The sequence below is a fragment of the Leucoraja erinacea genome, chromosome 1, assembly GCF_028641065.1.
Source record: "Leucoraja erinacea ecotype New England chromosome 1, Leri_hhj_1, whole genome shotgun sequence".
NCBI classification, from domain to species: Eukaryota; Metazoa; Chordata; class Chondrichthyes; order Rajiformes; family Rajidae; genus Leucoraja; species Leucoraja erinaceus.
This window is the reverse complement of record NC_073377.1, coordinates 119,469,153-120,033,771: the sequence shown is the minus strand read 5'-3', so window position 1 is coordinate 120,033,771 and position 564,619 is coordinate 119,469,153. Positions and strand designations below refer to the sequence as shown.

The window sequence follows — 564,619 nt, the reverse complement described above, 5'->3', positions numbered from 1 at the left end:
ATAGGAGAGTAGTGAGCAAAATTAGAGCACATGGTATTGGGGGTAAGGTACTGACAAGGATAGAAAATTGGTTGGCAGACAGGAAACAAATAGCAGGGATTAACAGGTCCCTTTCAGAATAGCAGGCAGTGACAAGTGGGGTACCACAAGGCTCGGTGCTGGGACCGCAGCTATTTACAATATACATTAGATTCAGATTCAGATTCAGATTCAGATTCAATTTAATTGTCATTGTCAGTGTACAGTACAGAGACAACGAAATGCATTTAGCATCTCCCTTGAAGAGCGACATAGCAAACGATTTGAATAAATAATAATAAGTGTCCGGGGGGGGGGGGGGGGGGTGGTGATGGGCAGTCACCGAGGTACGTTGTTGAGTAGAGTGACAGCCGCCGGAAAGAAGCTGTTCCTCGACCTGCTGGTTCGGCAACGGAGAGACCTGTAGCGCCTCCCGGATGGTAGGAGGGTAAACAGTCCATGGTTGGGGTGAGAGCAGTCCTTGGCGATGCTGAGCGCCTTCCGCAGACAGCGCTTGCTTTGGACAGACTCAATGGAGGGGAGCGTGGAACCGGTGATGCGTTGGGCAATTTTCACCACCCTCTGCAATGCCTTCCGGTCGGAGACAGAGCAGTTGCCATACCATACTGTGATGCAGTTGGTAAGGATGCTCTCGATGGTGCAGCGGTAGAAGTTCACCAGGATCTGAGGAGACAAATGGACCTTCTTCAGTCTCCTCAGGAAGAAGAGACGCTGATGAGCCTTCTTGATCAGAGTAGAGGTATTGTGGGTCCAAGAGAGGTCATCGGAGATGTTGACTCCCAGGAACCTGAAGCTAGAAACACGTTCCACCTCCGTCCCGTTAATGTGGATGGGGGTGTGCGTGCCGCCTCTGGACTTCCTGAAGTCTACAATGAGCTAAATTAATGATTTAGATGAAGGGATTAAAAGTAACATTAGCAAATTTGCAGATGACACTAAGCTGGGTGGCAGTGTGAACAGTAAGGAGGATGCTATGAGCATACAGGGTGACTTGGACAGGTTGGGTGAGTGGGCAGATGCATGGCAGGTACAGTTTAATGTCGATAAATGTGAGGTTATCCACTTTGGTGGCAACAACAGGAAGACAGATTTTTATCTGAATGGTGCCAAGTTGGGAAAAGGAGAAATACAATGAGATCTGGGGGTCCTTGTTTATCAGTCACTAAAAGTAAGCAGTCACTAAAAGAAATAATAATAAATACTTTATTTATCCCCTCAGGGAAATTCAGGTCCAGAAGCCCCCAACCAACAAACCCACATATTCAAAACAAACGCAGACAGAAAATACATAGAATACACTGTGGACACTACCTGAGGGCAATAAATACTTAAAAAGACCAATAATAAACAATTAAAAATTAAAAATTGCAAAAATGCATCCCCCTACAGCCTAGCGGTCCGAATTATAAAATCTAATGGCTGCAGGGGTGAAGGATCTCCTGAACCGCTCCGTTCTACAGGGCAGGGAGAGGAGCCGGTTGTTGTTCCGAGTGCTCTTTTGACTCCAGAATTACATGGAGGGGATGCCCGGGGTTTTTCAGGATGACCTGCACCTTGTGCCTCATACGCCTCTCAAGCACATCCATCCCAGAGTCTACTCTCCCCTCCAGCACTGAGCTAGCTCGTTTAACCAGTTTGACCAGCTTCTTGTTGTTTTTTTCACTAATGCTGTTGCCCCAGCAGACAACATTGTATTGTATTGTATTGTATTCAAATTTATTGTCATTGTCTCAATTTGAGACAACAAAATGAATTTCCCTTACAGGCAGTATCATAAAAAAAAATCACAAAAAAAAAAATAATAATAAATAAATAATAAAACATATTAAAAATAAAATTGAAATTGAATTATAAAAAAGCACAAACACAGAAAGTCCACGACACAACATAACATAAATGGCACCAAGGTGAGGATGGCACCATAGTCCAGCCAGCCTCCCCTCCATGTTCATCCGTGGTCGGGGCCTTCCGAGCACCCGCAGTCGCCGCCCCGGGTGGCCCGATGTTCAGGCCCTCACACCGGGCTAGTGGAACGCCGACGCCAAACCCCGACGGTGAGCATCCTCCTCCTCAGCGGCCCGTACCTCCTGATCAGCCGCCTCCCGCAGCCGGAGTCTGCAGCTCCTGAGTCAACAGGCCGAGCCGGGCAGAGTCACAGGACCCCGCGCTGTCCATCAGCGCCGCCCGCGTTGGGAGCTCCGCAAACCGCAGCTCCAGGATGTTGGTGCAGCAGGTCCAGCACTCCGGGCTCCAGACGGCGACTCCCGGTAAGGCATCGCCAGCCCCGCGATGTTCCAACGCTGTCCCGCCGCTGCTGGAGCTCCGGTCAATCCCGGCAGGAAAGGCCGCGCCAGTCCAGGTAGGTAGGCCGCTGTGGGGGGAGGGGGGGGGGCGAGAACGCGACTCGAATAATAGTCGCGTCCTCACCTGGAAGCGGCTGAAGGACGGTATCCCCCGCACCGTGCCCTCTTCCCCCACACAAAAACACCAAAAAAACACACTTTTACATAACTAAATAAACAAAAAAACAAAAAGATACCGGGCTGTAGGTGGAGGCTGCTGGCACCAGCGCCACCGGAAGTACAACAACAGGGTAGAAAATAACACTTGCAACCACAGTGTTGTAAAACATGTGCAGCATATCACTACACACATTGAAGGATTTGAGCCTTCTGAGGAAAAAGAGTCTGCTCTGGCCTTTTTTGTAGAGGGTGTCAGAGTTGACAGACCAGTCCAGTTTATTATCAAGGTGCACTCCAAGGTATTTATATGTCTGCACCACCTCAATGTCAGACCCAGCAGCAGCCCCAGACTGAAGAAGGGTTTCGGCCCGAAACGTTACCTATCTCCTTCGCTCCATAGATGCTGCTGCACCCGCTGAGTTTCTCCAGCATTTTTGTGTACTGAAAGTAAGCAGGCAGGTACAGCAGGCAGTGAAGAAAACTAATGGCATGTTGGCTTTCATAACAATAGGAACAAAGAGGTCCTTCTGCAGTTGTACAGGGCCCTAGTGAGGCCACATGTGGTGTATTGTGTGCAGTTTTGGTCTCTTAATTTGAGGAAGGACATTGTTGCTATTGAGGGAGTGTAGGTTAACAAGGTTAATTCCCGGGATGGCGGAACAGTCATATGTTGATAGAATGGAGCGGCTAGGCTTGTATACTCTGGAACTTAGAAGGATGAGTGGAGATCTTATTAAAACCTGTGAGATTAAGGGATTGGACATGCTAGAGGCAGGAAACATGTTCCCAATGTTGGGAGAGTCCAGAACCAGGGGCCACAGTTTAAGAATAAGGGGTAGGCCATTTAGAACGGAGATGAGGAAAAATATTTTCACCCAGAGAGTTGTGAATCTGTGGAATTCTCTGCCGCAGAAAGCAGTGGAGGCCAATTCTCTGGATTCTTTCAAGAGAGAGTTAGATAGAGCTCTTAAAGATAGCGGAGTCAGGGGATATGATGAGAAGGCAGGAACGGGGTACTTATTGTGGATGATTAACCATGATCACAGTGAATGGCAGTGCTGGCTCAAAGGGTCGAATGGCCTACTCCTGCACCTAGTGTCGATTGAATCCCTGCAACAAATCGAGAGGTAGAGGTGTGCCTTACTGTAAATAGTTGGAAAATTGGACTAGGAGATCCAAGAGACTGCAGCTGCTGCAATCCAGAGCAATATGCATCCAATTGGTGGGTTTTGATGCAAGTTGACTTTTGATGGAGAAAGCTGAGGATCCACAAACTGTCTTCATCAATGGGTTGGTGGTGGAGAGAGTCAACAACATCAAGTTCCTGGGTGTGTATATGTCTAAAGTTTGCTGAAGATCTGTCCTGGACTCTGGACATTGATACAATCATAAAGAAAGCCCATCCATGCCTCTGCTTCCTTGGATGATTGAGGAGATTTGGTATGTTGATGTATACTGTCTTGCACATTTACAGCGATACGGTAAAGAGCATATGGCCTGGTTCAGCCACTCAAACGCACAGGAACAAAGGAGATGACAAAAAGTGGTGCTCACAGCCCAATCCATCATGGGTGCTGACTTCCCCGCCATCGAAAAGGTAGCCAGCATCACAAAGATCCATAACACCCTTTCCATGCTCCCATTTCACTCCGACCATAGGGAAAAATGTATAGGAGTCTGAAAACCATAACCACCAGGTTAAAAAACAACAACCATCCAGCTCTTGAACACTACAGAACACCACCTGATGAACTCTGGACTGTCTTGCTTTACACTAAGGATTTTTGGCATTTTTGCACTAATACTAGGGATGATAATTTATTATTTATTATATATTATGTGTCTTGTGCTACAGGCCTGTTATGCTTCTGCAAGTAAGAATGTCATGGTCTCATTGTCAGTACATATGACAATTGAACACTCTTGATTCTTGAAATATCGACTGCCCCCCTGCCTCCACAGATGCTGCCTGAACCACTGAGTTACTCCAGTAGTTTGCAGAGTGTGTGGGGGGAAGGGAGGGGGGGGGGAATCAACGTTTTAAAGTGGTTGTTCGGGGCTGGGGATGGCATGGCCCCACAACAGATGAGGCGCGATTTATTTTTACGTTGGGTGACCACTGCATACCTGTCTTGGCAGGGTGAGAACTTGGTCCAATGGTAATGCATCCACGATAGCTGAACAACACACTCTGCTGCACGCTCTACACACATGAGCTCAGTGTCTGTATGTCTGTGCTCGTGCATTCACTGACACAAGCTCTAATTATGTGGAAAATTAATGGAAATGCTGGAAACAGCGGGCCAGGCAGCATCAGTGCAGAAATGTTGACTGTGTTTCTCTTTCCACAGATGCTGCGTGAACTGCTGAGATTTTCCAGCATTTTCTGGTTTTGTTTCTACGTACCTGCACTCTATTTGTGTGGATGGACAGAGGTATAAGTGGTTCAATAGTACTTTACTCAATGGTACTTTATTGTCACATGCACCGAGGTACAATGAAATTCTTTTATTTTTCTAAACTAGCTTACTAAAAATCTTGCTATACATCGCACAATCATTTTAAGTACAAGATGGTAAGAATAGTAGATTAAGCTGAGAGTCATTTTGTATGATTCAAGTCCAAAGTTCAATGGGCTGAAGTCAATATAATATAAGTGCTACAGTTCTTGCCCATTCCCTCATTCTGTGCATCCCTCCCTCAACCCTCTACCTCCATGTGTCCTCCTTCTAACACCTCTGGCCCTCTCTCATAATCCTCAGCCATCTCTCCTACCCAAGCACCCATTTGGTTTACTCACAGCCTGCTGCATCCTCCTCCCGCTACCACTCTCAGCTGTAAACCTGGCCATCTTCTTCTACACCACTGCGCCCAACACTTCAGGGCTGCTCCTCTCACCCACCAGTCGTCTTGCTCCAGCTTCAAGCCCGGTGCCCAGCACAAGACCTGCATAGACTCTCCTCAAGATCCTCAGGCAGATTGCATCCATCTACCCAATGTATAGATAGCAGGCTGTGGTTGCCATACATACAATACTGGAAAGGATTTCGTCTTTGGGCAAAGATGGTACGTCTGCAATGGCCTGCTTGGCTCAGTCCAGACGGGTTGGCAATCAATAAGGTAACACAAAATGAGCCCATTCGACCCATTGTGCCTATGCCTGGTCTCTGTCAAAGCTGTTTGCCTTAAAAATAATAATGAACTTGCTTCTCAAGTAACATCAACTCAACACACCAAACTGCCCTCATCCACAGGTATGACAATGGACCCCAGAGCTGAAATGTTAACTTCCTATTTTCACAGATGCAACCTAACCTGTTTTTAGTATTTCCTGTTTTGGTGTTTTATCAGACCCTTTTCCCTTCCTTCACTCCCTTAGCTTCCTGAGAGGGGTATGCAAAATTATGAGTGGCATTGATAGGGTATATAATGATGGTGGGATTGTCCATGAGAAGAGAGCATAGGTTTGAAGTGAGAGGGGTAGCTACAGTGGAGATCAGAGGGGAGAAAGAGTGGATGATCATAAGGTCATAAGGGATAGGAGTAGAATTAGGCTATTCGGCCCATCAAGTCTACTCTGCCTTCTACTCACAACCTCTGACACCTGTAACTCATACAAATCATGATAACCGGGATAATTTACCAGAATACATCAAAATCTATCTTTAAGTCTGAGGCTATGACCTCACCACCAGTCCTATACTCCCCACCAGTGGAAACATCCTTTCCACATCCACTCTATCCATGCTTTTCATTGTTCTGTAAGTTTCAATGAGGTCCCCCCTCAACCTTCTAAACTCCATCAAACAGGCCCAGTGCCATCAAACGCTCATCATATGCTAACCCACTCATTCCTGGAATCATTCTTGTAAACCTCCTCTGGTCCCTCTCCAGGGTCAGCACATCCTTTTCTCCAGAGATGCTGCCTTCTTCGTCTTCTTCTTGCATATGGCGTGCACAGCCTAAAGTTGTAGGACAACTTGTTCTATTTGATCTTATTTGATTGTGCACGCCGGGTTGATTGCATTCGTCGAAACAGGGTGGACCTCGTGAAGGTTGCAATCTCCCACCCCCAAGAGATGCTGTCTGACCCGCTGAATTACTCCAGCTTTTTGTGTCTAAGCATGAAAGAAGGATCTTACACCAGGTAGCCTGAGTAATCACTCTCCCGAACTGCCACAATCCACAGTCAGTGCCTCCAGAAGAAATTCTGGTTGTGAAAACTGTTCATAATGTTGTTAATTATAGATTAGACAGGGGAAGAAAAATGTTTTGGATCAAACATCAGGCAAACAGAGAGGATCAGGCCAGTGGATGATGCAACTGGCAGTCAGGTGATGGAAAGTGCATTAAAGAAATTAGAGGCCGAACAAAGAAAGTGTCAATTACCAGGGAGAGGGGAGGCCCAAGGGAGGGCTAGTGGGTTTAGTTTCAATTTTAAACAAAATGCAGTCGATAGTCAAGAGAGTTTACCTGCCACTGAAGAAGAGGCAGATAAACAGAGTGGGTTGAGTCCTAGTTAGGAGGGGAGAGAGAGAGACACTGAGCAGTTGAACGTGAGGAGATATACTGCAAGATTATGCGGGGGAAGGGAACAAGGCCAAAGGAGATGGCAGACAGATGGATAGACAGACATAAGACCAGTGATGGAAATGGGTTTTAGGAACTAGGAGTATTCTAAGGTCCGTGAGGCTGAGGAAGGGGGGGGGGGATTTTTTTATGTGCGGTCATACCCATGTAAGAGTCCAAGAATTCATAACTTGTTTATTGTGTATATGTCATAGCCGTTTTTTTCTCTCCCTCTCTCCCTCTCGTTTATAAACTCAAAAGTGAAAGACAGAGAGACACAGCGAGAGAGGGAGGGAAGGAGAAGAGCGAAAGACAGAGAGACACAGCGAGAGACGGTGGGAGGGAGAGAGCGAAAGGCAGAGAGACACAGCGAGAGACGGTGGGAGGGAGAGAGCGAAAGACAGAGACACAGCGAGAGAGGGAGAGTAGACGAGTGCGAGAGAGCGAGAGAATAATAAAATAACGTGGAATAATAAAATAACGTGACTACCTGCACACTAGAAGAAACTTGTGCTTATGGTCCGGAGCAATGACAGTGAGTTTTAAGAAATTCCCCCATGAATCTTATTCAAAGGAACGCGGCGTCATTAATACTTGGTCAAAACACAATTACATTTACTGAGGAATGTGGATCGATGTATTGATGACACATTATATAACTACGTGTTAACTACTGGCTGTTAACAAGTGCTAAAAGCGGTGCAGCAATTGTAACGATCATCCATGGTCCTTTTAAAAAATCCTTATTTAACAACTCTGACTCCCATCTTGTACAGAAATTGGACATAAACTTGAAATTGAAAATTGGGGAATGCCGTCCCCCTGCGTACCCTCCCATTTCCATCACTGCGTAAGACACTCAGATAATGGAGACAGAATCCTTGCGATAGACATCTCGGGTTAAAAAAAAAGCACAAAATGCAGGAGTAACTCAGTGAGTTAGTCAGCATCTGGAGAACATGAATAAGTAACATTTTATAAGATCATAAATGATAGTAGTTCAATCATGGGTGATCTATCTCTCCCTCCTAACCCCATCTCCTGCCCTCTCCCCATAACCTCTGACACCTGTATTAATCAAGAATCTATCTCTGCCTCAAGAGATAGATAGATTCTGATGAAATACATTTCTCCTCACCTCTTTCCCAAACGAACGTCCTTTAATTCTAAGGCCAACTTTGAATCAGTAATTTTGAATCAGTACCGTTCTTCAAAATAATTGTGGAGCAAGGGGGAGTTGGGGCGGGGTGGAGGTTGGGAAGAGGGGTAGAAAACTGCAAGAGAGGAGGGGCAGGTAATAAGATGATATAGCTCAGTGTGCCAAGGTCTACTGGATCTCCTGGTTGTTAACCATTTCAACTCAGCTTCCCATTTCTCACAATGACCTTTATGTCCACGGCCTCCTCCATAGCCAAACTGGAGGAAACTGGAGGACCAGCACCTCATATTCTGCTTGGGTAGCTTACAACTCAACGGTGTGAACATTGAAGTCTCCGATTTTATGTAATTAGAAAACCATGCTCCTCTCTTCTTCCCCCACAGCAGCCCCTCCCCACATTTCTCTGTGCCCCGCATGGACTCACACCAATTCCCCCCTCCCCCCTCTTCTACCAACTTTTCTTGTCACCCTCCCCTCAGCTAACAATGAACCATTCTACATTTCCTAGAACACCATCTGCTTTGATATGTCATTTTCACTCCTTATCCGTCCATATCTCTAGCTCCCTCTCCCCTGAGTCTGAAGAAGAGTCTCGATCTGAAACGTCACCTATTCCTTTTCTCCAGAGATCCCGCTGAGTCACTCCAACATTTTGTGTCAATCATCCTATTACCTGCCATGAAGGAGATACAGAGATGAGGAAGTGTAAGGTGTGAAAACGAGACATCCACAGAGACGGAGATCAAGGGAAATGTAGAATTGATCATTGTAGCTCAGAGAAGGTGACAACAAAGCACTTGGACCACCTTCGACACCTCCCTATCGTTTTTTGATCTCACCGTCTCCATCACAGGAGACAGACTATCTTCGAATGACATCTATTTTGTTAAGACATTTTAATTCTTCTTCCCATTCCTACATAGGCATTTCTGTCCTCGGTCTCCTCCATTGTCCGAGTGAGGCTAAATGCAAATAGGAACAGGATCTCATATTTTGCTTGGGCAGCTTACAGCCCAGTGGTATGAATATTGATTTCTCTCACTTCAGGTAGCCCTGGCATTCCCTCTCTCTCCATCCTTCGCCCACCAAAGTCACACTAGCTTCTCATTTTCACCCTACAAACAGCTTACAATGGCCTGTTTCCTTTATCATCGTTAATTTTTTGCATATCTTTCATTCATTGTTCTGTATCTCTCCATATCACTGTCTATATTTCTCGTTTCCCTAACCATTCTGAAGAAGGATCTCGACCCGAAACATCACCCATTCCTTCTCTCCAGAGATACTGGGTTATTGGAGGGGGAAGTCTTGGTCAGTGGAGGATGAGAGAAACTCAGCCAAATAGAGGGCACTGACTAAGTTGACTGAGAATAAAATATATAATCAGATCGTGTTTTCAAAAATCACTTTATGCTGGCAAATAACTAATGCTGGAATGAAGACATTGCCTGATACAGTATAGTGATATGTGTAGGAAGGAACTGCAGATGCAATAGACAATAGGTGCAAGAGTAGGCTGTGCGGCCCTTCGAGCCAGCACCAACATTCAATGTGATCATGGCTGATCATCCCTTATCAGTACCCTGTTCCTGCCTTCTCCCCATGTCCCCAGACTCCGTTATCTTTAAGAGCTCTATCTATCTAGCTTTCTCTTGAAAGTATCCAGAGAACCGGCCTCCACCGCCCTCTGAGGCAGAGAATTCCACAGACTCCCAATTCTCTGTGTGAAAAAGAGTTTACACCGAAGATAGACGCAAAATGCTGGAGTAACTTAGCGGGACAGGGACAGTCTGAAGAAGGGTCTCGACCCGAAACGTCACTCATTCCTTCTCCATAGATGCTGCCTGTCCCGTTCAGTTACTCCAGCGTTTTGTGTCTATCTGCAGTATAGTGATATTTGGTCAAGGTCAATGAGGTACATTTGTGACGGTTTTTCTAAAATCAAAAAAACTTTAATAATATGGATACAAGAAGAGAATATCCTTCATCACCTTCTGGTCAATAGCCAGCCACGGGCGCTGGAAGTGATAGCAGTCGTTCAGAGTGAGGCAGGGATTGGTTTTGCAATAGGTGGTTAATGGAATGAGGAGGGAACTATAGTGACCACCTGGGGGAGCTCACAACCAGTTGGTAACAGACGAAGATTCGCTTCTCCAGTTCAGAGCAGATGACCTCCCCCCCTCCCTCCCTGTAGCAAATCAGAGCTTTTTGAATGAAGAGGGTGGGTGGTCTGCGCGGTTGCAAGTCCAATAAACAAAATTGAGGCCAACGCTGATTCTCAGAGGCAGGCAAGTACAAAATGCAAAGCTCACACGAGAATAGAAACAATTGCCGTGAGGTTTGGGTGACAATGGGGTGCATCACATCATGGTTCGGGAACAGCTCCATCCAGGACTGCCAGAACTTGCAGCCAGTTGTAGACGCAGCCCAGACCATCACGCAAACCAACCCCCCTTCCATTGACTTCATTTATACCTCACGCTGCTTCGTCAAAGCCCCCAACATAATCAAGGACGAGCCGCACCCTGGCCACGCCTCTTCTCCCCTCTCCTACCAGGCAAGAGGTATGGATGTGTGAAAATACACACCTCCAGATTCAAGGGACAGTTTTCGTCCCAGCTGTTATCAGGCAACTGAACCATCCTACCAACAACTAGCAAGAGTCCTAGGTTATTACCTACCTCATTGAAGACCCTTGGACTATCTTTGATTGGAATTTACTGGACTTTATCTTGCACTAAACATTATTCACGCTATTCTCTTTAACATGCATTTGTACACTGTGGATGGCTCAATTGTAATCATGTACAGTCTGAATAGCACACAGCAAAGGTTTGTCACTGTACCTCAGTATACATGACAAATAAACTAAACTCAAACTTAACTCAATTGTAAGTAATTGGTAGATACAAAGTGCTGGAGTAACTCAGCGGTTCAGGCAGCTTCTCTGGTGAAACAGAATGTTTCGGGTCAGAACCATTCTTCAAATTCAGACATCCAAACCTGTAAAGTCACCCATCGTTTCTCTCTAGAGATGTTGCCTGACCCACATGAGTTACTCCAGCACTTTGTGTCTAGCTTTGGTATAAACCAGCATCTGCAGTTCCTTGCTTCTACGACTTGTAAGTAATTGGTGCTGGAATAAAGGAATTCCAGCACAAATTGACACACTCATTCACTGACACACCCCACAAGAGGTCAGGGAAGAGCAACTGCAAATTAGGGGAATAAGGGGAGAACACACTTAACGAATTGTGTTCTATACAACCATCTTGCTCCCAGAATAGCGTGAGAGGTGCAGAAGAGGACCAGGCAATATTAAACAATTGTTACCGACGAATTATGTTGAATGAATCTGCAAAAGTGAGGAAATATCTTCCTGCAGGAAGAAACTGGCACTCTCCCCTTTCAACAACTACACACAAACATGGAAAGAATGTAGGAAGGAACTGGTTTAAATCGAAGATAAGACACAAAATGCTGGAGTAACTCAGCGGGACAGGCAGTATCCCTGGAGAGAAGGAATGGGTGACGTCTTCGGACTGATGGGTCAACATGGAAAGTAGTCAGGTCAAGTTGCGTTTCTTGCCATGTGCTCAAGCACAGTGAGGTACAGGTACAATTAAAATCTTGCTTGCAGTACCAATGCAGGCATGTAGATTCAGACGTTTGTTCACAAACAAACATAAATTATATATAAACATAAATAGACATTGGTGTAAAAGAATTAGAAAACGGAACAAGTCCATGGTAGTCCATATTTTTCCTGGATAAATTTAGCCTCTTCTGGAATAAAGTGTATGACACACCACATAATTCCAGCCCTCTGAATTAGATACTTTTGAAAATGACCAGCTGGTTTTTAAGTGGATCCTCAACCTAAGGTCCTGGTCAATGGTAACCACCCAATTCCCCAAGGACATTGCCCTGACAAAATCCCGTATGGATATTCTGGAATATCGGACTGGAATAATTGATCTCCAACTACGATCATCTTCCTTTGTCTGAGATATGTCTCTATTTACACTGAAGTCATTTCCCTTTGATCCCCATTGATCCGTTACCAGGACACCTTAATGACATATTTGGTCAAATTCTACCCTAATGTTGAATACAGTTATTCAAAAACTCAAGAAACGTGACCTATGTTCACCTCGACCCTTTTTTTTTGTCCCATATCTCCCTACCCCTCTATTCCTTGAACTTTTTTTTATTTTTTCTTATTTTTTATTTTAAATATTTTTATTTATTAGAAGTACAGTAAATTACAATAGTACAGGCCAGATATATCTTATTACATCTATTGTACCCCTTCATTTTTTAAGCTTTAAGGAAAAATATAGATAAAGAAAGTAGAGAAAGTGACAGAAAGAAAGTTGTGAACTTTCCTCGAACTTTTAAATGTTTGTCCACCTCCACTTTAAGTACCTCATCATTTAGCTTTTATCACCGAGCAGAGAATTAGATTTATTGAGTTTAGAGGTACAGCATGAAAACAGGCCCTTCGGCCCACTGAGTTTGCGCTGACCAATTATCAGCCATTCTTACTAGTTCTACATTATCCTAGTTTTGCATCCACACACTAGGGGCACTTTACAGAGGTCAATTAACCTACAAACCTGCAGGTCTTTGGGATGTGGGAGGAAACCGGAGAACCCAGAAGAAACTCATGCGGTCACAGGGAGAATGTACAAGCCCCATATAGATATTACCTCATAGTCCTGATTGAACCTGGTTGCCTGACGCTGTAAGGCAGCAACTCTACCGCTGTGCCATTGTGCCACACCCGATCTATAGATTCACCATCATCTTCAAGAAGAAGTATCTATGTAGTACTGTTTTAAATAAATTGCCCACTATGTCCCCTTGCTTGAGACTCTTCAAATAGTGAAAACATCCCAATGTCTATCCTGCCCAGATCTTACATTTGTTTGAATAAGGTCACCCTCATTCTTCCAAATTCCATTGAACACAGAGTCAAGCTATTAATCTCCCTGGATAGGATAACCCTCTCATCCTGGGAAATAGCCTGGTGAATCTCCTTTGTACTGCCTTCGATGCTACTGTACATTTTTTAAGTAAAGGAACCAAAGCTGTATGCATTGCCACCAACACTCTATACAATTGCAACAAAACATACCGACTTTGAACGAATAGGTGATGTTTCGGATTGAGACTCGACTTGAAATGTCATCTATTCCTTTTCTCCAGAGTTGTTGCCTGACTCGCTGAGTTACTCCAGCCTTTTGTGTCTATCTTCAGATTACTGTAAACAAGCATCTGCTGTTCCTTCCTACACATACTTATTTTTTAACCATCCCCTTGCTATGAGGGCCAACATGGAAGGCATATTCTGCCTGCTTAATTTACAACCCAACAGCACATATACTGAATTCATCATTTTCCAGGTAACCCTGCTGCTCGATTGTTCCATCATCTGACCCTTTGGGTCCTCTCACGTAAACCATTCTTTTCCAAATGCCATTCCATTGTCATACTCTTACTTCCCCCTCCCTACACTATCTTCTCATTACCCACACCTTACTCACTATCCCCTCCCCAACAGTTCTCATCTTCCCAGCATCCTTCCCTTATTTGTTTCCACTCTTTACCTTCCTTTCCAATCTGATTCCATCATCCGCAGACCTTTGATGCCTCCCAGCCTTTCTTACTCTCTCCACCCTTCATGCCTCCATCCCGTTCCACCTATCGCTTTTCAGTTCTTGCCCTACCCATGTCCCTCGCCTCTTTATATATCTCATCTCCCCTCTACTCCTATAGTCCAGGAGAAGGATCACAACCCTATTTTCCGCCATATGTGCTCCCTGATCATTGTTTGATTGATCACCTCCTCTTTAATTATAGAGTTCTTTACAAGACTGTTACATACCCATTCACTGGCAGAGTTGCGCAGCTTGTAGAGCTGCTACCTCGCAGGGCCAAGGACCTGGGTTTGATCTGACTCCGGGAGCTGTCTGTGTGTGGAGTTTGCACATTCTCCTTGTGACCATGTGGCATTGCTCCCACGGTCCAAAGACGTGCCGGTTTATCGATTAATTGGCCTTTGTGGATTGCCCAAGGGAGCAGGGTGTGGAAGCATAAATGGGAATAACATAGAAGCATTGTGAATGGGTGATCGATGGTCAGGATGGATTCGATGGGCAGAAGGGCCTGCTTCCATGCTGTATCTTTCAATCAATCAATGACTGAAGATAGACACAAAATGTTGGAGTAACTCAGCGGAACAGGCAGCATCTCTGGAGAGAAGGAATCCAGTTGATACCCTTCTTCACACTGAATTCTACAGCCTGTGAGAATACCGATGAAAAATATTTGTTTAAGACTTCCCTCTGTCTCCATGCACATGTTGCCCCTGTTGTTCATAATGGGCCCTGCGATTTTACCTAGTTATTCTTTTAGCACTTACTTTACTTAGAAAACACCTTTGGATTTATCTTAATCCTGCTTGTCAGTGATTTTTCATGATCCCTCTTAGCCTTTCTAATTTCCTTTTTAAGCGCCTCCTTATGCCCCTGTCCCGCTTAGGAAACCTTAACGGAAACCTCTGGAGACTTTGCGCCCCACCCAAGGTTTCCGTGCGGTTCCCGGTGGTTCCCGTAGGTTTTTGTCAATCTCCCTACCTGCTTCCACCACCTGCAACCTCCGGGAACCGCACGGAAACCTTCGGTGGGGCGCAAAGTCTCCAGAGGTTTCCGTTCAGGTTTCCTAAGTGGGACAGGGGCATTACACTTTTTACACTCATGAAAATCCTCCCCTGTTATTAGTTCTATGCTTCTCACTTGCCCTTCATCCAACCCTCAACCTCCCTGGACATCCAGCATTCCCTATACTGGTTATGACTGGCTTTTTACTTTACAGGAACACGTTGACCTAGCTATTCTCTTGCTCTTGCTATTTCTCCTTTGAATGCACATGTAGGCTTGTCTCTTGGTAGATGCCCCAATCTACCTTTGCCTGGTCCTCCCTTAAGTTAATAAAATTAACCGGGCTTGGAACATATGACCTGGTTTCACTCTATGCTAGAGGTCAGTCATAAGCACATCCAGGGAAATGTCAACATGCATTAAGTGTCGTTTGTGTGGGAACAGCTGGATTTAGTGGACTTTCCCATTTCAATGCATGGAAAAACGATAAATGGGTAGGAATTCTGATCTCACCCACTGAAGGCAGTGCACCAGCTGCATCACCACACAGTGCACGGTGTCTGGGGTGGTAAGTCATGCACTATGATCCCTTCTACATGAATCCTTTCATCACATTTCACGTGTATCTAATCCAGCAGTTCTCAATTAAATGAGTATAATTGTGAAAATAAGTAACCCTTGGTCATTAAAGAAATAGGGCAGAACAACTGGTAGTTTCTTTATTCATATAAATATGCTATTATATAGAAGCAATCACACATTTTCACTTGCATCAGAGTTTAAAGAGGGGCAAGGCAAGACAAGATGATGTATTTTTATCATATGCATCGGGATATCCATCGCAGGTACTGACCTCCTCACCATTGAAGGGATCTACAACAGGCTCTGCCTCAAAAAGACAGCTAACATGATCAGAGACCTAGACCACCCTGGCCACTCTATCAGTTCACTCCTGCCATCAAGAAGAAGCTATAGGAGCCTGAAAACTGTAACGTCCAGGTTCAGGAGCAGCTTCTTCCCAACATCCATCAAGTGATTGAACGCTACAAACTCCAACTAAACTCCAAGCTCCAGACTCACCTGAGACTCATCCTTGTTTATGCCAGTGGCCTTGCCAGGGCTGCATGAGATATAAATTCAGTCAATGGAAGGGAGATTAGTTTGTGTGATGGTCTGGGCTGCGTCCACAACTCTCTGTAATTTCTTGCTGTCTTGGATGCATCCCGAACAAATGCTTTCCATGGCGCATCTGTAGAAGTTGGTGAGAGTTGTTGAGGACAGGCCAAACTTTTTAAGCCTTCTAAAGAAGCAGAGGTAAAAAGTAGAGGTGTGCTTTCCTGGCCATTGCTTCAATATAGCTAATCCAGGACAAGTTGCTTATTTAGCACATGGTGATATTTAATCTTCAAAAACTGGAGCTTTCAATCATCTCAAGCACTTCGGTACCACTTGCTACTGTTTATACTGGTCTGCTTCAACAATCAACTAAAGAGTCAATGACTACAAGAGATGCGGAATTCATAACTGATTATTAAATGTAATGCTCTATATAATAACGAATGATCTCATTGAGATGTGAATAATTATATTAAGCCTGTTATATACACCAGAGCTCCACTTCTTTATGAAATGTTTAAAGTGTTTGAAGCCATTCTTTACCCAATAAATTTCAGGGACATAAATATCAGGGGTATTTAATAGGGATTTTCCCCTCGTCCTCTTCTCGTTGGAGTTAGTTGCCGATCTCATTCAGCCATGAATACTTGCAGTGTGATGGTTGCTCAGAAACTCTTCCCAGGGGACTGCTTCTCACATACAAAGAGGAAGTACACGTCAAAAAAGTCCTTATTCTACCCGGCAGAATTTCTAGACAGTTTCATTGAAAAGTAGACATGGTCCATGTTGCCTCAAGAGGAAACAGAAAACTTTTCTGAAACGCCAGCTGAAAAGCAAAAAAAAATTTAATGAGAAAGGAAATATTACCACTGCAGAGGACTGCAGAGGATTTGGAAAGTTGACTTTTAGTTTGGTTTAGAAATACAGCGGGAAACAGGCCATGCAGCCCACCGTGTCCGTGCCGACCAGCGATCACCCCGTACACTAATCCTATCCTACACACACCAGGGACAATTTAGAATTTTTCCCAAAGTCAGCTAACGTACAAACCTGCACATCTGTGGGAGGAAACTGGAGCACCCAGACAAAAACTCATACTGTCACAGAGAGAACGTGCAAATTCCAAACAGACAGCATCCATAGTCATGATCGAACCTGAGTCTCTGATGCTGTAAGGCAGCAACTCTACCACTGCGCCACCATGCCGCACTTTGAACATCTTGTTTACCCAAAAGCAAGAATTAAACATTCAGATGTCGTATTTTGACTAGAAGATGGTTCAAAATAATTGGTGGTTGCAGATCCATGGAGCTTTGTGCACTGGTTACTACAGTAGAACTATGGCAGATAGCCTGCAAAATGGTTGGACCATGGGTAACATTACTCTCGGGCCTGAGCCAAGATTTTGGACCTCACCCTTGTAGCAAATGGGTGCTACAAATGGGTCCCATTGTCCAAATAAGACAAAGGGGGCATGGACAGACTGCAGCGCTAGGCATTGGGCAGAATTGCGGGTGAGATGCTGGAGGGGAGGAGGGATGCAGGTCTGGGAGGCAAAGCTCACAATCCCGGAAATTTCCTCCATCCCTCTACTCATAAGCGTTCATGGCAATGTCAACCTGTTGGTTGGTTGACTTCTGCCCCATCTGCTGGCCCATGCTGAGCTGGCAACGCAGAATACCCACCGCCCTCTCTCTTCATTCCTCATCTCAATGACTCAATCGTTACTTCATTGCCACCCTTTGAAACACTTTTACAGAGATGCAGTGAAATGCTTATTCTGCACACTACCCATCGAATCTTACCATACATTAGTACAACAGAACATCTTCTAAAACACGGAACAGTCACCATGGACTGGCACCATCTTGCAATTTCCAAGTCTCTGAAATGTCCTATCTAGGCCTAAGAAGACACACTATTCTTATCTATCTCCCTTTAAGACCCAATGTCCTGGTGGCACTGGATCGATGAAGAAGCGACATCCTTATCTGGAAAAGATCATCTTAGTTTTATATCACAGTAGACCCTTGTTGTTATGGATCTCTTTATGATGGTTTTTGGTTACAGTGGACGGATTTACCAACCTTCACCACCAGGCCAGGCTGCTGAAACCTGCCCGCACTGTCCCCCATTAATTTTGTTAGCCCTTGCTGTCTCCTCCCCTTCCTTAGCCCTCGAGCTGTCTCCTCCCATCCTCCAGCCCTCGAGCTCCTCCTCCTCCTTTTCCTTCCTTCTCCCCGCCACCCCCTATCAGTCTGAAGAAGGGTTTCGGCCCGAAACGTTACCTATTTCCTTCGCTCCATAGATGCTGCTGCACCCGCTGAGTTTCTCCAGCATTTTTCTGTACCTTCGATTTTCCAGCATCTGCAGTTCCTTCTTTAACGTACTGTCACCCAGGCTGGTTCTATCCTGGGCTGTTAACATCAAACCCAGCCCATATTGATACCCTGGCTGCAGCCAGGCCGGGCTACCGACGCCACTCCTGGTCCGCACCGCCATCCCTGGCTGCTACCAAGCTGGACCTATCGTCACCATTCCCCTGCACAATTAAAGCATGGAATAATCTCCACCCAACTATAGTTACCCAACCAGATGCAACTAAATTTAAAGTAGCTCTTTCTTCCCAATAACCCTTTCTGGCTTAAGCCCTCCCTTCACACCTCCAGTTTGAATTCCATTTGGAATATTTTGGAGGACCAAGAAACCAAGAACCAAGAACCATCCCTGGCCCACACAGCCTCCCCGTCTGTTTCCAGGCCGAACTCACCGCTGCCTCTGCCGACACTTAACCTGCTCCGGCTGCTCACGGACCCCAACCAATGACTCCGCCGATCATCGCCCAAACTCATCTGGATTCTAGGCCCAGTTCCCGAGTTTCTTAAGAAGGGTCCCGATCCAAAACATCACCTATATCCATGCTCTCCAGGTATGCTGCCTGACCTACATCCATAATTCTTTGTTTCTACTACATAATTGAGGGGGGATCTTATAGAAACTTACAAAATTCTTAAGGGGTTGGACAGGCTAGATGCAGGAAGATTGTTCCCGATGTTGGGGAAGTCCAGGACAAGGGGTCACAGTTTAAGGATAAAGGGGAAATCGTTTAGGACCGAGATGAGAAAAACTTTTTTCACACAGAGAGGGGAAAATCTCTGGACCTATCTGCCACAGAAGGTAGTTGAGGCCAGTTCATTGGCTATATTTAAGAGGGAGTTAGATGTGGCCCTTGTGGCTAAAGGGATCAGGGGGTATGGAGAGAAGGCAGGTACAGGATACTGAGTTGGATGATCAGCCATGATCATATTGAATGGCGGTGCAGACTCGAAGGGCCGAATGGCCTACTCCTGCACCTATTTTCTATGTTTCTATAATCCCTTATTCGGTTATAGTGGACATTCAGGTACACGGATACCATTGCCCCCCTCCCCCCCCCCCCCATGGTTCAGTTATAATGGGTTTCCTGTATTAATTAATTGAAATCCACTTGTAAAGAGAAGCCATGAGCTGTTACCTCTGAGGACAAACATAATTACTTTTCTGTAGGCAATCACATTGCTGCTTCTGCGGCATTTCTTTCATGGGGTTGTGTTGCAAGTGCATTCCTCGTGGCATGGGTGCTACCACAGCCTCTATATAAGGCCGTGACCCAAGTCTTATTGGGGTCAGTACTGAAAGACCCTGAGGTGGCACAGGGGAAACACAGTGTAATGTCCTTGCAGAATCCCTGCATCAGCATCAATAAAGAAGGGTCTCGACCCGAAACGTCACCCATTCCTTCTCTCCAGAGATGCTGCCTGTCCTGCTGAGTTACTCCAGCTATTTGGGTCTATCTTCGGTTTAAACCAGCATCTGCAGTTCTTTCTTACACATCAATATGTTTAATCCTTGTTAACATCTTCCACTTGCCTCAACTACAGCTCTACTTGGTAATTTCTAGTTCAAGTTCAAGTGAGTTTATTGTCATGTGTCCCTGTATAGGACAATGAAATTCTTGCTTTGCTTAAGCACACAGAAAATAGTAGGCATTTACTACAAAACAGATAAATGTGTCCATATCTATATTACTAAATCTCTGATCTTGATCGCTTTTGGCCGACTGTGGTGCGATTTCCGAGAGAACGCCGCCACCTACGGCCATCATTTTGGCCACCTCGCTCAAAGCCCCCTCCACCGTATGAGTGCCGAGGATTTGTTCCATCGATGAAAAATGAGAGCGATATTAATGTTTTTACAAAATTCCCCATTTTCTCTGCTGCCCCCGCTGGTGGCAGGGTGAGGGACTATAAAACCAGGAAGTGTCGTGCCTCTCTCAGTCTCTGCCAGACCAGGAAGCGAGAAGGTCATGGCTGTCTGAGCTGCGAATAACACTGAATGCACGTCTACTCCACGGTGAGTCCCCTCGATGCGCCTGTAAAGTGGCTGCAGCACTTTTTTTTAACAAGTTTGTGTTCACAAAATGAATTTTGGTTGTCGGGTGTCTGCAGCCCAATTGTTTGCCTTGGCTTGGCTTTTAAAATCGTTGCAACAGTTGGATGCCTGCCCAAGCATTCATACGGCCCACAATGTCTATACTAGCCCTCTGGAAATCAGTACCTTCAGACCGTAACACCCATGATAGCTCAACAGACAGCCCCCCCCAATGGCGAGCAGTATTGGAATTGGTGGAGAGGTGGAATATTGCTTTGGTGACCAGCCCTCCCGTGTGATGTTGGGACCCAACGGGTCCCACTTAGTCTAGTACCATGATATTCCTGGGTGCTCTCACATTCCAAAGACGGACAGGTTTGTAAGTTAATTGGTTTCGGTCCCAGCATCACATCTGTGTGCTTCAGCAAAGCAAGAATTTCATTGTCCTATACAGTGACACATGACAATAAACTCACTTGAACTTGAACTTGAAATGACCAAGGAGAGCTGTAGTTGAGGCAAGTGGAAGATGTCAACAAGGATTAAACATATTGATGTGTAAGAAGGAACTGCAGATGCTGGTTTAAACCGAAGATAGACCCAAATAGCTGGAGTAACTCAGCAGGGCAGGCAGCATCTCTGGAGAGAAGGAATGGGTGACGTTTCGGGTCGAGACCCTTCTTTATTGATGCTGATGGAGGGATTCTGCAAGGACATTACACTGTGTTTCCCCTGTGCCACCTCAGGGTCTTTCAGTACTGACCCCAATAAGACTTGGGTCACGGCCTTATATAGAGGCTGTGGTAGCACCCATGCCACGAGGAATGCATTTGCAACACAACCCCATGAAAGAAATGCCGCAGAAGCAGCAATGTGATTGCCTACAGAAAAATAATTATGTTTGTCCTCAGAGGTAACAGCTCATGGCTTCTCTTTACGTGGATTTCAATTAATTAATACAGGAAACCCATTATAACTGAACCATGATGGGGGGGGGGAACTAAATACCTGTAAACTATGGGTGTCAACCCGAAATGTTGCCTAGCCCCATGTTCTCCAGTGATGCTGCCTGACATGCTGAGTTACTCCAGCATTTTGTGTCCTTTTGTGCACTAACCAGCATCTGCAGTTCCTTGTTTCTACATTTGTCATTAACTGGTTTATAGGCAAAACTATGAAGGAAAATGGATCAAAGAAGGGGTGAGTTCAGGGCCAGAATGGTCTTGAAGGGCTGAATGGCCTACCCCTGCGCCGGCCTTGTTTAGAAACTCTATAACCAAGATAAAAGTGTGATCGCCAAATCGCATTGTGGCCGTGGGGTTAAAACATCCAGTGGTAGAGGCTACTTATCTGGAGGGCATGAAAATCATTACACCAACAAATGGAAACATAAGGCAGTATTTAGATATCTCTGGTGCCAAGGGTAATACAGCAAGAAATGGTGCCTGCTGGGTTTTTTCATTGATCGTTGTTAGTAGTTCTCTTTGAACATCTATGAAGTCATGAAAAACAACAGGACCCTAATAAATGGGCATTGCCTCAGCCCAGCGTGGATTAACATTCAGCTCTGCTGCCTCTATTACAACGCAGAGGACCTTTGATTGATCTCGGTGCTCAGCCGTCAGAGATACAGGACTGCCCAGCAAAAATCAGTTATCTATTTGGCCGCTTTTCTCCAGAGATGCTGCCTGACCCATTGAGATACTCCAACATTATGTGTCCATCTTCGGCCTAAGCAAGCATCGGCAGTTCCTTCCGACACATCTACTTGGCCCAATCAGATAGGAATGGGCACAAAGTCCAGGAGTAGCTCAATGGGCCAGATAGCATCCAGCAGGAATTACAGAAGGTGGAGCAGTGAGAGAGGGTCTCACAGAGCTCCCGTCAGAGAGAGGAGAACTTCTTCAAAGTAGGCACACCTTGAGGATTTCGCAGGGAAGCAGTCAAAATGTAGAAACAAGGAACTGCAGATGCTGGTTTACAAAAAGAAGACACAAAGTGCTGTAATATCCCAACTCATCTCATGGAAAGACACAAAGTGCCTGAGAAACTCAGCGGGCCAGGCAGCATCACAAAAAAAGACACAAAATGCTGTCTGACCCGCTGAGTTACTAAGGCTAGTCCCTATGTAGTATGTTCTATGTTCTAAAATAACAGAATTCCTCATGTTGTCAAGGTACTTGAAGACACCAAGCTGAACCACCAACTTTCCATCACCACAAAACTGAAATGGGCACAGAATTCTCACTTGATGTCTAATGCTTAAGGTAAATAAATGGATGAAAGCTGAGGCTTTACTTATACATTCTGGGAAAGGTTAAGATTTATAGAGCCATAGGGTAATACTATATTGCCACGCTGACCAAGCTGCTCAGGGCCGGATTTACGTATAAGCTAGACAAGCTTAAGCTTGGGGCCCCGAGATCTAGGGGGGCCTACTCACCTCGCTGCCTCACTGGCTATCCGCCCACTGGGACCTCCTACTCTTTGCCCGCTGACCCTGGCCACTCCACCGCCCTCCAGCAGCCCGCAGCCGTCGCCTTACCTGCAGCCTGGACTCAGCACCGGGCCTGATGTTTCCACACTGCAGATTTCCACTCCCCTGGGTTTGACTGGGCTGGGTCTTAGTGCTAGTCCCCCTAACCCTGGTAATCTCAGTGGGTCTTCCCCATCCCCCTCAAACCATGTGACCCCAGCTCTTCCCCACCCACACTACAGTCCACATACCCATCTCTGCCATAACCACCCACCACCCCTCCACCAGACATCGCCTTGGCCTCAGCCCACTCACCTGCCTTCCTCCGGCCCCAACCCCCATCCCTGCCACAGGCCCAACACTCCAGAGCTTCAGCCGGTGATCCAGGTAAAGCATCGCCCGCTTCGCAGTGAATCCAATATGTATTTTAAAACCAACCCTCACCCTGAACACCGGCGTTCCATAGGGCTGTGTGCTGAACCCCCTCCTCTACTCCCGCTTCCTCTACGACTGCACACTTGTACATGGTACTAACACCATCATCAAGTATGCAGATGATACAACGGTGATTGGCCTCATCAGCAACAACGATGAGTCGGTCTATAGGGAGGAGGTCCAGCTCCTAGCAGCATGGTGCGCTGACAACAACCTGGCCCTTAACTCCAAGAAGACCAAGGAGCTCATTGTAGACTTCAGGAAGTCTAGGGGCAGCACGCACACCCCCATCCACATTAATGGGACGGAGGTGGAACATGTTTCCAGCTTCAGGTTCCTGGGGGTCAACATCTCCGATTACCTCTCTTGGACCCCCATTTCCTCAACTCGGGTCAAGACGGCTCACTAGCGTCTCTTCTTCCTGAGGAGATTGAAGAAGGTTCATCTGTCTCCTCAGATCCTGGTGAACTTTTACCACTGCACCATCGAGAGCATCCTTACCAACTGTATCACAGTATGGTTGCCAACTGCTCTGTCTCTGACCGGAAAGCACTGCAGAGGGTGGTGAAAATTGGCCAACGCATCACCGGTTCCTCGCTCCCCTCCATTGAGTCTGTCCAAAGCAAGCGGAGGGCGCTCAGCATCGCCAAGGACTGCTCTCACCCCAACCATGGACTGTTTACCCTCCTACCATCCGGGAGGCGCTACAGGTCTCTCCGTTGCCGGACCAGCAGGTCCAGGAACAGCTTCTTCCCTGCGGCTGTCACACTACTCAACAATGTACCTCGGTGACTGCCAATCACCCCCCCACCCCCCCCGGACACTCCTCCCACAGGAAAAACACTATGTCTGTATACATGTAAATAGATTTATTTATTGAAATCATATTCTATGTCGATCTTCCAGGAAGATGCTAACTGCATTTCGTTGTCTCTGTATTGTACACTGACAATCTATATTACTAAATCTCTGATCTTGACCGCTTTTGGCCGACTGTGCTGCGATTTCCGAGAGAAAGCCGCCACCTACGGCCATCATTTTTGGCCACCTCGCTCAGAGCCCCCCTCCGCCGATTTTTTCCGTCGATGAAAAATGAGAGAGATATTAATGTTTTTACAAAGTTCCCCATTCTCTCAGCTGCCCCCGCTAGCGGCAGGGGGAGGGACTATGAAACCAGGAAGTGTCGTGCCTCACTTAGTCTCTGCCAGGCCCAGGAAGCGAGAGGGTCACAGCTCTCTGAGCTGCGAATAACACTGAACGCATGTACACCCAACGGTGAGTCCCTTCGATGCGGCTGTAAAGTGGCTGCAGCCCTTTTTTTAACAAGTTTGTGTTCACAAAATGAATTTTGGTTGTCGGGTGTCTGCAGCCATTTGTTTGCCTCGCCTTTTTTAACTAGTTTGTTTTCACAAAATGAATTTTGGTTGCCGGGTGTCTGCAGCCCAATTGTTTGCCTCGCCTTTTTGACAAGTTTGTGTTCACAAAATGAATTTTGGCTGTCGGGTGGCTGCAGCCCAATTGTTTGCCTTGGCTTGGCTTTTAAAATCGTTGCAACCGTTGGATGCCTGCCCAAGCATCCATACGGCCCACAATGTCTATACTAGCCCTCTGGAAACCAGTACCTTCAGCCCGCAACACCCATACTAGCGCAACAGACCCACCCACCACTGGCGAGCAGTATTATAATTGGCGGAGAGGTGGAATATTGCATTGGTGACCAGCCCTCCCGTGTGATGCTGGGACCCAACAGGTCCCACTTAGTCTAGTGACAATTAAAGTTGAATCTGAATCTGAATCTGAACTGACTCATCATAAGGTACATCAACCTTATCTATTTCCCACCTTTATAAGATCACCTCTCATCCTCCTACGCCCCGAGGAATACAGTTCTAATCTGCCCAACCTCCTCTTATAGTTCTGGGCCTCTTGGTTCTTGGTTTGGTCTTGGTTTCTAGGTCCTCCAAAATATTCCAAATGGAATTTAAACTGGAGGTGGTGAAGGGAGGGATTAAGCCAGAAAGGGTTATTGGGAAGAAAGAGCTACTTTAAATTTAGTTGCATCTTGTTGGGTAACTATAGTTGGGTGAAGATTATTCCATGCTTTAATTGTGCCTCATGTCTTGGCAACATCAACGAGTCATAGAGTGATACAGTGTGGAAACAGGCCCTTGGGCCCAACTTGCCCACACTGGCTAACAACGTCCCAGCTACACTAGTTCTGCGCTTTGTCCATATCCCTCCATACCCATCCTATCTAGGTACCTGTCTAACTGTTTCTTAAATGATGGGATAGTCCCAGCAGGCCCATATGAAGCTTTTTACAAAGGGGGGTGGCATGACAGGATTACAAAAAATTGAATGTGAAATAATGTGCGCGTTGCGCACATCACGAGCGCAAAGCATGAAGTCCGTCGATGCTGGGGTCCCGGACCCACGTAAGGGCCCTGGAAGCTCAGGAGTTTTAGATGCTCTCTGATGCATTCTGAGCCTTATTTTTGGAGCATTTTTGCATCAAATTTATGACCAATATTTCAGAAATTAACAGGAACTGAGAGGTAGCTTTTTCACACAAAGAGTGGTGGGTGTATGGAACAAGCTGCCAGAGGAGGTAGTTGAGGCAGGGACTATCGCAAAATTTAAGAAACAGTTAGACAGGTACAGGTTTGGAGGGATATGGTAGGTAGTTAAATCGGGGACTATCCTAATGTTTAAGAGACATTTGGACACGTACATGGATAGGACAGATTTAGATGGATATGAGCCAAACGTGTGTGAGTGGGTCTAGTTTACATGGGACATGTTGGTCGGTGTGGGCAAGTTGGGCTGAAGGGCCTGTTTCCACGCTGCATCATTCTATGACTAAAAAGTTAAGAAGAAAAATGCATATAGATAAGTAGAGCAGATTTGAAAGAGGAGTGAAATGTAAAGGCAGAGAGTGGTTTATGGGTGGAAGGAACATAGGAAAGGAGGGGGAGGGTGGACTTGGGCAGATGGGTGAAGGGAAAATAGTCACAAAGTGCTGGAGTAACTCAGTGGATCAGGCAGCATCTGTGGAGAATATGAATAGGCGACATTTCACAGAGTGCTGGAGTAACTCAGTGAGAGGCAGCATCTCTGGAGAAAAGGTATAGATTACATTTCGGGTCAAGACCCTTCTTCAGTAATATTCATGATGAGCCATGCATAGACATTCCTGAATGTTACCCAAACCATCGTGAGCTACTTTGTTACGGTGCTTGCCCTCTCCTATAACATCTCTGCTGCCTTGGGTGATGCAGGACAGGACACAAGCTTTGGGACACGGTGTGAAGCTGTTGCCGTCTGTCCCAGCCTGGTAAAAACCTGGATGGATTTGCAAATAGTGAAGATGGTTGTGAAAGATTGCAGCAGGCTCTGGATCAATTAGCCAGGTGGGCAGAGGAATGGTTGATGGTTGCATGGTTCCTTGAAGGTCGTGTCACAGGTATATCAGGTGGTCAAAAAGGCTTTTGGCACTTTGGCTTTCATCAGTCAGAGTATTGAGTATAGAAGTTGGGAGGTCATGTTGCATATAAGACGTTGGTGAGACTGCATTTAGAACATTGTGTTCAGTTCTGGGCACCATGTTATAGGAAAGATGTCAAACTGAAAAGAGTACAGAGATCCCCATCCTGGATCAGTCCAATCAGGGTTGTGTCATCCACAAACTTGAGAAGCTTGACAGAGGTGTCTGTGGAGGTGCAATCATTGGTGTGGCGAGAGTAGAGGAGAGGGGAGAGTACGCATCTTGCGGTGCTCCTATGCTGAGTGTTTGCGGGTCCAAGATATGCTTTCCCGCCTCACATGCTGCTTCCTGTCTGTCAGAAAGCTGGTGATCCACCGACAGAGGGGTTCAGGCACAGTCAACTCAGAAAGTTTGGAGCGTAGTAGCTCTGGCACAATGGTGTTGAATGCAGAGCTAAAATCAAAAAACAAAATCCTCGCATAGGTCCCCTGGCGGTCTAGGTGCTGGAGGATGAAGTGCAGGCCCAGATTGACTGCATCATCCACAGATCTATTGGCCCAATATGCAAAATGCCGAGGGCCCAGCAGGGGGATTGTGATATTTTTCAGCTTGGCCAGCACAAACCTTTTCAAGGGTCTTCATGACTACAAAGGTCAGTTCGACAAGCCTGTAGTCATTAAGACCAGTAATCCTTGCCTTTTTGGGTATAGGGACAATAGTGGAGACTTTGAAGCAGGCAGGGACAGTACATATTTGCAGGGACTGGTTAAAAATGAGTAATTGGGTGTGAAGTGGTGATTGAAGTGGCGTGGGTGTAGAAGGGCCTAGTCTTTGCAGTTGAGGTCAGGCTGTGAGTAGGTGTGAAGTGTTGGTTGGGGTGGGAAAGGGTCCACTCTTTTCATGCTGGAGTCTTGCCTTAGGTAGGTGTGAAGTGGTGAATGGGAGGGAGAGGGTGCAGGGTCCATTCTTTGCAGACTGTAGTCTGGCTGTGTTTGTTGGGGAGGGGGTTTCAGGGTTACGTTTCTGAGTTTCAAACCTGCAGAAAAACTCATTCAGGTCGTTCGTTAGCCGACGATTGTCCAAAGAGCGGGGGATTTCCTCTTATAGCTGGTGATTTCTTGCATGCCCTTCCAAATTGAAGAAGAGTCACTAGCTGAGAACTTGCTCCTCAACTTCTCAGAGTACCTTTCCTTGGCAGCTCTGATTCCACTTCCCAGCTCTTTATCGATTAGGCTATCATTTAACTCTTTAACAATTAGGCTATCGGCTTGACGCATATTTCTCCCCCCCCCAATGTTACATCTGTATATAATTATCCTATTAAAATGTATATTTATGTCACAAACTATGGAATTCATATTTTTCAGTATTGTTATCAAGGAAAAGAAAACAGTTCCAATTGTTAGATATTATTTGATTGTTTAAAATTATTCATATGGAGGAGAAAATATAATAGGTCTAAAACCTACCTTAATTTTGCAATCTCACTAAAGATAAACCCCCTTTTCCTCTCCCCTCCCCCAACTCGCTCTCCCCCCTCTCACAACCCCCCTCTTTCTGGCAGGGGGTGGGAAGGGCAAAGATGATGGTGGCGTGGGCCCAGCAGGGGTGGCATGGGCACAGCGGGGGTCAGCAGGGGTGGCGTGGGCCCAGCGGGGGTGGCAGCGGGGGTGGCATGGGCACAGCGGGGCAGGGGTGGCGTGGGCCCAGCGGGGGTGGCATGGGCCCAGCGGGGGTCAGCGGGGGTGGTGTGGGCCCAGCGGGGGTGGCGTGGGCGCAGCAGGGGTGGCGTGGGCCCAGCGGGGGTGGCGTGGGCCCAGGGGGGGTCAGCGGGGGTGGCGTGGGCCCAGCAAGGGTCAGCGAGGGTGGCATAGGCGGAAGATGGCTTGGGCTCTGGCAGCGGGGGGAGGGGAGCGGTGATTGACCAGCCCAGTGACACAGCCTCTAGATTCAGATTCAGCCACCCCCACCCGGCGACGGGAGGATGGTCTCCAGGTCGCCAGGCTGGAAGGCACCGCATCCCCCCCCCCCCTTTACACATTTACTCAAATAGCTGTGTAAGATCGTGTAAGTGTGATCGTTGGTTGGCGTGGACTCAGTGTGCCACAGCACCCGTTTCCACGCTGTATCTCTGAACTACACTAAACTATATTTTTTGTAACATTGTCATATTGCATATAGAAGAAGTCACACCTTAGTTTATGTGGAAATAAAGTTCAGGTTCATTATTGTCGCATGTACTGAGTATAAAGCTTTATTTTGCAGTCTATTCAATCAAATCAGATAATACTACGCATAAAGTAACATGCAGGTACAGCAGGCAGTGAAGAAAACGAATGACATGTGGCCTTCATAGCGAGAGGATTTGAGTATAAGAGCAAGGAGGTCTTATTGCAGTTATACAGGGTCCTGGTGAGACAACACAAGACCACACCTTGTGAGCAGTTTTTGTCTCCTAATTTGAGGAAGGACGTTATTGCTATTGAGGGAGTGCAGCTTAGGTTCACCAGATTAATTCCTGGAATGGTGGGACTGACGTACAATGAAGGACTGGATCGACTGGGCTTGTATTCACTAGAATTTAGTAGGATGAGACGGGATCTTATAGAAACATATAAAATTCTTAAGGGATTGGACAGGAATCAGGAGAAATGATGCAGGAAAAATGTTCCCAATATTGGGGGAGTCCAGAACCAGCGGCCTCCACAGTTTAAGAATAGGGGTCGGCGATTTAGGACTGAGATGAGGAAAACATTTTTCAGCCAGAGAGTTTTGAATCTGTGGAATTCTCTGCCATGGAAGGCAGTGGAGGCCAATTCACTGGATGTATTCAAGAGAGAGTTAGATATACAGTAGCTCTTAGGGCTAATGGAATCAATTGATAAAGCAGGAACAGGGTACTGATTCTGGATGATCTGCCATGATCATCTTGAATGGTGGTGTTGGCTCGGTGGAATGGCCTACTCCTGCACCAATTTTCAATTTCTCTATGCTTCTATAAACACAATCAAGCCAAACTCAAGTACAATAGGTAGAGCAATGGAGACGATACACAGTGCAGAATATAGCTCTCAGCATTGTAGTGCAACAGTTCCATGGGCAAAGTCAAGAGGGTTCATGACTGAGTTATAGAAAAAATAGTACAAATAATATTAAAATAAACTTAAATAGAAATTTTTGGAAGTAATAACTAAAGAATACCTTCCTGATGGCCTGTTTAAAACATACCTCTGAATCTCCAACCAAGCTTTAATTCCTTTCCCTATCTGGCCGAGTTCCAAATTGTGATTGCAAATACTCCAGTGATGCATCCTGGTGTATCCTGGATCACGCTGCTGTATTAGCAGCATTCCGTAAATGCAGGCATTGGATTTTTGGAAAGGAAAGTGAATTATAAAGCACGAAGAACCTGTCATAATTTGGGCCAATGCAAGAATGAAGAAAAGCAACTTGAGTGAGATGAGGTAGAGCTGCTGCCTCAAAGCGTCGGAGACCCAGGTTCAATCCTGACCTTGGGTGTTGTCTGTGTGGAGTTTGCATCTTCTCCACGTGACTGCGTGGGTCACCACCGGGTGCTCCAGTTCCCTACCACAACTGAAAGATGTGCAGGTTTGTCAGAAGAAGGGACCTGATCTGAAACGTCACCCTCCCATGTCCTTCACGGATGCTGCCTGACCGTCACTTTAGTCCGGCACTTTGTGTCTTTTTTTTTGGTAAACCAGCATCTGCAGTTTTTATGTGTCTCAAGTTTATAGGTTAATTGGCCTCTGTCAATTGTCCTCGTGTGTACGGAGTGGATGTGAAGGTGGCATAACATAGAACTGGTGTGAATGGGTAATCAATGGTTGGCATGGTCTCGCTGAGCTGAAGGGCTAGTTTCGACCCTGTATCTTTTGATTCAATTTCAGGCTATAATTTCCCTTTGCCTACAAACACTGGAATAGGTTCAGTCTTACTCCATTGCCCAGCTCCCTGCTGGGTGAATAAATATTTTGTGCTGGTGAATTCTGAGTGCCTGATCCTATGTGTGAGGGAACTGCTTGAACACCAGGAGGTTGTCAATTAAATGTTGTTCTTACACAGTAACTGATGATGTCCATCTCTGTGGCAGTTTTAGGTTTAGTAGCACTTCACACCTATGTCAACATTGCTTGTTTTAAGTTAAATTACTCACAGTAACCTGCAGAACATTACATTTTAAGTTGTTCTTTTGGTAACTTTATTTGAAAACTGGTATATCTGTAAACTTAGACACAAAATGCTGGAGTAACTCAGCGGGATAGGCAACATCTCTGGAGAGAAGGAATGAGTAATGTTTCGGTTCATTGATATCTATCGGATAATGAAAGACCTGAATAGAGTGGACATGGAAAGGATCTTTCTAATATAGGGAGAGTTACTAAAGACATTGTAAAAATAGAAGATACATGTTTGATTAAAGTTTTGCTTGCAGCAAGTAAGAAGGCCATATCAGGCAGTGGCTTAATGAAAAAAGTCCAAAACAGGAACAGTGGTTAGAAATTGTGCGAGACATCTTTAATATGGAGAAATTGACATATTCCTTGAGAATTCATTTGAGAATTCATGTTTGTACGAATATTGAATTATCTCCAGATACCTAATCAATGTAATGTTTTTTCTTTTTTAATTTGGTAAGTGAACCACACGGTCTTATTCCAATTTTTTATTTATTTATTTCTTTTTTTTCCCCCCTATCTACTTATTTTTTTATTTTAATTGCTGTTTTTCGTATTTTGTTTTATTTTTGGTGATGGTGTTGCACTGTTTTGTATATATCTCTGAAAAATCAATAAAAATTTAAGTGAAAAAAAAAGACACAAAATGCTGGAGTAACTCAGCGGGTAGGCAACATCTCTGGAGAGAAGGAATGGGTGATGTTTCGGTTCATTGATATCTACCGGATAATGAAAGGCCTGGACAGAGTGGACATGGAAAGGATCTTTCTAATATAGGGAGGAGCCAGAGGGCACAGCCTCCGAATAAAAGGATATACCTCTTTGGAATTTCTTAAGTCAGAGGGTGGTGAATCTGTGGAATTTATTGCCGTGGAGCTGTGGAGACCAAGACATTGGGTATTTTTAATGCAGAGATCAATAGGTTCTTGGATAGTAAAGATGTCAAAGATTATGGGGAGAAGGCAAGAGAATGGGGTTGAGATGGAAAGATAGATTGAATGACGTAGTAGACTTGATGTGTCAAATGGCCTAATTCAGTTCCTATGTCTTATGGTCCTATGGTAATACATTAACTGGAGTTCATACAATAATTTTACAATCCAATTTTTACTCTGCAAGGGAAGGATTCTGTCATAACTCTGCCTTTTTACATATAATTTCAGCTACTTTCAACCTGTGATGTAGTTCCTGTAACACCAAGAGTAACTTAGCTCATCATCAACTGGCCCTTTGACTACCAAAGGGTCAGAGGTGACCAATGTTTATCGAAGCGCTGAGTTGCCAGCTTCATGCCTGTGAGTAGAAAGAAAGACTTGCAGTTACATTACGCCAAACAGCCTCAGGAGGTGTCAAAGCTGTTTACAGTTGCTGAGTACTTTGGTAGGTCAGATTCTTTTGTGGTGTAGGAAATAGAACGGGCAGCTTGTGTAAACTCACAAACTCCCCAGCAAATTGCCACCACAATAGAAGTTCCAGATTTAGAAGTTAGTGGCAAGTCAAACATCGTCACAGAAGGCTGTGGAGGCAAAGTCAGTGGATATATTGAAGGCAGAGATAAATAGATTTTTCATTAGTACGGGTGTCGGAGGTTGCCGGGGAGAAGACAGGAGAATGAGGTTAGGAGGGAGAAATAGATCAGCCATGATTGAATGGCAGAGTAGACTTGATGGGCCGAATGGCCTAATTCTTCTCATTTCACATGATCTTATGATCCTGTCCCTGACTCCCAAATAAACTCCCATCTCACCAAAACAGCCAAAACTTGCAAAGGAGACTCCTCAATAAAGTTATGCTTAATCATAGGCATACAGTGTGGAAAGAGCCCGTTCAGTCCAATTTGCCCACACCGACCAACATGTCCCATCTACACTTGTCCCATCTGCCTGCATTTGGCCCATATCCCTCTAAATCTATCCTATCCATGTACCAGTCTAAATGTTTCTTAAATGTTGCGATAGTACCTGCCTCAACTACCTCTTCCGGCAGCTTGTGCCCTACACACACCACCCTTTGTGTAAAAAAGTTACCCCTCAGGTTCCTATTAAATCTTCATCTTACCTTAAAACTGATGTCCTCTGGTTCTTGATTCCCTACTCTGGGCAAGAGACTCTGTACGTTTACCCAATCTATATCAGGGCTTGAAATTAGCGGTTGCCCGGGTGCCACTGACCACCCAAAGTGCCGCCGGGCAACCTAAACGCCGAATCATTTTACCCGGCTTGGCACTGCAGATACTGGTTTATACCGAAGATAGACACAAAAAACTGGAGTAACTCAGTGCCGCACAGCAGCAGCGGCGACGGTGGCGGCGGCTCCATCTCCTCCTCCTCCCGCCCCCCGCCCACCCTGATCGCGGCCGCTGCCTGCCACTCCGCCAACGGTGCTTTCAAAACAAACCCTCTCGCATGCCGAAGCCGGGAGGAGGGAGGGAGAGGGAGGCCCTCTTCCGCCATCTGAAGCATCTGCACCGCTCGGTCCCGCACCTTCCTGTTGGCTGGCGGAGGAGGGGAGGCAGTGGCGAGGAGATCCCAACTGTCTCCCCCTTTGGTGGCTGCACTTGGCGATGGACAGGGACGGCCAAGGCAGCGATGATGCCGGTGTTGTCCGAGGAGCGTTGACCTTCCTTCCCACCTCCTCTGCCCCTTCATCTCTCTCTCTCTCTTGCAGGGCCCCCTCCACCCCCCTTATCCTGAGACCCCCTCATCTCCATCCTGCACTGATCCCCATTCCTGCCTCTATTCAGTCCTCACTGACATCCTGTGTGCTCCCTTCCCCATCTACCACCCCCCCCCCCCCCCCCCCCCCCCCCCCCCCTAATCCTGCACTGATCTCCCTATCCACCTCGCATTGATTTGTCTGCCACCCCCATCCATCCTACACTGGTCCCCCAATTCATCCTGTACTGATCCCCTTTCCCATCCATCCTGCACTGCTCCCCCCCCCTTCATCCTGGACTGCACCCCCCCATCCGTCCTGCACAGATCCCCCCATTCAACCCCATTGTCATCCCCCGCGCTCCCCCCTCACAATTTTACCTACTCCAACCAACACGCACTAATTCCCCTGCCTCAATACATCCACCAATTGCCGTCTCACATTTTGACACCTTTTATCAGATTACCAAAAGAACATTTGCTGGGTTCTGGCAACATCCTCATAAATCTTCTCTGCACCCTTTCCAGATTGACAGCATCTTTCCTCCAATGTGGTGATCGAAACTTACCGAATCCCCAAACACCCACTCCCTTCTCCAGAGGTTACAGCTGAACATTGTCGCCTATTCATGTCAAAATCATTTGCCAGGCTTTGTCCCACTGCCTTCATGGCCCGAGTGAGGCCACACACTAACTGGAGGAGCAGAACGTCACATTTGACTTGGGTAGCTTATTCCCTAAATGTATGAAAAGTGAATTCTCCAATTTTAGCTGACCTCTTACAGCCCCTCCCTTCCCCACACCTACCATTCTCCCCTCGTCCCCTGTGCCTCACCTAGACTCACACCCATTTCCCCATCGATCCCCCCTCCACCGACATTCCTTCCTCTAGCTTCACAACTTGCAGCTCTTTAATCCTTTTGTCTTGCGCTTTCTGTTTTTCATCTCTGGCCTTTGTCCAGCCATCTGCCTGTCAACCCCCCTCCCCACTCCCTTACCTGTGTACATCTATTACTGCCATGCTTTGTTCAACGTCTCCACTCTTTCAACTATCTTACTCCCTCGACCCCACAATCAGTCTGAAGACGGGTCCCAACCTGAAACGTTACTGTCCAGGTAAACACCAAGGATACCACCTGACCTGCTGCCTTACTACAATACTTAGTGTCTTATTTTTGTAAACAAGCATCTGCAGTTCCCTGTCTCACTTTGTCTCACGCCCACCTCTATTCCAGCTTTCTCTCCCTCACCACAATCAGTCTGAAGCAGAATTTCAATTCAAAACATTACCTATTTGTATCTATATCCATAGATGCTGACTCCTGTGTGTGGGGGGGGGGGGGGGGGGGGGGGGTGGGGGGTGGTAACTTTTAAATCTCTCCCTGCACTGGAGACCCGACCTTTTCTTGTCGGGTCTCCATTGTCGTTGGGGCTGCAATGAGGAGTGGCCTCCAACAGAAGAAGCCGGGGACTCTGGTGCCGACTCACTTCACCGTCGCGGAGCTGGCCGAGTCCGGAGCGGGTGGAGCGGTGGTGGAGCGCTGCTGCTGCTGATTCGGAGGCTGCAACTGCGGGTCTGCGGACGGCGGCACCGGGAGCCCGCGGGTCCCTGGAGGGAGACCGCTTTTCAGGGCTCCTGCAACGGCGACTTCTCCCGCCCGAGTTGCGGGGTCGAAGAGCTCCTGGAGCGGGGCCTGACATCACCGCCCCGCGCGGCTTGGAATGGCCGCGGGACTCTGCGAGCGCACGCCGGGGGCTCTAACATCAAGACCCGGTGTACGACCTCGCACCACCCGGCGTGGCTTTAATGGCCGCGGGACAATCGCCATCGCCAGCCGGGGGCTTTGACTTTGACTCTGTCATCGGGGGGGGGGGGGGGGGGGGGGGGGGGGGGGGGGGGGGGAGAGAGTGCAGTGGAGAGATAAGTTTTTTTGGCCTTCCATCACAGCGATGTGATGGATGTTTATGTAAAATGTAAATCATGTTGTGTCTGGGGTCTATTTGTTGTAATGTATGGCTGCAGAAACGGCATTTCATTTGGACCTCAAGGGGTCCAAATGACAATTATATTGACTCTTGACTCTTGACTCTCATACACTGAGTTAATCCAGCACTTTGTGTTCAATGCGAGATTCCAGTACCTGCTGTTCCTTATGTTCATATCAGATCCAACCTATACCGACTATGCCAAACCTTTTGCCCATCAACATTAATTCCTTGTGCATGCAATAAGACTGTGTCCTTCTCTACCTTGACTGTTGAAGTATCTGTCTAAATGCCTCATAAATGTATCAATGATATTTGACCACCGTGTGCTTGGATAGTGAGCTCCACAATTTCAACCATTGTGTAAAAATCCTATCCCTCAGATCCCCTTTAAAATTCCTTCCTCTCATCTTAAACATTGTTTTTGATATTCCTACCATGGGAACAACAGATTCTGACAACCTATGCACAGTATATCTCTCATAATTTTACATACTTCCCTCAGGTCATTCATCTGCCTCGCTTGCTCCAAGGAGACATAGCCCAGCCTATCTGGTCTCTCCCCATGACTAAAGTCCTCCCATCATGGTAATACCTTGGTGAATCTCCTCTGCACTCACCCTGGGGCAATTACATCTGTCCTATGCAAAAAAACACTAAGTGCTGCAGGAACTCAACGGGTGAGGAAGCATCTGTGGGGGGATTAGATAGGCATAATTTCAGGTCGAGACACTTCTTCAGACTTCTTCACACCTTCTTCATCCTACCTGCAGTGCAGTGACCAGAACGGCCCACCTTTTAACACATTCCCCACAAAATCAGGTTAATGTTAAGAAATAAGTGGTGATAAATACCATTGAGGAAAACTTGGAAATGTTTTCTGCAGTTTTCAAAATGTTTATCGCAGTCGCTGCCTCAAAAAGGCTGGCAGTATCATCAAAGACCCACACCATCCTGGCCACACACTCATCTCCCTGCTACCTTCAGGTAGAAGGTACAGGAGCCTGAAGACTGCAACAACCAGGTTCAGGAATAGCTACTTCCCCACAGCCATCAGGCTATTAAACCTGGCTCGGCCAAAACTCTGATTATTAATAACCCATTATCTGTTATTTGCACTTTATCAGTTTATTTATTCATGTGTGTATATATTTATATTATGGTAGGTACACAAAAATGCTGGAGAAACTCAGCGGGTGCAGCAGCATCTATGGAGCGAAGGAAATAGGTGACGTTTCGGGCCGAAACCCTTTATATTATGGTATATGGACACACTGATCTGTTTTGTAGTAAATGCCTACTATGTTCTGTGTGCTGAAGCAAAGCAAGAATTTCATTGTCCTATCAGGGACACATGACAATAAACTCACTTGAACTTGAACTTGAAAATAGTGCATGGAATGTATAATCAAAGAAAATAATCAGGATTTGCACCAGGCATGCCGATTCTGGTAGTAACTGGCATTCTCGCTAACATTCCTCAACAAAAGCCACACGGTTGTTAATGTCGTGCTCTGAGAGATGTTGCTTTATTGAAGGATGTTAATTCCATCAACGTGGTACTGCCCCTGCATCAAACTGGAACGTCAGTTTAGTTCTTGTATTGAAAACACTGGACTCGGCCGCATGTAATTCAGCGGTTAGAATTCTACCAATTGAGCCACCACTGATGCCAATTGGCACACAGATTTATTGGCTTTCCATTTCTCTTGGAGTCCCTGCAAGTCTCTTAAACCCTGAACTAATTCTGGAACATAAAACTGCAAAAGTGACAGGCAGCAGTGTAGGATGTGTTCATTGAAAATATTTTCAAATGGCTGTGTGACACTCCCTCATAATAAAAGAACATAGGGAAGAAACTGGTCATTAACACATTCTTCCTGCTCCCCCATTCTGCAACACCATGGCTGATCCTCGTCCTAATTTACCTTCCTGTCTGATCCCTACATCTTTTTTAATCCCTTTCTCCTCTTTACCTTAGTCCCAAATGGCTGTCCCTCTTACTTAGAATTTATTGAATATTACATTTTGATATGCATCAACATTTGTGAACATCTTGCTCAATTGTTTATCATAAGGTCATAAGGTCATGTGATAGTAGAATTAGGCCATTCGGCCCATCTAGTCTACTCTGCCATTCAATAATGGCTGATGTATCTCTTCCTCCTAACCCCATTCTCCTGCCTTCTCCCCATAAACTATGACACCTGTACTGATCAAAAAATCTATCTATCACTGCCTTAAAAATATCCACTGACTTGGCCTCTACAGCCTTCTGTGGCAAGGATTCCACAGATTCACCACCCTCTGACTAAAGAAATTTCTCCTCATCTCCTACCTAAAAGAGGTCATAGCCTTAATTCTAAGGCTATGACGACTAGTCCTATACTCTCCCACATCAAAGCCTTTCACTATTCTGTACGTTTCAATGAGGTCCCGCCTCATTCTTCTAAACTCCAGATAGTACAGGCCCAGTGCCGACAAACGCTCATCATAGGTTAACCTACACTTTCCTGGGATCATTCTTGTAAACCCTCTCCAGAGCTAGCACATCCTTCCTCAGTTATGGTGCCCAAAATTGCTCACAATATTCCAACTGCGGCCTGACCACCACCTTACAGAGCCTCAGCATTACATCCCTTCTTAGTATACAAGCCCTCTTGAAATACATGCTAAATGGTTCAATGGTTCTTTATGTCCTGAGGAACAGTGAAATTCTCTTTTGGCATACAGTTCAGTGAATTATTACTATGCATGAGCACATTCCAGATTAAGTACAAAGTACATAGAAAAAGCCGACTGAGAACACATCACCAGGTTTTGCCGCTATTTTGAGGTCCGTTGCAGCTGTCGCCCCCATCGGGATGGCCCAGCAAACCATCGTCCTTCTCCCTGCCTGGTTCTGCAGTGGGCGAGCCACAGAATGACATGTTTAGGGTAAAAAAATGTAATGAGAATCATGTGTTTAAAAGCTAAACAAGGTGAGCAATGATGATGGGCATGTAGAGTTACTCATTGATGGAACCTAATCCAGGGCTGCCAGGAGAGACTCACGCCCTCAAGCAAACTCTCACGCCCTCACGCTCATCAGAAATTTCTCGCGCTCAGTGGTGGGAAATGTTGTGATCAACGAAAATTTCAAAACTCGGATAAACTGCACGGTCCGCGGGTGTTGGAGAGCCGGGGCTGCGGGAGGGATGGGAGCAGAACCAGCGGCCGGAACAGATGCGGGGAGCCGGGACGGATGAGTGTTTGCCGGGGCCGGCGTGTCGCTCGCTGCAGCTCTGGCCATGGAGCGCTCTGGACAGTGCATGTCCCCGGACCGTCGGAGGCGTCGGAAGCGTGGCGCCGCTGCCGCAAGAGTCTCTGTGCCGAAGGGACAGAGAGAGAGAGAGGGGAAGGAAACAGAGAGACAGTGGGGGGGAGATAGAGGGGGGGGGGGGGAGAGAGGGAGACGGGGGGGGGGGGGGGGGGGTGAATGGAGAGAGAGAAGAGGGAGAGGGGGGGGAGAGAGGGGAGAGAGTGAGGTGGGAGAGGGGGGGAAGTGAGAGAGGGGGTGAGAGAGAAGAAAGAGGGAAGAGGAGTGGGTGTGGAGAGGGAGGAGAGGGCAAGGGGAAGAGTGAGGTAACCAAATAACCATATAACAATTACAGCACGGAAACAGGCCATCTCGGCCCTACAAGTCCATGCCGAACAAATATTTTCCCTTAGTCCCACCTGCCTGCACTCATACCATAACCATCCATTCCCTTCTCATCCATATGCCTATCCAATTTATTTTTAAATGATACCAACGAACCTGCCTCCACCACTTCCACTGGAAGCTCATTCCACACCGCTACCACTCTCTGAGTAAAGAAGTTCCCTCTCATGTTACCCCTAAACATCTGTCCCTTAATTCTGAAGTCATGTCCTCTTGTTTGAATCTTCCCTATTCTCAAAGGGAAAAGCTTGTCCACGTCAACTCTGTCTATCCCTCTCATCATTTTAAAGACCTCTATCAAGTCCCCCCTTAACCTTCTGCGCTCCAGAGAATAAAGACCTAACTTATTCAACCTTTCTCTGTAACATAATTGTTGAAACCCAGGCAACATTCTAGTAAATCTCCTCTGTACTCTCTCTATGAAATGGGGAAGAGAGGAGGAGTGCGGGGGGAAGAGAGAGAGGTGAGAGAGAGACAAAGAGAGGGGAGAGTGTGTGGAGAGGGAGAGAGAGGGGAGAGATAGAGAGGGAGGGAGTGAGAGAGGTCGGGGGAAGAGAGTGGACAGAGGGATATAGAGGGAGAGAGAGAGAGAGGGGGGAGGGAGAGAGAAGAGGGGGAGAGAGAGAAGAAAGAGGGGAGGAGAGAGAGGGGAGAGAGAGAAGAAAGAGAGGGGGGGGAGAGAGGGAAGGAGGGAGGGAGGGGGGAAAGGGGAGGAGGAAGAGAAGGGGGAAGGAGGGGGGGAAAGGAGAGGAGGGGGAGAAGAGGGGGAAGAGAGGGGGAGAGAGGGGGAGAGAGAGAGAGAGAGAGGGAGATGGGGGAGGGAGAGGGGAGAGAGGGAGAGAGAGGAGGGAGAGAGAGAGCGAGAGATAGGGAGAGGGGGGGGGTGGAGAGAGAGAGAGAGAGAACGATAGATGGGAGGGGGAAGAGAGGGGGAGGGCGAGGGGAGAGAGAGGGAGAGCGGGCGGGGGGGGGGGGGAGAGAGAGGGGGAGAGGGGTGGGGGAGAGGGAGAGGGGGGGGGGGAGAGAGAGAGAGTCTCTGTGTCGAATTTGCCCAGGTGACCGGCATGGATCAGGCTGCGGCTCGGTGCATCCTGGAGGACAACCAGTGGCAGCTGGAAGTAAGTACCAAGTACTGGGTAGAAACGGTGAAAGATAGTGGACTTTAAATGCGGGTGGTTGGTGAAAGCATCCTGCTTGCCTGCTAGATTTTCACTTACTGTAACTGCAGGAAAAATGTTCCCGATGTTGGGGGCGTTCAGAACCATGGGTCACAGTTTAAGAATAAAGGGGGGGCCAGTTAGGACTGAAATGAGGACAAACTTTCTTCACGTAGAGAGTTGTGAATCTGTGGAATTCTCTGCCACAGAAGGCAGTGCAGGCCAATTCACTGGATATTTTTAAGAGAGTTACATTTAGTTCTTGGGGCTAACGACATCAAGGGATATGGGGAAAAAACAGGAAAGAGGTACTGATTTTACATGAATAGCCATGATCATATTGAATGGCAGTGCTGGCTCGAAGGGCCGAATGGCCTATTCCTGCACCTATTTTCTATGTTTCTATGCTTGAGTATATGGCAATAAAACTCGATCACTTGATTTTGAAGCATTCATGCATGATGGAGGTATAATGTAGTCATAGAGTGATACAGTGTGAAAACAGGCCCTTCGGCGCAACTTGCCCACACCTGCCAACATGTCCCAGCTACGCCACCTGCTTTTGGTCCATACCTCCAAACCTGTCCTATCCATGTATCAGTCTAACATTTTCTTAAATGTTGGGATGGTCCCTGCCTCAACTACCTCCTCTGGCAGCTTGTTCCATACACCCATCACCCTTTGTGTGGATAAAGTTACCCCTTAAAAAGTTACCTCTTAAAAATACTTCATACAAAAATCATTTAAATCATAATTCTTCAGTGCACTAAAACATGATTTTAATACATCAAATTTCAAACACTTCCTACCCTTCTTCCACACCCTCTCCCACTCGGTTGCTCCACTCCCTCACCAGGTACCCCCAAGGCCAGTGATCAATGATCGCACAGCCTCCCCCCTTTCAAAAACGCTCCAATCCAATTCAAAGCATATATATTGCATTCAAGTGTAAGTTATAAGACTCGCTCCTCCCACACCCCCCCCCCCCCCCCCGGTCGCAATGCTCCCTCGGGCTTGGTCTCTCGCAAATTTCTCACTCCCAACTCTCACCCAATGTTGGTAGCCCTGCTATTCTCAGATATAATTTGCTGTTTGTAATCCTAAACTGCAATGTATACAGATATATACATAGATATACATATCATACAACCCAGAAAACTAACTTGGACATCTGTGGATGAAAGTGCATTAGCTAGAAGTTAAACAAACTTGCATTGAAGGAGATATGCAGGGCAGGTTTTTTACACAGAGAGTGGAGAGTGGCTGGAATGCACTGCTATGGGTTTGTGGAGACAGATATGATAGCGGCATTTAAAAGGCCTTGGATAGGCATCTGAATGCGCAGGGAATGGAGGGATACTCATCAGGTGCAGACAAAGAAGATGGGCTGAACTTGGCATCATGTATGTTGTGGTCATTGTTGCCTGTTTCTGTGCTGTACTGCTCTTTGTTCCATCTTCTATTTCGGCACTAGCTCCTGATTAAGTGGAGTAATCTTTTTTATTGGGAACAGAGTGTTTTGAGATGGATAAAACAACATAAACGCAGGGCATTGTTTCTAGCACTTAGTCAAGAGAATGGTCATATTAATTGCCTCATATGAAGTTGTTAATAGAGATAAAACACTGCATTAATAAATCCCTCTTGGTAAGCTAATGTTGGTTTCATATTTTTATAGAAATAATTATTTGTAGAAGGCTATAAAATATTCTCTTTGTAAAACAAGGACTTCTTGGAGAATAATTTTTAGTCTGAAGGGAATCCCAAAGCAAACCATCACCGATGCACGTTCTCCAGAGATGCTTCCTGACCCGCTGAGTAACTCCAGCACTTTCTGTCTGTTTGTGTAAAGCAGCATCGTGTTTCCTGACCTGCTGAGTTACTCCAGCACTTTGTGTCTTTTTTTGTCATCCAGCATCTGTCGTTCCATGTGTCGAACCTTTTTTAGGTCATGGCAGTTTCTTTCGATTTGAATTAACAATGTGGTAGCAGCTAAAGAGGAATTTTTAACCTAAAAGCTGGAATTTGTCAATATATTTATCAATATTTGTCAAATGGGAATTAGCGTTTGCAGTGTTTACACTTGAACCTCTGCAGGTACATAGTGAAGAACGTACTGACTGATTCCATCATGGCCTAGTTCGGTAAATCAAATCCCCAAGAATGTGGGCGTTGCAGAAAGTGGGTGGCCATTTCCCTGTCCACCAAGGGTATTGACCATCGCACCATCGCAGAAGCGCTGAGTCATAAAGACAGCAAATGTCATCAAAGACCCACACCGCCCTGGCCATGCTCTCATTTCGCTGCTATCATCAGGAAGAAGGTAGTGGAGTGAAAACTGTGACCACCAGGTTCAAGGTCAGCTTCTTCGCATTAACCCTGCACAGCCCTAATCACAACCTGACCCCAACAACAATCGACTATGCACTTTGTTTCAGTTGCACAACATACTTCACTTTGCACTATTATGGTCTAATATTACACTTATTAATTATTACACTTAATGTATTGTATTATTATTATTGTATATTTATTTGTTGTGCTTGCTTTAATGTGCCTGCAAACTGCAACAAGTAAAAATGTCATTGTTCAATTCTCACTGCTTATGACAATTGAACAGTCATTAAAAAAGTTATTTGTTGGAATTGGCCATAATTTTAAAAGCTTTATGCTCAGAAGGAATGTTTTTCCTGCTGTGCAGTAATCTCGTACTTTATTTTATGCCACATGTGTAAGAGAAACCAACCCTACAATTAAAGAATGATAGAACTGTTACAACATTGAAGGCCATTTGGCCCATTTAGTCCTTATCAGTTTTGAGTAGAGCATTCCAATATTCCAAACTCCTTTTGCTTTTTCTGTAAGCTTCAATGACACTGGTTCTACAACCCGTATAGTGAGTGAATTCCAGATCATAATGAATGTCTGAGTAAAAAGCTGCTCCTCACATTGCCTTGTGTTTTGTACCCAAGGGTTTCAATCTGTATCCTCTGGTTCTTGGAATTGTTGACTCCTTGCAACAGACATTCCAAGGATACAAAGAGAGAGGGGGGAGAGGGATATAAAGATGTAGAGATGGAGATAGAGATAAGATAGAGATGGAGAAAGAGATGGAGATGGAGAGAGAGATGGAGAGAGAGATGGAGAGAGAGATGGAGAGAGAGATGGAGAGAGAGATGGAGAGAGAGATGGAGAGATGTAGAGAGGGAGATGGAGAGGGAGATAAATAAATCAGGGAAGGTAGTACATCCATGGATAACAAGGGAAATCAGGGATAGTATCAAAGCGAAGGATGATGCATACAAATTAGCCAGAAAAAGCAGCATACCAGAGGACTGGGGGAAATTCAGAGACCAGCAGAGGAGGACAAAGGGCTTAATTAGGAAAGGAAAAATAGATTATGAAAGAAAACTGGCAGGGAACATAAAAACTGACTGCAAAAGTTTTTATAGATATGTGAAAAGAAAGAGATTAGTTAAAACAAATGTAGGTCCCTTGCAGTCAGAAACAGGTGAGTTGATCATGGGGAACAAGGATATGGTGGACCAATTGAATAACTACTTTGGTTCCGTCTTCACTAAGGAAGACATAAATAATCTGCCGGAAATAGCAGGGGACCGCGGGTCAAAGGAGTTGGAGGAATTGAGTGAAATCCAGGTTAGTCGGGAAGTGGTGTTGGGTAAATTGAATGGATTAAAGGCCGATACATCCCCAGGGCCAGATAGGCTGCATCCCAGAGTACTTAAAGAAGTAGCTCCAGAAATAGTGGATGCATTAGTAATAATCTTTCAAAACGCTTTAGATTCTGGAGTAGTTCCTGAGGATTGGCGGGTAGCAAACGTAACCCCACTTTTTAAGAAGGGAGGGAGAGAGAAAATGGGGAATTACAGACCAGTTAGTCTAACATCGGTAGTGGGGAAACTGCTAGAGTCAGTTATTAAAGATGGGATAGCAGCACATTTGGAAAGTGGTGAAATCATTGGACAAAGTCAGCATGGATTTACGAAAGGTAAATCATGTCTGACGAATCTTATAGAATTTGTCGAGGATGTAACTAGTAGCGTGGATAGGGGAGAACCAGTGGATGTGGTGTATCTGGACTTCCAGAAGGCTTTCGACAAAGTCCTACACATAAGAGATTAGTATACAAACTTAAAGCACACGGCATTGGGGGTTCAGTATTGATGTGGATAGAGAACTGGCTGGCAAACAGGAAGCAAAGAGTAGGAGTAAACGGGTCCTTTTCACAATGGCGGGCAGTGACTAGTGGGGTACCGCAAGGCTCAGTGCTGGGACCCCAGCTAGTTTACAAGATATATTAATGATCTGGATGAGGGAATTGAAGGCAATAGCTCCAGGTTTGCGGATGACACTAAGCTGGGGGGCAGTGTTTGATGTGAGGAGGATGCTAGGAGACTGCTAGGTGACTTGGATAGGCTGGGTGAGTGGGCAAATGTTTGGCAGATGCAGTATAATGTGGATAAGTGTGATTATCCATTTTGGTGGCAGTATAAATGTGGCCGATAAAAGGGGAGATGAGGTTGTCCACACCAGTCATTGAAAGTGGCATGCAAGCAGGCAGTGAAGAAAAACAAATGGAAATAGCAAAGGGATTTGACTATTATTCTACTGCAATGGTGGACCACACATGGAGATTAGGAAAGGAAGGGGAGGGATGCAGCGAGACCTGGGTGTCATGGTACACCAGTCATTGAATGTAGCCATGCAGATGCAGCAGGCAGTGAAGAAAAAATGAAATGGCATATTTAAGGAGGGAGTTATCCCTGTGGGCTAAGGGGATCAGAGGATATTGAGAGGGGATCTTACAGGTACTAGGATTGTTTTCCGATGTTGGTGAGGTCCAGGACAAGGGTCACAGCTTAAGGATGAAGGGGAAATCTTTTAGGACCGAGATGAGAAAAACGTTTTCACACTTAGCTTTCATAGCAAAGGGATTGGATGATCAGCCATGATCATATTGAATGGCGGTGCAGGCTCGAAGGGCCGAATGGCCTACTCCTGCACCCAATTTCTATGTTTCTATGAGATGGAGAGGGAGGGAGATGGAGAAGGAGAGGGAGATGGCGAGAGAGAGACAGGGCGATAGAGAGAGAGACAGGGCGATAGAGAGATAGAGAGAGAGAGAGAGAGAGAGAGAGAGAGAGAGAGAGAGAGAGAGAAGAGAGAGAGAGAGAGAGAGAGAGAGAGAGAGAGAGAGAGAGAGAGAGAGAGAGAGAGAGAGAGAGAGAGAGAGAGAGAGAGAGAGAGAGAGAGAGAGAGAGAGAGAGAGAGAGAGAGAGAGAGAGAGAGAGAGAGGAGAGAGAGAGAGAGAGAGAGGTGATTGAAAAGAACATAGAATCATAATGATTAGTATTAAAAAATGTCAAAAATATCCAAATTCTTTCCAGGATTTTCCTGATGATTTACACTCAGGTGACAGTGACTGGGGATAGTTGTCTTCTGTAAGATGGATTTAATTTAAGAAACCAGAAGAAACTCAGATTTTCGTGTGGTTTGTCAAACAGGAAACCGAGAAAGAGTTTGTAATTCAAATGGGAACTGGGCAGACTTCAGAGTCATTTATAGAGTGTGATTGCAACATGTGTCAAATGGTAAGTTAGGAGTGAAAGATCAGCAGCATTGACCTACTCCTTCTTTGCTTTTGCCAAGGACAGACACTCCCACCTCAAAATATCTATTACAGACACTCCCTGACTTACACAATGGGCGACTTACATAAGTTTAGTGTAGTTTAGTTTTATTTAGTTTAGAGACACAGCACGGAACCTGGCATTTCGGCACACCGAGTCCATGCTGACCAGCAATCCCCATGCACTAATACTATCCCACAAGCTAAGAACAATTTACAATTTTTACCAAAGCCAATTAACTGACAAACCTGCCTGTCTTTGGAGTGTGGGAGGAAACCAGAACACCCGAGGAAAACCCATGCGGTCTCACAGAGAATGTATAAACTCCGTACAGGCAACACCCGCAATCAGGATCGAACCCGCGTCTCTGGCGCTGTGAGGCAGCAGCTCTACTGGTGCGCCACCGTGCCGCCCTCATGGTAAACTCGTACTTAGGTAAACAATTCTGCCTTGAGTCCCCCAGTGCAATCAAGGCAGTTTGTAATTTCCACAACACTGTAGGATCATTCATGTTTACATCGGAAACAAGTGGCAAAGACGGCAGTGATTACCCAGAAGGCTGCGTGTCACAGAAAGTGCCCTGGATGCCCTGGATGCAGCTGGACACCACTGAGACAGTTAATACTCTCAGTGAGCTATTTCAGGAGAGGATGGGGTTGGTGAATCTCACATGCATAAACTGGCTTACATAGGTGTTCACAAAACTATTTTCATTTGCTCTAATTTTAACTTGTTACAAGTCAAAATGGATTTATTGTTGGCAAATTTGATTTCATCCACTTTTGACGTGCTAAATAGGTGCTGCATTTTGTGTTAGCATGTAGTAGGACCTTCCAGAGAAATTTTGGGAAAAAATATATTGAAAATAATGCTGGGAATGTAGACCTGTGCTGAAACATAACCTGTACTGCTCACAGGGCATTCACAGGGGTTGCATCATTCCTAGAGCATTGGTTTGGTTTAGTTTAGTCTGGTCTGGTCCGGCCCGGCCCGGCCCGGCCCGGCCCGGTTCGGTTCGGTCCGGTTCGGTTTGGTTCGGTTTGGTTTGGTTTGGTTTGGTTTGGTTTGGTTTGGTTTGGTTTGGTTAAATCAATGCTTGCAGAACACTCTCCATGGCAGCCAAGGTAAGGCAGCAGAAAGGAGTGCCATGGAGATGAATGTTGGGAGGGAAGATGTGGTGATTTCCAACATATCTGCATTTCCTCCAATCTATGAATGGCCTTATCGACTCCTGTATTGTGAATTAGTCTGAGCCATTTCAGATCAAGGGGCCAGTAATCTCTGCATCCATTCCACAATTCGTTCTCTCAAAGGACCAGTGTTGGTCCCTTTAGTCGATAAAAGGACCAACACTGGCTGGTTCTGCATAAGGCTGACTGCAGGACAGTGAGCAAGGAAGATGCAACATGAAGGACATTGATGATTCTGTGAAAAACCTTTAAATGCTGATCCCATTCTCCAGTCTATGAAAAGTGCTCTTAATGTTTCTCTGAGTGTGTAATAAAAGTTGTAGACCCCCCCTCCCCTCCACAAAAATCCCGACAGTATCTGGCAGCAATTAAGGTATTGTGCAGTGCACAACCCAATTCTGTGACTGATAGCAAGGAAAGATCAGCCATGCTAAGCAGAATCGTGTAGAAATAAAGAACTGCAGATAGTGGTTAATACACAAAAGGTCACAAATTGCTGGAGTAACTCAACAGGTCAGATAGTATCCCTGGAGAACATGGGGAGGTGACAGGTCTGAAGTAGGGTCTCAACCCGAAGCGTCACCTAGCCATGTTCTCCTGGGATTCTGCCTGACCAGCTGAGTTACTCCAGCACTTTGTGGCTTTTCATGCACAGGATAAACCAGGCAAATTCCCCAGGTGCTAGAAATGATCACATGTGCAAGCAAACACACAATATGCGCACAAATGGGTCCAATTACTGGATATGGTGTACCTCATCGAAAATTGTATTAACAAACCCCACTTCAAGTAAAGAGATGAGGCCACAATTAATGAATATATGCCATTATCATTTCTTCCTGCAGTTCTGATGAAACTTCAATCTTGCCAAGCCTGCTTAGTATGTTCATCATTTTCTGTTTTTATTTCTGTAATTTATAACTCTGTGTAAGGCAAACAAAGATAAATATTTCATTAGTGGGAATCCAAAGTCGGCCATATGGCAGCACATGAGTGGCACCTATGAGTGCAACGGTAGACCCCGTCTCTACCAGAGACCCTGGTTCGGTTCTGACTACGAGTGCTGTCTGCATGCAGTTTACATGTTCTCCCTGTGATCGCATGGGTTTTCTCTGGGTGGTCCGGTTTCCTTTCAAATTCTAAAGACGTGCAGGCTTGTAGGTTAATTGGCTTCTGTATATTGTCCCAAGTGTGTAGGATAGAACTGGTGCACAGGTGATCGATGGTCGGCACAGACTTGATGAGCCGAAGGGCCTGTTTCCACGCTGTATCTCGAAACTAAACTAAACCAAAACAATCCACATAGAACAATTGCTCAGTTCCAAAGCCAAAGTGAAGTCGTAAGAGCAGGTCCTATCCATTGCTAAGTCCTTTTGGGAAGCAAAATAAAGGGGGAACAGTCATATTTTTCAAGGAAGATGCTGATGGAATTTTTATGTTTACAGGAAAATGTGAAGTATTTAGCCATAAAACTGGGGAATACAGATGGCCAAAGATTGTGGATGATCTAATTTGCCCTCTATCATGTTGGTACTCATGGTACTCACATGATGTAAAGGTAATGGATTTGTTGACTCATTGAAGCAATCAATCTTTTTCAAGTAGGCTCCAGTGGAGCTGAATGAACCAAGGAGGTACACTCGGGAATCAAACTCATCTGTTCCTCCCACACGTGCTACACTTACCACCTATCAGGTATCAAATTACACATATATAGTTTCCTAAAGTATTATCCCCTGCAACTTTCCATAAATTGACCTTTAGAGCAACCAACACATTTCCCTTATACATTCCTTTCTGATATAAAATTGAGTCAGGTCTGAATTCATTGGTGGAGGGGCTCCCATAGGCAAAGCTGATATGATTCCCATGTACTCTCTTTGGAGAATGCTAACAGATAGATTACATGTCATAACAACAGTCTGAGAGAGAGGAGCAGAAAAGACTTTTAAGTGCAGGAGCAGCCTTCATCCTGTTATAAATCAAGAAGATAAGATCATGGGTGTATAAAATTATGAAGGGAATAGAGAGAGTGAATGCATAAAGGCATTTTCCTCGGGTAGGGGAATCGAGAACTAAAGGCCATAGGTTTAGGTGAGAATATGAGGGGCAACCTTTTCACACAAATGGTGTTAGGCTTATGGAACAAGCTGCCAGTCAAAGTAGTTGAGCCAATAACAACACCTAAAAGACATTTGGGCAGGTACATGTAGGGGCAGGTTCATCAGCTTTTCATTCTGTCCAGACTATCTCCAGCTTGGTTTTTGTCTTTTCTTCCATGAAGGCAAGCATAAAATATTTATTTCACTTGCCTGTCTTTTCTTTAGTTCCACCTGTATTTTTCCAAAGACCATGTTAACTTTTGCTACTTTTTCCCTTTTTACAATATCTCTTGAAGGTTTTCTCGTCCATTTTTATTTTTGTGTTTCTTGCTAGATTACACTCAAGAATTACACTGTGTGATAATTAACATATGTGACATAAAATGCAGTATTGACTATTCTGTTTTCCCCTTTCCTTATCAATAACTTTGTTCTCAATTGCTGAATTCTGAAATATTCCCAATCCTAAATGCCCCTGTCCTACTTAGGCGATCTTTAGGCGACTACAGCCAACTAGGCCACATGGTCGCTGGGGTGTTGCCTGTATATTCTCCTCAGTCGCCCAAAGAGTCGTACCTTTTTTCTGGTCGCCGCTGGATTTTGAAATGTTCAAAACTTTTTGGCGACAGTCGGTGCCCTTGGGCTTGACGCCAACGATCGTAGCCTGACCTAGGGGCTGTCGCCAGGATGACGTAGGTTGTCGCCAGGATGACATAGGTTGTCACTGGTGCTGACTTCGGTGAATTCCATTGGCGACTACCTACGTCAAGCTACGTCAACTGGCGACAGTTACCGGCGATTTAATTGTCTTACCTTGTTGTAGCTTGTCGTGGGTGGTTGTAGGTTGTTGTAGGTGTGGTTGTAGGTGTGGTTGTAGGTGTGGTTGTAGGTGTGGTTGTAGGTGTGGTTGTAGGTGAACAACCAAATGGGTCGCCGGTTGTTGGTAGCGTGCCGTTGCATGACGTCGAATAGGAGATAGGTTGTTGTAGGTGTGGTTGTATGAGAACGTCCAAATGGGTCGCTGGTTGTCGGTAGCGTGCCGTAGCTTGACATCGACTAGGAGATAGGTTGTTGTAGACATTGTTGTACACATTCTTGTAGGGGGGTCCAGTCGCCAGTTTTTCGGCGACCTGTTACGACTATGACAGTCGCCGGTAGTCGCCAAAAAAGTCGCCTGTGGGACAGGCCCATAAGTATTATGCTTTTTTGAGTGACATAACAAGCCGATTTATCTTATACTATTTTTAATTTCTCTTGTAAACCAAAGAGGAGCCACTTTTCCTTCTTTTTCATTTAAGACACTATTGTAAACTATGTATTAATTCTTAAAATTTGAACAATTCCTTGTCTCCAGTCTCACCTTTAAGTGTAGTTTTAAATACTCCATAACCTACTCATGCCTCATCCATATAACTAAAAGTCTCATCTTGACCACTTCCTGTTTGCGCTGTATATTGATTTTAGAAAAAAAGCTACGATATAACGCTATGAATTTTGGCCATCTTACTCACAGTTCTCCTCCGCTGAGGCAACCCCGAGGTTTTTTCCGATCGATGAAAAATAAAAATGTTCTGAATGTTTAAAAAATCTTGAGATTTGCTGATTGGTCCTCTCGCATGTCAATCACCATGATGAAGGTAACGCCCCTTCCAGGGGGCCAGGAGTATAAAGCCCAAATGGATGAAATTGCATTGGAATTTGGTGGCCTGCACTCTGCTTGAAATTGTATTTGAATTTAGTGGCCTGCAGTCTGCTTGAAATTGTATGATATTGCATTTGAATTTGGTAGCTTGCACTCTGTTTGAAATGGTATGAAATTGCATTTGAATTTGGTGGCCTGCACTCTGCTTGAAATTGTATTTGAATTTAGTGGCCTGGAGTCTGCTTGAAATGGTATGATATTGCATTTGAATTTGGTAGCTTGCACTCTGTTTGAAATGGTATGAAATTGCATTTGAATTTGGTGGCCTGCACTCTGCTTGAAATGGTATGAAATTGCATTTGAATTTGGTGGCCTGCACTCTGCTTGAAATAGTATTTTAAGGAATAGCCGTGAGTGAACTGCCAACCCACCAACCCTGAGTGACTGAGCTGCCAGCCTACCAGGCCTGAATGATTGAGCTGCCAGCCCACCAGGCTTGAGTGACTGAGCTGCCAGCCCAAGAGTCCATTTGGCCCACAATGTCCATACTAGCCCTCTGGAAACCAGTCCTTCCAGCACACAACACCCATACTAGCACTCCAGAAAGCCCCCACTGGCCACCAATATTGGAATTGATGGAGAGGTGGAATATTGCATTGGGGGACCAGCCCTCCCGTGTGAACATGGGACCCAACGGGTCCCACTAAGTCTAGTATATTTTTATAGTTACTTTGTTTTAACTTAAAACTCTGGTTTTTAATTTAACTAAATTATTTTCAACCTTCTATTATATTCTGGTCACTATTCCTAGGGTTGTCTTACCTACAGGATTACTATTTAATCTTTCTTGTTCCCCTAAACTGCATCCAAAATTGTATGCTCCTTTGTCAAAGATAAAGTTAGAGAAAGATATAGCACCCACTTCATCAATACGGTGCTAAACCCCATTGAATTATCCTTATATTCCCATCAACTCCTCCAGTTTCTACCATTCACCAACACACTCAGGCAATGCACACACTAGCAATTAACATTAGCAAAGTTCCTCTTTGGGAAGTGGTAGAAACCGCAGCAACCAAAGGAAACTCAGCCGATCACATGACGAATGTGCAAACTCCATGCATTGGAGTTTGCACATTCGTCATGTGAGGTCAGGATTGAACTGATGTGGAGGTCAGGAGTGAACTAATGTGGAAGTCAGGAGTGAACTGATGTGGAGGTCAGGAGTGAACTGATGTGGAGGTCAGGAGTGAACTGATGTGGAGGTCAGGCGTGAACCGATGCGACTGGAGCTATGAAGCAGCAGCTCTACTGTGTCAGCGTTTAGATCCAGAAAACCATTTAGTACACTTGATTTTGTCCTCAGTTTTACTCCTAATTTTGGCTTGCCTAATATTTATGGAGATTACAATCCCTAAAAGAATCGTATTGCCCTTATTGTATGGACATCTAATTTCCTGGTTTATACCAAGCTTAACATTACGATCACTGTTTAGGGATCTTTACTCTTTGTTATTTATTGGCACCATGCAAACTGGCTTTACTTCACCATTGAATGAATTTAAAATCTTTTCACATTATTTTTTATCCCATTCTTTATCATTAGAGCCAGCATTCCAAAATGTAAGTATCCTGGAAAATTCTAATTCTCAGTATTGATCATATTGTGACTGTGTCTGAAGAAGGGTCTCAAACCGAAACGTCACCTATTCCTTCTCTCCAGAGATGCTGCCTGTCCTGCTGAGTTACTCCAGCTTTTTGTGTCCATCTCCACAATAGCTCCTAGTTTGTATCTATTTGTTTTTATTTGTCTTATTGCATGTAGTTCAGGTATGAGACTCTGTGTTTTGTAAATTTTACTATTTGACTCTAATGGTAGATATGCTCTTTTGTTTAACAGAAGCACCAGAGACTCGGGTTTGATCCTGACTATGAGTGCTGTCTGCACAGAGTTTGTACGTTCGCCCTGTAATCTGTGTGGGTTTTCTCCGAGATCTTCAGTTTCCTCCGACACTCCAAATATGTGCAGGTTTGTAGGTTAATTGACTTAGTAAAATGTAAAAACTGTCCTTAGTGGGTGTAGGATAGCGCTAGTGTGCGGGGATCACTGGTTGGTGCGGACCTGGTGGGCCGAAGGGCCTGTTTCTGCACTGTATCTCTAAACTAAACTCATCTAAACTAAAGGAAATTCTGGAGTAACTCGGCGGGTCAGGCAGCATCTCTGGAGAAAAGGAATGTGTGACGTTTCGGGTCGAAAAAAGTTTGGAGATTTACAAAATTTTTTAAAAAAATCGAAACCCTTCTTCAGACTTAGATTTTGTGTCTATCTTCAGTGTAAACCAGCATCTGCAGTTCCTTCCTAGACATTGTTTCTGCTCTTTTGTTTGTTTACACTGACGTATCCTGACATTCTGAGTTTATCATGAACCATTTCACCATCCTGCATTCTCCTTTCCACCAAACCTTTCCACAACTTTTTTCTTCAAAGGAGACGCAAGGAACTGCAGATGCTGGCAACTTGAACAAAACACGTGCTGGAGTAACTCAGTGAGGCAATATCTGTGGAGGGAATGGGCAGACAATGTTTTGGGTGAGGACATCTGAAGAAGGGTCCCGATCCGAAATGTCATCTGTCCATTCCCTCCACAGATGCTGCTAGTCTGAGTTCCCTCCAGCACTTTGTGTTTTTTTCTATTCAAAACCACATCTAAAGTTTAGGCTGCTCGGACATTCATCCCAACCTAGTCCAAGTGAAGCACATCCCAATGGAACAATTGTCTGCTTTCCCACTTCAGGTGCCAGAGCTCCCTGAATTGGAAACATTTTCTCCCATGTGCTGTACCATAGTATTTCATCTACAAGAAGGGAATTCTGAGAGTGCAGCAATCCCCATGTGTTGCACTGGAGTGTAGATGATATGGGACTTTAAGGAAGGTTCTTTTCCTTAAGACGGTAGATTGGCACAACTTAATCACTACTCATTCCATATATGTAGCAATGTTACAACATTTTGAGATTTAAAAAATCAAGTCTGCAATTTATTCCATCAGATAAAGCATAAAAAGAAGTTTAATTTGACACCTAATTCACTTTCATATCTTCAGTATTAATAAAGTTATGGCCATTTTCAGACTCGGAAATTAGCATCTTGTTCCCTATTGCTTTTGCATTGACTTAACTCAAAAGCTGAGATCGAGGTCAGTCAAAAAGCCCATAACATTCTTAAAAATTAAGAGAACTGAATGAAATTTTCAGTTATTATAGATTGAAGCATTCTGAAACAAATATGAAATAATCTTATTTGAATGACCTGAAATTAAAGCATATAATTAGTTAGTTACCTAATTGTAGCTAATTACCAAATTAAATTACTAGATCTAAACTATCCATTTCTTAAGGAAAGGTTAACATTTTTAAATAGCCTAAGTGTCCAAATAACATTCACACAAGAATTCACAATATAACATGATTTTTAAATCTCATTATCATGAATTTATAGGCCAAATGGAAGGAATTTAGTGTTTAATTCCCGTAAATTAATGGACATTTAAATTATCTTGCGAGTGGGATTTTGTGGGACGCAATCGTTTGGAAAGTTGCATTTGTGGTGAATTTAAACCCCATATCGGCAGGAAAAACACTGCCCGTTTGTATGGGGCCTTAATCACATTTTCGCTGATGAAATTTTGATTAAAGTAATCCTAGGAAGCAAGTTTATATGTAAAATAAATGACTTGCCTTATGTTTTGTTCCCTACGTGAGATCCGACCCATTGTCGGCGTTGACGGCGTTAGAAGTAGATTTTTAATTTTACTCCAGCAATTAAATTGTCCCGCGGTTTTTAAAAAAAACTTCCGAAAATGACAGTCGGAACGATTTTTCAGCATCAGGTAGTAGCCCAAGAAAATATATCTTGGACAGGCAGGAGAAAACGGCATTTTAATCCCCCCCCCCCCCAAAGTCGCGCAGACGGCCAGTGACAGAACTGCAGCGCCACTGAAGGTAAGTTTTGTAACACATACCTAATATATGATTCAAAATGTTGCTTTCATTGAGTATTTGTTCGTAATATATTATTTCTGCCTTGTCGGCAACAATCATTCCACGTTATGAGTATAATTAATTGGGTTGCACTGTAGCGCAGCGGTAGAGTTGCTGCCTAACAGCGCCAGAGACCCAGGTTCGATCCTGACTACAGGTGCTGTCGGTATGGAGTTTGCACATTCTCCCTGTTACCGTGTGGGTTTTCTCCGGATGCACCGGTTTCCTCCCATACTCCTAAGACATGCAGGTTTGTAGGTCAATTGCTTCTGTAAATTATCTCTAGCTTTTATGACTGTGCTAGTGTATGGGGTGATCGCTGGGCGACACGGACTCGGTGGGCCAAAGGGCTTGTTTTCACGCTATACCTCTAACGTCTAAATTAATCTTGTGTTTTTTGTTCACTCAGTCCATCTGATACTGATATGGAAAGGTAATGGAACAAAATAACAAAATGATTGTTGCATTTGTTTCTGTGTAATAAAATGCACTGCACAGTCCATTCCCAAAAAGGAGATACCTCATATTCTTGCCTTGGACCATTCAGAATTCAGGAGGATAGAGTCAAAAGCTTCAAATGTCTGGTCATTCATATCTCTGGATGTCTGTCCTGGACCCAGCACATTGATGCAATCATAAAGAAAGCCCATCAACGCCTCTATTTCCTGAGAAGATTGAAGAGATTCAGTGTGTCAATGAATACTTTCTTGAACCTCTACAGATGTACGTGGAGAACCTATTGACTGGGGTCACGGCTTGGTTTGGAAATACAAAAACTCGGCACGGTGGCGCAGCGGCAGAGTTGCTGCCTTACAGCACCAGAAAACTGGGTTTGACCCTGACTACGGGTGCTGACTGTACAGTGTTTGTACATTTTCCCCGTGACCGCGTAGGTATTCCCTGGGTGCTCCGGTTTCCTCAAAGACGTACAGGTTTGTAGGATAATTTCACTTCTGTAAATTGTCCCTAGCATGTAGGATAGTGTTAGCGTACGAGTATCACTAGTTGACATGAACTAGGTGGGCCGAAAGGCTTGTTTCCGCGTTTAATCTCTAAACTAAACTAAAAAAAAAACAGGAATTAAGTAGACTGCAAAATGTGGTAAATACTGCCCAGTCCATCACGGATATTGACCTCCCTACCACCGAAGGAGCCGCTGTCTCAAAAAGGCAGCCAGCTTCAACAGTGACCCACATCACCATGGCCACGCTTTCATTTCACCCCTGCCATCGGGAAGAAGATATAGGAGCCTGAAAACTGTAACAGATTCAGGAACCGCTTCTTCCCTACAGCCATCAGGCTATTAAACACTACAAACAAATTCTGAACTACATAGACTTGCGGGCAATATCTTTGACTTTGCATTATTATTATTTGATTTTTCAAATTAATACACGCAGAACTTCTTTTCTTGTTGATTATTATGGGTTTTACAAAATACTATGTTTACCTATCTGTTGTGCTGTTACAAATACGAATTTAACTGTTCCGTTTCAGAACACATAAAACACTCTTGACTCTTGGTCAATTTTTGTTTCCAGTCAGGGAGAAGAACCTTATTTATTTTTCTTGTGGTCTGGGCAGTGCTGTTGAGGCGAGTTGCCCTGAGGCCATTGAGAGTCGGCCACATGATGTGGACCTGCAGTCATTTATCAAGCTGATTGAGTCAGAGATGGCAGGCTCTCTTCCCTAAAGGCCATTAGATGAGCAGTGGGGTTTCAATAGTAATTATGTCAGCCTTTAAGATCAGGTTTCCCACAAAATACCACAGGCTTTGTAATCGTTTTCTCTTTCTGCCAACATGATATGTCTGGTTATTAATAGTGTGACACCTTGCTAAAAAAGGCAATGGTTAAATTAATTTTGTAAGTAGTTTGGTTTGGATTGAAACTCACAATCTCCAGCCTACTGAAAAGAGGAAATATCTCATGTCTTCTTTAATTCTTTCCTCTATTAGTTCCATGGAAAAAAAATTCAAGTTCAATGAACTTATGTCCCCACTAACGTGTCAGTGAGTGTTGATGCGCTAGATGTCGATGACAAACACTTCAACCGCATGTTCTGTGCTTGTTAAGGTCACACTTTAGCTTCTGATGTTATTATTTGGCTTGTTCCTTCTCTGAGAGCTGTGCACAATATGGTAATTAGTCCTCCATGTGCAGAGGCCTTCCTGCAACCCAATTATAATTGTCATTCTATCGCAGCATCAGCTGGTTTTATGGCACCATTGCATTTTATAGCGTCACAGCAAGGAAGGAGCACATTCACTGCATTCTTCTCTCCAAGGCAGTCCCTCGGGATCAAGGATAATTTGCTTCCATTTCTGTATTGTGGGTTCTGAGGAGGTTTAGGTTTACGTTTATTATCATAATAATACCGAGACACAGTGAAAAGCTTTGTTTTGCATGCTATCCATACAAATCAGATGTACCATACATAAATGTAACCAATCATGCTCGAGTACCATAGATAGAGCAAAGGGGAAGGTACAGAGTACAGAATACAGTTCTCAGCATTGCAGCGCTTCAGTTGCAAAGATGAGGTCCAATGTCCGCAACGGTGCAGAGGTGAATCGTGCACAGCACCCTAGCTTATAGAAGGACCATCCCATGGGGAAGAAGCTGTTCCTGAGTCTGATGGTGGGCGCTTTCAATCTTCTATATCTTCTGTCGGACAGGAGCTGGGAGAAGAAGAGATGGCCGGGTTGGGACAAGTCTTTGATTATGTGTAGGAAGGAACTGCAGATGCTGGCTTAAGTGCAGATGGTGTCAATGGTTGAAGTCTGCCTGCCTATGTGATTGAAGTGCAGATGGTGTCAATCGTTGGAGTCTTGCCTATGTGATGAACTGGGCGTCATCTCCAACACTCTGCAATTTAGACTAAAGTCTAGAGAGATAACTAAGCTAAAAAGACATACTGGATGCTTATGTTTGTTAAACGGGGCATAGAATATAAGAGTGGTTGGTTAATGTTACAACTATATAAAATATTAAATGAGGGCAGTGGCGGACTGGCCAGGGTGTCAGCTTGCCCGATGGCAAGTGGGCCCCTGATGATGTGATAGCAAGTGATGGCAAGTGGGCCCCTGTTAAATGATAGCATTGTAGTTGTGGGTGGGCCCCCTATGTCTCCTGGTAACCAATATTTTTAGACCAGCCCGCCACTGAATGAGGGTAACTGGAGTAGTGTGTAGTTCTGGACACCATTCTATAGGAAGGATGGGATTGGTTTGGAGAGGGCGTAGGGGGAGACTGATCAGGATGTGGCTCGGTCTGGAATATAGGAGTTTTAGCTATGAGAGAAGGTATTAGATATCTCATTTTAGGAGAGATTGGATAGGCTTGGTTTGTTGTCCTTGCAGTGAGAGGGTGTACATATGATAATGGTACAGTTAATATAAACAGTGATAATCCTCTCCTCTCAACTGAGGTATCAAAGGTTCATGTGGACATAGCTTTAAAGTTAAGATGTTGGAGGTTTAGATGGGATTTGAGGATTTTTTCCACCCAGGATGTGGTTGAAATCTTGGAAGGCACAGCCTAAGAATGTTGTGGAGGCATGTATTCTCACAACTTTTAAGAAGTTAATACTTGAAATGCCATGGTGTAGAAATCATTGCTATCTGTGGACCAAGTGACTAGTGGGGTACCACAAGGCTCAGTGCTGGGACCCCAGCTATTTACAATATATACTAGACCAAGTGCAGACCCGTTGGGTCTGTTCCCCCAATGTGCGGTTGTGGGGGGGGGGGGGGGAGGCGGCATGCAGCGTCACACACACACTAACTATCCCCCCCCCCCCCCCCGCACTCATGCTAATTACCCCCCCTTGATATTATATAGGGGGGGGGAGAGGGAGGGGGGTGAGCTGAGGGGGGGGAGGTGAGGGGAGAGAAGAGGGGGAGAGGGAGGGTGAGGGAGGCTGAGGGAAGGGGGTGTGAGGGGTGTGGGGGAGAGGGGGGGAGCAGGGGGATAGAGGGAGGGAGAGGGGGGAGGGGTGAGGGTGGTAGGGGAGAGGGGGGTTTAGGGGGGGAAGTGGGGGAGGGGATAGAGGGGAGAGAGAGGGAGGGAGAGGAGAGGGGAGAGGAAGAGAGGGGGGAGAGAGGAAGAGGGAGGGGGGGAGGGGAGGGGGAGGGGAGGAGGGGGGGGGGAGGAGGAGGGGGGGGGGAGGAGAGGGGGGGGGGGATAGGGTGCCTTTTTACTTCAACCCAAACAACCATTTGCAGGCAGTGCTTTTTTCCCCTCAAACTAACCATATTTTCATTTTCAAACCACATTATGGGTACTCACAGCTGTGGAGACATTTGTTCAGTGTTATTCAGAGCTCTGATTGAGGCACACCACTTGCAGAGACTGTTTGAGGCACACCACTTCCTGGTTTTATAGTCCCTCCCCCTCCCTCCAGCAGTGGCAGCAGAGAGAATGGGGAATTTTGTAAAAACATTAATATCTCTGTCATTTTTCATTGACTGGAAAAATCCTCGGCACAGATGTGGCGGAGGGGGGCTCTGAGCGAGGTGGCCAAAAAATGACGGCCGTAGGTGGCGGCGTTCTCTCGGAAATCGCAGCACAGAAGGCCAAAAGCGGTCAAGAACAGAGATTTAGTAATATAGATTAATGATTTGGACGAGGGAATTGAATGCTACATCTCCAAGTTTGCAGATGACATGAAGCTGGGGGGCAGTGTTAGCTGTGAGGTGGATGCTAGGAGGCTGCAAGGTGACTTGGATAGGCTGGGTGAGTGGGCAAATGCATGACAGATGCGGTATAATGTGGATAAATGTGAGGTTATCCACTTTGGTGGCAAAAACAGGAAAGTAGACTATTATCTGAATGGTGGCCGATTAGGAAAAGGGAAGATGCAACGAGACCTAGGTGTCATGGTACACCAGTCATTGAAAGTAGGCAGGCAGGTGCAGCAGGCAGTGAATGGTATGTTAGCACAAGGATTTGAGTATAGGAGCAGGGGGGTTCTACTGCAGTTGTGCAGGGTCTTGGTGAGACCACACCTGGAGTATTGCGTACAGTTTTGGTCTCCTAATCTGAGGAAAGCCATTCTTGCCATAGAGGGAGTACAGAGAAGGTTCACCAGACTGATTCCTGGGATGTCAGGACTTTCATATGAAGAAAGACTGGATAGACTTGGCTTGTACTAGTTAGAATTTAGAAGATTGAGGGGGAATCTTATAAAAACTTACAAAATTCTTAAGGGGTTGGACAGGCCAGATGTAGGAAGATTGTTCCCGATGTTGGGGAAGTCCAGAACAAGGGGTCACAGTTTAAGGATAAGGGGAAAATCTTTTAGGACCGAGATGAGAAAAACATTTTTCACACAGAGAGTGGTGAATCTCTGGAATTCTCTGCCACAGAAGGTAGTTGAGGCCAGTTCATTGGCTATATTTAAGCGGGAGTTAGATGTGGCCCTTGTGGCTAAAGGTATCAGGGCGTATGGAGAGAAGGCAGGTACAGGATACTGAGTTGGTTGATCAGCCATGATCATATTGAATGGCGGTGCAGGCTCGAAGGGCCGAATGGTCTACTCCTGCACCTATTTTCTATGTTTCTAAGTGCTGAAAATGTGGGGTTTTTTTGCATAGGAAGGTATATAATTATCAGCATGAAAGGTTCTTTCTCCATACTGTATTTATACGTTATACCTTTTAATGAAATAAATGGGGTTTCAAAATTTGATTTGAATGTTTTTTTATTGATGGCCTAAAGCCTCCAGCAGAATTGCTATATTTGTCTTACACTAAGAAAAAGGTGTTTTTTTTTAAATGATGTACCCTAAAAAGCAAAGAAACTGACACAATGTGGGCTGAAGGGCCTGTCCTGTACTGTACCATTCTATGCTCTATGCATGTTTTGTGATACGCTGATGTGTAAAATGCAGTTGTTACTCTTCCTTTATTAGTCAGCTAGATAACCAGAGAGGAAAGGCAGGTAATCTACTGTTACTAGTGCGGCCCAGAGGTAGAGTTGCTGCCTGCCTTCCAGGGCCAGAGCCTTGGGTTTGATCTGACTATGGGTGCTGTCTGCACAGTGTTTGTACGTTCTCCCTGTGGCTTTTCTCCGGGTGCTCTATTTTGCTCCCACACTTTAAAGACGTGCAAGTTTGTCGGTTAATAGGCTTCATTAAAAACAATTGTCAATTGTCCCTAGTGTATAAGATAGTGCTAGTAAACACTAATATATGGTCTAAAGCCGAAAGACTATTACTTTGCAGGGGTTGGGATTCCAATGAAAGTTTTGAACATCAGCTCAATTTAATACCTTTGTTTTTAATAAATGTCAGAGGATTACTCAAACTGTTTACACAGCCATTGAAAGAATTTCTGCAAACCTTTACATACTATCCAGGGGCTCTGGAGCTTATGATCTTGCAGCACAATGATATGTAAACAATCGAGATATTTTGTAAACCAGACTGAAGTGGCTAAGCATAATATGTCATACTGTAAATACAGGCAGACTTCTATATCTAATAATGTATTTCCATTAAGACCATGCTTACGCTAAACATTAAAAAACATTTATTTTTTATTTTTTTATTTTATTAGAAGCAATTGTACAAAGATAAAACATTCGGCATCTAGAATTATACAATTATTGTACAGCTTCATTTTTAACCTTATAACCTAAATTATAAAAATGAAAAAAAGGAAAGAAAGAAAGCAAGAAAGGAAAGAAGTAAAAAGTGAAAAGATAGAGTAAAGGAGACCAAGAGAAAGTCCCCATAAACTACCAACGCAGTGTAGCAGATAGAGGAATTAAAAAAAAAGGAAAATGGAGATATACCTTGCCCCTTGCCCCCACACCCCCCTCCCGCCCCGCCTCACCCAACCTAGCATTGGATTTAAATTTAAATTTGTGTTTCACCATACTATTGTTGTAAGAATTCAGTAAAGGGTGTCCATGTCTGAAGAAATTGACCTGGTTTTTCCGCCAAGTCAAGCCGAATGTTTTCCAAATGTAGTGTCTCGGACATATCTGTGATCCGCATCTTCACTGTAGGGACTGTTGTCTGTTTCCAAAATTCAAAAGATCTTTGAAATATCGTTAGCTTAGAACAGGCCTCTGACATACCTAGTGTGATCACTTTTATATCGGGGTCCAATTTAGTTTTAAGTATTTTGGAAAAGACATCAAAAATTCCCCTCCAGAAATTTTGTAACTGTGCAGGAAGCGAAAGAATGGGTTATAGTCGCTTCTTGGAGGAGACATTTATCAGAAATAGGAGAGACATTTGAGAAAATCTTGTTCAATTTAGACTTTGAGTAATAGTCTGTGCATTATTTTCAATTGTATTAGGGAGTGCCTAACATTAAGAGAACAGTAATGTATGTATAAAAGGCTTTCCTCCCAACTATCCTTTGAAATTGTTAAACCCAATTCTTCCCATGCTCGCCTAATTATTTCCGAAGGTGGGATATGTGCAGTTAAAAGGGTATTGTAAAAATAGGATATTAACTTACTTGTATCCGCCTTTCTATTCATGCATCTGTCTAATATATCTGGGCCCATAGAATGACCGTCTTGCGTAAGTGTTTTCACATAGTCTCGGATTTGAAGATATCTAAAAAAATTACTAGCTTTCAAATGCTATTTCTCCTGTAATTCTTGAAACGAGAGGAAGATCCCCTTTTCATAAAGGTCTCCCAGCTTTTTAATTCCTAGGCTTTCCCATTGTGCAAATGCCTTATCTAAAGTAGACGGTTGAAACGAGGGATTGTTGGCAATTGGTGAGAGAGAAATTTCTCAATTTGAGGGTTGATTTCAACTGTTTCCAAATTCGTAGGGTGCTATGGATTATCGGATTTTTTTCATGCGTTGATTTCTTCAGATGTATTGGAGAGAGAGAGGAATAGCACTTACATTGAAAGGCAAACAATCTTCCCTCTCCATTTTTAACCAGTTTACTTGTTGACATGTATCATCCATCCAGTAAATTACATTTTTAATTTTAGTTGCCCAGTAATAGAAAAGAAAATTAGGGAGAGCCAGTCCACCGATGTCTTTAAGTTTGCATAAATGTCGTTTATGAATTCTATGAGTTTTATAATCCCAGATAACGTTTGTAATCACAGTCTAGTTTTTTAAAAGAGTTTTAAGGGAGGTAAATCGGTATTGATTGAAATAGGTACAGGAGTTGTGGAAGGAAAATCATCTTTATGGCATTTACTCTTCCTATGAGGGAAATCGGAAGTGTTTTCCAAAATTGAATAGGGGCATTTAATTTAGTGATTAATGGTGGAAAAGTTGCTTGAAATAAAGAGGTATGTTTTCTAGTCACGTAAACTCCAAGGTATTTAAATTTTTCAGTGGCAATTCTAAAGGGAAATTTTAGGCGATGTGAAGGGTCTTGAGGTTACTCTAAACATTTTGACACAAATAATTTCTTAATAAAGCAAATCAATATAATTAAGTAAAATAATCACTTCTCTCTAATCAATGGCTTAAAGTGAACAGTCCATTCTAAAATGGCCAATCTGAATTCTACCATGCATTTAGTTTAGAGATACAGAGTGGAAACAGGCCCTTCAGCCCACCAACCAATAACTCGTTCTATCCTACACTCTATGGACAATTCAGAGCAGCCAATTACCCTATAAGCCGGTATGCCTTTGGAGTGTGGGAGGAAACCGAGCACCTGGAGAAAACCCACGCACTCGCAGGGAGGAGGTACAAACTCTGTACCCATAGTCAGGATCAAAGCTGGGTCTTTGGCACTGTAAGGCAGCAACTCGAGCTGAATGCTACCAAGTAGCTTTCCCCCTCATTCCCACCATTTCATTTCCCAGTCATTTTCTATACTTTGTGGCTGTACAGATCATGTAAATTGGGCATCATATGATTGTCTGGCACTGATTGCCAGCTCTTTGAGTCTCTCTATCCAACTGTTATTGTTTACCATAATTCATACTGGTATCTTTCCTATATGGTCCACTAGCTAATTAATAAAGGAAAATAATTATTAATATTGTGCCTTTCACAAGAGATCAAAGTACTTTACTGCTAATTATATATTACTGATGTAATTATTATATTGTAGGGGCAGCAGACTTGGCGCAGGGGTAAAGTCGCTGCTTTACAGCGCCAGAGACCCGTGTTCAAACCTGACTACGGGTGCTGTCTGTACGGAGTTTGTACGTTCTCCCTGTAACTGCGTGGGTTTTCTCCGGGTGATCCGGTTTCCTCCCACATTCCAAAGAGGTGCGGGTTTGTAGGTTAATTGGCTTCTGTAAATTGTCCCTAGTGTGTATCTCTAAACTAAACTAATGGCTAAATACGGCAGCCAGTTTGAATCGCAGGAAACAACAGTGACCACACTGCCATTTTGAAATGTCCTGAGGTATATCAGAGGTTCAATATGAAATACAGATTCTTTCTTCATGGCTAAGGTTAACCATCATTCGCAAGCAAAAGAAAAACTGCAGGATGAACTCAGTGGGTCAGACAGCATCTGTCGAGGCAATGGGATAGTCGATGTATCAGTCCTGATGCAGGGTTTTGACCAAAAACATCAACAATCCGTCTGCTTCCACTGAGACCCTATACCAGTTTTTTGTTTGCTCCAGATTCCAGCATCTGCAAACTCTCCTGTCTCCAGGTTAATCATCGATCTTTTTGAGTTGGAATGATATTATAGTCATAGTTTTTTTGACCCAAGCAGTCTTTCCAGGTGAGGCAGAGGTTCACCTGCACCTCCTCCAACCTCTATTGCATCCGCTGCTCTAGGTGTCAACTGTTCTACATGGGTGAGACCAAGCACAGGCTTGGCAATCGCTTCGCCCTATACCTCCACTCAGTTCGCATTAACCAACCTGATCTCCCGGTGGCTCAGCACTTCAACTGCCCCTCCCATTCCAAATCCGACCTTTCGGTTCTGGGCCTCTTCCATGGCCCGAGTGAGTCCCACTGCAAATTGGAGGAACAGCACCTCATATTTCGCTTGGGTAGTTTACACCCCAGCAGTATGAACATTGACGTCTTCAATTTCAGGTAGCCCTTGCTTTCTCCCTCCTTCCCCTCCCCTTCCCAGCTCTCCCACAGCCCACTATCACTGCCTCTTCCTTTCTTATTTCCCCCCCCCCCACCCCCCACATTAGTCTGAAGAAGGGTCTCGACCCGAAACGTCACCTATTCCTTTGCTCTAGCAATGTTACAAAATTTTGAGATTTAAAAAATCAAGTCTGTAATTTATCCCATCAGATAAAGCATAAAAAGAAGTTTAATTTGACACCTAATTCACTTTCACATCTCAAGTATTTAAAAAGTTATGGCCATTTTCATACTCGGAAATTAGCATCTTGTTCCCTATTGATTTTCTATGGACGTAACAAAAAAGCTGTGATCGTGGACAGTCAAAAGCCCATAACCTTCTTAAAAATTAAGAGAACTGAATGAAATTTTCAGTTATCATAGATTGAACCATTCTGAAACAAATTTAAAATAATCTAACTTGGATGACCTGAAATTAAAGCATATAATTAGTTAGTTACCCAAGTGTAGCAAATTTCAAACTTCAATTACTAGATCTAAACATCTATCCATTTCTTAATAAATGATTAACATTTTTAAATAGCCCAAGTGTCCAAATAATATTCATAAATAATTCACAATAAAACACGATTTTAAAATCTAATTTACATTAATTTATAGGCCAAATGGAAGGAATTTAGTGTTCAATTGCTGTAAATTAAAGTCCATTTTAAATCGGCTTTCTAGTGGGTTCCTGTGAACGCGCTGGTTTAGAACGTTCACATTGCGCTGGATTTGTGCCCTCAAATGCCCAGAAAAATACTGTGGGATATAAAGAGCCCAAAATTAGCTACTCGCTATAGAAAACTTTATATACAGGTTTCTTAAGAAGCCCCTTTTAATGTAAAAATAAGGTACATACCTTTAATTGTTTGCTTTATAAAACCCTGGGGCTGCGAGAGGTCGCGGGTTTAGAGAGTGATTTTTGAACTACTATAACTATTATACAAGGCCATAAAAACTAATAATACCTTTTGCGACGGGGTCTTTCAGCGATTTTTCGTTAATGATTTACTAGGCTGATCATTTTCGATTGCAGCAGCCTAGTAAAAATCGCGTTTTAAACCCGCCCCCTCGAAACAGCGCCAAAATAACACACACGGGGTGGGGCAGATTCTCAGCCACGATTCAGGTAGGTTTTGTAACATACCTATTTGCTCCATAGATGCTGCCTCACCCGCTGAGTTTCTTCAGCATTGTTGTCTACCTTATAGAGTTATAGAGTCATACAGTGTTGTAACAGGCACTGCGGTCCAACTTGCCTACACTGTCTGTGTCTGAAGACTCCAAAGATGATGTTTTGACCCAAAACATCACCCATTCCTTCTTTCCAGAGATGCTGCCTGTCCCGCTGAGATACAACAGCATTTTGTGTCAATATTCGGTGTAAACCTGCATCTGTAGTTCCTTCCTGCACACTGACAAACATGTCCATCTACATTGGTCCCACCTGCCTGCATTTGGCCCTTATCCCTCTAAACCTGTCCTATCCACATACCTGTCTAAAAGTTTCTTAAATGTTGCGATTGTACCTTCCTCAACTACCTCCTCCAGCAGCTTATTCCATACACCGACAACCCTTTATGTGAAAAGGTTACCCCCCTCACGTTCCTATTAAATCTTTCCCTCCTCACCTTAAACTTTTAACCCCTCACTTGTTTTTTTGAGACATTGGATCATTTGCACTGTGATCACCAGATTGTGGTACATTTATCACACTGGCATAGAGTGCCCACATGGTTCTTTGATGCTGTGGCAAGGAATGCTACTGTCCTTATATCTAGATCCAGGTAACCCTCACTTCATCCATCTCATAGCATTTCACTTAAAGGTATGCCCAAATGCATTTCGTTGTCTCTGTACTGTACACTGACAATGACAATAAATTGAATCATATCATTTCATTTTCATTTTTTTTACCAGCAATAGCTCTGAATGGAAACACAATTTGTACATAAAAGACATCAAAAAAACATGAATACATTATGGGAGGAGAAGATATTAAATAAACACGTTGGTGTCAAAGGGGCAACAAGGATATTAAAGGAACATCAATGAGACACATAGACATTAAATGGGTATTAAAGTAGAACAGAGACAATAAATATATGAGGAAATTAACAGGGCATGAAAGCATCATTAAACAGATACAAAATGGTAAAGAGATGCAAAGGCATAAAGGGTAATGCAATTCAAAGGACTTCAAAGCAAAAGGTTGATATGAAACATGAAGACAAATCAAAGCAAAGACACTAAAAGGACAGTGAAAGTGTCATGAAAGCATTAATGGGACATGAAGACATTAGAAACACATTAAGACATTAAATGTGCAGAACTTAATTTATAGAATAAGTGGACATTAAAGGCACATGAATACATGGTCCCACTGGGAATACTGCACGGAAACAGGCCCTTCAGCCCACCATGCCGACCGAGTCCGTGCCGACCAACAGCCACCCCGTATACTAGCACCTTTCTGCGCACAAGGTTCAATTTAAATTTTTTACCAAAGCCAATTAACCAACAAACCTGTACGTCTTTGGAGTCTGGGAGGAAACCGGAGCACCAGTAAGAACATATACAATCTGTACAGACAGCACCTATAGTCAGGATCGAACCCGGGTAAACAGTGGTGTGGGATAGTGCTAGTGCATGGGGTGATCGCTAGTCAGCCGAGGGTCCTGTTTCCGCACTGTATTTCTAAAGTCTAAAGTAAAGAGATTATAAAGACTGGTGATAATGATAAGCAGCTGTCCTCTTTCTCTAGATCTAGGTTGTAAACCGATAAAAGCTAACTTGTTTAGGTGCCTTTAAAACCGGGAGAAAATGATGCTATAATTCCAAATGAATCATTGTCCTTTATCCTGCCTATAAGATAATGGGAAGGGATTTTTTTGTCTGATTAAATAGGGAGAACAGCTGATTAGAAACGCATCAACCCTATCTCTATCCTCATCCATTTTTATTCCAGCAATTATTCCACCATTGCTTCATGCTGCACGTAAACACCAAACCAAGGCATTTGTCAAATACTTTCCTCATGAAAAAAACAACAATTTAACAATCGGATTTTGTTTTCCCTTGAGAGATTTTAGCTTTGATTAGAATGTCATACTTCCCCATTAAGATCTTAGATAAGAGACAAAAATAAATCTTTCATGTCCAACACGCCCTACAGGAACTGTACAAGTTTATTTCAAGAGAGACTCGGGAGAGTTTGGGGATATTTAGTGTTTGGTGTGGGTTGAAGGTGTTCTTCTTGAGTATGGAGTGAACAATGTGGATTCAATAGGACACAACTAGTTATAGTAAAGAGAGATATTGTTTCTGTATTGGCATTAGTGATGTTTCAATTTAAATCATTTATTATGCTTATCAGTGCAAGAACACCTTCCATTATTCAGGGTTCTGATCAATAGAGAAGGAGAATTTGACCAATACAGTGGCATTTTAAGGTTATGTTTAAACGCATTTCCAGAACTACAACATTTAAGAGTTTAAGAGTCATTTAAAAGACCTTTAGATGGGCGTACGGATATGCAGGGAATGGAGGGACATGGATCATTTGCAGGCAGAGGAGATTAGATTGGCATTACATTCTAATTTCACTGTGGATGTCACAGTGGTAGAGTTGTTGCTTCACAGCGCCAGAGACCCAGGTTTGTTCCTGACTCCAGGTGCTGTGTGTACGTTCTACTTGTGACTGCGTGGGTATTCATAGAGTCATAGAGTGTTACAGTGTGGAAACAGGCCCTTCGGCCCAACTCGCCCACACCGGCCAACAATGTCCCAGCTACCCTAGTCCCACTTGCCTGCGCTTGGTCCATAACCCTCCAAACTTGTCCTATCCATGTACCTGTCCAACTGTTTCTTAAACGATGGGATAGTCCCAGCCTCAACTACCTCCTCTGGCAGCTTGTTTCATACACCCACCACCCTCTGTGTGGAAAAAGTTACCCCTCGGATTCCTATCTTTTCCCCTTCACCTTGAACCTATGGCCTCTGGTCCTCGATTCCCTTCCTCTGGGTAAAAGACTCTGTGCATCTACCCGATCTATTCCTCTCATGATTTTGTACAACTCTATAAGATTTCTCCTCATCCTCCTCTCCATGGAATAGAGACCCAACCTACTCAACCTCATGCTATAGCTCACACTCTCTAGTCCTGGCAACATCCTCGCAAATCTTTTCTGAACCCATTGAATCTTTCCTATTAAATACTTTTCCCTGGGTGCTCCGGTTTCTTCATACCTTCCAAAGACGTATAGGTTTGTAGGTTAATTGGCTTCTGTAAATTGTCCCTAGTGTGCAGGATAGTGCTAGTGTGCAGGGTGATCACTGGTCGGTGTGGGACTCGTTAGGTCGAAGGGCCTGATTTCACGCTGTATCTTTAAACTCCAAACATTCGCTACAGACATTGTGGACCGAAGGGCCTGTATCTGTGCTTTACTTTTCTATGTTCTACTTTCAAAGTCCTAGAAGTTTAGAAACCAAATATAGTTCAACAAGGTGTATTCAAAGCATCTTAGCTACTCTACAGGCCAGCTTTAAGGTGAGAGGGATAATAATTTCACCTCACAGAGCCAGGACAGAAATGTCTACCATCCTACCAACAGCTAGAGAGCAGTCCTGAACTACGACCTACCTTATTGGAGACCTTTGGACTATCTTTAATCAGAATTTACTGGACTTTATCTTACACTAAACATTATTCCCGTTATTCCCTTTATCGTGTATCTGTACACTGCGAATGGCTCGATTGTAATCATGTATTGTCTTTCCGCTGACTGGTTCACATGCAACAAAAGCTTTACACTGTACCTTGGTACACGTGACAATAAACTAAACTAAACTGAAACTGGACTGTAGACCCCACCTCCTTTAGTTCCTCCACCGCACACCCAGGAATTATTTCCCTGGAATGGTTGGGCTGTCAACATATTCACACTTATGGTAATATTGCAGTTTCCAGAAAAAGTAGGGAATGACAATGACGTTCCTTTTGTTTCCATTTGCCCATCTTCATTACTGATTATCCCTCTGAATCAATCACAGTGAAGGGTCTGCACACATATGTAGTCAGTCCAGGACAGCAGATTCCCCACAGCTGAAGTAAGTGAGTTTTTAATAACATGGATACTACTATTGATATTATCTACATTATTTAAACTTAAACTCTCAAATTCCTTTATGGGAATAGAACTGTGTCCAAAATAATGAGAAGAATAGATTGGGTAGATGCACAGAGTTTCTTGCCCAGAGTATGGGAACCATGAACCAGAGGACATAGATTTAAGGTGAAGGGGAAAAGATTTAATAGGAACCTGAGGGGTAAGTTTTTCCACACAAAGGGCAGTGGGTGTATGGAATGAGGTGCCGGAGGACGTAGCAATGTTTAAGAAACATTTAGACAGGTACATGGATAGGATAGATTTAGAGGGTTATGGGCCAAATGCAGGCAGGTGGGACCAGTGTGGATGGGACATGTTGGTCAATGTGGGCAAGATGAGCTGTTTCCACACTGTATGACTCTATAAGTCATATCACTGGCCCTAGTTTCCAACCTCATCTTACAATGCGCCCATTTTGCCAACAAATGCTGCTTTTTTTTTGCTTCCTTCCTCTCTGCTTCCCTTTGGCAGTGTCTCTCTCTAACTGCAGGCTTGCGATTCACACAGACATAGATCCATACACAGAATCAGGTCAGAATGAGTTATGTCCTGAATCCACACGAGTCATCATTGTCACCACGGTGAGGCTTTTACTGGTCTCGTTCCTTCAAATACATTTGTCACGCAGAACTACCAGAAACAATGAGGTGTCACAGCGGAGAAACCCTTTTGGCTTTGGAAAAAGGCTTCATATGAAGGGAATGCAGGACCAGCGATCAACAGGATGCAACAACTGCATTTCAAGTCCTCAATCTTGCTCTACCTGCTGAATAATGGCAGGAAGGAATAAGATTAAACAATATCTAAGTATTCAGTATAGAAAAAATCAGACACATTAATTCTGAATCTAAAAGATTTAACCCAACACCCACTCCTTCTTGATCTCAAAATGCCCTCTAGCATGTTAGAATACCCCATGTTGATCTCATTATCGCCAATGTCCTTCTCCAAATGCAAAGTACTTACATAGAAACATAGAAAATAGGTGCAGGAGGAGGCCATTCAGCCCTTCGAGCCAGCACCGCCATTCATTGTGATCATGGCTGATTGTCCCCTATCAATAACCCGTGCCTGCCTTCTCCCCATATCCCTTGATTCCACTAGCCCCCAGAGCTCTATCTAACCCTCTCTTAAATCCATCCAGTGATTTGGCCTCCAGTGCCCTCTGTGGCAGGGAATTCCCTAATTTCCAGAAATTCACAATATATAGTAACACACTCATATAATATATTACCTACATCCTCTGACTCCAAGCATAAATTCCTCCCCTTTATCATTGACTGGTCCTGGTCCTACCTTCTCCTGAGATAACCTCTTGTTTTTAATGTGTGTTTAAAGCGCCTAGGTTTTATCTGTAATCCTTCTTGTCCATGGCCCCTCCTGGTCGACTTCTTTCCTGCTTGCTTCATATTCCTGAAAGGCACTGATTTCATCTTCCCAAATCTTACATATACTTCCACAGTTCCCTTCCTTGTCCATTCCTGTCCCTCCTCCTTATTGGAATCAGCTGGTCCTGAACTCTAATCAGCTGGTCGTTAAACAACTTCCACGTATCAGATGTGGACTTTCCCAATTAAATAACCCAGCTGTTCCCAATTTACTCTCCCTAGCTCCCGCTTAATAATATTGTGATTTGCCCTCCCCCAATTTAAACTTTCCAACAAGGTCCAGGCTTACCATCTTCATAACTATCTGAAAACTGAAGGACTTGTGATCACTGTTCACTAAATACTCTCCCACTGGAACACCAGACATCCGGCCAGGCTAGTTTCCCGATACAAGGCCCAGCATTTTCTTTCGTCCAGTTAGACTGTTCATACAGTGTTTCCAGGAACTTTTTGGATGTACTTAACAAATTCTGCACCTTCTAATGCTCTTGCACTAAAGATGTCCCTGTGCACATTGGAAAAGTTAAAGTCACCCACTGCGACCACTGTTCGCAATTCAACCACCACTTTTTTTCCCTGTAACTTATTCTCTCCCACATGCCCATATACATTCCCCTCAGATTAGTCTGAAGAAGGGTTCTGAAGCGAGATGTCATCTATTGATGTTTTCCTGAGATGCTTCCTGACCTGCTGAGTTACTCCAACACTTTTAGAAACATCGAAAATAGGTGCAGGAGTAGGCCATTTGGACCTTCGAGCCTGCACCGCCATTCAATATGATCATGGCTGATCATCCAACTCAGTATCCCGCACCTGCCTTCTCTCCATACCCCCTGATCCCTTTAGCCACAAGGCCCACATCTAACTCCCTCTTAAATATAGCCAATAAACTGGCCTCAACTACCTTCTGTGGCAGAGAATTCCGCAGATTCACCACTCTCAGTGTGAAAAATGTTTTTCTCATCTCGGTCCTAAAGGATTTCCCCCTTATCCTTAAACTTTGACCCCTTGTTCTGGACTTCCCCAACATCAGGAACAATCTGCCTGCATCTAGCCTGTCCAACCCCTTAAGAATTTTGTAAGTTTCTATAAGATCCCCCCTCAATCTTCTAAATTCTAGCCAGTACAAGCCGAGTCTATCCAGTCTTTCTTCATATGAAAGTCCTGACATCCCAGAAATCAGTCTGGTGAACCTTCTCTGTACTCCCTCTATGGCAAGAATGTCTTTCCTCAGATTAGGATGTGTCTTTTTTAGTAAACCAGCATCTGCAGTTCCTCTTTTTTTTCTGCCACTACACTAATTTGATCAATCAAGCAACTTTTTCACTGGTGAATCTCTGGAACTCATTGAGGCCACTTGGAAAAACCCTCGTGCAAGGGGATCAGAGGGTAAGCTCTCATGATCAGCAGCATCATATTGTCCTTTGGGATGTGGCCTACTCCTGCAAACCTATGTAAGCTCCAACCAGCACTTCTTTGGGATGTGTTACAAAACCAGAGCACCCAGAGGAAACAGAGGAAATGTGCAATCTCCACACATGGTAGAGAATTGTGGACGCAGCCCAGACCATCACACAAACCAGCCTCCCTTCCATTGACTCCATTCACACCTCATGCCGCCTCAGCAAGGCCGGCAGCATCATCAAGGATGATTCTCACCTCGGTCACCCTCTTCTCCCCTCTCCCACCAGGCAAGAGGTATAGAAGTGTGAAAACGCACACCTGCAGATTTATGGACATTTCATCCCAGCTGTTATCGGGCAACTGGACCATTCTAGCAACTACTAGAGAGCTGCCCGGAGCAACTATCCAGTTCATTGGAGACCCTCGGACTATCTTTAATCAGATTTACTAGGCTTTACCTTGCACAAAAAATGTTATTCTCCCTGTCGTGTATCTGTACACTGTGAATGGCTCGATTGTGATCCTGCATTGTATTTCTACCGACTGGTTAGCATGCAACAAAAGCTTTTCACTGTACCTCAGTGCACATGACAATAAACTAAACTACAAACTGAGCTAAAATAAACACAGGGCTGAAGATCAGATTAAACATGGTTGATGGAGCTGTGGGGAAGCAGCACTACCTGCTGTGCCGCTGTGTTGTCCTAGCTGTCAGGGCCGGCCTTAGGAGGTGCGGGGCCCAATTGGGAACAATTTTGGTGAGCCCCAGGTTCCCAGCCAAGGTCTGTAGAATCATAGAAATATAATTAAAGTCTTTTATAGACTTTATATCTCTATGGTAGAATGGAAAGTAAGCAAAATATGCGCTGAAAAAGTGTCTGCGCCAAACAGATCTAAGCTACATTTTAATATAAAATTGCATACATGTAAGCCTACAAGTAACAAACAAAATGTGTAGATCCCCTCTGAAAAGTACATAGTTACAATATCACTTGTTTTAGTGACTGTGAAATGAAAAAAAAGTGATTGAATTAAATAGATCCTGCAAAACCAATAACCATTGGTAAAAAACAGTCCAGGCATTACATTATGGGGTTCTACCCCATCCTAACTTAGTTGTGTGTGTTAGTTGTCTGTGCGTGATGTGTGTGTGGGAGGGACGGAGAGAAGGGACGGAGAGAAGGGAGGGAGAGAAGGGAGGGAGAGAGGGAGAGAAGGGAGGAAGGAGAGAAGGGAGGGAGAGAGGGAGAGGAGGAAGGACAGAAGGGAGGGAGGGAAGGAAGTAGAGAAAGGAGGGAGGGAAGGAGAGAAAGAAGTGATGGAGCGAATGAGAGAAGGGAAAAGAGAGAAGAAGGAGGGAGGGAAGGAGAGAAGAGAGGGAGAGGGTCGGCGGCAGAAGCAGATTCCGTGGTCCGGGTGGACGGGTGTGAGCTGAGGCAGATGTTTGTAAACCCCGGCCCGGCCCTCCCTGTATTGTTCACCGCATCTTCCCAGGGAGAGAGAGGGGTGGAGCCGGGGCTGTTTGCGTGAAGCACGTCGACTGGAGGGGCGGGAGCGCTGCCCCAGGACCGTGAGGGAATGACCCACCTCCCCCTTCTCCCCCTTCTCCATTCCTCCTCATACCCCCTCCCCGTCTACCCCTTTCTTCCCCCTCCACCCCTCTACTCTCTCTCCGCCCCTCTCCCCCCCCTCCACCCGGGGTACATCTACCCGAGCCGAGAGTAGATTATTCTGACGCGGGGCCCCCTTACTCGCGGGGCCCAATTGGGAGCAATCGGTCCAATCGGCTTAAGGCCGGCCCTGCTGGCTGTTCCCGTTGCCTCAATAGTCACACTGAAATTCTGGCGACACTTAAAATGGAGCGACGGTCACACACTCTGCTGCACAATTGAATGAATGAATTGGTTCCGTTATCGAGCCATACAGCACTGAGGCCATACAACATCTTGTCTGTGACAATTCCTGAAGGAACTAGAGTTCACCAGTGCCGAAACATCACCCATTCCCTCTCTCCAGAGATGCTGCCTGTTCCCGCTGAGTTACTCGAGCATGTTGTGTCTATCTGCAGTTCCTTCCTACACATTGCCCCTGCATTCCCGGCTCCTTTCCACTGAGCCCTGCATCTAATTCGATTTAAGATGTTAGCGTTGAATCTGCAAGCACTACCCCTCTGGATCACAACTTTTGACAACTGCAACAAAATTCTCCTTCTGTACGCTGTGCCTCATTCAGCAGCTATCTTAGATCTGATCCCTCCAGTAACTGTCAGTGGGAAAAATAATGAGTTCCTTATTTAACTTAATCGCAAACCTAATCTTCAGGAAGGGGTGGAGGGTGGAGGGGGTGGAGGGGGGGGGGGGGGGGGGGGGGGGGGGGGGGGGGGGGAGGATCGGTGAGAAAAATAGCTGTTCTGTTGCTAATCTTAACTTTTTCCTGGTGCGGCAACAGAAAACACAGTCTGTAAGTTTAATGCAGCGAACAGTGATTTAAAAAACCCCAGAAATAAGCTATGTTGCTTTAAAAACAACTAATTCAAAGCTGGTTCACCGCTAACCGCTTGGCACAATTCCCAAATAATTACTGTACATTCTTCAACCACAGACTGTAGCTTTATTACAGGCTGCCTGAGCACCACATTAGGAGCCCAACTGCTACAAGTTGGTTTTTGCTGACCAATTTGGTTGGGAACCACAAATCCTGCCTCTTTTCTGACAGGGTTTTTCTTTTTCTTTCGGGATGCTTTTATTGCAAAACCAAAGCAAAAGAGATTTCCATCTCTCGAGATGTTTCTCCGCAGGGCCTCTCCGAGACCTTTTCCAGTCTGGGTTCACTTCCTGGAAAGAAAAGGTTCAGTTTAGTTTATTGTCACGTGTACCGAGGTACAGTGGAAAGCTTTTGTTGCGTGCTAACCAGTCAGCAGGAACACAATACGTGGTTAAAGGACTCTTTGATGGGAGAATCCTCAGGATCACTGTTCTTGTTTCAGGCTGGTAATTATTTAATAACAAACAAAAGAGACTTTAATCCTCCCTTATGACTGTTTTGGTTTTGAGCTCTCCCTGGGGTTCCCTTGCTAATATTTATCCTCAGCCTCAATGGCATAACTCCACACCTGGCAGCTGATAGAGCTGCTGCCTCACAGCGGCAGAGACCGAGTTCGATCCTGACCTCGGTTGCTATCTGTGTGAAGCTTGCAAGTTGCTCCGGTGACTGTACTGGTTTCCTCCGGGTGCCACAGCTTTCTCCCACATCCCAAAAACGTGCGAGTTTGTGTGTTAATTGGTGGCTGTAAATTGCCCCTGGTGTGTAAGAAGTGGGTGCAGAAGTGGGGTAACATAGAACTTGTGTGAACAGATGATCGATGGTCGGCGAGGACTCGGTGGGCTGAGAGGCATGTTTCCATGCTGTATCTTTCAATCATCGGGAGCTCGCAGGTCCCAGGTTGGTGACCTGTTTTCCGGAGCTCCCGCAACAACAGCTTTGTCCGCTGGACTGGAGGGCGGCAGCTTCGGCAGCTTCGACCACCCCGGGCCACGGAGCTTGAACCGGCCCGTTCGCGGAGCTCGGATTCAGCTGTGGGACTGATATTACTTACCATCGCCCGGGAGGGTCACAACATTCAAAGCCTGGATCGCCACGGCACAGAGGGGGAACAAGGAGGGAAGAGACAAAGACTTTAAGACTTTTGCCTTCCATCACAGTGAGGAGGTGCCTGGTGAACTCACTGTGGTGGATGTTAAATTTGTGTTTATTGTGTGTTTTTGTCATTTTTAGTATATGTATGACTGCAAGGCAACGAAATTCCGTTCAGGCCGAAAGGTCTGAATGACAAAAATAAAATTCAATTCAATTCAATTTAATTCAATGATGGTGGTCATATCTCATTGTGTAGGAAGGAACTGCAGATGCTCATTCCAAAGATAGACACAAAAAGCTGGAGTAACAAAAGAGAAGGAATGGGTGACGTAACTATCTTCAGGACAGGCAGCATCTCTGCTATCCCACAGTGAGAGAACGTAAAGTACATTGTGTAGCAATGTTACAAAATTTTGAGATTTAAAAAATCAAGTCTGCAATTTATCCCATCAGATAAAGCATAACAATAAGTTTAATTTGACACCTAATTCACTTTCATATCTCAAGTAATAAAAAAGTTATGGCCATTTTCATACTCGGAAATTAGCATCTTGTTCCCTATTGATTTTCTATGGACATAACAAAAAAGCTGTGATCGAGGGCAGTCAAAAGCCATAATCTTATTCCTGTTTTCAGTGGGATCTTGCTGGATGTGTAAACTGTTCTGTGATATTTCATGCTATCCCACAGTGTGTGTTCATCACAAATCACTTCCCTGAACGTAAAGTACATTGTGATGTCTGGGTTTAGTGAACGGCACGGCATGAATTGTAGTCCTTTATGTCTTCCTATAATCTTCTTTAATGATTACTTAAACTGGAGTTTTACACTCAGAGTCATACAGTTTATTCAAACCCGGGGGCAGGTCCTTCCGCCCAGAGTGATTTTTATGCCGACTAAATTATGCCCCATCTAAACTAGTCCCATTTTGCGACCTTTCAGCGATTTTCCGTTAATGATTTACTAGGCTGACCTTTTCGATTGGAACAGCCTAGTAAAAATCGCGTTTTAATACCCGCCCCCTGTAATCGTCCCCATCCCTATATCTTCTTTAATGATTACTTAAACTGGAGTTTTACCTGTCCAAGCCATTTACCCACCTTTGGTCCATATCCCTGTAAATCGTCCCCATCCATGTACCTGTCCAAGCGTCCTTTAAATGTTGTAATTGTACCTGCCTTAACTACTCCCTCTGGCAGTTCATTCCATATACCCACTGCTGTCTGAGGGAGAACGTTGCTCTTCAGGTTCCTGTTAAATCTTCCTCCTCCAACATTAAACCTATCTTCCCAATTCTTGATTCCCCTAATCTCAGTATAAGACTGTGCAATCACCCTTTTCTTTTTAATTTCAAAATAGACTTTATTCGAGAAATAAATATATACATGATCCTTAAAAAACTCCATCCGACATTCTCGGAGGCTATACATACATACAATACAGTTTCCCCAAATCACAATTTTACCCCACACTCTTGCCACTTATGTGGCCCACTGGTAATAATAATAATAATAATAATAATTTTATTTATAGAGCACTTTAAAAACAATCATAGTTGCAACAAAGTGCTGTACATCACTAATCATTGACAAAAAAGTTAATACACACCAATAATAACAATCAAAAGAAATAATAGGAGAAGATATGTAAAATAAAGAAACATTAAAAACAATAAAAACAGAAGCAAAGTCTCAGTCTTCCTTCCCTTATTTTAGAGGGACATCTCCACCACACCCTGTTCCCCTGTCCAGCAGCGGAAGGAAACAAGACTGTGGTCCTCCCCCACCGAGCCTTGGCGTTGGCTGCACCGAGCTTCAGTGCGTCCCTCAGCACGTACTCCTGCAGTCTGCAGCGGGCCAGTCGGCAACATTCCCCGATGGACATCTCGCTCTGCTGGGTGGTCAACAACGCTCGGGCAGACCAAAGAGTTGATGACCTTCCAGCAACTCTACCTAAACTGATCTCCCGGTGACTCAGCACTTCAACTCCCCCTCCCATTCTGAATCCGACCTTTCTATCCTGGGCCTCCTCCATTGCCAGAGTGAGTCCCACCGCAAATTGGAGGAGCAGCACCTCATATTTTGCTTGGGTAGTTTACACTCCAGCCGTATGAACATTGATTTATCCAATTTCAGATAGTCCTTGCTTCTCCCTCCTTCCCCTCCCCTTCCCAGCTCTCCCACAAGCCTACTGTCTCCGCCTCTTCCTTTCTTTTTCCCGCCCCAACCCCTCTGAAGAAGGGTCTCGACCCGAAACGTCGCCTATTCCTTCTCTCCATAGATGCTGCCTCACCCGCCGAGTTTCTCCAGCATTTTTGTCTACCTACCTATTTGCTCATGATTTTATATAAATTCACCACTGCCTCCTCTGCTCCGATTATAATGAAAGGGGTAGGACAGTTGCATAGTTAAATAGGGCATCAATTCTGCTTTGTATGTATTTGTGTGGTAATGAAGTGTAATTTAAATAATCCCATATTGTGTGGCAGGGGTAGAGTTTATAAACTCTTGGAAACAGGCCCTTCTGTCCACTGTGTCAGTCACCAAGCACCCAGTTACAACAATATGAGACTAATCTCATTCTATTCTCTTTATATTCCAGTACTGTAGATGAACCACAGATTTGGGGACAATTTACTGAGGCCAATTAACCTACCAACCTGCACATCTTTGAGATATACAAGGAAACTAAATACACCTGGGCGATATCCAGATGGTCCTAGGTAGACAAAAGTGCTGGAGAAACTCAGTGAGCGAGGCAGCATCTATGGAGCAAAGGAATAGGTTATGTTTCGGGTCCAGACCCTTCTTCAGACTGATGTGGGGGGAGAAGAAAGGAAGAGACAGAGACAGTGGGCTGTGGGTGAGCTGGGAAGAGGGAGGGGAAGGAGGGAGAAAGCAAGGACTACCTAAAAAAATGGAGAAGTCAATGTTCATACCGCTGGGGTGTAAACTACCCAAGCGAAATATGAGGGGCTGCTCCTCCAATTTGTGGTGGATTCAATCTGGCCATGGAGGAGGCCCAGGACAGAAAGGTCGGATTTGGAATGGGAGGGGGAGTTGAAGTGCTGAGCACCGGGAGATCAGGTTGGTTAATGCGACCTGTACGGAGGTGTTGGGCGAAGCGATTGCCAAGCCTGCGCTTGGTCTCACCGACGTGGAGCAATTGACATTTAGAGCAGCGGATGCAATAGATGAGGTTGGAGGAGGTGCAGGTGAACCTCTGCCTCACCTAGAAAGACTGCTTGGGTCCTTGGATGGAGATCACCTCCAGATGGTTACAGGTAGTCAGAAGGACACAAAGCGCTGGAGTAACTCAGCGGGTTAGGCGGCATCTCTGGAGAACATGGATAGGTAAGGTTTTGGGTCAGGACCCTTCTTCATTTTAAATATGAATATGGTTATGAAAATGAATTGTTAGGAGTATCAGAACAGGAAAAGGGCAATCAGCCTATCAAGCCCGTTCATTCATTTCATATCAGTCCACCCAAATCATGTCTCTTTCATATTGGCCTGAAGAAGGGTCCTGAACCAAAACATCACCTGTCCATGTTCTTCAGAGATGCTGCCTGACCTGCTGAGTAACTCCAGCGGTTTGTGTCTTTTTGAGTATTAAACCAGTTTTTTTTTCTTTCCACATAGTCACAGGTAGAACTTGCAAACTCTGTTCAGACAGCATTAGAGGTCGGGATTGCTGGAGTTGTGAGGCAACAGCTCTACCAGCTGCACCACTGTGGTGTCACAGATCATAACATAGTCGGATAAAGCTGGATTGACTCCATGACTCCATGAGATAGCTTGCACTGGGACATTTAAAAATGTTATAATTGCCCTGCCAAATAATTAGGCAGTTTTCACCGATTTAAAAGACTGATGGTGATTAGGACATAGTGTATTAAGCAGTAATTATCACAGTAATTGTTGATTTAGTTGCTGCAAACACATACTAGTCACCAATTTATTTTTGGCTTTGGTCGTTGTCATTTTAATTGGATTTTTGGCTTTCATTTCTGGCTACGTACCAGCTGGGTCAGACTACTTTAGTGGGAGGTACACTGTGTTACTGGTGGATGTTTAACGATCACTGATGGCGATGCTGTTTGTTGCATGTTGCATTAATCACAGCTGTGACTGACATGGATGACTGTTCCTTCTTAACATCGCTTGCTGCGATGGGAATTGGGCACTGGAGACTCCTGCAATATGACGTGCGGCAGTGGAGTGCATGGAAGCAGGGACAGCATTCATCGCATTAACTCAAACTGGTGCAAAGCTTATCATGTAACATCTAACACATGTTAAATGCTCTGGCCTCCCCTGCCTAACACTAACACTAAGCAGTTCAAGTCTAAGCTAAAAAATGTGAGACAACTAGAGAGCAGTCCTAAACTACTATCAATCTCATTGGAAACCCTTGGACTATCTTTGATCGGACTTTACTGGACCTTCCCTTGCACTAAACGTTATTCATGTTATTCCCTTTATGATGTATCTGTACACTGTGGATATTTCAATTGTAATCATGTATTGTCTTTCTGTTGACTGGTCAGCATGCAACAAAAGCTTTTCACTGTACCTCGGTACATGTGACAATAAACTAAACTCCGACTCAACAAAGTGCTGGAATAACTCAACGGGTCAGGCAGCATCCCTGGAGAACCTGGATAGTTGACATTTCAGGTCGGGACCTTTCTTCAGACCCCAAAATATGAGCATGTGATCTAAGCTGATGTTTCAGTGACAAAACGGTGTTTAGTCTGTCGTGCAGAAACAAGGCTTCCATTTGTCCACCCAACTTAGTGCCAGTGATACCATGGAATAGATTTGCTGAGGCTACGTTCAACAATGATCAGTTAACCTTGGTACAACACACGTTATTCCACCTCCTGTAGCTGTTTAACACATTTTCCCCGGTTTAATTGAAGCCTGTCACAATTTAATCCTCTGTTTTGATAATAGACATGGACAATGTTTAAACTTCCGATGATTTGTTAAGGCTGTTTCTCCACACTGGGCAGATTGTCAGCTTTATTTAATCTTCCATTAAGAAGATCCAAGTTCAAGCGCACTCAATCGACATGCACCCATAGCAAACCCTACGCGTCCTATCTTACAGTGCAGTGGAGAAACATGGAATTGCAGATGCTGGTTTACATAAATAAACACTGAAGGATCCCGACCTAAAACGTTCAGGGTCTGTTCCACTTTGCAATTTTTTCGGCGGCTGTGAGCATCAGTGACTGACGCCCGTAAAAGCATCAAGTTGTATGACATACACACTGACGTATGCTCTCCTGCGGGTGACGCCCAGTTAGGGTTAGGGTTAGGGACCGCAGATGGGCTGCAAAATATTCTTCCGTCAATGCATGGATTTTAAACATTAATATATTAAAATTAATACAATAAAATCAATTGTGCAAATGATGAAGGTTCTGAGTCATTCAGTTTTGTTTACAAATGTATTTGTCCGCTTCCAGATCCAATCACCGTCTCTAACTTTTCACAGGGATGGATTCAGTGAGTGTAGACTGAACTCTTCTCTCCCCTCTACCCCCCTCTCCTCCCCTCCCACCCCATCCCTCCTTCTCCATCCTCCTACCCTTCCCCCTCTCCCTCTCTTCGCCCCGCTCCACTCTTCTCCCCCTTCTCCACTCCGCACCCTCCCCTCACATACAATTGATTTTATTGTATTAATTTTAATATATTAATGTTTAAAATCCATGCATTGAAGGAAGAATATTTTACAGCCCATCTATCTGTGGTCCCTAACCCCAACCCTAACCGTAACCGGTCGTCACCCGCAGGACAGCATACGTCAGCGTATGACGGCGAATGACATGATGAGACACCCAGATGTCGCCCCTGGATTTTGAACATTCCAAAATCCACGGGGGACAGGGAGACACTGCACGTCACCTGCGCGTCACTACATGCGTCACCGTGAGCCACGCTGCTTCACGACCCGACCTCTTTCCAGGCTGTCGCCGAAAATGTCGCCCAAGTGGGACAGGCCCTTTACCTATCCATGTTCTCTAGAGATGCTGCCTGACACACTGAGTTACTCCAGCACTTTGCGTATTTTTTACTAACATACACCAATGCTATTGAGGATACCTGAATAAATTCATCATTCATGTGTTTGACCCTTCCCCGGTTTCCCTCTTTCCCAGCTCCTCCAGTGTTGTAACTACTGTATGGTTGCTAACCTCCGACACTCTACGGGGAATCCCGAATAGCTGCGGCTGCATCCCACCCACCGGCGGGCCTGCCTTGCAAGCCATGGAACCGGGGAACCCAGAACTTGCCCCGAGAGGAGGATGGAGGGAGACGGTGGCAGGTGTGGGACAACGAACTCCTGCAAGCTGCAGCCCATCTCAACAATAGGCTTGGCTCGCCCACCATGGAACCGTGGTGCCCAAAACCTGCCCAGAGAGGAGGATAGAGGGAGATGGTGGCGGTCGCTAGACAAAGGGCCCGGTAAGAAGAACTGGAGTGGGTCTTACCTTCCACGCCCTCAAGGTTGGCTGCGGCAGGTGCCTCCCAGGGAACAAGGGCCGAAGAGGGCCGTGCAGGAAGAGGACAATGGTTCGCGGGACGACTGGGATGGAGGCAACGGCTGCAATGGGCCTTTGTGGCCAGCTGCAGCTGGGACTGCAAAATGGTGCCAAAATGGCTCCTCTTGCACACAGACTCAGTGGGCAATTCCTGTAGATTCTGGCCAAGAACAAAGAATAAAGACGGACCATTGGGGACTACATTCAACATTTTGTAACTTTGTTGGTGCCTTTTGTGGCGGCTCTTTCCATGCTTCATGTATGGTATGCAAAACAAAGAATTTGACATGTGACATGTCACATGTGACCATAAAGTATCAATCAAGGGAGGGATTGTGCTCATGGATGGTGATAGTCTTGTTGAATTGTATGCAAAAAATAATTTCACTGTACCTGGGTACATGGGATAATAAAGAAACTATTGAACCATTGAACCTTACAGATTGTGCGCCACTCTGATTGTCATGGCTTCATGCGAGCTTACCCAGGCCTCATCATAGGAATTCCCTTTCCAAACATCTCCGTCCCTCTCTGTAGGTAGGAAGGTGCTCTTTGACCAGTTATGTGATCACCTGTTCTTATGTCTCCTTCCCTGGATCTGATACATTTGTTCTGCAAATTATTCTGTGAAGCAACCCAGTATTCTTTTTAGGTATTGTAGATGACATGTGCATGTTCCTTTAATATAGTGACCTCACCACTACCAACCACTCCCCATATCAGAAGTATAATTGCAACCTCCCCACCCATTGATCCCTCTCTAGCTCCGGTGACAGACCACGTACAGCCAGGGCAGCAACGGTTATGTGATATCAATAAAAGTAGTAAAGACACAGTGTGTTCATGACTCCCCTTTACAGGTATTAAGAGCACTATACTAATACAACACAATTTGGAGACACAAGAAACTGCAGATGCAGGAATCGTGAGCAAAGAGCATCTGTTGAGGGGAGGGACGGACAACATTATGGGTCATGAGCCTTTTTCAGACTGAAGAAGGGTCCCGATACGAAACGTTGTCTGTCCATTCCGTCCACAGATGCTGCTTGGCCGGTTGATTTATTTACAGCATATTGTGGTTGCATATTGTTTTAGTTTAATCTCAACATCCCCAGGAAGGAGTGCAGATCTTTTACTATATATTTGATCAGAAAGCATACTCATTTTTTTTCCATTGGTTGCGAAGATGGGTGAGATATCCATTCCTATCATAAAAGCTGCAGGTGCCCAAAAGTTAAAATTAAAAAAACGGAAAATGCTGGGATATTCCAGTAAGTCAAACTGGACCAACCTCATCAATTGCATCCGCTGCTCTAGATGTCAGCAGATCCATATCGGTGAGACCAAGCGGAGGCTGGGCGATCGTTTCGCCGAACACCTCCGCTCGGTCCGCAATAACTAACCTGACCTCCCGGTGGCTCAGCACTTCAACTCCCCCTCCCACTCTGTATCTGACCTCTCTGTCCTGGGTCTCCTCCATGGCCACAGCGAGCAGCACCGGAAATTGGAGGAACAGCACCTCATATTCCGCTTGGGGAGTCTACATCCTGGGGGCATGAACATTGAATTCTCCCAATTTTGTTAGCCCTTGCTGTCTCCTCCCCTTCCTCAGGCCTCCTGCTGTCTCCTCCCATCCCCCAGCCTTCGGGCTCCTCCTCCTTTTTCCTTTCTTCTCCCCCCCCCCACCCCCCATCAGTCTGAAGAAGGGTTTCGGCCCGAAACGTTGCCTATTTCCTTCGCTCCATAGATGCTGCTGCACCCGCTCAGTTTCTCCAGCTTTCTTGTGTACCTGTGGAGAGAATATTGGCCTGTTATTGGAAAGGTAAGGGATTCTAATGAAGAGGCATCAATTAGAATGCCTCAATGCCTCTACTTCCTTACAATGCCTAGGAAGTTCGACAAGTCCCCAACAACTCTCACCAACTTCTTCAGATGCGACATGGAAAACATTTTATTGGGATGCATCACAGTATGGCTTGGACATAGCTCCATCCGAGACCTCAAGAAATTGCAGCGAATTGTGACCGCAGCCCAGACATCGCATGAACCAACCTTCCTTCCATTGACACCGTCTACACTTCACACTGCCTCGTCAAGGCCACCAGCATAATCAAAGGTGGGTTTCACACCGGTCACTCCCTCTTCTCCTCACTCCCATCAGGCAAGAGATACAAAAATGTGAAAATGCATACGTCCAGATTCAGGGACAGTTTCTTCCCAGCTGTTATCAGTCAATTAAACCATCCTATCAACAACTAGAGAGCTGTTTTGACCTCCTTTCTACCTCATTGGAGATCATCGGGCTATCTTTAATTGGATTTTACTAGACTTTATTGTGCACTAATGTTATTCCCTTAATTATGGATCTGTACACTGTGAATTGTAATCCGCTGACTGTATACACATACTGTAACAAAAGCTTTTTACTGTTCCTCGGTGTACTTGACAATAAATTAAACTGGACTGAAGAATTAACTCTGTCTACACGGATGGTGCTGACCTGTCGAGGAAAGACCAAATAGTTCAAACACCAGCAGTATTCTAGGGATAAAGCACTGATTACTTTACACTATGCACTAGGATGCAATAATAAACAATTTAACATGATGAACTTTTACCCACATAAATTAACTGGAGCTCTGGAAATTATTCATGTGCTCATTGCACCATGGCTGATGTAATTCAGACCCGTAAAAACATTTCACCTTGCTTAATTTGTCCATCTAACACTTCAGCCTGATAAGGTGCTAGCTGAAATGTTTAGTTCAGTTTCAGTTCAGTTTACCCCACCGTGCCCCAGCCAACCATTGATCGCATGTTCACACTAATTCCATGTCATTCCACTTTCTTATCCCCACAGCCTACACAGGGTCAATTAACAGCGGCCAATTAATCTACAAACCCACACGTCTTTGTGATGTGGAAGGAAACCAGAGCACCTGATGGACACCACGCGGTCACAGGGAGAATCTCCAAACTCCACACCGAGGGTACCCGAGGTGAGATCAAACACGGGTCTCTGGCGCAGCTGCTACTGCGGGTCTGCGGACGGCGGCACCGGGAGCCCGCGGATCCCTGGAGGGAGACCGCTTTTTGGGGCTCTTGCAACGGCAAATTCTCCCGCCCGAGTTGCGGGGTTGAAGAGCTCCTGGAGCGGGGCCTAACATCACTGCCCCGCGCGGTTGGAATGGCCGCGGGACTTTGCGAGCGCACGCCGGGGGCTCCAACACCAAGACCCGGTGTGTGACCTCGCACCACCCAGCGCGGCTTTAATGGCCGCGGGACGATCGCCATCGCCAGCCGGGGGCTTTGACTTTGACTCTGACATCGGGGGGGGGGGAGAGTGCAGTGGAGAGATAAGTTTATTTGGCCTTCCATCACAGCTATGTGATGGATGTTTATGTAAAATGTAATTATGTTGTGTCTGGGGTCTATTTGTGTGTAATGTATGGCTGCAGAAACGGCATTTCGTTTGGACCTCCAGGGGTCCAAATGACAATTAAATTGACTCTTGACTCTTGTACTCTTGTGAGACAGCGGCTCTACCTGCTGCACCACTGTGCCACTAACATGCAGTGGAGTGTTTCTTCCCACCTTTAGTTCATTCTAGTTCAATGCCACTTTATTGTCACATGTACCTAGGCACTGTGTATACAGTCCCGTAAAAATCTTACTGCCCAGAGGCACAATCATACTTAAGTACAAAAGTGTAAGAATAATAAATGACACCCCTTTGAAAGTGAGGGAAAACAACACTCCTGGGCATTACTTGGTCCAGAAAAGATACACAGAAATGTTTTGCCACATCTTATTGCACAGCTTATGTTAAACGTGTAGTGTGCAATGAGTCTCTAATAATCCTGCAGCCTTGGGAATTTGGTAGTGCCAGATGAGCAGATTTTTCCAGACGGTACTCCTATTAATACCCAAGTGCACATTTATTTCAGAGGCACATGAGATATGTTGTTTAAAAACAGTAGACACCACGGAGGTAGAACAGTGGGAAAGAGATTCACAGAACCACAGTTGAAGAGAGAAGAACTTCCTTGTATCCATTTAAGAGGTTCCCCTCATCTCTTTGTGTGCCAGACCCCAATCCTGGTTCTGGCCATGCACCAGTCACACTTTGGACCCCAATTCCCCCTGGACCTTAGGCTCACAATACCCATTAATGAGTGGGTCAGATGTGGGACCGTCTGGATTTCTGAATGAGTGGATACTGGATTATAAGATTCTTATGTTCATTGGTGTGCTCCTGTTCTGGATGTGGTATAAAATATATATTACAGCTCCTGCTGTTTACCCTATATGTTATTAATTCTATTCACTGCCCAATCCTTCTCTCCTCAGTCCAGATTTGGTGCGAGACTGTGGTGTGGCACGATAATGTGAGCTCCGGTTCCCTAATTAAGGGTTAGCACGGTGGCGCAGTGGTAGAGTTGTAACCTTACAGCGCCAGTGACCTGGGTTCAATCCTGATTATGGGTGCTGTCTATATGGAGTTTGTACGTTCTCCCTGTGACCACGTGGGTTTTCTCCGGGTGCTCCGGTTTCCTCGCACTCTCCAATGACTTACAGGTTTGGCTTTGGTGAAAATGATAAATCATCCCTAGTGTGTGGGATAATGCTAGTGTATGGGGTAAGCGCTGGTCAGTGTGCACGCAATGGGATGAAGGGCCTTTTTTCCACGCTATATACCTGAAGTCTAAAGTCTACATTCCATGTCATCTTCTCTGTGATGAAACTTAGTGCAGCATACAGAGAGAAGATTAGAAAGTATACGGGACAGGGGAGCTGCTTCCCTGAAGCAGCCAGTGCACCTGTGAAGAATTGGTTCAACTGCTAATGTCCTTTATTACCGCACTCACATACAAAAAAGACTTTAGACTGTAAAGTGAGCAGAGGCAAGCTGCTCTCGATTTTCCCTCTGTGCCCTCCCTGCCCTTGGGATTTGAGTTATATTGCATTTCTAATATACTGTGTCTCAATTAGGGCTGGCCTCTTACAGGGAGCACCATCTGTGTCAGTGTTTGCTGTCAGTACAGAGTAAATAGGTTGGTCACATTGATGGCACACAGGACGTAGCAGCAAGGTGTCGGGGTCTTGTCGGGTGCAAGATTCTTACAAATTCTGCATCTTCTACTTTGGAAGTCAAAAATAAACCAGACAACTAATTTCCTTCCTGTTTTGGAGTTCAATGCTCCTGCCTGTACCGAGTTGATCAAGAAGTCAGACCCCTACCACAATTAAAGCCTCTATCACACATTTGATGTCTTTAATGTGGTATCGTATCTGGAGTTACTTTCCAGTCGATGTAACAAACAGAATCTGAGCCCAAGCCGTGGAGGGAGATTTTAGGATGAGTGAACTTGGTTGGAGAGGTAGGTTTCAAGGAATGCCTTTTTTAAAGTTTACTTTAGAGATACAGTGCGATGGGCTCTTCGGCCCATCAAGCCCGTGCCGACCGCAGATTCCGGCACATTAATACTATCCTATACACATTAGGGACAATTTACCAAATACCTGTGCGTCTTTGGAGTGTGGGAAGAAACCAAAAAATCTTGCAGAAAACCCACGTAGATTACAGGGAGAACGTACTCATACTTTCACACTCATACTTCACTTATTCTCATACTTTCACACTCATACTTCACTTATTAGCCAGGTATGTTTGCAACATACGAGGAATTTGATTTCCCATACAGTCATACCATAAAAAACAACAGAACACACAAAATACATTTGAACAGAAACATCCACCACGGTGACTACTCCTCATTCCTCACTGTGATGGAAGGCAAAAAAATTTCACTCCCTTCCCTTCTTTGTTCTCCTGCGGTCGGGGGCCTCGAGCCTTCCGTTGACGGGATGATATTGACTTTCGTAGCCGGTGGCAGGCCCTCAGCATCAGGGCGATCAAGCTCTTGCATCGGGGGGATGTCAGCTCCGCACGCCGAGTCGGGGCTGGTCGAAACCTTCTGCGACTTTGGAGCTCCCGACTCATTCTCTCCCGAGACTGCGAGCTCCTCGATGGTGAAATCCGTAGGCCGCGGTTGCAGCGGCGATCCCAGGCAAGGGATCGGCTCCGATGGTAAGTCCATGCTCCCCGCTGCAGCCCAAAGCCAGTCCCGAGCAAGACCGCCAGCTCCACCATGTTAGGTTGCAGAGCAACCGGAGATACGATCCGGAAAACAATGACATCTCAGGCAAGGTAAGAGATTGATAAAAGGTTTCCCATGACTCCCTCCCCCACCCCCCATATAAAACAAACCAGAGAACATTAACACAAACTTTTAAAACACACTACAAATAACGAAAAAAGACGAAAAGACAGACAGACTGTTGGCGAGGCTGCCATCGCGCCGCCACCCGGTGGTTAACAAACTCCGTACAGACAGCATCCGTAGTCCGGATCAAATCCGGGTCTCCAGTGCTGTAAGGCAGCAACTCTACCGCTGCGCCACTGTGCCTTAAAGGAGAAGGTTTCAGAACCTTCAACCTCTGCAGTTGAAGCAAGGCAGTCTGTGCTGGAATAGATATATAGTTGAGGGATGTCATAGTCCAGAATTAGCAAAGTGAAAATATATGGTAGGGCTGCAAACAAAGTTCAGGGAAGGGAAGAGGAGAGTTCAATGAGGGGTTTGAAAAGGAGATGAGATTTTTAAACCTATTGATTGATTGATACTTTTTCATCACATGTGATAGGTCACAGTGAAATTCTTTGTTTTGCACACCATACACAAGGTATGCAAAGAGTCGCCACATACAGGGCACCGACAAAGTTACAAAGTGTTCATTGCAGTCCCTAATGGCCCCTCTTTGCTCTCAGTGCCACTCCCTCACCACGCCAGGTCCCCCTTCATTCTCGCCATCCCACCACCCTGTGTACCTCTTTGTTCTTGAAGGCCCCTCCTCCCCCCCCCAATGCCGGGTCACTGCTCATTCTTGGCGGCGAGAGCAAGCACTTTTTCCTACTTTAGTGTTCCTAGGATGTACAGAATGTAATTGCAATATTGTGCCCAATGCTGATAAGAAAAAGCATCTGCAAGAATAAGATTCTAGCTGGATGTGATGCACGGTAAGGTCATAAAGTTTGCCCTAATTTATGTGGAAAGAATAATTTTGCGATGGACAAAATTGACGCTAATTGGACTTGTGAAGTTGCAGCCGGCTAGGGAAATGTTATCCCACTCACATACTTACTTGGTGACCTGCAGCTCACTCAATGACAAGGATTGAGGCAAAGGCAATTAAAATGGGGAGCTTTAGTTTAGTTTAGTTTAGTTTAGTTTAGTTTAGTTTAGTTTAGTCACGTGTACCAAGGTACAGTGAAAAGCTTTTGTAGCATACTAACCAGTCAGCGGAAAGACAATACATGATTACAATTGTGTCATTCACAGTGTACAGGGACATGTTAAGGGAATAACGTTTAATGCAAGGTAAAGCCAGTAAAGTCCGAGGGTCACCAAAGAGATAGATGGTAGTTCAGGACCGCTCTCTAGTTGTTGATCGAATGTTTCAGTTGCCTGACAATAGCTGGGAAGAAACAATCCCTGAATCTGGAAGTGTGCGTTTTCACACTACTATATCTCTTGCCCGATGGGAGAGGGGAGAAGATGGAGTGGCTGGTGTGTGACATCCTTGATTATGCTGGTGGCCTTGCCGAGGAAGCGTGAAGTGTAGATGGAGTCAATGGAAGGGAGGTTGGTTTGTGTGATGGTCTGGGCTGCGTCAACAATTCTCTGCAATAGCTTGCTGTCTTGGATGGAGCTGTTCCCATACCATCATGCCATGCATCATGATAACATGCTTTATACAGCGCCTTAGTAGAAGTTGGTGAGAGGTGTTGCTGGGGACATGCCGAACTTCCTTAGCCTAAAATGGAGAGCTAACACATTTTACAGTCTATTACTGGCAATGTGGAGGACTACTCCAAGGTTCAATCCCCAACTGATGATTCCGTAGTTTTTACACATTCCTTGGAAATTCATGCGGCTCCAATAAGGGTCTCAATGTTCTGCTGGTTATGATGGGAAAGCAGCAGAAATGCAAGTGCTCCATATTAAAGGACATTGTGTACTGATATCTCGACTTATACTGAAGGAATAAATAGTTTCCCACTGAGCCAGTCAAAAAATACCAGGCGTAAAATGCAGTGCCTCCCCTAACCTCAAAACATCCCCAAAGACCTTTACAGGCCATTGAGTGGTGGTGTAGGCAGGTACAATAGTTTAAGAGAAGTTAGACACACAGAGTCTCTTTCCCAGAGATGGGGCAATTGAGAACCAGAGGACATAGGTTTAAGGTGAGTGGGGATGTTTTAGAGCTAGAAAGGCTGCAGAAATGATTTACGTGAATGTAACCAGGACTCAAGGGCCTGAACTATAGGGAGTGGTTGAGCAGGCTAGGACTTTATTTCTTTGGAACACAGGAGGATGAGGGGTGATCTTAGAAAGGTGTACAAGATCTTAGGAGGAATGGATCAGGTAGATGCACAGTTGTTTAAGAAGGAACTGCAGATGCTGGAACAATCGAAGGTGGACAAAAATGCTAGAGAAACTCAGTGGGTGAGGCAGCATCTATGGAGCGAAGGAATGGGCGACGTTTCGGGTCGAGACCCTTCTTCAGATGCACAGAGTCTTTTACCCAGAGTAAGTGAATCGAGAACAAGAGGACATAGGTTTAAGGTGAGGGGGGAAATATTTAATATGAACCTGAGGGGTAGCTTTTTACACAAAGGATGGTGGATATATGTAATGAGCTGCCGGAGGAGGTAGTTGGGGCAGGAACTATCGAAACGTTTAGGAAACATTTAGACGGGTACATGGATAGGACAGGTTTAGAGAGGTATGGGCCAAACTCAGGCAGGTGGGACGTAGGTGGGACATGTTGGTCGGTGTGCGCAAGTTGGGCCGAAAGGCCTATATTCCACGCTGTATGATCCTATGATTCTAAACAGAACCTGCGCACAGCAAGAGCCCACAAACACCGGTGTGATCAGGATCACTTCATTTGTTTCCATTGTTCATCAAGGGGTAAATAGGGGTCAGGACATTGTGGGGTTCTTCTTCAGGCCAATGGAATATTTTAAATCCACTGCTGATTATTCAGACACAGTTTTGGAATGATAATTTCAGACGTATTTGAGAGCAAGTTTAGAGGATAAGTTTCTAACTTGATTGACAAGAACTTTTAGGATTTGTTTCTCATGGTGTTGCTTATAATGGCAAGGTTGGTATTTATTGACAATACCAACCCAAGGAAGTGTTAAGCCAGTCCTCATGTTTAGGGTGACAAAGTTTCCAAAACAACACGTGATCTTGCTCACTGAAGTCATGAACCAACCAACGGGTACAATAAAGGTCTGCTGTGCATGGTTTGAATTAAGCAGTGATCTGTAACACACGCAGTGCCAGACAGGGCTACTCTAAAACCTTTGACCTTCTGGAATGAAGTAACGGGTTAAGGGTGGAAGGAGGGTTGGAGGGATAATGAATCTCAGGCATATAGCACTAAAAACAACAAGAATGAAAAACAAGAACTCCAGGGTGAATTCTGGGCCAGTCAGCCTCGGAAAGGGTTAAAACAAAAGACGCAAAGTGCTGGAGTAACTCAGCAGGTCAGGCAGCATCGCTGGAAGATATAGATAGGCGACGTTTCGGATCTAATTGTAAACTAAAGGGCCTATCCCACGAGCAAGCGACTCCATGTGGCAAGCGCGACCTAACGTGGTCGCTTCAGCCGTATGGCCTCGCGGGGCCGGTCCCACTTGGATCGCCGGAGCCGTATGGAGTTGTGCGGGGCTGGTCCCGACATCGCGTGGGGCTCCGAAAAACTGACCGTGTTCAATAATTCCGCACGGCAACAGCCTGCCGTCCCACAGCCACCTCGACGCCGTACGCACCGCCTCGATTGTCGTGCACAGGTCTTAACGCCATACGCAGCGTCTTGACGCCGTGCGTCACGTGCGAACTTCCCGCGGACTTCGCTCGAACTTCACGTCACTCACTCGACCTCTGCGCGGCCCACGCTTCCTGTTTGGTCGCACTTGCCGCATGCAGTCACATGCTGGTGGGACCGGCCCTGTAAGGGGATCACTCGACCTCCGCGAGGCCCCCGCTTCCAGTTTAGTCGTGCTTGCCGTATGCAGGTCGCATGCTCGTGGGACAGGCCCTTAATAGTAATTTCAGACCTTCAGTAAACTATCTGAAATTGAATCCTTTCATCAGTCTTCTTCCAGCAGCAGGTCATTGCATTGGTCGCTCGGTTGATCATTTTCACTAAAGTAGGCAAAGCCTACCTGAAGTGTCGCTGAAAATCTGTCCCAGCCCGTGTGCGCGATTTTGGCGCCGTTTAGAGGGGGGGCGGGTTTAAAACGCGATTTCCCCTAGGCTGTTCAAATCGAGGATGTTCAGCCTAGTTAATTATTAACGAAAAATCACTGGAAGATTCCGTCGCTTTAGCTATTATTATTTTTAAAGGCTTTATCTAGTTGTTATGGTAGTTTAAAAATTAATCTCTAAACCCCCAATCGCCGGCAACCGGCTGGATCTCATAAAGGGGACAACAGAAGGTAGGCTGTTTATTTTTACATTAAAAAGGGCTTCTTAAGATCCCTTTATACAAAGTTTAATGTTGCGAGTAGCTCATTTTGGCCCCATTATATCCCGCAGTATTTTTCTGGGCATTTGAGGGCACAAATCCACCGCAATGTGAACGTTCTAAACCAGCGCGTTCACAGGAACCCACTAGAAAGCTGATTTAAATTGACCTTCCACTTGGCCTATAAATTAATGTCAATGAGATTTAAAAATCATGTTTTATTGTGAATTATTTGTGAATATTATTTGGACACTTAGGCTATTTAAAAATGTTAATCATTTATTAAGAAATGGATAGATGTTTAGATCTAGTAATTGAAGTTTGAAATTAGCTACAATTGGGTAATTAACTAATTATATGCTTTAATTTCAGGTTATCCAAGTAAGATTGTTTTATATTTGTTTCAGAATGCTTCAATCTATGATAACTGAAAATTTCATTCAGTTCTCTTAATTTTTAAGAAAGTTATGGGCTTTTGACTGTCCACGATCACAGCTTTTTTGTTATGTCCATAGAAAATCAATAGGGAACAAGATGCTAATTTCCGAGTATGAAAATGGCCATAACTTTTTAAATACTTGAGATATGAAAGTGAATTAGGTGTCAAATTAAACTTCTTTTTATGCTTTATCTGATGGGATAAATTGCAGACTTGATTTTTAAAATCTCAAAATTTTGTAACATTGCTAACTAAAGATACCCAATGTTTAAAGACATGCTATGGTATAAAAAGAGGGAAGCAATTAGCTAGAACAGCCAAAGCAACCTCTGAAGAAAGATCTTGACCCAAAAGGTCATCTATCCATGTTCTCCAGAGATGCTGCCTGCCCTGTTGAGTTACTCCAGCACTTTGTGTCTTCTTTGGTAAACCAGCCACTGCAGTTCCTTGTTGCTGCAATGCAACCATGCTGTTGGCTTCTAATCCATGAGGTTTGTCTGGTTGCCCCTGGTGGATTATTTTGGGTTTATTTGCGGACAGGGATGTCTGTGTGTATTTGTGTGTACTTGCCTAATGCAAAACTGCACCCAATGCCAGCTCAAAATTATACAAAGGCCTGAATAGTGAAAGGCCTGGACCGAGAGGATGTGGAGAGGATGTTTCCACTAGTGGGAGAGTCCAGGACCAGAGGGCATAGCCTCAGAATAAAAGGACGTACCTTTAGAAAGAAGATGAGGAGGAATTTCTTTAGTCAGAGCGAGGTGAATCTGTGGAAATCATTGCCACAGACGGCTTTGGAGGCTGTCAATGGTTATCTTTAAGGCGGAGATTCACAGATTCTTGATTAAGGGTGTCAGTGTTAATGGGGAGAAAGCAGTGGTTGAGGGAAAGATAGATTAGCCATGATAGAATGGTGGTGTAGATGGGCCGAATGGCCTAATTCTCCTCCTATAATTTATGAACGACATTATAACTGAAGCATTGCCCCTCTTTAAAGCACAGTAATCTTGTGAACACTGTTTGCAGCATTCAATCCGTATAAAGGCATTTGTTTCAATGATAAGTGACGTAGCCTCCAGCTCCAAATCACTTACTAATCCTTTCATAAGATACTGACCAGAGAGAATAATCACAAGGAGAGTACAATATAAGTGAGATACTTGCAACAAATAATGTAAGAATCACTCCCCAACTCCTGTTTTTCTTCCCCTTCATGATAAGTGGAGCTTTACCAGTGCTGGAGCTGAAACTGAAATTTAATTGCGACAGCTTTACCATCTGGGGTATTTCAGGATGTGATTAAGTGGGCCTCAAAAAGGAAACTAACTTCCTGTATCCAATTTGGTCAGTCTGCTTAGGGACCACAAGTTGGTACTGCCCAGTAATCCCTACCCTGAACATTTTCCAGACGATTATAAAATAAAATGGGAGCTTTTGATCAACATTGATCCCAGCAGCAGGATGTTACACTGCAGGTGGGGCACAGAAAGGAGTGGGGGTGAAAGGAGGGGGGGGGGTGAGGAAGGGGGGAAATGGATGTTCTAAATAAGGGCGGCATAAGGTGGCGCAGCGGTAGAGTTGATGCCTTACACTAGAGCGTCAGGGACCCGGGTTCGGTACTGACAACAGGTGCTGTCTTTACGGAGTTTGTGTGTTCATACTTTATGTCTTTACGTCTATGGCCTTTATCCACCCATCTGCCATCGAAACCCCCCCCCCCTCAACTCCCCCTATCACTTGCCAAGATTTGTCCCACCCCAGATAGACACAACGTACTGGAGCAACAGCGGACCAGGCAGCATCTCTGGAGAAAAAGGATGGGTGACGTTTCAGGTCGGGAAACCTTGATCAAAGACCCAACCCGAAACGTCACCCAACCTTTTTCTCAAGAGATGCAGCCTGACCCACTGAGTTACTCCAGCACTTAGTGTCTATCTCTGTAATAGGGCTTTTCTCCCTGACTTTCTAACTCTGAAATTACATTATTACCATATTACTGAAAGTGGCATTTTTTTCTGGGAGTGTTTATATCTTCAAATACTACTGGCGAGATGGTACTGTCAGTCACACATTTCATGCATTGTTATGCTCGTCTTTTGTTTGTTGAGTTAAACTAAGTCTTTTAAATGGGTGAATGCTTCCATTAAAACTGCAAGGAGGAATGTTAGCGGGCTGCCAAAAGTAACTGCTGATTCATGTTTAACCTGCTCCTGAAGATTTTATTTTCCCTCTCCAAACTCTTGTGATTTGCTTTGTAAACTTTAATGGAACGTAAATGCAGAGAATGCTAAAAATGCAAAGAACATATGGATTTGACATCATCTGACTATTCTTTTGCTCTTGGATAGACTGTGAGGTTTGCAAGACATATGGGGTACAGCATAAAATTAAGGCTGTTCAGTAAAGCTGAGGAGCCATGGTGACAATTCCATACAGGTGATAATTTTCAGCACCAGCACCAGCGTGTAGACTTTAACCCAATATATAATAATTTGAGGAAACAAAGAACTACAGATGTTGGTTAATTCAAAAAGGGACACAGAGTGCTGGAGTAACACAACAGGTTAGGTTGTATCTCTGGAGAAAAGGACGGGTGACATTTCAGGTTTCTTGAAATTGATTGTAGGCGTCGAATCTGAAGAAGGATCCAAAACGTCACCCATTATTTTTCTCCAGAGATGCTGCCTGACCCGCTGAGTTACTCCGGCACGTTGTGTCTTTCTTTGTTGTAAACCAGCATCCGCAGTTCCTTTCTACACAGGAAGAGGCACCATTCTTACAGAACATGGACAAGTGACGTTTGGGGTTGAGACTCCTCTTCAAAATGATTGTAGGTGGGGAGAGAGGAGAAAGCTTGGAAAGGGGAGAGGCAGGACCTGCTTGGCAGGGTAACAGGGTGGACACGACGAGGAAGTGGGTCTTTGATGGGCAAGTGGTTGGACCAAAGGCCAAAGGTAAGAAAGGAAGCAAGAAGGAAGGTGTGAGGCAAGTTTGAAGAGTTGCAGATTGTAAAGCCAGTGGGATGAAATTGGCAGGGGGGGGGGGGGGGGGGGGGAGTGGGGGGGGGGGAGTGGAGGGAGAGATGTGTGAGTCCAGGTGGGACACAGGCGAGGGAAGGGGTGGAGGGGACAAGGTGACAGGGTGAACTGGTGAAAGGATAACTGCTTCTCACCGGGGATCTTGTCTTTATGTACAATTTGTAAACAGCTTTATTTTCACAGATAGATCTTAGAAACATCGAAACATAGAAAATAGGTGCAGGAGGAGGCCATTCGGCCCTTCGAGCCAGCACCGCCATTCATTGTGATCATGGCTGATCGTCCCCAATCAATAACCTGTGCCTGTCTTCTCCCCATATCCCTTGATTCGACTAGTCTCTAGAGTTCTATCTAACTCTCTCTTAAATCCATCCTGTGACAGGGAATTCCACAAATTCACAACTCCCTGGGTGAAAAAGTTTTTTCTCACCTCAGTCTTAAATACCTCTCCTTTATTCTAAGTCTGGCCCCCTGGTTCTGGACTCGCCAATATTGGGAACATTTTTCCTGCATCTAGCTTGTCCAGTCCTTTTATAATGTTATATGTTTCTATAAGATCCCCCTCATCCTTCTAAACGACAGTGAATACAAGCCCAGTCTTTTCATTCATAAACTTGTGATTATTCATTATTCCTACAGAGAACATTACTGAATTGTGCTCAAAGAACATTATTGAGCTTGGCAATCAGCTCAGTCTGAAGAAGGGTTTCGGCCCGAAACGTTGCCTGTTTCCTTCGCTCCATAGATGCTGCTGCACCCGCTGAGTTTCTCCAGAAATTTTGTCTACCAGCATTCAATTATCTCTCTACATCATTGTCTACATCTCTCGTTTCCCTTTCCCATGACTGAAGAAGGGTCTCGAGCCGAAACGTCACCCATTCTGTTTCTCCAGAGATGCTGCCTGTCCCGTTGAGTTACTCCAGCTTTTTATGTCTATCGTCAATATCCTTCATCTTCATAGATAGTCACAAACTATGTTTCAAATCCAGGGATGAGCAGGTATCTAAAGAAATGTTCACCAGGCAAGACCTCCATTTGGGACCAGCTCATATGTATATGTCATAGGAGCAGAATAATGCCATTCAGCCCATCAAACCTACTCCGCCATTCAATTGTGGCTGAACTATATTTCCCTCTCAATCCCATTCTCCTGCCTTCTCCACATAATCTTTGGCACCCTTACTTATAAGAACCTGTTAATCTCTGCTTTAAAATACCCCATGACTTGGCCTCTACAGCCGTCTGTGGCAATGAATTCCATAGATTCACCACCCTCTGACTAAAATAACCTCCTTATATCCTTTCTAAAAGTACATCCTTTTATTCAGAAGTGGTCCTAGACACTCCCACTAGTGGAAATATTTGCTCCACATCCACTCCGTCCAGGCCTTTCACTTTTTGGTAAGTTGTTATCAGGCAAATTAACCATCCTATCGCCAACTAGAGAGTGGCCCTGAGCTACCATCTACCTGATTGGAGACCCTTGAACTATCTTTAATTGGACTTTACCATGCACATTATCCTATATGCGTACACTGTGGACAGTTTGATAGCAACCATGCACGGTCTTTCCACTGACTGGACAGCACGTGACAAAAAAGCCTTTCACCGTACCTCAGTAAGCGTGACAATAAACTAAACTAACTAACAATGTGTAGGAAAGAACTGAAGATACTGATTTACACCAAAGATAGATACAAAATCCTGGTGCAAATCAGCGGGTCAGGCACGATCTCCGGAGAAAAGGAATAGGTGACATTTTGGGTAGAGACTTTTCAATCTGGTATTTAATCCCACTTTGAAGAAGTTTCCCCCCTCTCCAACGCGAGTTCTGTAACACCCTCTCTCCAACGCGAGTTGATCTGAAACGTCACCTATTGCACTTTATCTGTGTATTTATGTGTGTATATATATATTCTATGGTATATGGTCACACTGATCTGATCTGATCTGTATTTATGCCTAAAATATTCTGTTGTGCTGCAGCAAGCAAGAATTTCATTGTCCTATCTGGGACACATGACAATAAACTCCCTTGACTTGACTTGACTTGCCTTCCTTTTCTCCCGAGATGCTGCCTGACTTGCTGAGTTACTCTAGTATTTTGTGTATAACTAATTATGCTCGAGTATGCTACCCTTTGCCCCTCTCGCCTTAAAGCAATGCCTTCTAGTCTTTGGCATTTCTGGATTCAGCAACACCATCAGTAACCAAGAGGATATTTCAACATTCAAGAACCTATAACACAAAACTCGTGGTCTTACAGGGAAGCACCGATCTTGCTGTGGGGAGGTCATTCCACTACCCAATTGTACTCGTACAACCAGCATCCACAGTTCCTTCCTACACATTCCGTCTGCTCCACTGCGAAATCTCCTCAAGGTGTGCCCGCTTTGAAGAAGTTTCCCCCCTCTCTCCAACGCGAGTTCTGTTACACCCTCTCTTGCTGCTCCCCTCTGTGATTCCTCCTGCTCTCCAGCTCTACGACACGTTTTAAATCTGTCATTCCACATATCTCTAGTCGCCCTCTCCCCTGACTCTCAGTCCGAAGAAGGGTCTCGACCCGAAACGTCACCCATTCCTTCTCTCCGGAGATGCTGCCTGACCCGCTGAGTTACTCCAGCGTTTTGTGTCTACCTAATTATACTCAGTGGGTCTGTTGTTCAAACCACCTCGTTTGCAATGCCTCCTCCATTTGAACTTAAAATCACTACAGCAACGTAAAATTATGCACATGAATCTTAGTCGTGGCCATCCAGTCCCCTCTTACACAGACCGGATGGTTTACCTTCAAACCGGCCTCCTCATGAGAACTGCTCATAAAGTAAAGAACGAGTACTTAATTACTCCTCTGGCAATCAGCAGTTGAGCAAATTAAAATTCCAGGAAATCTCGTTCTGCTGATGGAATTGTGCAGCTTTAATGAAAAGAAAAGGATTTTTGCAATAGTTTCAAAAGTATCCGTGCACCCTCACACGCACCCAGTGAATTGTGTGTTCAGGCCCTTTCGGCTTTGCAAAAAGATCAGTCGGAATGAAAATAAGTTTTTGTGAGAGTTTCCTGAGATACTCTCATGTCTGCCCTTGCGAGATTGAGAGGGTGGAGGGGGTGGAGGTGGGGGGGGGGGGGGGGGGTGGAGGTGGAGGGGAAAGGAAGGAAGGGTTGAAGGGAGGAGGGAGGGGAGGGGGGTGGGGAGGTGAGAGGTGTGAGGGGGGTGGAGGTGAGGGGGTGGAGGAGGGGAGAAGGGAGGAGGGAGGGGTAGGGAGGGGGGTGGGGGGTGAGGGTGAGAGGAGGGGAGGGGAGGAAGGAAGGAGGGAGGGGAGGGGGGTAGGGAGGGGGTGGGAGGTGAGGGGGGGGTAGAGGAGGGGGGGTGGGTAGAGGGGGGGGGTGGAGGTGAGGGGGGGGGGGGGTGGTGAAGGGGAGGAAGGAGGGAGGGAGGGGGGGGGGGGGGGGAGGGATGTGGATGGGCATTGTTAATTCCAGTGATCTAGTAGTTACACCGATTGCAGCATCTCCGGGGGAACAATACACTGTGAGGTATCTGTTGTGATTGCCCGCGCTGCAGCCATGTAACCCGTCTACAAACGCTTAGCTATAAAGTGGAGACTGTACCGTTAATCTTAGTATATATATATTTTCTGTCTGCCTGCCGCCGGTCGGGTTGGTTCAGAATGCGAAACCCTTCCTGTTTTGGCGCTGTGTCAAGTGGAGGAGGGAGAGTGGGTAGAGGGGAAGGGGGAGGGGAGTGAGGTGGGTTGGGGGAGTTTGAAGAGAGGAGAGGCGGGCTGCTTTACATTATGGGGTGGGGAGGGGGGGTGTTGGCTGAAAGGTTTGACAAGGATCCTGTGTCCGAATGAGTGAGGAACACAGGCTGAAGAGTGCAGCCCTGCCTGCGCCGGATACCTTTTTATTTTCTCGCGGTTTGTTCTGCGTCCGCGTTTTATTAATGGGAACTTGCAATTTGATTGTAGTAAGCCTGGAATATCTGAAACTCCACAGGAGCTCCTGAAAATATACACAGCAGACAAGAGAGGGCAGCCGGGAATTGGCAAGAGTTTGTTCTTCAGGAAGAAACAAGGAGTTTTGTTCAAATCGGTTACCATATTCCTCAAAAATGGTAAGTGATATTTTTGTTAACTCTTGAGTGTTGTCTCCAAATTCATCCCATGAACCCAGGGTAGGGGACTGCTGACATGTTTTATTTTTGCTGACACTCACACGCGGACCCTCAGACCAACTCGACGGGGAAATATAACCGAACAGTGTAGTTCTATGGCAGACGGATCGGCTATGTAGCATCTAGGGCGGGAGATCATATATAAACAACGGGCAATGCAGCGAAATGTTGCCCTGGTGAAAATATGTGTGTGTGTGTGTGTGTGTGATTTCATGCGCGCGGGTTTTAGCTACCTATTGGTTTATCGTGGAGACAATTTATTTCTTGCAATTAATTTTTCATGTTTCATGTTTATAACCGTGGCATTTAAAGGACGGGTTTGCATATCTATGCAGCAAATAAGAAGTTTGCATTTAACTTGCGGGGATTTGTTCCATCGCAGTCCAAGCACAACAGTCTGAAACAACTGGGTTTTGGGAGAATGCAAAGCCTGAGACGCGCTGGGCCCTTTGTGAATGGATCTATGCTGCTCGCACCCAGGGCTGGCGAAGACATCGGAGCTGCTCCATACATTTCCTTTTACTGCTCACCTTTTTACTCTCCTGGAAGGCATTACGGTTTATCAGGAGAGAGGAAAAAAGAATGATATTCATTCATTCTGGTTCGCTAACACTCTCATTGAAACGTTTGCACGGGGCTGGAAGGAAGGGTAATGGATTCGGTTCTTATTACAATAAACAAGTTGAACTGAGAGAGTTGATGAAAAACGCTGAACAAATTACAAGGTAGAAAGTCATCGAGACTCCATCGATTTACACAGCTCTTAGATGACGATTTCCTTGAATTCTGTAACACTAACAATTGTTGTTATTTCTATCCATTTGAGTTGTTATCAAAGGGTAACGTGTTAATGAAAATTCCCTGCAGAGGCCCCACTTTTCAGAAAGTGCGTTTAGAAGCAGATTGAGAGAAAGTTCAGGCACAGAATAACTACATACTTTTTTTTAACCTGAATGGCCTGATTTGAGCCTGTGCATTCGAGGCAGATCACAATCAGTCTTGCAGAAGGGTCCTAACACAAAACGCCGCCCATCCATCTCCCTCCACAGATGCTGCCTGACCCGCTGAGTTCCTCCAGCACTTCGTGCTTTGCTCGAGAGTCCAACATCGGTATTTTCTCGTGTCTCCGTGTTTCCTGTGGTAAATATTGCCACGTTGGGCTTTAAATACTTACCTGTTGGAATTTCAAATACAATCAGAATCTATATTCTGCCACGATGATTTCCAACACGTTTTTGGATAATCTAGTGGGCATTAAGCTGCATAAATGCCCAAGATAAGTTTATTGCACATGAAGAGGCAGTTCAGGACATTTTCTCTTTGCTGGCTTTTTATCAGAAGTTAACAAAACTAATTCCATCGCAATTGGCTCAGAGCCCTGCTTCAGACTGGTCTGAAGAAAGGTCCGGACCCGAAACGTCACCTATTCTTTTTCTCTAGGAAATGCTGCCAGACCCACTGAGTTCACCAGCATTTTGTGTCTACCATCTTCTCCCTACTTAATTCGTGCATTATTTCAATACCACCCAATTTTCTTCTTTACAATAGTTTCTGCCTTAACCTCTACCTTGGGTAAAATACTTTATACTTGATTTGAGAAAGAGGATTAGTGTTAATCTCACTGAACAGAAGAGTAAGGTTGAGGGGTGGAAGGACTTCCATGTCATATGTTCATACTCCATACACTCCCTGTATAAAGACATTTCATCTACCTTCTCTCCTCAGTCAACTAGTATTGACTTGAAATTGATGGAGATACAAGAAACTGCAGATGGTGGTTTACAAAAAAAAAAGAAACAAAGTGCTGGAGTAACTCAGTGGTCAGGCAAAATCTTTGGAGGATGTTGATATTGATATTGACAATTGATGTGGAAAGCTCCTTCTCACTGACTCCTCACAGGAAACAGTCATTCTCAATTCACCTTATCTAACTACTTCGTCATTTTAAAAGCCTCACTTTTATCTCCTCTTATCTGTGTCTGCAGTAAATAAATAGTCCAAGTATCTCAGATCATTCCTGGCTTTGATATCATGAGGAATGTATGTTTGTTTTGCTTTAAATTTTTCGTTCTATAATAGGAAATGCTGAACAAAATCCTCATCTTGGACGAAATATTGTTTTGTATTAATTCATGATCACTTCCTGAGCTTGGATGCCAGTGTTAGGTATGGAGGATTATGCTACCTGTGTCTCATGTGTAATATTCCATCCCATCAAAGTGGGTTTTGGCGAGGGCCAATGGTAACATCACTCACTCATGTCATCATGACCCTTGCCACGTCCAACACTTGCATATCCCCAGACAGCCAATAATTACTGCTTCCACCATTGGGGGAGAATTATTCATGGTCCCGTTCCTGAAATTATTGCCTAATTTCCCTTTGGGACTGATTCAATAATTTGGAGCTGAATCAATATTATAAAACAAAATTCACCTTTTCTTAAGAGATAGGAATACGTTTGTCATTTGGAATATAATCCTACAACAATTAAAGTACTGGAATGGTATCTAGATAAGGGACAAGGGGTCACAGCTTAAGGATAGAGGGGAAATCCTTTAGAACCGAGATGAGAAGAACATTTTTCACGCAGAGAGTGGTGAATCTCTGGAACTCTCTGCCACAGAAGGTAGTTGAGGCCAGTTCATTGGCTATATTTAAGAGGGAGCTAGATGTGGCCCTTGTGGCTAGAGGGATCGGGGGTATGGAGAGAAGGCAGGTACGGGATACTGAGTTGGATGATCAGCTATGATCATATTGAATGGCGGTGCAGACTCGAAGGGCCGAATGGCCTACTCCTGCACCTATTTTCTATGATTCTATGTTTCTAGATGCCTGTATTGTTGACCTGGAGACATGAATTTGAATGCCATCATAGCAGCTTGGGATCTTAAGTAAAATAAAACTGGACTAAAATGCTTCTGTCAGTAATGGTGATCTTGAAATGATTGGCTTGCAACAAACCACCATCTGGGCCACTCGTGTTGTCCTTGCCTCATTCACCCCAAGTCACAGATTTCCAGGTTGCAAGAAATTGTGGAGAGTTGTAGATGTTGCCCAGTCCATTACACAGACATGACTTCCCTCCATTGACTCCACCACACTTCACACTATTTTGGAAAAGCAGCCTACAGAATCAAAGACTTATCCCACTCAAGTCATTCCTTCTCCTCCTTTGCGGAAGGGACAGAAGCTTGAAAGCATGCACCACCAGATTGTCGAGATGATCTAAAATGGCGGCGGCGCGGGCACACCGCGACGCCCTGTGTCTCCCTAGAATGGGAAAATTAGCGATGATCCCCTTACCTGCTTCAGGGCTGCTCACTCGGAGCAGTCTTGTATTCATCTCGTACAGCCGACAGGAACTTCTGGACTTCGGTTCCTGCGGCTGCAACAACTTTTTGGACGATTTCCCTCTTCCGTCTGAGCTCATCAGAGCAACAGAGCACCCGACTGGAGACCGCCAGGTGAGTCGCGGGGTTGGAGACCGCCATCCGACCCGCGGAGCCCAACCGACCCTCGGTCCTCACCGGATCCCCGGTCCTCGCCCGACTCCCGGCCCTCGCCCGACTCCCGGCCCTCGCCCGACTCCCGGCCCTCACCGGATCCCCGGCCCTCACCCGACTCCCGGCCCTGACCCGACCCCCGGTCCTCGCCGACTCCCGGCCCTCACCGGATCCCCGGCCCTCACCCGACCTCCGGTCCTCGCCCGACCTCCGGTCCTCGCCCGATCCCCGGTCCTCACCCGATCCCCGGCCCTGACCCGACTCCCGGTCCTCGCCCGACTCCCGGTCCTCACCCGACTCCCGGTCCTCACCCGATCCCCGGAGCCCAACCGTCCCGCGGAGCTGGAGAACGCCAGGTGAGTCCCGGAGCTGGAGAACGCCACCCGACCCGTGGAGCTGGAGACCACCACCCGACCCGTGGAGCTGGAGACCACCACCCGACCCGTGGAGCTGGAGACCACCACCCGACCCGTGGAGCTGGAGACCACCACCCGACCCGTGGAGCTGGAGACCGCCAGCCCGACCCATGGAGCTGGAGACCACCACCCGACCCGTGCAGCTGGAGACCACCACCCGACCCGTGGAGCTGGAGACCACCACCCGACCCGTGGAGCTGGAGACCACCACCCGACCCGTGGAGCTGGAGACCACCACCCGACCCATGGAGCTGGAGAACGCCACCCGACCCGTGGAGCTGGAGAACGCCACCCGACCCGTGGAGCTGGAGACCACCACCCGACCCGTGGAGCTGGAGACCACCACCCGACCCGTGGAGCTGGAGAACGCCAGGTAAGCCCTGGGGCTGGAGACCATCAGCAGAGCCGCGGGGCTGAAGACCGCCTGCGGAGTAACGCAGACGCGGAGCAACGGAGCGGCAGAACACCAGCGCGCACCAAGCCAGTTCGGTCCACCAGAAGCACCAACAGACGGCGACGGGTACGGAAACACCGCCGGGGACACAGAGGTGGGTTAAAGGCCAGGTTAGAGCTAGCCCCACACAGGGCAGCGATTCCTAGCCTTTTCCTCGCCAACGTGCGCTCACTGGCAAACAAAATGGATGAACTCCGGCTAAGGATCACCTCCCACAACCGGATCAAGGACTGCAACATCTTGATTTTCACTGAAACTTGGCTCAACACTGACGTTCCTGACAGCGCCATCCAGCTATCGGGGCGTCATTTACTCCGAGCGGACAGGACATCAGACTCTGGTAAGACCAGAGGGGGGGGGGGGTCTGTGCATTTATGTAAACAAAGCATGGTGCACGGACTCCACCATCATCGAGAGTCACTGCTCAGCTAACCTTGAGTTCCTCTTGGTTAGATGCAGACCGTTCTATCTGCCCAGAGAGTTCACCTCCACTGTTGTGACTGCAGCCTATATCCCTCCTGATGCTAATGCCAAGCTTGCAATGAAAGAGCTGCATACTGCCATTAGCAAACAACAGACGCACAACCCCGAGGCAGCCTTCATTGTTGCGTGTGACTTCAATCACTCCAACCTGAAGACTGTACTCCCCAAATTCCACCAACATGTATCCTTCCCCACTAGAGTAGACAAGACACTGGACAAAGTCTACACCAACATGGCTGAAGCTTACAAAGCCATCCCCCTCCCCCACCTTGGTCAGTCTGATCACGTCTCATTGTTCCTGCTCCCTAAGTACTCCCCACTCATCAGACGGGTTAAACCAACTGTAAGGACAGTTAAAGTCTGGTCAGAGGAAGCGGACTTCACACTTCAGCAGTGTTTTGGAAACACTGACTGGAAGGCGTTTGCAGCCCAGGCCACCCTTGACTCTCACACGGACATTGATTCCTACACATCCTCTGTTCTGGACTTTATAAACTCCACCATCAATAGTGTCACCTCCCTCAAACAGGTGACCATATACCCGAATCAGAAGCCATGGATGAACAGCGAGGTCAGGCTACTGCTGAAAGCACGGGACACCGCTTTCAGGTCAGGCGATGCTCGAGCCTACAGTTCATCCAGGGCTAACCTGAAGAGGGGCATCAGGAAGGCCAAGCACTGCCATAAGCTCAGGATTGAGGAGCACTTCAACAACAACTCCGACCCCCGACGCATGTGGCAAGGCATCCAGGCCATCACGGACTACAGACCCTCCAACATCACCCCCACATCCAGCGACGCCTCCTTCCTTGAGGAGCTTAATCACTTCTATGGCCGCTTCGACAGGGACAATCTAGAGACAGCCATCAAGGCTGTGCTACCTGCCGATCACCAACCCCTCACACTCACCCCCTACGACGTGTACGTGGCACTGAGTAGGACTAATGCACGTAAGGCTGCTGGCCCTGACGGCATCCCCGGGCGCGTGCTCAGAGCCTGTGCTGCGCAGCTGACAGACGTCTGGACTGACATCTTCAACCTGTCACTTGCCCAAGCAGTTGTCCCCACTTGCCTTAAAGCCACCTCCATCGTGCCAGTGCCAAAACACTAAACTGCGGCAAGCCTCAACGACTTCCGCCCAGTTGCACTTACCCCCATCATCACCAAGTGCTTCGAGAGGCTGGTCCTGGCACACCTCAAAAGCTGCCTACCCCCCACACTGGATCCCTATCAGTTTGCCTACCGCAAGAACAGGAGTACGGAGGATGCCATCTCAACGGCACTTCACTCCGCCCTCTCCCACCTCGACAACAGAGACACTTATGTAAGAATGCTGTTCATCGATTACAGCTCAGCATTCAACACCATTATTCCATCAAAACTGATCACCAAACTCGGTAACCTGGGCATCGACCCCTCCCTCTGCAACTGGATACTGGACTTTCTAACCAACAGACCCCAGTCTGTGAGGTTAGACAAGCACACCTCTTCAACCCTCACCCTGAACACCGGCGTTCCTCAGGGCTGTGTGCTGAGCCCCCTCCTCTACTCCCTCTTCACCTATGACTGCACACCTGTACATGGTACTAACACCATCATCAAGTATGCAGATGATACAACGGTGATTGGCCTCATCAGCAACAACGATGAGCTGGCCTACAGGGAGGAGGTCCAGCACTTAGCAGCATGGTGCGCTGACAACAACCTGGCCCTTAACTCCAAGAAGACCAAGGAGCTCATTGTAGACTTCAGGAAGTCCAGAGGTGGCACGCACACCCCCATCCACATTAACGGGACGGAGGTGGAACGTGTTTCTAGCTTCAGGTTCCTGGGAGTCAACATCTCCGATGACCTCTCTTGGACCCACAATACCTCTACTCTGATCAAGAAGGCTCATCAGCGTCTCTCCTTCCTGAGGAGACTGAAGAAGGTCCATCTGTCTCCTCAGATCCTGGTGAACTTCTACCGCTGCACCATCGAGAGCATCCTTACCAACTGCATCACAGTATGGTATGGCAACTGCTCTGTCTCCAACCGGAAGGCATTGCAGAGGGTGGTGAAAATTGCCCAACGCATCACCGGTTCCACGCTCCCCTCCATTGAGTCTGTCCAAAGCAAGCGCTGTCTGCGGAGGGTGCTCAGCATCGCCAAGGACTGCTCTCACCCCAACCATGGACTGTTTACCCTCCTACCATCCGGGAGGCGCTACAGGTCTCTCCGTTGCCGAACCAGCAGGTCGAGGAACAGCTTCTTTCCGGCGGCTGTCACTCTACTCAACAACGTACCTCGGTGACTGCCAACCACCACCCCCCCCCCCCCCCCCCCCCCCCCCCGGACACTTATTATTTTTTTATTCAAATCGTTTGCTATGTCGCTCTTCAAGGGAGATGCTAAATGCATTTCGTTGTCTCTGTACTGTACACTGACAATGACAATTAAAATTGAATCTGAATCTGAGACTTGGACTCTGCAACTCCATTAACAAGCTTTTGAATGGAAACTTCCAAAATCTAGAGTACTGTCTGATTCACCTCGACCGCATTAAGGACATTGGACTTTGTTCAAGAGAACTGATGTGCTACAATGCTGAGAACTATATTCTGTGCTCTGTATCTTCCCCTTTGCTCTCGCTATTGTATTTGAATTTGACTTGATTGTATTTATCTATGGAATATCTGATCTGTTTGGTTAGTATGCAAAACAAAGCTTTTCACTGTACCTTGATACACATGCCAATAATAATGTTAAGCCTGAAATGTCCTAATAATCCATTCAGTCCTGGGTGAAATTAGAGATAAGAGTGTTCATAATGTGCATGTCCTATGAACAAATAAACAAATGGCCTCTCAAATTCTGCTCTTCAGCGCCTCTTGCCTGAACCTACTTGTTGAATATTGCTTGCATCTACCCAAGTCAAAAGCCCTGACCCAGGTCAGATCCAGACAAAACTGTCGACTTTAGAGTTACAGCGTGGAAACGGGGCTTTCGGTCCACCGAGTCCACTCAGACCATCGATTGCCCGTACAGTAGTTCCATCCTACACACAAGATACATGCACGAGGGTTTCACGGTGGCGCAGCGGTAGAGTTGCTGTCTTACAGTGCCAGAGACTCGGGTTTGATCCTGACAATGGATGCTGTGTGCGTGAAGTTTATGTGTTCTCCCAGTGACCCCATGGATTTTCTCTGGGTGCTCCAGTTTCATCCCAGACTCAAAAGAGGCACAGGTTTGTAGGTTAATTGGCTTTGGTAAAGATTGTAAATTGTCCCTAGTTTGTTGGGTAGCACCAGCGAATGTGGATCACTGGTTACCACGGACTCGGTGGGCCGAAGGACCTGTTTCTGCGCTGTATCTCTAAACTAATCACCAGGGACAATTTACAGAAGCCAATTAACCTATAAACCTGCACATCTTTGGTTTGTGGGAGGAAACTGGAACACTCTGAGAAAACCCACGCGGTCTCAGGGAGAAGGTACATACTCTGTCCCTGTAGTACCAGCACCTATAGTCGGTATCAAACCCTTGTACGTCTCTGGTGCTGTAAGGCAGCGGCTCTACCGCTGCACGACCGTGTTGCACTGGTGAAGGGGCAACTCCTGTTGAGGAAGACTTCACACGTGGACCTTTATGGACCTTTATTGCATAAAGTGGCCTTCTGCATTACTACCTCCCCTCACACCCCACTCCATAATCCCCAACCCACATAAAAAAGCCAAATGGAAATTGCACATGTGGAAATGGCACATTGTCTTTTTGCAGTATACTGCCTGGGAGTGCCGAGGAATTTTCATGGGTGCTTCTATCTTTACTTCTTCCCTTCCATGTTCAACGTGCAGGGGATGGGACACCTTTCATTTCAGGCTTCTGGCGCTTGCATCAGCACTTTGATAGTTAGATCAGTTGGAGTGTAGCCTGCAGTCTGCTCCACTCCAACAAGATGCCTTGGTGCAACCTGGGCAAAGCCCCTGGCTGCTGTACCTATGTGAGATTCCTTCCACTTTCCACAGGTCTAGTGCCCCAAGTAGGAGGTGTAGGAAGGAACTGCAGATGCTGGTTTAAACCGAAGATGGACACAAAATGTTGGAGTAACTCAGCGGGACAGGCAGCATCTCTGGGGAGAAGGAATGGGTGACGTTTCGGGTCGAGACCCTTCTTCAGCCCTCAAGTAGGATGGTTGGGCCCAGTTAGTCCCAGGGACCTGCATTAAGCAGGTTTTTGAACCTGGCACCAATTATGGAAAGGTTTCATTAACATTGTAGTGGTAGGAACAGTGCCACAATGGTAGAGCTGCTGCCTCACAGCACCAGAGACCCAGGCATTATTCTGACTTTGCTTGCTGTCTGTGTAGAGTATGCACATTTTCCCATGACCGGGTTCATTTCTACTGGGTCTCTGGTTTTCTCCCACATCCCATAATTGTGTGGGATTGTAGGTTAATACGCCTCTCTACATTCCCCCTCGTGTATAGGGAGTGTATGAGAGAGTTGGGTAACATTGAACTAATGCGAATGGTCGCAGTGGACTCGGTGGGCCGAAGAGTGTATTCCATAGTGTATCTTTCAATCAATCAATTAGAAATATGAAGAGGGCAGAGCTGACATTAAGAAGATCTATATCTGGAGTCTACATTACTCTTGTGCATTTCTGCCCATAACTCTTGTAACTCCTCAGCTCAAAATTATCTGTCTCATTCTTGAATATACTTATAATGTGGTTCATGATTTAATATTAAATGTTATTTAATGTTTAGGAATTATAATTCAGTCACATAAAGAATCTTATTTGTAATAACTGTATCTACATTGCAGAGCATGAAGATAGTAAATCACTTCTAAACAGCAAAATCATAGACAACATCCATTTAAAAATTTTTTACCTGAAAGTCTGAACCAGGGTCCCGACCCAAAATGTCAGCTATCCTTTTTTTTCCAGAGATACTGCCTGAGTTACTCCAGCACTTTGTGTCTATCTCTGAATTTTTACAAACTCTTTCTTTTAAAAAAAAATTGAAATTTGCAATCATTCCTCTTTAGCCCAAAGGGTATTCACTGCTTGTGGTCACTTAGTTCCACAGATGCTGGCTTCCTTCTGATGTGTTGCATTACTCACGGAAAGCCAGGACCAGTTAGGTCTATCTTCGGTTTAAACCAGCATCTGCAGTTCCTTCTTACACCAGTTGGAAGGGTTGGCCCTCTATGTCCCTAATGTCACATCAATCATACATTCTGCACAAAAAGGGTGGGATGTTCATGTCAGTGATGATGTATAACAGATGATGTTGATAAGGCATCCTTGTTACACACCAGGCTAAATGTTTTGTTCAATTATAGGCAACGAGAATGAAAACCAAATGGATACCCATGGGTGGCAATTCAATGTCACCAATTCTGCACATTCTGGTGCTGAGGTTCTCCCCCACACGACATATCTTCAACCGAACTGTATGAAGAACTAATATTTTGAGAGCATTGCAAAATGTAAGGCAATGGCCCTTATCCATAAAGCAACCCAGAGAGTGAGTTACGGGCCTGTCCCACTTGGGCGTCATTTGTGCGTCACGCAGGTGGCGTGCAAAGATTTTGTGAATCCCCAAATCCTGGGGTGGCGCGTGACCACGTGTCACTGCCTACATCACCACGCACCATGCGCGCATAATGCGCGCCCTGCGAGCATCACGTGCGCGTCCCGACGCGTGCGTCGTGACGTGTAAATGATGTTGCGTAATTGACGCGCAAGTGACCCCCAAATGGGACAGGCCCTTGAAGCTTAACAAGGCAGGCGGCAATCGATACTGGAGAACTAACGGGTTGGGTCTGTCCTTGTAATGGCTTGAACCTAATGGCGAATTAATGAGATCTGCAAGACTTTGCTGAAGGAGTATTGATAGTTGTCAGTTTACTCAGGACTGGTAAAGTTTCTGATGCAGCGGAGACTGAGGAAACAATCATTGACTTCAGAAAGGAAAAGTTGTGAGACTAGCCACCAGTATTCATCCTTGGGTCAGCAGTGGAGAAAGAAGCTTCAGATTCCTGGGTATTAACATCTCAGATGACCTGTGCTGGGCCCAGCACGTAATCCTATTATCAGGCAGCTGAACCATCCTACCAACAACTTGAGAATGGTCCTAAGTTACTATCTACCTCAATGAAGACGTTCAGATTATCTTTAATCGGACTTTACTGGACTTACCTTACACTAAATGTTATTCCCTTTATCATGTATCTCTACACTGTGGACGGCCCGATTGTAATCATGCATAGTCTTTCCACTGATTGATTAGCACGCAAAAAAAAGCTTTTCTCGGTACACATGAGAGTAAACAAAACTAAATGTAATACCAAAGAAGGTGTGCCAGCAACTCTAATTTCTTAGAAATGTAAAGAGATTTGGCACATCATCGAATATTCTAACAAAGCTTTCCATAAATACTATGGAAAGTATCCTGACTGGTTTCATCTGGGCCAGGAACACCAATTCCAATGCACAGGAATACAAGAGACTGCAGAGAGTGAAGAGCTCAACTGGCCCACCACGGGCATAGCCCTCCCCACCATCGAAAGCATCTTTGAGAATGCTGCCTCAAGAAGATGCCATCCATCATCATGGATCCCCATCATCTAGGCCATGCCCACTTCTCATTGCTACCATCGGTCAGGAGATACAGAAGCTTGAAGTCCCACATCACTAAATGCAGGAATGATTACTTTAACAACACTTATGAGGTTCATAAACCAACATAAATCATTCTAAACCGAAGAAGGGTCTCAACCCGAAACACTATCCATCCTTTTTCTCTAGGGATGCTGCCTGACCCGCTGTGTTTCTCCAGTACTTTGTGTTTATCTTCAGTGCAAACCGCTCTAATGCGCCATCTCTTGCACTACCGTGAACTTGTTTCTTATCGAATTGCGTTTTACTCTGATATCTTATTTTACTTCGGAATCACGTGAGTGACTACGTGAAGACCCCGCCAGCACTCATGCGCGACATATCGTCTAACGCAGTGCGCAGTGACTGGCGGGGTGAAACGTTCTCCCGCAGCGGCAAGATTTAAAAACGGGACCTGCAGGTAAGTTTGCTAATCTGAGGTCGTGTTTTCTGCTCTGAGTTGTGTTTTACAGAAGGAGCAATGAACAAGGGCAAGAAACGGGTCGTGTCTAGACTGGCTGCGGGGGACTGTGAAAGTGCTAGCATTCAGCAGCGACCAGCGGCACCTGGATCACATTCTATGCGATCCACAGTCACCGACATGGCACCTGCTCAGCTGGGACTAGCGCCGCGGGCTGCACAGCCCGAACCAGCACCGCGGACCGGAGGGAAAGCTAAGAAGAAGTCGGCCAGGCCGGTTAACTCGGACGAGTCGGGCCAGGAAGACTCGCTGCCAGGGAGCAGCGGAGGTGACCGCATTTCCCGCATGGAGCGGTTGATGGAGCAAATGCTCCAACGTGACATGCTCCGTGATATGGAGTATGGTCATCATGGGGGTCATCGCACACCCATTGCAGCACCTTACTTAGGGCTGCACAATGCATCTCCCTCGACAGAGGGGAGCATAGCGGGCCAGGGCTGGGCTGGCCCCGAAGAAGGTGGTATGGCTGAAGAAACCGACAGTGTGCTAAGGGTGCAGGATCCACAGAAGCTGCTTGGGGTGGTCACGAAGTTTGCGGTGCCAGCGCAAACGGGACAGCCGTTAGAACCAAAACTGGCAGCAAGTATAGACTACCTTTCCTTCAATCAGCTGCAGGAACAGGTGTTGAATGAAACAACAGCCAAATATATGGCACCTGAGAACTGTCTCTCACTGAATGTTCCTGCAGTAAACAGTTCAATCTGGGGGTACGTCGGTGCAGGCATCCGAACCCAAGAGGTGAAGATGCAGAAGATATTAAAAGTATTAACATTGGGATAACGGCATTTGCTCGATCAGTGGATGGAACAGAGATGACAGAGATACAACAGTACACTCTGGCTCTACTCTGCAACACACAATTTGAAATAAATTGTCTGAGGAAAAACGGCATTCGACCTGCTTTGAACCCCAAATTTGCAGGGTTGTGTCGGGCTCATGAAGGTTTCAACGTTGAGCAAGACCACACATCTCCGGCGACAGCACCCCTACGCATCCACCAGCAGGCAACGACACCAGGACGCTAGTGAAAGCACGAGGGCCGCACAACAAACACCAAGGTCTTTTTTAGGCCACGGCCCAGAGCGATCCTCATGGAAGATGCGCCAACCCCGCACACCAGCGCCTCTTCCACAGAAGAGGCAGAAACAAGAAATGAATGTTCCACCAGTAACCATGGAGGTAGGTGGGTCTGGTTCCTTCCAGAACATAGAGGGTGTAAGTTCCTTACTAACTGGGGGTAGGTTACACCTGTTTTGGGAGGCATGGAGGTCTATAACTAATGACCCTTATATACTACATAGTATTCAGGGATATGAAATTGAGTTCATTCATAGAAACATTCCCCCAGTTCAGCATGTGCCTAACCGAGTGTTTGTGCTTTCACATCGGGAAAAACTAGAAGGTCATGCAGAGCTGGGGAGGCTATATGCTAAAGGAGTAATTGAGAGATCCCAACATGACTCTAGAATTTGTATCCAACATTTTCACAAAAACTGAAAAAGATGGTGGATGCCGCATCATCATTGATTTGACTAAACTGAATACTTTTGTAAAGTATATTCACTTTAAAATGGAGACCTTTGTTACTGCCAAACAAGGTTATCCATTTTGGTGGCAAAAACAGAAAGCAGACTATACTTAATGGCTTGCATCGATCTAAAACGGGGAGATGCATACTATGGGTCGGTACACCAGTTTATTGAAAAGGCATGGAAGTGCCATGCAGCTGGCCAGTGAAGTCATGCAGTGGACCACATCCTGAGCTACAGCAGGATGATTTAGGGAGAAGGGACCTTCCAGATATTCTACAATAAGCGATTACCAAACCTGCGGTATATTGCAGAATCAATTTCTAAGTTGAGTAATATGATTTATCCCCAATGATAGGGAGCAGATTAGGTAAAAAACTGATAATAAATTCACTACTGTTTATGAATTTCTGGATTTGGTTCCTCCTTGGTCAATTTAGCAGATTGAGAGGGGATCTTATGGAAACTCGTTCCACGGCATGAACAGGCTAGATCTTTAAAATCTTCACGTATGTCACTAAAGTGACTCTGAAGTAAAATAGTAAGATTAAACGAGAACTTACCAGTTTGAAGTTTGATCTTTATTTTATGAGGAGTTACGTTGAGGGATTACGTGCCCTCCACGCCCACCCTTTATCATAAAGGTCAACTGGTATTCTAGTTTCTCTCATCTTACTATGTTTATTTCAACTACTGTTGTCTGTGATTTCATACCGCTGCTAACTGCTTTGAAGAATGTCGCGCATGTGTGCTGGTGGGGTCTTCACGTAATCCCTCGACGTAACTCCTCATAAAATAAAGATCAAACTTCAAACTGGTAAGTTCTCATTTAATTTTACTATTTATGTGCATATTTTGTTTTTCCTTTTTACCGTCTTTCATTATCTACGTATAATTTATGTTTTTGTGCGTTTGTCAGAGTCTATGTGCCTCCGATGCTGCTGGAAGCAAGATTGTACTAATCTCACGGTACTGGTGTAGGAAGGAACTGCAGATGATGGTTTACACTGAAGATAGACTCAAAATGCTGGAGTGACTCAGTGGATCAGGCAGCATCTGTAGAGGAAAATAATATGTGATGCTTTGGGTCAAGACCCTTCTTTAGAGTGAGATGTCTGAAGAAACATCACCTATTCATGTTCGCCAGAGTTGCTGCCTGACCCACTGAGTTACCCCAGCATTTTGTCTCTAACCTCACTGTACCTGTTCATGTAACAATAAACTCGACTTGACTTGAAACTGATTCCTATCTCCTCGGCTTGTTGTGATTACTGTGGTCATCCACTATTCCTGGAGGATGTTTTGCCAGCTGTCTACCCGGGATATGGGAATGTCTGATAGAATTTATAAACATTCCATTCTGGGGACTTTTAAATCCTTTTAAAGGCACCAAGATAACAAGATGAGTTTGTAAATTCTGTAGTAAAGGTTTAGGGAAATAAATATACAACCAGTTGGAAAATGTTTTGAATATTAGTGGTAGATGTATATGCAATAAATGGTGTTATTTAAATAGGTTTGCATTCCCTTAAATATAAGAGGTAAACAAATTGAGGTGATTGAGAATTTTACTGTGTTGTCACATGCGACAAATAAAGTATTCATCCATCCATTCATCCATCCATCCATTCATTCATTCATTCATTCATTCATTCATTCAATCATACATTCATTCAATCATTCAATCATTCAATCATTCATCCATTCATTCATTCATTCAATCATTCAATCATTCAATCATTCAATCATTCATTCATTCAATCATTCAATCATTCAATCATTCAATCATTCATTCAATCATACATTCATTCATTCAATCATCCATTCATCATTCATTCATTCATTCAAATAATGCAATTATTGGTGTTATATTTATGTGGATGGATGGACTAGGTTTGCATTGCCTTAAATATAAGAGGTAAACTAATTGAGGTGATTGAGGATGACGAGATTAAATGGGAATGGAGAGAAACTAAATCTGTAGGAACAGTCAATAAGGAAGGGAATTAACGTTAAGATTACAGCGAGGCAGGTCAGAAAAGTAAAGGGTGGTGGAAACATGGAATTCTCTTCAACAAAAATAAATTACATCTTGGTAAATTAAACTTTTTAGAAACTGGTTTTATTAGACGAGGTTATGAGAAGGTAAAGATTGGTAATGGTCCAGCCCAGTATTAGTCACCGTTCCCCAAGCAAACCAATACCATGGAGAAACAGGGAACTGCATATGCTGATTTATAGAAATGCTGGAGTTACACAGCAGGTCAGGCAGCATCTCTGGAGAACATGGACAGGTGATGTTTTGGGTCGGGACCCTTTTTCAGACCGATAGCATTAAGCTCACCATGTGAAAGAGACATGATTTGGGTGGACTGATATGAAATGAATGAACAGGCTTGACAGGCTGTTTGCCCTTTTCCCGTTCTGATTCTGATACTCCTAACGATTCATTTTCATAACCATATTCATATCTCCGACAACTTACAACACAGGAGGCCATTCCACCTGTTGAGCTCTCAAAGCTATCCCACTAATCTCTTTTCCCACCTATATCGCTGCAATCTTCTTTCACAAAAATATCATCAACTCCATTCTAATTCCTCTACAACTCACCCACACACCTGCCAAAGGTAAGGGTAATTACTGAAGCCAATTAACAAACAGTTTTATGATATATGAGAAAACCAGAGCACCTGGTTTGGCATGATGACCAATCACATCAGTGTGCCGAACTACGAGCACAAAAGGCCACAAATCGCTGGAGTAATTTAGTGGGTCAGGCAGCTTCTCTGGATAGGTAATGTTTCAGGTCGAGTCCCCGGTCTGAAGAAGCGCCTTGACCTGTAACGTCACCATGTTCTCCAGAGATGCTGCCTTGTTACTCCAGCACTTTGTGTCCTTTGTGCATTAGAAACATAGAAACACAGAAAATAGGTGCAGGAGTAGGCCATTCGGCCCTTCGAGCCTGCACCGCCATTCAATTTTTAGAAATGATCATGACTGATCATCCAACTCAGTATCCCATCCCTGCCTTCTCTCCATACCCCTGATCCATTTAGTCACAAGGGCCACATCTAACTCCCTCTTAAATATAGCCAATTAAATTTCCTCAACAACCTTCTGTGGCAGAGAATTCCACAGATTCACCACTCTCTGTGTAAAAAATGATTTTCTCATCTAGGTCCTAAAAGACTTCCCTCTTATCCTTAAACAGCTACCCCTAGTTCTGGACTTCCCCAACATCGGGAATAATCTTCCTGCCTCTAGCCTGTCCAACCCCTTAAGAATTTTGTAAGTTTCTATAAGATCCCCCCTCAATCTTCTAAATTCTAGCGTGTACAAGACGAGTCTATCCAGTCTTTCTTCATATGAAAGTCCTGCCATCCCAGGAATCAGTCTGGTGAACCTTCTCTGTACTCCCTCTATGGCAAGAATGTCTTTCCTCAGATTAGGAGACCAAAACTGTACGCAATACTCCAGGTGTGGTTTCACCAAGACCCTGCACAACTGCAGTAGAACCTCCCTGCTCTTATACTTAAATCCTTTTGCTATGAATCAGCATTAATCAGTATCTGCAGTTCTTTGATTCTACATTTTGACTCTCACAGCAAAATCTCCTTAAGGATTGCCTACTTTGAAGAAGTTCTCCTGCTCTCTCCGTGAGTTCTGTGTGACCCTCTCTCACTGCCCGCCCTCTGTGATTCCTGCTGCTCTCCGGCACTACGACCATGTTCTGACCCAGACTCACTTGTGCCTTGTGGCTTCCAACTCAGTTCCAGGCTCCTGGTTTGGAGCCCACCTGGATTTCAGGTCCCTGCACTAAATCCACCATTTCTTGCAACAGTTTTACTTTACTTTAGACTTTAGAAATACAGAGCAGAAACAGGCCCTTCGGCCCACCGAATCCATGCCGGCCAGCGATCACCCTGTACACTAACCTACATACACTAGGGATAATTTTACAATTTACAGAAACCAATTAACCTACAAACCTGTGTAAGAAGGAACTGCAGATGCTGGTTTACACTGAAGATAGACATAAATTGCTGGAGTAACTCAGCGGGTCAGGCAGCATCTGTGGAGAAAAATAGTAAGATTAAACGAGAACTTACCAGTTTGAAGTTTGATCTGTATTTTACGAGGAGTTACGATGAGGGATTACGTGAAGAACCCGCTCTGCACACCGCGCGGCATACTTCAAAGCAGCGGACGGAATCACAGATAGACACAGTTATTGAAGTAAACATAGTAAAGACAAGGAGACATCAGTTTATCAGTTTGATCCATATTATTGAGGGTGGGAGCGGAGGGCACGTAATCCCTCATCGTAACTCCTCGTAAAATACAGATCAAACTTCAAACTAGTAAGTTCTCGTTTAATCTTACTATTTTACTTCGGAGTCACGTGAGTGATTCCGTGAAGACTTCAAAGCTCTGTGATTTCAAACCGTGTAACAGTTACTTTCACACACTGCCGAAGTCCTTGAGGGAGGAAGTGTGTTATCGTAATCAACCAATGAATCTGTTTGTAGAAAAACACAATGGTATTTTTTAACAATAACAACAAAGAAATTAAATTGCTCCCCTGGGCTTAAATTAAATATTTGCAGTCTGTAAAATCTTTCCTGCAAATAAAACAGGTTTTGCCAACGGCTTATTATAAAATTTCTGAACGGTCTTTCCCCCCCACCATCCTGCTGTAGCCAGGATGTGGTCTATAGGCACGTCCATTCTTTTAGCCGTCGACGTGGATGCTGCCCTGGTGGAATAAAATTTGTACATGTTAGTGTTTATCCCAGCAGTTTTTAGCACCTGCTTGAGCCATCTCGCAATGGTTTGGCTCGTCACCCAACCATAAGGTTTTTTATGACTGACCCACAAGGCTCCCTCGAATATTTTGGTTGTGTTTATGTAGGATAGTAGGTGGGTCATGGCACATAACCGTGGTTCTGGCGGGTAAGCCCGGAATTCCACGACAGGATTAGGTGTTCCTGGTCTGCTCTGTTTGATCAGTCTCTGGATAACGACAGAGATCTGGTCTGGAGCTGTGAGCATGCTGTCCAGTCGCAATAGTGACTGGACCCTCTGTGCAGATACAAGTGCCATCAATATGAGTGTTTTGAGCATAGATTGTTCCAGGTTGAGGGATCTGGCTGGTGGCCACCCCCTGAGGTATGTCAGGACCACACTGACATCCCATGTATGGGTGTACCTTGGTCTAGGGGGTTAGAGTTGTAAATACCCTTCATTAGTTTGACCACCAGCAGTTGCGACCCCATGGCCTGTTGTCCTGGAGCTGGTTTTAAATATACAGGCAGGGCACTTCCAGCTGTGTTGATGGCTCTGTAGCTGCGTCCTTCATCGTGGTGAAGGTTCGCCAGGAATTCCAGTACGTTGGTAACTGTAGCGGTTGAGTAGGTGGTCCCTGTATCCAAGCAGTACTTCTCCCATTTTTTGATGCTGGACAAGTGCTGTTTTTTAGTGGATGTTCGGAGGGATGCTGACATGGTGTCTACGGTTTATTATGATAATCCCAGTCCCAGAAGTGGTTTGTGCAGAATCTGCAACCCAGGAGTTTGATTTTTTCATGGCATGGGTGGCTTGTGCCCGACACTGGGTGTTAATAACTCTGGGTCACTGGGGAATACCATCAGAGTTTCAACAACCATGTCATGGAGCATTGGGAACCATGGCTGTGTAGGCCAGTCGAGTACTATCAAAATACCTGAAGCAGAGTCCATTTGTATTGTGCGTAGTCCCCGACTGTTGAGGCAGAAGGGAGGAAATGCATAGAAGAAGAATTTCCCCAATCCAGCGCGAACTCATCTACCGCTGCTGCCTCAGGGTCTGGTTCCCAAGCGACATACATAGGTACCTGGTGATTTAGCCTTGATGCTAATAAATCGATATCTGGCGTGCCATATTGCTTGATAACTTTTGCAAAAAAATTTTTTGGGGGGTTTTAACATCCATTCGATGTTGTCATTAAATTTACATGACCTGGTGTCTGCCACTGTATTTAGCTTACCTGGCAGGTAAGTTGCTGATAGCCAAATATGTCTTTCGACACACCATTGCCAAATTGTGTTGACCAACTTGTCGCATGATACCGATTTTATGCCGCCCATATGGTTAATGTAGGCCACCACCGTAGTATTATCTATTTGTAACCGTACATGCAAATGATGCATATTTGTGCATATGCTTTTAAACCATAAAATTCACCCAACATCTCTAGATAATTAATGCCCAGTGTAAGTGGTAAAGATGACTCTGGGTTAGTCCATCTACTACTTGTGCTGGATATAGGGTTAGTTGCTCTGCAGCCTTGAGCACTGGCATCTGTTTGGATAACTGACGTAGGGTTAGTGATGATAATAGGCTGAAACTATGTCAAACGTTTTTTGCCCACCACTGTAGTTCTGATATTGCTTCAGTGGGTAACTTCATGACACGATCATAATGACCTGTATGTCGTTTTTGGTGCAAAGGTCCGAATTATGTAGCCGGAAATGCTGCTAACATTTTCCCAATTACTCTGTTACTTGTCGAGTACTTGGTAGTTTGTTGACCATTAAATTATTGCATGATTGTTCCAATTCAACTATGTTGTCTCTTGGCAATGTTACAGTCACGTAGACTGAGTTAATTGTGAAGCCCAAGTAGTCCATGATTGTGGATGGCTTCAACTTAGATTTATCTGGATGTAAGACAATCCCAGGGTTTCGAATAACTGTTTGGTAGCTGATACAGCTAACATAGTCAATTCCATGGTCTTGCCTATTATTTAAGATATCATCAAGATATGCAATGACAATATGTTTTTTTCTTCTGAATATTGCCAGAGCTGGTTTTAGTATTTTGGTGAATAATCTTGGGCTGATGTGAACCCATTGGGTAACGCTTTAAACTGCCATAGCTGCCCTATCCAGGTAAATTTCAGGTATCTGCGATGATCCTTGTGAATGGTACTAAATAGTAAACATCTTTAAGATGAATGCTTGCCATGAAGTATCCTTTGGAATTTAGTTGTTTGGCAGTAACAACCGGTTCCATTTTGAAATGTATATACTTAACAAACATATTTAGTGAAGTTAAGTCAATGATGATGCGACATCTACCATCTTTTTTGGGTTTAGTGAATATATTTGATACGAATTGCAAGAGTTCAGGTTTTCCCATGATACCCTTTGTAATTATTCTCACCAGTTCAGCTTGTCCCTCTCGTTTCTTTAACGGAGAGGGGAAAATACCCTCTGGGGTGAATGTTGACCTGGTGGCAATTTTACTAGTATGAATTGTATTTGTATCCACTAATGCCATTGAGTATATACTGATCACTCGTGATAGACTCCCATGTGTTAGTATTACTCTATATATTGGTAGGAACCAGACCCACCTACCTCCATGGTTATGGGTATTCTTCTGTTTCCTGCCGGTCCAACGAGTGTTGCATGTCGTCTGACGTGGCGGTGATGTTGGGGGGTGGCACATTTTCCATGGGGTCCGCTCTGGGCCCTGGTCTAAAGAAGACTTTCGGTGATAGAATGCGGACCCCGAGCTTTCATCAGTCCCATATGGTAGAGGTCGACTGATGGACGCGATGGCGTGCTGCTGCGTAGGAATTATTGGTTTTGGTTTGCTCGTCCCGGGCCTGCCCTCATGAGACCGAAAGTTTTGTAAAACCTCTTTCATGTCCTCCATATGCTTTGTGAGGTTTTTGCCAAAGAGCAGTGGATCTGGCTCAGTGGCTGGGGTTTTGCACAACCCCGCAAATGTAGGATTTTTATGGCAGGTCTTATGATTTGTTTACGAAGGTTGTGGTCATCTCCGTATTTGTCCACGGAATGAGGAAAACAAAGACGTCAGGCTTTTAATGGCCTCCTGCACGTGGGGTTGCCACATAGCGGTCCACCACACCTAGCAGCTCTTCCTGTTCCTGCACCCCTTGCATACTCCCGAGATCTTCAGCCATTGTCCCCTGTTCTTGACCAGCCCAGTCCTGGTCACCAAAGCTACCCTCGGGTAAGGAGGAAGCAATGGACAGTGCACAAGGCACTGTGGAGGGAGTGCCTGAACTCCCCCTACGAGAGCGCCCCTCACGAAGCGCGTCCCGCTGGAGCTTCTGCTCCAAGAGCCGCTCCATGCGGCTCAGGCGGCTGTCTCCCCTCCCCGTGCAGGTGGAGAGACGTCCCCGTCCGACAAGTCGGAGCCACCGGCCGGACGCCTCTTCCGTGGCTTTACTTCCAGCCCGCTGCTCAGGCGCTAGCGGGCTGGGCTCGGCACGGTGTCGGGGTATAGCGGAGCGCCCGGTAAGCGGTCCTACTGCCTTGTTGCTGCTCCCGCGATATGGAACGCTCCTCCATGGAGTCGAGCGAGGGACAGGTCTGTTCAGACAGCTGTCTTTCCCTCCGTGCGGGTGGAAAGACGTCCCCGTCCGACAAGTCGGAGCCACCGGCCGGACGCCTCTTCCATGGCGTGACTTCCAGCCCGCTGCTCAGGCGTTAGCGGGCTGGGCTCGGCACGGTGTCGGGGATGACGGAGCGCCTGGTAAGCGGTCCTACCGCCTTGTTGCTGCCCCCCCCCCAGATGGAACGCTCCTCCGTGGAGTCGAGCGGGGGACAGGTTTGTTCTAGAGCCTTTCTTCTCTGCCTGAAAGCAGAAGGCTCCCTGTGAAAGAAACCCCGACCTCAGCTTACCTGACGGTCCGTTCTTTCACCTCCGTAGCGGGAGCGCCTGACTCCCGCTGCGCCGCTGTTGCTCTGCTGAACGTAATGCCGCGCATGCGTGCTGAGCGGGTTCTTCACGGAAGCACTCACGTGACTCCGAAGTAAAATGAACATTGCTTGTTTCCAGATATGCTGCCTGACCCACTGAGTTACTCCAGCTTATTGTGTCAACCTACAAACCTGTACATCTTTGGAGTATGAGAGGAAACCAGACCACCCCCGTGGTCACAGGGAGAATGATCAAACTCTGGACAGCAGCACCCGTAATCAGGATTGAACCCGGGTCTCTGGCACTGTAAGCTCTGTTCTCCATCTGTATCCTGCATGCCACACTGCCCACCATGCTCTAGCAGGCCTATGCTCGGACACTAACACGAACACAGTTTGTTTTGTGAAAATGATTGGGCATCAGCATGCTGACTCAAGGTTCTGCAGCGTACAAAGCCGTTTGCAGTTGTTAAGTCAACTGCAGTAATCTGGGATGGCGGTAAGCCATCATTGTCTGAATGCCAGAATGGAAATGTCAGAAAACCAAAATCAAGCATACTGTTCCCATGAACTTTCTCTGATTCAATATGGGTTGCCTTCATAAAACGCTCAATGAGCCAGAAAGAGAAATCACAAAGGCAGGAGAGGTACCACACAAAGAGAGGGGAAAGGAAAACCTAACACTTTCATACAGAGTCAATATTAAACTAAACAAACCACAAGCAGCATGTATTTATATCAACAGGGGTAAGATGCTTTCCAGTTACACAATAAGACAGAAATTCTTAATCAAAGGTAGATTTTAACCCCTGACTCGAGGGAGAAAAGGGGGAGAGATGGATTGGTTGAGGGACGTTATTACAGAACTTAAGGGGAGTGGGAAATTCTGGATGCAAATCTTGTGGTTGCCAAAACATGTATTCAGTGAACCAATTGCTGCAGAAATTATTCTTTATTTATGGGTATATGCTCAGCGATGATCTTGTCCAGCCGACAACTATCACCTGCAGACATCAAACGTTATTTAATGAATGGCAACACCCCATTATCCCTGGATTCAGCTGGTGTTCTTAGCTACTCAAGATTTGCCCACAGTCACAGCTTTGAGGATAAGGGGAACTATGTTTGTGAGTTAAGATGCTACCACGGCAATACATGAAATGAAGATTGTGTTGCTGTGCAAGGACACAAAGTGCTGGAGTAACTCCATGGGTCGGGCAACATCTCTGGAGAACATGGATTGGTAACATTTCGGGTCGGGACCCTTCTTCAGACTGATTGGAAATGTGGGGGGAAGAAAGTTGTGAGAGAGAAGAGGCAGGGCAATGCGTGGCAGGGAATAGGTGGACACAGGCAACAAGGGTTTTTAATAGGTAGAGAGTTGGAACAAACACCAGAGATTAAAGCAGAACATATGAGACAGCAGGATTGAAGAGTTTGCAAAATTGTGAGGAAGGAATGGAATGTAGGGGAGGGGGGGGGGGGGGGGGGGGGGGGGGGGGGGGGGGGGGGGGGGGCGGGGGAAGAAATAGTTGTGAATCTATGTGGGGTACAGGAGATGGGGAGGTAGAAAGGAGGGGGCGTGGGAAAAGGGGAAGGGGAGGGGGGGTTGTTAGAGGTTAGAGAAAAGTGCCGGAGAAACTCAGCGGGTGCAGCAGCATTTATGGAGCAAAGGAAATAGGCAACGTTTCGGGCCAAAACCCTTCTTCAGACTGATGTAGGGTGGGGGGAGGGGGTAGAAAGGAGAAAGGAAGAGGACAAGCCCAAGGGCTGAGGGAGAGCTGAGAAGGAGAGGAGACAGCAAGGGCTACCAGAAATTGGAGGTCAATGTTAGATGGGTTTGTTAGTGGTTACCCATAATTGGAGAATTCAATGGTCATCCGGTTGAGTTGTAAGTTTCACATATCCTTGTTCTCCAGAGATGCTGCCTGACCCACTGAGTTACTCCAGCATTTTGTTTCCTGTTGTGTAAACCAGCATCTGCAGTTTCTTGTTTCTACATAGTGGTATAGTGGCCTGAAAAATGAGCATGGAGTTATAACATGTAATGTCAACATGCAAAAGAATAAAAATATGCCACTCTCTTCCTTTGGAGGTGAGATATTCTTTCTTTCTCCAGTTCATTGTTACTGTTTCAGGGGAATCTTCCTCAAAGACATGAGTGAACCACATGTGTTTTTATAATGGAGACGCAAGAAATTGCAGATTCTGGGATCATGGGCAAAACCCAAAATGCTGGAGGAACTCAGCGTGCCAGGCAGTGTTTGAAGAGGGAATGGACAGCCGACATTACATCTCCGGGCCCTTCTTTGGACTGTGAAGGAGGGTCTCGACTCATCCACTGATGCTGCCTGAGCCACTGAGTTCCTCCAGCATTTTGTGTTTTTATAATAATCTTCTAATGTTTAATGTAATCATAAATAACATTAATTTTTTAACCTAAATTTTAAATCCCAGCTGACTTGGTTGTATATGAACTCGTATCTCTGGGTCTTTACTTTTTTTTCTCTCTGTTTATCATATTGTTTACAGTGTATAGTCTATGTTTACATATTCTGTTGTGCCGCAGCAAGTAAGAATGTCATTGTTCTATCTGGGACACGTGACAATAAAACACTCTCTTGACTCTTGCTGATTTGGGACACTGTGCAGTCCATATGTACAGGTACAATGAGATACAGGCACAATGAAATATCTGTCTGACCAAGAATAATTTGAAGTGGGGACTGTTTGAAATTAGTATAACATCAATTATCGACAGAGAGTGGAGAAATGTTTCTCCTGACTTTAGGTGCTCTCTGTGTGGAGTGTGCACATTTTCCCTGTGACTGAGTGAGTTTCCTCCGGGTGCTTGGGTTTCCTCCCACATCTCAAAGACGTGCAGGTTTGTAAGGTTAATTGGCCTCTGTAAATTGCCCCGTGTGTCGGGATTTCATGAGAAAGTGGGCTAACATAGAACTAGTGTGCATCAGCAGTTCTATTCACACATAGAACTAGTGTGAATGGGTGAACAATGGTCGATGTTGAATTGGTGGACGTAGGGCCTGTTTCCATGCTGTATCTCCAAACACTCCAAGTTCTGGGGTAATTTATTAGGTTTGAGGTGCCATCTCACCATTTGGGCTGAAATGAGCCAGAGAACAGCTTAACATCTCAGCCTAGCAGAGGGAGCGGATACAAAAATTGGAAAACTTAGAACTTGTATGAACGGTGTGATTGATGATTGGTGTGGTCTCAGTGGCCTGTCTCTATGCTATATCCCTTAACTAAACTAGATATGACAAAAAAAAAATCTCAACTCAACTTGACTACATAGTAAGATAGACACAAAAATGCTGGAGTAACTCAACGTGTCTGGCAGCAAGGCTGGAGAAAAAGGATGGGTGACGTTTCAGGTTGGGACCCTTCTTCAGACTGACAATAGGATGTGAGAAGAAGGATGGGTGACGTTTCGGGGAATATATAGCATTTGTTCTAGAAACATAGAAAATAGGTGCAGGAGGAGGCTGTTCGGCCCTTCGAGCCAGCACTGCCATTCAGTGTGATCATGACTGATCGTCCTCAATCAATAACCCGTGCCTGCCTTCTCCCCATATCCCTTGATTCCACTAGCCCCTAGAGCTCTATCTAACTCTCTCTTAAATCCGTCCAGTGATTTGGCCTCCACTGCCCTCAGTGGCAGGGAATTCCACAAATTCACAACTCTCTGGGTGAAAAAAGTTTTTTCGCACCTCAGTCTTAAATGGCCTCCCCTTTATTCTAAGACTGTGGCCCCTGGTTCTAGACTCGTCCAACATTGGGGACATTTTTCCTGCATCCAGCTTGTCCAGTCCTTTTATAATTTTATATGCTTCTGTAAGATACCCTCTCATCCTTCTAAACTCTGACACACCCTGAACCTGTCCCTATTCTCTGACATCAATTAACCTGATCCCTTGAGGATTAGGAAGAGAGTGGCTTGTTATCTGATTGTCCTGAAGAGAGTGTGCCTTTAAAAAGATAAATTATCTGGGAAATTATCCATAATCTTCATCCCATTAAGTATTTATTTGTAATATGTAAATTAATCCATTTATAAAATGGCACTTGAGAAATATTAGCATGACAGTAATTGATGTGTACATGTAACAGCTTCAAGTTATTTGTTTGGGCTTGGAGCAATGCCTGGTCTTTGGTCAACGAGCAGTGTGATTCTCTCCTCACCAAAGATCACATTGACTCAAGAGACTTGCACAGTTCTCAAGTTAACAGAGACTCGATTATACAAAAAGTAATACATTTGGCAGTGACTTCCTAAACAGCCCTTTTGTGTGGAGGCTGCTCTTAATAAACACTATTGTAAGTTATCAGTAAATATTATTCGTCAGCCTCCCCCGATTGCCAGTTGGTCCCTGGAGATTATTTTATGGTTCTTCTGCGCTGACCAAAGCGTAGGCGGCTTTTCAATGAATGCCAGATGCAGCCAGGCCAGTTGTAATGTGAGTGTGTGTGCGCGCTTTCTAATGTAGCACCCCGCTTTTAGACTACAGACCCTGCAACTTCGAGACACATCTTTCTCTGGGAAGTAAGTAGAGGAGGTATATATTTTTGCAGGTTATATAAAACAGTGTGTAGAGAATTAAATATATAACATTAATCATGGATTACAATAGGGCTCTTGTTGGTCAACTTCTTTTTTTGTGAATGTGAGCGACGAAAGGATTTGATTCCACGTTCCTGTGAGTTGTAAGAAGACTGGTTCGGAAAAGAAGCTGGAGTAACCCAGCGAGCCAGACAGCATCTGTGGAGGAAAATAAATAGTGACATTTAGGGTCGAGACCCTTCTCCAGAAAAGAAATAGGGGTCTCAACCCGAAACATCACCCATTCTTTTTCTCCAGAGTTGCTGCCTGTCCCGCTGAGTTGCTGCTCCAGCATTTTGTGTCCGGCTTTGGCAGAGAGATGGGCTCACGATCAACGCATCACAGGCTAGATAACCAGGATGACTAAAGCCCTCGGTGATGTGAATGGTATTCCCCTGTATGTGTTGTCCATTCAATTCATCGCATTACCAGGAAACCACGCGACGATTTTCAAAGTACGGGGCCCGCTTGCCGGCAGTGTAGCGGGAAAGAGGAGGGAAGTTGGAAAAAAGCAAGGCGCCTCAATTCCAGGGAGTTTATGAGGTGCTTTGCGATTGAAACAACACATTGCAACGTAAGTCTGTCCTTCAAGGGGGACACACATGGTGTGGTCGCGGTCTACAGTTGGATGGGTGCCTTTGGATGCGATGGGGGTTTTAGGCTCATTCTTGATGAAAGTGCTGTTGTATAACGCCGGGCTAGCAAAGAGAGAGAGAGAGAGAGAGAGAGAGAGAGACAGACAGACATTGGCTGCCAGTTATTAGTGGCTACAATCTTACAATGGTTCACGCCGCTGCTGCTGTTGTTTGGATGATGAACGGTTAAAGCTCTGAGTGTTTCAATTCTTCTGGGTAATTCTACATGCCGCGGGAGAAACGTGGTTGCCAATGCAATGTTTACTTTATGGGGGGTGGGAGTGTGGGAAAGGCAAGCCTGCTCTCACCAAGTGAACCCAGCTGCTGGAGCTGCTGCTTCACAGCGTCAGAGTCCCGGGTTCGATCCCGACCTCGGGTGCTGTCTGTGTGGAGTTTGCACATTGTCCCCGGGACCGCGTGGGTTTCCTCCCGCATCCCCTAGACGAGCGGATCTGTAGGTAAATTGACCATCTTTAAGAATTAAAATGTCCCCTGCCGTGTCAAGAAAGGATGAGATAACATGAACGGACGATCACTGGTCAGCGTGGCTTTCAGTGGTCTTGTTTCGATGCCGTATCTCTGAACTAAACTAAACGAAACTACACAAAGTGCTGGAGTAACTCAATGAGTCAGATAGCATATCTGGAGAACATGGATTGGTGACATTTTGGGTCGGGACCCTTCTTCAGTTTAAAAATTATGGTCAGACAAGAAATGTATTACCAGCATCGCCAATTCTTTGTTTAAGAAGGAACTGCAGATGTTGGAAAATCGAAGGTACCCAAAAAAGCTGGAGAAACTCAGCGGGTGCAGCAGCATCCATGGATCGCAGGAAATAGGCAACGTTTCGGGCGTCTGAAGAAGGGTTTCGGCCCGAAACGTTGCCTATTTCCTTCGCTCCATAGATGCTGCTGCACCCGCTGGGTTTCTCCAGCTTTTTTGTGTACCATCGCCAATTCTTTATTTCTGTAAACTACACCAAGTGCTGGAGTAAATCTGTGGGCCAGGCAACATTTCTGGAGAACGTGAGTAGGCAACATTTCGGGTCGGGACCCTTCTTCAGAATAAAGCTTCAGACCAGATACGAAGTTTTTAAAGAGCATCTGTTGTTCTTTGTTTCTGTCTATGTACTACACAAAGTGCTGCAGTAACTCGGTGGGCCAGGCAGCATCTCTGGACAACATGGTTAAGCGATGCTTGGTCCAAAACTTCGGAATGAAACATTCCTGTCCCGTTGAGTTACTCCAGCACTTTGAGTTTCATCCATTGCAGCATCTGCAGTTCCTTGTGTCTCTAAACTAAGCGACTACCTTTTAAAAAAAAAAAGTTTTAATTAACGACATTGAACTTTCTAAATCATTACCGTTTGGCATTTTGTTTTCTAGGAAATCTTCCCTTCCACTGAGGCTGGCTAATGATGTGAGTAGGAAATGGCTGAGAAGCAAGTCAAGACTTCTTTCCTTTTCGTCCGGCTGCAATCCCCGTCCAGCGGGGCTGGGCAGGCGAAGGGGCGATGCATCCAGGGCAAGCCCGGCTCCGAGCGGCTTGCTGCGGCCATAGACACCGGGGGCGTGGCTGGCAGCTGCCACGACAACCGCAAACAGTCCTGCCAAGCCTTGTGCGCTCAGGGGCGACCTGAGGTCGAGGTGGGGCGCCGCTGGACAGATGTTGGCAGCTGCGGACCGAGCGCTTGCACACCCGGCGGTGCATGCAAACCGGGCGCAAGGCGAAGCTTGTCTCCCTCGGCCGCTTCCCCCGCCGGTAAGACGGGCAACTTCCTGGATGCGGTGACTGTGCAGAAGGGTGCACCGTGGAGCAGAGAGAGTGCAGGCTCGGAGCTAGCAGCCGGCAGGGTGCAGCTGCAGCAGTGTGCAGCCGGCTTCTGCAACGCGCTCACCTCGCGTCATGCGTCCAGCTCCGGGAACGACGGGTTCCGATGGGAAGTAGAAGTCAGCAAGCCCAAAGTGGTAGAGTCGCCCACCTTCAGCAAACCTCCCCTCTCGGCGAATCAACCATTTAGTTCTGGGGTGGTGGATTGGTCACGAAGATCAGGTGGCATTCAGGAAAGGACATGCCACCCGTACAACCCAGCTCCCAGCCTCTCCACAACCACCCTCTCCTCTCCCACGAGTCCCAACACGTTGCAAAAGGTAGGCACTTGCCCCTTCATCTTTACCTGAGGACCATTGAATTTCTATGAGTTTTCCTCATATGTGTTTTATTTATTGGAATGGCACTTGTGGTGTGACTTGTGGCAGCTGTGGCAATCTTCACAGTTGACTGTTGTCATGTAATCTGCGTGTCTAGTTAAATCACAAAGTAGGATGTAATTGCAAAGATCTCCCTGCTTAAATAATTGTTCAGATGTATAAAAACAAATGTGAGATGCTGAAATGTGCAACAAAAGCAGGAACTTATCCAATCTCGCGCCTCTGTAGAAAGAGAAACCATATGGTACTTTATTGTCACCTGTGCCTAGATATAGTGAAATTATGTTTTGCATACCGTTCGGTTATAACACTCAAGTACAAGAGTCACCACATTTCCGTTGCCTTTGTGGGAGTTAAGCCCAAAGTTGATAAAAGTGTAGAGTTTTAACTTTGCCAGAAAGGGCCATTGGCCTGGCAGTTGCAAAATCGCCTTTCATGTGTACAGGCAAATGGGACAAACTTAAATGGAGCATCTAGAGACAAAGTGCTGGAGTAACTTTTATCTGCAGTTACCTTTTTACACCAAAGATGGTAGGTTTATGGAACGATCTGCCAGAGGAGGTAGTTGAGGCAGGCACTATTACAAAGTTTAAAAACATTTGGACTGGCACATGGATAGGATAGGTTTAGAGGGATATGGGGCAAACACAGGCAGGGGTAGGACTAGTGTAGATGGGGCATGCTGGTCAGCATGGACAAGTTGGGCTGAAGGGCCTATGCTGTTTCCATGCTGTTTGACTCTATGACTCTCTGACACTGTGCTGCTGGAGTAACTCAGTGGGTCAGGCACGTCTCTGGAAGACATGGATGCTGTCTGACCGGCTGAGTTACTCCAGTACTTTGTGGGGCTTTTTAAGTAAACTAGCATTTGCAATTCTTTGTGACTACAGTAAACATTTTTGTCAGGGACCCCTTCACACAAGCTGTTTGACTGGTGAAGTTCTTCCAGCAGCAGTGTCATTGTTCAGATGCAATGGTAAAACTTATTGTACTAATAATGTTGTGGTGTTCACTCAATTGAACATACCACGCAACACCATTAATACTTGATTATCCCATTTCCTTAATTAGAGTTGCTTTTTGCATATCTTCCATTCATTTGTCCTAAGTACCCTCTGTATCTCTCGTTTCTCCTTTCCCCCGACTTTTGGTCTGAAGAAGGGTCTTGACCCGAAATGTTACCTATTAGTTTTTCCAGAGATGTGGCCTGACCTGCTGAGTTACACCAGCCATTTGTGTCTGTCTTCGGCCATTAATATAAAGACAGTCTGTGGCAATGGCATGACTTTGGTTTGGATACCATTATACGTTCCAACCAAGTGAAGTGTGAAATTAGCTGGAAATGGGCATCAGTCTCACACAGCCCATGTCTCCTCATTCCACTGAGTGTTAGGTCTGGGATACACTTGATCGGTTGCCTGGTAATGTGAATGAATGGTATCAGACACAGGATTCGGGTCAGGGCATTAACTTCTTAAAATGCAAATGTGAGTACTTTTGTGGAGAGGAAGAAAGATTACTATGAGGGACTATTCAGCAGTTATAAAATTACGTGGGTTTTGCAGGCATTTAATCAAAAAAAAAAATCCTGTTCCAAAGTATTTTGCAAACAGTAATCAGTTTGAAATTAAAAGGACAGCTTTGTGAACAACCGTGCTGTCTACCCGACAGAACTGTGAGACGCGAGTGTATGCATCAGCTGTTTGTAAAACAATGATGGCATGTTAATCGGCCTACATCAAATCAGACATGTTCAGTTTAAGTTATGTCACCCCAACTTGTGTTTGGCCTCACTCTGACTGTGAACAGGACAGAAAGATCAGTGTGGGAATGGGACGGAGAGTTAAGTGTTTAGCAACCGGGAGATCGCGTAGGCCCATGTGGACTGAGCGAAGGTGATCAGCGAAATGATCACCTAGTCTGTGCTTGGTCCCGCTAATATATAGTAGTCCACACATAAAAGGGGGTTTTGTAGAGCCACCTGGTCAGTGTTGAGGAGGGGGCCACGTGATCTGTCATCTGAGGCCTTCTTGCCCTTCACGCCCCACTCTGCCTTACAGAATGACCAATGCATCAAGACTTCCCACAGAGGTAGAGGCCATGGAAATATAAAGGGTGTGAAGGGGTGTGGGGGTGGCAAAGTGGTGCTGCTGCCTTCACCACCAGAGACCCAGCTTGGACCTCTGACCTCGGGCGCTGTCCGTGTGAAGTTTGCACGTTCTCCCTGTGACGACGTGGGTTTTCGCCAGTTTCAGCCCACATCACAAAGAGGTGCGGGATTGTAGGTCAATTGTTCTCTGTAAATTGCCCCTTGTGTGTAAGGAGCGGATGGGAAAGTGAGATAACATAGAACGGTGTGAATGGGCCAAAGCGCCAGTTTCCATGCTGTATCTTTTGATCACAACCGAGGAAGGTTGGCAGACCGAACACAATTCATTGCACTCCAAAAGATCTGCACAGCTATGCCTCTGGCTTCCAACCAAATGCATATTCTATTTAAAATGCCACTTTAGCCTTTGTGATACAGTGTAGACACAGGCCCTTTGACCACTGAGTCCTTGCTGACCATCGTTCAGCCTGTTCACTAACCTACACAGACGAGGACAATTATGCAACTTACCGAAGACAATTAATCTGGAAACATGTACGTTTTTGGAGTGTGGGAGGAAAGTGGAACACCCAAAGAAAACCCACGCGGTCACAGGGAGAACGTACAAACTCCATACAGATAGCAGCTGTGGTCAGGATCGAACCTGGGTCTCTGACGCTGTAAGGCAGCAACTCTACCGATGTGTCACCATGCTGCCCTCTAGAAATTGTTTCAATATTGATTTATGGAATTATATGTTAATGTTTGTGGACCTGAAATATAGTAAAAATGGTAACACCAAAATTTAATAGGTTTTGGGTCATCCCAACAAAACGTTGCCTATCCACGTCCTTCAGAGATGCTGCCTGACCGCTGAGTTACTCCAGCACCTTGTGTGCTGTGGAGCAAAGTAAACCTGATTTACAGTTAGGAACTTTATCTAATTCCAATGATGCCCTCTGGTGTTCAGCTGTGGATGCTTCCCAGATACAAGGGCTGCAACTTGTCGGGAGCAAGATTACAGAAGCAGAGCAAAACATATGCTGTGTTCACAAATTTGAAACAATGTTCAGGCTTATTGTTAATAATCTGTCTTGGTCTGTGATCCTTTGCTTTATTGATACTGTACCGAACAGACATAAATATATGAAATTAAAGAGATGAAATTCTTTATGTTATTGCATGGTTTAAAATGTAATGTCTTCAATTGGTTTGGAAGTTGCGCTCAGGACTCTAAGTTGAAGGGCGAAAGATTTAATAGAAACCTGAGGGGTAGCGTTTTCACACAAAGGGTGGTGCATGTGTGGAATGAGCTGCCAGAGGAGGTAGTTGAGACGGGGACTATTGCAATGTTTAAGAAACTATAAGACAGGTACAGGAATAGGATAGGTTTAGAGGGATATGGGCCAAACGTTGGCAGGTTTGCATTTCAACAATCGAGAGTATTTTATTGTCATATATCACAAAATGGAACAATGAAATTCTCACTTAGATTAGAGTGAAGGGAAACTTGATAGAAACGCAAGACCCTGAGATGTCATGAAAGGGTGGATGTGGAAATGGTGTTCCCATATGTATGAGAGCCCAGAACTGCTACTGTTTAATATAGTGTAGAAACAAGGAAGTACAGTTGCTGGTTTACAAAATAGGACACAAAAACCTGGTGTAACTCAGTAAGACAGCACCGCTGGAGAACATGGATAGGTGACGTTTCTGGTCAGGACCCTTCTTCAGACTGATTGTGGGAGGGGGCGTGGGTGTGGAAAAGCAAGCTGGGAGAGGGAAGGGGGAGGACAATGCATGGCAGCTGATAGATAGGCAAAAGCACGGGAGGGGAGGAAAGGGTGGGGGGATCAGATTGTTGGAACAAAGGCCAGATATTAAAACTGAAGGCGTGAGACAAAATTGTGCAGCCAGATAAAATAATGTAGCGGGAGGGGGGGGGAGAGAGGAGAAATAGGTGTGAGTGCAGGTGGGACACAATGCAGGGGGAGAAAGAGGAAGGGGAGGAAGGGTTTGTCGGGGTAACCTAAAATTTTAGAATTCAATGTTTAATGTAGGATGTTGTCCATTTAAGACGGAGATAAGGTGCATTATTTTCACATCTTAGAGCATCATGAACCTTTTGGAATTATTTTTAGAATTTATAGGTACAGCCCGGTAGCAGACCCTTTGGTCCACCGAGTCCGTGCCAACTAGTCATCACTCCCTACACTAGCACCATCCTACACACTAGGGACAATTTTACTGAAACCAATTAATGTACAAACCTGCACATCTTTGGTGTGTGGGAGGAAACCGGACGAAGCACCCAGAGAATACCCACGTGGTCACAGGGAGAACATGCACACTCTGTACAGACAGCACCCGTAGTCAGGATCTAACCTGGGTCTCTGGCTCTGTGAGCCAGCAACTCTACCGCTGTGCCCCTGTGCAGCCCCTTAAAGGGAAGTGCAAATGGAATGTTTGAACACTTTTAAAGTAGCTGCAGATAGACATGATTTGCAAGGGAGTGAAAAATTGCTGTGTTGAAGGGATTGTAGCGTGAAGTTAGAGTCAGATCATCCATGAACTTATTGAATGCTGGAGCAGGCTTGCGGAGCAGGTGGCTTGCGACTGCTCCTATTTCTTCCATTCATAATCTTTGTGCGTTCATGCATTATCTCCAAAATTGCTGAAGAGCATTGACCCTTGATTCAGCACTGGCTTGATTTTATACTTCTGTTTTCAAAGGAGGAATTTCTAATTTAAGAGGAGTTCTTAGAATGAAGCTTACAGAATTGTTACGAGGCTAGTTGTAGGAAAGATGACTTCCTTGGCTGAATTGTCCAGGACTAGAGGGTCACAATTCCAGAAATACATGAGAAGGCCAGTTACAACTGGGATGAGGAAAATTTTATTACACCAAAAGTGGTGAATCGTAGGAATTTTCTATCCTAAAGGGCTGTGGAGGCTCAGACACTGATTTTGTTCAAAATGGGGATTGATGGATTTTGGGATATTGAGGGACGATCATGATGAACAGTAGACTTGTTTTGCAGAGCCAAATGGCCCACCACTGCTCCTATTTTATGTTCTTTGTATTATTGTGTGACCAGTGTACCCAAAAAGTCACCTATTCCTTTTCCCCCTACATGATGCCTGAACCACTGAGTTACTCCAGTTTTTTTTGTCTATCTACCTATTATATCCACTGTGTTTGGACCATCTCTCACTTCAATTTCCAATATACAAAATTGCACTTAAGTTAACAAGATAAAACAGAACAGTCTTCTAAGATAAGAAAGAAAGCTCTTCCAGATACCTTGCCATCTATCAGCCTCATCTGTTAGAGGCACTGCAAGAGATTTCCTTTTCAACATTCCTTTAAACCACTGTACTTACAACAGTTGGGTTGCACTGCATATCAATGTCGTAAATAACAGGCCATCAGATAATAGTGTGAAGTAAGCTCACATCACAATTCATCTTCATGCTTCTGAAACAAAACTGCTTTTGTTGTCAGTGGATATCAGCCAAGGGTCTTTAAAGCCCTTAAACTGATGTAGTTTTCGAACTCTACGCTAGTCTCAAAGCACATCACAGTTTTGTGTTACTTTGAAGTGTAGACGTCTGTTATGGAGACTAGTGCAGAAACTTGTATGTTCTTAGTCGCAAGTTGATATATTACTGGCGTTCATTGTGTGTCCTTAACTGTTCTGATATTAACTGTTTGAGGACCAGAGGATATATTGAGAACCAAAGGTTATAGGTTTAAGGGGAGGGGGGGATTTTAAATCTAATCTGAGGAGTAACTTTTTTACACAAAAGGTGGTGGGTGTAGCGAACGAGTTGCCAGAGGAAATAGTTGAGGCGGGTACTATCGCAATGTTAAAGAAATGTGTAGACAGGTACATGGATAGGACATGTTTAGAGGGGATAAGGGGCAAAAACAGGCAGGTGGGACTAGTTCAGATGGGACATGTTGGCTGGTGTGGGCAAGTTGGGCCGATGGGCCTATTTTCATGCTGTATGACTCCATAGTGAGGAATGTGCTCAGAGTCCACTGTATTGTTGGGTCCAGAAACACAGATTGGCAGTGTAGCGTAATGAGGGCAAGTTTCCTTTTCTGAAAGGCCTCAAAGAACTGGATAGAGTGATTAAGGAGAGGATTTTTCCACTAGTAGTAGATCAAGGACCAGAGGCAGAGCCTCAGAATAAAAGGATGTACCTTTTTAGAAAAGTGTTGAGGAGGCATTTCTGAGCCAAATGGTGATGAATCTGTGGAATTCATTGCCATAGATGACTGTGGAGGCCGTCTTTGGTATTTTTAAAGCGGAGATTGATAGTTTCTTGATTAGTAAGGGTGTCAAAAGTTGCGGGGGAAAGGCAGGAGAATGGGGTTGAAAGGGAATGATAAATCAGCCATGATTGAATGGCAGGTGGGCCAAATGGTCTAATTCTGCTCCTATGTCTTATAAACCTTTAAGTTGGATGAGATCATGCAAAAAATGCAGTCGTTTTGTATTTGCCTTCACTAAGACAAGCTTTACTTTCATAAAATCAAACTTAATATTTTTGCCTGAATTTAATTTCCCCTGGTGCCATCATGTGATTTAAACTCGTGTCTCTGAATCAATAGTTTGGGCTTTTGGCTATCAACCTACAATTCGATTGCAGACGGCAAGATAACACTCTGGTCAAAGAGATAAAAGGCCAAGCAATCAACCTGTGTGAAGTAAGCTCGCATCACAGTTCATCTTAGCGTTTAAAAAAAAAACATCATCATCTTGTCAGTGGATATCAGTCACGGACTTCTTAGACAGGCCTTTAAAGTACTTGTATTGATGTAGCACTTTTCAAGTTCTATGCTCGGCCCAAAGCACATCAGAATTGTGTGTTACTTTTGAAGTGCCTACTTCCGTTATGAAGATGAGTGTGTTGGTTGAGGGTTGAACATTGGAGTTAGAGCTATGCAGCACAAAAACAAGCCCTTCAGCCCAACTTGTCCATGCCGACCAAGTTGGCCAACCGAGCTAGTCCCAATTGTCTGTGCCTCTATTCCTCCAAGCCTTTCTTATCCATGTACCCGTCCAAGTGTCTTTAAAAAGTCTTCATTACACCCGCCACTACCAATTCCACTGGTTGCTCGTTCCATGTACCTGCCACCCTCTGAGCGATTAAGTTGCGGGCGGCATGCTGGCGCAGCGGTAGAGTTGCTGCCTTACTGCGCCAGAGACCCGGGTTCGATCCTGATGCTTGTCTGTACGGAGTTTGCACGTTCTCCCCATGACCGTTCTCCTCATTAGCCTACACTGCCCATCTGTGGGTTTTCTCCGGGATCTCCAGTTTCCTTCCACATTCCAAAGACACACAGGTTTATAGGTTAATTGGCTTGGTATCATTGTAAATTGTCCCTAGTGTGTATTGTGTAGTGTTAGTGTGCGGGGATCACTGGTCAGCATGGACTCGGTAGGTCGAAGGGTCTGTTCCTGCGCTGTATCTCTAAACTAAACTAAAAACTGGCCTTAACCCCAATTCAAACTGCGTCTACAACTTCACCTGGCAGCTCCATTATACCCACGACTTCTCTTTCTCCCTCTCACTGAAATGCCCCTGTCCCACTTAGGAAACCTGAACGGAAACCTCTGGAGACTTTGCGCCCCACCCAAGGTTTCCGTGCGGTTCCCGGAGGTTGCAGGTGGTTGCCGGAGGTTGCAGGTAGTGGAAGCAGGTAGCGAGACTGACAAAAACCTCTGGGAACCTCCGGGAACCACACGGAAACCTTGGGTGGGGCACAAAGTTTCCAGAGGTTTCCGTTCAGGTTTCCTAAGTGGGACAGGGGCATTCTAGTTTTAGACAATCCTACCCTGGGACAAAGACAGTAACCATCCAGTTTACCTGTGCTCCTCTTGATTTTACATGGCTCTGTAAATGTCACCACTCAATCTTCTATGCTTAGTGCCCCAGCCTATCCTTATAACTCAAGCCCTCCAGTCCCTATAACATCAATTTTCTGCACCCTTTCCTGCTAATTGACATCTTTCTGATAGCTGGGTGACCCGCTGGGTGAAGATGTTTTTCCTCATCTCAGTCCTAAATGGCCTACCCTTTATTCTGAAACTGGCACACAATACTCCCAAGTGTATCTCACCTTGTACAGTTGTAATGTGATGACTCAAACTCCTGTACTCAATGCCCTGCCCAATGAAGGCAAGCCTGCCAGATTCCTTCTTCACTACCCCATCAACTTGGGACTCATACAATAAAAAATGCACCATGGCCAACAGTGATGACCCCCCAGTCCCCCTCCGAACTATAATAGAAGGATACTGACCAAAACATTGTCTGATCATTTCCTCCGCAGATGCTGCCTGACCCACTGAGTTACTTTAGACTTTATTTTAGACTTAGAAACATAGAACATAGGTGCAGGAGTAGGCCATTAGTTCTTCGAGCCAGCACCACCATTCAATATGATCATGGCTGATCATCTAAAATCAGTACCCCATTCCTGCTTTTTCCCCATATCCCTGGATTCCTTTAGCCCTAAGAGCCAAATCTAACTCTTTCTTGAAAACATCCAGTGAATCGGCCTCCACTGCGTTCAGTGGCCGAGAATTCCACAGATTCACAACTTGCTGGGTGAAGACGTTTTCCTCATCTCAGTCCTAAATGGCCTACCCCTTATTCTGAAACTAGGACCCCAGGTTCTGGATTCCCCAACATCAGGGGCATTTTTCCTGCATCTAGCTTGCCCAATCCTTTAAGAATTTTATACATTTCTGTAAGATTCCCTCTTATCCTTCTAAATTCCAATGAATACAAGCCCAGTCGACCCATTCTCTCATCATATGTCAGTCCCACCATCCCGGGAATTAACCTGGTGATCCTACGCTGCATTCTCTCAATAGCAATAATGTCCTTCCTCAAATTTGGAGACATTAATTGCACACAATACTCCAGGTGCAGTCTCACCAGGGCCCTGTACAAAAAGTAGGACCTCTTTGCTCCTAAACTAAAATCCTCTCGCAATGAAGTCCAACATGCCATTAGCTTTCTTCACTGCCTGCTGTAACTGCATGCTTACTTTCAGTGACTGATGTACAAGCACACCCAGGTCTCATTGCACTTCCCCTATTCCTAATCTGACATAATTCAGATAATAATCTGCCTTCCTGTTCTTCCCACCAAAATGGATAACCTCACATTTATCCACATTATACTGCATCTGCCCACTCACCCAACCTGTCCAAGTCACCCTGCATTCTCATAGCATCCTCGTCGCAGCTTATACTCCCACCCAGCTTTGTGTCATACTTGGAGATGTCACATTTAATTCTCTCATCTAAATGTTTAATATATGTTAAATTGAATTGAATACAATTTATTAGCCAATTATGTACACATACAAGGAACTTGCCTTGGTGCTTTCCTCGCAAGTAACAAAACGATATACAGTAAACAATTACAAATAAAATATTGTAATTTAAACACGTGAAGAATTAAATAAAATACCAGAGCACAAGGAGGCTACAGACTTTTGGCTGTTGTGTAGAGCTTCTGCTCGTGGGAAAAACTGTTTTCGTGTCTGGCTGTGGAAGCTTTGACAGTCCGGAGTTGCCTCCCAGAGGGAAGTGCTTCAAAGAGTTTGTGGCTAGGGTGAGAGGGGTCAGAGATGATCTTACCCGCTCGCTTCCTGGCCCTTGAAGTGTACAGTTCGTCCATGGGGTAAGGTTGCAGCCAACATCCTTCTCGGCTGGCCGAATGACAGCCTCCACTTGGTGACTGAGCCAAACCAGACCATGATGGAGAAGGTGAGGATAGACTCTATGATGGCCGTATAAAACTGCACCATCTTTGCTTGTGGCAGATTGTGTTTTCTCAGCTGCCGTAGGAAGTACATCCTCTGTTGGGCCTTTTTGACCATGGAGTCGATGGTGGTCCCGCATTTAAGGTCCTTGGAGTAGGTATGTTACAAAACCTACCTGAATCGCCATTGGGAATCTGCCCTCATGGCCCGATTTTGTGCGCTGGGGGAGGGGGCGGGGGAAAACTCGATTTTTTTACTAGTCTGTAAACATCGCCATGTCTGTTCAGCCTAGTGAAATCCAGGTTAACGAAAATCGCACCAGGACGCCAGCTGTGTCAAGGTATTATGTCTTTAGACAGATTCCTCCCCAATCCTTATTAATAGCCCAATCAAATTACTGTGTTCATCTCGCAACAAACTCGAGAAGGGTTTTACAGAGCAAACAATTAAAGGTATGTACCTTTTTTTTACATTAAAGTAAAGGATATATATAACCCTATATATCAACCTATCTAGTGCTCCGAATAGCTCATTTTGGGCTTTTTTATCGAGCAGTATTTTCCTCGCCGCACTTGCTGCTTCTAATGTCAGGAGTTTGGTGATCCACTGTCAAGGGGTTCAGGCACAGTCGGGCGTTCTCTGGCACAATGGTGCCCACTAAAAAAACAAAATCCTTGCATAGGTCCTGGGCGGTCTAGGTACTGCAATTGAAGTGCACTAAATTCCTTCTGGATTTGGCCTATCTATTTCCCCCGGAATGCAAACTAGAGGGGATAAAAGCAGGGGGTTTTGTGAATTTTTTGTGAATAATCCAGCACACTTAGGCAATTTAAAAATGACTAATCTTTCCTTAAGAAATGGCCGTTTAGTTATTAAGATCACCAGTAATTTGTAATCCCATTGCCTTTTCGATACGGGAACAAGATGCTAATTTCCGAGTATGACAAATGGTCATAAGTTTTGCAGGGACTGGAGATATGAAAGTGAATTTGGTGTCAACTGGTGCCAGTTGTTTGCTTTACAGAGCTTGGGGTAAGGGCAGACTTGATGTTTTTAAATCTCAAAATTTCCTGCTTTGCTACCTTGGAGATGATTTTTCCAATGAATTTAATTGCTATCTCTGTAGTTAGTGATGGAGAAGTGGGGACTGATGTTGATGCAGCAAGGAGGGGTGGGTAATTGACGAGGGGGAGCTGTCTTTGTAGTCTGGACAAACAATTGAGTAGGTGTTAAGAGCAGTGAGCTCCAGGTTGTTGCGATGGCACCAGGACGCCAGCTGTGTCAATTCCTGTCTGTAGACAGATTCCTCCCCATCCTGGATCAGTCCAATCAGGGTTGTGTCTTCCGCAAACTTGAGAAGTTTGACAGAGGTGTCTGTGGAGGTGCTGTTGTTGGTGTAGGGTTGTTTCCTCTTGTAGCTGGTGATTTCTTGCAAGGCCTTCCACACTGAAGAAGAGTCATTAGCTGAGAACTTGCTCCTCAACTTCTCAGAGCACCTTTCCTTGGCAGCTCTGATTCATTTTCTCAGCTTGTACTTTGCCTGTCTGTAGAGGTCTGCATCTCCACTGCTGTAGGCCTCATCTTCAGAGTGGCGGAGCTGTCTGAGTTCTGCTGTAAAGCCAGGCCGTCATTGTTGAACCTGATCCGGATCCTAGTGGGAAGCAACTGTCCTCACTAAAGCTGACATAATGATGTCACGGTGTCTGTATACTCATCGAAGCTTGTGGTTGCTTCCCGGAACACATTCCAATCAGCGCAGTCAAAGCAGGACTGCAGGTTTTCAATGCCCTCGCTTGTCCACTTTTTAATTGTTCTGACCACAAGCTTAGCTGATTTTAGTTTCTGCCTGAAGGTCAGAATAAGGTGTTTTGCTTATGATTTCAGCATCTGCAGTTTATTGTGTTCCTCTCCAAGGTTGCTGCCTGACATGCTGCGTATTTCCATCACTTTTTGTTTTTACTTGATTTCCCAGCATCATTGGCATTTTGCCTAGCAGCTTGACTGAGATAGATTTGCATTTAGTACTAGTGTTGTGTAACGCATCCATTAGCTGGCACTTCAGCCCTTGAGATTAAAACATCATAACGCAAAGTATTGAAATGCAGCAATCACAGTTATCTCATCGGCACTGTATTCACAAGTGTTACATCTTCGTCTGACAGGATTTTTTGGGGGGGGAAATTGTCAAGCATCCTGTGCATATCAATTAAACAGACTGCAGATGGAAAGATCTGCAGTTTGTTAACCTGCAGCATCTCCTTCTCTTGCAACCCTTGGGCGGCACGGTGGTGTAGCTGTAGAGTTGCTGCCTCACAACGCCAGTGACCCGGGTTCGATCCTGACTATGGGCCCTGTCTGTATGAGAGTTTGTATGTTCTCCCTGTGACCATGTGGGTTATCTCCAGGTGCTCCGGTTTCATCCCACATTCCAAAGATGTTCAGGTTTGTTGGCTAATTGGCTTCTGTAAATCGCCTCTGGCGTGTAGGATGCAAAACTGGGATAACAGAGAGCTAATGTTTGTGTGATCATTGGTTGGTGCAGACTCAGTGGGCTGAAGGGCCTGTTTCTACGCCGTATCTCTAAACTAAACTAAATAAAACATGTTGTTTTGCTGGCATCCACCTCCTTGTCGCATTTTGTGTTAACAGTGGCCCAATGGTATAGTTGCTGCCTTAAAGTGCTAGGAACCATTATAAGTGCTAAGTTTAGATACATTTACAGTTATGAGGATGTAATGTCAGATGACTGTAATAATATAATTTTGCAACTGTGTTAATCAATTATATTCAATGTAGTAGATATGGTATTATTCGCCTCCGAGCAGTGTAATGTATATAATGTAATGGTGTTACCTGCCTCCAAGTTAAAGGGGGAGCAGTGTAATGTATATAATGTAATTAGCATATGTCATGTCTTGTGCGAGGGGATGCATGTGCTGGAGGAGACTCATGGTGGCGTCCAGCAATAAAGAACCTTGTTAGTTTACTCCTGTATCTGAGAGTTCTTTTGAGTCAGTTCCAAGTACCCAAAATACACTACAATTTCAACTGTTTCCAAATTCATGGGGTGGAACTGCAATCTTTTCAAGCTGAAGTCTTCCCAGGAGTTTGAGAACCACAAGCCTGTTACTTCTTAAAGGTTTATTTAATGTTTTGCAGGAGGAGACATTTATCACAAATAGGAGAGGCATTTGGGAAGATAAAGTCATAAGATAAACCCCACCCATTTTGTGCAACTCTTGTTGCTGCCAACTCTCCTGACTCGCCTGAGGGTGAGACTTGGCAAGACTCCCCACACCTGCTGCCTCAACATCCTGCTCCCAGCCCAGGTGTGGGCGTGAAGGCAGAACTGAACCTGACCTGACAGCTCCGGGACGTCAGCTCGGAAGCCTGAGTTCCAAGCCTTGCGGCTAGGAAGAGGAAGCATGAGATAGACTGGGAGGAGAGGGGAGCAGTTCTTGTGCAAGAGAGATGGGAAGAGGTAGCAAATGCACGACCTCCTGCAGCCACAGAGTCTGGATTTGATTGAAAGCAGTGAATCTGATTCACCATCTGTGGAGAAATGGCAGCTGGAGTTTAATCCGAGCAAGTTTGAGGTGTTGCACTTTGGGAGATTGAATATAAGAGGAAAGTGTACAGTTAATGGCAAGACCCTTAACAGAGGGATCAAGAGGTCCAAGTTCATAGCTCCTTTATCTCTAACCCCAGATTCTACTTTTCCCTAATTTCTAATCCACTCTGTTTACTCCATCACTCTACATCCCATTCCTGTATCACCCCTCCATTCCCCTTACTCTTTCACTCATTCCTGTCCATTTATCCCCTTCCCTCTCCACACTGAGGTCCCTCGCTTGGTCTCCCCACTCTATAGCACAGAAACAATCCCTTTGGCCCAACCTGCCTGAGCTGTCCAAGATGCCCCATCTATGTTTGGCCCATATCCCTTTAAACATAAACCTACCCACCCCCTTTCTCAACTCCTCACTTCCTCTCTAACCCACTCCCCCTTTAACTCCCATCTCTCTCTCCCTCATTCACACTTGCTACACATCTGACTCCCCTCTTTCCGCACCATCTCTTCATGTTACATTCCTTCCTCCTCTCCTCTCCCCCCTACATCCTTCCCCTGCAAAAGACCCACCCTCTCAAACACCCCTCTCCCTCTCAGCATTGTTCACCTTCCTTGCCTCGAGCTGATCCTACCCTGCCCCTAATCACTATCTCCCACTCATTTGCTTTATTTAGAAATTTTGGTATTCCATAATTGTCTAATAATGCGATGAAAATCTCGATTAACTTTTGTTTTAATAACCACACAATTAATATTTTAATCATTTGACAGCGCTAATTATTATGTTAAGTGTGTTGATACAATTGCATTTCATTATATTGTAAGGTTCTGATGCAAATAATGATCTCAATAGCTGAGAGGAATTATTCTTAGTGGGATTCAATTAATAAACTGCTATTCTTTCATTTTTAATACAGTGATTTGTATTACTGTCTATCTTTTTATTTGCATAACTAATTTGCTCAGGTTAAATATGAAATTATACAGGATATGAGCTTTGGGTATTATAGAATAGTTGGCGGGGGTGGTTTGAGATGCTGAGGGAAAGTGATATGGCCACTAAAATACAAAAACTATTTCAAGCACTAGTTATACCATTGTATTTTAAGATTAGAAACATAGTAAATAGGTGCAGGAGTAGGCCATTCGGCCCTTCGAGCCTGCACCGCCATTCAATATGATCATGGCTGATCATCCAACTCAGTATCCTGTACCTGCCTTCTCTCCATACCCCCGATCCCTTTAGCCACAAGGGCCATATCTAACTCCCTCTTAAATATAGCCGATTAACTGGCCTCAACTACCTTCTGTGGCAGAGAATTCCACAGATTTGTGTGTGTGTGTGCGTGCGTGCGTGCCGTGCGTGCCAAATGCGTGCAGGTGGGACTAGTGTAGATGGGGCTTCTTGGTCGTCATGGCCAAGTTGGGTCCAAATGCCACATTTCTGTGCTTTGTGACTCTCTGCCTCTGTGGCTGTCCAGCCCTCTGACTCTTTGGGTGATGGCTAGGAAGCCTTGAAGTTCAGCAGTTTGCATTGACGTGGTTTGCTGGAAAGTTAATCTTAAAAGTGCATAGGTTTTGTCCCATGCAACTCCCTCCTTGCCAAAACAAAGCATGTCTCCAAATGGAGATAACATCATTTCAAAGTGATGAAAGAGATTAAGAATTGAAATTGTCTTTCAAATTGAATTTCTGCACTATTCCATAAGTTCAAGTTCAAGTTTATTGTCATGTGTCCCTGATAGGACAATGACATTCTTGCTTTGCTTCAACACACAGAACATAATAGGCATTTACTACAAAACACATGAATAAATAAACTGATAAGTTCATTTGATAACTCATTAGAAGCTGATGAGTGAAAATATTTTAGTCACTGTTTGGCTTTCTTAAAGGACCAGTGACAAATTGACAAACGTTGAATTTGATATTGAATAACATCATCTCATTCTTTCCTTTTGTATTTGGTATTTTTAACATAATGTTCATGAACAACGTGCAGCCTACATACTGATCAGCTGTCAAAATCAGCATGTGAAAGGCAATAAGTGAGTCTGGGATAAAATTGAATCTGGTCTTTACACATGTCTGCTGCTGCATGATCAGGCAATTGTGAACAATCTCTTTATATACATGCTAGGATCATGTTTCCTCACTAGCTTAGCTAGATGAGACACTGGTTTGGGTTTAGGGCTATTAATGTCATGTGTAACCGAGGTACTGTGAAAAGCATTGTTCTGCATGCTTTCCGAACAGATCAGATACCATACATAAGTACAATTAAGTCAAACTCTGGTACAATATTATAGAGCAAAGGGGACGATAGAGAGTGCAGAATATAATTCTCAGCATAGCAGCGCATCAGTTCCACCGAAAAAGTCCAATGTTCGCAATGGGGTAGAGGTGAAACGGATGGTACCCCAGCTTAGGGAAGGACTGTTCAGAAGCCTGATGACTGAGTGAAGTAGCCTTGGGTGAAGTGACTTTCACCGTGTCCAAGGCTGTGAAGCTGAAGGTCCACACGTTAGCTTTCCTGTATTCACATAAATAGCTGAGGCAGTTATTGGAGAGTGCCCAGTGAACCTGGAACAATACCACTTCACGGAGCCTATGTCTCGAGGGGAAGTGAAGGGAACAAGCAAAACTCCATGGGTAAACTGTTTATTTCTCGATGGCGTCTTTATAAGTATTTTAATTGACATCTTCTTTGCTGTGAATTGTTCCATCACAATGTATGCTGATACATATTGGGTTTGAATGAAGCTGTCAGGCGGGGTAGTCGTGACTTAATTTTATAACGCTACTTTTGGCAGGACAAATTGTTCAAAGCTAAATTTCTGGCATCCTGTCAATAGAAGGTTGGCACAACAATAATGAATCGACGAATGGATGTTTTCTGTTTCTATCCTGTCTGCGAGGGAGATATGGTTCTCTGAAACCTTTTATTATTGAATTGTCTGTTAAGTCAAGCTAATCGTGTTTAACCTTTGAAGTGTAAATGAACAATTAGTGATGTTTTATTTCACGATTCACATACACTGTTACCTGTTTTGGTTCTTGAACAAGCTCAACATGTTGCTTAACATAAGTCAGTTAGGCAAGTGGTTCAGCACAACCTGTCTGGCCTGCATCGTAGCCATGAGGAGTCGTGTTTTATCCAGTTAGGGAACACATGCTGTATATTTGTTAATGCTCCATACAGAATACTCCATACAGTAAGGTGCAACATTCAGCATAAGAGGGCTGTATTCATAACCACGCTGACTGCAAAATTCACTGTAAACTACAGAGTAGCCCTCCTTCACTTATTCTTCAATACGGATATATCACGCCTTTGTAAAAATTGGGTAACAGATTTGTTCTACCGCTGCACCACTGTGTCATCCTTCATTAAAATAGGATACTGACCATTAACAAGATATGTTTTGCTAAGATCTTATTTTTCATTATTTCACTCCATGTGTATGTTCTGTATTCACTAGCAGCAAAGTCTTTGAAAATAAATGTTGGTGATAAATTTTCATTATTTAAATTAATTTTAATTGTTTGCAAACACATTTGCTCCATTAAACGCAATGAGACCGTCCTTTGTTGGAAATGAAAGTAATGGAGACATAGCTCAGATAAAGAAACGAGCAGGGGAAGGAACTCAGTGGGTCAGGCAGCATCTGTGGAAGCAAAGTGATGGTTGATGTTACAGATCGAGACCCTGCATCAGGACTCTTGTGTTCCCAGGTTACTGTGTAGCCCGGTGACCAGTTTACCATTGCCAGTCAGTCCCATCTACCTATGGGATGGCAACAAAACTGAAGCTGCAAGGTGGTGGGAATAATCTGTGCCAAGGGGGCAGGACTGGTTGAAGGAAGGGTGGTGTTTGTCTTCATCCACTCTATGCTATGTCTGTAAATATCTCTAAGAGTTTGAATTCGAAGGCAACATTGAGGGTCTGCAAACGAAGGATCTATCTGCTTTGGTGCAGGCAATCTAACACTGACATTCACAAGATTACCTATCTCTATCGTCTAGTCTAGAGGTTAGTTAGTTAGTTTAGCTTATTGTCAGGTGTACCAGGTACAGTGAAAAGCTTTTGTTGCATGCTGCAATTTGGGGCAGAAGATCAGGGGCAGCAGAGACGCCTTCACATGTAAGTTGGAGACATAAGGTATAGCGGTTGCTGCAATCAGGAGCAAAACATTTTTTTTACTAAAGATAGACACGAAGTTCTGGAGTAACTCAACAGGTCAGACAGTATCTCTGGGTCTGAAAAGGATCCCGACCAGAAAGGTCACCCATCCTTTTTCTCCAGAGATACTGCCTGACCCGCTAAGTTACTCCAGCCCTTTGTGTCTACCTTTGCAAAAAAATAAACTGCTGGAGGAACTCAGTAGGTCAGGCAGCATCTGTGGAGGCAGAGGGATTGTCATCCTTTAGGATTGAGAACCTGCGATTAAAGTATGTGGTGAAAACCACAGAGAGGGAGGAACAATAGAGAGATCCCGCCTGTCAAAGGGAAAAAGTTATTTAAAGTGAGAATACCATAAAGAGACTTCACAGTCATGGTGAAATGGAGAGATAGAGTCTGCAGATGCTGTAATCTGGAGCAAGAAACACTGCTACCTCTCTGTGGTTTCTGCTTTCTTTTGTGTTTTGACCACGTTCTCAGTCCTGATGTGAGGTCTTATCCCAAAACATTGACTCTACCTCAACCTTCACGGGTGCTGGCTGACCCACTGAATTCCTGCAGTAGTTTGTTTTTTCCTTTATGTGTACGTTTCGCTGAGTGGCAAAGCCCTAGCTACGCCTGCCTCTTTGTAGGGTAGGTCGAACAATCCCTGTTCCAGGCGTACACTATCCCCTATCCCCGAACTCTACCTCCACTACATTGACGATGCATTGGTGCTGCCTCCTGCACCCATGCAGAACTCACTGACTTCATCAACATCACGACTAATTTCCATCCTGCACTCAAATTCACTTTGACCATCTCCGACATCTCCCTACCGTTTCTGGATCTCACCGTCTCCATCGCAGGAGACAGACTATTGACCGACATCCACTACAAACCAACTGACTCCTATAGCTATCTTGACTACACTTCTTCCCACCCTGCTTCTTGTAAAGACTCTATCCCCCCCCCCCCTCCCCCAATCCCAATTCCTCCATCTACACCACATCTCTGCCCTGGATGAGGTTTTCCAGACTAGATCATCGGAGATGTCCTTATTCTTTAGAAAACGGGGGTTCCCCTCTTTCATTATAGATGAGACTCTCACTAGGATCGCCTCGATATCCTGCAGCTCCGCTCTTGCTCCCCCTCCCCCTGTTTGCAACAAGGAGAGAGTCCCCCTAGTCATCAGCTTCCACCCCATCAGCCGTCACATGCAGCATATACAGCCACATCTTCCCATCCCCACTTTCTGCAGAGATTCAAGATTCAAGAGAGTTTATTGTCATGTGTCCCAGATAGGACAATGACATTCTTGCTTTGCTTCAGCACAACAGAATATGGTAGGCATGAATACAGAACAGATCAGTGTGTCCAGAGACCGTTCATTTGAAACTCCCTGGTCAACTCATCCCTTCCCACCTAAACCACCCCCCTCCCCAGGTACTTTCCCCTGCAACCGCAGGAGATGCATCACCTGTCCCTCTACCTCCCCCCTCGACTCCATCCAAGAACCCCAACAGTCTTTCCAGGTGAGGCAGAGGTTCACTTGCACCTCCTCCAACCTCATCTACTGTATCCGCTGTTCCAGGTGTCAACTTCTGTACATCGGCGAGACCAAGCGCAGACTCGGAGATCGTTTCGCTGAACACCACCGCTCAGTCCGCCTTAACCCACCTGATCTCCCGGTGGCTCAGCACTTCAACTCCCCCTCCCATTCCTAACCTGACCCTTCTGTCCAGGGTCTCCTCCATTGTCAGAGTGAGGCCCAGCACAAATTGGAGGATCAGCATCTCATATTTCGCTTGGGTAGCTTACACCCCAGCGGTATGAACATTGACTTATCTAACTTCAAATAGCCCTTGCTTTCCCTCTCTCTCCATTACTACCCCTTACTAGTTTTCCCACCAGTCTTACTGTCTCCGACTACATTCTTTCTCTGTCCTGCCCAGTCCCCTGACATCAGTCTGAAGAAGGGTCTCGACCCGAAACGTCGCCCATACCTTCGTTCCAGAGATGCTGCCTGTTCCACTGAGTTACTCCAGCATTTTGTTTCTACATCCAGATTCAGGGGCAGTTTCTTCCTTATTGCCTGTTATCAGACAACTGAACTGTCGTCTCGTCAACTAGTCCTGACCTCCCATCTACCTCATTGGAGACCTTTAACATAGAAACATAGAAAATAGGTTCAGGAGTAGGCCATTCAGCCCTTCGATTCAATATGATCATGGCTGATCATTCAACTCAGTATCCTTTACCTTCCTTTTCTCCATACCCCCTGATCCCTTTAGCCACAAGGGCCACATCTAACTCCCTCTTAAATATAGCCAATGAACTGGCCTCAACTACCTTCTGTGGCAGAGAATTCCAGAGATTCACCACTCTATTTGCCACTTTGAACTATTTTTAATCAGACTTTATCTTGCACTAAATGTTGTGCCCTTTATCCTTTTTCTGTACATTGTGTATGCCTTTCTTTGAAGATAGGCACAAAATGCTGGAGTAACTGCAGAAAGAAATAAGTGATGTTTCGGGTCGAGACCCTTCTTCAAACTGAGATTTGGGGGAGAGGGAAACTTGTCCATCCTGCCTGCGAATAAGCTTCCTCTTGTTGACCAACCTAGTGCAATTAATGCCCTACGACAGTCAGCAATTCCCTGCATAGCAGATGCTGACAAGGAGAAGGGAAAGGAACATGCATAATTTATTGCTATATAAAGTAGGTTTGTTAGCAGAGTGCTCAAGTCATCCATCGTAATTATGTGCGTCCCTGTCTCTCAGCAATCTCTGTGTTGCGAGTAATACGGGTTCACAAAGTGATCGACCTGTGTTTCAGGGTGAAAATAAGGGTTAGTTTAGTTTTAGTTCAAAGATGCAGCATGGAAACAGGCGATCACCAGTTCTACCCTACACACTAGGGACAATTTCCAAAGCCAATTAACATACAACCCTGTACGGCTTTAGAATGTATGAAAAAATCGGAGCACCCGGAGAAAATCCACGCAGTTACTGGGAGAACGTTTGAACTCTATACAGACAACACTCATAGTCAGGATCAAACCTGGGTTTCTGGCGCTGTGAGGCAGCAACTCTACTGCTGCGCCACTGTGCCACCCCAATGTTTCAAGTCTGGCTATCTCCAGCTATGGGAACTCGTTGAAGTATCACCCCTCCATTAGGGGAAGCCCAAGAGGCTAGGCAACTGGCCGCCTTACAGCAGGGAATGAAATCCAGGCTAATGCCGCTGTCAACGGCTGTTCAAACGGCTGACTGCCACTAATGGATTGTTATATCATAGGAGCTGGCGTTGCATCCACCCCCACCCCTCTTCCGACCTCCAACCCCACCTAGGATCTATAAAATCCACTGTGCTGGAAACTAAATTGAAATGGGAATATTAAAAGTGCCTGGTGGCAGACATATTTGGGTCATGTATGGCTTGTTTGCTATTCCTACTGGATATGCTTGCACCCAGGAGGATTTCTTCACAAAGAGTTAAATTATAAATGCTTGGCCCTGCTTTAAGGCCAGATTTGCCTCGGTTTTCTTGGAAAGAGTTATTCACTGTCCTCATTTCAAAGTACTTTTGATTTCATCACTGGTAGGATGGCCCCACTTCTTCAAGTATTCTTCACTGTGGTGGAAGGCAGAATGTTTAGCCAGTCCTCCTCCTTTGTTCACCCGTGGTCGGGGCCATGAACCCTCTGTAGCCGCCGCTGCGGACTTGCAGGCCCTCTCGTCAGGGTGATCCAAATCCGACGTCAGAACGGTCGAACACACTCTGCGGCTTGGAGTGCCCGAATCGGCACCTTCTTATCGGAGACCGTGGCATCAGGATGTTATAGGCCGCAGTCCGGCAGTTGGAGCTCTTCTCTGGCGATCTCCGTCAAGGGATTCCAGGCTCCGGATGGGTAAGTCCATGTCACGCCCACGGCTAGAAGCTCCGCAGACCACAGCCCCATGATGCTAAAGTCAACAGGCCAGCTATCGGAGCACTTCTCTCTGGCGACCCCCGGCCAGGGTTCACATGCTCCACGATGGAAAAGTCCATGCTGTGCCCGCTGCTGAAGCTTTGAGCCCGACTACGGGACAAACCGCTCCAATCTAAGCTGTTAGGCCGCAAGAGAGAGGCGACATGGATAAACCCGCCTCTCCATCGAGGAACTGACCGAAAGCGGTTCCCCCATTTCCTTCCCCCTCACCACCCCCTACACAAGACATACCAGGAGACACTAAAACAAACATTTGGACACACCAAAAAAAACAAAAAGTCGAAATAACGAACACACAGCTGGCAGGGCAGCCGACTCGCAGCGCCCCCACCGACCGATCTAAGGATTTTCAAAGATTGCAGTAAGTAAAAACTCTCTTCAGTTTCAGTTCAGCTGAGTTTATTGTCACGTGTACTGAGGTACAGTGTAAAGCTTTTGTTGCGTGCTAACCAGCTAGCTGAAAGACAGTACATGATTACAATCGAACCATTGACAATGCACAGATGCATGATAAGGGAATAATGTTTAGTGCAATGTAAAGCCAGTAAAGTTCAATCAAAGATAGTCCGAGGGTCCCCTATGATGTAGATAGTAGTTCAGCACTGTTGTCTGGTTGCGGTATGATGGTTCAGTTGCTTGATAACAGCTGGGAAGAAACTGTCCCTGAATCTGGTGGTGTGCATTTTCACACTTCTATAACTTTTCCCAGATGGTAGAGAGGAGAAGAGGAAGTGTCCAGGGTGCGACTCGTCCTTGATTATGCTGCTGGTCCTGCTGAGGCAGCGTGACGTATGAATTGAGTCAATGGAAGGGAGGTTGGCTTGTGTGATGATCTGGGCTGCGTCCGCAATTCGCGTTCTTGGGTGGAACTGTTCCTAAACCAAGTTGTGATGTATCCTGATAAAATGCTTTATGTGGTGCATCTGTAGAAGTTGGTGAGAGTTTTAGGGGACATAGAAACATAGACAATAGGTGCAGGAGGAGGCCCTTCGGCCCTTCGAGCCAGCACCATCATTCATTGTGATCATGGCTTACCGTCCCCAATCAATAACCCATTCCTGCCTTCTCCCCATATCCCTTGATTCCACTAGCCCCTAGAGCTCTATCTAACTCTTAAATCCATCCAGTGATTTGACCTCTGTGGCAGGGAATTCCACAAATTCACAACTCTGGGTGAAAATGTTTTTCTCACCTCAGTCTTAAATGGCCTCCCCTTTATTCTAAGACTGTGGCCCCTGGTTCTGGACTCGCCCAACATTGGGAACATTTTTCCTGCATCTAGCTTGTCCAGTCCTTTTTATAATTTTATATGTTTCTATAAGATGCCCCCTCGTCCTTCTAAACTCCAGTGAATACAAACCTAGTCTTTTCAATCTTTCCTCATATGACAGTCCCAGGGATCAATCTCATGAACCTACGCTGCACTGCCTCAATCACAAGGATGTCCTTCCTCAAATTAGGAGACCAAAACTGTACACAACACTCCAGATGTGGTCTTACCAGAGCCCTATACAACTGCAGAAGAACCTCTTTACGCCTCTACTGAAATCCTCTGATATCCTCTTTATTCCTATACTGATATACAGACATGCTGCACTTCTGAAGCCTTCTAAGGAAGTAGAGGCTTTGGTGTACTTTCTTTGTCGTTGCTTCAATATGGGTGGTCCAGGAGAAGTTGTAGGTGACATTGATTCTTAGGAATTTGAAGTTTTCAGTTTTGAAATGTCTTTAAGCTGGAGGTGCTCTCAGTAGATGTGTTACAATGAATACCTGTTATAGGAGCAGAATTAGGCCATTTGGTCCATTAGGTCTACTCTGCCATTCAATCATGGCTTTCCCTCTCAAACCTATTCTACCGCTTTCTCCCCACAAACCCCTGACACCCTTATTAATCAAGAATCTGTCAATCCTTGCCGTAAAAATACCCAATGGCTTGGCCTTCACTTGAATTCCACAGATTGACCACCCTCTGTCTAAAGAGATACATAATGTAATAAATTAGAACATCGAACAATACTGCACAGACTGACCCATCAACTCACAATGTACTATCGTATCTCTCCACTACCACCCCTGGCAATGCATTTTAGGCCCCCACCACTGTCTGTATAGAAGACCTGTCCCTGTGCGTATCTGAAACTTGCATTAGAGTAGACATTTGTATTGACATGTCTTGGTTATTAAAATAGAAATAGATTGTTAATCATGAGTTTTAAATAGATTAGAGATTTTTAGCTAGTAAAGTTATGATAGGGGTAATTGCAGAGTGGAAATGGAATAAGCACTTTTATTTTTATGTTAAGTGTATAAAATGATTCCTTTGACTTTATTTTCTTTTCATTTTGCTTTCCCTCTCTCTCTCACATTATCTTTTGTCTGAAGAAGGGAGTTGACTCAAAACATCACCCATCCTGCTCTCCAGAGATGCTGCCTGTCCCGCTGAGTTACTCCAGCATTGTGTGCATCTTCTGTGTAAACCAGCAGCTGAAATTCCTTCCAACATCTTTCAGTTTCTTTTTTTTGCATATTGTTATTGTTCTCTCTTTTGCACTCTTATATTCTGTATCTTTGTTCTTTGTCTTTTGTTTGTTTTCTCTTTTTTATTCTTGTATTTCTCTTCTTTCCCTCTTTTTATTTTGTTTTGCTCTTCTTTCATTTCACTTTTTCATCTTCCCTATATTTCTTTTCTTTTCTTTTATCTTTCACTTTTTCTCCTTGGATCTTTCTGTTTACATTTCTTTCTTACTTTCATTTGTTCTCTTTCCACTTTTACTCTTTCCTTCTGCTTTTGTTTCTCACTTTATTTTTACCTTTCTTTCCCCTTTTTCTCTTCTCCACTTCCATTCTTTTTTTCTTTCTTGCACATTTTCTGGATTTTGTAGTCTCCAGACTAATGTGGTTTCTTACACGCCTCCAAATATGCAAACAGTCCACCCTCTCTGCACTCTTCCCTCCTTCATTGTCTCCTTTGTGTCCTCCTCCAACCCAAAACTATCCGCCCATTCATAACATCTATCATTTTCTTTTAATTCTCAATCTGTACCTCCTGTCTCTTCCTCATGGTCTGTCTATCTCTCTGCCTGTCTTTCTCTCTGAGTGCTTTCTGTCTGTCTGACACCCTCTCTCTGTCCCTTCAGCACTATTTGTGTCTCTTGTTACCTGCCTCCATCTCACTGTGGATCTTCTACAGTAGTAGATGCAACCAGATATAGTGTACTGCTGCAGAACTCTGTGTCAGGGTTGCTAGTTTTCATTGAAATAAATGTTACCCACTGATAAAGCAAGCCCACGCAACTTAATCCCACCTTGAGATGGTGATTACCTTTCCTTTATGAGTAAGAATCTTATAAATGTTATAATTCATGTCTCACAAATCTGGTAGAGCTTCTTGAAGAGATAACTAAGAGGATTGATGAGGGCAGGGTGCTGGATGTTGATGTTGCTTCTGTAGACTAGAGCAAGGTCCTGCATGGTAGGCTAGTCTGAGAGGTTAGATTGCATAGGAGAGTTTGGTACAGGAGCATCAGCTGCAAAACCAGCAGGATGCTCCACAGCTTCTTCCCACAGGCAATAAGACTGATTAACAGACTGTGTCCCCTCCCCATATATCGTTCACCAACACATTCAACCTCGTCCATACTTTGACAGCTAGACACCTGTCAAAGCAAAGCCACTGTCGGTCGGAATGTCTGTTTTTATTCTATTGTAAATTTTAGCCCAACTTTCTGTTTTTAAATATGGTAATTTTAATTTGTTTTTAAAGCTCTATGTAATTATCCTTTTTTTTTAAATTAACTACACTGAATGGAAACTGATTGAGTAACGTTTTTTCGTTTCCTCTGTGTATGCAAGTACTCAGTGAAAATGATATTAAATAAAAACTGAATACTGAATACTTGAATGCATAATTGGCTTGATGGTAGGAAGTAGAAGGTGATGGTGGAAGGCTTCTGTTGAACTGGTGCACCGTGACCAGAAAGAGAATGATAACTGGAAAGCACACAGTAATGCAGACTCATCACAGCACAGTGCTGGCTAGTGTTACTAAATCAGCTGCTTCTGGTGCCTCAAGATAGTATTCAAACTTACTATCAAGTTTTAGAATTGCAGCATGGAAACGGGCCCTTCTACACCGACCAATACGATCACCTGTACACTTGTTCTATCCTACAAGCTAGAGAGTGTTTACAGAGGTTAATTAACCTCCAATCTGCACATCCTTGGAGTGTGGGAGGAAACCAGAGCACCCGGAGAAAACCCACATGATCAGGGGGAGAACATGCAAACTCCCTACAGACAGCATTCATAGTCAGGATCAAACCCACGTCTCTGGCTCTGTATGGCAGCAACTCTACTGCTGTGCCAGTGTGCCACCCTATCTCAAGGGCAAGATATTTACAGATTAATTACTTGGAGTCATAGAGGCATACAGCGTGGAAACAGGCCATTTGGCCCAACCTGCCCATACCGGCCAACATGTCCCAGCTACATGTCCCACTTGCCTGCATTTAGTCCATATCACTCCAAACATGTCCTTCCATGTACTTCTCTAACTGTTTCTTAAACGTTGGGATAGTACTTGCCTCAACTACCTCGTCTGGCAGCTTGTTCTATACACCCACCAACCTTTGTGTGAAAAAGTTACCCCTCAGATTCCTATGAAATTGTTTCCCCTTCACCTTGAACCTATGTACTCTGGTCCTCGATTCCCCTACTCTGGGCAAGAGACTCTGTGCACCTACTAGATCTATTCCTCTCATGATTTTTATCCCAATGTGATTGTTAAAATAAGGCTCCTTGTGCCCTTTCCCACCAATATAAAATATCCAGTGGTCCTATTAAAAGAAGAATAGTGTGGCACAACGGTAGAGTTGCTGCCTTACTGCACCAGGGACCAGGTTTGATCCCGACTACAGATGTTGTCTGTATGGAGTTGGTACATTCTTCCCATGACCGCAAAGATTTGTCCAGGTTTCCTCCAAAGACGTACAAGTTTGTTGGTTAATTTAGCTTCGATAGAAATTGTAAATTGTCCCTGGTGTATAGGATAGTGCTGGTGTACAGGGATCGCTGGTCGGTGCGGACTCGGTGGGCCGAAGGGCCTGTTTCCAGGCTGTATCTCTAAACTAAAGTAAATTAAACACGCAACTTTGTCCAGTGTTCTGACCAATATCTTTTCCCTTGGTGAAGATGTACAATGTTGGGCCATTGCTGTTTCTGAGACATTGCTGGACAATAATTAACATCTGCAGGTAAAGGGACAGGTGTTGCATCTCCTGCGGTTGCAGGGGAAAGTAACCTGTCCCTTTACCTCCCCCCTTGACCCCATCCAAGGAACCCAACAGACTTTTCAGGTGATACACAGATTCACTAGCACCTCCTCCAACCTCCTCTACTGTATCCGCTGTTCCAGGTATAAACTCCTGTACATCGGCGAGACCAAGCGCAGGCTTGCCGATCATTTTGCTGAACATCGCCGCTCAGTCTATCTTAACCTACCTGATCTCCCGATTGCTCAGCACTTTAACTACCCCTCTCAATCCCAATCTGACCTTTCTGTCTTGGGTCGCCTCCATTGCCAGAGTGGGTCGCCTCCATTGTCAGAGTGAGGCCCAGCGCAATTTATTGGAACAGCACCTCATATTTCGCTTGGGCAGCTTACACCCTAGCGGTATGAACATTGACTTCTCTCACTTCAAGTAGCCCTTTCTTTCCCTCTCTTTCCATCCCCTCCCCTTCCCAGTTCTTCCACCAGTCTTACTGTCTCCGACTACATTCTATGTTTGTTCCGCCCACTCCCCATGACATCAGTCTGAAAAAGGGTCTCGACCCGGTACGTCACCCATTCCTTCTCTCCAGAGATGCTGCATGTCCCGCTGAGTTACTCCAGCATTTATGTCTGCCTTTGATTTAAACCAGCATCTGCCTTCATTAACATTTGATTTAAACCAGCATCTGCAGATCGCATATCCCATACAGCAAGTTCTTTCTGCCAACAGAAAAAAACTATACGTGCTATGAAAGGTACGACGTACTCAAATGGTTAATCTTCTCTCCTACTAGAAAATCCTTCCGCCACGTGCAGATGTTGCATTGTGGACGATGGAGCATTTTGTGCCAAATGCTTGTTTCAGTTACTGTTAACTCCCTCATGCAAAAAACAGCCAATGTTTTATGAGTGGCTGTCAAGAGTGTCTTAAATGGATAGTTTTTAAAACCAGTTGGCAGTTACCTCGTAATTCACCGACTATTGAAATATGGGTCACAACAGCTACACTTTGCCATGAGCTCTCCAAGATTTGGAAATCTATTGCAGTCGAAAGTGGCTGCAATCTTGAGGTTGGGTTAATATAGAGACATAGAAACATAGAAAATAGGTGCAGGAGTAGGCTATTCGGCCCTTCATTGACCATAGAAACTTAGAAAAATAGGTGCATGTAGACCATTCGGCCCTTCGAGCCAGCACCACCATTCAATATGATCATGGCTGCACATCCAAAATCAGTACCCCATTCCTGCTTTCTCCCCATATCCCGTGATTCCGTTAGCCCGAAGAGCTATATCTAACCCTCTTGAACATATCCAGTGAATCAGCCCGCACTGCCTTCTGTGGCAGAGAATAGTAAGATTAAACGAGAACTTACCAGTTTGAAGTTTGATCTGTATTTTATGAGGAGTTACGATGAGGGAGTACGTGAAGAACCCGTGCAGCATGCAGGCGCGACATACTTCAAAGCAGCGGTGTGGAATCACAGAAAGACACAGTAATTGAAATAAATATAGTAAAGAAAAGGAGAGCTTAGATACCAGTTTGATCTCTATTATTGACGGTGGGAGCGAAGGGCACGTAATCCCTCATCGTAACGCCTCATAAAATACAGATCAAACTTCAAACTGGTAAGTTCTCGTTTAATCTTACTATTTTACTTCAGAGTCACGTGAGTGACTACGTGAAGATTTTAAAGCTCTGTGATTTCAAACTGTGTAACAGTTCATACTTCACTCACTGCCTAAGTCATTTGAGGGAGGAAGTATGTTATCGTAATCAACCATGAATCTGTTTGTAAAAAACAATAATGGTGTTTATTAACAATAACAAAAAACAAATTGCTCCCCCGGGCTAAATTATATATTTGCAGATTGTAATATTTTCTCTGCAAATGAAGCAGGTTCTGCCAACGGCTTATTATAAAAAGTTTGAAACGTTCTTTCCCCAGACCACCCCGCTGTAGCCAGGATGTGGTCTATTGGTACGTCCATTCTCTTAGCCTCAGACGTGGATGCTGCCCTGGTGGAGTGAGATTTATACATGTTAGTATTTATATCAGCACCTGCTTGAACCATCTTGAAATGGTTTGGCTCGTTACCCGGCCATAAGGTTTCTTGTGGCTGACCCATAAGGCTTTTGCTCTCCCTCGATGGATTTTAGTTGTGTCAATATAGTTCAGTAGGTGGGTCATGGCACATAACCGTGGTTCTGGTGGGTAGGCCCAGAATTCCATGACTGAGTTTGATGTTCCTGGCCTGCTCTGTTTGACCAGCCCCTGGATAGTAAATGAGACATGGTCTGGAGTTACGATCATGTTGTCCCGTTGTAATAGGTGAAGTGACTGGACTCTTTGTGCTGACACAAGTGCCATCAGCATGACCGTCTTCAGAGTTAATTGTTCCAGGGTGAGGGACCTAGCTGGTGACCATCCCCTGAGGTATGTCAGGACCACACTGACATCCCAGATATGGGTGTACCTTGGTCTAGGGGGATTGGAATTAAATATCCCCCTCATGAGCTTGATCACCAGCGGGGTGGCATCCCATGGTCTGTTGTCCTGGTGCCTGTATTAAATAGGCAGACAGAGCACTTCTGGCTGTGTTAATGGCGCTGTAGCTGAGTCCTTCATTATGGTGAAGGCCTGCCAGGAAATCCAGTACATTGGTTACTGTTGTGGTTGAGTAAGTGGTTCCTGTATCCGAACAGTATTTTTCCCACTTCTTGATACTTGACAAGTATTGTTTCCTTGTGGATACACGGTGGGATGCTGTCATGGTGTTGATGGTGTTTTCTGACAATCCCAGGCCCAGCAGAGGCCTTTTCAAAATTTGCAACCCAGGAGTTTAATTATATTGTGGCATGGGTGGCTTATACCAGATATTAGGTGGGTTAGCAATTCTGGGCTACTGGGAAAAGTCATTGGGGTCTCGACGATCATGTCGAGGAGCACTGGGAACCATGAATGAATGAATGAATCTCTTTATTGTCACTGCACATGGTACAACAAAATTTAAAAGTCAATCCCACGGTGCGATTCACAAGAGCAATTTTAAGTATATAAGAAAAGTTAAAAATATATACATATTTAAAAAAAATTATAGATAAATAACAATAGCAGCTGAGGTAGAACCATTCAGTTGAATGTGAGTGTTATTTCTTATTTTGCATTGTTAAGTTCACGTATGGCTATGGGGTAGAAGCTGTCTCTGAGTCTGTTTGTGCGAGTTTTGAAAGACCTGTACCGTCTGCCAGAGGGCAGCAGGTGGAACAGGTTGTGTCCAGGGTGGGAGGGTCCTTCAGGATGTTGGCTGCCCTGCCAAGGCAGCGAGAGCTGAAGATGTCCTTCAGGGAAGGCAGTGGACAGCCAGTGATTTTTTGTGCGGTGTTGATGACCCTTTGAAGGGCTCTCCTGTCCGCTGCAGAGCAGCTGGCATACCATGTGGTTATACAGTACGCCAGCACACTCTCGATGGAGCAGCGGTAGAAGGACACCAGCAGCTTCTCCTCCAGGTTGTTTTTCCTGGGGATCCTCAGAAAGTAGAGTTGCTGCCCGGCCTTCTTGACTGCTGTGGTGGTGTTTGTAGTCCAGGAGAGATCCTCCGTAATTTGTGTGCCCAGGAATCTGAAGTCTGAGACCCTTTCCACACAGTCCCCATTGATGAATAGGGGTTTGGGGGCTGCACTGTTCTTACAGAAGTCTATGATAATTTCCTTTGTTTTTGTGGTGTTACATTGTTGCCCATCCAGGTAAATTTCAGTTATCTGCGATGATCCTTATGAATGGGTATTGAATAGTAAGTATCTTTAAGGTTGGTGCTTGCCATGAAGTATCTTTATCGGACGATGAGTTTTCTGATGTGTTGTCTGATGTGTTGCTGCTGGTTGGGGGTGGCGCATTTTCCATGGGGTCCGCTCTGGGCCTTGGCCTAAAAAAGGCTTCCGGTGGTGATGTGCGGACCCCGAGCTTTCACCAGTCCCATAGGGATGACGTCGACTGGTGGACGCGGTGGGGTACTGCCGCTTGGGTTTAGTGGGTTTGCTCGTCCCAGGGCCTGCCCTCATGAGGCCAAATGTTTTGGACTCCTCCTCCATGTCCTTTACTTTTTTGGAGAGGTTTTTGTCCGAAGAGCAGGATTTCTGGCTCTGTGGTCGCGTTTTGCACAAACTCGCGAATTTCGGGTTGAGGGCAGGTCTTATAATCTCCTTACGGAGGTTGTTAATTTCGAACTGGGTATTGCACAGCAGTGCGAGTGTATCCTGCTGATACGTGGTCATTTCCACCCCATCCACGGAACGAGCATATGAAGTGATGGCTGACGTCAGGAGCCTGAGGATCCGCTGTAGTTTGAGCTGTTGATTGTGGATGTTTGGCCCAACGTGCCCCCAGATTTGGCTATTGACAGCCGGCACATTGAGCGGGGCGCAATTCTCAGGGGCCGAATACAGCTCTAGGGCCTCATTAACTACCTGCTCCTGTAGGGGCTTGAAGGACAGGTAGTTAATGCTGGCCGCCAGTTTTGGCTCTAATGACCGTCCTGCTCGTGGAGCCGCCACGTAGCAGTCTACCACACCCAGCAGCTCTTCCTGGTCCTGTACCCCAAGCGTACTCCCGACATCTTCGGCCAGTGACCCCTCTTCTTGACCAGCCCAGTCCTGGTCGCCAAAGCTGCCCTCGGATGAGGGGGAAGCGATGGCCAGTGCGTTGTGAGGCACTGTGGTGGGAGTGCCTGAACTCCCTTTGCGAGCCTGCTCCATCTCCCGAAGCAAGTCTCGCTGGAGCATTTGCTCCACGAGCCGCTCCATGCGGCTCAGGCAGCTGTCTCTGCCCTGCGCGGGCGGTGAGACGTCCCCTTCCGAACCGGCCGGTTGGTTTTCCATGCTGCTTTACATCCAGCCCGCTGCTTAGGCTGCGCTAGCGGGACTGGGCTCGGCACGGTGTCGGGGATGGCGGATCGCTGGGTTAGCGGTCCTACCGCCTCTTGCCCCCCACTGATGGAACGCTCTTCCGTTGGAGTCGAACGGGAGGGCGGACTTCTTGGCTCGTCTTGTTTTGCTCATGATCCTGGTGAGACAAAACAAAACACTTATTTTTCGGAAAAAACAACCTCAGAATAATCTTACCTGATGGTCCGTCTTTTCTAAGCTGTAGCGGGAGCCAACGTGAACGTTATTGTCGCGCATGCGTGCTGAACGGGTTCTTCACGCAGTCACTCATGTGACTCCGAAGTAAAATTCCAGTTCCACAACTCTCTGGGTGAAAAAGTGTTTCCTCATCTCAGTCCGAAATGGCCTACCCCTTATTCTTAAACTGTGACCCCTGGTTCTGGACTTCCCCAACATTGAGACCATTTTTCCTGCATCTAGCCTGTCCAATCCCTTAAGAATTTTACATGTAATGTTGGTCCATTGTAACTAGAATCAATTATAAATTGCTCTTGGGATTTTATTACTTCTACATGCTTTCTAATTCCTTGTATAATGTGTTTACTTTTTATTTTTACCTCTACCTCTATTGATGTATTTGTTAACTTGCCGATTGAAACTATACATAAGGCACAATGGATCCCCCAGCTATTTCTGCCGAGTGTCAGGTTACACCAGGGTTGAGAGAGAAATAATGCATTTTCAATCTTAATGTAAAGCAAAAGATCTTGGCATTTGGGGCTCAGCAAACAGGCACACAGATGAAGGTCAGACACGGCACAGCCAAGTCTGAAGCAAAGCATCTTCCAATCTGTTCCAACATATGTGGCTACAGAATAACGCTCTGTTTCACAGCCTGACATCTCCAATGTACTTAGCAGCCATCTTCCCCGAATGAAGCTGCCAGCTCTGTACTGTTGGCTCCATCAGCAGCCTCTAAAATAATTAAACCCTTTTTCGCTGAGGTATTTTCCAGGCAACGGAGTGGAGATGTTTTTCTTCCATTCATCTGGACTGGATTCAGAACCAAATCCCAGATGTAACGGGATATGATATTAACCCAAGGATAGACACAAAATGCTGGAGTAACTCAGCGGATCAGGCAGCACCTCTAAAGAAAACGGACAGGTGACGTTTCGGGCTTGGGACCCTTCTTCAGACCGATTGTAGGGGGGAGGAACTGGAAGCAAAAAAAACCAGGACAAAATCTGACTAAGGCCACACAGCACAGCATATATTTTGCATACACCCTCATATTTTGCTTGGGTAGCTTACAACCCAGTGGTATGAACATAGGTACAGTGAAAAGCTTTTGTTGCATGCTATCCAGTCAGCAGAAAGACTATACATGATTGCAATCGAAATGCCCACAGTGTAAAGACACAGGATAAAGGAAATAAAATTTAGTGCGAGATTATGTCCAGTAAACTATGATTAAAAACAGTCCCATGAGGTAGATGGTAGGTCAGGACTGCTCTTTAGTCGGTGATAGGATGGCTCAGTTGCCTGATAACAGCTGGGAAGAAACTGTCCCTGAATCTGGAGATATGCATTTTCACACTGCTGTACCTCGTGCCTGAGGGGAGAAGAGGGAGTGACCAGGGTGAGACTCATCCTTGATTATGCTGGTGGCCTTGCTGAGGCAGTGTGACGTGTGTAAATGGAGTTGAAGGGAGGTTGGTTTGTGCAATGGTCTGAGCTGCGTCCAAACTTCTCTGCAATTTCTTGCAGTCTTGAATGGAGCTGTTTGAAACCATGTGATGCATCCCGATAAAATTCTTTCTACGGCGCATCTGTAAAAGTTAGCAAACTGTAGAAGTTCTACATCGTTTGACCAAAGATATAAATGTACGCATGCATTAAATGAACACGCTTTATTGTCATAATTTGGACATTTTTGGCCTGAATGGTTAAATAGCATCTTCTAGGTAAAACCTTACAGCTACCTTGATGAAGCTTGGCATGTTGCACCCATGACTTGATAAAGGCTGATGTGGCTTAACGCAGGCTTGATTAAGATCATAAGTGATAGGAGTAGAATGAATGCATCGGCCCCATCAAGTTACTCTGCCATTCAATCATGGCTGATCTATCTCTCCTTCTTAACCGCATTCTCCTGCCTTCTCTCCCATAAACTCTAACATCTATACTAATCAAGAATCTATCTATCTCTGCCTTGATATACCCACTGACTTAGTCTCCACAGCTTTCTATGGCAAACAATTCCACACTCACCACCCTCTGACTAAAGAAATTCCTCCTCATCTCCTTCCTAAAAGAATGTTCTTTAATTCTGAGGCAATTATCTCTAGTCCTAGACTCTCCTACTAGTGGAAACATCCTCTCCACATCCACTCTATCCAAGCCTTTCACTATTCTGTACATTTCAATGAGGTCACTCCCCATTCTTCTAAACTCCAGCGAATATTGGCCCAGTGCCGACAAATGGTCATCATATAATCATGCTCATCAAAGGACCGCATGATCTGCAGTTTTCACAGTAAATGTTGGTGGCCCATATTTGGCTTGGTAAGTGGTAAATGAATTTCAGTGCTAGGGGATTAAGCATGGAAGTAAAAACGTGGAGTAAATTTACTCAGAAGAGAAAGAACGGAGATGCTTGTGGAGTTGCTGCCTCACATTTCGGGTGATCTAAGTTTATTCCTTACTTTGGGTGCTGTCTGAGTAGAGTTTGTATGTTCTCCTGTTGATCGTGTCAATGATTCTATACCTTGAAGAACAGAGCTCTGAAGAATAATTGACACAAAATGCTGGAGTAACTCAGCAGGTCAGGCAGTGCCTCTGGAGAAAAAAGGATGGGTGATGTTTCAGGTCGAGACCCTTCTTCTGACTGAGAGTCAGGGCAGAGGGAAACTAGAGGTATGAAAAGGTTCGGAACAAATCAGAGCTGGCACCAATGACCAAGGAAAGGTGGAGCCCACAGTGGTCCATTGTTGGCTGCGGACGAGGTGATAACAAAGGGATACAAACAGTGAAACTAACAGGATGACCTTGGTGAGTGAGGAATGTAAAGAGGATGCAAAAGTTATTTGAAATTAGAGAAATCATTATTCATACCGCCTGGTTGTAAACTGCCCAGAATAATAATAGGTGCGAAAAGAAGACTGACAGGGATGAATGAAATAATGAAAGCAAATGGAAAATACCTTTACATTTATCTAGACTGCGGAACAGCGGGGGCTGAGAGCATTGATTGTGAAAGATGAACCAAGAGTCAGGAAGTCTTTAACATAATCGGCAGAGACTTGACAAATGCAATTGGTTACTTGAAAGACTGGCTGATGTTTGAAGTCTGGATGAATGGAAAAATAGAAAAGCCCAGAGCAGCTCACATTGGCTTATAGGATTTCAACATGCTCATACACTAGTTCTCCAGGCAAAAGTTAAAAGGATTTGGAACGATGATTCCTAACCCAGGAGGCTGTACCTAATCTGGAAGGTGATAGCTGAACCAAGAGATGATACTGGTCAGCAATGATTAAAAGCACTGGGACATTATTCATTCACAAGAGGACTGAGAGGGCAACTGCTAAAGGAGTCTTTTAAATTTCTGAAATAATTTGATAGACTGAATGATCATATTGAACACAGTCATACAACATGGCACCAGGCCCTTCAGTCCAACTTATTAATGGCAACATGATGCCCCATCTATGCTGGTCCCACTTTGAGCCACATCTCACTAAACCTTTCCTATCCATCTACCTGCGGCTGGAGTGGGGGAGAAGGGTGAGGATAGTAATCAGTGCTGGGGGATACAGGGAGAGAACTAAAGGGTGCAAATGATTCAACATGATAAGGAAGTAAGGTGAAAGTAAAGTAACAGAACCAGGGAAAGGATGGTGGGGAGAAGGAGACCGTGGTGTGTCGGTGAGCAGTGGGAGAATTGATGGGAATTTGGGAGGGAATAAACTGAATTGGGGAAGGATTAGTATAAAACTGTTGTTTGATCATTGGTGTGAACCCAGTGGGCTGAGTGTGGGACGTATCACTGATGGAGATGAGTCAGAGTATAGAAGTGAGATCAACGTTTGACCAAATGGTGCCAGCACAATAACCTGGCTCTCAACACCAGCAAAACCAAGGAACTGATTGTGATCTTTGGAAGGGGTAGGATCAGGACCCATAGTCCCGTTCATATCAACGGGTCGATGGTAGAGACGACCAAGAGCTTCAAATTCCTGGGCATGCATATCTCTGAAGATCACTCCTGGTCTGAGAATACTGATGCAATTATAAAGAAAGCACATCAGCACCACTACTTCCTGAGAAGATTACAGTATGTCAAGGAGGACTCTCTCGAACTTCTACAGGAGCACAGTAGCGAGCATGCTGACCGGTTGCATTGTGGTTTGGTTCGGCAACTTGAGCGCCCAGGAGCGGAAAAGACTGCAAAAAGTTGTAAACACTGCCCAGTCCATCACGGGCTCTGACCCCCCTACCATCGAGGGGATCTATCGCAGTCGCTGCCTCAAAACGGCTGCCAGCATCAGCAAGGATACACACCATCCTGGCCACTCACTCATCCCCCGCTGCCTTCAGGTAGAAGGTACAGGAGCCTGAAATCTGCAACATCCAGGTTCAGGAATAGCTGCTTCCCCACAGCCATCAGGCTATTAAACTCAACTCAAACAAAACTCTGAACATTAATAGCCCATTGCATTTTATCTGTTTATTTATGTGTGTGTATATATATATATTCATTGGTATATGGTCACACTGATCTGTTCTGTATTTATTTATGCCTACTATATTCTGTTTGTCCTATTTGATTGTCCTATCTGGGACACATGACAATAAACCCTTTTGAATCTCTTGTAGGACCTGTATTCCATGCTGTATCACTCTATTATTCTATGAACATACGGTTTACTGAAGGCAAACCATTCTATGAGCACCAAAATATGTAGAAATTGAATGGAAGAGCTTTGATTCATTTTAGAGGCAGCTTGATGCAGGAAGGTAGCAACTCTGGATGAGAAAGTGGGATAATGCAGAACTAGTGTGAACAGGTGATCAGTGGTTGGCCTGGACTCAATGGCCTGTTTCCGTGCTGTATCTCCAAGCTAAACAAATCCAAACAGGGGTAGGGGGAGATAAATAGAAAGGATCCCCCATCAGAGTTTGTGGGCGGCGCGACCGGTGTCGCAGCGGCCTCTGCAGTCTGTCTGTGTTTTTTTGTTTTTTTGTCCTGTTGAGGGTTTAGTTTGTAGCTGTTTATCGGGTTTTTTTTTAATGTGTATGTGTGGGGGGGTGGGGGAAACTTTTAATCTCTTCCCTGCATGGAGACCCGACCTTTTCCCTGTCGGAGCTCCGTTGCCGTTGAGGCCTAGCGCCATGGAGCGGCCTCCACCGGAACGACCTGGAGGCTCAAGTCACGGAGTCTGTGGAGCCGTGGAGCCTGCTGTGGAGCCTGCTGTGGAGCTGCTGAGGAGCTGCTGCAGACTTACCTACGTGGAGCTGGCCGGCTTCGGGGCGTGGAGAGCGGCGGTGGCGCGTTGCTGCGGCCCGGCTCCGGTGGATGGAACACCGGGAGCTCGCGGATCCCCGGTAGGAGGCTGCTTTGCGGGGCACCAGCAGCGGCGACTTCTCCCGCCCGAATTGCGGGGTTGAGAGTGACCTGGAGGGGGGCCCTACAACGCCCGGCGCGGCCTTAATTTGCCGCGGACTAGCGCCCGCCGGGGGCTTTGACCTCGACTTCGGGAGGGAAATGGAGTGCAGGGGAGAGACAAGAACTTTGCCTTCCATCACAGTGAGGAGGAGAGCCACTGTGATGGATGTTTATGTGAATAGTGTTGGTGTGTGTTTTGGTTCTTTTATTGTATGGCTGCAGAATCTACATTTCGTTTGAACCTCATGTGAGGTTCAAATGACAAATAAAGGTATTGTATTGTATTGTATTGTATCAAGCGGCATGGATATATTAAGCAGCATAGATGAACCAGCAGAATGTCTTGTTCTGTGCCATAAATTCGGTACAATTCCCCCTACACCTCTCATCAAAATTGTCAATGCATAGCATATCAATCCACTGATAGAGTTAATGGGGTGTGAAGCAGTAAAAGTGTTTAGAAAACAATCCCTTATTTGTTTGTCAAACACTCAAAGCAATGACTCAATTTGTGCCATGATTTCCTTGACAAGAACTTTCCAGAGAGCAGTGCCAGCTCTTCTCCGTGCTGCAGGACTACCGCTCCAGTCAGACAATACAGCATGAAGGCAGTGTTGAACATTGTGCTGGTCTTCCCATGTATAACACATCCCATGGAACTACTTACATTTAATTTGAATGGGGTTTGCATTTTCACAATTGTCATTGCCAAAATGCTTTCTAATTTCCTAAAGACTGATAAGGAGGTAGAGGTTTAATCATATCAGTAGAAACAAGGAACCAGAGATGTTGGTTTACAAAAGTATTACAGAGTGCTGGAGTAGCTTAGCGGGTCAGGCAACATCTCAGTAGAACATGGATGGGCAATGTTTCGGGTCGGGACCCTTCTTCAGACCGTAAGAGCACCAAAATATGTAGAGATTGAATTCAAGTGATACACGGGCTAATCCAGATATTTCTTAATTGTTGCGAGGCTCTCGGTCTCCACTGCCCCACAGGTGTGTGCATGTGTTCCAGATCTCAAACTCGCTCTGGATGAAGGAAATATTTCTCCAATCCCCTCTCGGTCACACATGTACTCTCACTGTCTGACTTATCCTGTTGTTGTGAGAATTACAGAGACATGGCTGCAAGGGGGCCAGGGCTGGGAACTGAATATTCAAGGGTATACCTCCTGTCGAAAAGACAGACAGGTGGGCAGAGGGGGTGGGGTTGCTCTGTTGGTGAGGAATGAAATTCAGTCCCTTGGAAGGGGTGGCATTGAAACAGGAGATGTGGAGTCAGTATGGATAGAACTAAGGAATTGTAAGGGTAAAAAGACCCTAATGGGACTTATCTACTGGTCCCCAAACAGTCGCCTGGATATAGGGTGCAAGTTGAATCAGGAGTTAACATTGGCATGCAGCAAAAGTAATGCTGTAGTTGTTATGGGAGATTTCAACATGCAGGTAGACTGGGAAAATCAGGTTGGTACTGGACCCCAAGAAAGGGACTTTGTAGAGTGCCTTTGTGATGGATTCTTAGAGCAGCTTGTATTGGAGCCTACCAGGGAGAAGGCATTTCTGGATTTAGTGTTGTGTAATGAACTAGATTTGATAAAGGACCTCGAGGTTAATGAACCATTAGGAGGTAGTGACCATAACATGGGCCATGAGGGAAGAGCTGGCCAAAGTTGACTGGGAAGATACACTAGCAGGGATGACAGTGGAACAAAAATGGAAGGTATTTCTAGGAATAATGCAGAAGGTGCAGGATCAGTTCATTCATTGGAGGAAGAAAGATTCCAAGGGGAGAAAGGGACGACCGTGGCTGACAAGGGACGTCGGGGACAGTATAAAAATAAAAGAGAAGTACAACGTAGCAAAGATGAGCGGGAAGCAAGAGGATTGGGTAATGTTTAAAGAGCAACAGTACATAACTAAAAAGACAATACGGGGAGAAAAGATGAGGTACGAAGGTAAGCTAGCCAGGAATATAAAGCAGGATAGTAAAAGCTTCTTTAGGTATGTGAAGAGAAAAAAATTAGTTAAGACCAAAGTTGGACCCTTGAAGACTGAAAAAGGTGAATTTATTATGGGGAACAAGGAAATGGCAGATGAGTTGAACAGGCAGGAAATGGTGTTGGGTAGGCTGATGGGACTGAAGGCTGATAAATCCCCAGGGCCTGTATCCCAGGGTACTTAAGGAAGTGGCTCTAGAAATCGTGGATGCATTGGTGATAATTTTCCAATGTTCTATAGACAATGTTCAATGTTCCGCATCGACCAGCGATCACCCCCTACACTAGCACTATCCTACACACTAGAGACATTTATACCAAACCAATTAACGTGCAAACCTGTACATATTTGGAGTGTCGGAGAAAGCCCACACAGGTCACGGAGAGAATGAACAAACTTCACACAGACTGCACCCGTAGTCAGGATGGAATCCGGATTGCCTGCACTATAAGGCAGCAACGCTACCGCTGTGCCACAGTGATTAACCATCTCCATCTTAGAAAGGGCAAGAGGAGAAATACCTCCATTAAAAAGAAATGATGCACGAAGACACCAAGAATAATCTTACAGTGATGAAGAAGCTTTCAAGTTTGCAAAACCCTTTGGGGTTTTTTGGTATCAGTTCTTATAAAGGAATAAAATTCTCAGATGCCTGACAGGAAATGAGAGGAAGTCGTGGTTAAGACTGGAGACATCCTTCCAGCTACAGATCATCCGATTTCAAAGTACGGTGGAAACGCAATTCCTTATTTTCCCAGGCTGAGAATCTTTCTGCACCAATATAATTTTTAATGGGTGTCAGGATCTCTCGGTGGCTAATGTCCTAACAGCAGGGTGAGTCAGAAAGTGACCGGATATGTGTGCAGGTGCTGTAGTATTGGATAGTAATCATCATCTTATTAATTCAGGCCATCTGCTTTCCAAGTTTCGCGCTCACTTTAGTTTGATTTGCTCAGATCATCGCTAGTGGTAGAATCCTTTAGACTTCAGGGATAGAGCGTGGAAACAGGCCCTTTGGCCCACCGTGTCCGCACTGACCAGCAACCACTCAGTACAGAACACTATCCTACACACAAGGAGCAATTTACAGAAGCCAATTAACCTACAAACCTGTATGTCTTTGAATTGTGGGAGGAAACCGCAGCACCCGGAGAAACCCCACTCGGTCACGGGGAGAACATACAAACTCTGTACAGACAGCTAGAGTTGATAAAAACCCCAAGGGAAGGATAATCCCGTAGTCAGGATTGATTCCATGAGTCTGGCGCTGTAACGCAGCAATGCTATCGCTTTGCCACTGTGTTGCCCAGCCTGGTACAGTAATCCCGTTTAAGGATGAACTTGTATAAGCTGCACATTGGCTATTAGTGTCTCTACTCTCTCAGTTCATAATATTTAAGCTTGAAGTGATTTCATGCAATGAATCTGGCATTTTTTTCCCAGTCGATCCGTCCCTTGGGACTTACCAACTCAGACTAGACCAAAGGTTCCAAAGGTCTTTTATTGTCACATGTACCAATTAAGGTACAGTGATATGCAAATTACCATACAGCCATACGAAAAAAGCAACGTGACACACAAATGCATCAAAGTTAACATAAAGATCCACCACAGTGGATTCCCCATATTCCCCACTGTGATGGAAGGCAAAAAAGTCCAATCTTCTTCCTCTTTATTTTTTCCGTCTGGGCGATCGAAGTTGCTGCAGCCGGTGGTTGAAGCTCCCGTGTTGGGGCGTTTGAAACTCCTGCATCGGGGCGGTCGAAACTCCCGCGGCTTGGAGTTCCCGATGTCGGTCTCTGACCAGGGACTGCGGGCTCTGGGATGTTAAGACCGCAAGCACCCACGGTTGGAGCTCCGAGGTCGATTCCTGGCAAAGGAATCACGAGCTCCACGATAGTAAGTCCGCAGGCTCCCGTGGTGCAGCTCTCAAAAGTCGGTCTCCAGCAGAGGCCGTCAACTGCTCGATGTTAGGCCTCAGTGCGGACGGAGATACGATACGGTAAAAAACAAGTTGGACACATTCCTGGGGAGTTCTCACCATCAATCAACCCACCGCATATTCCCACTGTTGTTCACCTAACATGCCCATTCTCACAGCACCTGACTCCACCAGAAAGGAAGAAACAAGGATCCTCAAATGCTGGTTTCCAAAAAGAAAGACACAAAGTGCTGGAGTCTTCTTGCGTACGGCGTGCGCAGCCTAAAGTTGTAGGTCAACTTCTTCTATTTTATCTATTTCTTTGCGCACGTTGGGTTGATTGCATTAGTCGAAACCAGTTGGACCACGTGAAGGTTGCAATCTCCCACCCCTGTGCTGGAGTAACTCAGTGGTACAGGGAGCATCACGAGAGAGGATGGCTAGGTGCCGTTTCGCGTTGGGACCCTTCTTCAGACTGATTGTGGGATGGAATGAATGAATGAATACTTTATGGCCACATGTGACAAGTCACAGTGAAATGTGTTGCTTTCATACCCAAGGTATGCAAATAGTCGCCCATAAAGGGCACTTACAAAGTGTACACAGTATCTGCGCCAGGTCCACCTTTGTTCTTCCCTCCCCTCCCCCTCCCTCATGGCGGTCTCTCCAGAACGGGTCCTTCTTTGTTTCTTCCCCGGGCAACAGCGTCCTCATTTCCACAAGGTCCGTCGGACGGCGCACCTATTGACTGCCGCACCAACCTCTCCGCTATCGCCGCCGGCTCCTCTCCAGATGCCTTTGTAGCGCCAACCCAGGCCCCAGCCGCGGGCTCCGTCGACCCAGTGATCCGTGGGGCCCCTATGCTCGTGGGCCCCGGGCAACTGCCCATGCGTTAAGATGGCCCTGATTCCAGCACTTTGTAATTTATTTCTGACCACAAACGGACACAGTCTCCATTGTGTCATCACAATGTGATTCATGATTACTAGTAAAAGACCCTTTCCTGCAGTGCCCAAACTGTTGTAAAATTAATAAATAAAAGTGTTCAATGATCTCTTGTTGATCGGGTATGGGAATAATGGAGGTCTTGTAATTCCAGGCTGTGTCATGCGCCTGCCTTTATTTAAGGGCATATTTCATTCCATTAAGGGATGCAGGTCACAAGGCCGTATTTAAGACCATATTTCCTTCCTTTATGGTTTGTTCGTCACAAGCCTGTTCAAGGCTGGTGAAATTCAGTTGCATGATAAAACAACCGATAAATTGACATGATACCAAAGATGAAGGAAATGTGCCTTCAGTAGCAACACATTACGCACTAAGTCTGAGGCCAAAGCATTTATTTGAATCAGTGGGAAGCTATCTTCTGCATCTTAGCCAACTTAGAGCCTGATGCTGTTATTTTGTGGAAAGTTTTATACTATCCTTGTGGCTGTTAAAGTGGAACCATCCTGATTACTGTCAAGCAGGAAGAAACTGCAGATGCTGGTTTAAACCGAAGATAGACACAAAAAGCTGGAGTAACTCAGCGGGGCAGGAAAAATGTCTGGAGAGAAGGAATGGGTGATGTTTCGGGTCGAGACCCTTCTTCAAACTGCAAGTCACGGGAAAGAGAAATGAGAGATATAGACGATGATGTAGAGAGATATAAATTACAGTGAAACTCACTATTTAGTCGTTTTGGATTCTCTCTGGATGATTGATGCTGTACTGTACCAGTCTTAACTCGCAAGTCTAAATGTTTGGCTAGCAAAAATGCTCAATCTAGCACACTGCCAAATAGCAGCATAGCGTTAGAATGATGGTTCACTGAAGTTAAGTAGCAGCCAACATTGGGATTGATCACAAGCCCTGTGTCATGAGCCCATGCACTAAAAGCCAATTTATCGCTAAATTGTCTATAATGATATTAATTATTTTAAAAGGTACTATGTCTGTTATCTTGTAGCAGAAGCATTGTAAGCCATACATATAGTATTCTGCTCTTCAGGTGGCACTGTGCTTAATCTTTAAAGATGCATAGTTTAATTAGATAATCTTTAACGATATATAATTTAATTAAACTGGGAATCTGGAAAGCCTATGGGTTTAATCCCTTTCAGTGAGCAAGCTTTGCAGATTGAAGGATGCATGTAGATAATTAGCTCCAATTCATAAAATTACACAACATGAATGCCTTTCTTTGTCATTCCATCCTGAAATGCAGTAGATACAATATGTTGAGCTTTAATGTAAGTGCTTGCCAGTGGCATTGCTTGAAGTGACTGATGATAGGTACTTTGTAGCACGGTTGTTTGTGTTGTTTAGAGCATGATATCAGACAATAAATAAACACAGCTGCATTTTTAATTGACATTTATTTGACAGTTCTGTTGGTATTTTGGAGATTTAGTTCTGTGCCAATACTATTTCTGCTTCAGCTGTACATTTGTAATCATGTATAGTCTTCTCGCTGACTGGATAGCACATGACAAAAAGCTTTTCGCCGTACCTTGGTACAAGAGCCAATAATAAACCAAACTAAACTATTTGGAAATAACAACCATAAAATATGGAGGCCATGTTCCTGGCTTGTTTAGTTTAGTTTATAGTCCATGATCAATGTTCATTCCATTGGGTTATAAGCTACTCAGGTGGAATATGAGGTGTTGTTCCTCCAGTTTACATGTGGTCTCACCCTGGCAATGGAGAAAGCCATCATATGAGGTGTTGTTCCTCCAGTCTGTGCGTGGTCTCACTCGGCAATGGAGAAAGCAGGGCCGGATTTACGTATAAATTGGATAAGCTTAAGCTTAGGGCCTCGAGATCTAGTGGGGCCTACTCACCTCGCTACCTCACCGGACCCGTCGAACCTCGCCGCCCCACCAAGGAGGCCAATCCACTGGATGTGTTCAAGAGAGTTAAATATAGTTCTTAGCACTAATGGAATTGAGGCATATGGGAAGAAAGCAGCTTCTCCAGAGATGCTGCCTGACGCGTTTCGCTGAATGCATTTTGTTGTCTCTGTACTGTACACTGACAATGACAATTAAATTGAATCTGAATCTGACCCGCTGAGTTACTCCAGCACTTTGAGTCTTTTTTTCCCGTTGAATTACACTCTGCTGGCTCATGGTTGACTATCAACAGGGAATATCTTTCTGCCCCCGATCCTCACAATTGCGCCCAGTCCCAAATCTGGAATTTTCAATCCCACCTCGCCTCCCCCAAGTCCCCAATCCCTGGACTCCCCCATCACAGGTGTATAATCCCCTCTGCTCCATATCCCAGGGATTAGGCGTGGACATGTTGGTCGCATGGGGGAGTTGGGCTGAGAGGCCAATTTCCATGCTGCATGACTCTATGACTTGAGCGGTGCAGAGAGGTATAGGTTAGTGAATGAAAAACTAACGGATGCTGGTAACCAGCATTCACAAGGATAACATCTGGACGGGATGAGATAGTGGATGGGACGTGGAGATTCCAGTGGCGTTGTGGTAGAGTTGCTGCCTTAAAACGCTTCACAAGTCGGGGCTGTTGGGGGCCTCACAAGTGAAATAGCTTAGGGCCTCTCTTCATCTAAATCCGGCCCTGGGAGGAAGCCATTATTTGAGGTGCGTTCCTCCAGTTTGTGTGAGGCCTCACCTTGGCAATGGGGGGGGGGCATCATTAAGCCAAGCATCCATTGCCTCTTGTGGAAGAGAGTGGTCAAAATGTTTGCCACGTGATGGCAGGTGATCCTGCAGGCCCACGTACGCCCGAGGAGAGGATTCAGAACTCCTCCAACTGGCAAAGAACCTTGCTACAAATAATCTGTTTCAGTTATGATCTCCTGAAAACAAATTCAAAAGATTACCCCAACCATAGCCCTAATTAAGTATCAAATGAAACAGTTATCACACCTGGCTTCTTCTTCCTCGTATAACACAAGTCTACCATGTCATGCAACTGGATATTATAGTCGGCAATGAGAAATAGCTAATTTATTGAATTAGTACTTTGCATCACTTTTATTATACAGAGAATTAGACTCCCAACAGCACAAACTAAAATCAAGGATTTATTATTTATTTAATTAAGGATTCATTACTGGATTTGAAATAAGAAAATGAGAATGAAAAAATAATAGGAATACATTAATATTCAGGAGCTCAAGAGTCGCAAAATAGTTACAGCACGCGGAGTAGGGCTATTTGGTTCATCAAATTTGGCTGGCAAGCAATCCAGCTAGCTCTACTCCCCTGCTCTTGTCCTTAGCCCTGCAAATGTATTCCATTGAAATACTCATCCAGCATACTTTTGAACACTATAGTTAATACCTGGCTCCAAGACCAGATAAAGTATTCCACTCCCTAACCTCTTGCTGCATGAAACACAAGCGTTTGTGTTTCTTTTTTGCACCTTTTGCCAATCATCATCTCTCCATCCCGCATGGTTCTTGACCAAACGTCTGTTGACTCTGGGTTAGAGAGATCATAAATTGACCAAAGTGCCTGCTCTTGATTACTGCTTTGTTGTCCTACAACGGAGAGTTAAGACTAAATAGAATTGGCAAGAAGGGTTACTGGGAGTCCTCATTACAGCCTTTCAAACACTTTTAATTTGGGAATTGTGCCAATAATGTTGATAAGTATGTCGCTCCACCCTTGTGAAATTTGTAAAGGAAACCAGGTAATTACAAGTTATTACAATCCACCATTCAAGGCAGAGTGACTGAACACCAGTGAGCCAACATATCTGTGTTTATATTTTTGATATGTTTTGTGTGTTTAATCCAGTTAGGGTTTTGGGGCAGTTTCTGGCAGGAGAGGAAAGCCTGTGCCTGTGGATGTTATCTCAGTGGGCTTCCAGAAAGTATTTAATAAGGTCCAACAGGAGAGGTCATGAGTAAATATCAAAAGTGCACGGAGTTAGAAATGTCCTTTTGCCTTGGGTTGGATTTTGATTGGTAGCAGAAGGGGAATAAAGGTAACTGGCAAGGATGTGCCATGGTCCAATGGTTTATTTATTATGATATGTACAGAGAGACAGTGAAACTCTTGTCCTATACGCTATCTGTCACATCTAGCCTGAGTACAATAGATCCTCTTCTGGAGCAGCACGCAAAGAGTTACCATGTTCTAGTTCAGTTTAGTTTATTGTCGCGTGTACCAATGACTGCAGGCGCTGACTTGACACATCATGAAGTTCCTGGAGAGGCTGGTGCTCTCTCACCTGCAACCCCTGGTTAAGCCCTACCTGGACCCCCTGCAGTTCGCTTACCTAGCAAAGATGGGTGTTGAGGACGCCATCATCCACCTGCTCCATCGTTGCTACGCTCACATGGATAAGCCGGGACGTATTGTGAGAGTCATGCTTTTTGACTTCTCCAGTGCTTTTAACACAATCCGGCCTTCACTGCTAGGGAGCAAACTAACAAAGATGTGGGTGGACGCTCCATTGGTGTCCTGGATCACCAACTACCTGAGTGGACGACCACAATATGTCAGGCTGCAGAACTGTGTCTCGGACATGGTAGTGAGCGACACAGGGGCCCCACAGGGGACTTCAGACTTCAGATATAACTCCGCCTCCTGCCTCCTACAGAAGTTTGCGGATGACTCTGCAATTGTGGGCTGCATCAGTGAGGGGGAGGGAAGCTGAATACAAAGGCGTAGTCAATGACTTTGCTGAGTGGACTGAATCACCTGCAGCTCAACACTGACAAGACTAAGGAGTTAATGGTGGACTTTAGGCCGAGAGGAACACCCCTGTCCCCTGTCTCCATCAATGGTGTGGATGTGCATTTTACCAGGGAGTACAAACACCTTGGATTATATTTGCACAGTAACCTGGAATGCCGAGGCCCTGTACAAGAAGGGAAAGAGCCGGCTGTACATTTTGAGAAGGCTCCGCTCCTTCAACATCTGCAGTAAGATGCTGCAGATGTTCTACCAATCAGTGGTAGCCAGTGCCATCTTCTTCACTGCCGTGTGCTGGGGCAGCAGGGCGAAGGCTGCGGACGCCAATAGGATCAACGGCAGGCTCTGTCCTGGGGGCGGACTTGGATTCTTGGGGGGTGGTCTTGGAGGGGAGGATGCTCCTCAAACTACGGAGCATCCTGGACAATACAGCTCACCCCCTCCACGACTCTGGTCAACCTGAGGAGTACCTTCAGCAACAGACTGGTTCCACCAAGATGCAGGACAGAATGCCACAGGAGTTCCTTCTTCCCTGTGACTATCAATCTTTACAACTCTTCCCCCTTCTGTCATGGGGTAGACTGGGACTGAGACTCACCCCCCCCCCCACACCCCCACCTCCTCAATCTTTGTACATCCCCAAAGCCTTACCACTCGTTACTTTAATTTCATGTTTCATGTATTTTGTGTTTTTTTATGACTGTTGGCAAATTAATTTCCCTCCTGGGATAAATAAAAGTTCTATCGTATGGTATAGTATATTTCTCACTTTAAGGTCTGGTGGCACTGGATTGAGTCAGCCTGGGCCAGTACGATGCCATCTGCTCCTTACCCTAGGCTCTGTGCAGTCAATCCATTCACAGAAGGCGGCACGGTGGTGCAGCTGTAGAGTTGCTGCCTAAAGGGCCTGTCCCACGAGCATGCGACCTGCATGCGGCAAGTGCGACCTAAAGGGCCTGTCCCACCAGCATGCCCCTGCATGCGGCAAGCGCGACCCAACGTGGTCGCTTGAGCCGTACAGCCTCGTGGGGCCGGTCCCACTTCGATCGCCGGAGCCGTATGGAGTTGTGCGGAGCTGGTCCCGACATCGCATGGGGCTCCGAAAAACTGACCGTGTTTAACAATTCCGCGTGGCAACGGCCTGCCGGCCCGCAGCTGCCTCAACGCCGTGTCACTCACTCGACCTCGCTACCGCTTCTGGTTTGATCGCGCTTGCCACATGCCGTGCGCCTCAAGCGACCACATTAGGTCGCGCTTGCCGCATGCAGGCGCAGGCTGGTGGGACCGGCCCTTTAGGTCGCGCTTGCCGCATGCACGTTGTATGCTCGTGGGACAGGCCCTTTACAGTGTCAGAGACCCGGGTTCCATCCTGATTTTAGGGTTAGTCCATTCCACCCAAGACTTGGATGGGTTTTGCATTGTCCACGACTTGCACCGGGAGTTCCGGATGACTGCCCCTCTCCAAAGATGTACAGATTTGTAGGTTAATTGTCCCTAGTGTGTGTAGGATAGTGTTAGTGTGCGGGGATCTTGGTTGGTGGGCCGAAGGGCCTATTTCCACGCTGTATCTCTAGAGTCAAAAAACACACACCAGCACATTTCAGGTGTCCTGGAACGGAAGTGTCCATGAATTTAGAGTAAGTTAATAAACAAAGCATTACAGATGCTGGAAATCTGACATAAACAATAAATAAAGATACTAAGTACTGGACTAATGCAGCGGATCAGGAAGCATGTCTGGAGAGGATGGATAGGTGACATTTCAGGTCGGAACCCTTCTTCAATCAGTCTCAGTCTACCCCACTTCGGGGGGGGGGGGAGGAATTGTACACTTTGATAGCCACAGGGAAGAAGGAACTCCTTTGGCGTTCTGTCCTGCATCTTGTGAAAGTTTATGAAAGGTTGTAAGCAGTGTGATTTAGCCACAGAGAGTGGACGAGAGAAGGGGGTGGAGCTGGAAGAGAAGAGACTGTGTTGGGTAAACGTTCAAGGCAGAAGTTTCGGTCTTCCTAATGTTTATTTGGATGGAGGGAGGGAGAGAGATGGAAGGGGAGAGGGAGAGGGGAAGGGGGAGGGAGAGAGAGTGTGTGTCGTTTTAGGGAGTCTGGACAAGCAGATAAGTGTTACAGTAAAATTCTCTTATGAATAGAGTGGGTGGGAAGCTCAGGTGGCCATGAATGCTAGCATAGATGCACTTGAGACTGTAATTGCTGGAATCCCTTGCTAAAAGAGCAGCTGGAGGAACAGCAGATCAGGAAACGTCTGTGGAGGGTAATTGACCTTCGAGGTTTTGAGTTGAAACGGTTCATGGGGCTGAAGGAGTAGAGGGAAAGTCGACAGTATATTGAGGTGGGGAGAGGTGTGGCTAAGGCTAGGTAGATACAAATGAGTAGGGTTTAATTGGCATGCTGGCATGGACTGATGTGCCGATCAGCTTGGTCATTGAGTCATTCAGCGTGGAAACAGGCCCTTCAGCCCAATTTGCCAACATTGACCCATCTACACTAGCCCTACCTGCCTGCTTTTGGCCCATATCCTTGTAAACATACTCTATCCATATATCTGTCCAAATGTTTCTTAAACCTGTGCCTGCCTCAACTACCTTCTTCAGCAGCCTGTTCCATGCACGCTCCACGCTTTGTATAAAAAAAGTGATCTATCAGGTTCCCATTAAATCCTCCCACGCCCCCCCCCTCCCCCCCACTCACCTTAAACTTATGTTCTCTGGTGCTTGATTCCCCCCACCCTGGGCAAATGACTGTGTGTTTATCCAATCTATTCCTCTCATGATTTTGTACGCCTCTTTCAGACCACCCCTCATCCTCCTGCGCTCCAAATGCTTGTTTAATGCTGCACAACTATACTGTAAAATAGTAAGATTGAACGAGAACTTACCAGTTTGAAGTTTGATCTGTATTTTATGAGGAGTTACGATGAGGGATTATGTAAAGAACCCGTCCAGCACCCATGCGCGACATACTTCAAAGCAGCGGTGTGAAATCGCAGGAAACAATATTTGAAATAAACATAGTAAAGAAAAGGAGAACTAAAAAATACAAGTTGATATCTATAATTGAGGGTGGGAGCGGAGGGCACGTAATCCCTCATCGTAACTCCTCAACAAATACAGATCAAACTTCAAACTGGTAAGTTCTCGTTTAATCTTACTATTTTACTTCGGAGTCACGTGAGTGACTACGTGAAGATTTTAAAGCTCTGTGATTTCAAACCGTGTAACAGTTCATACTTCACTCGCTGCCGAAGTCATTCGAGAGAGGAAGTATGTTATCGTAATCAACCATGAATCTGTTTGTAAAACAATAATGGTGTTATTAACAATAACAAGACCAAAATGCTCCCCCGGGCTTAAATTATATATTTGCAGATTTTTCTGCAAACGATACAGGTTCTGCCAGCGGCTTGTTATAAAAGTTTGGTACGTATACTCCCTAGACCACCCCGCTGTAGCCAGGATGTGGTCCATAGGCACGTCCATCCTCTTAGTCACCGATGTGGATGCTGCCCTGGTGGAGTAAGATTTATACACGTTAGTATTTACTCCAGCAACTCCCAGTACCTGCTTGAGCCACTTGAGATAGTTTGGCTCGTCACCCGACCATGAGGTTTCTTGTGGCTGACCCATAAGGCTTTTTCTCCCCCTCGGGGATTTCTTATTGTGTCGATGTAGTTCAATAAGTGGGTCATGACACATAACCTTGGTTCAGGTGGGTAAGCCTGGAATTCCATGACTGGACCTGGTGTTCCTGGTCTGCTCTGTTTGACCAGCCCCTGAATGGTAGATGTGACACGGTCTGGTGTTATAACCATATTGTCCAGTCGTAGTAGATGGAGGAACTGGACTCTTTGTGCTGAGACAAGGCCATCAGCATGACTGTCTTCAGGTTAGGCTGTTCCAGGGTGAGAGACCTGGCTGGTGACCATCCCCTAGGTACGTCAGAACCACACAGACATCCCAGATTTGGGTGTACCTAGGTCTGGGATTAGAGTTAAATATGCCTCTCCTGAATTTGATCACCAGTGGGTGGTACCCTATGGCCTGTTGTCCTGGTGCCTGAGTTAAGTAGACTGACAGAGCACTTCCGGCTGTATTGATGGCGCAGTAGCTGAGTCCTTCATTGTGGTGAAGACCTGCCAGGAACTCCAGTACAGGTTGTGTTGTAGTTGAATATGTAGTTCCTGGGTTTGAACAGGATCTTCCCACTTCTTGATGTTCGCCAAGTATGTTCCCTTGTGGATATGCGATGGGATGATGTCATCGTGTCGATATTGCTGTCTGACAATCCAGGCCCAGCAGTGGTCTTCCCAATTCTGCAACCCAGGCCCAGCAGTGGCCTTTTCAAATCCGCAACCCAGTAGTTTAATTTATTGTGGCATGGGTGGCTTATGCCTGAAACTGGGTGAGTTGATAAGTCTAGGCTACTGGGAAAATCATTAGGGTTTTAATGACCATGTCGAGGACCACTGGGAACCATGACTGTGGGTTTAGTCGGGTACTATCAAAATACCTGAAGCAGAATCCATCTGTATCTTGCGTAGTACCCGACTGATGAGGCCGTAGTACCTGACTGATTAGGTAGAAAAGGGGAGAACATAGAGATTAGATTCCCCCCCCCCCCCCCCCAGTTCAGCGGGAATGTATCCATTGCCTCAAAGTTTGGTTTCATGCGACATACATCGGTACGTGGTGATTCAATTGGAATACAAGGAAATCGATATCTGGTGTTCCATATTGCTTTGTAATTTCAGCAAATACTTTGGTTTAATATGTCTGTTTACAGTATTTAGCTCACCTGGTAGGTAAGTTGCTGATGGTCAAATATGTTTGACGACATACGGTTACCAATTGTTAAATAAATTGTCACATGATATCGATTTTATTCCGCCCAAGTGGTTTGGTATATGCCACCACTGTGATGTTGTTAATTTATAAACGAACATGCAAAATGGTGCACTACTGAACAATATGCTTTTACCAATAGAACGTACTCAATATTTCCAACTAGGTTTTATGCCCAGTGTCTATAGTGATGACGACTCCAGATTAGTCCATTTGCCACCATGTTCTGGGTATGGGTTATTTTGTTTAAACACTAGCACCTTAGCTCTAATGGAAAGGTTCAAGTTAAGTAGCTGGTAATGCTGCTACTAATTCCCAATTACTCTTGCCACTTTGTTGAATGGTTGGTTGATTGTTACCATTAATTGTTACAGGTTGTGCCATACGCTGACTCTCCTTATGGCAATGTTATAGATGAGTGGATAGAGTTAATTGAATACCAGATAGTCAATAGTTGTGGATGGTGTCAATGTAGATTTATCTGGATTGTATGACAGAGCCCAGGCTAAATAAGTTTTAGTAGCTAATGCTGCTGATTTAGCTATTTCCATGGATTTGTCTGTCGTTAATATCATAGAGACATGCCATGACGATATGTTCCTTAATAGTGTCAGGGCTGGTTTGAATATCTGGAAACAGTTTTGGCTCATATTAGCCATTGTCAATAATTTATACTGCCATAGTTACCCCATCCAGGTAATTGTGGTATCTCCGAAAATCTTTTATTAATGGGTACTGAATAGTATGCATCTTTTAAGTTGATGTCTACCATAAAGTTTTTTGGTACCAAAGGTTCATATTAGACTTCTTTATGACCCCTTTGTATATCTTCTCCAGTTAGCTAGTCCCTCATGTTCTTTTTTAGTGGGAGAGTAGACCCCTTTGGGGAGCATGCTGAACTGGTGGCAAGTTTCTTAATTCAATTTTTTATCCTTGAATACTTTTGGTATATTACCAAGTGTGATAGATCTTCATGCTTCCAACCCAGGTGTGATTTCCCCCCCCCCTGTTAGTACAAACCCTTCACCTTTTATGTGATGGTAGGAACCATACTTATCTGTCTTCACTGTTGTTTAGTGGTGTGTTCATTTCTTCGGTTTCTGGTTCCTTGTCTGTAGGGATGGTGTTGTTGGGGGGTGGCGCATTTTCCATGGGGCCCGCTCTGGACCCTGGCCTGAAAAGGCTTACGGGGGCTGGCATGCGGGCCCCGAGCTTTCACCAGTACCATTAAGTAGACGCCTACTGGTGGACGCGTGGAGGTACTGCTGTCTGGTTTTGTGTGGTTTGCTCATTCCAGGCCCTGCCCTCTTGATGCCGAATATCTTGGACACTTCGTCCAGTTTTTTAGGCTTGGTTTGGTAACTTTGCCAGATAGCAGGATCTGTGGTTGTGAGGTCGGCGTTCTCACAGTCCTGTGAATTTTTTAGGTTGAGGGCAGGTTTTATGACTTCCTTCGAGAAGTTGCGGAGCATACTGTGAACAGTAGGGTCAGGTGTTTTGCCATACTACCCTGCCCCTCTGGAATGAGCATGCGAAAATGATAGCCGACGTCAGGGGTATCAAATGCAATTTAAGATATTTGGGTTTTTAAATGCCCTCCTCAATGTACCCCCCAATGATGGTAGGCACTTTGAGTAAATGCAATTTTGGGGAGGCGTGATAAAATCCAACGCCTCATGACTACCTGTCTTGGAGAGGTATTTTATTTTGTTGGAAAAAACAGGTAGTAAGCTGGCCGTCAGTTTAGACTGCAACAGCCATCTCGCTCGTGGTGTAGCCACGTAACGGCCACACCTAGCAGCTCTTCCTGATCCTGTACCTCAGGCATACTCCCAATGTTGTTCAGCCAGTGACCCCTCTTCTTGACCAGCCCAGCCCTGGTTGCCATCGATCCCTCGATAAGGGAGATGGCCAGTGCTGTTAGTGCACTGGAGCTGGAGTGTTATGCTCCCTTGGCGAGCTTGCCCCAGCTCCCGAGGCAAGTCTCGCTGGAGTTTTTTACTCCATGACCTTACTCTAGGCTTGGAGAACAGACACTTACTTGCTCTCGGGAGGTAGTTTGAAGTGCCGGTTCCATCTCTGTCTCCAGCCCGAGGTTTGGTTGCTGACTTTGCTCTAGAGGCTGCCTGCCGTTTTCGGGCGGCATTTCTGCGGGTCTCGGGCGGCGAGTCTCCTTGTCGGGAGTATGCAGGGGTTACCGGCCGGTTTTTGAGTTTCCCTCCAGTCCGCTGCTGTTGGTCAGACAGCTGTTAGCGGACTGGGCATCGGCTCAGTACCCTGACTGTGGACCGCAGAGTGTGCGGTCCAGGTGCCCCCTCTCCCCCCTCCACTGACGGACGCTCCTTCCCTGGAGTCGAACGGTGGCCCCTTCCCTCTGTTCTGCTTTGCTCTCTCCAGTTTCCCCTGGAGCAACAAAGAGGAGCAAAGTTGTAAAATCGAACCTGTGGGTAAGTACTTACCTAACGGTCCGTTCCTTCAGGCTTGTAGCGGGAGCGCCCGTACTCCCGTTCGTCGCTGTTGAATCTGCGTGAACGCTCATGTCGCGCATGCGTGCTGGACGGGTTCTTCACGTAGTCACTCACGTGACTCCGGTCAAATATCAATTCACAGGGCTTTTCCAAGCAGCAGCTATGAACGTTGAACACAGTCATACTGATAGATGTGTTGTTGGCTCCATTCATAAGATCGGGGAATTATGAGGTCATTCATCAGATTATGTTTCCAATTTGCAGACTCTGATTTGAAACAATTACTTTTTTTTGAAAAAGAAGTATTTTTTCACCCCCTGTTTAATCGGATATCTGATCCTATTAGCTAATGTTTCCTGGCAGAGAATTCCTGGGAAATAGGAATGCAGTGCCTTATTGAATTTCTGCGTAAGTAGTAACAGAAGCATTATGACAAGAGAAGTCGCTGGATTTTATTGTATTGAGTTAATGCTATAAACACATCTACAGACAAGAAGGCTCTCTGTGGTACTTGGTGCAAAACTGTTCCCCAGACCAAATGCACTTTGCTTCCAAAACAACCATTTTCTTTCTTTGTCCTTTTACATTCCCTTTTATTTGGTTTCTGTGAGAGGCTATCCGTGTTATTACTTGTTATCCTCAGTTAAAATGGGATCTTTGTAAACCTTACCATCTATCTTCCCAGGAAGTTCATTGGAAATTCTTATCTCCATGTACAAATCCATAGGCTTACACGACATGACCTCTAACACTGACATATTGCATAGCCAAGGCTGCCAGCCATACTCCCAACCTCTGAGCCAGAAGATCACGTGTTCAAATTAGGCTCCAGGGACCTGCTCAAATAGTCCAGGCTGGCGTTTAAACGCAGCAATCCGTTCTTTTATGTTTTATCAAAATACTTCATTTGGGGGAAGTGTCAATTTTTGGTGACTCTATAAAATGCATGGGAGTGAAAATTGGAAATAACACTTTGGCTTTTGCATTTCTTTTTCTTTCATGGCATTGCAAACATCTTTAGTCTTCTGCCCTCACTTTTCCTCTTCAAGCCTACTTCGTGTTATTTGTTGCGATATGGACGGAGGCCATGTGGCCCACCAAGTAAGCTGGCCCAATGGCAGAATGGTGGAGATGCTGCCTTACAGTGCCAGAGAGCCGGGTTTACAATACAATACAATACAATTTATTTGTTGTCATTTGAACCTCATTGAGGTTCAAACGAAATGTTGTTTTTACAGTCATACACACAAGAAAAAAGAACCAAGACACAACACAATTTACACAGACATCCATCACAGTGAATCTCCTCCTCACTGTAATGGAAGGCAAAGTCTTATCTCTCCCCTGCACTCCCCATTCTCCTCCCGATGTCAGAGCCAAAGCCCTCGGCGGGTGATGGTAAGTGTCCCGCGGCCATTAAAACCGCGCCGGGTGATGCAAGGCCGCGCTCCGGGTCTTGGTGTTGGATCCCCGGCAGGCACTAACAAGTCCCGCAGCCATTCAAAGCCGCGCTGGGCGATGATGTAAGGCCCCGCTCCAGGTACTTTTCAACCCCGCAACTCGGGCGGGAGAAGTCGCCGTTGCGGAAGCCCCGAAAAGCGGTCTCCCAGCAAGGACCAGCGGGCTCCCGGTGTCATCGTCCACCAGACCTGCGGTAAGCCTCCGAATCTCCGGGGTCGGGTCGCAGCAGCTCGCCACCACCGCTCCTCCCGCTCCGGACTCGGCCAGCTCTACGATGGTAAGTAGGTCCACAGCTCCGCGACTGGAGCCCCAGGTCGTTCCGGTTGGAGGCTGCCCACGGTGCTCGGCCCCAACGACAACGGAGACACGACAAAGAAAAGGTCGGGTTCTGCTTACAGGGAAAAGATTTCAAAAGTTTCCCCACCGCCCCCCACACACATACCCAGTTAAAAAATAAAAACTACATTCAAACGAGACAAAAAATAATAAAAAGACAGACGGACTGCGGAGGCCGCTGCGATGTGAGTCGCGCCGCCCACCCGGATCGTGACTGTGGGTTCTGTCTATAAGGTGTTTGTACATTCTAAAATGAGACCACTTGTGTTTAATCGGGGGATTATGGCTTTCTCTCACATTCCAAGACGTGCAGGTTTGCAGGTTATTTGGCCTCTGTAAATTGCTCCTAGTGTGTAGAATAGAATATGTAATTGTGGGTGGCCACGGTTGGCATGGACTTAGTGGGCTGAAGGGCCTGTTTCAACGCAGTACCTCTAAAAATGTAAAATTAACTCAATGCTCAGAGCAATCTCATCAACGATGAAACAGAAAAAGTTGTCTTACAACTTTAGGGTGTGCACGCCGTACGCAAGAAGAAGAAGAACGCCACTCCCATTCCCTAAATTATACCTTTGGTATCTATCCACTCCCACAGGCCTATCAACTCTCCCTAATTCCCCCGCCATTCTTCTCAACAAAGAACATTTTGCAGGAACCATTTACCCCGCTTGGACCCCAAGAAAGGGAGTTTGTGGAGTGCCTCTGAGATGGATTCTCAGAGCAGCTTGTACGGGAGCCTACCAGGGAGAAGGCAATTCTGGATTTAGTGTTGTGCAATGAACCAGATTTGATAAGGGAATTGAAGTTAAAGGAACCATTAGGAGGTAGTGACCATAATAGGATCAGTTGTAATCTACAATTTGAGAGGGAGAAGGTAAAATCGGAAGTGTCAAGTATTGCAGTTGAACAAAGGGGACTATGGAAGCATGAGGGAGATGCTGGCCAAAGTTAACTGGAAAGGGACCCTAGCAGGGATAACGGTGGAACAGCAATGGCAGGTGTTTCTGTGAATAATCCAGTAGATGCAGGATCAGCAGAAACTGGGTGGCAGTGTGAACTGTGAGGAGGATGCTATGGGGATGCAGGGTGACTTGGACAGGTTGGGTGAGTGGGCGGATGCATGACAGATGCAGTTTAATGTGGATAAATGTGAGGTTATCCACTTTGGTGGCAAGAAGTAGGCAGATTATTATCTGAATGGTGTCAAGTTAGGAAAAGGGGAAGTACAACGAGATCTGGGTGTCCTTGTTTATTAGTCACTGACAGTAAGCATGCAGGTACAGCAGGCAGTGAAGAAAACTAATGGCATGTTGACCTTCATAACAAAAGGAGTTGAGTATAGGAGCAAAGAGGTCCTTCTATAGTTGTACAGGGGGACCACACCTGGAGTATTTCGTGCAGTTTTGGTCTCCAAATTTGAGGAACGACATTCTTGCTATTGAGGGAGTGCAGCGTAGGTTCACAAGGCTAATTCCCGGTATGGCGGGACTGTCATATGTTGAAAGAATGGAGCGACTGGGCTTGTATACATTGGAATTTAGAAGGATGAGAGGTGATCTTATTGAAACATATAAGATTATTAAGGGATTGGACACGCTAGAGGCAGGAAACATGTTCCCGATGTTGAGGGAGTCCAGAACCAGAGGCCACAGTTTAAGAATAAGGGGTAGGCCATTTAGAACGGAGATGAGGCAAAACATTCTTTCACCAAGAGAGTTGGAGCACCCAGAGGACTCGGGGAGACTCGTGTAGCCACAGGGAGAATCTCCAAATTCAAATGGACAGTGCCTGGGATCAGAATTGAACCTGGTGTTTATGACAATAAACTAATGTGATTCTCCTGGTCGCTTGTCTCATTACTCTTTCTGAGACCTTGTGTACGCATATTGGTTACCCTGTTTCCCGACATTACTATTTCCCGAACGTACACTTCAAAAGTACTTGACTTTGGGCCTGTTTTATTAGCATCTCCTTTCATTTAGAATTTACAAAATGAATAAAAATACAAATATATTATTCATACTATGTTGACAAATTCAGATATCAAAACATTTGTTGAAAAATGTTGAATTCATGATTCATTTAAAGAATAGCCACATGAACAAACATTTAAAGAATAGCCACATGATAATCAGGAAGCAACCCGCTGGTTTCCCATGCCTTTTCCACACAGCTACAATTCCTTATTAATTAAAATATTTAAAACAGACCCAAACTCCACACAGAACTTGCATGCAGTCTCCTGCAGAGCAAAACACATAGATTAAAAAAAAACAGATAGAAAATTGTATCCAATTCTGAAAATTAATCTAATCTGAGTGGGCCTTTGCTGACCTTCAAATATGGCCCTTTTTAAAAAGCAAAGATAGACACAAAATGCTGGAGTAACTCAGCAGGTCAGGCAGCATCTCTGGAGAAAAGGAATAGGGGACGTTTTGGGTCAAGACCCTTCTTCAAACCCGAAACATCACCTATTCCTTTTCTTCTGAGATATTGTCAGTCCCGCTGAGTTACTCCAGCATTTTGTGTCGATCCACCATATAAACCACCATCTACAGTTCCTTCCTACACCTTTTTAAAGCTCTACCGTGAATGTTTTTATATTTTAGTTCCAACAACATTATTGAATATAACCAAGTCTGTTATTAATTCATGCTAAATCTGCTACTAAGCATTATTTATCTAAGCGTATGGCTGGATCGCAGTATCAGACACCCTGTGTTTGAATCTCATGATATCCCTGATGCTTCTGTTTAATCTCATTTTCACCAACGTATAACTAAAGTTGTTGATTAATAAATCTTATTATGTTACTTAAACTCTGTATCACTGAAGATGAATCTGGCATATTACTGAAGCAGGCAGGCTCATTGTAGCTCAATGTTGTCTTATCTCACACATTCTGTATTGCCAAATCACTGGCCCTTTATTTCTTATTTGACAGCATCCCAAATGGTAGTGTTATTTTAGTTCAGAGTAGAACTAAATGTCTCCTGATTTATTGCATTGTATTATTCTCAACGTTAATTTATCTCCTAGTATTACTGTTTTATCATCTCACAGTGTTGCTGAATCTAAGTTATTTGACAATAATACTGAATCTCTTAATTTCACATGTTGTATCAGAATATACTAACCCTTTGTTATTTTGTTACATTTAATTTTGAATTTTCTCACCACCACTCCCTGAACTTAATTTTCACTCTTGATTTATCTGGTTGTTATTTTATCTCACTGTTACTGAGTGTCTCCTTATTGTTTTTTCATTTGTCTGGTTGTTACTGAGTCTTGGGCTCAGTCACGATCCTTCGGTCACCGGCTGCTCTCTCTCAAAAGTGGTGCCTTTGCCGAGAGTGAAGGGGTGGGTGGATCCGCCTGCTTCATCGGCGGCAGGTAGAAGGGGCGGGGGAGAGGGAGAAAGGGGCGTGGAGGGTGCCGACCTGCGGGGCAAGGTGGGCGTTGTGGTCGGCGTGGTAGAGACGGCCGGGTGGTCCCCGCGACCCACGGGGTGGCATCAGCGATCCTTCCCCTCTCCTGTATATGAGGGGGGGGAGGTTGTACGCTGGTTTGCGCCACGTGTGTCAGAAGTGGGCTGGTCTAGAGATCTCTCCCCGGAGGCGTTGATGCAAACACTAAGAGACCATACATACACACACACAGCGCTCTCTCTTCCTTCGGGCGGGGGACAGGGCAAGCGAGGGGAGCGCTGCCTGAGTGAAATTCACACGGTGCAAAGCCAATGTGATACAGACACACACCACGATGGACAGGGAGGTTGGCGCTGTGATTAAGACGGTGAAAACATACTGTACGGGAAGGGCCACTGAAGTCCTTTAAAACTTAAGCAGACCCTGATACACAGCAGAGGAGGGTGAGTTGGGTGAAGGGGGGATTCAGACCCGGCGTGAAGAGGCCAGGGTCTGTCGGGAAGACAGTGATCTGTCCAGGGATAGTACAAAGCAAAAACGACACAGGCTGGATGGGTGTGTAATAGGGAGAGACACGCAGTTTACAGAGAAGAGAGAGCGTGTGTGTGTGTGTGAGAGAGAGACTGCACAGAGCCTCTGTGTACAGGAAGTGAGAGAGAGGGTGTATATAGAGTGAGAGGCAGCAGTCGCCAGAACTCGGTGTAGAGGGGAGGGAGAAGATTGTGTGAAAGAGAGTGAGGGGGAGTAGGAAGAAAGAAAGAGACGGGGGAGAAGAAGAGAGAGAGAGGGGGGAGGAGGGAGGGGGTGAGGGACTGTACGCAGCGGAACCCTGGGCAGAGGGAGAGACTGGCTACACAGAGGGAAGGATCGAGAGGCGACAGAGAGGGGAGCCGGCGCTAGTATACCGGCTGCCACCGCTCAGCTTCAGGGCCAGAGGGACGTCGGCAATGACAGGGTAAGGAACACTCGCAGTTTTTGTCGCACCGTGTGATATGTGATGCGTACCAAGGGCTGCCAAGTGAGGCAAAATAAACCTTTCCTTCGCTTTTTGTTGTGTTGTTGTTGTTGTTGTTGGCTGCGCTCCTGCCGTCCGCTCATGTCGCTGGTTTCCAGCGTTCCGGTGAAAGCAATGGGAAAGGCACAAGAGGCGCAGCCTGGGTTGCCGGCTGGATGCTAATTGTGAGCGGCTACCGGTTCAAAGCGCCCGTCTCTCCATCTGTCACCCGCTGATCATTGTGTCAGGATCAAGCCCAGTGTAATCCCCAGCCCCGGTTACAGCGCTGGCATTAGCTGGCAGCTCAGCGCTGCCGCTTATTCGGGGCTTGTCGCAGACTTTAGAGACACTCTAAAAACGAGCCAGTATTTTGCCGCCAGTAATAGGCGGATGGACGGGGAGGAGGGGTGGGATTTTGTGGTGAAAGTGTAAAAGACATTCTGCTGTTCCCCGTGCATCTGGGCTTTACCAGTGGCATATACCGTGTGGGTAGTGACTGTCTGTGGGGGTCCCAGGGACAATCTCTGCTCCCCTGGTGCCTGTAAGAGGTGACACTTCAAACTCAGCTTGAAAGGGGTCGGTAGAGTTGCTGCCTTGCAGCGCCAGGGATCCGGGTTTGATCCTGACTACGGGTGCTCTCTGTACGGAGTTTGCACGTTCTCCCCGTAACCGTGGGGTGTTTCTCCGGGTGCGTACAGGTTTGTAGGTTGTGAAGCAGACATTGGTTGTGAAACACCATTCCTTCTCTCCAGAGATGCTGCTTTCCCGCTGAGTTACTCCAGCATTTTGTGTTTATCCCAGCCAGGTTTGCAGGGCAATTGGCTTTGGTAAAATTACAAATTGTCCCTAGTGTGTTGGATAGTGTTAGTGTGCGTGGGTCGCTGGTGGGCCGAAGGGCCTGTTTCCGTGCTATATCTCTAAACTAAACTAAATGAAACTAAACTGAGTTGCCACTAAGTCAGAGTGAGGAAAAATAAAGTCAGGCTCGTCTTTCCCTTCCCTTGCCAGTAACTTGTGTGTGTGTATGGCTTTGGTATTGTACCGTGCAGGCGGCATGCACCGAGTTAATGGGAACATGATTGAGATGGGGAGAGAGCTGCCTCCACTAATAACAGACGATGCGTCCAGGCAGGCAGGCAGGGAGCAGAGAAGACCATTGGGTAGAGTGATTCTGTCGTGAACTGTGTAACTCAAAGGCGCACACACAGTGGTTTGCAAATGTATCCAGACTGTGCAATCCCTCAACCATCTGCAGTCTTTATGCATCTAGCATTGTTAGTCTGAGAGACACAAAGTGGGCTCTTTGTGTCCCTTGCTCTCATTGCAGAGGGAGATGCTGCTGCAGTTTCATGCAGAATTAATGCAGTTTAAAAAAAAACCTAGTTGCCAATTATACACACTCTGTGGGCAAAAGAAAAAGACACAAAGTCTCGGAGTAACTTAGCGGGTCAGACAGCATATCCAGAGACTTCTAGTTTCCCTCTTCTCTGACTCTGTCTGAAGAAGGGTCTCGACCCAAAACGTCACCAATTCCCTTTCTCCAGAGATGCTGCCTAATTCGCTGAGTTACTCCAGCATTTTGTGTCTATCTCCGGAGAACATGGACTCCAGTATGAAGAAGGGTCCCGGCCCTAAACAATGCCTGTTCATGTCCTTCAAAGATGCTGCCCGACTGGCTGAGATACTCCAGCACTTTGTGCCTTTTATTTTGTAAACCAGTATCTGCAGTTCAATTCAAGTGGGTTGATTAAGCCACTTCTTTAAGTCTTAAAATATTTCTAATTTTTATCCATGAAGTAAAAAAAAAAATCTTAAGCCAGAGACATAAACAGTTCATTTTCTGCTGCAGATTCAGACTCGAGTGCTTTCCATAACAGTTTGCAGTCTTTGCAATTTAGATACACTCATAAATTATCAGTGATTTATTGGCCTCAATTGAATTGCCATGTGATGGCCTAGATGTATGTGCAATGCAACAAGCATTTCCACATGAGAGATATTTTGGACTATTGAGACTTTTGAAAAAATGGCCGGATGGTATTTCTGGCCATGGTTTGAGTGGTATCAGTGTGAATAGTTCAAACTTCTCAGAAATAATGAGCAAAACACACAGTGCTGAAGTAATGCAGCAGTTCAGGCAGCATCCGTGGGGGGACTGTATAAGCAACGTTTCCGGTTGGGACCCTTCTTCAGTCACTTCTTGAGTTTGAATAAGGGTCCTGACCCGAAACGTTGGCTTTTAATTCCCCCCACAGCTGCCGTCTGCCCCCTGCTGTGTTTCTCCACATTTCATCATCATTATCAGTTCCATGTGTCTCCATCTCAGAAATAATACTTTGTAATGCAACTTCAATACCAATTAGCATTCTGCCTTTGTTCCCTCATCACATTGGTGAGTACAAGTCTGTAATTTCTTTGTTAATCATACGTAATTTACAAGTGGAACATGGGGAAGGTATTTTGTCTTTTGAAATACCATGTTGGTCATTGGTGTGCATGTGTGTGTGTGTGTGTGTGTGCGCGTGTGCTGTTCTATCTCATTTGAAAACTATATTTTAAACATGTGATTCCAAGTCCCCAAGCTTCCCAAAATTGGGAAACGTATTTTGCAGTTCACTTTATTCAAGGATAATTACATCCATTGGTTGAAAATATAAATGGTGGTCAAGGAAGATTGCTGTCAGCACATTCATTGAAATTAGTCAGACTGAGGTTGAAGCTGGACAATTTTGAGTTATGAACCAGATTGCTGCTTGGATTACAGGGTTTCAGCACGAAGGAGAGGTTGGATAAACTTAGATTGCTTACCCTGGAACATCAGAGGTTGTGGGGAGACTTGGTAGATGCATATAAAAATATGAGAGGCATAGAAAGGCTAGACAGTCAGAACTCTTTATCTCAGGGTGGAACTGTCCAACACTGGAGGGCAGAGCTGTAAGGTGAGAGGGGGAAAAATTACTGGAGATGTACGGAGCAAGTTTGTTATTTAAATCTTTTTATTTGAATTTCACAGCAATTTGCATACATACTATGATAACAGACAGTGACAGGCATAATTGTGCAACAGTATGTAAGCGACCCTCAAAGCCCTTACCCTTACCCACCTTCAACCCACCCGAATCAGGTCGGAACCAAACGGGGACAAACAACACTCACATACGTACACATTCACAGAAATATGGTAAGATAAACAAAACAAAAAGTACTAAAGGAAAAAAAAAGAAAAAAAAGGGGTCACTAATAACAGTAAATAAGTAAGTAATTAAATAAATAAGTGGGGGGGGTGGTTAAGGGAAGAGCAGCTGCAGTAGAGTAGAACAATGGCGGAGAGCACTCAGTCCTCTTCCGAGTCCGGGGACAAGTTGAGAGAGTTAACAAGTTCCAAGAAAGGGTTCCATGTATCTAGGAATGCGGGAGACGTGAACTCGCAAGTTTGTTTACATAGAGAGTGGTGGGGGCTGGAACACATTGCCAGGGGTGGTGGTGGAGGCAGAAAGTGGTGTTTAAGGGGCTTTTAGATAGGCACATGGAAGTGCATGAGTAGAGGGATATGGATCATGTACAAAAGATGAGATCGGTTTAACTTGGCATCATGTTCGGCACAAACTTTGTGGGCTGAAGGGCCAGTTTCCTGTGCTGTTCTATGTTCTATTGTCATGGTACAGTTTACTTTATAATTGAAAACACTATCCTTGTAGCCTTTGAATAAAGGTGGCAAGGATGTTGAATATCCATGGAAATTCTAATGGTTAGCTATTATTGTCCATAAAACCCCTGTCCCACAGGAGACCTAAACAGCAACCTCTGGTGACCTTGCCCGCCACCCAAAAAAAAATCAAGGTCAAGGTGACCTGCAACCTCCTACCACCTCCCACGCATATGTTGAAAACCTTCCTCGACTATGAAGAAAACCGGCTTCGACTAGACCTGCGGCTAAAAAATTATCGATTTTAAAAACGGCAACCTATTTTTAGTCGAGGCTGGTTTTAATCATGATGAAAAAATAGCAGCAACCTAGATGAAGCCTCGACCACCGCGGAAACCACTTTCGACCATTAGGGAGAGTGACCAAAACCTCTGGTGATCTCATGGAAACCTTGGGTGGTGGGCAAGGTCGCCGTTGGTTGCTGTTTAGGTCTCCTAAGTGGGACAGGGGCTTAAGTATTCACAAACTACTTCCAATTAAATTTGGGAATCATCATTGAGATCAGTGGATGATGAACAAATGGAGGAACCTGGGCTAATACCTACCTGATGGATCAATTTGTTTACTGCATTGTACAATGGATTCATCCACACCAGGTCTTTCCTGATGTGGATTAATCCCATTGTGCAATACAGTACAATTGATCCATCAGGTAAGCATTTGCCCACAAACAAAGAGAAAACCATATAATTCAATTTGTTGGTGTAACTTGTGGCATGTTCATTACCCAAAGTGACTTTCCTTGCTCCCAATCTCATTGTTTAACTTATGAATAAATCTTCTTTACATTGTTTACATTTCCCTTTTAAACAAAAAACAACATTTCTTTCCATAGTGCTGGTGTCCTAACCTCTAACCTAACTCCATGGCAACTATTGTGCTGAAGTCAGCAATCTTTTCCCAGCTGATTCATTTTACATAGTGCAAAACATAATATAAATAATATAGTGATCTGTATTAGTGGCAAACCCAAAATAGTTAACTAAACGTTTTTTAACTTATGTCTTCATTAACGGAAAATGCGAAAGGTCTCTTGGGAATGAGGGGAGAATAAAGGGAGAGGTGGGGAAAGAATACTAATTGGACTTTTCTTTCAAAGAGTTGGCATCTGGTGATAGGTCTGCAGTTGTGTAACTAAAGCTGTATTAATTGCATGTAGTTCTGAGCATTTAATGCTATCAGTGTAAACTAAACGCAATTACTGTAAGTTAGTTTTATTTTTAATTCCCTTTAAAACACATTTTTTTTAACATAGCTTCACAGTGTTTGTAAGAATAATAACTATTTCGCATCGAGTTTGAGGAAGAAAAACTCCATTGATGTTTGATAATGAAGAATTGAAAAGGAATGGGTGATGTTTCAGGTTGGAACCCTTCTTCAGACTAACGTCAATATACTCTTTCTGCAGAGATGCTGCCTGACCTACTAAGTTACTCCAGCACTTTGTGACTATCCTCGGTACAAACAGCAGTTCTTTCCTACAATTCAAGATAGTCTAGAGTGTTTTATTGTTGGGTGAACTGAAGCAGAACAATGAAATGTTTTTGCATTTCAGCAGCACCTCAAGTTTGTAAATGCAGTACTCAATAGATAATATAATAAACAAATTAAAAAAAAAAGTTCAATAAATTAAAAAATCCAATGTAATGCAAAAGTATCCGGTAGGCGGCGCGGCTCTGGCCAGCAGCGGCCTCTGCAGCCTGTCCGCGTTTTTATTATTTTCTGTCTGTGTTTTAATGTAGTTTTTGTTATTTTTTGTTGGGGTGTGTGTGGGGGGGGGTGGGGGTGGGGTGGGAGGGGGGGGAGTGCTTTTTAAATCTCTCCCTGCACTGGAGACCCGACCTTTTCTGAAGTCAGCGGGTTTCCATTGTCGTTGGGGCCGTAACGAGGAGCGGCCTCCAACAGGAGGAAGCCGGGGACTCAGGTGCTACTCACCGTCGCCGTCGCGGGGCTGGTCGAGTCCGGAGCGGGTTGCTGCTGCTGCTCCAGCTGCGGAGTCGGAGGCTGCTGCGGAGTCGGAGGCTGCTGCGGAGTCGGAGGCTGCTGCGGAGTCGGGGGCTGCTGCTGAGTCGGGGGCTGCTGCTGCGGGTCTGCGGGGAGCGGCGCCGGGAGCCCGCGGCTCCTCTGGAGAGAGACCGCTTTTCGGGGCTCCTGCAACGGCGAATTCTCCCGCCCGAGTTGCGGGGTCGAAGAGCTCCTGGAGCGGGGCCTAACACCATTGCCCCGCGTGGCTGGAACGGCTGCGGGACTTTGCGAGCGCACACCGGGGGTTCCAACACCAAGACCCGGTGTGCGACCTCGCGCCGCCCGGCGTGGCTTCAATGGCCGCGGGACAATCGCCATCGCCAGCCGGGGGCTTTGACTTTGACTCTGACATCGGGGGGGGGAGAGTGCAGTGGAGAGATAAGTTTTTTTGGCCTTCCATCACAGCTATGTGATGGATGTTTATGTAAAATGTAATTATGTTGTGTCTGGGTCTATTTGTGTGTAATGTATGGCTGCAGAAACGGCATTTCGTTTGGACCTCTAGGGGTCCAAATGACAAATAAATTGATTTGACTCTTGACTCTCTTGACTCTTGACTCTTGAAAAGAACCGAAGTCCGAAGTCCGCAGCGCAATCAAGCAGATAGTAGTTCCTAGTTTAGTTGGAATTCATGGTGTTTAATAGCCTGATGGTTGTTGGGAAGAGGCTATTTCGGAACCTGGATGTTACAGTTTTAAGGCTCCTATACCTTCTTCCCAATGGCAGGGGTGAAACGAGAGTGTGACCAGGGTGGTGTGGATCCTTGACGATGCTGGGTGCCTATTTAAGACAGCACCTCCTCTATTCCCTTTGATGGTGGGGAAATCAGAATCTGTGATGGACCGGGCAATGTCCACCACTTTTTGAAACTTTTTTCATTCTGAGTTACCAAATCCAGGCCTTGAGGCATCCAATGAACATGCGTTCTACCATATCTATGTAGATGTTCAAGAGAGTATTCGTCAACATACAGAATGTCCTCAATCTTCTCAGGAAGTAGAGCCGCTGATGGGCTTGCTTTACAATTGCATGAATGTGCTGGGTCCAGAACAGATCTTCAGTGATGTGCACACCAGGGAACTTGGCATCCGGCAGGGAAATCACTATCAAAACATGCGGGGGACACAAAACATGCGGGACACACACACGCCGCGCACGCATGCACTCACACGCGAGGCTTTGGCCGTGGGCCGTGGACGGTAACATCAGGAGCTGACCTGGTTGGTGACCGACTCCAGCAACAGCAGCTTCATCCGCCCAGAATCGTGGTGCTTGAATCGGCCCGTTCACGGGGTCTTTCATCAGCCGGCAGGGGCTTCAGCATCGGGAGCCTCGATCGCCTCGATGCAGCAGTTTGATTTTAAGCCGCGCCAGGCGTGGAAAAGCCCCGCAAACGGGCCAATTCAGCCATTAGAAAGCGTCTGATAAAGTCCGGATTACAAAACATGGGGGGTGGGGGGGGGGGAAATTGTCCAGCACCTCTCAAAGCATGTGGGAACGTGTCCCTCCCATCCCCCCACCCCCCAGGATTTCCGCCCCGGCTTGGCGTTGTTGAATCTTTCCACCACCGACCTGTCGATGAAGGCAGGTTTTGGGATTCGCAGCTCTTCTCTTAAGGGATGATAAAAAATCTCTTCTGCTGTATGATTCCTTGAACGCGCCAAAGATGCACATAGTCTGCTATAATCTAGCCGATTTTAGCCTGTGCCATCACTTGATGGGCTGAAGGGCTTGTTTCCATGCTGTGTCTGTGTAAACGAATAAAATCTAAAACGCTTCTGAGCTTACGGTGAAAGGTTGGTCATGCATGAAGTAGCACAAGATGGTTGAGTCCAAAACACTGCCCTAATGCTGAGGCTTTGTAAGGCACTAGTCAGACTGCATTTAGAGTATTGTGAGCAGTTTTGGGCCCGGTATCCGAGGAAGGATGTGCTGGCAATGGAAAGGGTCCAGAGGAGGTTTACAAGAATGATCCCACAACTGATTGGGTTAACATATGATGAGCGTTTGAAGGCACTGCGCCTATGCCAGCTGGAGTTTAGAAGGATGAGGTGGGACCTCATTGAAACTTACTGATTAGTGAAAGGCCTGGATAGAGTAGATGTGGGGAGGATGTTTCCACTAGTGGGAGAGTCAAGGACCAAAAGCCATAGCGTCAGAATAAAAGGAGGTACCTTTAGAAAGGTGATGAGGAGAAATGTATCTAGTCAAAGTGTGGTGAATCTGTGGAATTCATTGCCGCAAACGGCTGTGAAGGCCAAGTCATTGGGTATTTTTAAAGATTGATAGATTTTTGATTAGTACGGGTGTCAGGGATCATGGGGAGAGGGTGGGAGAATGGGGTTGGGAGGGAAAGATAGATCAGCCGTGATGGAATGGCGGAGTAGACTTGTTGGGCTGAATGGACTAATTCTGATCCTTGAACTGATGACCACTTCCTGCGATGTCTTTGGGCTGGGGCGATTGATTTTCAACAAACACAAACATCTTCCTTTGTGCAATTCGTGACTCCTTCGGTTGGAGTGTTTAAGAGGTGTTTAGATTGGCACATGGCTATGGTGGGAATTTACTGGTAGATGAGGTAAGCTTATCTTGGCATTATGTTCAGCAGAGGCATTATGGGTCAAAAGGCAGCATATTTTCAATGCTGCATTGTTCTATGCTCTGATTACTAAAGATGTTGCACAATCCACTGGGTTCATCCAGTACTTTGTTTTTTTAATCAATTTTCTAATATCTGCAATCTCTTGTGCCTCCAAGATGCCCCTCTAGCTGTGCAGTGCTGCCTCAGAGCCCCACTGCAGTATCAGGCTTGATAACATGCTCCTAGCCACTTGACCCCGTAGTGTCAGAGCTTATACAAGATCAGTTAACCTGTCTGAAGTCTGGGAGTCTGAAGAAGGGTTTCGGCCCGAAACGTTGCCTATTTCCTTCGCTCCATAGATGCTGCTGCACCCGCTGAGTTTCTCCAGCAATTTTGTGTACCTTCAGTTAACCTTCCCTCAGTTAACCTGTATCCACCTACCATCCACAGTTCAAACTTCTTCTATCCTTATCTTGCACATTTCTTTTCATCTCTGGCCATTGTCCAACCATCTGCCTATCAAAATCAAAAAAACCCTCTCACCTGTATCCATCCGACACTCACCAGACATGTTACCACCCCACCACTCTTCCGGCTTCACCCCTTCCGTCCCCCACCACCTGCCACAATCAGTCTGAGGAAGGTCCTGACCCAAAACGTTACCTATCCATCTGCTCCAGAGATGCTGCATGGCCTGCTGAGTTTACCCCAGCCCTTGGTGTCCCTTTTTTTAAAAATCCTTATAATAAGCTGTTATCATTACATAGAACTATTGCAATATATTGCCTTTAAAATTGATCGGAAATTGTGGAAAAATATTTGAAATCTAAAATCAAGATCAGAATGCGAACCTAACATCTCGGATTCCGCTTTTTAATCTGTACATTTAAGATGCCAGCAAATATGTGCCTGTTTTAGAAATGTGTGTCACCTTGTGCCAAAAATAATCTCTGTCACAATCATACTGATGTCATCCCTGTTGTCACCCATCTCCGGAGCGGGATATACATAGGAATTTGTATTATTGCCAAAACAACATATTTCTATGTGAATATTACTCCTCAAGTCCTTTGTCATCAGACCGTGAGTATATATTTGTGCAGTCTCATGTGACAGATGTAGTGATTGTTGGAATAAGTGCCTTGTTCAGAAATTGCACTGGTACATTTAGAGTGGAGTTCCGTTCTGACACAAGCTGTCCCATTGCGGCAGGTTTTGTTGAAATAACAGGAATAGAAAACTGTTACTGCCAGGGAAACTCAAATGGATTAGGTTAGCAATGAGATTATGAAATTTGCATTTCTGCAGTAATATAAGATGTTCTGTTACAACACGTCCACCAGCTAAGAATGTAGAGGTTATGTACGTCAAACAGTGTTATCTTTGCTCTGGAAAAACTGTTGTAGTTAGTGAAGGTTTGTTTTTTGTATTCACGTTGAGTAAATACTGTCACTTCGCTCTAAGGCAAATGACTGTTTACAAAACTATTTTTTTATGCTTGTCTTGAACTTCTTAAAACTTGCCTTTGGAATGAGCACAGTTTGATGGAGCCAAGAGACTTGTGATTAACAGAGAAAGTGCTTTCCAATGAGATCCGAGACCTTCGACCAGTTTACTTTGCTTCTCCGATAGTTCAAAGTCTATAATGCTGCAGAGCAAGGCTAATTATTCCTTAATGCAGGTTGTAAACTGAAGGACTTCCTGTAGTGAGGTAGAATATGGCCAAGTCTGAGCTCATGCATATCACGTGGCTTTACAAAGTAGTTTAGGAATGTTTTGTGGTTTAGTTTAGTTTAGTTTAGAGATACAGCACAGAAACAGACCCTTCAGCCCACTGAGTCCGTGCCGGCCGATGATCCCCATACACTAGCACTATCCTACACACACGAGGACAATTTACAGTTTTACTGAAGCCAATTAGCCTATAAACCTGCACGTTTTTGGAATGTGGGAGGAAACCAGAGATCCCAGAGAAAACCTACGCAGGTCGCGCTGAATGTACAAACTCCGTACAAACAGCACCTTTAGTCAGGATCGAACCTGGATCTCTGGCGCTGTAGGGCAGCAACTCTACCGCTGCGCCACTGTGCCGCCCGTGCTGTGGGGCTAAATTATTGATGTCTTCATCTAAACTGTGAGGGGAAATGGGAAGAGTTACACTGACCAAGAAATGTAATGTGCTGCTAATTCCCATTGTTAAATCCTGACTCCAGCAGTCCAGGCGAGGGGTCTAGACCTGAAATGTCAACTATCCATTTCCCTCCACAGATGCTGCCCTACAGTGTGTTCCTCCAGCAGTTTTCTTTTGCTCCCGACCCCAGCATCTGCATCCTTTTGTGTATTCATTAAGTCCTTTTGACTTGACATTCCCTTTGTTCTCCACATCCCCCTCTCCTGCTTTCTCTATTATTGGAAAAATAACTTTTATCTTTATCTTTCTATCAAAGTGCTGGAGTTACTCAGCAGGTCAGGCAGCATCTCTGGAGAATGTGGACCAGTGATGTTTCGGGTCGGAACCCTTCTGAATAATGGTCATGTCTCAAATGCCGCCTATCCATGTTCTCCAGAGATGCTGCCTGGCCCGCTGAGTTACTCCAGCCCTTTTTGTAAACTAGCATATGCAGTTCCTGTTTCGACAGATATTTTCCAGTTCTGAGCAGGGATTGCAGACCTGAAACATTTACAGTTTATCTTTCTGTCGATGCAAACGAAAAGGGATGAACTTCAATGCACATTAATATTAGGTGATCTTCAGTGAATCAAAGCGCTAGTTCCCTTTTTTTCCCTCCATAGTTGCCTGCCTTATTTCCTGCCCTCCCTTCACCTGTTCACCAGCAGCAGTTATTTCTACCAATTAATTATAGCTCTGCCTGGAATCAGATAACCCAGGCAGTGAACAGGCATGATGGTTATAATTTACCTAAGTTTGACATAGAAAATAGGTGCAGGAGGAAGCCATTTGGACCTTCGAGCCAAATGCACATTTGACATTGGGGTTGACATTGCAAACCCTACTGCAAAACTGGAAGCAAATTTGCTCTGGTCAACCACCTGCTTACCTTTTGACTTGTGGGGCGGTGCAGTGGTACAGCGGTAGAATTGCAGCCTTACAGCACCAGAGAGTTGGCTTTGATCCTGACTATGTGTTCTGTCTGTACAGAGTTTGTACCTTCTCCCTGTGACCACGTGGGTTTTCTCTGAGTAATCCGGTTTCCGCCCACATTCCAAAGATGTGCAGGTTTGTAGGTTAATTGGCTTCAGTAAAATTGTAGATTGTCCCTGATGTGTAGGATAGTGTTAGCGTACGGGGTGATCGCTGGTCGGCACGGACCAGGTGGGCTATAGGGCCTGTTTCCACGCTCTATCTCCAAACTCTAAAGTCTTGTTCCTTCACTTGAATGTTACTGACAATATCACCTTTTATTGTTCATCCCTAATTTTCTATTTCCACAAATATGTTTCCATGGTTTTCAGGTATAAAATGATGTCATCCCTCACAGTACAAAATATCTCATGCCCTTTGCTGTGGTTGACAACTGCTAACTAGAATGGGGCAACCTGTGACAGCCAGAATTTCCTTCTTACATCTTAACTGGAACCTTAATGGGTGGGAGTGGGGGAAGAAATGTGTTGTTTTCAGTTGGAGGCACAGGTTTCCTTTGCAATACACAGAGACAACGAGGGAGCAAACTCGTAGAAAATCGTTCATTTCGGACAACAAACCCAACACGATTGCTGCCATTGCTCTCCCTACTCTGATCTGGTGACTTTCTTCATGGGTTTATAGCTGCATAGGTCACGGATGCTGAATCGGGCTAATCGGCCTGTTGTGTCTATGCCACCATTCAATCATGGCTGATCTACCTCTCCCTCTCCAAATAGATCAGTTATACCATACATCAAAACATCGTTGGATAGGTACATCGATGGGATGTGGAGATAGAGTAAACCCTTGTTTCAATGGAATAGGAACACATGACAATAAACTCACTTGTTTCATGTGAAAATAACAGTTTCAGACGGACCTGCCGAAGTCATCCCCAGCTTGCAAGGGGCACCAGCGAGCCCTTCCTCACCCACCATGTGGTCCAGTTGGCACGGCTGTTGTTGCGGCTCACGTTGTAGCCCTTGGGGGCAGCGCTTCCTTCAGGCCACCGCCACTGACGGGATGCGCCCGGTCACCATGGGCTCCCTCCCATCTCACAAGCTGCCTCTTGTTACTGTTGGCCGTGCTGAGGTGCAGAATATAACTCTCAGCATTACAGTACATCAGTTCCAGGGACAATGGCCAATGTCAACCATGGGGTTAGAAGTGAATTGGACAATACCCTAGCTTGTAGCCAGACAGTTCAGAAGCCTGATAATTAGACTGGCCTACCATCAACACTGAGACCCACCCCTATGCCAGGTACTAATACCAAAACATAGCCTGAATGAACACAGGAAAACAAATAAACCCACAGATGCTGGACACTGAAACAAAACAGAAAATGAACAGAAATAAACACACAATGAACAAATTTAGAAAGAGAAACCGGACAGTGTTTTGGGTTAGGGACCCTCCCTCATCAAGTTCTGGGCCAGCAAGTCCTAGAAGCCCCAGTTGTGATGGAGGGTCCGAGATGTGAAATGTTGACCGGGCTCTTTTTTTTCTACTAGTTCTGCTTGACTGGCTGAGTTGTTCCAGCATATTCTGTGTCTGTTTGAGAACTGCAGGAAACCAATGAACTGTCAACGCATACCCTCAGGTAGAAACATGCAAACCTCGTTAGTCAGGAATAAGCGGTTATGGCGGAAGGCCAAGCACCTTCAATGCTACTTTAAATCACCTCTATCTACGCTAGTTCATTCAATCCTCACCTGGCGGGCCTGCTCAAGTAAAAGGTATTCCTACCCGTGATTCCATGTACGTTCATATAGAAGGTCTATAAACATGCAAAAAGTGACACATTTTCCTTGAACTTTGTCCCCATTGATTTCTCCTTTTCACACCTCACCCTTCCATATCTCTCGTTTTCCTTTCCCATGACACTCAGTCTGAAGAAGGGTCTCGACCCAGAATGTCACCCATTCCTTCTCTCCAGAGATGCTGCCTGACCCACTGAGTAACTCCAGTATTTTGTGTCTTATCAAAAGTGACATGGCATCGTGGCATAGCCTGTAGAGCTGCTGCCTCACAGCGTTGGGGACCAGGGTCTGATCCTGACCTCGGCTGCTGTCTGTGTGGAGTTTGCACATTCCTCCTGTGATCATGTGGGTTTCCTCCGGGTGCTCCAATTTGCTCCCACATCCCAAAGATGTGTACATAGAACATGAAACAGAAAAGCACAGCACAAGAACGGTCACTTTGGCCCGCAATGTCTACGGCAAAAATGATGCCAAGGCCTTTTCCTCCAGAGATGTTGCCTGACACGCTGAGTTACTCCAGCACTTTGTGTCAATCTTTGGTATAAACCAGCATCTGCAGTTCTGTGTTTCTGCATGTTGCTAAGATTATCTGTTATCTGCTTGCATGTAATCCATATCACTCCATTCCCTGCAAATCTATATGCCCATCCAAAAGTATTTTAAATGCCGCTAATGTATCTGCTTCAACCAGCATCCCCGACAGTGCATTCCATGTGCTCACCTCCCCCTGCCTGACAAAAAAACTTGCCCCGCACATCTCCTTTAAACTTTGACCCTCTCACCTTAGAGCTATACCCTTTAATAATTGATTTCTTTTCCATCTTGGCAAAAAGATTCTGACTGTCTGCCCTTTCTGTACCTCTCACAGTTTTAATATACTTCTACAAAGCCCCCTGTAACCTCTGGCATTCCAGAAAGCAATCCAAGTCTGTCTCTCCCTGTAGCTAAAACACCTTAATCCAGGCATCATTCTGGTAAACCTCCCCTGCACTCTTTGCAAAGCCTTCACAACCTTCATTTAATGGGACGACCAGAACAGCACACGCAACTCCAAATGAGGCCCAACTAAAGTCCTGTAAAGCTGTATCATGACTTTCTGACTCTTAAGGGCCTGTCCCACCAGCATGCGATTGCGTGCGTCTAGAGCAATCAAACGGAAGCGGAGTTTGCGCTAAGTACATGCAAAGTTCGCGTGTGACATAATTTGTGTCAAACTTACCTATCAGCTGAGCAGGAGGCGGTCCGACTGAATTTGGCTGTCGGGCGGTGACGTCATCATGCAATGGCAAGCCGGGCGGTGACGTCATCGCGCAACGCCTTGTGCTACGCCATCAAGATGCTGCGTACGCCATCGAGATGCTGCGTACTCCCTCAATGCGCCTGCGGGCCGACAGGCCGTTGGCGCGCTGGATTTTCGAACAGTGCAAGATTTTTGGAGCCCCGCGCGATGTTGGGACCAGCCCCGCACAACTCCATACGCCTCCGCCGATCGAAGTGGGACCGGCCCTGCGAGGCCGTACGACTCAAGCGACCACGTTTGGTCGCGCTAGACGCATGCTATCGCATGCTGGTGGGACAGGCCCTTTACACTCTGTGCCCTGACCTATGAAAGCAAGCTTACCTATGCCTTCTTTACCACTCTAATGCTGCCTTTACCATTGTTGGTTGTTGGTTAATTTGCCTCTGTAAGATGTCCTGGGTGTGTAAGGAATGGATGAGAAAGTGGGATAGCATGGAATTAGTGTGAGCAGGTCATCGAAGGTTAATGTGGACTCAGTGGCCCATCAGGCAAGAGATACAGTAGTGTGAAAACACATAGCTTCAGAATCAGGGACTGTTTCTTCCCAGCTGTTTTCAGGCAACTGAGCCATCCTAGCGACATCTAAAGAGCGGGTCTGAGCTACTATCAACCTCACTTGAAACTCTCGGACTATCTTTAATCTGACTTTACTGCACTTTATCCTGCTCAATTGTAATCATGTTTTGGCTTTCCATTGACTGGATAGCATGCAATAAAAGATGTTCACTGTACCTGGCTACATGTGACAGGGCATTGAATATCAGAGTCAGAAAGTCATGAGGCCTGGATTATGGACTTTAGTTAGGCCACATTTGGAGTAATGTGTGCAGTTCTGGTCGCCCCATTACACAAATGTTGTGGAGGCTTTGGAAAAGGTGCAGAAGAAGTTTACCAGAGTGCTGCATAGATTTGGGTGTATTAGCCTTATCGAATGGCTGAGGGAAGAAAAGCTCCTTTTTTTTTTTTTTAACAATAATGTCCAGTTATTGCACCTTTGTGTGTTTGAAGTGCATCTCTTGGAAGATGCGTGTGGCTAACAAAGAAAAACAGGATTAAAGATCCATAAGCCAACTCAGAAGAAAGCAGGGATTCCTGCTCGCCAATGTCACAGGCTCAACTTCAAATGGCAAGTGGAACGTATCTGTACACTGTGGATGGCTCAATTGTAATCATGTGTTAGAAAGCAGGTGCAGGAGGAGGCCATTCGGCCCTTCGCGCCAGCACTGCAGCGTTGTCTTTCCGCTGACTGGTGAGCATGCAACAAAAACTTTTCACTGCACCTCAATAAACTAATCTAAACTAAAACTGATTAGCTGATCCTTTATCTATTTACTGTGAGTGAGATGGCACGGATACTGTTGCCTAAGAAACAGCAAACATTATGCATTTGGTGTCATCGAGCAGCTTTGATGTCTTGAACAAGCAATGTAATTGCAAATGTCGTTGTTATGTGTATCCCTCAGTTAAATTATGCACCACCTCACAGATGGCAGTCTGGTTGTTCTCTCTTGAGTCTCATTTTTTTAATCCTTTCACGACATTAATTTTTTTAAATAGCAAATTAATAACAAATAATTAACAAGCCTAACACCCTTTACTTCCTTCCCCCTTCTCAAACGTCGCTGATTGTGGCTGCGGCTCTCCTGCCCACCTCCGCCGTGGGTCTGAACACACCAGCGCGAGTGTTACGTATTGACACGTCTGTCATTTAGGGATGGAAGGATTTGTCTACCAGCTGGTCTTAAGGCAAATAAAAGACTAATACTGTAGGGACAGAGAAACACATGCAGCTGAAGAACTGCTTGTTGGCTCCATGTTCCAGCAAGGAGCAACAGGAATGTGCAATTTAGCAGATGCTGTGCCGAGGAAAAGAATTGTTCGGAAGGTGCAGAGACTTCTGCTGGTAGTTTGGAATTGTGTAGCGCAGATGGATGTCGTCCAGCACATCTTGCCAGTGTGGTTCGTTTGCACAAGTCTTCCCAAACGTCCCACTCACTCAGTCTTGTTCCACAGACCTGCAGCTTTCTTTTTTTTTTACACTCAATCTGCAGCAAAATGGACCTGAAGAAGTTGTAGTTGATTCCAAGTGAAAGTTGCAGAGGTCACACCAAGCAAAATATGGCAGCATCATAGAATTGTAAAGAAATCGAGAAGTAGAGGAGGCCATTGGGCCCATCAAGTCCGTGCAAGTTTGAAACAAAAGCCTAAACTTAATTTCACGCATTTATAGTCAAAGGGTCTTAACTCGGCCCAACTCACCTATGCCCCATCTAAGATGCCCCTTCTAAGCTAGTCCCATTTCCCCACATTTGGCCCATATCCCTCCAAACCTTCCCTATCCATGTACCTGCTCCAATGTCTTTAAATTTTGTTGTTGTACCTGCCTCAATGACTTTCTCCGGCAGCTCGTGTTATATACCCATCACCCTCTGTGCCAAATAGGTTCGGATTAAATCGTGCCACTCTCACCTTGAACGTAGGCTATTTCTTGATTCTCTTACCCTGGGAATAAGATGCTGCAATGTATCCTATTCAATTCAATTCAATTCAACTTTAATGTCATCGCACAAATACAAGTATGAGTACAACGAAATGCAGTTTTGTGTCAGTCCGCAGTAGTTGTGCATAAAGAAATAAAAAAAAATACAAAGAGAGAAGATACAGAATAATCAAAAAATACAGAATAATTAAACAATGGGGACGGAGGGACTAGAGAAATCTATCGTCGGGACTCCGAGTTCAGCAATGTAATTGTATTGTTGTAGAAGCTGTTCCTCATCCTACTGGTACGTGACCTGAGGCTCCTGTACCCCCTCCCTGATGGGAGGAGGGCAAACAGTCCATGGTTGGGGTGTGAGGGGTCTTTGATGATCTTCCCAGCCCGTCTCAGACACCGTTTTCGGTGGAGGGCATCCATGGCAGGGAGCAGGGCACCGATGATGTGCTGCGCGGTTTTCACCACCCGTTGTAGTGCCTTCCTGTCCGCAGCAGTGCAGCTGCTGTACCATACCGTGAAGCAGGTGGTCAGGATACTCTCTATGGTACAGTGGTAAAAGTTGGTCAGGATCCGGGGGGGGACAGGTGGGCTTTCTTGAGCCTCCTCAGGAAGTAAAGGCGCTGCTGTGCCTTTTTGATCAGCTTGGAGGTGTTGAGGGACCATATCTATTCCCCTCATAATATACACCTCTATAGGATCACCTCTGAATACCCTGTGCTCCAAATAATAAAATGCTAGCCTGCCCAAACTCTCTGTATAGCTCAGACCCTCAAGTTCTGATAATATCCTTGCAAATCTTCACTTCACTCTTCCCAGCTTAATGGCATCTTTCCTACAGCATGGCGATCAAATCCATAGAGGCCACAGGTTATGAATTTTCAGTACATGTCTCAGATCTTTTAAGGGTAGGAAGCATTTCTACCTCATCTTATTATAGGTCATAAGTGGGCAGTGAGCAAACAGGCCCTTCGGCCCACCGAGTCCGCACCGATCAATGATCACCTGTACACTAGTTCTATCCTACACACCAGGGATAATTTACAGAAGCCAACTAACCCTACAATCCCAAATGTCTCTGGAATACGGGAGGAAACCGGAGCACCCAGAGAAATTCCATACGGTCATAGGAAGAATGTATGAATTCGATATAGACAGCACCCGTACTCAACCTCAAATCCGGGTCTCTGGTTATGTAAGGCAGCAACTCTACCGCTGTGCCACCATGCAGAGATTAGGGTGTTACAGTTCCCTCATGCCTTTTGGGTGAAAATAAAACCATCTTCAGACAAAGAAGGGCCTCAATCTGAAACGTCACCCATTTCTTCTCTCCAAAGATGCTGCCTGTCTTTTGTGTTTACTTATATGCAACATGTGAACTAACAACATGTATGGTGAAGAAGTCCTGTTAGTTTGTGTTAATCGTTGCCTGTTGAATGAAGCTATTCGATGTCCTTAGCTCTGATTGTTTTACAGTACAGCCATAATTTGGTCAAATGAGTAAAGTCACTATACAGCAGTCTGACTGCAAGTATGCTGGTGCATCAAAGTCAGTATAGTGGCTGCGAACTTCCTGAAATGTTTGAAGTCAGCTGACAATGGTTGAATTACATATTTATAAACGGGTGCATGGCTTTCTCTAAGTGTACAGTGCATTCAGTTCTGATTAGTCAGCAATGAATGATGAAACTGGAATCGGCTAATGGATTCAGAGGGTTTAATCCACAAGTATAGGTTAGAGCTTTAAATGTATCGTCCTGGCTTTTCTGTAATTTTATTACAGGCTGTTTTTAGAGGAAAACAAAACAATGTTAATGAGGGATAGGTCTGTTAAATCAGCTGTGGTAATTTGATATGTGTTTATTTGGCTTAAGTAATTGAGAATATGGTTTAACCTGGTGAGATGAACTCAAAGCTGCTTGTTGCTGCATGATTGGGTGGGAGGATCTCAAAGCAGATATGTCATGTTCGGTTTTACATGGGGAGAAAAGCTGAATAATTGCTGCATTTATCAGCAATGTTGAGAAATGAATGAGACCACTCACTTTTTAGTCTCTTTTGAGATACAGCGTGGAAACAGGCCCTTTGTCCCATTGAGTCCGCGCCGACCAGCGATCACCCGTACATTAGCTCTATCCCACACTCCAGGGACAATTTACAATTTTACAGAAGTCAATTAACCTCCAAATCTGCACCTCTTTGGAATGTGGGATGAAACCGAAGCATCCGGAGAAAACCCACGCGGTTCCAGACAGAACCGTGCAAACCCCCCTACAGACAGCATCCGTAGTCAGGATCGAACCCGGGTCTCTGGCGCTGTAAGGCAGCGACTCTACTGCTGCACCACCTTGCTGCCCCTAAGTCACTCTACTGTGTTGTCATCCAGAGGGGAGGCAAGGACATAGGACATAGAACTGCACAGGAACAATTTTCGGCCCACAATGTTTGTGCTGAACTTATTCCAAGTCACGCTTATCTCATATGCCTATACATGATTCATATCACTCTATTCCCTGCACTTCCATGTGCCTATTCAACAATCTCTGAAATGCCATTATTGGGGGGGGGGGCACAGTGTGTAGGATTCTGCTAGATTCTGGGGTGATCGCAGGTCGGCGTAGTCACAGTGGGCCAAAGGTCCTGTTTCCGTGCTGTATCTCCAAAGTCTATTGTATCTGCCTCCATCACCACTCCTGGCAGTACATCCCAGGCCCCCATTACTCCCTGTATAAAAAGAAAAAAAACTTGCCTCGCACTTCACCATTAAATTTTCCCCCTTGTCAAGTCAAGTTTATTCGTCACATACACATATGAGATGTGCAGTGAAATGAAAAGTGGCAATGCTCGCGGACTTTGTGCAAAAAGACAAACAAACAAACAAACAACCAAACAATAAACAGAAGGTAACAGAATCACACATTCTTTTTCATATTAAATATTGTGGGCGGAAGGAAAAAGGGTAAAAAAAAGCTGTAGTGTCGTGGTACAGTAAAGTTAGTCCCTGGTGAGATAGGAGTTTACAGTCCTAATGGCCTCTGGGAAGAAGCTTCTTCTCAACCTCTCCGTTCTCACAGCATGGCAGCGGAGGCATTTGCCTGACCGTAGCAGCTGGAACAGTCCGTTGCAGGGGTGGAAGGGGTCTCCCATGATTTTATTGGCTCTGGAGTTGCACCTCCTGATGTATAGTTCCTCAGGGGGGCGAGTGAAGTTCCCATAGTGCGTCCGGCCGTACGCACTACTCTCTGCAGAGCCTTCTTGTCCTGGGAAGAGCAATTCCCAAACCAGATTGTAATATTTCCGGACAAGATGCTTTCCACAGCCGCTGTGTATCTTTTTGCTATGCCCTTTAGTGTTGGACATTTCCTTCCTGGGGGAAAAATATTCTATCAAGTCTCCCCTCAACCTCTGATGTTCCAGAGCAGACATAGGGGTGTGTATTGCTTTTGTTAGCGGAGCGGAGTGTTGGGGAATTGGATCAGGATGCTAACATTTAATTCATTTCCTACCTTCATATCATATGCTGAAATTATTTTTCCATTATTAATTCCTCTGCCTGCATTTGTAATGGGAAAATCCTATGTAAACATACTGTACAGTAATTACACTGGCCTGCCAGTGATGTCATGGTGATTCCTCCACTGGGAAAGGTTTTGTTTCAGCGGGCCAAGTTTCTGCTGTCCTTCTCCATTATAATTGTGGATGCAAATCTTTATGGTGGAGACACTAATGTCAGAAGCCGTGATGGACTGGCGAGTTTTCACCACGTTTTGCAGTCGTCTTCACTCCTTTGTGCCCCTTCTATGCTGCAGGTGACTGAGTCTTAAGATTACTGCAGATGGCAGCGATGCAGTTACCATATAGTGAGACTAGGGATGGTTCAGTGAATGAAAGGAAGTGCATGGTTTTGAGTTTTCAGTAACTGAACGCTGTAGGCAGTTGCATGCCTGGTTAGACTTATATATGCTCAATCTGCCAGAAGTCATTCCACCATACCTCAGCACTTTCACTCTCTTGGGAAGGAGGGGTAGACACTGTGGGTGGAAATAATGTCGAACCTCATTTTTATGAGGCACAGATTCCTTCATTTTATTTGTTCCATTCGTCATGATGTGGTCTCGTGGAGAAAGATGATCTCCAAATATCCCTCGCAGCATGTTTGAGGTTAGGATTAGCACACAGTTTACCCAAAGTTACATTTTCAGATTTCAGGTTTTAGTTTTACAGATGCAGCTCGGAAACGGCCCTATTGGCCCACCGCGTCCGTGCCGTTGAGCATTCGCCCAAACGCTTGTTTTGTCCCACACACACGCTGGTGACAATTTACAGAAGCCAATTAACGTACAAATATTTGAAAAAACTGGAGCACGCAGAGAAAACCCACGGGGTTACAGGGCGAACATGCAAACACCATACAGGCATCACCCCGTAGTAAGGAACAAATCTGGGTTTCTGCTGCAGTAAGGCAGAAACTCTACTGCTGCACCGCTGTGCTCAGGTAACTAACCCATGACCTACCGTCTCCAGCCCTTCTTCCTTGTGCCACACTAGAATGCACAACCATTCCCCCACTAATGCTCACCCTTTCCCCTTATCCCACTCTCCTTCCATCTAAATCCTATCCTCTGGCCTCACATTTCATGCTTCTTCTCTCCTTATCTCACAGTCTTTTGTTTCCTTTTTTTCTCTTACCATTGTCATTTATTCCACTCATTTGCCAATCCCCTCTCGCCAGCCCCCCTATACCCCCTCCTCCATTCCCTTCCACCTGTATCCCCACCCCTCTGGGTTTACATTGCATTCCTGTTGCCTCCTTTATATTTGTCATTTACTCCACCCATCTGCCAATCGACCCCCTCACCTGTATCCACCTATCACTTGTCTGGCTTTGCACTGATCTCACTTCTCTTCCAGTGTTCTCTTCCTCACCGCAATCAGTCTGAAGAACGGCCCCAACCCGAAACATCACCGATCCATGTCCTCCAGTGATGCTGCCTGACCTGCTGAGTTACTCCAGCACTTTGTGTTTTCGGCTCAAGATTCCAACATTGGCTGTTCCTTTTGTCCAACGAAAGTGCAAATCGGAAATAGAAAGGAAATTTACACAAAAAGCTGCAGTAACTTGGCGGGACAGGCAGAATCTTTGTATTTTAGGAATGGGTGACGTTTCGGGACGAGACCCTTCTTCAGACCCGATACATTATCCATTCCTTCCATCCAGAGATGCTGCATGTCCCGCCGAGTTGCTCCAGATTTTTGTGTCTATCTGTGGTGTAAACCTGCAGTTCTTTGTGTAAGAAAGAACTGCAGATGCTGGTTTAAATCAAAGGTAAACACAAAATGCTTCAGATCCTTCATCAGTCCCTGAAGAAGTCTGAATAAGGATCTCTACCTGAAACGTCACCCATTCCTTCTCTCCAGAGATGCTGCCTCACCCACTGTGTTACTCCAGCATGTTGTGTTTATCCGCAGTTCCTTCCTATACATAGAAAGGAAATTGGTGGGCTATCAGCAAAAGTCAGGGAAATGGAACAAATGAGATTGCACATTCAAACTAGCATGGCCGCAGTGTGTGTGTTTCTCTTCCATATTATTCGTATGACGAAAGACTGGATAGACTCGGCTTGTACACGCTAGAATTTAGAAGATTGAGGGGGTATCATATAGAAATTCTTAAGGGGTTGGACAGACTAGATGCAGGAAGATTATTCCCGATGTTGGGGAAGTCCAGAACAAGGGGTCACAGATAAGGATAAGAGGGAAGTCTTTTAGGACCGAGATGAGAAAATCATTTATTACACAGAGAGTGTTGAATCTGTGGAATTCTCTGCCACAGAAGGTAGTTGAGGCCAGTTCATTGGCTATATTTAAGAGGGAGTTAGATGTGGCCCTTGTGGCTAAAGGGATCAGGGGGTATGGAGAGAAGGCAGGTATGGGATATTGATTTGGATGATCAGCCATGATCATATTGAATGGTGGTGCAGGCTCGAAGGGCCGAATGGCCTATTCCTGCACCTATTTTCTATGTTTCTATTCCACGGTTCTGTGTTCAATCACACAATCCATTCACTTTTAAACCAGTCCTTTAAGTGTTGCACCATTGCAAAGGGAAGCCTTTGTTTCTCTCCACTGTCAGGCAGAGTATGAATAGTGTTTGCCTGTCTGCTGGATGTTTTTGTACATCATGAAGGAATTGTCTTGCTGCCAGTCATACTTTATTGTATTAACAATGCTCGGTCACCGACCCAGCTGGCATCACCATGAAGGAATCAACACTGAAATAAGAGATCTGGGTTGACTAATGTACTTGTGTCCATGGATACCAGTTTCCTCAGTGACCACATTAAAAGCAAAAGGCCTTCCAGAACAGGATAGATTGCAACATGGAAATATTTAAATCTTTCGATTGGACAGCCAGAGCGTAACCATGCCAGCAAGATCAGGGAGCAGTTCATCCAACTGAGGCAAAACGGAAAATGATGAGAACAAAGAGTATATAGTGAGGCTGATCTAAGGTGAGACGTGGGATTTGGAAGGATGGGGGAAGCAAATTTGACGGTAACTTTCAAAGAGAGAGAAATGTATTCCTGAAAGGGCAACATAGAGAACGGTTAATTGGCATCTGGACTCGATGGTATAGCTGGTCGTCTTCTCAAAACCTGTGCGGACCAACTGGCTGGCGATTTTGGGCCCAACTCCAACCTCTCCTTCCTCGGGTCAGAGGTTCCCACCTGCTTTTCAAAAGGGCACCAGTAATACCAGTGCCCAAAAAGAGTGAGGTGACCACCAACCAATAGCACTAACATTTGTGGTGATGAAGTGCTTTGAGAGGTTGGTTCTGGCGCATCTGAACTCCGACCTCAACAAAAACTGGACCTGCTACAATTTGCCTCCCGTCACCATAGATCAATGGGGGATGCAATCTCACGGGCTCTCTACTCTGCATTGGAATAGCTGGGCAATGAAAGCACATACACAAGTCTGTTGTTCATGGACTATAGCTTCAGCGTTCAACACCATCAACCCTTCCAAGTTGGTTAGATGAAGTTTTTAGATGAGAAATTGGAGAATTTAAGGTCCTTGCCGTTATGTTGTAAGCTATCCGAGTGGAATATGAGGGTGTTTTTCCACCAGTTTGCATGTGGATTCACCCTGATAATGGAGGAGGACATGGATAGAAAGGTCAGTATGAGAATAGGAAAGGCACTTAAAATGCTTAGCAACCGGGATATCCAGCAGTCCTTGGCAGAACAAGTGCAAATGTTCGGCAACGTCTACCCTGGGTCTCGCCGATGTAAAGGAGCCCACGTTAGGATCACTGAATGGAGTAGATGAGGTTAGAGGTGAACTTGAACCTCTGACTCGCTTGGAAGGACCGTAGGGGGTCCCTGATGGATGTGAGGGAGGAGGTGTAGGGGCGGTGTTACATCTCCTGCAGTTTTAGGCGAATGCACCAGGGGAGAGGTGGGGGTGATTTTGGTGGGAATGAATGTGTGAACCAATGAATTGCGGAGGGAGCGGTCTCTGCAGAAGGCGGAAAGGGATGCGAATGGGAAGATGTGGCGGATGCCAAATTACGTTGAAGGTGGTGGAGATGTCCGGGAATGATGTTTTGGATGTGGAGACTGCTGGGGTGAAAGGCATGAGCCAGGGGGAACTCTGTCCTTGTTCCGTCTGTGGGGATGGGGAGCTAGAGCAGAATTACGGGACACAGAGAAGACGTGTATGAGGGATCCATCTACGACAGCAGCGGGGAAACTACATTTACTAAAATAACCAACCCTGATAAGCCATGCTATCATTTTCTAATAGTCTACGGTTTTCTCGCTGAGCGTAGATTTTATCTCAATTAATCTTCTCCAGTAATTTCCCGACCACTGATGTGAGGCTCACCAGTCTCTGATTTCCTGGTTTGTCTCTCTGTCCTTCTTAAACAGAGGGACAATATTAGTTATTCTCCAGTCCTCTGGGACCTCACCTGCAGCTAAAGAGGTTTTAACGATCTCTGTCAAAGTTTCCTCGATCTCTCTTTCCTTTCTCAATAACCTGGGATAGATTCCATCAGGTTCTGGGGATATATCGACCTTAATGTTCTTCAAGAGGCCCTTCATCATCTCCTTCTTGATATCAAAATGCACTATCAACAGCAAACCCCTCCAAGATCTCACTATCCTCCATGTCCTTCTCCTTGGTGAATACTGATGCACAGTACTTGTTTGGTGCTTTGTCCACTTCCTGTAACCCCATGCATGATGTCCTTCCTTTGTCCTTGAGGGGTCTTTCTTTTCTGCATTTTGCCCTACATTTTAATGTATGCCCAAAATGCTTTGGGATGACTAGTGTGTAATTTACAATAGTCTTTAGACATAAAGCACGGAAACAGGCACTGCGGCCCACTGAGTCGGCACCAACCAAGGTATAGAAGTGTGAAAACGCACACCTCCAGATTCAGGGACAGTTTCTTCCCAGCTGTTATCAGGCAACTGAATCATCCTACCACAACGAGAGAGCAATCCTGACCACCTATCTACCTCATTAGAGACCCTCGAACTATCTTTGATCAGATGTTACTGGCTTTATTTCTCACTAAACGTTATTCCCGCCATCATGTATCTGGACACCGTGAATGGCTCGATTGTAATCGTGTACAGTCTTTCCGCTGACTGGTTAGCACACAGCAAAAACTTTTCACAGTACCTCGGGACACGTAACAATAAACCAAACTATACCAATCAGCGATCACCCCGTACACTGGTACTATTCTACACTACACACTAGGGACAATTTACAATTTTTTTTTTTTTACAGAAGCCAATTAACCTACGAACCTGAGTGTGGGAGTAAACCAGAGCACCTGGAGAACTCACTCAGTCACAGGGAGAACGTACGTGTCTATAGCACAGACAGACAGAATGTACAAACTCAGTACAGACAGCACCCGTAGTCAGGATTGAACCCGGGTCTCTGGCGCCGTAAGGGAACAATTTTACTGCGGTGCTACTATGCTGCCCAAGAGTCAGGAGTGCTTGGCTCTCAGCTATCTGCATTATATATCAATGGCAAGAGGATGGAACTGAGTGGACGGCATCCAAGTTTCCTGGCAACCCAGAGCTAGGTGGGAATGTAAGCTGTGAGGAAGCAGAGGCTTCAAAGGAAAGGAGAAATGAAGTGATTGGGGAAATATATGGCAGATGGTGATGCGGGTGGGAATGTGAAAGTAAGAGTTAGGAGAATGCTAGAGCAGGACATTTTTAATTGGCAGGAGGCTGGTAAAGGCTGATTTCCCAGAAAGATTTGAGGAATTTATCACTTACACACTTCACATAAGTTAACATGTAGGGTGGGAAGAAATTCTAAAGGGATAGAGGATAAGAATAAAACAAAGCTTGCCACCTTGATAAATTGTTGTAACATAAAAACATCTGATTCACAGATGTCTTTCTGGTAATGGTAGCCACCATCTTTCCAATCTGGTCCATGTGGGATTTCAGCCCTATCTGTGCTGTTGATTCTTAATTCCCTGACATGGCAAAGCACCAACATCAGGGTAAATAGTCATTCAATACTGTCCACATCCTGAGGATGATCGATAAATAAATAATGTACAGGGTTTTGATAGACCACGTTGAACGTACCAGATAAGGTTTAGATCTCCTTCTCAGAGGAAGACAATACTTCAATGGATGAATCTTTCGAAACGGATGCTTTACCGTGAGTTGTAGTTTAATTTGTTGTCACATGTACCGAGGTACAGTGAAAAGCTTTTGTTGCATCCGAACCAGTTAGTGAAAAAAAACAATACATTCTTTCAAAGACAACATTACATCATTACATCCGCAGTGTGCAGATACATGATAAAGGGAATAACATGAATGGCGTTTAGTGCAAGATAAAGTCCAGTAATGTCTGATCAAAGATAGAACGAGGGTCTCCAATGAGGTAGAGGGTATCTCAAGACCGCTCTCTAGTTGTTGATAGAATGGTTCAGTTGTCTGATAACAGATGGGAAGAAACTGTCCCTGAATCTGACGGTGTGCGTTTACATACTTCTGTACTTCTTGCCTGATAGGAGAGTGGAGATGAGGGAGTGGCCGGGATGTAACCCATCCTTGATTGTACTGGTGGCCTAAGTTGAAATAGAGAACTGCAGATTTTGGTTATGCAAAAGACAAAGTGCTAAGTAGGTCAGGCAGCATCTCTGGAGAACATAGATAGGTGACTTTGTGAGTCCCGGCCAGAAACAGATTACAAGATTAATTGTAATCATTTGCAAACCATAACTTACCTTGAGGGAGATTTGAATACACACCCAAAATAATGTTTAGTGTTGTTGAGTTTGGAGATACAGCATGGAAAGAGGCCCTTTGTCCACGGAGTACACACTGACGATCCATCACCAATTCTATATTATCCCACTTTACAGAGGCCAATTAATCTACAAACCTGCACGTATTTTGGGATGTGGGAGGAAAGCGGAGCACTCGGAGGAAACCCACACGGTCACAGGGAGAACGTGCAAACTCCACACGGGTAGCACCTGAGGTCAGGATTGAACCTGGATCTCTGGCATCGTGAGGAAGCAGCTCTACCAGCTGCACCACCATCCTGCCCATTTCTTATGTTCTTTAAGAACATAAATGTTAACTAAAACTGGCTATGTCGCCCCTTGAACGTGTTCTGACATTTACTAAGATAATTTGTGAGTGCTATTTTCCTTCATTAATCCCATGTAAGATAATTTGTGAGTGCTATTTTCCTTCATTAATCCCATGTTTCTTATTCACTTAAAATGTATCACTCTCTATTTTGAATGTATTTGGTGACTAGAGACCTTTCGAGTCCTCTGCAGTTTAATGTGGAGAACTCAAAACAAAGCAACTATCAAATGGTGGCCTCAGCGAGACCTTGCATGAAGAGTCATTTAGGCTCTTCCATCCTGAATTGAGTATAGGAGCAGGGAGGTTCTACCTCAGTTATTTTGAGACACACCTGGAGTCCGTGCAGTTTGGTTTCTGAGGAAGGACACCACAGACAGGGGAAATATTATGTCCCTGCTTAGACTTGGTTTATACTCTCTGTTTAGGAGATTGAGAGGGGATCTTATAGAAAGTTTCTTAAGGGGCGGCTACGCTGGATGTGCCAGCAGTAAGGTAAGCTGCCTTTTTCAGTCTCTGCTAGAGACCCGGAGGTTGGCCCGATCCTGACAGGTACGGGATACTGAGTTGGATGATCGGGGCGGTGCAGGCTCGAAGGGCCGAATGGCTTGGCTGTACGGCGTTTGTATGTTCTCCCCGTGACTTGCGTGGATTTTATCCGGGATCTCTAGTTTCCTACCACACTCCAAAGACATACAGGTTAGTAGGCTAATTGGCTTGGTAAAATCGTAAATTGTCCCTAGTGTGTGTTGGATAGTGTTAGTGTACAGGGATCATTGGTCGACGTGGTCTTGGCGGGCTGAATGGCCTGCTTTCATGCTGTGTGTCTAAACTAAACTAACACTTTTGATGTTTCGGTGAGATCACCCCTCATCCTTCTAAATTCAAGAGAGTAGCTGCCCAGTCTGCCTCTGTGGCGGTGCTGGCTCGAAGGGCCGAATGGCCTACTCCTGCACCTATTGTCTATTGTCTAATATGTCCTAACCCAGAAGTCGTTCTGGGGAGGACAAATTGCCCTCTGAGGAGAGATGTTACACTCCCTCCGTCACAGGTAAATCCCCTGGACTGCAACCAGAGAGTGTTTGAAATGCATTTTCATCAAGGCTCTACATAATTGGAGCAAGATGTCCTTTTTTTTTTGTTAAATCCTCTTAGATTAAAGGCCAACATATTATTTGCCTTCTTAATCTTAATAATCTTCTAACTCCCAAAGTAGAGCCTGCTGATGACTCACAGCAATATCTAGCCACATGTCTGGCCCCATGCCTGGATACATTCTCCTCATGTCTGTATGTTGGTCCTGCATTGGACTTGGCAGCCAACACAGATCTCACAGAAGTGGAGTGCAATCGCAACATCCTTCACACTGAGGACCTTCCCACTAGAGAAGGTGTATGATCTCGTATAGACACGTGCCGAACTCTCGATCCTGGAGGTGTTAGGCCAGGCTAGGCCAGTCTGACGAAGGGTCCCAACTCGAACCGTCACCCATCCTTTTTCTCCAGAGATGCTGCCTGACACGCTGAGTTACTCCAGCACTTTGTGTCTATCTTAGGCAAGGATAGACCATCATGCAAACCTGCCTTCCTTCCATTGACTCCATCTACACTTTGGGTTGCCTTGGCAGGGCCACCAGCATGAACAAGGACCAGTCTCACCCTGGTCACTCCCTCTTCTCCCCTCTCCCATCAGGCAAGAGGTACAGTAGTTTGAAAACGTTTCAGGGACAGTTTCTTCCCAGTTGTTATGCGGTAACTGAACTGTTCTCTCGCCAGGGTCCTGATCTCCCATCTACTGTGCTGGAGAACTTCAAATTATCATTAATCGGCCTTATTGGACTTCATCTTGCACTAAACATTATTCCCTTTATCCTGTAGCTATACACTGTAACTACCAATTCATTCCATATAACCACCACCATAGAGGCACACAGCATGGAAATAGGCCCTTGAGCTCAACTTGCCCATGCTGACCAAGCTGCCCTATCTACACTCGTCCCACCTGCCTGTGTTTGGCCAATATCTCTCTAAACCTTTCCCATCCATGTATCCTGTCCAAATATCTGTGAAATGTTGTTATAGTACCTGCCTCAACTGCCTCCTCTGGCAGTTCGTTCCATGTACCCACCGACCTCTGAGTGCAAACATTGTCCCTCGGGTTCCTGTTAAATCTTGCACCTCTCCCCTTGAGTGTAATGCTGGGGAATCCTTTCAGGACTGGGTTTCACCTCTGGACTTTAGACTGACTCTGGAGGTGGAAAGCAGTGACAGATTAAGTGGTGTTAGGCAAGTTCTGGACTTACAGCTTGCCTGTGAAATATCCGGGGCTTGCTTCAGTCCCACGGACTGACTGCACAGTTGGAATTGATAAATCAGGCATCACGACCCGGCCCATTAACATTGAGATTGTGCTGGTTGGTACACCAGCTCCTCAATCATTGTGATAAGGTGAGCGGCCAGATTGTGCGAGAAATCATCCACCCTCAAAAAACTAAATAATTACATGAAGTAACTGTTCTCCACATGTGATCGGCCAGCGAAAATAAGATCCAGATGAGTTTGTGGCTTTAAGTTGAAATGTGCTATTGCTTTAAACTGGCACGGGTAATATGAGGATTGTTTCCTCTGTAGAAATGGCTCTTTGAATACGAGAAGACCATCTTAATTATTTAGCCTGAGTTGGTCTCCTCATTTCTTCAAAGCAACAATTCACGTGGGAGGCAAATGCATACGGCCTTCAGATAATTCTCCCAGATGGTAATTCTTTCAGTCTGAGCCTGGGCAAACTCATTCCTGACTGTAGGAAAGGGGATGTACTATGTGCTGGACTTCATGCCATTATTGAGGGCGATTCCCCCCCTGCCTCCTGAGCTTGGAACTCTGCTGTTAGTGGCAATATTCACAGCCATCTCCAGTTGGACGGTACCAACGTAAATCTTGAGTCTGACGAAGGGTCCCAACCTGAAACGTAGCTTTCCATGTCCTACAGACATGCTGCCCAACCCGCTGAGTTACTCCGGCACTTTGTGTTGGTTTAGTTTCATTTAGTTTATCGTCATGTGTGTCGAGGTACAGTGAAAAGCTTTTTGTTGCGTACTATCCAATCAACGGAATGACCGCACATGCTTACAACCGCGCAGTCCACAGTTTACAGATACAGGATAAAGTGGATAATGTTTAGGGCAAGATAAAGCCCAGTAAAGTTCGATCAATGGTAGTCTGAGTGTATCCAGTGAGGTAGATAGTAGGCAAGGATCGCTCTCTAGTTGTTAGTAGGATGGTTCAGTTGTCTGATAACAGCTGGGAAGAAACTACCGAAATCTGAATTTAATGCAATATTCCAGCATCTGCTGTTCCCTGTGTCAGCATAAATCCTGATCCGTTTGCCCCAGTATCTTCCAGTGCATGAATTGACTGAAGGTTTGCAGAAAGCATTTCAAATAGCAAAACCCTTGTTTGTTTTTCTGTCGTGGAGCAGATGTGGAAAAAAGTTCAGCTCATGATTTCTCATTTCTCATATAGTGTACAATAAATACGTTGCAGCAGGGGATTTAAATGTCGATGTAAAAAATAGCACTTCAGCTGTAGATCCTGAGTCTGAGGAGATCCACAAAAAAAGTTTACACGATTCCAAGCGAGTCATCATTAAAGTCTTGGCAGGACTTTGCAGACGTGGCAATGATTTTTCCCTTTCTGAATCGTTGGTGGAGGGGGCTGGGAACTTGTGGTGCTGTTGTCAGGGAGAGGATTGTTAAAAGGCAGCAGAAAAATTGAATGCCTGTTGCAGCATCTTCTGGAAATTGTGTCCCGTGCGCCCTGGATTACAGCTGTTCAGGTTACAAACATTTGTCCTTACAGATTTCACAACTCATTACCCAAAAAATTGAGATATGGAATAAAGTTTGCTTTGACAGACTTAATGCAGAAAAAGTAAATAACTCTCATTTCTTGATGTATGCACAAATGACATGGCTTCCCGTAAAGGAAAATCGTCTTATGCACTATTGTCCATTAATGTAACCCCTCTGGAACACAGGGGCCAGCTGGAGGCAAAATAGTTAGACCAGCTCTTTGCAATGCATTAGAAGAGAAACGTTCAATCTGTGTGTCTTTGCATTTGCATTTGGTTGTGCTTGCATGCATCTGTGTGCATGCTTGTTTGCTTATGCATGTCTCGGTTTTAGTGTGTGAATGCGCGTTTTCTTATGCGTGCCTGCGTTTACCTCTGTGTATATGCATGTGTCTGCATGTGTACATGCATGTTTGTTTATGTTGCTCTCTGTGTACCTGCTTGTGTTCTTGTTTGCTTATGTGATTCTGTTTATATGTCTAATGTAAATCATGTGTGCATGCTTGTTTGCCTATGCATGTCTTTTTAAATAAATTGGAATGACTGTTTATCTATTGAGGAGTGTCAGTCGGCTTCTGTTCTGATGACAACTGGAATTTGCAAAATAATTGCTGTTTTCTTGAAGATAATTTCAGCTTCATTTTGACGTTACCACAGTAACTCCATTCTGATAAGGATTTGTTGGCTGTACATAAACTTCGGGCTGTTCTGAACTAATTAAAAACGTGAAGAAAATTGGTGCTTTGATGCACGTTTGACCCCACTGGGCCTGCACTCACTAGAGTTTAGAAGGATGAGTGAAAACTCATTGAAACTTACCAAATAGTGAAAAGCCTGGAGAGTGGATGTGGAAAGGCTGTTTCCACTAGTGGGTGAGTCTAGGACTAGAGGACACAGAATAAAAGGATGTATCTTTAGAAAGGAGATGAGGAGGAATTTCTTTAGTCAGAGGGTGGCGAATCTGTGGAATTTATTGCCACAGACTATTGTGGAGGCCAAGTGATTGGGTATTTTTAAGGGTGAGATTGACAGATTGTTGATTAATAAGTGTGTCAAAGGTTATGGCGAGAAGGCAGGAGAATGGGGCTGAGAGAGACAGATAGATCAGCCATGATTGAATGAAGGAGTACACTCAATGAGATGAATGGTCTAATTTTGTTCCTATGACATGAACATGAAAATTTAAATCTATTTGGTTTTCCTAATGTTTTGCCTCTCCTCTCCCTCCTCAGACTGAGACATTTGTCTGGATCAACAAGACGTCGCCACACGCGCAGAGTGTCGCAAAGGCTAAATATCAATTTTTATTTGGAACACCTCCAGAAGACAACTCTTTGGAAAGGGGTAAGATACGAGTAGGAATGCCAGTGCTTTGTCATTGAGTGGAAATGGATTGTTTTACTTGATCTTCTGATAAGCCATATGCAGACCTTGGGCCATGTTGGTTATGCCAAGTCTAAGGCAAATTTCAAAGTTCTATCTTTTATTGGGTATAGAAGTTGGCAGGTTACAGTTGTAAAAGTCATCGGTGAGGCCACATTTCAAGTATTGTGTTCAGTTCAGGTCACTCTGTTAAGAAGTTATTAAGCTGGAAAGGGTGCAGAGAAGATTTACTAGGATGTTGCCAGGGCATGAGGGCATGAGCTATAGGGAGAGGTTGAGCAGGCTAGGACCTTATTGCTTGGAGCGCAGCAGGATGAGAGTTGATCTTATAGTAGTGTATACGATTATGAGGGGAATAGATAGGGTAAATACACAATATCTTTTACCCCGCGTAGGGGAATCAAAAACAGACAAAGGTTTAAGGTGAGGTGGGGGGAAAGATTTAATAGGAACCTGACGGGCAGCTGAGTGGCACAGTGGTAGAGTTGCTTCCTTACAGCGCCAGGGACCTGGATTCGATCCTGACTACGGGTGCTGTCTGCACAGAGTTTGCACATTTTCTGACTGCATGGGTTTTCTCTGGGTGTTCCTGTTTACCCCCACATTCCAAAGACATGCAGGTTGGCAGATTAATCAGCTTCTGTAAATTGTCCCTATTGTGTCTAGGATAGAATCAGTGTACTGGTGATCATTGTTTGCTACGGACTTAGTGGGCCGAAGGGCCTGTTTCCACGCTGTATCTCTAAAACTAAAACTAAAACTTAAAAACATGACCTGGTGAGCAGAATCCTGATGTGATTCCTGGCTGATAGGTTATATAAAGAAGAATATTGAAACATTAATAACCATGGCAAGTATAGGGATTTGGGTAGTGTGCCAAGAAACAGCTGAATACCATCCCCACTTGAATACTTCCCTGTGGCAAGAGTAGGATTATGCTGTATTTTTCCATGACTTCTGAGGTTGAACACGAATCACCCATATTTTTACAGTGTAGAGTAGATCATAATCATAATCATATTTTATTAGCCAGGAAAACAATCGCATCTCTGGTAAGGTTAGAGATTAAAATAAAGTTTCCCCCGACCCCTCTCTCCCACCACCCACATAAAACAAACCAGAGAACATTAACATATACTTTTAAAACACACTGAAAATAACAAAAAAGATGAGAAGACAGACAGAGCGTTGGCGAGGCTGCCATCGCTGATGTGTATAACCAGGTATGAGGGGATGCTGATGCTTTTTCACTGCAGCTGAGCTACCAGATGTACAACTGGGGAAGTTTGAAGATTAGTATAATGTTTTATTGGAGTTTCGCATCATTAGTTACTTTGTCAGAAAATACTTATAACCTCTTGCCCTTTGGAGACTTTGGAGGTCATAAGATCATAAGTGTTAGGAGCAGAATTTGGCCATTTGACCCATCACGTCTACTCTGCCATTCAATCATGGCTGATCAATTTCTCCCTCCTAACCCCATTCTCCTGCCTTCTCCCCATAACCCCTGACACCCGTAGTAATCAAGATTCTATCAATCCCTGCCTTAAATATGTCCGCTGACTTGGCCTCCAGATCCTTCTGCGGCAAATAATTCTGCAGATTTACCACCCTTTGGAACTTCAGTATAGTTTAGAGTGGAAACACGCGCTTTGACCCACCGTATCTGCGCAGACCAGTGATCTCCGCACATTAACACTATCCAACACACAATGGACAATTTACAATTTTACCAAATCAAAATTAACTAACAAACCTGTACATTTTTGGACTGCGGGAGGAAACCAGTGCACCCTGAGAAAACCCACGCAGTCACAGGGAGAACTTACAAACTCTGTACAGACAACACCCATAGTCAGGATCGAACTGGGGTTTCTGACGCTGTAAGGCAGCAACTCAACCCCTACACCACCCTTGACTTCCCTGGAAGAAAATAAAAGCTGCTATTTAAATGGGTTTGTCAAAATGTAGTGATGAACAATATCAAGGAACAGATTGCATTTAGAAAGAAGCAAAATATTGCAGATTCTGGACAAAAATAAAAATTGGCAAGAATGCTCAGCAGATTAGGTGGCTTCTGAGGAGATCGAGAGTTAGCATTTCAGATTGATGATCTTTTGCCAGAATTGAACAGATAAACAAAGTGTTAAGTTGCAGCTAAAATAGAATGTGGAGGAGAATGCCAAGTGTAAGGTCTGTGAGCTGGGATTTGGGGGAGGTTGGATGACAAAAGGTCCGAGTGACTAATAAAGGGGCAGGAAACAAAAGCATTTGCAAAAGGGAAAAGCAGAATAATTTTCTAAAATTCTTAGCTTAATATTGATGTTTGAATGCTATTATATAACCAGCTGTAAGATATGTTTGTGAGAACGTGAAATAGGCTTCACTGGCACAGTGTAAGAGTGGGAGTAGGTTGGAGAAACCAAGTGACAGGCAGCGAGAAGCTCAGGGTCACACTCACTGAATGGAGATACTCTATAAAACATTTGTATGGAATAAAGGACCGGTACAGTGGAGCAGCAAGAGAGTTGCTGCATCACAGCGCCAGAGACCAGCGTGCTGTCTGTATGGAGTTTGTACGTTCTTCCTGTGACCGTATGGTTTTCCCCAGATGCTCCGAGTTTATCCCACACTCCAAAGATGTGCAGGTTTGTAGGTTAATTGGCTTATGCATATTGTCCCTAGTGTGTACGATAGTGTACAGGTGATTGTTAGTCGGTGCGGACCCGGCTTAACTAACTTAGAGATTTACAATTTATATTTAGATACTTAGATCCTGGAAATTTGGAATGAAAATTGGAGTTAGTGGCAACGGCTCAGGCAGCTTCTATGGTCATAACAGAGTTTGAAGTTGCGGGTTGATAAGCCTCCATCCACAAAAGTCAGTGCTTTGTGTTGGTACGGAAGGTTTCTGGATATGGGTTGGCTAATGATGTGCATTCTGCCCTCAGCAGCAATGGGTGTCAGCTTCAGTTTAGTTCAATATAGAGATACAGCGTGGAAGCAGGTCCTTCGGCCCCTCCAGTCCTCGCTCAGTTTGGAGATACAGCGTTGAAACAGGACCTTCGGCCCATCGAGTCCTCGCTGACCAGCAATCACCTGTACACTAGTTCCATCCGACACATTAGGGAAATTTACAGAAACCAATTAAACCACAAACCTGCATTTCTTTGGAATGTGGGAGGAAGCTAGAGCACCTGGAGGAAACCTGCACGGTCACAGGGAGAACGTACAGACTACGTACGGACAATATCTGAGGTCAGGTTTGAACCTGGATCTTTGGCGTTGTTAGGCAGTAACTCTACTACTGTGCCACTGTGATGTTCATGCTGGTTGTTGGTGGCATAAGCCCAGGTGGAGCATGTACTACCCAGTCCGAATACTGGGGACTTGTGCCACCTAGCGCCACCTATGGTAGCAGTCGGTGGTGCGTGCGATGGAGTGACCTCTTACTGTGAGATGGGGTGCTTAAGTTGTAGAAATAATTGGTTGGATAAAGCTCTTAAGAATAGAATATATTTCTCGCAGACAGCAGGTCAATGTCAAGAGTCAAGTCAAGAGTGTTTTATTGCCATAATAATATTTATACATTTAAGCTCGATAGGAAACATGATCCTGGCACGAATATAGAGTGTTTACAATTGCCTGATGGTACATCAACAGAGTCATGTGTAAAGATGGGATTTGAGTCGATCTCCAAATCACTTATTGCATTTCATACGCAGAAATATTCTCATCCACAGTTATTTTACAGTTGATCAGTTTGTAGATTATAGATTGTCCATGCACATTATTTTGGAAGCACAAAATCTAAAATGAAAGAATGAGATAATGTCAATCAATCTTGAATACTACATTCGTCAATTTATCATTGGTCCTTCAGTCAAGTCAAAAGTGTTTTATTGGAATATGTTCCAAAACGGTACAATGAAATTCTTTCCTGCAGTGGCGATACAGATGTGTGAACATAGTACTCTGTAAACACCATCTTAACACCAAAAAAGTTCAGTATATGAAAATTCAAACAATAACAGTGCAAAGACAAAAATGATGTCCCCCATGTTTATGTTGCTGGGAGCTTAGTTGGAGGTTGCAGTGTTTAATCACCTTAAGGTTGTTGGGAAGAACCTACTCCTGAATCTGGACGTTACAGTTTTCAGGCTCCTGTACCTTCTTCCTGATGGCAGGAGTGAAATGAGAGCATGGACAGGGTGGTTTGGGTCCTTGATGATGCCGGATGCCCATTTGAGACAGCAACTCCTCAAGATCTCTTTGATGGTGGGGAGGTCAGTACCCGTGATGGACCAGGGCAATATTTATCACTTTTTTTGCCATCTCCTTCACTCCTGGGCATTCGAGATGCCAAACCAGGCAAACAGTCAATATACTATAGCGAGCCAAGCGTTGTGAATCAAAGTAATCTTCATTGAGTAACACAGAGAACACACACGTCTGGGGAGGATTCTCCCAGAGTTCTGAATATATACCAGGGCACACCCCTAAACCACGTGACGACTCCTTCCCGCCAAACACAGTCACATGACCCTGCCAGTCCTAGTGCCGGGGAGATGCTCAGTAAGTGGGCTAACCACCAGGTGGCGCCACACTGCTCTCTACTGGACACGGTAGAAGTTCAATAGACGTGTGGGCGTAAACACACATGATAGAATGACAGAGAATTTGTTGTCCCACAGTCATTCATAAACACAAAATGGAACCAGTTGCTTCAGTCCATTAAATCTACGCTGCCCATCAACCACCCAGTTTACACTAGGCTGTACGAATCACATTCTCTTCCACTCTCTCATATTCTACCGCTCACTTACACACTTGGAATAATTTACAGTGGCCAATTAATTTACTGATCTGCACACCTTTGGGAAGTGGGAGCAAACCAGAGCACCTGGTGGAAACCCATGTCATCACAGGAAGAACATGCAAACTTCACTCAGACAGCACCCAAGGTCAGGATTGAACCTGGATCTTTTGTGTTGTGATGAAGCAATTCTACGAGCTGTGCCACTGTGTTGGCGTACTGGGTAGTTGTCTTTCTCTTAATCCAAAAGGTTGTGGATTCAAGTCCATATCCTTAACGTAGGCATAAAAATCTTGACTTGTTCCCATATAACAATGAGTACAGATTTGTCCAATCACTTTACACCTCCATCCCCCACCAGGAGGGTCTTAAAGCCCTCCGTTTCTTCCTCGACCGCAGAACCAGCCAGTTTCCGTCTACCAATACTATCCTCCGCCTAGCAGAGCTGGTCCTTACCCTCACCAACTTCTCCTTCGACTCCTCCCACTTCCTCCAAATCCAGGCACTCGCATGGGCCCGAGTTATGCCTGCCTCTTTGTAGGGTACGTCGAACAATCCTTGTTCCAGGCGTACATTGGCCCCAACGGTATGAACATTGACTTCTCTAATTTCAGATAGCCCTTGCTTTCTCCCTCAACCCTTCCCCATTCTCCCACTGGTCTTACTGTCTCCGACCCTCTTTGTCCCGCCCCCTCCCATGACACCGGTCTGAAGAAGGATCTCAACCCGAAACGTCGCCCATTCCTTCTCTCCAGAGATGCTGCCTCAACCGTTGAGTTACTCCAGCATTTTGTGTCTACCTTGGACTTGAATGAGATGTTAAACCAAGGCCCAACTGTGTTACCAAGTTGGTTTAAAGATCCCAGGGCGCTCTTATGAAGCAGATCAGCGGAGATCTCTCTGGCATCAAAATCAAAATGTTAAAAGCAGGTGATCTTGTCATTATCAGAGAGCTGTATGTGGGAAATTTTTGTGTGCATGTTAGTAGATTTTGTACTTCAAAACAATTTCATTAGGGTAGTGCTTTAAAAAATCCTCTGATCATGAAAACCAATAGATTTAAATGTAGTCTTTTATCAAATGAAATGCTAGACACAAATTGCTGGAGTAACTCAGCAGGACAAGTAGCATCTCTGGAGACAAGGAATGGTAGACCCTTCTTCATTCCTTCTCTCCAGAGATGCTGCCTTTTTACTCCAGCATTTTGTGTCCATCTTCGGTTTAAACCAGCATCTGCAGTTCCTTCCTACACAAAATGCTTTCTGTGTGTGTGTGTGTGTGTGTGTGTGTGTGTGTGTGTGTGTGTGTGTGTGTGTGTGTGTGTGTGTGTGTGTGTGTGTGTGTGTGTGTGTGTGTGAAAGTGTGTGTGTGTGTGTGTGTGTGTGTGTGTGTGTGTGGTAATGTTACAGAAAGCACAGCCATCGCCATCTCCACATGCATTTATTTGAGCCAATTTATTAAACTCAAATGGACACAAAGTAAATTTAATTTAACAAAAAGCAAGACTTTCAAAATTGAATTGAATAAATTGATGGTACTTGCTTTTGTGAAAAGAAAGAAATCGGAGTAATGAAATTCAAAGCGTCACCATGGAAACATAGTTCCAATTTCCAAGTGGGCTCTGCATTCTTTATTTTCTGTAACATTCATGCTGAAACAACTTTTGAAAGCTGCTTGTTGGGGCTGAAAAACTAATTGCACATTACCTCCTCAAAATAGTGCATTCAGAGAGAGAGAGCGAGAGAGAGAGCGCGAGAGAGAGAGCGCGAGAGAGAGAGAGAGAGAGAGAGATCACAGAAAATAGTAAGATTAAACTAGAACTTACCAGTTTGAAGTTTGATCTTTCTTTTATGAGGAGTTACGATGCGGGAATATGTGAAGAAGGCCCGTTCAGCCGCATGTGCGTCAATCTTCTAAGCAGCGGTGTGAAATCACAGATAATAATAACAGTGACTGAAGTATGATAGTAAGATGTAAGAAGACTAGAACTACCAGATGAGCTTAACGAGGGCTGGGAGCGGAGGGCACGTATTCCCTCATCGTAACTCCTCATAAAATAAAGATCAAACTTCAAACTGGTAAGTTCCCGTTTAATCTTATTATTTTACTTCGGAGTCACGTGAGTGACTACGTGAAGATTTCAAAGCTCTGTGATTTAATGCCGTGAGAAAACAAGTCTACACAGCCACAACTGCCTCATTGACAAAATGGGGGAAAACATTCATAATGCATACAGTCATGACATAGATTTAAACATGTTTATGCTGTTAAATAAACGATAATAGTCACCGGATCTCTCATCCGGATGGAACCTATAACAGAACATAAAATAAATTGAGAATACCTCTGGTCTAGCAACGGTTTATTATAACATGTTTGAAATATTGTTCGTTTGACCACACTACAGCCGTTATGATGTGGTCCAGCAGAACGTAATTAATCCTTGCTGCTGCTTTTATAGCAGCCTTGGTGGAGCGAGATCCAGATCAGTATCTACTCCTGCATACCTCAACTCCATTTTAACACCTGACAAGATCTGAGCAGATAGGTTCTTATAACGCCTTTTGTAATTAACAATCATAGTTAGCTCAGAGTCTCAAAGACTCTTGGTGACCTTGACGTATTGTTGTATATGTGTGTCCCCACATAATGAGAAATCCCTGGGTACGTCTTGAGTTATTTTGAAACCTGACACCCCTACTGCTCTGCTTAAATTAATTATTAGCATAAAATACTGTACATATATTTGCAGATGTAATCATCCTCTCCTGTCACAATAATGTAGCGAGTGACCTGTTGCGTTAACCAGCGCCAGGAGGATAACTACCTAATGAGGTCCGATCAAAGCTAAGAATGGAGCTGGAACCCCCTGGTTCAAATAGTATTACACAATGTCAATCTCCCATACTGCATTGTACTTGTCCTGAGAAACCTGTGTAACAGATATCCTTTACTAACTCGATATCCGAGGTTAACCCAACAACTTGGCCCTCGTTAGCTGCAGTAAGTCTGATGAAAAGCCCCGTGGCACAGCTAATGATCCCATAATTCAATATTGTCAAAGACCATTTAAATGAACTGCAAAAACTCAGAATCTGTACCATTTTAAATATACCATGAGCGCTTCCCATCTCCTGAAGCAGCAAAGTACTGCTTTTTTGATACCATTCCAGCACTGTGAATACATACAAAAATAAGCATGACAAACCCAAGCCGTAAGCAGTCTATTGAGAATCTGTAGAACATATATTGATTTTATCATGCAATGGCTGATCTTTCAAGCCACAGGCTGGACCAGCAAGTTACGTTTAAATAACCATATAATGTTGCATTATTATTATTCCCGACAAATCGGGAATCAAACTGCATAGGCCAATTCCACAGCTGGAACCTAAAGCGACTCTTGATGACTCTATTTCAAGACCCGACTCATAAAGCAAATTGGAGGAAGACATAAAAGACCATTCCTCATGCTTGTAGCGAGAATGTATCTTTCGCCACTGTTATGCCACACATTTTTTGCAACCTTTAATTAGCGTGAAAACAATATATCTATATTTGGTGTTGCATTAAATCAGAATTTCATAAATACTGCATGGTCCAACACCCATTCTGTGTTGTCATTGATCTGTACTTAATGATACTCCAGTGGCAAATTAGATTATGTACCTTTTACATGATCTTTTTCCTGATTGCACCCTCGTGCTTATCATATGCCACATCTTAGTGTATCAACCTGCAGTTGAGCATGCACCTATGCATATTCACTCAATCACTCTTTAACCCATAATGTACTTAGGGTCTATAGAGAGTTGATACCAATACTGAAGAGTTAATAACTCATTGCAAATCTCCTGCACCTCCAACTAGAGATGACATTCGCATGTTCCCACCTTAAGCTATAGCATCTTTTTTGCAATATAATGACATAGTTATTGATCAACTACTGGAGCAATGCTAAATACTGTTACTAAATACTAAAGGATGGAGAAACCAGGTGACAGGCAGCGAGAAGCTCAGGGTCACACTCACTGAATGGAGATATTCTATAAAACATTTGTATGGAATAAAGGACCGGTACAGTGGAGCAGCGAGAGAGTTGCTGCATCACAGCGCCAGAGACCAGCGTGCAGTCTGTATGGAGTTTGTACGTTCTTCCTGTGACCGTATGGTTTTCCCCAGATGCTCCGATTTTATCCCACACTCCAAAGATGTGCAGGTTTGTAGGTTAATTGGCTTATGCATATTGTCCCTAGTGTGTACGATAGTGTACAGGTGATTGTTAGTCGGTGCGGACCCGGCTTAACTAACTTAGAGATTTACAATTTATGTTTAGATACTTAGATCCTGGAAATCTGGAATGAAAATTGGAGTTAGTGGCAACGGCTCAGGCAGCATCTATGGTCATAACAGAGTTTGAAGTTGCGGGTTGATAACCCTCCATCCAAAAAAGTCAGTGCTTTGTGTTGGTACGGAGGGTTTCTGGATATGGGTTGGCTAATGATGTGCATTCTGCCCTCAGCAGCAATGGGTGTCAGCTTCAGTTTAGTTCAATATAGAGATACAGCGTGGAAGCAGGTCCTTCGGCCCCTCCAGTCCTCGCCCAGTTTGGAGATACAGCGTTGAAACAGGTCCTTCGGCCCATCGAGTCCTCGCTGACCAGCAATCACCTGTACACTAGTTCCATCCTACACATTAGGGAAATTTACAGAAACCAATTAAACCACAAACCTGCATTTCTTTGGAATGTGGGAGGAAGCTAGAGCACCTGGAGGAAACCTGCACGGTCACAGGGAGAACGTACAGACTACGTACGGACAATATCTGAGGTCAGGTTTGAACCTGGATCTTTGGCGTTGTTAGGCAGCAACTCTACTACTGTGCCACTGTGCTGTTCATGCTGGTTGTTGGTGGCATAAGCCCAGGTGGAGCATGTACTACCCAGTCCGAATACTGGGGACTTGTGCCACCTAGCGCCACCTATGGTAGCAGTCGGTGGTGCGTGCTGTGGAGTGCTTAATGCTGCTACCAGTTTCAGTGAACCGCTTCCTGCCGATGAAACCGTGGGGTGCGTTTTCCCCCTAAACTATGTGCTTCGCCCTTCAGGTTTTGCCTGTGGAATATGTCTCACCTGAATAGAATATTCGGCGGGTGGCACTAACTCCCCTGGCATTGTTGTAATGGCAAACTTGCTGCCAGAATCGTATCTCTGACATGTGCCCTTCATTCCTTGAGGTATGCGTCACGCTGTACCCTCAGCCTCGGCATCAGATTACACTGACCCGGCATGTTTTCCTCTTCCATAAGGGAGACATTAAGCAGCCCTACTACAAGGCGCTGCTGGCATGACCTCTCCAACAGGTCCACCCTTCAGGGTCAGAAAATGCCCCAGTAAGTTCACCTCCTCCATGAGGGAGACATCATTGCAGCCCTTCTCCAGGTGCTGCTGCCATACATTTAAACAGCCCTATAGGGTGATTTCACGAAAGGTCACTGGAGCGTAGATCCGCACCCACGTGACCGAAAATCTCAACTGGAGTACATGTTATACATCAGTACATGTTAGTGAATGGGAAAACACGCACTTTCCCACCCGTTAAAAACATGGAAAACGGCCGATATTTGAGCTGAGATTTTCTGTGCTAGTCGGGGTGACCGTGAAGCACAGCGACCTAAATTTTCAGGCAAAAAAAAAAGATAGAAAGTAAGGTAATTACAAGAAGAAACTGAAGGTGGAAAAACAGCGGAAGTGCTTAGCAGACATTTGCCATGGAGATTTAAAGATCCAAAATATCGGGAATTATCGCGTTTGCTCGCTGAATTTCATCAGAAGTAAGGCATTATTAACTTACTTTTGATGAAATTCAGCGAGCAAACGCGATAATTTATGCGCCGCTGTGCTTCACGGTCACCCCGACTAGCACAGAAAATTTCAGCTCAAATATTGGCCGTTTTCCATGTTTTTAACGGGTGGGAAAGTGCGTGTTTTCCCACTCACTAACATGTACCGATGTATAACATGTACTCCAGTTGAGATTTTCGGTCACGTGGGTGCGGATCTACGCTCCAGTGACCTTTCGTGAAATCACCCTATATCGGGGAAAAAATCCTCCCAACACCCGGCATATATATTTATATCCCGTCCTACTGGAGGTCCCCTCCACGGGAACCCCAGGATTAACTTTCATATCGGAGGGAAAAACCCTCTATATTGTAGGAGGGGAAACCTCCTCCCACCTCCAGATCTACTCATATCGGGGGGGAAGCCCTCCAGGCCTACTGGAAGTCCCCTTCCTCGGGACACTCCCGCATAAATTTAATTGTCGGAGGGGAAACCCCCTCCCGGCACCTGGCCTGCTGGAGGTCCCCTCCACCGGAAACCCCAACATAAATATTCATATTGTCAGAGGGGAACCCCCTCTCGACTCCCACTCTACTGGTGGCCCCAGAGTAAATAATCATATCAGAGGGAAAATGCCCTCTCGCACCCGGCCTACTGGAGACCCCTTCCCTGGGGACCCCAGCGTTTATGTGCCTATCGGAGGGAACCTCTCCCGACACCCGGAGCGCCTGTAAGTCACTAACCACCCGTCAGCGGCCCACTTTGTGAAACCCGACAACCCAGCTACCCGCGCTTGGCGGCAAGAACCGGGGTTTCCCCACAACCCATAGCTGGTTCCCTCGTCGGGCCTCGCGAATCCACCGACAGAAAACCTCTGGAACACGAGGTTCCTGCAGGGAATAAAACAGGTAAGAAACAAGCTTACCTTGAGTTTAAAACTTAGACGTGTTGGAGGAGCTTCTGCTCCCCAAGCGGCTGCCTGCACCAATGCGTCTGACGTAATGACGCACGTGCGGCTGAATGGGCCTCCTTCACGTAGTCACTCACGTGACTCCAAAGTAAAATTGGGTAAGAAGGAAATGCAAATGCTGATTTACACCAAAGAGAGACACAAAATACTGGAGTAACTCAGCGGGACAGACAGCATCTCTGGAGAGACAGAATGCATGACATTTTGGGCCGAGAAAGGAAGAGTCTTGACCTGAAATGTCACCCCTTCCTCTCCAGGGATGCTGCCTGCGTTACTCCAGCATTTTGTTAGTCATACAAAGTTCTTTGTTTGCATACTTTACACTTGTTTGCATAATTGTTTGCATACTTTAAGTATGCAAAGAGTCGTCACGTGTAGGATGCAGACAAAGTTACAAAATGTAAATCTTGCCACAGTTATAGACTTAGGAGTGAAGAATGAAGATCTGATCACTTCACCCAGATGAAAGAAAGCCTCCCTCATTCTACAGTTGAGGTTAAAATTCTGGATAAAAAATACAGATAAAATGAATATGGTGCTATAAATGTATCTTTGTAGGCTAGATTAACCACATTAGTTCAGTAATTAGATTGTAATCTGCATTCAAATTGCTCTCATTTACAGAATTGCTGTGCAATATGTTTTAACTTTGATCTCAGTTAAGTTCCTCTTGCAGCTCTAATTCTCTGCTCAATTCCAATTAAAGACACTAACTTCCAAAAATGCATTGCAAGTCTTTCTTGTTTTATTTGTGTAAAAAATAGTTACCCTCAGGCTCGTATTAAATATTTCCCCACTCACCTTAAACCTATGGTTCTCAATTCCCCTACTCTGGGCAAGAGACTCTGCATCTACCCAACCTATTCCTTTCTTGATTTTGTACACCTCTATAAATTCACCCCTCACCCTCCTGCGTGCACCTTGTCCAAATGACTACTGTTTAAGTAACTCAGCAGGTCAGGCAGCATCTCTGGAGAAAAGGAATAGGTGACGTTTCGGGTCAAGACAAAACGTCACCTGTTCCTTTTCTCCAAAGATGTTGGCCAAAGAGGCAGGAAGCATGTTTCCAATGTTGGGGGAGTCCAAAACCAGGGGCCACAGTTTAAGAATAAGGGGTAAGCCATTTAAAGACGAGGAAATGCTTTTTCTCACAGAGAGTTGTGAGTCTGTGGAATTCTCTGCCTCAGAAGGCAGTGGAGGCCGGTTCTCTGGATGCTTTCAAGAGAGAGCTAGATAGGGTTCTTAACGAAAGAGTCGGGGGATATGGGGAGAAGGCAGGACCAGGGTACTGATTGTGGATGATCAGCCATGATCACATTGAATGGCGGTGGTGACTCGAAGGGCCGAATGGCCTACTCCTGTACCTATTGTCTATTGTCTATTGTCTAAACTAGCATCTGCAGTTCCATGTTTCTACTAGTGGTTCTTTTCATAAGGCTGCTGTCTGTAATGTTCCAATGGTTTAAGTCTGCCATTGACCTAAACTATTGAAGCATTACAGCTAGTTCCACAGTACCTTCGACCATTTTGTTGGGAGGTATAATTATTTTAATCTGTATCGAGTTTGTACGTTCTCCTCGTGACCTGCGTTGGTTTTCTCTGAGATCTTCGGTTTCTTAGCTTGGTTAATTAGCTTGCTAAATGTTAAAATTGTCCCTAGTGTGTGTAGGATAGTGTTAATGTGTGGGGATCGCTGGTCGGTACTGACCCGGTGGGCCGAAGGGCCTGTTTCAGTCCTATATCTCTAAACTAAACCAAAGACCAAAACAAATGGCAGAAAAGACTATTTTACTCAGCCTATTTTACCTGGCTTTTTTTTTTTTAATGATTTACCCTATTACCCTCTCTTCTAGCCCTTTCATGCTTTGTTTTTCATTTTCTATTTCCTTTTGAGAGTTACTAATGAATACCATGTGCCTTCCATTTAGATAGTGTAATCTGTAAATTAAATAGCTTCATAGCTCACCAAATACAAAGTTCTCGCCATCTCCCCTCTGGCCCTTTAGCCAATTTAAATCCATGTTCTCTGGTTATCAACTCCTCCTGCCTTGCAATTAATTTCTTCTTATTTGTTCCATCAAATCCCCTATTAATTTTGAGTTGCTAGTAAATCTCCTGTTAACTTTCTTCACACTGAGGAGAACTATCCTTGCATTTCCTGTCTCTGGGCATTACTGACATCTCTCATCACTGCAATAATTCTGTAAAATTTCCATGGCACCTCTCCCAGTGGTTCCAATCATCTTATTCTCTCAGCTAATTAAAAAAAGATCATTCCCTTCCCAATACCCTGACCTAATCTAGTGAACTGTTTAACAAGATGGCTCTCCGCATGTTTATACTGTAAACGGACAGGCCATTTCAGTCCAACTGTACTAATAGTTTATATTAGCATTTATTTTTGATTTCTTACAAACTGAATGTTCTCGTTTTCTTTAAATGAAACAATGCCTCAAGCCTAGGGCTTTCTTGGGTTGGGCACTGTTCATTAGAATTAGAGCAAGGACTGGATTTTGAAAATAGTGCCAAAATATGGCATGCCTTGCATGTAGGATCAGCAGTATTTCTGTACACTTGCAATACTGTACTGGACTGTCTGTAAGAAAAATAATTTCACTGTGCGTTTGCACGTGACACAAAAGTGCCAGTGTATCACGATAGAACCATAGGTGCTTCTCGTAGCAACATATTCTAACCGTGATAGGCCGACAGAATGGTGTGGCCTTTGGAGTCCAGTATTTACTCCAGAACCCTTGAAGTCCCAAGATAGTCCCAAATAAAGGGTGAGATGGTGGCACAGTGGTAGAGTTGCTGCCTCACAGCGCCAGAGACCTGGGTTTGATCCTTTATTAGTGGTTTATTATTGTCACATGTCAGCGAAAAAACTGTACATGATTACAATCAAGCTGTCCACTGTGTACAGATGATAATAATAATAATAATATCTTTTTTATTGTCATTGCATATAAGTGCAACAAGATTTGGGTATGCAGCTTCCATTCAACATCATAACTTAAGTAACAACTAAAATTTAGGTTTAGGTATCCCGAGAACATGGTTTGTACAAAGAACATTACAACAGTAAAATAGTCAAAACAGACTAAAGTGCAGATGTGTCTGTGTGACGTGACCATCCGAGGGAGGGTCCCTGGGGGTGGGGGGCACTCAGCAGGGCCGGTTCAGAGCCGTTATAGCTCTGGGAAAGAAGCTGTTCCTGAGTCTGGAGGTGCGGGCCTAGAAGGCCTTGTAACGTCTGCCGGAGGGAAGTAATTCGAACAATCCATTACAAGGGTGTGAGGAGTCTTTGTGAATGCTGACGGCCTTCCTGAGGCACCGTGTGTGGTAGCTGCCCTCCAAGGCTGGTAGCGGTGTCCCAATGATCTTCTGCGCTCTGTGGACGACGCGCGGAAGAGCTCTCCTCTCCGCCTCCGTGTAGCTGAGATACCACACAGAGATGCAGCGGTAGCAGCGGTAGAAGGTTGTCAGCAGCTGTTGGGGCAGACCAGTCCTTTTCAATGTTCTCAGAAAGAACAGTCGTTGCTGTGCCTTTTTGACCAGCGGTGTTGGTGGACCATGTGAGGTCCGCCGAAATGTGAGTGCCCAGAAAGTTAAAGCTGGACACTCTCTCCACACTTTCCCCGTAGATGGAGATTGGGGCGCATTCTCCATTATGTGACATCCTGAAGTCGAGAATGCAGGATAAAGGGAATATTAAGAAATGCTGCTGTTGCAATAAAGATTTAAATGAGTGGAGTGATTACAATGAATGATTGCAGGGATCAGTATGCAGATAATCGCCTGGCGTCGACACCATCTTGGTTGCATCTGGATAATGGAATTTTGAGCAAAAAACAAACTGCTGGAGGAACTCAGCAGGTTAGACAGCATCTATTGAGAGAATGGACAGATGATGGTTTGGGTCAGGTCCCATCTTCAGTCTAACTGAAGAAAGGTCTGCCATCTGCCTAACACTGGTGCACAGTTGCTGCAGTGTGCACTACCAACAAAGTGCACTTCCTTTACTCATCTCAGCTGGTCTGATAACACTGCCTAAATCTAGTCACCTGGGCATTCTAACAGCGCCTCCCAAATCAGTGACCTGTGCTCCACAAGAAGGACGAGGGCAAATGACACATGGGAACAATACCACCTAAAGCTTCCCTTCCTCTTCTCTAAACCAAGGACAATGCCAATGAATGATGTACCTTCAGCAAAAAAAAACAGTGCAGGAGGAACACTGTGGGTCAGGCAGCATCCCTGGAGGGAATGGACAGACGACGTTTCAGGTCGGGTCTCTTCTTCAGAAGGGTGTTTCTTCATGTAGGCTGGGCATACTGACAGGAGCTGGGGCTAAACTAGGCCATCCACAGGTGAAATAACACAAGGTGCTGGAGTAACTCATCGGTTCAGGCAGTATCTCAGGAGAACATAGAGAGGTGATATGTCAGGTCAAGAACCTTTTTGTGTGCTCTTCATAGATGCTGCCTGATCTGTTGAGTTCTGTGTTATTTTACAACCAGCATCTGCAGTTCCTTGTTTCTAATCCACAGATGAACTGTGGACAGGAGAAAATCAGATTGCATTTCAGGAAAGCAAAATAACATTAGATTCATACAGCACATAAACAGGCCCTTTACCCCAACTCGTCTATGCCAGCCATGATGCCCCATCTAAGCTAGTCCATTTGTCTGCATTTGGCCCATATCCCTCTAAACATTTCCTATCCATGTACTTGTCCGAGTGTCTTTTAAATATTGTTGTTTTACCTGCCCCAATTTCTTTCTCTGGCAGCTCGTTCCATATGCCTAGCATCCTCTGAGTGAAAAGAATTGCCCCTCAAGCGCCGTTTAAATCTTTCCCCTCTTGCCTGCAACCCATGTCCTCTAGTTCTTGATAGGCTTACCCTGGATAAAAGACTACATTCACCCTATCTATTCTCATGATGTTATACACCTCTATAGGATCACTTAAGAACTGCTCTCCAAGGAATAAAGTCCTAGCTTGCCCAATCTTTCCTTATAGCTCAGGCCCTTGAGTCCAGGGAATATCCTCGTAAATCTTCTCTGTGCTCTTTCCCAGCTTAATGACATCAAACTGAACACAGTACAGTACTCCAAATACGGCCTTACCAACATTTTGAGAGCTCTGTCCTTTTATATTTCCTACCAGACTGCCATGCAGAATCAATTCAGTTCAAAGTCAGGGAGAAGAAAAACTGTCTGGAGCTAATCAATGTGGATACAGCATATATTCTCCAGGGACCCCAAATAACTAATATATTTAAACATTGACACTGCAGAAATTCAGTTAAAGGTTGATGGAAGACTCCGAGGTATGACTTTAATGGAGATAAACAGTTGAGCTTATGCTGGTGTCTTATATATTTGGTAATAAAATACATTTTATATTTATTTGATGAAGCCATATTTAACCCTTTCAGTGCTGCACAGATTTCAGATGTGCGTGAGAGGAAGAGGCTGCATTGACAAGTCCCAGAAGAGAAGAGGGTTTTATTGTCAAATGTCCCAGATAGACCAAGGAAATTCTTACTTGCAGCACACAGAATATGTAAACATAGTGCACTGTAAACAATATCCTAAACAAGAAAAAAAGTTCAATGTGTATGTGTATATCTACAAATACATATGTTGAAGTTGGGATGTCATGTTGCAGTTGTATAAGACGTTTGTGAGGTATATTGTGAGTATTGTGTTCTGTGCTCGGCACCATGTGATAGGAAACATGTCAAGCTGGAAAGGGTACAGAGACGATTTATGAGGATGTTCCCAGGACCAGAAGGTCTGAGCTATAGGGAGAGGTTGAGTAGGTTGGGACTCTATTCCTTGGAGTACAGGAGGATGAGGGGTGATCTTATAGAGGTGTATAAGATCATGAAAGGAATAGATTGGGTAGATGCACAGTCTCTTGCCCAGATTAGGTGAATCTAGGACATGGGTTTAAGGTAAAGGGGAACAGATTTAATAGGAATCGGTAGGTTAACTTTTTCCCGCAAAGGGTGGTAAATGTATGGAACAAGCTGCCTGAGGAAGTAATTGAGGCAGGGCCTATCCTAACATTTAAGAAGCAGTCAGACAGTTACATGGATAGGACAGGTTTGGAGGGAGATGGACCAAATGCGGGCAGGTGAGACTAGTGGAGCTGGGAGTGTGAGTGTTGGGCCGAAGGACCTGTTTCCACATTGTATAACTCTATGACAATTTATTATATATATATATATATATATATATATATATATATATATATACGTACAAACAATAATAGTGCAATAATAACAATAATAATCTAAGTAGCCCAGAGCTTATTTGAGGTTGTTGTGTTTAATAGCCTGATGGCTGTAGGGAAGATGCTTATCCTGAACCTAGACGGCACAGTTTTTTTGGCTCCTGTACCTTCTTCCTGATGGCAGGGATGAAATAAGTGTGTGGCCAGGGTGGTGTGGGTATCTGACGATGCCGGCTGCCTTTTTGAGGCAGCGACTCCGATAAATCCCTTTGATGGTGGCGAGGAAAATAGAGAAGGAAGGACAGTGCGTATCAATGCATTGTGGATGATAGGTCAGAAGGCTTGGGAGTGTCATGCACGAGGACACAAAGTGCTGGAGTAACTCAGCGGGTCAGGCAGCATCTCTAGAGAACATTTGTAAGGTGACATTTTAGGTTGGGTCCTGATCGGAAACGTCACCTATCTATGCCTGACCCACTGAGTTACTCCAGCACTTTGTGTGCTTTTGTGTAAACCAGCATCTGCAGTTCCTTGTTTCTACAGTATAATGTGTGTCTTTATTTGTTTCATGTGGTTCAAAGATGCTGCTGGTAATGGTGACATTTATTGTTGCCTCTAACCATTTTTCACCTTCTTTGCTCTAGTGAGAATGTTGGTGATTGGGGTTGTGAGAGTCGTGGAGTTGTAAGGGGAAGTGGGAAAATTGCATGAAGGTAGAAGAGGTCAGGGATGCGAGTTGAACCTGGTATGAGGGACAGGACTTTGGAGGAATATTTTTCACACAGTGTGTAGAATAGCGAGGAAGGATTGTGTTGAAAAATGTCAGACCCTTGGAATCATTTAAGAAATGATTGGGTCTTTTGGCAGAGGAGGCATTATGGAAACTTTCCACAAATCCGCTTTACAAGAAGAATTGGAACTTCATTTGGAGCTGGCCAGAACTGTTCAGTCAGCAAGGGTATATTGCTCGTGTTCCTCCTTGTCAGAGCGATCGTTTACTCTGGTGCATACAGGGGCTGATAGGGAGGGCTTTTTACTGATTAGGATGCAATCTATTGCTGAAATTCTATTTGCAAATCATGCATAACTTTCAGATCTTTCGTGAGATGTGTTTTTAATAAATCGGTGCAACAATTAAAACCTATAACATTTTATAGGAACAGTGACTTTTCAATGTCCTCTGATTCATAAAGCTATCATCTGATCTTACTACCTTGCCAAGCCTTCACTGAAATCTCCTCCAGGTCTCCAACCCTCACAAGAGTAACTATCTGCCAACTCTAGCTTTGTGGTCATCTATCATTTTCTTGATGCCACCATTGGAGGTTACAGTATTACCACACTCAAGCATATTCTCTGCGATTCCCCTGCCTGAATCTTCCTCCACTTGCTCTCTATTTTGAACTTTATATCTTTGACCAAGTTCCTGGAAACTCATCTTAATAATCCCTCCAAAGTCCTGTCCCTCTTACTTGGTACCTTTACCGATGAAATAGAAACAGCTACATTAGTCATGGTGTCATAGAGTCATACAGCATGGTAGCAGTCCCTTCAGCCCAACTTGCCCACACCGACCAACTTGTAGCACCCACTCTCAACCAGAGCATTGCATCCCTGTAGCCAGCAATACATTCTGTGCAATAAGTTTAGTTTAGTGCAGACACAACATGGAGCAGGGACTTTGGCCATCCGAGTCCACACCGAGTATTGATTACCCGTTGACTATTTCCATGTTATCCTACTTACACATCCACTCCCTGCACATTAGGGGCAATTTTACAGAGGCCAATTAGCCTGCAAACCCACGTGTCTTTGGGATGTGGAGGGAGACCAGAGCACCCGGAGGAAGCCCAAGCTGTGACAGGGAGAACGTGCAAACTCTACACAGCCAGCACCCCACGGTCAGGATCAAATCTGGGACTCTGGTACTGTGAGGCAGCAGTGAGTTGCCCTACAGCTCGATATCAGCAATCTATATTACTAAAAGTCTGATCTTGACCACTTCCTGTTGTTCTGTATATTGATTTTAAAAAAAACGCTGCCACTTACAGCTGTGATGTTTGGCCATCTTACTCAGAATCCCCCTCCGCTGCGCAGGACAAGAGGATGTTTCCAATTGATGAAAAATAAAAGAGTTATTAGTGTTTAAAAAATGTTGAGATTCTCTCTCCTGAAGGCCACGCCCCTTCCGGAGGGACTATAAAACCCAGAAGTGTTGAGTACCTCAGTCAATCTCTGCAAGATGGGGGAGCGAGAGGGTCATGTCTCTCAGTCTGAGCTGTGAATAACACTGAACACATGTCTACTAAACTGTGAATGGTTTTACTGACCTCTCAGTGCCCTTAATGTGGTTTGAAAATATAGCCTGGAAATGCTAAAGCTGTGTTGCCTTTGGTTTGGAAATGCTAAAGCTGTGGTGCCTTTGGTTTGGAAATGCTAAAGCTGTGTTGCCTTTGGTTTGGAGTCAAGTCAAGTCAATTCAAGTCAAGTCAAGTCTATTCGTCACATACATATACAAGATGTGCAGTGAAATGAAAAGTGGCAATGCTGGCGGACTTTGTGCAAAAAGACAAACAAACATCCAAACAAACAAACTACAAACAGAATGTAACAGAATCACATATTCTTTTTCATAATGAATATTGTGGGTGGAAGGAAAAAGGGAAAAAAACAGCAATTAAAAAAAAAAAAAAGCAGTAGGGTGGTACAGTAAAGTTAGTCCCTGGTGAGATAGGAGTTTACAGTCCTAATGGCCTCTGGGAAGAAACTCCTTCTCAACCTCTCCGTTCTCACAGCATGGCAACGGAGGTGTTTGCCTGACCGTAGCAGCTGGAACAGTCCGTTGCAGGGTGGAAGGGGTCTCCCATGATTTTATTGGCTCTGGAGTTACACCTCCTGATGTATAGTTCCTGCAGAGGGGCGAGTGAAGTTCCCATAGTGCGTTTGGCCGAATGCACTACTCTCTGCAGAGCCTTCTTGTCCTGGGCAGAGCAATTCCCAAACCAGATTGTAATATTTCCGGACAAGATGCTTTCCACAGCCACTGAGTAGAAGCACTGCAGGATCCTCGGAGACACTCTGAATTTCCTCAATTGCCTGAGGTGGTAAAGACGATGCCTTGCCTTACTCACGAGTGCTGCGGCGTGTGATGTCCATGTCATATCCTCAGAGATGTGGACTCCCAGATATTTAAAACAGTTCACCCTATCCACAGGATCCCCATTTATACTCAATGGAGTGTACGTCCTCGGATGATGTGCCCTCCTAAAGTCCACGATCAGCTCCTTTGTTTTTTTTTGATGTTCAAGAGGAGGCTGTTATCCTGGCACCAGAGTGCTAGACCAGCCACCTCCTCCCGATAGGCCTTCTCATCGTTGTCTGAGATCAGGCCCACCACCACAGTTCATCAGCAAACTTGATTATTGAGTTGGAGCTGAACCTAGCCACACAGTCATGTGTGTACAGGGAGTACAATAGGAGGTTGAGGACACAACCCTTTGGCGATCCTGTGCTCAGGGTGAGGGACTTTGATGTATTCCCTCCCATCTTGACTACCTGGGGCCTAGCGGTGAGAAAGTCCAGGGCCCAGGCACACAGGGGGGTGTTGAGCCCTAATTCCAGTAGCTTCTCGGCCAATCTGGTGTGGACTATCATTTTGAAGGCTGAACTGAAGTCTATGAACAACATCCTCATGTAGCCCCCCTTCTGGCAGTCAAGACGAGAGAGAGCAGTATGCAAATCCTGGGAGACCGCATCGTCCTTGGACCTGTTTGGACGGTATGCAAATTGTAAGGGGTCCATGTTGCGAGGAAGGAAGGCGCAGATGTGCTCCTTCACCAGCCTCTCAAAGCATTTCATGACTACCGAGGTGAGGGCCACCAGACGGTAGTCATTCAGACAGGCTGGGGAAGCATTTTTGGTACCGGTACAATGATGGATTTTTTGAAGCAGGCAGGGACCACGGACTTGGCCAGGGAGAAGTTGCATATTGTAGTGAGCACCAGAGCTAGCTGTGTAGCACAGGACTTGAGTACTCGACTTGAGATGCCATCGAGGCCTGCAGCTTTCCTCATGTTCGCCCGTGTCAGAGCCCTCCTCACATCGTGCTCGGACAGCGAGAATGTGTGCACATTCCTCCCTTCAGCTTCGTTAGCCAGCCCGCTGGCGGTATTGTCGAAAGTCGGCAGACCTGGGGTGGTGTTGCCCATCTCGAAACAAGCGTAAAAGGAAATGCTAAAGCTGTGTTGCCTTTGGTTTGGAAATGCTAAAGCTGTGATGCCTTTGGTTGGAGATGCTAAAGCTATGTTGCCTAATTAATGTTGCCTTGCCTAATTAAAGTCGCCTTGCCTAATTAAAGTCGCCTTGCTTAATTAAAGTTGCCTTGCTTAATTAAAGTTGCTTTGCCTAATTAAAGTTGCCTTGCCTACTATATAATTAAAAGTCTAATCCTGACCACTTCCTGTTTGTGCTTTATATTGATTTTGGAATAAAAATAGTACCACGTACAGCTGTGATTTTTGGCCATCTTACTCAGTCCCCCTCCGCTCATCAGGTGCTGAGGATTTTTCCCATCGACGAAAAATAAAAGTTATTAGTGTTTAAAAAATGTTGAGATTTGCTCTCCTGTCAATCACGCCATGAAGACCACAACCCTTCTGGTGGGAGGGAGGGGGGACCAGAAGTGTGGGCGTGGCTCAGTCTCTGCAAGATGGAAGAGGGAGAGGTCACGACTCGCTGTCTTTAGTGCCCTTGCATCCTGCTTGAAATGGTATGAAACTGCACTTGAATTTGGTGGCCTTGCACCCTGCTTGAAGTGGTAAGAAACTGCACGTGAATTTGGTGGCCTTGCCCCCAGCTTGAAATGGAATTTCAAGGAATAGCCGTGAGTCAACTGCCAGCCCATCAGGCGTGAGTGAGCGAGCTGCCAGCACAACAGGCTTGAGTGACCGGCCCAAGAATCCATTTGGCTCACAATGTCCATACTAGCCCTCTGGAAACCAGTCCTTTCAGCCCACAACACCCATACTAGCGCTCCAGAAAGCCTCCCCCCCACTGGCCACCAATATTGGAATTGGTGGAGAGGTGGAATATTGCGTTGGGGGACCAGTCCTCCCGTGTGATGCTGGGACCCAACGGGTCCCACTTAGCCTAGTACACGCTACCTCAAATCTGGTGTTGTAAGTTTCTTGAAGAATCTTTGTAAGCCAAACGCCACATACCCAACAAGATTGAGAGACAAGACTTTGCCTTCCATCACAGTGAGGAGGAGATTCACTGATGGATGTTTGTGTAAACTGTGTTGGTGTGTGTCTTGGTTCTTTTCTTGTATGGCTGCAGAAACCAAATTTCATTTGAACCTCGTGAGGTTCAAATGACAAATAAATGGTATTGTATTGTATTATTGTTCTCATTGATGTATCAGAGAGAAGGTCACATAAAAATACTCTTGTCATGTTAATGACTGCTGGAGCTATCTGAGAATCTGATTGGCAATATAACTAAACCCGTGAGAACAGATGATTAGACATGTGATGAGTTGCGGATGCTTCAAACTGAAGTAAAACACAAAGTTCTGGAGAAACTCCAGTCCTTCCACAAATGCTGCTTGACCTGCTAAGTTCCTCCAGTGCTTTTTGTTTTGCTTATGATATATTAACTAGCCAGGCACAAAGGGTTGGAGTAATTCAGTAGGTCAGGCAGCATCTCTGGAGAACATTGACAGGTGACGATCCTGGTCTAGACCCTTCTTCAGACTTGACCAGAAACGTACCCTATCCATGTTCTCCAGAGATGTTGCCTGACCTGCTGAGTTACCCTTCGACCCATTGAGCTTGCACAGACCAGCGATCACCCTGTACACTAGCACTATCCTACAAACTAGGAACAATTTGCAATTTACAGAAGCCAATTAACCTACAAAACTGCACATCTCGAGTGTGGGAGGAAACCGGAGCGCCCGGAGAAAGCCCACACGGTCACAGGGGAATGTACAAACTGCATACAAACAGGACCTGTAGTCAGGATTGAACCCGGGTCTCTGGCACAATGAAGCATCAACTCTACCGCTGCACCACTCTGTTGCCCTATTTGTGGCTCCCCTGTGTGTCCTTTTGTTTTTTAATCAGCATCTGCATTTCTTTGTTTCTACATTTTTTGCATCCACAAGCAGCTGTCTTCCTGTTGCTTCCTCGTCTTATGCAAAGACCACAATATCCCAGTAAGTGTTGATTATCACTCAGCACATTTATAGTGATTACATTACTAGCCAATCTCTCCACAATGTGGCAGGAAGTATATTGTCTTCTGGCATCTGGCAATCACAGCTGGTATTCCTATGAAGGACATAACTGAATGCACTCAAGTTTACTCAGCAACGCTGTATCTGTGCACTAAAAATAACAACAACCCTGAAATGATTGCATGGTAGTCTTCTGAAACAAGGCTTCAAATAACTGTTCACATTCCCTCCAGTTCATGATGTAATCTGAACCCTGGATGAGATGGCTTCTTTGTAATCAGTTTTCCATCACTTGTGCTCTGCATAATGTTATAATTATCAGGTATAGCCTTGGATTAAATAGTGAGGGTGTAATCGATGTGTGAAGGCATTCTTTCCAATTTTGGTTTAGTGTATTCTTGACCTGCCACAGAATTTGTCTGAGTCCATAGAGCAAGTTTAATCACTTCAGTAAACTGTGCACAATAGGTCAGTCTCCTGTACCATCTTCTCACTGGTAACAGCAAGATGAGAGAGTAGCCTGGATGATGTGAGCCTTTGATGATATTGACAGCCTTTGATGATATTGAGGATGCGCTTCATGTAGATCCCTTCAATGGACGATGTGGTCAGTCCCTGTGATGGACTGGGCAATGTCCACTCCCTTCTTCAGCCACCTTCGTTCTTGGGCTCCATTCCAAGTTAATGCAACTAATATTAATAGCTCTTATTCCTATTCATTTGCTAACAATTGGTCATGACAGAACAATTAGGAACAAAAGTCATATCCAACTGCAGCCCCTTTTTAAAATGCTGGCAACCTTTAGGATTTTAAGCTGTGACTATTGCTATCGATGCAACCAGGGAATTCAAATTCTAGTAACTGACTGGGCTGGGGCCTGGGTCGGTGCCACGGAGGCATCCGGAGAGGACCTGGTGTTGATAGTGGAGAGGTCGGCATGGCAGTCGATGATGAAGGTGACTTGGATAGGCTGGGTGAGTGGGCAAATGCATGGCAGATGCAGTATAATGTGGATAAATGTGAGGTTATCCACTTTTGTGGCAAAAACAGGAAAGTAGGCTATTATCTGAATGGTGGCCGATTAGGAAAAGGGGAGATGCAACGAGACCTGGGTGTCATGGTACACCAGTCATTGAAAGTAGGCATGCAGGTGCAGCAGGCAGTGAAGAAAGCGAATGGTATGTTAGCATTCACAGCAAAAGGATTTGAGTATAGGAGCAGGGAGGTTCTACTGCAGTTGTACAGGGTCTTGGTGAGACCACACCTGGAGTATTGTGTACAGTTTTGGACTCCTAATCTGAGGAAAGACATTCTTGCCATGGCGTGAGTACAGAGAAGGTTCACCAGACTGATTCCTGGGATATCAGGACTTTCATATGAAGAAAGACTGCATAGACTCGGCTTGGACTCGCTAGAATTTAGAAGATTGAGGGGGGATCTTATAGAAACTTACAAAATTCTTAAGGGGTTGGGCAGGCTAGATGCAGGAAGATTGTTCCCTATGTTGGGGAAGTCCAGAACAAGGGGTCACAGTTTAAGGATAAGGTGGAAATCTTTTAGGACCGAGATGAGAAAAGCATTTTTCACACAGGGAGTGGTGAATCTCTGGAATTCTCTGCCACAGAAGGTAGTTGAGGCCAGTTCATTGGCTATATTTAAGAGGGAGTTAGATGTGGCCCTTGTGGTTAAACGGATCAGGGGGTATGGAGAGAAGGCAGGTACAGGATACTGAGTTGGATGATCAGCCATGATCATATTGAATGGCGGTGCAGGCTCGAAGGGCCGAATGGCCTACTCCTGCATCTATTTTCTACGTTTCTATGCCGACCAACGGACGAGGACGGACATGTGGAAGTGAGAACGTCGCTGCCAGGGGAAGGAACAATGGAGATCCCGGCGTGGGGGCACTGCCGTGAGGAAGGGGGAATAACAATGGACAATGAGGACCCAATGTGGGGGGAAGGGGAGAACAAAGTGGGATCTGGTGCAGGGATACTTTCTCAATTTGTAAGTCCTTTGTGGGCGACTATTTACATACGTTGGTACAGAGTGCAAACAAAGAATTTCACTGTGACCTGTCACATGTGACAATAAAGTATTCAATTAAATTCAAATAGGACTTTATTCCTTGGAGTTACGACTTTATTCCTTGGATCGCAGGAGGATGAGGGGTGATCTTATAAAGGTGTATAAGATCATGAGAGGAATAGATCGGGTAGATGCACAGAGTCTATTACCAAGAATAGGGGAATCAAAAACCAGAAGACGGGTTTAAATGAGGGGGGGGAAAGATTTACTAGGAACCTGAGGAGCAACTTTTTTACACAAAGGGTGGTGGGTGTATGGAACGACCTGCTGGAGGAGGTAGTTGAGGCGGGTGCTATCACAACGTTTAAGAAACACTTAGAAAGGTACATGGATAGGATAGGTTTAGAGGAGAATGGGTCAAATGCAGGTAGGTGGGACTAGCGTAGATGGGGCGTCTCGGTCGACGTGGGCAAGTTGGATCGAAGGGCCTAATTCCATGCTGCTTGACTCTTTGAAATCTGGAACTAAAAAGGCAGTTTCAGTAACAGTAACCATGAAACCACCAAACTGAGTCCAGCTGCATATTACTCATGTTTTCACGAAACAAAATCTGCAATTCTTCCCCAGCTGAGCTAACTATGATCGCAAATCCACCAATAGGTTGCACCTTAACTCCCTCCTTTGTTTAAGGGTAACAGTGATGGGCAATAAATGTTGCTTTTTCCAGTAACTAACTGATTGAAGAAAGTGCCAGCGTAAACAAATGCCTTCAGATGTGAGGAAGAGGAAACTGGAACTCATTCATGGCTGTGGCACTGAAGCAAAGAGTATGATCTCCCATAATCAAAAATAGAACCTAAACAGTTCCAAGCCCAGAAAACGCAGGAAACCGCTGGTATCCACTGCTGATTTCAGCATTTTTGCTTTTATTTCAGATTTCCATCATCTGTAATTTTCTGCAAAAGTTATTTTCTTCAACTAAATCGCGCCAGTTCATCACATTCTCAGTTACGGGCTTGTTCTCTGTCAGAGTGGTTGACATATCTTCCCTGCAGGTCTACATTACTTGCCCCGCACTAATAAATACTTGGCTGTGATGCACTTGGGATGCTTTCCAGACACGATATTTGCTGCTCCACTGCCTTTCTTTATCTTTTGTACGGTTTCCACGATTCACAGTAAAATCATCCATTTCTGGTTCGAAATAAGAATGCAGTTGCAGAAAGGTTGCATCAATATCCTATCTTATTCTCATGGCCACTGTTTGCAATTCCTTTGTCAATATTGTTATAAAATTATCTTCTGCGAGGAACACATATATTAAAAAATCAATCGCTCCCATGAGTGAGATAACCTTGTGTTAGGATCCTCTGACCCAACAGCAAACACTTTTATGCTTCATTGTCTAACACTGGCATTATGTCTCACATCACTTCTGAAGTCTGTGACTTCGCTGACACCTGGGAGTACACTGCCAAAGGTTTTGTCCAATAATTGTTGACTGGAAGAAAGCAACATCAGTTAAAAGAGGTTATAGTGAGCAGTGAGCTCAAGAAGGGTTAAATCATTCTGAGTGAAACATGTTAAAAACCTTTCTTTCCGAACACTGAAACACAAGGACCTACAGATTCTGGTTTACAAGAAAGGCTCAATGTGCTGGAGTAACTCATTGGGCCAGGCAGCATCTCTGGAGAACTTGGATAGGTGATGCTTCGGGTCGGGTTCCGTCTTCAGCCACGTCCAATAAAGCAGAAAGATGTTTAAAATCATAGAATCATGCTGCTTGGAAGGAAAACTTTAGACTTCAGAGATGCAGCACGAAGCTGGCCCTTCAGCCCACCAAGTCCATGCCAGCCAGTTAGCACCCTGTACACGTACTATCCTACACACTCGGGATAATTTACAATTACAGAAGCCAATTTTTTTTTTGTTTATTTTATTAGAAGTTAATACAGCACAAAACAGTACAGTGGAACCTAATTTTAGGTGCCAACTATGTAATACCGTAATCCATTCTATGTACAACCTCTAGTTTTATGTTATAAGAAGGAAGTAAGCAGGACAAGAAAAAGAAAACAATAGCCAACAACAGAAGCCAATTTAACCTACAAACCTGTACGTCTTTGTGGGAGGAAACCGGAGCAACCGGAGAAAACCTATGCAGTCACAGAAAGAACGTACAAACTCTGTTTGGACCGCACCAGTGGTCAGAATCGAACCCAGGTCTCTGGCACTGTAAGGCAGCAACTCTGCCGCTGTGCAACAGCGCCACTTCAAGACGATTATCTGTTTTGCCTTTGCCAGCTCGTAGCAACTCTGCCTAATTAGTGCCGCTCCTCTGACCTTTCACTGCAGCTTTGCAAATATTTGTCCCATCAAGTTCCCTTCATTGAACAATATTATTGAAGCTGCTTCCATTGCCCTTTCAGACGGCACACACTGAATCACAGCAAGTCACTGAGAAAATACCCATCTTGCTCATTCATGTGTTCTTGATTACTGATCTTCCTCGCCAGCTGACAGTTTCTATCAATTACTCCACTCCATTCACAAGATTGAATTCCTCTATTAAAACTTTCCTTGATGTTTCTCACCCCTAAGCACTACAATAGCAACTTCTCTGGTCTAAGTCTAGATAACTGAAGTAATCCGGTGTAGGTGTTGAGGCATTTGCACTGGTGGAAGCAGCAGCTCTAATGAGGAGACATTACAATGTAAGAGGCCGGTCATTAAAAAAATGGAACTACTTCTAGCAGAGGGTAGACACAGTCTGAAACATAGAAACTAGGTGCAGGAGTAGGCCATTCAGCCCTTCAAGCTGGCACCACCATTCAATATGATCAGTTCATTGGCTATATTTAAGAGGGAGTTAGATGTGGCCCTTGTGGCTAAAGGGGTCAGGGGGTACGGAGAGAAGGCAGGTACAGGATACTGAGTTGGATGATCAGCCATGATCATATTGAATTGCGGTGCAGGCCCGAAGGGCCGAATGGCCTACTCCTAGCACCTATTTTCTATGTTTCTATGATCATTGCTGATCATCCAAAATCAGTACCCCGTTCCTGCTTTCTCCCCATATCCTTTGATTCCGTTTGCCCTAAGAGCTAAATCTAACTCTCATGAAGAAGGGTCTTGTCCGAAAACATCACCCATTCCTTCTCTCCGGAGATGCTGCCTGTCACGCTGAGTTACTCCAGCATTTTGTGTCTATCTTCGGTTTAAACCTGCATTTGCTGTTCCTTCCTACACATTTCGAGCAGAGACCGTTGAATGGATTATGATTGATTGAAACATACAGCATGGAAACAGGCCCTTCGGCCCACTGAGTCCAATCTGACCATTTCTATGTTATCCCACTTTCTCATCCATTCCCTGCACACTTGGGACAATCTGCAGAGGCCAACTAAACCGCACATCTTTTCTTACCTCGACGGAGATGTGAATTTTTCCCGTATCGTATCCCCATCCACATTGTGGCCTAACATTGAGGAGTTGGCGACCTTTGCTGGAGACTGATTTCGAGAGCCCCACCGCGGGTGCCTATGGGACTTTTACATCACCGAGCTTGTGGATCGACCTTGGAGCTCCAACCTTGGGTGCTTGTGGATCTTAACATCATGAATCCCGCAGTCCCATAACCTCTCACACCCTTACTTATCAAGAAACTGGCAATCTGCGCCTTAAAAATACCCAATAATGGCCTCCACAGCCGTCTGTGGCAATGAATTCCACAGATTCACCACCCTTTGACTAAATAAATTCCTCTTTATCTCCTTTCTAAAGGTACATTCTTTTATTCTGAGGCTATGGCCTCTGGTTCTACACTCTCCTGCTAGTGGAAGCATCCTCTCCACATCCAGGCCTTTCTCTATTTTGTGGGGGGTTTTTGTAAACCAGCATCTGCAGTTCCTTGTTTCTAAAATGAATGATAGGATGGGCTTGAGGGGTCAAATAGCCAACTCCATTTTCTTGGGTTTAAGAAGGAACTGCAGATGCTGGAAAATCGAAGGTAGACAAAAGTGTTGGAGAAACTCAGCGGGTGCAGCAGCATCTATGGAGCGTAGGAAATAGGCAATGTTTCGGGCCGAAACGTTGCCTATTTCCTTCGCACCATAGATGCTGCTGCACCCACTGAGTTTCTCCAACACTTTTGTCTACCTTCCCTTTTTCTTGTGTTCATCTCTTTCTCATAGACTAATGATGCACAGTCATTGTATGTTTGACACGTACTGTGTCATTTGAAAGCACTGATATTTAAGATCCTTCTTTTGAATGTTAACACAATCTCCTCCTGATGAGATTCACGGGGCACGTATCGAAACAATCGCACTAGCTAACGAGCTAACGACCTGGCAAGTTGATGGATGGGCAGCTGAATGAAAATAGCAATTAAAGAAGTATTCTCGTGAGACATTGACACTTAACAGCATTTCAATTAAAATATTAGTTTATGGAAGTACTTTGTTCCCTCAGAACTGTTATCTGTTAGACCAGACCAGCTGGCTCCCAGCAGTCAGTCTGTTTTACAGTGAAGGTCTAACTTTTACCTTGAAACACAGCTATTTTTAAACACAGAAACAATGAAAGATAAATGGACATAATATTCACCTTTTGAATTTCACTTGTATCTCCATAGCAAGAAGGTTACATTTAATTACTACTCTTCAAGTCCTATAAGTTAAAACTTTGATCTTCCTGTTTGTTATAACTGGCAAAGCAATTGTTGTAGAGTACTTTGCACTGAAGGGTACATACGTTTTGAGATACAGTGCAGAAACTGGCCCTTCGGCCCACAGAGTCCATACCGACCAGCAATCACCCCGTACACTAGCACTACCCTACACATGAGGGACAATTTACAATCTTTACCAAAGCCAATTGTCCTACAAACCTGAAGGTCTTTGGAGTGTGGGAGGAAACCGGAGCACCCGGGGAAAACCCACGCGGTCACGGGGAGAATGTATAAACTCCGTACAGACAGCACCCCTAGTCAGGATCGAACCCGGGTCTCTGGCTCTGTAAGGCAGCAATCCTACTGCTGTGCTACTATGCTGCCCATAAGTTGACCTCTGAGGCAGAAGACGTCTGTTTCTGCCTCTTTGAGAAGAAAAAAAACTATATTCTGAAGAAGGGTCCCCATCCGACCCGAAAGGTCACCTAGCCATGTTCTCCAGAGATGCTGCTAGACCCGCTGAGTTACTCCAGAACTTTGTAATTTACTTTTTTGTAAACCTGCAGTTCCTTGTTTCTATTGGGCAATTTCATTGCCACAGATGGCTTTGGTGAGGCCAAGACATTGGGTATTTTTAAAGTAGAAATTGAGAATTTCTTGATTAGGAAGAGTGTCAAATGTTACAGGGAGCAGGCAGGAGAATGGGGTCGAGAGGAAAAAATAGATCTGCCGCGACTGAATTGTGGAGTGGACTCGATGGGCCGAATGGCCTAAATGATCTCCTATGCCTTATGTCTTATTCTCACAATAAATGTTCATATTAAATCTAATAATCAGACTTATTGTCACATTTAATTAAATAGAGATGTGCAAGTGACCATGGTTTTAAAGTTCTATAAAATACAAAATAAGTCAGTTTTTCAACGAAATGGCAAATAAAATATTACAGCAGCAAGAGTTCTCTGATTTATTGGTATGGATAGGCAAGGTGAACGTGTTCAAGTAAAATTCTCCAGTACCTTGAGTTTCACAGGCAGGCTAGCGTAGCAGATCAAACAGAAATTGTTAGTGAACTAAATCTACTTAAATAGTTTGTGAGTGATAGTTTTTTGTCTTTCTGCTGACTGCTTAGCATGAGGCAAAAGCTTTTCACTGTACCTCAGTATATGTGACAATACACTAAACTGAACTGAACAAGGGACAGTGAGGATTCCTTAACCATCCCTGGCACTAGATTAGTCAACATACATGTTCCAGTGCGCTAAATGAACCCTTAACATTTGTCGCAGAAGCAAGAATATCACAAATAACTAAACTGATGGCTTAACTTGAGGTTTTCAAGATGGATGGTTTCGACCCGAAACGTTTCCTATTTCCTTCGCTCCATAGATGCTGCCCCACCCGCTGAGTTTCTCCAGCATTTTTGTGTACCTAAACTGATGGCTTAGCTAGATATTACTATTGAACAGTTTTGCATTTTTTTCATTGCAAACAAGGATTGTGGAAACATTGGTTAAACTCCCACCTTGGTATAGTGACCGTGGACAAAATGCATGGAGGAAACAAAATTATGAAGCTGCTGTTTGAAATGTGTATGAAAGGTTCTTGCAGTCGAATGAAAAGTGAGTGAGAAACAAATGATATAAAGCCAAGACAAGGGGATGAGGACTGGAAAGGTTACTTGGTCACACAGCTTGGAAGCAGGCCCTTCGGACCAACTTGCCCACACTGACCAACATGCCCCATCTTCACAAGTCCCATCTGTCTGCATTTGGCCCATATTTCTACAAACCTACCCTATCCTAGAGCTTTTCACTCTACCTCGGTACGTGACAATAAACTAAACTGAACTGAACCATGTCAAAGGTTTCTTAAATGCTGTGATAGCACCTGTCTCACCTACCTCCTCCAGCAGCTCGTTCCATATACCTTCCACTCTTTCCGTAAAATAGTTTCTCAGCAGGTTCCTATTAAATCTTACCGCCGTAACCTTTGTCTTCTGGTTCTTGATCCCGTACTCTGGGCAAGAGAGACTCTGTGCATTTAATCTATCTATTCCTCTCATGGTCTTCTATACACCTCTGTAAGAACATCCCTCATCCAACTCTGCCTGCTCAACCTCTCCCTATAGCCCAGGCCCTTGAGTCCTGGCAACATTATTGTCAATCTTCTCTGCACCCTATCCAGTTTAACTAAAAAGTTCCACCCTTTCCGAAAAGTGGAAATATTGTGAAAATATTGGTTAACTTCCCACTTTGATATTGTGAGCTTGAACAATCTCCATGAAAACAGAATTAGGAAGCTCGTGCAAGAAACATTTACAAAAGGCTCTTGCAATCAAATTAAAAGTGGATGAGAAACAAGTGATGTACAACCCAGACACAGGATGTACGTGAAGGTTGGATAAGTTACTTGGTCCAAAATTTGGAGTTTAAGGGACGAACAATAAGTGACTTGCTAAAGATAGACACAAAATGCTGGAGTAACTCAGCGGTTCAGGAGAAACTGAATGGATGACGTTTTGGGTTGGAACCCTTCTCCAGAGATGCCGCCTGACCCGCTGAGTTACTCCAGCATTTTGTGTCTATCTTCGGTATAACATAGCATCTCCAATTCCAAGTATATAGAAAACACAGAAAGATAGAAAATAGGTGCAGGAGTAGGCCATTTGGCCCTCCGAGCCCGCACCGCCATTCAATATGATCATGGCTGATCATCCAACTCAGTATCCTGTACCTGCCTTTTCTCCATACCCCCTGATCCCTTTAGCCACAAGGGCCACATCTAACTCCCTCTTAAATATAGCCAATGAACTGGCCTCAACTACATTCTGTGGCAGAGAATTCCACAGATTCACCACTCTCTGTGTAAAAAATGTTTTTCTCATCTCAGTCCTAAAAGATTTCCCCTTTATCCTTAAACTGTGACCCCTTGTTCTGGACTTCCCCAACATCGGGAACAATCTTCCTGCATCTAGCCTGTCCAACCCCTTAAGAATTTTGTAAGTTTTTATAAGATCCCTCCTCAATCTTTTAAGAGGCACAGATAGGGGGGGACAGTCAGAATGTTTTCCCAGGATGGAAATATCAAATAGAAGATGCCATAGCTTTAAGGTAAGAGGGGCAAAGTTTACAGGACAGGTCTTTTACATTGAAAGTCATGAGTGTCTGGAATGGGTTGCTAAGGGTAGTGGTGGAGGCAGATACGATTGTTGCATTTAAGTGGAATTTGTATAGGCACATGGATATGCATGGGGATGAAGGGATATGAATCATGTACAGCAGATAAGAGTTTATCTTGCTATCATGTTTGGCACAGACATTGTGGGTCAAAAAGGGCCTGTTCTTGTGCTGTACTGTTCCATGTTCAGTGTTCTATGTATTTGACCAACTGAGAAGATCTCAGTATCACTGGACAAGCAGAGCTTAGGACCACATTGGTGGTGTTTCTGATGTCTGTCAGTGGCAGTTAGAAACAATAGTGCTGAGTCTGACTGAATCCGAGGAATGTGTAGGAAGGAACTGCAGATTCCAGTTTACACTGAAGATAGATACAAAATGCTGGAGTAACTCAACGGGGCAGGCAGCATCTCTGGAGAGAAGGAGTGGGTAATGTTTCAGGTCCAGTCTGAAGAAGGGTCTTGACCAGAAACATCATCCATTCCTTCTCTCCAGAGATGCTGCCTGTTCCTTTGAGTTACTTCAGCTTTTTGTGTCTATCTTCGCTGGGTCTGAGAAACAGTGTGCTCTCACTCAATGGAAAAGAGTTTGGGCTCTGACATTACCTTGGAAGATGTAGATGAATGTTCAGGCCCACACTAGCTGAAGTGGGATCACTGCCATTTTCTGAGGGTTGCCAGGAATTCCTGTACTTATGGGGCTCACAGAAACCCCAAGGGATTTCTCAACGTGTGTTTAGCACTGGAGAATTTTGGACCTCAGCCACCAAGACAATTGCGAAGAAAGCTTTCAATGTTAATAGGATATGAATATGATTGTTTCGGTAACACTGATGGATTTTCTTGGAAGCTTGGCTTGCCGAGAGCTTAAAAGGTTGTTAATAATGCTTAACTCAACTTTATGGTCTTTTGAAGTTCCTAATAACAGATTACTTAATGGGCTGCTGCACCATGTCAGTCTGAAGTGGTCTGTAAAGTCCTTTGGCTTCAGCACATTGAAATCTGCTGTTCGTGTTGCTGCGTGGGTTCCCTTATACTGGGGGCAAACACAAAACAGGTTTCCCCGAGTGCCTGCAGGGCTGGATGTTGCCACTGGCTGCCAAATTCTGGATCTGATGCTTCTGTGAAAGCGGGGGCGGGGTGCAGGGAAGTTTCTCAAACGTGCAAATTGCACTGGTGGCCTGAGACCTCAGCTGAGCAAGCTCGGGCAAAGATGGCATTCCCGTCCCGCAGTGGCAGCTGCTAACGCACAGCACCATGGAGTTCATGTTGCAGTTGTATAAGATGTCGGTGAGGCTACGCTTGGAGTATTGTGGTCCGTTCTAGGCACCATGTTCATGGCCGTCCGAAGGGGGAAGGGGTGCGTTGGGTGCGACCGCACCCACCTTCCCCACCACTAAGAAAAAATCACAAAAAAATATATATATGATTTTTTTTTTAAATCGTAAAAAAAAAATCAACGTTTCCATTTTGGAAACGGCCAGTTCTCTGTTCTCCCGTCACCGGGCGGAAGTGGCTGAATCTGAACCCAACGGCTGTAACCCCAACACCAGAAGCCCGCTCCCTTCGCCTCCCCCCGCCGCCGGGGCCCAAGCCTTCTTCCCCCCACCACCCCCGCTGGGCTCATGCCACCCCCGCTGGGCTCATGCCACCCCCGCTGGGTCCACGCCACCCCTGCTGGCCCCTGCTGACCTCCCCTGGGTCCACGCCACCCCCGCTGGACCCATTGACCCCCGCTGGGCCAGCGCCACCTTCATCTTCGCCCCCCCCCCCTCCCCAGCAAGAAAGAGAGGGGGATGTGAGAGGGGGGAGGGGAAGAGGGAGAGGGGGAGGGAGGGAGAGAGAGAGATGGGGAGGGGAGAGGGAAAGGGGGATTATCTTTAGTGAGATTGCAAAATTAAGGTAGGTTTTAGAGCTATTATATTTTCTCCTCCATATGAATAATATTAAACAATATAAAATAATATCAAACAATTGGAACTGCTTTCTTTTCCTTGATTACAATACTGAAAAATATGAAGTCCATAGTTTGTGACATAAATACACATTTTAATGGGATCATTATATACAGATGTAACATTTCCATTTTGAGATCGGGGTGAGTGCTGGGGGCAAATATGCGTCAAGCTGATAGCCTAATCGTTAAAGAGTTAATAGATAGCCTAATCGATAAAGAGCTGAGAAGAGGAATCAGAGCTGCCAAGGAAGGGTACTCTGAGAAGTTGAGGAGCAAGTTCTCAGCTAGTGATTCTTCTTCAGTTTGGAAGGGCATGCAAGAAATCACCAGCTATAAGAGGAAAAAGCCCCCCCCCCCCCCCCCCCCCCCCCCCGGGGACAATCGTCAGCTGACGAACGACCTGAATGAGTTTTACTGCAGGTTTGAAACTCAGAAACGTAACCCTGGTACCCCCTCCCCAACAAACACAGCCAGACCCCAGTCTGCAAAGAATGGACCCTGCACCCTCTCCTTCCCGTTCACCACTTCACACCTGCTTAAGGCAAGACTCCAGTAATGAAAAGAGTGGACCATTTCCCACCCCACCCAACACTTCACACCCACTTACAGCCTGACCTCAGTCTGCAAAGACTGGGTCCTTTTACCCCAACCCCACTCCAATCACCACCCCACTCCAATCACCACTTCACACCCAATTACTCATTTTTAATCATTTTAACAAAGATGTACTGACCCTGCCTGCTTCAAAGTCTCCACTATTGTCCCTGTACCCACAAAGGTAAGGATTACTGTTCTTAATGACAACAGGCTTGTCGCACTGACCTCTGAAGACCCTTGAAAGGCTTGTGCTGGCCAAGCTGAAAAATATCACAATCCCTCTGCTGTACCCTCTGTGTTTTGCATATTGGGCCAATAGATCTGTGGATGACGCAGTCAATCTGGGCCTGCACTTCATCCTCCAGCACCTAGACCTCCAGGGAAATTATGCGAGGATTTTGTTTTATTGATTTTAGCTCTGCATTCAACACCATTGTGCCAGAGCTACTACGCTCCAAACTTTCTGAGTTGACTGTGCCTGAACCCCTCTGTCGGCGGATCACCAGCTTTCTGACAGACAGGAAGCAGCATGTGAGGTAGAAAAGTATATCTCGAACCCGCAAACGCTCAGCATAGGAGCACTACAAGATGTGTGCTCTCCCCTCTCCTCTACTCTCACCACACCAATTACTGCACCTCCACAGACACCTCTGTCAAGCTTCTCAAGTTTACGGATGACACAACCCTGATTGGACTGATCCAGGATGGGGATCTCTGTACTCTTTTCAGTTTGACATCTTTCCTATAACATGGTGCTCAGAAATGAACACAATATTCTAACTGCAGTCTCACCAACGTCTTATACAACTACAAAATGACCTCCCAATTTCTATACTCAATACTCTGACTGATGAAGGCCAAAGTGCCAAAATACTTTTTGACCACCTGATATACCTGCGACACGACCTTCAAGGAACCATGCAACCATCAACCATTCCTCTGCCCACCTGGCTAATTGATCCAGATCCTGCTGCAATCTTTCACAACCATCTTCACTATCTGCAAAACCACTCACTTCTGTATCATCAGCAAACTTGCTAATCTGGCCCTGTTCTGTGACGTTTCACAGAGTGCTGGAGTAACTCAGCGGGCCAGGCCGAGTATAGAGGTTGGGAGGTCATGTTGCAGTTGCATAAGAAGTTGGTGAGGCCGCATTCAGAGTATTGTGTTCAGTTCTGGGCACCATGTTATAGGAAATAGGTCATCAAACTGGAAAGAGTACAGTGAAGATTTATGAGGATGTTGCCAGGACTAGAGGGCCAGAGCTATAGGGAGAGGTTGAGTAGGCTGGGACTCTATTTCATGGAGCATAGGAGGGTGAGGGATGATCTAATAGAGGTGTATAAAATCATGATTTGAATAGATATGGTTGAGTCTTTTGCCCAGAGTAAGTGAATCGAGGAGCAGAGGACATATGTTTAAGGTGAAGGGCAAAAGATTTAATAGGAATCTGTGGGGTATGTTTTTCACACAAAGGGTGGTAGGTGTATGGAACAAGCTGCCAAAGGAGGTAGTTGAGGCAGGGACTATCACAACATTTAAGAAACAGTTAGACAGGTACGTGGATAGGACAGGTTCGGAAGGATATGGATCAAACGTGGGCAGGTGGGACTAGTGCAGATGGGACATGCTTGGCCGAAGGGCCTGTTTCCACACTGTATCACTCTATGACTCTATCTTTCCCCCTCAAACCCATTCTCCTGCCTTCTCCCCATTAACTCCGACACCCGTATCAATCAAGAATCTATCAATCTCCTCCTGAAAAATGTCCATTGACTTGACCTCCACAGCTGTCTGCGGCAATGAATTCCACAGTTCACCACCCTCTGACAAGAAATTCCTGCTCATCTCCTTCCTAAAGGAATGTCTTTTAATTCTGAGGCTGTGGCCACTGGTCCTAGACTCTCCCACAAGTGGAAACATCCTCTCTTCATCCACTCCATCCAGGTGTTTACCAGGCTGGGACAGACGGAAACAGCCTCACACCGTGTCCCAAAGCTTGTGTCCTGTCCTGCATCACCCAAGGCAGCAGAGATGTTATAGGAGAGGGCAAGCACCGTAACAAAGTAGCTCACGATGGTTTGGGTAACATTCAGGAATGTCTATGCATGTCACATCATGAATATTACAGAAGAACGGTCTTGACCCGAAATATAATCTATACCTTTTCTCCAGAGATGCTGCCTGACCCACTGAGTTACTCCAGCACTGTGTGACATGTCACCGATCCATGTTCTCCACAGATGATGCCTGACTCGCTGAGTTACTCCAGCATTCTATGAAACGTCGCCTATTCATATTCTCCACGGATGCTGCCTGACCCACTGAGTTACTCCAGCACTTTGTGTCTATTTTCCCTTCACCCATCTGCCCAAGCCCACTCTCCCCCCTCCTTTCCTATGTTCCTTTCCACCCATAAACCTCTCTCTGCCTTTACATTTCACTCCTCTTTCAAATCTGCTCTACTTATCTACATGCATTTTTCTTCTTTACTTTTTAGTCATAGAATGATGCAGCGTGGAAACAGGCCCTTCAGCCCAACTTGCCCACACCGACCGACATCTAAACTAGTCCCACTCACACGCGTTTGGCCCATATCCATCTAAACCTGTCCTATCCATGTACGTGTCCAAATGTCTCTTAAACATTTGGATAGTCCCATTTTTAACTACCTCCTCTGGCAGCTCGTTACATACACCCAGCACCCTTTGTGTGAAAAAGCTACCTCAGATTCCTGTTAATTTCTGAAATATTCGTCATACATCTGGTGCAAAAATGCTCCAAAATAAGGCTCAGAATGCATCAGAGAGCATCTAAAACCCCTGAGCTTCCAGGTCCTTTAAGAGGGCCCTGGACCCTGTCATCGACGAACTTCACGCTTTGCGCTCGTGATGTGTGTAGCGCGCACATTATTTCACATTAAGTTTTTTGTAATCCTGTCCTCCCACCCCCCTTTATGAAAAGCTTCGTACGGGCCTGATGTTACAGGAAGGATCCTGTTTAGCTGGAGATGGTGCAGAGAAGATTTACAAGGATGTTGCCAGGAATCGGGGGGTGGGGTCTGCGTTATCGGGAGTGTTTGAGCAGGCTTGGTGTCTATTCCCTGGAGCACAGGAGGATGAGGGGTGATTTTATAGAGGAGTGTATAATCATGAGAGGAATAGATCGGGTAGATGCACAGAGTCTCTTGCTTGCAGTTGGAGAATCGAGAACCAGAGAGCATAGATTTAAGGTGAAGAGAGAAAGATTTTATACGAATCTGAGCTATAACCTTTCAACACAAAGGGTTGTGGGTGTTTGTGGGTGTTTGGAACTAGCTGCTGGAGGAAGTAGTTGAGGCAGTAGTTATCGCATTATTAAAGAAGACTGTTAAATGGATAGGACAGGTTTAGAGGGATATGGGGTAAATGTGGGCAAGTGGGACTAGTGTAGATGGGACCTGTTGGTCGGTGTTGGCAAGTTGGGCCGAAGGGCCTGTTTCCACACCATATCACTCTATGACCAGCCGTGTTGCATCTCCCTACCGCACTGTTGCTAAAGCCCTCACTTTAGGGTATCTCCTGTCGTTCATTGATTATAAATATCAATCAATATCAGTTTTATTCGCCACTTGCACATAAAGTGCAGTGAAATGAATTTGCCAGCAGCGGTACAATGAAAAAAAGCCACACAAAAACACAATAAAAATTTAACACAAACATCCACCACAGCATTCATCACTGTGGTGGAAGGCACAAAAATTGGCCAGTCCTCCTCCATTTTCCATTTTCCCCCGTGGTCGGGATCTCGACCCTCCGCAGCTGCCGCTGAGTGCGTCCAGATGAGTAGACAGGTAAAAGTCCAGGTAAGTCCAGAATCGGCGCTTCCCCACCGGAGAACACGGCTTCAGGTTGGTGTAGGCCGGCGGTCGAAGATTTAGAGTCCCCGCCGCGCCGCAGCCAGAAGCACCGTTAGACAGTAGAACTGCTGGAGCCTGACCCGCTTCTGGTCCCAGCCTTGTGCTAACTATGCTGCACAGAAGGCTCACATCAGCAGTGTACTGAGGTGCCTAATGGGCTATTATAGATGTTGAAGATGTTGAGTATAATGTTCTTTCAGACTATCCTTTGTATTATTTGTTTTCTTGCTTTTTGTATTGATCGTATCCCTTTCATCTGAATGCTCTGAACAAGCTCTCTCGAATAATTGATGCCATATGTGCTCATTTTTAGATTTATATTGGCCTCCGATTAGCGAGTGGCCCTGTATTGTCCAGAGTTGTTGGAAGGTTGGATAATATTGATTTCTGAACAGATTGTTACCTTGGACCAGAGCTTGAGAACCAAAGTGCAAACAAGGTTACTGCACTCTTTGCCACCATACGACCAGCTGTCATGTTGATTTGAAGTTAGAATATCTATCTTTACTAGGGTTGCTGCCTTTGATCACAAGTCTTTGAGCCAAAGATAATGAGCTTCATCTTATGAAAGGTTAGTGCTGGCTGTGCGGAGATTTGAAGGGAATCAGATGAGGATTAAACTGAAGGAAAGGGTGTTGTGAAATCGGTGGAATTCACACGCAAGGCAGAGATTTGAAACAATTTTTCAACAAAAAATTAAATATGAAGAAAATGAATAAATCTATATATTTATACAGTCAAACTTTTCATCAGAACTGGAAAAGAGAGTGAACAGAGCTCTCTTTAATTTTCAGGACGTCGTACGCAGTGTCTTGACGTCGTACGCAGCATCTTGACTTCGTACGCAGCGTCTTGACGGCGTACACCTGGCCCGCAGGCTCACTCGGCATCACGCCCGCCCGCCCACTCCGCCCGCCCAGTCCGCCCTCATCCCCCCCCCGCGCCAAGCGCCGAAGATGCGAGGTCATTGAGCTGAGGCTCACTCTGAGGCCGACGGCTGCTGGGCGGCCCTACCCCTCTCCTCCCTCCCTTCTTAATATAATATCAATGGGGGTGGTTAGTGTGTGTGTGCATGTGTGTGAGGGTTGGGTAGTGTTTGTGTGTGTGTGAGAGGTTGGTTAGTGTGTGTCTGACACCTCAGGCCGCCCCCTCTCCTCGCAACCGCGCGTTGTGGGGCAATTGGTCTAGTATCTATTAAAACTCTGTGTGTGTGGTGTGTGGCATTTTGCCTTTGAAACATATTTTCTCGAAAACCAGACACAAATACGCTGCGATTTTTACATATTTCAGTAGTGATTTAACTTACGATTTCGTATATCAACATCTCTCTAAATTTGATCAATTATTTCCCAAGATTTTTAATAAAGTTGTTCACAAAACAGACTGTTTTAAAAAAAATCAAACTGTTGCGGCAGCTGCAGATGTCACAATGCCCTTGCTCGCGGCACCGCCCCCCCCCCCCCCCCCCCCGCCCCCCAACCCCCCCCACCCCCCCCCCCCCCCCAGCACTCTCAACGTGCAGGGACCACATTCCACCACCCTAATCCCCCACCCCCAATCATTTTTCACCTCCCGCTGTGCGGCGGACCAAAGATCAAGAGGGAGTAATGGCCGCCAGGGCCACGTTCTCATCGGGTGTCCCGTGTGACGATAACGGCTGCTGCCGCCCGACTCTCAGCACATTGGGGGAACAGACCCAACGGGTCTGCACTTGGTCTAGTATATATATATATATGTATGTGTGTGTGTGTGTGTGTGTGTGTGTATCCCTTATTAATATTTAACATTGAATAATCCCATATTAATATATCCCATCATTAATATATATGGAACATTTTCTATGAACATGTATATAAATATATATAACGTTGGCTTTATTGATATTCCACATATGTTTTGTTTCTATATGAGCACATAGTAGCATTTGCTAGACACTGAGGAAGTTTTCTAGAATGTTCCATGGTCGAAAAAGGTTAATCCTGAGGAAAGAATGGGAGAGCTGGGGTTATTTACTTTGGATTGAGGGAGATTGAGGGGGAGATAATTTGAGGTAAATAAGCCTATGTGTGGTCTGAGAGGGTGAACAGCAAGTATCCTATAGTGACGTTGGGTTGAGGTGGAAGGATTAGGGGGGGACGTGTGGAAAATGTTGTTTACAGGTGAGTGTTGAGGAAGGTGAGGATTGGGCTGAGGGGAGCTTGAGAGCACATTGGGTGATAGTTTGCTAGATTCAGACGTCCTCATCAGCTTCAGAAAAAAACTATGATGAAGACTTGAAAGGCTGTAACTACCAAAGTAGTATTCAAGAGCTGGGAATAGGCTAAATAATTTATATTTTTTGATGGGCTGAATGGTCTCCTATCGTGAATTTGGACGCTGTTTGACGCTGTGCTTTTGACTATGGTTTTAATGCTTTCGCATGCTCATTATAGGTCTTTGGGTTATGTAATTACAGGCTTTGCTAAAGTACTACAAATTTAAGCCTTTGATCCCTGCTGCATCATAACTGCGGCGTCGTGGTCCTGTGTAATGTTAATGTAGTTGGGAGAAGTACATGCGCCATAAATGAGAGTGAGGTGTAATTGCAATTACACACAGTCTGCGGTCCTGTCAGAATGCATGGAGCTGGCTGGCATGTGACTTTCCAGCTGACCGAACGCTATCGTAATGCAGAGACCAAGCTGGGTCTTTACAAATAGCAGCATTAATATTTGAATAAACCAGCAGCACGCAGCGGCTCCAGACCGTGGTAGGAAGTGCTATTCCTGCCTGGCATGTTACAGTTGTGTGTGAGGAGGCGTGAAGCAGAGGTGATTTCCCCAGGTTTAGAGGGAGGGTGATGTGTTCTGTAAAAGTGAGAACTGGAGCTGGCTGCAGTCTGTGGCAGGAACGTGGCACTTTGTCAGTAGTTCCTGAACCGTGATTACCAGAGAAGGGCAAAGTCAATAAGGAAAGGTGAGTACAATACACAGCTGACCTCTGCCACCACTGGTGATAAATGGATGGTTTCGAGTCGGCTGAGTTTCTGAAGCAGCACAGTGTTTTAAATTTACTCAACTGGAAGCAGTGTGGAAGTGTACGTGTTCCTTACTTTGCCATTAATAGACAAGAACAATGTTGACGTTGATGTAAACGTTCACGATTTAACAACTCTATATGCATTTAAAATAGGAAAGTGATTTATATAGGGCTGATGGTATTTGCTTTATCTAGTAATAGATTTACATTTCATTGAAATTCTTTGCAGTGTTCATTTACTTTTATTCTGGGCAAATATAAATCTCTGAAACACAGAAACCCCCCCTTGATTGTAACTATTGAATGCAATGTGCAAACAATCTAATGAACAAAGAGGAGCAGTAGGAGTGACTTGTGGTATTTCCTTGCATCTTGTAAATCAAAGTTTCTTTGATATGGCTGATTCGTTGAAAGTGGTGTTAACTGTTTTTAAACTGAGGCTGTAGTTATGTATCTGAATAAATGTTCAAATTACAAATATTTCTAGAGTGTAATCTAGAATCGGAGGTGTGGCAGTAAAGTCTCATAAGTACTGGTTGAGGTCTGTTAAAACAGTTGTATTAAAAAGATAATGTGCACTATTAGCAGACTGGAGCATGAAAATACAGAGTTTGTCTTTGCGGGGTTTGATCCCAGGGATGTTGCTTTGTCTTTTATTTCTTTCTCTCTCGTTTCCCTGAAAGATCAGATGGTGACTGTTTAAGATCGCTTCATGAGTGATTTAAGCTTCAGTTTACAGCCTAACTCAGGTTTGGTTAAATATAGACACAACATGCTGGAGTAACTCAGCTGGTCAGGCAGCATCTCTGGAGAGAAGGAATGGGTGACGTTTCGGGTTGAGACCCTTCTTCAGACTTATGTCGGGGAGTGGGCGGGACTAGAGACAGAATGTAGTCAGAAACAGTATGACTGGTGGGAGAACTGGGAAGGGGGAGGGGACGGAGAGAGAGGGAAAGCAAGGGCAACTTGAAGTTAGAGAAGTCAATGTTCATACCGCTGTCAATAGTCTGTCTCCTGTGATGTTGATGGTGAGATCTACAGTTGTTTACTAGATTACTGAGATTACTAGATCTCACTGTCTCCATCACAGCAGACAGAATATTGACTGACATCTATTATAAACCTACTGACTCCCATAGCAATCTAGACTACACTTCTTCCCTCCCTGCTTCCTGTAAAGACTCTATCCCCTACTCCCAATTCCTTGGTCTTCGCCGCATCTGTGCCCAGGATGAGGTTTTCCCATACCAGGTCATTGGAGATGTCCTCATTCTTTAGGAAAGGGGGGTTTACTTCTTCTATTATAGACTAGACTAAGTGGGACCCGTTGGGTCCCAGCATCACACAGGAGGGCTGGTCATCCAACGCAATATTCCACCTCTCCACCAATTCTAATATTGGTAGCCAGTTGGGGGGGTGGGGGCTTTCTGGAGCGCTAGTATGGGTATTGTGGGCTGAAGGGACTGGTTTCCAGAGGGCTAGTATGAAAATTGTGCGCCAAATGGATTCTTGGGCTGGCGTCTCAGTCAATCAAGCCTGTTGTGCTGGCAACTCACTCATGGCTGGTGGGCTGGTAGTTGATTCACGGCTAATCCTTGAAATTCTATTTCAAGCAGGGTATGAGGCCACCAAATTCAAGTGCAGTTTCTTATCACTTCTAGCAGGGTGCAAGGCCACCAAATTCAAGTGCAGTTTCATACCATTTGAAGTAGGGTGCAAAGCCACTAAAGACAGCGAGTCGTGACCTCTCCCTCCTCTATCTTGCCGAGACTGAGCCACACCCACATTTCCGGGTTTTATAACCCCTTCCCTCTCCCCCCCCCCACCGGAAAAGGTGTGGCTTTCATGGAGTGATTGACAGGAGAGAGATTCTCAACATTAAAAAAAAAACTGATAACACTTTTATTTTTCACTGGTGGGAAGAATTCTCTGCACCTGCTCAGCGGAGGGGGGACTGAGTAAGATGGCCAAAAATCACAGCCGTAAATGGTAGCGTTTTATCTAAAATCAATTTACAGTGCAAACAGGAAGTAAGTGCATTTACAGTAGTGCCTTTCAACTTCAAGCCAATGCACCCACGCCACCATCTGCAGTAAGTAGCGCATTTCAACTTCATGCCACCATTTGCAGTAAGTGGTGCCTTTCAACTTCAAGCCGATGCACCCAAGCCACCATTTGCAGTAAGTAGTGCCTTTCAACTTCATGACACAATTTGCAGTGCCTTTCAACTTCATGCCACCATTTGCAGTGCCTTTCAACTTAATGCCAAAGCACCCAAGCCACCATTTGCAGTAAGTAGTGCCTTTCAACTTAAAGCCAAAGCATCCAAGCCACCATTTGTAGTAAGTAGTGCCTTTCAACTTCGCCACAATTTGCAGTAAGTAGTGCCTTTCAACTTCAAGCCAATGCACCCACGCCCCCATTTGCAGTAAGTAATGCATTTTAACTTCAAGCCATTCCAACCAAGCCACCATTTGCAATAAGTAGTGCCTTTCAACTTCAAGCCACACCCAAGCCATCATTTGCAGAAAGTAGTGACTTTCAACTTCAAAGCTCCCAAGCCACCATTTGCAGTAAGTAGTGCCTTTCAACTTCAAGCCAATGCACCCATGCCCCCCATTTGCAGTAAGTAGTGCCTTTCAACTTCAAGCCACCATTTGCAGTAATAGTGCCTTTCAACTTCAAGCCAAATCTCCCAAGCCACCATTTGCAGTAAGTAGTGCCTTTCAACTTCATGCCACCATTTGCAGTAAGTAGTGCCTTTCAATTTCAAGACACACCCAAGCCAAGCCAACCAGGGGAGGGAGGGGGGAGGGTGCGCTTTCTGGAGCGCTAGTATGAAACATTTTAGAACCAATAGACATTTTTTTGCAAGCTTCAGAACCAATAGATATATTTTGCAAGCTTTAGAACCAATAGAGACATTTTTTGCAAGCTTTAGAACCAATAGACATTGTTTTGCAAGCTTTAGAACCAATAGACACTTTTTGCAAGCTTTAGAACAATATAGACACTTTTTGCAAGCTTTAGAACCAATAGACATTTTTTGCAAGCTTTAGAACCAATAGACATATTTTTGCAAGCTTTAGAACCAATAGACATTTTTTGCAAGCTTTAGAACCAATAGACACTTTTTTTGCAAGCTTTAGAACCAATAGACATTTTTTGCAAGCTTTCGAACCAATAGAGACACTTTTTGCTAGCTTTAGAACCAATAGACATTTTTTGCAAGTTTTAGAACCAATAGACATTTTTTTTTTTGCAAGCTTTAGAACCAATAGACATTTTTTTGCAAGCTTTAGAACCAATAGACATTTTTTTGCAAGCTTTAGAACCAATAGACATTTTTTGCAAGCTTTAGAACCAATAGACATTGTTTTGCAAGCTTTAGAACCAATATACACTTTTTTGCAAGCTTTAGAACCAATAGACATTTTTTGCAAGCTTTAGAACCAATAGAGACACTTTTTGCAAGCTTTAGAACCAATAGACATTTTTGCAAGCTTTAGAACCAATAGACATTTTTTTTTGCAATCTTTAGAACCAATAGACATTTTTTTGCAAGCTTTAGAACCAATAGACGTTTTTTGCAAGCTTTAGAACCAATAGACATTTTTTTGCAAGCTTTAGAACCAATAGACATTTTTTTTGCAAGCTTTAGAACCAATAGCTAGACACTTTTTTTGCAAGCTTTAGAACCAATAGACATAGACATTTTAAAGCTTTAGAACCAATAGAGACACATTTTGCAAGCTTTAGAACCAATAGACATTTTTTGCAAGCTTTAGAACCAATACACATTTTTTGCAAGCTTTAGAACCAATAGACATTTTTTTTGCAAGCTTTAGAACCAATACATTTTTTTGCAAGCTTTAGAACCAATAGACATTTTTTTGCAAGCTTTAGAACCAATAGACATTTTTTGCAAGCTTTAAAACCAATAGAGACACTTTTTTGCAAGCTTTAGAATCAATAGACACATTCTGCAAGCTTTAGAACCACTAAGGACACTTACATTTGAGTAGACATGTGTTCAGTGTTATTCACAGCTCAGAGAAACGTGACCCTCTGCCTTCCTCCATCTTGAAGAGATTGTGTGGCACACCACTTCATGGTTTTATAGTCCCTCCCCCTTGCCGTCAGCGGAGAGAATGGGGAATTTTGTAAAAACATTAATATCTCTGTCATTTTTAATCGACGGGAAAACTCCTTGGCACACACCGGCAGAGGGGGGGCTTTGAAATGACGGCCATAGGTGGCAGCGTTCTCTCGGAAATCGCAGCACAGAAGGCCAAAACAGGTCAAGAACAGACTTTTAGTAATATAGATAGATGAGGCTCACACTAGGGTCACCTCAATATCCCGCAACTCTGCTCTTACCCCCTCCCCCTATTTGTAACAAGGACAAAGTTCCCCTTGTCCTCCCCATCAGCCGTCGCATACAGCATATAATCCTCCAACACTTTCGCCACCTCCAATGGAATCCCACTACTGGCCACATCTTCCCATCTCCACCCCTTTCTGCTTTCCACAGAGACCCTTCCCTCTGCAACTCCCTGGTCAACTCGTCCCTTCCCACCTAAACCACCCCCTCCCCAGCTACTTTCCCCTATAACCGCAGGAGATGCAAAACCTGTCCCTTTACCTCCCCCCTCGACTCCATCCAAGGACCCCAACAGTCTTTTAAGGTGAGGCAGAGGTTCACTTGCACCTCCTCCAACCTTATCTACCGTATCCGCTGTTCCAGGTGTCAACTCCTGTTTATTGGCGAGACCAAGCGCAGGCTCGACGATCGTTCCGTTGAACACCTCCACTCAGTCCGCCTTAACCTACCTGATTTCCCTCTTGCTCAGCACTTTAACTCCCCCCATTCCCAATCTAACCTTTCTGTCCAGGGTCTCCTCCATTGTCAGTGTGAGGCCCAGCACAAATTGGAGGAACAGCACCTCATATTTTGCTTGGGTAGCTTACACCCCAGCGGTATGAACATTGACTTCTCTGACTTCAAATAGCCCTTGCTTTCCTTCTCTCCCATCCCAGTTCTCCCACCAGTCTTACTGTTTCCGACTATATTGTATTTCTGTCCCACCCACTCCCCTGACATCAGTCTGAAGAAATATCTTGACCCGAAACATCACCCATTCCTTCTCTCCAGAGATGCTGCCTGTTTTGTTGAGTTAGTCCAGCATTTTGTGTCTACCTTCGATTTAAACCAGCATCTGCAGTTCTTTCCTACACATCACGTTTACTTTCGTTTACTTTAGAAAGATAGAGGGAAAACAGGCCCTTCGGCCCACTGAGTGTGTGCCGACCAGCAATACCTGCACACTTACACTATCCTACACGCACTAGGGACAATTTACACAACTCCAAGTCAATTAACCCAAACCTGTACTTCTTTGGAATGTGGGAGGAAACCGAAGATCGCGGAAAAAAACCACGCGATCACGGGGAGAATGTACAAACTGTACGGACAGGACCTGTATTCAGGATCAAAACTGGGTCTGTAGAGCTGCAAGCGCTATAAGGCAGCAACTCTACCGCTGCGCCACTGTGCTGCCCTGGGTAGGAGGGGTGTGCTTTGAATGGGGCAAGTAATATTGGTTTAAATAATTATTGACCAATGTCAGTGAGGACTGAATAGAGGCGGGAATGGGGATCAGTGCGGGATGGAGAGGAGGGGTCCCAGGATAAGAGGGGTGGAGGGAGGCGTACAAGAGAGAGAGAGAGAGAGAGAGAGAGAGTGAGGTGAAGGGGCAGAGCAGGTGGGGAGGAAGGAAGGTCAGCGCTCCTCGGACAACATCGCCCCCCGCAGCCTTGGCCGTCCCTGTCCACCGCCAAGTGCCGCTCCCAACGGGGGAGGCGGTTGCGATCTCCTCGCCGTCGCCCCCCCTCCTCCGCCAGCCAACAGGAAGGTGCGGGACCGAGCGGTGCAGCTCAAAGATCCTATAGCTATAGGATCTTTGGTGTAGTTGCTTCAGATTGCAGAAGGAGGCCTCCCCCTCCCTCCCTCCTCCCGGCCTCGTCGTGCGGGAGGGTTTGTTTTGAAAGCTCCGTTAGCGGATTTGCAAGCAGCGGCCGCTATCAGGGCGGGCGGGGTGTGGGAGGAGGAGGAGATGGAGCCGCTGTCACGGCCGCTGCTGCCGCTGTTCGAGGCCCGTCATTCGCTCCGACCCTTCGTCACCCCGCTCCTAGTGTCTTAGCCCCACAATACAGCTGCCGCTGACACGAAACGTCACGTTCCTTTTCTCCAGAGATGCTGCCTGACCTGCTGAGTTACTCCAGTTTTTTTGTGTCTATCGGTATAAACCAGTATCTGCAGTGCCAAGCCGGGCAAAATGAGTCGCCGTTTAGGTTGTCTGCCGGCACTTTGGGTGGTCATTGGCACCCGGGCAACCGTTAATTTCTGGCCCTGACAATAAGCGCTGCAAAAAGAATGTTTAATTTTTAAATATGTGCATTAAAAATTAACAAACGTTTTGGTGCCAAAAGTAACTGCAGATGCTGGTTTACTAAAAAAAAGATACAACAAGCTGGATTAACTCAGTGGGTCAGGCAGCATCTCTGGAAAACATGTTCAGGTGACATTTCGGATTGGGACACTTCTTCAGACTGATTGTGGTGGGAGGGGAAGAAAGCTGGAGGAGAGGAGGGGCAGGACAAAGCCAGGCAAGAGATCAGCAGGTGCAGGTGATGAGGATTTTTGATAAGCAGATGGTTGGACAAAAGTCAGAGATGAAAGGACTAAAGGTGTGAGAAGGATAGAAGAGCTGTGAGTTGAGAAGCCACTGGGGCCGAATGTAGGTGATGGGGAGGTGAGAAATGGGTGCAAGTGTATGAAATCATGAGAATAATAGATTGGGTAGATGCACAGAGTCTCTTGCCCAGAGTGGGGGAATCAAGAACCAGAGGGCATAGGTTCAAGCTGAAGGGGAAAAGATTTAATCGGAATCTGAGGGGTAACTTTTTCACACAAAGGGTGGTGGGTGTATGGAACAAGCTGCCAGAGGAGGTAGTTGATGCTGGGACTATCCCAACGTTTAAGAAACAGTTAGACAGGTACATGGATAGGACAGGTTTGGAGGGATATGGACCAAGCGCAGGCAGGTGGGACTAGTGTAGCTGGGACATGTTGGCCAGTGTGGGCAAGTTGTGCCAAAGGGCCGGTTTCCACACTGTGACTCTCTGACTCTAAGTCCAGAATGGGTACAAGGTGGATTTGAAATATTGGTGATGTTATCAATGATATTCTAAATAATCAACAATGAAATCGCTATGTTTGCACTAACTGAATGGTTTAATTTGAAAATATTCCTCTTGATGGATTGTAGTTTGTTCCTCAACCATTACCGCGGTCGAGATCACACTCTTGCAGTTCATTCAGGGAATTTTCTGCAGCCCCAACCTAATGCCGCTGGCAGTGACAGGGTTGACATTAACTGACTTTTCTGTTTTCAGAACTCGCTTCACGAAGACCAATTCTAGAGTCATACAAAACGGAAACAGGCCCCTCAGCCTAACTGATAAAAAGTTTTTAAAATATAAAATTCTTAACGGATTGGAAAGGCTAGATGCAGGAAAAATGTTCCCGATGTTTGGGGAGTCTAGAACCAGGGGCCACAGTTTAAGAATAAGGGGTAGGCCATTTAGGACTGAGATGAGGAAAAACGTTTTCAGCCAGAGAGTTGTGAATCTGTGGAATTCTCTGCCACAGAATGCAGTGGAGGCCAATTCACAGGGCTAATGGAATCAAGGGATGTGGGGAGAAAGCAGGAACAGGGTACTGATTTTGGATGTTCAGCCATGATCATGTTAAATAGCGGTGCTGACTCAGGGCCTACTCCTGTGCCTATTTTCTATGTTTCTGTTTTTCTAACTTGCCCACACTGGCCAACATGTTCCATCTACACTTATCCCACCTGCCTGCGTTTGGCCCATATCCCTCTACCGATCGTATCCATGTACCTGTCCAAATGTTTCTTAAACGTTGCAGTAGTCCCTGCCTCAACTACCTCCTCCGACAACTCGTTCCATTCACCCACCACCCTTTGTGTGAAGAAGTCATCCTTCAGGTTCCTGTTAAATCTTTACCCCCTCACCTTAAACCTATGCGCTCTGGTTCTCGATTCCCTTACTGTGGACAAGAGAATCTGTGCATCCACCTTTCATGAGGACATTTCTGATACAGTTGAGCCAACAACAACAACAACTGCCGGTAAAACGCTATAAAGTCGCAAAAATGCCCTGCAAAGACTTCACATGAGGTGGAGGGAAATAGCATCGAGCCACGTAAGAATATATGAGAGCAGTTTGACCCAAAGCTCGGCTGTCAATTAATAGTTTAACTCAGACCAGGCCAGTGTGGTGGGTGAGGAATTGATGGGAATTATTTCCTTAAGAGTTTTCACATTTTCCATTGAGCTCATGCCTCAACAATTTATTATCCTGAGCAAGCCCTTTAAGCGGTGGACAGTTTTTGCAATGATGCAATTTCATGGTTATTCTCTCATCATATTTGCCCCACATAGAACAGTGCAGCACAGGAACAGGCCTTTCGGCCCACAATGTCTATGCCAAACACAATACCAAGTTAAACTAATATCTGCCTGCTTATGATCCATATTCCACCATTCCCTGCCTATCCCTCCTGGCAGCGTTTTCCAGGCACGCTACTTCCTGTGTGTAGAAAAAAAACAATTTCCCCGCACATCTCCCTTAAACTTTGTCCATCTCTCCTTAAATTTTTTCCCGCTAGTCTCTGACATTTCGACCCAGTCGTAACTTTAGGGTGGCACAGCAGCAGAGTTGCTGCATTGCAGTGCCAGAGGCACGGGTTTGATCCTGATCATGGGTGCTGGCTGTATGGAGTTTGTACGTTCTCCCTGTGGCAGCCTGGGTTTTCTCCGGATGCTCCGGTTTCCTCCCGCATTCCAAAAACGTTCATGTTTGTTGGTTAATTGGTTTCTGTAAATTGCTCCTATTGTGTAGGATAGAACTATTGTACTGGGTAATTGTCGGTCGGTGTGGACTCGGTGGCCCGCTGCGCCTGTTTATACACCATATCTCTAAAACTAAAAACTAAAACAGTGTACCTCACTTAAAGACTGCCTTTAACGAGAGACGTTCCCTACCGATACTGACGGTGAGCTGAATGAGCATAACATCAGCCTTTATCTTCTTTGCATCCTGCTCTTTATTCTCACTAGTTTGCATTCATAAAACAAACAGAATTACATGCATGGTGGCCAATTTACTGTAGAGTTATAGAATAATACAGCGTGGAAACTAGCCTTTTGGCCCATCTTGCCCACACTGACTAACATGACCCATCTACACTAGTCCCACCTGCCTGCATTTGGCCCATAACCCTACAAACCTATCCTATCCATGTACCTGTCTAAATGTTTCTTAAACTCTTACTGGTACTGCTGTGCCCGTAACTAAAGAGCTGGACTATTGATCTGGACGTATGAGTTAAAATCCCAGCATGCTGTGGAATTTAATTTAAAATAATTAAATAAAAATCAATAGCTTGTATCGGTAATGATGACTGTGATACTAATGGACTGTTGCAAAAATCCATCTGTTTTACTAATCTGTTTCAAGGACAGAAATCAGCTGTCCTTGCTTGGTTTTGCTGCTATGCAGCTCCATCCCCACCAATATGCCTGATTCTTAACTTTGTCAATTCAGTAGTTGGCCACTTCAGAGGGTAATGCATACCTCCAGGTTCTGGGACAGTTTCTTCCCAGCTGTTATCAGGCAACTGAACCGTCCTCTCGCTAGTCCAACTAGATAGCGATCCTTTCCTCCCATCTACCTCACCGGAGACCTTTGAACTATCTTTAATCTGACTTTACCGTGCACTAAATATTATACCCTTGGTCCTGTAGCTGTACACTGTGGATGGCTTGATTGTAATCATGTATAGTCTTTTTGCTGACTGGATAGCACACAACAACAACATATTTTCACTGTACCTTGGTACATGTGACGATAGTAATAAACTAAACAACTAGATATATACATTAAATGCCAGTCTTGCCAAAATGATCAAGTCCTATGAATTAAAAATTAATGAAAGAAAACTTTGCATCTCCAGGTGGATTGATTGGACCAGGCATGGAAGACATATCTCAATCCCAATTTTAAGTACATATATCTTCTATCCTGAACCAGTCTGGTCTGAAACCAGTCTGAAGAAGGGTTTCGGCCCGAAACGTTGCTTATTTCCTTCGCTCCATCGATGCTGCTGCACCCGCTGAGTTTCTCCAGCACTTTTGTATAACTTCGATTTTCCAGCATCTGCAGTTCCTTCTTAAGCACTATCTTCTATCCTTGATATTTAGTGCTATGGTCTTTATATTATAATTATGTAGTCATATTGTAGCTGGTGTCTGAGAATCGCTGTGCCGATGGAGCTAGGAAATGTAAAACAACTTGCTACATCACAACTGATGTTGGGAGTGTATAATTACAGTGTGATGCTTACATGAAAATGACGCAAAGTGCTGGAGTTACTCAGCAGGTCAGGCGGCATCTCTGGAGAATATGGATAGGTGACATTGTGGGTCAAGACCTTTGTTCCAGGTAATAGGTTGATGCAGGCGAAAAGGTTTTTTTTGATCAGCATATGATTGATCAAAGGCTGGAGATGAAAGGACATAGTTGTGCGAGGAAAGGATTGAAGAGTTGCTTAAATGTGCAGTGAGAGAAAGAATGTAGGTGGAAGGGGAGGGTGAGGGGAGAAATAAGTGTGAGCCCAGGTCGGGTACAGGGGAGAGAGAGAGAGATGGGAGGAAAGAAGGGGGGTGGCATGTGGGGGGATAAGGGAGAGGGGAAAGATTATGTAGTGATTGCTCAGGCATCTCACTCAGTAAATTCATGCATAACTCAGGGGGTCAGGCAGGATCTCTGGTGAATAGGTGACAAAATAGAAAAAACAGATGGATTTTTGCACCAATTCATTAGTATTAATAGGTGACGTGTCAGGTGAAGTTTTGTATCTATCTTCGGTGTAAACCAGCACCTGCAGCATCCAGTCTGCAGAATGGTCTTGACCCGAAACGTCACCCATTCCTTCTCTCCAGAGATGCTGAGTTACCCCAGTTGTTTGTGTCTATCTGCAGTTCCTTCCTATGTTACCAATCCATGTTCTTTGCGGATGCAGCGTGATCTGCTGAGTTACTTCAGCATTTTGTGTCTATCTTCGGTGTAAACCAGCATCTGCAGTTCCTTCCTATACACACTCAGTAAATTCAGACATTATGAAAAAAGTTGGTACTCAGGCACTTTACTATGGCCTTTAGAGATACAGCACGGAAACAGGCCTTTCGGCCCACTTGGTCTGCGCTGACCAGTGATCACCCCATACACTAACACTATCCTACACACAAAAGATAATTTACAATTTACTGAAGCCAATTTGCCTATAAACCTGCACATCTTTGAGTGTGGGAGGAAACTGGAACACCAGGATAAAAAACCCACGCGGTCACGGAGAGAACGTGCAAACTCCGCAGACACAGCACCCGTAGTCAGGATCAAACTCTGGTCTCAAGTGCTGTAATGAAGCAACTCTACCGCTACGCCACCGTGCCATCACCATGTCTTAGGAGCAGGTGATTGGGGTTATGGCCAGGGCACTTACTCAGTCAGTGTTGCAGTTAGCGGCCCTCCCAAGCCATCTCACAAAAAATGGTGAGGCACACAGATATCTATTGCGTTAGCAATCACGAGGTCCAAAACAAAATATCAGTGCACTCTGAACACTGCACCATATTGGGAGATAAACGTTGATCTGTTTGTGGATGCTAAGTGATGAACCTTAATCTCATCTATGGTAGGTTTATGGAGGGGAGGAAAGGAAGGGGTAGACCGACCTTGAAAACACAGCGATACTGTGTTAACAAACAAGAGATTTATTTTAAAGCCACTAACTTCTTTCTCATATTCTGTCAACACTCCCAGTGGTATAACCCAAAGTACTTTCGGTACATTCCCATTGCAACACTGTTTACTCATGTCAGACATCATCCAGGAGCTGAGATCAACAGGGCAAAGTCCAGCTGTGGTCAGGGAATAACATTCTCACGTCTGGCAACTGCTTTGGAACAACTCTGACCAAGAACACAAGAAATTGCAGAGAGTTGTGGATGTAGCCCTGTCCATCACACAGACCAGACGTCCAAGCATTGACTCCATCTACACTTCACGCTGCCTCGGAAAAATAACCAACATAATCAAAAACTTGTCGCACCCTGGCCATTCCTTCTTCTCCCCGCTCCCATCCAGCAGATGGTACAGAAGCTTGAAAGCGTTCAAAATGAGATTCGGGAACAGCTTCTTCCCCTCAGTTATCCTGCTTCTGAACATTCCTTCCATAAGCTAGGGTACTGTCCAATTCACCTCTACCCCATTGCAGACATTGGACTTTGTCCACACTGGACTTTGCACTACAATGCTAAGAATTATATTCTGCACACTTTATCTTCCTCGTTGCTTTATTTATTGTACTTGAATTTGACTTGATTGTATTTATGTATAGTATTATCTAATCTGATGACATAGCATGCAAAACTAAGCATTTCACTGTGTGACCGAACCCCTTCCCTCAGATGCTGCTCTGATCCCCATCACTGGCTGACAGGCCAGGAGAGGCCAACCCCCAGGAACGTTGGTAATGGCCGGGTCCAATTAGCTGATGTTGGTTTGGCCACCTGAACCTTGTCGGCCTCCTCTGTATAAAACCCAGGCATTACAGGCAGAAGATGGAGGGGAGAAGAAGAGTGAGGGGAGAAGAGAAGAAGAGGGAGGAGGGGAGAAGAGAAGAAAAGGGAGGGGAGAAGAGAAGAAGAGGCAGGGGAGAAGAGAAGAAGAGGGAGGGGAGAAGAGTGAGAGTGAGAGAGGGAGAAGGAGAGAAAAAGAAAAAGTGAGAGAGAAAATAAATGGCGTGCCCTCTCTGCTAGCTGTGTTCCCTTGCCGCAGGTTTGAGGAAGACAAGAACCACTGGGACAAAACATCACAACCATGTGCTCAAGATAGTGCAAGGAATAGAGAGAGATATGGGTCATGTACAGGCAGATGAGATCAGTTTGGATTGGCATCATGTTCAGCACAGACATTGTGGGCTGAAGGGCCTGTTCTTGTACTTTTTCTGGGGGGAAAACTTCTCTGATTTTGCTCATTCTGTATCTCTATTTCAGAAAGAACGAATGCACTGCATTATTAGAGAAGCATGTCAGGTGTAATCAATGGAACGTCATGTTCTACGCAGCTCAAGCTGTTTATTGTCACCAATGTTCATTACACTTCCCCTGTGAAGCCTAGTAATTCCACTGTTAACGAATTGCAAATAACAAGGGCCACAATTCCTTCCCTTTGTTCCTCCTCACAGACTCTGCCTGTGATAATTAATTATGACAGTGACAAGGGAACAATGGCTTCGAGAAGCATACATCTCTGCAGCACAATAGATGCCACGTGCTTTTTCATCCTGTCATGCACTGTTCCATTCTGTGGCCCCAAATGCCCAGTTAACCATCTTAAGAAGGGTCTCGACCCCAAACGTCACCCATTCCTTCTCACCAGAGATACTGTCTGCTCCACAAAGTGCATTTGTGTCTACTGCACTTACATTATGAAGGCTGCACGGGTCACAAATTTTATACATCCTGCATTTTTCACCAAACATCTGAAGCAAAATGTCAGTTGAAAAGTAGCCTGGGAATGAACAGTTTTTAAAATCTTTTTATTATGTAAAAGGAAAACCAGAATGAGGGTGGCACAGTGGTGCAGTGGTAGAGTTGCTGCCTTACATCGCCAGAGACTCAGCTTCGATCCTGACTATGACTATGGCTGCTGTGTGTATGGAGTTTGTACGTTCTCCCCGTAACCACGTGGGTTTTCTCCGGGTGCTCCCGTTTCCTCCCACTTTCCAAAGATGCACAAGTTTGTAGGTTACTTGGCTTCTGTAAAATTATAAATTGTCTCTAGTGTGTAGGATAGTGTTAGTGCACGGGGTGAAAGTTGGTCGGTGCGGACTCAGTGCGGCTGGATGTGCGGAAAAACTTTGGTTTATGCAGCTAGACAGAACTGAATGGTGAAGTGTAGATTAGAAGGATGATGATTAAATGTTGAGGGTTGGAACATTTTATGGAATAAAATTGCCAGGAGTAGGGGAATCGAGAAAACAGAGAACATAGGTTTAAGGTGAGGGGGGGGGGGATTTAATAGGAACCTGAGAGGGGTAACCTTTTCACACAGAGGATGGTGGATGTATGGAACGAGCTGCCAGAGGAGGTAGTTGAGTCAGCTACTATTGCATCGTTTAAGAAACATTTAGACAGGTACATGGATAGCATAGGTTTACAGGGTATGGGCCAAACATAGGCAAGTGGAAATTATTTAGTTTAGAGAAACCACGTGGAAACAGGCCCATTGGCCCACCAAGACTGAAGCGACCAGCGATCCCCGCACATTAACACTGCCCTATAATAATAATAATAATAATGCATTTTATTTGCTGGCGCCTTTCTGGACACCCAAGGACACCTTACAGGACATAAAATCACAATACATTTATCAGTATTAAAATCAAGTTGATTAAAAACAAAAAACAAAAAAAACAAAAAAATACACAAAACATTTTAAGTCATTAAAATCAGGGTGAACATGGTGGAAGTTATGTCGGGTATGCTATACCCTATACACAGTAGGGACAAATTTACATTCATACCAAGTCAATGAACCTACAAACCTGTATGTCTTTGGTGTGTGGGACGAAACCAAAAACCCATGCCGGTCACGGGGGGGGGAGGGGGACGTACTAACTCCGTACAGACAAGCATCCGTAGTCAGGATCGAACCTGGGTCTCTCGCTATGTAAGGGCAGTAGCTCTACTACTGCGCCATCGTGCCACCCTAAGTGTAGAAGGTGTGGGCAAGTTAAGCCGACAGATCTGTTTCCATGCTGTATGACTGTGAATCTAAAATCGCTTGTAAGGATTCTGGTTGGGAGGGTAATTCCTGTCATTTTTTTTGAAAAGCTGAGTGAAAATTAACAGATTAAAAAAAAAAGACAGAAGTGCCAGAGTAACTCAGCAGATTAGGCAGCATCTCGGGACTATTGTTTCCTGTGAAGAAGCGTCCCAATCCAAAACGCTGCCTCTCCATGGACTCTCAAGATGCCGCCTGACCTGCTTGATTTCATTTAGTTTAGAGATATGGTATGGAAATAGGCCCTTCGGCCCATGCCAACCCGCTGTCACCCATACTCTAGTTCCATCCTACACACTCTGGACAAATTACACAAGTCAATTAACCAATAAACGGCACATCTTTGCAATGTGGGAGGAAAACAGAGCACCCGGAGAAAACCTATGCGGTCACAGGGAGAAAGTACAAACTCCATGCGGACAGCACCCATGGTCAGGATTGAACCTGGGGTAACTCCAACACCTTGCGCCTTTTCCTTTGTAAACCAGCATCTGCAGTTCCTTGTGTCTAGATTTCTAAATAGGGTGATGAGGAGTTAAACCTCCTCAGTCAGTAAAAGGGCTGCTGGCACTGGAGTTGAAGTGTAGGTCAGTCGTGATCAAGTGGAGCAGCAGAGGTGGAAGTGGAACCGACTGGGCCGTGGCCAGTGTCGCTTCGATGGTCAAAAGGGTTTTCCGGCTCTGTCTGGGTCGAGACCAGGAAGATCGAATCCATGCTAATAAACCTCTATGAGAAGCCTTGAACTGAAGAGGTCCTGCTTGACTTGTCTGATGGTGCAGTGATGTTTAACCCTGTTGATACTGATGTATTGCGACTGAGCTACAACCATCTGTCTCAATTGGAACTCTCATCATGTTTTGTGGGCAGTTGAAAACACTCAACCACGAGCAGTGAGAGAATGGAATGAAAAGCCAAGATTCCCCACAACCTTTTTCATACAGAGAGTGGTTTCTCTGCCGCAGAGGGTGTCGAGGCAGTTCATTGACTATATTTAAGAGGGAGTTAGATGTGGCCCTTGTGGCTAAGGGGATCAGAGGGTATGGAGAGAAGGCAGGTACGGGATACTGAGTTGGATGATCAGCCATGATCATATTGAATGGCGGTGCAGGCTCGAAGGGCCGAATGGCCTACTCCTGCACCTAATTTCTATGTTTCTATGTAACCTTGGTTTAGGTTTAGGTTGATCATTGTCATGCATACTGAGGTACAGTGAAAGGCATTGCTGTGTTTGCTATCCAATCAAGTCAGATACCATGGTACATAAACACAATCAAGCCAAACTCAACTACAAAGGATAGAGCAAATGGAAAGGCACAGAGTGCAGAACATAATTCTCAGCATTATAACGCAACAGTTCCAGGGTCAAAGTCCATTGTCCGCAATGAGGTAGAGGAGAATTGGTCAGTACCCAAGCTAATGGAAAGACGGATCAGAGGGGTAAAAAAGTTGTTCCTGAGACTGATGGTGTGCGCACTTTGAAGCTTCTGTACCTTCTGCCTGATGGGAGCGGGGAGAAAAAGGAATGATCGGGGTGGGAAAGGTCATTGATTATATTTGCTGGTCTTGGTAGTGGCAACTGCAATAGGTTTAATATTTTTATAGTCTCATAGATTGCAGGGTTTAACAGCATTCCCAATGAGAGTGTGATATATTGGATTGATGCAGACCAGAAACGGGCCCTTCAGCCCATCAAATCTTTGCTGAACAGCAACGCCATTTTACATTAATCCTACACTAAAGTTAATATATTCTCCCCATATTACCATCAATTTAGTCCGATTCTACCACCCACCTCCACACCAGGAGCAATTTACAACAGCCAATTAACCTCCTAAACTACGCGTCTCTGGGGTGTGGACAGAAACGGGCGTACCCGGGGGAAACTCACATGGTCACAGGGATATCATGCAAACTCCAGACAGACAGCACTGGAGCTGGGGATTGCCAGAGCTGCAAGATAGCAGCACTACCGGCTGTGCCATTGCCCACACCAATGGGAAGCACAGTCGAACTTGGTTGTGATCCAGTGATGCCATGAATAATAGTGGTAGTGTCTGTAGCTGGGGTGGATAGGAGGGATTGTTGAAAGAACTGGGACCAAAGAGGGAAAGGATACATAGAACTTAGAAATGCACAATTCCTGAGCAGGCCCTTCGGCCCACAAAGTCTGTGCTGAACGTCACATCATAAAGGAAATCAAGGGACATGGAGATTGTACCTGAAAGTGGAGCTGTGATAGTGAACAGCCATGAGCCAGCACGATGGACCAAATGGCCTGAAGAGGATCTGAAGAAGGGTTTTGACCAGAAACATCACCCATCCATTTTCTCCAGAGATGCTGAGTTACTCCAGCACTTTGAATCTATCTTTGGGCCAAATGGCCTAGTCCTTCATTTTCCTGCGTTCTTAAGGCTTGTTCTGACTTCCTATCAGAACTACCCGTCCATCAATAGATTTTAACCCTGATCTTGCTCAAGGTTAGAGAGTGGTCAGCAAAGAGGTTTTAGCAAGCTGCAATTAGAGAGAGTGTTGCCTTTGGTATAAAGGAGAATTGTGAAGGCTCGCTTTCACCCCTCACTCCATGTGCGATTTTGTTGGCCCCGGAGATACGTTTTATAATCAGCTGCAGATTAAAAGAGCAGATTACTCAGCTGTGCGTTTAAAAGTTTCCTCTCCCCACAGGGGCATTGTCTAACAGATGTTGGCACCAAGCCCACATATGGTTCTTTGGGTGAATGACAATACCTTAACGATTTGTAAAGAGAAAAGAGATTTAGAGTGATTTGGAAAATGAGACCTTAGGATAATGATTATTTCTTCCTGACGTCACAGAAAGGGGAAAGAAACGATAATGAGAGTATTGAAATCCTTTAAAGTCTCCATTAAGAGTCAGCAACGGCAGATTTTATGTGAGACCATTTCCTCATTCAGTCTTCTCTACTTTTTATTATGGTGTTACTAAAAACAAAGGCTCATCCTGTCAAACGTCGCGGTGATTTTCTGGCACCTGTGACACCCAATTTCAACTCGATTCCATTGTAACCAGTGGCCACTGATCCACCCCACACACCTCACCCACTTCATCCTGCATTATTGTTAACACAAAATTCTTTCCCTTTTCCAATGGGGTGAGCTGAGATGAGATGATAGAGAAAGCCGACTTGTCTCGGAAATCAGTCACTGGGCTCAACTCATGTGGAGGTGCGAATTAACGTGCTTTTTCATTCACACATCCCTGTCACTATCCTCGCACATTTAGCTCCAACGTTTCCCCCGCGATCTGCAAGGTATTTGTTCGGAGAAATTAGTACAGAAATAGAAAGCATTATTACACGTAAACAGCAATTATAACAGCAGTTAAAGAAATTGCACTCCTTTACATGTTTGAGAATGCATGACAATTGAGATACCCTTTAATCAATCAGATGCCTAATGAACCGTGGACCAGTAGAAAAAGTGCTGTGATAAGAATATTACAGCCGTTTTTTCAATAAAATGTTATTTGCAACATTTATGCTGTAATTTTCAAATTTTACCCCTGGCATTAATAGAAGCTGCAATTGAAATATTAGTCTGTGTGAATTGGATAATAAAAATCACACAGTTCAATTGTCTTGGTTGTTTCCTGATTGTTTATAGCTTCATTTGTAATTCAGGGGCATATAGTTTCATTTAGTTTAGAGATACAGCATGGAATCAGTCCCTTCGGCTCACCGAGTCCACGTCGACCACTGATCACCCATTCACTCTAGTCCAATGCTATCTCACTTTCTCATTCACCCCCAACTCAATTTTACAAAGGGCCGATTAGCCCACAAACCCGTTTTTGGGATGAGGGATGAAACCGGAGCATCCGGAGAAAACCCACATCGAGGACTGCACACAGACAGCACCTGAGGTCAGGATCGATCCCGGGTCTTGGGGGTTGTGAGGCAGCAGCTCTACCACTGTGCCGCACAAAGAAATCTAGGTTAAGAAATTTTGGTGAACGTTTGGTTGAGTCATGCTCTGGTCTATGCATAATGTTTACACGTGCAAAGTTAGAAATGAATGAATTAAAAACATATTAAGGCAACCAGCTAGGTTGCCTTAATAATTAAGGAGCTCTGTACTCGGGTCTTTTAAATCACAAGCGCCATCTATTGGCAGGTGATCATTTATACACAAATTCAACCTCGCATTCGTTGCAATTAGATTTTGAACTGAAATATATCGGCGCATTCAGAATGGTGGGAAAGGGATAGTATTATTTGCTGGGCATGGGCATTATTGATCATTATTTACTGTTCACAGCATAGACGGCATGTGTATATTTCTTCCCTCTGTCTTCTCCTTTGCTCCATTTACCCCACATAGATTATAAAGTGTGACATTCTATCCCAAAGCAGATAATGATCATTTGTAGAGCCCTTGGGTAGGAAATGCACTTGTCCCATACAATGTTAAATGCCTAAACAAGGAACTACAGTCGCTGTTTTACAAAATAAGACATAAAGTGCTGGATTAACCCAGCGGATCAGGCAGCATCTCTGGAGAATATGGATAGGTCATGACGTTTCGGGTCAAGAACCTTCTTCAGTCTGACCCGCTGAGTTACTCCAGCCTTTTGGGTCGTTTTTTGTAAACCAGCCACTGCAGTTCTATGTCAAATGCTGCTCAGTGGATGATTGACTGTTGTTTTGATATTCTTGTGCAAATGAACCAAGACCTGGAATCTCTATCAATGTCCCCAACATCTTTTTCTCGACTGCACAAAAATGATTTTTTTCCCCTAGGAAAATATTTTGTTAAGCAAAATTTTGTAAATCAAAAGTCAGGCAAAATGCATTTGGGGTCCTCATAACCAGGCAACTGCACCACCCTATCAACAAGTTGAGAGTGGTCCTGAGCTACTTTCTACCTCACTGGAGAGCCTCCAACTATCTTTAAGCGGACTTTACTGGACTTTATCTTGCACTAAATGTTATTCACTTCATCGCGCATCTGTAGACTGTGGATGGCTCGCTTGTAATCATGTATAGTCTTTCATCCGACTGGTTAGGCACTCAACAAAAGCTTTTCACTGTACCTTGGTGTACGTGACAGTAAACTAAACAAAACTAGCCCTGCCCTGGGGGGGGAGGGGGAGGTGGGGGGCAATTCTGTTGTCGCGGTAACCCATCTGATGTCAGGGATGTGTTGTGCTCATTACTATCACCCGCCTGCTGGGGAAATCTGCCTCAAATCCATTCCCTATGACCTTGCAACTAATGCACTGTGTGCACCCATGATTGTACGTACAGAAGGGGCAGGGTTGTAAAGATCCACAGCACACAAATGCAGCAGGCAATATAAAGTGACTTGGCTGTGTCGCCTTGCATCTCCTCAACCCCACCTATTTGCAGAGATGTTTTAATGCAGGCTTTCAAGCTCAGATTTAGTTCAGATGAGAGACAGAATGAAACTTCTCTGCAAGATAAGACAAAGGTATATTTATTCTCTCTCTGTTTCCCAAATGTCCAAGAGGAAAACTGCCTGAAATGTAGAGGGATAGATGGTCCAGAGTTGAACTAGGGTCAGACTTCACACCAGACAGTCAGGTACCAAACAGTTGTCAGGGAAAGGGATGGTGCCCATGGTTAATGAGAGGAATTGGTGACAATAGCAAGAGATACAAGGAACTGCGGACGATGGCTTACAAAAAAAAAGACACAAAGTGCTGGAGTAACTAAGCGGGTCAGGCAGCATCACTAGAGAACATGGACAGGTGACATTTTGAGGCAGGACTTTTGCTTCAGACTGATTGTGGCATGGTGGGGAGAAGAAAGCTGGGACAGGAGGAGGGGCAGGGCAATAGCTATTGTCTTTCCAGCATTTAATTGGAGAGACAAGACCTGCAGATGCTGACCGGAGGGAATAGACCCCACCGGGGCTGGCATGGGCTAACTCCTCATGCCAGCAAGATCCATCGATATTCAGCATTTTGGATCCACCCTTACATTGCTACGGAAGGAATCGAATATGAATATTACAACTAGCACAGGAATTGACAGAGCAGCAGCCCCGGCAGGACATAAGCTATGAAGCTGCATCTGTGGCTGGGAAAAGATAACATCAGAGAAGGGTCTCAAGATCCACCAGGACAGGGAGAAGTGCCTGGGAGAGCTTGGTGTGGGGCCTCGCATTGACCATTCCTTTCTAAGAGGTGAGCCAAATCAGTCGAGTGAAGCCCAGTGGCAGGTTAACCACCACAGTCCACAGGGTATCAGCACCCCAGGCGAAGCTCAACCAAGTACTGTCCCACCAACGGACACGAGTCCAGAGCCCAACCAGCCACAGTCAGCGGTAGAGAGGAAGATGGAGGGAAAAAAGCAGCATGGAGCAGTCACTGGCTGTGGTTGAAGAGAAAAGATGCTGTCTGGGCTGCCATGTGACCATCGAGAAGCTAACCATAAGACACACACCCAGGGCTGATCACCCTGCAGTGGGCCTGCCTCGACTGAGGATGTCTTGTGATAAAAGGCCGAAACACCCAGTGAAGTTGAGGTACACAACTGAAGATGTGTCTGATTGGTAGCAAAATCACCTGTGGTCACCCCCAAGAATACCGGGCGGGTGTCAGTTGTGGTGAAGAACCTTAGGGATTGTAACATCCAGTCGTACTAATCAAACCAAACAGTTGTCAGGGAAAGGGATGGTGCCCTCTCATGAGTTGGTGACAATAGCAGGAGATACAAGGAACTGTGGACGATGGCTTACAAATAAAAGACACAGAGTGCTGGAGTAACTCAGCGGGTCAGGCAGCATCACTGTAGAACATTGACAGGTGACATTTTAAGGCAGGACTTTTGCTTCAGACTGATTGTGGCATGGTGGGGAGAAGAAAGCTGGGATAGAGATGGAGCAGGGCAATAGCTATTGTCTTTCCAGCATTTAATTGGAGAGACAAGACCTGCAGATGTTGGGATCCTGAGTGAGAACCAAACTGCCAGAGGAACTCCGTGGGAGAGGCATCTGTGAGGGAAATGGACAAATGACGATTCTGGTCGACACTTCTTCAGACTGCCTGACCTGCTGAGGATCCTCCAGCAGTTTAGTTGGAGATAATGTTAACTAACCCAATGCTAAACAATGGACCAAACTGACAGACAATTTTATAGAAAATGATTGGTTTAAAGGAGCTAGTGGTAACGTGGGTGTCGTCCAGGTGGAATCAACGCTGATGAGGCTGAGGGACAGCCAATGAATGAGAAATAGAAAGTAGCCACAGATGGATGGATGGAGACCCCAGAGGTAACAGCTTACTTTAGTTTATTATTGTCATGTGTACCAAGATACAGTGGAAAACATTTGTTTGCATGCTATCCTGTCAAAGAAAAGACAGTTGATGGATGCAATCAAGCCGCCCACAGTGCACAGATAAAGGATATGGTGGCCAAGGCAAAGAAACAGTTGCTAATGATTCCAGATTGATGTCTGGATAGATAAGAATGGGGGACACAACGTAAATGGTGAACAGGGGTTGGTCGTGGCATGGATGTCACTGAAGAAGCATTGAAGAGAGATGATGTGCTCATTTATACCAAAGGTTGTAGAGAATGAAGAGGAAGTGAAGAGGAATACATTGTGCCTTAGTGAGGTCATGGCGAGGAAACAGGCCCTTCGGCCCAGCATGCCCCATCTGGACTAGTCCCACCTGCCTGGTTTTGGCCCATATCCCTCTAAACCCACCCTATCCACGTACCTGTCTAAATGCTTCTTAAACATTGCAATTGTCCCTGCCTCAACTGCCTCCTCCGGCAGTTTGTTCCAATACACCCACCACCCTTTGTGTAAAAAAAGTTACCCTTCAGGTTCCCATTAAATCTTTCCCCCCTCACCTCATCTGAGGCCTAATCGCGGAGCTGGCGGCCTCCAACTGGGACCGACCTCGAGGCTCCGGAGGCATAGCCAGCCAGGACTTACCAACGCGAGGCAGGCCGACTTCGGGGCTGTTGTGGCAGCGGCGACCCGACTTTGGAGCCTCAGCCGCGGGCCCAGTTGACGACATAGTCGGGAGCTCGCAGGTCCCAGGTTGGTGACCTGTTTTTCCGGAGCTCCCGCAACAACAGCTTCGTCCGCTTGACTGGAGGGCGGCAGCTTCGACCGCCCCGGGCCGCAGAGTTTGAACCGGCACGTTCGCGGAGCTTGGATTCAGCCGCGGGACTTACCTACCATCACCCGGCGGGGTCACAACATCGGAAGCCTGAATTGTCTCAATGTAGCAGGAGAACAAGGAGGGAAGAGACATGGACTTTAACACTTTTGCCTTCCATCACAGTGAGGAGGTGCCTGGTGGACTCACTGTGGTGGATGTTAAATCTGTGTTTATTGTGTGTTTTGGTATTTTATTCTATGTTATGATTGCAAGGCACGAAATTGCGTTCAGACTGAAAAGTCTGAATGACAATAAAGGATACTTGATTCTTGATACTTAAACCTATGTACTCTGGTTCGCAATTCCCCTACTCTTGGCAATAGACTGTGCGTTTAATCAATCTATTCCTCTCATGATTTTGTAGGTGCGTATGTGTGTGTGTATCGGTGTGTGAGAACACTAGAAATATCAGTCGGAGTAAGTCATTCAACTGCTTAAGTCTGCTGCGCCATTCACTAAGATATTGGCTGATTGGATCTTGATCTCAACTGCACTTTCCTATCTTTTCCCCTTAATCCCCGATTCCCTGCAGTCTAAAATTCTAGCTTGAAGATATTTAATGACTTAACACACACAGCTCTCTGGAATAGAGGATTCCTCTGAGAATCGAAATTCCTCATCATCTTCTTAAATTGGCAACCACTTATTCTGAATTTATTTAAATTTAAATTCACTACTGATGTTATGAGATTGGAATATAAGTCTCAAGAGTTCTCTATCTATGCATGCGGGAGTCTGTGTGTGTGTGAGACAGTAGGCCTTAAGCTGATTTACACAGGAATTTATTAGGCGATTTGCTTTTATAGAAAAGCTCCATTGTTTTTTAATGAAATGGCTTTGGAAGTCAAGAGTAGGAGTTATATTTTTTACAAGCTGCGATAAAGTTTGACAAATGATACATTTGTGTAATATTAAAAGGTTTTCCACGTCACATTGAGCACAGAAGCCAGCATAAATTTAGTCACTTATTGTTAATAGAAATTTACAATAAATGTTATTCTGCTTGTAGTTTCATTCCCATCCTCAGTTAATTAATAAAAAATATCTATTTGGTCACAAAAAATGTCAGATCTGACCTATGAAAGTTGAAATAAAATACATTTACTAGCTTTGGAAAAAATGTTACAGACTTTCTATTTTTTTAAATCATAAATTTATAATTAGCCATGGGTAAGGAGATCTCATTAATTCTAGCAGTGCTCATTTCACAGTACAGCACCAGGGAAGGCCATCATTTGGAGGAGTAATGTTTTAAATATTTACGTTCCCTGTGGTTAGCTCCTGACAATGTTTTTCAATGATAAATTCCTCTGCCCGTTACACTTGTCACACTAACTATAATCTTTCATCATTGTGGAGTTGTTGACTCTCTGTTGGTATCTCCTAGACCAATGTTTCCAAAAGTGGGGTACACGTACCCCCAGTGGTACGCGGCAATTTTCAACTATGTACTACTGAAACATAGATTCATTATTAGAATAAAATACTGTAGTTACGAATTATTTTATACACACATATTTGCAAATAAATTATATATTTTGTGTGAATTTTCCTACTCAAGTTGCGAAAGCTGTTGCATTTGGGTAGTTTGCAGACTCCCGCACAATAATTGTTATCGACTTTTACAATGAAATACGATTGTTTTTATTTATTTATTTTTTTTTTTTTTTTTTATTTTTTTTTTTTTTTTTAATTTTATTTTTATTAGAAGTACGGTAAATTACAATCCTACACAACACATATATCTTAATACATTTTTTGTACCGCTTCATTTTTTTTTTGAGCTTTAAGAAAAAGGTAGAAGTAAGGAAAGTAAAGAAAGTGCAAGAGAGTCGTGCAGTGCAAGAGTGTAGGGAAAAGAAAGCCCCTTAGGAAAGAAGTTAGAGAAGGAAGTAAAGTGAGAAAATAGACCCTAGAAAAGAAAGAAAGAGAAAATAGAAACAATCGCTCTATTATAACATTAAACTCCGCAGAAAGGGGACTACCAACCAAGTCTGTTTTTGTTATTTTACCTCCCGTTACCAGGTCCTGATTCCGCTTATTTATATATTTGTTTTTTTTAGATTACTATTGCACCTCATACTTGTAATAGGTCCAGAAACATAGACCACGTCTTTTGGAATTGGTCTGCTTTACCTGCTAGGAGGAATCTCATCTCTTCCAGATGTAATGTTTCAAACATATTTGATATCCACATTTTTATTGTTGGTGTCGGCGCATTTTTCCAGAATTTAAGTATAAGCTTTTTTCCCATTATTAGCCCGTAATTAAATAAATTCTTCTGAAAACACGTTTAATTCAGGGTTACCTTCCGATATTCTGAAGATAATCCATTCTGGTTTTGGTACCAGTTTTATTTTGATCAATTTTGAAAAAATATCAAATATTTCATACCAGAATTTTTGGATTTTTGTACAAAAAACAAAAGAGTGCGCTATGGTAGCTTCTTGACATAGGCATTTATCACAGACTGGTGAAACATTAGGGAAGATTTTATTTAATTTAGTTTTTGAATAGTATAATCTATGTAATGTTTTAAATTGGATGAGCGTATGTCGTACGTTGATCGAACATTTATGCACCTGTAGTAAATGATTATCCCAGGTCTTTTTTGAGATTTTTATAGCTAATTCTTGTTCCCAATCTTTTCTAATTCCATCTGTTGTGGGTATTTCTATGTTTAAAATGATATTATATAGGTACGATATTAAATTAGCTGATTCCGCCTTGGTCTTCATTGCTTCATCCAATAAGTCGGAAGACATATTATGATAGTCTTTTGTGTGTTTTTTCAGATAATCACAAATTTGAAGATATTTAAAATATTGGTTATTTTTCAAATTATATTTCAGTTGTAGTTGTTGAAATGATAGTAAATTCCCCAATTCATACAGATCTTCGAGCGTTTTAATTCCCATTCTTTCCCATTGTATAAATGATTTGTCTATGATTGATGGTTTAAACGATGGATTATTGACTATTGGTATTAAAAGAGATAGGTTTCTTAATTTTAAAGTCTGTTTTATTTGTTTCCATGTTCTTATTGTGTTATGTATAATTGGATTTTTATTATAATTTTTATTATTCAAATTTGTTGGTGAGAGGATGGTCGCTCCTATATTACTCGGGGAGCAGTCCCCTTTTTCCATTACCATCCAGTCCGCCTGCTGTGTAGAATTGTCCAGCAGGTGGATCATATTTTTAATATTTACTGCCCAGTTATAATACATAAAATTAGGGAGCGCTAGACCCCCCAGCTCTTTTCGTTTATTAAGGTGTGCTATTTGTATTCTATGGGATTTATAATCCCATATAAAATTTGTAATGTCTGAGTCCAATTTTTTGAAAAACTTTTTTGGGAGGTATATAGGTATTGATTGAAATAGGTATAGAATTTGTGGTAAGAAAACCATTTTAATAGCATTTATTCTGCCTATTAAGGACATCGGAAGTGTTTTCCAGAATTTAATCAGATTATTCAATTTCTTGAGTAAGGGATTATAATTGGCTTTAAACATATCCTGGTAATTTCTAGTAATTTCAATTCCCAAATATTTGAATGTTTCTGTAGCTATTTTAAAGGGAAATTTCCGAAGCTGTGTTGAGTCTTTTGGTTTTATCGACATAATTTCACTTTTGTTCCAATTTATTCTATATCCTGAAAAGGATCCAAAGTCCTCAATTAAGTTTAGTATGTTTGGTATACTAATTTGTGGTTTTGTGATGTACAGTAGTACATCATCGGCGTATAGGGATATTTTATTCTTTGAGTATTTTGTATTATAACCATAAATATCCGGATGTGTTCTTATTTTTTCAGCAAGGGGTTCAATTACCAAAGCAAATAACAGCGGTGATAATGAGCATCCTTGTCTATTGCCCCTTGATAGTTCAAATTTCGAGGATAAGATATTATTAGTTAATATTCTAGCCGTAGGTTTGTTATATAATAGTTTTATCCATGCGATAAAGTTTTCTCCCAATTGGAATTTTTGCAATACTTTAATCATATAATCCCATTCTACTTGATCAAACGCTTTTTCTGCGTCCAGTGAGATAATAGATAACTCTTGGTCGTGAGATTTATGTGAGTGCATTATGTTAAGCAAACGTCTCAAATTATTGAATGAGTGTCTCTTAGGTATAAATCCTGTTTGATCTCCATTTATTAATCTACTAACGTACCTGCTTAGTGTTTTCGCTATTATTTTTTGATCCGTATTTAACAAAGCAATAGCTCTATATGAGCCTGGTTCTTCTATGTTTTTATCTTTTTTAAGTATTAATGTGATCGTTGATTCTGCTAATGTTTCGGGTAAGCTTTGCTCTTTAAAAGCGTGTGTATACATTTTCTGTAATCGTGGGGTAACTATATCATAAAAGGCTTTATAGAATTCACTACTGAATCCGTCTGGTCCTGGTGTTTTACCATTCTTTAGTGTTTTTATTGTGTCTTCTATCTCCTTAGAAGTAATTGTTGCTCCCAGTTCCTCTTGTTCCCTCAATTCTAATTTTGGAAAGTTACAATCTTCCAGAAATTCTGAAATTTTATTATTATCTATTGACGTTTTAGATGTATATAGATTTTCGTAGAATTGAGCAAATCTTTTATTGATATCCTTGGGTAGTGTTAATAATTCCCCACTATCTGATTTAATCTTTAGTATTGCATTCTCTTTTTCCCGTTTTTTCAACTGGCGTGCTAAGAGTTTGTGGGGTTTGTCCCCGAATTCAAAGTGTTCTTGTTTTGTAACTTGGAATAATGTTATAACTTTCTCTGACAATAATTTATTCAGCTTGAATTTCAATAATAGGATTCTATTATGTTTATCCATAGTTGGATCTTTAGCATTATCTGTATCTAATTGTTTTATTTGTTCTTCTAAATGTCTTTGTTCTTTCTTATTCTTTTTATTTTGATAAGCTTGAAATGAAATAATGACTCCTCTAATAAATGCTTTAAAGGATTCCCATAATAGCGTGGGGGATATATCTGGTGTATCATTTATCTCAAAGAATAAGTCCATCTGTTTTTTTAGATATATACTCCCTTGTGGGTCTTTTAAAAGTTGCGAATTAAACCTCCAGAACGATTTATTCATAGACATTCCTTCTAATTTTAAAACAAAGGTTAAAGGAGAGTGATCTGAAATCGCATTAATGTGGTATTTAGGATTCATAGTGTGTGTAATTAATTTTGTATCCACAAGAAAATAATCTATCCGTGAATATGTTTTATGCACCGTTGAATAGAACGAGTAGTCCCTTCCCGTCGGATTTGCAATCCTCCATACATCTGCTATATTTGTGTTTTCCATATATGTATGTAAGAGTTCACTGGTTTTAGATTTCATATTACCTTTTTGTTTTTGCATCGATTTATCTAAATAAGGGTCTAAAACACAGTTGAAGTCTCCTCCAATTATAACATTTTGATAATTAAATTCGGCAATTATGTTCAGAATTTTATTAAAAAATTGAGGGTTATCAAAGTTGGGCGCATATATATTTACCAGCGTAATTGGCGTATTATTGATCTCTCCTGCTACTATAAGATATCTCCCTTCCTTATCTGAAATAGTATTCTTTGATTTAAATGGAATTCCTTTACGGATAATAATTGCAGTACCTCTAGATTTAGAAGTGAATGAAGAGTGAAATGTTTGGCCTATCCAGTTAGCCCTCAATCTCGTCTGATCTTGATGTTTAAGATGCGTTTCCTGTAGGAACGAAATGTCCGTGTTGTATGCTTTCAACTGAGCTAGTATCTTGCCCCTTTTAATAGGTTCATTAATACCCCTTATATTCCAACTACATAGTGTGACTCCTCCCATTTTCCTTTGATTGTCGTCATACATTTTTACCAATTTTAATGACCGTACTTATTATGGTGCATCCATACCTCAGGACTCTGGTTATTTTGGAAGCATTTATATTATAGACTTTCTTGGTAGTTCCCCTCTGCGATTGTCCTTGAAAAAAAACACATAAATGTGACATATTGTGATAAAAAAAAAAAGTATATAAAATAAATGTACGGTGTCTGGATTTCCGACACCGTGAGTGGCCCACTCGTCTGTGGGATATGACATCAATATTGCTTCCGGCGTAGCTGTTATGAGGTTAGCCCCGCTGAATTTATTGCTCATAACCTAGGGGGTAGGAAATACGATTGTTTTTAACGAGGGGTACAAGACACTTACGAAAATTTACAAAGGGGTACACGGGTATCTAAACTTTGGGAATCACTGTCCTAGACAGTCCATGCCACTAAGAAGTTCTTGTACACACCAGGAACTCCAGATGCTGGTTTACAAAAGAAGACACAAAGATTTGTAGTAAAGGGCCTGGCCCACGAGCATGCGACTCCATGTGGCAAGTGTGACCTAACGTGGTCGCTTGAGCCGTACGGCCTCGCGGGGTCGGTCCCACTTCGATCGCCGGAGCTGTATGGAGTTGTGTGGGGCTGGTCCCGACATTGCATGGGGCTCCGAAAAACTGACACTGTTCAAAAATTCCGCGCGGCAACGGCCTGCCGGCACGCAGGTGCATTGAGGCCGTACGCGATGACTTTAAGTGAGGCCATGGATCATGGAATTGCACGACAGTCCATGAGAAGGGTTACGATTAATGGACCAGATCACAGATTTGGACAACAATCCCTCGGTGGGCATATGCACCGTCCCAACGCCGTACACACCATCTCGACGCCGTACACAGCGTCTTGACGGCGTACGCCTAGCGCAAACTTCCAGCGGACTTTGCTCGAACTTCACTTCAACTCACACGGAATCACTCGACCTCCGCGCGGCCCCCGCTTCTGGTTTGGTCGCATGCAGTCGCATGCAATCGCTTGCCGCATGCAGTCGCATGCTCGTGGGACAGGCCCTTAACTCAGCGAGTCAGGCAGCATCTCCGAAGAACATGGTTTGGTGATATTTCGGGTCGGGACCTTGTACAGCTCCTACTTGCCGACTTTCAATGATTCAATTATTTTTTCCATTTTACCATGAACAGCAATCAAATAAGGAAAGCAAGGACAGGATACCTCCCTTTGCAATTATAATAGCACACCCTGGTTCTTTGTTCTACCATTCCTTAAGGTGAAATTTGTTCTGACCCTTCCTGTTGTTCTGACTCATTGTAATGAGACTTGCAATAACAAGTTTGGAGACTTAACATAGACACAAAGTGCTGGAGTAACTCAGCAGGTCAGGTAGCATCTCTGGAGAAAATGGATAGGTGATGTTTCGGATTGGGGACCCTTCTTCACACCTGAAACGTCACCTATTTATGTTACCACTGGGGCGGGATGGTGGCGCAGCGGTAGATTTGCTGCCTAACAGCGCTTGCAGCCTCGGAGACCCGAGTTCGTTCCCAACTACAGGAGCTGTCTATATGGACTTTGTACGTTGTCCCCGTGAATGGGTGGGTTTGGACTTGATCTTCGGTTTCCTCCCACACTCCAAAGACGTACAGGTATGTAGGTTAATTAGCTTGGTGTATGTGTAACTTGTCGCTAGTGTGTGTAGGATAGTGTTAATGTGCGGGGATCGCTGGTCGGCTCGGACACGTTGGGCCGAAGGGGCTGTTTCTGCACTAAAATAAGCTAAACTATACCATCCTTTTTCTTCAGAAATGTTGAATAGAATCATAGAGACATTGAGTCAATGTACGGAAACAGGCCCTTCGACCTAACTCGCCCATGCTGACCCAAGATGCCTATCTAATCTACTCCCATTTACCAATGTTTGACCTATATCCCTCTAACCGTTTCTATCTATGTACCTGTCAAAAAATGTTTTTAATTTACTTATAGTACCTGCCTGAACTACCTCTTCTGGTAACTTGGTCCATATATTCACCACACTCTGAGTGAAAAAGTTGCATCTCAAGTTCCTATTAAATCTTTCCCCTCTCATCTTAAATATATGCCCTTTAGTTCTCAACCCTGAGAAAGAGACGGTGTGCGTTCACCCTATCAATGCTCCTCATGATTTTACACACTTCTATAAGATCACCTCTCAGTTTCCTACATTGCCAGGAATAAAATCCCAGTTTGCCCAACCTCTCCCTATAACTGACCCCCAAATCCTGGCAACATACTTGTAAATCTTCTCTGCACTCTTTCCAGCTTAATGGCATCTACAGCAGTGTGACCAAAGTGGCCTCACTTAAAGTCATCGAGAGAAACAGCATGTAAACAGACCCTTCAGCCCACTGAGTCCATGTCCTTCATCAACCATCCATTTACACTAATCCTACTTTAATCCTCCACATTCTCATAAACCTCCCCCACATTCTACCACTCACTTACACACTGGGGGCATTTTCCAGTACACAATTAACCTATCAACCCACATGTCTTTGAGATGTGGGTGGAAACCAGAGCATGCAGAGGAAAGCTACACAGTCACAGGGAGAATGTGCAAATTCCACACAGATGGCACCCGAGGTTAGAATTGAACCTGCATCTCTGAGTCAGTGACTCTACCGGCAGTACCAGTGTGTTGCAGAAGTGCATGGAAATAATCTGTTCCCCATGATCTTTAAGGCAGGGTTTCACATCCTCGCCATATCTATGGCATAGCACCTTACATCATTGCCACATCACAATGCTATTGTGACTTGTCTATACTTTCCTGCTTTCGGCCACCAGACAGACTGGCGTGGTTCTATCATTGGTTCAGTGCTAACAACTATGACCACATGTGGTTCCAGATTACCAATTGTACCAGAGGCTTACACAATGGAAGCCATGTGAAGCACACATCATTAGGGCTTCTGTGCTACTGCCGTGGTTCTGGGGATGTTAAGGATTACACCAGTAGCCAGTGATGAAGTGCTTTCGCTGTTTCAAACCTAGTGAGTACCATAAATATAAGTAAGACCCTTTTATCTTACTACTATTCTTTAGCATGAGGATTAGCATAAGAAGGACATTCTTGCCATAGAGGGAGTGCAGAGAAGGTTCACCAGTCTGATTCCTGCAATGTCAGGACTTTCATATGAAGAAAGACTGGATAGACTCGGCTTGTACTCGCTAGAATTTAGAAGATTGAGGGGAGATCTTATAGAAACTTACAAAATCTTTAAGGGGTTGGACAGACTAGATGCAGGAAGATTGTTCCCGATGTTGGGGAAGTCCAGAACAAGGGGTCTCAATTTAAGGATAAAGGGGAAATCTTTTAGGACTGAGATGAGAAAAACATTTTTTACACAGAGTCTCTGAAATTATCTGCCACAGAAGGTAGTTGAGGCCAGTTCATTGGCTATATTTAAGAGGGAGTTAGATGTTGCCCTTGTGGCTAAAGAGATCAGGGGGTATGGAGAGAAGGCAGGTACAGGATACTGAGTTGGATGATCAGCCATGATCATATTGTATGGTGGTGCAGGCTCGACGGGCCGAATGGCCTACTCCTGCAACTATTTTCAATGTTTCTATGTTTCTACTCAGGAGTCACCACACACAGTCACAGTCCAGAGTCCCACATGATTATGTGATAAAGTGACATTGTATGTTATACATAAGATCCCAGAGCTAGACAGTAAGGACTATACAGTGGCTTGCAAAAGTATTCATACCCCTTGAACTTTTCCACATTTTGTCACGTTACAACCACAAATGTAAATGTATTTTATTGGGATTTTATGTGATAGACCAACACAAAGTGGCGCATAATTGTGAAGTGGAAGGAAAATGATACATGGTTTTCAAATTTTTTTACAAATGAAAAACTGAAAAGTGTGGCATGCAAAAGTATTCAGCCCCCCTGAGTCAATACTTTGTAGAACCACCTTCCGCTGCAATTACAGCTGCAAGTCTTTTGGGGTATGTCTCTACCAGCTTCGCACATCTAGAGACTGAAATATTTGCCCATTCTTCTTTGCAAAATAGCTCAAGCTCAGTCAGATTGGATGGAGAGCGTCTGTGAACAGCAATTTGCAAGTCTTGCCAGAGATTCTCAATTGGATTTAGGTCTGGACTTTGACTGGGCCATTCTAACACATGAATATGCTTTGATCTTAACCATTCCATTGTAGCTCTGGCTGTATGTTTAGGGTCGTTGTCCTGCTGGAAGGTGAACCTCCGCCCCAGTCTCAAGTCTTTTGCAGACTCTAACAGGTTTTCTTCCAAGATTGCCGTGTATTTGGCCCCATCCATCTTCCCATCAACTCTGACCAGCTTCCCTGTCCCTGCTGAAGAAAAGCATCCCCACAGCATGATGCTGCCACCACCATGTTTCACAGTGGGGATAGTGTGTTCAGGGTGATGTGCAGTGTTAGTTTTCTGCCACACATAGCATTTTGCATTCAGGCCAAAAACTTCAATTTTGGTCTCATCTGACCAGAGCACCTTCTTCCACATGTTTGCTGTATCCCCCACATGGCTTGTGGCAAACTGCAAACGGGACTTCTTATGGCTTTGTTTCAACAATGGCTTTCTTCTTGCCACTCTTCCATAAAGGCCCGATTTGTGGAGTGCACGACTAATATTTGTCCTGTGGACAGATTCTTCCACCTGAGCTGTGGATCTCTGCAGCTCCTCCAGAGTTAACATGGGCCTCTTGGCTGCTTCTCTGATCAATGCTCTCCTTGCCCGGCCTGTCAGTTTAGGTGGACGGCCATGTCTTGGTAGGTTTGCAGTTGTGCCATACTCTTTCCATTTTCGGATGATGGATTGAACAGTGCTCCGTGAGATGTTCAAAGCTTGGGATATTTTTTTATAACCTAACTCTGCTTTAAACTTCTCCACAACTTTATCCCTGACCTGTCTGGTGTGTTCCTTGGGCTTCATGATGCTGTTTGTTCACTAATGTTCTCTAACAAACCTCTGAGGCCTTCACAGAACAGCTGTATTTATACTGAGATTATATTACACACAAGTGGACTCTATTTACTAATTAGGTGACTTCTGAAGGCAATTGGTTGCACTGGATTTTATTTAGGGGTATCAGAGTAAAGGGGGCTGAATACTTTGGCACGCCACACTTTTCAGTTTTTTATTTGTAAAAAGATTTGAAAACCATGTATCATTTTCCTTCCACTTCACAATTATGCGCCACTTTGTGTTGGTCTATCACATAAAATCCCAATAAAATACATTTACATTTGTGGTTGTAACGTGACAAAATGTGGAAAAGTTCAAGGGGTATGAATACTTTTGCAAGCCACTGTATGTTTAAAACTGCCATCTTCATGAGATCATAAATATGGATTGAATTATTTATCACCAGAATTCACCATTTTATCTGATACGCTTGAGTTATTGATCCATTTTGTTAAATCATTTTCAACAATGAGAGCCAATTTTATATAAAGAATCATATATTGAGTAAAGATTGAAACTCATTCTGAAGCAGTAAAGAGCTAGTCAATAGCCATTGGATTAGAATATAGGAATGGGCAAGGAGTAGAATGTAATCAATAATAAATAATTGATAGAATGGATCTGGGCAACAATTCATGGAATAGACTACGGAACCGGAACTGTTCCACGAAATGGATCATGGAATTGCATGACAGTCCATGAGAAGGGTTACGAATAATGGACCAGATCACAGATTTGGACAACAATCCGTTGAGTGGAGGACAGGGCTGGAGAACATTTCATGGAACACAGACTGTAAATCCTGATAATGAATAAGAGATCGGGATAGGAATTGTGACTATGGAACTGGACAATTTTTCATCTAATGTGTCATGTATCTCAATAATATTCTATGGGATTAATCATAGACATGGACAATTATTCTTGGAACAGACCACAGATGTTGGTAAATCTTGATGGAATAAAGTACAGCGTTGAGCAGCAGTGTGCAAATTACACCATGTACTGGATGAATTAGCATTTAATATTTGTTGATCTTTCTCTTTTACTTATCAGTGGGGTTTAGGAGACTAAAGTCGACTTTTGGTTGGACTTGCTGGCCACTCTAATTTGAAATAGCCAAGTCTTTAATCCATGTTTGACCTTCTTATTGTAAACCTGATGGACTCAAAGAAAATAGAATAATGATGTTACCAATGAAATGGAATATAATGTGGCAATGTTTATTTGGAGTTTTGGAGATGTGTCAATTGGAGCATCCTGGAATTTTACTGGAATGACTATCCTCTCCCCCCCCCCCCCCCCCCCCCCCCCCCCCCCCCCCCCCCCACTGCCCTGGTTCATCCCCTCCATATTGCCTACAAACCTCCTCCCTCCTCAGTAACTGTGAATGTTAATAATATATCAGTCAGCTGCCACTATCAACAACAGCTTGTATTTATGTAGCAACCTTACCATTGCAAACCTTTGCAAATGACATAATTGAAAGACTGTCAACCAAAATGTGACAGTAACACACCAGTCGTTAGTTCAAAAGAAGTGCAGAGTGGTGTGAAAGATGTAATGGGGGGGAGGGGGGAATCAGGTGTTCAAGGCTGGAACTAATGGCCACCAAGGCTGGAGATGCTTAAGGAGGTCCCTTTATTGACTCCATTGTGACAAATTTGGATTGTTAACAGCGGCACTTTAGTACAGACGTTCTCCGACTAATAGGTGATTACGTCACCTCGCATTTATGTAACCAGTTTTTCCACCCACTGATGCACACATGGTCTCAGTCTCGGAGCTCCCACAGCGTCTCCATGTCGGAGCTCCCACATGGTCTCCATGTTGGAGTTCTCACGGTCTCCACGTCGGAGTTTTCACTTGGTCTCCATGTCGGAGCTCCCACAGCGTCTCCACGGCGGAGCTCTCCGCGTCGGAGCTCCCACAGCGTCTTCACGGTGGAGCTCTCACATGGTCTCAATGTTGCAGCACCCACAGCGTCTCCACGGCGGAGCTCTCATTTGGTCTCTGAGTCAAATAGTAAATTTACCCCTGAACAGTAGCCCTTCCATGTCCGCCTCACATAACATCTGACTTACGCAAGGGTCTGCGGGGCATAACCCTTAATCTGGGGAGCTTCTATAATTCAGACATTCAGTCTCTATTGGAAAGACTGGACCTAATATTTAAACCAACAGATACAACGGTGGAGCAATGGAGCGGTTTGAAGAAGGATCCCAACCAAAGTGTCATCTGCCATTCCTTCCACAGACGCAGCCTGATTTGCTGAGTTCCTCTAGCATTTTCTGTTTTGCAACAGATACAGTAGTTAGCAAACATTTAATGCCTTGGAAACTTAGCCCAAGATTGGAACAAAAATGTTTTCAAGTGTAGAGCGTCATGCTTATAAAATATTGAGAATTTGACTGAGCAATCTGTAAAGTATTCCACCTTATGATTCTTTGTTATTTTCACAATGTATTTTTTATTCAATGCAATATTGTAATACGGTTCAATGGTGGCTTTGGTCATTTGCCAGGTATCCTGAACGGGAGAACCTTATGCCATTGAGTTCATGCTTGTAAATCCCACTCTAATCTTGGGTGGCTGGAGGTGCTTTCTTTGAGCAAGTGAGGCAGAGAGGGTAGTGGGGTGGGGGAGGGGGGTGGGGGGAGTCAGCGTAGGTGTGCAATGCTCTATCTCCTGAGCCAGCCCAGTGCTTTGAACAGGGTTTCTTTCCAGTACCGATTGCTGAAAACAAGGGTTAAAACATCAAATGCTGAACCAAAAACAAAATTAGGAGATGTTGCAGTGTTCCGGGACATGAAGAAGGTGATTTGAAGTCCGTTCCTCCTGTTATTGTTTTGATGCGATGTTGATGCAGCCACAACTGATAAGTCTGCAAGTGTGCAAGCAACGGACCCTCCATGACTGGAATTTATTTCCTCATTCTTAGAGACGTCGAGTAAAAGTGCAATGACTAGGTTGTTGGCCTTGGAAAGTCATCGGTCATTATTGGAAGATAGAATTGATGCCCTTATGAACAGGATTGCTTTGCTTGAGAAAGCAGTGGCCCTGCTGCATGTTAAGCTGGATAAGTTTGAAAATGAACCAAAGTGGAACCATGTGAGACCTGTATTTCACAAGATGTCTAAAGGTAATCTTCTTGGCTTTTTTTTCCTTCCTTTGCCCTAGTGCCTGGAGTTAATCACCAGAATGTTTTCCTATTCTTGATGCCCATAGCCGATTGGACCTTCGCCAAGCAACCATTGAATTTGTTGGGACGCAGTTGGTCTGATCTCACTGGAGATTTCTCACTCCATTACATCCTTCCCCTCCTCAGTCCTCCGCTTCTTGCTTTGAGTAGTGTTGAGTTTAGTTTACTGTCACGTGTGCCGAGGTGCAGTGAAAAGCTTTTGTTGCGTGTTAATCAGTCAGCGGAAAGACAATACAGTCGAGCCATCCACATTGTTCAGATACATGATGAAGGGGAAAAAACATGAATAATGTTTAGTGCAAGATAAAGTCCAGTAAAGTTTGATCAAAGATAGCCTGAGGGTCTCCAGTGAGGTACTTTTAGAAGTAAGCTTGGATTCCACAACTCTTTGCATAATTCTGGATTACAGATTTAATTTCATAAGTCTTTATCCAATGGCTTTCTTTTCAACCATGGCTATGCTCAAGAGTCACAAGTGTTTTCCCAAAATGGAATGAAATTCTTACTTGCAGTAGCACAACAAACATAGTACACGATAATAAACAACAAACAACAACAAAAACGTGTGTGTGTGTGTATATATGTGTATGTATGTATGTATATATATATATATATATATATATATATACACACATATATATATATATATATATATATATATATATAACAGACAATAATAGTGTGGTCAAAAATAATGCCCCCAAGTATTTATAGTTTAGAGCCTATTTGGAGGTTGCAGCGTTTAATAGCCTGATGGTTGCAAGGAAGAAGCCGTTCCTGAACCTGGACGTTACAGTTTTCAGCTTCCATTGGCAAGAGTGAAATAAGAACATGGCCAGGTGGTGTTGCTCTCTGAACATGCCAGCTGCCTTTTTTGAGGCAGCGACTCTTGTAGATCCCTTCGATGGCAGGGAGATCAGTACCCACAATGGACTGGGCAGTGTTTTGGCCACTTTTCGCAATCTTCTTTGTTCCTGGGCATTTGAGTTGCCGAACCAGGCCGTGATGTGACCAGTCAATGTGCTCACTGCTGTTCGAAGTTCAAGAGAGTATTTGTTGACATACCAAATCTCTTCAATCTTCTAAGGAAGTAGAGGCGTTGATGGACTTTCTTCATGATTGCATCAATGTGCTGGATCCAGGACAGATCTTCAGAGATATTCACACCCAGGAATTTGAAGCATTTGCCTCTCTCCACCACTGTTCCATCGATGAAGATACGTTTCTTGATCAGGTTTGTGCTTTCAGTAAAATGGATGTCGGGTGATCTCAGTTAGCACCTGGGTAGGCTCATCACGAGGCAAGGACATGTTTGGCATAGCCAGCATCTATTGGCAATCACTATGAGAAATGCATGTATTCTTTGAGGGAGCTTGACAGAGTACACATATTGAGAGTGTTTCCCTTCCTTGGAGAATCTGTAAACCAGGAGGTGATGTTTCAGAATAAGGGAGTCCCTCAGTTAAGATAACGGTCTGGAAGATGTTTTTCTTTCAGAGTGCTGTGAATTGTTGGTCTTCTGTGCCTCATAGAGAGCTGTGGATATATTCATACCTGACGAGATGGACAGCAGTTAGGGAAAAGGGAAATTAGAGATATAGATGATGATGTATTAGATAAAGAAGATTGTTATAGATGATGATGTATTAGATAATGAATGAAAGATATGCAGAAACGTAACGGTGATAAAGGAAACATGCCATTGTTAGCTGTTTGTTGGGTGAAAATGAGAAGCTGGTGTTGGATGGAGATAGAGGGATGGAGAGGGAGGGGTTACTTGAAGTTAGAGGAATCAATATTACAGCTAGCCTTTGACATTTCTACTCTGAGTCAAAGGTTCTGATTGTCTACCCTATCGATGGTTCTCATCATTTGGTATACTTCTGTCAGGTCCCCCCTCATCTTCCCCGTGTTCCAGGGTTTCTGACATTTTAAGACTTGACAGGAATGGGCAATACTTGGGAAAGTTGCTTTGGACTGTCATTTGATTACTACAGTAATTGGTTTTGAAGGACCAAGTCGTTTGGTATCCAAGAAACCAACCAACCTTGAAGCAAGTGGTGCTTCTTTGATCCTTGTGGTGTTTACCATCTATACCTTATTCAAGATCATTTCACAACTTTTCATATTCTGCCCACGTTGATGGAGAATTATGAGTACTGCAGTTTAAGCAACAGAGATAAAGTTTCAAAGTTTAAATTTCCGCTTTCGTACATGACGTCTTTGCAATATTTAAGACTATTATTCATTCCCAGCAATGAAGGAACAGCTGTGAAGTAGGCCAGTTATGGCCAGGCAGCCATCTTGATTGTCTTATTTTGCACTGTTCATTATATAAATAACAAGATGGCGTTGCGTGCACAAAGCGAGGCTCTGCGTCTCTACAGTTTCCGCAAGTTAGTAGTATTCTGGTTACTAGTTTCAGTATGTTTCACTCGGTACAATTGAGCTACATATTGTTTTTAACCAGTATTTTACTACTTTGCACTCTGATTAGATGCTAAACTGCATTTCATTGTACCTGTACTCGTATTTGTGTAATGACAATAAAGTTGAATCTAATCTAATCTAATCTAATCTAATACTGGAAAATTGCAAAACATCAGAAATTCTAAAAAAAATCATAAAGTGCTGGTGTAATTCAACGGGTCAGGCAGCATCTTGGGAAAACATGAACAGGTGACTTTTAGGGTCGGGACCCTTCTTCAGAATAATTGCGGGGGTGGGGAAGAGAGGGAGGGGCAGGACAAAGCCTGGCGAGCTGTAGGTGGATACAAGTGGGAGTGGCTCTCGGAAGGCAGATGGTTGTACAAAGGCCTGAGATGAAAAGACAAAAGGTGTTAGCTAAGGATAGAAGAGGTTCATATCTTGAGGCTGGAGGATGGAATGCAGGTGGAGGGGGAGGGGTGAAATGGGTGCAAGTCCAGGTTGGGCAGAAGCCGTATTTCATTAAAGATGAGGTGCTTATCATTTGAGATGTCAATTGTTAAATAATACCTTGGATAATTCTAACTGCATTGGGATGACTTGGACAGAATCTGATGGAGCATATAACCATATAATATAACCATATAACAATTACAGCACGGAAACAGGCCATCTCGACCCTTCTAGTCCGTGCCGAACACATAATCTCCCCTAGTCCCATACACCTGTGTTCAGACCATAACCCTCCATACCTTTCCCGTCCATATAACTATCCAATTTATTTTTAAATGATAAAAACGAACCTGCCTCCACCACCTTCACTGGAAGCTCATTCCACACAGCCACCACTCTCTGAGTAAAGAGGTTCCCCCTCATGTTACCCCTAAACTTCTGTCCCTTCATTCTCAAGTCATGTCCCCTTGTTTGAATCTTCCCTACTCTCAGTGGGAAAAGCTTATCCACGTCAACTCTGTCTATCCCTCTCATCATTTTAAAGACCTATCAAGTCCCCCCTTAACCTTCTGCGCTCCAAAGAATAAAGCCCTAACTTGTTCAACCTTTCTCTGTAACTTAGTTGCTGAAACCCAGGCAACATTCTAGTAAATCTCCTCTGTACTCTTTCTATTTTGTTGACATCCTTCCTATAATTAGGCGACCAAAATTGTACACCATACTCCAGAATTGGCCTCACCAATGCCTTATACAATTTTAACATTACATCCCAACTTCTATACTCAATGCTCTGATTTATAAAGGCCAGCACACCAAAAGCTTTCTTTACCACCCTATCTACATGAATTCCACTTTCAGGGAACTGTGCACAGTTATTCCCAGATCCCTCTGTTCACCTGCATTCTTCAATTCCCTACCATTTACCATGTACGTCCTATTTTGATTTGTCCTGCCAAGATGTAGCACCTCACACTTATCAGCATTAAACTCCATCTGCCATCTTTCAGCCCACTCTTCCAACTGGCATAAATCTCTCTGTAGACTTTGAAAATCTACTTCATTATCCACAACCCCACCTATCTTAGTATCATCTGCATACTTACTAATCCAATTTACCACGCCATCTTCCAGATCATTGATGTACATGACAAACAACAGTGGACCCAACACAGATCCCTGTGGCACCCCACTAGTCACTGGCCTCCAACCTGACAGCCATCCACCATTACTCTCTGGCATCTCCCATTCAGCCACTGTTGAATCCATCTTGCTACTCCTCCATTAATCCCCAACCATTGAACCTTCTTAACCAACCTTCCGTGAGGAACCTTGTCAAAGGCCTTACTGAAGTCCATGTATACAACATCCACTGCGTTACCCTCATCAATTTCCCGAGTAACCTCTTCAAAAAATTCAAGAAGATTAGTCAAACATGACGTTCCAGGCACAAATCCATGTTGACTGTTCCTAATCAGACCCTGTTTATCCAGATGCTTATATATATTATCTCTAAGTATCCTTTCCATTAATTTTCCCACCACTGATGTCAAACTAACAGGTCTATAATTGCTAGGTTTACTCTTAGACCCCTTTTTAAACAATGGAACAACATGCGCAGTATGCCAATCCTCCAGGACTATTCCCGTTTCTAATTACATTTGAAATATTTCTGTCATAGCCCCTGCTATTTCTACACTAACTTCCCTCAATGTCCTAGGGAATATCCTGTCAGGACCTGGAGACTTATCCACTTTATATTTCTCAAAAGTGTCAGTACTTCCTCTTCTTTGATCCTCATAGTTTCCATAGCTACTCTACTTGTTTCCCTTACCTCACATAATTCAATATCCTTCTCCTTGGTGAATACCGAAGAAAAGAAATGGTTCAATATCTCCCCCATCTCTTTTGGCTCTGCAGATAGCTGTCCACTCTGACCCTCTAATGGACCAACTTTGTCCCTCGTTATCCTTTTGCTATTAATATAGCTGTAGAAACCCTTTGGATTTACTTTCACCTTACTTGTAGGTATGTGAGCATGTAGGTATAAAACTAAATCAGAGGCCAAACCCATTTCAACCACAGATGAGCCAAACCCAACATCCAAGCGAGGGAACATTTTGTAATACCCACTCCAACCGGAACTGTCCTTTGATATCAATAAATGATTTGAAACTTGATGTGTAGAAAGGAACTACAGATGCTGGTTTACACTGAAGATGGACATAAAATGCTGGAGTAACTCAACGGGTCAGGCAGCATCTCAGGAGAAAAGGAATAGGTGACATTTTGGGTCAAGTCCCTTGTTCATACTGAGGAAAGAACTTGACCTGAAACTCCACCTATTCCTTTTCTCCAGAGATGCCTGAACCGCTGGGTTACTCCAGCATTTTGTGTCTATCTGCCATTTGAAAATGCTGTAGTGTTTAAAAAATGGTCTGTAGGAAAAGTTTCTTTACACTGAGAATGGTTGATGTCTGGGATGCGCAGCCAGTGGACATTGTGGAATTAGACACATTCACTTCATGTGTCTGATGAAGGGCCTCGACCCAAAACTTCACCTATTCTTTCGCTCCATAGATGCTGCCTCACCCGCTGAGATTCTCCAGCATTTTTGTCTACCTTCACCTCATTGAAAAGGGGCATTAGACAGGTGCTTGAATAGGTGAGGCCGAGACTGGGCCAGTATGGCCCCATCTGAAGATGTTAACAGATGAGAGATGACAAGAAAGTTGGTGGAGTGGCCAGTGGGTATCAGAGGCTATAGAGTGGGATATGGATCAGATCAATGGAAAGAGAAGCAGACATGGCAGATGAGCTTGATGCAGACATAGTGTTTAAGAAGGAACTGCAGATGCTGGAAAATCGAAACCCGTCTGAAGAAGGGTTTCGGCCCGAAACGTTGCCTATTTCCTTCGCTCCATAGATGCCGCTGCACCCGCTGAGTTTCACCAGCTTTTTTGTGTACCTTTGAACCAGACATATGTGGGGGACATTGGGAGGTCAAATATAATGGGGAAAGTACATGGTAAATAACAAGACATTGATGTACAAAGGGAACTTGAGGAGCAAGTCCATAGTTCTCCGAAAGTGGCAACACAAGTAGGAAAGCAGTAATTTGCTTTCATCGGTCAGGGCATTGAGTATAAAAGTTGACATATTTTGCAGCTGTATTTTGCAACTTTAGTCGGGCCATTAGTGGAGTATTGTGTGCAGTTCTGGTGGCTGCTCTACATGTGAATGAAGGCTTTGGAGAGGGTGCAAAATGTTGCTGAGATTAGAGTGTCAGCTATAAGGAGAGGATGGGCAAATTTGGATTATTTTCTCTAGAGAACTGAGGGACAACCTGACAGGTGGATAAAATATGAGAGGCATTGGCAGGGTAGAGAGTCAAGGTCTTTATCCCAGTGGGAGAATTGTCAAACACTAGAGGGCGTAGATTGAAGACAAGAGGGGGAAAGTATATAGGGGATTTGCAGGGAAAGTTTTCATTTAGACAGAGAGAAGAAGATGCAGGAATTGTACTACCAGTGGAGCTGATAGGTTAGCAACATTTAAGAAGCAGGTGGACAGACACACTTACAGGCAGGGCATGGAAGGATATAGATCCAGGCAGATGGGATCTGTTTAAATTGACTTCATAGTTGGCACAGAAATAGGTTATCCAGTGTTTAAAATGTCCAAAAATAGATTGCCCTTGGAAAATTGGCCTTTAGAATTGCTGGCCTTTTTTAATTAATCGATCTATTGGGTAGGTGGAATAAATCTTCCAAAATATTTGAGTCTGATTGATAAGAATGAGATTAAGCAGAGAAGATTTATGATGATATTGCCAGGATTCGAGGTTCCTGAGTATAGGGGTAGGTTGAGGAGCCTAGGACTCTATTCCTTGGAGTGCAGGAGGATGAGGGGGTCGATCTTATAGAGGTGTAGATCAGATAACTGCACAGAGTCTCTTGCCCAGAATAGGGGCACCGAGAACCAGAGGACACACTAGGTTTAAAGTGAGGGTGGGAAAGATTTAATAGGAAACTGAAGGGTAACTTTTTTTACACAAAGGGTGGTGGGTGCATGGTACGAGCTGCCGGACGAGATAGTTGAGGCAGGTACTATCACAATGTTTAGGAAATATTTGGACAGGTACGTGGATAGGATAGGTTTAGAGGGATATGGACCAAACGCAAGCAGGTTTAGATGGTTCATGTTGGTCAGTGTGGGCAAATTGGGCCAGAGGGCTTGTTTCCATGCTGTGTGACTATGATTCTTTGACACTGAGAATGTGTAAATACTGTTGCCTGGAAATGTAGATGCACAACCCTGCTTCTTTGCCCTATGAATTCTGCCCTGAGCAAGTGCAATCAAACAACGTTTGCAGGAGGAATTTAAAAAAATGCACTTGCTATAAATTATATTTCATAGAAACATAGAAACATGAAACATAGAAAATAGGTGCAGGAGGAGGCCATTCGGCCCTTCGAACCAGCACCGTCATTCATTGTGATCACGGCTGATCGTTCCCTATCAATAACCCGTGCCTGCCTTTTCCCCACATCCCTTGACTCCACTAGCCCCTAGAGCTCTATCTAACTCTCTCTTAAATCCATCCAGTGACTTGGCCTCCACTGCCCTCTGTGGCAGGGAATTCCATAAATTCATAACTCTCTGGGTGAAAATGTTTTTTCTCACCTCAGTCTTAAATGACCTCCCCTTTATTCTAAGACTGTGGCCCCTGGTTCTGGACTCGCCCAACTTTGTGAACATTTTTCCTGCATCTAGCTTGTCCTCCAGTCCTTTTATAATGTTATATGTTTCTATATGATTCCCCCTCATCCTTCTAAACTCCAGTGAATACAAGCCTAGTCTTTTCAATCTTTCCTCATATGACAGTCCCGCCATCCCAGGGATCAATCTCGTGAACCTACGCTGCACTGCCTCAATCACAAGGATGTCCTTCCTCAAAATAGGAGACCAAAACTGTACACAATACTCTAGATGTGGTCTCACCAGAGCCCTGTACAACTGCAGAGATTTTGGAGTTATGTTAAATGGGTTTAATCAATAAATGAACATTTCTTCTCTATATCAATGCAAAGCCAATGTGAAACACAATTCAAACTTGATGTAAAGTGAAACAAAAGAACAGAACAATTTTCCAGCATTTGGGAGTCAATTTCTCATTCATTTTTGGAAATAGACTAATCCTCTGGAATTTTTTGAGGAAGTAACTAGGAAAATGGACAAGGGAGAGCCAGTGGATGTAGTGTACCTGGACTTTCAGAAGGCATTTGATAAGGTCCCATATAGGAGATTAGTGGGCAAAATTAGGGCATATGGTATTGGGGGTAGATTGCTGACATGGATAGAAAAGTGGTTGGCAGGCAGGAAACAAAGAGTAGGGATTAACGGGCCCCTTTCAGAATGGAAGGCAGTGACTAGTGAGGTACCGCAAGGCTCGGTGCAGGGACCGCAGCTATTTACAATATATATTAATGATTTAGATGAAGGGGTTACAAGTAACATTAGCAAATTTGCAGATGACAGAAAGCTGGGTGGCAGTGTGAATTGTGAGGAGGACGCTATGAGGAGGACGGCAGGGTGACTTGGACAGGTTGGGTGAGTGGGCAGATGCATGGCGGATGCAGTTTAAGTGGATAAATGTGAGGTTATCCACTTTGGTAGCAATAACCGGAAGGTAGATTACTATCTGAATGGTGCCAAGTTGGGAAAAGGGGAAGTAGAATGGGATCTGGGGGTCCTTGTTCATCAGTCAATGAAAGTAAGCATGCAGGTACAGCAGCAGTGAAGAAAGCGAATGACATGTAGGCCTTCATAACAAGAGGAGTATAGAAGAACACACCTCTGGAGTATTGTGTGCAGTTTTGGTCTCCAAATTTGAGGAAAGACATTCTATTGAGGGGGTGCAGCATAGGTTCACAAGGTTAATTCCCGGGATGGCGGGACTGTCATATGCTGAGAGAATGAAGCGGCTGGCCTTGTATACTCTGGAATTTAGAAGGATCAGCGTGGATCTTATTGAAACATATAAGATTATTAAAGGTTTGCACATGCTAGAGGCAGGAAACATGTTCCCGATGTTGGGGGAGTCCAGAACCAGGGGCCACAGTTTAAGAATAAGGGGTAAGCCATTTAGAACAGAGATGAGGGAACACTTATTCACAAAGAGAGTTGGGAGTCTGTGGAATTCTCTGCCTCAGAGGGCAGTGGAGGCCGGTTCTCTGGATGCTTTCAAGAGAGAGCTAGATAGGGCTCTTAAAGATAGTTGAGTCAGGGGATATGGGGAGAAGGCAGGAATGGGGTACTGATTGTGGATGATCAGCCATAATCACATTGAATGGGGGTGCTGGCTTGAAGGGCCGAGTGGCCTACTCCTGCACCTATTGTCTATTGTCTGAAACCAGTGTATTTAGGGGAACTTCCAATGGAGGTGAATTCAGTCCTGGGGGCTGGACGCTTCCAGTGTGATGTTTATTTTAAACTAGTGCACGGTTTGTGGAAACTCAGTTTGCATTGATGTAAGGTACACAAAAATGCTGGAGAAACTCAGCGGGTGCAGCAGCATCTATGGAGTGAAGGAAATAGGCAATGTTTCGGGCCGAAACCCTTCTTCAGACACGTTGCCTATTTCCTTCGCTCCATAGATGCTGCTGCACCCGCTGAGTTTCTCCAGCATTTTTGTGTACCTTCGATTTTCCAGCATCTGCAGTTCCTTCTTTAACACAATTGCATTGATATAAATTATACTTAAACTCATGTTAACTCTTTCATCGATTGCACCGATTTTCTATCTTTTTGAATTGATTAAAGCCAGCACCATCGTGGGAAGGTCTGGACCACGTTTTTGGAGTGTGTAAGTGACTTATTCCAGCCTCAGGAAATTGCATTGATTGCTAGTAACAATGTATTCCCCAATAAAACATAAATCTGAGGTGAAGTGCCTTGGGTTGTTGCAGATGCTAAGCTATTTACAGTTTCATTTTCTGCATGACTTACTGTTTAATTTACTGGGCACATGGAACGAGCTCCCACTTAGCCTCTGATGCTTGATCCACCATTCCAGTTTAATTTATGACCTAACTTCTACCTCTTGTCCTATATCATTTAAAAGCTTTAGGCAAACCAAATCCACCAGTCTCAAGTCTAAAACTATACTTGATATGGCATCAGTTTCCATTTTCAGAAGAGAGCTTTGACCATGCATTGTTAGTGAAACCATTCCCTTATTTAGGTGGTCAAAAGGGCTTTTGGCACAATGGCAGAGTATTGAGTATAGAAGTTGGGAGGTCATGTTGCAGTTAGATAAGACGTTGGTGAGGCCGCATTCTGAGTATTGCGTTCAGTTCTGGGCACCATATTACAGGAAAAATGTTGTTATATTGGAAAGGATGCAGGGAAGAGTTGCCAGGACTCGAGGGTCTGAGCTTTAGGGAGAGGTTGAGCAGGCTATTAATAGACTAATAAGTTTATTAGTTACATGGAATAGACTTAGTTACAGTCTATTCCATGTAACTAAGAGCCCCTAATCCGGGCATCATTCTGGTAAGCTTCCTCTGCACTCTTTCTAAAACCTCTACATCCTTCCTGTAATGGGTGAGGTGACAGTGACAGTTCCACACAGTGATGGTGAGGTGAGGTTCTGGGGTCAAACAGAGAGTGGATTTATCCATTCACCTCGCTCTGTCCTTGCACAACTGTACACGTGTACGTTAACTTGACAACTCTCTCACCAAATGCTGGAGGAACTCGGCGGGTCAGGCAGCGTCTGTGGAGGAAATGGACAGGGCTGAACAAGGGTCCCAACCCGAAACGTCACCTGTCCATTCCCTCCACAGATGCTGTCTGACCTGCTGAGTTCCTCCAGCACTTTGTGCTTTGCTTGAGAGTCTAGCACCTGCAGTCCCTTGTATCTCCCACCCACTCAGCAGGTGTCTACTCTAGTTGGACCACATGAGGAAGGAACAAATTAATTAGTTGAACGCATAATTGTTTACAGCTGGAACATTCCAGTGTATGGGAATTTATTGCCGCCAGTTAATGTTCACTCTCTTTATTGTTTTGTCAGTGGAAGTTATCCTGTGGATAAGTGCCAAGCTTCCTCATATTTTCTATCTTTCACTTTTGTCAGTGGTTTACTGTAGAACAAGCAGTCAATGTGAACAAACTTCCCTCTATTAGAGCAAAATAAAACATCGTTTTTTATTTTACCGCACAAAGTGCTGGAGTAACGCAGTGAGTCAGACGGCATCTCGGGAGATGTGTAGGAAGGAACTGCAGATGCTGGTTTAAACCGAAGATAGACACAAAAAGCTGGAGTAACTGAGCGGGTCAGGCAGCATCTCTGGAGCGAAGGAATGGGTGACGTATTGAGGCGAGACCCTTCTTCAGACTCAGGACAGGACCCTACTTCAGGACCTCAATCTGAAGAAATGTTCCAACCCGAAACGTCACCTATCCCTTCCCTCCACAGATGCTGCCTGACCCGCTGAGTTCCTCCAGCACCATGTTGTCTTTTGTTGAAGCATAGATTGAATTGATTGATTGAAACATCATGGAGGGTGGGCATATTGGTCGGTGTGGGCAAATTGGGCCGATAGACCTGTTGTCATACTGGATGACTATATGGAGGAACTCAGTGGGTCAGGCAGCATCTGTGGAGGAAATGGACAGGCTGAACAAGTGTCCCAACCCGAAACGTCACCTGTCCATTCCCTTCACAGATGCTGCTTGGCTATATGATTATAGGGGTCTTGAAGATAGCGGAGTCAGGGGAAATGGGGAGAAGGCAGGAAGGGGGTACTGATTGGGGATGATCAACCATGATCACATTGAATGGCGGTGTTAGCTCGAAGGGCCAAATGGCCTACTCCTTCACGTATTATCTATTGCTTATGATGCTAATCACATAGGCTGGACAAGGTAAGGATAGCAGGTCGTGAGTAAACCAAACTAGTTATTATAATCCGGCAGTTTCATGGTCACAATTACTCGAACCAAATTTTAAATTCCTGATTTATTCATGTATTTGAATTAAAGTTCTCCAGTTGCTGTGGTCAGATTTTAACTTGTATCTTGTGGGTTTACATCCAGATCTTCTGGATACTCTTCCAGTAGATCACTGTGGCAGCCTCTAAAAGCTCAGTGCTTCACAACCTATTGAAGTGCTTCAGGAGTCTAGTCCTGATTGGAATATGGGAAATAGGCATGAGCAAACTTGGCAGCAATGTGCCACAGAGAGTATTGTGGTAGTGATCAGCCAGAGCTTGTTTCGTTATCAGTTTGCGTTGTCAATCAGTGTTAGTTTTGTTCACTTCTGGTTGCCCTTGAGCTTGGAATGCCGGTGTAACTTGCAACCTTGCCTCATCGGGACAAAACAAGACCGAAAGGATCGCTGAGAGTCTGTGAGCCTTGGGTTTTGTGACCCTCCTGCCCTGTCACGCTAGCACTGATTCTGTGTTCAGCTGCTCTCTTCCTGACTCCTTGCTCTCTGCTGGGAACCAAACGTGTTGACTGATTCTATCAACTTCCAACACACGGCTCAGGGTCGTTGCCTGAGCATGTACTGATAAGAGCAAAGAACGGCTCCTGGGCCTGGCCAAGCTGGCCATCCGCGAGTCAAGGCGCCAGATGGTGAAGGCCTTTACCCGAGCCGGCTGCCTGCCCCTTTTCCGGGGATACATCCGTGCCCGGGTGCGGTTAGAAAGGGAATACGCCCTGTCCACGGACACCCTGAGGGAGTACCGGGACCGCTGGGCTCCGCAGGGTGTTGAATGTATCCTCAATAAGGATTGTATCATAATTGTATAATAGTTTATTATGAATATATGTTTGTATTGTATAATGGTGGTGGGTTCTGGCTTATTTTATTGTAGTGTAAATATTATTTTTTAATAATTTAATACATTTTTGGATTAAAAAGAAAAAAAGAGCAAAGAACGGGGATGTAAGCTGCAGGAATCCTGAGCAAAACACGAAGTGCTGGAGGAACTCAGTGGGTCAGGCAGCATCTGTGAAGGAAATGGATAGGAGATGTTTTGGGGCTGCGACTCTTCTTCAGCCTATCCATTTCCACCCTACCCAAACGTCACCTGTCCATTGTTCTCCAGAGATCTTGCCTGACACGCTGAGCTACCCTGTCTGCAATCTCTTGTGTCTTTGGAAATAGGCCCTTCGGCCCACTGCCCGCGCCACCGAGCGACCACTCCGTACACCACACTAGGGGCAATTTACATTTTTGCAGAAACCAATTAACCAACAAGCTGTACGTCTTTGGAATGTGGGAGGAAATCGGTGCACCCAGAGAAAACCCGCGCGGTCACAGGGATAACGTACAAACTCCTTGCAGACCGCACCCGTAGTAATTATCGAACCTGGGTCTCGGGCGCTGCGAGGCAGCAATTCTACTGTTGCCTCACCGTGCCAACCTGTGTCTTCAAGACTGTGTGATATTCTGTGCACCCGGCCAGCCTGCCCCCTCCCACTTCTCGATCTACTTCGGTTCTAAGTACTTCTACTCTATGTACTACTGACACCCATGGCTATCTATATTACTAAAAGTAAGATCTTGACTGCTTTTGACTCACTGCGATGTGATTTCCGAGAGAATGCCGCCACTTACGGCCGTCATTTTTGGCCACTTTGCTAAGAGCCCCCCTCTGCCGGACTGGACCAGAAGATTTTTCCCATCGATGAAAAATCAGAGGGATATTAATGTTTTTTTAAATTTCGCCATTCTCTCTGCTGCCCCTGCTGGTGGGAGGGGGAGGGACTTTAAAACCCGGGTGTGCCTCACACAGTCACGACGCTGCCTGAGCTGTGAATCAACTGCACACACTGAATGTCTACTGAACCGTGAGTGTGGCGTTTTGTGTGGTTTTATGGTGGTTTCACCCTGCTTGAAATGGTATGAAACTGCATTTGAATGGGGTGGCCTTGCACCCTGCATGAAATGATATGAAACTGCATTTGAATGTGGTGTCGTTGCACCCTGCACGAAATGGTACGAAACTGCATTTGAAATTGGTGGCCTTGCACCCTCCTTGAAATGGTATGAAACTGCACTTGAATTTGGTGTCCTTGCACCCTGCTTGAAGTGGTTGGAAACTGCACTTGAATTTGGTGGCCTTGCACCCTCCTTGAAGTGGTTGGAAACTGCACTTGAATTTGGTGGCTTTGCACCCTGCTTGAAGTGGCAAGAAACTAAACCTGAATTTGGTGGCCTTGCACCCTGCTTGAAGTGGTATGAAACTGCACTTGAATTTTGTGGCCCTGCACCCTGCTTGAAGAGGTAAGAAACTGCATTTGAATTTGGTGGCCTTGCACCCTGCTTCAAATGGAATTTCAAGGAATAGCCGTGAGTCAACTGCCAGCCCACCAGCCGTGAGTGAGCTGCCAGCACATCAGGCTTGAGGGACTGAGCTGCCAACCCAAGAATCCATTTGGCCCACAATGTCCATACTAGCCCTCTGGAGACCAGTAGTCCCTGCAGCCTGCAACACCCATACGAGCGCTCCAGAACGCCCCCCGCCCCTCCACTGGCCACCAATATTGGAATTGGCAGAGAGGTTGAATATTGCATCGGGGGACCAGCCCTCCCATGTGAACATGGGTCCCAACGGGCTCCACTTAGTCTAGTCTGGAATACACTTCTTCCCACCTTGCTTCCTGTAAGGACTCCATCCCCTTCTCCCAATTCCTCCGTCTACGCCGCATCTTTTGCACCCAGGCATCAGAGATATCCTCATTCTATGTCCTCCCCTTTCGGCTTTCTGCAGAGACTGCTCCCTCTGTAACTCCCTGGTCAATTTGTCCCTTCCCATCCAAACCACCCCCTCCCCTGGTACTTTCCCTTGCAACCGCAGGAAATGCTACATTTGTCGCTTTACCTCCCCCCTTGACTCCATCCAAGGACCCAAGCAGTCTTTCCAGGTGAGGCAGAGGCTCACCAGCTCCTCTTCCAACCTCATCTATTGCATCCGCTGCTCTAGGAGTCAGCTGCTCTACATCGGTGAGACCAAGCGCAGGCTTGGCGATCACTTTGCCCAACACCATTCGCAATAACCAACCTGATCTCCCGGTGGCTCAGCACTTCAACTCCCCCTCCCATTCCAAATCTGACCTTTCTGTCCTGGGCCTCCTCCATGGCCAGAGTAAGGCCCACCGTAAATTGGTGGAGAGCAGCACCTCATATTTTGTTTGGGTAGTTTACACCCCAGCGGTATGAACATTGACCTGCAATTTCAGGTAGTCCCTGCTTTCTCCCCCTTTCCCCTCCCCTTCCCAGCTCTCCCACAGCCCACTGTCTCCGCCTCTTCCTTTCTTCTTCCCCCTCTCCCTCTCCTCTCCCTCTCCCTCTCCCTCTCCCTCTCCCTCTCTCCCCCCTCTCTCCCTCTCTCTCTCTCTCTCCCTCCCTCCCTCCCTCCCCCTCCCCTCCCCCTCCCCCTCCCCTCTCTCCCCTCTCCCTCTCTCCCCTCTCTCCCTCTCCCCCCCCTCTCTCCCCCTCTCTCCCCCCCCTCTTCCTCCCTCTCTCCCTCCCTCCCTCCCTTTTCCCCTTGGATGTTTAGCATGTGGAGGTTAACCTCATTGATTCATAAAATAGAGTAGTGCTAATAGAATATATTGATTTTAATTTCTGCTAGCTGATATGTTTTCCCCAGCAATATAATTTGTACTTGCTAACAAGAAAGTCTGTAATTTGTCTGAAAATCATGTTTGAATCGAATTTCACATTAACACTAAATGCCAACATAACTCATTGAGTGTGCCTACGCTGAGCGGGAAAATGCTATCCTGTTTAGAAAATAAAAAAGACTGACATGTCCTCCAATATAGATCTGACTAATTCTGTCTAGGTAGGTTGGTAAATGTTTCCAGCTGCAAGTTCCAGGACAGTTATCTGGTTACTTTCAAGAGAGAGCTAGATAGGGCTCTTAAAGAGAGTGGACTCGGGGGATATGGGGAGAAGGCAGGAACGGGGTACTGATTGGGGATGATCAGCCATGATCACATTGAATGACGGTGCTGACTCAAAGGGCTGAATGGCCTACTCCTGCACCTATTGTCTATTCTATTGGCTATTGCAAGGCATGGCAGAATGATGGTGGGTTGAAGGGTCTATTTTCACGTCTGCGGTGTAAATGTTAGGTAGAATGGAATAGAATACTTTACTGCAATGTGTGACTATGCACTGTGAAATTCTTTGCTTGCATACCCAATGTGGCACAGTGGCACAGCGGTAGAGCTGCTGCCTTACAGCGCCAGGGACCTAGAGTTGTCTGTGCGGAGTTTGTACGTTCTCTCTGTGTCTGTGTGGGTTTTCTCCGGGTTTCCTCCCACATTCCAGAGGCATGCAGGTTTGTGGGTAAATTGGCTTCTGTAAATCGGCAACAGTGTGTGGAGAGAGGATGCGAAAGTGGGATAGCATTGAACTAGTGCACGGGCTACAACACACAACGGGTGCTGTCTGTGCCAAGTTTGAACATTCACCCTGTGATCGCCTGGGTGCTCTGGTTTCACCCCACACTCTAAAGATATACAGGTTGGTGGGTTAATTGATCTCGGTAAAATTGTAACTCATCCAGGTGTGTAGGATAGTGCTAGTGTATGGCGATCACTAGTCGCCGCGTACCCGATGGGCCAAGGGTCCCGTTTCCGCACGGTATCTTTAATCTAAACTAAAAAGAGGAGGAAATGTAGTGGTTTCTAGTAATGATCAGAATTGTCCCTAGTGTGCAAGATGGAGCTAGTGTTTGGGGATCGCTGGTCGGTGTGGACTACATGGGCCGAAGGGCCTGTTTCCGGACTATATCTCTAAACTCTGAAGTAAAGTGTAAAAATTCTGAAGGATGGTCAATGGCCAGCATGGACTCAGTGGGCCGAAGGGCCTGTTTCTGCACTGTAAAGTCTAATATAATGTAAAGTCTTAAAAATCTAAAGGGTGACTGATGGTCGGTGGATGGAAGGGCCTGTTTCCACACAGTATTTCTAAACTAAACCAAACTAAAACTGATATGTGTAAGAAGAAACTGCAGATGCTGGTTTAAACCAAAGATAGACACAAAAAGCTGGAGTAACTCAGTGGGATGGGCAGCATCTCTGGAGAGAAGGAATGGGTGATGTTTCCGATGTATGATAGTCTGCTAAGTGTAAACTTCTCTCTTTTCTCTCCTGCAGGTTGTTTCCAGTCATCGAGAGAGAATAGTTGCATGAACTCCAGATTTCCCTCGGAGCTGAGGTCCAGGGAGGCCGAGGACCGGATTTGTGTGCCGGGGTTGGATGTCAGGTTGTGGGAGCCGGACGTGCTGGTACTGGACGGCAGGGAGGAGAGGCGGCATCCCACGAGCGAGCCGGCGCCAGGATGCTCCGGCATTCCCAGCAGCGCGGCGCTGATGACGGCATTCTCCGGCTCGGGACATGCGAAGACTGACCCGGGAGAGCCGAAGGCCGACCGTGGTGCGGAGAGAACGGCCGTGAGAGGGATCGCCGAGCTGCTGGTCAGCACGACCAAGGTGGCCACGGCGGCCATGTTTGGCATTGCCCGCAGCCAGCAGGCCGAGCTGTTGCCAATGGACCAGGGGACGGTGGCTTTGGGGGAGAGCGAGCTCGTGAAGCCATTGACGGACGAGAGGGGCCGGCAGGAGTTGGCCGGAGGCGACAAGGAGACAGCACAGACTCCATCCTTGACCCACAAAGACATTGGCCTGGTGGTGATGGTGATGGAGGAACCAGGCGGCCAATCTCTCCCGCAACTGGGGGCCGTGGCGGAGAAATCCAGAGACCTACGGCCAACGAAAGACAGACCGTTGGCGCCGGCGTTGGTGAGCAAACCCGCCGAGTCTGTGGACGTCAGCCCACGGCTGGGCCGACCTAGCAATAAGGACAAAGGGCAAGAAGGCCAGTTCAGAAACAGTGCAACTTCCAGGGACGGTGAGAAAGACCCCTTGAGTCCAGTTCAGTTGGAGATGAAAAGTGACGATGATGACGAAGTCTTTGTGAGCGCTAGAGAGAGTGAAGAGAGTTTATCAAGTGAACCCTCCAAGGAAAACAAATCAGCAAAGTAATTCTATTGCCATTTACTGTTACTAATCTATTGGAATGTATGGCTACGACAGACTGCAGTGAATTAAAGGACCTTAACCACTTATAATAGCTACCAATGATGGAAATCCCGTCTCGGTTTTGCTGATTTTAGTTGGTCTTAGTTTGAGCAGCCAGTTCAAATCCTGTTCAGTTGAGTTCAGTTTATTATCATGTGTACCGAGTTACAGTGAAAAGCCTTTGTCGCATGCTAACCAGTCAGCGGAAAGACAATGCATGATTACAATCGAGCCAACCACAGTGTACAGATACATGATAAATGGAATAACATGAATAACATTTAGTGCAAGATAAAGTCCAGTAATGTCTGATCAAAGATAGCCTGAGGGTCTCCAATGAGGAAGACAGTAGCTCGGGGACTGCTCTTTGTAGAGTCGCCATTGTTTAAATTATTAGTGTTGGTCCATGATATATTCATACTGCCTTCTGAAGAAGGGACCTGACCCAAAACGTTGCCTATTCTTGTCTTCTGGAGAGACACTGCCTGACCCGCTGTGTAACTCCAGCACCTTCAAGTAAGCTGACCCTGGTGTAAAGGAAGCTGTTGCCTTGAGGATAGTGGAAGCTTGGCTATTCAGCTTCAATCTGATTGTGGGCTTATGCAGATTTTGCGACCGCTTGACTCTTTTCTCCATCACAACCAAACCAGGCCTGTCCACACAGGATGTCACCCCACACTGTTCCAGCAGAGGGCATGGGCAAGTGAATAGCACTCTGGTTCCCAGACCCGTTCTGGTGCACAGAACTGTCCCAATAGACCCGTTGTTTCAGTTCCACTAAATTAATTTCCACATACCTTGACTCCATCGTATCCCCCCTGGTCTAATCCCTCCTTACCCATGTCCAAGACACCTCACACGCTCTTCGTCATTTCAATGACTTCCGTTTTCCCGGCCCCTGCTCCCTCATCTTTACTCTGGATGTTCAGTCTCTCTACACCTCCATCCCCCACCAGGAAGGTCTTAAAGGCCTCTGTTTCTTCCTCAACCACAGAACCATCTAATTTCCCTCTACCAACACTCTCTTCTGCCGAGCAGAGCTGATCATCACCCTCAGCGACTTCTACTTCAACTCCTCCCACTTCCTCCAAATCCAAGACGTAGCTATGGGAACTCGCACGGGCTCCAGCTACGGCTGCCTCTTTGTAGGGTATGTCAAACAATCCCAGTTCCAGGCGCACAATGGCGCTATCCCCAAACTCTACCTCCGCTACCTTGACGACTGCATCGGTGCTGCCTCCTGCACCATGCAGAACACACTGACTTCATCAACTTCATAACTAAATTCCATCCTGCGCTCAAATTCACTTGGACCATCTCTGATATCTCCCTACCGTTTCTTGACCTCACTGTCTCCATCACAGGAGACAGACTATCGACTAACATCTATTATAAACCCACTGACTCCCACAGCTATCTAGACCACACTTCTTCCCACCCTGCTTCCTGTAAAGATTCTATCCCCTAATCCCAATTCCTCCATTTATGCCGCATCTGTGCTCAAGATGAGGTGATCCATACCAGGACATCTGAGATGTCCTCATTCTTTAGGGCATGGGGGTTCCCCTCTTCCATCATTGATGAGGCCCTCACTAGGGTCTCGTTGATATCCCGCAGCTCCTCTCTTGCTCCCAGTCGCAACAGGAACTGAGTCTAACTAGTCCGCCTAAACCTACCTGATCTCCCAGTTGCTAAATGCTTTAACTCCCACTCCCATTCCCACACTGACCTTTCTGTCCTGGGCCTCCTCCATTGTCAGAGTGAGGCCCATCATAAATTGGAGGAACAGTACCTCATATTTCGTTTGGGTAGCTTACACCTCAGCGTTACGAACACTGACTTCTCTAACTTCAAGTAGCCCTTGCTTTCCTTCTCTTTCCATCCCTCCCCTTCCCAGTTCTCCGGCCAGTCTTACTGTCTGCGACTACATTTTATCTCTGTTTGCTTTGTTGTTACATTCTGCATTTGTCTTGATCTCCATTCCCTTTGTCCTGTTCACACCTTACACTTCCTTATCTATGTATCTCCCTCTCCCCTGCCATCAGTCTGAAGAAGGGCCTCGACCCGAAACATCACCCATTCCTTCTCTCCAGAGATGCTGCCTGTCCCGCTGAGTTACTCCAGCATTTTGTATCTATTCCCAGACTATAGTTGAGTACAACCACACCACCCATCATAAGCCAGTTCAGTGTCTTTGTGGAGCTCTGCATTCTGCATACCATGTTGATGCAGTGAGGTCCATCTTCCATCAGCAGGAACAACACGTACAAACACTGCTGATGATATACCGACTGTAATTGTGAATGGCGGAGTTAGTGCAGTTACAATTGTGAAGGTTCAGGGATATACTTTCCATGATTTAATATTTTTACCAGATACACTATCAACTTTTTTAAGGGTATTCTGGTGCTCATTGTATTTGAGAACCAAGGCTTTACTCTATGTGCAGAATCAGAGATAGGGCTATACCACTTAGGGCCGTAGAATCAGGGATTTAAAGTACATGACATAGTCTGACTTTTATAATACAAACAATAACAGAATTCAGGGATTACATTGACTCTGATCTCAAATCTAGCACAATTCTGTTTCCTGAAAAAGTATTTGGTATTCATATTGGTCTTGGTTTACTAATGTCATGTGTACTGAGATACAATGAACAAATTTTGTGTGCCATCCAGGCAAATCATGGGCAATCGATTAGGAGCACAGCGTTAGAGTTGCTGCCTCATGCCCCTGTCCCACTTAGGAAGCCTGAACGGAAACCGCTGGAGACTTTGCGCCCCACCCAAGGTTTCCGTGCGGTTCCCGGAGGTTTTTATCAGTCTCCCTACCTGCTTCCACTACCTGCAACCTCCGGCAACCACCTGCAACCTCCGGGAACCGCACGGAAACCTTGGGTGGGGCGCAAAGTCTCCAGAGGTTTCCGTTCAGGTTTCCTAAGTAGGACAGGGGCTTAAGAGCACCAGAGACCCGGGTTCCATCCTGACTACAGGGACTGTCCGTACGGTGTTTGTACGTTCTCCCCGTTACCATGTGGGTTTTCTCCGGGTGCACCTTTTCCTCCCACACTCCAAAGACGTGCAGGTTTGTAGGTTAATTGGCTTTGGTAAAAAAATGATTTTGTCCCTAGTGTGTAGGAAAGAGCTAGTGCACGGGGGATCGCTGGTCGGCATGGAATTGGTGGGTTTAAGGGCCTGTTTCTGTGCTGTATCTCTAAAAGTAAATTATATCATACATGTGTACATCAGGCATTGCAAAAAGAGAGAATAAACCGTGGGGAATATAGTATTAAAACTACAGAGAAAGTGTAGATTAAAAAAATGGGCAAGGGCTGCATGGGGGTAGATTGGGAGATCAGGAATACATCCTTTTTAAATTGCAGGGAGTACTACAGGTTACAGGCACCAGGTAGCTGTTTTAAACTCAAGCTTAACCCAATGTTAACTTTAAATGCAATGGCAGAACCATTTGAGCAGATGTTTAAGAAAGAACTGCAGATGCTGGAAAAATCGAAGGTAGACAAAAATGCTGGAGAAACTCAGCAGGTGAGGCAGCATCTTTGGAGCGAAGGAATAGGTGACGTTGCAGGTCGAGACCCTCTTCAGACTGTGAACAGATGTGATCAGTCAGTAGTGGTGATTTGGGATAGTTAGAAGGAACTGCAGATGCTGGTTTACACTGAAGATAGACACAAAATAGCTGGAGTAACTCAGCCGGTCAGGCAGCATCTCTAGAGAAAAGGAATAGGTGACATTGGGTCGAGTCTGAAGAAGGGTCTCGACCCGAGATGTGACCTATTCCTTTTCTCCAGAGACAGCCTTACCTGTTGAGTTCCTCCAGCTTTCTGTGGTGATTGGGGATGATGAATTTGAGCTTTGCAAATCCGCATATTGTAGATCGTCAATCTCCGGGAATGATTAAGAGACATTGTGATGAATGTCAGTTTTGCCAGGATGGGGATCCCATTTGACATAGAGTCTAGTAGATATGATGGTGAATGAAGTTCAGTGCCCACATGTGCTCCCAATGTGGAAAGGAGGTTTGAAGCAGAAGGAATGTGAAGATGTGGAGAAAGGGAATAAGAAATGAATGTAATTGAACAATTGAACTTAACCGATCATGTCTAACATTCAATCACGTTATTTCATAAAAGCTATTTTTGACATGACCAATTCAGCTTAGGGCTCAGAATGGTACTTGCCTGCCTTAGTTCTTTTCTGTTAATATGTTTTCCGTTCAAAACTTGGTCAGGCTTGAGTATGGAGAGTTACCTATTCACTGAGACACCGGACGGACCCAGAGAACATAGGGAGGTAAATGATATGAGTCTATTTCCTCAGCTTGGAGATTTTTGAACCATGGGGCACATGGGGCAAGTGTGGAGTTCAGGGGAGCACACTCTGAGGACATTGAAGAGAAGTCCCTTAGTGGAAAGGACTTTAGCGCTTAGGATTTCTCTTACCTCCAAGGGATATGGAAGTTACGTTGACCATACGCAAGGCTGACACCAATAGACAATTGAACACAGTGGGATTTAAATGCTATGGGGTTTGGTCAAAGGAATGAAGCTCAGACACACAATTGGTAGTGTTTTCACTGAAAGATAAATCAGGCTCGAGGGACTTTCAGCCAACTCTTGCCTCTATTTCTTCACTTTCATTGGCACGTTCTTCTCCTGCCACTGGTTGTTTTGCAGTTTCTAGGCATTGCAACTTTCCTCATTGCAACAGTCGCCATCCATGAAAAGGACTTTGAATAGTCACAGAGACATTTGTGGCATTTTGAGGCACTGTAGAAATGCAAGTGCTTTCTTCCTTCCTCGGTTAACTCATTTAGTGAATTTAGGGCTGTTACTATTCAATTAACCAACCTCGTGTAAAGTTCAATCAAGTGCTTTCACCAAAGCTATTTGTAGCATGTCCAATTCAGTGGGAAATTTACCCAGTCATTGCTAGTGGATAAACACATTTCCAAGAATGAGAGGGGCACTGATTTGCAGGCATTTGACTGAGGGAAATTTTGGGGGGAATTTTGACAAATTTCTCAACATCTTGTCAATTTCCTCCAAGGTTGTACTCCCCTTGTGTAGGCATCGACTTCATGGTAGAGCATGGGTTTGTAGGCGGCATTCGCAACCTGAGTAAAATTATTGGTGGAGCGAACAAGATGAGGCAATTTGACTTTGAGGAGAAAAGGATGGAATGTGCTTAAACTAGTGAGAATTAAAGAATGGGAAGAGGTGGCATTGAAACCAAAATTTCTGAAAAGGCTGGATACCTGTTTCACCTGGCTGAAGCGTATTGATTGTGGGACATCATCACTGGATAAAGAAAAAACATTTCAAGAAGAATTTCTTCATTCGCACAACTATTTACCAAATCCCATTCCTTCTCTCCAGAGATGCTGCCTGTCCCGCTGAGTTGCTCCAGCATTTTCTGTCTATCTTCGGTGTAAACCAGCATCTACAGTTCTTTCCTATTTATTATATACACTATTTATTATATTCAGAACTGAAATCTGTCATTGTAAGGGTTCCCATGGCAACCAGTGGTCAGACGGAGAGGGTAAAAGTTGTTGGTGCTGGGTGGTTTGAGGGGATCACAAGCTCATTCACATTGCTGGCTTGTGCTTCTTAAGCTCCACTTCCCGACACCAGGAACTGACACTGATGTGAGTGAGTGAGTGAATCATGGGAGATACGACAGAGAAATAGGCCCTTTTGTCCACCGAGTCCATATTGACCATCAAACTCCCATTTACACAACATTGTCATCAACCCCGAATCCCCAGGATTCTACCAATCACCAATGCACCAGGGATTTACAGTCCATCAACACACTAACCCACATTTCTGGGATGAAACCGGAGCACCCACAGGAACTCTAGGTCGTCACAGGGACAACATCTAAACCCTAGACATTCAGCATCTGAGGTCAGGATTGAACCCAGGTCACTGGTGCTGTGAGGCAGTGGCTCTAACAGCTGTCCCACTCTGCCCCCTCAATTGTTATGGGGAAACTCCAGAGGAGGGCAAAGCACGGTTGCACGGTGGTAGAGTTGCTGCCTCACAGCACCGGAGACCTGGGTTCAACCAGATTATGGGTGCTGTCTGTATGGAATTTGTACGTAATCCCCGTGACTGTGCGGAATTTCTCTGGGTGCTCCGGTTTCCTCCTGCACTCCAAAGACATACAGGTTTGTAGGTTAATTGGCGCCAGTAAAAATTGTAAATTGTTCCAAGTGTGTAGGATGGTGCTAGCGTACGGGGCTCACTGTTCGCCACATACCCGATGGGTCGAAGATCCTGGTGAAAGTCTGACTTGATAACACACAAAGAGGGAAAAGGGTCACTGGGACTGGAGTGAACAGAACAGCCACTTGGTTATGAAACTAGCCTCACAAAGTAGAAGCTACTTTGACCATACCCAAGGGTGACGACACCAGTTGACTTCATCAGTCATAGGAGCAGAAAAAGGTCATTCGGCCCATCAATCAGGGGTGACCCATCTTTCCTTATCAACCCCATTCTCCTGCCTTCTCCCCGTAACCCCGGACACCCGTTATAACTACCACGAGTGACTCTTGTACTCTGAGAGAGTCAAGAAATATGGCGTTTAGGCAAAAGAAGGGGCCATGGAAACACTATTGCTATGATCTCACTGGAAGGCAGAGCAGGCTTCGGAGACTCTTGTCTCTCATCTTTATTTCTTCGGTTCTCCCCCCATATTCTTCTGTTGCCCTTGGTAATATTGCTTTGATTTGGGTGCTGCAACTCTCTTCATTGCAACAGTGCCTGTGCATGACAAGGACTTGCATGGTCACAGAATCATTTGGAAGGACTGAACTTCAGGATGAACTGAGGTGGCAGGTGAACTAAAACAGCTAACTTTACCCAGGTATCAAATCAGGTAAAGAAAGTGAAATAATAGAAAGGAAAATTGGAATGGAAGAAAAGCGAACAGAAGGAAAAATTAAACCAAGATTTTTAACTTTGGTCCTCGAGTCAGAGTCATACAGCAAGGAAACAGGCCCTTCGGCCCGGCCAGCCTTGCCCACCAACCAACATGTCCCATCTACACTAATCTCACCTGCCTGCATTTGGCCCATGTGCCTCTAAAACTGTCCTATCCAAACATTTATATGTTTCTTAAGCATTGCAGTAGTCCCTGCCTCAACTACCTCCTACAGCTCATTCCATACACCCACCACCCTTTGTGTGAAAAAGTTACCTGTCAAATTCCTATTGAATCTCCCCCCCCCCCCCCCCCCCCCCCCCCCCCCCCCCATGTCCCTCTCGATTCCCCATCTTTGTCATTTTTAAAATCTCCACCAACAATTCAGAAGCTTTGAAATGGTGTTGTTTCAGTGCCAGGGGGCTTAGTCATTAAGTTTGATTTTTTTTTTTTTTTTAATTTCAAAATAGACTTTATTCATTGATAAATATATACAATTCCTGAACCATTCAAACAAACAAAATTCATCCGACATTTTCGGAGACTATACAAGTTTTTTCAGTACAATTTTTTTACATTTTTTCAAATTTCACCAAACAGTCCCCCACCCGTGCCACTCTGTGGCCCCCTGGCGTGGGATACCTTCCCTTAATTTAATTTGAGGGGCGTCTCCACCATACCGTGCCCCCCATGTCCAGCAGCGGAAGGACCCTAGACTGTGGTCCTCCCCCACCGAGCCTTGGCGTTGGCTGCACCAAGCTTCAGCGAGTCCCTTAGCACGTACTCCTGCAGTCTGCAGTGGGCCAGTCGGCAATTAAGTTTGATTTGTAACCATAGTTCAAATCCAGCCAGCTGGCTGTCTGTGCATCAACAGTCAGACAGGCCAGTGAGAGAGGCCACTTTCACAGCCATCGTGGGGACAGAACTTGGTGACTATTCACATTGAAGTGCACATTTGATTGCCCTGAGGCTGCTTTTGCCCGTTAAGTACTGATGAGATCCTCTCTGCTTCTCCCTCTTCTGGCAGTAACCTTCGGCCCATTGTACCAGACACCCACCGCTGCAGAGGGGAACCAGCACACGCCGAGAGTCCCGGAACCCCAGCAATAAATGATGACATTTAACCATTCTTTGTGTGATGGTATCATCAGGCTCTGATCATTCGCACAATGTGCCAGCAGACATTGTTATGCTAAAATGAAAGATCATGATAGCGGCCACCCAATTGTAATAAGGAGCATTTGCATTGTATTCCCAATGAAGTACAACGCATTCCCAAAAAGCCACCCGTTAGTTATCTCGTTTAAGAAGAAACTGCAGATGTTGGAAAATCAAAGGCAGACAAAAATGCTGGAGAAACTCAACGGGTGAGGCAGCATCTATGGAGCGAAGGAAATAGTTTCCTTTGCTCCATAGATGCTGCCTCACCCGCTGAGTTTCTCCAGCATTTTTGCCAACCTCCGTTAGTTATCTCCTTGGGTTATTCTCTGTCTGGCAATAGTGTGTGTGTGTCCCCTCCCAGGTCAACACCTTCATTATCTATAACATAAGGCCTGAATTATCAATGTAATAGGTGTTGCTATATAACGTTAGGACTTATGGTCTGTGATTTGACACTTATTCAAATCTTTATTCCCTTGGAGGGTTTTCCCCAGTTTACATTCACAGTAGAGAGATTTAAAATGTAATGATCACCCTGATGTTGCATATCTTTTTTAAACTTTTGTCCAAACAACAATAATGAAAGCCACTAATTGTTAAAAATAAAAAATACTCACAATTTTATTAATAAACTCTGAGGAAGATTTTCAATTTGCAGGAAGTTAACCAGCAAACGGTATTAAACCTTTCCTGTGAATAGTCTCATTTGTTCTTGGAATGAAAGGGAAGGATTTACATGGCGATTGAGACATATATATCTCTCTCTCACAAGGATCTTAGGAACCAGTTAAATTTCTGCAATACCAAAGATGCCTGCATCGTCCTGTTATCTAGTGCCAGCCCATAATTACTGCATTTAACAACTGCTTTGGGAGACTTGAATACAATTTCAATAGCAATTCCATCTTGAACTGATGCTTCAAACATGGCAGGCATATTTAAAAATAGTTCAGAGATTCTGAGTACAGTCACAAGAGTTTAGTTTCCAGATTTCCAGTAATGTCTCCCAGACCTAATTTCCCTTGCAGTCTAGTCCTCTCCGATCACCGCCTTATTTCACAGTTCACTCCCTGTCAGGGCCCTTGGACATGTGTTTTAAGTTTCCGTTCCTACGTCATGCCATATCTTCTTTTAGTTTAGAGATATAGTATGGGAACAGGCCCTTCAGTCCACTGAGTCCCTGACGAGCATTAATTAATCATTCACCCAAGAGCACAGAGTTGTGCAGCACAGAGACGGGCTCCCTTCAGCCCACAATGTTTGTGCCGAACATGATAATAGACAATAGGTGCATGAATAGGCCATTCGGCCCTTCAAGCCAGCACTGACACTCAGTGTGATCATGGCTGATCATCCACAATCAGTTCCTGCCTTCTCCCCATGTCCCTTGACTCAGCTATCTTTAAGAGCTCTATTTAACTCTCTCTTGAAAGCATCCAGAGAATTGGCCTCCACTGCCTTCTGAGGCAGAGAATTCCACAGATTCACAACTCTCTGCGAGAAAAGGTTTTTCTTCATCTCCATTCTAAATGGCCTACCCCTTATTCTTAAACTGTGCCCCCTGGTTTTGGACTCCCCCAACATTGGGAACATGTTTCCTGCCTCTAACTTGTCCAATCCCATAATAATCTTATATGTTTCAATAAAATCTCCTCTCATCCTTCTAAATTCCAGAGCATACAAGCCCAGCTGCTCCATTAAGCTAAATTGTTTACAAATGAAATGCAGATGCCGGTTTACGCCAAAGATGGACACAAAATGCTGGAGTAACTCAGTGGCTCAGGCAGGCATCACTGGAGAAAAGGAATAGATGAAGTTTCGGGTCAAGACCCTTCTTCAGACCGTCTGAAGAAGGATCTCGACTCAAACGTCACCTATTCCTTTTTTCCAGAGATGCTGTCTGACTGGCTGAGTTACTCCAGCATTTTGTGTCGTTAAACTGATCTCATGTATCTGTACATGACCCATACTCTCCTATTCCTTGCACTTCCATGTACCTGTCTAAAAGCCTCTAAAACTCCACTAACGTATCTGTCTTTTCTACCACCCCTGTCAAAGCATTCCAGGTCCCCACCACTCTCTGTGTAGAAAACCTGCCTTGTACATCCCCATTAAACATTCCTTCTCTCACCTGTAGCTGTGCTCTCTAGTGTAGGACATTTCCACCCTGGCAAAAAAAAGGTTCTGATTGTCCACCCTATCTATGCCTTTCATAATTCTATCATGTCTCCCCTCAACCTCTGACGTTCCATAGAAAACTACCCAAGTTTATCCAAACCTCTCCTTGTTGCTGAGACCCTTGAATCCAGGCAGCTGTGTTCTAATTTATCCCACTTTCTCATTCACTCCCTACCCACTAGGGGCAATTTACAGAAGCCAATCCATGATTGAATGATGGAGTAGACTTGATGGGCCAAATGGCCTAATTCTGCCCCTGGAACGTATGAACCCACAAACCTGCACATCTTTAGGATGTGAGAGGAAATGGACCTCCTGGAGGACATCCTCGTGGTCACGGGGAGAGGATGCAAACTCCACATAGACAGCGTTCAAGGTCAGGATTGAACCTGGGTCTCCGGTGCTGAGAGGTAGCAGTTCGACCAGCTGCACCACTGTGTCGTTCTGCTCCCTCTGGTGCCATACAGCTGGAAGTTCCATGTCCAAATTAAGAATCAAAGAACTGCAGATGCTGGTTTATACCAAAGGTAGACACAAAGTGCTGGATAACTCAGCAGGTCTGACAACATCCCTGGAGAAACAGGATGGGTGAGGAAATGTTTTGGGTAGGAACAGTTCTTCAGACTGAAATTATGGGCCTCCAGCTTTTCACCTCCTGGACTCACACTGTTTTCTGCCCCCTCCTGATCCACCTACACTCTTTCCTCTGAACTCACAATCTACACACTTATCTCACACCTGTAGTCTTTTCATCTCTGGGCTCTGCCCCATCAAACATCCCCATCACCTGTACTTGCTTTCTCCCTCCTTCCCCTCCCCTTCCCAGCTCTCCCACAAGCCTACAGTCTCCGCATCTTCCTTTCTTTTTCCCGTACCCCCCCACCCGACATCAGTCTGAAGAAGGGTCTCGACCCGAAACGTCGCCTATTCCTTCGCTTCATAGATGCTGCCTCACCCGCTGAGTTTCTCCAGCATTTTTGTCTACCTTTGATTTTTCCAGCATCTGCAGTTCTTTCTTAAACATCACCTGGTCTTATCACTTCTCCTCCCACAACAATCAGTCTAAAGAAAGGTGAGAACCTGTAACGTCACCCATCCTTTTTCTCCAGAGATGCTGCCTGAACCCTTTGAGTTACTCCAGCACTTTGTGTCTATACATTCTAAATTCCATGTCCATTAACAGCTACAAAGGTTTAAAGGCCCCACATTCCAAATCAAACAATTCCTCTATCTAAATACACAAGTATGAAACCATCTCCATCAACCAAGATAGACCTCCAAATAACACATGAGAGGAAGGGAACGACTTACAACAAAGGAAATGGGAGATAGCAAAATAATACAGCAAAATAAGAGGATAAAGATGAATGATTATTGTGTGTAGACAAAATGCTGGAGAAACTCAGCGGGTGAGGCAGCATCTGTGGAGCGGAGGAAATAGGCAACGTTTCGGGTCAAAACCCTTCTTCAGACTGATGTGAGGGTGGGGGCGGGAAGAAGAAAGGAAGAGGTGGAGCCAGAGGGTTGAGGGAGAGCTGGGAAGGGGAGGAGAAAGCAGGGACTGCCTGAAATTAGAGAACGTTCATGCCGCTGGTGTGCAAACTGCCCAAGCAAAATATGAGGTGCTGCTCCTCCAATTTATGGTGGTCCTCACTCTGGCCATGGAGGAGGCCCAGGGCAGAAAGGTCGGATTCGGAATGGGAGGGGGAGTTGAAGTGCTGAACCACCGGGAATTGTGAATTATGATTATTGTGAATTGTGGGAAGATTGACGCAAAAAGTAACTGAAGTCTCTTTCAAAGATATTTTGTACCTTCAGTGTACAGTTCCATTTTATTTTGCACTTCCCTCTGTTCTTTTTCTCTCGGCATGCAATTGTGGCCAAGATCTACTGTGAGTCCCTGGAAAGGGCAGGCCTAAGCCAGGTGGGGAAAGAGTTGGGGGTGGCACCACTGTTCCTCATCTCCAAGTCTGAGCCTTAGTTCTAACCTGCCTAGCCCTGTCTTACAAGACATGTGCCAATAATAATTAAAATATTTAAGTGGAAGAAAGCCACCTCCAAAATCAACATTCTCCCCGTTCTTATTGACTGCCTATTACTATTTTCGCATGGTCCCGCATATGGATGGCACAGCGGTAATATTTCCGCCTTACAGCGCATGGGGCCGGGTCCAATCCTGACTGCAGGTGCTGTCTGTAGGGAGTTTGTATGTTCTTCATGGGAATGCGTGAATTTTCTCCGGATGCTACGGTTTCCTCACGCACTCCAAAGACATTTTGGTTTGCAGGTTAATTGGCTTCAGTAGAAATTGTAAATTATCCCTAATGCGTAGAATATTGCTAGTGTACGGAGTGCTCGCTGGTTGGCGTAGACTCAGTGAGCCGAAGTTATCCATGCTGAATCTCTAAAGTCTAAATGTCTAATTGCTGAACAAAGAACGCAACATGACTGTGGTGCCGTACATGTACAACGATTAGCTAGTCCTATTACACACACTGCCCCTCGATGGAAAGCCATTTGGACAATAGTTGGCATTGTAATAACTATTACTGATTTGGGATATGTAGAAGTAAGGAAAACTGTTATTATTTAATAATCCCCAATTCAAATAGCGAAGAGCTCCAATAATTTAAAAAAAAAGATATATATGTGATTTTCACATCAAAATTTGATTATCTAGCAAAAATAAGAATACATGGTAATTTTAAGTATCTTCGTCCATTTAACATTGAAAGAAAGAAATATTGTATATTTGTATTCTCGAATCCCAGGATGCTGCATAGTACCTCAAAGCCAATGCCATCGTTTTTAATGTCATAAAAAGGAACTGCAGATGCTGGTTTATACCAAAGATATACACACAATGCTGGAGTAATGCCCCTGTCCCACTTAGGAAACCTGAACGGAAACCTCTGGAGACTTTGCGCCCCACCCAAGGCTTCCGTGCGGTTCCCGGAGGTTTTTGTCAGTCTCCCTACCTGCTTCCACTACCTGCAACCACCTGCAACCTCCGGGAACCGCACGGAAACCTTGGATGGGGCGCAAAGTCTCCAGAGGTTACCGTTCAGGTTTCCTAAGTGGGACAGGGGCATTACTCAGCGGGTCAGGTAGCATATTATGCTACCTATTTTTTACCTATATCTATTGCTGCCTCATGGGCAAATGTGGCCATCATTGTCCACACTGTAAGTCCCCCCCAAAAACAATGCTCTAAAAACTCGTTCAGTTGGGTGGCATTGACTGGGAGGTGAATGTTGGCTCAGATGAGAGACCTTGTTGAGGAGATGACACTGAATGTTGGAGTAGCTCAGCAGGTCAGGCAGCACCTCTGGAGAAAAGGAATAGGTGGCGTTGCAGTTCGATGTTTCGACAAAGTATCCCTTCTTTCAATTCCTTCAATAAATTTACTTGACAGTGAATTGGAAATTCTGACGGTATTCTGATGGCATTTTCTTCTGAATCTTCTCTTTTTCCTTGTCTTCCTCCCATATCAGCTTTGACCTTAGAGACAGAAGGTTCCAGGTTTTGACCTGTGGATTTTCTGTCTGTGAGAATTACAGTGAAATGTACTAGAATCCATCTACAGCTTTGTCCCAGTAGTGTGCAGTGTTTTACCTCCTCACAAGAATGTTTAAAGCGAAAGTATTATACCTCTAAATGGTAATATAAAGGGGCTGATATTGAAAATCTGTGGCCACATTCCTAGTACTGAGGTGTCATTATTCAAAATGTCTCATGTCACTATGTGATTTATTGCCCTCCATTCCATGTGCCCATCTAAAAGCTCTTAAACGCCACTATCGTATCAGTCTCCACCACCACCCCTGGCATCACCTTCCAGGCACTCACCAAACCTGCCCTGCATATGTTCTTTAAAATCTGCCCTTCTAACCAACAGCTACGTCCCTCTGGTCTTAGACATTTCCACCCTGGGAAAAGGGTTCTGACTGTCTACCCTATCACTGCCTCTCATAATTCTACAGACTTCATTCAGGTCTCCCCTGACATGACATGACAGTGCAGGAAAGGAGAGGGGAGGGAAGATCCTCCTGAGGCCCATTGGCAGAAGCTGGTGGCGCATTTGATGTAAAACACAAAACTTCTGAAAATGGTAAGAGTCCAAACTAACCCAAAATTGGAGGAACTGCACCTCGTATTTAGCTTGGGCACCTTACAGCCCAGCAGTATGAACATTAATTTCTCTAATTTCAAGTAACTCCTGCATTCCCTCCTCCTTCCCTCTCTCCTCCCTCTCACAACCTTGTCATCCCACCAGTTCCACTGTTCACATCCTTGTATCCCTCTAATTAGCACATTTACCACAGCCAACAATGGGTCATTATGGACATTGTCACTAAGCCAAGGTCCTGTCTGCTTTCTACATGCACATTGAAGATTTCAGAGCAGTATTGGAAAGAAGTGTACAGAGAAGTTAGCTCTAAGAGGATAACAAATATTTATTCCTCTCCTCCCATCCTTCAAAAATAGATTACCTGGCGTTATCAACTCACTGATTGTGGGAGCTGGTGGTATGTAACGAAGCCTTGAATTTTCTGAATTGTAATCTCATTTCAAAAATATTTAGCTTTCTGGAAAGTACTTTGGCATGTTCTGAAAGCAATATGAAAAGTATACAAATTCTTGTAACTCCCATTGATTATCAAACATCAGCTCCATTATATTATTATCTCGAGGTATGATACTTCTGGTTAAACATTCTTGTTGCAAGGAGATCAAGCATTGAACATAACTGTGATAAAGGTGTAGATGGATTCTAGTACATTTTCTTGTAATTTTAGATCTGCACCTAGTCTCGAGTTACTGATCTCCCAAACTACCTTGTAGTGGCCTCTGTACTTTGCAATTTTAATCTGCATCATGGCACAGTAGCACGGCAGTAGAGTTACTGCCTCAGTCGCAAGAGACCCAGGTTTGATCCTGACTACGAGTGCTGCCTGTGGGAATTTGCCCATTCTCCCTGTGACCGCATTGTTCTTCTCCAGGGTGCTACTGCTTCCTCCCTTGTTCCAATGACATGCAGGTTTGTAGGTAAATTGGCTTTTGTAAATTTCCCCGAGTAGGCAGGATGCGAAAATGGGATAACATAGAACTAGTGTACAGGTGAGCAGTGGTCGGCGTGGCCTCGAATGTTCTATTTCCACGCTGTATCTCTAAACCTCTTTGTGATTGTAACTCTATATTCTGCCCTGTTTCCTTTCTCGTCTTGCTTTACCTGCCTGGATAGTACACAAGACAAAGCTTTTTGCTGTATCTTGCTACATGTGACAATAGTAAATCAATGTTTTGCCCAACTCTCACCCTGATGTGATGTCATAAAGATCACCAGTGGTGATGCTGGACATGCGATGGGTACAGCAACCGGTTAGATTTCAATCCGTAGTACGATAGATGTGCATGCAATATTGTGACGTCACATTGCCATGGTTATGTCAACCAACAACGTGCGTGCAGACAGGCAGGTTTTACACCAGGAGATCATGGTGAGAACATGAAACTGTTCTAAAAACTCCCCAAGAGTTTTGCTTTTACTATCTACTCTCTGTGCATAAAAATAACTTTCACATTTTAAGCCTCACGAAGATGATTCCAAATGCATCATCAATTGCATGGTTAAAGAAATTTGGCAAATTTATTTGAATCAATTTTGTGACAAAATCTATGGGATAAAACATGATTGTTCATTAATTTTCCAATTTCATCCACAGAACCATTTAGCAGTCTAGGTTGGGAGGACATCTACTGCCTATAAGATTAAACAGAATTATTTTGGCCAATAATTATAAAGGTTTATGTTGACTCATGTGAAGTGCATGGAACCCTCCTCATGGTGCGAGCCAAGGACTTCTATGTTTCTTTGATCCCTGTAAATTATTTTTAAATAAAACGTTAGCAGGATGAATTTAAATCTGTCATGTTGATAGCACTTGGCCCAGGTTGTGGGCCTACATTTTCATTTACAAAGTCCAAAATCTGGCATCTTTGAGGGGCAGAATCAAAAGTTAAAACTCACACTGCTGTTCAAAAATATAGTTGCCAAGGACTTGCTGATGGATCTGATTCAAAGGAACCTTCTCTTAACAAGATTTCTCAGACCTACACAGAAACTGCTGGAAACACTCAGCAGCCCAGGCAGCATCTGCAGTGAGATAAATAGAGACAAGGTTTTAGATCACTGACCTTTAAGTATAAGTCCCATTGTGATGACAAGTAGTTAACCTGCAATGTTAACTATAATTCCTTTCCACAGATGCACATGAACCTGCTGTGCATTTCCAGCAGTTTCTAGAGGCAGTGACTGCTGATTCTGGAGTCATGACCAAAGTACAAAGTGCTGGAGGATCTCAGTGGATCAGGCAGAATCTCGGGAAGGAATGGACAGGCAACGTTTTGGGCCTGCACGCTTCTTCAGACGGGTGCTGTCAAGAAGAAGGGTCTTGACTCAAAACATCATCTGACTGATGCTGCATAACCTGCTGAGTTCCTCCAGCACTTTGTACTTTGCTCTGACATTTTTGAGGTTTTGTTTCAAAATTTAGCATCAGCAGTTTTTGCTTGAATCTTTCTCTGCTTTTTTGCCTCACTCTGGGTACTACATGCCTGTGTATGTGGGCGATGATGCGAAAATGTCATCATGCAGCTCATTCATCATAAGACTTAATGGGTGATGCGATCGTCCTTTTCTGCTTTGGCCAGAGGGACATTGTTACTCTATCATTGCGACAGGTATATGGATTAGGAAGGTTTAGAGAGATATGGGCCAAACGGGGGCATGTGGGGACCAGCTGCGGTATATTGGTCATCATGGGTATGTTGTGCTGAATGTTGGCACAGCGGTAGAGTTGCTGCCTTACAGCGCCAGAGACCCGGGTGCGATCCTGACTACGAGTGCTGTCTATAGGGAGTTTGTACATTGTCCCTGTGACATCCGTGGTTTTTCTCCGGGTGCTCCGGTTTCCTCAAACGCTCCAAAGACATACAGGTTTGTAGGTTAATTGGCTTCAGTAAAATTGGAAATTGTCCCTAGTGTGTGTAGGATAGTGTTAGTATGTGCGGACTGTTGGTCGGCGCGGACCCGGTGGGCCAAAGGGCCTGTTTCCATGCAGTATCTTTAAAATAAACTAAACTGCAGGGCTTGCAATATGTAATATGGGACCATTGTGAACATTTACATCGTTTTAGTTTTAGTGATGAGCGCAGAAACGGGCCCTTTGGCCTACTGAGTACACACTATTATACACTAGGGACAACCTACAGAAGCCAATTAACCTACAAACCTGTACGTCTTTGGAGTGTGGGAGGAAACTGGAGAAAACCCACGTGGTCGCAGGGAGAACGTAAGACTCCACACCAACAGCACCCGTAGCCAGGATAGATCCCGTGTCTCTGTGCTGAAAGGCAGCAACTCCACAGCTGCACCACTGTGCTGCCAGCTCAGAAGGTGAAAGAGTTTACTGCTTGACTATGTAGAGCAGTGAAATTCCAAGTCAGTCATAAGGAAAGGGACAGGTCCTTCAGCCCACCAAGTCCATACCGACCATCAAGGTCCTGTAAACTGAAGATAGACACAAAAAGCTGGAGTAACCCAGCGGAACAGGCAGCATCTCCGGAGAGAAGGAATGGGTGACGTTTCGGGTCAGATTGGTTAGGGATAAGGGAAACAAGATGTATAGACAGTGATGTGGAGAGATAAAGAACAATGAATGAAGGACATGCAAACAAGTAACGATGATAAAGGAAACAGGACATTGTTAGCTGTTTGTAGGTTGAAAATGAGAAGCTAGTGCGATCTGGGTGGGGGAAGGATAGAAAGGGAGGGAATGGCTCACTGAAGTGAGAGAAATAAATCATCATACTACTGGGCTGTTAGCTGCCCAAACGAAATATGAGATGCTGTGCCTCCAATTTGCGTTGAGCCTCAATCTGACAATGGGGGAGACCTAGGACAGAAAGGTCTGTAGGAATGGGAAGGAGAATTAAAGTGTCCAACAGCCGGGAGATGGGGTAGGTTCAGGCGGGCTGAGCGAAGGTGTTCTGCAAAGCTATCACCCAGTCTGTGTTTGGTCTCGCTGATGTAGCGCGCCCACATCTTGCCTGTTAACACTGAGCCTATTATATGCTTTCCATCCCCATCTACTATCCCCCAATTCCTCTACTCGCCTACACACGTGGGGCAATTTACTTTGGTCAATTTACCCATCAACCCATATGTCATTGGGATGCAGGTGGAACCTGGGGCACCCAGAGGAAATCCACATAGTCATGGTGAGAACGTGCAAACTCCACACTGACAGCATACAAGACGAAGATTGAACCCTAGTCCTTACAGCACCAGTGACCCGGGTTCGATACTAACTATGGGTAAAGTCTGCAGGGAGTTTATCCGTTCTCCCTGTGACTGCGTGGGTTTTCTCCGGGTGATTCAGTTTTCTCCCATATTCCAAAGACTACAGGTTTGTAGGTTAATTGGCTTCTGTTAATTATAAATTCACCCCTGTGTGTAGGAGAGTGCTAGTGTACAGGGTGATCACCGGTCAGCCCTGTGGGCCAAGGGATGTGTTTCTACACTGTATCTCTAAAGTCTAGTGTCTAAAGCAGCCTCGATGGGCCGAATAGCCTAATTCTGATCCAATGTCTTATGTGGCGATCTCCCTGTTTTTCTCTAACTGTACATCTGACTGTTGTCTCCTCAGTTTACCGATGGTGACAGCAATGAAGGAGACCGAGTTTGAATATTCGTGGACCTCGCAGAGTGAGGTGACCGACATCTTCAGCTCGCAGTTTGAACATATCATGGAGTGCCAGCAAATGAGAGGCACCTCGTACAACAGCCTGGACTCACTGGACATGTCTTCCACTGACGAGAGCGAGCGTGGCTTCAGCTTTGACATGCCCCTCACCCCCTTGATTCAGCAGCGGATCAAGGAAGGTAGCAGTCAGTTCCTGGAGGACGGGCTCTCGGAGACTTCCCCTGGGGGCAAAGCATCTCATTGCTACTTTACAGACTTAAACGGGACTTCAGAGAGCAGCACAGAGGAGTCAACAAACAGCAGCGTGTCGGACAATGCATTCCACAAATATTCTCTGAGTTCCCTGGCAAACGGAGCACCTCACCATTTGGATATGCACGATGAGAAGGCACGTACTACCTCAAGGTAAGAGTCCCCTGCCCCATTACGGAACTGCCAAGGAAATATGCACCAGCTACAGGTGGCACTGTAACGCACCTGGTGGAGCTGCTGCCTTTTATAGCGCCAGTGACCCAGGTTCGGTCCTGACCTTGGGTGCTGTCTGTGTCAGGTTTGCACGTTCTCCGAGTGACCATGTGTGTTTCCTCCCTCATCCCAAAGGCGTGCGAGCCTGTCGGTTCATTAGCCTCTGTAAATTGCCCCAAGTGTGTAGGGAGTGGATAAGAAAGTGTGAGAACAGAACTAGTGTGAACGGGGGATCGATGGTCGGCCTGGGCTCAGTGGGCCAAATGGCTGGATTCCAAATGGTGCATCTCTAAACTAAACTAAAATATGGATTAAACTGGAGTAACTCGTTAGGTCAGGCAGCATCACTGGAGAAAATGGTTAGGTGATGTTTTGGGTCAAGACCCTTCTTCAGACCGATTAAAATTAATCTATCAAAACTAGAGATACTTGTTTTTTTTAAAGTAGCTTTTAACCTTCCCGTAGATAACATCACGTTCAAAATAAGGCTCTGAATTAATCGAGCCAAAGGGCAACTTGCATTTCTCATTGTGCATTTGTGTTTTGTCAGTCAGTGTGCTTGGGGGCTCTCTTTGTTACCCCTCCATTGTAAATGCGTGAATAATGATCGATGGGTTAACTCACGGTGATCTGATTTACAAGCTCTGAGCATCTGGTGTGCTCACTATGCATTGCCAACTGTATTATTCTCCCACTGAAAGACCCTGTAAGACCCCTATAAACGACTTGCTGTGAAGTGAGCAACTCTTTAAGATAGAAATGGAATCATTCAACTTGCTGATCAAAACGTGGGCTATGTTACTTTTCAGTCATTGATAATATAAAGGTTGATGTGCTTCCAGTGCGTTTTTAATCTAAACACTTCACATTGCTCTTTGTTTCATTGCAATGTCTTGTTTATGCTTGCACAAAGATGTGACATTTTGAAGTTTGTGAGATGCCATTCAAGATACCATAGGAGATGTGTGGGGCATTTTTTTTAATGCAGAGTGGTGGGTCCATGCAATGTGCTGCAGGGGTGGTGGTGGGAGAGGCAGAAACAACAGTGGAATTGAAGAGGCTTTTAGATAGCCACATGGCTCTGCAGGAACTGGAGGGATATGGATCATGGACAAGCAGAGGAGATTAGTTTAACTTGGCATTAACGGAGTGGCACAATAGTAGAGCTGCTGCCTCACAGTGCCAGAGACCCGGGTTTGATCTTGACTATGGGTGCTGCATGTGCAAGGTTAGTACGTTCTCCCTGTAACTGCGTGAGCTATCTCTGGGAGCTCCAGTTTCCTCCCACATTCTAACAACCTGAGGGTTTGTAGTTTAATTGGCTTCTATAAATTGCCTCTAGTGTGCAGAACTAGTGTACGGTGTGGATTCTGTGGGCCCAAGCTGTATCTGTAAACTAAACTAACATTTGGCACCAACATTGTGGGCTGAAGGGCCTGTACCTGTGCTGCACTGTCCTATGTTCTATGAGATATATGTTAATAATAATGTCAAATAGTTTATTGTCACGTGTACCGAGGTACAGGAAAAAGCTTTTGTTGTGTACTATCCAGTCAGTGGAAAGACTATACATGATTACAATCGAGCCATCCACAGTGTACAGAGCAAATGTTACAAAGTTAAAGTAAGAGATGCTGCAGTTGGTGTAGAGGTTAAAAAGAATGGTTCGTAATCCATGATTGGAGATCACTTCTGGGACCAACATGTGGAGAGTCACCTGGCTCGGGCGCCATCTTGAAATCCAGTATGTATTTGTGGAATATTAGCTTATAATATCTTCTGTGGCATTGCTCATGTCAATGTCCTGTTTTATTCGGGTAAAATAATGTATATTTCATAACGCAAAATGGTTTACTCAACTGAAGGCGAAGCAATCTCACCCTTCAAGGTCGCGGTGTCTGGCTCTTAAAGCATGACCAAGGTTATGCAAATTTAATTGCTATTGAACTGGTTGGCACACTTTGAAAACTGCAACTTGGTTGTCAGCCAAAACCTTCCACTCAGCATCTTCGTGTTTTTATTTACATCTCTTACAGAATAACATTCCCCATTTAAATCATTGCCACTGGATCTGTGTTGACCAGTTCCCCCAAACAGGGTGTCAGGGGCGGTGGAGTGGGGTTAGTTCCTGGGTGTAGTAATGCAGGAGGATAGCTCACCCACAGAGAACAGTCATTTAGAAAATGTAATGTCTCTCGGCAGCTCCCGATAGGCAGTGAAGACATTTTTGATTCCATGTAAAATAAATAATGTCTCCATTTGTGAATAAACAGCTGGCTGCACTTGTATAAATAGTTTTTCTTGTGAAGATTTATAAATTTTGGATTAGCTGCATGTAAACACGAGCTTGCATTATTTAATCTGTACCCTTCTTAATCTCTGCTTTAAAAAACTGTAAATAGTTTTCTTATAAAATATTTATTTCTAAGAAGGCTCTCTGGCTTGCGTTCAATGATAATTATGGATGTGGAAGGTTGCACAACCAGCCTACGTTCCTTCATCCATAATTACCTTGAATTCCCCCTCTCCGGCTTGCCACATCTTTTAAGAATCAATTGGGTCTTAACTGGTTCCCATGCCGTCACCTTCATAGCTATGTCTGCACTACACTGAGTCCACAATTATTTGTAAAGAATTTTCCTTATTTCAGTCAGAACATTTTTTCCACAATGGAGATTGTTAGCTAGAACATTTATCCCAGGGCGTGGTAATGGATTTTTTAGGACGACACAGTGGCATAGCTGGTAGAGCTATTGCCTCACAATGCCAGAGACCTTGGCTTCGATCCCTACCCCTAGTGCTGTCTGGGTGAAGTTAGAACATACTCTTTGTGACCATGTGAGTCTCCTCCAAGCACTCTGGTTTCCTTCTGGGCTTGTAGGTTATTGCCATTATTGCCATAGAGGGAGTGCAGAGACGGTTCACCAGACTGATTCCTGGGATGTCAGGACTGTCTTATGAAGAAAGACTGGATAGACTTGGTTTATACTCTCTAGAATCTAGGAGATTGAGAGGGGATCTTATAGAAACTTACAACATTCTTAAGGGGTTGGACAGGCTAGATGCAGGAAGATTGTTCCCGATGTTGGGGAAGTCCAGGACAAGGGGGTCACAGCTTAAGGATAAGGGGAAAATCCTTTAAAACCGAGATGAGAAGAACTTTTTTCACACAGAGAGTGGTGAATTTCTGGAACTCTCTGCCACAGAGGGTAGTTGAGGCCAGTTCATTGGCTATATTTAAGAGGGAGTTAGATGTGGCCCTTGTGGCTAAGGGGATCAGAGGGTATGGAGAGAAGGCAGGTACGGGATACTGAGTTGGATGATCAGCCATGATCATATTGAATGGCGGTGCAGGCTCGTAGGGCCGAATGGCCTACTCCTGCACCTAATTTCTATGTTTCTATGTTTCTATGTTTCTAATTGGCTGGGGTAAATTGCCCCTCGTGGGTAAGGCCTGGATGAGAAAGTGGGATAACATGGAACTAATGTGAATGGGTGTTTGCTGGTCAGCGTGGGCTCGGCGAGCTAAAGGGCTTGTTTCCATGCTGTATCTCATAACTAAACAAAACAAAACAAAATCTTCCAATGTTCGTGCATTTCCTATGAGAAAAAAACACGTAAAATTGAATGTTTCAAACAAATTATATTTTATCTGTTTGACATTTTTATCAGCATTTCCTCATTTCCCACCCTTCCTACCCATCACTACTTTTTCTGCCCACACCCTTCCCTATCAGCTTAAAGCACAATAAATGTTCATCCAAGTACTTTAGATAAGGGAAGGTACACAAAATGCTGGAGAAACTCAGCGGGTGCAGCAGCATCTATGGAGCGATGAAAATAGGTGACGTTTCGGGCCGAAACCCTTCTTCAGACTGATGGGGGGTGGGAGGGGAGAAGGAAGGAAAAAGGGGAGGAGGAGGAGCCCGAGGGCGGGGGGATGGGAGGAGACAGCTCAAGGGTTAAGGAAGGGGAGGAGACAGCAAGGGCTAGCAAAATTGGGAGAATTCAACATTCATGCCATCAGGATGCAAGCTGCCCAGGCAGAATATGATGTGCTGTTCCTCCAAATTTAAAATTTAGAACTGTTTCAAATGTAAGCACTCAAAACGCAAACCTGCAAAAACTCAGATGGTTCCAAACATATAAATTCCACGAGTGATTGGAAAGATAAGACAGTTTGTCTATTACTCTGAAAGATTCGTAGAATCCTCAAGTCTTCACATAGCATGGAAACATAGCATGGTAAACAGACCCTTCAGCCCGTTCATTTAAACTTTACTCAAAAGCATTCAAGGTGTGTAACTTCTGAGATCTGCGGAGCCAACGTTTAGGTGTTTTACTTCCACAATCTGAAAGATAATTCTATAAACCAACAATTCCTGGTTTTGACTAAAAACGTCCACTAAAATTGAAAGACTATAGATAGAATTATTTGATAAGCAAGTTTCTATGCGTTATTGTAAAATAGGTTTTTTAAATATATTTCGCACCGTTAGAATTTTAATTTGGAGCCCCTGAGCATTGTTGAGAAAGGAAATGTGAAAGGAATTTCTTGTGATGAAGCATATTGAGTAACTTTGGTTTTAGATGATTGTGCACACTTTTTATACTTTCATTTGTTACAGTTTTAAAAATAGGAAGTTTAATCCATTGAAGGAAGCCTGACATCAGCACAGGATGTTTGATGACTGGACTGTGAATAGAAAGTGCCCACAACTCCACTGCCTTTTTTGTTGAGATTAGTGGGCACAGCTGAGCTCTGGTCTCTTTAAGCAAGAATGAGATGGTGCCATCTAACCTTAAACCAGATATTTCACCGGCCTACGTTCTAATGTTTAAGTAGGGTAGGCCCTTGTTATCAGGTGAATGAATTAAGCTGCAGAGAGAATGCTCTGCTCTTATTAGCTGCTGGTTTGATCATCCCTTTTATCAATGAAGATAGACACAAAAAGCTGGAGTAACTCAGCGGGACAGGCAGCATCTCTGTAGAGAAGGAATGGGTGATGTTTCGAGTTGAAACCCTTCTTCAGACTCGACCCGAAACGTCACGCATTCCTTCTCTCCAGAAATGCTGCCTGTCCCGCTGAGTTAATTTCTGTGTCTATCTTTGCGTTAAACGAGCATCTGCAGTTCCTTCTTACACACCCCTTTTATCACTTCCGGTTTAGTTCTCCCTTTTATCACTTTTGGTTTGGTGCTCCCCTTTATTCATTGCTCCCTTTTATTACTTAGCTTAGGTGCGTTGTTTTATTACTCCTGGTCTGGCGCTCCCTTTTATTACTCCTCCTTTGGTGCTTCAATTTATTACTCCTGCTTTGGTGCCCCTTTTATTACTCCTAGTCTGGCACTTCCTTTTAGTACTCCTGGTCTGGCACTTTATTTTATTGCTCCTGGTTTAGTGTACCTTTTTATTACTCCTGGTTTTGTGATCCCTTGTATTACTCCTGGTTTTGCACTCCCATTTATTACTCCTGCTTTGTGCTCCCTTTTATTGCTCCTGGTTAGGTGCACCCCTTTTATTACTCCTTATTTAGTGTTCCTTTTATTACTCCTGCTTTGGTGTTCCAGATTATTACTCCTTGTTTGGTGCTTCAGTTTATTGCCCCTAGATTTGTGCTCCTTTTTATAAATTCCCCTGGTTTGGTGTCGCCCTGTATTACCTCCGGATTTGGTGCTCCATTGTATTGCTGCTCATTTAGTGTTCTTTTATTGCTCCTCTTTTGGGACTTTTTAATTTTATTACTCCTGTTTTGGTGCTCCCTATCTCTCCGTCCTAGGTTGGTTCAGTTTGCTATGCCCTTTTTTTGCTGCTTATATTGTGCTCTGCGTGATTGTTGCTGCCAAGTGGAACTTCTGACCAGAGGAATGTAGCACCCAATGTACTCAAAGAACAAACAATTTAACATGCAGTTGAGTATCCACCAGTTTAATGCAGGATCTGGAAACTCCAGTGAGACCCAAATTCTTGCATGATGTGCGACTGACTTTTACTTCCTGGGCCAGAGCAGGCAAGTTTGATGATTGTGTTGCAATGTGTTATTACGTCTGGCCAATAGTTTTGTTGAAGAAGAGACAACTCTTTGATGTTTTTTTGGTTAACTATACCAATTTCTTCTATTGGAATCCACTTACTTTTGATAAAATGCAGTTTTAGAATATGCGTATTACTGTAAAGGACACAAAGTGCTGGAGCAACTCAGCAGGTCAGGCAACATCTCTGGAGAGCACGGATAGGTGACCTTTCGACCATTCTTCAGTACATATTAAAGTATTTCGCGCAGTTGTACAACAGCCATATTATAGTTGTATGTGCACAGTTTTACAATGTCCCTATAACAATTTTATAATGGCCATACTTGAGTGTCACCACTGGGTTAATGCTGAGTGGAGTATGTGATAACAAATTTGGAGCGGTTGATGGTATTGAACACTGGCCGAGCTGTAGTTGATGATAATAATAATAATAATAATAATAATAATAATAATAATAATAATAATAATAATAATAAACTTTATTTCGGACTCAAGGTCCAGACAAGGGACAACATTACGTAATAAATAATTGATAAACAACAACCTCGTGTAGGTTTAGGTTTAGGTTTAGGTCTTTCCCTAAGCTAGGGTACTGTTCGATTCACCTTTACCCCATTGAGGACATTGGAGATTGTCTTTGGAACTGATGCACTACAATGGTGAGAACTACATTCTGCACTCTGTATGTTTCCCTTTGCTCTATCTGTTGTGCTTGAGTTTGACTTGATTGTGTCTATGCATTGCATATCTTATCTGTTTGGATGGCATGCAAAACAAAGCTTTTCACTGTACCTCAGTACACATGACAATAAAAAACTGAAACCTAAATCGAAATCTCAGTGCTTCTGAGCAGTGTGGGAATGCATTGGGGCAGGTTTGCAAAAACATGATAACAACGTTTTGAATCTTCAAAACTGCAACATGAGGTTTAAACCTTAATGTTTTATGTGTGTTTTTTGTTTAATCATAAACAGTCCTTGCAGTTTCTCTACTTCTCACAGAGTTGAGATTGGCATCGATTGAAAGGAATGCTGGTGGTGTGTATGAGGAGCTAAAAACTTTAGACCTTGTTCACCAAAGCTAGAGGCACCCCCTTGCTGAGTAATGTGTAGGGGAGAGCGGAGGATCAAGATCACTTTAGCGAATGCTGGGCTGAGAGTTTGCACTGTGTCGTCAGGCAGCAACGATAACTTTTATTGGTCTTAACATTAGGACCAATGAGCAAACATACAACTCACCCTTGCCCTGAACCAATTCGTGGTGACCTACTTGTTTTCAAGGAGATACTATAAATTGATGTGTTTAAAATAGACAGAACCGCAGCATTCCATTCCTGTCAGCTGTGGCAAGAGGCTGCTGGAAAACTCCAAGTCAGAGAGAGGTGGAGAATATGATTTGTATTTTCTAAGGTTTCTAGTTCTAGTTAACTGCAGATTATTTAACAGATATCCCATTTATCCACACAGAAGAACACTTTAGTTCCTTTAGTAACGCTCCTACATTCCTTTCCCTGGCTTCACAATTCGCAACTCGTCAATCTGCTGTCTGACAATTTCTGCTGTAATGTCTGACTTTTGTTTCAACCATCTGCCTATCAAAACCCCCCCTCATTCTTGTGTTCATCTATTTGTGCCGTGTTTTGTCCTGCCTTCCCACTCTTCCAGCTTTCTCTCTCAACATGTCCCAGCGACACTGTCCCACCTGCCTGTATTTGGACCATATTCCTCCAAAACTCTCCCAATCATGTGCCTGTCTAACTCTTACTTAAACTCTTAATTTGTTCATGATATATGTATTTTTATTTCTATTTACTTGTTGTTATTTGTACTGCACACTGAACGGACACTGGTTGAGCAACGTTTTTTTGTTTCCTCTGGGTATGTGAGTACTCAGGAAATAACAATAAAGATATACTGATATTGATACTGATACATGTTTAAGTTCAAGTTTAAGTTCATTGTTTGTCTTTATCTGAAATAATTTTGTCGGCTTGAATGCAATCTCTTGGCTTTAGATATGTGGAGCATTGTGTGCAGTTCGGGTTGCCTCGTTACGGGAAGGATGTGGAGACTTTGAAGAGGGTGCATTGACTTTGTGTCATTCTGAGGTATAAACCAGCATCTGCAGGTCTTTGTTTCTACTTTTAAACAGAATATTACCTGGATTAGAAAATATTAGCGACAAGGAGAACTTGAACAAATTTGGAATGTCTTCTCTGGAACATCGGAGGCTGAAGAGAGACCTGATAAAAGTATATAAAATTATGAGAGGCTTAGATAGTGTAAACCAGTCCGAACCTTTATCCCAGAATGGAAATGTCAAAGAGTAGAGGGCAGAGCTTTAAGGTTATAAGGGACGTGCGGAAAAATATTTCACACAGAGTGTTGGGTGCCTGGAACATGGTGCCTGGAGTAGTAATGCGTCCAGTTACGATCACGGTATTCAAGAAGCTTTTGGATAGGCACAGGAACGGAGGGGTATGAATCACGGGCAGGCAGAGGAGATTAGTTTAACTTTTGCTCATGTACAGAGCAGACATCATGGGCCGAAGGGCTTGTTCTTGTGCCATATGTTGTATGTTTCATGTTGTATGATGGTATCTAATATTAAGTGACTCAGTAGATAAGGTACGGAAAAATAACTTCTTCTGATCAGGAATATCGGTACAAAAGAGCATAAACAATAGGAGTGAATTCAGGGTGTCATTTTCTGTACAGTAAGTTCAGAGCAAGTTTGGAAATCCCTTTCTCCAAAAGCCTGTGTTAGCTGAAACTGTCAAGGCTAATTTTTGTTGAAGAATAAATACATCAGTAGAAGTAGGGAGGGAGCGAAAATTGTCAAATGGATGAATGGTGAATGATGCTTGGGGGTTGGTGCTTGGAAGAGGTGATGGTTAAAGCTTAGCTCAGGGCATAGAAACATAGAAAATTCGAGCCAGTACCGCCATTCATTATGGTCATGGCTGATCATCCAAAATCAGTACCCTATCCCTTGATTCTGTTAGCCCTAAGATCTCTATATAACTCGTTTCTCCCCCTATCCCTTGATTCCATTAGCCCTAAGAGCTCTATCTAACTATCTATATAACTCTCTCTTGAATTGGTTTCCACTGAATTGGAGGCCTTCTGTGGCAGACAATTCCACAGATTCACAATTCTCTGGGTGAAAAGGTTTGTCCTCATCTCAGTCCTAAAATGGCCTACCCCTTATTCTTAAACTGTGACTGCTGGTTCTGGACTCCCCCAATGCTGGAAACATTTTTCCTGCATCTAGCCTGCCCAATCCCTTAATAATTTTATTTATTTCTATAAGATGCCCTCTCATCCTTCTAAATTCCAGTGAATATAAGCCCAGCCAATATAAGGTAGAAATGGCACTGTGAAGATGTTGCTATCATTGTTCAGTCAGTTGGAAGGATACATGGGCAGTTCAAGTATCTGCCCCTGTGATAATTCACTCGAATGGATTGGGTCCTCTGAAATGTCTCTGCACCTGAGAGACGCTACAGGCAAGAAATTACTTTTATTTGTGGGAATGATTCATTTGCTAGAATCTAGTTTTTACAGTTTTTATTTCTAATGATGTCTTTTGCATCATAAAACATTGCATGACAGGACCAGACATGTTAATTTCAAGCATATTAGGACCGTTGACCACAATGTAGAAACAAGGAACTGCACACGTTGGTTCACCAAGAAAAGGACACAAAATGCTGGGTAAATGCCAGACTACAATGGCACCTCTCCTTGTCAGCGGGTTTTACAACAATTTGGGAGTGTTGCTAAGCGAGTAGGGCTATGGGTTCGGAGTATAAACTCTGTTACCATAAAGCTTGGTCACAGAGGAAGATCAGGTTGGTAGATTCTAACATGCATCAATTACAATGTTTAACTTGAGCAGAGAGAAAAATAAATATGACTGAAATCATTTCAAGCTCGCAGGTTTTCCTGTCAGTGGTAAATTTCTATTAGTGGATGGCAGGTGTTGTGGTCAGGCTCGAAGGTTCGAATGGCCAATTCCTGTTCCTCTTTTCTGCTTCTGAGATATAATGAGTGAGTCACGGGGAGAACATACAAACTCCATACAGACAGCGCCTGTAGACAGGATCGAACCTGGGTCTCTGGCGCTTTAAGGCAGCAACTCCACCACTGCGCCACCGTGCCGCCCTCTTGCCTATTCTCTGTGGTCATCAGTTAGACATCCTCACAATGACTGAATTGCGCATGAATTTCCTTTTGAGCATGTTAGTAATCATCTCAGACTATTGGCCAAGTATCACCCACCTGTGAAAACATCAAACCATTAATTTCTTGCGTGTGAGAATAAAGGCAAAGATGCTGAGAATCCTTAAACCTCAAATCCTGAAACACTGACCATAGGACATAGGAGCAGAGTTAGGCCATTCAGCAGTTAGGCCATGTCTACTCCATTCAATCATGGCTGATCTATTTTCCCTCTCAACCCCATTCTCTTGCTTTCTCCCGACAACCTTTGACACCCACACTAATCAAGATACTAATCAAGAAACTATCAATCTCCACTTTAAAAAATACTCAGTGACTTGGCCACCACTGTTTTAATTAAATGATGCTTAACATGATTTCTTCTTGGCCCAGATGGGTGACTTTGGACGTAATGCACCGTCTAATATATGATAAATATTTTTTTTGCTTCTGGGCAAAGCAGGTGATCGGAACTGCCTTATCAACTATGCAATCCTGGCTTCTGTTTGATGCTACTGATATAGTTCATAATACAGTATAATAATACTTTATTAGCCAAGTATGTTTTGCAACCTACAAGGAATTTCATTTGCCAAGTCAGTCATACAAATAAAAAGCAATGGAACACACTAAATACATTTTAACATAAACATCCACCACAGTGACTTCTCCACATTCCTCACTGTGATGGAAGGCGAAAAAAAGTTCAATCTCTTCCATTCGTACATTACATGATTACATTTCACGTCATTTAAAATATCTGGTTGCTTAGAGATGTCCATACCAACACACATGTTAGAGGTTGTTAGACTATAAGCTAGCAGGCAGGGTTTAAAATCTCTTGCTTCATAAGCAAAAGGCTGTACTGGTTGGGTCCTTGCTAATACCCGGTTACGTGGAGCCTGAATTTAGAATGCAATGGTGGCGAGGAATCTCTCTCTTCTATGGCCTGCTTTGTGCATAGCTGCTTCCTGTGGCCCGGATCGTCTGCTGCTCAAAGTGACTTGACTCAGTAAGTCTCGACCCTTGATTTTCTGCTGTGGCATTTGTTTCCACGACAACGCTCTTTTCAATGGCCGCGTTTCTCAAGGTTGTCACTTGTTTAAGCACAGCAGACAGCTGAGAACTATAAACGATCACAAGTGCAAGGTGGTTCTCAGATCAAAGCATCCCACGGTGTTCCCTGTGCCTTTCCCAGTTTGCAATTTAACTCTGCTCTGATTCAGCAGGTGAATGAGACCTGGGTGCCACTAGTAAGCCTGCCAACTCCAGGCACTCAACTGTATTGAATCCCCCTACTTAAAGTAAAATGTGAAAGTCAGGGTGTGTAGTCTGTAGTCTCACTGCAGACAGTACCACTTACCAACGTACACACTGTAACTTTAAGATGATCTGGTGTACTGGGAGAAACTCAGCAGGGTGAAATTATGTCGCTTTATTTAGTTTTGAGATACAGCACGGAAACAGGCCCTTAGGCCCACCGAGTCAGCATCGACCAATGATCAACCCTGTACACTAACACGATCCTACACACAAGGGACAATTTTACCGAAGCCAATTAACCTAAAAAACCTGCACATCTTTGGATTGTGGGAGAACCTGTTTGTCTCTGGAGTGTGGGAGAAAACCCATGCATTCACGGGGAGAATGTACAAATTCCGCAAAGACATCACCCGTAGTCAGGATCGACCCTGGGTCTCTAAGGCAGTAACACAACTATTATTGCACCACCCTGCTGCCCAATGAAAGTAAATTCCATTGAAAGCCAAATGATTGAAGCTCAGCACATTCTACATCGATGACTTAAAGTTAACTGTACTTTAGTTGAGTTTAGTTTATCATCGTCACGTGTACCAAGGTACAGTGAAAAGATTTTTTGTTGCATGCTATCCAGCCGGCAGAAAGACAACATGATTTCAACTGAGCCATTCACAGTGTACAGATACAGGATAAAGGGAATAATGAATAGCGCAAGATGAACTCGAGTAAAGTCCAATGAAAGATATTTCACAGGGTGCGGAAGAGGTAGATGGTAGCTCAGGACCACACTTTAGTTGTTGATAAGATGGTTCAGTTGCCTGATAACAGCTGGGAAGTTATTGTCCCAAAATCTGGAGGTTTGCGTTTTCAAACTTTTTATCTCTTGCCTGATGGGAGAGGGGAGAAGAGGGAGTGATCAGGGTGAGACTCGTCCTTTATTATGCTGGTCATCTTGCCAAGGCAGTGTGAAGTGTAGATGGAGTCAATGGAAGGGAGGTTAGCTTAAGATTGTCGGTTTATTGTAAGGAAAATGTGCTTTAAGAAACCATCTTAAAGAGGTAAAGAAGATCTATCATATTTAAAACAAAATAGGTGGCGTGATAAGCAACTGTTGTTGTGAACCAAGCATTTTATGATTTCATGTATATAGTTTTTCAATCAGGGAAACTCTGTCTCTGTGCAGGGTCCCAGCACAATTGCTGCGGGAACCAGGCAAAGTGAGTTCAGAAGGTCAACAAGGTCATGTACAAGATCTTGAGCGGAAAAGATAGTATAAATGCACCGCCTTTTACCCAGAGTAGGGGAATCAAGACCGGAAGACATAGGTTTAAGGTGAGGGGGGAAAGATTTAATACAAACTTGAGGGGCAACCTTTTTACACAAAGGGTGGTAGATGTATGGAACAAGCTGCCAGAAGAGGTAGTTGAGGTACGTACTATTGCAATGTTTAAGAAATATTTCGGCAGGTACATGGATAATACAGGTTTAGATATGGACCAAACGCAGGCAAGAGTGACTACTGAAATCGGGATATGTTGGTCTGCGGGGCAACATGGGCCGAAGGGTATGTTTCCACGCTGAATGACTATGACTCTATGAACACCCATGCACGATCTCTGTTTATCCCAGGGACAAGTCCTGTCCCAGGACTGTTCATCTGAGACTGCAATTAGACCTTCTTTGGTAGGTATGACCCAAGCGGATAGCATGGATTTCATGCAGTTCTAAACACATTCAAGGGACGGAGCATTAGTTGTGGTTGGTTACTTTCTTTCCTCCAGAGCTGCCTCCCACTCTCCTTCTGACTCCCTCCATCCCCTTTCCCCTCCTATCACTACCGTCTTTTATGCATTTTTATCGAAGTTTAAATAAAAAATAAAAGATGCTGGAAATACCCTGCAGGTCAGGCAGGATCTGTGGAGAGAGAAACAGAGTTAAAATGCCAGGCTGATGATCATCCATCTGAACTGAGGGAAGTCCAAAGTTGGATATGTTTTGAGTTGCGGTGATGGGGAGGGACGGAGGGAATGTCTGTGATACAGAGGACACCAAGTGTGACTGAATGACGCAGGTGATGCTGAGGAAGATGAAGTTTAGATTTAGTTTAGTTTGGATATTATGCACAGAAACAGGGCCCTGCGACCCACCGAGTCCGCGCATACCAGTGGTACCCCAACACTGACACTATACACACTAGGGACAATATAGCCAATTAGCCTTCAAACCTGTAGTCTTTGGAGTGTGGGAGGATACTGGAGCACCTGGAGAAAACCCACACATGTCACAGGGAGAACATACAAACTCCGTACAGACAGTACCCGTGGTTAGGATCAGACCTGGGCCTTTGGCGCTGTAAGGCAGCAACTCTACCGCTGAGCCACAGTGCAGCCCTGAGGACCTGGTATAATAGTACAGAGTTCTGATGGAAGCAGGTGGGAGGAAGTGTGGTCAAGTGGTTATTGGAGTCTGTAATGGGTATTTATCACTAGCCTATAACCCAAGATGGCGATAAAATATTGATAGAGGGAGAGAAAATGTCAGGGAGATGGATGGAAATTGGCAGCAAAGATGATGAATGTTCTAAGTTCTGCAGGAGAGCTGGAAGCAGTGTCGATACAGTCATAATGTACAGCAAAATGGATGAGAGAGAGGTTCCGAGTGGGACTGAAAGTCCATGTTTCACACAAAGGGACAAATGTAGATTGAACTAATGTGAGTTCAAAGGCGGAGTGTGAAAACGTATACCTCCAGATTCAGGGACAGTTTCTTTCCAGCAGTTAGCAGGCAACTGAACCATCCTATCTTCTTCTTCTTGCATATGGCGTGCATAGCCTAAAGTTGGAGGACAACTTCTTCTATTTGATCTTATTTGATTGTGCACGCCGGGTTGATTGCATTCGTTGAAACAGGGCGGACCACGTGATGGTTGCAATCTCCCACCCCCACCATCCTATCACCAACCAGAGAGTGGTCCTGACCTACCATCTATTTCAATTGAGACCCTTGGTCTATCTTTAATTGGAATTTACTGGACTCTATTTTGCACTAAACATGATTCCCTTTATCTTGTATCTGTACACTGTGGATGACTTGATTGTATTCAAGTACAGTCTTTCCGCAACAAAAGAGGTTTTCACTGTATTTCGGTACACGTGACGATAACAAACTAAACTAAATCTAAACTAAACCAGATATTCCCATGTATCTCATCAAGGGACAAATCTAGATATTCCCATGTATCTCATCAAGGGACAAATCTAGACTGGACCAATGTGGGAACCGTAGCTGTATCATTACGTGGAAGAATGTGAGTGGAATTGAAGGAGAGTTTCTTCAATGTGAGATCAAATACAAGTGCGTGAGGGTTGTGGAGAGAAGGCTGGTTCGAGGAGAGAGTGAGATGTTCTCAGGCTGTCCTGTGCAGCTTGGTGCTTTAGAGAAGACCAAGGTGAAGTTGAGCCAACTTGGAACCAGGCTGGCTCAACCTTCAAATCAGCAGAGGACATCGGAAGTGACATGGAAGTAAACGGGAAGAGATTGGCTGAGAGGAGAAAGGTAGAGTCACGGTAGGAAGAAACAAGTCCCGGGGACAGTATTAAGATAGTCCTGCTTGTGGATCATAGAGAGGATGTAGAGATGGTGGGGCTGTGCATGATTGGGGAACTATGAGGCTGGAGATCAGCGACACACTGGCGCAGCGGTAGAGTTGCTGCCTTACAGATTCGATCCTGACTACAGGTGCTTTGTCTTACCCAGTTTTACATTCTCCCTGTGATCGTGTGGCCTTCCTCAGGGTGGTTTGGTTTTCTCCCACATTCCAAAGACCTGCAGTTTTGTAGGTTAGTTAGTTTCTGTAAATTGTCCCCATTGTATAGGATAGAACTTGTGTACAGTTGATCGTTGGTCGGCGGGGAAGGGCCTGTTTCCGTGCTGTGTTTCTAACCTAAGCTAAAGTTCAGTAGTGGGACCATGGAAGGAGGGAAGACGGAGGAGATGCCAGCCTCTGAGTGGTTGAGGTCAGTTCACCAGAGAAAACAGCATCACCCATGTTAGCAGGTTTGAATCTCACAGTTTGATAACCAGCCTGTATGTATCTGAGCTGACTGCTTCTGACGAAGAATCCTATCCACGACTAAAGAGCGGTACTGAGCTACTATCTATCGCATTGGAGACTCTCAGACTATCTTTAATCAGAATCTACTGGACTTTATCTTGCATTAAATGTTATTCCCTTTATTGTGTATCTGTACACTGTGGATGGTAATCAACAGTGTAATCAACTATAGTTATTCCGCCGACTGGTTAGCACGCAACAAAACCTTTTCTCTGTACACATGACAATAAACTAAACTAAAGAATAAATCTGCTTCTCTCCTGCCTGACATATTGGGTATTTCCATCTCTTTTTTCAGATTTCTGGCATCAGCTGTAGTTTGTCTCTCACAGTTCCAGCCTTAAGGGCCTGTCCCACAAGCATGCGACTCCATGCGGCAAGCGCAACCTAAAATGGTCGCTTGAGCCGTACGGCCTCATGGGGCCGGTCTCACTTCGATCGCTGGAGCCGTATGGAGTTGTGCGGAGGCTCCAAAAACTGGTCCCGACATCGCGCGGGGCTCCGAAAAACTGACCGTTCAAAAATTCCGCGCGGCAACAGCCTGCCGGCTCGCAGCCGCCTCGACAGCGTACGCACCGTCTCGACGGGCGTACGCTGGCGCATGCTGATGGGTCCGGCCTTGTACGGGGATCACTCGACCTCCGCGCGGCCCCCGCTTCCGGTTTGGTCGAGCTTGCCGCAAGCAGTTCGCATGCTCGTGGGACAGGCCCTTAAGTTTTATTCACCCTTTATTTTCATTCATCCATTTACGTCTCCTTCAGACAGATCTACTGCAACTAATCTCTTCACCCCACTCTCAGCTGACACCACTGTCACTACGAATGTGATACAATCTCCACCACCTCAGAGATATTCCCTTTGTTCTCTCCACCCTTATCCCTTCTCTGCAAATTTCAATGTGTTTGATTTCCAACTTTTGTCTGTTCTCATGGAAGACCACAACCTGAACTGTGAACTCAGTTGGACACAAAATGCTGGAATAACTTAGGGGTCAGGCAGCATCTCTGGAGAAAAACATTTTAACTCCCCTTCCCATTCCAATATTGACCTATCTGCTTGGGCCTCCACCACTGTCAGAGTGAGGCCACGTGCAAATTGGATGAACAGTACCTCATATTTCATTTGGGCAGCTTACAACCCAGTGGTATGAACGTTGATTTCTCCAATTTCAAGTAATTTCTGCTTTCCTTCCCCCCAGCCCCTCCCCCCCTCCCCTACTCTAGTCGTTCTACTAGTTCCACTGTTCACATCCGTGCATCGATGTCAGTAGCAGCACATCTTCCCCACCCAACAATGGGCCATTATGGACTCCACCTTTATTGGTTGTCCTGAGTGGCCGGTCCTATTTTGCTCTGACTTTCTCTGTCTTTCAGTCTGAAGAAGGGTCTCGACCCAAAACGTCACCTATTCCTTTTCTCCAGTGATGCTGCCTGACCCGCTGAGTTACTCCAGCTTTTTGTCTCTATGGTATAAACCAGCATCTACATTTTCCTTCCTACAAATATGAACTCAATTTCTCTCTCCACAGATGCTGCCTGTTCTGTTGGGTGTCGCAACCATTTTCTGTTTTCATTTCAGATATCCAAGACCTGCTGTTTTTGATTTTTCCATCTTTTTTTTGGCTTTTTACAGCAGTGAGTTAACACTTTGTTGCACGGAGTGAGAGGCAGCAAATGGCAGAGAAATCTAGAACCATGGCATATAGGGCCAAACTGAAATGGCAAAAGATTTAGCACTTGACTCTATGACTTTGAAAAGATTTTCCTTTGAGAGTATGCTGCACAATTCCCGAAAGTTGTAGAGTTATACAGCATGAAAGCAGGCCCGTCAGCCCAGCACATCCATGCTAACTATGTGTCTTCCAGAGCTAGTCCCATTTGCCTGCATTTGGCCCATAATCCTCTAAACCTTTCCTATCCATGAACCTGTCCAAATGTCTTTGCCGCCTCTAACACTTCCTTCCTCAGGCAGCTCATTCTAGTTCATGATTGAAGCAGACAATAGACAATAGATAATAGGTGCAGGAGTAGGCCATTCAGACCTTCGAGCCAGCACTGCCATTCAATGTGATCATGGCTGATTATTCCCAATCAGTAACCGTTTCTGCTTTCTCCCCATTTCCCCTGACTCCGTTATCTTTAAGAGCCCTATCTAGCTCTCTCTTGAAAGTATCCAGTGAACCGGCCTCCATCACCATCTGAGGCAGAGAATTCCACAGACTCACAAGTCTCTGTGAGAAAAATCATTTTCCATCTCTGTTCTAAATGGCTTACCCCCTATTCTTAAACTGTGGCTCCTGGGAGTAAATAGGGAGTAAATGGATATTAAAACTGGGTGGACTCCCTGTTAATTCCCTGCTTGAGTGAAGAATAACATAGGCTGATTGCATCAAGAGGCTTATTTCCACAGCGACCTCAGCCAAACTTTCTTTTTTTCTAATTTGAGCTGATCATACACTTCAAAATACCTCCGACATTACATTTTGGTTAATTGCATTATACGTTTGAATGAATCTGTCTCCTCTGCACTCCAATCTTCACACCATACAGTTTGTTTAGCTGCTCCAAATCTTTCTAATCGACTCTGTAAATGGATTTGGATTTATGTTTATTATTTTCACATTGTCACAGTTTAGAAGGATGAGGGGGTACCTCATTGAAACTTACTGAACAATGAAAGGCCTGGATAGAACGGATGTGGAAAGGATATTTCCACTAGCGGGAGAGTCTAGGACAAAGACCATTGCCTTAGAATAAAAGGACATGCTTTTAGAAAGGAGATGAGGAGGAATTTATTTAGTCACAGGGTGGTGAATCTGTGGAATTCATTGCTACAGACAGCTGTGGAGGCCAAGTCAATTGATATTTTTTAGGTAGAGTTTAACAGATTCTTTATTAGTAAGGGTGTCAAGGGGTTTGGGGAGAAGGCAAGAGAATGGGCTTGAGATGAAAAGATAGATCAGCCATGATTGAAAGGCGGAGTTGACTCGATGGGCCGAATAGCCCGAGGCTGGTGAGACACAATTGTTCTTTTGTAAGGTGAGGCGTACTGTGGGGTATTTTCTGCGATTTTTAAAATCATTCCCTGGTGTATTTTTACCACAACACCATATCAAACCTGTCACAATTCTCTTCAACAGAAGAGCGAGGTTGGCACGGTGGTGCAGCGGTAGAGTTGCTGCCTTACAGCACCAGAGACCTGGGTTCAATCCTGTCCATGTGGAGTTTGTATGTTCTCTCTGTTTTCCCCAGGTGCTCTGGTTTTCTCCCACACACCAAAGACGTGCAGGTTTGCAGGATAATTGGCTTTGGTAAAAATAAAAATGATCCCTAGCGTGTGTAGGATAAACCTAGTGTACGGGGTGATCACTGGTCGGCACGGCTTGGTAGGCCGAAGGACCTATTTCTGCGCTGTATCTCCAAAGCTAAAAACTAAGAACGGAGCCAGTTTGCAATGAAATATTCAAACACAGCTCTGAAAGTAGCAACAAAAATAATAAATAATAATCAAATCAGTGCAAAAACATAATTTTCTTGAATTTTCTACAATACACTTGCACTGGTTTATCAGAATTACAGTCCGAGAGAGGGAAACATCTGCTCTTGTTGCCCCTGTTCTGATAGGAAGAATTTGCAGCTGGATCAATGTGCCTGTTCTGACATTGTACTGATAGGAAGAATTTAGGGGACAGATTAGCTGCAGGATTAGCTTCAGGGGCAGAGTGCTGAGCCCATTCTCTAGTGAACTATATCAAATACATTGCCTGTCTTTGTCTGTCATCTTCCAGTAATTGAGTTCTCAGATTACACAGGACCCTGTATTGAATTGGTCTTTGTGACTCCTTCTGTGTTTTATTACAGAGCTTTGGTGTCATTATATATTCCAGACAAATCACCCCTAGATACTTTTGACCATCACTGTGAAGGTGATGGTTTTGATCAGTACATCTGAATGACATTGTACATTGTACATGTGCTTCCCCTTGGGGATTATCTTGTTCATTCTGGTTCACATACAAATGCTTCACACAGATAGAGGCCACATGACTTCCTTCCCACTCTCCCTCATCCAGTCCTATTCACTTAACCTTCTATTCCATAGACATACAGAACTGAAACAGGCCCTTCGGCCCAACTCGTCCATGCCGACCAAGGTGCCCCATCTAAACTAGTCCCATTTGCCTACCCCATCAGGATGTTTATTTGGCCCTAGTTCCTCTGGAACACATCTACTTCCTTAGAAGATTGAGGAGATTTGGTATGTCGACGAATACTCTCTTGAACTTCTACAGGTGTACGGTAGACACCATATTGACTGGTTGCAACACAACCAGGTTCGGTAACTTGAATGCCCAGGAATGAAAGAGATTGAAAGAGTGGAATTCATTGCCAGAGAGGGCTGTAGAGGCCAAGTTAATGGATATATTTACAGCGGAGATTGTTAGAATCTTGATTAGGACGGGTGTTCAGGGTTATGGGGTGAAGGTAGGAGAATGGGGTTGAGAGGGAAAGATAGATCAGCCATGATTGGATGGCAGAGTAGAATTGATGGGCTGAATGGCCTCATTCTGCTCCTATCACTTATGACCTCATGAACCTATTACAAAAAGTGGCAGACATTACCCATTCCATCACGGGTACTACTATCCCCACCATTGAAGGGATCTATTGGAGGTTCTGACTCAAAAAGGCAAGGCATCATCAAGGACCCCACCCTGGGCTCGCTCTCATTTCACTTCTGGGAAGAAAAGTTAGAAGTCTGAAAACTTTAACGTCCGGGTTCAAGAAAAACTTCTTCCCATCAGGTCATTGGGCATTACCAACTCCAACTGAACTATGAACTGTGAACCTTGGTTGCACTAGGGACTTGGGGCTTTGTTTTGCTTTTGCACTATATATTTTTTAATTTATTGATCTTTGTTTTATTTTTTTGTTTTTTGTTGTTGTTTATTATAATATTTATTGGGTACTCTCTTTAAAATCTAATTGTGCTGTTACAAGGAAGAATTTCATTGTTCTGTTTTGGTACATATGACAATAAGACACTGACTCTCTTTTGCTTCAGGCAATGCATCCAAGTTAGTTCCCTCTTCTGCTCCATATTTCCCCCGTTTTTGAGCCGAGCCCTGCATTGTATTGAGTGCAGTTAATCAATGCAGTCTTTCACCAGTACAGCTTTAGAAATGAATCACTGATTGTTGTTCATGCATTACACAGAGTGATAATAGAGATGACAGATTGCCTTTTACTATTGCTGCCAGTTGTGTTCCCAGTCAACAGGAAAACGGTGTAATTGCAGAGGACAAGGAGAAGGGATAAACTCTTTCCCAGCTTTCTACCCCCTACTACTTGAAAAAGGGTCCCATCCTGAAACGTCATTGATTCATGTTTTCCACAGATGCTGCTTCACTCGCTGAATTATTTCAGCACTTAGAAAAGGGATAAAATATCTCTCCCTGCAAAAAATCCCATAGCTATCCATCAATTGATGTGGGAGGAAACAGGAGCACCCAGAGAAAACACACACGGTCACAGGGAAAACTTTCAAACTCTGTACAGACAGCACCCATAGTCAGGATCGAACCCTGGTCTTTGGTCTAGTAAGGCAGCAACTCTACCACTGCATCACTGTGCCGTCCTAAAGTATGTTAGTTACGAGTCATACATTTAAGCAGTTTGAATACCTTAAAAACCTGGACATCAGATAGCTTTCCTGGGTCAAGTCTAATCGAGTTTATTGTCATATGCACAAGTACAGTGTAGTACAGGTGCAATGAAAATCTTGCTCATAGCAAAATCGCAAGAGCATGGACTCAGACAACACATAAACACATACATTATATATACATTAGACATAAATTCCACAATACAGTGAAAAGAAAAAGATTGTACAAAGAAATCCAAGGCATTACTGCAAAACTCCAAAAGTCCATTGGAAGAGGTTTTCTGTAGTGGACTGTTGCCATGGCAACCTTCCAAATTTATACAAATGAAACATTTCCAGGCAGAAAAATTGCAATTTTAAGAGTAACAGAGGTGTGGAATAAAAGTAAAGAGCAGCATGATTCTCCTACAGTCTGAAAAATTCACAAAAACATCACAATGTGGAGGTGACGGAGGTGATTGATGAGGGTAGAGCTGGTGATATTGTCTACATGGATTTTAGTAAGGCATTTGATAAAGTCCCCAAAAATAGGCTGATCCAGAAGGTTAAGATGCATGGGATTAACAGTAACTTTGTCATATAGATTCAGAACTGTCTTACTGATAGAAGACAGAGGGTTGTGGTGGAAGGACAATATATATATGACTCAGACATAATCATAGATAGGTTGGTTAGTAAGTTTGCAGGTGCAACTAAGATTGCTTGGGTCATGGACAGTGAGGAAGGCTGTCCACGATTTGAACAGGATATAGATTAGCTACAGAAATGAGTGAAGAAATGGCAGATGGAGTTTAAGTTTCAAGTTTACATTTATTGTCGCATGCACCAATTGGTACAGTGAAATTTGGGTTACTGAGCAAGTGTGAGGTGCTAACCCTCAACAACATTGATGTACAGAGGGATGTTGAGGTCCAAGTTCACAGCTCCTGTACAGAAGGATGATGTGGTCCAAGTTCACAGCTCCACAGTGGCAATACAATTAGATAGAGTGGTAAAGAAGGTAGAGGTAAGCTTGCCTTCATAGGTCAGGGCATTAGTAAAGAGTCAGAACGCCATGGTGCAGCTTTATAAGACTTTGGTTAGGCTGCATATGGAATATTGCATGCAGTTCTGGTCATCCCAATGCAGGAATAATGTGCAGACTTTGAAGAGGGTGCAGAGGAGGTTTACCAGAATGTTGCCCGGATTAGGGGGTATTAGTTACAGAGGGATTTTGGACAGATTTGGATTGTGAGGAGAACTTATAGAAGTATATACAATTATGAGGATGGAAAAATCAAATACTATCGGGCATAGCTTTAAGGTGAGAGGGGCAAACTTTTAAAGGAGAAGTGAGGGGCAACTTTTACACTCAGAGGGTGGTGAGTGCCAGAACGCTCTACCAGGATTGGCGATTTCAAAAGATATAATAGTGTAATTTAAGAGAGTTTTGTATAGGACATATTTGGCTATGCGGGGAGGGATATGGATTATACGGAGAGACAGGATCAATGGTCTTGGTATCCCGATTGGTACAGATAACGTGGGCAGAACATATATGCTTCTGTTCTATCCCACCACAACTTCAACCAGCTTCACAGAAACGGATCCCAGTTTAGTGCATTTTGCTGTGCACACACTTGCTGCTGTGTGTCCTCTATATTCAAGGTTGTCCACCCTGTTGGGGATGCCACATAAATGCCAATCTGCCTTTCTTTGCAAGTTTGTTAATTTCTAAGTGTTACTTATGTTTAGACTTTACTTTAGAGATAGAGCATGGAAACAGGCCCTTTGGCCCACTGATCTGTGCAGACCAGGGAGTACACTAGCACTATCCTACACACATTAGGGACAATTTACAGAAACTAAGAACTTGTATTTCTTTGGAGTGTGGGAGGACACCGGAGCACCCAGGGAAAACCCGTGTGGTCACAGGGAGAATGTACAAACTTCATACAGAAAGAACCCATAGCCAGGCTTGAACTCAGGTCTCTGGTGGTGTAAGGCAGCAACTCTACCTCTGTGTCACCCCAAACAGAATCAACAGTTCAATTGATTCATTGTGGGAACATAATGAAATTATTGACCTGCACGTTTTCCCAACTCATTCACATAGCCCTGGGCAGAATAGTCAGCATTGCTTTAGATTTATCTATTAGAATAAACTTACATACTTTAATTGGAGAATGAATGCATTTTAATTGGAGTGTAGTTTTGAACAGTTTACTATTCCAGAGTGGTGTTCAGTGAGTGCTGGAAAATGGGGTTAGTCACAGATGGGTTCCAGTAGGTCAAATGGCCTGTTTCTGTGCTGTACAACTCTATAATGTGGGAGCGCAATTGAGGTGGGTCCTCTGAACTTAAAATTAAACTGTGCATTAATGAGACAAAGTTTGTGTTACACCACAGTAATGGGATACTGAGATTAACAAAAAGTGTATTTTACTTTAGACTATTGTTATTCATGTACAGTATTTTTTGTATTCTACAGTCAAAGAAAATATGAAGAAAGACTGGATAGACTCGGTTTGTACTCGCTAGAATTTAGAAGATTGAGGGGGGATCTTATAGAAACTTACAAAATTCTTAAGGGGTTGGACAGGCTAGATGCAGGAAGATTGTTCCCGATGTTGGGGAAGTCCAGAACAAGGGGTCACAGTTTAAGGATAAGGGGGAAATCTTTTAGGACCGAGATGAGGAAAAACATTTTTCACACAGAGAGTGGTGAGTCTCTGGAATTCTCTGCCACAGAAGGTAGTTGAGGTCAGTTCATTGGCTATATTTAAGAGGGAGTTAGATGTGGCCCTTGTGGCTAAAGGGATCAGGGGGTATGGAGAGAAGGCAGGCACAGGATACTGAGTTGGATGATCAGCCATGATCATATTGAATGGCGGTGCAGGCTCGAAGGGCCGAATGGCCTACTCCTGCACCTATTTTCTATGTTTCTGTTTCTATGTAAAAGACTGGACATGAATATAATCAAGCCATCTACAGTCCACAGATAAAGGATAAAGAGTCAAGAGTGTTTTATTGTCATATGTCCCAAACAGAAGACTGAAATTCTTACTTGCACAACAGAATATGTAAACATAGTACTCTAGAAACAATATAATAAACAAAACGTTTATATATATATAGATAAATGGATAGATGGCTGTCAGCGGGTGTGTGTGTATATATATATATATATATATAGTGATGGAGAGCAAGGGAAGTAGGGGGCACTTTAAGTTAAAATATGTTCACTCCAAGTAACCCTTGCTTTCCCTCTCCCCGTCCCTCCCCCATCCTAGTTCTCCGACCAGTCTGACTGTCCCTCGAATTAAATTTTATCTTTTTATGCTTCGTTGTCACCTTCCCCTAACAATGATCTATTCTACATCTTCTTTGATCTCGTCCCTTGTGATGTCTCATTTCCACACCTTACCCTTCCATATCTCTGTCTCCCCTCACTCCCAGTATGAAGAAGGGTCTGGCCCGGAAACATCACCCATTCCTTCCATGCAGAGATGCTGCCTGTCCCGCTAAGTTACTCCAGCATTTTGTGTCTGTCAAAAAGACAAAACCAATGGCCCCAAGTCTATGTAGTTCAGAGCTTATTTGGAGGTTTGTAGTGGTTAAAAACCTAATGGCTGTCAGCCTCAGATGCTGATGACACAACATTAAGAGCAAAAATTAGATGCCGAAGGCAACAATTATGCTTTTGTACGTGCACAAAAATGCTGGAGAAACTCAGCGGGTGCAGCAGCACCTATGGAGCGAAGGAAATAGGCAACGTTTCGGGCCAAAACCCCTCTTCAGACTGATGGGGGGTGGGGAGAAGAAAGGAAAAAGGAGGAGGAGGAGCCCGAGGGCTGAGGGAGATATAGGAAGGGGAGGAGACAGCAAGGGCTAACAAAATTGGGTACAGGGGGCCAGTTAGAGAGGAGGTTGTGAAACTGTCTCCGGAGAGAGGAAGAGAACTTCTTCAAAGTAGGCATACCTTGAGGAGATTTCGCAGTGGAGTAGACAAAGTGTTTAAGAAGGAACTGCAGATGCTGGAAAATGGAAGGTACACAAAATTGCTGGAGAAACTCAGCGGGTGCAGCAGCATCTATGATGATGCTGCTGCACCCGCTGAGTTACTCCAGCATTTTTGTGTACCTTCGATTTTCCAGCATCTGCAGTTCCTTATGCTTTTGTACTATCGATCCCCTGGCAACTTGGTAGATAGTGTCACTTAACCCCCGAGCCGGAGGAAGCGTCTTGTTTCACATGCTTGGGACGGGAATCGCTGTGACTGGACCACGAAGAGTTAACCGGCTCCAATACTCCATACTCAGAAGCTCTTCAATCAGCTGGTCAAGCCTGGGAAAAGCAGGCTGCCTGCTAGTGAGCGGCGATGGCAAGCCAGCTGTGCGAGTATCTTCATTCAAACGGGGCAGCTGCTCGGGGCAAGGCGTGGGAGAAGCTCTCTGTCACTTTGAACTGCTCCCGACATGTGGCCGCAATGACTCCTCTGACGAACAAGGCGAGGACTTGAGGCGCGGCCGGGCAGCTACGGGTAGGGTTGGTTGTATCATTGATGCCGATGGCTCAGCAATGAACTCCCCGCCGTCTACTCGAGCAGTGCGAGTCCGGGGGAGGGGGCTCTCTGTTGCATCGAGGCTCAGACACAGGTCATGAGAGGCCCGAGCAACACTGGGTTGTGCCTCCTCCACCCGATACACAGCAGCTTGGTCATAAGCCTGAAGAAGCTGCAAAAAGCTTCTGGACACCCCCTAGTGAATGTTATGGACTGGGACTCTCTCACCCACGGTAACATTCCTGCCCTGCAGATGCAAAGGAGGAGGAGGAGGAGGAGGAGGGGAGGGGGGCCCAGCTAGTGATTAAAAGTTATGGATCTGAACTCTGCTTGTTGCTTTCGAGTATAACTTTTTCAAAGAAAACCATTTGGAATCAACTCTGACCTTAAATTGGAGAGCCCCCGAAAGGAGGCAGACTCCACAACCAGTGCTTCAGCTGAGGAACGTTTGCAGGAATGCATTTCCATTCCCTGTGGGGAGACGGGCTGGACTGTGAGTCTGGCTCTTTCTCTATCTCCGGCTGACGCCTGGCGAGGGTGTGACTAGTAGAGGTGGGGTTTTCTCGATGCTGTGTTTTTGTATTGAAAGTTCACGCCGGTGTCAGTGGCTGCTTATTGCGGGCGGCAGACAGTTTGGGGACACTTCAGGAGTTGGGACGAGCCGGGGTGCTGGGGAAATGTGATGTATGTGCACCAGAGGACAGGAAAGTATTAGCGCCATGAGCTCAGTCTGTTATCGCGGCTCTTGCACTGGATGCAACGAACGTGCTATATAATACTCTGTGTGTCTGCCTGCTTTACAAAGCCGTTGGCTTGCTGTGACCCGTGCTCCCATTCTACTCTCTGGGTCGGAGATGGATGTTACTGTTTGTCTTTAATCCAAATTGGGGCTGCGCAGCGGTAGAGTTGCTGACTTATAACGCCAAAGACCTGGGTTCGATCCTGGCTGCGGGTGTTGTCTGGACGGAGTATGTACGTTCTCCTTGTGACTTGCATGGGTTTTCGCCGGGTGCTCCGGATTCATCCCACACTCCAAAGACTTACAGGTTTGTAGGTTAATTGGCTTCTGTAAATTGACCTTAGTGTGTAGGATAAAACTAGGGTTTGGTGATCGTGGGGCGAAAGGCCCGTTTCCACGCTGTATCTGTAAAACTTAGTACTAAATGGGGAGTGAGAGAAAAAACAATGCCTTGATGTTTTGTTTTACTTTCTTCCTGTTCTTGAACCAGGAGGATTTGGATCTGTTCGTCCAACCACAGGTAACCCTTTCCCTTTAACCCTTAAATATCCCAGTTTGGAGATTCTGCAAGGAGACTTCTCTCCAGAGTCCCTTTAGCTGAGCCGTCTTTGTAGAAGGATTTGTAGAAACAAGGAACTGCAGATGCTGATTTAAGACAAAAAAGGATACAAAGTGCTGGAGTAACTCAGCAGGTCAGGGAGCATCTCTGGAGAACATGGATAGAGTGACCTTATGGGTCGGGACCATTCCTCAAACCATGCAGAAGTAGAGCCTCAATCTGAAACGTCACCTATCCATGTTCTCCAAAGCTGCTGCCTGCCCCGCTGAGATATTTCCAGCACATTCTCTTTTTTTTTGTAAACCGGCATCTACAGATCCTTTATCTTATAAAGGTACAGCCTGCTGGACAAGAGCTGATAGATTGTGTCTCGGTATGTTTCTGATCGATGCATTGCATTTCCAAGTGCCTAAACATTTTAAACTCCCGCGCATGCCCATGTCTTGGTTTTAGAATTTTCATTCTTGTTCTCAAAGTTCTCCATGAACCCCTGCCCCTTGCTCTGTATCCTTCTTAGATATGATACTATTTCCACCACCCTACAATTCTTTTTTATTTTATTTTCTTTTCACTATTTTCTCTCTCAACTTTCTTCATTTACTCGTTTTCTTTCTTCACACACTATATATTTCACATCTTTCTATCCTTTACTATCTAACTTCTTTTTCTTATTCTCATCTTTTTTCAATGTAACAAAAAAAAAGAAGTTGTACATAAAATGTATTATGAAAATATATATTAGGCACTTTGGTGCCATATGACTGTACTTACTTCTAATAAAATAAAATATTTTTAAAAAAAAGATATGATACTATTTCCACCATCCTACAATTCTATTCACTCCACTCCATTGGTGGCCATGCCTTCTGCTGCCAAGATTTTAGCTCTGGAATTTTCTCGCTAAAATCTCTGTTAAACTGCTTTAAAAAAAATTGAAACTTGAGCAAACTGTTTAAAGCGTCCCACCATAAATTTTTAGGAGATGCCACAGGACAGATTATTAAATCTACCATTTAAATTATAGTTGTTACCTTGTGTGATTGCACATTTCCAAAAGAGGTCTCAGCTGGAGAAGTTGGTCTTCATTTCCTCTCCCTTTCCCAGCTATGACGGTGGAGCAGTGGTGTGTCGTGCCTGGGCAGAGCAGAGGTTGCACCTGTGACCTTGCCTGGCTGATTGGCCACAAAAAGGAACTGATCCCCCGAAGTTGCTCATTGAAGGTTTGTCAAAATCTTCATGAGCAAATGAGAGTACAAGTTAGTTCATAACCCTGGTCTGCTCACTGCCCTTTGTATGCTGCTTGTTTTAATGTTTGTTCTTCAGCAACTCAAAATCTTACAAAAAGTTAGCCTTGCATCTGTTACGAATTGTACAGTGGCCTCCATAATGATTGGGACAAAGACCCATCATGTATTTATTTGCCTCTGTACTCCACAATTTGAGATTTGTAATAGAAAGAAAACATCACACGTGGTTAAAGTGCACATTGTCAGGGTATTTTTATACATTTTGGTTTCACCGTGTAGAAATTACAGCTGTGTTTATACATAGTCCTCCCATTTCAGGGCACCATAATGTTTGCAACATAGCAATGTCATGTAAATGAAAATAGTTATGTTTAGTGTTTTATTGCATATCCTTTGCATGCAATGACAGCTTGAAGTCTGTGATTCATGGACATCACCAGTTGCTGGGCGTCTTCTTTGCTGATGGTCTGCCAGGCCTGTATTGCAGCCATCTTTAGCTTATGCTGGTTTTGGGGGCTAGTCCCCTGCAGTTTTCTCTTCAGCATATAAAAGGCATGCTAAATTGGGTTCAGATCAGGTGATTGATTTGGCCACTCAAGAATTTACATTTTTTTGCTTTGAAAAACTCCTTTGTTGCTTTAGCAGTATGTTTGGGATAATTGTCTTGCTGTAGAATGAACCACCGGCCAATGAGTTTTGAGGCATTTGTTTGAACTTGAGCAGATAGGATGTGTCTATACACTTCAGAATTCATTATGCTACTACCATCAGCAGTTGTATCATCAATGAAGATAAGTGAGCCAGTACCTTCAGCAGCCATACATGCCCAGGCCATAACACCCTCACCAGTGTGTTTCACAGATGAGGTGGTATGCTTTGAATCTTGGGCAGTTCCTTCTCCCCTTCATACTTTGCTCTAGCCATCACTCTGATATTAGTTAATCTTTGTCTCATCTGTCCACAAGACCTTTTTCCAAAAGTGTGGTTGCTCTTTTAAGTGCTCGGCAAACTGTAATCTGGCCATCCTATTTTTGCAGTTAACCAGTGGTTTTTCATCTTGCAGTGTAACCTCTGTATTTCTGTTCTTGAAGTCTTCTGCAGACAGTGGTCATTGACAAATCCACACCTGATTCCCGAAGAGTGTTTCTGATCTGTTGGACAGGTGTTTGGGGATTTTTCTTTATTGTAGAGCTAATTCTTCTGTCATCAGCTGTGGAGGTCTTCCTTGGCCTGCCAGTCCCTTTGTGATTACTAAGCTCACGAGGGCTCTCATTCTTCTTAATGATGTTCCAAACAGCTGATTTTGATAAGCCTAAAGTTTGGCTGATGTCTCTAACAGTTTTATTCTTGTTTCTCACTCTCATAGTGACTTGTTTGAGTTTCATTGGCACAACTTTGGTCCTCGTGTTGATAAACAGCAATAAAAGTTTCCAAAATATGATGGAAAGACTGGAGGAAAGACTAGGTGCTGAGAGCTCTCTTATACCTGCATTAAGGAGGCGTTTGCACCATAGCAATTACAAACACCTGTGAAGCCATGTGTCCCAGACATTATGGTGCACTGAAATGGGGGGATTATGTATAAACACAGCTGTAATTTCTACATGGTGAAACCAAAATGTATAAAAATACCCTTTAATAAAATCTGACAATGTGCACTTTAACCACATATGATTTTTTTTTCCTATTACAAATTGTGGAGTACAGAGGCAAATAAATAAATGATGGATCTTTGTCCTAAACATTATGGAGGGCACTGTAAATCTCTCACTTAAGGTGCATGTTGGGGAATAACACAATACAGATGGACAAATTCGTTGAAGGAATGATCCATGAGTTTCATTCCTCGACTCTTTCATTCCTGCGGTCAGCAAATTTATTGTCAAGTATATAATTGAAGTTTGAAAGTCATGATTGAAGCTGCCTCCTCCTTCCTTTCAGTTATTGCATTCCGGATCACCATTACTTGCTGCATAAAAACAAAAAACATTTCTCTCCACTGCTTCTCTTGCCAATTGCCTTAAAGACCACGGTCACCCTACCAAACAAAAATGGCTTCTCATTTCCCCAATTAATAGCTCGTCACGGTTTATATTAACCTTAATTAATCTCTCCTCAATCTTTCCCATCCTACTGAGCACAATCCTAACTTCCAGTGGCTCTTATTGTTGGGCATGCTTTAGTAAACACCTTTTGCAGCTTATCTAAGGCTTAGTCAACCATCCTGAAATGTGGTACCAATATCTAAATACAACCCTTCATATGACATCAGTGATTTATGAAGTTTCAGCGTGAAGTTTCTTTGCTTTCACATTTTTCTCCTTTTTATTGCTAAATCCAAAGATCTGTCTCAAACTTGTCTTATTTAATATATCCCAGAATTTCTCTCCCCTTGCTCCTTTATAAATCGCATAATTTATTTCCTGTTGCTACAGATGATCTTTTTGTGTCAAAATTTATTGCTGCAATTCATTGCACAGCATCTGCCTTCAGACAGCCCAGTTTTACAACCCAGCAGTATGAACATTGAAGATAGACACGTAAACTGTAGTAACTCAGCAGGTCAGACAGCGCCTCTAGAGCTTTGATAGAGCATCTTGGTAGAAACATAGAAAATAGGTGCAGGAGTAGGCCATTCGGCCCTTCGAGCCTGCACCGCCATTCAATATGATCATGGCTGATCATCCAACTCGGTGTCCTGTACCTGCCTTCTCTCCATACCCCTTGATCCCACAAGGGCCACATCTGACTCCCTCTTAAATATAGCCAATGAACTGGCCTCAGCTACCTTCTGTGGCAGAGAACTCCAGAGATTCACCACACTGTGTGAAAAATGTTTTTCTCATCTCGGTCCCAAAAGATTTCCCCCTTATCCTTAAACTGTGATCCCTTGTTCTGGACTTCCCCAACATCGGGAACAATCTTCCTGCATCTAGCCTGTCCAACCCCTAAGAATTTTAGGCACGGGGAAATTGAGCCGAAAGTTAAGAACCCTTTCTTGTTGAAGATGGCCATTGCCTGGCAATTTAGTAGCATGAAGATTACTAGTGATTGATCAACCTGTGCCTGGATGATGCCTAGATCTTGCTGCATGTGAGATTAGGCTAATTTGTTTGAGGATTAATCGATGAATCGTGAATTGAATTGAATATTGTAGAAACATCAGCAAACACACACTTTGCGGAGGATAGATTGTATCGATGAAGCAGTTGAAGATGCGTCATAATCTTGAGGAACTCCTACAGTGATAACCTTGCACTGGAATGAATGACATGGCAGCCGCCACCTTTTGTGTAAGACATCCCTCGAACCATTAGTGTTTTTCCCTTGAGCCCATTGTGTGACTGTCAACTAAATCTTGCCTTCATATCAAAGGCATCCAAACTTGCATCACCTCTAGACACGCTCCTTCATGCTTATTTGGACTAAGATTAAGGTCCTGGAGCCATCTGATTGTGCCAAAACCCCAACTATGCAGCTGTGAGCACATGTGGATACAAGGAACTACAGATGCTGGTACACCAAAAAGATATGGTGCAGGAGTAACTCAGCGGGTCAGGCAGCATCTCTGAAGAACATTGATAGAGGACATTTCTGGTCAGTCACTTTCTCAGTTTGTTGAAAGGGTTCTGAACTGAAATGTCACCTCCAGAGATGCTGCTTGACTCGCTGAGTTTTTCCAGCACTTTGTGCCTTCATTTGTGGGCATATGTTTGTTTGGTGTGTCAGTGTTGTTTGTTAGTACAGTTGACAGTGTTTTATGTACTTGACAATTGTTAATGGTAGTATAAAAAATGCATTGTTGTTAATGTTTTAATTAATAAGAATGCAATTGCTTGAGGTTAGTATGAGAGATTATTGTCCAATTATCACAATTTTGTGGGTTCCCCTTCATTCTCTGTGCCCCCCACCCCCACAATGATACAACCTTCTGGTCATGGCTGGCATAATTGCTGTTTGTAGATGTTTGCTTTATGTAATTTAGTTGTGCTGTATCCTACTTTGCAACCTCGAAAGCATCGCTTCATCAGTAATGTCCTGTAGAATGACCTGCGGACTTTGAAATAACTATTCCAATGTAAACTTTTCTTGTGTGTGTTGCCAGGGAAGTAGATAATTTTTTTTTTTAAATGGACATTGCCAGCGAGGTCGACATTTATGTCCATGTGTACGTCGTTGTCCTGTGAAGCTGGTGGATTCCCCTTTTTCATTAACTATTTTTAACCATTGGCCTACAACAGCTGAGTGACTTTCAGAAGCTGGAGAGAGTCTGTTGCTGTGCATTGGAATTCTATGCATCTATCGGCAATTAAGAATGACAGGGTTCCCTCCCTCAAAGATAACTATAGCTTGAATATCTGTGGACAAGAACTGAAACACACCCACTTGTAAAGTTTAGATTTTGTTTAGCATTGATGAAACTATGTTGACAATGGTTTTTAGCATTTTTCCTGTCTGCATTTTTTCAAAATGTGGATATTTTTCCATGTTTAAGAAACATTTGGATAAGCACATGTATTTGCATATACATATGGGGGGGGGAGGGATATGGATTATGTACGGGCAGATAAACGTTGGTCTTGGCATCCTGTTCGGCACAGCCATTGTAGGTTAAGGGCCTGTTCCTGTGCTGTATGTTCTAAATAACCAAGTCATCTTTTTTTTGTGAGCTTGTAATAGAACAACTAGTCACCGGGGTGATTTGGATCATTTAATGGCACCTGCAATAGTGAAATGAGTGTGTGTGAATGGTGCAGTTTTGAATGTGCAGGCATTACAGTTATTCCAACTTTGCAATTAATCATAGGAAGATGATGCATGACAAAGATAAACAATCAAGATAGTCAATGATAATTGATTCATAATTCTCATGCTGAACTAAAAATAAATTTCACAAAGTTCACAGCTGAAGTTTCTGGAGATTTTTTCCTGCCATTGCAACAGATTTGTGGTTCTTTTCACCAAGATCGGATTTAAGATTTATGAAACGTAATTAAAAGTCACATGACTCTATGCATATATCCTAGCTATTCCTCTCATGGTCTTATACACCTCTATAATATCACCCTTCATTCTCCTGTGCTCCAAGGACTAATGGCCCAGCCTGCTCAACCTCTCCCTATAGCTCAGGCCCTCGAGTCCTGCACCATTTCCAACTAAACAACGTATTTCCTATAAATGAGTGACCAAAACTGAACATAGTGTTCTAAATGTGGCCTTACCAACATCTTATACAACTGTAATGATGAGGAAGTAACTGCAGATGCTAGTTTAAACTGAAGATAGACACAAAAAGATGGAATAACTCGGCGGGTAAGACAGCATTCCTGGAGAAAACGAAGAGGTGAGAGGGTCGAGACCCTTCTTCAGTCCTGAAGAATTAGAGATGCTGTCTGACCTGCCGAGTTACTCCAGCTTTTTGTGTCAATCTTTTGTACAACTGTAACATGACCTTCCAATTTCTATACTCCATTCACTTGAATGATGTAGGCCAATGTGCTGAAAGCCTTCTTGATCAGTACGGTCCAAATAAGCTGAAGAACCTGTTTTTAATGCTGTGTTGATGATAATGCTATAATTGAGTGTTGTAATGCAATGAAAAGCAACAGTCAACGGATCCGAGAGGGTAATAGGGAGGCAGTGAACTGGAGCTTTACAGAGAGAAATCTGATAGCACAGTTCTGAGTGCAGGGTAAGGAGGGGTTGTGCACAGTACATCTGTGTTGAGTGCAGTAAGATTCATGCTGGAGAACAAAATAACAAGAGGCTTTTGCCAAAGCAAATAGGACACACCCCAGAAATATCTAGTGGAATTATTTCAAAGTTGGGGGAAGCTGGCAAACTCTTGAAAGTACAAGACAAATGCAATAGTCATGCGAGCAGCATCAGACCCTGTCACTCTGCACCACTCGGTTTTTGTTGTGTCTGATTGAAGAGCCAATTCCAAATGTCTGCATCCAAGGGAGTGGCGGGGAGGAGATTGTGAAAGGCAAGGGGCAGAGGAATTAAGGCTCTGTGCATTAAGCTTTGCCACACATAGAAACATAGAAATTAGGTGCAGGAGTAGGCCCTTCGAGCCTGCACCGCCATTCAATATGATCATGGCTGATCATCCAACTCAGTATCCCGTACCTGCCTTCTCTCCATACCCCCTGATCCCCTTAGCCACAAGGACCACATCTAACTCCCTCACGTCTCTTTAGAGGTAGTTTGTCCGGATGTGGGAATTCCCATTTCACCTCTACCCCATTGTGGACATTGGACTTGGTCTCTGCAACTGGCATATTTCCCTTTTCTCTACCTATTGTACTTGTGTTTTGGCTTGCTTGAAGAAACAAGGAACTGCAGGCTCTGGTTAATACTCAAAAGGACATAAAGTGCTGGAGTAACTCAGTGTGTCAGGCAGCATCTCTGGAGAAAAAGGATGGGTGAAATTTTATGTCTGCTGTCTGACCTGCAGAGTTACTTCAGCACTTTGTGCCTATCTTCAGTAGAAAACCAGCATCTGCAGTTACTTTCCACACATGGTTAGGCGATGTTCTGGGGCTCAACCTGAAATGGTACCTATTTACTATGTTCTCCAGAGATGCTGCCTGACCTGTTGAGTTACTCCAGCACTTTGTGTCCTTTTATGCATAATATCAGCAGATTTTATTGGATAGCATGCAAAACAAAGCTTTTCACTGTACCTCAGCGAGGGTGACAAGAACAAACCTAAATCTCTGCTCCAAATGGATTACACAATTGTAAATTAAGTTTCTAGTCTCCTCCATTACTTTTCAGGTCATTTGTCTTCTTCAGCTTTGGAACATTAATAGGGAACAAAAATCATCCATTTTTGATCCTCTTTGTTGTGTCAGAAGGCAGCAGCATGGTACTGTTGCCTTTCTCTTGTTTGTCTGTCTTGCTTTGAGCATTTCTCATGCATGGTGACACCACTTCAGCATGTGACATCAATACAGGCGACACAGTGGTAGACCTGCTGCCTTACAGCGCCGGAGATCCGAGTTCGATCCTAACCGTGGGTGCAGTCTGGACAGAGTTTGTCCTTTCTCCCCGTGGCCATGTGGGTTTCCTCCGGGTGCTCCGGTTTCCTCCCACACTCCAAAGATGTACAGGTTTGTAGGTTAATTGGCTTTGAGAAGAATTGTAGCTAGTGTGGCGGACAGTGCTAGTGTACAGGTGATCGCAGGTCAACATGGACTTAGTGGGCTGAAGGGCCTGTTTCCATGCTGCATTTGTAAACTAAACTAAAAAATCAATAGAGGTAAAGGGGAGAGGAATGAATGGAGTGTGATGAGGGACTGGTATTTTGATGGCCTTTATCCAACCAACTAAAGCAAAATGCTGAGGTGTTTTTTCTGGGTGGAGTGTGGATGTCTATTGCCTTTTTTCTGATGAAATGAATGAGAACAGGATGTGAGACCAGTTCACTATTGGCCAGAAATAACAAAAGTCTGTGCGCACAGTTACAGATAAATCAATACGTTTTTGCTTTAATAAAAATACATCCAGAATCTTGTGCAGTTGAGTGAAATGGAGGAGTATTGTTTCTAATTGGGTCCAGAGTTTAATTATGGGAAATATTGCCAAGAACTCCGTGTAAAATTGGGAATTGCAGCCTGCAAGCCAGGCCTAAAAGTTGTTCCTTTGGTCTGTCTTTGTTGCACTGTTGTTTCAGCTGTTTCATTCCCCGAATAGCTCGACCATTAGCATGGACTGCCAGCTTTGCTTTGCCTTGGTGAACTCAATATAATTCCCTCAGTCCTCCCTATTCCCATGCTTCAACATTCACCCTTCCCTCCCCTATCCCATTTACCATTGCCTGTTTCCCTGCTCTCTCCCTCCCTCCCTCCTCCACCCAAGCCCTGTTTGTGTAAGATCTGGCATGTTGCAGTCATGTTATCTCAATTGTCACAGAACTGGAATGACTGAGAAACTAGCATCGTTCACTGCATTGTAAAATATTCCCAGTCTCCCCTTCAGCGGAATCCAACAAAATTTAAGATGCAGGTATGTAAGGTTAAACATTACTCAGGTTTTGGGAACTTGTTAAAGAAGGAGAGAGAAGTGATCATGAATAGGAAGTCAGATCACTTGGAGCTTTTTTAGCCTCAGTGAAGCCACTGTTCTGCAAGTGATATGAATTGAGGAACATTCACTTCAACTTTAAAGCCTTGGTTTGAATCACCTCAAATTACCTTCCTCTCTTCCTTTAGGTTCAACGAGGAAGTGATGCTTCTCTTAATAAGCGTTCTCGTGCAGAATAGGGGTGAGGACAGCTTGTTTGGGAAATAAAAGATACTCACAGCTTAGAACCAGGATACGTCGTTGGGATGGTGTGACTCTTTCTGTGCATAATGATGCATGCATGACGTTTGCCCAGCAGCTGAAGGTCGCAGTCTTTTAATGCATTGTCGTTACTTCGCTGGTTCAACCTGGAGAAAACAGAATCAAATCCTGTCATGACTATGAGAATTTTATTTGTTTAAAAAAAAAAATCTGTAAGAGAAGGTGGTTTACATAAGTAATCAGCAAATTCAAAGTTTGCTGTAGACCACAAGGAAGGAAAGCTATCAACATAGTATAGTCTGTTCTGTATGCAAACCTTTTCTATGCCACTCCAATTAACTCTCAACTATCATCTGAAGTGCCCGAGGAAACCAGTCAGCCGTATTAATCTGACACCTGATCCTGTGATGAATAAAAGTATGCAAACTTCAGTGATTTCGGTACTGAATCGTCTACCAGGTGAGCTAATGCTACTGTGAATAAAATACAGGCTGTGTAGTTTTTGTTTTAGTATTTAGAACTCTAACCTTTTAATCAGTTGCTTCGTAAACTTCCTATAAAAACTTATAAAAGGACTCGACAAGCTAGATGCAGGAAAAATGTTCCCAGTGTTGAGCGAGTCCAGAACCAGGGGCCACAGTCTTAGCATAAAGGGGAGGCCATTTAAGACTGAGGTGAGGAAAAACTTTTTCACCCAGAGAGTTGTGAATTTGTGGAATTCCCTGCCACAGAGGGCAGTGGAGGCCAAATCACTGGATGGATTTAAGAGAGAGTTAGATGGAGCTCTGGGGGCTAGTGGAATCGAGGGATATGGGGAGAAGGCAGGTACGGGTTATTGATTGGGGACGATCAGCCATGATCGCAATGAATGGTGGTGCTGGCTCAAGGGGCTGAATAGCCTCCTCCTGCACCTATTTTCTATGTTTCTATGTTTCCCCGCAAGCTAGTTGCGTGTCTGTTGAGTTTGGCAATTGCGTCTAATCTAAACTATCACTACTTGTGATGGCGTTGCATGCAAGATTTGAGTGCATAGAGCAGGGCCGGAGGAGAGCATGGCCAGGGATGTGATGCGGTGTTGGTTCTTTGTTCATTGGGATTGTTGAGCTGGGACTGAGTGATCCAGCAACATTAACCATATAACAATTACAGCACTGAAACAGGCCATCTCGGCTCTTCTAGTCCGAACACTTACTCTCACCTTGTCCCATCTACCTGCACTCAGACCATAACCCTCCATTCCTTTCCCTTCCATATACCTGTCCAATTCATTTTTAAATGATAAAAACAAACCTGCCTTCACCACTTCCACTGGAAGCTCATTCCACACAGTTACCACTCTCTGAGTGAAGAAGTTCCCCCTCATGTTGCCCCTAAACTTTTGTCCCTTAATTCTCAAATCATGTCCTCTTGTTTGAATCTTCCCTACTCTCAATGGAAAAAGCTTATCCATGTCAACTCTATCTATTCCTCTCATAATTTTAAAGACCTCTATCAAGTCCCCCCCTTAACCTTCTGCGTGCCAAAGAATAAAGACCTATCTTGTTCAACCTTTCTCTGTAACTTAGGTGCTGAAACCCAGGCAACATTCTAGTAAATCTCCTCTGTACTATCTCTATTTTGTTGACATTTTTCCTATAATTTGGTGACTAGAATTGTACACCATATTCCAGAATTGGCCTCACCAATGCCTTGTACAATTTTAACATTACATCCCAACTTCTATACTTATTTACTCTGCAGTGCCCGATCTGACTCTAGTGTCCCAGTTGGTAGGGTTGGAAACACTTAGACTAAGCAAGGGTGTGGGAGTTTACACGTTCTTCCTGTGACCTGAAAATTGAATCTGAATCTTCCTGGGTTTTTCACCGGGTGCTTCGGTTTCTTCCCACACTCAAGACGTACATATTTGTAGGTTAATTGGCTTCAGTAAAATTGTAAATTGTCCCTAGAGTGCAGGATGATGCTAGTGTATGAGCTGATCACTGATCGGCACGGACATGGTGGGCTGAAGGGCCTGTTTCTGTGCAGTATCTCTAAACTAAAGTAAACTGCATCCCAGATATATCCCTCTTCGAGTAAATCGAGAGATTAAAAATGTGTTACAGAACTTCAGGTATCATTTCACCAAAGGCTCTGTATAGTTGTAGCAAGACGGCCTGAATTTTAAGCTTCAACGTATCTCAGTTACAGCACAGAACTGTGTTGCTTTCACCGTCACATATATCTATTTTCCTACCTGCTTTAAAATTAGTCCATGTAATTCGTAGCTGCTTACCTCATCAATGTCCTTTTGCTCAAAACACAGAACCAGTAACTTAAATGTTTCCAAATTTATCATGCGTAGGAAGATCATGCTGGTTTAAATCGAAAATAGACACAAAGTAGGTGACGTTTCGTGTCCGAAGGAGGGCCTTGACCTGAAACGTCACCTAATTCCAGAGATGTTGTCTGACCTGCTGAGTTACTCCAGCTTTTTGTGTATATCCAAGTTTATCACATTCATTTGCAATGCAGAACCAAATGATTTGCCGATCAATCTAATTCTGTCTTATTCTGGCACTCAAGACCCAGCTTAAACCATGAGAGAGAGTTTCTTCATTTTAGTGCCAACAGTAGCCCTAAGTGCTTGTGGATTTACATGGATTTCCTGGTGATGCTCGGGCTTGGATTTCTTCCCGAGCTCATTTGTAAATACACAGACGTAAAAGATTCTGTGCCTCTGCCTGCGGGGTCAGACAAATTATGGAAACCAATTTCTTCTAGCAAAGAATCGTTCCTGTTGCACTGAAATAATTGGTAGTAATTTGGTGTATTTTTATGAATCCTGCAAAATTGGGACTTTTAGATGCAATTAGCCTATCATTTGATTTTTAAATTGCTAAAAATGACCAAAGTTGCAGAAACATTTTAGTTTTACAGTCATGGAAAAAGGCATCCTAATTTACTGTGTTATCTTTAATAGTCACAAGGGGGAACTTTATCATTGTCCTTTCACTCGGGGGGTGAGGCTGGTTTTGTGGGTAGGTGTGGTTATAAATGATTGTAAAAGATCAGAAACTCCAATTTGTATATTGTGTAATTTGTGCCACAATTCTTTAAACTAAATGTAAACTGAATCCTTACCCGTTAATATATTATGCAGCATCAAGTTAAAGAATGAGGAACAAGCCCTTTGTTGATTTATATTTATATATCTGTCTTTATAGCTTTATGAGGAACAACGTTTGGTTTTAAAATGGGATAGGAATGCTGTACAAAAGTTTTGTGGTGTTTGCTATTGACGTCTTGCATGCACCTGTGGTTCATTGGGAAACAGGCTGTGTATTTTCTGAGTCAGAATGTTGGGGGTCCAAAAACTACTCCGAGTATCCTGATGAAAGTGGAAGCTGACACTTCTGCAGTGCCGAGGGAATTCTGTACAGTTGGAAGTGTTATCTTTCAGTTGAGACGTTAAACTGTGGCATCTTCCCCTCCTTGTTGAATTCAAAGTTACATTTGCACCAGGTGTGCTGGAAACTTGTATGTTCTTGTCACTATTTATCTCTCCCGTAACTTCACTATAAATAGTTCTATCTGGAGTTATATCTGGTCATGCTGTATATGAAATGACTGCAGTTTAGAAGCAAACTAAAGACTTGACCTTGTAATCATTTTTAGTGCTAACCACTTTTCCTTAATTTACTGGATAATTATATGATAAGTTATTATATTATATGATAGTTTTTGGGATACAGCGAGGATATGGGTCCTGCAGCTCACAGAGTCTGCGCCACCCAGCAATCAGGAGTCTGAAGAAGGGTCCTGACCTGAACCATCTCCCTTCCTTTTTCTCAAGAGATGCTGCCTGACCCGCTGAGTTACTCCAGCACTTTGTGTCTATCCCCATACACTAGTTCTATCCAAAACATTAGGGGCAATTTACAGAAGCTAATTAATCTGCAAACTTGCACATCTTTGAAATGTGTGAGGAAATCTTGGAGAAAACCCATGTGGTCACTCCATACAGGCAAGCACCCATAGTCAAGATCAATCCAAGGTCTCTGGCACTGTAAGGCATCAACTCTACCACTGCACCACTGTGCTGCCAATGATTGTGATTCTTGCAAGGAAGAACATTTTGCCTATCTTTTTTTGCATAAATAAATATACAGAAGCTTGAAAGCATGCACCAACAAACTTAAACAGCTTCTTCCCCTCTAACAGCCTTTTGAACGGTCCTTCCATAAGCTGGATATGTTCGATTCACTTGCAGACATTAGACTTTAGTCTCTGGGACTGATGTGCTGCAATGCTGAAAACTATATTCTGCCCTCTCTATCTTCCCTTTTGCTCTACCAATTGTACTTGAGTTTGGCTTCATTATATTTATGTAAGTATTATCTGATCTGAATGGATAGCATGTACAACAAAGCTCTTCACTGTACCTCTGCACATGTGTCGATAATAAACCTAATATTCATACCTTTGTTCTTCACACTTCCTCTACCATCACTGCTCAACCTTGTAGTTTCTTCATTAACATCTCTCTCCAAGTCTACTCAACACACTTGCTATTATTCCGTGTGAAGGAAACGCTTCCATCTGCCAGTCCTTAGTTTGACTCACAAGTTTCTTCATCAGTTGCTTGTGTTAGTTAGAATTGGTGCCCAGCTGAAACCACAGAAACAATTCCTTGTGCAAAACATTGGGGGTAGAAAATATTATGTATGGAGGTGGACATATTTGTTGGCTAGTGCAATTATTGACAACATGCTGGTTAATATGCAAAAGAACATCAAAGTGCTGGAGTAACTGCAGGTCAGGCAGCATCAACGAAGAACAGACAGGTGACATTTCAGGTCGAGACTCTTCATCAGTCTGAAGAAGTGTCTTGACCCGAAACGTCACCTATCCATCTTCTCCAGAGATGCTCCCTGATCTGCTGAGTTTAGTTTAGAGCCGAGTCCACACAGACCAGCGATCCCCGTACACTAACATTATCCTACACACTCTGGGCAATTTACAATCTTTATCGAAACCAATTAGCCTACAGACCTGTATCCCTTTGGAGTGTGGGAGGAAACCAGAGCACCACCCCCGTGGTCACGGGGAGAATGCAGAAACTCCTTGGGGAGAATGTACTAACTACAGTACTTTGTGTCCTTTTTTGGTATATTGGACTTAAGAAAGAAAGCAAGCTTGTATGACTGAGAAAATGATTTATGAATGGGTAGGGCCTCTGGATGAAGCTATGGGAACCAACTGTGGTACAAAGTAAGTGGAGACAAGAGGTCCCAGAGATTGGAAGAGATGAAAGGCGTTGAACAAAAGTAATGAAATCTATAACCTTGAGGTGTTAGTCTGGGTGAGCACAATCAGTGTGATGAATGTATTGTTGATCAGGAACTGGGCAACAGAGTGTGAGATGGAAGATTGGAGCTCATCCAAGGGAATAATGGACAGGTAATCTTGTAACTGCACCGGTTGAATTTGGGCAAGGAGGGAGGGAAGAGAGATTATGCTCTTGGTGAGTGAGTGGTCTTTGCAAACGAGGGGCAAATAGAACTAAGGTGGAAGCATTTGCTTAGTGACAAAGAGTTGCATTATTTGTTCAGCAGTAAAGAATGATCTGCTGTGACATCACCAGCTACCAACAATGCAATAGGTCACACAACAGGAGGAGCAAAATAGCTCTTCAATTGCATGAGAGTGTCCAGTACCTTTTTCAGCGTTGTGTGAGATTTAACCCCACTGCCCTTGTGTAGCCTCTTTTAAACGGGAAACAAGTACAGAAGTGTGAAACGTGAGGTTGTGGCTAGTATGGAAGATAAATTTTACTGAGATGGAGTGCTGTGAGTGAGTGGGAATTTATGTGCACTTGCTGCAGATATGTTTGGTGTACTATGGACCAATGATTATTGTCATTCTCGAGGCTCTCTTTTGTTTGTGTATCTGGATTTTTTTGAAGAAATTGCTCAATTTATTTTCTGCAACCAAACTGCTACAGGAAAAAACAATTTGAATCTTGGTATTGGTGATGGAAGACTATGGAACAAGATAGGCAGTCCATGAGCTAATTGGACTTTTGGGCATAATAATTGTTTGATGAATTCAAACCAAATTCGATCTCCTTGACTGTTACATTTTCAGGATGGTATTTGATATAAAGTGCCCTCCATAATGTTTGGGACCGACTCGTCATTTATTTCTTTGTCCCTGTACTCCACAATTTGAGATTTGTAATAGAAAAAATCACGTGGTGAAAGTGCACAATGTCAGATTTTAATAAAGGCCATTTTTATACATTTTGGTTTCACCATGTAGAAATTACAGGTGTGTGTGTGTGTGTGTGTGTGTGTGTATTTTTAGCTTATGCCTATTTTGGGGGGCAAGTCCCCTTCAGTTTTCTCTTCAGCATATAAAAGGCAGTATTGTTTAACAGCATGTTTGGGATCATTGTCTTGCTGTAGAATGAACCGCCGGCCAATGAGTTTTGAGGCATTTTTTGAACTTGTGCAGATTGGATGTAATATACAGCAAGATGGGACCTTGTCTTTGAGCCTTGAGGCCGTTAAGTCAAACCTGTCTCCACAACTTTGTATCTCCTATGCCAAGGTGCGTTCTATGCTGTATAGTTTAGAGATACATCGTGGAAATGGGCCCCATTGGCCTAACAAGTCCGCGCTGACCAGTGATCCCCATACATTAATACCATCCGGCACACTACAATTTACCACTTTTATGAAGCCAATTAGCCTACAAATCTGCATGTCGTTGGAGTGTGGGAGGAAACCAGAGCAACCAGGCTGAATGGTTTTCTATAAGCAAGGTGATATAATATAATCTAGTTTCACATCAGAAGCTGCAGTTTGATTGCACCAAATATTTAAGAGGGTGAGTATTCTTGGCAGAATGTTATGTAAAAAATTGCTGCCAACGTGTCAAATTCCATAGTAAATGTGTTTGGAAATCTAGACTAATCCTTGGAATCTCTGGTCTCTGCATGACCAGGTTCTGGGTCTGATTTTATTACTCCAAGGAATAAAATTAGACCCGGTTTTCGTAAGATGTTTTTGATTAGGGGTTATCCAATAACCAAAGGCCTGCATTGGAGGTTACTAGTGGACACTGGTGTAAGTGATCAGCATTTTTCAGCATTGCACTGCCTGGCAACATGGTTGCTTTAACCTCTTTAGTTCCATTCCATGGTAAAGTCATAGACAATAGCAAGTGAGGGTTATTTTGACCAAGCCATCAGGATTGGATCAAATGCAGAGCGGTTTAGTTTTGTTTATTGTCAGATGTACCGAGGTACTGTGATGATAAGTTTTTTGTTGCATGCTCACCAGTCAGCAGAAAGAGTAAACATTGATTTCAATCGAGCCGTCCGTAGTGTACAGATACATGATAAAGGGAATAACATTTAGTGCAAGGTAAAGTCCGATTAAAGATAGTTTGGGGGTTTTCAATGAGGTAGATAGTACTCAGGACTGCTCTCTAGTTGGTAGGATGGTTCAGTTGCCCGATAACATCTGGGAAGAAACTGTCTTTGAATCTGGTGGTGTGCGTTTTCACACTTCTGTACCTCTTGCCTGATGGGAAAGGGGAGAGGAGGGAGTGACCAGGGTTAGACGCGTCCTTGATTATGCTGGTGACCTTTCCGAGGCAGAGTGAGGTATAAATGGAGTCAATGGAAGGGAGGTTGGCTTGTGTGAATGTCTGCACAATTCTCTGCAATTTCTTGTTGGAGCTCGGGAATATAAAAGAGTATCTAAACTTCTATGTATGTCAGGCTGTTGTTTGCCAACTGCAGCTCAGCGTTCAATGCCATCATCCCATCTAAACTTGTTGTCACATTCTGGGAAATAGATCTCTCTCTGCTTGTCCCTATGCAGCCGGATCCTCTATTTCCCCATCTGCAGACCTCAATCAGTGTGAATTGGCAACAACACTTCCTCAATAACTAGCAGCACAGGGGTACTCATAGCTGTGTGTTCAGTCCCCAGCTCTACTCTCTGTATATCCATGACAGTGTCACCAGACATCGCTCCAACATTACATTTGCAGATAATACTCTGTTGTTGGCAGAATAATAAATAATGTTGAGTCAGATGACAAGCTAATTGGTGCTCGAAGAACAATCTACCTCTGAACCTTGGCAAGACCAAGGAGCTAATAGTTGATTTTCAGGAAGAGTAAGCAGATGGTCCATAAACCTGTCTTCATTGGCAGATGAAAAACGCTGATGAAAAGAGTCAAGAGCTTCACATTCCTGGGCATGCACATGTTTGAAGATCTGTCCTGTGCTAAACACATTGATGGAAATCGCAATCAAAGCTCAGCAATGCCTCGTCTCCCTCGGAAGGTTGAGGAGATTCAGCATGTTGCTGAATACACTGTTGCACCTCTGCAGGTGTACGCTGGAGTATATACCGACTGGTTGCATCACGGTCTGCTTCAGTGACGAGAGTGTCCTAGAACGAAGAAGGCTGCAGAAAGTGGTGGGCGTCACCTACTCTTCTGGGTTTTCTTCTCGCCCCCATTGAAAGGATTTGGAGGAAGCACAGCCTTGAAAAGGCGGGCAATATCATCAACGACTCATCTCGCAGCTACCATCGGGGAGGGAAAAAGGTGCAGAAGCCTGAGAACTCTGACCTCCAGGTTCACGAACAACTTCTTCCCATCAACCATTCAGCTGTTATATGACTGCACAACCCTACCTCAGCGTCAAGCTGTTATGGACTTTTAATAGAGATGCAAGGAACTGCAGATGTGATTTTACAAAACAAAAAGACACCATGCTCGAGTAACTCAGCGGGTCAGGCAGCATCTATGGAGAAGATGGATAGGCGATGTTTTGGGTCAGGACCCTTCCTCAGACTGATTGTGGTGGGGGAGAAGCTGGCACAGAGGCAGCGAAGGACAAAGTCCGGTGAGTGATAGGTGGGTACATGCAAAGGGTTTTTTTTCATGGGTTCATGGTTAAACAAAGGCCAGAGATGAAAAGACAAATATGAGATTTAAAAATAGAAGGGTGCGAATTGTGAAGTTAGAAGAAGGAATGTAGGTGGAACGGGTGCGGGATGGGGCAACATGGGTGTGAGTCCAGGTGGGATACAGGGAAGGGAAGAGAGAGGAGAAGTAATGTAGAATTGTTTATGTTAGTTACTTAAAATTGTATATACCAATGTTCATACCATTAGGTTGTAAGCTTCTCAAGTGGAATACGAGGTGCTGTTCCTCCAGTGCTCTCTAGCCCAGGAGTGGGAGGTCAATATGGGAAGGGGGGATTAAAATGGTTAGCAACTGGGAGATCCAGCAAGCCTTGGCAGACTGAGTGCAAGAACTTGGCGAAATGGGAGGCGCTGTCCTGTGCACGGCTGCCCAGCCAGCAGCTGTCTGTCTTTTCATCTTTTTATTTTTATTTTAGTTAGTTAAGTGTTTTGTTTGGAGGTCTAGACTTTTTTATGTGGGGGGTGGGGGGGGAAACTATCTTTCAGGGTCCCTACCTGGTCGGAGAGGCAGCTTTTCTCCGGGCTGCAGCTTCGACCCGTCCTCGCGGCCTACCAGCGGGCCTGGAGCGGCGTTTCCTGCCGGGGACCGCCCAGAACCTCAGCTTCGGTGTCGGCACAGCGCTGGAGCGCTATCGCGGAGTGGGCGATGCCTTGGCCGGGTCGCCGCGCTGGAGCTCCGGTGAGCTGAAGATCGCTGAGGAAAACATCGCGGAGCTGCGGGACTGTGGAGCGATCAGCTGCGGGCGGCGGCGCTGACTTTACACCGGGAGCTAGATGAGATCGCCAGTTGTGGAGCTCCAACCGGCACGGCCTTGTTGGCTTTGGAAGCCGTGGCCTCCAGTACGGAAGCGGCCACTCCAGGGTTCCCAAGCCGCTGAGAGGACTCTCCCGACGCCGGAGCAACATCACCCGGCGAGAACGGCCTGGAACATCGGGCCTCCGAAGAGGCAACTGGGGAGGCCTCAATGGGCCCGACCATGGGTGAACTGGGGTTGGAGACTGGACTTTGTGCCTTCCCTCATAATGGGAACCATTGTGGGGGGATGTTCTTTATATTTAAAACTCTTATTAATGTTATGTCTGTATTCCTTCTTTATGTGCTGCAAAATTGCAAAAAGCATTTCACTTCACTACACCTAGGTGTATGTGAATGTGACCAATAAAATACCTTTGATACCTTTGAAATGGTCGCCGAGTCCACACCTGGTCTTGCTGATATGAAGGAGGCCACGTCAGAACCACCAAATACAATAGGCAATGTTAAAGGAGGTGCACGTGAACCTCTTTCTCCCCAGGAAGGACTGCTGGGTTCCTGGATGGATGTGAGGGACAAGTGTTGCATCTCCTGTGGTTGCATGGATAAACTACCTGGGGAGAGTTGGTATGTGTGGGAAGGGGTGAGTAGTGAACTAAGGAGGGAGTGGTCACTGTGGAAGGCGAGGAGACGGCTGGAAATTGAATTGTATGTTGCACTGCGTACTTCAATTTGCACTATGTTCTGGTTACCTAGCAGAGCTGGCAATTTATTGTTTCTTGTATATTGATTTATTGAATTATTGCATTGATGAGCCTATATTGCTGTTGCATCTAAGAATTTCATTAGTCTGTACGGTACAAATGATAATTAAATGATTAAATCTTGAGCTAAGATTCAAGGACATTTAATTTGTGTCTTAAGCCCATTTAAAAGCTGCACAGGTAACTTGTCTTTTCCCTCGGATATAGGGGTGCAAACAAATGGGTATATCATCAGATACGGTCAAAATTATTCAGGAGCGGTACCTCTGTGGGGAATAGGATGGTTAATATCTAGGATAAATCTGAACAATTTGGGCAACCATTCAATTGTACATTTTTAAATAATTGATTAAAGATGCCCCCTGTGAATTATGTTTTCTTGCTCTCCCTTGCGCAATGGAATTGTCTTTTTAGAATGCTTCCAATGTATTATTTTTGTCTCCATTCAATAAATTGGTCCGAGATATTCTCAGGTGTTGGATTAGTTTCGTGCTATTAAGATGTTGGTGGCTCTAGAAGTTCAAATGCGTTTTCTTTCCTGAAACCCTTCACCCTGGTGCTAACCCCCTCCTCCTCTCTATTACAGTGACTGTGGCCTGAAAGAAATGCGTACTGATGGGGCCCTTGAAATGTGCAGCATGGAGCAGCCATCGCTCCAAAGTGGTATGGACCTGGTAACCAATGGCAATAAGAGTGACCTGGAAGCAGCCAAGAGGTTGGCCAAGCGACTGTACAATCTAGAAGGGTTCAAGCGATCGGATGTTGCTCGACACCTGGGTAAAAAGTAAGTCTGAGCCCCCTGTCTGTGTATTAATATCTGCTGGAAACTTTTGCTGTCCTGAGTTTGATTTGTTGCAAGGCCAACTTGTTGCATTGACTAGACTTGTTTGAAAGCATTCGGAAGCAGTTTCTTCCCAGCTAAGGGCGGCACAGTGGTGCAGCGGTAGAATAAAGGCCTTGGCTGGGGTGTTGTTTGCAGTGCTGGTCACCATGTTGGAAAGATGTGCTTGCACCAGAGCAGCTGCAGATGACATTCACCATGATGTTGCCTGGAATGGTGCCTCGGACTCCACCTTGCAATTGTGTTACCAGAGCAGCCATCTTCAGGATCAAATCTAACCAAGAAAGTTCATCAGGTGGCCTATCTAATATTTATCAACCAATCAACACTTTGAGCAGATTAGTTGGCCTGTTATCTGAAGGCCTCATGTTTTACACCATAATGCTTTTAATTGCTATAAAATCCTTGGAAAGGCCTGTAGTCCTGCTCTTTAGCATACATGGATTATTTCCTTCTCGTCTGCTTACTTCCCTTGCCTGTCATTCATCTCCACTCATTTCCTCCCCCCTCTATCTCCCCCACCCCTTAATCCCAAAGTGTTGATAACCATACTGGGAACAAAAGCTGATGTGTCTAATTGAGCATTCTTCCTCAGTTGTTCGCTAAAATTGCAGTTAAACCTTTGCATGACCAGTGTAGGGAAGTGGCGATGATGATAGTTCCTTTTATTGAAATCCAGCATGACTCTCTTGCAGTTACATTACTTGCCAGGATTGAGTGGGCTGGCTCAATGGCACAGCGAGTGAAGTTGTTGTCTCACAGCTCTGCAGTGACCTTGTTTCAATGGTGACCTCTGATGCCTATGCTGAGTTTGCACATTCTCTCTGTGACGATAATGGGTTTCCCCAGAGTCTACTGGTTCTCCTCCCACATCCCAAAGATGTGCCAGTTGGTTTGGTCAATTGGCCACTGTAAATTGCCTCTGGTGTGTAATGTTAGTGTTAGAATCTGGGACTTGATGGAGATGCAGAGAGAATGGGTTAAAGGGAAAATTATATTGGGAATGGAATTGTTCTTCCTCTGCGGCTTCCTGTGAATTGAGGAAATATAGAAACAGTGGACGTTGCCTTTCCCTGACAATGCCCCCTTGTAATCATGAATTCTAAACTTATTTTTGAGAGACAGAACAACATCATTCATTATTTTCCGTATCAATCCTGAATGGCTTTCTGTTTGCTACGGACATTGGGGGCTGAAGGGCCTGTTACACTGTACTGTTATAGAATCATACAGCGTGGAAATAGGCCCTTTGACCCAACTTGCCCCTGCCAACCAAGATGCACCATCTACACTAGTCCCACCTGCTCGCATTTGGCCCAGGTCTCTCAACCTTTCCTATCCATGTGTCTGTCTAAATTACTTTTATATATTCTTATGGTATGTGCCACATCCACCTCCTCTGACAGCTTGTTCCATATGCCTACCACCCTTTGCGGTATTTAAGAAGAAAATTGCTCCTTGAGGTTCCTATTTCCCTCTCACCTTAAGCCTATGATTTCTGGTTCTTGATTTTCTTATTCTGGGTAAAAGACTGCATCTACCCTATCTATTCCCTTCATTATCTTGTACATGATGTTGTTGACCTTCTGAACTCACTTTGCCTGATTCATGCTTGAGTGCTCCAGGGAATAAACTTTTCATTCTATGTATGTTCTGCACTGAAGGCAACCTCCAGCAGGCCTCCCGTGGCTAACTCCCACTTGTGGATCCCCCTTTACAGAGCTGAAGTTGGTAAAATTGGGCAAAAACCTTCTTCATATCCAATAATCACATGCACATCCCTCTTCATACCTCTCATTTTTTAACTTTGTGATCCGTGCCATTTTTTTCATTGAAACCAATCCAAGCTTAGTCAGGAGGCAGTTTTGTTCTGAAGTGTGGAAGTGGAAAATGTACTGGTTCAGATTTATTTTTAATCCACCTCATGACTTTCAGTTGAACACCCATAAGCTAGATTTATTTGGACAGCAGTGTGGTTTGCATAATGATGTTGCATAACACTACATGAGAAATACAGTTGCACCTATTCATGACTGCCATCTCTTTATAATTATGTTGGAAACAGCAGGGCCACTAGGGGTGCCGCATTGATGGCAGCCTCTGCCTACAGTGCCTGTCTTTCTGTCTTTTTTAATTTTTAGTCAGTTTTAAAAGTATGTTTTAGAGATTTCTTTAGTGTTTCTATGTGAGGGAGGGGAGGGGGGGTAGGGTAAGGGGGATACCGTTTCCCAGTCACTTCCTGGCGAGGACGCGACTATTCTCCGAGTCGTGTCCTCGCCCCCTCCTAGCGGTCTACCACCAGGATTGGAGCGGCCTTTCCTGCCGGGGACCGGACCAGAGCTTCAGCAGCGGCGGCGCAGCGCTGGATACATCGCGGAGCGGGCGATGCCTTAGCTGGATCGCCATTGAAGCTGCAGTGTTGGGCCTGCTGCTTCAACATCAGAGCTGTGGTTACAGAGCTTTCAGCGTGGGAGGCGCTGACTTCAACATGGCATTAAAAAGGAAGAGAATGGGGGTAGAGAGGTTAGAAGCAGTTTGGCATGTTGTGCTATGTAAAAGCAGGGCCATCGGGAAGCATTGTTCATGCCATTTAACCACCCTCGCCCTGCTACTCTGATTCCATAGATACCATCTCCAAGGTTAATTAATGTCACTGCCAAGTTTGCAGCTAGAGAGCTGATACATCACAGCTCCTGAAACCCAGTTTCATTCCTGACCTCCAGTGCAAAGTTTTGTTTTATTTCCCATATCCCAGAAATGTGCTGCTTTTGAGATCATTATGAATTGCCGCAATTAGAAGGATGACGGGGAATCTTATAGAAACATATAAAATTGTAGAAGGACTGGACAAGCTAGATGCAGGAAAAAATGTCCCCAATGTTGGGCGAGTCCAGAACCAGGGGCCACAGTCTTAGAGTAAAGTAGAGGCCACTTAAGACTGAGGTGAGAAACTTTTTCACCCAGAGAGTTGTGAATTTGTGGAATTTCCTGCCACAGAGGGCAGTGGAGGCGAAATCACTGGATGGATTTAAGAGAGAGTTAGATAGAGCTCCAGGGGCTAGTGAAGTCAAGGGATTTGGGGAGAAGGCACGTGTTATTTATTGTGGACGATCAGCCATGATCACAATGAATGGTGGTGCTGGCTCGAAGGGCCGAATGGCCTCCTCCTGCACCTATTTTCAATGTTTCTATGATTCTACGTAAGTGTGGAGATGAGTGGTATTCTCGGGGATGGAGGGGGTGAGTTGATGGGAATGTGGGGAGAATATTATGGGTTGGGTAGAATTAATGGGGGAAAAAAAGGGACCTTGATGGATTTGGTGAGATGAAGGACCTGTTTCCATCTATGACTAAGTACAATTCCACCACTGATTTTCCGGCAACTGGTTCAGAACCTCTGTTAATACGGATACAATTACAGGAGAACCTTGAAATCCCCCCCTGGAAGTGTCCCCCCCCCCCCAACAAAAATGTGGCGCATACGCCAGGTGAGGCAGCCTGATCTCAACCTCATCAGGACATCCATGCCGATCGATGGGTCAATTTTGCCACCAGTGGCCGGGTCTCTGGAACTTCGGCCAGCAGATCCGTTCACATAGCTGACTTCTGAGGCCGTCATTGCAGGTTGGTATCTTGGCTGCTGGGCAGCTTCGTTGGACCGTACTGGTGCCGTTGGGACTCCTCTCGGAGGCCGTGACCTCTATTGATCTGGCAAAACGGATAATCCAAAAAGGCTCTGGAACCAAGGCTGTTGGAAAATCTGTGGTGGGCCTATAATGTCATGCTAAGTCTTTCCCCACCCTAATAAAAGCTGCTGGGGCTGGGGCTGGGGTTGTTGAACATTAAATATCAAGCAAGGTCCACCTGAATGGCAGAGCAACTCCAGGGAGTGAAAGGTGCAGGTCATTGGGTGAAGTATGTGGTCGGACTGTATAGCCGTGAATGACTTGTGCCTCATGCCAGGTCTGTGCTGAATGATCGCACCCTTATGGGACTAACAAGTGCTAATCATCCAAATGCACAAAGGAGGGGATGGGGTCCTTCAGTAGAGCACATCCTTGAATAGATCTTCAGGTTTAGTTTAAAGATACAGTGCGAAAACAGGTCCTTCGTTCCATGCCAACCAGTACTCTAGTCCTAGCCTTCACACTGGGGACAATTTATAGAAGCCAATTAACTTACAAACCTGCACGTCTTTGGAATATGAGATGAAATCAGAGCACCCGGAGAAAACCCGTGCATTCACAGAGAGAGCGTGCAAACTCCATGCAGACAGCACCCATAGTCAGGATCAAACCCGGGTCTCTGGCGCTGTAAGGCAGCAATTCTACCACTGTGCCACTGTGCCACCTGGGTAAGGATGGGATTGGTTGAGTAGCCATTGAACTACACTCTAAATAGATTATCGCCTTCCTGTGAGAAGGTGAGGAAGAACATGAGGAATGGTGGCGCAGCAGTAGAGTTGCTGCCCCATAGAGACAGAGACCCAGTTTTGATCCTGACCTCGGGTGCTGTCTGTGTGGAATTTGTACGTTCTCTCTGTGACCTTTCCTCCGGGTGCTCCAGTTTGTTCCCACATCCAAGATACGTGTGCCCATGTAGGTTAATTGGCCTTTTATTTGAAAAACCCTTAATTTGGATGAGAAAGCGGAATTGCATGGAACTAATGTGAACACGTGATCGATGGTCGGTGTGGACACGGTGGGCCAAAGGGCTCGTTTTTGTGCTAATCTCTAAATATTATTTTCCAAGAGACTGATGCAGTGTAAGTAATTTTGTCTGAAGGATCCCGACCCGAAAAGGCGCCTGTTCTCCAAACATACTGCCTTACCAGCAATGTTATTCCACCACTTTGTTTGAGTTAATCTCAATTCTTGTTCAATTAGGAAGACACAAGAATGTCAAGTTCTCACCCTTGTGTATAATACATGTTTCTGTTTTTCTTTGCAGTAATGACTTCAGCAAGTTAGTAGCAGAAGAATACCTCAAATTTTTTGACTTCACTGGGTTGACCTTGGACCAGTCCCTAAGGTAAGCTGGGAGTTGTTACGGGGGATGCACAAGCTTCTATTACCTGTGCAGACTGTGAAGAACTGCAGGTGCTGAAATCTTGAGCAAAACACAAATTGCTGGAGGGATTCAACAGGTCAAGCAGCATCTGTGGAGGGAATGGACAGGTGACGTTTCAGGTTGGGGCTCTTCTTCAGACTGCTCTCTGAAGAAGGGTCCTGATCCAAAACATTAACCTATCCATTCCATCCTGAGTTGCTGCTTGACCTGCTGAGTTCAAGTTCAAGTTTACATTTATTGTCACTGTACCAATTGGTACAGCGAGATTTGGGTTGCCATACAGGCATACAAATAAAAAGAACACAACACACAATAGAATTTAACATGAACATTCCCACACGGCGGAATCAACGTTTCCCACTGTGAGGGAAGGCAATAAGAGTTCAGTCATCCTCCTCTATGTTCCCCCATGTATGTTCCACTATGTTCCTCCAGTGTGTTTTGTGTTTTGCTCAAGCTGCTACCTGTGCAGGGGTGTCACCACTACTGCCATCTCTCCTCATTAAACCCCTCACCAGCTCCCTCTTTATTTGTACATGAAAAGATGATCTATGATACTTCTTCCTATGGTTTACCGGGGGTTTCGGAGGAATTTGAAGGAACTGCAGATGCAGGTTTAAACCGAAGAAAGACACAAAATGCTGAAGTAACTCAGCGGGCCATGCAACATCTCTGGGTAGAAAGAATGGAGGCATTTGTTCTGTTGCCGTTAATTTGAGGAGAAGATCATTTTGTCAGGGCAAAGCGAGAAATCTTTCCGTGATCTGCAAGTATGAGATGCGATTTATGCAACTCAATGGTGACAGCTACTGGTAGAGCATCAATACTGCACCTAATCTCACTTGGTGAGAACCCCACACTCATTTTATGGAATCTGTTTTCATTGGATTGGACACAAGGGGAGGGAGGTGGTGCTCCAACTTAATTGTATGAGTCATACCGCATGGAAATAGGCCCTTCAGCACAACTTGCCCTTGCCGACCAAGATACACCATCCACATGAGTCCCACTGCTCTCATTTGGTCAGTATCTCTCTAAACTTTTCCAAACCACATACCTGTCCAAATGTCTTCTGAATGTTATTTTACTTCGGAGTCACGTGAGTGACTAAGTGAAGACCCCGCCAGTACGCATGCGTGTCATATCGTCTATCGCATTGCGTGACGACTGGCAGGATGGACGTGATTCTCCTGCCAGCAACAAACCTGAGGTAAGTTTAAAAAAAAAAAAAAAAAATGTTTTCAGATTTTTCATCTTCTTGCAGGAACCTCCACCTAGAGGTCCTGCTAAAAGTCCAGGGCAAAGTCAGGACTAGGGGGAACCCCAGTCACGAACTTCCAGGGAACCCCGGTCATGGGGATGCCTGCCCACTGACCAAGTCGCTCGGGAGACCGCAGAATGCGGGTAGCGAGCGGAGGTGGATTCGCCTTTCGAGCCGCTGGTGGTGGAGCCAGCGACTTCATGTAGGTGGAAAACCCGCTCGGGAGACCGCGGAACGCGAGGAGCGGGCGACGGTGGATGTGCCTTCCGAGCCGATGGCAGTAAAGCCAGCGGCTTCATATTAGTGCTGGTGGCACCCAGAACAGATACCCCCCCTCCCCCCCCCCCTACTTTGCAAATCGCGGCTATCCCTGTTATAGGGACCACGGGGATATCCCGGCTGCAGTTACTGCGGGGATACCCAGCTCAAGGGAGGGGGGGGAGGGGGGAGCCCTGACTGAAGAACATCGCAGAGAAGTCCTGCTATAGGGGCTGCGGAGGTAAAGCTCGGGGGAGAAATACCCGACATGGAATCCTTTCTACAAGGACCACAGAGGGAACCCCAGCTGCAACAATTAAGACCAGGAGACCAGGCTCAGGAGGAACGTTGCCCCTGCAGCAGAAGGTTTAAAACAGGACATGCAGGTAAAATCCTAACTCAAAGGTCGTTTTGTGCTATTTTATGAGAATGTTACAGGAATGGACCGCATCCAGACTGACTGAGGAGGACCGCGGAATTGCGGGCAGTCAGCAGCGGTAGACTGCACCTGGATCGCTATTGATCAGCAGTCTCCGACCTGGCACCTGCACAGTCGGAATCGACACCACAGACTGGCTGAAAGGCCAAGCAGAAGTCGGACAGGCCTGAAGACTCGGACGAGTCGGGCTGTGAAGACTCACCGCCGGCGGGAGTGACCATGATCGCATATCCCGCATGGAGCGGTTGATGGAGCAGATGCTCCAATGTGACATGCTCTGGTATATGGAGTTCTAGTCACCATGGGGTCCTAGGACGCCCATGGCAGCACCTTATCGAGGGCTGCATAATGTATCTCCCTCGACAGAGGGGAGCATTAGGAGTCACTTCTGGGCTGACTCTGAAGACAGGGGTTTGGCTGAAGATACCACAAGTGTGCTCGGGGTGCAGGAACAACACAACCAGCAGTAGGAGAAGGCTGTGAATAACAACTACCAAATACCCAGCACCAGGGACCTGTATTTCGCTCAGTGTCCCTGCGGTGAACAGCTATCAGGGGGATACTGCCATTTGAGCAACCTGATGAAACAGGTTAAGAAGCTCGACAAGGGCCGTTGGGCTCATGAAGGCCACATCATCACGCAAGACCTCACATCTCCAGCGGCAGCACCCCTACGCACCCACCAGCAAACCACGATACAGTGAAGCTGGTGAAAGCTTGAAGGCCGTACAACCAGGACAAAGGTCTTTTTAGGCCACAGCCCAGAACGGCCTTCCTGGAAGATGCGCCAACCCCGTACTCGAGCTCCTCTACCTCCCTGGAGCAGAAGTGTAAAATCATGCACACATGGTTGAGGCAGCTCCTGGGTCGGGTTGCATAAGTCCTCCCATTCGGATGTGGAAGGATGAAGCTGATTGAGGCAACTCCTGGAAGTTCCCCATCCAGCGGTGTGAAGGTAGGGAGCCACATCATGATGACTCCTGTCACGGATACAAGTTGGTAATATTTACATTGGTTTGAATATTTACTCTGGTTTGGGATAACATAAGATTAGTTTATACTGCACAACAGGTATGGCTGGAGTAGCCTTTCAAGGCAGGCTCACAATTATGGGAGATATGGACTGATCATTTTCAACAGCCTCAAACCGCAAGTGCAGTATAGACATTTCTGAATAACTTCCATGTGATCATTTCCGCTCACAGGGTTCGGAGATAATTGAAATTTAACTGGATGAGGCAATGATACACTCAGTGGCATTGCATAATGGGCTAACTTCAGTTTCCAGATTATTTACCAAATCACTACAATCAGTGCTTTGACTGCACAGAGCTAACAAATAAGTGTTGTGGCCAATCTGGATGATATTGAACATACTGAACTTTACTAAATTAGCCTTATCAGCCTCATAGCTATATTTGATACATTGGGGTTCTAACCCGTCCAGTTAAATTTAAATCAAGCTGATACCAACTGAAACTATTGATTATTGGAATACAATCAATCCATTTATTTGTCTGGGATTCGGCTCTGAGACAAAAGATTAGACATCTGCTATTCCCAGCTGAAACTATTAAAGTCACAATGATGGACGAACAGTATTCAGCGTTGCTCCACTAAACCTCTCATCCGTAAATCTTCAGTCATTCACAAACTGATGCTATTGCTCAAAGATGGGGAATTTACTAATACCATCTCTAGTTACAGAGGCAGATGGGATTAGCACGAGTTATCAATTGTTCAGTCATGGTACCAACTGCCAATGGACACCAGGTGCATTCTGTGCATTAAAGGGTGTGTGAATATGCATAATCTGCATGCACAAGTCCTATGTGATACACTTTGGTGGTGGAGTATGTTAATCATTAAGGTACAATCAAATCAAAGTATCCGGTGATAGTTTTACTTAACCACATTTAGCACTGGTGTATTATCATGCAAATCAATGACAACACAAAATGAATGTGCGATCACAAGGTATTTAATGACATTGTGGATCGATGGAACACTAACGATCGAGATGCTTGCATCCAGGCTCAATCACCAGTTGCAAAAATACGAGGCATATCAGTGGCGAAGGGTGCATTCTCGCTACACAAGGGAGGAATGGTCTTTTATGTCTTCCTCCATTTGGCCTCATAGGACGGGTCATGCAAAATTCCCGCTTCTGGGTTTTTCATAGTGCCTGCCTGGGTGATTTACCCATGGTTCCCGCTGATGTTGGGGAATGAGCATAAAACCTTACATGTTTATTCCTGGACACAAAGATGCTGGTTCAGTTGTGATGTTGAAACCATCCTCTGCATGATAAATCAATTCATTGACTTACAGACTCTGAGAGACCGTTCCTGCGGCTCGGGTTGTCAAACCTAAAGCATTGGGAATGCTCACTGCAGATTGCAGGGATAGCACCAAATAGCAGCATTCCTCATAGGAGATGGGAAGTATTGTTTATGCTTCTTTACGTTAACTCGGCACGGATGACTGACATCTTGAAATTCAGTCTTATGGGATTATAACATTAAGTTAATTTTCCATTTACTGCACCTGAAGTACCTCCTCATCATTTGGCTGTGGTGAACATAAACCTCTCTGTCCGGTCTCACCCTCTGACATCTAGATTATGAAGGGTATCGTCAACTTAAAACTTCCCAGGTCTAGGGACGCAGAGATATGGGTTGTTAACATCGTGCTACGTCACTTCGCCGATGGGCACCAGCAACATCCCTGTCCTTGGTCAAACTCACTTACTAGTGGTTATGCCATGGTGCTGAGTACAGCGCTACGGGTCCAGTCATTGCTGCACTGGATAGGATGATCATATCTGTGGGCTATAATAAACATGTTTTGTTCATGATTAGTCAAGCAGAGTAGACAGGGACATAAGACCAAACTAGATGTTGCATATCCCATGGACCTTGGGTTGCGTGTAATCACGCATCTACACCAGTATGTCAAGGTCCCTAAGAGTCTTATAGACTCTGACTAGCTATATTGTTAGTTACATAAACCTCGTTAGAAGGAATCACTACAAACCTTCTCCAGAGGATTAAATGGGTCTGGCATATACTGGAGTGAACATTGACATTTTGAGTCTCACTCCACCAGGACCGCTATACCTCAGCAGCAGGGTTATGGACCACATCCTAGCGGCTGCAGGATGGTCAAACTATTGATCTGTCCAAATATTCAGATCAAACTCATTGCCAGATTGGGGGTATTTGCCAACTCTATGTTAGGTATGTTTCCTCCTGGTTGAGGGAGGTTACTATTGCACTATTGTTCATTAATAGCATCAACATGTCTATATCAATGTCATGTCTGAATGCAATATTAATGTTCACTCATCATTGGCCTACTGATGCAGTGTATGACGCCTGGACTCATTTCCACGGCATGAAACCACAGAGCTTTAAAATCTTCACGGAGTCACTCATGTGACTCCGAAGTAAAATAGTAAGATTAAACGAGAACTTACCAGTTTGAATTTTGATCTTTATTTTATGAGGAGTAACGTTGAGGGATTACGTGCCCTCTGCCCCCAGCCCTCTATCATAACGGTCAACTGGTATTATGATTCTCTTATCTTACTATGTTCAGTTCAATAACTGTTGTCTGTGATTTCACACCGCTGCTTTGAAATTGACACGCATGCGTACTGGCGGGGTCTTCACGTAATCCCTCAACGTTACTCCTCATAAAATAAAGATCAAACTTCAAACTGGTAAGTTCTCGTTTAATCTTACTATTATAGTACCTGTCATCTCTGGAAGCTCCTTCCATATACCCACCACCCTTTGTGTGGAAATGTTGCCCCTCTGGTTCCTATTAAATAGTTACCTTCTCCCCTCAAACCTTTGATCTGGTTCTTGATTCTCCTATCCTAGGTAAAAGACTCAGTGCATTTACTCTGTGTTCCCCTTGTGATCTTGTACATCTCTTTAAAATAACCTATCATTCTCCCGCTCTCCAAGGAATAAAGCCCTAGCCTGCCCAACCTCTGCCCATAACTCAGGCCCTGAAGCCCATGCAATATCCATGTAAATCTTCTCTGCACTCTTTCTGGTTTTGTGGGAATTAATTCAATATCTTTCAGCTCTTTGGTCTTTTTTTTATTCGTTCTATACTTAGCTTGTTGCTCTTCCCCTTGTGAATGCAATACTGCATTCCTCCCTCCGAATGCAATACTGCCTTCCATTTCTCCACCTTCAGTTAGGTGGGATGGGTTGACTTGACCCCCTTTGTCAAGGAGCAGTGTAACATTTATTAAAAACAGGCAGGTCAGAAAAGCCCTGCCAGAGCTCTCTCTGGTGCTCGCTTAATGTATGTAAGATTGGCCGTAATGCCTAAAACTCTTCCCAACTGCACAAGTGTTAATGGAGTGTCTCGGTTATCTAGCCCTGTCCCGGGCAGGCCATCAGTAATATCTGCACAGTACCAGAGACCTGGTTTCGATCCTGATCTCGGATGCTGTCTGTGTGGAGCTTGTATGTTCTCCCTGTGACTGCGTGGGTTTTCTCCGGGTCCTCCGGTTTCCTCTCACATTCCAAAGATGTGCAGGCTTGTAGGTTAATTGGCTTCGGTAAAATAAGTAAATTGCCCCTAGTGTTCGGATCGTGTTCCTCCCGTGTGTCGGAGACGCACAGGCTTCTGTAAATTGTCCATAGTGTGTAGGATAGAACTAGTGTGCAGGTGATCGCTGGTCGGTGTAAATTTAGCGGACAGAATAGCCTGTTTCCACGCTGTATCTCTAAAACTAAAAACTCTTGGTTTGATTATGGAGGTAGTGTGATGTGCTATCTAGTAAAGTAACCTTGTTGAGTAAAGTAACAATGAGAATTTGAAGGAAGAGCACCCTTATTAAAGTAGTTTTATTCGTAATTGGATGTGATCTTTGCCACACGTGCTTGTGCCGGCCGAGATGCTGGAGGTGACACTGTGGGTGAGACCAGTACCTGAATACTGAAAGGTCAGATGGCTTTTGCAGGCAAGGACTTTAGACTTTAGAGATGCAATGCGGAAACAGGCTCTTAAGCCCTCCGAGTCCACGACGACCAGAGATCACCCCGTACATTAGCACTATCCCACACACTAGGAGCAATTTATACCAAAGGGAACTAACCTACAAAACTTTGGTAAAAACATGTATTTGTAGTGTGGGAGGAAACCAGGGCACCCGGAGAAAACCCATGCAGTCACAGGGAGAACTTACAAACCCCGTACAGACAGCACCCATGGTCAGGATCGAACCAGGGTCTTTGGCGCTGTAAGGCAGCAACTCTACAACTGCGGCACTGTACCGCTTGGGCAAAATGCCCCTCAGATTTGATGCTTGACTTACCGTACTTGGGAGGATTCTGCTCGTATTTAAAGACAAAAAAAGCTAGATTTGTTTAGTCTGTGGTGGTCTTTATTACGATTGGACATCAAATATTTATTGAGGAGCACTCGATGATTGTTCTGCTTAATGCCTTTTTATTCTGTTGCAGATTTTTCTTGAAAGCATTTGCACTAATGGGAGAGACTCAGGAACGGGAGCGGGTTCTGATCCACTTCTCCAACAGATATTATCAGTGTAACCGGTGCTCTATTCCTTCACAAGGTAGGTTTTAATGACCAGTAGTGCATGGGCAGGCAGTGTTCAGTTACTCTTTTTATTTGTGCTTTTATGATTTTAGTCTTATAATGCATTTATTGCCTATCCCTAATTACTTTTTGAGAAGGTGCCAGTGAACCTTGAATCTGTGCAGAGGAAGAGGTGCTTATGCAGTGCTAATTAGGGTGGAGAGTTCTGGGGTTCTGACCTAGTGACAGGGAAGGAAGAGCAATATTGTTGTTGGTATAGGAGTGTGACATAGAGGCCAAATTTGGTACATGTGCTGCTGCCAGGTTGGTGTGAACAGTTAAAACCCCCTCACCTGGAAGAAACCTTTTACCCAAGAGAGACAAAATAGAGAGTACAGAGGAGATTTACTAGAATGTTGCCTGGGTTTCAGCAGAAGGTTAAGGGGGGACTTGATAGAGGTCTTTAAAATGATAAGAGGGATAGACAGAGTTGACGTGGATAAGCTTTTCCCACTGAGAGTAGGGAAGATTCAAACAAGGGGACATGACTTGAGAATTAAGGGACAGAAGTTTAGGGGTAACATGAGGGGGAACTTCTTTACTCAGAGAGTGGTGGCAGTGTGGAATGAGCTTCCAGCGAAGGTGGTGGAGGCAGGTTCGTTTTTATAATTTAAAAATGGATAGTTATATGGACGGGAAAGGAATGGAGGGTTATGGTCTGAGCGCAGGTATATGGGACTAGGGGAGAATACGTGTTCGGCACGGACTAGAAGGGTCGAGATGGCCTGTTTCCGTGCTGTAATTGTTATATGGTTATATATATATATGGACACAAAGTGTAACTCGGCAGATCAGGCAACATCTCTGGAGTAAAAGGATGGGTGATGTTTCGGGTGGGGACCCACCTTCAGACACTAGCACTTTGTGTCTATCTTTGGTATAAACCACCATCTGCTGTTTGTTGGTACTCAACCTATTACTTGCCAGGCTTTGTCCTTCCCCTCATCTCTTCCAGCTTTCATCTCCTCTTCCCCCTCCCCCAACGCCCTACAGTCAGTCTGAGGAAGGATCTCAACCCAAAATGTCACCTATCCATGCTCTGCAAAGGTGCTGTCTGACCCGTTGAGTTACTCCAGCACTTTATGTCTCGGTTTAGTCATAGTTTCCTTTAGCACTAAATGTCTCGCTGCCCACTCCAAAGAGTGGTCAAGAATCGCCAACATGACTGTAGATGTGGATTAGGATAGACAAAATAAGGATGTAACATTTCTACCCTCTGCAGAAACCTGGTAAACCATATTAATCTTTACAATAGTCTGGCAGTAGACTAGACATTTTCTTTCATTCTGCTCCTGCCACGAGGTTTGAGTTTCTGGATTGTTGTCATAGACCACGTGGACAACTACAGTGAAACTTTCATAATCTGCCATCCAATCATTCTGACAGTTTTAGACATTGGAGTTTTTTTTCCTTCATGTTATATTTTTTTCCTTAAGGCAAGAGACATTTAAACAGCTCACTTACCTAGACACAGAGTGAGAATTTTGAACACAACATTTTGTCCACCTGCATAGCCAAAGCCATAGAGCATGGAAACTGGCCCTTTGGCCCAAATTGCCCATGCTGACTAAGATGCCCCATCTATACTAGTCCCACGTGCCCTTGTTTAGCCCACATCCCTCTAAACCTTTGCTATCCATATACTTGTCCAAATGTATTTTTAAATGTAGTTAAGGGGCTGTCCCACTTGAGTGACCTAATTAGCGAGTTTAGAAGAGTTTGAAAAAATGACATGTTGAAGACCTCCTTCAACTATGTTGAAGACCAGATATGAATAGCTACGACTAACTTCGAGAAAATTGGACACCGAATAGTGGAGAGTGAAGACGACCTCCTTCGATCTCCTTCGACCTCCCTTCGACTATGATGAAGACTATCTATTACTACCTTCGACTATCCTCGATTACCTATGACTAACATGCCGACCTACTACGACTAAACCTACGAGTAAAAAAAGTATTGATTTTTTTTCCATGGCGACCTTTTTTTACTCAAGGGCATTTTTTAACATATTGAAAAAAACGGTGTGACCTAGCTGAGGCCTAGAGTACGTGGAGACCACTCTTAAGCTTCAAGGAGAGTTACGAAGACCTCCTACGACCTCGTGTCGACCATGCTGCGAATATGAATCTTGGGCACACTCGCCAGAACTTGCGGATTAGGTCGCCCAACTGGGACAGGCCCTTTAGAGTACTTGCGCTCTCCAGTGTCCAAACCAGCCAGCCATTCTGCTTATTTAACCTGGTGCATTCTAATTCTCAGTGGCCTTGACTTGACTGGGCAGGTCAAATCTGCTAATGATGTTCAGGTAAACCCCACCGGTTGAAACAATTGCTTTGAAGAGTTTATTTTTCAGTTGATTTTCACACCGAGGGTGGTGTGTGTATATGGAATGAGATGACAGAGGCAGTGGTACAATTACAACATATAAAATACATTTAGATCAGTGCATGATTAGGAATGGTTTGGAAGGATGTGGCCCTGGCATAGGCAAGTGAGATTGTCTTGGTTAGCCAACTTGGTCAGCTCGGATGAGTTGGACTGAAGGGCCGCTTTCTCTGCTGTATAGCTCTCTCTGTTTAGCAGATGTGTGCCTCAGCATTTTATTTCTGTGAAACTCAAATAATAGGAAGCTGACAAGGTGAATAATGCTGCTGCATGAAAGAACGGAACTTAATATTATTTGACATTTAAATTTTATGCCTTTTCCACTCTGCCACGTTTATTGTGTGATAAAGAATACTGGAATCTGGAGATATTTTCACAAATAAGACTGCTGCTCTTTTGTTTAAATGAGTTTATTGTCACTTATACTGTGGTACAGTGAAAATCTTTTTGTTGCGTGCTAAAAATCAGTGCAAAGACTATGATTACCATCAAGGCATCCACAGTGTACAGACATATGATAAAGGGAATAGCGTTCAGTGCTTGGTAAAGTTTGATTAAAGATAATCCAACGGTCTTCAATGAGGTGGATAGTAGCCGAGGGCTGCTCTCTAATTGTTGGTAGGAAGGTTCAGTTGCCTGACAACAGTTGGGAAGAAACTGCCTCTGAATCTGGAGGTGTGCGTTTTCACACTTCTAGACCTGTAGTTTGCAATTCCAGAAAATCGTACAACGATTGAGTTTTTAGCTGGAAGACAGCATGTTAGGAACTGTAGTAAGAGTAGTTTGACTCAATGGTTCCAAAAGCTCTCATCGTTGGATGCATTCCTCATCTTGTGCGGTTCTAGTGTACACTAATTGATCAAGCATGTCTCTTGTGGCACCAGGCCACTATCTGCCGGATACGTTACATCCATCAGTATTTTGTTCCTATGCAGAAAGGTGGCTGCGTTTAAAAATAATACAGTAGTGTAAAAGTGAGCATTAGTCAATATCTTCCCTTCCTCCTGGTCTGCTGTTGCCTGCTTTGTAGTTTCCCAAAATGTATTGATTAATATTTGACTGCAAGAATCCTGTCAAAATATGATGTGACTCAATGACAAAACCCTTCTCTAGGTGAGAAATACCTGCTTTTTCCAGCTAGTTCTAACGTAATTATTTCTTATTACTGTAGAAATTTTAATTTTGACATGAAATAGAATACTGAATTGAGTTTTCTAGGTATTATTGGCTGAATTTCGTGCATTTATTACAATCGATTTTGACACACAAAATTCTGCAGTTCAGTTTTTCTTGTGTCTAAAATGTTCAGAGTTACATTTTTAATAATTTTCCAATTGATTGTTTCTGTCAAATTGGGAATCTCAAAATAAATGGATTAAATGTAACCTTGTGCAAGTGATTTGGTGTTTGCAGTATCATTATCTAATTTTACTTGGAATAAGTAGTAATTTTATTGCCCCAGTTTATATCTGGTGATTAGTTTTAGATATACATTATGGAAACAGACCGTTTGGCCCACCAAGTCCATGCTGACCTTCCATCACCCATTCACACTAGTTCTATGCTATCCCACTTTCTCATCCACTTCCTACAAACTGGGGGCAATTTTTACAGAGGTCATTTAACCTGTAAACCTGCACATCTTTGGGATGCGGGAGGATGTGCTGACATTGGAGAGGATCCAGCGAAGGATCAGGAGAATGATCCCAGGAATGATTGGGTTAATAAGATGGGCATTTGATGGCACTTGGCCTGTGCTCGCTAGAGTTGGGGGAACCTCATTGAACCTTACTGGATAATGAAAGACCTGGTTGGTGTGGATGTAGAGAGGATGTTTCCACTAGTGGGAGAGTCTAAAACCAGAGGGCACAGCCTCCAAATAAAAGGATCTACCTTTAGAAAGGAGATGAAGAGAAATGTATTTAGTCAGACGGTGGTTAATTTGTGGAATTCATTACCACAGAAGGCTGTGGAGTCTGTCAGTGGAAAATTTTAAGACAGAGTTTGACAGATTCATGATTAGTACGGTGTCAGAGGTTATGGGGAGAAGGCAGGAGAATGGGATTGAGAGGGAAAGATAGATCAGCCATGATTGAATGGCAGAGTAGACTTGGTGGGCTGAATGGCCTAATTCTGCTCCTATAAGTTATGAAACTGGAGCAGTTGGAGGAAATTGAGATTGTGCAAACTCTGCACAGACAGCACCCGAGATCAGGGCTGAATCTAGGTCTCCAGCGCTGTGAGGCAGTAACTCTACCTGCTGCATCATGGCAAATGGCAAATATACACTCTTCAATCTCTTAGGTGGGTTAAATGTTGAGTCCTGTAAATGGTTTGAATGATATTCATTAATTCTGCTGTTGAGGTTGAGTTTTCACTTGGAAAGGTTCCAAAGTGGTGTTAGTGAATCCCTTGTGAGATGTAGGACGATCTCAGCCCAAAGCCGTTCTGTTCTTGACCTCCTGGAGAAAGGAGGTGTAAGGGATGCAAATGTAGATAACATCATGGGCGAATGGGTGCTGTAAGCCAATCAATGTTGTATGTTACAAGATTTCTGCACCCACTGCTCTTTCGGACAAATTTGGTTGGGGGCGCTACAGGTGTTTAGTTTAGAGATGCAGTGTGAAAACAGGCCCTTCAGCCCACCGAGTTCACCCCGACCATCTGCCCCTGTACACAAGTCCTATGTTATCCCACTTTCCCATCCTACACACTGGGGCAATTTACAGAAGCCAATAAACCTGCAAACCTGCACGTCTTTGGAATGTGGGAGGGAACGGGAGCACCATGTGGAAACGCACACAGTCACAGGGAGAACATACAAACTCTGCACAGCACCCCAGATCAGAATTGAGCCTGGGTCTCTGCTGTTGTGAGACAGCAACTCTACCGCTGATCCACCGTGCCGTCCCATAAACAATATGTGAATAAACAATATCTCAGTTCATTAGTTGGTTGACATGTTTAATCAAACATGATTTGTCAGGTTATGGACCAAGAACTGCTTTGCCAATGGCTGAACACTCACTCAAGCCTTTCCGTCCTTTTACAGATGGAGTCCATTGCCTTACTTGTGCACTGATGTTATTGAATACAGACCTCCATGGCCATGTAAGTATTTGAATCCATTATTGTGTATGCAATCTGAACCGATAGTTAGATAGTAAAGGTAGAGAGTTTAAATTATAATGGATGACTTTATACATTATACGGGCGAAAAAATGATATTTAGTTATAGTCACAAAACAGGCCTTTCGGCCCAACTTGCCCATGCTGACCAAGATCCCCCTTCTATGCTAATCCCACCTGCCCGCATTTGGCACATATGTTCAGAGTTGCATCTGAATGTGGGGTTATCCACTTTGATGGCAAAAACAGAGGGCAGTTTATTATCTGAATGGTGTCAAGTTGGGAAAAGGGGAAGTACAACAAGATCTGGGTGTCCCCGTTCATCAGTCACTGAAAGTAAGCATGCAGGCAGTGAAGAAAGCTGAAGGCATGTTGGCCTTCATAACAAGAGGAGTTGAATATAGGAGCAAAAAGGTCCTTCTGCAGTTGTACAGGGCCCTAGTGAGACCACACAGAGTATTGTGTGCAGTTTTGTTCTCCAAATTTGAGGAAGGACATTCTTGCTATAGAGGGAGTGCAGCGTAGGTTTACAAAGTTAATTCCTGGGATGGCGGGACTGTCATATGTTGATAGAATGGAGTGGCTGGGTTTGTATATTCTGGAATGTAGAAGGATGAGAGCGGATCTTATTGAAACATAAAAGATTATTAAAGGTTTGAACACGCTAGAGGCAGGAAACATGTTCCCGATGTTGGGGGAATCGAGAACCAGGGGCCACAGTTTAAGAATATGGGGTAGGCCATTTAGAACGGAGATGAGGAAAAACTTTTTCACCCAGAGAGTTGGAAATTTATGGAATTCTCTGCCTCAGAAGGCAGTGGAGGTCAATTCTTTGGATACTTTCAAAAGAGCAAGAGAGAGCTCTTAAAGATAGCTGAGTCAGGAGATATGGGGAGAAGGCAGGAACAGGTTACTGACTGTGGATGATCAGTCATGATCATATTGAATGGCGGTGCTGGCTCGAAATGCCAAATGGCTACTCCTGCACCTATTGTCTATCCCTCTAAACCTTTCTGATCCTATCCATATGTCTTTTAAATGTTATAGTACCAACTACCTCCCCTGGCAAAGTCGTAAAAAGCTGGAGTAACTCAGCAGGTCTGGCAGCATCCCTGAAGAACATGGATTTGAGACTTTTCGCGTTGGGAATCTTCTTCATTCTGAAGAAGATTCAAGATCTGAAACGGCCCCTGTACTTGTTCTTCATGGATGCTGCCAGGCCTGCTAAGTTACTCTGTGTTTAAGAAGGAACTGCAGATGCTGGAAAATTGAAGGTAGACAAAAGTGCTGGAGAAACTCAGCGGGTGAGGCAGCATCTATGGAGCGAAGGAAATAGGAAACATTGCCTATTTCCTTCGCTCAATGGATGCTGCCTCACCCGCTGAGTTTCTCCAGCATTTTTGCCTACCTGCTAAGTTACTTGTGTTTCTTTCTCTTTCCTTGCTAACCAGCATTTGCAGGTCCTTGTTTCTACTTCCCCTGGCAGCTTGTTCCATATATCTATCACCCTTTGTGTGGAAAAGTTGCTCCTCTTGTTCCTATTACATCTTTCCCCTCTTGCCTTCAACCAATGTCCTCTGGTTACTGAGTCACGTACTCTTAGTTGGGTTTATTGTCACGTGTACCGAGGTACAGTGCAAAGCTTTTGTTGCGTGCTAACCAGTCATCGGAAAGCCGATGCGTGATTACAATGAGCCATCCACAGTGCACAGATACATGATAAAGGGAATAACATTTATTCCCTTTTACTCTCCAGTTGTTGATAGGATGATTCATTTGCCTGATAACAGCTGGAAATAAACTGTCCCTGAATCTTACTCTGGGGAAAAAGATTCTGTGCCTCAACCCTAACTATTTCCCTCATGATTTTATAATCCCCTCATATTTAATAATATTGAATCTGCAAAGTGTTGCCTATTAGGATTAATAATTTCCTAATTTGATTCTAATGTGTAGTTCTATATTTAGAATGCAGTCTTCACGCTTAATTTGCCTAAATTGAATCAAATTGCTTTGCCATCCATGGTCGTCATAATATTTCCCCAGAATTGCTAGTTCAGTTTACAGTGCATGCTGTGAAGGAATCCAGCAACATATTTATTTATTCACTTTGTCCCAGACCCGTCAACGTGGTTATCAGCAAATATTGTTACTAAAATGAATTTCTGTTCACAGTTGACTGATTTGGATTGAGAGTCATTGCTGTCAATCTAATCTTGTCTTTGCCTGATTTAATAACATCATTGCTTTTTGCACTTTTTTTTAGACCACTCCATCATATGATTGTCGAATTAATTTATTCACCATCTTTCTTCATAAAGATTCTGCTCCTTCACGTATCTCACCCATGCTTCCAGAATTATTATTTTTGTGTGTAATGTGCCAGAGTCATTGGCAAACACTGTTGACAGGGAATGGGGTTGTTTTTTTTTCAACTTGGAATAAATATTACAAAGAGTGCATTGTTCCACTTTATGAAGAAAAATCTATTGACTCTTTTGAACTTGTGCAGTCATTATATTTGCTGTACAATTGACTGCTGTGCAATTTGCAGCACCAATGCATAACCGGATAGGCGATGTAAATGTATTTGGTATAAATAGCACACTATCAATCGTATTACATTGGGGAAAAGACAGTGCAAGAGTACAGAGCATCAGACCACCCTTATTGTTAATGTCTGTTGAATCTCTGCTCTCGTTAAATAGCTTCGGAGTTTCGACCTTGGCTCAGGTAGGAAACAAGATATTTAGTAAATGGATTCAACATTCACAGACCATGCACAGTTTGTAAATTCGATTTATCGCACTGGTTTTAAGTTCTCGTTCTCACTTGGGATCCTGTCACAGGCATTGCAAGAATTGTATCAGACTGTGGATGAACAGCACGTTGTATTAACAGCATTCTTGATTCTATTGGTGTCACACATTGGAGCTTTAGACCCTCTTAAAACAAGGATGTGAATGTGATTAATTCAAGATGGATTTGGGCCCCCTTGTAATTCAAAAGGCTTCTGTCTCCATTGCTAGTCAAAAAGACAAGGAACTGCAGATGTTGGTTTGCAAAAAAAGACTGATTGCAGGAAGAAAGCTAGGGCAGGACTTCTCCTTTATCTTCCCCTTCCACCTATATTCTTCTGTCTTCACATTTTGTGCCCTTTCTATCCTTATTGGCTTATCTCACACCCTTTTTTGTCTTTTCATCTCTAGCCTTAGTCCAACCACCTGTCTATCAAACCCCATCTCCTGTATCCACCCATCACCTACTGGACTTTAACCCCTCTTCCACTAACTCCATCAACACTTCACGTTGCTTCGGCAAAGCCACCAGCACAATCGAGGATGTATCATCTTGGTCACTCCTTCTCGAGCAAGAGGTACAGAAGTGTGAAAACACGCACCTCCAGATTCAGGGACAGTTTATTCCCTGCTATTATCAGACAATTGAACCATTCTATCACCAACTAGAGAGCAGTCCTCATCTACCATCCACCTCAATGAAAACCCTCAAGACTATCTTTAATCGGACTTTACTACACATTATCTTGCAATAACCAATATTCCCTTTATCATGTATCTGTACACTGTGGACAGCTCAATAGTAACCATGTGCAGTCTCTCCACTGACTGGTTAGCATGCAACAAAAAGCTTTTCACTGTACCTTGTTACATGTGACAATTGACTAAACTAACCTGAAATGAGAGATTGACACTAAGGTCTGAGAATTTTTTCCTACTCTAATTTTTGTGTGGATCTGGCAGGGCTGGTGTGATCCTCATTGAAGAAAATCAAGTCTGAAGTCTGTCACATGTGTAGGAAGGAACGGCAGATGCTGTTTTACACAAAGTTGGAGTAATTAAGGATCAGGCAGCATCTCTGGAGAAAAAGAATAGGTGATGTCTCGCGTTGAGACCTTTCATCTGTATCACCTGCCGCACAGATGACAATGGAGCATTGTAGGCTCTACCCTTCCTTGGCCCTTGTTGCTTTTTGCATATCTTTCATGCATTTGTTTTAGTACCTTCTATATCTCTTGTTTCCCTTTCCTTGTCTGAAGAAGGATCTCGACCCGAAATGTCACTATTCCGAGTACTCTGTCACATATTTGTTTGCAAATAGAATAAAATACCTTGACATGAGCAATGCGATGTTGTATCGGAATTGTATACAGCTTGCATGCTTGTCAGCACCTTGCCTTTTGACATGAACCCACAACCCTAGAAAACCAAATCAGCCTTATTTACCTTGTGAATGAACAGGGCTGTTGTATTGCAGTCGTTCACCTCTATCTACGTGTCATTACTGCAGGCAAAAGTTAGAGTAAAGCATCTTTACTGCAACAGAATTTTCAACCCCCTTTTCATTTAATTTTATCAAAGAGAATTTGTTGTCATAAAGTAACTGCAGCTGCTTCAGGTGCAGTTGATCAGTAGTGCCTACAGATGGCACCACTTCCCCACCGCAGAGGAAATGGGACACAAAGTTTCTTCTGCAGTTGTATAGGGCTCTGGTGAGACCCCATCTAGAGTATTGTGTACTGTTTTGGTCTCTTAATTTGAGGAAGGACATCCTTGTGGACTCATCACCCACACCAATTCCTGGCACCACATCACTCCAGTCCTCAAACAACTTCACTGGCTTCCCATCTCCCACCGGATCACCTACAAAATCCTGGTCCTCACCTACAAAGCCCTCCACCATCTATCTGGCCCCCCCCATATCTCACTGACCTCCTCTCCCCTTACTAACCCTCACGGTCCCTCAGATCCACATCAGCTGGTCTCCTCTCCATCCACAAATCCAACCTCCGCAGTTTAGGGGACAGAGCCATCTCCAGGGCAGCTCCCAGGCTCTGGAACTCCCTCCCCCAACTGATCCACAATTCTGAGTCCCTCACCATCTTCCAGCCCCGCCTCAAGACCCATCTCTTCACCTCTGCCTATCCTTAGCCCCACGTCCCCCTCCCTTTTCATCTGTGCTTGAATTGTTGCTCATTTTTTGTTTTGTTTTGTTTTTGTTTTTTGCCTTGCCTTGTAAAGCGACTTTGAGTCCCTGAAAAGCGCTATATAAATTCAATTTATTATTATTATTATTGTGATTGAGGCAATGCAGCGCAGGTTCACGAGATTGATCCCTGGAATGGCGGGACTGTCATATGAGGAAAGATTGAAAAGACTAGGCTTGTATTCACTGGAGTTTAGAAGGATGAGGGGGTTCTTATAGAAACATATAAAATTATAAAAGGACTGGACAAGCTTGATGCAGGAAAAATGTTCCCAATGTTGGGCGAGTCCAGAACCAGAGGCCACAGTCTTAGAATAAAGGGGAGGTCATTTAAGACTGAGGTGAGAAAAAACTTTTTCACCCAGAGAGTTGTGAATTTATAGAATTCCCTGCCACAGAGAGCAGTGGAGGCCAAATCACTGGATGGATTTAAGAGAGAGTTAGATAGAGCTCTAGGTGCTAGTGGAGTCAAGGGATATGGGGAGAAGGCAGGCACAGGTTATTGATAGGGGACGATCAGCCATGATCACAATGAATGGCGGTGCTGGATCGAAGGGCCTCCTCCTGCACCTATTTTCTATGTTTCAAAGTGCTAGCTGGCATAACTCAGCGGGCCAGGCAGCATCTCTGGAAACTTGGATAGGTGATGTATCGGGATTCTTCTTCAGATTGATTGTAGGGGGGGGGGGGGGAGTGGGACGGAGAAAGGAGGGGCAGGACCAAGCCTGGCAGGTAATAGGTGGAAGGTACACAAAAAATGCTGGAGAAACTCAGCGGGTGCAGCAGCATCTATGGAGCGAAGGAAATAGGTGACGTTTCGTTTGAAGAAGGGTTTCGGCCCGAAACGTCACCTATTTCCTTCGCTCCATAGATGCTGCTGCACCCGCTGAGTTTCTCCAGCATTTTTGTGTACCTTCGATTTTCCAGCGTCTGCAGTTCCTTCTTGAACACAGGTAATAGGTGGATATGGATGCTGGGAGGGATGGGGTTTGATAGGCAGATGGTTGGACAGGCCAGAGATGTAAAGATAGAATGTTATTGTGATTAGTATATAAAATGCCAGAGATATAAAGACAGATGGTATGAGACAAAAGTTTTGAAGAGTTTGGATTCTTTGCTAAGTCTAACCACTGCAATGCTGGGAATCTTACCTAGAGGGCAGCACAGTAATGCAGCAGTTGACTTGCTGCCGTACAGCACCAGGGTCCCGGATTTGTTTCTGACTATGAGATGGTGTCTGTACGGAGTTTGTACATACTCCCCGTGACTGCAGGTTTTCTCCTGGTCCTTAGTGGTAGAATGCTCGTTAGAGAGGCAGGCAGGAGATTCTGTGGCAGCAATCAAGACTCGAGGATGGCCTAATTTGAGGAAGGACATTCTTGCTATTGAGGGAGTGCAGCGTAGGTTCACATGGTTAATTCCCGGGTAGGCGGGACTGTCATATGATGAAAGAATGAGTAACTGGGCTTGTATTCACTGAAATTTAGATGGATGAGAGGGGATCTTATTAAGGGATTGGACAAGCTAGATGCAGGAAACATGTTCCCGATGTTGGGGGAGTCCAGAACCAGGGGCCGTTTAAGTCCAGAACCGTTTAAGAATAAGGGGTAGGCCATTTAGAACTGAGATGAGGAAAAACTTTTTTCACCCAGAGAGTGGTGAATTTGTGGCATTCTCTGCCTCAGAAGGCAGTGGAGGCTGATTCACTGGATACATTCATAAGAGAGTTATATATCGCTCTTAGGGCTAGTGGAATCAAGGGCTATGTGGAGAAGGCAGGAATGGGGTACTGATAGTGGATGATCAGCCATGATCACAATGAATGGCAGTGCTGGCTCGAAGGGCCGAATGGCCTACTGCTGCACTTATTGTCTATGTATCTATGTCTGTTGCCTTCCTGGTTGCAGGGTCCAGGACAGGTGGGAACCTTTTCATGTTGGAATGCCGCATCAAGTTAGCTGTAACCTAATAAGGCCGCGTCCAAGAAACGTCAATTAGATATACTTCAAAATGTACATTATTTTGTAAAAATCTAACTACTATGTACTACCTTCAAGAAAATGAAAAAAATGTTGTTAATTCTAAAGTTAACAAATCTTTTAATGACTTTGTTGTGACTGCTTTTTGTGGGAAAGCATTTGAATATTTGGTTGTAACATGGAGGCATGCAGTTTCAGCTGATCTTCTAGATGGGTATCCGTCATTTGTGACCTTAAGGGCATCTTGATTTGGGTTAGGTAGGAGAATGTAGATTTGCAGCAATAAGTGGTTGAAAAGTAAGAAAGCATTTTTCTTGCATGGTGCCGAAAACGTGGGTATTCTACTGCAAACTAAGACTTTGCCTCCATCACAGTGAGGATGTGCTTGGTGAACTCACTGTGGTGGATGTTTAATTGGTGTTTATTGTATGTTTTGTTATTATTGATTCTGTGTATGACTGCAGGCAACATAGTTTCGTTCAGACCGTAAGGTCTGAATGACAATAAAGGATCTATCTATCTATCTATCTATCTATTTTTCCATATTTCAATCAGATCTTTCTTAAGGACCTGTCCCATATGGGCGACCTAATCCACGAGTTCTGGTGTGTTTGCCCTCGACTCATATTTGCAGCATGGTCACCACGAGGTCGTAGGAGGTCGTCGTAACTCTCCTTCATGCTTGCGAGTGGTCTCCGCGTACTCGAGGCCTCAGCTAGGTCGCGGCATTTTTTCAATATGTTAAAAAATGCCCGTGAGTAAAAAAAGTCGCCAATGAAAAAAAACGCTACTTTTTATACTCCAACGTTTAGTTGTAGTAGGTCGGCATGTTAGTCATAGGTAATCGAGGGTCGTCGAAGGTAGGTCGAAGGAGGTCGTCTTCACTCTCCACTATTCGGTGTCCAATTTTCCCGAAGTTAGTCGTAACTAGTCGAAGCTGGTCTTCAACATGGTCGAAGGAGGTCTTCAACATGCCATTTTTTTCTAAACTCACCAATTAGGTCACCCAAGTGGGACAGTCCCTTTAGCGTCAAATAAGGACTTTAAAATGTCATCTTCTGAGAGTTCATCAATTCCATCTGTAGTTCTTTAGGAGCCTTGGAGACGTGAGGTTGAAATGCTAATTTGAGTGTGATGTCATGATTCTCAAATTCAGTGAACCTTTCATTGTATTCTTTGATAAGTCTATAACAGCTGCTTATTCTTCAAATGATTCGCATGAATCCTCCTGCTCATCAATGACCTTCGCTAACTGGGGAAAAAATTAATCCGAAATTTCATTTCGAAGAACAGTTTTGAAAAAAGGATAGCTTTTTTAGAAATGCTTGAGTATTTGCCACATCATGTATAGACTTAGTTATACCTTGCAAAGAAACATTCAAGTCATTTTGCAATGACATGATATCACACAGAAATGCAGTATTTCTAAAGAAATCTTCTTTCAATAATTTGCATTGCTGATTCTGGTCTTCATGAAATTTAATTATCTGTTCTCGCAAAGATAAAACCTAATACACTATACAATGATATGGCAAATCCACACTGAATGCCTCATCGTCCAACTTTAGCATATTATGAAACTGGCAATGCAGTGTTGCATTTGCACGAATATAGTTAACAATACTTATAATTTGTTTCAAAGTGTCACTTGATATAGTAGATTTAGCACAGAGGTAAAACTAAGTCTATTTATGATGTGGCAAAAAATTCAAGCATTTGCTGATGTGAGATACAATGCAAAGAAATGATAGCATCTTGATCTGATAATACCTTTTTTTATCTGGGCAATAAACCCTTCAAGTTTTTCTGTCATGGAAGGTGCACCGTCTGTACATACACTCACTAAATTAACCAAATCCAGTCCAACTTCACAACATTTATTATTGAAAGTTGTTGAAGAAATCTATTCCTTGTGTTCTACCCATAAGAGTGCCCAAAGCGAGTAACTCTTCATAGCAAAGAAAATCTTCTGTTATGGCCCGAATGAAGTATAAAACCTGTGTCAAGTCAGTGGTATCAGTTGATTCATCCAAAGCGATTGAATAATTTATATATTCCTTCTGGAGTATTGCGTGAAGTTGTTCCTTTACGTTGAGAGCTAGCTAATTCATCCTAATCATGCATTTACAAACGTGCTCGGCTCTTCTGCAAAACCCTCATACATATTAACAAAAGGAAGGACACCTGGACCTCACCTTATCCTCAACCTCCATCTAGGGTCCAGACTCCTTGGAACTGTGACCCACAGCTTGCAACTTTCACAGAAAGAGGCCAAGCAGGCTTTGCAAATACAGCGATTCTCAATTTTGTGACATATTTTATTTGTCCAATGACAAAATTTGGATTCATTCAAAAGGCCGCACTTAATGGCCTAGAAGGCCGCAGGATCCCCACCCCTGGTTCAGGATGTCTCTGATCGCCTTCACAACATTCTCGAGGGGGAGGATGAGCAGTCAGAGGTTGTTGTGCACCTTGGCGCAAATTATGTGGGAAGGAAATGGGAAGAAGCCCTGTGAAAAGGTTAGACAAAAGGTTAAAAAGCAGGACGTCTAGGGTAGTGATCTCCGGATTGCTCCAGGCGTCATGTTCTAGTGAGGGTAGGAATAGGAAGATAGGACAGATGAATACACGGCTGACGAGTTGGTGCAGGAGACTGAGATTCAGATTTTTTCGATCATTGAGTTCCCTTCTGAGGCAAAGGTTATCTGTACAAGGGGGATGGGTTGCACCGTAACTGGAGAGAAACCGATATTCTGGCAGGTGGGTTTGATAGTGCTACACGGGTGGTTTAAACTAGATTGGCAGGGGGCTGGGATCCAATGCAGGAGTTAGACAAGTGAGAGGCTGGGAGCTAGTTAGAAAGGTGATGAAAGTTCAGTGGACAGGATAGGTAGGAACACCGCAGGGAGTGAAGAAGGACTGAATTTCATGAGAGTCCTGATGAGTAATATGGATGAACACAGCATAGATAGTTACAGGCGATTGGGACTTTGCACCCATTATAGAAACCTGGCTAAGAGAGGGATAGGACTGACAGTTTAATGTTCCTGGGTACAGATGTTGTAGGCAAGAAGGAGGTGTTGGTAAAAGAAGAATGTGTTGCTTTATTAATTAACGAGAAAAGGAGGCGTAGGATAGAAACGAAGAGCTACAAATAGACACAAAATGCAAGTACCTCAGCGGGACAGGCAGTATCTCTGGATAGAAGGAATGGGTGACTTTTTGGGTTGGGACCCTTCTTCAGACAGAGTCAGGGGAGAGGGAGATAGAGATATGGAAGGGTAGGTGTGAAAACAAGAGATCAAAGGGGATGAAGTTCAAGGAATGTATAGAATAGATCATTGTTAGCTGAGGAGAACGTGACAACGAGGCATACAATCTGTAAAAATGTGATCAGGAGGACAATCTAACTAGTCTGAGAACTAGGATGGGGAGGGATAGAGGGAGAGGGAAAGCAAAGCGAAGTCAATATTCAAACTGCTGGGGTGTAATCTACCCAAGTGAAATGAGGTGCTGTTCCTTCAATTTAAGTTGGGCCTTGCGCTGTATAAGATCATGAGTGGAATAGATGCGGTAAATGCACCGTCATTAATCCAAAATAGGGGAATCATGAACTAGGGATCATAGGTTTAAGGTGAGAGGTGAAAGACTTAATAAGAATCTGAGGGGTACCTTTTTCCACTGAGGGAGATGGGTATATGGAACGAGCACCTAGTGGAGGCAGGGTCTATAATAACATTTGTAGAGATAGGAGGGGTTTGGAGAGATGTGGGCAGATGGGGCATTCTGTTGGTAAGGGCAAGTCGGGCTGAATGGCCTGTTTCTGTGCTGCATGACTGCAACTTCTCTGGAATTGTTTTTGATTTTTCAATGATTGTAATTAAGTTATCTCTGATATTGAATAGGCCTAACAATAAGAAACCAGTTGTATCTGGCTGGAGATGATCTTTGTTGCTTTACGACCAGCTTCATCATGCTGTGCCTTTTGATTCTAAAGTTTACTCTACTTAAATGCAAATTAGTTTGCACGTGTGGCTTTGGTACAATCGGTGGCAAACGGGAAAAGATTTTCAATCTGTCACATGCTATAGTGATTAGTTCAGAGTCTGTGAAGCCGCATGATCTCCAGAGAGAACAGGAAAAGAAAATGTAAAGTTTAATTTGGGAAATCCTGGTCTAATGTTTCATGAAACTCAGACCGTACTCTTTTCTCCCTGGGTGTGTTTACATTGTTGTTGTTATTGGACACTAATCATGTAGGCGTGCCTACTTCTCAAACAAAGTAATGCAGTTGGAGACAATTTGCAGATATGTTGGTTTTGCTGGACGTTTTAAAGCCTCAACATGCAATACTGTACTGTTATAGCAATGTAATGATGTTGACCAGAATTGGATTTCTTTACATTTCCAACCAGAACATTGCAATAGGTCGGGTAAAGTGTGGAGAGAGATAAGCAAGTCGGTCTGAAGAATGGTTTCGACCTGAAATGTCCCATTCCTTCTCTCCAGAGATGCTGCCTGTCCAGCTGAGTTACTGCAGCATTTTGGGTCTACCTCAGGATAATTACCTTTTTTAAGGGTGTTTGCACTGATCAGAAATTTTAGCACTATTTCTTTCCGCACAATTAATTCCTGGCTTGTGAGTATCTCCAACATGTTCTGTTTTATGAAGGCACAAGTTACTGCTGATGCTGGTTCACAAAAAAAGATGGAAATTGTTCTGAGTAACTCAGCGATTCAAGCAGCATCTTTGGAGAACACGGATAGGCAATGCTTGTGGTTGGGACCCAAAAAAACATCACCTATCCAAGTTCCTCAGAGATGCCTATTGACCCTCTGAGTTACTCCAGCACTTTGTGACTTGCCATGCTCTATTTTACTTTGGGCTCATAAATGATTCATTGATTCAATTTAATTGTCATTGTCAGTGTACAGTACAGAGACAACGAAATGCATTTTTAGCATCTCCCTTGAAAGGGAGACACAGGGCGTCGCGGTGTGCCCGCGCCTGCCGCCGTAATTACATTCCATTACACACAGGCAAAGGTGGGTGAAGTGTCTTGCCCAAGGACACAGCGACAGTATGCACTCCAAGCGGGATTTGAACCGGCTACCTTCCGGTCGCCAGCCGAACTCTTAGCCCATTGTGCTATCTGTCGCCCTAGCTACAATATTTTATTGCTATATTAATTAAACATCGGACAGGACCAATTCTTGGTCCTGGTGATTGGTGCTGGTTCTGAAATGATTTTTTAAAGTATTTTGGCTGTTCTGACTGCTTTGACACATCCATCGTGTGTTAACCTTTGCAATTCTTTCAATATTTCAGAATATTGGGAAGAAGATGACCTGTCAAGACTTCATTAACAATTTGGATGGATTGAACGGAGGGAAGGACTTTACAAAAGAGCTATTAAAGGTATTAAATATGGATCTGCCAATGGTAAAAGCTTGAACTGGGTTGAATAAAGCATTTGCTCCTAATGATACGTTTGAAGATAGTAACAACTTAAGGACTTGGGAAAGAATGTGTGGTGGCAGTGTGAGGACCTGTGAATGTTGATGATGTTCGAGGTGTGTGTACACCCACAACTTTTATATTTACTCATTCATTAATCCTGGACATTGCTGCAGTTACTGTCATTTGTTGGTTGTCTAGTTAGTTCCTGAATTCTAGATTCAGTTCAGGTTAAACCTCATTGGTGTCGGTCTGAACTGACGTACAAATAAGATGGGGCAAGGACGGCAGAGTTCTGTTCTGTGAATTACATTATTGTGTCAGTTGTGTTTTATGATGATCTCGGGTTTAGTTTCATGGAGACTAGACTTTCTTAATTATTTGTATTGCAGTTTTCCAGCTGCCACAATGGGATTTGAATTTGACACTTTAATAGTGGTGAATTTGACTGTATGGTGGTTGTCGAGTCTGGCTTCCAGTCCGGTGACTAAAGGGCCTGACCCACTTACATGTCCTTGGCACGCAAATTACACGACCTCGTGGTTGCGTTGAGCCGCGATGGTCCCGCGAAGGTCAGGCGCGATTTCATGCGTACGCACAGCCGTCTGGAGCGCGTGACGCCATTTGAAGATGGACACAAAGCTGGAGTAACTCAGCGGGACCGGCAGCATCTCTGGAGAGAAGCAATGGGTGACGTTTCATGTCGAGGCTCTTATTCAGTCTGAAAAGAAGGGTCTTGACCCAAAACGTTACCCATTGTTTCTCTCCAGAGATGCTGCCGGTCCCGCTGAGTTACTCCTACATTTTGTGTCTATCTTCAATTTTCTTGGCCCCGATCTGGGAGTAGAGGTGGGGGCGGATCCGGACCGCAACGGCCATGAGCCCCAGGCCGAGCTCAGCAATTGTTTGCCTGCTTCTACTGCTGTTGAACGTGAGACGTTGCTTCACGCCAAGGTCTTGGGCCTGTCCCTCTTTGGCCGTCGGTTCCGCGACAGGCCGTTGGCGCACAAAGATTTAGTTCACTACAAAAATTTCGGAGCCCCGCACGATGCCGCGCACAATTACATACCCCTCCGCCCTTCTAAGTGGGACTAGCCCCACGCGGCCATACGATCCCCGTGCGCCTCAATGCGACCATGAGGTCGCGTAATTTGCGTGTCAAGGACACGTCAGTAGGACAGGCCCTTAAACCACTAGACTCCCATAAACAAAGGGCTTGGGCAAGTGACTCGTGAGGTGTCTTCACATTTTTTTTACCCATCAGAGATGCTTGCTGTAGTTGTGACATTTTCAAAATCCATGTCAAAGTAACTTCCGGTAACGAGGAATTTAATCTTTTCTTAATACTTTGACTCGTGTTCTTCTGAAGACCTGCAAGCCTTTGCAAACCCTCAGTACTGTTTATTTATTTATTTTTGTGTGTATCTTTACTGCAAAGGTTCAATGGCTCCTTTAATATCATGTGTACCAAGGTACAGTGAAATTATTTTTTTTGCGTACTGGTCAGTAAGATTATTACCGTATAATAAGTGCGCAAGGTATAGAAACAGCCCACCGAGTCTATGCAAGTGTCGCCAGGTTTTGGTGCCATTTCACAGTCCCAACTGCAGCTGGCCATAAAGGCCCACTGGGATTGTGTGCGGTTGCCAAGGTGAGCAGGCACGGCACTGCGGTCAGCTGCCACATAGGCTTCTAGTCCTGCAATCAGACGAGTTCCAGAAATTTTAGAATACCAGGACAGAGAGGTCAGATTCGGAATGGGAGGGGGAGTTGAAGTGCTGAGCCACCGGGAGGTCAGGTTGATTAATGCGGACCGAGCGGAGGTGTTCGGCTCCTCTCTCTCTCCCTCTCACTCTCACTCTCAATCTCACTCCCCCTCCTATTCCGAATCTGACCTCTCTATCCTGGGCCTCCATGGCCAGAGTGAGCACCACTGGAAATTGGAGGAGCAGCACCTCATATTCCGCTTGGGCAGTCTGGACCCTAGCGGCATAAACATTGAATTCTTCAATTTCCGGTAGCCCTTGCTGTCTCCTCCCCTTCTCAGCTCTCCCTCAGCCCTTGGGCTCCTCCTCTTCCTTTCTCCTTTTTTCTCCCCCCCCTCACCCACCCTACATCAGTCTGAAGAAGGGATTCAGCCTGAAGCGTTGCCTATTTCCTTCGCTCAATAGATGCTGCACCCGCTAAGTTTCTCCAGCACTTTTGTCTAACTTCGATTTTCCAGCATCTGCAGTTCCTTCTTAAACACAGGAGGTATAGAAGTGTAGAAATACACACCTCCAGATTCCAGGGCAGTTTCTTCCCAGCTGTTATCTGGCAACTGAACCATCCTATCCCCAACTAGAGAGCGGTCCTGACCAACCATCAACTCAATGGAGACACTTGGACTATCATTTATTGGACTTAACTGGAATTTATATTGCACTAAATGTTATTCTCTCTATCTTATATCTGTGCACGGTGTGCGGCTTGATCGTAATTGTGTATAGTCTTTCTGCTGACTGGATAGCAAGCAACAAAAATGCTTTTCACTGTACCTCGATATACGTGACAATAATGAATAGGAGATGTGCAGGATATCTTTCTTACAGAGGATGGTGAGTGCCTGGAAGACAGTCGGGTTTGGTGATTGAGGCAGGTGCAATAGTGATATTTAAGAAGCCTTTGGATAGGCAAATGGATATGTTGGGAATGGAAGGATATGGATTATGCAAAGGTGAATAAGAGATGGTCTTGGCGTTATGTTCAGCATGGACATTGTGGGCCGAAGGGCCTGTTCGTTTGCTGTTCTAATAGTAGGTCAGTTCTAATGGAACTTGGTCAAGAAGTAAAATATGAAGGTTGCATGAAGTTGTTCCTCTTTATATTGGGGCCAACAACTTAATTCCATAACCTGGACCAGATCTTCATAAAACTCAATCTATCTTTACTGAGAATTATATACGATATTTATGATATCCTGACTGCTAAAGATGTGGATTTCATTACTGTCTTCCCCAGCTCCTGAATGGATACATTTTATATTTAAGGAGAAAGGCAATGAAAAATGATTTAAATGCATGGCATGACATTGAAGTAAAATTTGCAGACTAGTAAGAATGAAGTGGCTTGTAAATCTTTAGTCAAGGGCATTAAGTTGGCTGTCAGATGGACTGTGCTAGTGGGGGCGAGGTTTTTTTAAAAGCTTAAAGGCAAAACAAACTAAGATGTTGCTGGCATACTTTTTTTCTGTGTTAATTTGATGTCAACTTATTGCCATGATAAAAGGTTTACGTTGCTGCAGTCGAACATCACCCTCTGAGCACATTGTAATTAAAGTGCTATTTGAGTTACCTACAATTTAATAAAATTATTTTAAATGTCATAGGGGTGGGGGAGGTAAGGCTAGATTTAATCATCACTTTCTATGTTCCCAATAGGTGCATTCAAATAAAACTTGCAAATGTGTGCCTTTTGTCTGCATTCAGCTGCACGTGATGTCAGCAAGGCTCCAGGGAGCTATGGGATGCCCTGTTAGAGCTGGTAGCTTAATCTTTGCTGTCAGATACAGAACCAGGCCTGCATGGTAAAATTCCCAATGGGGATTACAACTTGAAAGAGCTCAGTGTGCTCGAAGATCTACTGATGCAGTGAAATGCAATCGGTCTTCGTCGGAAAAGTTGCCGCTGTCCTAACCTTCACTTGCAGCTTTCAGCTCAATTGTGGGAGACAGTTCATGCTGCCTGACTCACTGAGTTACTCCTGCACTTCGTGTTTTTCTCTAGGAAATGTTATTGTAGTGTTAGTTTAGAGATACAGTGCGGATGCAGGCCCTTTGTCCCACCGCATCCGCACTGACCAGTGATCACCCCGTACACCAGCGTCAAATACCATTGTCGTAGATATTGTGAAATAGCGATATTTACAGTCTTTGTCAAAGCCAATTAACCTGCAAACCTGTACATTTTTGGAATATGGGAGGAAACCGGAGCACCCAGGGAAAACCCATGTGGTCATGGGGAGAATGTACAAACTAGCCCATAGTCAGGATTGAACCCAGGTCTCTGGCACTGTAAAGGGGGCTGTCCCACTTGGGCGACCTAATCCGCGAGTTCTGGTGAGTTTGCACTCGACTTGTACTCGCAGCATGGTCGACACAAGGTCGTGGGAGGTCTTTGTAACTCTCCTTCATGCTCGAGAGTAGTCCCCGTGTACTCGAGGCCTCAGCTAGGTCACGGTGTATTTTTCAACATGTTGAAAAATGCCCGCGAGTAAAAAAAGGTCAACATGGAAAAAATCAATACCTTTTTTACTCGTAGGTTTAGTCGTAGTAGGTCGTAATGTTATTCGTAGGTAATCGAAGGCAGTTGAAGGTAGTCGTAGATAGTCTTCATCATAGTCGAAGGGAGGTCGAAGGAGATCGAAGGAGGTCGTCTTCACTCTCCACTATTTGGTGTCCAATTTTCCCGAAGTTAGTTGTAGCTAGTCGAAGCTGGTCTTCAGCATAGTCGAAGGAGATCTTCTGCATATTCGAAGGAGGTTTTCAACGTCATTTCTTCAAACTCTTCTAAACTCGCCAATTAGGTCGCCCAAGTGGGACAGCCCCTTAAGGCAGCAACTCTACCGCTGTGCCACCGTGTTATCTTGAAGTGAAATTACTCGGGACACAGCAGAAGGAGTGGAGACAACTTTTTAAGAATCCAGAGATACACGGCTGTTACCCTTGGTTCTGAAAACTATTGCTTACATTTTTGTTTTCCCAATGAGCCAATGAAATTCACTGGTCAGCACCTGCTACAACCTACGAGAACCTTCGACCTCCTGGCAACCCACTACCACTGCACCTACGGCACGAGAATTCTCGCTACTCTCCATGGAGGTTTCATTCTGGTAGAAAAAGTTTGAAAGATTTGTGGCGACCATAATGAGGCCGCGACTAGTTCCCAGAATGTGGGAACTCCTCACGACCATGAAGGCGACTCCCCGGCAACCACCCACGACCATGTGGCGGCTGCATAGTCTCCTGCAATCACCTAAAAAGTCACCTAAGTGGAACAGGACTATAACTTTAGTGGAAACCAGCATCTGCAGCTCCTCCCTATACATTATCTCTCCGTCAGGTTGTGTGCGGGCGAGCATAGGTGTGTGGGTTTGGGTGTGTGTGTGTGTAAATGTGTGTTAATTTGTTTGTTAACCTGTTTCCTCAACTGTTCTGCTGCAAGGAGAAAGGGTGGGGTTGCCAGACTTCATCTTGCCAGAGAATAACATCACCTCACAGCTAAATTTGAACTTAAGGCTAAATTGTACATGTTTCCAGAGAAACCGAGAGCTGCAATTAAAAGGGTGTTAGAAATACTGATTATTAAAAGTTAGCTTTTTTCGGATTTTGGACCCATTAATATGGGAATGAGTCTGTAATATCAAAATCGTTGAATAGAGATGAGGAATACTTAGACTTCAGAGATACAGCGGAAGCAGGCACTTCGGCCCCCTCGGTCCATGCAGACCAATGATCACCCGGTACACTAGCGCTATCCTATGCTCTAGGGACAATTTACATTTTTACCAAAGCCAATTAACCTACAAACCTGTACTGTTTTGGAGTGTGGGAGGAAACCGGAGCACCCAGAGAAAACATGCAGGAGAACGAACAAACTCCGTACAGCCAGCACTTGCAGTCACGCTCGAGCATGGGTCTCTGGCATTGTAAGTAAGCAACTCTACCGCTGTGCCACTTTCTTTAGCCAGAGGGTGGTGAATCTGTGGAATTCATTGCAACAGACGGCAGTGGAGTATTTGGGTATTTTTATTGTATTGTATTATATTGAGTCATTGGGTATTGTTAAAGTGGAGATCGATAGGTTCTCGATTAATAAAGGATTCAAGGATTGCAGGGAGAAGGCAGGAGAAAAAGGTTGAGAGGTGAAAAAATTGGCCATGATCAAATGACGGAGCAGACTGGATGGGCCAAATGGCCTAATTCTGCTCCTAAGTCTTATGGCCTAAATAGAGGGTGAGCAGCCAGGCTGATATTACTTCAAACACCAGGTGGCACCATTGGTCCCAAAGCAAGCTTGCATGTTGTATGCCATAGCAACGGTAACAATGATAAAAAGTATGCTGCAATGTTCATCCACTTTGCTTATTTCATGTAGTATGTAACCTTTCCCTCTATCTCCTGGCAGAAGTTTGTGCAGGCAAAAATAGAGCTGTTTACGCAGTGTACTGCACCTACTGCCTTCAGTTCCACCCAAAGCCTGCAATATTATCAGTGCTTTTGGCTTTGAGGCAGCTGATGCCCGGAACAAAGCTAAAGAGCTATTTGTAGAGGTTACGTTTAAGTCCCTAATTACTCCTGATCTTCTATTACTTAAATGCATGGAAAGAGTGGTAGTGGGGTGACGGAGAGAAACATGCCGTTTGACACTCATTAAAGAACCGGTCATTTGCCTTTTCTGCACATTTGAAGAGGTGCTTGAATTGGTTCAAATATGGTTTTAAGTTTGGGATTATTTAACAAAAGACTCTGTGCGACTGCAGAACTGGTATCCAGCAGAGGCAGCAATTCGAAACCACCTCTGCAATTTTGGCAACAAAGTTGGAATATAGGACGTTCTCCCACCTTGAAGTGACATGTTCTCACATATGCCAGTTCTGGCTTACCCAGCCTGTAGATATGACCAACTCCCCACTCTTTATTGATGGGTGAGTATCCTCTGTCTGAAACCATGATATCTGAGCTAGAAGTAGCCGCTGAGTCATACAGCATGGAAACGGGCCCTTTGGCCCAACTTGTTCATGTCAACCTAGATGCCCCATCTAAGCTTGTCCCATTTGTTCGTGTTTGGCCCATGTCCCTCTAAACCTTTCATATCCATGTTTGTCATGAACCAGAAGGCCGCGCGCCGCAGAACGTACCCCGGATGCAGCCGGCCGCCGCTGAGCAGTTAATACACTAGGTGAGGGACTCAAAGTTCTGGAGTAATTCAGCGGGCCAGGCAGCATCTCCAGAGAACCCGGATTGGTGACATTTTGGGTTGAGACCCTTCTTCAGAGTCATGAGATATTTTGGATGTGGGGTGGAGATGGCGAAACCAACGCACAAAATCGGATTTAAGGAAGGGTCCACAGACCGTTACATTTGTAGGGTGATGCCTGTATTGGTTCCAATACTTGCTCTCCATTATCAATGAAGGCAAACTATTTTGCAGCCTTTAATAAGGAGGTAGTCTAGGTTCTGTTGACTCGGGTTGAATTGGAGTTGCACACCAAGAAATGGTTTCAACAACCTGATGATGTTGATGCGATAGTCACTTTGGCTCCTGTTTGATGACCTCTCATTTTGGTTGCAGCCACAAAATGCTGGAGTAACTCATCCGGTCAGGCAGTAATTGGCCTATCGTGGAATCTCATTGCCTGGGGTCATCTGTTGCCGGCCCCGGTTTGTCATGTTTGTTTTTCACTTCCACTTTCTCCCCCCTCCCCCCACCCGCCACCACAATCTGAAGAAGGTCTGGATCTGAAATGTCTCCTATCCATGTTCTCCAGAGATGCTGGGTTACTCCAGTATTTTGTGTCTATCTTTGGTATAAACCAGCATCTGTAGTTCAATTTTATCACAATTGTAGGTGTTGGTTTAAATTTGAACCATTGAAGTGATGTAGAGCGAGTTGCATGGAACTGGCAAGAGACACAGGATTCCATGAGTAGTTCATGTTTTAGTGACAACTCTTTATCCATCCACAGGGGATGGAGTTGGGTAACTCCCCCAGTTTCTCAAGTCTGGTCACTGGTAAAAATGTTAATGCTTGTGATCTAGTCCTAGCTTTTCAGAGTGAGGCCCAACACACATTGGAGGAACAGCGACTCACATTTCGCTTGGGCAGCTTACAACCAAACGTGAATATGATTTCTCCAACTTCAAGTAACCCTGGCTTTCCCTCTCTCTCTCCATCCCTCTCCCACCCTAGTTCTCCGGCAGTTGTTTCACTGTCCTTCTGATTAATTTTACTGGTTGTATTCCTCCTTGTCACCTTCCCCATCACTAACAATGAACCATTCCGCATTTCCTTTTCATCTTCTGCTTTGATCTGTCGTATTCACACCTTACCCCTCCACATCTCTAGACTCCCTCACCCCTGACTGTCAGTCAAAATGTCACCCATTCCTTCTCTCCAGAGATGCTGCCTGTCCCGCTGAGTTACTCCAGCATTGTGTGCCTAGCTTTTCTTCACCTTTGCATTTGTGTGGGAAATGGTCCTGCTTTTCTTGAGAGAATTTGGCCAAGTTTGGGTATAAATTGTTTAATGAGCAAACCTAATTACATTCCCTGTGGATGGATAAAGAGTTGTCACTACGACCTGAACTACCCATGAAATCCTGTCTCTTGCCATTGCCCGCTGCCTTTCTCCTGCACACACTCAAATGCCCACTGTTTTCTTCTCCCTTTAGATTAGATTAGATTAGATAGCTTTTATTGTCATTCAGACCGAAGTCTGAACGAAATTGCAGCAGTCATACATATAATACAATAAAAACAACAATAAACACATATTAACATCCACCACAGTGAGTCCACCCAGCATCTCCTCACTGTGATGGAGGCAAAAGTCTTAGGGCTGCAGTCTCTTCCCTCCTCTTCTCCCTCTGTGCTGAGGCGATACCCCCCCCATTCCCCGGCCGATGTTATAAATCAGTCCCGCGGCTCAAACACCGCGGCCCGGGGGGGTCGAAGCTGCCGCCCACCAGTCCTGCAGACGCAGCCGCTGGCCCGCGGCCGAACCCCGGACTCAGGCCACCACCGCCAGAACACCGTCCCAGCCACCCTCACGTGAGTACCGTACCGTCTTCAGCCTCGGGCGGGCTGGGCTGCCCCGACATGGGCGCCGAACCTCCCCCAGACCGGGCCGCCCCGACATGGGCGTCGCTTCTCCCTCTGTCCGGGCTGCCCCGACATGGGCGCCGAACCACCCCCGGACCGGGCCGCCCCGACATGGGTGCCGAACCTCCCTCGGGCTGCGAGCGACGCACCCTCACGGGAGCGAGCTCAGGCCGAGTCCGACGGGCTCTGCCTCGTTCCTCACCCGTTGGTACTGGCCACCCTTCACCCTTTAGCTGGTTCCAACCTCTCCACTATCCCTGAGCCGGACCACCCCATCTATCAGCGACCAGGGCGATCCCTCCTGACACATCTTGTCCTCTGGATCTCGAGGCCCAACCAGCTGCGTAACCTTGCATCCCCCCCCACCCCCCCCGCACTTACCTGTATCCACCTATCACTTACCATGCTTAATCCTGCATCCACCTCTCTCTTCCATTTTTCTCCCCGTCCCCCACAGTCAGTCCGAAGAACATTGCCAACCCAAAACGTCACCTAATCATGTTCTCCAGAGACGTTGCCCGACCCGCTGAGTTACTCCATCACTGTCTCTTTTTTTGTGGTGAACCAGCACTTGCAGTTTCTTATGTCTCCAGTTTAATTTCCCCCCCCCCCCCCCCCCCCCCCCATCCCCATTTTGAACTGCCATACACTGGTAATATTTCCTCTCCTTCTCATTCTTAATGCAATGTCTCAGCCCGATTCTTCAACTCGCACGTTCTGCCTGACCCGCTGAGTTCTTTCAGTGTTCTAGGTTCCAGCATCTGCAGTCTCTCTTGCCTTCCAGTTCACTTTGTTTGCTGTACTGTATACTCTTGGCTGTGAGCGGGCACAGTTAGATACCTGACCTTCCGCCAACTCTGCAACTGCACAATTGTTAATAGTAATTTAGAAACAAGCGCTAAGCAGTTATAATGGACAGAATAATGAATCGATAAAGTGATTTTTTTATTTCCCTAAGGATGAAGACATTCTGTTGAATGTATAAAGTGCTTAGCATTACAAGACGACTTTGTGTTATCACCAAATGATTTCAAATTCCCCCGGAGCAGTTTGAGAATTTGAATCGCATTTGGCTTAGTTTAGTTTATTGTCACGTACATCGAGGTACAATGAAAAGCTTTTATGTTGTGTGGAGCCAGTCAGCAGAAAGACTATACATGATTACAATCGAGCCCATCGCAGTGTAGATACATGATGAAGGGAATAACATTTAGTGCAAGATAAAGTCCGATTAAAGATAGTCCGAGGGTCAACAATAAGGTAGATGGCAGCTGGGGCCAGTTCTCTAGTTGTTAGTCGAATGGTTCAGTTGCCTGATGACATCTGGGAAGGAACTGTCCCTGAATCTGGAGATGTGCGTTTTCACATTTCTATACCTTTTTCCTGATGGGAGAGGAGAGAAGCGGAATCATCCTGGATTACGCTGGTGGCCTTGCGAAGAGAAAGAAAAATCATTGGTATCACTAAAACGTTAACGGTCGCGCTGCCCACGTTCCGGTGGGCGGCGCGACCGACATCGCAGCGGCCTCTGCAGTCCGTCTGTCTTTTTTTATTTTATTGTCCTGTTGAGGGTATAGTTTGTAGTTGGTTTTTGACTGTATGTGTGGGGGGCGGGGGTGTGGGTGGGGGAAACTTTTAAATCTCTTCCCTGTACGGGGACCCGACCTTTATCCTGTCGGGTCTCCGTTGTCGTTGGGGCCTAGCACCGTGGAGCGGCCTCCAGCCGGAGCGAGCTGGGGGCTCAAGTCGCGGAGCCGGCGGAGCTGCAGATCTACCATCGTGGAGCTGGTCGGCTTCAGAGCGTGGAGAGCTGTGGTGGCACGCCGCTGCGACCCGACTCCGGTGGATGGTGACACCGGGAGCTCGCGGGTCCCCGGTGGGAGACTGCTTTACGGGGCACCGGAAGCAGCGACTTCTCCCGCCAGAATTGCGGGGTAGAAAGTGACCTGGAGCAGGGCCTTACATCGCCCAACGCGGCTTAAACAGCCGCGGGACTTGCTAACGCATGCCGGGGGCTCCAGCGTCGGGACCCGGAGCAGGGCCTTACATTCGCCCGGCGCGGCTTTAAATGGCCGTGGGACTTGCTAGCGCTCACCGGGGGCTCCAACATCGGGACACAGAGCAGGGCCTTGCATCGCCCGGCGCGGCTTTAAATGGCCGCGGGACTTGCTAGCGCCTGCCAGGGGCTTTGACTTTGATATCGGGAGAAGAATGGAGAGCAGGGGAGAGACAAGACTTTGACTTCAATCACAGTGAGGAGGAGATCCACTGTGATGGATGTTTGTGTGGATTGTGTTGGTGCGTGTCTTGGTTCTTTTCTTGTTGTATGACTGCAGAAACCAAATTTCATTTGAACTTCATGTGAGGTTCAAATGACAAATAAACGGTATTGTATTGTATTGTACACCCAAGTCTTAATGCAGGGCCTTGCATCCTGAGCCTCCACTATCTTTAATTTAATTTATTGTCATGTGTTCAGTGAAAAGCTTTTGTTGCTTGCTAACCAGTCAGTGGAAAGACAATACATGATTACAATCGAGCCATCCACAGTGTACGGATAGATGATAAGGGAATAATGTTTAGTCGAAGATAAAGCCAGTAAAGTCCAATCAAACAGTCTCAGGGTCTCCAATGATCTGGTAGTTTGGGACTTCTTTGTAGTTGTGGTAGGATGGGGCTTTTTATTGCCACAGACATAGGTTTAAGGTGAGAGAGGAAAAGATTTAATAGGAACCTGAGGGCGCAACATTTTTACACAAAGGGTCGTGGGTTTATGAAACGAGCTGTCGGAGGAGGTAGTTGTGGCAGGTACGATCACAATGTTTAAAAATACATTTGGACAAGTACATGGATTGGATAGTTTGAGAGGGATATAGACCAAATGCAGGCAGGTGGGACTAGTGTAGATGAGACATGTTAGTTTAGTTTAGAGATACAGTGCAGAAACAGGCCCTTCGGCTCACCGGGTTTGGCTCACCGACTGACAATCCCCCGACATTAGCTCTGTCCCACACACTAGGGACAATTTACAATTTTTACCAAAGCCAAGTAGCCGACAAACCTGTACATCTTTGAAGTGTGGGAGAAACCCAGAGCAGGGCATGGGGAGAATGTACAGGCAGCCTCCATAGACAGAATCAATCCCGGGTCTCTGACACTGTCAGGCAGCAACTCTACCACTGCGCCACCATGCCCACCTGAGTTGGCATGGACAAGTTGGGCCGAAGAGCCTGTTTCCACCCTGTATGACTATGTAAGCATGCAGGTACAGCAGGCAGTAAAGAAAGCTAATGGTATGTTGGTTGGCCTTCATAACAAGAGGAGTTGAATATTGGAGCAAAAAGGTCATTCTACGGTTGTACAGGGCCCTAGTGAGACCACACCTGGAGTATTGTGTGCAGTTTTGATCTCCAAATTTGAGGAAGGACATTCCTGCTATTGTGGGAGTGCAGTGTAGGTTCACGAGGTTAATTCCCGGGATGGCGGGACTGTCATATGTTGAAAGAATGGAGCGACTGGGCTTGTACACACTGGAATTTAAAAGGATGGGAGAGGATCTTATTGAAACATATAAGATTATTAAGGAATTGGACACGCTAGAGGCATGGTCCTGATGTTGGGGGAATCCAGAAGCAGGGGCCATAGTTTAAGAATAAGGAGTAGGCTATTTAGAACAGAGATGATGAAAACCCTTTTTACCCTGAGGGTTGTGACTGTGGAATTCTCTGCCTCAGAAGGCAGTGGAGGCCAATTCTCTAGATGCTTTCAAGAGAGAGTTAGATAGAGCTCTTAGGGTTAGCGGAATCAAGGGATACGTGGAGAAGGCAGGAATGAGGTACTGATTGTGGATTTTCAGCCATGATCACATTGAATGGCGGTGCTGGCTCGAAGGGCCGAATGACCTACTCCTGCACCTACTTTATACGTATTCAATGTGTTTGATGCTCCCTGACCCACTGTGTTTTTCTATCAGTTAAATTTTAGCTGCAGATTCCAGCATCTGCAACCTCTTATTATATAGAATCTCTCACAAGTTCCAAGGGAGAATAGTGGAGCTTTATCCTTAAATTCAAGTGGTTGAAAGAAAGTGCAGTGATTCTTACAAATGAAAACCTACAGCCAGGTATAGAACTTGAGATTGCAAGAGTTAACACAGATAATGAACAGCCTCCTGCAGCAGTCTTCCAAGATCAAAACACCTCGGGCATGAAGCGTTGAAGAGAACTATTGCTGAACACATTCCACAGTAGATTAGTGATATGTCCTTAATGGCCGTGCTTTGTAAACAAAAGATTTCAAGACAATCAGAACTGTGAACTGTGTGCATAGAAAACTTAATGGAAACCATATTGAATTAGTAGATTTACAATGCCTCCGGCTGGTGACAGGAAAGTGTTTTGGCCAGTTATGAAGATTAGACACTTTTACTGAGCACTGCACCAACTATCAGTATAGGTTCACCGTGTGTTTGAGTGAGGTAGTGTTACAGTCTGGGGAGCTAAACAGCCACGTTATGAAACATGAACTGCAATGAAAGTTTTAAATTTAGGTTGATGAACCAAGGTACAGTGCAAAGCTTTAGTTTGTATGCATCAGATCGGGTAATACTGTACATAAAAACAATCAAGGCAAACTCAAGAGGTAGAGCAAAGGCGAAGATACAGAGTGCAGAATATAGTCCTTGGCATTGTAGCACGTCAGTTCCATAAACTAAGTCCAATATCTGCAATGGGGTAGAGGTAAATCAGAGACGTACGAGTAATGGTAGGTACTCAGGAAATCCGGTAAACTCGTGACATTTTTTCAACACTGTGAAAAATGTCCATGAGTAAAAAAAATACACGTGATGAAAAAAATTGTTACTTTTTACTCGTACGAGCCGCTACGAGACATCCACGAACTCCTACGGACCCGCTACAGACATTCTCCAAGTTTGAACGGGGTAAACTCGGGAAGATTCTTGAATTACCTCGTACAGTGGGACAGGCCCTTTAGGAAGGACCATGCAGAAGCCTGGCAACAGAGGGGAAGCAGCTATTCCTGAACCTGGTGGTGCGTACGTTCAAGCTTCTGCACATTTTGCCTGATGGGAGCAGGGAGAAGGAGGAATGACTGGGGTGGGACACGCCTTTGATGATGTTGCTGAAAACAGGAAATTCTATAGTTGCTGAGCATCTGTGCAAAGAAAAATAAGGAACTTAGCCCAGAGGAACATCCCTCTCTACCTGGCCTGTTGAATATTTCAACCATTTATTGTTTTTATTTCAGTTATAGGATCACTACTCTTAAAGCTATGGGGTTTAAAGGTAGTGTGGTTATTTGTTTGAAGGTTTTTTAATATTGAACTGGTAGTGTGGAAATCATTTCTACTGAAAAGCAGTTTAAGACTGAAATGGATAATCTTAAAATTGGAGTCAGGCCTTTCTGAAGTTAATTTTGCAACCTCTGTAAATACTGAAGGAGATGGACATTTGAAACTCCCTCTCTACAGGTCTTGATGCATTTAGAAGATGCCTTTCAAAATGTTTATAAATGTTACAGTCTTTTATTATTGTTATTCCAATGGGAAAATCTCTCCCTGCACGGGAGACCCGACCTTTTCTTTGTCGAGTCTCCGTTGTCGTTGGGGCTGCAACGTGGAGCGGCCTCCAACTGGAAGACCGGGGACTCTGGTGCCGACTCACCTCACCGTCGCGGAGCTGGCCGAGTCCAGAGCGGGTGGAGAGGTGGTGGAGCGCTGCTGCGGCCCGACCTCTGGAGATTTGGAGGCTGCAACTGCGGGTCTGGTGGATGGCGGCACTGGGAGCCCGCGGGGTCCCTGGAGGGAGACTGCTTTTCAGGGCTCCCGCAACGGCGACTTCTCCCGCCCGAGTTGCGGGGTCGAAGAGCTCCTGGAGCGGGGCCTTACAGCACCGCCCCACGCGGCTTGGAATGGCCTCGGGATTCTGCGAGCGCACGCTGGGGGCTCTAACATCAAGACCCGGTGTGCGACCTCGCACCACCCGGCGTGGCTTTAATGGCCGCGGGACAATCGCCATCGCCAGCCGGGGGCTTTGACTTTGACTCTGACATCGGGGGGGGGGGGGGGGGCAGGGGTGGAGAGATAAGTTTTTTTGGCCTTCCATCACAGTGATGTGATGGATGTTTATGTAAATTATGTTGTGTCTTGGGTCTATTTGTTTGTAATGTATGGCTGCAGAAACGTCATTTCGTTTGGACCTCAAAGGGTCCAAATGACAATTAAATGTATCTTGTATCTTGTATCTCTTCCAGCTTTCATCTCCTCTTCCCCCTCCCCCAACGCCCTACAGTCATTGTACAGTCCAAATGACAAATAAATTGTATCTTGATCTTGTACAATGGCCGCCATCTTGCACATTCAGATGTCACACCCAAACATAGCCTTTACAATGTGTAGTAAGGAACTGCAGATGCTGGGTTACACCGAAGATAGACACAAAATGCTGGAGTAACTTAGCGGGTCATGCAACATCCCTGGATAAAAGGAATATACAACGTTTTGGGTCGGAACCCTTATTCAACCCATACAATGTTATTCTGGTCGTAGTGTTGGCCGGGATGTTTGGATGATGTTTCAATAGGGAACTGGGATTTGGGAGATATTTGCCTTTAAAGCTGGCACATCTCCCCAAGGTGACCCATGGAAAGCAGTCATACAGTACAGAAACAGGCACAAAGTGCTTGGGTAACTCAGTGGGTCGGGCAACATCCCTGGAGAACATAGAAAGGTGGTGTTTCCGCTCAGGACCTTTCTTCAGTTAAGAAACAGAAACAGGCCCTTCGGCCCACTAAATCTGCACAAGCACTCTTTAAATTAATCCCCAATTTTGATTCAAAATACTCCCACTTTCCTATCAACTCTCCAAGATTCCACCACACCAGCACACTAGAAGCAATTTGTTGGAACCTGTACCGAGCTGTACTGATAACAAATTCCACCAGCCTGGCTGTGTGGTCATTAAAATACAATACAATACAATTTTACAGTGGCCCGTTAACCTACCAACAGAGACTTACTTGGCAAGTGGGAAGAAACTAACAGGCACCACCAGAGATCTGGATTGATTGAGGTTGATGGAAATGCGAGGTGACAGCAGTACCATCTATAAGATTTAGAAAACTATTTATTTACTCGCTATACCATTGTGGTAGTCGTTGTGATGATGGAGGGGTGGGGTGTGGTCCAGCTGGAGTTCAGAATACAAAGGATGCGTTTTTGTGGTAAAGACTTTGCTGATACGGGGTCCTGATGAGGTGTGTTTGAAGGCTCTAGTCCTGCACTCGCTGGAGTTCAGGGGGGAATCTCATTGAAACCTATCCGATAATGGAAGGCCGAGATAAAATGAACACCTTCTCCATTCCAGAGAGCACAGTCTCAGAATAAAGGTACATACCTTAGAATAGAGGTAAGGAGGTATTTGTCTAGCTAGAGGGTGTTGAATCTGTGGAATTCTTTGCTGTAGAAAGCTGTGGAGGCTAAGACATTGGGTATTTTTAAAGCAGAAGTTGATAAGTTCTTGATTAGTGAGGGTGTCAAAGATTATGGAGAGAAGGCACTGTACAGAGTTTGTACCTTCTCCCTGTGACAGAGTGGGTTTTCTCCTGGTGCTCCAGTTCCCTTCCACATTACAAAGATTTGCAGGTTAATTGGCTTCTGTAAATTGTCCCTAATGTGTCGGTTAGAATTAGTGTGACGGGGTGATTGTTGGGCAGCGCAGACTCGTCTCAACACTGAATCTCTAAAGGCAGGGAATGGGGTTGAGAGGGGAAAATAGATCAGCCATAATTGAATGGCTGGGGAGACTCGATGGGCTGAATGGCCTAATTCTGCTCCTATGTCATATGGTTTTGTGGAAAATAACTTCATGTAACGCATGAAAACATCACTTCGCAACAAGTGTCGCCAGTGCAGCAGTTGTGGTGTGTGGCAGCGCTTTGCCGACAGCTCAATAGCCAGGCTGCTCTGAGCTTTAATGGATCAGATCCAGGGAAGAAGCAATAGGAAATTTGCTGGCTTTGACAGTAATTAATTCCTGGAATTATTTTAATCGTACATCACTTTCCTAGATAGAAGCAATGCTGGAGTAACTCAGCGGATCACGTTGCATCGCTGGAGAAAAGGAAAAGGTGATGTTTCAGATTGGAATCCTTCTTCAGATTGAAAGATAGAGGTGGGGGGGCTCACCTGACTGGCCCGAAACGTCACCCTTTTCTTTTCTCCAGAGATGCTGCCTGACCCGCTGAGTTACTCCCACTTTTTGTGTCTTATCTTCAGTTTAAACCAGCATCTGCAGTTCCTTCCTACACACTCACTTTCGTAGCACTTGTGTCACACGGTGCACATAAATATTGTGCAATGCAATACAATTTCCAGGCCCATATGTTCTGCTTTTTTTTTATATAAAGAAATATTTTCCAGTTGGGAGCCATTTCTTCTGAGAGCTGACAGATTGCCTCCCCGTTATGAAATCCGTCCAAGTGCGTAAAATATTGAGCACTGTGCTTGCGTGAGGCTTTATTTAGTTTCACAGCACGGAAGGTGTCGGCCATCTGCTTTCTGCCCCGTACAGTTTGGACAGTTTACCCAAGTCTTGTTGCTCTACATTCACCTTGAATCGCCACAGTCTTTTTCCCAGGGTGTAGGAGTTCAGAACTAGAGACATAAGTTTAAGGCAAAAGGGGAAACATTCAAGAGAGAACTTATGGAAATTTCTACATGCAAAGGCCATATATGTAACGAGTTGCCTGAGGAAGCTGTGGCAGCATGTACAATGGCGACATGTACATGTAAAGAGACACAGTGCTGGAGTAACTCAGCGGGTCAGGCAGCATCTCAGGTAAAGTTTCGGATTGGATCTCTTCTTCAGCCTGGGGGCCAGGACCTGAAATGCCACCTATCCATGTTCTCTAGAAATATTGCCTGAGTTACTCCAGCACTTTGTGTCTTTCTCGTGGTTATTTACTAACTGCCTCTTCCAACATATTTGGTGCACTCATCCACCATAAGTTAGCAACCACTGGGTCAATGCATTCTCAGTAACTCCAGCCCATGAAACTCCAGCCACGGAGTTGAGGCAGGGATCATCCATCTTGTCAGTAAAGGTAACACCCGCGACATGTCGCCTGTATGGTCGTGAATAGTCTCCTCGTCACCCAAAGAGTCGTAGTGTCTTTCTGGTCGCCGCTGAATTTTCAACATGTTGAACATTTTCGGTAACCTATGACGGGTGCCGGCAGTTGCCGAAAAAGTTGTGTAAGTGGGACAGGCCCTTTAGTTGCATTTGTCATCCCTGTTCCTGTCTTTATTAAATGCTCCTGCTGGAGTTCAGGGAGGGGTGGGCTTTCCCCATGTAGCACCAGATACATGATGATTGATGCTTCTGTAGTGCCAGCAACTTGTTGCTCATTTTGCCATTCCTTAGAGGCACGTGAAGAAGACCATCAGTAATGTATACGTGTGGCAGCAGTTAAACTCGAAGCCTGGGCAGCGGTAGAGTTGGTGCCTCACAGCACCAGAGATCCGGGTCGATCCTGACTACGGGTTCTGTCTGTACGGTGTTTGTACGTTCTCCCTGTGACCTGCGTGGGTTTTCTCGGGGACCTCTGGTTTCCTCCCACACTCCAAAGTTGTAAAGGTTTGTAGGCTAATTGGCTTGGTAAAAATTGTAAATTGTCCATAGTGTGTGTAGGATAGTGTTAGTGTGCGAGGATCGCTGGTCGGCGCGGACCTGATGGCTGAAGGACCTGTTTCTGTGCTGTGATTCTAAACTAAACTGGGAATGACAGGGGCCACAAACCCATCACCCGAGATGAGAAAATCATTTTTTACACAGAGAGTGGTGAATCTGTGGAATTCCCTGCCACAGAAGGTAGTTGAGGCCAGTTCATTGGCTATATTTAAGAGGGAGTTAGATGTGGCCCTTGTGGCTAAAGGGATCAGGGGGTATGGAGAGAAGGCAGGGATGGGATACTGAGTTGGATGATCAGCCATGATCATATTGAATGGCGGTGCAGGCTCGAAGGGCTGAATGGCCTACTCCTGCACCTATTTTCTATGTTTCTATCACTAAAGTAGTTTGAGAACGAGGAGACCCCTCCTTTATTCAATAATTCGTCACGTTCAAAAACAACATCTCAAATGACACTGGGCTATGAATGAATTAAAGGCTGCTAAGGGAAAAGGCCAGCATCTCTGGCTCCAGTAAACTATTTGTACTGCATCTTCCTCCTATTTAAGATTTAATCTTTGTTTGATTTCCTTGGCGACTTGCAACATATTGTCTTGAAGATCTGTAATTTGCTCCCTTTCTGTCTGAGCTTTATTGTCAGGATCCATCAGCAAGTATTGGCAGTGTAATTGCTGTGTGCTAAGTATTGTCACTCATTCCCAGTGCTACCAAGTTCACTGCTGATAAACAAACACTGCATCTGATCAACTTACAGGTGTTACAATCTCTGCGGCAGGATTACGGGCTGTCACGTTTCTGCCTGCAGGACCTTGTTTGCAATCGCTATTGGCATGTGAATGATGGTGGCATCTCTAAAAAACCCACACCATCTTAACAACTCTCTCATTTCTCTCCTGCAATCAGGAAGTAGGTACAGGAGTCTGAAAATGAATGTCCAGGATTAGGAACAGCTTCTTTCCAACAACCATCAGGCTATTGAACACTAAACTCTAAATTACAAACAGTCTAGGTCACTCTTGGACTCAAGAGGAGAGTTTTATTGTCATGTCCCAAAACACAACAATGAAATTATTTTACTTTAATTTTGAGTGTTTTAAGGACCATTGTTCTGAGCTTCTGAGTTCCCCTTCTTTTATCAAGATCAACAGTGTGCATCTTCTGTTCTTAAATGTAAGTAGAATATGACAAACCTTCAGCATACTGTATAAAGTTTTCAGAGCTTATTAAAAATATTTCTCCTGTGGATGTCTGTAAATATTTACAACATTTTAAGCCTTCAGAATACTTTACTGACATGCGGGCAGCCATGTTGGTTCGGCAGTTCAACTTGCGATTTTAAGCCTACAGTACTCATTTTGATGGTCTCTGTATGTATTCTAATTAAAGTACTTGTTATAATATATAATGATTCTGCATCAATAGTACTTTGCACACTTTCTGCCTCTCATTGTACTTAACCAAGAACCATCAGTAGTTGCTCTTTATAGGATAGTCATCAGCCAGGGATAGAGTAGACCTTTCCTACAGTATTGCCAAATACATTAAAAGTAAAACATACAATAGTTTAACCTGACAAGGTACAACCTCCCTTTTTTACAGTTGTAATCTGCAGACTAGAAATTTAGGTTGGACAGTTTTCTTGGACTCCCTGCAGCTTGGTTTTAGTTGGTTAAACAGGATAATAAAAAGGGTGACAATGAACTGGGAATGCTGCAATCTTGGGCAAAACACAACGTGCTGGAGTAAGTCGGCGGGTTAGGCAGCATTTATGGAGGGAATGGAAAGGTGATATTTGTAGTTGTGATCCTTCAGATGGATTTTAGTAATGGGAAGAAAGTTAGATAAGCAAAGTGAGGGTGGTGAAAAGGCCTGCCAAGAGGTTACAAAAACGTAGAAAGGCACAAAGTGCTGTAGAGTAACTCAACAGGTCAGGCAGCATCAGCGGAGAACATGTATAGGAAATGTTTCAAGTTAGGACCCGCCTTCAGCACAGTCTGAAGGTGCCCAACCCGAAATTGCACCCATCCATGTTGTCCAGGGATATCCTTGATAAAGCAGCATCTGCATTTTCTTGTTTCTCTGGTGAAAAAGACTTGTTCTGCTACTAAAAGGCAACATAGAACATAGAGCTGTAGAGTACAGTAACAGACCCCTCAGCTCTCAGTGTCTGTGTTGAGCATGATGCCAAGTCCATCTCTTCTCTACCGGTGCATAATCTATATTCCCCCATTCCCTGCATGTCCTTATGTCTAGCCCAAATCTTAAATGCCATTATCATATCTGCCTCAAACACCACCACTGGCAGAAGGTTGCAGGCACTTATCACCCTCTGTGTTTATTTAAAACAATACTAACTTGCCTTGTGCATCTTTGCATAGCAGTAGAATGATGGGCACCTTGAGCTAATTACAGAGCTCTAGTAGGGAGTGAAGGTGACTCCCCAATCCCAGGTTCCTCTGTTCCAATGGCCAAAATGGTTAAACATGCTGTGTAAAGCTTTGTGTGCTGAACACTCACACAAGCTTGACTGATGTTTTATATTCATTTGCCTGGCTTCTGGTCGCTGAAACTATATATTTTTTTTCTTGAAAAGTAAGAACACATTGTACAGTAGCTTTAACCCAATCTCAAGAAAATTAGCCATCTTCGGGTCATAGAGCATGGCAACAGGCTCTTCAGCCTAACTCTCCCATGCCAACCAAGATGCCACCATTTCCTAGCCCTATTTCCCTGAGTTTGGCTCATATCCCTCTAAACCTTTCCTATACATGTATCTGTCAAAATGTCTTTTAATTGTTGTTTTTGTACCTGCCTCAACTACCTCCTCTGGCAGCTCGTTCTATACACCCACCCGAGTGGGTTAAGTACAATGTGTGGAAAAAGCTGCCCCTCATGTTCCTGTTACATTTTTGCCCCCCACACTTTCAGAATAAAAGGACGGGCTTTTGAAACGGAGATGAGGAGGAACTTTTTTTGGTCAGAGGGTGGTTGATTCATTGGATGAGCTGTTTCTCGGAAACCGAAAGGCAAATACACAACTTTGAAACCTGGGCTAGTTTCCTGGTCTGAAGAAGGGTCTTGACCTGATACATCACCTATTCCTCTTCTCCAGAGATACTGCCTGACTCACTGAGTTACTCCTGCTTTTCGTGTCTATCTTCGGTGCAAGCCAACATCTGCAGTTCTCACCTACACTGCTAGTTTCCTGGTAATCACTTCAAGTTTCACTCTGTAACACCATGCATGTAATGCGTCAGAGCCAGCAGTGCAGCGGTAGAGTTGCTGTCTTACAGCAGCAGAGACCAGGGTTCGATCTGGACTACAGGTAATGTCTGTACAGAGTTTGTACTTTCTTCCTGTGACCGCATGTTTTTTTTCCGGGTGCTCCGGTTTATTCCCACATTCCAAAAATGTAAATGTCGGAAGGTTAATTGGCTTCTGTACTTTGTCTCTAGTATGTAGGATTCTGCTAGTATACGGGGTTATCGTGGTTGGCGCTGACTCGGTGGGCCGAAGGACCTGTTTAAATATTGTATCTCTCTACAATAGTCTCAGTGTTTCATTATGGATAAACCACCTGCACCTCATGTAATTTTCATCACCGTTGTGGAATAGCCAGTTTCAAAGTGTAATTAATTTCAGCTTGTATTCAGTGTTCATATTCTTTGGGGAAGGACCTGCATTAACATTTCACTTCAACATCCACAAGATTGTCAAATTAATCATGTCTATAAACAAACATGACAGCCAGTAATACTATAAATGCCTACTTCTTCGTTTAAACACTGTGGTTTAAGTCAGGATGTCGGGAGAATGTCATGGGAAATGTTCTATTAATAAAGAGGTAGTATGGCTGCGATTTAATAAGTTATTTGGAGGGCACCAGCTCTGACATCAGAGCTTTCAGTACTACACTGTTTACTGTGCCCTACAGTGGGGCTTGAACCCACATCCCTGGGTGTTTGGGTGGAAGTGCCAGAACCGAGACAAGGCTGACATTTTTTGGCAGGTGGAACACACTTCCAGGCAGCAGTATTCCAATTTGTAAACTCAGTCTTAATATTCATGCTAGTAATGTGTTTACCATGTTGGAAGAGTTGGTAAATTGGAGGGAAAGCCTGCCAAACTGCTTCCCAGTTTGTATGTAGTGTCCCCAACAGCCCTCACCAACTTCTACAGTTGTGCCGTAGAAAGCATTTTAGCAGGATGCATCGCAGGCTGGTTTGGGAACAGCTCCATCCAAGAATGCAAGAAATTGTAGAGGTTTGGGGACACAGCCCAGACCATCACGCAAATCAACCTCCTGATTCATTGACTACATCTACACTTCCCCCTGCCTCAGCAAGACCACCAGCATAATCAAGGACCAGTCTCGCCCTGGCCACTCCCTCTTTCTCCCATCAGGCAAGAGGTACAGAGATTTGAAAATGCATACCTCCAAATTCAGGGACAATATCTTCCCAGCTGTCAGGCAACTAGACAGTCTTCTCATCAGCTAGAGTGCAGTCCTGACCTCCCATCCACCTCAGTGGAGATCTTTGAACTATCTTTAATCGGACTTTACCTTGCGCTAAATGTTGTACCCCTTATCCTTTATTGGACGGATTGGTTGTTATCATGTACAGTCTTAACTTTGACTGGATAGCACTCAAACAAAAGCTGTTCACTGGAGCTCGGTACACGAGACAATAATAAACTGAACTAGATCGATTGGCCCACCGTGCACAACATTGTTGTCTGTCCTGCCCCTAGCATCTAGGAAGTGCTGGGTGTCAGGCACACAAGTCCCTGGAACAGATGCATATTGCATCCACAATATTGGCGGAGTAGGTGTAAGTGAGTGAGTGAGTGAGAGAAAAGAAAACAGTTTCATTATGTGGAGCTTTCCCCAACGTCAAGGTTCTATAATTACAGTAGCGTTTCTAATGTAACGTGGGACATTTACTGTCAACAAAATCTAACAAGCACGACAAAATAATATGTTTTTTAATGTGCTGATTTTGGGATAAACTTTAGTCACGACATGAGGGCTCAATTGCTTTTTGAAATAATGCTTTGGTCTTGGGTCTATTTAAGAGAGCTGCTTTAGCTGAAAGTTGCACCTGAGAACCATAACTGTGTTTAAACTATGGTTGCCTTTCTGAGTCACATCATGAACCTTGGTAGTGCAATGGTAAATGCAAAGAGGTGGTCTTGCTTTCCACTTACTGGGAAATGATTTTGCTGTTGCTAGGAGGGAGAAAGAGGGATAAATAGCAAGAGTGTGTGTGTGTGTGTGTGTGTACGTACTTGTGGGTATGTGTGTGTGTATGCACACTAAACCTTTTTTATCTGTCTCATTTATCATATTGTTTACAGTGTACTATGTTTATATATTCTGTTGTGCTGCAGCAAGCTAGAATTTCATTGTTCTATCTGGGACACATGACAATAAAACACTCTTGACTCTCTTGAAATGCAGAATTTAATGTGTATCTCATGGGTTTAGAAATGGTGGACCCCTGAGGGTGCTGCAGAACAAAGAGATCTGAGAGTACAGGTGCATGGTTTCCTCGGGTGGATAGTGTGCTTTCATTGGGAAGGGTATTGTGCACAAACATTGGTGCTCAATGATGCAGCTGTAATAGTCATTGGAGATCCCTCGCTTGGAGTACTGCATGCAGTTCTGGTCACCCAACCATAGGAAGGATGCCATTAAATTGGAAAAGCTGTAGAGGAGATTCACCGGGACGTTACCTAGGCTTGTGGACTTGAGTTCTACGGAGAGGTTGGACAGGCTGTGACATTTTTCTTTGCATCATAGGAGGGTGTGTAGTAACCTTACTGAGGTGTGCAAAATAATGAGAGCATGGATAAAATGAACACTCATAGTCTTTTTTCCAGGATAGTTAATTCAATTCATGGACAGGTCAGGTTTGAAGGGATATGGACCAAGCACAGGCGGGTGGGACTAGTGTAGCTGGGTAATGTTGCCCAGTGTGGGCAAGTTGGGCCAAAGGGCCTGTTTCCACACAGTATCACTCTATGACTATGACTAATTCAAAAACTATAAGGCATAGGTTAAAAGACAGAGGCGAGGGACTTCAGGGACATCTTTTTCACTCAGGGGGCAATCATTTTCTGGAATGAGCTGCCAGGGGAAGCAATAGCAACCAATACAATTTTGGCTTTTCTAAGATATTTGGTCTGATACATGGTTAGGAAAAGTTTAGATGGATGATATGATATGATATGATATGATATGATATGCCATTTATTGTCACTATACATGTACAATGAAATTAAAAGCTGCTCGTAAACTTGTGGTCAGCAAACAAGGTGGGCCTGCTTCTGTGCTGTACAGCCCTATGACTCGAATGAAATAGAATTGATGAACAACTATTAAAATATTAAAACACATTTTTATCAAATGTTGAGGTTATATTGATTATTAAGTCTGTAATCAAGGCCTAGAAGCTTTGAAGTCATCATAAAAAGCCAGGAGAAAAACAATCAATAAAGAAAAGGAATGAGCAACTGTGAACCAAAATATGTCCTGTGTAAAACTACATTCCTTATTTCAGTTTGATTTAAGTCCACTAAACAACGATGTAGGAGTTTGATTTGTGTATCATGAATAGGGAGCATATCTTTTAGAGTCATGGAGTCATAATGCACGGAAAGAGGCACTTTGGCCCAATTCCTCCATGCCAATCAGGTTTTATAGCTGCACTAGTCCACCTGCCTCCGTTTTGGCCCATATCACTCGCAACCTTTCCTATTCCTGTACCACTAAATGCCATTTTAATGTCGCCATTGGACATGCTTCGACAGCTTCCTCTGGTAACTCGTTCCATATATGCCCATTGCATGTAGAAATTGCCCTCAGTTCTCCCTTAAATATTTCCCCTTTTGTTTTAGTCCTGTGTCTCTAGTTCTAAACTCCTACACTCTTATAATTTTGGATACTTCTATCAGGTTAGACCTCAGCCTCCTATGCTCCAGGAAAAAAAACACTCCAACTATCCAGCCTTTTAACTCAAGCCCACACGCCCTGGAAGCATCTTGATGAATCTTTTTCACACCCTTTCCATCTTAATGATATTGCCCCTACTGCAGAGCAACCAGAACTGAACACAATACCGTGATTTCACCAATGCCTCGAACAAATGCAGCATGATGTCCCAAATCCTGTATTTGATATCAAGGCCTTAACTTCCTTAGATGGCTTAAGAAGCTTGGCATGTCCCCAACAACTCTCACCGAATTCTACAGATGCGCCGTGGAAAGCATTTCATCGGGATGCATCACAGCATGATTTGGGAACAGCTCCATCCAAGATCGCCAGATAGGGCAGTGAATCGTGGATGCAGCCCAGACCATCACACATACCAACCTCCCTTTTACACTTCACTCCGGTCATTTCCTCGTCTCCCTGGAGACAAGGGAATGACCACCAGCCATAATCAAGGCCACCAGCATAATCAAGAACAAGTCTCACCCCGGTCATTCCCTCGTCTCCCTGCTTCCAATAGGCAAGAGGTACAGAAATGTAAAAATGCACCCCTCCAGAAACGCACACCTATAGTTTCTTCCCAGCTATTATCAGGCAACTGAACCATCTTATCACAACTCGAGAACAGTCCTGAGCTTCTATCTACCTTACTGGAGACCCTTGGACCTTTAATAGGACTTTACTTAACTTTATTTTGCACTAAACGTTAGTCATTTATCATGTATCTGTATACTGTAGATGGCTCGATTGTAATCATGTATAGTATTTCCACTGACTGGTTAGTATGCAACAAAAGCTTTTCACTGTACCTCAGTACACGTGACAATAAACTAAACTAAGATAGTGGAATGATTTGGAGGCTAGAACTTTGAACGCATTGATTGAACATAGATTGTTGCATTGTACCCAACACCTTGGCCCTGACACACAACAGAAATGTTCCTTTGCTGACCTGATAAAGTAAGCTCTTGGGTGTTTAAGCAGACTTTGCAGCCGCTGAAGAATTTTCACAACAGGAATCATCCACTCGAGGCACTGTACCCTTTTTTAAATCAAAATCTTTTTTATTTAGTTTTCAGAACATAACAAAGTGCAAATTTGTCTATTTGTTACAGACAGAGTGTATGAAAAGAATAAATAAAAAACAACTTGTGCTAACATATAACAAGACAACAACAATAAAAGAAAAAAGAGATACCAAAAATAATCCCTCCCCAGTCACTGCCAGTCAGCATATGCAAATATCAGCCTGCCACAACAATAATCCACGATAAATGAATGGGTAGACTGTTACGCTGTTAAACTGTGCTTGATGATTTCTGTACCTTCTGAGCAGAAAGTCGTTGGGACCGAACTTGGCAATTTATGGTTCAAGTGGCACTCATTTAGATCAAGCAATCTACTGCATAAGTCATGGTGGAGATAACCTTGTGTGTAATCTGCAGCACATTTCTTTTCAGGTTGGTCATTAGTACACAGTGTGAAGGACACTTCTGTTTTGGTTGGATAGCATAAGCTTGAGTATTTGGAAGGATTTGAGATGTAAAGCACAATGGCATTGTAGTAAAAGTCAACTGGATACGTAAAATATCCCAGACCTCTTGCCTGACATGCCTTCACTGAGGCAGCACTGTAGTCAATCCTTTGAGTGATCATGTACAGTAGATGTCAAGCAGACTGTGCTGCACCAGAGAGTCAGCTGACTGGCTAGTAAGTAACTTCCAGCCATTAATTATAGAAGGGAAAATGACTTACTATCTTCACATTACTGTTAGCTATTAATATTCTTCCATCATTATTCAGATGTCACTTCTATGCCCTCTGTGGGTTATAAACTGTGTACTAAATTAATGGAAAACCTGATGAATTAAGTTGTGGAAAGGGAATGGAAATTCTACCTATTTCTTATTAAATATTACTAATGAATAAACTGTGAATCAACCATTGCTCGAAGATTTTTGATTATATTCTTGTCCTTTGCTGAACATTTTTTGTTAAGTGTTGTTGCCGTAAGCTAGAATGAATTGGAGGAACTTAATGGTATAAGACTAATGGATCTACTGAAATGTGAATTTACCGGTAGGTTACTAGCCCTCATTATGTAAGGTATTAATTTCTTACACCCTCCAAACCACAGAATAGATTATCAGGACTGGCATTGGAAAATGAAAATAAAAAGTGTTGGTAATACTTAGGAGGTCAATCAGCCCCCATGGAGAGATTAGCATTTCAGATTGATGTTATTTCATCAGCAACCCAGATCTGAGGTCAGGTCAATGGCCTGAAACTTCAGCCCTCTTTCTCCCTGCACAGATGCTGACTGACCAGCTGAATATTACTAGCATTTTCTGTTTTTTTTTAAATAATTTTTTATTAGAGGAATCTGCATATCCAAAACAATACAGACTTTGTTTAATGGTTACATATTAAATATCCAGGTTTCCAGGGACCCAGTTACCAAAGTAGCTGAGATCCTCCTTTATCGGTTACATATTAACATTGCCTCTAATTATTTATTTATATTTATAGATAGGAAAAAGAAAGAAAGAAAAAAATTAGAAAAATAGGATAAACTATCAATAATACAACTTAGGAGATAGGTCCGTAGGTCATAACCATTCATCTAGTCCTGGGTTCGGGCTTTAGCATTACTAGCATTTTCTGTTTTATCTCAGAGCTTCAACATCTGCAGTATTTAATTTTTAAATATTAAAATCTAAGCGGAAGAATACCAAAAAAGATAATTGGTAATGTACTCTTTTTATCTTTCCACTATTTTTGAAACTTCATCTTCCTCCTCTCCTGTTTCTCCATCCTTTTTGTTGGATTGCCTTCACTTAGTTATGCATTAGGCTTTATACTTGCACGCAAAATGTTTTGAGCAGTGGCGTCTGCTCCTGAACCTGTAATGTTAACTCTGAGACCTACACAAGCCCCCATTGACCACCCACACACATAGAGAACCTCAGCCTGAGCTCCCTCCTCTTTCTCATTTGCCTGCCCTCTTTGACAACAACATGAATCTTTCAGTTCCTCTACAGCCTCCATGTTGTCACTGGTGCTCAAGGTTCACCTCCTGAACCTGTATTTTATCCAGTGGAATAAAGGGAAGATTGAGACCATTTTGTTAAAGCCCCCTGCCCCAAACTCCTTTCCCAATTCCACCAATTCTCATCTCTTCCTGATTGTTTATGTTAAGTCAGTCCATTAGCTATCACGGACTAATCCTGGTATTCAGAGTCTTTAGCGATACAGCATGGAAACAGGCCCTTCGGCTCACCGAGTTCATGATCACCCTGTACACTAGCACTATCCTACACACTCTGGACAATTTATAATTTTACCGAAGTCAATTAAGCTACAAACCTGTATGTCTTTAGAGTTTGGGAGGAAACCGGAGCACCCAGCAAAAACCCATGCAGTCACAGGGAAAATGTACAAACTCCATACAGACAGCACCCACAGTCAGGATCGAACCAGGGTCTCTGGCACTGTAAGGCAGCAACTCTACTGCTACGCCACTGTGCCGTTGTAGTTTCTGATTTTATTTCCACCTTTATTTCCATCTGTTTCATATCATCCACCTCAACCCTCCTGCATTAAACTTTTCATTCATGCTATCATCACTTCTAAATTATTCTGGTGATTGTCTAGCTTTTTCATCTAGCCCTAGGGGATCGAAATCTCTACCTTCTCCCATCTTGCCCTTGGTCCCACTGAGCTATCAAACGGCCTTTTACTGACATGCAGTGATTTCAATTCACAATTTCGATTCTCGTGTTTAAATCCCCTCATTTCATCCCTTAACATTTTCATAACTCCACCTCAAACCCTGCTACACTCCTCTCCTGCATCCTCCCTCCTTTTGCTCAATGTAGGGTGGATAATCCTTCACCGATCTGTACTCCACCCACTGATCTCTCTCCTCTGTAACTCCTCGCTTTCTAAGCCTTCTTAAAGCCCAGTAAGTCCAGCTGCAACTTTATAGAAAGACAGACATAAAATGCTGGAGTAACTCTGTGGGTTAGGCAGCATCTCTGGAGAATGGATGATGTTTCGGGCCAGAACCCTTTTTTGGTCAGGCTGCATTTGGATTATTGCGTGCAGTTCCAATCACCCCTATTGCAGGAAGGAGATAGAGGCTTTGAAAGGAGTGCAGAGGAGGTTTATAAGAAGAATGGTTGGATTTGGGAGTATTAGCTGCAATGAGAAGCTGGACAAATTTGGTTTGTTTTCTCTGGAACACCAGAGATTGTGGGGAGACCTGATAGAATATATATAAAATGACAAGATAAATTGATAGGGTATACAGTCAGGACCTTTATCCTAGGATGGAAATAGCAAATTTTAGAGGACATAGCTTTAAGTGAGAAGAGCAAAGTTTGAAGGAGATGTGCAGGAAGTTTTGTTACATAGGGTGATGAGTGCATGGACAAGCTCTGTGGTGCTGGTGGCTCAGATATTTAAGAGACTTTTGGACAGGTGCATGGATAAGCAGGGAATGGAGGGATATTGATTTATCTGCATGCACATTAGAGTTCAGCACAGATATTGTGGGCCAACGGGACTATTCTGGTGCTGTTTGTTCTATGGGGTTTTTTTTAAATCACTCTTCTGATGTTCAATGCATCAATTCTTGTGTACCTACAATGGCATGATGCATCTCAAGATGCTTCTTCAAATTAAAGATGCCATACAACTAAAATGTTTTTTTTTTTAAATCCTTGTTCTTGGGCAGTGCAAGTCATTGACAATACCAGCATTTATTGTCCATCCCCAATTGGCCTTAAATTGTCGAGGCAAAAGTAGCCATTAATGACAACCACTTTTGTGGGTTTCTAATCACAGAGGTCAAAACTGATAACCGTGGCAGATTTTCTTCTCTGATTGACATTACTTTATTATAACTGTGAGAACCTTTTCTTTAACTTACATTTTTTAAATATTTAATTATTTCACTTTAAATGCTGCTTTTGTGGGATTAGAACTCGCATTTCTCGATCATTCAACCAGAACTCTGGCTCATCGTCCAATAGGTTTAGTTTATTATTGTCACGTGTACCGAGGAACAGTGAACAGCTTTTTAGTTTAGTGCTATCCAGTCAGCGAAAGACTATGTGGTTACAATCACAACATCCACAGTGTACAGATACAGAATAAAGGGAATGACATTATAGTGCAAGATTAATTTCATTAAAGTCCGATTAAAGATAGTCCAAGGGTCTCCAATGAGTTGTTGGTAGGTCAACATAGTTCTCTAGTTGGAGATAGGATGGTTCAGTTGCCTAATAACAGCTGGGACGAAACTGTCCCTGAATCTGGAGTTGTGCGTTTTCAAACTTCTGTACTTCTTGTCTGCTGGGGATGGGGAGAAGAGGGAGTGACCAGGGTGAGACTGGTCTTTGATTATGCTGAAGATAGACACGAAAAGCTGGAGTAACTCAGAAGGACAGGCAACATCTCTGGAGAGAAGGAATGGGTGACGTTTCAGGTCGAGACCCTTCTTCAGCCCTGAAGATGTGTCTCAACCCGATTCGTCATCGATTCCTTCCCTCCAGAGATGCTGCCAGTCCTGCTGAGTTACTCCAGCTTCTTGTGTCTATCTTCGGTTTCAATCAGCATCCGCAGTTCCTTCTTACACACCTTGCCACAGGTCGCCTTGTCGGGGGGAAAAATCTAACCACCTTGCCACAGTACCCGTGATCTACAACTTCCCCTTCTCTGTCAGGGGAAAATAGTTACAGACTCTGGTTTCCTAAATAAAGCCAACATGGTTTGCAGAGCAACATTTGCTATTGAATCTAATTTCTATAATTTCAAGACAATGTAAAAAAAAAACTGTATTCATTAGTAGTGGGAAGTTTCAGGAGTGAGAGGGGGAGAGTGAGGTGGGTAGATTAATATTCGGCTGCCGTCAGCATGAAAATAAAACTTAAAACTGCAATGCCCATCCCATTTTCGGGGCTCTCTGTCAGCAGGTTTCCATGTCTTTAGTGCTCTGATCCGATTTTTTAAAAATAAAAGGTAAAAACACCCCTGAGTATAACCTGAAACAAACATCTCAGCAGGTGGTCAGATTAATGCAGGTTTTATGTCTCATGTACTGTTACCTCTTTCAATTCAGGATCGGTTCAGTTTGCAAAGTGAGCTGAATCTCTATAGCTATCTTTATTTGTAGTATTTCAGTGCCCACCTTTAATGAGCTCGCAGCTCAATAATTGAGAAACAGTGCTGTTGCTATTTTGAATACAAATGATCTGCTCGTCTGGCTTTCTGCCATTGGCTTGGACCATTCAGGGGATGGTTTTCGTGTGTGTGTGTGTGTGCGCGTGTGACTTAAAACCCCGAATGTGAGCCTACACTGAACAGCAGCCCAAAACTGAACAGTGTGGGAAATAGCTGAGAGAGGCAGGCACAGTTTCCCTTTCTGAAGCTGGAGGACTCTTGTGCTGTGAGAGCTGCCTCTCGATCAGATGCTGATTGCTGAGCCTGAGATTTAACACGGTGCCAGCACTTCTCTGGTTCCACTCCGTCCGTCAGACCACCGAGAAAGCGGCAAGTGCCTTCGGGGAAATGATTGGTGTGAACAGCGTGCAGGGGACGAGCAAGGTCCGGGTGAAGAGCAGTGGGTCAGTCAGGTACCTGCGGGAGGACATGAGGCACCAACCCCGTCGCTCCAAGTCACTGAAGACCTCTTACTCATCCGAATTTTCGGCTTCCAATCCATCGACAGGCAAGGTACGCGAATGAAAATACAAATATGACAGGGAGTTGCACAAATAAGGTTTGAAGGCAGCGTGCAGCATTACTTGACATAATCTCTCACAACAATGATAACATAAATAGTATATTTGCCAATGTTAGCTTTTCACATATCCATGCAGCATTGTTTTATTCACTTAAAGGTTATTTCTTGTCTGTTGTGTATATCTCTTTTGCCTTTTGATTCTGTATTATCTGCTTCCCTCACTAACTGCTGCAATTGATTTAAGCTACATACACACTGGAGCTCCAGTATTTAAAAGCTCTCATTTTCCATTCGATAAAAGACGCAGCCACACTCATAATTCATGGAAGGCATGGGATATTATTTCAGCTGTGATATTTGCACATTGCTTCGAAGCATGAGTATAGTTATTTTTGTTTAAACAGTCTGCTTCATGCAATAGTCCAGGGCTTAAAACAATGCAGTACTGAGTTGTTCAGTAAAAAAAATATATCTTTTGTACTGAATCTCATTTTCCCTTCGGAAGATTGGATGATTGCTGTGGGGAATTATTGAGTGGAGATTTAGTCTCCTATTATATACTGTGTGCAAGGTGCATCTGTGTTTATTTTGGAGCACAGATAATTGATAGCATTCCTTTTTCTGATGGGTAAGAGTTTGGACTGAAGCTGATTCTTTAATCACTCCCAATGCTTTTATTATTGATCACCCGAGAATTGCCCTTGCACCTCCGGTACAGACTCAAAGGCACGCAGGCGTGTTATCTTGTACGACAGTATCGGTGGAAATAGGAAAGAAAAAGCAGAGCAGATAGGCAGCAGATTGTGTTATGCTTTTGATTCTCAACAGTGTTCCCATTCAATTAAACAAACTTATCAGAAATTGGACACTTGAAAATCACTCGACAGTTGACTTTAGCCTCTTCTGGCTTGGACTGTCTGATCAACATTCATCCAAACCAAATGCTGTTAGCTCTGCAAGAACAGTGCATTTATTTGCAAGGCGTAGTTAAAGGGTTCTGAGTGTGCTCAATTGATATAAAGCTGCAGAACAAGGGCAACAATCAGTCAACAAAAACAACTGTCACGTATAATGGATGGGAAATTCCAAAGGCTCGTTTGCATGCATTTTGATCTTGACAAAATTGATTTCAAAATTGTGTTTGAAACTCTGTCACATTGGGTGGTGAACCAGAATGAACATGTTGTATTTGTTGTGTTTTAAGAGTTAACGGAGGTTGAGGGAATAGGTTGAGTTTAAATTAATCCAAAGCTTCATGTATCCATAATTGCCTCCCAATAATCGTGTGGACTTCCTTCATCCTCACACACAAAATTAAATAATTCTCATAACAGTGCACAATTGTTGTATTAGTGACGTCCATATCAGCTTTCACATTAAGCCTCTCCAGTTTGATCACCAATTGGAGGGAAATGTATGGAATTAAGATCTTTCACATGCATTTTTGCTCAGAAAAAATGTATAGCATTTAAATCTTTCATATTCATATTTGCTTAGGAAATTGTGTATGATTGAATTATTTCTCATTCATTTGTGCTTTGTGCCATACAATAATTGTTTACAACAGTGCGTTTAATTTTGATGAAGGAATGGATTTGGAACCGGGAGAGGGAACCTTTTGATTTATATTTCAGTAATATCGGTGAGGTGTGTAGAATCACATGGTGGCAGTGAATACATCCTCAGAGACCGTTGCAAAACACATTCCCACCTAGTACATCTAATCAAATTATTATCATGACCTAGGGAGTGCGGTGAATTAATTGATAGCATCCTTCAACACAAATGCAATAAATTGACATCTTGCTTCTGTTTACCTTGCAGGCGTTGTACAATTCAATCAAGAACGAAAAGCTGGAATGGGCAATGTAAGTAGGGAGGATGGTGTTTTCCGCTGATGTGCTCATTTGGAACTGTGTGTTGTGTGTATCTTTGTCCAATTTTGGAAACGCGTTTATAATGAGGCAAATTACGTTTTGGTTGTGACATTCTCCTCTCACATGTTTATGTAACAAATCCAGTCACATGGGGGTGAAAATTGGTGGGCGAGACCACGTTAGGATGCTGCTCTGTTTGTCGATGGATCTGTCGATATGCTGCCTGTCTATTTCTTGTTTCTTTCCTGTGCAGTTAGGGCTGGGGCTGTGGATTTGTTCCGCTTTTGTCGTAAGCATCAGCACGGAATAAGTGAAACCTCGGCCCCAATGTTAACCTGACAGTCATTTCATATTTCACTTGGGAAGCTTGCAGCTCAGTGTTATGAATATTGGATTATCTTACTTTAGGTAGCCCCTGCATTCCCTCTCTCTCTCTATCCCTCCCCCACCCGTGTGGCACTAGCTTCTCATTTTCACCCTACAAATACCTTACAATGGCCTGTTTCCTTTAACATCGTTTCTTTTTGCATATCTTGCATTAATTGGTCTTGATCTCTCCATATCACCGTCTATATCTCTTGTTCCCGTTATCCCTAACCAGTCTGAAGAAGGGTCTCCACCCGAAACGTCACCCATTCCTTCACTCTGGAGATACGCCTATTCCGCTGAGTTACTCCAGCTTTTGTGTCGATCGTCGGTCAATATCCTGACTTAATAGAACATCATTCACTGCACCAGTGCTATCACTCCAAGACGACTTCTAACAAACTGAATGTTAAATAGGTTGTCGGTTTAAGTGTACATGAGCTGAGGTCATTTCACTTGAGGCATATATTAATTTTTGAGTATCATTGGTGGTTGAACATTTTACCATCCATATCAACTAGCAAATTAGAATTTTATAAATTCTCTTTTCCCTTCATCAGTTCTGTTCCAAAGACATGAAAAAGTTTGCCATTTTGTAGCATAGCTGGCATTTTATCATTGGATGAGATGGATTGGATTAGTTTATTGCCATATACACCACAATGCAATGAAATTCCTTGTTCACGTGAAGCTTGCAGAGAAAATAGTATACATACAGCCTGAGAAATATAATAAATATGAGTGCAAGACAGCAGAAAGGTGCAGGATTGTCATGCAAAATTCAAGTGGAGCAAAAGAGTATTAAAGTACAATAGCAGTATCTCCAAATGAGGCAGAGTTAGGAGTAATGCCTCTGTCACACTTAGGAAACCTGAACAGAAACCTCTGGAGACTTTGCGCCCCACCCAAGGTTTCCGTGCGGTTCCCGGAGGTTGAGGTGGTTGCCAGAGGTTGCAGGTAGTGGAAGCAGGTAGGGAGACTGACAAAAACCTCTGGGAACCGCACGGAAACCTTGGGTGGGGCGCAAAGTCTCCAGAGGTTTCCGTTCAGGTTTCCTAAGTGGGACAGGGGCAAACGAGTGCATGGAAATGGGGTGTGAAAGAGCAATTGGTTCAGGAGTCTGATAGCAGTGGGGAAGAATCTGTTCTTACGTCTGGACACCTGAGCCTTGAAGACCCTGTATTTTCTTCCGGAAGGTAGCAGGAAATGGTCAGGATCGCAAGCATCCTTGACGATGCTTGCAGCCTTTGTGATGCAACGCACTGTGAAGATGGGTCAGATGGAAGGAAGTGACGAGCTTGTGATGGGCTTGGCTGTGTTTTCCACTATCTGCAGGTTTAGATGGTCAAGAGCAGAGCAGTTGCCATGCCAAGTAGCATCTCTGGAAAACACGGAGAGGTGACGTTTTGGGTCCCAACCGGAAACATCACCTATCTATGTTCTCCAGAGATGCTGCCTGTCCGGCTGAATTACTCCAGTACTTTGAATCATTTTTTTGTAAACCAGCATCTCCAGTTCCTATGGGTCTCTTGGTGCCATATCAGGCTGAGATGCATCCGACCAAAATACCTTCTGTTGCACCTCTATAGACATTCGAGGGAATCCTCAAGGACACGACAGATCTTCTCAGATACCGAAGAGAGTAAATATACTGATGTGCTTTCTTCATCATTGTGGAGGGACCAGGTTACGTTGCTGGTGATTTAGATGCTGAGAAACTTGAAGCTCACAACCATCTGTACAGCAGCTCTGTGTATGAGATCAGGGTTGTATTCACTTCCTCAGCACAGCAACCATCTGTTTTGTTTCGCTGACGTTAAGGGCTAGGTTATTGTCCTGACACCATGACACAAAGGTCTCGATCTCTTTCCCGTACTTTGCCTTACCATTGCTGTAGATCTGGCGAACAATGGTGGTATCATCGGCGACCTTACAGATCAATTCAGCAACAAATATTTGCAGCTGTGCCAGTAGCTTTGGATCTAATAAAGATTATTCGTTCTTTGAAATTTTGAAGAGTTACTTTGAAATAGCGTTTATTGACAGAAGACTTTCAGCGCTGGGATTAATTACTTTCTCAGCATGGGAACGGCAAGATAGTAAGTAGAAGTGATCATAAAAGGCTACTTTAACTGTTTGAAGAGGAGCTTCACCTAAGATGGTGCCTCTCTCCAACGTCAAGTTTTTAAATCATTTATTTGAAGATTAGCTTATCAGCCCTAATGACTTCTTAGACAATAAATCTTCAATGGATTCTTGGTTCATTCGTCATCATGACTGCAACACCAACTACCTAGCTATGGACCTGCCTCTATGTTGGGCAGCGCCATTTTCTTTCGTTTAGTTTAGAGATACAATGTGGAAATAAGCCCTTCGGCCCACCGAGTCCACATCGATCAGCGATCCCTGCACATTAACACTATCCTACACACACTAGGGACAATATCTTTACACTTATACCGAGCCCATGAACCTCCAAACCTGAACGTCTTTGGAGTGTGGGAGGAAACTGAAGATCTCAGAGAAAACTCATACGGTCACGGGGAGAACGTACAAACTCCGTACAGACCGCACTCGTAGTCAGGATCGAACCCAGGTCTCAAGCGCTGTGAGGGAGCAAATCTACTGCTGGGCCACCGTTCCCTATCTTACTGCTCTTTTCATTTGCTGTTCTCATTTGCTGTTCTCACTGCCCTTCTCATACTACTCATCACCGTTCCCTATCTTCTCATTCCCAATTTTACTGCAGCCTTTCAGTAATGTCATTCGTGAACTGAGAATCCAGTTTCCAAATGTACATTGTGTACTTCAGTCCTTGTCTCCCTCTGTTCTATGAAACAGTCGAATCCAGACGAGCCAAACTTTTGTCCAATTCAGCATCAGCAAGGTTGAAGCCATTTCTCCTGACCCCTGTTTGGCACTGACCTCTTTGACTGCTGCATGCTCCTGCCTACCCCGATCCTGCTGTTCACTCCATTATTGTTTATTTGTTTGTCTGTTTGTTATATATATCAGCCATGATCATATTGAATGGCGGTGCAGGCTCGAAGGGCCGAATGGCCTACTCCTGCACCTATATTCTATGTTTCTATATATATCTATATATACCAATACACCAATATATATATATATATATTGGTGTATTGGTTTTACAGAGTGCTATGTTTACATATCTGTTGTGCTGCTGTGCAAGTAAAAATATAATTGTTCCGTTTTGGTACATTTGACAATTAAACACTATTGACTCTTGACAAATCACTGGCTGAGGTAGATTATACTTGCCAGTCTCACGCATTGGAATGACCTTCCGTTATGGTCTAAGGAGGTAAGGAACTTGCACTTATGCTTTGAGGACATTGCAACGTGTTCGAAAACCAAATAATGACTCTGGGAATAGTAAAGCCAAATAATTACTTTGGGAATACCACTGCTTGTTATCGTGGCAACAATAACAGTCATTAAGAGTAGAGCAAGTTCCTAAGTCGCACATTAATCTGTTATTCTACTAATTGAGAGAAAATGTTGCTCGAAACGCCAGGTGCACTTGCGCCCTCTTCCAACTGTTTTTCTTGTAGTCAACATTACAGATAGCTGGAGCCTCAGTGTTTCCCTTGACAACAAGCTTCTGAGGCTAATTTCTGTTACGAAACATGTGAACTTACAACACAATGCATTGGGAGGTTGTGAGAATAGTGAAAACCAACATTTTATCCCACAGACCCTGCTTTTCACTAAAGGGCCTGTCCCACTTAGGCGACTTTTTATGCGAGTGCAGGAGACTGCGCTCGCCTCATGATCGCTACATGTTCGCTGCTGGTCTCGGAGTCTCCTTCATGGTCGTGAGGAGTTTCCCGCAACCATTAACCATGGGAACAATACAGCACGGAAACAGGCCATCTGAAAAATGTCTGTGCCGCAACACAAAATCTCCCCTAGTCCCCCATGGAGTATGGTTGCCCCCCCTCCATATAACTATCCAATTCTCTCCCCCCCCCCCCCCTTCACTGGAAGCTCCCACACCTACCACTCTTCTTCCCCCCCAGTTTTAATTCTCCCCCCTCCCCTTCTTTGAATCTTCCCTACTCTCAGTGGGAAAAGCTTTTCCACGTCAACTCTGTCTATCCCCCTCATCATTTTAAAGACCTCTATCAAGTCCCCCCTTAACCTTCTGCGCTCCAGAGAATAAAGACCTAACTTGTTCAACCTTTCTCTGTAACTTAGTTGCTGAAACCCAGGCAACATTCTAGTACATCGTATTACTATAGTGTTTTTTTGACTGGGAATTCCTCACCTTAGCACTATTCCACAAACATTTTCATGGTCCAGAGGTACAGGAAATAATGGTTTCTACAGAATGCATCACATCAAAGGCATTTTGTCATATGGTACAAGATATCCTACATATTAAAGACATTGGCCATTTGTCAATACCTCTAGCTTCCTTTCTCGTCGCTTCCCCCCTCACAGACATCGGACATTTGGTGCAAGGCATTTTACATATTAAAGACATCAGCCATTTGTCAATACCCCTTAGATCAATCTAGCTTCCTCTCTCGTCACTTCCCCCCTCACAGACATCGGACATTTGGTGCAAGGCATTTTACATATCAAAGACATCAGCCATTTGTCAATACCTCTTAGTGAGATCAATCTAGCTTCTTCTCTGCTTCCTCTCTCATCAAATGGTGGACAAATGTTATAGTTATTCATTATCTCAATACACAGCAACCTGAGGCAAGCCTAAACTTGCCTTTCTGTATTAATCTACTGGAGAAATGCCTAATTTGGGACTAAATATAAGCTGTATGCTAGCCCAGGAACCAATTTAATATCTTCTTATATTTTTAACTTAATCCCGCCTGATCAGGAGACTTAAGTACTTTGTGATGTCCCATCAGGGTTACCTTCTGTCGTGTCCCAAATTAAGTCCTGATCACCTCTGAACATTGTCTCGGTATCTCTGCTGCCTAGGTTTTCATTCAGTACACCTCAGTGTGAGAATATATAACTTTATATGAAACATTTTTCCTTAATTCTTCTTTGCCCTCTCAAAATCCATTCTCTTTAATCAACCTGATGTCTCACCACTCCTTACTTTTCTCTCCTGATCTCTTTTATACGTCTATATGTGAGGCATGTTTGTAATATTTCTGGACAGCAATGGTGATGTGTTGTGCCGTATAAAACCAATTGCTGGGATGCCCCATTAGTCATTGGCTATCAATTTAGCTCAGAGATACATCATGGAAACGAGCCCTGCGGCCCATCGAGTCCATGGTGACCATCGATCAACGATTCAACTAGTTCTATGCTATTCCACTTTCTCATCAACTACCTACACGTTAAAGGCCATTTTTCAGGTCAATTGGCCTGCAGACCCACAAGTCATTGGGATGTAGGAGGACACTGGAGCACCCGGAGGAAACCCACTGAGTCACAGAAAGAATGTGCAAACTCCACACAGACTGCACTCAAGGTCAGGACCGAACCTGGGTCTCTGGTGCTTTGATGCAGCAGCTCTACCACTGCACTACTGTGCCGGTCAAGTTAATGCTTTGAGGCATAGTATAACACCATCTACCAAGGGACGTTGCAGGTTCAAAACCCGCCTTGCCACTTGAAAAAAATAGGCGGGGGGGGGGGAGGTGTTTCCATTTTAGCACATCACAGTTTACTGAATAAGGGGTAAGCCATTTAGAATGGAGATGAGGAAACACCTTTTCACACAGAGAGTTGTGAGTCTGTGGAGGCCGGTTCTCTGGATACTTTCAAGAGAGAGCTAGATAGGGCTCTGAAAGAGAGCGGAGTCAGGGGATAAGGGGTGAAGGCAGGAACGGGGTTCTGATTGGGGATGATCTGCCATGATCACATTGAATGACGGTGCTGGCTCGAAGGGCCGAATGGCCTATTCCTGTGTCTGTTGTCTATTTACCCATTCCCGCTCCCCTCTCAGTCCTGATGTGGGGTCTCTACCCGAAACATCAACAGTTCTTCCAACCTCACCAACGCTGCTCGAGCTGCTGAGTTCCTCCAGCAACATGTCCGTAACAACCAAGGTGCCCCATCTAAGCTTGTCCCATCTGCCTGCATTTGGCCCCTATCTCTCTAAACCTTTCCTATCTATGTACCTCCCCAAGTGTCTTTTAGATATTGCCTCAACTACCTCCTCTAGCAGCTCAATCCATACACCCAGGCACATGCCGTGAGTTATTACTCGGGGTAGGCAGTCAGTCGGCTATTTAAAAAAAATTTAAACCGCGCATGCGCAGATTGTTCTCTCCGTAAAAATAAAAAATAAAAATAATGACAGTAACAATTCAATTTGCCCAAGGCTTCCAAGTCTCCCTTATTCTGAATTACTGAATGGGTGTGGGGTGAAGGGTGATGGCAGATGGAGAGAGGGTGGGAAAAATGGGAGTACAGTGAAAAGTTGAATCAGTTGTCATCTAATTGAATCACAACACTTGTTCAAGGGACCAATTGCGGGGAGAGTTCCTTTCACAGCGTGTGGAGAATCTGTGCCAGGGATAAAGTTGCGGGGAGGGCAGGAGTGTTGAGAAGGAGGGGGTCGGGGATAATGCCAGTAACTCACTCAACGCTGCCACAGCTCTCCAGGCGCCACTGCACTGTAGCCGGGGAACGAAGCAGCTCGGGTGGCTGCGAGTGGCCGCCGGGACCCGACAGCAGAACTGGCCCCCACTTCAGCGCCTTCTGCCGGCCCGCTCACCTCTGGCAGTGCTCTCCGTGTGTACACCTCTCACCTGCCGACGCTCATGTCAGCCGCTTCAATCGCGCTGTTGGAATTTAAAGACACGAGTGAGGCCAGCGAGCGGCAGGAGAGAGGTTTTTAGACGGAAAGCTGCCAGAGGTGAGCGGGGGCCGGCAGAAGGAGCTGAGGTGGTGGCCGGTTCCGCTGTCCGGCCCGGCGGCCGAACACACAGCCATCGGAGTGCTTCTCCCCCCCCCCCCCCCCCCCCCCCCGCTCAATGCAGTGGCTCCGTGCAAGGAGCGGCGCAAGCGGCATTATCCTGATCCCCTCCTTCACAACATTCGTGCCCTCCCCGCAACTTTACCCCGGGCCAGACTCCCCAAACGCTGTGAAAGGAGCTCTCCCTCCACACCCACACCCTGGGAAATAAGGTATTTAAAAACATAAACACAAAATGTACTTACCACAATATCGGTACACGGACTCCATTCTTCTCTGAAGAATGGTTTTGGCCCGAAACGTTGCCTATTTCCTTCGCTCCATAGATGCTGCTGCATCCGCTGAGTTTCTCCAGCATTTTTGTGTATTTCGATTTTCCAGCATCTGCAGTTCCTTCTTAAACAAATTCTTAAACTCCATTCTTCTCTCTTTGTTTCCTAAGATACACTTAAAATAATGACAATCCATATTTGAAAACCCCGCCAAGAAACCAGCGCTGCACATGCGCAGTAGGCTGCTGCACCTGCACAGTACAGCAAAGGCAGAATTTCTGCTGCCTTCAGCTCCCTTGAAATTGACAGCTTCCAGTAGCGTTGACGGCACGTGGGCTGCACAGACCTTCAAGGGTTACAAGCGCTGCGGATGAAGGTACGGAGAGTTATGCCTACCTAAGAGATCGATCTCTTAGATAGGCATAATTCTCCCATGCCTTTATTAGTTATATTTAGTTATTACCATTTTATAATTTTCGTCAGGGTAGGCAGTGCCTCCCTTGCCCACCCTGATGGCACGTGCCTGCATACACCCCACCATCTGATGAGTGAGAAATAATTATCTTCTTTATCTATTGTCTAATTCTTTGAAGTACTTCAGAAAGATTCAATAATGTGTAAATCCTTTGCAGTTTAGTTCACGCTCTTAATATGGAGTTCTTACCCAGAGCTGTGTCTTTGATCAGATGCCTGATGACTTCCAGCATGGTGGGAACAATGCATTCTGCATTAGAGCATTGTTCTTGCTTGCCAACTACTTATTAATCTGTAACATGCTGAAAATCGAATCCTTCACACAGTGAAAATCCACATATATCAGTGCTAAGTGTTATTGCCTCATAAAGTCTTTATTGATTATTCAATCTAGTTAATTGACCTAATCTTATCAGATTCAGCATTCTGCTTCCAGGAAACACTTGCCAATATACACGTGGCAGAAAATATTTAATTAATAGCTGTCGGCTTAATATCAATTCCTTAGTAAAGTTTGCACTTAATGCAATCAGACCTTATTAGTTTTAAGAGCTACAGCATGGAAACAGACTCTTTGGCCCACCGAGTCCTTGCTGACCATTGATCAGCCGAATGGTGGTTGTATGTTATCCCACATGCATCCGAAGGCCAGCGGCAATATACAGAAGCTTATTAACCTAAAAACCTACACGTCTTTGGAATGTGGGAGGAAACCAGAGCACCTGGAGAAGCCCCACGCGCTCACAGGGAGAACGTGCAAACTCCATACAGACAGCACACGTGGTCGGGGTCTGGAGCACTGTGAGGCAGCAGCTCTACCATTGTGTCATTGTGTCGCCAAATCTGAATATTACTTACAAAATGATCTGTGGTGTTGCTTGACTGCACATCAAGTAACAATTTGTCCTGCTATCTTTATCAGGGTTTCACCATATCAAACGTCTCTTTTAATATAAGATCACCTCTCATCCTCCTGCTCTCTAAGGGATTATCCTAGCCTGCCTAGTCTTTCCTGCAGCCCAGCCCTGGACTTCACTCTCTCCAGTGTCATGACATCCTTTCTATAGCAGGGTGACCAAAACTATACATCATTTCCAAAGGCAGTATTATGGACTTTTGAGGTCACTGGACCTCTGGACTTCTATGAATCCTCAAGTATTTCAGTTGTTGCCACTAAAATGTTCCACCTCAGCAAGAGGCCTCGAAAATGGAAAATGTATTTAATGATGGCACAAAGAAAGCTTTGTCACCCAGCACCCCTCTTTCCCCAGCCCAAGTCGTGCCATAGGAACATAGCCCTTTTTCCTTGGAGTTCAGCATTAGTTCACATTGGCAATATTACACAACTATATTTCTGTAGCATCAATTCAATGTCACGGCCAATTGTCCAAGTTCAAGTTACATTTATTGTCACATGCACCAATTAGTACGGTGAGATTTGAGTTACCATACAGCCATACAAATAAAAGGAACACAATACACGATAGAATTTAACATGAACAACCCCCACAGCGGAATCAATGTTTCCCACTGTGAGGGAAGGCAATAAAGTTCAGTCATCTTCCACTTTGTTCACTGTGGTCTGGGCCTTTGAGCCCTCCGTAGTCGCCACTGCGGATGGCCCTCTTGCCGGGATGATCGGAGCTCCGACGTCAGAACGGAAGAACACAATCAGCGGCTTGGAGTTTCCAAATCCGCCGCTTCTTACCGGAGTCCACAGGCCAAACTGGGCGGAGCTCCAACACTGGCGACCCCCGTCATAAGATCCCAGGCCTCCGCGATGTTAAAGTCAGCGCCTGCGGCTAGAAGCTCCGCAGACCACAGCTCCACGGTGTTAAACTCAGCAGGCCCAACACTCCGGAGCTCCAACACAGGCGATCCCCGGCAAGGCATCGCCCCGCTGCGCAATGATAATTCAGTGCTGCGCCTGCGGGTGAAGCTCTGGGCCGGTCTCCAGTAGGAAAGGCCGCACCAATCCAGTTGGTAGGTCGCAAAGGGGGGAGGGCAAAGACACGACACAGAGAAAAGATGCACCTCCGTCCAGGTAAGTGACTGAGAAACCGATTCCCCTTATTCTCCCCCCACCACCCCCCACATAAAAAAGACTAAGAATAGCAATGTTACAAAATTTTGAGATTTAAAAAATCAAGTCTGCAATTTATCCCATCAGATAAAGCATAACAATAAGTTTAATTTGACACCTAATTCACTTTCATATCTCAAGTAATAAAAAAGTTATGGCCATTTTCATACTCGGAAATTAGCGTTTTAAACCCGCCCCCTCTAAACAGCGCCAAAATCACACACACGGGGTCAGGCAGATGCTCAGCCACGATTCAGGTAGGTTTTGTAACATACCTACTAAGAAACCTTTAGAACATACTTTTAGATACACTAAAAATAACAAAAAAGGGTGAAAGGACTAACAGCTGCTGGCGAGGCGGCCACTATGAAACCTTCCCCTTTGGGCAACCTCATTGATTCCAATTTTGTTACTGGTTCCATATCATTGATATAAATTGTTAGTTCCCATTCCACCACAAACTTTGCCTCTAAGGTATTCTGCCCACTATTTAATCAATGCTTTACCCCCTACCCTCAAACCCATACAGTCACAGGAAGTACATCCAAACTGCATAGCGGCACACCAGAGGTCAGGATTGAATCCTGGTCACTGGAGCCGTGAGGCAGCAGATCTTCTAGCTGTGCCCCCAGCAATGTACTCAGCCCCTCAAGCTGGCTTTGCAATTAAGAATATTACAGCTGGCCGTATTGTAACCTCATCTCTCCATTCTCACCTATCTACCCCTCATTTAGAATTTACCCTCTCTCTAAATATGCATGAAACTGTACAGCACAGCATAGGAGCAGGTCGTTCAGCTCGCAATATCTACATCGACCATGGTTTGAACCAAACTTTATCTGCCAGCACATGGTCTCTATTCACTGAATGTTCACATGTCTCTCTAAAGGCCTCTTGAATGATATCTGCTTGTGCCAAAGAAAGACACTGTGCTGGAGTAACCCAGCAGGTCAGTCAGCATCTCTGGAGAAAATGGATAGGCGACGTTTCGGGTCGGAACCCCTCTTCAGACTAATACCTTCCCTGGCAGCAAAATCAAGGTGCCTACCACTCTCCGTGTAAAATAAAAATTGTCTCACAAAATGTATTTAAACATTACCCCTCTCAGCTGAAGTTTATGCCCTTGAGTATTTCCCATTTCACCCTCATAAAAAGACTAACTATCCATTCCTATTCATGCCTCTCAGAATTTTCTACAGTTCAATCAAGCTGACTTTCAGCCTGTGTGCTGCAGAGAAAACAATCCAAGTTTGTCCAACCTTTTCATCCAGCTAATACTCTCCAATTTAGGAAAATTGACGCTCTTCTGCACATGTTCCAAGACTTTCACATGCTTCATGTAATGTGGTGACCAGATCTGCAGACAATAATCTGAAAGTGCCCATGCTAAAGCTTTACACATCAGCAATATCACAATATTAACCTTTGTACTCAATGCTTGGACCGATTAAGGCAACACTTTCTTTACCACCCCATTCTCTTGTGCTGTCATTTTTAGGGAGTTACTAGACTAAGTGGGATCCATTGGGTCACAGCTTCACAAGGGAGGGCTGGTCCCCCAACGCAATATTCCACCTCTCCACCAATTCCAATATTGCTGGCAAGTGAGGAGGGGGTGAGGTGCTTTCTGGAGCGCTAGTATCGATGTTGTGGGCTGAAGGGACTGGTTTCCAGAACACATAAAACCACATAAAGCACATAAAACCACATAAAGCACACAGTGCAGTAGACACTCAGTGTTGTGTAGATTCCCAGCTCAGACTGAGTCATGGCCTCTCCCTCGCCATCTTGCAGCGAGTGAGCCATGTCCAGACTTCCATGTTTTATAATCCCTACAAACCTTTGTTCCATGTTTTATAATTGGTCCTACAAACCTTTGCTGAATTGTTTCCAACCCACATGCATCCTTCCCTGCAGTGGCGGCAACCAAGGCAAGGATTTTCCCAAAGGTCTCTGGTTGCGGATGGAATCCATCACACAGATTAGTGGAAGGAAGTCTGGCAAGACAAGCAACTGCATATGCTGGAATATGAAACAAAAGCTAAACTATTGGAAGAACTGAATCTCTGCCGTAGACCAGGGACAACTATATTTAAACATAATCCTTGTATCTTTTTTAATTTATAGCACCTATTTCATTGCACAGATCACTCACATCACTGTTGCTATGGAAATCTCCATAATGATTAAGAAAGCCTTAGCCAGTGAAATCTCTGTTCTCTGTCTTCCAGCAGTGCCATTTGAGAAGCTTTGATATTTTGTGGAAGGTAGATTTGTTTCTTTTGCAAACAACAGGGAAAGTAAAAAAAGATCACTGTAATCACCAATTACAGTCCCAATTTTAACATTTCACTCCCAATTTTAAATTCTCATTAATCTCACAAAAGCACATCTGATCGACTCACCAATGTTTACATCACATTTCACAAGAGTCCTCTGATCTGATCCTTAGCTGAATCCCATTCAACATTTGAGTGAAGATAGACACAAAGTGCCGGAGTAACTCAGCCAGTCAGGAATCATCTCTAAAGAAAAAGGATGTGTGACGTTTCAGGTCAGGACCCTTCCTCAGTCTGAAGAAGAGTCCCGACCCGAAACGTCACCTATCCTTTCTCTCCAGAGACGCTGCCTGACCTGCTGAGTTACTCCTGCCCCTTCCTACCATATCCTACACCATTTGAGCATGCAGGGTAACATAGTTGTGTCAATATGTGCATATGGAAGCAGTTCTGGTGAAAGGAAACCTTTGTGAATAAATTGTGTTTGTGTATAGGGTTAGGAGTTGAGATGCTGGATGTGGGGCTAGCTCCTGAGAAGGCTTTTGGGATAAATTGATCTAATGAAATGTCAAGATTTTCCAACAAACATGTGGAAAGTTGGTTCAGTGAGAAGCACTTATGTCCTCATAGTCAGACTCATGGGTATTGAAACCTTTCTCCAAGGTGCTTAGCATGATGCCTAGGCTAAAATGTCAGTGCAGGGACAAGTGAATGAAATGTTAAAGCCTATCTCCAGCTTGCAGCTGAGGTGAACATAAAGCAGGATGGAGATGCTGCAGCACACCACCCATCTCCAGGGATGTTAGCTTGTGCTAAACCAAACTCTCCTGTTCAGTTCCAGCTCGTTGAAATGATGGGGCATGTTCTGGCTGAGAATTACTGTTCTGGGTGAGAGATTCCAAATATATGGAATCTCTCAAAAAAGGGAGCATGGGATTGTCTACAGCACCGTAATTTGTCAGCGGGCAAATTTCCTTAACAACACCGCACCTCTCTCCAAAGATTTTGTGGGGTAAATCTATCCAACGTGTCTCAAAAGTTGACAGAATTCCGAGTCTTCAGCAGACAGGGACCATATGCCTGTTGTGACATTGATATGAACATATCGGAGTGGCGGCGCGGCTCTGGCTGCAGCGGCTCACGGGCAGTCCCGTTTGTTTGTGTTTTTTGTGTTGTTTATTTTGTTTTGGTTAGTCTAGTTTTTGGTTCTTAGTTTGTGTTTTGGGGGGGGTGGGTGGGGTTGAAACGGGGTTTGCAGTCTCTCCCTGCGGGGGAATGCGACTTTTTTGTCGTATTCCCCTTCTCTGCCTCCGTCTGCGCTGTGGCCTAATGGAGCTGACGACCTTGAGGCTCCTGAGGCAGAGCCCGTCGGGGCTCGCCCTGAGCTCGCTCCCGTGAGGGTGGTCCGGCTCAGGGCTGGAACAGTGCTCCCGTGAGAGGTTGGGACGCTCCCATGAGGGCGGCCAGCATGAGGGTGGAACGAGGCTCCCATCGGAGCGGCCGAGCTCGGGGAGGTGCGGCGCTCGCAGCCCGAGGGAGGTTCAGCGCCCATGTCGGGGCGGCCCGTCCCGAGGGAGAAGCGACGCCCAAGTCGGGGCAGCCCGGCCAGAGGGAGAAGCGACGCCCAAGTCGGGGCGGCCCGGCCCGGGGAAGAAGCGACGCCCATGTCGGGGCGGCCCGGCTCGGGGGTGGTTCGGCGCCCATGTCGGAGCGGCCCAGCCCGAGGCTGAAGACGGTACGGTACTCACGTGAGGGTGGCTGGGACGGTGTTCTGGCGGTGGTGTCCGGGGTTCGGCCGCGGGCCAACGGCTGCGTCTGCAGGACTGGTGGGCGGCAGCTTCGACCACCCCGGGCCGCGGTGTTTAAGCCGCGGGACTGATTTATAACATCGGCCGGGGGGTATCGCCTCAGCACAGAGGGAGAAGAGGAGGGAAGAGACTGCAGACCTAAGACTTTTGCCTCCATCACAGTGAGGAGATACTGGGTGGACTCACTGTGGTGGATGTTAATATGTGTTTATTGTTGTTTTTATGGTTTTATATGTATGACTGCTGCAAGTTCGTTCAGACTTCGGTCTGAATGACAATAAGGGCTATCTAATCTAATCTATCTAATCTAAACTTGATGCTTTTACATATCTGACTAGTTAGAGCCTGGATAGAGTGAATGTGGCGATGATGTTTCCACTAGTGGCAGAGTCTAGGACCAAAGGTCATAGCCTCAGAATAAAAGGACGTATCTTTACAAAGGAGATGAGGAAGAATTTTGGTGAATCTGTGGAATTCATTGCCACAGGTGGCTGTGGAGGCCAAGTCAATAGATATCCTTGAGGCGGAGATTGACAGATTCATGATAGCTGTGGGCGCCAGGGGTTCTGGGAAGAAGGCAGGAGAATGGGGTTGGAAGGGAAAGATTGTTAGCCATGATTGAACTTTTTGCCGTGATTAATGTGATGTTTTAAATTTTGATGCTGAGGACACAAGCAGTAGATAAATGACACGATCCTCCTGGTATACATTCCTCACACTTGTGTGCAGATCTGCAAACACCTTCCACAGGTTAAAGCTCCTGCAGACAGCTGCGAGTTCATTCAATGTACTCTCTGGCCCAAACCGAGTCTAAGGCCATTTGTCTCGTTTTATGGATCCAGGAGCTGTCAGCAATCGTGATTACCCAGCCATCAACACTTAAATAAATACATCTGGTCATTTTGTTTTCCAGCACAGCACAGTTGCGTAGCTGGTAGAGCTACTGCAGCACAGTGCCGGAGACTGGGTCTGATCCTGGCCTCTAGTGCTGTCTGTATGGAATTTGCACGTTCTCTATGTGATCACGTGAGTTTCCTCTGGGTGTACCGGCTTCCTCCCAAATCCTACGACTATGTTTGAAGGTTAATTGGCCTCTTAAATTGCCCCTAATGGTATATCCCTTGTATCTTATTTTACTTTCTTATATCTTCTGTTCTCTATTATTCTCTTTCTTTTTCCTTGGCTTTCTTTTTATCTCTTTTTCGTGTTTTGCATTTCTACGGGTCTCTCTTGCTCACTCTTTCACGCACTTACTATCCTATCTAACTCTTTCTACTTTCCTTATTTTTAAAGTTTAAAACAAGAAGTGGTACAGGAAATGTATTATGTTATTTTTGGCTTATATCACTATTGTACATTACTTCTAATAAATAAAATATTAAAAAAAAAAAAAGGAATTTAAAAAATAAATTGCCCCTAATGTGTAGACAGTGAATGAGAAAGTTGGATAACGTAGAACTAGTCAAATGGCGCATCAATGGCTGGTGTGAACCTGGTGCGCCATGCTGTATCTCTAAACTAAAACTAAGCACCAGCTAAAGTAACTGAAAGTGGCTGAATTCCTATAGAAACCCCTATTTGGAAAGTGGTGAAATCATTGGACAAAGTCAGCATGGATTTACGAAAGGTAAATCATGTCTGACGTATCTTATAGAATTTTTCGAGGATGTAACTAGTAGAGTGGATAGAGGAGAACCAGTGGATGTGTTATTGGTTAAGAAGGTTCAACTGTTGGGTATAAATGCAGGAATAGCAAGATGGATTCAACAGTGGCTGAATGGGAGAAGCCAGAGGGTAATGGTGGGTGGCTGTTTATCGGGTTGGAGGCAGGTGACTAGTGGGGTGCCTCAGGGATCTGTGTTGGGTCCTTTGTTGTTTTTCATGTACATCAATGATCTGGATGAAGGTGTGGTAAATTGGATTAGTAAGTATGCAGATGATACCAAGATAGGGGGTGTTGTGGATAATGAAGAGGATTTCCAAAGTCTACATTTAGGCCATTTGGAAGAATGGGCTGAAAGATGGCAGATGGAGTTTAATGCTGCTAAATGTGAGGTGCTACACCTTGGCAGGACAAATCAAAATAGGACGTACATGGTAAATGGTAGGGAATTGAAGAATACAGTTGAACAGAGGGATCTGGGTATAACCATGCATAGTTCCTTGAAGGTGGAATCTCATATAGATAGGGTGGTAAAGAAAGCTTTTGGTATGCTAGCCTTTATAAATCAGAGCATTGAGTATAGAAGCTGGGATGTAATGTTAAAATTGTACAAGGCATTGGTGAGACCAAATCTGGAGTATGGTGTACAATTTTGGTCGCCCAATTATAGGAAGGATGTCAACAAAATAGAGAGAGTACAGAGGAGATTTACTAGAATGTTGCCTGGGTTTCAACAACTAAGTTACAGAGATAGGTTGAATAAGTTAGGTCTTTATTCTCTGGAGCGCAGAAAGGTTAAGGGGGGACCTGATAGAGGTCTTTAAAATGATGAGAGGGATAGACAGAGTTGATGTGGACAAACTTTTCCCTTTGAGAATAGGGAAGATTCAAACAAGAGGACATGACTTCAGAATTAAGGGTCAGAAGTTTAGGGGTAATATGAGGGGGAACTTCTTTACGCAGAGAGTGGTGGCGGTGTGGAATGAGCTCCCAGTGGAAGTGGTGGAGGCAGGTTCATTGGTATCATTTAAAAATAAATTGGACAGGCATATGGATGAGAAGGGAATGGAGGGTTATGGTACTAGTGCAGGCAGGTGGGACTAAGGGGAAAAAAAATTGTTCGGCATGGACTTGTAGGGACGAGATGGCCTGTTTCCGTGCTGTAATTGTTATATGGTTATATGGTTGTAGCTGGACTTTCAGAAGGCTTTCGACAAGGTCCCACATAAGAGCTTAGTATACAAACTTAATGCACACGGATGCTAGGAGGCTGCAAGGTGACTTGGATAGGCTGGGTGAGTGGGCAAATGTATGGCAGATGCAGTATAATGTGGATAAATGTGAGGTTATCCACTTTGGTGGCAAAAACAGGAAAGCAGATTATTATCTAAATGGTGGCCGATTAGGAAAAGGGGAGATGCAACGAGACCTGGGTGCCATGGTACACCAGTCATTGAAAGTAGACATGCAGGTGCAGCAGGCAGTGAAGAAAGCGAATGGTATGTTAGCATTCATAGCAAAAGGATTTGAGTATAGGAGCAGGGAGGTTCTACTGCAGTTGTACGTGGTCTTGGTGAGACCACACCTGGAGTATTGCGTACAGTTTTGGTCTCCAAATCTGAGGAAGGACATTATTTCCATAGAGGGAGTGCAGAGAAGGTTCATCAGACTGATTCCTGGGATGTCAGGACTTTCATATGAAGAAAGACTGGATAGACTCGGCTTATACTCGCTAGAATTTAGGAGATTGAGGGGGGATCTTATAGAAACTTACAAAATTCTTAAGGGGTTGGACAGGCTAGATGCAGGAAGATTGTTCCCGATGTTGGGGAAGTCCAGGACAAGGGGTCACAGCTTAAGGGTAAGGGGGAAATCCTTTAAGACCGAGATGAGAAAAACATTTTTTACACAGAGAGTGGTGAATCTCTGGAACTCTCTGCCACAGAATGTAGTTGAGGCCAGTTCATTGGCTATATTTAAGAGGGAGTTAGATGTGGCCCTTGTGGCTAAAGGGATCAGTGGGTATGGAGAGAAGGCAGGTACGGGATACTGAGTTGGATGATCAGCCATGATCATATTGAATGGTGGTGCAGGCTCGAAGGTCCGAATGGCCTATTCCTGCACCTATTTTCTATGTATCTATGTAAATCCAGCTGGTTCAGTAACATCAGTCATTAAAGAGAATGTGTCACCTCTCCCCTAGTCTGGGACTGCTTGTCACCTGTCTCATCCTCACACATGCTGCCTCAGTGTTGACAAGTGGCAAAGGAGCCCAAGGGCAGTGGGCATGGGTGGGAGTAGGAAGTACAGGAGAAAGGGGCATGGGGTTGCTCTGCTGTCAACCAGTATAGAGCAGATGGACAGAATAGCCTCCACTTGTTCATAAGTTCGAGGGCCAGAATTAGGCAATTCTGCCTATCAAGGCTCCTCCACTATTCAATCAGGACTGATTCATCTTTCCCTCTCAACCCCATTCTCCTGCCTCTCTCCATAACCCCCGACACCTTTACCAATCAAGAATCTATCAATCTGTGCATTAAAAATACCCATTGACTTGGCCTCCGCAGCCGTCTGTGGCAATGAATTCCAATGATTCACCACCCTCTGATTAACGAAATTCCTCATCGCTTTTCTACAGGTAGGTCCTTATATTCTGAGGCTATGGCCTCTGTTCCTAGACTCTCCCACTGGTGGAAACATCCTCTCAATTCATGCCATGAAAGGAGGAAATGTGTGGCTGTACAACCAGTCACCTTGTTAGACTCACAAACCTGGAGTAACTCAGCGGGTCAGGCAGCATCTCTTGAGAAAAGGAATAGGTGACGTTTTGGGTCGAGACCCTTCTTCAGACAGAGAGTCAGGGGAAAGGGAAATGAGAGATATAGACGGTAATATAGAGAGATACAGAACAAATGAATGAAAGATATGCAAAAAAGTAACGGTGATTAAGGTAACGTTGCATTGTTGGCCGTGGACTAGGTGTTACCTTGTTAGATACACGTCTGATGTCGAGAAACATCAGAACTAATAAATGGAATTGTGCACAAAACTGCCCGATCCAATTTCCCGATGGACGCCAATTTTCCCAGAAACATCACGAGCACATCCTAACCCATCTTAAGTCACTTATTTTGCTTAATTTGCTTGTTAGAAACAAGCATGCATTAATCCAGATTCTCAGCAAAATCCCTGTTGTTCATCAGCTTTTATTTTGGGCATTAAAATGAGCTGACGGTGGGGATGTGGCACCCCTGATTAAGCTGCACGGCCAACACCTCATTAGATTGTTATAAATAGCACGACTCTAGGATTGTTTGGATCTGGGTAAGGTGGTTCATGTAGGAGAATTCTGGTGCATTGTGAAGATGTGACAGGCTCATTTACCAGAGCACCATCACTCACTCCCTTGTACGTTTCCATCAGACTGGCAATGAAACTCCCTTGCACCTTTTAAATATGTCTTGTCTGTTACTGGACTATAAGATTCACTGCCCTTTGCTCACTTTCTATTGCGAATTTCCCCGACCAGAGGAGAATTAGCCTTCTGCTACATGTATCTACGGAAAAAGTATTTTTTTGTATTTACTACGTGTGTTAGATACATTGCATGTGCTTTTGCACAATAGACTTTATAAAAATTGATGAATAATATCCAAGCCTGAAAATATTAGAGGACCATTAAATTGATCAACTTAAGATGCATCTTGGTGTCTTTAATCATTCCATCCCATTACTATTCATGCGTCTCTCCTGCCCTTTCTCCCCTTTCTCCCTCTCAATGTTTCTTGTATCTTGATCTCTTTGTTATATCTCAGAAGGGAACAAGCTGCGTAACAGAGGCAGAATGGAGGGAATTGTTGACCTGAAAGGCTATCAAGAGGATTTGGATCCACTAGGTCAATGGGCCAAGAAATGGCAGATGGAGTTTAATTAAGATAAATATGAGGTATTTGATTTTGGTAGGTCAAACCAGGGCAGGAATAACACAATAAATGCTCGAGCCCTGAAGAGTGTTGTAATGCAGAGACCAATAGGTAGTTTTTAGTTTAGGTTTTAGAGATACAGCGTGGAAACAGACCCTTTGGCCCACAGAGTCCACGCCGACTAGCAATACACTAGTTTAATTTAGTTTTGTTTCGGGATACAGCGTGGAAACGGGCCCTTCGGCCCACCCAGTCCGCACCGACTTGCGATACCCGCACATTAACACTATCCTACACACACTGGGAACAATTTACATTTACATCAAGCCAATTAACCTACATACCTGTACGTCTTTGGAGTGTGGGAGGAAACCAAAGATCTCGGAGAAAAGTCACAGGGCGAATGTACAAACTCCATAGAGACAGCACCTGTAGTCGGGATCGAACCCAGGCCTCCGCCGCTGCAAGCGCTGTAAGGCAGCATCTCTACCGCTGCGCCACCGTGCCACCCAAGGTCTATCCTATACTCTAGCAACAATTTACAGAAGCCAATTAATCTGCAAATCTGCACGTCTTTGGAATGTGGGAGGAAACCGGAACACCCAATGAAAACCCACAGTCACAGGGAGAACATGCAAACTCCGTAAAGGCAGCACCCTTAGTCAGAATCAAACCGGGTCTCCGGCAATGGAAGACAGCCGCTTTACCACAAACGCACAGTGAAATTATTTTCTTATAAACTGTCTAGTAGAGTAGTGCCACACCCAAGCACATCCCCAATTAGCAAATGTACAAAAATAATCCACTGATCCTGCATGCTGGAGGCACCATGTTTTGGGCCATAGGGGCCTTTTTTCGGTGTTGTATGACTAAAATCCATGACTATGTTTAAGATTACCCTTTTGTATGGGTGAAAAAATGCATTTTTTTTCCAACAGATCTATATGGTTACACTTTGGAGATCAGTTAATAATATGGAAAAAACACAAAATGTTGGATGAAATCAACAGGTCAGGCAGCATCTGGGGAGGGAATGGACAGGCAACATTTTAGTTCTGGATTATTCTTCATGGTAGTAGGATATGGCTATCCTACTGGCTATCCTACTGCTAAATATTCATACTAATTTCTGCTTGCTGATATTGGTAAAAAAATCAATTTCTGCTTCTAGTAATAGAAGCATAGTAGTAGGATATGGCTATCCTACTGCTATGCTCTATTACTATAGTAGCAATGTCACAAAATTTTGAGATTTTAAAAATCAAGTCTGCAATTTACCCCATCAGATAAAGCATAAAAAGAAGTTTAATTTGACACCTAATTCACTTTCATATCTCAAGTATTTAAAAAGTTATGGTCATTTTCATACTCCGAAAATTAGCATCTTGTTCCCTTTTGATTTTCTATGGACATAACAAAAAAGCTGTGATCGTGGACAGTCAAAAGCCCATAACTTTCTTAAAAATTAAGAGAACTGAATGACATTTTCAGTTATCATAGATTGAAGCATTCTGAAACAAATATAAAACAATCTTACTTGGATGACCTGAAATTAAAGCATATAATTAGTTAGTTACCCAATTGGAGCTAATTTCAAACTTCAATTACTAGATCTAAACATCTATCTATTTCTTAATAAATAATTAACATTTTTAAATAGCCTAAATGTCCAAATAATATTCACAAATAATTCACAATAAAACATGATTTTTAAATCTCATTTACATTAATTTATAGGCCAAATGGAAGGAATTTAGTGTTCAATTGCTGTAAATTAAAGTCAATTTAAATCAGCTTTCTAGTGGGATCCTGTGAACGCGCTGGTTTAGAACGTTCACATTGCGCTAGATTTGTACCTTCAAATGCCCAGAAAAATACTGCGGGATATAATGGGCCTAAAATTAGCTACTCGCAACTTTAAACTTTGTATAAAGGGATCTTAAGAAGCCCTTTTTAATGTAAAAATAAACAGCCTACCTTCTGTTGTCCCCTGTATGAGATCCGACCCGTTGCTGGCGGTCGGGGGTTTAGAGGTTAATTTTTACACTAGTATAACAATTAGATAAAGCCCTTAAAAGTAATAATAGCTAAAGCGACGGAATCTTCCAGCGATTTTTCGTTAATAATTAACTAGGCTGAACATCCTCGATTTGAACAGCCTAGGGGAAATCGTGTTTTAAACCTGCCCCCCTCTAAACGGCGCAACATACCTAACTATAGGCAGAATTTTTTATTTTTTTTACCAATATCAGCAAGCAGAAATTAGTATGAATATTTAGCAGAAATCAAAGTGAAGGTACAGGTCTTCAATTCCACTTCTTGTGAGGACCTTATTAAACTATGGTGTAAGGATGCAAATTTGTCATAGTTAAAAACTTATTCTGTTCTGTCCCGATCATTTAAAAAAAAATTCCACTGTAAATCCCTGACCACTTTTAGAATGGAAGTTGCTGTGGAAAGGTGTTGCACTGTAATTATACCCACCTGCCAGTAGTGGCACTATCGTACCACCACTTAATTGCAATGTTACAAATTGGCAGTTTCCTTTATCGACAAAAACAGTACAAAACAATTCTAAGTCAATATGCAAGCAAATGGCTACCTAAAGAGGAAATGCATTTAAAATATTTGTTTGATGCTGGTTGAAAGAGCCGAGCATCTGCCCTATTTTATCTCTCTGATGAGCCTTGTTGTTGGGTTGTAATTAGATTTTTCTTTAAACATATGGTTTCATTGTATGAGTAACCGGGGTAGAGAGTGCCCCAGTGTTATCTGTGCAGCGCAGATTGGAAAGATAGAAAAGACCAGAGATGTATTAGCTCTGGAGCAAAAGGTTCAAAAATCAGATATGGTGTCCATGGTCAATCATCAAGCTGAAAAACATAAAGTAATGTCCTAAATATAATAATCTTCTTTCATATAATGAGATTGACGATATCAGTGGAGACATCAGAAAGAAATGAATGCTTGCTTGAGTCCATATCACAGAGAAGATCAAATTTCTTTCTTTCACCAGACCCAATTGTAGTGATTTATAATAAAACAAGATTAAATTGTATTGGAACAAATGACAAAAAATATCAGAATCTAGTCTCGCTATTGCACATTAAGTTGTTTTTTTACCGGGAAGTGATGCGTGGTGCATAGCACTAAAACATTAATTGCAACAGTGACTATACACTCTAAAAATTCAAAGCATTAGCAATAAATTGTCTTGTAAACCTCTCAAGTTAATAGTACCAAAAAGTTGAGGGTCTTCATATTTCTTTGCAACATTTGAAGAGTCAGAGGTATCTAAGAATGAAGTGAGCATGTTATTTAACCTACTTTAAGATGTGATTGTATGAATACAAAGTTTACTGCTGATATTGACTTTTCACCCAGGAACTTGTAGTATTAGTGGGCCAACATACCTTTCCCTCACTGTTCTTCTGCCAGGGCTAAGGTATCATGGGCAAATGTCAGGGCTAAGGTATCATGGGAAGGAGTCCTCATCCCCCGGTGAAGACCCCTTCTCCCGTTTCCAATGGACCCCCTCCTCTTAGACTCCCCTTTATGGCCATCTACCTGCTTTAGACCTTTTTATTTTAAAGTTGAGGCAGAACATCAACGGCCTCAACTTCTCCACTCCCCTTTCTCGCTCTAACCTCTCCCCCCCTGAACGTTCAGCCCTCCACTCACTCTGCAACAGCCCAGACTGGGTGATCAAACCTGCCGACAAGGCAGGTGCCGTGGTAGTCTGGCGCGCTGATCTCTACAAGTCTGAGGCCATGTGCCAATTCTCAGACACCTCCTGTTTAAGAAGGAACTGCAGATGCTGGAAATTCGAAGGTAGACAAAATGCTGGAGAAACTCAGCGTCTATGGAGCGAAGGTAATAGCAACGTTTCGGGTCGAAACCCTTCTTCAGACACGAAGACCCGCTCTACGTCTACTCCATGACTTCCGTTTTCCAGGCCCCCATTCCCTCATCTTTACCATGGATGTCCAGTAACTCTACATCTCCATCCCCCACCAGGAAGGTCTTAAAGCGCTCCGTTTCTTTCTATACCGCAGAACCAACCAATCCCCGTCTATTGATAACTCTCCTCCGCCTAGCGGAGCTGGTCCTTACCCTTAACAACTTTTCGTTTGACTCCTCCTATTTCCTCCAAATACAAGACGTGGGCCCAGGCTATGCCTGCCTCTTTGTAGGGTACGTCGAGCAATCTTTGTTCGAGGCTTACCATGGCCCTATCTCCGAACTCTACCTCCGCTACATCAACGACTGCTTTGGTGCTACCTCCTGCACCAATACACAACTCACTGACTTCATCCATTTCACCACTAACTTCCATCCAGCACTCAAATACACCTGGACCATTTCCGACATTTCCCTACCATTTCTAGACTTCACTATCTCCATCACAGGTGATAGACTACTGACCGACATCTACTGTGGCTATCTGGACTACACTTCTTCCCACGCTGCTTCCTGTAAGGACTCGATGTCCTACTCCCAATTCCTCCATCTGCGCCGCATCTGCTCCCAGGATGAGTTGTTCCACACCAAGGCATCGAAGATGTCCTCATTCTTCAGGGAATGGGGGTTCCCCTCTTCTACTATAGATGAGGCTCTCACCAGGGTCTCTTCTACACCCAGTAACTCCGCTCTCACTCCCCATCCCATCCACTCGTAACAAGGGCAGAGTCCCCCTTGTCCTCACCTTCCACCCTACCAGCCATCAAATACAACAAATAATCCTCCAACATTTTTGTCACCTCCAACGGGATCCCGCCACTGGCCACATCTTCCCATCTCCTCCCCTTTCGGCTTTCCACAGAGACCGCTCCCTCCATAACTCCCTGGTCAATTCGTCCCTTCCCACCCAAATCACCTGGTGCTTTCCCTTGCAACCGCAGGAAATGCTGCACTTGTCACTTTACCTCCCCCCTTGACTCCATTCAAGGACCCAAGCAGTCTTTCCAGGTGCGACAGAGGTTCACCTGCACCTCCTCCAACCTCATCTATTGCATCCGCTGCTCTAGGAGTCAGCTGCTCTACATCGGTGAGACCTAGCGTAGGCTTGGCGATCACTTTGCCCAACACCTCCGCTCGGTTCGCAATAACCAACCTGATCTCCCGGTGGCTCAGCACTTCAACTTCCCCCCTCCCATTCCGAATCCGACCTTTCTCTCCAGGGCGTCCTCCATGGCCAGAGTGAGTCCCACTGTAAATTGGAGGAGCAGCACCTCTTATTTCGCTTGGGCCGTTTACACCCCAGTGGTATGAACATTGACTTCTCCAATTTCAGGTAGTCCTTGCTTTCTCCTCCCCTTCCCAGCTCTCCCTCAGCCCATTGTCTCCGCCTCTTCCTTTCTTCTTCCCCCCCCCCCCCCCCCCACCCTCACATCAGTCTGAAGAAGGGTCTCGACCAGAAACGTCGCCTATTTCCTTTGCTCCACAGATGTTGCCTCACCCGCTGAGTTTCTCCAGCATTTTGTCTACCTATGATTTTCCAGCATCTGCAGTTCCTTCTTAAACATGGGCAAATGTCCTGTCGGCGCCCGTGACTTATTGTGTTAACACATTGAACTTTAATTCATATATATGGCAGAGTAATAGGGTCAACACATGGGTCTTTCACTCTCTCACTTGACCATGTTCTGGACTATAACCTGGGCAATAATCTGGTTCAGAGGAATGCTGCATATCAACTTGTACCCACTTCAACTTCAACTAAACACGTTTAGTTTAAATCATCCACATAATTTACTTCCCGCATGCCTGCCATCCCCCGGGTGCGGGATCCATGTGTGCACGTGCGCATAGCCGCCGGCACGCCACGCACCCGTGAACACGTTTAAGGAAGAACTGCAGATGCTGGAAAAATCATCCGAAACTCAGCACAAGACATGAGTCTCCCTCCCGCTGAGTTTAGCATTTTCGTCACCTTCTAAGAACACATTGCCTGCCATCCGGGACCCCGCTCACAGACATGCATCCTGGCCCATATGCAGAATAAGGTTGCCGACCCCTGGTTTAGAGAGACAGGATGGAAACAACCCCTTCAGAAACAGGCTTCACACTGACTAATGCTGTCCTACGCACTAGGGGCAATTTACAAAAGCCAATTAACCTACAAACCTGCACGTCTTTGGAATGTGGGGAGAAACCTGAGCAGCCGGATATAACCCACATGGTCACAGGGAGAACGTACAAACTCCATACAGACAGCAAAGGGCGGCACAGTGGCGCAGCGGTAGAGTTACGACCTTCCAGCACCAGAGACTCGGGTTTGATCCTGACCATGGGTGCTGATGTAAAGTATACTCTCCCTATGACAGCGCGGGTTTTCTCTGGGTGCACCAGTTTCCTCACACATTCCTAGACATACAGATTTGTAGGTTAATTGGCTTTTGTAAATTATCCCCGATGTGTACGATAGTGTTAGTGTAGGGGCTGATCAGTGCTTGATGCGGACTCGGTGGGCCAGAGGTCCAGTTTCCATGCTGTAACTCTAAAGTCTGACCGCATCCATAGTTAGGCTCTTTCCAGAGCTGCAAATCGACCCCTGTGCCACTGTGCCTGTGTACAAAGGAGGGTCCTATCCAGTGTATCCAACACTGTAAATTAAACCATGCTGAAGTTGTATGTTGGAATCTTATGTACACAGATTTATTCATAGCATTGTGAAAGTGTACTAAAGCACATAACAGTGTCCTCAAGGAAGGTACACAAAAATGCTGGAGAAACTCAGCGGGTGCAGCAGCAGCTATGGAGCGAAGGAAATAGGTAACGTTTCGGGCCGAAACCCTTATTCAGCTTTTTGCATGCATTGACTTACTCGTAGAAATTTAGACACAAGGAACTGCAGGTGCTTGCTTACAAAAAAATGTCACAATGTTTGAGTAATTCAGCTGCTCAGGCAGTATCTATGGAGAAATGGATAGGTGATGTTTCAGGTCAGGACCCTTCTCAAAAAGGAAATATGTGTGCCAAATTTCATACACGTAGATGTGTACACAAGATTCAACACATGCATGAACTCTTAGTGGTTACAGCACCCCATCTCTTCATGAAAATTGAACAACACTTTTAAAATTGCCCAAAGCCAATTACAAAAATTAGACCTCCAGACTTATATTTTGTTCTAGAATATGGGAGGGGGGGGAGGGCACGTAGTGTTACATTGTCGGAGACCCGGGTTTTATCCTGACTACGGGAGCTGTCTACGGAGTCTGTATGTCCTCCCTGTGAGCGTGAGTTTTCTCCGGGTGCTCCAGTTTCTTCCCACATTTCAAAGACGTCCAGGTTTGTAGGTTAATTGGCTTCTTTAACATCATTTGTCAAATTGGCCCTAGTGTATAGGATAGTGCTAGTGTACGAGGTGATCACAAGTCAGCACGGACTCGGGCCGAAGGGCTTATTTCTGTGCTGTATCTATAAAGTCTAAAGTGAAGTCTAAAACACTTTTCATCTTCTTTAACAAACATCGGTCTCACAGCTTGAATTAGTGTGGCTTGTCACTTAGTTTCATCAAACTTTTTAAAGTAATTAATATATATATAACATTTCCGCCCATTACACTGCAGGCTAACATTGGGCTGTTTATAAAACCACTTGCCTATGCATGCGTTCATGCAAGCAAATGTTTGTATCTGGCTTGTTCGTAAATTATATTGGCTTTGCAGTATAATCTCGAAGGTACATTTCTTGAAGATAATGAGATTGTAAATTGGAGTTCTGTGCTTAATTCTTTCTAATGATCTGATTGCGAGAGAGGTAGACCTCGTTTGGAGCAAATGGCCATTGTAATTATCGACCTTCGACATCAGTAAGACTGAAAGCCTAAATGGAGCTTCCTCTGCTCCTTCCATCCCAAATTGTTTTACCAAGAAAGATATTTGCCTCCCACTAAAGCAAATTGCCTGGAGTTGCAGTGTTGGCTGTTTTCAAGGACCATCTGTTAGCAAAGCTGCTACTCGTTCTTTTGATCTGAAGAACAACCAACTCTTTGGACAAGGGGTTTAAGGCGAGAGGAGAAAGATTTAATAGGGATGGCACTTTTACACAGAGGGTAGTGGATATATGGAACGAGATGCCAGAGGAGGGAGGTGAGACTGGTACTGTAACAATATTTAAAAGAGATGTGGACAGGTTCATGGAAAGGAAACATTTAGAGGGATAAGGGCCAAATGTGGTCCAATGGGTTTAGTTTAGAAACCAAAATGTGTAAAAATGGCCTTTAATAAAATCTGACAATGTGCACTTTAACCCCATGTGATTTTTTCTATTACAAATCTCAAATTGTGGAGTACAGAGTCAAATATATAAATGGTGGGTCTTTGTCCCAAACATAATGTAGGGCACTGTATTAGCTCCAACGTGCAATAAGATCAAGGCATATCCGATCTGGGTCTCTGCTCCTCTGTGACGCCTGCTTTTCGCAGTCTCTACTGTCCACACGATAGATCATTTCAGATTCATGGCCCTCTAAGAGATTATACCTCACAAATGTCTTAAATGAGTGATTTCCTTTTCTGAAACTGTTTCCTCTCTTCTAAATCCTCCCACACAAAAGGGGGATGTCTCCTCTCAGCATTTATTGGTTTAAGCATCCATAAAGTCTTATGCTCCAGAAAGATCATCTCTCATTCTTCCGAATTCCTGCGAATATAAGCACCAATTACTCAACCTCTCTGCGTATGACAACCTCCCCACACTGGAATAAATCAAATATATCTAATCTGAACTCTAAATCTACTGTAATATATTCCTTAAATAAGGTGATCAAAACTATACTTTGTTATTTTGATACAGTCTCAACGGTTCAATGTACCGAATTAGCAAGACTTCCTCTACTTTTAAAGCACATTAACATTGCAATGAAGGCCAATAATTACCTCCAGTCTCGGTTCCTATCTCTACCCATTTATCAATCATCTCTCCTCACCTGAATACACCTAGCAATTAGCTATTTTTTGCCCCTTGTTCCCCTCGTCTCTCGCTCTCATAGATTTCCTCAGTTGGTGGAAGGGTCCCGACCCCAAACATTGGTTGTCCTTATCCCTGCATGGATTCTGCCTGGTCTGCTGAGTTCCTGCAGCAGTTTGATTTTGGGTCAACATTCCAGCATCTGCAGTTTCTTGGGTCTCCCACCTCATATTTTGTTTGGACAGCGTACAACCCAGCGGTATGAATGTTGATTCTTCTCATTTCAAGTAACCCCTGCAATCCCTCTCCCTCCCCCGCCTTAGTCGTCCTACCAGTTCCACTCTTCACATCTCTGTATCCCTTCCTTATCACTTCATCCCCAGCCAACAATGGACCATTATGGGCTTCACCCGTTCCTGATCATCTGTTGCTGGCTGTGCTTTTTTCTAGCCTTTTCCTACCGCCCTAGCTTCCCTCTCTCCCCCCCCCCCCATCCCCATCTCTGCTTTCAGGCTGAGGAAGGGTTCCAACCCGAAACGTCACCAGTTCCTTTTTCTCCGGAGATGCTGCGTGACCCACTGAGTTGCTCCAGCACTTTGTGTCTATCTACAATATTTGGTTGTTTCCCTGATTAAGCTAACTTTCTCAATTTTGTGTTTGAAGACATCCAGGTTCCTTGTACTGCAGCACTCTGTCAAATCTCACATTTAAACAATATTATATTCTCCTATTCGTCCTGTCAGAGTGCATAACCATATGTTTCATCAGATAATACACCATCTGCCAACCTTCTGCCCACTCACCTAACCTATCTGTATCCTACTGCAGACTGAATCCTTTTCACAAACTACTTTCTCTCCTATTTTTTCATCATTGGTGAAATTGGCTTTACTATACAAGGTCCCTTCAACTAAATCATTAATATGGATTAGAGTTTAGACTACAATACTGTGGTGCCCATGAGTTACAAGCTTGCCAACTTTTTTGATTTAAGATATACACAACCCGCTGAAGTAACTCAGTGGTCAGACAGCATCTCTGGAGAGAAAGGGTTACTCCAGCATTTGTGTCTATCTTTGGGATAAACCAGCACCCGAAGTTCTTTGTTTCTACTGCTTTTGACTTGTTTGTAACCCTTCCTCTATATTAGACCCTATTCTGCAAGCTTATGCAGTAATCTTTCATGTGGCACCTTACCAAATACATTTTGAAAAACAAATTACATTACACTTACTAATACCAATTATCCACAGTCCATTCATCCAGCCATCCAGTCCAGTGGACTTGTCAGCCTTTAGTTCTATTAGTTTGCCTCATGCCTTTTGTTGATGTGGTGATTGTTTTACACAATACTGCAACAACACTCCAGTACCCAATTTTCTACAATTATGTGATGCTTACTGCCTAGTACCATGAAGACTGACGGAAAATGTTTTTAATATGTACTGCCCTTACCTTATTTCTCACTATTAATTCTACCTTCTTGTTCTCGGTTTAAGGGACCAACATTTATCTAAGTCACTCTCTTGTTATGTAACAGTAAACATTCCCAAATAATATTGTTTTCTATCACTACTACAATGTTTTTACCACCTCCAAACGAATGACCCACCATTCCTGCCTCTCCTTTATGAAATGTCTGTTTATTCTAATTTATATTCAACAAAGTATGGAGCGCTGGCCTAGGAGATTTAAGATGAGCAGTCAGTATTCATTGAAGGTCGAACATGAAGCCATCATTTGCAGGCAGAGAATTATGCAACATTATGACATTTTGAATTTTGTGTATTTGGAACTTTAGTTTGGGTTTGTTTATTGTCACATGCAGCGATGTACAGTGCAAAGCTTTTGTTGCGTCCTAACCAGTAATCGGATACACTATACATGATTACAATCAAGCATCCACAGTGTGCAAATACACGATAAAGGGAATAACGTTTAGTGCTGGATAAAGTCCAGTAAAATCCAATTAAACGTCGTCCAAGGGTCTCCAATGAGGTAGATAGAAGCTCAGGGCCACCCTCTAGTTGTTGATCGAATGGTTCAGTCTTCCCTTAGCTGTTCCTCGTAGCGCGGATTCTGCTGGCCTCCATTATTTGTACCCAGTGATGTATTACTGACATTTTCTATACAGCTCCAGTGTTTGTCACAGAGATAGAATTTAACATTACATTATACAGGAGTGAATGTGACCAAGACCAATATTCCTTAATTACGGCAGTTCGGGTAACAGAAACTTGAGGATGAATAAAAATTCAACCTTACCGAACTTTATGTGAGTTGCAGACTACCTATTTTTTCTCGCCATGTGGCATAGTGGTGCAGCAGTGCTGCCTTACAGCGCTTGAGTGTCGGAAACCCTGGGTTTGATCCAGACTACGGGTGCTGTCTGTACTGAGTCTGTACATTCTCCCTGTGACCTGTCTGGCTTTTGTCCGAGATCTTCGGTTTCCTCCCACACTCCAATGACGTACAGGTTTGTAGGTTAATCGGTCTTTGTAAATGTACAAATTGTGTCCAGTGTGTGTGGTGTAGTGTTAATATGCGGGGATCGCTGGTCGGCGCGGACCCAGTGGTCCGAAGGGCTTGCTTCCGCGCTGTATCTCTGAACTAAACATCTCTAATCAACTATCATTCAACTTAAATCTAAACCAAAAAGATAACTGCAGCTGCTGGAAATTTGAGATAAAAACAGAAAATTCTGGAAACACCCAGCAGATCAAGCAGCATCTGCGGTAAGAGAAACAAGACTTAAATCTATACTGCCTTGTTGATGCGCAGCTTGCTGTGGGATGTCATGCTAATCACACGTCATGTCTCAAATTTCTCAGGCTGCACCCTATAATACTGTTTCCTTAAAGAAATCAATGTAATTTGTATTTGATTGAATCAATTATAACTTTTCCACCATCTCCCCAGGGAGTCCATTCCACAGAATTATCTTTTTGCTTCTATTGAAGCACAGGGTATGCATAAAAAAAATTGGTTCATCGTGCCGGAGTTCACTATCATTTGTCATGCAGTTTCTGATAAGCTTTCGACAGATAGCACTGGGCAATTTTCAGATGAAATGCCTTGGCATTTTGCACCTGCTGGAGGATTTGCACTAACTTTACCTTTGATTTCCAGAGGAAGTGACATTCCTGTTGGAATTTCTGTCAGTTATTGACTCTAATCTATTGACTCCAAGTTATTGACTCTAACCTTCCCAAGTTCAGTAAGAGGATCCCAGGCTGTTTGTATTCCCTTCCACCAGATTCAGTGTTACCCCTCTACAAAGACGGATGCATCCACTGAGCTATGGAGTTTAATACTTCACACAGTAACCAAGGACATCAAGATTTGATATTGGTCATTATTATTTTTGTGTCTTATGCCTCTTTTAATTAAAAAAAACAGCTTTACCAATTGGATTCTTAACCTTCGAACACCACCACAATAATTAAAAATTCTGGAAATAAAAAGTGACTGAGGCGGTCGGATTTTTTGCAAACAGTTTGGTCCCCAATGCCCTTACGGTAAATTGTCCAATTTTGCCCTCTTGGTCAGGAATGGATATGGTTTCAGACCCATGCAATAGGTTGTCACAGTGGCGCAGCAGTACAGCTGCTGTCTTACAGCGCCAGAGATCAAAGTTCGAGCCTCACAACGGGTGCTGTCTGTACAGAGATTGTACGTTTTCCCTGTGACTGCGTGGATTTTCTCCGGGTGCTCCGATTTCGTCCCACATTCCAAAGACATACAGGTTTGTAGGTTAATTGGCTTTGGTTAAAATGGAGATGTAAATTGTCTCTAGTGTGTAGGATAGTGTTAGTGTGTGGAGATTGCTGGTCGGTGTGAACTCAGTGGGCCGATTGTCCTGTTTCCATATTGTAACCCTAAAGTCTAAAAGCTAATATGCATGACTCACAACTGCGATCTGAATTTATTGAGAAAACTGTTGTTCTATCCGACAGGCCATTTAATGTGGGCAATAAATGCTGCCCTCAACTACCACATACACAGCTTAAGAAACAATTCTAGGTTGCGTTGCCTTTAATGTCCGATAATCGTACATTAAACACCCATGCAACGCAGAGCTTACTTCTAGGAGTGAATATTTAATGCAATTTTATTTTTAACTAAAATGATTTACCTCGTGCTCACTAATGCAGAATTTCATCTGCCGCCGATCTCTCAATTTACCAATGGCTCATTGTAAATTCCACCAGCATTATGATAAAGTATTCATACCTCAAAGTTCATTTGTTTTTGTTGCAGAAATTTGATGTGGGTTTATTTTCCTTAAATGAATAACACTGTTTAAAGTAATTAGCAAAAACACCATTTGCCTTGTGATGACATCAGAGAATTTGCTGTGTCTCGGTGGGTAGCTCTCTCACATCTGAGTCAGACGGTTCTTTGCGGTAGCTCTCTGATGAATGCAGTCTGATGAATCCCCCTGCAGTATTGAAAAAACAAAGGTGCTGTTCTTTGGTTAAGATGTTAAAGCTCTCTTCCCCCTCGCGTGTAGAGGGTGGATGTGAAGATGGGGTCACGTAGAACTACTGTGATCAATGGTCGGTGTGGACTGAAGGGCTTGTTTGCATGCCGTGTCTTTCAGTCATAGAGTCATACAGCATAGAAATTGGCACTACTTGTCAATGCCGCCCAAGATGCCCTATCTAAACTGCTCCCATTTGCCTGCATTTGGTCCATATTCCTCTACACCACTCATGTACCTGTCCAAGCGTCTTTCAAATGTTGTTATCGTACCTACCTCAGCTACCTCTAGTGGCAGCTCATTCCACATACCCACCTATTAAATCTTTCCCCTCTAACCTATGCCTTATGGTTCTTGAATCCTCTACCCTGGGTAAAACACTTTGTGTGTTTTGAACAGCTCTGTACTACCATACATCAGCCTCCTGAACTCCGAGGAAAAAAAATTCCTCGCTTGCCCAATCTGTCCCTAAAACTCACATCCTCAAGTTCTGGCAACAACCTTGTTAATCTTCTAATCAATCTGTTAATTATTATTTAATGTAAGCAGCCATGACATTTTACAGGAGTTGATGCTTCCGTTGTCTTGGCTAATTTTATCCCCCATTTTAACATCAATAAAGCAGACATTCTGATTGCCATCACATTGCTGTGCTTGCTATATAAAAATCAGTTGCTCTGTTGCATTGACTCTGTTGGAAGTGCACCCCATTAGTTATGAAACAGTTTAGGAGTTTGTGAAAGATGTGCATGAAACTAGAGAAAAAAGAGATGCTATGATTTTTTTTAAATTGTAACGGAACTTGTTCATTAGATGAAAAACCTTACCTAATTCTGATTCAGATTCCTTTGAGAAATATAGAAATATATGTACGGCAACGTCTGACTTGTAGCATTGTTATTTATTGTCACACAGCACTATCTACAGAAAAACACATGGAAAAATATCTTCAGGGGTGCCCGAGAGGGGGGGGGGGGGTGAGCACCTCAATTTGACAGATCAAATGTTAACGATTAATGGCAATGGACAACCGACTATGAGTATCCAATGCAGATGTGGAAAGGTTTGCAAGAACAGCCGAGGCCTGAAGATTCACCAGACCCGGATGACGTGTTTGGAGGGACAGGGAGTGTCACAATGCACAGGTATTTTACCTGGTGAGACGGAGGAGGAGCCGGGCCCGGAATCACCCCATAGAGCCCGAAGCCTCCAAGTGGCGCAACTAGTCCCTCGGAACAGTTCTCTGGAGAAGGTTCGAGTCAAATGGCCTCAGGCCTGCAAGACGGCAGTCTGGCATCAGTTTGACGAGGACGTCGACAAGGTGCTAGAAGCAACTGCGAAGGGAGACGTGGACCGAAGGCTGCGGACGATGATGACAACCATCATCAGCCTAGCAGTGGAAAGGTTTGGAGCAGTGGAGAAGAAGCCGGCCAGAACACCTTTCACCATGAACCAACGAGCAACAAAGATCCACAAAATCTGGCATGAGCTGAAGTCCCTCAAGAAGCAGCATAAAGAGGCCAGGGAAGAGCAACGTCCCCCCTTGGCTGAGTTGCGAAACATCCTGAGAAGAAGGTGCTGACCCTCCGTAGAGCTGAGTGGCACCAAAGACGCCAAAAGGAAAGAGCCAGGAAGCGAGCATCCTTCATAGCCAACCCCTTCGGCTTCACCAAACAACTGCTAGGGCAGAAGCGCAGTGGGAGTTTGGCTTGCTCTAAGGAGGAGATCGACCGGCACATCCAGACGACCTACAGTGACCCCGTCAGGCAGCAGGAGCTGGGCCAGTGCAACATCCTGATAAAACCACCTCCACCCATCAAGGAGTTTGATAGGAGAGAGCCACTCCTGAAAGAGGTCCAGGACGTTGTGAAGAGAGCAAGATCTGGCTCAGCCACTGGCCCGAGCGGAGTCCCCTACAGGGTCTAAAAGAACTGCCCCTTGTTACTGAAACGGCTGTGGAAGATCCTGAAAGTCATCTGGAGGAGAGGGAAAGTGGTGCAGCAGTGGCGATTCGCGGAAGGAGTCTGGATCCCAAAGGAAGAAGATTCCAAGAAGATCGATCAGTTCAGAATCATCTCCTTGCTAGGCGTTGAAGGCAAGATCTTCTTCAGCATAATGGCGAGGCGGCTGACCAACTTCCTCTCCAGCAATGGTTACATCGACAGAGTGCAAAAGGGAGGCTTATCTGGAGTGCCGGGGTGTCTAGAGCACACGGGAGTGGTGACCCAGCTCATCAGAGAAGCCAGGGAGAACAAGGGAGACCTGACAGTGCTCTGGCTTGACCTGGCCAACGCCTATGGCTCCATCCCGCACAAGCTGATCCAGACAGTCATGGCCAAGCATCATGTACCGGGTCAAGTGGCAGATCTCATCCTGGACTATTACAACCAGTTCAGCATGAGAGTCTCAGCAGGGTCAGTAACATCAGAGTGGCACAGACTGGAGGTTGGGATCATCACAGGCTGTACCATCTCTGTGATCCTTTTTGCCTTGGCGATGAACATGATCATCAAGTCTGCTGAGTCAGAGTGCCGGGACCTAGTCAGAAATGCAGCAACCATCAATCAGAGCCTTCATGGACGACCTGACTGTCACCACTGAGTCAGTACCAGGAGGCAGGTGGATCCTGCAGGGGTTGGAGAAGCTGATTGGATGGGCAAGGATGAGGATTAAGCCAGGAAAATAGTAAGATTAAACGAGAACTTACCAGTTCGAAGTTTGATCTGTGTTTTATGAGGAGTAACGTTGAGGGAATACATGAAGAACCCGCTAGTCCGCATGCACATCATTCTTCAAAGCAGCGGTGTGAATCACAGATACCTGTAATGACTTAAACATAGTAAGATTAGAGAAAAGATACCAGTCAAGTTTATGATCCAGGGTGAGAGCGGAGGGCATGTATTCCCTCAACGTTACTCAAAAATACAGATCAAACTTCGAACTGGTAAGTTCTCGTTTAATCTTACTATTTTACTTCGGAGTCACGTGAGGGATTCCATGAAGATTTCAAAGCTCTGTGATTCTTGCCGTGGACGAGTCCATGACACACATCTGCCTTGTTATAGGGGAGAAAATATTCGACATCCATATAGTATGTAGATGCAACAATGAAATTTATTAACGAAAGAAATCATAAAAAACCCCGTATATTCATGGGGACAAATTATATTATAGAACTTAAAATAGTTTGTGCAAAAGTTCCAGTTTGCTCCACTGGTTTATTATAAAATTTTCGGAAAGTTCCTTCTGATGACCATCCTGCGGTCTTGAGGATCTGATCCAATGGAACATCCAACTTGTATGCTGCCGACGTAGCTGCAGCCCTGGTGGAGTGAGATTTAAAACAATTAGTATCTATACCTGCTTTAGTAAGTACTTGTTTTATCCATTTGGAAATGGTCTGTTTTGTTATTCATTTATGAGGCTGTCTGTGGTAATGAGCAGTGCCTTTTCTGTGCCTCTGATGGTTTTGGTTTTTTTAATGTATTCTTTTAGATCTGTTACCACACACAGTTGCTCATCTGCAGGGTAGTTATTGAAAATCACTTTTAGGCCTGCCGACCCCTGTCTGTTCTGTTTTACCAGTTCCTGGATGTAAAAATGTAAATTTCCCTGCGAACTGGTCATGTTATCCAGCCTCAATTTGTGTAGGGAGCTCGCCCTTTGTGCTGTGACCAATGCCATCAGCTTGACCATTTTTAAAGTCAAAGTCTGTAATGACAGGCTAGTGGCTGGAGTCCAGTTCCTTAGTAGATTCAGAACGATGCCAACGTCCCATATATGGGAGTATCTGGCCTTAGGAGGGTTAGCATTGAATATGCCCCTCATGAGCTTGGTTACCAATGGGTGTGACCCCACAGGCTGTCGTTCCGTTTCTCTCCAGAGGTAGGTAGACAGGGCACTTCTGGCATAGTTGATGGCGCTGTACGTAAGTCGTTCATCATGGTGTAAATTCACCAGAAATTCCAATACCGGTTGAATGTTCATAGGTCTGTGGATAATGTTGTTCTGGTTGCAATACCTGTGCCATTTTCTGATATATACTAGGTATTGATTTTTTGTTGACTCTCGTTGGGCTCCAGCGATCATGTTCATAGCTCTCGTTGTTAAGCCCAGGTGTAATAAAGGAGCTGTCAGACTCTACAAACCAAAACGTTAATGTGACAATGACAAGGATGACTTGTCCTAGTTGCTGGATTTACCAGTAAATCCGGTCTGTGTTGAATGGTGATGTGAGGTTCTAATATCATCTGCTGTACCACTGGGAACCATGGTTGGGTAGGCCAATCGGGTACTATTAAGATACCAGACGCAGAGTCTTGTCTTTTCTTACTTAGTACCCGACTGATGAGGCAAAAGGGAGGGAATGCATAAAAGAACAATTTCCCCCAATGCAGCGAAAAAGCATCTGTAGCTGCTGCCCCAGGGTCTGGTTCCCATGATACATATTTTGGCACTTGGTGGTTAAGCCTGGATGCGAATAGATCGACATCTGGTGTTCTGTATCGTGCTGTAATTTCAGCAAATTCTTTTTTGTCCAACATCCATTCGATGTTCTCATTGAATTTGCGTGACCTGGTGTCTGCAACTAAGTTTTGTCTACCTGGTAAGTAGGTAGCTGATATCCAAATTCCTCTGCGGATACACCATTGCCAGATCTTGTTTGCCAGATTGTCACATGATGTCGATTTGTTTCCACCCATGTGGTTGATGTATGCTACCACAGTGGTGTTATCAATTTGTAATCTTACATGCTGGTGAGATAGCCCTAAGCAATATGACTTAAGGCCGTGAAAAGCTCCCAACATTTCTAAATAATTTATGCCCAAAGTGTGTAGTAATGATGACTCTTGTTCATTCCATCTCCCACCACAGCTGGTGATGGAATCCGTGGCACCCCATCCGAGAGCACTAGCATCCGTTTGTAGTGTGATAGACGGATTGCTGATAAAGATTGGATTGGAACAATGCCTGATGTTTTCTTTCCACCATTGTAGTTCTAATATGGCTTCTTTTGGTAGTTCCATAGGTCTATCAAAATGACCTCCATTGTATTTTAGAGCTCTTATTTTTGCCCTTTGTAAATTCTGACAATATAAAGGTCCGAATTGTGCAGCTGGAAAAGCTGCTATTATCTTGCCAATCATTCTCGCCACCTGTCTAATAGATGGTTTTCTTGTGTCAATGATTTTGCTGCAATCTTCCTCGAGGGCTACTGCTTTGTCTTGTGGCAAAGTCACTGACATAAGAACTGAGTTAATGGTAAATCCCAAGAAATCCATTGTTGTTGAAGGTTTCAATTTAGATTTAATTAGATGGATAATGAATCCTAGACTTTCAAATAATTGTATGGTGGCTGTTATCGATAATTCTGCTTGTTTTACACTTTTGCCCAATACTTATACTTATATATCATCCAAATGAGCCATCACAATGTATTTATGTTCCCGTAGGAAAGCTAAGGCTGGTTTTAATATTTTAGTAAATAACCTAGGTGCAGACGTAAGTCCATTTGGTAATGCTCTGTATTGCCAGAGTTGATCCATCCAATTAAATTTCATATAACGTCTGTGGTCACCTGTTATGGGTACTGAAATAGTAAGCATCTTTTAAATCAATGCTTGCCATGTAGTAACCTTTGGAGATTAAAAGTTTAGCAGTAGCAAAGGTTTCCATTTTGAAGTGAATATATTTTACAAAAACATTCAAATTACTCAAATCTATGATGATGCAGCAACCACCATCTTTCTTATGTTTAATAAAAATGTTGGATACGAATTCTAAAGGTTCGTGTTGGGTTTGTTCAATTATCCCCATTTTATGGAGTCTCTGCAGTTCAGCATGTGCTTTTGCTTTATCTTTGCCCTTAAGCCTGAACACTGTGTTCGGTACATGCTGGACTGGAGGATTACGTGGTTGTAAGAACTCTATCGTGTATCCCTGGATACTGCTTAAGATATAAGTATCTGATGTTAACTTATACCATGCATCCAGAAAAAGGTGTAATCTGCCACCAACACCCATGCTTTCGTTTGTAAGTAAGGGACCAGACCTACTTACCTCTATGGTTACCAGTGGTCTTATCTCTTCCCTTGTCCCCGAGGACGTTGAGGCCCCGGTGTCTTGGTTTGTGTTGTAGATGGGTGCATCTTCCACGAGGGCCGGCCTGGGCCATGTCCTAAAAAAGACCGGTGTTGGATTGGTCTTGCCCTCGACTGTTCCCCGGAGTAGTCCTTGCGACCCATGAGTGCATAGGGGTGGTACTTCTGGGGGTGGCGTTTTGTTGTTGTTATGAGTCCCAGGGCTTTGGATTCTTCGTCCAAATCTTTTACCTGTTTTGGTAGGTCCCCTCCAAACAGGTAAGTCTTTTTGGTGGTTGTTTCTGTTCTGCATAATCCTGCAAATTTTGGGTCTAGTACCGGCTGTATGCTCTTCTTTCTGATATTGTTTAGTTCATATTGGGTATTGCAGAAGAGGGCCAAGGCATCTTTCTGGTGTTGATTCATATCTTCCTCATCCAGGGTTCGTGTGAATGCTGTTATCCCTGCGGTGAGGGCTAAGTACATTTTGCAGGAGGACAGCCCTTGTCCTGATGCTCGCCCCTACATGCTTCCAAATACATGTGTTCACGGTTGGGACATTAAGGGATTTACAGTTTCCAGGTTGCAAGTGACGCCCCATGGTGTCAATTAGGACCTGCGATACAGAGCTTTCGAGCGCTGACCGCTCGCGGTCGCTGGTCCCGCAGCTCAAAAGCGTTCCAGTGATCTCGGTCACTGGTCGCTTGCTGCACCTCCAATTCCTTCAGCCCCACAGGCCCCTGAGCGTAGGTGGCGTGGGGCTGTTCGAAATCTGAGTCGTCCGACAGAACGGCGTGGGGCTGTTCGAAATCTGAGTCGTCCGACAGAACGTTCTGTCGGTTTTTCGTATAGCCTTTCCACCCGCCGGTGGTGAGGCTTGCTCCGGCACAGGTGCTCCCGACAATGGAGACAGCCCTGCCGTCTGCCGCCGCTGGCTGCCCGTTCCTGCACGGCTCTCCCCCGCCAGCTTTTTTGCAGCTTTCGTCTGTCTTCTGTCCATCTTAGAGGTAAGACAAAACGTAGATCTCTTACCTGTCTTCGCTGGTTTTATACACCAGCCGTTTAGGAGGAACATCCTTCCTCCTCGAAATGACTCGTGCAATGCGTGTAGCGTAATGATGCGCATGCGGACTAGCGGGTTCTTCATGGAGTCCCTCACGTGACTCCGAAGTAAAATCAAGGTCACTGGTGCTGAAGAAGGGCAAAGTCATGGACAGGTTCCGCTTCAGCATCGAAGGGACACCAATCCCAACTGTCTCCGAAAAGTCAGTGAAGAGTCTTGGCAAGGTGTTTAACAGCAGCCTGAAGGATACAGCATCTGTCCAGGCAACCTGTCAGGAGCTGGAGAGCTGGTTGCGAGCAGTGGACCGGTCGGGGATTCCCGGCAAGTTCAAGGCATGGATTAACCAGCATGGTATCCTGCCAAGGATACTCTGGCCACTGCTTGTCTACGAAGTCCCAATATCCATTGTAGAGAGATTGGAGAGGAAAGTCAGCAGCTTTCTCAGAAGGTGGCTGGGACTGCCCAGGAGTCTTAGCAGCATCGCCCTTTACAGAAATAACACCAAGCTCCAGCTGCCCCTGAAGTCCCTGGAGGAAGAGTTTAAGGTGACTCAGGCCAGAGAGGTGATGTTGTACGGACTCCAACGACCCTAAGGTGGCTCAAGCAGGGGTGGAGGTAAAAACTGGGAGGAAGTGGAGAGTCGGCGAAGCCGTGCTGCAAGCGGAGTCCCGGATACGCCACAGAGTCCTGGTGGGAGCAGTGACTCGGGGAAGAGCTAGTCTGGTAATCTTCCCAACTCCCCAGTTTGACAAGGCCAAGGGGAAGGAGAGGCGCAGGCTTGTCCAGGAGGAAGTGAGGGCAGTGGTGGAGGAGGAGAGGTGTACCAGAGCAGTTGGATTGAGGCAGCTGGGAGCCTGGACAAGGTGGGAGCAGGCCATGGACCGAAAAGTTACATGGACTGAGCTCTGGCATGCTGAACCACAGCGCATCAAGTTCCTGGTCCAGGCAGTGTATGATGTCCTGCCCAGCCCATCGAACCTCTTCATCTGGGGCAAAGCGGAATCTCCGGATTGCCCGCAATGCTGAGGCAAGGGGACGCTGGAACACATCCTGAGCTGCTGCCCAAAGGATCTTGGGCAGAGCCGGTACAACTGGAGTTATGACCCAGGTTCTTAAACCCATTGCAGAAGCCATCAGCATGGGAATCAGTAGCTGCAGACGAGCACGACCCACCACCCTGATGATCACCATGAAGGCCGGAGTGCTTGAACTGATGCATATTCAAGCATCATCCGCATTGATTGGACAAATATGTACAATATATGAAGGACTCTTTTCTATTGCAGGTTAATTATCGTTTAAACCTGGCGCATTGCCTCAGCATCTTCCCCAAATTCACTGATAACCCTGGGAGAAACCGCACGCTATGACAGGGGGAACATAGGGTTAATTGGCCTCTGCAAACTCCGCACTTACAGCATCCATGGTCAGGATCGAACCCAGGTCTCTAGCGCTATGAGGCAGAAGCAGCTCTATCGCTACACCACTGTGCCACCCTTTAATGTGTTGAAGTCAATAGGTTATTGGAAATGAGGAATCAAAGCACATCAAATGTGTGAAATTTAAATCTAACCTTACATTTCTTTTGCATACTTTATAAATATCACAATGGTATTTTTGTTACACATGTGGTGACATACTACAGAACAGTGCAATGTACCACCTGGTATTTGTAGACTTGTATTGATGGTTTGGGAAGTCCATTTCATTCCTATAAATTAGCTATATGGAATGTCAGCAAATCCTCAGAGGCAATCTTATCTGAGGCAATCTATATCTGACAGTGATTCTGCTCTAGTTGGAGAAACAGAAAATGCTACAAAAAGCATGTTACCCAGCATCAACGTGACTACAACCTGAAACTAAAATTCAATTCACAATTCAACTTTGTCATTGCACAAATGATAACTTTGCCAGTTATAGTGCAATGAGACATAAAAATACAGAAAATCAAACAATGCTACAAACACCGGGACAGTTCAGCAATGTTACCCATCATCAACGGACAGGGAGGAGGGCAAACAGTCCATGGTTGGGGTGGGAGGGGTCTTTAATGATCTTCCCGGCCCGTCTCAGACACCGTTTTCAGTGGAGGGCATCCATGGCAGGGAGCGGGGCACCGATGATGTACACAGTTATAGTGCCTTCCTGTTCTAGATGTGCTGTCTGTGAAGCATGCTATGCAGCGGTTTGGTCTTAGGTGGGCTTTCTTGAGCCTCCTGTTTTTTTTGATCAGCTTCGAGGTTTTTTTGTCTGACATGCTATGCATTCTTAGTGTTTTCTGGTTTTATATTTCGTTTTTTTGTTGCATTTTGGTTTTTTTATTGTATCTGGTTGAGCCCAATCATACACAGAGTGGCCCAACCCTTCAAAGAAAATGCAAGCGAGCGAGAGACACATACTGTAGAACTGCAGATGCTGGTTTACCAAAACAAAAGTCGCAGTGTGCTGGAGTAACTCAGCCGGTCAGCCAGCATCTCTGGAGAACAGGGATAGGTGCCCTTTCGGGTCGGGGATCTTTCTTCAGACTGATTGTGGTGGGGTGGGGGAGAGAAAGCTGGAAGAGAGATGGGGGCAGGAGAAAACCTGGCAAGTGATTGGTAAGTGAGCCATTTCCCTTGGGCCTCCCTTACCTAGCAGACTGAAGGATTGTAAAGATTGTGGTACAAACCCCTTGACAGTTGTCTTTTTTTCCCCCCCATTTTTGTCTTCCAGAAATGAAGAGGAGTTGAGGAAGTCTCTCTCCGAGCTTGCTAACAACAAGACAGATAATGCTGGATCCAAGACCAGCAATCGAATTGGCTCCAGCACGAATCCGTTCCTTGACATTCCACAGGATCCCAATGCTAAAACATACAAAGCTGGCTTTCTCTCACGAAAAATTCATGCAGATATGGATGGAAAGAAAAGTGAGTCTTGACCAGAGGTTATTTCTCCATGGCTCTTTCTCTGTTTACTTTAAAGCTGTGTCATTATTATAAGTTAATTTGTTTCCTCGCAGAGAGAGGTTTAAGGTGCCGTAATGTCTTTGTCTGTGAATTTGAAAAACCTTAGTAGGATTAATTTATGGTTTCCTGAGAGCACAATAATTTCTGCAAGGCATAAAGCCAATTAATCGCTCACTTATAGAGGGACGGAGGCTAATCAGTCCCTCCAACAGAGCAGTCCCTACAGTCTCGCACGCTCTTTGAAAATTTCATCCTATTACACACAGCCTTTCTTCTTCTTCTCCTCCCAATGTAAAATTTCCTTTTCAAATATATATCAATATATATCCAAAATCCTATGTTTAAGAACAAGGGAAAAATAATCTTGTATTCCCTCCAATTCCTTCTGTGTTTATCTTTTTAAAAATGTGGTTGCAATGCTTACTGATTCTCCCCATTCGATGGTAGACAGAAAATGCTGGAGAAACTCAACAGGTGAGGCAGCATCTATGGAGAGAAGGAATAAGCGACGTTTCGGGTCGAGACCCTTCTTCTTCCTCATTCTATGTTCGCTCTCTTCACATGAGGAAACTGCTCATTCTAGGGAATAAATCAATGTACTGTACTGGGTGGCACAATGGCGCAGCGGTAGAGCTGCTGCCTTACAGCACCAGACACCTGGATTCAATCCTGACTATGGGCACTGTCTGTACGGAGTGTGTACATTCCTCCTGTGACCACATTCATTTTCCCTGGGTGCTCTGGTCTCCTCCCACATTCCAAAGTTGTGCAGGTTTGTAGGCTACTTGGCTTCTGTAAAATTGTCCCTGGTATGAAGGATAGAACTAGTTCATAAATTATAGGTGCAGACTTAGACCATTCGGCCCACCAAGACTATGCCACCATTCAATCATGGCTGATCTATCTTTCTCTCTCAACCCCATCCTTCTGCCTTTTCCCCACAATCCCCGACACTTGCTAATCAGAAATCTGCCCATCTCCGCCTGAAAAATATTCATTGACTTGGCCTCCACAGCCGTCTGTGGCTGGGTGTCTGGGTGATCGTTGGTTGGTACGGGCTCGGTGAGCCGAACGGCCTTGTTTCCATGCTGTATCTCTAAACTAAACTAGACTAGGACGAATCAGTCCCAGTCTGGTTGGCCATTTGTAAAAAGGACTCAAATCTGCATTAGACATTCACAATGTTGCCATAAATATTCCTTTCTCCGTGGGATATCCAACCAAACAAAAGCCATGGCAATTTGAAATAGTGTCTGATAAATTACTTACACTTCTCATTATTTTAGCAAGGTAAAATGATTTTAATGCAGTACCTTAACACAATAGTTAGTTTTGATGCCACATGAAAGATGCTCCCTTGTGAGTGTTAGCGTGCACATACAGACCATTTGGTCGTTCTTCCTCAAGTACACAAAGAGGATAAGGTTCAGGAAGAGCTATAACCCAGAAGCTGAAGCACAAATTGTCCTGATCAAGCTGTATTATTTTTGGCCATGAAAATGGAATGCAATCAGAAGAATTTCGAAGAATGTCTCCCAACAGCAATATAATTCTACAGAGACTCGAACTTGTGTTCTTAATGTTTGGGAAGGAACTGCAGATGCTGGTTTACACTGAAGATGGACACAAAATGCTGGAGTCACTCAGCGGGACAGGCAGCATCTCTGGATAGAATGAATGGATGATGTTTCGGGTCGAAACCCTTTTTCAGACTGAGAGTCAGGAGAGAGGGAGACACAGAGTTAAGGAAGTGTAAGGTGTGAAAATGAGACATCAAAGAGAATGCAGATCAAGGAAAATATTGATTTAAATCTTTTTATTTTAATTTCACAGCAATTTACATACATACAATGATAACAGACAGTGACAGTCAAGGCATAATTGTGCAACAGTATGTAAGCGACCCTCAAAGCCCTTACCCTTGTTACTGGTAGAGCCTTTGAGAGAGAACTTAAGTTTTTCAAGCTTTAAATTGTAAAGCACCTCCTTAATCCATCGGGTGTGTGTCGGGGGACAGGTGAGCCTCCAGTTAAGCAAGATCAGGTCCGGGCTAACAGGTTGTAAAAGCTAGAAAGGTTTCACCGGGACAGGGAGGTTGGTGTTGGGAGGGGTACCGCAAAATGGCTGACATTGGGTTGGAGAAATAGTCTGGCCGTAGGCTCTGCTTATCAAGTCGAAAGCGACTCCTCCAAAAGGCTGCTAGATTAGGGCAAGACCAAAACACCTGGCTATGGTTGGCAGGACATTAGATTACATCTGTTGCAGGTGTCCCTAAGAGCGGGGGGTACAAGATAATCTTGCATTTGTATGAAGTGGACTTTGTGAAGGACTTTGCAAGACAATTACCTGCATGCATGGGCACATATGGAGGAAGAATGGGTCAAAATGGGTCAAAAGGCAGATATCCCATTGCTGGTCTGTTAGTTTCGTATTCAGCTCGCCCTCCCACGCAGCTTTTAATGAGGTATGAGGTTTACATATAACCGACCCTAACAAGTTATACAAAAAGAGATGCATTTCTTCCGGTTGGGATCTAGAGCTAAGATGGTATCGGTCAGGGTTTCAATAGTCAATAGTCAATAGGGGCGATTTGGGAAATGGGGGAATGTCTTCTTCCCATAATCTCTAATCTGGAAAAGACAAAGAAAGGTGGGGCGTTTGGGAGGCTATGGTTGGACGAGAGCTCCGGAAAAGACGAAAATTTGAATCCTTGTATAGGTTTTTATACTACTGATACCGCAACTATTCCTGAGTTTGAATGCGTGGTCTGGATTTGAAGGTGCAAAGATGTGTTTTTTAAGCAGTGGGGTCAAGAGTGGAAGGGCCTTGTGGGAGCTGTTTTTGATGAGTTCTTTCCCTGCTTGAGCGAGAGGGACGTGTGGATGTCCACCCACAGATGTTATAGGGCAGGGGGAGTGGAAGCATAGCGCAGTCCTGCAACGGGAGATGCCTCTCGCCTGTTTGCCATGTGTACCCAGGTCGGTAGGTGGTCGCAATCATCATTCATCCAATACAGGAGTTTTTGCAAGTTAGCTGCCCAATAGTATCGCCTAAAGTCAGGAAGTGCCAAACCGCCGTCACTCTTAGGATACTGCAGTAACGCCTTTCGGATTCAGGCCGGTTTGCTACCCCATAAAAAGTATACTTCCACGAATAATTGCAAGACAATATACCTGCTGCAAATGGACAATCCTCAATTTTGGTCTGTCACTATGTGAATGTCAAATGTTGAGATTAGGCTTGTGGGAATATTAATGATGATTTATCTACTCAGTATAGGACGCATTGAATTTCTCTTTTAAGTAATGTTTATTTATTTTTCCACTGGGTTCTTTACATTTGAAATAATAGACAAAGCAAAGAGTCCAGAAATACAGTTTGGCTCAAATATTTTAAAAATCCTCCTTGATCATCTTAGCATCAGTACCCAAAGCACGATATATTTGATGATTACTTTCTCCTTTCCCATCTTCACCTTGAAACCGACTCCCATTTGGAACCCTACACGCCCCTCCATTCCCCTCGGTCTGAAGAAGGGTCCCGACCTGAAACGCCAATTGTTCCTTTTCTCCAGAGATGCTGCCTGACCCCTCTGAGTTACTCCAGCACTTTGTGTCTATTGCCCCTCCATATCCCAGTTATTCTACTTTACTTAACAGGTAGCCCTTTGACCCTTTGAAAGCAGTGTCAATTGTAATAAAATTACCTAAAATTCGGACGTAACAGTAGAAAATTCCAGAAATGCTCAGCAAATCCAACAGCATCTGATAAGAGAGCAAAAGTTACAGGCTAGAAACGAGAACACAGCAAACAGATTTATAGTTGCCTCCACCATGTCTTAAACTGTCCTTTGTGCAAAACTGGAAAAGCACAGCAGATCAGGTAGCATGCGCAGAGAAAGATTCAAGAGTTAATGTTCCAAGGTGACTTTTTAATAAAAACTTGGAAAATGTAATATACTAGACTAAATCCCATGTTCACACGGGAGGGCTGGTCCCCCAACGCAATATTCCACCTCTCCACCAATTCCAATGTTGATGGCCAGTGGGGGGGGGGGGGGCTTTTTGGAGTGCTAGTATGGGTGTTGTGGGCTGAAGGGACTGGTTTCCTAATATGGACATCGTTGGCCAAATGGTTTCTTGGGGTGGCAGCTCAGTCACTCAAGCCTGATGAGCTGGCAACTCACTCACGGCTGGTGGGCTGGCAGTTGACTCAAGGCTATTCCTTGAAATTCCATTTCAAGCAGGGTGCAAGGCCACCACATTCAAGTGCAGTTTCATACCACTTCAAGCAGGGTGCAAAGCCACCAAATTCAGGTGCAGTTTCCTACCATTTCAAGCAGGGTGCAAGGCCACCGAATTCAAGTGCAGTTTCATACCACTTCATGCAGGGTGCAAGTCCGCCAAATTCAAGTGCAGTTTCATACCACTTCAAGCAGGGTGCAAGTCCACCAAACTCAAGTGCAATTTCATACCACTTCAAGCAGGGTCCAAGTCCACCAAACTCAAGTGCAGTTTCATACCACTTCAAGCAGGGTGCAAGGCCACCAAATTCAAGTGCAGTTTGATACCACTTCAAGCTGGGTGCAAGGCCACCAAATTCAAGTGCAGTGTCATTCCACTTCAAGCAGAGTGCAAGGACATCAAATTCAAGTGCAGTTTCATACCATTTCATGCAGGGTGGAAGGTCACCACATTCAAGTGCAGTTTCATACCATTTCAAGCAGGGTGAAACCATCGTGAAACCATCATAAAACCACACAAAACACCACATAAACACCAGATAAAAACCACACAGTTCAGTAGACATTCAGTGTGTTCAGTTGATTCACAGCTCAGGCAGAGTCGTTACCTCTCCCTCCCCCATCTTGCGGAGACTGAGTCACACCCACACTTCCGGGTTTTATAATCCCACCCCCCTCCCACCAGAAGAGGCATGGCCTTCGTGGTGTGATTGACAAGAGAGAGATTCACAACATTTTTAAAACACATAACACTTTTATTTTTCATTGATGGGAAGAATCCTCTGCACCTGATGAGCGGAGCGGACTGAGTAAGATGGCCAAAAATCACAGCCGTAAGTGGTAGAGTTTTATCTAAAATCAATATACAGTGCAAACAGGAAGTTGTCAAATTTAGACTTTTAATCATTTGCCATTTCAAACCAACCACCACCAACCATTTGCTGTGCTTTATTTCAAACCTACCACCACCAACCATTTGCTGTGCTTTATTTCAAAACAACCCCCACCAACCATTTGCTGTGCATTATTTCAAACCAACCACATTTTCATTTTCAAACCACATTAAGGGCACTCAAGGTCAGTAAAACCACACTCACAGTTTAGTAGACATGTGTTCAGTGCTATTCACAGCTCAGACTGAGACGTGACCCTCTCGCTTCCCCCATCTTGCAGAGACTGACTGAGGCACTCAACACTTCCGGGTTTTATAGTACCTCCGGAAGGTACGTGGCCTTCAGGAGAGAGAATATCAATGTTTTTTAAACACTAATAACTCTTTTATTTTTAATCAATGGGAAAAATCCTCTTGTCCTGCACAGCAGAGGGGAACTCTTGAGTAAGATGGCCAAAAATCACAGCCATAAGTAGCAGTGTTTTTTCTAAAAATTAATATACAGAACAACAGGAAGTGGTCAAGATCAGACTTTTAGTAATATAGATAGCAATATATAGTAATATAAATATATATATTATATTTTCCAAGTTTTTATTAAAAAGTCACCATCTTAGAACATTAACTCTTGATTCTTTCTCCGCGGATGCTGTCTGACCTGCTGTGCTTTTCCAGTTTTTAGCTCAGCCTATGTCAACCGATCCTGTAAATTCCAGGCCACCTTTTCTGAGCAGCCAGCTCTGGAAACGCAAAGTGCTGACTGACTGACCTGTCCCACCTCGTAGGTCTAGAACCCTCGTGGTCACCACTTTGAGTTGGTACTTGGTGTCTTTGCCAAATTGCTATTGCTTGCCTGGACCCATTTTCTTTTTTTTTTTTTAATACCAGAAGCACACTTTTCTTTGAGAAATCAATATTTTATTGAATTACCATTAATAGAGCAAAGCCCGCACTCAGCAGTACAGATATTTGTATATAGATATACAAATAATTTATTGAACTATTTTCTGGCTATCTGTGTATCTTTTGAGTGGGAGACTGTGCAAGAAGGCCAGGAAACAAATTGGGCTCCAATACATCTGTATTTTAATACAAATTTGGGGCATGGCAGTAGTGCAATGAAGAACAAAGGCATTCTGCAAAATTCCTTAATGCAGTCCATTGACATATCTTTGACTGTGATTCAAAAATATTTTGTGAGATATATAATGCTCAAGGAAATTGGGGGCATCACAAGCATTTTTTTTAGTTTAGTTCAGTTTATTATCACAATGCTGGTTTACAAAAAAAATCATAAAAGTGCTGGAGTAACTCCACAGGCCAGGCAAGATCTCTGGAGAACATGGATCCTCCCTACTACATTCAGTCTGAAGGATCCTGACCTGAAACGTCACCTATCCATGTCCTCTCAGGATGCTGCCTGGCTTGCTGAGTTACTCCAGCACTTTGTGGGGGTTTTTTCACATGCATGTAGCTGGGTTTTTTTGTGTTTTTTTTAACTTATGTTGTAAGGCAGTGTGAAAAGCTTTTTGTTGTGTGCTTTCCAATCAGCACGAGACTACCATCCAGGATTACAATCAAGCCATCCATAGTGTACTCATGCAGGATAAAGGGTATAATATTTAATGCAAGACAAAGTCCAGTATAGTCTGATAAAAGATAGTCCGAGGGTCTTCAATGAGATAGATGGTGGTAGGTCAGGACTGCTTTCTAGTTGTTGATAGGATGGTTCACTTGCCTGATAACAGCTGGGAAGAAACTGTCCCTGAATCTGGAGTTATGGTTTTTACACTTATGTACCTCTCGCCTAATGGGGGAGGGGAGTGGAGGGACTGTCCGGGGATGAGATATGTCATTTATTATGCTGGTTGCCTTGCCGAGGCAGCATGAAAATGTAGATTTAGGATGAGCTAGTACTCAATCTGTAATCCAGCTCACACATCCTTGTTTTGTATATTTGACACTGTAGATTATGTCCACATCTCAGTGTATGCAAGTCAATATCCATCATGTTTGCCTACCTCCGATGATAAAGGTCTTATCTGATTTGCTGTCTTTATTCTAGTAGCCAATACTCCTTAAATTGGCAATGGGCTATGACAACACAGGTTATTTGGATAGATTTGTACAAATTTGAAGACATGAAATAACTTCAAGAATTACATTTGATGTCTTAATGCTGGATTTTGTTAATGACTGTGTCTAACTCTACATCATCCTTGGTAATCCTGCTTTTAAAGCAAGCTAGTGCCAAGCAGATACAGTAATCTGCAGATGCTGGTTCACAAATAAACCCCCACAAAAGTGCTGGAGTAACTCAGCAGGCCAGGCAACATATCTGGAGGACGTGGATAGGTGTCATTTTGGATCAGGATCACCCTACTACATTCAGTCGGAAGGATCCTGACCTGAAACGTCACCTATCCATATCCCCCCAGGATACTGCCTGGCCTGCTGAAAGGACTAGCCAAGCACATCTTGTTAATATTAGCAAGGCTATGCCTCTGAAACTCACTCCTCTGACTGATTCCTGCATCTGTTTGTTTTTCCTCCATGCAGCTCCGAGGGGAAAAAGAGGTTGGAAGACATTTTATGCCGTGCTCAAAGGCATGATTCTTTACTTGCAGAAGGTAAATGCACCTCCTTTCATTCAGTAGAACCATCCAATAAATAAATGCCAATAAATCTGTGGCCTTGCAGCAAATGTGTGGAAATTCCTGGTTTTCCCCTGTATACACTCAGCGATGGAACAAAAAAGCAACTCGAGTAAAATTCAATACAATGGACACACGGACTTCAGATGCTGGAATCCTGGGCATGAATTAAACACAATATGATTATCCCTGGAGACATGTAATGTACAAAATAACAGCATGAACTAGTTTGATCACAGGCACAATGTGCTGGAGAAACTCAGCAGGGCAGCAGCATCTCAGGAGAACATCGATAAGTAATGTTTCAGGTCAGGACCCTTCTTACGAGTCTGGATTGTAAAACAGCATCAGCAGTTCCTTGTTTCTAAACTAGTTCAATCAATTAGGTTTAAACAAGTGGTTTAGTTTAGTTTAGTTTAGTTTAGTTTAGATTCAGATTCATTTAACAGGAGCCCAGACATAAAACTGAGGGAGTAGAAAATAGAGAGTTATAGTGACAGATTTATTTGCAGATTTGCAGAGCAGAAGTGCTAGTGCAGGGAATGGTGAGAGTCATGGTCATATGCTGGCAGGTGAGATTAATTTGGCATCATGTTCAGCACAGACATTGTGGGCTGAAGGGCCTCTTCCTGTGTTGTACGTCTCTTTAGACACAAGGAACTGCAGATGCCGGTTTACAAAAAAACAAAGTGCTGGAGTAACTCAGCAGTCAGGCAGCATCTCTGGAGAACATTGATAGACGACGTTAGACTGAAGTAGGATCCTGACCTGAAACGCCGCATATACACATTCTCCAGAGTGGCTGCTTGACCCGCTGAGTTACTCCAGCACTTTGTGTATGTTCTAGTGCAGACTAGCTGAGCAGAATCCTCTTTTCCTGCAGCACTTTTCAATTAATAACTAAGGTGCCATATTTCTCAATGGTGCCTCAATTTGTCTTCTAATGGGAAGGAGGAGAACCAGCGAGCATGAGGATCTTTATCTTTCATTGCAGATACTATGCGCAGTCTTCAACCTATGCTTGCACTAATTTTCAAAAAAGGTCGATGGCATAATAAATCAATGATTGATGGAAGCAATTCTTCTTCAGCTGAAGGAACAACTTGACCATGGTACTTTTCTACTGGAAAGTAATGGCCCGTTGACAAAGAGTAATTGTTGCTGTGAGCCATGCATCCGCTGATTACTTTGAGAAACTAGCCAATTAGTTGAGAACCAGTCGGAGGAGCATTTATTTGATGAATTGACACCTTCCCATATCCTGGAAATGTTTAAAATTTAATTCTCGGGTTGCAATTCATCAGATATTTGCTTTGAGGACAGCTGCTGTTCTCAGTCAAGTGAAGTGCTGCTGGGCAGAGCATTTCCTAACATTCTGGATAGAAATGAACTGCAGGTGCTGGTTTATACTGAAGGTAGACACACAAAGTGCTGGAGTAACTCAGAGGGTCAGGCGGCATACCTGGAGAAAAAGGATGGATGGCCTTTTGGATCTGAAGAAGGATACAGACCTGAAATCACCTGCCCTTTATCTCCAGAGATGACATAAAGGCTATTTTTATACATTTTGGTTTCACCATGTAGTAATTACAGCAGTGTTTATACATGCCCCCCCCCCCCCCCCCCCCCCCCTCCCCATTTCAGGGCACCATAATGTTTGGGACACAGAAGTGTCAGGTGAATGGAAGTAGTCATTTTAGTATTTTGTTGCATATCCTTTGCATTCAATGACTGCTTGAAGTCTGCGATTCATGGACATCACTAGTTGCTGGGTGTCTTCTCTGGTGATGCTCTGTCAGGCCTGTATTGCAACCATCTTTAGCTTATGCTTGTTTTGGGAGTTAGTCCCTTTCAGTTTTCTCTTCAGCAGATAAAAGGCATGCTCAATGGGTTCAGATCGAGCGATTGACTTGGCCACTCAAGAATTTACAATTTTTTCACTTTGAAAAACTCCTTTGTTGCTTTAGCAGTAAGTTTGGGATCATTGTCTTGCTGTAGAATGAAGCGCCGGCCATTGAGTTTTGAGGCATTTGTTTGAACTTGAGCAGATAGGATGTGTCTATACACTGCCTCTGTAAACATTCCTGTTTCAAGATGGCTGTCTGGCTGCCTGTCGTCTCCCGTCTGGACAAAGCCCCAAACAAGGTAATCTCTATCTTTCGTATGGCCTGCAGTCAAAGCTGGCTTACGAACGGCAAACACTATTGGATATTCAAGCCTCGGTCGTTGAGGTATTAACCCAAGGCCCCGGACTGAGCCCCGGACTAGGCCCCGGACAGAGCCGAGCCTCTGTCGTCGAGATCTTCATCCGAGGCCCCGGACTGAGCCCCCGTCTGAGTCCCGGACAAGGCTTCCCCTACCGTTCACTCCTCGCTCGGCTCCCGATGGATGTATGGGCTCGGCCTTGCCAGAGTCAGGGGGTGGAGTAAACGCGCGGGCGCCCTGGTAAGGTTGAAGAACCTCGCCTGCACCCGTTTAACATCAGCTTATCTCGCCCAGCGCTGTGAAGACGGATCTGGTCGGCCCTACCGCTCCATCCATCGGCGGTCCCTCGAGCCCAGGTATGCCTTTCTCCGGTCGATTTTCCCGGTCCCTGGTCTGTTGGCCCGCGGGCTCCCATCCAGGCCATGTGTGAAATGCTGCGGCGTGGTCTCCCTGAACCTCCGCCCGCTGGCGTGGGAGCCGCTACTGGACCACAACTCACCTGCAGTCCGTGCTAAAGTGGCCCTGATCAACGCAAGATCCTTGCTGAACAAAACCTTCATCCTCAACGACTTCTTCACCGCACGTGGATTGGACATCCTACTGGTCACGGAAACCTGGCTTAATCCTGGTGAGTTTGCTCCACTCGTGGAACTCTGTCCTGATACCTGTTACTTTTTTAGCTCGCCTAGGCTCTCCGGACGCGGTGGGGGCCTGGCCACTTTGTTTAAGACTTTCAACTGCCACCTGCCAACGCTGATCATTTCTCCAGTTTTGAACATCAACTAATCATAGTTGGTCTAATCTGTCCACTTTTAATTGTTCTTTTGTATCGCCCACCAAAGATGCATAAGGACTTCATCTCACAATTTGCTGATCTTATCACTACCTTGTTGGCCAAATTTGACTGGGTCCTGATTCTTGGTGATTTCAACATTCATGTCTGCTGTCCCACAAAGCCTTTTGTGAGTGAATTTATGAACCTGGTTGAGTCCTTCAATCTGACTCTACTCACCACTGGACCCATGCACAAGCTTGGCCATACACTAGACCTGGTGCTATCGTCTGGTCTCCCAATTTGTAATACAGAAATTATTAATGCCTGTCTGTCTGATCATAGTGCAATTATATTCGATGCATCACTGCCTTTCTCTCCCTCAAAATCCCATCTCCCTGCTCGCTACTCCTACTACGTAAACTCCACGACCGCCAGTAAGTTCTCTGAGGCTCTCATGGCCGCTCCCGACATCTGCACTATTGAGGCGTCCCCTCCATCTCAGTACCGGCGACCTAATTTATTTATTCAATACTACTTGCTCTTCCATCCTGGATTCTGTTGCTCCTCTTAAAATGAAAAAGCCTAAGCCTAAAGGCTGGCCGTGGCTCAATGACACCACCAGAGCCCTAAGAAGAGAGTGCAGAAAATCAGAACAGAAGTACAAATCTGATAAGCTTCAAATTTCCTTTGAACTTCTGAAACACAATCTTCACAAATACCAGGAAGAAGTAAAGTCTGCAAGAACAAAATACTTTTCCGCCTTTATTTCCAATGGCGCTCATAACTCCAAGGTCCTTTTTAGTACCATCACCTCTATCATATGTCCTGCCCCCAGCACAAGCTTAACTGGGTCCCCTGCTAAGTGCGAGGAATTTACTACATTTTTTACCAGCAAAGTTAAAAACATCTGATCGAATATTTCCCCTCCCATCCGTGATCTGGCTGTCTCATTGGTCTGTTCTTCAAAATTAGACTGTTTCCAACCCGTTACTCTACCCTCCCTTGTAAAATTGGTCACCACCATGAAACCTACTACCTTCCCCCTCGACATTGTCCCCTCTGCCCTTCTGAAGGACGTCATTACAATAGCCGGTCCAGCATCCTCGCCATCTTCAACAGTTCTCTGGCCACTGGCACTGTTCCTACCTGCATGTGCATGAAGTCTTCTGCAGACAGTGGTCATTGACAAATACACACCAGACACCTGAAGAGTGTTTCTGATCTGTCGGACAGGTGTTTGGGGATTTTTCTTTATTATAGAGATAATTCTTCTGACATCAGCTGTGGAGGTCTTCCTTGGCCTGCCATCCCTTTGCGATTAGTAAGCTCACCATTGCTTCCTTTCTTCTTAATGATATTCCAAACAGTTGATTCTGGTAAGCCTAAGGTTTGGCTGATTTCTCTAACAGTTTTACTCTTGGTTCTCAGTCTCATAATGGTTTATTTGAATTTCATTGGCAAAACTTGGGTCCTCATGTTGAGAAACAGCCAAAGGTGATGGAAAGGCTGGAGGAAAGACTCGGTGCTGAGAGCTCCTTATACCTGGATCGAGGAGGCATTTAAACACACTTGAGCAATTACAAACATCTGTGAAGACATGTGTCCCAAACATTATGGTGCCCTGAAATGGGGGGACTATGTATAAACACAGCTGTAATTTCTACATGGTGAAATAGATAATAGATAATCTTCTGACTTATCTTGGGCAACAACATGGAAGACGTGCTGTAATGAAAACATTAGGACAGCATTTGCCCTTGTTGTATTTTAAATTACAGGCGGCTTTCATTGCATTGAACATGAAAGTTTAAGAAGGAACCAAACTGATATGTTTCAAACAATGAAGTGCTCCAGAGGGGTAGATTGCAGAGAACCTCTAATGGAAGCAGGTGAGGTCATTTGTCATATGTTCATTAGTGATTGGAGCAGAATTAGGCCATTCAGCCCATCAAGTCTCCTCCACCATCCAATAATGGATGATCTATCTTTCCCTCTCAACCCCTTTCAAGAATGCTGCACCATTCATCGTGACCATAGCCAATCTTCCAGCGCACCTTCCTATTAAACATAGAACAGTTCAGGACAGACACGTCGGCCACAATGTCAGTGCCAAGACGAGCTTTGTTTTAGAAATACAGTGTGGGAATAGGCCCTTCGATCCACTGAGTCCGTGCTGACCAGTCCTGTCACATTAGGGCCAATTTTTTTTTACAATTTTCCCGAAGCTAATGAACCTACAAACCTGTGCATCTTTGAAATGCGGGAGAAAACTGGGGCACCCGAGAAAACCAAGGCAATCACAGGGAGAACGTACAACTCCGTGCAGACAGCTCCTGTAGTCAGGATCAAACCTGGGTCTTTGGCATTGTAAAGCAGCAACTCCATCACTGCAACACTGTGCCGCTCAAATGGCTGCACATAATCCATATCCCTCCATTCCCTGCATACCCACATGGCCATCCAAACATCCCTTATATGCTACTGTTGTATCTGCCTCAGCCACCACCCCTGGCAGCTTGTCCCACACACTCACCACCCTCTGTGTAAAAAAAAACGTTCCCTACACATCTCTTTTAATCTTTGCCCCTTTCACCTGAAAACTATGCCCTCTAGTATGTGACATTTCCATCCTGGGAAAATGCTTCAAAATGACTACCCTATCTGTGCCTCTCATCCTTTGATTTCTTTACAGACATGGGTGGGAGAGGCTCCAGGTCAAGGAGACTCGTTTCAAAAACAGGAACTAGGGTATTTAGGAGTGAAATCCAAAATCAGCTATCACAGAAAGGGTGATACAAAGAAATGCAGGTCAGAATCCTGAGCAAAATACAAACAGCTGGAGTAACTTAGCGATTCAAGCAGCATCTGTGGAGGGAATGGATAAACACCATTTAAGATTGGGACTTATCTTCAGGTTACCAAGTTAATGGATGTATAATTTATTTTAGAGAGACAATGCGGTAACAAACCCTTCGGCCTACTGAGTCCACGACTGCCAAAACTTATTCACTCGCACTATCCTACACATTGGGGACAATTTACAATTTTACAGAAGCCAATTAACCTAGAAACTTGTACGTCTTTGGAGTGTGGGAGGAAACCGGAACACCCGGAGAAGACCCACGTAGTCACGGGGAGGATGTACAAACTACATACATACAGACAGCACCTGTAGTCAGGATCGAACACGGGTTTCTGCTTCTGTGAGGCAGCAACTCTACCGCTGCACCACCGTGCCGCTCCGAAGTCTAGAGCTGTTTGTCTCCACAATATGTGGATCCTAGGGATCCAGCTTTTAAAGCATTTTATGAATAGATTTTGCTTACATAACACTGTCAAGAAAGATGAGACCAAGCTGGATACATAAAGGTCTATCGCAGCTCAGTAGTGAGCAAATTAAATGGAAGAACTGGTTTCAGGGGCTGAGCGGTGTGGCCCAGTGTTCTTTCTGCCACAAAAACTGCTGTAAAACATGTACCCAGTGATTGATATAAACCAAAGGGGGCAACTTGCAACCAAAACAATAATGTGACAGTTTAAATACCGTGATTTATTTTACCCACAGTCTACAGTGCATTCAGAAAGTATTCAGACCCTTTCACTCTTTCCACATTTTGTTACATTACAGCCTTATTTAAAAATGGGTTAAAATCTTTTTTTTTTTTTTTTACCATTGATCTATACAGAATACCCCAGAATGAAGAAGCGAAAACAGGTGTTTAGAAATTATTGCAAATTAAAAATAAATAACTGATATATCACATTTACATAAGTATTCAGACCTTTTGCTATGACCGTCAAAATTGAGCTTATGTTCATCCTGTTTCCATTGATTATCCTTGAGATATTTCTACAACTTGATTGGAGTCCACTAGTGGTAAATTAAATTGATTGGACATGATGTGGAAAGGCACACACCTGTCTGTATAAAGTTCCACAGTTGACAGAGCATGCCAACGCAAAAACCAAGCCATGACGGTGAAGGAATTGTCCATAGACTTCCGAGACAGGATTGTGTCAAGATACAGTTCTGGGAAAGGTACAAGACAACCTCTGCAGCATTGCAGGTCCCGAAAAGCACAGTAGCCTCCGTCATTCATAAATGGAAGAACTTTAGAACCACCAGAACTCTTCATAGAGCTGGCCTCACGGCCAACCTGAGCAATCGGAGGAGAAGGGCCTTGGTTAGGGAGGTGACCAAGAACCCGATGGTCACTCAGACAGAGCTCCAGAGTTCCTCTGTGGAGATGGAAAACCTTCCAGAAGGACAACTATATATGCAGCACTCCACCAATCAGGCCTTTATTGTAGAGTGGCCAAACGGAAGCCACTCCTCAGTAAAAGACACATGACAGCCCGCTTGGAGTTTGCCAAAAGGCACCTAAAGGACTCTCAGACTATGAGAAACCAAGATTGAACTCTTTGGCCTGAATGTCAAGCGTCACGTCTGGAGGAAACCAGGCACCACTCATCACCTGGCCAATATCATACGTACGGTGAAGCATGATGGTGGCAGCATCAGCTGTGGGGATGTTTTTCAGCAGCAAGAACTGGGAGACTAGTCAGGATTGAGGGAAAAATGAACGGAGCAAAGTACAGAGATATCCTTGATGAAAACTTGCTCGAGAGCATTCTGGACCTGGACTGGGGCGGAGGTTCACCTTCCAACAGGACAATGACCCTAAGCACACATCCAAGACAACGCAGGAGTGGCTTTGTGACAAGTCTGTGAATGTACTTGAGTGGCCCAGCCAGAGCCCGGACTTGAACCCAATCGAACATCTCTGGAGGGACCTAAAAATAGTTGTGCATCGACACTCCCCATCCAACCTGACAGATCTTGAGAGGATCTGCAGAAAAGAATGGGAGAAATTACCCAAATACAGGTGTGCCAAGTTTGTAGCGTCATACCTAATCCGACTTGAGGCTGTAATTGCTGCCAAATGTGCCTCAACTAAGAACTGAGTAAAGGGTCTGAATACTTATGTAAATGTGATATTTCAGTTATTTATTTTTAATTTGTTTGCAAAAATTTCTAAACACCTGTTTTTGCTTCTTCATTCTGGGTTATTGTGTGTAGATTGATGATAAAAAAAAAAGAATTTAACCCATTTTAAAATAAGGCTGTAATTAACAAAATGTTGAAAAAGTGAAGGGGTCTGAATACATTCTGAATGCACTGTTATGTTTTATTTCTCTCATGTATTTTTAATGCTATAAAGGCAATGAGCTTGTTTACCAATAGATCAGTAGGGGAAAGGAAAACTGAGCACAAAGCTAAAGCATTTGTTAAGTGAATTTAAGAAAGAACTGATTTTGAGAACGAGCTGGGGACTGTGGGGAAATGGCTATGGTGTGATTATTATTATTATTATTATTAAAAACATGCCTATGTCCTTGGCTACATACATCATCAAAGCAGTTGCTTTCTAGCAAAAAGAACTGCAATGGATTTTATGCCAAATAACTTTATCTTGCCCTTGCCTGTCATCCAACCATGCACACTCTAATTGCATTGCCATTGGGAGCAGGAGCTCCGATTCATTGGAATAGATATTTTTCCCCAGTTGACTGCACTAAACTCACGATGCACATTGTCTTCTGCATCTGAAATTCAGTTCTGTTGTCACTGAAGAACTAGACTTCAAAGGCAAAGTTGAAACTACATAAATGACTATACTGTGCATGTAGATTTAATTGAAATGATGTCCCTTTCAAATTATTCTTATAGAGGTTTAAAAAATCATGAGGGGAATAGATTAGGAAAACGCACAGAGTCTTGTGGCCAGAGTTGGGGAATTGAGAACCAGAGGACATATGTTTAAGGTGAGGGAGGAAAGATTTAATAGGAGCCTGAGGAGTCAAGGGCCTGCCCACTGACGCGACCTTTCAGCGACTGTCTTTAACCTTCAAGCTTGAGGGCACTCGCCTGAAAAACCTCGAGCTGGATCGACCGTCAGCGATGAAACCGCAAGATTGATCGACCGACCAACCACGCGCACACACACAAACGCATCGCAAATGCGGGGGCCAGGGAAAGCGGGGGAGCGCTGTCTGAAATTCACACCTGCGATGAACAGGAAGGAAAAAGACGGCTGCTCAGTATGTAATGGTAAGTCCTTGTGAGAGCGGGGGGGAGACACTTTTAAGAAGCCAGATAACTTATAATAAAGTTTACCGGGCATTTTACATTACTGGTCGTTTTCCTTGGTCCTGAAAACTCCAATGAGCCAATTAAAATGCCCGGTCAGCGAAGGGGATTGTCTACAGCTGCCCTCGACTGCCTGTAACTAAATAGCGACCCCACTCCACTGCACTACAAGTTCAAAAGAACCATGCTGACCAATTTTTACTCGCGGAAAATATTTCAACATGCTGAAAATCTTTCCTCGACCAAACTGATGCGAGAATAATGAAGGAGAGTTCCAGTGACCTCCATCTATTCCCCACTCCCTATCACCCCCACTCCTCTCCCTCCTCACCTCCCCCATTCCCCCCTCTCCCTCCCTACTTCCTCCTCTCCCTCAAACCCTCCACTCCCCCTCTTCACCTCCCCAGGATCTCGCCTGTCCTCTGGATCTGCAGAACTTGCTTGTTCACAGAGAGGAACACAGAACAGGGAGAATTCAGAGAGCCAAATGCCAGTGCGCGTCGGGGGGGGTGTAGACGTAACACGGCCTTGCGACGCCCGCAGCCGTTGATAACTGCCAGCTGAAAACAGCCCTTTAAAGCCACTAAGGCAAGACGCGTTCGCCCAGGAGCGAGCGTTGACAGCAAAGAAGCACCGGCTTCTGACTCTCTGGAAACCCCCAGCTGGAATGAGCGTGCAGGGGATTGGAGGGGCGTGCAGGTGGGCGGGGCTTCACGAGTTGCGCCGGCTGTGAGGAGAAAGTTCAGCGGAACTTATGAGGAGAAATTCAGTGCGTGAGGTGCCCCGAGATCTATAAAACAAAGAAGCTATAGCGGAACGCAGATGTAGACTCTTTGTCCTGCAGAACTTTCTCGATATCTCTGCGCCTGTAATCCACAGCGGCGGGGGGCGGGGCCAGGACGCAGGTGGGCCTAGATTGGTTGGCATGTGGGCATTGTGACATCAGTAGCTGGTGAGTGCCGTTTAAATTTTTTTAAAATTGTTTTGTGATCAATTTTATTCAAAACCTGTAGATATAATTGACCAAGGAGTGTATATCTGAACATAAGTTAAATCCCTACCGAAATGGTAAAAATCTCCGCGTTTTTGCGTCTGGTTTTCAAGGAGATACGTTCCGCATACAAAATAACACACTCACACACACACACACACACCCAGAGTTTTAATAGATTTTAGACCAAGTGCAGACCCGTTGGGTCTGGTCCCCGAACGTGCTTCAGAGCCCGAGTACGGGGGTGGGGAGGGGGGGGGGGGGGGGGGGGGGGGGGGGGGGGGGGTGGGGGGGGGTGGGGGGGGGGGGGAGGGGAGGGGGGGGGGGGGGGGGGGGAGGGGGGGGGGGGGGGGAGGGGGGGGGGGGTTGTTACTGAACTGAACTGAACTCACTGTGGAATGAATGCATTAACGGAGCCTCTGCTACTGGATCCGAAGTTGTCCCTGCCGCTGACGGCAAAGTCTGTGAAAGCGGCCCCATCAGAGACTATGAGGCCTCGCATCCTCGCCGCTTCTGACATGCCGGCTCTGTCACGCTGGCTGTTCCCCTGGCTGTTGAACATCCGATGTTTGGCATGAGGCAGCGTGACAGAGCCGGGCCGGGCACCAGCAGAGTTCCATTTCGCTAGCTAATTCACTTTTACATTCACTCAAGTTGGGCCAAAGGGCCGGTTTCCACGCACGTTGTATGACTCTGACTCTATTCCATGCTATTCCATAGTACTAGGATTTTCGGTAGTACAATCCTAATTGTTGATCCAACATAGTTTGAATGTTTATTCAAGGACACTTTATGATTCATGCCTCAATAGGACATCTTGGTGAAAACAATATCACTAATACGAGGAAGGATTGGTAATGATTTATTTTGAAAAATCGGAGCTTAACATAACATGGATGAGAAACCAAACCATTAAGTCCATAAAGCATTTGTCAGTTTACAATTGCTCACAATTTAAACTGTAATGTTTATTGAATTGAATTGAATTGAATAAATTTTATTAGCCAAGTATGTATACAGACAAGGAATTTGCCTTGGTGCTTTCCTTGCAAGTAACAACACGATATACAGTAAACAATTAAGAATAAAATATTATAATTTAAACATGTGAAGAATAAAATAAAATACCAGAGCAAAAGGAGGCTACAGATTTTTGGTTATTCAGTAGAGCTTCTCCTCGTGGAAAAAAAGCTGTTTTCATGTCTGGCTGTGACGGCTTTGACCGTCTGGAGTCACCCTGCAGGGGGAAGTGCTTCAAAGAGTTTGTGGCCTGGGTGAGAGGGGTCAGAGATGATCTTGCCCGCTTGCTTCCTGGCCCTTGCAGTGTACAGTTCGTCGACGGGGGAAAGGTTGCAGCCAACAACCTTCTCGGCTGATCGAACGATGCGCTGCAGCCTCCGGATGTCGTGCTTGGTGGCTGAGCCAAACCAGACCATGATGGAGTTGGTGAGGGCAGACTCCATCATGGCCGTATAAAACTGACCATCATTGCCTGTGGCAGATTGTGTCTTCTCAGCAGCCGCAGAAAGTACATCCTCTGTTGGGCCTTTTTGACTGTGGAGTTGATAGTGGCCTCCCATTTAAGGTACCTGGAGATGATGGTTCCAGGGAACTTAAATGACTCCACCGATGTGACTGGTGTTGTTGATGGTGTAGGCATGCAGGTGCAGCAGGCAGTGAAAAAAGTGAATGGAAGAATAGAATAGAATAACCTTTAATAATCCTTTACAGGAAATTACAGTGCCACAACAGCTTCAAGACAGACATAACACCACACATTTCAACAGATATCTTCAATACATAATAAGTTAAAATTTTTGTGCATTATAAAACCTTATAGCAGCTGGTATACAAGACTTCCTATGTCTCTCCGTTTTGCACATTGGTGCAATCAGTCTCTGACTGAAGATGCTGCACTTAATCACCTTCAGGGCGTGGAGTGGGTGAGTGGGGTTGGTCATTATTGAGCCTAGTTTTTTCAGAGTTCTGGCCTCTGCCACCTGCTTGACCGTTAGTTGCTCTGCCCCAACCACTGAGCCGGCCTTCCTGATCAGCTTATCCAGTCTGTTTTTGTCCGCTATTCGGGCGCCTTCTCCCCAACAGGCCACAGCAAAAAACAGAGCACTGGCCACCACTGAATGGTATGTTAGCATTCATAGCAAAAGGATTTGAGTATAGGTGCAGGGAGGTTCTATTGCTGTTGTACAGGGTATTGATGAAACCACACCTGAAGTATTGCGTATAGTTTTGGTCTCCAAATCTGAGGAAAGACATTCTTGCCTTAGAAGGAGTACAGAGAAGATTCACCAGACTGATTCCTGGGATGGCAGGACTTTCATATGAAGAAAGACTGGATAGACTCGGCTTGTACTTGCTAGAATTTAGAAGATTGAGGGGGGATCTTATAGAAACTTACAAAATTCTTAGGGGTTGGACAGGCTAGATGCAGGAAGATTGTTCCTGATGTTGGGGAAGTCCAGGACAAGGGGTCACAGTTTAAGGAGAAAGGGGAAATCCTTTAGGACTGAGATGAGAAAAACATTTTTCACACAGAGAGTGGCGAGTCTCTGGAACTCTCTGCCACAGAAGGTAGTTGAGGCCAGTTCATTGGCTATATTTAAGAGGGTGTTAGATGTGGCCCTTGTGGCTAAAGGGATCAGGGGGTATGGAGAGAAGGCAGGTACAGGATACTGAGTTGAATGATCAGCCATGATTATATTGAATGGCGGTGCAGGCTCGAAGGGCCAAATGGCCTACTCCTGCACCTATTTTCTGTGTTTCTGTGAGTGGGGGGCGGGGGGGGGGGGTTGAAGGAGCTCTCCTAAAGTCTACAATCAATTCCACTGTCTTAAGAGTATTGAGCTCCAAGTTGCTGCAATGGCACCAGGATGCCAGCTGTGTCACTTCCTGTCTGTATGCAGATTCCTTCCCATTCTGGATCAGTCCAATCAGCGTTGTGTCATCCGCAAACGTGAAGCTTGACAGGGGAGTCCGTGGAGGTGCAGTCGTTGTTGTAGAGAATGTAAAGGAGAGGAGAGAGTATGCAGCTTTGTGGTGCTCCTATGCGGAGGGTCAGCGGGTCCGAGATGTGCTTTCCCAGCCTCACATGCTGCTTCCAGTCTGTCAGGAAGTTGGTGATCCACTGACACAGGCACAGTCAACTGGGAGAGTTTGGAGAGTAGTAGCTCTGGCACAATGGTGTTGAATGCAGAGCTAAAATCCTAGGTGCTGGAGGATGAAGTGCAGGTCTAGGTTGACTGCTTCATCCACTGATCTATTTGCCTGGTATGCAAACTGCAGGGGGTCCAGCATGGGATTTGTGATATTTTTCAGGTGGGCCGGCACGTCTTTCAAGGGTCTTCATGATTACAGAGGTCAGTGCGACAGGCCTGTAGTCAGTAAGACCAGTAATCCTTGGCTTTTTGGGTACAGGAACAATAGTGGAGACTTTGAAGCAGGCAGGGTCAGTGCAGGTTTGCAGGGAGTGTTTGAGAATGGCTGTGTAGACTGGTGCCAGTTGTTCGGCACAGAGCTTGAGTGTAGAGGGGGAAATATTGTCCAGTCCTGGAGATTTCCGGCTTTTCTGTCTCTTGAATAGCTTCTCCATCTGCTCAATTTCTATTGTTAGTGATGGAGAAGTGGCCAGACTGATGTTGGCCAGGAGAGGATGGGTAGTGGACGAGGGCCCAGTCTTTGCAGACTGGAGTCAGGCTCCGCTCTATGATCTTTGGTCAGGCTCAAAGTGGGTGTGAAGTGGTGATTGGGGAGGAGGGGGAGGGGGTACTGGGGTTATGTTTCCATCTATCGAACCTGCAGTAGAACTCGTTCAGGTAGTTGGTCAGCTGACGATTGTCCAAGGAGTGGGGCAGTTTTCCTCTTGTAGCGGGTGATTTCTTGCAACCCCTTCCACACTGAAGATGAGTTATTGGCTGAGAACTTGCTCCTCAACTTCTCAGAGTACCTTTCCTTGGCAGCTCTGATTGCTCTCCTCAGCTTGTACTTGGCCTGCCTGTACAGGTCTGCATCCCTGCTACTGTAGGCCTCCTCTTTAGACTGGTGGAGCTGTCTGAGTTCTGCTGTAAGCCAGGCCGTCATTGTTGAACCTGATGCAGATCCCAGTGGGAAGCAACGGTCCTCACTAAAGCTGACATATGATGTCACCGTGCCTGTATATTCATTGAGGCTTGTGGTTGCTTCCCTGAACACATTCCAATCCGTGCAGTCAAAACAGGGCTGCAGGTTTTCAATGCCCTCGCTTGTCTACCTTTTCGTTGTTCTGACCACAGGATTAGCAGATTTTAGTTTCTGCCTGGAGGTCGGAATAAGGTGAACTAGACAATGATCCCAGAGCCGCACGGGGAACAGAGCGATATGCGTTCTTGATTGTAGTATAACAATGATCAAGTGTTCTCTTCCCTCTGGGGGCAGGTAACGTGATGTCTGTATTTTGGAAGCTCACCGCTGAAGTTAGGCCCAAAACCAATGACCATGAAGACTGGGAAGTCACTCTCTACCCTCATTACCTGGACAGCGAGTTGCGTTTGCGCCTCACGTACGCAGGCTTGGGGGGGGGGGGGGGAGGGGGATGTAAAGTCCAGCGAGAATAAAGGAGGTAAATTCCCTCGGAGAATAAAAGCGTTTGCAATTTATAAAATAAGATTAAAGATGAGGAGAGCAGAAGTTTGACATCACCATGATGTTGCTGCACCAGCCCTGGTTGGTATAGAAGCATATTCCACCGCCTCTTGATTTCCCCGCTGCCTCCACTTTGCGGTCCACCCTGTGGTAGTTGAAAGCCAGCCAGTTGCAGCACATTGTCCGGGGTCGACTCACACAGCCAGGTCTCGGTGAAGCACAGGGCAGCAGCTCGAGAAAAGTCTTTGTTTGTTTAGCACAGGAGTTTCAGTTCGTCCACTTTGTTGTTGAGAGAAGGTATATTTGCAAGGAATATACTCGGGAGCAGTGTGCGTAATCCTTGTCGCCGGAGTCGGGCGAGTGCTCCAGAGTGCTTCCTCTGGGTCCTCCTCTGTCTCAAGACCTTGAACACAGCCACATCCCCGCCGACAAGTATGTCCAAATAATCCAGCGAGTGAGAGAAATCCGGAACGATGTTTGGAGGTACTGTATTTCTGATGTTAATGAGTACCTCTCTCATGAAAGTGATTTTCACAGACGACACAAACAAACCCAGACAAACCAGCAAGGAGCAGTACATCTTGGCAGCCATTGTCGGCGCCAGTATAGAAACATAGAAACATAGAAAATAGGTGCAGGAGTAGGCCATTTGGCCCTTCGAGCCTGCACCGCCATTCAATGTGATCATGGCTGATCATCCAACTCAGTATCCTGTACATGTAGCGCTTCTTTGGCCTCTACATGAGCTGCGCCCCAGGTTCGTAAACTTTAATTCCCTTATAGGTGTTAGTTAACCCTTAATTTAAGTATGCACTGTTTTAATTTGGACAATAGGGCACCTTTAGTTTCAATATTAAATGGTATACCTTACTGTAGAAACAGTTAAAATAAATCAACTGACAACTATGTTCCAATGAATTACCTTCACATTTATTCTATTAATTAAAATAAAAAATATGTTGGTCAGGGAAATACAAAATGAAATATCAATAACCAAAATATGGTGTTTTACTGGTGTTTCTCACACAGATATTCAAACAACACCACTCAATAAATCAATCTTTTATAGTACCTGTAAGTATTAATTGCTATGTGGGCCCACGCACTGACTCACACAAGCCGGGAACATGAAAAACAAAACAAGAATAACCCCACGTTGCAGGCCACATTGCAGGCCTGGTCGAAGCTGGAGAGCATCGCGGCCAAATACAGTTGAAGCCGACAAGTGCACAGTGCAGAAGCTCACAAGATGGCGGGCGAAAGGCACGTTGCTGGTGATGACGGCTGGCGGGCGAATGGCGAGCTGCTGGCGAGTTGGCTGACCAGAGAGGACCCCATGTGGCAGAAATCTTCCTTCTCCCTCGTTGTCTCCAGGGCTCAGCTAACCGCTGCTCTCACTCTCCCCGTAATCACAAAGTCCAAACAGCGACAGTCTTTAATCCACACCTCCGAGTTGAAGGGGTAGCAGCTAGGCTACGGCTAACTACGCTAATGACGGAAGGCAGCGGCAGAGGCAGCAGGCAAGCCGCTGCAGCTCACAGTCCAATCACCACGTTATCTGTAAAAGCCTTTATCTTACCTCACTGCGAGGAAAGATATTTAAACTGTTTACTGACCGAGTAGGACAGTCAAAACTTATTTTTCTCAGTCTCTGTTCTTCGTATTTCTCTCTGCTCCGCCCGCGGACTTCTTCTGTCTCTCTTCCGTTCACCGATTACCCACAATCCCCAGCTCCCGCCCCCAAACCAATCACCACACAGGAAAAATGATCTAACTCATTAACAACAAATCAAATGCATTTAAATCCATCCACCTAGGTTGTATCCTGTTTACCACACATGTTCACCAAGTACACTGCAGAAAACTATTTAAAGGGGCAGTAGTGCATATCAATGTGAACCAGCTAATTACATCAAAACACATATTCACAGCAAAACTTATATAAATCTCTTAATAAGAAAAACTAATGAAATAATCATGGATATGAAGTTGCACAGGGCTACACACAATTGCAGATAAAGAGTAACAGGATTGTGCTGCCCACAATTCAGTTAATCATTTGCTTCAGTGAAATCAGCCTTGTGCTGGTATTTGCTTTCCAGTTAATCCATCGCTATCTGAATTTAACGGATGTGAATTTCCTGGCCCCCACCCACTGGCTGGAATCCTATACACTTGCTCTTTCCTTATCTGGGTGCCGGGACTAACATTGGATTAAGTTAGAGAGGAGGTTTTATGTTCCTCCAACCTCTCTGTCCTGGGTCTCCTCCATGGCCAGAGCGAGCACCACCGGAAATTGGAGGAACATCACCTCATATTCTGCTTGGGGAGAGTCTGCATACTGGGGGCATGAACATTGAATTCTCCCAATTTTGTTAGCCCTTGCTGTCTCCTCCCCTTCTTATCTCTCCCTCAGCCCTCGGGCTCCTCCTCCTCCTTTTTCCTTTCTTCTCCCCACCCCCACCCCCACCCCCCATCAGTCTGAAGAAGGGTTTTGGCCCAAAACGTTGCCTATTTCCTTCGCTCCATAGATGCTGCTGCACCCGCTGAGTTTCTCCAGCATTTTTGTGTACCTTGGATTAAGTTAGGTGGAATAGTTCTGGTTACACAAAGAATGGCGGGGGTGTGTGGTAGTTGAGGCAGGTACAATTGCAACATTGAACAAAATATTTAGACAGGTGCATGGATAGGATCGGTTTAGAGGGATGTGGGCCAAGCGCAAGCAGATGGGATTAAATGGAACATGTTGGTTGGCACGGGCAAGTTTGGCCGAAGGTCTTGTTTCCACTGTATGAATCTATGACTCTCGTGAGCTGGGCAGCAGATTAAGTGATCTTGCATCAGAATGCCCATGTGGATTTTGATCGGCCACCAGCTGTCAAAGGCTTAACAGTTTTTAAATGTCTCCAAGAGACACATTCAATTAAATTCAAATAAATTAAAATAATTAGGAAATAAAAATAATGCAATGAAATCCTAAAAAATAAAATTAAAAAATGTGAAAATGTGTCAAGTATGTATCTTTTCTCAAGGGGATAAGTGAATGTAGTTGTTGATCCGCACACATAGAACCCACTCTGTGTATGTCGAACATAATGTCAAGGTTAACTGATCTCACCTGCCTGTACATGATCCATACCCCTCTATTCCATGGATTTCCACGTTCCTATCTAAATACCTCTTAAACACCGCTAACACATCTGCCTCCACCATCATTCCTGACAATCAGTTCCAGCCCTCCACCGCTGTGTGTAAAAACACTTGCCCCACACATTTCCATGAAACTTTCCACTTCTCACCTTATAGCTGTGCCTTCTAGTGTTGAATATTTCCTCCCTGGGAAAAAGATTTTGACTCTCTACCCTATTTATGCCGCTCTTAATTGTATATACTTATGTCAAGTCTCCCCTCAACCTCTGACTTAATATCCAAGTCTATACAAACTCCCCCTGTAGCTGAAACCCTCTTATCCAAGCAGCATTCTAGTACACCTGCTCTGCACCTTCTCCAAAGCCTCCACATCTTTCCAGCAATAGAGCGACCAAAACTGCACGCAACGCTCCAAATGGGGTCCAACCAACGTCCTATAGATCTGTATCATGGCTTCCTGACTCTTGTATTCAATACCCCAAGCAATGTTGGGGCAATACCATGTACCTTGTTTATCTCCCTATCTACTTGTGCTGCCACCTTTAGTGAACAATGAACCTGAACTCCTAGATCTCTCTGCAGATCCATGCTATTAGGGGTCACAGACCTCCAGCCAGAATAACCACCTTGCACCACAACCGTTTGTCTTCTATGAATAAGCCAGTTCTGAATCCATGGCAAAGTCATTAATCTTCTGGATCAGCCTACGCATGGAGGCCCTGGTGTGGAGCAGAGAGCTGGGTGTGAGGTGGGTTTGAATCAGTCTCAAGCACAGCTCTGCTCCTCCTCTGGACTTAGCGGAGATTGCAGCAGCAGAGCAGACTGACGCGCTGATGTTTAACGGTGCACCTCCTTCATAAGGTTATGTGATAGGAGCAGAATTAGGCCATTTGGCCCATCAAGAATGCTCCGCCATTCAATCATGCCGGATCTCTGTCTCATTCCTAATCACATTCTCCTGCCTTCTCCCCATAACCCCTGACACCTGTACTAATCAAGAATCTATCTGTTTCTGCCTTAAAAATATCCTGAGGCTACAATGGCCGACAGCCAGGATTCCCTTAAGGACCACTAGCAATCACTCAGCAGGACAGCCCAGTATGTCTAAGGAAGGCCGACTACTGATTCTAAAACCTCAGGAGACAAGCAGCAGTGGATGTAGAAACAGGGATCAGCAGATGCTGGTTAATAAACAAAAGGACACTGAAGTGCTGGAGTAACTCAGTGGGTCTGGTAGCTTCTCTGACCAACATGGATGGTGACATTTCAGGTAGAGACCCAGTGGTAGGTGTCCTAATTTCACTACTCAAGCCAGAATTAATTAAATAATATCTGTCAGTCATGGATATATGGCGCAGTTTGCTGGGAAGATGAGCACAGAGACGTGGGCTAGGGTGTATTTTGGTGACCTAAGCAACCTTAGGGTATCAATGGAGATAGAGCAGATTGTAGGGAGGGGAAACAAATGAACACATTGGGAAGTGAGAGTTTACCTGCGAAGATGTACTGGAGAGATATCCAAATTAACTTAGTATACAGGTCTCAGGTCTACCTCACACGGTGGGCAGGGAACCTGAACAGAACCACATAACTATTAGAAGATAGTAAGTAAGTAAGTAAGTTTTATTTATATAGCATGTTTTAAATCAACTCGCGTTGAAACCAAAGTGCTTTACATAAAATAAATAATAAGTTTCCGTACATCCGTAGAAAAAAGATTAGAAAAAAAGAAAAATAGACACAACACAGTATAGAGTTCAACACAAACGTCCCTCCACAACAGAATCAAAATTTTCCACTGTGGAGAAAGGCACCAGAAAGTTTAGTCCTCTTCCTCTGTGACCACCCGAGGTCGGGGCCTATTTGCGGCCTTGCAGCCAGTCTGATGTTTTCAGGCCCTCTTGCCGTGAAGCTGAAACTCCGGCATCGGGTGAACACTCCTCAGCGGCTTGGAAAGTCTGGATAGGCACAAAGTGCTGGAGTAACTCAGCGGATCAGGCAGCATCTCGGGAGAAAAAGAATCAGTGAAGTTTCAAGTCGGAATATTTCTTCATGTTCGCACAACTATTCATTTGAATTGAATTGGAATCTGTTGTTTCTTGGAAGGTGAAATGACCCAATATCAGATGCCGTCCTATCACTGGGTAGCAAGCGATGGACACTGAACACCTCACGCAGCTCTGAAAGATATCATATGATTCGCTGTTAATCTGCTGGTTTCATTTTACCATTAGTTCTGTTGGCATAGAGCGTGAAAACAGGTCCTTCAGCCCAAGTTGCCCACACTGACCCGTCTACACCAGTCGCACCTGCCTGCTTTTACCATGTCCCCCAAAAACATTCCTAGCCATGTACCTGTCCAAATGTTTGTTTAAAGTAGTACTAATACCTGCCTCAACTACCTCCTCTGTAGCTTGTTCCATATACCTGCAATGTTTTGTGTAAAAAGGTTGTCCCTCAGTTTCCTATTAAATCTATCCCCCCCCCCCCCCCCCCCCCCCCCCCCCCCCCCCCCCCCCCATAAATCTATGTCCTCTGGTACTTGATTCCCCTACTCTGGGTCAGAGACTGTGCATTTACCCTATCTAATCCTCTCATGAAACTCTACAAGATCATCCCTCACCTCCTGCACTCCAACAAATACAGTCCTAGCCTTCTCCTAATAGCACAGGCTTCTGAATCCTGGCAACATCCTTGCAAATATGCTCTGCACCCTTTCCAGCTTCACATCCTTCCTGTAGCAGGGTGAGCAAAACTGAACATAATACTCTAAATGTGGCCTTGTCAATGTCTCGTAAAACTATAACACGACCTCCCAACATATATTCAATACTCTGACTGATGAAGGCCAATGTGCTGAAAGCCTTTTTGACAACCTTGTCTACCTGTGACACCACCTTCATGGACCACTGCACCCCTAGATCCCTTTATCTACAACATTCCTCAGAGCCCCCTGCCCTTCACTATGTTGGTCCTGCCCTAGTTAGACTTCCCAAATTGCAACACCTCACACTTCTCCGTATTAAATTCTATCAACCATTCCTCAGCCCACATGGCAATCCATCAAGATCCTGCTGTAATCTTTGACAAACATCTTTGCTATCTACAATACCACCCACTTTCATGTCACCTGCAAACACACTAATCATGATTTGTATGTTTTCATCCAAATCATTGATATAGATGACAAACAGCAATGGACCCAGCACTGAACCCTGAGGCTCACCACTAGTCCCAGGTCTCCAATCTTAAAAGCAAATTTCCACCATCACCCTCTGCTTTCTTCCATGGTCAGTATTCTATCCAGTCAGCCAGCTCTCTTTGGTTCCCGTGGAATCTAACCTTCCAGAGCAGCCTATCATGCAAAACCTTGTTAAATGCCTTGCTGAAGCCCATATGTACGTCTGCAACTCTACCATCACCAACCTTTTCTTCAAACAACTTAATCAGATTCATAAGATGGGTCATAGATCCATATAGCACAGAACCAGGCCCTTCATCCCAACTTCTCCATGCCAACCGTTTCCCCATCTATGGTAGTTCCGCCTTCTTACGTTTGGCATATATCCCTCTCGATCTTTCCTATCTACGGTATGTACTTATCCAAATGTCTTTTAAATGTTGTTATGGTTCCACTCCCACTTGCTCTTTCCTCATAGCTCAGCGTATATTCCTGTTATTAAGTAATTATGCAATACTCCTTTAAATGTCATTTGTTTACTTTAGAGGTACAGCATGGAAACAGGCCCTTCGACCCGCTGTGTTTACACCGACTATCGATCACCCGTCCTCATTAGTTCCATGTTATCCCACTTTCACATCCACTCCCTGCACACGAGGGACAATCCACAGAGCGCAATTAACCTACAAATCCGCACGCCTTTGGGATATGGTTGGAACCCAGAGGAAACCCATGCAGTCACAGGGAGAGCGTACAAACTCCACACAGACAGTGTGAAAAATATACATCTTCTAGATGCGCTGGGACGCATCCTCCCTCAGTGGTGTGATGTGGAGTCATCGGGTGTTTCGGGTCTCACAACATCAGACGCCCTCGTCCTCGCCCAGGCGACCCAGCCGGGGTTGATCAGCCCCGACTTGCATGCCAGCAGCAACCGCCCACGGATCAGCCATCTTAATAACTACTCTGCACGGGGTTGGGAGACTCTAGTGCGTGGAGGGACTGGGCTCTGTGGGGTGAGTCCTGGCCGGGCTCCTCCTGCATCTCCCCAGGTTCAAGGCCTGTGCGCTGCACCTCTTCCTCCTTCCCCGAGCATTTCATTCTCGCCTGATGGATTTTTAGGTGACGGTGGTTCATTAGGCCTTTCTGTAGCTTTATTGGGTGACTGTCTCACAAAAGACACAGACTGCGGTGCTAACCCAGCCTTTCCCGGGTGCTGTCTTTCCATGCCATCAACTGTCTCTCCAGTTGTCATGATTTGAGGATCAAACCTGGTCTCTGGCTCTGTGAGACAACAGCTCTATCAGCTGTGATTCTCTGCTGTCCTATTATTAAATCCGAATTCAACACCCTTTCAGGCAGTTTGCTCCAGCTCATAACAACTCACCGTAATAAGGATTTAGCTCAATTCCCCTCTGCTGTACTAAGATGGCGCCCAAGCCAGGCTACTCTGCGTGTTGGGCCCAGAAGCAGATCTGTTTGGAGTCATGCGTTTTGGAAGTAGGAATAAAGGCGTTGACTATTTTCTAAATGGGGAGAGAATCCAGAAATTGGAGGTGCAAAGGGACTTGGAAGTGCTGGTGCAGGATTCCCCAAAAAGTGAATCTGCAATACGAATCGGTAGTAAAGAAAGCAAACTCAATGCTTGCATTTATTTCACGTCTATCCAAAAACAGGGATGTAATGCTGAGGATAAGGCGCTGGTCAGGCCACATTTGGAGTATTGGGTGATAAATTTTGGGCACAATATCTGAGGAAGGGTGTGCTGGCCCTGCAGAGGGTCCAGTGGAGGTTTACAAGAATGACCCCAGGAATGGGTAGGTTAACCTATGATGGGCGTTTGTCAGCACTGGGCCTCTACACGCTGGAGTTTAGAAGAATGAGGGGGGACCTCATTGAAACCTACAGAATAGTGAAAGGCTTAGATAGAGTGAATGTGGAGAGGATGTTTCCACTAGTGGGAGAGTCTAGGACTAGAGGTCATAGCCTCAGAATTAAAAGATGTTCTTTTAGGAGGGTGATGAGGAGAAATTTATTTAGTCAGATGGTGGTGAATCTGTGGAATTCTTTGCCACAGAAGGTTGTAGAGGCAAGTCAGTGGATATTTATAAGGCCGAGGTAAATAGATTTTTGATTTGTACGGGTGTCAGAGGTTATGGGGAGAAGGCAGGAGAATGGGGTTGGGACGGAGAGATAGATCACCCTTGATTGAATGGCAGAGTAGACTTGATGTGGCGAATGGCTTAAGTCTACTCCTATCACTTATGATCTTATGAGTTGCCATCACTCTTTACATCTCTCCTCTCTTTTAAACCTCTACTCCAACAGCAGCATTTCTCACTTCAACTTTGCTGTATGCTATTACCTTTATCCTGTATCTGTACACTGTGAAAGGCTTGATTGTAATCATGCATAGTCTTTCCACTGCCTGGATAGCCTGCAATTTCTTATGATTTCTTTTCCGATATACTGTCGGTCAAATTTCGAATCGGACTCGTTGCAGAAATAAGAGTTGCATTGACCGTTGTCATGGCAGCAATTGTTTTGCTGCTGACATTCAGGGCCATCCAGATGATTGTGTGTGTGTTCTTCATGGATTGGGAGGACAGGTGGTGCAAGGCAATGTTGCGTTAACTAGAGAGACAGACTTAATTGACAAAGTTGCGCTAACTATACAGTTGCCCGCTAGATTTGTCAAACCTTATTAATTATTGATGGAACCAACTCCTGTGGTTGTGCTATTTTCTCTGGAGGATATGGTTTGGGTTGAATATTTTTAATTATGCCATTTAGCAGGTTGAAGTGTAAGCATGTAGACTCTTGCTCTGAATCCACAGAGACAAAAGTTGTTTTTCCATTTAATATCGTGCATTGAAAAGATAGCACTGTGAAAGCAAGCCAGCTAACTGCAAAGGTCTGCTAGAGGTTAGTGTTTGTGTGGTTGGACGTGGATATATTTGGCAATCAGTTCACATCCTTAAGTCTCCACAGGCACTTTTTATTCTCACTCTTGCTTTGGTTCTGGAGGTAGCTCAACATCAGATTATTTTTATCCATCTTTCTCTGTAAGGGGCAGGGCAGCCTCCTTGGTGTGCAGTAGTGTCAGCGATTTGCGGGGTGAATTTCATTAAATTGGACACCTCTCATCGTTGCATTGTTTAGGTCACTATTGTTTAGGCCTGGATAGATTAGTTGTGGAGAGGATGTTTCCACCAGTGGGAGATTCTAGGACCAGAGGCCATAGCCTCAGAATAAAAGGATGTACCTTTAGAAAGGAAATGAGGAGGAATTTCTTTATTCAGAGGGTGGTGAATCTGTCGAATTCATTGCCACAGACGGCTGTGGAGGTCAAGTCAATGGATATTTTTGTGATTAATTTATTAGCCAAGTATGTAAACATACAAGGAATTTGATTAGCCAACATGCAAAAAAAAACAACAAGATACATAACCGCATAACCATTAGAAACATAGAAATTAGGTGCAGGAGTAGGCCATTCGGCCCTTCGAGCCTGCACCGCCATTCAATATGATCATGGCTGATCATCCAACTCAGTATCCCATACCTGCCTTCTCTCCATACCCCTGATCCCCTTAGCCACAAGGGCCACATCTAACTCCCTCTTAAATATAGCCAATGAACTGGCCTCAACTGCCCTCTGTGGCAGAGAGTTCCAGAGATTCACCACTCTCTGTGTGAAAAAAGTTCTTCTCATCTCAGTTTTAAAGGATTTCCCCCTTATCCTTAAGCTGTGACCCCTTGTCCTGGACTTCCCTAACATCGGGAACAATCTTCCTGCATCTAGCCTGTCCAATCCCTTAAGAATTTTGTAAGTTTCTATAAGATCCCCTCTCAATCTCCTAAATTCTAGAGAGTATAAACCAAGTCTATCCAGTCTTTCTTCATAAGACAGTCCTGACATCCCAGGAATCAGTCTGGTGAACCGTCTCTGCACTCCCTCTATGGCAATAATGTCCTTCCTCAGATTTGGAGACCGAAACTGTACGCAATACTCCAGGTGTGGTCTCACCAAGACCCTGTACAACTGCAGTAGAACTTCCCTGCTCCTATACTCAAATCCTTTTGCAATTAAACATAGACTTCACCAGCCACCACAACAGTGTGTGAGAATCACCAGGGCACAAAGCATAAGCGGAGACCCACAGCCATCAGTTCAATATCACACACGCTCCTTCACCGTGATGTGACCAGATTTGTACCGACCGCTGTCACTCTCTCTTCAGTCCTTGTCAACCCAACCAGTCAGAAAGCCGTCCACACTCGCACTAGACTCCGGGCCGTCCTCATGGAGCCATGTCCATGCAAAACATCGAGGTCACTGTACTCACGGCACTCCCTCCGAGTCCTCGCCACTGCAGGCAGCACGTCCATCTTGTTTTTTTGGCGACCTCACATTCCCCTCTGTGATGGAAGGCAAATAACTTATACCTTCTTTCCTCTTCCTGCCGTCGGGGTGATCAAAGCTCCCACAGTCAGTGATCGAAGCTCCCACAGTCAGTGATCGAAGCTCTCGCATTGGGGCAATCGAAGCTCCCACTATCGGGGCAGTCGAAGCTCCTGCAGTTGGAGCTCCTCCCTCAGTCGATCCCTAACAAGGATGTTAAAGCCGCAGTGCAGACGGAGATACGATGATAAAAGTCGCATCTCCGTCGAGGAAAGAGATAAAAAATGGTTTCACCGAACCCCCCAGCCACACATAATACAAAAACTAAAAGTACTCTAAAAACATACAAGTAAACACAGACCAAAACAGCAAAAGAAGAAAAGAGACGAGACTGCCATGTAAGGCGCCACCCGGTGGCTCTCTTAGATTCAGATTCAACTTTAATTGTCATTGTCGGTGTACAGTACATAGACAACGAAATGCAGTTAGCATCTCCCTGGAAGAGCGACATAGAATATGATTTCAATAAATAAATCTATTTACATGCATACAGTCATAGTGTTTTTCCTGTGGGAGGAGTGTCCGGGGGGAGGGGGGTGATTGGCAGTCACCGAGGTACAGTGTTGAGTAGTGTGACAGCCGCAGGGAAGAAGCTGTTCCTGGACCTGCTGGGCCGGCAACGGAGAGACCTGTAGCGCCTCCCATATGGCAGGAGGGTAAACAGTCCATGGTTGGGGTGAGAGTGGTCCTTGGCGATGCTGAGCGCCCTTCGCAGACAACGCTTGCTTTGGACAGACTCAATGGAGGGGAGCGAGGAACCAGTGATGCGTTGGGCAGTTTTCACCACCCTCTGCAGTGCTTTCCGGTCGGAGACAGAGCAGTTGCCATACCATACTGTGATACAGTTGGTAAGGATGCTCTCGATGGTGCAGCGGTAGAAGTTCACCAGAATCTGAGGAGACAGATGGACCATTCTTCAGTCTCCTCAGGAAGAAGAGATGCTGGTGAGCCTTCTTGACCAGAGTTGAGGTATTGTGGGTCCAAGAGAGATCACCGGAGATGTTGACCCCCGGGAACCTAAAGCTGAAGACACGTTCCATCTCCGTCCCGTTAATGTGGATGGGGGTGTGCGTGCCATCCCTAGACTTCCTGAAGTCTACAATGAGCTCCTTGGTCTTCTTGGAGTTAAGGGCCAGGTTGTTGTCAGCGCATCATGCTGCGACAGAGATTGACAGATTCTTGATTAGTACTGGTGTCAGGGGTTATGGTGAGAAGGCAGGAGAATGGGGTTGGAAGGGAAAGATAAATCAGTCATGATTGAATGGTGGAGTAGACTTGATGGAAAGGGTGCAGAGAACATTTACCAGGATGCTGCCACTACTCGAGGGCTTCAGCTATAGGGACATGTAGAGCAAATTAGAACTTTATTCCTTGGAGCGCAGGAGGATGAGGGGTGATCTTATAGAGGTCTATAAAATCATGAGAGGAAAAGACTGGGTCATTTTGCAGGTTCTTTGGTCCAGAGTACAGGAATGGAAAACCTTAGGACATAGGTGTAAGGTGGGGAGGGGGGAGGAAAGATTTTTATAGGAACCTGAGGAGTAACATTTTTTACACAAAGTGCATTGGGTTTATGGAAAGAGCTGCTGGAACAGGTACTGTGGCGACGTTTAGGAAACAGGTGGGACTAGTGTAGATGGAGCATGTTGATCGGCGTGGGGAAGTTGAGCCGAAGAGCCTGTTTCCACACTGACTCTATGAGCATGCTCCATCATTTCCTTGTTCTCTCAATGATGAATATGATCAACAAAATTAATGTGATCAACGAAATTAATGTGATCAACGAAATTAATGTGATCAGCGAAATTAATGTGATCAACGAAATCCAGACACAGATTTTGCACCACCCTCTGTATGAAGAAAGTACGCCTCGGGTTATTTAAAAATCTTTTGCCTCTCACCTTAAACCTGTGCCCTTTAGCTATGGACTCCTATAGTGACCATTCATCTTATCTATGCCTCTTAGCATGTGACCATTCATCTTATCTATGCCTCTTAACATGTTATGTTCCTGTATGAGATCACCCCTCAGCCTCCTACACTACAGGGAAAATTACATGTATGGATAGCCTATCTCCAATGCCACACCACTTGTGATCCAGGGAATGTGGATTACTATGATGGAAACTCACAGTACAGAGACAGCATCAGGGATTTACATGTTAATGAAACTACGGTAGGAGAGTGAGCTGGTCGGATGAAGAGACTCACTGGTGTCCACAACACAGACCCCAGCCATCTTATCTTCAGACTAACTTTAGTTTAGTTTCATTTGGTTTAGAGGTACAGCAAGGAAACAGGCCTTTCGACCCACCGAGTCCGCACCAACCAGCGATCCCTGTACACTAGAACTATCCTACACTCTAGGGACACTTACATTTTTTTACCGACACCTAATTAACCTACAAACCTGTACGTCTTTGGGGTGTGGGAGGAAACCGGAGCACCGTGGTAAAATCCAGGTAAGCACAGGGAGAACGTGCAAACTCCGTACAGAGAGAACCTGTAGTCAGGATTGAACCGGGGTCTCAGGCGCTGGAAGGAAGCAACTCTATCGCTGCCCCACCGTGTGTTTGTCTCAACCAGGCATCTGAGGAAAAGCCGCTGACTCCCTCACTTTTCACGTTTCCTCCCAAAGGATGAATACAAGCCAGAGAAAAATCTGTCTGAAGACGACTTAAAGAACGCAGTCAGCATCCACCACATGTTGGCGATTAAAGCCACCGAGTACGAGAAGCGGCCCAACGTGTTCAAGCTGAAGACCGCCGACTGGAGAGTCTTCCTTTTCCAGGCACAGTACGTGATGTTGGTGGAATATTGGGGGTTGTGGGACCGAGGCGTGGGATTGATAAAACATACTAGCCTGTAAAAGAACCTTCTGAATCACCCATTTATGAAATCAGAGTTTGTGTGTATGTATGTGTTTGTGTACGTGCACGCGTGAATGCATGCACGCGTGTATTTCCACCGTGGCTCATCTCTGTTGCTTTATAGATATGCATCTTGTAAGCATCTGTGTGCTTGGACAGGGAGAAGAAGTGAGACTGCACACTGTGTCCCCATTAATTACATCCCCACCAAACATGTTGTGGTGTCACACAGCATGGAAACTGACCCTTTGGCCCCACTAGCCCATGCGGACAAACATGCCCCATCTACATTAGTTTCCCCTACCCGTGTTTGGCCCATATCCCTCTAAACCTCTCATATCCATATACCTGTCCAAATGTATTTTCAAACCTGTTATATTTCATAGTACCTCTGGCAGCTCATCCTACCACCCTGTGTGTGAAAAAGTTGCCCGTCAGGTTCCTGTTAAATTTTTCCCCACTCACCTTGAACCTATGTCCTATGATTCTTGATTCCCCTATTCTGGGTAAAAGATTGTGCATCTACCCAATCTATTCCCCTCATGATCTTATAGACCTACATGAGATTACCCCTCATGTATTTATCTTTTTCTTATAATACCGAGGAGAAAGACAGCAGGACGGAGGAAATTGGAGCAGTCACTGGAAGTGTCTTGAGAGCAGTCAGTGTTACTGTCGAAGAAGCACTGAAGGTATTGTGGTGTTTGAAGGTAGACAAATCTCCTGGGCCTGATCTGATATATCCAAGGACATTGCAGGAAACTAGAGAGGAAATTGCGGGAGCCCTGGTTGAAATTTACGAATTGTCCTTAAATACAGGAGAGGTGCTGGAAGACTGGAAGGTGCCAAATGTTGTGCCCCTTTTCAACAATGGCTGCAGGGAAAATGCTGGGAACTATAGGCTGGTGAGCTTAACATCTGTAGTTGGTAAGTTACTGGAGAGTATTCTGAGGGATAGGATATACAAGCATTTGGATGGGCAGGGCTGATTAAGGATAGTCAGCATGGTTTTGTATGTGGGAGGTCATGTCTCACAAATCTGATAGATTTTTTTGAAGACGTGACCAAAAAGGTTGATTAGGGCAGAGCTCTAGATGTTGTTTTACATGGACTTCAGTAAGGCGTTCGACAAGATTCCGCATGGTAGGCTGCTCTGGAAGGTTAGATCGCATGGGATCCAAAGAGAGATAGCTGAATGGATAGCAAATTGGCTCCATGGAAGGAAGCAGAGGGTGATGGTGGAATGTTGCTTCTCAGACTGGATGCCTGTGACTTGTGATGTGCCTCAGGGTTAAGAGAGAGAAGTGTGAGGTGTTGCATTTTGGGACGTCGAACAAGGGCCCAAGGTCTACACAGTAAATGGTAGGCCTCTGGGTAGCGTTGTAGAGCAGAGCGATCGGAGTACAAGTGCATGGTTCTTGAAGGTCGAGTCGCAGGTAGATAAGGTGGGCAAAAAGGATTTTGACACTTTGACCTTCATCAGTCAGATCAGAGTATTGAGAAGTTGGGAGGTCATGTTGCAGTTGTATAAGACGTGGTGAGACCACATTTAAAATATTGTGTTCTGTTCTGGGCTTCATGTTATAGGAAATATATTGTCAAGCTTAAAAGGGTTCAGAAAAGATTTACAATGATGTTGCCAGGACTGGAGGGTGTGAGCTCTCTGGAGAGGTTGAGTAGGTTGGGTCTCTATTCCTTGGAACACAGGAGGATGAGGGGAGATCTTATAGAGATATACAAAATCATGAGATGAACAGATTTGGTAGATGCACATAGTCTCTTTCCCAGAGTATGGGAATCGAGGACCAGAGGACGTAGGTTCAAGGTGAAGAGGAAAAGATTTAATAGGAATACGACGGGTAACCTTTTCACACAAAGGGTGGTGGGTGTATGGAACAAGCTGCCAGAGGAGGTAGTTGAGGCTGGGACTATCCCATCATTTAAGAAACAGTTAGACAGGTACATGGATAGGACAGGTTTGGAGGGATATGGACCAAGCGCAGGCAAGTGGGACTAGTGTAGCTGGGACATTGTTGGCTGTTGTGGGCGAGTTGGGCTGAAGAGCCTGTTTACACACCATATCACTCTATGACTCTATGACTCTAATTGCTTTGTTATTTTAAAAGAGTTTTACCGCAACATTATTTTTGTTAATGTTATTTGTCCTTTAAGTAGTCCCTGTACCTCCTTATGAACTATGTCCCTATATTCAATTACCTCGCCTCTCTATTGGAAGCCACATGTGGGCCTTCCATTCATCACCCACTGTGCTGGAGTGACAGTCCAGATTTCTAGCCTCCAATCTCTGGATTAAGGCCTAAACTCACAACCTTTTTACTTGCATATGAAAGTTTTGATGACCACCAAGGGGAAGAGCATGCAGTGACTATGCTCCAAATATTTAATCAACATGTGTTATGTGGGCAAAGAAGCTGGCAGAATATTTACATAAAAGCTTTCAAATTGCATTGTCAGAGCATGCTGTTGTTTACTTTTACAGTTGCCACTTTATTTTGCTTTAATTATTTTGGGGATGCCCCTTGTTTCACAGGAACCCTGAGGAGATGGAGTCTTGGATAAATAGAATGAACCTGGTGGCGTAGCCATGTTCTCTGGTGCTGTAAGGTAGCAACTCCACCGCCCCTCCATTTTCCCCAGCAACTTTTGATCGGTTCACATCCAGAAGGTAGGTAACCAGGTAACGCCTAACCTTCCACTAGCCTTTTGCGGGATCTTGTGAAGGACCAGCCACCACAACCAAGAGATGACCTCACAGGTAGGCACAATTTTCCATGCCTGCACAATCAGATTGAATGCTGTAGGTCCTAAATCCCCTCCGTAGCCACAGGATCAGGATCTGCAAGAGTTATAAGAGGGGACTAGACTAAGTGGGACCCATAGGGTCCCATGTTCACACGGGAGGGCTGGTCCCCTAATGGATTATTCCACCTCTCCACCAATTCCTATCCCAGCCGCTAGTAAGGTATTGGGGCTGAAGGGACTTTTCATGGGATAGTGATTGCGGGCCAAATGGATTCAGGGGTGAGAGCTTCACTCAAACATTTTTTTGGCAGCTCACTAATGCGACACTTTCACGGCTATTTTGAAATCATTTCATGGGAAGGCTACCAAATCATTTGCAGTTTCATGACTTCAAGCGGGGGCAAGGTCACCGAATTCAAGTGCAGTTTCACACACCACTTCAAGCAGAGAGGGCCACAAACTAAACCACTCACAGGGTGCAGGTAAGTGGCAGTTTCAGCGTTTCAAGCAGGGTATCTAAAATCAATATACAGTAAGGCCAACACAGGAAGTTTCGTACCATTTCAAGCAGGGTAACACCACCAACACACCACATAAACACCACACTCACAGTTCAGTAGACATACAGTGTGTTCAGTCGATTCACAGCCCAGACAGTCATGACCTCTCCCTCCCCCATCTTGCAGAGACTGAGCCACACCCATTTTCCGGGTTTTATAATCGCTCCCCCCTCCCACCGAAAGGGGTGTGGCTTTCATGGCGTGATTGACAGGAGAGAGATTCTCAACATTTTTTTAAACACTAATGACACTTTTATTTTTCATTGATGGGAAGAATCCTCTGCACCTGATAAGCGGAGGGGGACTGAGTAAGATGACCTAAAATCACAGCAGTAAGTGGTAGCGTTTTATCTAAAATCAATATACAGTACAAACAGGAAGTTGTCAAGTTAACACCACCAACAACCATTTGCAGTGCAGCATTTCAAAGCAGTTACCACCACCGGTAACCTGGGAGACAGTAAGATGGCCAAAATCACAGCTGTAAGTGGCAGCGATTTTTCAAAAATCATGGAACAGAAAAACAGGAAGTGGTCAAGATCTTACTTTTAGTAATATAGATATACAGTAGTCCGCTGCCTTAAAAAGGCAGCCAGCAGCATGAGTGACCCACACCACCCTGGCCACGCTCTCATTTCATTCCTGCCAGGGGAAGAAGGTATAGGTGCCTGAAAACCTCTTTCAGTTTTGCACGTGACAATAAAGATCCCATTGGTCAGCAAATGGGGGGGGGGGCATATGTTGGGTAACTAGCCCCTGTATGAGGGCAAATCTTCATAGGAACAGACCAGTGCAACAGGCAGGACTTTAACAGAAAATTGTTTCAAGCAAGAAATGGAGTCAACACCTTCTGCCGACCTTTTGCATCTTTCAAATCTCTGAAACGCCCGACCTTAGCCTAAGATAACATGCAATTCCAATATTTTTTTACTTTAAGACCAAGTGTTCTGGCAGCACTGGTTTGGGATGTAACCTTTATTCCTAACTCCCAATGCATCACAGTGAAAAGAGTGGATGCTGCCTGCTTTAAAATGCCCACCCTGGATAGTGCATTGAAAATTAGCCCCTGCACTTTATATTAACATCAGGCAGGCATCGCTCAGCACAGGTTGAGACTAACTGTAGTTCATAGATCCCTTCATCTCTAATCTGAAGTGACTGCAAAAATTGCTTCTTATGCTTAATTTACACACTGCAATTGGGCAGAAATGATATGGTTTTGAGACCAAGGGCAAACCTCAGCCCAGGACTTTGTGCTCAGTTTTAGTTTAGTTTAGAATAGTTTTGAGATACAGCATGGGAACAGGCCTTTAGGCCCATCGAGTCACGCTAACCATCAACTAGCCGTTCAAACTAGTTTTATGTTATTCCACTTTCGTATCCACTCCCTACACACTATTTGCAGAGGCCAATTAACCAACAAACCCACACGTCTTTGAAATGCAGGAGAACACAAGAGCAGGTGGACGAAAACCACAAGGTCGCAGGGAGAACGTGCAAACTCCACACAGACAGCACCTGACGACAGTATCAAATCCGGGTCACTGGTGCTGTGGGGTAGCAGCCCTACCAGCTGTGTTTCTCTGGATTGAGGTTTAAATACACAGAGTGAGCCACGGCTGACAAGAAGTGTCACGACCTGAAACATCGCCTCTCCATAGATACTGCCTGGCCTGTTGTGTTCCTCCAGCTCTTTGGGTTTTGCGTAAGGTTCCAGCAACTGCAATTCATTTGTCTCCTCTCTTCCTGTACTGTCACAGAAAAGCAAATCAGATGAACAGTTTTTTGAGTTTGACTGCAATAATGAGTGTCAGAGCCCACAGACTGATAAGTGAACACTGATTTATTGTCTGATAATTGCATGGAGTCTGTTCCTTCAAGCCTCTTCCCCCAATAATCTCATCAATCTTCATCGTATTTAAGCAAAAACATATAGAAACATAGAAACATAGAAAATAGGTGCAGGAGTAGGCCATTCGGCCCTTCGAGCCTGCACTGCCATTCAATATGATCATGGCTGATCATCCAACTCAGTATCCTGTACCTGCCTTCTCTCCATACCCCCTGCTCCCTTTAGCCACAAGGGCCACATCTAACTCCCTCTTAAATATAGCCAATGAACTGGCCTCAACTACCTTCTGCGGTAGTCCTAAAATATTTCCCCCTTATCCTTAAACTGTGACCCCTTGTTCTGGACTTCCACAACATCGGGAACAATCTTCCTGCATCTAGCCTGCCCAACCCCTTAAGAATTTTGTAAGTTTCTATAAGATCCCCCCTCAATCTTCTAAATTCTAGCGAGTACAAACCGAGTCTATCCAGTCTTTCTTCATATGAAAGTCCTGACATCCCAGGAATCAGTCTGGTGAACCTTCTCTGTACTCCCTCTATGGCAAGAATGTATTTCCTCAGATTAGGAGACCAAAACTGTACGCAATACTCCAGGTGTGGTCTCACCAAGACCCTGTACAACTGCAGTAAAACCTCCCTGCTCCTATACTCAAATCCTTTTGCTATGAATGCTAACATACCATTCGCCTTCTTCACTGCCTGCTGCACCTGCATGCCTACTTTTAATGACTGGTGTACCATGACACCCAGGTCTCGTTGCATCTCCCCCTTTCCTAATCGGCCACCATTCAGATAATAATCTACTTTCCTGTTTTTGCCACCAAAGTGGATAACCTCACATTTATCCACATCATACTGCATCTGCCATGCATTTGCCCACTCACCCAGTCTATCCAAGTCACCTTGCAGCCTCCTAGCATCCTCCTCACAGCTAACACTGCCCTCCAGCTTTGTGTCATCCGCAAACTTGGAGATGTTGCATTCAATTCCCTCTTCCAAATCATTAATATATATCGTAAATAGCTGGGGTCCCAGAACTTAGCCTTGCGATACCCCACTAGTCACTGCCTGCCATTGTGAAAAGGACCCGTTTACACCTACTCTTTGCTTCCTGTCTGTCAGCCAGTTCTCCATCCACATCAATACTGAACCACCAATACTGTGTGCTTATATCAGTAACAATAAGCAATGCAAGAATAATTTAATTTCATTTGATGGCCATGCTCTAATTAATAAATAGGATAAATCAAGCACTTTAATTTGTAAAACGAGGGGAAATGTCTTGAATTCAAGGCAGCAGAATGTAAACTCTGGAGGGAAACAAGAGCATCCTTCAGAGTTTCATAGAACAGGCAGGTTCTTTATTATGTATCAAGTTTGCCTCTCTTTATGTGACAGATAATATTGAAGGTTATTCTAGCATATAACTAATAAGGAATTAATCAGGAAAAAGTAAAAAATTGACTGAGAGTGTGATGTCATCAGCCCAAGGTGGTTCCAATTACGTGCTGACTCCTTTTCCTCAATCATCCTTCTCCATTCTTGTTTAAATTCATTCAGTCGTTTTAGTTCAAATGTGTTGCAGTTGATTGTTAACACTCAACTATTCATCAGCCTTCTACCTCCTGTGGTTTATAATGACACGCTTGATGCAAGCACATGGTTCTTGATGGTGTAACACGGAATAGATGTGTGAATGGAATCAGACAACCTGAAACAGTGTGGAGCAGTGGTAGAGTTGGCACAGTGGCACAGTGGTAGAGTTGGCACAGTGGTGGTAGATTTGGCACAGTGATAGAGTTGGCACAGTGGCACAGTGGTAGATTTGGCACAGTGGTAGAGTTGGCACAGTGGCACAGTGGTAGAGTTGGCACAGTGGTAGAGTTGGCACAGTGACACAGTGGAACAGTGGTAGAGTTGGCACGGTTCAACAGTGGTAGATTTGGCTCAGTGGTAGACTTGGCACAGTGGCACAGTGGTAGATTTGGCACAGTGACACGGTGGAACAGTGGTAGAGTTGGCACGGTGGAACAGTGGTAGAGTTGGCACGGTGGAGCGGTGGTAGAGTTGGCACAGTGACACGGTGGAACAGTGGCAGAGTTGGCACAGTGACACGGTGGAGAGGTGGACGAGTTGGCACGGTGGAGCGGTGGTAGAGTTGGCATGGTGGAACAGTGGTAGAGTTGGCACAGTGACACGGTGGAACACTGGCAGAGTTGGCACAGTGACACGGTGGAACAGTGGTAGAGTTGGCACGGTGGAACAGTGGTAGAGGTGGAACAGTGGTAGAGATGGCACGGGGGGGGGCGGGGGCGGGTGGGGGGGGGGGGCGGGGGGGGGGGCGATGGCGGGGGGGGGGGCAGAGGCAGCGGCGGCTGGAACAGCGGCAGCGGCGACCAGAACTCAGAGCTGGGGCGACGGCAGCGGTGGCCTGGCCCGCGCTGTTTTTTATACTCACAGCTCCAGGTAATCCCTCCTCGCTCCAACAGCTCCCCGGGCCTCTTAATTTTATTTTTAAAAATTATTCAACAATTTTTTTGCGCCCCTAAAAATTTAGCGCCTGGGGCAACTGCCCCACTGGCCCCCCCCACGCTACGCCACTGACCTCATCTCATCAAACCCCTCATGAAGGTGAATGCAGTCATGGTTGGTAATCCCAAAGTTAAATCCCTCAAACAAATATTGCTGCTTGTAACTAATCCTGTATCATATGAAGAATACATTAAGGCAGCAAAACTGAAGGTCATCAGCCTGAAGTGCTAACTCTCCTTCTGTCTCCACAGATGCTGCCTGATCGGCTGAGTATTTCCGGGTTTTATTAACTATTACCATTTCTGTAATGAATGATTCACCCTCTGATTTGCTCTATTTTTTGCTATGTTACTAAGGATAGCTTTAGTAACTCTTATTGCTGATATTACGAGTGTTAGTTACTAACCTCTCATCTTTAACACTCAAAGAGTACTGAGAAAAAACAATCAACTAGGTTTTCCTTTCCTGCCAGTTTCTAGCTGACAATTTATTTTGGCAAATCAGTCACTGTGTAGGATGTATGAATGTTCAGCTATTGATTCGTGACTGCTGAACGGAAATATGAGGAGAGGTTGAAAACCCAGGGAACTGCAGATGCCGGTTTGCATGGCAAGGCACAAAGTGCTGGAGTAACTCAGTGGGTCAGGCAGCATCTGTGGAGAACATGGATAGGTGATGTTTCAGGCCCTTCTTCAGACTGGTTGACTTGAAGAGGTTGACTGGGGTGGGATGAAAGGGTGTTGAAGGCAACACCCCCCATCAACTTTAAAAGGTTACCTGCTGAAACACTTGAACTTCTGGAACCTGTAGGGTTTCAGACGAAGAGTCTGGGTGTTAAATCATCTCCAGCACTCTTCATGGGCTATAGGCTGAAGTAGACCGAGTAAGATTTAGGAGCAGAATTAGGCTATTCGACCCGTCGAGTCTGCTCCATCATTTGACCATAGCTGATCTATTTTCTCTCTTAAATCCATTCCCCACCCTTTCTTCCAGTAACCTTACTAATCAAGAACCTATCAATCTCTGCTTTAAAAATACACAATGACTTGGCCTCCACATCTGTCTGTGGGAATGAATTCCAGTTCCCCCACCCTCTGGCTAAGGAAAGGTTTGTGGGTTAGTTGGCCTTTGTAAATTACCTCTAGAGTGGATGCATGAGGAGTGAGATAATATAGAACTAGTGTGAATGGGTGATCGATGGGCGGTGTGGACTCGGTGGGCCGAAGGGCCTGTTGCCATGTGGTTCCATCTCGTGAATCTTCTTTGGCGAACCTCAATCTCAAGAATCTTCCACACTAGGTAGGGAGACCAAACCCAATCATATTGTTCTGGCTACTGAAAATAAAATGCCGCAGATGTTGGGAATCTGAAATAAAACTAGAAAATACTAGAAATACTCAGACAGCATCTGTGCAAAGATAAATAGTTAGTTGTTCAGGTGAGAATCCTTCACCAGAGTTGAATATACGTAGAACATAGAACAGTACGGATTACAAGTCTCTATAATTTCAATACAAGAGCAGCACGGTAGTGCAGCGGTAGAGTTGCTGCCTTACAGAGCTGGAGACCCGGGTTCGATCCTGGGTGCTGTCTGTATGGAGTTTGTACGTTCTCTCTGTGACCGCGTGGGTTTTCCCTGGGTGCTCTGGTTTCCTCCCACACTCCAAAGATGTGCAGGTTTGTAGGTTAATTGGCTTCTGTAAATTGTTCCTAGTGTGTAGGATAGAACTAGTGTATGGCTGATAGCTGGTCGGGCGGACTCGGTGGGCCGAAGGGTCTGTTTCCATGCTGCATCTCTAAACTAAACTAAACTAAAAGTACAGAACAGGAACAGCCCCTTCGGCCCACATGATGCCAAGATGCTAATCTTGCCTGCTTGCACAATGATCTACATTCCTCCATTTTCTGCATGAGGCTAAGTGTTTCCAGCATTTACTACTTTTTATTACAATATTCCAAGTGTATTCTCCTGTGGGTCCTGTATAACTGCAGTATATCCTCATTGGATTTACCGGCATTGTTTGTTTCTGACCTGTATTATTTGCCTGCCATTTTTTTCTTCTCTGGGAAATGGCAGCTGCCTTCCACACAGCTAATTGTGTACCCTGGCACTTCATGCAAGCGCTGTAATTCAGCTCCAGTTGCTTCCGCTCCCATTAGTGACAGCTTGTGCTATCCTGCTACCCAAGTGTAGATACCAGTTGAGTTGTTGGCTGCATCCTACCTGCTTCTGAGGCTTCAGCATATGGCGTTGCCATGGAAACATGACTTGACATGCCGTAATGTGTGAATTTTCCAGCATTGCATTACAAATTGCACCCACTGCTGCGATACTGCCAGCTGCCCTTAAAACAACAATGGGAACCGATTTAATAATAATTTCAAACACTGGGGCTAAATTTTGGTCTTGAATTCCCACGCCCTTGTTTTATTGCTTTGCATCTTAGTCATCGAGTTGTACAGAGCAAAAACAGGCCCTTCGGCCCACCAAATCCATACTGACCTTTTCCCCCCATCTAACCTTATTGCATTCCCATGCCCTGATTTTATTGCTTTGCACCTTGTATGGTGCAGAAACAAGATGTTGGCCCACCACATGCATACCACTATTTTTCCCATCTAACCTAATTGCATTTCCATGCCCTTATTTTACTGCTTTGCACTTTCGAATCATAAAGTTGCATGGGGCAGAAACAGGCCCTTCAGAACACCACATTCATACCGACATTATTCCCCATTTAACCTAATAGAATTTTCCTGCATCAGGTCTGTATCCTTATGGGCCATGCCTATTTAAGTGCCTGCCTAAATGTGTCTTAAATGGAGTTATTTTGTCCGATTTCAACACCACCTCTGGCAGTGTGTTCCAGAAAGCAGCTACTATCCGTGTAAAAAAAACTCTCCCCGCAAATCTCTGATTAAACTCCCCCCTCTTGGGGCGGCACAGTGGTGCCGCAGTCGAGTTGCTACCTTACAATGCCAGAGTTTAATCCTGACTACAGGTGCTGTCTGAACGGAGTTTATACGTTCTCCCCGTGACCGCGTGGGTTTTCTCTGGGTGCTCTGGTTTCCTCCCACACTCCAACGACATACAGGTTTGTAGGTTAATTGGCTTCGGTAAAGATTGTAAATTGTCTCTAGTTAGTGTGTGGGGATCGCTGGCCTGTTTCCATGCTGTATCTCTAAACTAAGCTAAACTCTCACCTTAAGTCAATGCTCTATGTTTTTGATATCCTAACCATGGAGAAAGATTCTGGACATCAACCCTTTCTGTTCCTTTTACAATTGCATATATCTCAATCACCTCATTCACAGCCCCCTCCAATCCAGGGAAAACAAGCCCAACCCATTTAATCTCTCTCTATAACTGAAGTCTCCAATCCAGACATCCCATGGTGACTTTTCTCTGCACTCTCTTCAATGCAACCACTTCCTATAGAGTGGAAACCAGACCTGCGCACAATACTCTAAGTGCGGTTTAACCAGAGTTCAGGAACATTGTAAGATAATGTGCCAATGTTTATATTTTATGCCTCGATTTATGAAGGCTTCACCACCCTATCAACCTGCGTTGACATTAGGACCAGAACGCCATCTATCCATGTTCTCCAGAGATGCTGCCTGACCTGCTAGGTTAATCCAGCACTTTGTGTGTAAAATAAAATCAACATAACTTAGCACCTTCCATTTACTGTGTATCTATAACCATATGTATTCAACTTAGAATAAAGAAAAGCTTTGGAACAAGTCCTTTGGCCTGCAATGTCTGTGCCGAACATGATGACAAGGTAAACTAATCTCATCTGTCCGCACATGATTAATAGCCCTCAATTCCCTGCATATCCATTTGCCTATCAAAAAGTATCTTAAATGCCACCCTTGTATCTGCCTCCACCAGTACCCCACTGGCAGCGCATTCCAGGTATCAAACACTTGCCTTGCACATCTCCTTTAAACTTTGCCCCTCTCACCTTAAAGTTATGCCCTCAAGTCTTTGATATTTCCACCCTGGAAAAAAAAGGTCTGATTCCCCACCCTATCTTTGCCTCTCATAATGTTCTATACTTCTATCCTCTCAACTCCAATGCCCCAGATAAAACAATGCCAGTCTCTGCTTATAGCTAAAACCCTCTAATCCAGGAAGGTGTCAGGAGTTATACGGAGAAGGCAGGAGAATAGAGTTGAGAGGGAAAGATAGATCAGCCATGATTGAATGGTGGAGCAGACTCGATGGGTGGCATGGCCTAATTCTGCTCCTATAATTTATGAATTAATGAACATGAAGCGTTCTGATTTAAAAAAAAAGCATCATCTCTCACTACCTGTTTTTAAGTTGCATCTGTCCATGCTCTCTACCCAACTGTACATGCCACTGTAGGACAGCCTTCCCCATTATCTGTAGCACCACCGTTTTGTGTGGTTTGCAACTTGTTAATCATACTTCCCACATCCACATCCAAGTCAATAATATATATCACAGGGGTTCCAGAGCCGATCTCTGTGGTAAATTGCAGGACACAGACTTCCAATCAGAAAAGTATTCTTCTACCACTACCCCCTGCCTTATCCTAGTGCGTTTCAGTGCTTAGGTCTAGCTGTTTGCCTAGCAAAGGTTTTAAATATAATGAAGCACAAACATGTTGGGCCTGCCTAGAAAGTACTTATGGCTGTTAGGAGAAGAGCACTTAGTGTTTTTTTAGGAAAGAGGGCAGCTGGAAAATCAGAAGTGGTGATAATTTTACACCTCTTGGTCAGAGGTGCCCGATTTCAATGTTTCAAGTAGGTGTTAGATTACTGTGAGAATGTGTTATATTGCCTTTTCGAGGTTCTGCTGAATTGTGAAACATCTTGCAAGTTTAAGTTCAAATCACAGTGGCGCAGCGGTGGAGTTGCTGCCTTACAGCGCCAGAGACCCAGGTTCAATCCTGACTGTGTGTTCTCTCTGTACGGAGTGTGTACGTTCTCACTATGACCATGTGGGTTTTCTCCGGGTCCTCCGGGTTTCCTCCCACATTCCAAAGACGTGCAGGTTTGTAGGTTAATTGGCCTCTGTAAATTTTCCCTCCAGTGTCAAGGATAGAACAATTGTATGGGTGATCATATTTGGTGTGGCGGCGAAGACTCTTTTTCCACACTGTTTCTCTAAACTCTGTTAGGAGGACATTCTGTCTTTTGACCCTGTGATAGCTCCAAGCTTTGCATTCCTATTAGTCCCACTCCTTCGCTCTTGCCCTCTGGCCTTGCTAACTATTCTCTCCAAAGTCCCTGTTCAATTACCTTTTACTACTCACTTACAGGCAATGAATTCCATTCACTATCTGTCTTTAAAAAATACATTCTCTTTATATATTTGGCCCAAACGTTTAAATTCCTGCCTCCTGACCCATCAGTCCGCCACTCATGGGAACATTCCTTCTCTTCCCGATATAATGTAGTTACAATCTTATCCATCCCAATCTATTCTCTGATCCACTTAGGGAAGAGCAACTCCGTCATCTGCAGTCTAATCCTGTGGCTGAACCCCAAGCCACAGAAACATGAAAAACAGCAAGTTGCCTTTATAAGTTAACTTCTGTGTATTTCAATGCACATTTCAAAGATAGGGAACGATTTGGTTCATCAAACCAGCGCTTGCTCATTAGAATACTGTGTCCAATTAGTCTTGCCACCTTCTTCTATCCCAGGAGACCAAAGAGACAGTAGAGTGGCACGGTGTCACGGTGATGGAGTTGCTGCTTTACAGCGCCAGACATCCGGGTTCGATCCTGGCTACGTGCTGTATGTACGGAGTTTGTACGTTCTCCCTGTGACCGCGTGATTTTAATCCGGGTGCTCCGGTTTCGTCCCACACCCCAAAGACGTAGAGGTTTGTAGGTTCATTGGCTTCTGTAAATTGTAAATTGTTCCCAGTGCGTAGGATGACGCTAGTGTACGGGTGATCGCTGATCTACGTGAACTCAGTGGGCCGAAGAGCCTATTTCTGCGCTGTATCTCCAAAGTCTGAAGTCTAAAGCCTGCGGATGCTGGAATCTGGAGCAAAAACACAAACTGCTAGAGAAGCTCGGGGATCAAGCAGCCAGATGGAGGCAAAAGGATACTGGGCATACAGGACAAAAGGACACAGTGTACAGGGTCTCAACTCGAAATGACAGCAATTCCCGTGCCTCCCTATACTGTATAATAAAGATTTTAGAGATACAGCATGGAAACAGGCCCTTCAGCAAACCGAGTCCACGCTGACCAGCGATAACCCTGCTATCACCACTATCCTACACACCAGGGACAATTTAACCTACAAACCTTTACGTATTTGGACTATAGGAGGAAACTGGAGCACCAAGAGAAAGCCCACGTGGTCGCAAAGAGAACGGGCAACTCCGCACACACAAGCACCTGTAGTCAGGATTGAAACCGGGTCTCAGGGGCTGTAAATCTTTCCCTTCAACCTGTGTCCTTTGGTTCTTTATTCCCCTACTCTGGGTAAAAGACCCTGTGCACATTGTCGGTATTTAAAATGATCAAACATTGCATGGTTTTAGAAGGTGCCATTAGAAATGAAGCAGCTTCACCCAGTCACCCTACACTTGTTTTAATTTTTTTTGTCGATTATTTTGATGAGTGTAATGATTTTCTAATTGAATTCTCTGCCGCAGGAAGACCAGATGAAGTCGCATGAGGCCAAGCTGAAGCAGATATCCACTGAACTCACTGAGCACCGCTCCTACCCACCCGACAAGAAGGTCAAAGCCAAGGAAATTGATGAGTACAGACTGAAGGAACACTACCTGGAATTTGAGGTAGGTTCTGTAATAAAGCGTTCTGCACTGTCTCTTCAAGACAACCACGCAATAAATACTTTTTAGTTTTGAGATACAGCGCGGAAACAGACCCTTCCGCCCACCGAGTCTGCACCGATCTGCGATCCCTGCACATTTACACTATCCTACACACACTTGGGACAATTTACACATACACCAAGCGAATTAACCTACATACCTGTACGTCTTTGGAGTGTGGGAGGAAACCGAAGATCTCGGCGAAAACCCACGCAGATCACGGGGAGAATGTAGAAACTCTGTACAGACAGCACCCATAGTCGGGATCGAACCCGGGTCTCCGGTGCTGCAAGCACTGTAAGGCAGCAACTCTACCGCTGCGCTTCCTCGGCCGGTGACCATGGGGTGAGAAGCAGCGAAGGCAACAAATGAGGAAAGATATGTAAAGTTAACTATATTCACATATTGACTATTTGACTGCCACAAAAAAAACCCTCAGTAACACAAGTTTGTGAATGTAATTGCTGCATATTTCATGAGTTCTAAATAGATTTAGGCCTTTCAATCGTGGCTGATCTATCTTTCCCTCTCAACTGTATTCTCCTGCCTTCTCCCCATAACCCCTGATATCCTTACTAATCAAGAATTTGTCAACCTCTAAAAAAATATTAATTTGCAACCTTCAGCGTTTTTCGACCATTCTTCTGGAATTACACCTCCACCCCATTATTTTATTAGAATGTCTCTTTAAACTTATTAGCATGAGCACACTTTGGGTCACTTGCTTGAACTTCTCCTGGGACAGCTCATGATTAGACAGTGACTGACTCTCTTTGCCCATAGTGGCCTCCCCACATGAATCCGGATCCACATTTAAGTGGCCGGTCCTCTGAAATGGCTCCAAAGGTCACTTGGATGTATCTAAAACATTGAGTTCTATGGAAGCATCTTTATCCCGTATTGCAGTGGCTGAGCATAGGGTCAAATGTTGTTCAATATTTCCAGATCTCCTTTGATGAATGATGCACATTTTCTTAACATTTTCTTATGAAAATGATTCCCTTGAGTTGAATTGTCAGGTGGATGTCAATCTAGATCATTCTATTTCTTAATAAATCTGAACGTTTTCACATGTGATATATATCAAAAATTATTTGTTATGAACAGACCTCCCCCCGACTACCAATCGCAAACTTATCGAATTCCTTCTTGTCTGAAGAAGGGTTCCTCCCCAAAACGCCACCCATCCTTTTTCTCCACATTGTTGGCTGACTCGCTAAGTTACTCCAACACTTTGTGTCTATCTACAGAACTTCTTGTGTTTTAATGCCGAATATACTAATGTATAGAACCATAGGCGTATTGTTAAGCCCCTGTCCCACTTAGGAAACCTGAACGGAAACCTCTGGAGACTTTGCGCCCCACCCAAGGTTTCCGTGCGGTTCCCGGAGGTTGCAGGTGATTGCTGGAGATTTCAGGTAGTGGAAGCAGGTAGGGAGACTGACAAAAACCTCCGGGAACCACACGGAAACCTTGGGTGGGGCGCAAAGTCTCCAGAGGTTTCCATTCAGGTTTCCTAAGTGGAACAGGGGCATTAGATATACATTCTACAACAAAGTAGCCAACATGTCCAAAGGAGTATAAACATAGGGAAGGAAAGTTTTCTTTGGTTTATTCAAAGACTCCGGTTTATTCAAAAACAGCACCGTGGCACAGCGGTAGAGTTGCTGCCTTACAGCGAATGTAGTGCCGGAGCCCCGGGTTCGATCCTGACTACGGGTGCTGTCTGTACGGAGTTTGTACGTTCTCCCCGTGAACTGCGTGAGTTTTCTCTGAGATCTTCGGTTTCCTCCCACACTCCAAAGATGTACAGGTATGTAGGTTGATTGGCTTCGTAAATATAGAAATTGTCCGAAGTGAATATAGGATGGTGTTAATGTGCGGGGATCGCTGGCCGGCGCGGACGCGGTGGACTGTAAGGGCCTGTTTCCGCGCTGTATCTCTAAACTAAACTAAACTAAACTAAGGGGCAGCACAGTGGTGCAACGGTAGAGCTGCTGCCTTACAGTTCCGCAGATCCAGGTTCGATCCTGACTACACGTGCTGTCTGTAGGGGTTTGCATGTTTCCTGTGACCACATGGGTTTTCTCCAGGTGCACTGGTTTCCTTCTGTATTGCAAAGATTTGTTAGTTGGTTCTGTAAATTGTCGCTGGTGTGTTGGTTAGAATAAATGTATGGATGGCTGTTGGTTGGTGTGGGCCGAAGGGCCTGTTTTTACGCTGTATCACTAAGCACTAAACTAAAGTATTAAACTAAATAAATACCCACTGTGCTAACGATATTAATCTGGGATGCTTTATTGAATATACATAATTCTAAATTCTCACAATAGGAAAAAGATGTGTTTATCTGCACAGAGGACTACTCAACGCCCTTCCCCCCAAAACAAGTTGGTGAAGGGTCAGAATTCACCACAGAATCCATCCCCATTAGTTCAGCATTAGAGTCATAGAGTCAAAACATCACACAGCACAGACACAGGCCATTCAGCCCAACTTGACTATGCCAACCAAGATCCCCATCTGTGCTAGTTCCACCTGCCTGCGTTTGGCCCATAAACATCTAAACTCTTCCTATCCATGTGCCCGTCCAAATGCCTTTTAAATGTTGTTATAGTACCTGTCTCCTCTGGCAGCTCATTTCACATACCCGCTACCCTCTATATGAAAAAGATGCCCCCTCAGGTTCCTATTAAATCAAACCAATGTTCTCTGGTTCAGGATTCCCCTTCTCTGGGGAAAAGACTCAGCATTCACCCTATCTAGTCCCCTCATGAATTTATACACAATGCTTAATGTGACAATCCTGTCTATTAACTGTCCCTTATTTCCCTTGAAAAGATGCATGGTAAAGGTGCTGAATAGCTTGCTAGAGGACATGAGGGGGCATTGGTCTTCAATATCCCTTTAATCCAACCAGGACTCATATTTAGACTGGGCAAGGTAAAGAGAGTAGATTAATAAAACATTAATGTTTGAGATATGATTAAATGCCATTTCATAACGAGTAATACTGATACGAGATTTTCATTCTAAATTATTGATCAATTGAATTTAACCTCCACAGCTGCCTGTTGGAATTTGAATGTGTCTCTAAATCGTTAGTCTATTCCCGGGAATTAGCTGTCAATAAGTTTTGATGAAGTAGAGAATGCTATTTTGAGATAGCATTCATTATACACAAACCATTAATTTCTGGATTCCACACAGTGGGGGCAGCACGGTGGCGCAGCGGTAGAGTTGCTGACTTACAGACACATCAGAGACCCGGGTTCAATCCTGACCACGGGTGCTGACTGTACAGATTATGCACGTTCTTGCTGTGTTCATCGGTTTTCTCCGGGTGCTCCATTTTTCTCCCACATTCCAAAGATGAGCAGGTTTGTAGGTCAATTGGCTTTGATAAAGTCCCTCTCGAGTGTAGGATAAAAGCAGTGTATGGATCGCTGATCTCTGTAGGCTGAAAGGCCTGTTTTCATGCTGTATCTCTAAACTAAACACAGTGGGAAGGAGCACAGGCATTTTGGCAAAAGGGTCATGAGGAGCTTTGGACCCGGCAAGTTTACATTTCGCTTAAGATTATTGTTTACTTGAAGCCCCACAACACAGCCTAGAATGGAAACCATGCCCAATTTTACCTCCTACACTTCTTATTAAAAGTTAACCTTGTAGACCTTGCCGTCTCCTTAGGATATTGTCTTCAATAATCAAACTGCAATTAGAGAATGCAATTTAAATTGGACTTTGAAAAATGGGGAAGGACATTTAACACAATGTAATTTGCACATAAAAGAATTGAGCACAGGACTGTGAATATGAATATGAATCATGAATATGAGACAGCCACTTGCAGTTTGTTAGATTTACTTTGGATCTGCTGACCTTTTACTGTAGAATGGTGTTTGTGAAATGATCGACAGGGTGAATTCATAATTCTGGCAACCATTCATTTGAGTCAGACTGAAGGGCAAGAACTATAATCAGCCGAGCATTAGCCATATGATGTTGTCGTGATGTTGCTTTGCGTTACAGTTTTTATTCGGATGAAAACTGAATTGACATTTTACTTGATGTACTGAAAGCAGAAGAAAAAACAACAACTTGCAATTGATGTTGTATTTTTGGTTCACTTGGAGATGTTGCTTACTCCAGATCATGGGATGTTACAAGAGGGTCCAACCAATTCAAAATTCAGCAGAGTTCCCACAGTCAAAGAATGGTAAATCCGTAGTCAGAGGGTGGAGAATCTGTGGACGTCATTGCCACAGACGGCCTTGGAGGCCAAGTCAATGGGTATTTTAAAGGCGGAGATTGACAGACTCTTGATTAGTACGGGTGTCAAGGGTTATGGGGAGAAAGGGGTTGATGGAAAGATAGATCAGCCATAATTGAATGGTGGAGTAGACTTGATGGGCCAAATGACAAATTGTCTCCATATAACTTATGAACTAATGAACACTCCGCCTCCTCCTCCTCGCTTCCTCAACCGAGCCAGAACCAGCTTCCCATTGAGGAGTTGGCCATCCATTGTTCACTACTCACTGTGGCCATCTGTGTGTCCCGGGAGCGCCTGCATCAGCCAACCTTGAAGGCACTTGAGACAATGCCCCGGTTCACCCTCCCACTGGCCCACACTCCTCACATCCGACGTCTCCAGCTCCCTCCCGTTTACGTTGTGTGCTGAGCATCTCCGACAAAAGGCACGATGCAACTTGTTCATTTTATAGCATTGGCTCAGGCTATGTGTGTGAATGGCATTACCTGCTTCACAAAGAAATATCGATGTCACCATACAGTGGTTTTCAGATTTATGAGTATAATCCCGGCACTGGGAGGTTGTACCAGATGGGCTCAATTAAGCCAGCAGTGAGGTGAACTGACGGAGTTCTTGAAAGGAAAAGCAAAAAACTCTGGATGCTGGAAATCTGAAATAAAACAAAAAACTTTGGGAACACTCAAAGGTCTGTCAGAATCTGTGGAGAGAAAAACAGAGTTAACATTTCAGATCAGAATCAATGAAGGGTTTAGATTTTCAAAGTGGTTTAGAGACACGGCGTGAAAACTATCGCCGACCAACAATCACCTTGTACAGTGGTTCTACCCTATGCTCTAGGGACAATTTACAGAAGCTAATTAACCTACAAACCTGCACGTCTTTGGGCTGTGGGAGGTAGCAAGAGCACCCGGAGAAAACCCACGCCATCACAAGGAGAACGTGCAAACTCCGTATAGACAGCACCCGTAGTCGGGATCGAACCCATGTCTCTAACGCTGTAAGGAAGCAACTTTACCACTGCGCCATTGAAAATGCCACCCTTTCTGGTCTTTCTGCTGATGCTGCATGACCTGCTGAAGCCTTGAAATAGTTCAATTGGATTAACGTACAGATATTGCCACTCGTGAGAAAGGTAGACATTAGGCCCCATAGGAATGTAATGGCCACCAATTAATAAATAAAGTCAGTAATTCAGCAGGAAATCTGTCAACCAAAGAGTGATAAAGATGCAAGCACTCTAACAGAAAGAACAACTCTGGCGAGTAGTACAGGGTGCAGCTGGATAATGGCATGAGAACAACGAGAATAATATGACATGAATAACATATTACATTTTGTGTACAACTTCTTATTTTAAATTTAATAGTAAAAAAAACGAGTAAGAAAAGCAAGAAATAGAGAGAAAGAGAATATTATATAAAGTAGTGATATTATTAGTTCGAGAAGAAATAGAAAAGAAAGAGCCCATGGGGCTGTATAGCCCAATGGAGAAAACAAAGAAGTGAAGTGAGATAAGAAAAAAAAGAAGAATAAAGAAGAAAAAAGAGAAGTTGAAAGGGATATACCTACTTCATATCTTTACCCATCCCTCACCCGGTTCTGAAAACAGTTAATTTCTAAGTGGGCGTTTCCACATTTTCTTTTTTGTGCATATTGAAAATTTTTTAATATATATATAGTAGAGCAGTCTACAATGAATATAATCATGAATACAAATAATTCCTTTTTGGGTACAACTTCTTATTTTAATTTACTATAATAAAAAAACGAAGAAGAAAAGCATTCACCTAGAGAGAAAGAGAATTTTATATAAAGTAGTGATGCTGCCTATTAGTTACTCCGAGAAGAAATAGAAAAGAAAGAGCCCATGGGGCTGTATAGCCCAATGGAGAAAACAAAGAAGTGAAGTGAGATAAGAAAAAAAAGAGAATAAAGAAGAAAAAAGAGAAGTTGAGAGGGATATACCTACTTCATATCTTTACCCATCCCTCACCCGGTTCTGAAACAGTTAATTTCTAAGTGTGCGTTGCACCACATTTTCCTTCTTTTGTGCATATTTGAAAATTGGCAAATATATATCTAGAGCATTCTCCAGGAATCATGAATCGCGCAATACAAACAATGTCCTTTCCTTGGGTTAATTCATCTTTCCTGACTATAATAAACATCTCATATTTGGAAAGTAGACTAATGGAAGCATTCACCTTTCTGAAGAAGGATCCCGAACTAAAACTTTGCCTATCCATGTTCTCCAGTGATGCTGCCTGATCCGCTGAGTTACTCCAGCGATTTGGGTCTTTTTCTGTAAACCAGCATCTGCAGTTCTTTGCGTTTACACCTCCAGATTTATTACTCTCAAAGCACAGAGGCTTAGTTCATCTCAACATCACTGGAGAATATGGATAGGTGATGGGACGTGGAACTATGACTTAATTGATACATTGGAGTCAAGGTATCATCTCTTGGGTGTAGCTCCGTTAACTTCTCAATTTTCTCACCTTGTCAGAGAAAACCAGCTCGATTTATTACCTTTCTTTGATTTTCACCTCAATGAGGACGCTCAGACTATATTTGACCAGAATTTACTGGACTTCATCTTGCATTAAACGTTATTCACGTTATTCCCTATATCACGTGTCTGTCCACCGCGGTTGATTGTAATCATGTATTGGCTTTCCGCTGACTGATTAGCATGCAACAAAAGCTTTTCACTGTACCTTGGTACATGTGACAATAAACTAAACTAAACTAAACATTGGAGCACTGACTTTGAGGGGAAGCATATACCAGCTCTAGACTCCTGATAATCAGCAGACAAGTGCAAGCCACAAAGGTCCATTTGTTTGTATCAAAATCTATAGCTGTCTCCAGGGGCATCAGGGGGAATTATTCTTTGATTAATCTGAGCCCGAAGTGCAAACAGCAACATTAGTAATTATCAACATTTATTCAGCAGCTCCTTGATGCACTACAATGGTAATTAAGTTATTGACTGATGAGTTTGATAAAGGAATTGAATGCATGAAATTCTTCAGCATTATTAGAAGAACTGACACCATTTGTATTCCATGCAGCGGAGTATACCCGGCAATGAAGAAATCAGCTGTGGGTTTAGCGAGATGAATGATTGCTGGGTTGTGTATGTTCCTTTACAGCATTAAAATTAATTCCTTTCACATTTCCCTCTCTCTCAACTCCACGGATGAGAGCAGCAAAATGTATTACCGGTGAGAAGAGATTTGAAGATCCATTTGAAGATTTAAACTCATTTGAATAGAAGTTGCCACTTATTTTTATTAGTGTAGCTGCAACGTCACAATTCTTTCATTTTTATTCTTTAATAATTATTCTCTGGCGCACCATATTCAGCCTCACTTGTAGATATATTTAAGAGGGAGTTAGATGTGGCCCTTGTGGCTAAAGGGATCAGGGGGTATGGAGAGAAGGCAGGAACAGGATACTGAGTTGGATGTTCAGCCATGATCATATTGAATGGCGGTGCAGGCTCGAAGGGCCGAATGGCCTACTCCTGCACCTATTTTCTATGTTTCTATGTTTAGATAAAAGCCCAATCCAAACTCATTCTCATAGCAAAGATGCATTGAAGGCTTGGATATATAGTGGATGTGGAGAGGATGTCTCCACTAGTGGGAGAGTCTAGGACTAGAGGTCATAGTCTCCGAATTAAAGAACGTTCTTTTAGGAAGGAGATGAGGTGGAATTTCTTTCGTCAGCGGATGGTGAATCTGTGGCATTCATTGCCATAGAAGGCTGTGGAGGCAGTCAGAGGATATATTTAAGGCTGAGATAGATTGATTATTGATTAATACGGGTGTCAGAGGTTATGGGGAGAAGGCAGGAGAATGGGGTTAGGAGGGAGAGATAGATCAGTCATGATTGATTGGCGGAGTAGACTAGATGGGCTGAATGGCCTAATTCTGGGATCTCTATATCTGCTGGAGCTTTTCAACTAGGTTTCAGAACCTTGTTCTTTACACCACTCTTCTTATTGGTTCCATTGGACAGAATATTCTGGCTTCACTGGTCATCCGATTAAAATTTATTCATGCGATTGTCGCTAGCAAGGTTGGCCCTTAACACCCCATCCCTTATTGCTTGTGACTTTCTGCCTTACAGCGCCAGAGACTCAGGTACGATCCTGACTACGGGCGCTGTCTGCACAGAGTTTGTACATTCTCCCAGTGACAGCGTGAGTTTTCTCCGGGTGCTCTGGTTTCCTCCTACACAGCAAAGACCTACTGATTTGTGGGTTCATTGTCTTCTGTAAAAACAAAATGTCCTTGGTGTGTAGGATAGTGCTAGTGTATGTGGTGATCACTGGTTGGAGTCAACTCGGTGGGCCGAAGGGCCTGTTTCCACACTGTATCTCCAAAGTAAAATAATAGGGTGGCTTGAGTAATAAACAAAATGCCAGGTGAACTCAGCGGGTCAGGAAATCTGTGGGTGGAAATGGACAGACCATGTTTCAGGTGGGGGACCCTTCTTCAGACTTGTGATGGTCACATGTTATAGGAGCAGAATTACGCCATTCAGCCCATCAAGTCTACTCCGCCATTCAATCATGGCTGATTCATTTCTCACTCCTAACCCCATTCTCCTGCCTTCTCCCCATAACCTCTGACACCCGTACTAATCAAGAATTTATCTATCTCAGCTTTAAAAAGGGGTGGGAGATTGCAACCTTCACGTGGTCCGCCCTGTTTCGACAAATGCAATCAACCCGGCGTGCACAATCAAATAAGATCAAATAAAACAAGTTGCCCTACAACTTTAGGCTGTGCACGCCACACACAAGAAGAAGAAGAAGAAGAAGAAGAAGCCTTAAAAATATCCTTGGCCTCCACAGCTTTCTGTGGCAATGAATTTGCCACCCTCAGACTAAATAAATTCCTCCTCATCTACTTCCCGAAGAATGTCCTTTAATTCTGAGGCTATGACCTCTCGTACTAGACTCTCCCACTAGTGGAAACATTCTCTCCGCATCTACTCCATCCAAGACTTTCACTATTTGGTACATTTCAATGAGGTTCCACCTCATTCTTCTAAACTCCAGCGAGTTCAGGCCCAGTGCCATCAAACGCTCATCAAATGTTAACCACTCATTCCTGGGCTCATTCTTGTAAACCTCCTCTGAACCCTCTCTAGGGGGCCAGCACATCCTTCCTCAGATATGGTGCTCAAAATTGCACACGATACTCCAAATGCTGACCAGCTCATTAAAGAGCCTCCACATTACATCCGTGTTTTTGTATTCTAGCCCTCTTGGGAAGGTGGGGGTAAATGCAAGAGCTGGCTAATAATAGATGGATCCAGGTAACAAGAAGTTGATGTCAGTTGGGAGAGAGAAGGATGGAGATAGTATCCAAGGCCAGAGGCGATAAGTGGAGAAGACAAAGGAATGGGAATGGTGACATCTGATAGGCAATGAAGGCAGGGAGTGGAATGTAGACTCAGAGGGAGGGATGATGGGTAGATGGAACAGGGTCAGGGGAGAATAAAATTGGGGATATCCTGGGAAAGGAGGGTTGAACGTTAAGCAGGTGGAGAAGGCAGAGAGGGGAAATGAACTGGATTTAGAAAGAATGCCGGGTAAATGAGAAAGGGAGATGGGTGGCTGGAGGGAGTAAGGGTGCGGTGCAATGAGTTGGACCTTGTCAGAATCAAGAGTGTTTTATCGTCATATGTCCCTAACGGAACAATTGCATTCTTACTTGCTGCAGCACAACAGATATGTAAACATAGTATACCCATACTGTAAAACCCATAATAAACACCAAAATAAAGTTCAGCATATATATTAAAACGTACAAATAAATAGATATTGATAGTGTAAAAATAATGCTCCCATGTCCATAAAGTTCAGAAGCTTGTGGTCTTTATCATAGTTGGGAACATCACCACCAGCTCTTCAACCCACCTGCCAACCACCCCCACCCCCCGCCCGTTTAATACTCCAGTAATCTAATCACTGTGCCATCACAGTACAATGACTTTCTGATCTGACTCAAGCGCCTGGGATACAATTGCACAAGTGTTGTCGGCTGCCCCCTTCCCAGACATTGTTCATGTTTGAACCTTGAGACTATGTCTGGGCATCTTATTGAACCACAGTCGAGTGGCATCTTGTACTCAAGCATAAACTTACGAGTAGATGATCTCTCCTTACTCAACACTGTAGAGCAAGGGCCAATCATCCTGTCACCTAAACAGGACCCTACCTGTTTAGTTTGCACAAAATGGTGTGCATCAAATCAGCTTGGCGATGGCTTAAAGGCGAGAAGAAGTCGTGTTAATGGATTGTCCCAAAGTATTTCCTGAGTAACATCAATCATGGCATCTTCATCTCCCACGGTTGGAAGGTTTCATAACATGTCCCAGAATGATATAACATTTTAATAACTCATGTACCTCTGTTTGCAAGAGCATTATGATATAGCTGTTGCTACCTGATGAATGGATGCAGACGAAGATGGTAAAAGATAAGAGTATCAGTGGCTTAACCCTCATTCTTCAAGGGGGAGCAGATAAAGATGTTTTTGATGGTTACCATAACTACGTTGGAAGGCCAATATGCAGTATCTCTCCACTGCCATTGCAGCCCCTTAGTTCAGAGATACAGTCATAGCCCCCGGCTGGCCCTTGGCGATTGTCCCACCAATTGACCGTGCCGCCGGGTGATGCACCCACATCCTTGATTAGCACTACCCCGGTCCCCGCTCGCAAAGTCAATTTACAATTTTTCCGAGGCCCCGCTCCAGGAGCTCTTCGAAACCTGCAACTCTTTGGGAGAAGTGCCACCGAGAAGCCCCGAAAAGCGGTCTCCCCCCCAGGGAGCCCACGGGCTCGGCGGGTCGTCCACAGAAAGTAGAGAGCCTCCGACTCTCCGGCACAGCACCACAGCAGCAGCGCTCCTCCACCGCTCCGGACCCGGCCAGCTCCGCCACGGTGAGGTGAGTCGACACCTGAGTCCCCGGTCTCTTCCTGTTGGAGGCCGCTCCTCGTTGGTCGGGTCTCAGTGCAGGGAGAGATTCAAAAAGTTTCCCCCCCCCCCCCCACCCCACCCCCACCCCCCCCACACACACACACCCCCAACATAAAATAACAAACACTACATAAAAACACAGACAAAAATAATAAAAACGCGGACAGGCTGCAGAGGCCGCTGCTGGCCAGAGCCGCGCCGCCTACCGTTGATATAGCTGTTGCTACCTGATGAATGGATGCAGATGAAGATGGTAAAAGATAGAGTATCAGTGGCTTAACCCTCATTCTTCAAGGGGGAGCAGATAAAGATGTTTTTGATGGTTACCATCTACGTTCCGATGGATGCAGCCGACACCATTGCAGCAGCTTAGTTCAGAGATACAGTGCGGAAACAGGCCCTTCGGCCCACCAAGACCGTGCCGACCAATGATCACCCCATCCATTAGCACTACCCTCCCCACTCGAAACAATTTACAATTTTTCCGAGCCAATTAACCTATAAACCTGTACTTCTTTGGAGTGCAGGAGAAAGCTGGAGCATCCGGAGAGAACCCACGTTACCACGGGGAGAAAGTACAAACTCTGTACAAACAGCACCGATAGTCAGGATTGAACCCGGATCTCTGGCATTGTAAGACGGCACCTCTACCGGTGCGCCAACGTAATACCTTAATTAGTGAAGCCTTCTGTCCATGCACTCACTACCATGCCGTCTTTCTGTTGCAGAAAACTCGGTACGAGACCTATGTTCAGCTCCTGAAGGATGGGGGGCCCGAGATACTGAACAGCATGGAGAATGATGCCGCTGGGATGAAGAAGTCACACTCCAGCCCATCACTCAACCAAGAGATGCAACCCGTAAATGCAAAAGTCAAGCGCAATGTCTCGGAAAGAAAAGACCACAGGCCCGATACAGCCAACAACAAGCAGAAGTCTTAACTCCACAGCAGGAAGACATCTCCCAACCCCAGTCACCCAAACGTAACCAAGTGACGCAATCTGTGACTTGTATATTTTTGTGCAAAATATTATTTAGATGTCAACTTTTTGGTAACAGAAATTGTGAGTATGTGACTGATACGCTTGTCCTTCCTTTGCAGACACTCCAATAGTTTTTAATATATATTTTTTGGTTGTTTGTAGGTTGACTTTTTTTTTTAAATATTGCCTTAAAGAGACACACTCCTATGTGTTGGCCTGCTATTTTAGAAACTGTTAAAGGTCTTTCAGTCCAAGGTTTACACTAGGTGGCTATCAATGATTGCCAGCCTGCAAACAGGTATGTGTCATCTCCAAGCCAGGGAGATGGCACAGGCTGCATTTCAGTGACGTGCGCATATGAAGTTGGGAGCAAGGTGGCTGCTGTCATTTGCAGTTCTTTATTTTGTCATTTCTAATGGCTTAAATTATTTTAAGTTGTCAAACACTCACAAAAGAAAGTGGAGTGGAGTGAAGTGAAGATTTCTCTGGATGTTTTTTTATTTTGTAAAGAAACTTGGCTTTGTTCAGTGTAGCTTTCCTGAAATCGGCGAGAAGCATTTCTTTTGTGTGCTGTTGGCTGGGTCCTCGATTACTTCTCCTCTATGCAAGTGGAGGATGTAAACCCCTGAACTTTCCTACTCGCTCTGCATTTACCCTGCCTCCGTCCACCTCCAGCCGCCACCATCAATAGATCGCTCGGGGCCCACTGCCTTGAAGTGATTCCTGGGAAGCGGCCGTATCTGTATCCGCAAGCAGTTGGTGCTGCGAGGAGAGCAGCAGAATCTCCCTGTCGTTAACGCGTCAGCCACTTAGCGATAGTGTTACTTCAGCATTTAGTGACACCACGTGCCAGTGGCCCAGTCTCTCTGCACAGCCACCCCACGTAAAACAGCTGCTACTGAGCCATGAGGCTGTCGTCTTTCCAGTGTTAGGAAAACAAAATAGTTTGAAACACTTTCTGTTTTGACAGGATCACGTGGCTCCAATTCTACGCTTACTACGAATGCCAAACAAACTTGTTACCTGTATATGATGTTTCCTTGACAAGAATATAACAAATATATCAAAGGTACTATCTGAACCCTATTGATTGTATCTTTAAAAACTAGTATTTATAGTGCACTTTAAACAGGACACGTAGCTTGATCACTTGTTTTTATTGTTTTTTTTAAAGAATATGCGTTTGTCTTCCATTTTGTTGTTTAGTTCCAGGCACTTACACGCAGGCAAGTTCTGGGATCAGTCAGACAAGTTAATAGAGGCAGTGTTGTTGAAGAATTGATCAGACAGAGCGTTTGATTGAAGCAGGAAATTGCATTTTGCCCTGACAGCCAAAGCTGTAATTGAATTCCCATAGTAATGAGGCAGTAGTTTAACCATCGCCATGCCAATGAAGTAGGGGTCTCGCACCTGAAGGAAGAGCACAGCACTGTGCCTAATTGGGGACTCCATTTTTATCCCATCGAATGTGGAGAGCTCGTTTCTTTTCCATAAAGAAATGACATCACGCTCGCTTGGCAGAATGTCACTCATACCTTCTGCGTCTGCAGATAATAAACGGCTGGAATGGAATTTATAGTGAAAAGTGGTATCTGCTAAGTCATGCATTTTCAGAGGCAAATTGGTGTCTCTGCTCAGTGACATTTGGTATTTCTCTGTGCTGTTATGATATTTATTGATGTTCCTTGTTGCATCTCCACTCAGTTCTATAGTCCAGTGGATTTTTTTTAATGTTTTCTGTATATAATAGATTTACTGTACAACAGCATGCAGGAAGCTTACTTTCTGCTGCAAATGTTCCTTGTTTTTGCATGCTGTCCTCTTGGAGAGACAAGAGTTCACATCAATAAATTCTATTAGATGTTATATTGATTCCTGACTCTTGTTTACAAGGTAACTTCAAAGTTTTTCCTTCCAGTTGCTGCACTGCTGTCTGGTGCACTGTGTGAAAAGTCACGCAGGCTGGCACCGATGTACGAGAGAATGACTTGCAAAAGTATCATAACCTAACATTTGTACCGTCTCAAATTTGCAAGATCTCCCAAGACACATCAGTGGCGCAGCATTAGTGTTGCTGCATTACAGCGCCAGGGACCCGGGTTCGATCTTAACTATGGATGCTGTCTGTACGGAGTTTGTACATTCTCCCTACCTGTGACCGCGTGGGTTTTCTCCGGGTACTCCTGTTTCCTCCCACATTCCAAAGACAGGCACGTTTGTCGGTTAATTGGCATCTGCAAATTGTCACTAGTATGTTGGAAAGAACTAGTGTGCGGGTGGTTGTTGGTTGGCATGGACTTGGTGGGCCAAAGTGCTAGTTTCCACGCTGTTTCTCTAAACTAAACTGAACACATAAGCAATATCTATACTGAGCCACATAAACACATCATTAGGGCACATGGTTAGTCCAGAGGATTAAAATGCACTCTTGAGATAGGTGCAATTTACAGAGGCCATTTAACTTGCAAAACCACATGTCTTTGGAATCTGGGAGGAAGCAGATCACCCAGAGAAAACCCATGCGGTGACGGGGGAGAACATGCAAACTCCACAGAAACAGCACC

General features: G+C 44.7%; 2 protein-coding genes across 2 annotated transcripts; both read left to right on the top strand.

The window, feature by feature from the left end:
• Positions 1-101,243: 101,243 nt before the first annotated feature.
• Positions 101,244-507,220, top strand: psd3l (pleckstrin and Sec7 domain containing 3, like). Its single transcript, XM_055642234.1, has 13 exons — positions 101,244-101,525; positions 130,461-131,225; positions 224,595-224,706; positions 322,474-323,356; positions 342,403-342,864; positions 390,699-390,896; positions 395,904-395,984; positions 403,471-403,583; positions 409,047-409,105; positions 421,436-421,525; positions 455,701-455,744; positions 498,807-499,000; positions 506,734-507,220. Exons 2-13 carry the CDS (start codon positions 130,506-130,508, stop codon positions 506,829-506,831), a joined length of 3,054 nt encoding a protein of 1,017 aa, XP_055498209.1. The 5' UTR covers positions 101,244-101,525; positions 130,461-130,505; the 3' UTR covers positions 506,832-507,220.
• A 42,360-nt stretch (positions 507,221-549,580) lies between these two features.
• LOC129701182 (PH and SEC7 domain-containing protein 3-like) lies at positions 549,581-563,916 on the top strand. Its single transcript, XM_055642258.1, has 2 exons — positions 549,581-549,754; positions 561,801-563,916. The coding sequence occupies exons 1-2, from the start codon at positions 549,620-549,622 to the stop codon at positions 562,011-562,013; spliced, it is 348 nt and encodes a 115-aa protein (XP_055498233.1). The 5' UTR covers positions 549,581-549,619; the 3' UTR covers positions 562,014-563,916.
• The last annotated feature ends 703 nt before the right edge of the window (positions 563,917-564,619 follow it).

Coding starts and splice junctions, on each gene's coding strand:
- LOC129701182 (XM_055642258.1), top strand. CDS start 549,620: ATGAAGTCGCATGAGGCCAAGCTGAAGCAGATATCCACTGAACTCACT. Junction 549,755..561,800: donor AACACTACCTGGAATTTGAG/GTAGGTTCTGTA, acceptor TTTCTGTTGCAG/AAAACTCGGTACGAGACCTA.
- psd3l (XM_055642234.1), top strand. CDS start 130,506: ATGGCTGAGAAGCAAGTCAAGACTTCTTTCCTTTTCGTCCGGCTGCAA. Junction 342,865..390,698: donor AAGGCACGTACTACCTCAAG/GTAAGAGTCCCC, acceptor TCTCTATTACAG/TGACTGTGGCCTGAAAGAAA. Junction 455,745..498,806: donor GAAAAGCTGGAATGGGCAAT/GTAAGTAGGGAG, acceptor TTTGTCTTCCAG/AAATGAAGAGGAGTTGAGGA.